Raw genomic sequence first — 576,716 nt, 5'->3', positions numbered from 1 at the left:
ACTGAGTCTGGTAGGAGGGGCATAGAGGGAGGAGCCAGCCCGCACTCTTAAACTCTTAAAGTGCCAATGGCTCCTGGTTCAGGATTCAAGATTGGATACTGCTAACCACAGACGCAAGCCTCAGAGGTTGGGTAGCAGTCACCCAAGGGGAGCAGTTCCAAGGAAAGTGGTCATGTCAGGAAGCTGTCCTTCCGATCAAGATTCTGGAACTAAGGGCGCAATATACAACGCCCTTCTCGTAGCTTCCCATCTTCTTCGAGATCGAGCCGCTCAAGTCCAGTTGGATAACGGGACGGCGGTGTCTTGCATAAACCGACAGGGCGCAACGAAGAGCAGAGCAGCCATGTCAGAGGTAACAATAATCCTCTGGGCGTAAAGGCACGCGGTGGCGTTATCGGCGATCTTCATTCCAGGAGTGGACAACTGGAAAGCAGACTTCTTCAGCAGACACGACCTCCATTCAGGAGAGTGGGGACTTCACCCGCAGGTGTTCGAGTCCTTGACACATCGATGGGGGATTCCTCAAATCGACATGATGGCCTCTCGTGTCAACAAGAAGCTCAAGCGGTATTGTTCCAGGTCGAGAGACCCACAAGCAGTGGCGGTGGACGCTCTGGTGACTCCATGGGTCTACCAAATGGTGTACGTGTTTCGGCATCTTCCGTTGATCCCAAGGGTTCTCAAATGACTAAAAAGGGAAAAGGTGCAAGCAATTTTCATTGCTCCGGACTGGCCTCGAAGGGCCTGATACGTGGATCTACTGGAGTTGCTCCTGGAAGACCCGTGGCCTCTTCCTCTACGTAAGGATCTTCTACAGCAAGGGCCGTTCGTCTATCAAGACTGTCGAAGTCAAAAATATTACATAAAGAGAACATACAAACTACACACATTGAGTCACTATACTTGCAAATACGCGCAGCGAGCACAGCAATAAATGGTAACACGCATTTACACGGACATGCCACAGAGATGGATTCGACACTTATTTCATACAGTACATAATTATAATAATATCAAGCGCCAGACATCATGATGATTTAAAATTATATATAATGAAGTAATGTCATGTATGTGTATTATTTGAACGAAACAAGATAGACCTGTTATATTTACTATTAAAGCAACCAGATTAATGTGTAGATTAATTTGATACTTGTTATTAAGTTATAGGACATTGCAACAAATAGTTATGATAACATGTATGAAAGCTAAAAATCACTCTTATTAGGACAGTGGACAGGAAGCTCAGGCCAGCCCCTTTGGATGTCTTCAAGGCTGAACCTGATTAGCACATACAAAGAGACTAGTGACTCATCATGAATGAGAGAGAATCCCTCCCCCAAAAACTAGATAACACTTGCTGATCACACAGGAGGGCAGTTCCTGTTTTGGTCTCAGCGTAAGATGGAGTCCCAGCATGATTTTAGAGAGAGAGAGAGACATAAGCATTGAGGGAATGGTATTGTATCGCTGGCCTGTAACTGTATGTAACTGTATGTATTAACTGCTTACTGTGTGAGTTGTAATCATGTAATTATAGGTATACTGTACATTGTAATATATATTGAATCCATATCCTTTTAATAACAAATATATATATCAATGAGCTTTGGAACTCAGATAATGTGTGGGTGTATTGTTTTCTCTTATGGGATGCAGTGTTTTGCGATGTACAGCGCACTTTTATCGTATATGGTAATAAGATGCGCCTGGCGTCTATAATATATATTAGAGCTGGCAGTTTAAATATTTGTGAGAAAGCAATTTGGCATTTACAGATGAGTGCTCGTCCGGGATATCAGTGTCTTAATGATGCACTGTACATTACAAACGCGGCTGTAATTGACCGGCTCCGATGGACGCATCGCGACGCTGATGAAAATAACATCCACGTGTATTGTTGTGTTATCAGTAAGCCAATGATATGAAATTTCAAGGGACAATGCGTTTCTTATAATATTTAGGATGCTAAGATGTATTTTTATTGTTGCAAAACAAAGTTCAAATAATTCATATTGTGTTTGATTCAGATTGGATTGTTTATCTGTTAAGTAGGGTTAAAAGTACATTTAAAAGTTGCTGCATAGCCTTGATATAGTTTTTTTTTAACTCAGGCCTAAAATAACTTCTGGTGCTTGTATAATGTGATTTCTTTGTGACAAAGGAAGCCGCATGGTCTGTCCTCCATTTTGGACTAACCACATGGCCTGTCCACCATTTTGTGTAAACCTCATGTATGTGGAAGGGGGAGGAGCAGTGGCCATTTTAGGAAGGTCATTGTCTAAATACCTGATTTTCAGTCTGCTCAGAACAATCAGATTTCCTTGGTCACATCAAACACCATTTATGAGTTACCAATGCATTTATTTAACCCATGCCATAGTCAATTACAAATAGTTTAAATTGGGCCTAATGAGAGTAAATGGTGAGATAGATGCTTGGCTTGGTTTGAGAAATTGCACAGATAGAAAAAATAAAGAAAGGGTTTTTTTTTTTTGCCTCTCTTTCCTCCCAAGACTTGTAGAATCTGCTTGCTATAAGATAGCCATTGAAATGCAAATTAACCTGTGTAACTGCTTTTTCTTAGCAGTGAAAAACCACTTTTACAGGCAGGCAAAAGCACATAGCTTTGATATGCAAATTAGAAGCACTGAATGGGTAAATGAGTCTCATAGGAGACCAGTGAATGGTACATATATATAATATTATTATTATAATTATGTGTATATTTATATCGGTGTATGTTCTGCAAGATAGCTATCCAATCTGAATCATATCATTTAAATTATTGATTATTGCTAGAGTCATTATAGATCTGTGTGAAATAGGATACATTTGTTGCTATATAGGTAAATTTGAAATAACAGTATTTTAAGGACGTAAGCGTAAAGACACAAACGCAGGTCTGCATAAAAGTTTATACAGAACAAGTTGTATCTAGTGGGCAATAGCAATTAGTATTGTTCACATTAATAGAGCTGTGTCATTTGTTTTAATGCGGACGCTGGGTTTTGTACACGTGTCTCGGACAAAGTAAAGGACTGCGCACGCAGGGTAAGAAACACGCACGGTCGCGTGTTTGCGCAAAGTGCGTAAGAATGGGGGCGCTGAGTACAAATTATACAATAGTGTCGTTTAGTTCAAAGGTGGGATAGTAGACATTTAATACAATAGCACATAACTATCAGATTTGAAAAGCAGGTTACTCTAAATTTTGTTTAAACTGTATTGCTTCTGGGGTAAAGCTGCCTATCTGAATGAATTAAAATTTTCTGTACAGAAAAAAACAAAGTGTATTTGAGTGAGCGAACGTAGGAGTGAGTGGATTCGAACCCAGGGAATTTGGTATCCCGTCGTGTGGTACATCAAGTAAGTGGAGGCTTGGTGGCGTGAGGCGGCTGACTCACGTTAGTATAAGGTTTAATACGCAAATCGTGAGGTGATTTGCAGAGGAGCGTGATAGTGCATAGTATTGCGAAGTATTGAAGTAAAAAAGGTTTTTGTATTGCGCTCCGGGCTGAGGGTCGCATTTTGTACATCGACCCGTGGTCGTACGGCAGATAGGTAACAAGTACCTATACGCTGTGCGACTGGACCGCGTGTTTGTGGGTGCGATATATACAGCGCAACTTGATACCCCTTTTACAAGCTTTTGCGTAGAACCGCAGTATCAGTAGTGCTGTGTAGAGCATACGCAAGCGTGATTTGTGTATAAGTGTATAGGGAGTTTTCGCTGGTCTCTCTCAGAAAAATCTCCAGCGGTGTATATTCACTGGAAAAGGTAAGTCACTCCTAACACTTCCAGTAAATAGAAACCAGATAGGGACCTCACTGGGTACGCGGTGGTCACTATTGGAGTGAGTCGTGGTACTCAGTGGAGAAGGAGTGGGTGAAAGCGCTCTAAGAACTTTTACCGTCTATTCGTATTGTGCATTGGGGATTGCGTAAAAAGGGAAAAAGTCTGCGATGGGATCCAATTGCACAAGCGGTGGACGTTTTGTAGCCAGGGTTCAGGTTGAAGAGCGCGGCCCAAGGGGTCAGCGAGGTTTGTTATGTGTGGAAAATATGGTTCACACACTGAAGACTTTTTGTCTGAATGGGTACGTATGACTGACAAAGATAGGGTACCATTCCCTAGGGTGGGCAGCTTTGAACCAGAGGTATTGCAGAACTTAAGGATAAGGATATGTCTGATAAAATCCCAAAAACAAAGGGTCAGACATACAAATTGTTTAAACCTGTGGCAGCAAGAGGGTTGGTGAGTTTGATCCTAAGGTATTGCAGGTGGTATGTCTAACCAAAGTCATATAAGACAAGAATGGAAATATAAGAACTGTTTGAACTTGTAGCAACAATAAACAAGTAGAAAACAAAAAAAAAAGAGAGAATGCAAGTACACCGCCATCTGTAGATGTGGAAGCAGTTATGGCCAGCATACAAACTATAGAAAATAATAAAAATATGAAAAATATGACTGTAACCTATATATGTACTAATGAATGTTGAAGTTTTATTTAGGATTGTTTTCAGCCATTTCTCATGCACCCAGAGGAGTATCCAACCGGTAAAAGAAGAGCAGTAGCCTGTGGGGGAAGTGGCTGAGACCAGTGGAACAGGTAAGCATGGTATCATTCGTGTACATATATAGTAAAAACCCCCCCAAAAAATCAAGAAAGTAACGTCAGAAATGGAAAAAAAAAACCTGTCCGCACATTAGTATTTGCCAGTAGGAAAGCGGACAGAGACAAGGTAACCCCCGGGTATTTCTTTCAGTTACCATATAAGAAGTATTCATTCCTAGTAATGCCCCTAGTAAAGATGAGCTCGGAAATGTTTGTTGGACCATGTAAAGACCCTTAATAAGGGATGAGAAGGATTTGAATGAAATACTTCGCATGACCTAGAAGCTTGTTAAACTTTTTTTTTTCTTGTCTCTTGCAGTAATAGAAAACTCCATCTGGATAAGACCACTGGTAAACACTAATTCGGCAAATGGGAGGTGGCTGTCCCTGTGCAAATGGACGGGCTCAATAAGGCATTGAGTGTCAGGGTGCAGACTTCTTTGCAAAATTGGAAAGGGGTCACAGTAGCTAATCTTAGATAGTGTGCTATTGAACATCACAAGAATAGTGCTAGGCGCAGAGAACAACAGGTGGAGAGGTTGAGGACGGTAAGTATACTGGCACATACAGGAAAGACCCATCAGTCCAAACCCCAGATCCCTAATGGTCAATAATATGTTACACTTGTAGGAAGGAAGGGCATTTTGCCAGAGATTGTAGGAGTAGTAGGACACATAGTCAATATAGATCCCCTAGACAGAAAACACAAGCCACATTATTAAACACATAGACGGGACCAAGGGACATATAGTAAGGAATCATAAGCCATATAGAAAACACAGATTCGGCTAATGGGAAGAACAAAAAAAATGCAACATTACCCTTTGACAAAACTTGAAGACTAATGTCGCATTCTGCTGTTCTAGATGCATGTCCATCACAGGTAGAGGAAATTATCTCACAGATACCGGGTTCCCTATGAACTTAGGATGGACAGGACACTGGATTGATGGCTGGGATAGTCCCAGTAGAGATAAGACACACTTTTTTTTTTTTTTAGGGTTATAGACCAAGTAGAGAATCACTTCCCCGTAGTGCCCAATCCAGTTGTCAATTTTTTATAAAATCTTCACCTCTACAAACTCATCTGTCACCAACCTCTATTCTGTTTCTCTACAGTTTTCCTCTTCATCTTTTGCGTTCACACAGGGTGGTACAATACATGGACCCAAGTACAGTTCAAACTCCACATGCCTAGGTCCTTCAGAGTTCTGCCCGAACCCAGTATATCTCAACAGCACGATGACACCAGTATTACTGCAGTGTGCCTTGTCATGCACAAAGGGTGGAGAATGGGAATACTGGTGAAGGGAAATTTTGTATAGACACTGATATGCCTGTTGGTGAATGGCAAACCTGACATTTTCTTTTTCATTTTCTTCTTCTTTCTCTCCTCTAGAGATGTTTCTTTTTTTTCTTTTCTTTTTTTTTTTTGAGTTATGCTCATGGTACTCTACATTGCAAACACACAATAGTAAATTAAGATACAAAAATGTGTGTTCCCTACAGGAAAAGGCAGTCTGGAGGACAAAGGGGTATGGCCAGGAGTCCTCAGGACTGTGGGCAGGTGGACACGGTAAGCCAGTAGCCCCAGAGCATACCTTCCAAGTCTAGCTGAGGTGGCACACGGTCTGACTCATCTAGGCAAAGAGGGTAGGTGCAGGCTGATGAGTCTACTGGTGTGCGCCAGGATTCTATTCTCATACAGGTAAGAGAGCAATGGCCTGTCTTGCTTGCTTGAGGAAGTATATTGGTAAAGCAATACCAATAGAGCCATCCCATATCCCTCCTGCAGACGGATCTTTTCAGGAAATACGAGTCAACTTCGTACAGTTAAACACCCTTTAGGAATTATTGTTATGTATTGGTGTGCACTGATGTTTTCTCAAACTGGATAGAGGCATTTCCTGCCGCCATGGATGCTGCTGTGGTTACCGCAAAGAAAAATTGCGCAGAAATTTGAGTGTAGATAATGGTACCCCTAGAAGTAGGAGCAAAGCTTGAAATTGTACTATTGTGATCATAGATACTGCCACTAGTAATATGTAGCTTCGGAACCACTCCCAGATCTTCACTTAACAAATCACCCTCTTCGAAATTTGTATTAGTTTTGGTGTTTGTTTGTTTTTTGGTTGTTTTTGGAAGACAACCTCATGTCATGATCCGCACAATGATCAGAAATGCACCAATGAGGTGACAGTACAGTACCTTATTGAGATGAGCCAGCATTTGAGAACTTGAGAAAAGAACTTGAAACTGTTGATTGCTGGTATGCCAAATACTAACTGTCTTGATTGTGAACCAAGAGACTGTGTGATTGTTCTTACGCTCAGGTTGCCTAATAGACAGGTGGGAAGGACCATACCAAGTTTTGTTGACAGCACTAAAGGTCGCCGAAAGAGAGACTTGGGTCCACTCGTCCCACTGCAAGAAGTTCGCTGACCCGGAGAGAACTTGTGACAAAGTAGTTTATTGCTCACATTCATCGAGTTTGTGTGTTTGAAGTGAACTGTGTGTTCCAAGTGAACTGTGTGTTCAAAGAGCAAGGTGGAGAGCAAAGTGAACTGTGTGTTCAAAGAGCAAGGCAAAGAGATCGCAAAAGTATCACAAGAGACTCTGTTCCGTGAAGACTGAGAGGCGGCACTGTTGAACACTACCTGAGCATACTAAAGGACTGCAGAAAGACCAGTCATTGTAATTGATTTGTTATGAACAAGAGTTGTTTTGTGCTATTTCTCTTTTCTCTCTTTCCCGCTGACAAACATTTTCTTTCAGGATATTCCATTTTTGCAAGGTTTTTTTTTATGAGGAGTCGAGTGTTGGACTGGAACTGGTTCTGAAGGAAGGAGTGATTTCCTTATAGGATCCCAGGATTAGCCGATCAGTTTGTTAAAGTCAGAGAAAAATCAAAGTTCTAGTAGTTATGGAGTTCAGAGGTAATCAGTAACAATCAGACAATGGCTATTCACACATTGCAGATACAGAGCTCATTAATATATGTGGAAGAAAGGTTTATGAGTGGCTCTCCCCGAACTCCGAAGGTTTATGTTATTTAGGAAGGACACTACTTATAACCCTTGTTCAATGATTAAACAGACCTAGCATACGTTCCAGAAATGGAAACAATGTTCAGAAAATGATAGAAATATGTATATCATGAAAATTTTATATGTCACTGTCACGATTTGTTTGTGTCTTCTTCATCTACCCAGCAGAACCTCATTAGAATCCAAACATCAGTGTACAAAGACGTAGGTACATGTATGTGTGAAATGTTCGTCGCAAATCAGACATTATAGGCCAAAGCACTGTCCCAGCATACTCTATAGGTTGAATATTGTCCCACACCCAACCAGTGGTCCCGTGACCGCCGAGTGCATATAGAGGATGTCTCGTCCTCCTCCCTCTCTTTCCCAAATATAGTCAAGTGTCTGATTTGCGAAATGCATACATACTTGTGTCTAGGTCACAGATTATGGTATGAAATATTTTTTCTTATGCTAATAATTGATGGCAGTTATTGTTTACTGCCAAAGGGTGGACTGTCGAAGTCAAAAATATTACATAAAGAGAACATACAAACTACACACATTATGAGTCGCTATAAGTAGATAAAGTCAACCTTTCTGTCAAACTTGACAGTTGTTAACGCCCCCTTGCCCTAGGACCCGCCCCCTTTTAATATTAAATGATAGTGTTTTATATCGCTTAATATAAAATTAATATAAAATTTATAGTGTTCGATATTAAACCGTATTAAAAATTGTCGCGTAACACCAGTCGCAGAGTGTCGCGCAACACCCCGTCGCAGTATGTCACGCAACGCGGCGCGTCAAATCAGGCGGATGAAAGATGCATATTACACAGTGTTAAAACCAGGTAGTTTTAGCGGTATTGATAAATATTATGGGTCGGTTAAAAATAAATTTAAAAGATCCGACGTAAGAAAGTGGTTACAAGAACAAGACGCCTACACGCTGCACAAGCCAGCAAGAAAAAACTATAAAAGGAACATGATTTGTGTATCGGGTATAAACCAACAGTGGCAATGCGATTTGGTCTCGCTGATAGATTTGTCAAAATACAACGATGGCGTTAAATACATATTAACAATCATCGATATATTCAGTAAGAGGGTGTGGGGTGAAAGTCTGGCCGCTAAGAATGCAGCAACAGTCGCTAATGCTTTTGAAAAAATATTCCAGCGCGGTGATGTGCCGATGAAGCTACAAACCGATAATGGTAAAGAGTTTCTAAACAGAAGCCTAAAAAAGGTGTTAGAAAAATACGGTATAAAACATTTCACGACCAATAACGATGTGAAAGCGGCTGTTATAGAGCGCTTCAATAGGACTTTAAAAACACGCATGTGGCGCTATTTCACGGCAAAGAATACCTACAGATATATAGACGTTTTACAAGACTTCATACGCAGCTATAATAACACATACCATAGAACGATTAAGTGCGCTCCAAACGATGTGAATGACTCTAACGCGTTGAGTGTCTTCAAAACGACCTACGGTGATTACTTTAGAAGTAAGAAAGCCCCAGTTTGTTTAGGAATCGGTGACCACGTCCGTATTTCTAAATATAAGGACATATTTCAGAAAGGTTACGAACAGAGCTTTTCTGAGGAGATTTTTGTTGTACATAGTGTGAACACTAAAGGGATTAAACCGCTTTATAAGTTGGCAGATCTGTACGGTGAAGTTATAACAGGTAGTTTTTACCCCGAAGAGCTTCAAAGCATACCAAAAAACTATAACAGAGTTTACAAAGTGGAAAAGATTTTAAAAAATAAGACGGTCAGAGGCCGTAAATACGCTTTAGTCAAGTGGCGCGGTTACCCCGCAAAATTTAACAGTTGGGTCGCAGCATCGGTGATAAAAGACATATAAAGATCATCAGTATCTAACAAGACGAGCGATGGATGACAAGTCGTTCTACATAACCTTACCCAGCAACGCATCGGCTGTTACCTTCCCGCAAAATAAGATTTCTAACTATACGACAAAGTTGGCTAAACCGATAGACTTAAATGGCGAATGGGAAGTGGCACTTACTGAGATACAATACCCGCATACGTGGAATACATTGGATTTACAAGATTGTAGACTGCAATTATCATGGGATGGAACGGCGGAACAGCCGGTGGCGAGAGTCGCGAGTTTGTGCATTAAACCCGGTTTTTATGAGACAATCGAAGCGTTACTGAACGTAATCAACGCTGAAATTGTACAACTGAAACTGGACGTTGGATTAAGACTAACGTATGATCCATTTGCACGCGTTGTAACATGTGACAGTAAACTGTTGTATCAAATCCACGCCGGTTCTAAGCTGACATGGATACTGGGTTTACAACCTAAAACTAATATTTCTAAACCATGCGCCGACATCAAAGGCGGCCAATATACGATGTACGTGTACACAGACATTATCGAACACCAACGGGTCGGGGATAGTTATGTACCGCTACTTCGCACTGTTGAAATGAAGGGTTATAACAATGAGGTTGTCACAATACGATACGAGAAACCCGATTACGTACCATTGTGCAAAACACATTTTGACACGATAGCCATAGAGATAAAGAACGACCAAAACGAGAACATGGCATTTAAGTTTGGGAAAGCGATCGTGAAGCTACACTTCAGGCGCCGCAAAACTGAATTTTATTAACTAAGCAGAATGGTCGCTGTAAAAAATTATGGCGATCCGGGACTCTATGCGCAATATTATAAAACTCAAGCCGGTAATGGATTACCAGGTTTTCACGGCAGCGCATACATGTACGGCTGCGGTTTAGGCGGTATTTTTCGAAGTCTTTTCAGAAAAGCTGTTCCTCTTTTCCGGAGAGGTTTAGAGTTGGCTAAACCGCATATGAAGACAGCGGTTCGTAATATAGCGAAAGATGTTATCGGGCAAGCCACAACGGCCGTTGTGAATAAGATACACGAGGCGAACCAGGCAAAGCAAGACGGTTCAGGACTAATATATACAAGAAAAGGCGTGTCTAAAAGAAAACGGAAGCGTATGATAACGCTTCCGCCTTGGGACATACCCTTTTTAAATAAAAAACAGAGACGACGCAACTCAAAGAAGAAGAGAAAGCCGAAGAGTGCCGTTGGTGATATTTTTTAAACATGTCTTTCATACACCACGAATCCGTTGAATGTGCAAAAACAGAGCTGGATCTTTTTGACGTGCCCCCGACACAAACTAGCATAGAAAAAAGTCTATACGTCGAAGTTCAACCTTTAGCGGCGTTATCCGACACAGCACCGCTTGAATTTTATATAGCAGCCAGCGGTGAACACTACTACGATCTGAACAATACGCTGTTGTACGTGACATGCAAGATCGTACGAACCGATAACACGCCGATACCGCAAGGTGCGCGGGTCGCGCTTATTAATTACCCAATAGCGACCTTATTCAACCAAGTGGATGTAACTCTGGGCGACAGGCTCATATCACAATCCAACAATCTTTACGCATACCGCGCGTACATTGAGACTATATTAAATTACAGCTCGGACGCGTTGTCAACAAAACACACAACAGGACTATTTTACAAAGATGTGGATGGTGAATTTAACAACACGGCGCTGGACGGCCCGAATACGGGATTCAAAAAACGAGCAGGCGCAACAACGCAGAGTCGCACTGTTGAACTGCTAGGCCCGCTTCACTGCGACCTTTTCCATCAACATAAACTAATTTTAAACGCCGTTGATCTGAAGATTAAACTAACCAGAAACAAAGACGCATTCTGCTTAATGTCATCTGAGGCGGATGCCTTTAAAATACAGATCACAGCTGCATCCCTGTTCGTGAAAAGAGTTCAGGTCTCACCGGCCGTGCGGATTGGGCACGCGCAGGCTCTGTTAAACGGTAACGCGAAATACGTGATTGACCGCGTTGGGATGAAAATCTACAGCGTACCAGCAGGCAGTAGAGTATTTAATCTAGAAAATTTATTTTTAGGACAAGTGCCGAAAACAGTTATAGCCGGTTTCGTGGATAACGAATCATTTTCAGGAATACATAACAGGAACCCCCTGTGCTTTGAACACAAAAATGTAAGTTTTGCGTCCCTTTATCTGGATGGAACGCCGCACCCCGCCAAGCCATTTCAACCCGACTTTGAAAGCGGTAATGCTGTAAGAGAGTATATGTCACTCATACAGATCACAAATAAGCAGAAATCTGACAATGGTATACTGATTGACCGCGAAGAGTACATCAGGGGCTACACGCTATTTGCTTTTGACCTTTCACCAGAACAGGAGTGTGGAGAACACCTTTCCCTGATAAGAACAGGCAATCTACGTGCCGAATTCCGCTTTGCAGAAGCGTTGGACCGGACAGTCAATGTGATAATATATGCTCTATTTGATAACATCATCGAGATTAATCAAAGGCGCGATGTGCTGTACGATTATCTATAAATGAAATAAACTAACACTATGCTGCTGAAAAAATGAACACATTACAGATAAACTGTATTCTGTACGCCGTGCAAAGCACAAGGCATATTTTTAAAGGAACGTATCCGTGCGATATGTTGCCGGTCAGTAAACTGTCGCAATACCCCTGCGCGTTTGTAATCAATACGCATAGCAGCGGGCAGCCGGGTGAGCACTGGCTGGCCGCTTATTTTAACGAACAGCGTGAATGTTACTTTTTTGATTCTTACGGGTTAGCCCCTGACAGCCCCCTATTCCCAAAAGCGATAATAAATTTTTTAAACTTGAATTCAAAAAGTGTTTATCACCAAAATAAGCAGTTGCAAAATTTTAACAGCACCGTTTGCGGTCAATATTGCATATACTTTATATTTTACATGTGTAAAAAATACAAATATGTGGATGTACTGGCCCGTTTTAGTGATGACACAAAACGTAATGATTGTTTTGTTTCAAATTTTGTAAGACGACTCCCAAGAAGCCATTGTCTGAGTCATTATGAATATAGATATATACAGAATTGTGTAACTTGTAACCAACGCTGTGCGTGAAGCGTTTTATGTACAACGTGTCATAACTATGACACGTTGTACATAAAACGCTTCACGCACAACGCTGTGTGTGAAGCGTGTTACGCACAACGTTGTATTGTTTGTGTAACTTGTAATCAACATTCTGTTTGATACGTTTTATGTACAACGCATCATATCTATGATGTTTTTCTAATAAACAACGTTGTTTATTAAACTTTATATCGTGTGCTTGAAATTTCTTCCGTTTACAGCAATAGAAACAAAGAACAAAACGTTGTTTTATAAAGCATAAGCATATTTTATTGATATATGTATATATATATATATAACACGGTAAAGATGCATTTAAAACATTACATAAAATATTATTGACATAAGTTAAACATTGTGGCGCAAAATACCAACACAAAATACAGTGTATAAAAATAATATAAATTAGTTATATGTTATAGTTTCAGCCACTGTGAATCCTGAAATAGATTTACGGATCTTTTCCTAGGCAGTAAGTAACCGTGCGGTGTTGTTAAACCTGGGGGACTTAAAACATTTATTCGCCCTTTGTTAAGGGTTTGTAACGACATGGGCGATGTCACAGCGCCATCAGAGTCATCCTGCATCTCAGCTTTTAATCGTTCTAAACACATTCTATTCCCCGCATTGGCTATGACGGTTGAGGGAATATTCAATTCAGACATAGCCCGCATAAATTCAGGCCAACCATTCGGTATATTACGGATCGACACACCGTTACTTTGCGTGATGCTTCTTATTAAATCTAACATGTTGGAACCAGGCACAGTGACACCTTTGTACAGAAACTCCCCTTTACTGTTCCAGTCTGTGATGTGTTTAGAGCGTGTCATTTTACTCAATAGTATTTCACAGTTTTTCTTATACCGGTCATTAACACCGCTCAAAAGCTCATGATAAACAGCATCGGGGGCAATAGGCTGTGTCGTATTATTTGATTCATCAACAGATTTTGCAACGGGTGATAAAAGAGCTAAAGTTGACATTTCACTATCAGCCTGCTTACTCAACACCAGGTATCTCTGCAACAACATTGTATATCGCTTTGCTTTTTCATATTCTGATAAATCATTATTCTGTAGTATTTTCACGATCTCTACATCTAGACCGTGCGTTGCTGTTTTACGTATGTCGTCGCTGTTCGTTTTATTATGTAAACGTTCTATCTGATTCTGAGGCACCAGATACATTTTCTCAGCGTACTCCATCAGCGATTAGACAATAGTCCTGTAATTAGCGGTATAGCAAAACCAAGCAGCGAGCCGATAAAACCACCCGACTGTTTAACCAGAATCTTCTTTTTTCCAATGGCACATTTCTTATTACAAAGTGATTTTATAAGCGCACGCTTCTTTTTAAGGTAGTTCAGCTGCCGCTGAGACAGCGGTATTTTGCCTTTAAGCGTGTTGAGCGCTATCTCACAAATGGCCGTGACTAAATCGTTTGAAGCGTTGGATAAAATAGCATTTCTTTGGATTGGTGTTGCTTTAATTAACGTTTTTAAAAGCACCCAATTACGTCTTATCCGCCCCGACATGTTCACCGTTGTTAGAATGGCAACAAGTGACTAAAGGTTGTACTGTTATAGCTTTATAGAACCACGCTTCTTAATGACAAAAGCGACAGGCTTGTCTGGTGGGAATAAGCCGCTTCGTAAACGATAATCGTCAAGAGCGTTGTTTCTTAAATCAACCAGCAAATACCCATAAGGGGCAGCCGTCGCGGATTCATAGGATTCGAGAAAAAAACGATGTTTCGATGGGTACATTTGTCTAGCCAGAATGCCCACCTGCATTTTATCCCTGGGGTTTTTGAACAGGACCATATATTTTGTGTTTAAATGTATAGTTCTGCTCTTTTTACCTTGACAAAATATGTTTTGGACAAGGTACAGGATACTGAGATTACGATGATGTACATACTTTGTGAAAGCCTTCTCAACCTCAGAATTATTACTTGCCGCGTCCATCAAATCATCAATCACTGTTAAATTAACCTTATCAGGGGGAAAAAGTTGATCATCGCTAAAAGACTCTGGTAACCCCTCTATAAAGCGCGTACCGGGGTAATCACGCAGAAGTTGGTCGTATATAGGTTGCCAACAGGTGTAAAACCAAACAACATTATCAGGTACATGAGTCATATGTGTTGCAGCGTGTTGCAACAGCGTTTTGACAAAATAACTTTTACCCGAATTGGACGGCCCCGCTAAAATACATGAGAAAGGGTGTTGAAATCTGGTGTCCATCTTAATAGCCGAACGGCAGTGTTGTGAAGTTGTCCGTAAGAGACCGTTTAGTATAAACACACCTTTGCGTCTTCTGCAAAGTACGCGTCTCTATCTGCCAGCACTTTTTCACACGTACTATACCGGGTTGACGGATCACAACCTTTTTCTGGTCATCGCCTTCGGGGTTTAAAGGATAATCTAAGACCAGTTCTTTCAGGCTGTCAAAGTTAACGTGCTGCGCATTATCAACATTGAGCGTTATACCTTTAACTTTTAAACAGGTCTTTCCGTTGTTTAGTCGATAGCCGTATGACTTGGGACCGGCTGAGACAAATTCTGTTATATGTGTGCCTGTGGGCAGTTCGCTGGTCAACTCACCTAAATAATCACCCAATGGCGGGCTCCAGTCACCGGGTCTACTGACAAAAATTACAGAATCGGTGTCGTGATAAAGACATCTATCTTGTAATCTATACAGTAGTTTGTACAGTTCAACACGTGCATAAGCCGTTGTAAAGATGGCTATAGTTACATTTGAAATTGCACCCCTGGTGTAATGATCTTTGGAATACTTCCAATTTACCATAACTGTATCATCGTCAATAAAATCCAAAGCGGACACGTCATAGTACGGTAAGAACGCGTATTCAAAAAGTTTGTCGGGGTCAGTCACTAGACACGTATTGGGCATGTTGCTACGTTGACCAAATTTACCCCATAAGGAATTTAAAAACAATTTTGAAATTTGTCTTTTAGCGGGGTTGATTTCTATGTGTTCGGGTCGTAAAGACACGCCTTCATTTTTTTGATAGGCGTCTATATACTCTTGGCGTTTCTCGGCGTCTGTACACCATTCGGGATAACCAGAGGCCTCTTGTTTATCCCTGAGGTGCGTTTTAATGTAGCCTGAAAACAATTTGTCAGATCTCTCATCAAAATGCCACACCTCATAGATTTTACATACCTTGTAACCCATTTCTACAGCCAAGTTTAGTTCCACGGTACACCATGTACCGATGAGCGCACGTTTTTCTGAATCATGAACGCACGGCTCAGTCTGTCCAGACTCAGCGCATGTGCGACATAATGGAAACATTAACTTGCCGCCCATTTTAACCGGCAGAACCGGAAAGAATAGGCCACGAGGTGGGTAAACTTTAACCCTGGCAAAACCGAAATACTTTGTGACATCACCAAAGTCCTTATAAATAATGCGTGGGTGCTGTATAGGATACGTTTTGGTTTTATTAACATACGGATAGAGGCTGGTGAAATCAAAATAGTGTATTTTTTCATCACAGCCTGTTTTGTGATACAGCTTTATGGCGTTTGTGCGCCCGCCATAAAGAGCATCACGTGGCTCCAAGGGTTCGGGTAAATCTTTACCCTTCAGAAAAGCCTGTAGATCCGCATCAGAATCTAGCATAGACTTCCATTCACAACCCCAGATTTCACGTATCTGAAATCCACAACGTTTAAGGTAGTGCAACTTTACCTGCGTCTTGTGGTGTAATTGACCGTAGGTCGTTTTAGTCAGTTTGTTTTTATCATCGGCGTTGTAACAAGCACCACAGCCGTGGTAAAAACAACCTTGGAATTCAAATGCAGTGGGTGTTCCGTTAATCACGGCATAACCATCCAGGCTGTATTTACCAACTTTCTTCTCACCCCCTTGTAAAGCGTGTCTTATACTCACCCCTTCTTTGTGTTCTATGTACATTAACCACTGTATGGCGGGCGTTGAGTAACGCTTCTGCGTCTTGTGATAGTTATCACCCGGTACAAGCGCCAGTGTCTTTTCCTGTAAAAATTTACACCGGTACATGGCCATGCATACGCTCGCCAACGTGACTAATTGAAAAGCCTCGATGTGACGTTTAACCACAACCTTTTTTTTTTTCTTTGTTATTAGAAACTCCTGTTCTGTCATGGCTATAACAGCAGATCTGAAAGCATCACAAGCTTTTTGTAATATTTTCACATCGTCTTTACAATATCGCACGAGCTCTTTTTGAAAGTTAAACGGTTTGTGTACGCACTGTTTATACCAAGCTGTAAACTCAGATAATTCATCAGGCATCATGTATTGTGGACCAAAATACTCTATTGACGGCATAGTTCCTATGTAATTTTGGTTATCAGCTGTGTTAAAAAAATGTGGGAAATAACCTTTGGTACCGTCAAACCCCATCGCCTTTGGTAACTTGCTAAGCCGCATGGGTAAAAAATTTAAAGAGTCGATAAATCTTATCTTCAAATCTTTTACCGTGATGCACATTATGTTGCCGCCTCTAGATAATAATTCAATCTTTAATTTCTCCTTAATCAGCTGGCGCAGCACAAAATATGCATCATAGCGACCTGCATTATGGGCTATGAATGTGTAATGCTCAAATTTTGGTTTCATGAACGTCTTTACAAAGTCTTCGATACACGCAACACCCTTAAACTCCCAGTCTTTCTCACCCGTTAATGTTAAAGCGTAACAGTAGTTTGGTATGTGCACACCCGTCTCCTGCATACACTCAAAATCATAAAAGATGTATTTCTTTGTGGGCTCTTCCGGCTTGATGGTTTGTATATAGCACAAATGGTTCGAAAACCCATCAACGAACACCTTACAAATGGGGCACTTTAGGCCTCTGCAGTTATGATCTGTTCGCCTGTAGAGACAACACTTGTCACAATATACATGTTCAAGACAGGATATTTTGTGATCAAGAGCTAAAGCTTTGTGTAGCTCTAAACACTCGTTTGATCGACAAAATACCCTACACACCGAACACCTTAAAGCCGTCACACCGTCGTCAATACAAGCCGGCCTGTGACAAGCCTTACAAAAGAAAAGACAATCGTGATTATTTCTATGATGGTAAGCGCTATGACAACGGACGCAGTAATATCGGGCACCAAGAAACGCTTTGATATCGAGTATCCCATAAAAGTGACAATCGTGATATAGCACAAAGATCGTGTCTTTGTAACGACTGTCTGCACTGTAGTATTTCCAAGACCCTTGACTGTAATAGAGGAGATTGATGGATACTTTTAAATAATTTTCAAAAATTGCAACATCGCTAAAGCTGACCGCTTTATCAAGCGGCAGATTCAAAGCTTTATGTAGTTGGATCGCTCTCTCCTGTATTACATGATCATTGGCATTGTTACCTTTATCCAGAAGTTTACAGACGCTAGCGGCCAAACACAGGTTATTACCTACGCGTCTGAAGTCATAGAGATATCTCTTTCTTTTATCTATTATTAAACTTTGGGGCAGGCGCTGTAAACTACGCCCAGTCAAACCAGACCCTGCCCTGTTTTTAAAAATACTGATCACAAATCTTAAGCCTGTGGATAATAAGAATTCAGCGTTACTTTGAAGCGTGTTTGTAATCTGATTCAAAAAACTGGCAGCGTCTAATGTTTCTTGCGGCTTACGATGCGAATAGATGGCATTGTGTAACCCACCCCCCTCCAATCTAAGCTGAACGCGGTCGGCCGGATCCACGCCCGCAAGGACACCATCGAGCATGGCCTGTATAGCCGTATGAATGGCTCGAACCCCCTCTACAAATGATGTAACCCTGTCCAAATTAACAAACCGATAGTGATTGTGGTACTCAACGGCTCTGAAATTCGGTCGTTGTCGTTCATAACTGTTAATTGCCTCTAAGTATACATGTTGCCGACCTTCGTCATTACCGGGTGACTCAACACGGCCTGCATCATCATATATGGGGCTTGCATCGCGCTCAATATTGTCAGCCTGTGATTCGTCATTCGGTAATGCATGGGGTGGGGATTGATCTAAATCTACACGCCTCGCACTGTGCTGACCGCCTACCACATGTTCCCTGTGCCGCTTGCGTTTTCTCAATTGGCCACCTACCGCATGTTCCCTGTGCCGCTTGCGCTTTCTCGATCTGATTAATGTTGTTACAGCCTGTTTCACCTTTGCGCGTCGGAATAACTGTGAGATCTTGTATGTTAAACAAGGTTTAATTCGTTTTTTTTTTTTACAGTCATTTAAATTTAAAACACGTTTCAAACCATTGCCTAGCATGCCTAGTCACGGATCAGTTTCATTTATTTCTGCAAAATGATGTATGTTGGCTTTAATAAATTCAGTGGTCTTAACCGACCGATCTATGTATTTTGACATGACATTCATATACGTCTCAACAACTTCTTTAACAATGTCTTGTTTACATTTACTACCGTGGCACACACCTTTAATGTGTTTTAACAAGTATCCGGCTTTTACGCCCATGTTCTCAACATCTTCCCGTATCTTACCCAACAGCGCGTAAAATTGTATTTCAGCGTCTTGGCCTAATTGTTCTGAATTTTGACATTCATCAACTATGTCGGGCGCTAGCCCTCGCGCCGGTACACAAGCATCAGCCGATGCGTGTACCAGGGCTGTCGTTGTAAAAATATTGGGCATTGATGTTACACAATCAACCGTTGTAGTATCACCAGGTATTCCTGCAACGGCTGATAATACTTCATCAGAACTATTCTGCGGATCTTGTGTCGTTGACTCTACACAGTTTGTAATAAGCTCTTGCCCATTTATGTCATCAATATCTGATATCACAGGATTACCGGCTATGTGTCTTGTTTCTGTTTCAGAGCAATCCTGTGTATCGGTAATAGTGATGACATCGGATTGCGACAATTGCTTAACATTACTTCTTGAGTCAATATTTGATAACAAACCAATGCCTGCTATGTGTCTTGTTTCTGTTTCAGAACAAACCTGTGTATCTGGAATTGTGATTACAGCGGATTGCGACAATTGCTTAACATTACTTCTTGAGAGACGCGATGCCCTCTTAACCTTTACAGTCTTTGTATTACCAGCGACATCCCGGTCTGCAGTGTTAAACGCTGTGTGTTTTGATGTTACAGCAACATCATTACTTACGCATGATACAGTTTGTAACGCGATCCTTCTCCGTTGCGGCTTATCATTTTCGGAATATGACAATTTTCTTTTCAGATCTGTAAATGTTGAATTATGACTTCTCTCATTCGTTCTTGGTCGAGCTGGCTTTCGTTTGTTCGGGACGATACAGCCGTTATGCACAGCCATAACTGATGACCTAGCAACGTCCTTATGTACAATTGCCGGCGTTACGAATTGATGGTTCTCCGCTTCAGCGGCGGTTGTGCGTTTTGATATTTTCCCGCTTGTACTAGGTCTGTGTATCTGCGCGCATGTATCACTGACTGTTGGTATCAAAGGAGCATAGCGTCTTGCTACAGCATCATCTGTAATACATATATTATAAAATAAATATAAACGACTCTGCATGTAAATCAGTATTTAAATCACCGCATAACAATATACCATATAACAGTGTTTGATTACACACCTGCTGCTGCGAATTGATGGCTTTCCGTTTCAGCGGCGGTTGTGCGTTTTGATATTTTCCCGCTTGTACTAAGACGGGGTATTTGCGCTACTGTATCACATCCTGATGGTATCGTCGGCGCATAACGCATTGCTACAGCGTCATCTGTAATACATATATTATAAAATAAATATAAACAACGCTGCCTGAAAATCAGCATTTAAATCAACGCATAACAATATACCATATAACAGTGCTTGATTACACACCTGCTTTATATTCGAATGTTTTAGCACGACCCCCTGTCGCGTGTGGGAAAAACGGTTGCTCATCAACAACATTGCTGTTCTGTATAGATGTGTTGTGACAATAATCAGGTTTGTTCAATATATCCCGTAGAATAACATCAGCCGTCGCATCATCCATTTTTGTGGCATCTTTAGCCGGTGAAAAATGAAAAATAAAAATAAAAAAAATAAAAAATATTACATACGGTATAAAATTAGAATAACATGAAAAAGCGATTCATTACTGAGAATATAAAGTGTGTACAGTTGACAACAAATCAGCACAACTGTACAAGGTTTATTTTTAATTCTTTAGCCGTGGAAAAATAAAAAATAAAATGAAAAATAAATAAAGATATCATGTTACTCACAATCTGGCGCCAATTCCAAAATATTATTAAAATCCGGTATAGCGCTGAAGTCTAAGCCAAAGGGACTATCAACAGACAAATCGAGATTCTCTGTATTTGTGATTACTGTCAAATCGTGGGAAATAAAAATGAGAAAATAATAATTATTTAATAATTACTATTTAATAATTACTTATCAATGTATCCAGACTGTTGTACGTTCATACTATTTAAACTTTTAAAAATGAACAAATTGTAGACCTTGACTATAATTTCATACTATTTAAACTTGAAATATAAATAAAAACGCGTCAATGTCCTTTATAGACATAGCTTACTTTGAGAGGTTTGATAACTTGGCAAAGCATCATCATCATCAGAAGAAGAAGATCTGTTTCTAACCATGAAAGTGTTTTTGTTGTTGATGTTCTGCATTGTCTGTCTCTGAAAATGAGAGACGGTTAATTTTAGTTGAAATATTGTGTTGGCGCATTCCCAAAATGAACCACTAGATGTCGCTATTACCACATATTTAAATAACATTCAGACAGCCACATTATTAAAACTATATGTTCTATGTGTTACAATGCATCGCTAAACAACTACATCAATGTGGTATACCCACATTGATGTTGCTGTTTAGCGATGCATTTCACATATGAGTGCATAATGCGCTTTGTACAATAGGTTTGAAATATTAACATATTATACATGTATGCCTAAAAACAAAGGATGCAATGGCAGGACAGAATCGTGTAACAGTGTGTATATCGTGGCATAGAAACAACATATTTAAACAGCATTCAGAGCCATATTTGTAAAATAAATAAAAAAAAAAAAAAAAAAAAAAAATGCAATATGTATAAATATAATAATAATAATAATAATTATGATAATAATAATAATAATAATAATAACAACAACACTTACCATTATAACTTCAAGTGTGTATAGCTGTGCGGCTTCAGTTGAAATTTCTTCTCAGTGCACTTCAGTGATGTGGTCTGTTCTTATAACACTGGCTGTGAGCCATATGGCCCCCACCAACCTGTGGTACGCCGTCCCACATTTCCAAGATGCTTGGGCGGGACTTTTAAATATATAAATTCTAGTCTATAATTTAGTAAATGTGATAAATATTTTCAGTTACAATAAAGATATAATCTTTTAGCTGTTTCTTAAATGTCATACACAGTGCATCAAACGCATACCAAATACATTTATATTATATATACAGAAGAAAAAAAATAAATAAATAAATAAAAAAAATAAAAATCCTGAGTGGTCTAAACTACTTGTATAGATTGAATGGAAGTCATTCCAAATGGGTATATCTTATACTGTAGAATATGAGGCTCATAAAAAGCGCATAAATTATTTAATAATAAAATGAATTTATAAAAAGCATTATACAGAAGTTCTTATGAACTAATGTGCATGAATACAAAATTATTTTATGATTCCATAAATATACACTGGCTTACTGATTTGTAGCTAAAATTACAAAAAATATTGTCTTTGTACATGAATACAAAATTATTTTATGATTCCATAAATATACACGGGCTTACTGATTTGATTAGGACCCATCACCATGATATCTCATTATGGTATGTAATGAATCCAAAAGTTGGAAAAATCCGATTTGAGTTAACACATAAACCTGTAGGTGGTGCTAATGTTCCTCTACAGAGATAACAATCGAAAATGGTCATGGTCAAATTATAAGCAATGGTCATGGTCAAATTTGCACATCGTGCTTCTGAGGGGTTTCTGTGACATTTAAAATGACCTTTGTGACATTTTAAAATGATCTTTTAATTAGTGCCATGTGTGATGAACCCTTGCTTCTAAGAATGGTCATGGTTAAATTGTACATCGTGGCTTCTGAGGGGTTTCTGTGACATTTAAAATGACCTTTGTGACATTTTAAAATGATCTTTTAAATTAGTGCCATGTGTGATGAACCCTTGCTTCTAAGAATTGTCATGGTTAAATTGTACATCGTGGCTTCTGAGGGGTTTCTGTGACATTTAAAATGACCTTTGTGACATTTTAAAATGACCTTTTAAATTAGTGCCATGTGTGATGAACCCTTGCTTCTAAGAATGGTCATGGTCATTAGTGATTATCCTTTTTAAAACTGTAACATGTGTGACTCATGAAGTTTCAGCTGCTGGAATGTAAGAACATTTTGTGTTACAAAAAAAAAAAAAAAAAAAGATGTATTTTAAAGTGTGTGTCATATGTGACATTCTGCGACGGGGTGTTGCGCGACACTCTGCGACTGGTGTTACGCGACAATTTTTAATACGGTTTAATATCGAACACTATAAATTTTATATTAATTTTATATTAAGCGATATAAAACACTATCATTTAATATTAAAAGGGGGCGGGTCCTAGGGCAAGGGGGCGTTAACAACTGTCAAGTTTGACAGAAAGGTTGACTTTATCTACTGCTATACTTGCAAATACGCGCAGTGAGCACAGCAATATATGGTAACACACGCATTTACACGGACATGCCGCAGAGATGGATTCGACACTTATTTCATACAGTACATAATTATAATATCAAGCACCAGACATCATGATGATTTAAAATTATATATAATGAAGTAATGTCATGTATGTGTATTATTTGAACGAAACAAGATAGACCTGTCATATTTACTATTGAAGCAACCAGATTAATGTGTAGATTAATTTGATACTTGTTATTAAGTTATAGGACATTGCAACAAATAGTTATGATTACATGTATGAAAGCTAAAAATCACTCTTATTAGGACAGTGGACAGGAAGCTCAGGCCAGCCCCTTTGGATGTCTTCAAGGCTGAACCTGATTAGCACATACAAAGAGACTAGTGACTCATCATGAATGAGAGAGAATCCCTCCCCCAAAAACTAGATAACACTTGCTAATCACACAGGAGGGCAGTTCCTATTTTGGTCTCAGCGTAAGATGGAGTCCCAGCATGATTTTAGAGAGAGAGAGAGAGACATAAGCATTGAGGGAATGGTATTGTATCGCTGGCCTGTAACTGTATGTATTAACTGCTTACTGTGTGAGTTGTAATCATGTAATTATAGGTATACTGTACATTGTAATATATATTGAATCCATATCCTTTTAATAACAAATATATACATCAATGAGCTTTGGAACTCAGATAATGTGTGGGTGTATTGTTTTCTCTTATGGGATGCAGTGTTTTGCGATGTACAGCGCACTTTTATTGTATATGGTAATATGATGCGCCTGGCGTCTGCAATATATATTAGAGCTGGCAGTTTAAATATTTGTGAGAAAGCAATTTGGCATTTACAGATGAGGGCTCGTCCGGGATATCAGTGTCTTAATGATGCACTGTACATTACAAATGCGGCTGTAATTGACCGGCTCCGATGGACGCATCGCGACGCTGATGAAAATAACATCCACGTGTATTGTTGTGTTATCAAGGCTGAACCTGATTAGCACATACAAAGAGACTAGTGACTCATCATGAATGAGAGAGAATCCCTCTCCCAAAAACTAGATAACACTTGCTGATCACACAGGAGGGCAGTTCCTGTTTTGGTCTCAGCGTAAGATGGAGTCCCAGCATGATTTTAGAGAGAGAGACATAAGCATTGAGGGAATGGTATTGTATCGCTGGCCTGTAACTGTATGTAACTGTATGTATTAACTGCTTACTGTGTGAGTTGTAATCATGTAATTGTAGGTATACTGTACATTGTAATATATATTGAATCCATATCCTTTTAACAACAAATATATACATCAATGAGCTTTGGAACTCAGATAATGTGTGGCTGTATTGTTTTCTCTTATGGGATGCAGTGTTTTGCGATGTACAGCGCACTTTTATCGTATATGGTAATAAGATGAACCTGGCGTCTGCAATATATATAAGAGCGGGCATTTTAAATATTTGTGAGAAAGCAATTTGGCATTTACAAGACTTACCACGGCTACTTTTGACGGCATGGATGTTAAGCGTCTGATTCTAGCCCGGAAAGGGATTCCAGATAGGGTGATTCCTACTTTGATCCAAGCCAGAAAGGGGGTAACGTCTAAGCATTACCACCTTATTTGAAAAATGTACGTCTCTTGGAGTGAGACCAGGAAAATTCCTGCGGCAGAATTTTAGCTGGGGCGTTTTCTTCTTTTTCTGCAGGCCGGAGTGGATGTGGGCCTACGTTTGGTCTCCTTAAAAGTCCAGATTTCGTCCTTGTCCATTTTCTTCCAGAAACAATTGGCGTCTCTTCCGGAGGTTCAGACCTTTTTGAAAGGTGTTCTACACATTCAACCGCCCTTTGTGCCTCCTACGGCACCATGGGATCTCAATGTTGTGTTGCACTTCCTCCAGTCGGATTGGTTTGAGCCCTTACAGGCAGTGGACGTTAAGTTTCTTACGTGGAAGGCAGTTACACTGTTCGCCCTTGCTTCGGACAGGCGAGTGTCGGAACTGGGGGCATTGTCTCACAAGAGCCCCTACTTGATTTTTCATGAGGATCGTGCTGAACTCGGAACTCGTCAGCAGTTTCTTCCGAAGGTGGTGTCTGCTTTTTATATCAACCAACCTATTGTGGTTCCTGTGCTTACTGACACCTCTGCTTCTTCAAAGTCCTTGGATGGTGTGAGGGCTTTCAAAATTTATGTACAACAGACGGCTTGTCACAGAAAGTCTGACTCGCTGTTTGTGCTCTATGATCCCAATAAGATTGGGTGTCCTGCTTCAAAGTAGTCTATTTCTCGCTGGATCAGGCTTACTATCCAGCATACCTATTCTACGGCAGGTTTACCGGTTCCAAATTTGGTACAGGCCCACTCTACTAGGTCGGTGGGTTCTTCCTGAGCGGCTGCCCGGGGTGTCTCGGCTTTACAGCTCTGCCGAGTAGCTACTTGGTCTGGTTCGAACATGTTTGCTAAGTTCTACAAGTTCAATACTTTGGCCGCTGAGGACCTTCAGTTTGGTAAATCTGTTCTGCAGGAATCTCAGCACTCTCCCACTCGGTTTGTGCGGTTTGGTACATCCCCATGGTACTAATGTGGACCCCAATATCCTCTAGGACGTAAGAGAAAATAGGATTTTAATTACCTACCGGTAAATCCTTTTCTCGTAGTCCGTAGAGGGTATTGGGCGCCTGCCCGGTGCTTCGTTTTTCTGCACTGGTATTTGCTTAAGTATTGTTATTGGTTCAGCCGTTGCTGTTCTGGTTCAAGTTGGGTTAGCATGGCATTCCTCTTGTTTGTGTGTGCTAGTTCGAATCTTACCACTATTCAGGTAAATCCTTCTCTTGAAGTATGTCGGTCTCCTCGGGCAGTTTCCAGACTGAGTCTGGTAGGAGGGGCATAGAGGGAGGAGCCAGCCCACACTATTTCTTAAAGTGCCCATGGCTCCTAGTGGACCCGTCTATACCCCATGGTACTAATGTGGACCCCAGTATCCTCTATGGACTATGAGAAAAGGATTTACCGGTAGGTAATTAAAATCCTATTTTTTTCCCAGTAGCACAGGCTCCCTCTTTGATATAAACCACCCATCCCCTTTCCCCCAGCCTAGCGGACCAGTTTTTCGTATGGTACCCAAGGAGTTAGCACTGTTTTCTAGGGGCTGCTACTAAGCAGTCTCGTCTTAAAATCCTTTTATTTTACTTTCACTATTGACCAGACAGTGACTGCCCTGCATCGGCGGACAGAGTGATGACATCTGGGTCAGTGTCGCCAGCCAGGCTCCAGCATGCACCAGAAGATACAGAAGCGAGTAGATAAGGAGACTCCCTGCTTGCAGGGAGCCACGTACAGTGCAGCTGTAAGTGCCGGTGAGGGAGGCAAACTGCGGTACTGGTGAGTGGGAGCCAGGTGGTCTCCGCACCCAAACTAGACCACCAAGGCATTTACTGGTAATGTGGCACTATGACATGTAGTGGCTATATCCTTGGGTGTGAAGCCAGATGGTGGAAGATAGCTTGGCACGTCCCCTGTTCCAAGATACCCGCCGCTGGGCTTTGTCCTCTCTGTCCTCCTTTCCTAATATGCTGGGCGGCCTTTTTAGACACATTGCCTACATCAGTTACCATGGAGAGAGAGACACAGGCTCCTGCCTTCCTATATACCTCACTCCAGCCCAGGCAGATTATACATCCGTTCCTTCCTCCCCTTTCGGGGCTTGGCAGTAGAGCAACAATTACCCACTGAGGTTTTGCATTTTATTCTGTACTTTTAATGGGTGGTCTTCTGTTTGCCGGCGGTCGGGCTCCCGGCGCTCAGTATACCGGCGCCGGGAGCCCGACAGCCGGCATACCGACACTTATTTTCCCTCGTGGGGGTCCACGACCCCCATAGAGGGAGAATAAAATAGTGTGGCGCGCGTAGCGCGCCACCGTGCCCGTAGCGTGGCGAGCGCAGCGAGCCCGCAAGAGGCTCATTTGCGCTCGCCAAGCTGTCGGTAAGCCGGCGGTCGGGCTCCCGGCGCCGGGATGCTGGTCGCCGGGAGCCCGACCGCCGGCCAGCCGTAGTGAACCCCTTTTAATGTACTTACTATTTCAATGTTTGGGACATCACCTCTGTCTCACTGAACACTTACGTGTTCACTCTGCATTAATTAGTTACTGCCTCCATAGCACCACTTATTTATATATCTGTGGTGCTCTACCCCTAAATATACATAGCTATTTATTACTAAGCTTTTGTGTGTCAGGACATTGCTAGAACACATCATGTCTTCCAAGGGTCACTCAGCTAAAGCTCCCAGAGAGGAGGATGCTGTGCAATTTCAGGAACTGTTCTGAAGTTCTCTCTTCCTTGATGGTTTTTGTGCCCTTCGGCCACAACTTCCCAATAGGAAACGGCATGGGCTTTTTCACTCTCACATGGTATGTTACCGTTGGTAAAGCAGCTTGCAGCCTACGGATATCCCCTACCACCTGGCCCTCCAGCAGGTGTTGGTCAGGTGGCTGGTATTTTACCTACTGAGGGTGCTTCTCAGCCTGCCACAGCGGAACCTGCCTGGGTTCAAACTTTTTCTCAGTTGGTGCAGTTCTGATACAGTTGTCTGTTTCACTTAAGTGCATACTAGATAGGGAACACCCATATTAAATCAGCTATAACAGTCTGATGGCTCCTCTAACCGGAAAGACGGTGTATCCCTCACTTCTGATGTGAAGACCTCTTCTGGAGGGTTCTCAACCTCAGGTGTATGTGGAATATTTCATCAAGGGTGGGCCGTTCTCTAAATGAAAGATTCTGACTAGACCACTACAGTGCCTTGCTAAAGTATTCACCCCCCTTTGCATTTTTCATGTTTTGTTGCCTCACAACCTGGAATTAAAATGGATTGTTTAAAGGTTTGCATCATTTCATTCACAGAACATGCCTACAACTTTGAAGATTTTTTATTTTTTTATTGTGAAGCAAACAACAAATAGGACAAAATAACAGAAAACTTCAGCGGGCATAACTATTCATCCCCCTAAAGTCAGTACTTTGTAGAGCCACCTTTTTCGGCAATTACAGCTGCAAGTCGCTTTGGATAAGTCTCTATGAGCTTGCCACATCTTGCCACTGGGATTTTTGCCCATTCCTCAAGGCAAAACTGCTCCAGCTCCTTCATGTTGGATGGTTTCCGCTTGTAAACAGCAATCTACAAGTCTGACCACAGATTCTCAATTGGTTTGAGATCTGGGCTTAGACTAGGCCATTCCAACACATTTAAATGTTTCCCCTTAAACCACTCGAGTGTTGCTTTAGCAGTATGCTTTGGGTCATTGCCCTGCTGGAAGGTGAACGTCCGTCCCAGTCTCAAATCACAGGCTGACTGAAACAGGTTTTGCTCAATTAAAAGTTAGGTTTTAACTCCTATATGGTTTTTTTCTTCATGAGTGCGCCAAGAAAGGGTCTTGTCTTTCTTGTGTCTTGTATATTGATCAATCTGGATAGCCTGTAAAAAAAAAAAAAAAAAAAAAAAAAAAACGGTGAAACATCGGAAAAAAGTCAGAAAAACGGCCGTTTTTCGGACCCGATGTTTTACCGGGGATAATTGGATAGATTGCACAAGGGTGAATTTCATTCACTAATTATGTGACTTCTGAAGGTAATTTGTTGCACCAGAACTTTTGATAAAATGTTTCACTTTACCAAGTTAGACTATTTTGTGCAGATCCATCACATAAAATTCAGATTAAAATTTTTTTTTTAAATTACAGGTTGTAATGTAACAAAATAGGTAAAAAGCCAAGCGGGTGAATACTTTAGCAAGGCACTGTATGTCTGCTCTTTAAGTGTCAGAAGAAGAGGTGACTGAGTTTCCTTCCTCTGCTCAGCTAGATGATCTCCTGTCGGAAGCATGGACTCACTCCAGCAAGCATTTCTTAGTTTCTCTTTCATCCACTAGGGGACACTGGAGTCCTATACAGTAGGGGTGTGAAGCTTGTACCGGAGGTGTGGCACAATCTAAAATTAGCATTGTCTGCACAGCCGGCTCCTCCCCCTTCACATCCCTCCTCCCTCAGTTTGAAAAATTGTGCTGGAGGTACAGCACGTGGGAGCACAAAGCTCCTGACTAAAATAAACTACTAAGTGAGCTGCTTCCACCTAATAAAAGGGAGACAAGGCTACATATACATTGGAGAGACAAAGATCCCTACTGAAGGGACCTGCATCTCTCCACAGGAGATCCTCCAGCCTTTAATAGTGAGTACTGGTCAAAGAAAATGTACTTAGCCTAGAGCTTTTCATGTAGTTATATATATATATATATATATATATATATTTTTTTTTTATTTTTTTTTTTTTTTCTGTTCAAACAGCAGGGAAGCTTCCATTTCAGTGTTGCCTCCTGGAGTTTAGATCCCCTTAAAGACTTCAGCGGCGGGCGCGCGGGAAGCAGAGTGCGGCGCGGGCTCCGTCTTTCTTCCCTGTGAGCAGGGAGGGAGAGCGGCGCGCTGCACAGCGACAAGGGTAGGCGCCGCTATGGGGGACTGTGCCGGCGTGCGCCAGCCAGCGGGTCCGGAGCGCGCCAAATAGAGCGCGCGCAGCGAGAGAAGGCAAGGATCCTAAAATCACTGCAGCGTGCGGCCATATAAGGGGCATGAGGCATAGAGAGGGATCCCACAGTAAAGAAACTCTGCTGCAGGGCTCCTTAATGAGGTCTTAAAAGACACTTAGTGGGGGCCATGTTATTAAAAATGGCGCCGGGCGGTGGTAAAGGATAGATCCTCCCCAATAAAGTGCTTAAGGGAAGGTTGTTTAATAAAGAACTGGCTCCCCCTGCTGCACTGCCCGGATAGTGCATGGATTAATATAGTAATGAGTTCTTAGGTAACAGCTCCCTCTGCTGGTGTACAATATATGTACTGTGTATATAAGAGGATCTCCTGAAAACTAACCAAAATTTACCATTTGTATTTTCAAGGGACTTCTATTTCAAAGATCCTGCAGAAAATACTCGGAAGCAAGCGGATACCAACTCTGACATCGTAGCTGATTTACAGTTGGGGTGTGAGGGTTGCGAGTCGGCTGGTGTTATATATATATATATATATATATATATATATATATATATTTTTTTAATATTAAGTAACAATATTTTGGCCTGCTCCTTTTATATACGAAAAGGACAGGTAGCCAGCCGCATCCAATACCTTCGCTTCCGTCATCTCCCAGTCTTTCTCTTCCTAGTTTAAAGGGTGAAAGCGCTGCGTAATACCCTGGTAAGGGGTTTAAGAACAACATGTCTAAGGCAACCAAGACCTCCATGACCTGTTATGTCTGTACGAAATGTAACAAGAAGAGCACGCGGGTTGGCAGCTCTGGGGTGTGCGACTCCTGCTTAGACAAGGACGCTCCACCTGGGAGCAGTGCTCTGGCTAAGGCATGGGAAGACAACCTTGCTAATAGAATCTCCAAGGAGATGGCAGAATCGCGCAAGCAGCAATCAGAATGGGCTGCGGGATTCTCAAAGACGATGGAGGAATTTCTCATCAAGTTAACGCCACCCGCACACGCAGAAACGAGTGTGCGCAAGGCTGTTAAAAGAACTCTTCCTATTATACCGGAATCAGAGGAGGAAGAAGGTTTTCTTCTTGATACGGAGGAAGGTGAGTTAATTGAACCTAACCTGGATGCCGATTTTCCAGAGGAGGACACGGCAATCTCAGGTCTGGACTCCTTGATTGACGCGGTAAAGGAGATCCTAAGCTTTAAAGACGAGGAAATACGGGAGCCGGAAGATTTCGATTTGTTCAAATCCCAAAAGCCGCGTTCAGCAGTGTTTCCCATTCCTAAATCCCTCCAATCTCAGATGGAGGAGGCTTGGAAACAACCTGACAAACGCTTTCAATTTCCGAAACGTTTTCAGGTAACTTATCCCCTACCTAAGGGTGTAATGGACAAGTGGGAGACTCCGCCGGTAGTGGATGCTTCCCTAGGAAGGTTGTCAAAGAAGACAATCTTACCTATTCCTAACGTAACTACTTTAAAGGACGCGTCAGACCGTAAAGTTGACACTGCGTTAAAGTCAATTTTTGTAGCAGCGGGTGCAGCGCAAAGACCTGCGATCGTCTGTGCTTGGGTCAACAAGGCCATGGGTGCATGGTCCGGGCGTATTGTACAAGCTATTGAGGAGGAGAATAGTTTAGAAGAGATTACCCAACTGGCGGAACACATTCGAGAATCTGCCTCATACTTGTGTCAAGCTTCTAAGGATATTAGCAGAATAGCATCGCGAATATCTGCATCGGCCATATCGGCTAGAAGAATTTTATGGCTCGGAATGGCAAGGAGACTCTGACACCAAGAAGGCGGTAGAATCCATCCCCTTTGGGGGTGAAATGCTGTTCGGACCAGAATTGGACAAGTGGATTTCGCAAGCTACAGTGGGGAAGTCCACTTTTCTGCCTACTCCTTATACGAGAACCGCTCCACAAACTAGGAGAGGTTATTCGGGACCAGCATTTACTTCATTTAGATCACAGTCCTTTCGAGCCCAAGGTAGGGGTTTCGGTACACAAGCACGTGGGGGCAGAGGTAGAGGCCGCTCGCAGGCAGCAACCAGAAAGCAGGATAAACCTGCTGACAAGACCGTGGCATGACGGCCTCCCAGCTCACCTGGGGTCCCCCTTGGTGGGCGGCCGGCTGGAAGGTTTTCAGGACATCTGGGCCAAAACCTCACCAGAACTTTGGGTGAACAACTTAATCTCTCAGGGATACAAACTGGAATTTCAACAGAGGCCTCACAGTCAGTTTTTTACAACAGGATTGCCTCAGTGCCCTCAAAAAGCAAGGGCACTACGGGCAGCAATTCTCAAATTGCTACAAGCAGAGGTCATTATTCCGGTTCCCGCTTCTCAGAGAGGAACGGGATTCTATTCCAATCTTTTTGTCGTGCCAAAACCAGATGTGACGGTCAGACCAATACTCAATTTAAAAGTTTTCAACCAGTTTTTAAGGGTCTACAAATTTAAGATGGAATCAATCCAATCAGTCATTGCAGGCTTAGAACAGGGCGAGTTCATGGTATCCATAGACATAAAGGATGCATATCTGCATATTCCAATCTGGACTCCTCACCAGGCTTACTTAAGGTTCGCACTGGTGGCGGATCGCTACCAATTCCGAGCCTTGCCATTCGGTCTATCATCAGCCCCAAGAATCTTCACAAAGATCATGGCGATCATGGTTGCAGGACTGAGACTGGGCACCATCTCAGAATCGACTGCTCAAGGATGTTCAGACATCCCATCAATTTCTAATTCAACATGGATGGATTGTCAATTTCCAGAAGTCCAACCTCATACCGACGCAACGGATTCAATTCCTCGGTCTCATCTTGGACACGGTCCTATTACGTGTGTTCCTACCAGAGAACAAGATCCAGGACCTACAGAGATTAGTGGCTCAGGTACTGAGGACGCAAACTGTTTCTCTGCACCTCTGTGTGCAACTTCTCGGGAAGATGGTGACGTCGTTCGAAGCTCTCCAGTACGGCAGACTTCATTCGCGACCATTCCAAATAAACCTCATTGCTCAGGGAGCAGGCTCGCACTGGCTTCTCCATTCAAGAATCCGACTTCAACCACAAGTATGGGTCTCTTTGATATGGTGGTCGTTACACAAGAACCTTGCAGCCGGCAAGAAATGCGGCATTTGGTATTGGAGGATCCTGACGACGGACGCCAGTCTCAGAGGTTGGGGAGCCGTCCTAGAGGACCATCAGTTTCAAGGACGGTGGACGCTACAGGAGAGCAAACTACCCATAAATATCCTCGAACTAAGAGCAGTTTACAATGCACTTCTCTTAGCAGAAGACCTAGTCATGAATCAACACATCCGGATTCAGTCAGACAATGTCACGACGGCTTACATAAACCGTCAAGGAGGAACAAAGAGCAGGATGGCGTTAAAGGAAGCCACAAAGATCTTGTTGTGGGCAGAAAGACGAGACATCATTCTCTCGGCAGTGTTCATTCCAGGTGTGGAGAACTGGGAAGCAGATTACCTCAGTCGCCAGGACATGCATCCGGGAGAGTGGTGCCTACATCCACGGATTTTCGACATGGTTGTGAGAAGATGGGGTCTGCCTCCGGTTTACCTAATGGCGTCTCGACAAAACCATCAGCTGCCCAGATATGTGTCAAGGACTCGAGATCCAGCAGCAGAAGGAGTTTACATATTTCCACCATTCCCACTCATACCCAGGGTTCTGAAACGGGTGAAGCGGGAACGAGTGTGGGCAATTCTAATCGCACCAGATTGGCCCCGCAGGAGTTGGTACTCAGACCTGCGGGGGTTACTTGCGGAAGATCCTTGGTGGTTACCTCAGAGAGTGGACCTGCTATCTCAGGGACCGTTCCTACACCCCGACCTGAACAGGCTGCGTTTGACGGCGTGGCTATTGAAACCCGGATCTTAAGAAACAGAGGGATTCCAAGAAAGGCCATTCCTTCAATGATTGCCGCTGGGAAACCAGTCATAGCCAGGCACTATTACAGGATTTGGAGACGATACAAGGCTTGGTGTCAGGAACGGGGATGGAATTCAACGAACTTCCACTTATCTCGACTTCTCCTTTTCCCTCAGGCCGGTCTAGATGGAGGGCTCAGACTGGGCTCTCTGAAGGTTCAGATTTTGGCTCTATCCATCCTTTTTCACCAGCGGTTAGAATCCTTGCCAGAGATTCAAACCTTTTTACAAGGGGTTCTGAGGATTCAACCCCCTTTTCGTCCTCCCACGGCACCATGGGACTTAAATTTGGTGTTAGAATATTTGAAGTCACCGACTTTTGAGCCGTTGACAAGAACAGACCTGAAATATCTCTCTTGGAAGGTCACGTTATTACTTGCCTTGGCTTCGGCTAGGCTGGTTTCTGAGTTGGGAGCCTTATCCTGTAAGAGTCCCTTCTTAGTGTTTCATGAGGATAGGGCGGAACTCCGTACAAGAGCAGACTTCCTTCCAAAGGTGGTTTCAGGGGTTTCACGTAAACCAGCCAATAGTGGTCCCATCTTTCCAGGGGCTCACAGATGAGGACGTGTCATTGGATGTTGTCCGAGCTTTACGGGTATACGTACCTTCAGAAAGTCAGATCATTTGTTTGTTCTTTATGATGGGCCAAGGAAGGGTTGGCCAGCATCGAAGCAGTCTTTGTCTAGATGGATTAGACTTGCCATTCGGCAAGCTTATGTTTTCTGTGGCAAACAGGTTCCGGTTCAGACGGGTGCTCATACTACCCGTTCAGTGGGTGCCTCGTGGGCGGCTGCCAGAGGTGCTTCCACTACTCAACTTTGCAGAGCGGCGACGTGATCTTCAGCCCACACGTTCACAAAATTTTACAAGTTTGATACTTTTGGGGGAAAACTTTGGGACGTCCCCTACTGTATAGGACTCCAGTGTCCCCTAGTTGATGAAAGAGAAAAGAGGATTTTGGTACTTACCGATAAATCCATTTCTCTGAATCCTCTAGGGAAAACTGGACGCCCGCCTCAGTGCTGTCAACCTGCTGTGTTCAAAGTTCTTGTTGTAAACAGTTCGTGCAAACAACGTTAGTTCTTCGGTTAAGAGTTCTTGGCCGCTGTTTGATATGTTGTACGGTTCGGTTCCTCGCCATGTGCTATAGTGTCATGTCCTATTCTCTCAGTCAAATTTTTCAAACTGAGGAAGGAGGGATGTGAAGGGGGAGGAGCCGGCTGTGCAGACAATGCTAATTTTAGATTGTGCCACACCACCGGTTACAGGCTTCACACCCCTACTGTGTCCCCTAGAGGATTCAGAGAAATGGATTTATCGGTAAGTACCAAAATCCTCTTTTCTAAATGCATGTCTATGTTTTAACCCTTTCTAGCTGCTGGCAGAGCTAAAAGGGAGTCGTCTCCTCTAGTGCACACCTGGCACAGTTGGTTTAATCCTATCCCAAACACTGCCTCCCTTAAGGATCCTACAGATAGGAAGCTGAACATTATTCTTAAATCTTTTCTAACGCAGGGGCTATGGATCCTGGTTTGGTACTCACAGTACGGAATTGTTATCGCTGGTTGATCACATGAGAGAAGCCAGCACCTATCATGACGAGGCTGCCATTGACTCTGGTATCCTCACTTCTAAGTTATCAGGAGTCGCATCCAGAAGAGCTCTATGACTTCATAATTGGTGTGCTGATATGGACTCCAAGAAGGCTCTTAAAGCTCTTTCTTGTTCAGGTGAGGTTCTTTTTGGGCTAGAGCTCGAAAAGATTATGGTTCTAGTAGTGGATTCCAAAACCACTTTCCTTCCTTTTGTGGCATCCCTTTCACAAGCCTCTAATTTTCACTCCTTTCGCCCACAGATATAGGCCTAGGGTCATGGCTCTTCCACCCAGAGCTCCAATTCCAGAGGTAAACAGGCCTGGTCCAACTGCTGTCCAGCACCTAAGCTGGCAGATGAGCCTGCCGCATGATGGGGCGGGCCTCCACCTGGGAGCCTTCAGCGTGGGAGACTGCCTTCTGTTTTTTTCTCTGACGTCCTAGTGGATGCTGGGGACTCCGTAAGGACCATGGGGAATAGCGGGCTCCGCAGGAGACTGGGCACTCCAAAGAAAGATTTAGTACTATCTGGTGTGCACTGGCTCCTCCCTCTATGCCCCTCCCCCAGACCCCAGTTAGAATCTGTGCCCGGACAGAGCTGGGTGCTTTTAGTGAGCTCTCCTGAGCTTGCTAATAAGAAAGTATTTTAGTTAGGTTTTTTATTTTCAGAGAGATCTGCTGGCAACAGACTCTCTGCTACGAGGGACTGAGGGGAGAGAAGCAAACCTACTAACTGCGGCTAGGTTGCGCTTCTTAGGCTACTGGACACCATTAGCTCCAGAGGGATCGAACACAGGACCTGACCTTGTCGTCCGTTCCCGGAGCCGCGATGCCGTCCCCCTCGCAGAGCCAGAAGACAGAAGCCGGCAGAAGCGGAGAAGACATCGAAATCGGCGGCAGAAGACTCCTGTCTTCACATGAGGTAGCGCACAGCACTGCAGCTGTGCGCCATTGTGCCCACACTAACCCACACACTCCGGTCACTGTAGGGTGCAGGGCGCAGGGGGGGGCGCCCTGGGCAGCAAGTAGATACCTCCTGGCCAATGCTGCATATAAACAGTGGCACACTGTTATATGTATGAGCCCCCGCCATTTATTTTACTAAAAATGGCGGGACAGAAGCCCGCCGCTGAGGGGACTGGGCCTTCTTCCTCAGCACTCACCAGCGCCATTTTCCTTCCACAGCTCCGCTGAGAGGAAGCTCCCCAGGCTCTCCCCTGCAGAATCACGGTAGAAGGGTAAAAAGGAGAGGAGGGGCACATAAATTTAGGCGCGTAAATCATAATACAGCAGCAACTGGGTAAACACTAAGTTACTGTGTAATCCCTGGGTAATATAGCGCTGGGGTGTGTGCTGGCAGACTCTCTCTCTGTCTCTCCAAAAGGCCTTGTGGGGGTCCTGTCCTCATTTAGAGCTTCCCCTGTGTGTGTGGTGTGTCGGTATGCGTATGTCGACATGTTTGACGAAGAGGGCTATGTAGAGGCAGAGCAAGTGCAGTTGACTGACGTGTCGCCGCCGATGGTGCCGACACCTGATTGGATATGTGGAAGGTGTTAAATGATAATGTAAACTCCTTACATAAAAGGTTGGATAAAGCTGATACCTCGGGCCAGTCAGGGTCTCAACCCATGCCTGATCCTACAGCGCAGAGGCCCTCAGGGTCTCAAAAGCGCCCACTATCCAAAATGGTTGACACAGATGTCGACACGGATTCTGACTCCAGTGTCGACGACGATGATGCAAAATTGCAACCAAAAATGACAAAAGCTATACGTTAAATGATTATAGCGATGAAGGATATTTTACACATATCAGAGGTAAACCCTGTCCCTGACAAGAGGGTTTATATGTATGGGGAGAAAAAGCAAGAGGTGACTTTTCCCCCTTCACATGAGTTAAATGAGTTATGTGAAAGAGCGTGGGATTTCCCAGATAAGAAAGTCCTGATTTCCAAAAGGTTACTTATGGCGTACCCTTTCCCGCCAGAGGACAGGGTGCGCTGGGAATCCTCCCCTAGGGTAGATAAGGCTCTGACACGCTTATCTAAGAAGGTGGCCCTGCCGTCGCAGGATACAGCCACCCTAAAGGATCCTGCAGATAGAAAGCAGGAAAGTATCCTGAAATCTGTTTATACACATTCAGGGACTCTACTGAGGCCGGCAATTGCATCGGCGTGGATGTGTAGTGCTGTAGCAGCGTGGACAGATAATCTGTCTGAAAAAATGGATACCTTAGACAGGGATACCATTATGCTGACCCTGGGGCATATAAAAGACACTGTCCTATATATGAGGCATGCCCAGAGGGACATTTGCCTACTGGGCTCTAGAATTAATGCAATGTCAATTTCTGCCAGGAGGGTCCTGTGGACTCGGCAGTGGACAGGTGATGCCGACTCCAAAAAACACATGGAGGTGTTACCTTACAAGGGTGAGGAATTGTTTGGGGACGGTCTCTCGGACCTGGTTTCCACAGCTACTGCTGGGAAGTCAAACTTTTTGCCATATATTCCCTCACAACCGAAGAAAGCACCGTATTACCAAATGCAGTCCTTTCGCGCACAAAGAAGCAAGAAGGTCAGAGGTGCTTCCTTTCTTGCTAGAGGCAGGGGCAGAGGAAAAAAGCTGCACCTTACAGCTAGTTCCCAGGAACAGAAGTCCTCTCCGGCTTCCACTAAATCCACCGCATGACGCCGGGGCTCCACGGGTGGAGCCAGGAGCGGTGGGGGCGCGTCTCCGAAATTTCAGCCACCAGTGGGTTCGCTCACAGGTGGATCCCTGGGCTATACAGATTGTGTCTCAGGGATACAAGCTGGAATTCGAGGTGATGCCCCCTCAACGTTACCTAAAATCGGCCCTGCCAGCTTCCCCCATAGAAAGGGAAGTAGTGGTAGCGGCAATTCACAAGCTATTTCTCCAGCAAGTGGTGGTAAAGGTTCTCCTTCTTCAACAGGGGAAGGGATAGTATTCCACAATGTTTGTGGTACCGAAACCGGGCGGTTCGGTCAGACCTATATTAAATTTAAAGTCCCTGAACATTTATCTGAAAAGATTCAAGTTCAAAATGGAATCGCTCAGAGCGGTCATTGCAAGCCTGGAAGAGGGGGATTTTATGGTGTCTCTGGACATCAAGGATGCTTACTTACATGTCCCCATTTATCCGCCTCATCAGGAGTACCTCAGATTTGTGGTACAGGACTGTCATTACCAATTCCAGACGTTGCCGTTTGGCCTGTCCACGGCACCGAGAATATTTACCAAGGTAATGGCAGAAATGATGGTGATCCTGAGAAAGCAAGGAGTCACAGTTATCCCATACTTGGACGATCTCCTCATAAAGGTGAGGTCGAGGGAGCAGTTGCAGTTCAGCGTGGCGCACTCACAGGAAGTGTTGCAACAGCATGGTTGGATTCTGAATATCCCAAAGTCGCAGCTGATTCCTACGACGCGTCTGCCCTTTCTGGGCATGATTCTGGACACAGACCAGAAGAAGGTGTTTCTCCCGACGGAGAAGGCTCAAGAGCTTGTGACTCTAGTCAGAGTCCTCTTAAAACCGAAACAGGTGTCGGTGCATCACTGCACGCAAGTCCTGGGAAAGATGGTGGCATCGTACGAAGCCATTCCCTTCGGCAGGTTCCATGCGAGGATCTTTCAATGGGATCTGTTGGACAAATGGTCCGGATCGCATCTGCAGATGCATCGGCTGATCACCCTGTCCCCCAGGGCCAGGGTGTCTCTTCTGTGGTGGCTACAGAGTGCTCACCTTCTCGAGGGCCGCAGATTCGGCATACAGGACTGGGTTCTGGTGACCACGGATGCGAGCCTCCGAGGGTGGGGGGCAGTCACTCAGGGAAGAAACTTCCAAGGGTTGTGGTCACGTCAGGAAACTTGTCTGCACATAAATATCCTGGAACTAAGGGCCATATTCAACACCCTGAGTCAAGCGGAGCCCCTGCTTCGCAACCAACCGGTGCTGATTCAGTCAGACAACATCACCGCGGTGGCTCATGTAAACCGCCAGGGCTGCACAAGAAGCAGAGTCGCGATGGCGGAAGCCACCAGGATTCTTCGGTGGGCGGAGAATCACGTACAAGCACTGTCAGCAGTGTTCATTCCGGGAGTGGACAGCTGGGAAGCAGACTTCCTCAGCAGACACGACCTCCACCCGGGAGAGTGGGGACTTCATCAAGAAGTCTTCATTCAGATTACGAATCGATGGGAACTGCCACAGGTAGACATGATGGCGTCCCGTCTCAACAAAAAGCTGCAACGGTATTGCGCCAGGTCAAGAGACCCTCAGGCGATAGCTGTGGACGCCCTGGTAACACTGTGGGTGTTCCAGTCGGTCTATGTGTTCCCTCCTCTTCCTCTCATAACCAAGGTACTGAGAATCGTAAGAAGAAGAGGAATGAGAACAATACTCATTGTTCCGGATTGGCCAAGAAGACCTTGGTACCCGGAATTGCAAGAAATGCTCACAGAAGACCCATGGCCTCTGCCTCTCAGACAGGACCTGTTGCAACAGGGGCCCTGCCTGTTCCAAGACTTACCGCGGCTGCGTTTGACGGCATGGCGGTTGAACGCTGGATCCTAGCGGAAAAAGGCATTCCGGAGGAAGTTATTCCTACGCTGATAAAGGCTAGGAAGGACGTGACAGCAAAGCATTATCACCGCATATGGCGAAAATATGTTGCTTGGTGTAAGGCCAGGAAGGCCCCTACAGAGGAATTCCAACTGGGCAGATTTCTGCACTTTCTACAGTCTGGAGTGACTATGGGCTTGAAGTTGGGATCCATAAGGGTCCAGATTTCGGCCCTATCCATTTTCTTTCAAAAGGATCTGGCGTCTCTTCCTTAAGTTCAGACGTTTGTTAAGGGAGTGCTGCATATTCTGCCCCCTTTTGTGCCACCAGTGGCACCTTGGGATCTCAACGTGGTGTTGGGTTTCCTAAAATCCCACTGGTTTGAACCACTTAAGACCGTGGAGCTAAAGTATCTCACGTGGAAGGTGGTCATGCTATTGGCATTAGCTTCGGCTAGGCGTGTCAGAATTGGCGGCTTTGTCATGTAAAAGCCCCTATCTGGTTTTTCATATGGACAGGGCAGAATTGCGGACTCGTCCCCAATTTCTGCCAAAGGTGGTGTCATCTTTTTATTTGAACCAACCTATTGTAGTGCCTGCGGCTACTCGTGACTTGGAGGATTCCAGGTTACTAGATGTAGTCAGGGTTTGAAGATTTATGTAGCCCGAACGGCTGGACTCCGGAAAACTGACTCGCTGTTTATCCTATATGCCCCCAACAAGTTGGGTGCTCCTGCTTCAAAGCAAACCGTTGCCTGCTGGATCTTTAACACGATTCAGCAGGCTCATTCTGCGGCTGGGTTGCCGCATCCAAAATCAGTGAAAGCCCATTCCACTAGGAAGGTGGGCTCTTCTTGGGCGGCTGCCCGAGGGGTCTCGGCATTACACCTTTGCCGAGCTGCTACTTGGTCGGGTTCAAACACATTTGCAAAATTCTACAAGTTTGATACCCTGGCTGAGGAGGACCTTGAGTTTGCCCTTTCGGTGCTGCAGAGTCATCCGCACTCTCCCGCCCGTTTGTGAGCTTTGGTATAATCCCCATGGTCCTTACGGAGTCCCCAGCATCCACTAGGACGTCAGAGAAAATAAGATTTTACTTACCGGTAAATCTATTTCTCGTAGTCCGTAGTGGATGCTGGGCGCCCGTCCCAAGTGCGGACTTTCTGCAATACGTGTACATAGTTATTGCTTAATAATGGGTTATGTTATGTTGGCATCCATTGTTGATGCCCTGTTATTGTTCATACTGTTGACTGGATAAGTGTATCACAAGTTGTACGGTGTGATTGGTGTGGCTGGTATGAGTCTTACCCGAGATTCCAAAATCCTTTCCTTATAATGTCTGCTCTTCCGGGCACAGTTTCCTTGGCTGGGGTCTGGGGGAGGGGCATAGAGGGAGGAGCCAGTGCACACCAGATAGTACTAAATCTTTCTTTGGAGTGCCCAGTCTCCTGCGGAGCCCGCTATTCCCCATGGTCCTTACGGAGTCCCCAGCATCCACTACGGACTACGAGAAATAGATTTACCGGTAAGTAAAATCTTATTTTTTTTGCCGATTCCTGGATGACAACTACATCAGACGCCTGAGTTAGACACTTAATGTCCCAGGGTTACACCCTAAACTTTTTCTTCACAGGTCTTTCAGTGGATCCATAAATGGCAAAAAGTCTACAGAATGCCATTAGCTCTCTTCTGGTTTTCTGGGTTCTTATCCCAGTTCTCAGAGAGGTATTGGATTCTATGCCAACATATTTTTTTTTTGTTCAGAAGCTGAATTGATCATTCCACCCTATCCTCAACCTGAAGTTGCTGAACAGGTACCTCCAGGTTCCACATGGAATTGCTACGTTTCATAATTTGGGCCCTTGAACTGGGAGATTTCATGGCTTTTTCTCTGACGTCCTAGTGGATGCTGGGTACTCCGTAAGGACCATGGGGAATAGACGGGCTCTGCAGGAGACTGGGCACTCTTTAAAGAAAGATTAGGTACTACATCTGGTGTGCACTGGCTCCTCCCACTATGCCCCTCCTCCAGACCTCAGTTACAATCTGTGCCCGGCCAGAGCTGGATGCACTTAGTGGGCTCTCCTGCGTTCACTATAAAGAAAGTATTTGTTAGGTTTTTTATTTTCAGTGAGATCTGCTGGCAACAGACTCACTGCTACGTGGGACTTAGGGGAGAGAAGCAAACCTACCTGCTTGCAGCTAGCTTGTGCTTCTAAGGCTACTGGACACCATTAGCTCCAGAGGGATCGAACACAGGGCCCGACCTCGATCGTCCGTTCCCGGAGCCGCGCCGCCGTCCCCCTTGCAGAGCCAGAAGACAGAAGATACCGGAGAAAATCGGCGGCTGAAGACTCCGGTCTTCAATAAGGTAGCGCACAGCACTGCAGCTGTGCGCCATTGCTCCCACAGCACACCACACGCTCCGGTCACTGGTGGGTGCAGGGCGCTGGGGGGGGGGGGGCGCCCTGGGCTGCAATTAGTATACCTTAATGGCAAACTGCACATAATACAGTTCTATACTGTATATGTGCCTAATCCCCCGCCATAATTTTCATTAAAAAAGCGAGAGAAGCCCGCCGCTGAAGGGGGGGGCTATCTTCCTTAGCACAGCCAGCGCCATTTTCTCTTCACAGCTCCGCTGGAAGGACGCTCCCCAGGCTCTCCCCTGCAGTATACACTACAGAAAGGGTAAAAAAGAGAGGGGGGGCACATAAATTTAGCCGCAAATTGTGATATAAGCAGCTATTGGGGGAAAATTCACTTTGTGTATAGTGTATATCCCTCTGTTATATAGCGCTCTGGTGTGTGCTGGCATACTCTCTCTCTCTGTCTCCCCAAAGGACTTTGTGGGGTCCTGTCCTCAGTCAGAGCATTCCCTGTGTGTGTGTGCGGTGTGTCGGTATGGCTGTGTCGACATGTTTGATGAGGATGCTTACGTGGAGGCGGAGCAGGTGCCGATAAGTGTGATGTCGCCCCCTGCGGGGCTGACACCTGAGTGGATGGATATGTGGAAGGTATTAACCGACAGTGTCAACTCCTTGCATAAAAGGTTCGATGACGCAGCTTTGGGACAGCCGGCATCTCAGCCCGCGCCTGCCCAGGCATCTCAGAGGCCATCAGGGGCTCAAAACCGCCCGCTACCTCAGATGGCAGACACAGATGTCGACACGGAGTCTGACTCCAGTGTCGACGAGGATGAGACAAATGTACAATCCACTAGGGCCATCCGATGCATGATTACGGCAATGAAAAATGTGTTGCACATTTCTGACATTAACCCGGTTACCACAAAAAAAGGGTATTATGTTTGGGGAGAAAAAGCAGCCAGTGACTTTTCCCCCATCTGATGAGTTAAATGAATTGTGTGAAGAAGCGTGGGGTTCCCCAGATAAGAAACTAGTAATTTCTAAGCGGTTACTAATGGCGTACCCTTTCCCGCCAACGGATAGGTTACGCTGGGAGACATCCCCTAAGGTAGACAAGGTGCTCACACGCTTATCAAAAAAGGTGGCACTGCCTTCTCAGGATACGGCCGCCTTAAAGGAGCCTGCAGATAGAAAGCAGGAGGCTATCCTGAAGTCTGTGTATACACACTCAGGTACTATACTGAGACCTGCTATTGCTTCAGCATGGATGTGTAGTGCTGCAGCAGCGTGGTCTGATTCCCTTTCTGATAACATTGATTCCCTTGACAGGGACACTATTTTGCTAACCATAGAGCATATTAAAGACGTAGTCTTATATATGAGGGATGCACAGAGGGACATTTGCCGGCTGGCATCTAGAATTAATGCAATGTCCATTTCTGCCAGGAGAGTATTATGGACTCGGCAGTGGACAGGTGATGCTGATTCTAAAAGGCACATGGAAGTTTTGCCTTATAAGGGTGAGGTATTGTTTGGGGACGGTCTCTCGGACCTCGTATCCACAGCAACAGCTGGGAAGTCGACTTTTTTACCTCAGGTTCCCTCACAGCCTAAGAAAGCACCGTATTATCAAGTACAGTCCTTTTGGCCTCAGAAAGGAAAGCGGGTTAGAGGCGCGTCCTTTCTGCCCAGAGGCGGGGTAGAGAGAAAAAGCTGCACCAGACAGCCAGTTCCCAGGAACAAAAATCCTCCCCTGCTTCCACTAAGTCCACCGCATGACGCTGGGGCTCCACATGTGGAGCCAGGTGCGGTGGGGGCCCGTCTCCGGAACTTTAGCGACCAGTGGGTTCGCTCACAGGTGGATCTCTGGGTTCTACAAGTGGTATCTCAGGGATACAAGCTGGAGTTCGAGACGTCTCCCCCTCGCCGTTACCTCAAATCAGCCTTGCCAGCTACTCCCCAGGACAGGGAGGTAGTACTGGCGGCAATTCACAAGCTGTACCTCCAGCAGGTGATAATCAAAGTTCCCCTCCTTCAACAGGGACGGGGCTACTATTCCACAATGTTTGTGGTACCGAAACCAGACGGTTCGGTGAGACCCATTCTAAATTTGAAATCCTTGAACACTTATATAAGAAAGTTCAAGTTCAAAATGGAATCGCTCAGGGCGGTTATTGCAAGCCTGGAAGAGGGGGATTATATGGTATCACTGGACATCAAGGATGCTTACCTACATGTCCCCATTTACCCACCTCACCAGGAGTACTTCAGGTTTGTGGTACAGGACTGCCATTACCAATTCCAGACGTTGCCGTTTGGTCTGTCCATGGCACCGAGGGTATTTACCAAGGTAATGGCCGAAATGATGATACTCCTTCGAAAGAAGGGAGTTATAATTATCCCGTACTTGGACGATCTCCTTATAAAGGCAAGGTCCAAGGAGCAGTTGTTGGTCGGAGTAGCACTATCTCAGGAAGTGCTACAACAGCACGGCTGGATTCTGAATATCCCAAAGTCGCAGCTGGTTCCTACGACGCGTCTGCTGTTCTTGGGCATGATTCTGGACACAGAACAGAAGAAGGTGTTTCTCCCGAAGGGGAAGGCCAAGGAGTTGTCATCTCTGGTCAGAGACCTCCTGAAACCAAAACAGGTGTCGGTGCATCACTGCACGCGAGTCCTGGGAAAGATGGTAGCTTCTTACGAAGCGATTCCCTTCGGCAGGTTCCATGCAAGGATCTTTCAGTGGGATCTGTTAGACAAGTGGTCCGGATCGCATCTTCAGATGCATCGGCTGATCACCCTGTCCCCGAGGGCCAGGGTGTCTCTGCTGTGGTGGCTGCAGAGTGCTCATCTTCTCGAGGGCCGCAGATTCGGCATACAGGACTGGGTTCTGGTGACCACGGATGCAAGCCTCCGAGGTTGGGGGGCAGTCACTCAGGGAAGAAACTTCCAAGGACAATGGTCGAGTCAGGAGGCTTCCCTACACATAAATATTCTAGAACTAAGGGCCATTTACAATGCCCTAAGTCAAGCAAAACCCCTGCTTCAAAACCAGCCGGTGCTGATTCAGTCAGACAACATCACGGCGGTCGCCCATGTAAACCGACAGGGCGGCACAAGAAGCAGGATGGCGATGGCAGAAGCCACAAGGATTCTCCGATGGGTGGAAAATCACGTGATAGCACTGTCAGCAGTGTTCATTCCGGGAGTGGACAACTGGGAAGCAGACTTCCTCAGCAGGCATGACCTCCACCCGGGAGAGTGGGGACTTCATACAGAAGTCTTCCAGCTGATTGTAAATCGTTGGGAAAGGCCACAGGTGGACATGATGGCGTCCCGCCTCAACAAAAAGCTAAAAAGATATTGCGCCAGGTCAAGGGACCCTCAGGCGATAGCTGTGGACGCTCTAGTAACACCGTGGGTGTACCAGTCGGTTTATGTGTTCCCTCCTCTTCCTCTCATACCAAAGGTACTGAGGATAATAAGAAAGAGAGGAGTAAGAACTATACTCATCGTTCCGGATTGGCCAAGAAGGACTTGGTACCCGGAACTACAAGAAATGATCTCAGAGGACCCTTGGCCTCTGCCGCTCCGACAGGACCTGCTACAGCAGGGGCCCTGTCTGTTCCAAGACTTACCGCGGCTGCGTTTGACGGCATGGCCGTTGAACGCCGGATCCTGATGGAAAAGGGCATTCCGGTTGAAGTCATTCCTACGCTGATAAAAGCTAGGAAGGATGTGACAGCAAAACATTATCACCGCATATGGCGAAAATATGTTGCTTTGTGTGAGGCTATGAAGGCCCCAACAGAAGAAATTCAGCTGGGTCGATTTCTGCACTTCCTACAGTCAGGAGTGACTATGGGCCTAAAATTGGGATCCATTAAAGTCCAGATTTCTGCCCTGTCTATTTTCTTTCAAAAAGAACTGGCTTCACTGCTTGAAGTTCAGACGTATGTTAAGGGAGTGCTGCATATTCAGCCCCCTTTTGTGCCTCCAGTAGCACCTTGGGATCTCAACGTTGTGTTGGATTTCCTAAAATCACATTGGTTTGAGCCACTTCAGACCGTGGAGTTGAAATATCTCACGTGGAAAGTGGTCATGCTTTTGGCCTTGGCTTCGGCTAGGCGTGTGTCAGAATTGGCGGCTTTGTCATGTAAAAGCCCCTATCTGATCTTCCATATGGACAGGGCAGAATTGAGGACTCGTCCCCAATTTCTCCCTAAGGTGGTATCAGCGTTTCATTTGAACCAACCTATTGTGGTGCCTGCGGCTACTCGGGACTTGGAGGCTTCCAAGTTGCTGGATGTAGTCCGGGCCCTGAAAATCTATGTTTCCAGGACGGCTAGTGTCAGAAAAACTGACTCGCTGTTTATCCTGCATGCACCCAACAAGCTGGGTGCTCCTGCTTCTAAGCAGACTATTGCTCGCTGGATCTGTAGCACGATTCAACTTGCACATTCTGCGGCTTGACTGCCGCATCCTAAATCAGTCAAAGCCCATTCCACGAGGAAGGTGGGCTCTTCTTGGGCGGCTGCCCGAGGGGTCTCGGCTTTACAACTTTGCCGAGCTGCTACCTGGTCGGGATCAAACACGTTTGCAAAATTCTACAAGTTTGATACCCTGGCTGAGGAGGACCTTGAGATTGCTCATTCGGTGCTGCAGAGTCATCCGCACTCTCCCGCCCGTTTGGGAGCTTTGGTATAATCCCCATGGTCCTTACAGAGTACCCAGCATCCACTAGGACGTCAGAGAAAATAAGATTTTACTCACCGGTAAATCTATTTCTCGTAGTCCGTAGTGGATGCTGGGAGCCCGTCCCAAGTGCGGACTTCTGCAATACTTGTATATAGTTATTGCTTAACTATAGGGTTTTTTGTTCTGAGCCATCTGTTTAATGAGGCTCAGTTGTTGTTCATACTGTTAACTGGGTATAGTTATCACGAGTTGGTGTGGCTAGTATGAGTCTTACCCTGGATTCCAAATCCTTTCCTAGTAATGTCAGCTCTTCCGGGCACAGTTTCCCTAACTGAGGTCTGGAGGAGGGGCATAGAGGGAGGAGCCAGTGCACACCAGATGTAGTACCTAATCTTTCTTTAAAGAGTGCCCAGTCTCCTGCGGAGCCCGTCTATTCCCCATGGTCCTTACGGAGTACCCAGCATCCACTACGGACTACGAGAAATAGATTTACCGGTGAGTAAAATCTTATTTTTTGATGATGCCTACTTGCACCTCCTGCTAAGGGTTTGGCATCAGCATTTTCTCGGGTTTCTGGTAAGAGGATCATTTCCAATTTTGGGCTTTGCCATTTGGTCTTTCAACAGCTCCTCTTGTTTTCACGAAGGTCATGGTAGCATCTCTCAAAGGCAAGGGAATATGCGTACTAACTTATCTGGATGACTTGATCCCTCTGGTCCAATCCCCAGAAGTCCTTCAGGCATATCTCTGCCTCACGGTAGATATTTTCCAAACTCACAGGTGGATCATCCAGTGGTGCAACTACTCTGCGACTTCATCTCTGGAAATGCTTCGCTTGGAGGCCTTGTTTCACCACAAACTGTTATTGACTGGCCCATGGGCCAATCAGAACATGTGCGTGGTGGAGCCATGTTCCAGCACCTTGTAGAAGAAAAAAAAAATTGAGTGGTGACGTACCATCGATAGCAGGAAACCATCTGGTTCTCCTCCCATTGATGGCAAAAGTATTCACGATCTGTAATAAACAATTGATGATTACGGATCATCGATGGTTGTTGGCCAGCCCTAGCTCAGACTTCTTCTCCCCTATACCTACCTCCTTCTCAGGGCATGCAGTTTTTTGTTAAGCAAAGGCCTGAAAGACAGAGAGGAGGAGGAGAAAAAACAATGCTAGGGTCATTTGCACACGTAAACAGAACTGTCATGACCCTGACTTCTCTCATTTTCTAAGTAGCTTGTCTTGTGACTTATCCTTACCACTTGTCCTGCAGTTCAGGAATCCTGCTCAACCTTGTTTAAGAAACAGATGCATGGACATCACCATCTTGAATAATGTCCGCTGACTGCACATCTCCAGTTAGAGTGCTTCTTACCTTAGCTGACATCAGTGACTTGCAATTCCTATGTGATGACTAACTGCCAATCAATTCAATGGCATAGCAATAGTATCATTCCAGTGTTATATCCTCTCACCTAGCTCCTGCTAGCAACTTGCCATATTGCAATCCCTAGCTCCATAATGCAGAAGACCTCAGAGTATTATCCAGCTTAATTCTGTCTGTCAAGCCTCTACATTCCCAGTGTCACAACGGACTTTGCTATTTTTAGTTCAGTAACTCTGGTAACCAGTTTTGCACACAAAATTACTAGACTGCAGTTCTACACCTAGGCCCTCATTCCGAGTTGTTCGCTCGCAAGCTGCTTTTAGCAGCATTGCACACGCTAAGCCGCCGCCTACTGGGAGTGAATCTTAGCTTAGCAAAATTGCTAACGAAAGATTCTCGAAATTGCGAATAGAAATTTCTAAGCAGTTTCTGAGTAGCTCGACACTTACTCTGCCACTGCGATCAGTTCAGTCAGTTTCGTTCCTGGTTTGACGTCACAAACACACCCAGCGTTTGCCCAGACACTCCCCCGTTTCTCCAGCCACTCCCGTGTTTTTCCCAGAAACGGCAGCGTTTTTTCACACACTCCCATAAAACGGCCAGTTTCCGCCCAGAAACACCCACTTCCTGTCAATCACACAACGATCACCAGAACGAAGAAAAAACCTTGTAATGCCGTGAGTAAAATACCAAACTTCTTAGCAAATTTACTTGACGCAGCCGCAGTGCGAACATTGCGCATGCGCAGTTTGCGGAAAATCGCTGCGATGCGATGAAAAAGAACGAGCGAACAACTCGGAATGAGGGCCCTAGTGCAAAGTGACTTTGTGCTTGTCTGCCGAGTCTCCACTTTTACAGATTAAGTAGCATTTTGCTGGCTTGGTGCTTTCCAGTCTGCTGCAGAGATTCTGAACTCTGCCATGCTGTTAACCCATGAATCTCCTGCATTAGATTCAGTGAGTACATTACCACTACTTTCAGACAGTCAGCCTGGCATTGCAGTACAACTAAGGGGGTAATTCAGATTTGATCGCTGCTGTGCGTTTTCGCACAGTGTGCAATCAGATCTGAACCGTGCACGTGTCTTAGCCGCACTGCGCTGGCACGATTGATGGCTCCTATGGGGATCGGCGCCCTGCAACGGGATGGTGCGAAGGATCCAGTTGCACGGGCGTTCGCAAGGAGATTGACAGGAAGAGGCCGTTTCTGGGTGGCAACTGACTGTTTTCTGCGAGTGTCTGGAAAAACGCAGGCGGGCTCAGGCGTTTTGAGGGAGGGTGTCTGACGACGGCTCCGGCCCCAATCAGGAGGATTCAGTCGCAGCGGCTGAGTAAGTCCTGGGCGGCGCAGAGACTGCACAAACTGATTTTTGTGCAGCTCTGCTAATGAAGCGATCTCACACTTGCATAGGCTTTTCCCCTTCCCCTGTAGGCAGCGACTATCTGATCGCAGGGCAGAAAAAAACGCAACCCAGTGATCAGATCTGAATTACCTCCTAAGTTCCAGTCCAGTATCCTCTGGTTCCAGTCCGGCCCAGAGCTATTCCGGTTTCCAACTGACCCAGTACTAACCCAATTCCAGCCCGGTCATAGTCTACTTTCAAGCTTTACTTCCCTTCCATGATCTGTATCAGCGTGTACCAGCATATCCTTCTTAAGTGTCACTCAAGACTATGGCCCTCATTCCGAGTTGTTCGCTCGTTCTTTTTCATCGCATCGCAGTGAAAATCCGCTTAGTACGCATGCGCAAAGTTCGCACTGCGACTGCGCCAAGTAACTTTACTATGAAGAAAGTATTTTTACTCACGGCTTTTTCTTCGCTCCGGCGATCGTAATGTGATTGACAGGAAATGGGTGTTACTGGGCGGAAACACGGCGTTTCAGGGGCGTGTGGCTGAAAACGCTACCGTTTCCGGGAAAAACGCAGGAGTGGCCGGAGAAACGGTGGGAGTGCCTGGGCGAACGCCGGGTGTGTTTGTGACGTCAACCAGGAACGACAAGCACTGAACTGATCGCACAGGCAGAGTAAGTCTGGAGCTACTCTGAAACTGCTAAGTAGTTAGTAATCGCAATATTGCGAATACATCGGTCGCAATTTTAAGAAGCTAAGATTCACTCCCAGTAGGCGGCGGCTTAGCGTGTGTAACTCTGCTAAATTCGCCTTGCGACCGATCAACTCGGAATGAGGGCCTATGTGTTATCTCCAGTGCCAAAAACCAGTCCGCCCCAATCACTGACATCACAGTGCATCTTCCACATTGCACACTCTCTCTGACTCCAGTACAAGAGCAGAGACTATACTAGACCTCCCAGCTTCCAAGTTATTTATCTCAGAACCCGATCCAGCAACAGACTTGAAGCTGGATCCACGAACATCACAAATGTGACACGAACAAAACCAGGATCAAACAGGAAGGCGTTCACTGTCCCCCATGGCATCAGAGAAACAGCTTAATCAGGTAATAATCAAAATCTTGTTTTTTCTTTCAGTCAATGGGGGACACTGAAAATAATGGGAACATCCCAAAGCTGTCCACCAAGGGAGGGAACACTACTGAGTAGCACAGAGAACCCTTCATTCAAAACCAGCCTCACTAGAGGTGAATGAGTAAAAACAGTAGAACCGTATAAAAATGTGTGCAGAGGACCAAGTGACTGGAACATCTCTAAGTGGAGACCACTTCCCAGGGTGAGCGTCCTGGCGGCTGAGTCTGTAAAACTGCTGACAGTCGGGAGAAGCTTCCACCATCATGGGATTCTACTCACTTCCCACCTGGTGACTACTCGTGCCACCTTGATGATCTATGTAGACCATGGTGGTGGTGTGGTCCGAGCAAATCTTGACTGGATGGATGTAGAGAAAAATGTCATGCTTTACACCTAGCTGCCATAGCGAGCAGAACCCAGTGATGAGTCCGAAAAGAGCATCCCTTGTCAAGGTGAGATGCATTAAGTCACCAAAGCAGGGAGTGGTGAGCATCCAGGGACCACAAAATTATCTGAGACTTGATCTGAATGGGAGAGCTATTCCACATGGTGAGAATTTCCACCTTCAAAGTCCTGGAATGGAACTGGGCAAACACCATGTCGAAGTTAGACACCAACTTCCCTAGACACCCTCCGAAGCTGGACAAAAGGCTGATTCAATACCTGCAGGGAGACAGTCTTGTCCTGGGGAAGAAATAGTAATTAAACCATAGTGTCCAATAGGGCCCCCAGGTGTATTAGCTGATAAGAAGGTGTCAGGTTGGAATTGTTCCAATTATAAGCCACCCGTGGAACTGAAGGATCTGAACCATCAGGAAGAGGTGCAGTGTACCTTCTGGCTTGGCTTGGCTACAAGGAAAAGGTTGTCCAGATAAGATCTTATCTGGACCCCTCAGAGCCGCAGGGAAGCTGCTGTCACCTTGGTGGATACTCTAGGCGCCATGGACATCCTGAAAGGCAGGGTTTGTAACTGGTGGTGGTCTGAAAGGATAGCAAAACGTAGGAATCATTTTTATCCCTCCAAAATTGAGATTTACAGGTAAGCGTCCCTTGACATCCAGGGACACTAGAAAATCTCCCGGTGCCAGAGCATGAACCTGCGTGCTTGGGGGGCCAGTTTGTGACTTGCCCAAGCCTCTTTCTGCTTTCCACCTCCAGAAAAGGAGATTAGGCCATAAAAGGAGGGTTGAAAACGGAGCCTAGCCTCCGAGCTAAATGACCAAAAAGATGGAAACATAGGTTCAGCAACTGAGAACCATAGGAAAGCCATCTTCGAAGCAGTCGCTGAGGCAATACATTTGTCCATTTCAGGTCCATGCATTCTTTGTGAAGCAGGAGGCATTTGCTCACACAGGAAAGAAAAGGCAGGTGTGAGCACAACTAATGGCAGCAGAGGAGAGTCATTATGGAAGAACAGGCTGTGGCGTTTGTGACCAGCCCAAGAGGGGTTGGGAAAGCTAGTCAGAGCTCATTGTGCTAAGAAGCCACTAAGGGCCAGAAAGCCTTTATCTAACCCAGTAGGAGATGCAGGAGACCACCAAACTCTGGGACTGAGCTACAAGTTACTGGAGGGAAGCCTGGCCTGTGAGCCTTGAGTGTGCATACGCTGCTACCAGGTGCCTGACTGTACCTGTCAAGAGACAGGACTGGGACTTTGTGATGCAGACTAGCTGTCCAAATATAGTGAGGGTAAAAAATTGAGTTAGAGCCCTGAAGATGGGCTAGGCTTGTTTGTTGTTTTGATTCATTTATGCTGCCAGTAAATCATTACTTTAATTTATTTACCTGAAAAGCTGTGTTTGGATCCTGATTAAGTACTTAGGCACGGGATGTAGTGATGTGACTAACAGTTGGGATCCCGCCGGTCACTATTCAGATGCCAGAATCCTGATCTCTGGCCAACCCGACAGTCGGCATGCTGACTAGCAAGGACTATTCCCACTCATGGGTGTCCACAACAACTATAGAGTGGGAATAGAAGCTGTGGAGAGTCTAGCGGGCTTCGTTGCTCTCACGTGCCCCCCCATTCTACTGGCTGGGATCCCTGGGGCGGTATGGTTACCTCCGGTATTCCAAACGCTGGTCTCCCGATACCAACCCCTGTACACTTCACCAATACACCCCTCTACCGAGCTAATTACCCCACATCCTCACAATTGGTGGAGAAGTGACTTGCAAAAGTTCTGTACAGAAAGTGGAGTACAGCGGCATAAATGAATATATGGATGCTTAATGCGCGACATATTGGACACAACAATTCCTTGACTTGCCTAGAAAGTCAAAGCAGCTGGTGAGTGAAGAAAAACAAAAAAAGCCTGTTGAAGTAATGACTGCAAACTGTCTGCATTGCCAGTTATGAAGTATATATTGTCCTTGAAGAGAAATATGTGAAATCACAAATGTTGAAGAATTTCTGCTAGCAGGTGTTTGTGAATTTGTAGCAGCAGAGAAAGGGTTAATCGGGGGGAAAGAAAGTGTTTTATCTTGCTGAACTCTCAAACATATGACTGGCTCATTAATGCATGGTGCATCCAAACAAGCGCTGTGTGGACTTCTCTTTTGCAAAAAGGCAGTTAAAGAAAGTGCCATGGTATATCCTGGTTATTGTAGTGTCACATGGGAAATGTCAACAAAAGCAGTTGCTGCAGTATATTGTGCTGAGACTATATCTGAAAGTCAAGTGTTACAAGCAAGGTTCAAAAAGGGTTCAGATTACCTAAAGGATAAAAAAACAAAAGGGGCATACTAGATGGGCCAAGTGGTTCTTATCTGCCATCAAATTCTACGTTTCTTTGTAAGTGTAATAAAAATAAATGTGTGACTAGGAAATAGTATGTTTAAAATGTAAAGTGAGACACCCACTTTGTTTTGGGAGAAAAACGAGTTTTATGGTAAGAACTTACCCTTGTTAAAACTCTTTCTGCGAGGTACACTGGGCTCCACAAGTCTGGACAATGGGGTGTAGAGTAGGATCTTGATCCGAGGCACCAACAGGCTCAAAGCTTTGACTGTTCCCAGAATGCACAGCACCGCCTCCTATTTCACCCCGCCACCCAGCACAGGAGCTCAGTTTAGTTACCCAGCCCAATGCAGTAGCAGGAAAAGAGACAACAACAGTTAGTAGCCACATACACCACACTCTCACTACAAGAGAAGTGTCAGCGGCTAATGCCATATCAACCCAAAGAAGCCAAGTGCGTCAGGGTGGGCGCCTTGTGGAGCCCAGTGTACATCGCAGAAAGAGTTTTAACAAGGGTAAGTCCTTACCATAAAACTTGTTTTCTGCTGCAGGGTACACTGGGCTCCACAAGTCTGGACAATGGGGATGTCCTAAAGCAGTTCCTTATGGGAGGGGACGCACTGTAGCGGGCAGAAGAACCCGGCGTCCAAAGGAAGCATCCTGGGAAGCAGCAGTATCGAAGGCATAGAACCTTATGAACGTGTTTCCGGAGGACCACGTAGCCGCCTTGCACAATTGATCAAGGGTCGCACCACGTTGGGCCGCCCAAGAAGGTCCAACAGACCGAGTAGAATGGGCCGTAATGTGAATAGGAGCTGACAGACCAGCCTTCACATAAGCATGCGCAATCACCATTCTAATCCACCTGGCCAGGGTCTGCTTGTGAGCAGGCCAGCCACGTTTGGGAAATCCAAACAAAACAAAGGGAGAATCAGACTTTCGAATAGAAGCAGTTCTCTTCACATAGATACGGAGAGCCCATACCACATCCAAAGACCGCTCTTTGTGAGACAAATCAGGAGAGACAAAAGCTGGAACCACAATCTCCTGATTAAGGTGGAACGAAGAAAGCACCTTAGGTAAATATCCGGGACGAGTCCTAAGAACCGCCCGGTCACGGTGAAAAATCAGATATGGGGAACTACAAGACAAAGTACCCAAATCCGACACTCTTCTAGCAGAGGCAATAGCCAGCAAGAACACCACCTTAAAGGAAAGCCACTTAAGGTCAGCTGAACCAAGAGGTTCAAATGGAGGCTCCTGCAACACCTCCAAAACCACCGACAAGTCCCAAGGAGCCACAGGCGGGACATAGGGGAGGTTGGATACGCAACACACCCTGAGTGAAAGTATGAGCATCAGGTAAAGTCACAATTTTTCTCTGAAACCACACTGACAAGGCAGAAATATGAACCTTGAGGGATGCCAGACGCAGTCCTAAATCTAGGCCCTGCCGTAGAAAAGCCAAAAGTTTGGCTGTACTAAACTTGGAAGCGTCATAATCGTTAGATGCGCACCAAACAAAGTAGGAATGCCAGACCCGATGGTAAATCTGAGCAGAGGCCGGTTTCCGGGCCCGCAACATAGTTTTAATGACCTCTTCAGAAAAACCCTTAGCTCTTGAGACGGAAGTTTCAAGAGTCACGCCGTCAAAGACAGCCGGGCTAGGTCCTGGTAGACACAGGGGCCCTGAACTAGGAGGTCTGGGCGTTGTGGAAGTAGAAGTGGACGCTCTGACGATAGGCCTTGCAGGTCTGAGAACCAGTGCAGTCTGGGCCACGCCGGAGCTATGAGAAGCAGATTTCCTTTTTCTTGCTTGAACTTCCAAATTACCCTGGGCAGGAGTGACACCGGAGGGAACACGTACGGCAGCCGAAACCTCCACGGCACTGCCAGCGCATCCACGAATGCTGCTTGAGGATCCCTTGTCCTTGCTCCGAAGACCGGAACCTTGTGATTGTGTCGAGACGCCACACCTTTTCACGAGGAGTTGAAACACTTCTGGATGGAGGCCCCACTCGCCGGCATGCACGTCCTGACGACTGAGAAAGTCTGCTTCCCAATTCAGGACTCCCGGAATGGATATTGCCGGTAGATGCCGTTCTGCCCAACGTAGAATCCGTGAGGCTTCCTTCATTGCCAAACGGCTTCGAGTGCCGCCTTGATGATTTATGTAAGCCACTGTGGTGGCGTTGTCCGACTGTACTTGAACAGGACGGTTCTGAATCAAATGCTGGGCTAGGTTCAACGCATTGAAGACCGCCCGCAATTCCAGAATGTTGATAGAGAGGAGAGATTCCTCCTTGGTCCACCGACCCTGCAAGGACTGCTGCTCCAGCACCGCGCCCCAACCTCTTAGATTGGCATCTGTCGTCATCAGGACCCAGTTGGATATCCAGAAGGGACGGCCTCTGCACAATTGTCGGTCCTGGAGCCACCAGAGCAGCGACAGACGGACCTCCGGAGTCAAAGGGATCATTTGAGACCTGATCCGGTGAGGCAGGCCGTCCCACTTGGCTAGAATCAGCTTCTGGATGGGGCGAGAATTAAATGGAGCCTCCGCTGTAGGTACCCGGCAACCAGGGCTCGGGCGTGTACAGCGCCGCTGGGGAGAGCTGGAGCTGCAGCAGTGAATGTCACAAGACATTTACCACCGCTGCTGCCCTTGAAGTCTTCACTTTTTACCTCATAAAAAGCTTTTCTCAGGGCTGCTTGGAGCAGCCCCTCTGTTAAGTGCCTGCTTACTGCAGCACCAACTGACAAACTGAGCTCCTGTGCTGGGAGGCGGGGTGATATAGGAGGCGGCGCTGTGCATTCTGGGAACAGTCAAAGCTTTGAGCCTGTTGGTGCCTCGGATCAAGATCCTACTCTACACCCCATTGTCCAGACTTGTGGAGCCCAGTGTACCCCGCAGCAGAAAGACTGTTGTAATATTTTCTTCATTGCGGTGTCATCATCTGATTAGGTAAGCCAGATCCTGCTTCACTCCTACACCACAAGATAAAATGGAGAACATTGTGAAGGATTGCTGCAGACGACGTTGGCTCAGCAGAAGCCACCAGTGGCAACTATTGACCTTTGAGGTGGCTCAGAATTAACAGCAGGAAATTAACCAGGCTCAGCAGAAATCCAACAAGATTCAGCAAATGACCATATAAAAAAATGGCCTGGTCTCCTCTGCCGCTGGGTTATATATCACTTACCAGCTCCAGATTCCGGCTTCACAGCAGGCTCCCTGCAATCTTCCAGCTACCCAGGTTGCATCTCTGTTTTTGCCATGTCCCTGGCTAGGTCTCAATCCATGGCGGCGCTGGGTCCTGGGCACCACCATGATCATCCGTATCAGCCAGAGACCAGCCTAAACCACCTGACACTGACAGCCAATCCCAGTGCAGCAAGGGATATAAAGCCACAGCACTGACACTCCCAAATTGCTAGCGTAATATGTAACACAGTTCCCACTGTCTTAAGCTATCTTGCTCTCAAAATTTAGTGAGTGGCGAGGAAGAAAGAGCCCTGAATGGAGGCTAGGCCTGTTTGTTGTTTTGTTTCATATATGCTGCCAGTAAAGCATTTCTTTCATGTATTTACCTGAAAAACTGTGTATGGATCCCTAGTAACCAGCGCCAATACACCCCTCTACCTAGCTAATTACCCTGTATCCTCACTAATAATAAATACAATTTCAGTGGCCTGTGGGAATACAGCAGGGAAGTACCAGTGTCAAATCCAAAGTATGTAACTATGTCAGGGTGAGAGAGACAGTTACTGTTAAAACAAACTAAATAAAACCTTTCAAACAATTAGGTAAAGAAAACAGTAATTCTAATACAGTTAAAAGTAGAAATGTGTGCATAAATAGAAACACTGTGCAATAACTATAGCAGTATAGCCAGGCTATTATGGAAAATACAACTGCAGAATTAAACATTGCAGCAAAGGGCAATGTGAGACTATACAGGAGAGGAGACTTAGCACTCTCCCCAGGAGGCTGTGAGCATGCACTGCAGGCTGCAGAAAATGGGTGCTCAGAATCTAGAGGGAGAAGAGAACTGTTGGCGGGCTACTTAAAGAGGGAGCACGTCAATAGTGTTGGGAGAAGAGAACATGGAAAAGGACCCTCCACTGTGTGCAGCCAGCCAAAGACTCCTTCACCGTTACTAAAATAGAGCTCTGTTAAATGCTGTCCCTGGTTGTCTAGTGAGAGAGTGGAGAAGCTGGCCCCCACTGGTGCCATCTCCTTTTAGTGAGTCAGACACCATGGGGATGGGGGCCTAGGGTGTAACTGCTGCTGAGTTCTGGCTTTTCGCAATGTGGCAAGCCACTTAACTTTATCCCTAGCTCCAAAAAGGGAACTAAAGAGGAAAAAAACTGCCTGCCCTGGGGCAGGGGTATATGGAGGAGGCATCTGAGCTGCCTTGAAGATTAACTCTCTAGTGCCAAGATTCCTCCAACTCCAGCTATACTCCATGGTTTCCAGTGTCCCTTAATGGCTGAAAGAGAAAGTTTATTCATTCTTTCACTTGTTGCCCCACGTGTATGGATAGGAGTGTCTCAGGATTTGAGACCAGAATGAAATGAAGCAGAGAGATCTGACACTGGCTTCATCCACAAGTCAATTCCACTACCACGGGTGCCTGGTAAAAGTTATCTACGTGCCGAGTACCAGCTGAGGACACTCCACGAATTGCTCCGGATAAGGCTGAATAAGTTGGACTGCATCAGCAGCCGGGACATATAGAAGCAGTCACTGTGATTACAAAGCGACTCTACTATTTTGTTTGGTTCCTAATTAACCTTTCTCTTATGTCCTAGAGGATGCTGGGGACTCCGTAAGGACCATGGGGTATAGACGGGCTCCGCAGGAAATATGGGCACTCTAAGACTTTAGATGGGTGTGAACTGGCTCCTCCCTCTATGCCCCTCCTCCAGACCTCAGTTAGATCCTGTGCCCAGAGGAGACTGGATGCACTACAGGGGAGCTCTACTGAGTTTCTCTGAATAGACTTTTGTTAGGTTTTTTATTTTCAGGGAGCACTGTTGGCAACAGGCTCCCTGCTTCGTGGCTGAGGGGAGAGAAGCAGACCCACTTTCCTAGACTGATGGGCTCTGCTTCTTAGGCTACTGGACACCATTAGCTCCAGAGGGTCGGAACACAGGTGTCGTCCTTGCTGTTCGTCCCAGAGCCGTGCCACCGTCCTCCTCACAGAGCCGGAAGATAGAAGCCGGGTAAGTATAAGAAGCAAGAAGACTTCAAAGGCGGCAGAAGACTTCAGATCTTCATGAGGTACCGTGCAGCGGTTGTGCTGCGCGCCATTGCTCCCACAACACACAGGCACAGCAAGGGTGCAGGGTGCAGGGGGGGCGCCCTGGGCAGCAATTTTTACCTCACATAAGACTGGCACACGTATATAGATACTGCGGAGGCAGTATATAATAAATCCCCTGCCAGTATAAAAATAGCGGGACCGAAGCCCGCCGTCAAGGGGGCAGAGCTTGATCTTCCAGCACTAACCAGCGCCATTTTCTCCACAGCATGCTGCAGAGAAGCTGCTTCCGAACTCACCCCTGCTGAACAAGTAACAGGGGGCAAAAACGAGGGGGGGGGTTACATTTATTTGGTGCTAATTCTATATATAAAGCGCTGTACAGGCTGGGACTTTGTTTCAGTATCTATTGGCGCTGGGTGTGTGCTGGCATACTCTCTCTCTGTCTCTCCAAAGGGCCTTATTGTGGGTCTGTCCCCATATTCATATATCCCAGTGTGTGTGGGGGTGTCAGTACATGTGTGTCGACATGTCTGAAGCGGAAGGCTCATCTAGGGAGGAAGCAGAGCAGATGGTGGTGGTGTCTCCGTCGGCATAGCAGACACCTGATTGGTTGCACATGTGGAATGTTTTAAATGCTAATGTGGCTTTATTACATAAGAGATTGGACAAAGCAGAGTCCAAGGACAAAGCAGGGAGTCAATCCATGGCTGTTACTGCGTCACAAGACCCTTCAGGGTCCCATAAACGTCCCTTTTCCCAGATAGCAGACACTGATACCGACACGGATTCCGACTCCAGTGTCGACTATGATGATGCAAGGTTGCACCCAAGAGTGGCCAAGAGTATTCAATATATGATTATTGCAATAAAAGATGTTTTGCATATCACAGAGGACCCCTCTGTCCCTGACACGAGGGTCTGCATGTTTAAGGAAAAGAAATCTGAGGTAACGTTTCCCCCATCTCATGAGCTGAACGCTTTATTTGAAAAGGCTTGGGAAACTCCAGACAAGAGACCGTCCCCGGACACGGCGGCCCTAAAGGATCCTGCGGATCGCAGGCAGGAACCTACCTTAAAATCAATTTATGCGACTACGGGAGCCCTGCTCAGACCTGCAGTAGCGTCGGCATGGGTGGGTAGCACAATTGTAGCTTGGGTAGATAACTTGTCAGCTGACATTGACACCCTAGATAAAGATAGTATTTTGTTGACCTTAGGTCACATCAAGGATGCAGCGTTATATATGAGAGAGGCTGCGAGAGATATTGGGCTTTTGGGTTCAAGAGCCAATGCCATGGCAGTTTCTGCTAGAAGGTCCCTGTGGACCCGTCAATGGACAGGTGATGCTGACTCAAAGAGACATATGGAGGCTTTGTCTTACAAGGGTGAAGTTTTATTTGGGGAGGGCCTCGCGGACCTGGTTTCCACAGCTACCGCGGGTAAGTCTTCTTTTTTGCCTTACGTTCCCCCACAGCAGAAGAAAACGCCTGAATACCAGATGCAGTCCTTTCAGTCTCATAAGTTCAGAAAGGGGCGTGGCTCTTCCTTCCTCGCCAGAGGTAGAGGGAAAAGAACACCAGCTACGGCTAGTTCCCAGGAACAAAAATCCTCCCCGGCCTCTACAAAATCCACCGCATGACGCTGGGGCTCCGCTGCGGGAGTCCGCACCAGTGGGGGCACGTCTTTGACCCTTCAGCCAAGTCTGGGTTCAGTCGGATTTGGATCCTTGGGTGGTCGAAATTGTATCCCAAGGCTACAAGCTGGAGTTTGAAGATGTGCCTCCACACCGATTTTTCAAATCGGCCTTGCCAGCTTCTCCCCCAGAGAGGGAAATAGTTTCAGCTGCCGTACAAAAGCTGTGTCAACAGCAAGTGATTATCAGGGTTCCCCTAGTGCAACAGGGGAAAGTGTTTTATTCAACCCTATTTGTAGTCCCGAAGCCAGATGGCTCGGTCAGACCAATTCTGAATCTAAAATCCCTAAACCTATATTTGAAGAGGTTCAAATTCAAGATGGAATCTCTCCGGGCAGTGATCTCCAGCCTGGAAGGGGGGGATTTTATGGTGTCACTAGACATAAAGGATGCATACCTTCATGTCCCCATATATCCTCCTCATCAGGCGTACCTGAGATTCGCTGTACAGGATTGTCATTACGAGTTTCAGACGTTGCCATTTGGGCTTTCCACGGCCCCGAGAATTTTCACCAAGGTAATGGCGGAAATGATGGTGCTCCTGCGCAAGCAGGGGGTCACAATTATCCCATACTTGGACGATCTCCTGATAAAGGCAAGATCAAGAGATCAGTTACTAAAAAGCGTGTCTCTCTCCCTGAGAGTACTACAACAACACAGCTGGATTCTAAATCTACCAAAGTCGCAGTTGGTTCCGACAACTCGGCTGTCATTTTTGGGCATGATTCTGGACACGGAAAAAAAGAGGGTTTTTCTCCCAATGGAAAAAGCCCAGGAACTCCAGAACATGGTCAAGGACCTGCTGAAACCAAAAAGCGTGTCAGTTCATCAATGCACTCGAGTATTGGGAAAGATGGTGGCGGCCTACGAGGCCATTCCGTTCGGCAGGTTCCATGCAAGAACTTTTCAGTGGGACCTTCTGGACAAGTGGTCAGGGTCCCATCTACAGATGCATCGGAAGATAAGCCTGTCTCCCAGGGCCAGGGTCTCTCTCCTGTGGTGGCTCCAGAGTGCTCACCTTCTAGAGGGTCGCAAGTTCGGCATTCAAGATTGGGTTCTTGTGACCACGGACACGAGCCTCCGAGGATGGGGAGCAGTCACACAAGGAAAAAAATTTCAGGGAATATGGTCAAGCCAGGAGGCTTGTCTACACATCAATGTGCTGGTATTAAGGGCCATATACAACGGCCTGCAACAGGCGGAAAATCTTCTTCGCAACCTACCCATTCTGATCCAGACGTCACAGCCGTGGCGCATGTAAACCGCCAGGGCGGGACAAGGAGCAGAGCAGCAATGGCAGAATCCACCAGGATTCTTCGCTGGGCGGAAAATCATGTAAGCGCTCTGTCAGCGGTCTTCATTCCAGGAGTAGACAACTGGGAGGCAGACTTCCTCAGCAGGCACGATCTCCATCCAGGAGAGTGGGGAATTCATCAAGAGGTCTTTGCAGAGGTAACAAGTCGTTGGGGACTTCCTCAAATAGACATGATGGCGTCACGCCTCAACAGAAAGCTTTGGACGTATTGTTCCAGGTCGAGGGACCCTCAGGCAGTGGCGGTGGACGCCCTGGTGACACCGTGGGTGTTTCAGTCGGTCTATGTGTTCCCTCCGATTCCACTTATCTCAAAAATATTGAGAATCATAAGACGAACAAGAGTGCAGACAATACTCATTGTCCCAGATTGGCCTCGAAGGGCTTGGTATTCAGATCTTCAGGAAACGATCACAGAAGATCCGTGGCCTCTTCCTCCCAGGGAGGACCTGTTGCAACAGGGGCCCTGTGTGTTCCAAGACTTACCGCAGTTACGTTTGACGGCATGGCGGTTGAACGCCAAATCCTAGCTAGGAAAGGTATTCCGGGGGAAGTCATCCCTACTCTAATCAAAGCTAGGAAGGAGGTAACGGCGAAGCACTATCACCGTATCTGGAGGAAATATGTATCTTGATGTGAAGCCAAGAATGCTCCTACGGAAGATTTTCAGCTGGGTCGTTTTCTCCATTTTCTACAGACAGGAGTGGATATGGGCCTAAAGTTAGGCTCCATTAAGGTGCAGATTTCGGCCTTATCTATATTCTTTCAGAAGGAATTGGCTTCTCTCCCAGAAGTCCAGACTTTTGTAAAGGGAGTGCTGCACATCCAGCCTCCTTTTGTGCCCCCAGTGGCACCGTGGGACCTTAACGTGGTGTTACAGTTCCTTAAATCACACTGGTTTGAACCTCTTCAAACAGTTGAATTAAAATTTCTCACTTGGAAAGTGGTCATGTTGTTGGCCTTGGCATCTGCGAGGCGGGTGTCCGAATTGGCGGCTTTGTCTCACAAGAGCCCCTATCTGATTTTCCATGTGGATCGAGCAGAGTTGAGGACTCGTCCTCAATTTCTGCCTAAAGTGGTTTCGTCGTTTCATATGAACCAACCTATTGTGGTGCCTGTGGCTACAGGTGACGTGGAGGATTCCAAGTCCCTTGATGTAGTCAGGGCCTTAAAAATGTATGTAGCCAGGACGGCTCGGGTTAGGAAAACAGAGGCACTGTTTGTCCTGTATGCAGCCAACAAGGTTGGCTTCTAAGCAGATTATTGCTCGCTGGATCTGTAACACGATTCAGCAGGCTCATTCTACGGCTGGATTGCCGTTCCCAAATTCGGTAAAGGCCCATTCCACTAGGAAGGTGGGCTCTTCTTGGGCAGCTGCCCGAGGCGTCTCGGCATTACAGCTTTGCCGAGCAGCTACTTGGTCGGGTTCAAACACTTTTGCTAAATTCTACAAGTTTGATACCCTGGCTGATGAGGACCTCATGTTTGCTCAATCAGTGCTGCAGAGTCATCCGCACTCTCCCGCCCGGTCTGGAGCTTTGGTATAAACCCCATGGTCCTTACGGAGTCCCCAGCATCCTCTAGGACGTAAGAGAAAATAAGATTTTAAACCTACCGGTAAATCTTTTTCTCCTAGTCCGTAGAGGATGCTGGGCGTCCGTCCCAGTGAGGACAAATTCTGCAAGGCTTGTATATAGTTGTTGCTTACATAAGGGTTATGTTACAGTTGAGATCAGTCTCTGGCTAATGCTGTTTTCTTCATACTGTTAACTGGTTTAGTATATACCATGTTGTACGGGGGGTATGGTGTGGCTGGTATGTATCTCGTCCTTAGATTAACAAAAATCCTTTCCTCGTACTGTCCGTCTCCTCTGGGCACAGTTCTATAACTGAGGTCTGGAGGAGGGGCATAGAGGAAGGAGCCAGTTCACACCCATCTAAAGTCTTAGAGTGCCCATGTCTCCTGCGGAGCCCGTCCATACCCCATGGTCCTTACGGAGTCCCCAGCATCCTCTACGGACTAGGAGAAAAAGATTTACCGGTAGGTTTAAAATCTTATTTTCCTGGCCAGGAAGTGACTATCAGTACAGGTATTCTTACTTATTTGAAGAATGATTTATCTAATTACTACTAACAACATGTTCTAATAACTGGAACAGTATACCAACTACTAACAGACGCAATTTCAACTAATAATCACTAATGAGACTGATTGCAAACTTCCACTAGGTGGACTGATTTTTTTATACATATCATTATAGTGATTTTATGTAAGTCATTTATTCGTATTATTGTATGTATTGGACTTGTCCAATAATTATTGTATTTGTCTATGTTGCTTTATTAAATATTTTTAGAATGAACATAAATGTGACAATTTACCAGCACTGTCTGAACTTTTATATTGATCTATTTTCTAACGAGGGGAAGGGTACTCCCACCTGACGGCTGCAAGCAAATTGTTAATCTGTTTACTTAGCAGCAGCAGCACCGAATATATTGTTTTAGTAATTCCACTACACCATCCCCCACTGACTGTTGCTCGTATTTGTCCCTACCTCTTCTCCAATTACCAACCTGATCAGTTACTCAGGTATGGCCAGCAGAAGCAAACACTAATAAGACATATAATTAATCAGGATTTCTTTTATATTACACTTTCTATTATTGAGAACATTTTGGCGCACTAATTAAAATGACTTTCCATCAATGACAATAAGCTGAAAAATCCAACAGAAATCGATGCCTTTCAAATTTACATAGAAACTTATTTTTATAGATAATCACTTCAAAAATACCATTCCCTTTACGATTTTCTACAATATACTACACAAATTTGTCTCTGACAAAAATAAAAGATCGGATACCAAAACTGCAAAATACAAAAATTGGCCCTTGAGTCAAAATAGGATGCCAAAACATTGTTGTGCAGAACATTTATGCTCCAAATACTGTGAATTTAGAATAATTGGAAGTACAGATGTAGCCACGCTTATCGATGCTGAGCCATACAGTCGTGCCATACAAATAGTGCAGGTAGGCGAAGTAAGGCGTGATAAGGCACAAGAGGAGCCACAGCACGCAACAATACACAGCTTCACCACTGGGTGGCGATTGTTCCACTAATGAAAACTGCAGCACAGTGCTGAAAAGCAGCAGATGGATATGGCACTACATAATACTGCACAATGTAGCAAGCCCTGACCAGCGGGCCAGTGCACTAAGTTTCCTTGGCCTATCATTGCATCTACAGTCCTCAATGTTGCCCGTTTCTTTGTGCTTCAGTGCTGAAAAGTACAGGCAGGTACTTGCCCATCATGCAATACTATCAGGGAGGCGTCTGATTGGCTCCAAATTTATTCTGCAGCAGAACAACCACCCCAAACATACAGCAAATATCATTACGATCTATATTCAGTGTAAAGAGTTCTGGATGTGATATGACCCCCACAGAGCCCTGATCTCAACATTGAGTCAGTCTGGGATTAAATAATAATAATAATTTTATTTGTATAGCGCTCTTTCTCCAATAGGACTCAAGGCACGATCCTAGGCACGACGATTCCCCAGATACGCCAATCTGCAAATCCCTGCCACGTGATACCGCTACTGGATACCCGAGCGCGTGCGTTAATTTCACGCAATCACTGCCACCAGCCAAAGAACAAACATTTGGGGTATGACCCAAGGCAAAATAAGAATTTACTTACCGATAATTCTATTTCTCATAGTCCGTAGTGGATGCTGGGAACTCCGTAAGGACCATGGGGAATAGCGGCTCCGCAGGAGACTGGGCACAAAAGTAAAAGCTTTATGACTAGCTGGTGTGCACTGGCTCCTCCCCCTATGACCCTCCTCCAAGCATCAGTTAGGATACTGTGCCCGGACGAGCGTACATAATAAGGAAGGATCTTGAATCCCGGGTAAGACTCATACCAGCCACACCAATCACACCGTACAACTTGTGATCTAAACCCAGTTAACAGTATGATAAACGTAGGAGCCTCTGAAAAGATGGCTCACAACAATAAACAACCCGATTTTTGTAACAATAACTATATACAAGTATTGCAGACAATCCGCACTTGGGATGGGCGCCCAGCATCCACTACGGACTATGAGAAATAGAATTATCGGTAAGTAAATTCTTATTTTCTCTGACGTCCTAGTGGATGCTGGGAACTCCGTAAGGACCATGGGGATTATACCAAGGCTCCCAAACGGGCGGGAGAGTGCGGATGACTCTGCAGCACCGAATGAGAGAACTCCAGGTCCTCCTCAGCCAGGGTATCGAATTTGTAAAATTTAGCAAACGTGTTTGCCCCTGACCAAGTAGCTGCTCGGCAACGTTGTAAAGCCGAGACCCCTCGGGCAGCCGCCCAAGATGAGCCCACCTTCCTTGTGGAATGGGCTTTTACAGATTTTGGCTGTGGCAGGCCTGCCACAGAATGTGCAAGCTGAATCGTACTACAAATCCAACGAGCAATCGTCTGCTTAGAAGCAGGAGCACCCAGCTTGTTGGGTGCATACAGGATAAACAGCGAGTCAGATTTTCTGACTCCAGCCGTCCTGGAAACATATATTTTCAGGGCCCTGACTACGTCCAGCAACTTGGAGTCCTCCAAGTCCCTAGTAGCCGCAGGCACCACAATAGGCTGGTTCATGTGAAACGCTGAAACCACCTTAGGGAGAAATTGAGGGCGAGTCCTCAGTTCTGCCCTGTCTGAATGAAAAATTAGGTAAGGGCTTTTATATGATAAAGCCGCCAATTCTGAGACACGCCTGGCTGAAGCCAGGGCTAACAGCATGACCACTTTCCATGTGAGATATTTTAATTCCACAGTGGTGAGTGGTTCAAACCAATGTGACTTTAGGAGACTCAACACTACATTGAGATCCCAAGGTGCCACTGGAGGCACAAAAGGAGGCTGTATATGCAGTACCCCTTTGACAGGCACTGAAGCCAGTTCTTTTTGGAAGAATATTGACAGGGCCGAAATTTGAACCTTAATGGACCCTAATTTTAGGCCCATAGATAGTCCTGTTTGCAGGAAATGCAGGAAACGACCCAGTTGAAATTCCTCTGTAGGGGCCTTCTTGGCCTCACACCACGCAACATATTTTCGCCAAATGCGGTGATAATGTTTCACGGTTACATCCTTCCTGGCCTTGATCAGGGTAGGGATGACTTCATCTGGAATGCCTTTTTCCTTCAGGATCCGGCGTTCAACCTCCATGCCGTCAAACGCAGCCACGGTAAGTCTTGGAACAGACAAGGTCCCTGCTGGAGCAGGTCCTTTCTTAGAGGTAGAGGCCACGGGTCCTCCGTGAGCATCTCTTGAAGTTCCGGGTACCAAGTCCTCCTTGGCCAATCCGGAGCCACGAGTATAGTTCTTACTCCTCTCCTTCTTATGATTCTCAATACTTTGGGTATGAGAGGCAGAGGGGGGAACACATACACTGACTGGTACACCCACGGTGTTACCAGAGCGTCCACCGCTATCGCCTGAGGGTCCCTTGACCTGGCGCAATATCTGTCTAGTTTCTTGTTGAGACGAGACGCCATCATGTCCACCTTTGGTTTTTCCCAACGGTTTACAATCACGTGGAAGACTTCTGGGTGAAGTCCCCACTCCCCCGGGTGGAGGTTGTGTCTGCTGAGGAAGTCTGCTTCCCAGTTGTCCACTCCCGGAATGAACACCGCTGACAGTGCTGTCACATAATTTTCCGCCCAGCGAAGAATTCTTGCAGCTTCTGCCATTGCCCTCCTGCTTCTTGTGCCGCCCTGTCTGTTTACGTGGGCGACTGCCGTGATGTTGTCCGATTGGATCAATACCGACTGACCCTGAAGCAGAGGCCTTGCTTGACTTAGGGCATTGTAAATTGCCCTTAGTTCCAGGATATTTATGTGAAGAGACGTTTCCATGCTTGACCACAAGCCCTGGAAATTTCTTCCCTGTGTGACTGCTCCCCAGCCTCTCAGGCTGGCATCCGTGGTCACCAGAATCCAGTCCTGAATGCCGAATCTGCGGCCCTCTAGAAGATGAGCACTCTGCAACCACCACAGGAGAGACACCCTTGTCCTTGGAGATAGGGTTATCCGCTGATGCATCTGAAGATGCGATCCGGACCATTTGTCCAGCAGATCCCACTGAAAAGTTCTTGCATGGAATCTTCCGAATGGAATCGCTTCGTAAGAAGCCACCATCTTTCCCAGGACCCTTGTGCATTGATGCACTGACACTTGTCCTGGTTTCAGGAGGTTCCTGACTAGCTCGGATAACTCCCTGGCCTTCTCCTCCGGGAGAAACACCTTTTTCTGGACTGTGTCCAGAATCATCCCTAGGAACAGTAGATGTGTTGTTGGAATCAGCTGCGATTTTGGAATATTTAGAATCCACCCGTGCTGACGTAGCACTACCTGAGATAGTGCTACTCCGACCTCTAACTGTTCCCTGGACCTTGCCCTTATCAGGAGATCGTCCAAGTAAGGGATAATTAAGACGCCTTTTCTTCGAAAAAGAATCATCATTTCGGCCATTACCTTGGTAAAGACCCGAGGTGCCGTGGACAATCCAAACGGCAGCGTCTGAAACTGATAATGACAGTTTTGTACCACAAACCTGAGGTACCCTTGGTGAGAAGGGTAGATTGGGACATGGAGATAAGCATCTTTGATGTCCAGAGACACCATATAGTCCCCTTCTTCCAGGTTCGCTATCACTGCTCTGAGTGACTCCATCTTGAATTTGAACCTTTTTATGTAAGTGTTCAATGATTTCAGATTTAAAATCGGTCTCACCGAGCCGTCCGGCTTCGGTACCACAAACAGCGTGGAGTAATACCCCTTTCCCTGTTGTAGGAGGGGTACCTTGATTATCACCTGCTGGGAATACAGCTTGTGAATAGCTTCCAATACTGCCTCCCTGTCGGAGGGAGACGTTGGTAGAGCAGACTTCAGGAACCGGCGAGGGGGAGACGTCTCGAATTCCAATTTGTACCCCTGTGATACTACCTGCAGGATCCAGGGGTCCACTTGCGAGTGAGCCCACTGCGCGTTGAAATTTTTGAGACGGGCCCCCACCGTGCCTGAGTCCGCTTGTAAAGCCCCAGCGTCATGCTGAAGACTTGGCAGAAGCGGGGGAGGGCTTCTGATCCTGGGAAGAGGCTGCCTGCTGCAGTCTTTTTCCCCTTCCTCTGCCCCGGGGCAGAAATGAGTGGCCTTTTGCCCGCTTGCCCTTATGGGGACGAAAGGACTGAGTTTGAAAAGACGGTGTCTTTTTCTGCTGAGAGGTGACCTGGGGTAAAAAGGTGGATTTCCCAGCCGTCGCCGTGGCCACCAGGTCCGATAGACCGACCCCAAATAACTCCTCCCCTTTATACGGCAAAACTTCCATATGCCGTTTGGAATCCGCATCACCTGACCACTGTCGTGTCCATAAACTTCTTCTGGCAGAAATGGACAGCGCACTTACTCTTGATGCCAGGGTGCAAATATCCCTCTGTGCATCTCGCATATATAGTAATGCATCCTTTAAATGCTCTATAGTCAATAATATACTGTCCCTATCCAGGGTATCAATATTTTCAGTCAGGGAATCCGACCAAGCCACTCCAGCGCTGCACATCCAGGCTGAGGCGATTGCTGGTCGTAGTATAACACCAGTATGTGTGTATATACCCTTTAGGATATTTTCCAGCTTTCTATCAGCTGGTTCCTTGAGGGCGGCCGTATCAGGAGACGGCAACGCCACTTGTTTTGATAAGCGTGTGAGCGCCTTATCTACCCTAGGGGGTGTTTCCCAACGCGCCCTAACCTCTGGCGGGAAAGGGTATAATGCCAATAATTTATTAGAAATCAGCAGTTTTTTATCGGGGGAAACCCACGCTTTGTCACACACCTCATTTAATTCATCTGATTCAGGAAAAACTATGGGTAGTTTTTTCACACCCCACATAATACCCCTTTTTGTGGTACTTGTAGTATCAGAAATGTTCAAAGCCTCCTTCATTGCCGTGATCATGTAACGTGTGGCCCTACTGGACATTACGTTTGTCTCGTCACCGTCGACGCTGGAGTCAGTATCCGTGTCTGGGTCTGTGTCGACCATCTGAGGTAACGGGCGCTTTAGAGCCCCTGACGGTGTTTGAGACGCCTGGACAGGCACTAACTGATTTGCCGGCTGTCTCATGTCGTCAACAGTTTTTTGCAAAGTGCTGACACTGTCACGTAATTCCTTCCATACGACCATCCAGTCAGGTGTCGACTCCCTAGGGGGTGACATCACTATTACAGGCAATTGCTCCGCCTCCATATCATTTTCCTCCTCATACATGTCGACACAATCGTACCGACACACAGCACACACACAGGGAATGCTCTGATAGAGGACAGGACCCCACGAGCCCTTTGGGGAGACAGAGGGAGAGTTTGCCAGCACACACCAGAGCGCTATATATATACAGGGATAACCTTATATAAGTGTTTCTCCCTTCTATAGCTGCTGTATTTGTATTATCTGCCAATTAGTGTCCCCCCTCTCTTGTTTTACCCTGATTCTGTAGCAGGACTGCAGGGGAGAGTCAGGGAGCCGTCCTTCCAGCGGAGCTGTGAGGGAAAATGGCGCTTGTGTGCTGAGGAGATAGGCTCCGCCCCCTTTTCGGCGGCCTTTTCTCCCGCTTTTTTTAGGAAAACTGGCAGGGGTTAAATGCATCCATATAGCCCAGGAGCTATATGTGATGCATTTCTTTAGCCATATAAGGTTTAAAACGTGTTTTATTGCGTCTCAGGGCGCTCCCCCCCAGCGCCCTGCACCCTCAGTGACCGGAGTGTGAAGTGTGCTGAGAGCAATGGCGCACAGCTGCAGTGCTGTGCGCTACCTTATTGAAGACAGGAACGTCTTCTGCCGCCGATTTTTCCGGACCTCTTCGCTCTTCTGGCTCTGTAAGGGGGCCGGCGGCGCGGCTCCGGGACCCATCCAAGCTGAGCCTGTGATCATCCCTCTGGAGCTAATGTCCAGTAGCCAAGAAGCCCAATCCACTCTGCATGCAGGTGAGTTCGCTTCTTCTCCCCTTAGTCCCACGATGCAGTGAGCCTGTTGCCAGCAGGTCTCACTGAAAATAAAAAACCTATTTAAACTTTTACTCTAAGCAGCTCAGGAGAGCTACCTAGCATGCACCCTTCTCGGCCGGGCACAAAAATCTAACTGAGGCTTGGAGGAGGGTCATAGGGGGAGGAGCCAGTGCACACCAGCTAGTCATAAAGCTTTTACTTTTGTGCCCAGTCTCCTGCGGAGCCGCTATTCCCCATGGTCCTTACGGAGTTCCCAGCATCCACTAGGACGTCAGAGAAATTTATGGCTTTTGCCTGCACCCAGAATTATTAATATTTTGGTAACGCCTCTTTCAGAGAGTTGGGTTGGATACACAACAGAAACCAGATCTAAAATTAGATTATTTAATTCAAGTAAAACACTTCAAAGATTATGTTACAGAAAAAAGAAAGTTACAAGAATATAATGATAAAAAGTCAAAGTCACAGCAGAAAAGATAATTTCAAGAAAATAAAAATAGGGAGATAAACCCACCGATCCTAGCACATGGAGCATGGGATGATGACACGAAGTGAAGCCTCTTCAGATATCGGAAAATTACAGAGCCAGAATGTTCTCCTGACTCGCTTCTTTGAAAATTGACACTTGCAGCCTCTGTTTCTCCTATTTAAAACTCAGGCTACCCGTTCAGCCCCCCTCCCCCTGGAGAGTTCATTTTAACCTTTTCCAGATCAGAGTTAAATGTGTAAATTCAACTGTAACATGGGGTCTCTTGGTCATATACACAGGGCTGGCTAATTACTCTTCCCCCTTCTTTTTGAAGCTGGGCAATCAGCTTTATCAATCATACTAAGACACTGTTATAGCTGGCTGAAGGAAGCTTTTAAGAGACACAAGGATTTGAGCAAGCCTACATTCACAAAAGATCTATGGTTAATTCTTCAAGTCAGTTCTTTGCCTAGGTTGCTAGTTTATGCATTGTTTACAGCCTATGTGGTTTGGTAAGTACACTAGCGTCTTTTGACGCTGGTAAACGGCACTTCCGGTTGCTGGAATGCAAGCGCGACTTACTTCTGGTTGCGGTGGAACACATACCGGAAGTTGAGCAGTGCTTAGCGCTAATTAGGTGTTAAGATGATACAAGTTACTCTTCATGTTTTGAAGCTTATGTACAGTATTACTGATTGGCGGTGAGTTGCCTCTATGTATCTATTATGAGTTAAACGTGGTTCATGATCTAAAGCCTAATTCAGACCTGATCGAAGCTGCAAATTTTTTAGCAGATGGGCAAAACCATGTGCACTGCAGGGAAGGGGGGGGGGGGGGAGATATAACATGCAGAGAGAGTTAGATTTGGGTGTGGTGTGTTCAAACTGAAATCTAAATTGCAGTGTAAAAATAAAGCAGCAGTATTTACCCTGCACAGAAAAAATATAACTCACCCAAATCTACCTCTCTCTGCAAATGTTATATCTGCCGCCCCTGCAGTGCACATGGTTTTGCCTATCAGCTAACAAATTTGCTGCTACGATCAGGCTTGAATTAGGCCCCTAGTTTGGGTACCAGCACTCCCTTACAGCATCGGAAGGGGAGGGGTTTGGCAATTACAGGTGGTAGATATATATAGAGTCCCAGGGCAGCCCACAGGTTGTCTCTGTCTTGCCTACTGTTTGGATGTCTTGAAAAAGGTTACATTAGATAACCAAAACGTCGACCATGCTTTTAGCACTGGTGATGTGAGTTAAACTCTTGACTGCTGCTTACATAAAAAGTTCCTGGTGAGTGCATCTTTTTGTATTGAATTGGATATACTGGATGCTGCCTCATTGAAGAGTATTGGATCTGCACCCCAGGCGGATGTTATTATCTGAAGTGAGTGTGCCAACCATGACACTGGAGATTTTCTCTCTATGTATAACCAGTGCTTATAGTGGTCCTAGAGAGGTGGTGAAACTCAAATCCCCTTCCCCACAGCGCCCATGTAATAAAGGTATTGCCCGCAAAAAAAGGGCGTGGTCTCAAGAAATGGGCATGGTCACACAATAGTAATAATGCCCACAGTAGTAGCACCCCGTAATACACATAATGCCCACTGCAGTAGCGCTTCTTATACAATGCCCACAGTAGTAGTGCTCCTTATGCAATGTCCACTGTACTGGTAGTGCCCACAGTGGTAGTGTCCCTTACATAGACCCCATAGTAGTGGTGCCCCTTATGCAATGCCCACAATAGTAGTACCCCTTATGTCCCCAGGAGTGATGCCCCTTATGAAGTGCCCCCTTTACAATGCCCTCATTAGTAGGGCCCCCAGTAGTAATGCCCCTGTGTAGTATTACCCCCAGTAGTAATGTTGCCTGTAGTTTAGCCCTAGTAGTTATACCCCCAGTGGTAATAGCCCAGTAGTTTACCCCCCCCCCTTTAGTTTAGCTTCCCAGTGGTAATGCCCCTGTAGTTTAGCCCCCAGTAGTTTAGCCCCTGTAGTTATGCCCCCAGTTTAGCCCCCAAGTAGTAATGCCCTGTAGTTACGTCCCCAGAAGTAATGCCCCTGTAGTTACGCCCCCAGTAGTTTAGCCCCTGTAGTTATGCCCCCAGTAAGTTTAGCCCCTGTAGTTATGCCCCCAGTAGTTTAGCCCCCCTGTAGTTTGCCCCCAAGTAGTAATGCCCCTGTAGATACGTCCCCAGTAGTAATGCCCCTGTAGTTACGTCCCCAGTAGTAATGCCCCTGTAGTTATGGTCCCAGTAGTAATGCCCCTGTAGTTACAGCCCCAGTAGTAATGCCCTCCTGTAGTTTGCCCCTAGTGGCTTTGCCCCCTTGTAGTTGGCCCCCAGTAATAATGTCCCCTAGTAGTTTGCCCCCAGTAGATGCCCTCCAGTAGTAATGCACCCAGTAGATATGCACCTCAGGAGTTTGCCCCCAGTAGTAATGCCCCCCCAATAGTTTGCCCCCAGTAGATGCCCCTTAGTAGTAATGCCCCCCAGTAGTTTGCCCCCAGTAGCTGCCCCTTAGTAGTAATGCCCCCTAGTAGATGCGCCGTTGCAAAGGAAAAAAACAGACAAAACACGGACCATACTCACCAAGCCCCGCTCCGTGTATGGCTGCTGCAGTCCTCTGGGCATCCACTCCTCAGCACTATGGGAGAGACGTAGCGCACAGTGACAGCGCCGGAAGCCGGAGCTCAATACTGAGCTCCTGCCTCCAGCTGCTGCTGTAGAGAGGAAAACGGGCACCTGCTGGTAACACCATCTCAGCGGGCGGACGTCATCTCCCTGCGGCGCCGGGGACACATCGCCGGGTTAGGTGAGCCGGAGGAGGCGGAACTGCGTTCCGTCTCCAAGTGGAACTGACAGAATGCATTTCCGCCCCGTTCCGGCTCACTTTAGCACCTGTGTATAACTATCTTTATATTCCCACACACACACACAAAAAAAATACCAGGCAGGCGCTTCTACATATTAAATTCATTAAATCTCAAAAACTGAACCGCTTCACACCTTAAATCTATAATTTATCTTACGTCCTAGAAGATGCTGGGGTACACATTAGTACCATGGGATATATACGGGTCCACCAGGAGCCATTGGCACTTTAAGAGTTTGAGAGTGTGGGCTGGCTCCTCCCTCTATGCCCCTCCTACCAGACTCAGGTTAGAAAATGTGTCTGGAGGAGCCGGTCACAGCTAGGGGAACTCTGCAGAGTTTCTCTAGTAAAGTTTATTTTAGAGTTTATTATTTTACAGGGAGGCTGCAGGCAACAGCCTCCCTGCTTCGTGGGACTAAGGGGGAAAGTAGTGTCCACCCTGCGGGGTCTAAGCCACTATCTCCGATGACAGGACACTGAGCTTCTGAGGGGATAGATCGTTCCCCGCCACAGGGGATCGCTCACCCCAGCAGCATGCCGCCACCCCCTTACAGAGCTGAAGGTCAGTGGCGATTGAGTCACCCCCCCCCCCCCTTGCAAGCGGGGGGCCGGTGTGAAGATGGCGGCATCAGGGTAGGAGCGCAGTATTAACTGCGCTCTGGAGGCTCAGCGGTACATAGTGCGGCACTGTGAGGGGCGCCCTGAGCCAGCGCCTACACCCTACACTGGTCACACAGCCTGTCGGGGTCCGTGGATCTCAGCCAGCACAAATCCTCAGGCCAGTATAATCTTATGAAGAGCGGGAAGACAACGCCATTTTGGGGGCAGAGCTTCTCCTCAGAACGGACCCAGCAGCGTTCAGCACCATTTTCCTGCCTGCACAGCACTGTCCAGGAAGAGCAAGTCCCTCCATAGCAACTCTAGCTATCTCTCACGGCACCAGAGGGTTGTAGAAGGGGGGGGGGGGGGGGGGGGGGGGGAGGCTGCAAAACGACTGTGTAACCTATTAAGGTGCACAGTCAGCGCTGATAGGGGGTCTCCCTTTATATTAAAAGCGCTGTGTGTGTGTTGGCTCCAATCTCTGTGTCTCTCTTGCCATTCTTGGGGGTGAAACTCTGTCTGTCCTCCCCTGTGTGTGTGTGGAGTGTCTGTGGTCTCCATTAAGCAATGTCCAGGGACTCTGTGTCATATGCTGCAGAGGATATGTCCTCTCAGGATGATCCCATTCCATGTAATCAGAATTGCACTGGTTTAGCACAGCTTCCAGCAAGGGAGCCTGAGTGGTTATCCTCTATCAAATCTATGATTTCTCAAATTTCAAATAGGGTTGCACAAAATTAATCTGCAACTCAGGCTTTACAGAACTCTATGACAGTCTGGCCCAGTTCTGGTACATCAGGGCTCCCCGCTGTATATTGACATAAACATGCTCTTGCACAGATCATGCAGGATGATACCGATTCTGATACTGCACACGGTGACAGGGATGTGTTCCGGGGGGCAGCATCTCTTGCAAAAGGGGTGCAGTTGATGATAGAGGCTATTAGGGATGTGTTAAATATTGCTGATACAACAACCGAGCAGTTTGAGGAGGATTACTTCACTGAAAATAAAGCCTCGTTAACCTTCCCTGCGTCAAAGGAATTTAATGCTATTTTTGAAAAGGCTTGGGAAAACCTGGATAAAAAATTCCAGATACCTAAAAGGGTTCTGGTGGCATTTCCTTTCCCGGTAGAGGATAGGAAAAAATGGGAAAACCCGCCTATAGTTGACGCGTCAGTATCCAGACTCTCAAAAAAGGAGGTTTTACCTGTTCCAGGTTCTACCGCCTTGAAAAAGCTGGCTGATCGTAAAATTGATAATACGCTCAAATCCATGTACACGGCTTCAGGGGCTATACTACGTCCCACTATTGCCAGTGCTTGGACTGCCAAAGCTATATTAAAGTGGTCAGGCACGTTACTTGAGGACTTGGATACTATGGAGAAATGTGATGTTGAATTGTTTTTACGTAACATTCAGGATTCAGCAGAATTTCTGGTAGAATGCATGAAAGACCTGGGTTCCATGGCTGTGGGAATTTCTTCCATGTCAGTATCAGCTCATTGAGGACTGTGGTTGTGCCAGTGGTCTGCCGACGCGGAATCCAGGAGAAGTGTGGAGACCCTACCCTACACAGGTTAGGCTCTCTTTGGGGAAGCGTTAGATGCGTGGATCTCCACAGCTACGGCTGGTAAGTCACCCTTTCTTCCCTCAGCTACACCTGCTCCGAAGAAACCCTTTTGTTCAGTTACATCACAGCCCTTTCGGTCTACCAAGCCCAGAAAGGCCAAGCCGTCCAACACCTTCTTTCGGGGAGATCGGCCCAAGTCCAAGAAACCTGCGGCTGCAGGTTCCCAGGAACAGAAACCTGCTTCAGGTAAACCAAAGTCCTCCGCATGACGGTGGACTGCACGCCCCGGAGTTGGGGCTGATGGGAGCGAGACTCAGACATTTCAGTCATGTCTGTGTGTCCTCCGGCCTGGACCCCTGGGTGCAAGATATTGTGTCTCAGGGGTACAGGCTGGAATTTCAAAATCTCCCTCCTCACCGATTTTTCAGATCAGGCTTGCCAGCTCTGCTGGCAGACAGCACTGTCCTGCAAGAAGCCGTCCAGAAGTTGGTGGATGCACAGGTCATTATGCCAGTACCACCTCATCTGCAAAACAGAGGTTACTATTCAAACCTTTTCGTGGTACCGAAACCGGATGGTTCTGTCAGGTCCATTCTGAACTTAAAATCACTAAACCCCTCTCTGAGGGAGTTTAAGTTGAAAATGGAGTCTCTAAGGGCAGTGATATCAGGTGTGAAGGGGGAATTCCTGGTATCCCTGGATATCAAGGATGCGTACCTCCACATTCCGATTTGGCTGCCACATCAAGCTTATCTTCGATTCGCACTGTTGGACTGTCATTTTCAGTTCCAGGCCCTACCATTCGGCCTCTCCACAGCACTGAGGGTATTCACCAAGGTGATGGCGGAAATGATGATTCTCCGCAGACAGGGGGTGAACATAATTCCATATCTGGATGATCTGATGAAAAAGGCATCGTCCAAGGAGAAGCTGTTATGGTCCACAGCTCTCACAACACAGCATCTCAGGGAACAAGGTTGGATCCTGAATCTTCCAAAATCACATTTGGAACCAACCAGGAGGTTGTCCTTTCTGGGAATGATCCTCGACACGGAAGTGCAGAGGGTGTTTCTTCCAGAGGAAAAAGAGTTGTTGATACAAACAATGGTCCGGGATGTCCTGAAGCCAACCCGGGTGTCGGTTCATCAGTGCATTCGCCTTCTGAGGAAAATGGTGGCCTCTTACGAGGCTCTGCAGTACGGGAGGTTTCACGCTCAGTCCTTCCAGCTGGATCTCCTGGACAAGTGGTCGGGATTCCATCTACACATGCACCAGAGTATACGTCTGTCGCATAAGGGCCAGGATTTCACTCCTCTGGTGGCTGCAATTACCTCACCTTCTGAAGGGCTGCAGGTTCGGGATTCAGGACTGGATCCTTCTAACCACGGATGCAAGTCTCTGGGGCTGGGGCGCAGTCACTCAAGGGGTAACCTTCCAAGGAAGGTGGTCAAGTCTGGAAGCCGGCCTGCCGATAAACATTCTGGAACGAAGAGCCGTCTACAATCTTCTGAGAAATTGAGCCATTCAAGTGCAGTCGGACAATGTGACAACAGTGGCTTACATAAACCTACAGGGCGGAACGAAGAGCAGAACTGCAATGGCAGAGGTAACAAGAATCATCCTCTGGGCAGAAAAATATGCGGTTTCGCTGTCAGCAATCTCCATTCCGAGAGTAGACAACTGGGAAGTGGACTTCCTCAGCAGACACGATCTACATCCAGGGGAGTGGGGTCTCCATCCGGAGGTGTTCAAGGAGGTAACAGATCTTTGGGGCGTACCCCAGATCGACATGATGGCCTCTCGTCTCAACAAGAAGCTTCGGCGGTATTGTTCCAGGTCGAGGGACCCGCAAGCAGTGGCAGTGGGTGCCCTAGTGACACCATGGGTGTTCCAGTCAGTGTACGTGTTTCCTCCACTTCCTCTCATCCCAAGAGTTCTAAAACTCATAAGGAGAACAAGGGTTCAAGCGATCCTCATTGCTCCAGACTGGCCAAGAAGGGCTTGGTACGCGATCTTCTGGATCTACTGCAAGAAGAGCCGAGGCCTCTTCCTCTTACCGCGGCTACATTTGACGGCATGGAGGTTGAACACCTGATACTACCTCGAAAGGGCTTTCCGAACAAGGTTATTCCTACCCTGATACAGGTTAGGAAAGGAGTAACGTCTAAACATTACCATCGAATTTGGAAAAAATATGTATCTTGGTGCGAGTCCAAGAAATTTCCTGCGGTGGAGTTTCAACTGGGACGGTTTCTCCTCTTTCTCCAAGCCGGTGTGGACATGGGCCTGAAGTTGGGATCTGTGAAGGTCCAGATTTCGGCCCTATCCATTTTCTTCCAGAAACAATTGACTGCCCTCCCTGAGGTTCAGACCTTTTTGAAGGGAGTTCTGCACATCCAACCTCCCTTTGTACCACCTATGGCGCCCTGGGACCTTAACGTGGTATTGCTGTTCCTCCAATCAGACTGGTTCGAGCCTCTACAGGAGGTTGAGGTCAAATTTCTTACGTGGAAGGCTGTCACGTTGTTGGCCTTAGCTTCTGCTAGACGTGTGTCGGAGTTGGGGGCTTTGTCCTGTAAAAGCCCATACTTGATCTTCCACGAAGATAGGGCTGAACTCCGGACACATCAGCAGTTTCTTCCGAAGGTTGTGTCGGCATTTCATATCAACCAACCTATTATGATGCCAGTGGCTGACTCCTCCATTTCATCAAAGTCCTTGGATGTTGTAAGGGCTCTGAAAATCTATGTGAGGAGGACTGCTCGTCACAGAAAATCGGACTCTCTGTTTGTCCTGTATGATCCCAAGAAAATTGGGTGTCCTGCTTCTAAGCAGATGATCTCTCACTGGATCAGGTTCACTATCCAGCATGCGAATTCTACGGCAGGCTTGCCGTGTCCTACGTCTGTCAAGGCCCACTCTACTCGTAAGGTGGGGTCTTCCTGGGTGGCTGCCCAGGGTGTCTCTGCGTTACAACTTTGCCGAGCTGCAACTTTGTCTGGGTCGAACACGTTTGCAAAGTTCTACAAGTTTGATTCTTTGGCCTCTGATGATCTGAAGTTCAGTCAATCAGTTCTGCAGGAGCCTCCGCGCTCTCACTCCCGTTCTGGGAGTGTTATGATTCCAGCACTCTGGTCAGAGGAGATCTTATGGCAAGGACCGGAGCACTGGAACGGAATGCTGGGGAAGGGAGCAGGACAGGAAAATAGCCCCTGGCGCCCTAACTCTGTTGTCTCACCCGTGTTGTCAGAAATCCCCTGCGAGACTATGGTTTCTTGAGCCCTTGGCAGCCGCGTTTGAAGGGCGGATTATGTCTGCCCAACTTCGATGCCCCCCGGTCTTAATGAGAGACAAAGGGAAACCCGAGACAGGGTGATAACAAGAGGCCCTCTAACTAAACAACCAGGCCAGGGGCTAAGCAAACTCAAAACTATAATATGTGCGGAGAAACCGCCAGGGAAAAGGACAACCAAAATATCCACTTGTCCAATTCTCCTACCCGGCACCGCCGAGTACCAGAGAGGACTTGTGGAAGCGGAACCCTCCGCAAATGCTCCAAACACAAAATATAAAAGGTAAAGCGGCTGAGCCGCAACTCACGAACACCACTGGATATAAAACGGTGATCAGTCAGGACTCCAGGGAACCAAACGACCTCTTAGGATGAGATGACAACTCCCGAATACCGGACTTCTGAGGACTGGAATGACCGGATACAGCAGGACTGGAAACAGACTCTCAGCAAACAAAGGCAGCATGCAGGAAGCTATTACCGGCGTCTGTGAGAAGCCCTGGGAGTGTATTTAACAAGGAGTCCTCCAATCAGCTGCTAAAGGCTGATTAGAATAAATACCGTGCAGCTGCCTTGCTGCACGGCCAGAGAGCAGGAGAATATCTTAATTTCCTAAAGCCTAGCAACGGGGAACGCGGTCCGCCAGTGGCATCCCCGTTGCTAGGGTCCGTGCGGCTCAGCGCGCCCGGCGTCTAGCGTTGCTAGGGAGCCGGCGGCTGTACGCGCACGGCGTCTCTAGTTGCTAGGCGCCAGGCCGCGCAGACAAGCGGACCCCGGCGCCTAACAGTACCCCTCCCCTTGAGGAGGGGTCAAGGAACCCCTAAAGCCAGGTTTCTGAGGAAATTCCCGAAAAAATGCCCTCTTGAGCCTCGGGGCATGAAGATCCTTATCCAGGACCCAAGACCTTTCCTCCGGGCCATAGCCTTTCCAGTGAACCAGAAAATACAGCCGATCCCGGGACAATTTGGAATCGAGAACCTTCTCTACCAAGAACTCCTGTTGTCCCTGTACATCCACTGGAGATCTACCCTGAGAGATCTTCCGAGGAAATCTACTGGAAGAAATGTATTGTTTCAACAGGGAACAATGAAACATATTTCCAATCCTGAGAGATCTTGGTAAACGTAACCGAAAGGCAACTGGGTTGACTCTTTTAATAATAAGAAATGGCCCACTAAATTTGGGTCCCAGTCTAGCCGAGGATTGTCGAAGCCTGATGTTGCGAGTCGACAACCACACCCTATCTCCCACCTTAAAAGTGCAAGGACGTCGGAGCCTGTCAGAAAATTTCTTCTCTCGAAAGGCCGCTTTTCTGAGAGCAAGGTGCACCTTTTTCCAAATGGCTCTGAGATGGGAGGTTAAGGTAAGCGAGGAGACTGAGGAATGATGAAAAAAAGAATTAGCTCTGGGGTGAAAACCAAAAACTGAAAAGAATGGAGACTCTTTAGTGGAGGAATGACAAAAATTCAGCCAACGGAAGAAACTCGGACCAATCATTCTGGAGTTTGGCTGAATACAAGCGCAAATATTGTTTCAATGATTGGTTAACTCGTTCGGTTTGCCCGTTGGATTGTGGGTGGTAACCGGATGTTAACGACAATTTCATCTTCAATGAGGCACAAAAACATTTCCAGAATTGTGCGATGAATTGTGGACCCCGATCAGAAACAATATCAGTAGGCAACCCATGAAGCCTGAATACATGGCGGAGAAACAAAACTGCCAACCCTTGGGCAGAAGGCAATCGGGGAAGAGCAATAAAATGAGCCATTTTACTAAAACGGTCCACTACCACCCATATGACTCGGAATCCGGCTGAAAGGGGAAGGTCAACCACAAAATCCATGGAAATATGAGACCACGGCCTGAGAGGAACATTTAAGGGCATAAGTTGCCCGATGGGCAAGGAACGGGGAACCTTATGCTGTGCACAAACCTGACATGAATAAACAAATTCCTTGACGTCTTTAGAAAGACCAGGCCACCATACTGAGCGAGAGACTAACTCCAATGTCTTAGAGACTGCTGGATGCCCTGAAACTTTGTTATCATGGAATTCCGTTAAAACAGTAGCTCTCAACTAAGGATGGCCTGGAGTTTCTTTGGTTCCATGGAAAATCCCTGAGGGGAAATTATGTACCCTAAAAAAGATACTTCCGTGACATGAAACTCACACTTCTCCATCTTGGCATATAAATGATTCTCACGTAACTTTTGAAGAACCAGACGCACCTGGGTAACATGTTGTTCCATTGATTCAGAAAAAATCAGGATGTCGTCTAAGTAAACGACCACGAATTTCCCTAGGAAGTCACGGAGCACATCGTTAATGAGGTCTTGAAAAACTGCCGGAGCATTGGACAGGCCGAACGGCATCAGTGACCCGACTGAGTACTGAAGGCCGTTTTCCACTCATCTCCAGATTTAATTCGGATGAGGTTGTACGCTCCTCTAAGGTCAATTTTAGAAAAAATCACAGCAGAACGTAACTGATCAAAGAGTACAGAAATCAACGGCTAAGGATAGGTGTTTTTAACTGAGATCTTATTCAGGGCTCTAAAATCAATGCAAGGTCTAAGCGAGCCATCCTTTTTCTCCACAAAGAAGAAGCCTGCACTTAAAGGAGATTTTGATGGTCTAATAAATCCTTTCTCAAGGCTCTCCTTTGCATAATCATTCATAGCCGCAGTTTCTGGCCCGGATAATGCATATAATCTTCCCTTTGGCAATGCGGCACCAGGAATTAACTCAATAGCACAATCATAAGGCCGATGGGGAGGCAGAATGTCCGCATTGCCTTTGGAGAAAACATCAGCAAACTCCTGGTATTCCACCGGAATGAGTTCTGGAATGATAGCTGCTACTCTGACTGGAAGCGTGATACATTCCTTATCACAAAAAGTACCCCATTGTGAAATCTCCCCCGACCGCCAATCAATGGTAGGATTATGAAAGGCCAGCCAAGGGTGACCCAGAACAACTGGAACTGCTGGGCAATGTGTAAGAAAGAACTCGATTTTCTCGGAATGTAGAGCTCCTACTGTAAGTAGTAAAGGGGGTGTACGGAGAGAAATAATCCCATTAGACAGCGGACTCCCATCTAAGCCATGCATGGTGACACACCTACCCAAAGGTAACTGAGGAATGCCTAAGGCCTTAGCCCAAGTTAAATCCATAAAGTTTCCTGCAGCTCCACTGTCAACAAAAGCCGACACCGAAGAACTGAGGCTGCCAAAGGAAACTTTAACTGGGACTAAAAGGGAGTTATTCGAGGAGATAAGCTGCAGACCTAGGTGAACCCCCTCACAATTCACCTGGTCAAAGCGTTTCCCGACTTGTTCGGACAATTACGAGCAAAATGTCCCTTACCCCCACAGTACAGACAAAGACCAGAATTTTGCCTTCTGGCTCTTTCTTCAGGAGACAGCCGGGAGAGACCCATCTGCATGGGCTCCTCTCCGTCTTCAGGAATGGAATATACACACGGACTTGACCTTACAGGTGCTCCTTTTTCAGCCCTCCGCTCTCTGAGACGACGATCAATCTTAATAGAAAGCTCCATGAGTTTATCGAGAGTCTCAGGAGCGGGGTACTGAAGGAGACTGTCTTTTATAGACTCTGATAAGCCGAGGCGAAACTGACTGCGCAGGGCTGGGTCATTCCAGCCACAGTCGTTCGACCAACGGCGAAACTCCGTACAAAAAACCTCCGCAGGATTTCTACCCTGTCTGAGAGCGCGCAACTGACTTTCAGCGGACGCCTCTCTATCAGGGTCATCATACAAGAGCCCTAAAGACTCAAAAAAAGCGTCAACTGACAACAATGCCGGATCCTCTGCTCTTAAACCAAATGCCCAGGTCTGAGGATCCCCCTGGAGCAAAGAAATAATAATCCCGACCCGCTGAGATTCAGTAGCCGAGGAAGTCGGTCTTAAACGAAAATAAAGTTTACAGGATTCTTTAAAATTAAAAAACTCTTTTCTATCACCAGAAAAACGGTCAGGCAAATGCATCTTTGGTTCAGGGACTACCCTTGGGGAAGCTCGCAAAAGATCTTCCTGCGACTTCACCCGAAGAGAAAGATCCTGAACCATCTGAGTAAGTTCTTGAATCTGGCTGACTAAGAGCTGACCAGGATTTGGCCCTAAACCTGTTGGATTCATGAGGCCGATAAACTCTCACAAAACTGAATGAGAAAAAATTAAACCCCGTTTAATTTTAAGTTTTGGTATGGCCGGTAATAATGTTATGATTCCAGCACTCTGGTCAGAGGAGATCTTATGGCAAGGACCGGAGCACTGGAACGGAATGCTGGGGAAGGGAGCAGGACAGGAAAATAGCCCCTGGCGCCCTAACTCTGTTGTCTCACCCGTGTTGTCAGAAATCCCCTGCGAGACTATGGTTTCTTGAGCCCTTGGCAGCCGCGTTTGAAGGGCGGATTATGTCTGCCCAACTTCGATGCCCCCCGGTCTTAATGAGAGACAAAGGGAAACCCGAGACAGGGTGATAACAAGAGGCCCTCTAACTAAACAACCAGGCCAGGGGCTAAGCAAACTCAAAACTATAATATGTGCGGAGAAACCGCCAGGGAAAAGGACAACCAAAATATCCACTTGTCCAATTCTCCTACCCGGCACCGCCGAGTACCAGAGAGGACTTGTGGAAGCGGAACCCTCCGCAAATGCTCCAAACACAAAATATAAAAGGTAAAGCGGCTGAGCCGCAACACACGGCAGAGCCGCAACTCACGAACACCACTGGATATAAAACGGTGATCAGTCAGGACTCCAGGGAACCAAACGACCTCTTAGGATGAGATGACAACTCCCGAATACCGGACTTCTGAGGACTGGAATGACCGGATACAGCAGGACTGGAAACAGACTCTCAGCAAACAAAGGCAGCATGCAGGAAGCTATTACCGGCGTCTGTGAGAAGCCCTGGGAGTGTATTTAACAAGGAGTCCTCCAATCAGCTGCTAAAGGCTGATTAGAATAAATGCCGTGCAGCTGCCTTGCTGCACGGCCAGAGAGCAGGAGAATATCTTAATTTCCTAAAGCCTAGCAACGGGGAACGCGGTCCGCCAGTGGCATCCCCGTTGCTAGGGTCCGTGCGGCTCAGCGCGCCCGGCGTCTAGCGTTGCTAGGGAGCCGGCGGCTGTACGCGCACGGCGTCTCTAGTTGCTAGGCGCCGGGCAGCGCAGACAAGCGGACCCCGGCGCCTAACAGTACCCCTCCCCCTTGAGGAGGGGTCAAGGAACCCCTAAAGCCAGGTTTCTGAGGAAATTCCCGAAAAAATGCCCTCTTGAGCCTCGGGGCATGAAGATCCTTATCCAGGACCCAAGACCTTTCCTCCGGGCCATAGCCTTTCCAGTGAACCAGAAAATACAGCCGATCCCGGGACAATTTGGAATCGAGAACCTTCTCTACCAAGAACTCCTGTTGTCCCTGTACATCCACTGGAGATCTACCCTGAGAGATCTTCCGAGGAAATCTACTGGAAGAAACGTATTGTTTCAACAGGGAACAATGAAACGTATTTCCAATCCTGAGAGATCTTGGTAAACGTAACCGAAAGGCAACTGGGTTGACTCTTTTAATAATAAGAAATGGCCCACTAAATTTGGGTCCCAGTCTAGCCGAGGATTGTCGAAGCCTGATGTTGCGAGTCGACAACCACACCCTATCTCCCACCTTAAAAGTGCAAGGACGTCGGAGCCTGTCAGAAAATTTCTTCTCTCGAAAGGCCGCTTTTCTGAGAGCAAGGTGCACCTTTTTCCAAATGGCTCTGAGATGGGAGGTTAAGGTAAGCGAGGAGACTGAGGAATGATGAAAAAAAGAATTAGCTCTGGGGTGAAAACCAAAAACTGAAAAGAATGGAGACTCTTTAGTGGAGGAATGACAAGAATTATTGTAAGCAAATTCAGCCAACGGAAGAAACTCGGACCAATCATTCTGGAGTTTGGCTGAATACAAGCGCAAATATTGTCTCTAGTTGCTAGGCGCCGGGCCGCGCAGACAAGCGGACCCCGGCGCCTAACAGGGAGCTTTGGTACATCCCCATGGTACTAATGTGGACCCCAGCATCCTCTAGGATGTAAGAGAAAATAGGATTTTGGTTACCTACTGGTAAATCCTTTTCTCGTAGTCCGTAGAGGATGCTGGGCGCCCGCCCAGCGCTTCGTTTTCCTGTTTTCATTATTTGGTTCAGTACAACTTCGTTTTAGTTTAGTTACTTGGTAAGTAATGTTTCAGCGGTTGCTGAGTTTTCAAGCTAAGTTAGCTTGATGTGTCTTGTATGTGTGAGCTGGTGTGAATCTCGCCACTGTGTTAAATCCTTCTCTCGAAGATGTCCGTCTCCTCGGGCACAGTTCCTAGACTGAGTCTGGTAGGAGGGGCATAGAGGGAGGAGCCAGCCCGCACTCTCAAACTCTTAAAGTGCCAATGGCTCCTGGTGGACCCGTCTATACCCCATGGTACTGTGGACCCCAGCATCCTCTATGGACTATGAGAAAAGGATTTACCGGTAGGTAACCAAAATCCTATTATTTGGATATGGTTCTGGAGTTAATGGCATCTCATAACCTTGGTGTACCCAGTAGATCATTCTTTCAACCAGATTCTTCCTTGGATGGCTTTAAGATGACTTCAAATGAGATGATCAATCTCATAGATAGTTAATTCTTAGAAATATCACACAAACACCCAAAGAAACACTTTTAGACAAATAAATTAACTTTTTTTTAAAAAGTAAAAAAAAGCAGTTTGCTACCCAATAATCACAACGTGTGCTTACATAAAACAATTAATAGATGCTGACAGGGATACAAACATTTCGGTTAGATCTTCCTAACCACCTGTCCCACCCTTTACGAGAGTGTGAGCTCGTGACAGTGGACCCACAAGGTGTAGAACTTTGTAGCACCAACTCCAGACCAGTCTGAAGAAAATACAGGACTTGGGATAGTCAAAAAGGACATGGCGTTTGAAACCCCGAGCCACACACCAATTGAAATGTTTTCCACCCTATGGTAAATCGTAGCTGAGCAAGGCTTCCTTGTGTAAAGCATGGTACAGATCACTGATGGGAAGAACCCTTCAGCTCTTAGGACAGATGTCTCAAGAGCCACCTAGACGGGCCAGAATCGGATGGAAGCATGGACCCAGAGACAGAAGATCCAGAAGGACAGGGAGAGGACACAGGGCATTGATGAAGAGATTCATAAGATTGTGTACCAAGCTCTGCATGACCAATTAGGAGTGAGGAGGATTATGATGTCGTCCTTCAACTTCAACTTGCAGACAATCTGCGGAATCCTGAAATTGGAGGAAAGCTGTAAATACTGCAGGCACCAAAATGAAACTGTTCATCTAGGCTGGGGGCAGCTTATAGGGCAGGGTAAAGAAATGAAACTGGTTGGTGCCCAGCCTCAGCTCACCACCTATACCCATCATGATTCCTGTGTCCCCCATGGATGGTAAATACAAAATCATAATTAACCTAAGTGCTTGTTCCCTAACACTCTTTGGTAACCCCTCCGTGATGTGCAGTGTAGCCCAGATAGAGGAAAAAGGTTTATTTCTTTCCAGTTCTTTCTTTTATCAGCTGCTATTGCTTTCAGTGTAATACAAATGGATTAAGAGTTCTAGCAGTAAGAAGAGGATTTTTGTACTTACCAGATAAATCCATTTCTTTGAATCCACAGGGGGCACTGGAGTACTCTTGGTATATGGATAGGGCATTAACAGGGACAGGCATATTTAAATTAGTAACCCTCCACCCCCTCCATACTCCCAAGGAACCTCTGTGTTTTTTTACTGAGCCGAACAGGAGCGATAGAGAGGATGAACAATGGAGAATTACATATAATATTATAACATAACGGACAACTATAAAGTTGACACAACAATAACAATCACCTTAACATTTGAACCAGTCGGTGAGAATGTGTTACCATAAGATTTACTGTACTTACCACAAGCCAGGTGAAACTGCTCTGGGTGGGCGTCCAGTGCCCCCTGTGGATTCAAAGAAAAGACTTTATCTGGTAAGTACCAAAATCCTCTTTTCTTTTTCATCCACTAGGGGTCACTGGAGTACTCTTGGGACGTACCAAAGCTTCCCCCTTGGGCCAAAGCTAGATGCTGATGCTGCAAACGTATCAAACCTGTAAAAGCGCACAAACGTGTGCATGGGCGTATTACGGTATGCCGGCGGCCGGGATCCCGGCCACTGGCATACCGACAGCTGGGCGAACCCCTTGCAAGCGCACTACGCTATTTATTCTCCCTTCAGGGGGGCCGTGGACCCCCAAGAGGGAGAATAGTTGTCGGTATGCCGGGTGTCGGGATTCCAGCGCCGGTATACTGAGCGCCGGGATCCCAACAGCCGGCATACTGAATACCACCCGTGTGCACTGATGACCATGTCGCTGCACGGCAAAGTTGCGTCATAGAAGCTCCACGACCTGCTGCCCATGACGTTCCCACAGAACGCGTGGAATGTGCTGAAACAGATGCAGGCGGTTTTAGCATGAAAGTACACTTGACGAATGGTCAGCTTAATCCATCTAGCTAAGGTCTGTTTGGAAACTGGCCACCCTATTTTGACTGCATCATAGAGAACAAACAATGTATCCATTTTAAGTAGTTGATGTACGGGCTACATAAACGCAGAGTGCGCGTACCACATCCAAAGTAGCTGGAGTTCCTGAATCTTCTGAAAAAACAGGAACTACGATTGCTTGACTGTTGTAAAAAGAAGAAACTACTTTCGGTAGAAAAGCGAGATTCATCCGAAGTTCTGCTCTGTCATCACGAAATACCAGATACGGTGGCTTGCATGACAAGGCACCCTAGTTCTGAAACACGCCTTGCAGAATCTAAGGCTAGGAGAAACATTGGTTTTCCAAGTTAGAAACTTAACATCCACGTGTTGTAGGGGTTCAGAGATTGAAGACTGCAAACAATCTACAACTAGATTCAAGTCCCATGGAGCTGTAGGTGGTATGAATGGAGGTTGAACTCTAAGGACACCTTGCAGGAAAGTGTGAACTGTTAGCAAAAGAGCCAAATGCCTTTGGAAGAAAAGTGACAAGGCAGAGACCTGCACCTTTAGTGTAGCTAAACGTAGTCCTCCATCTAACCCCGCCTGTAAAAATAGCAACAGATGGGATAACTTGAAAGTAGAAGTCGTAAACTTCCGAGTCGTAAACCAACCTATATAAGCTCGCCAAATTCTGTGATAATGAGCTGCTGTAACTGGCTTCCTAGCTCGTAACATGGTTGGTATAACAGATTCTGGAATGTCCTCTCATCTTGAGAGCGGTTTCAACAACCACCCCGTCAAACACAGCCGCGCTAAACCGGGGTAAAGGAACGGACCCTGTTGTAGTAGGTCTGGACATAGCAGAAGCAGCCACGGCTCGTCTGCAAGTAGACCGTGGAGATCCGAGAACCACGCTCTCCGAGGCCAATGAGGCGCCACTAGTATGACGGTTGTGGATTCAATTTTGATCCGCCTTAGCAACCGAGGAATCAGCGGAAATGGTGGAAATAGATATACTAGGCTGTACGGCCACGCTATTGTGAGAACATCCATTGCCACTGCCTTTGGATCTGTTGTTCTGGACACATACTGGGGTGTTTGATAATTTTGGCGAGATGCTATTAGATCCACCTGTGGGTAACCCCATCGCTGGACCAACATCTGGAACACTTCTGGATTTAAAGGCCATTCTCCTGGATGAAGAGCCTAACGGGTGAGATAATCTGCCTCCCAGTTGTCCACTTCTGGAATGAACACTGCCGACAATATTACTTGGTGATGCTCGGCCCAATTGAGGATTCAAGCAACTTCTCGCATGGCCATTCAACCTCGAGTCCCTCCTTGTTTGTTGATTTAAGCGACTGCTGTCGGGTTGTCTGACTGAACCTGAACATTCTGAGACTGGAGCAAGTGAACTGCCTGTCGCAGCGCGTTGTAAATTGCCCTGAGTTCCAGGACATTTATTGACAGTAATCTCTCTCAGTCTGACCATAGACCCTGAAGCTGACAATGTAGGACCACTGCTCTCCAACCTCTGAGACTTGCGTCTGTCGTCAGAACTATCCAATTCCAGACTCTGAACCTTTTTCCCGCTGTGAGATTGTGTATGTGGAGCCACCAGAGTAGTGATACTCTGGCCCTCAGAGACAACCGCACCATCTGATGAATTTGTAGAGGAGAGCCTGACCACTGTGCGAGAAGATCCAGTTGAAAAGGACGTGAGTGAAATCTTCCAAATGCTTCGAAAGACGCCACCATCTTTCCTAACAGTCGAATGCACAAATCCACCGAGACTGTCCGTGGTTTGAGCACTAACTGTACCAGATGACGAATACTTTGTGCTTTCTCAACTGTGCACTACTAAAAATATGCAATAGAGGTGGCCTGGAAGCAGAGCCGAGTAGACGTGCGGCTCCGGAGCTCCCGCACAGGGGACCTTACAAAAAGCTTCCCCGCGGCTTTACCGGCACCCGGGAGTATTGCAGCACCGCGAGTTAGCCCCACAGGACGATCCGGCGCGGCCGGGCGGCTCTCCGCACATTCTGACCGCTGCGGCCTTCTCCCCAGTCCGGCGCCGGGAGCTGGAGTTTGGCGGCGGCCCGACCGTGAGCTCTGTGAATGGCGTGGCCGCAACGGGACCCCCTGGAGCACTCTACGGCCCTCGGCCCCCCTCTGCTGTGCACTGCTGGACGGCTCCTGGCTCTCGGGACCCCTCTAGATGGCTGGGATCTCCTTCCACGGCTCCTGGAGGATCAGGTACCCCCTGCAAGCCCTGGTGGCGGCCATCTTCCCTCACCCAAGTGCTGGCTGCTTTTCTCCCCACTGCCTCAGTGACTGCTCTCACAAGCTGTGCTTGCCAGTTTTCCTACATCTTTCCCTGCAGGAGCTATTGCTGCTCTGGCCCCCCTCTTTTCAGTATTGGGTCATAATATATGCTGCTGGGGCTCCCTGATATTTTTTTTTCTTTGAGCCTTCCTGTATTGCAATCTACAATCATGGGGCGCCATCTCCTGGCCATTACCTACTACTACACCTGCATTATGCTCCAGTCTTCTATGATATTACTGCGCAGGGGAATGAGCTGTTAAATAATTATGGGCGCTGCCCTGGGGGCTTCATGCTTATTTTCATTACACATAATATGATGGATCACTAACTTTCTACACTATTGCTCAGTTTTGAATTTTGGCCTTTTCTATTTCCGGGACTGTCACGCGCCATGCCTAGGTCCAAGAAATATACGCCTTTTACGGAGTTGTCTTCCTTTATTTCTAAGATGAAGCCTGGTGCATCTAAACCGCCAGCCGCCCCTTCTCCTGCCCCTGTTTCGGAATCTGAGGAAGAATCGCCTGTTCTAGACCCTTCCATGAAAGAATGCATTTCCTCTATCCTTAATGAGATGAAGTCGTTGAAACAGGCTTTCCACTCGGAGATCCACAGAGCCATCTCCGGGCTTAAGGATGAGATCTCTGATCTTGGGGCTCGCACTAATGACGTCGAACAGAAAATTGATGAAGTCATTAATTTCCAGCAAGAGATGGAATACTCTGTCTATGTTATGCAGGAAGACATTTACCTCCTCCAAGACCAACAGGAGGACGCAGATAATCGCGCAAGACGTAACAATCTACGTATTAAATACATCCCAGAGTCGGTGGAACCAGCTCAACTGGAAGATTTCCTCATCCGCTTTTTTCAACATCTCCTGCCGGACACCCCGCCTAAGCATTTCCTCCTAGATAGAGCTCATCGCTCCCTGCGCCAAAAGCCGTCACCATCATCCCCTCCGAGAGACGTGGTCTTACGCTGTCACTACTTCAAAACTAAGGACAGAGTACTGACTGCTGCTCGTAATAAGGACATGTATCTGTTTGAAACGCATAGACTGCTGGTGTTTCAGGACTTATCCCCTATTACTCTTAAGAGGCGCTTCGATCTGAAGGAATACACCCAAATCCTCAGGGAGAATCAAATCCGCTACAGATGGGGTTATCCCTTCGCCTTGATAGTGCAGCTTGATGGGAAGAGGCTACGATCCAGGGAGGATGCCTACCGGCTTCTTTTGAAACTTAACTTGCCTCCTCCGGCACCTGACAAGCCTTCTCCCCCACAGGCTGCACCGGGTCTTCAACGCACCCCAAGCTCACCTCTTCCACAGCGAGCACCTCAACGCCTTTGGTCGACAGTCCCGGCAAAAACCTCTTTCAGACGTGACCCTCCGTGAACTTTCCTCCACAGCTGCCTTGATGGGTTACTGCATATCATTTCATACTGTTGTGTTTTCTAGTTTAGAGGTTTTAAGTTTCTTTTTTCACTGAGCTTATATAACTGAGCCTATGTTTTTCCTGTTCACATGATTCTGATGTGGTTCATTATTGTCGTATGTTGTTCCGACCCCCATGGTCTCCCTATTAGTTCGTTAGTGAGTTCCTTGGTGTTCGGCGCCGCGCCCTCAGCCGAGCCATTATAGTCGGTTTTGAGCATAAGGGAGATCTTCTCTCCCTTCACACCCCATACGGGAGCTCAAACGTGTGGACCCGTACGGTGAGTACAATGGGTCTTTGGCTCGGTTTATTGTTACATTTGTTTATTTTGCATTGTTCTCGATGTTTCTCTTCTCCTCTTTTTCTCCTTTTCCTGCTTTCTGTTCCTCCTCTTACCTTCGTTTTCTCGGGAGACCAACCATGGGTCCTTAGGGACGTTTTTGATCTGTTCTTATTTATACTGCTATGTCTGTTAACATAATAACTTACAATGTGAAGGGTCTCAATAGCCCCCAAAAGAGGATCTGATTAACATTAGGGGCATAGACATTAACCAGAGTGATGGTTAATGATGGTTCACCTCTTTAGATTCCAAGATTGCCCAATGTAGGAAAGGTGATATCTTAATGGCAGGGGATTTTAATACTATACTCCACCACAGTCTCGACCGCTCCCACTCCCTTCCACTTTCCCAGTCCCACACAAGCACTCGCAACTCTAGAGCCTTGCTGTCGCTACTTAAAAATCACCTACTATTTGATTCCTGGAGGGTTCTCGACCCTTAAGTTAAAGATTAAACTTTTTTCTCACCAGTACATAATCTATATACTAGAATCGATATGATTATGATTGGGAGAGATTTGACCTCTAAGATCCAGAAAAGTTGTATTCATCCAATTACGTGGTCTGACCATGCCCCGGTATCTTTGACTCTTTCTGGTTTGTCCCACACTCTCTCCCCACCCTCCTGGTCCCTTAATGATGCCCTCCTCCAACATGCTGATGTTCTGCCACAAATCACTCACGTACTAACTGATTATTTTAGCTTGAATCAGACACCTGGTATGTCTGATATGACTCTGTGGGAGGCGCATAAAGCGGTCCTTCGGGCCCACTTCATGCAGATCGCAGCTAGGCTCACTAAACAGCGCTCCCAAAAGATCTTGGCGTTAACTGACCAACTCCACCGTCTGGAGGAAATTCATAGGTCTTCTCTGAACCCAGCTGACTTGGATCGGCTACTTAAAGTTAGGGGTGAACTTAATATGTTGTTATCTCATAAGATGGAACAATGCCTTAGACGCCTTAACCAGATTTATTACGAAAAAGGGGATAAGGCAGATAAACTCCTTGCCAGGAAGTTGAGGGCTCAAATTTCTTCCAAAAATATCTTGTCTATTCGTACTAAACAGGGGGTACTGACTCATGATCCTGACCACATTCTTGGTGAATTTGAGGAATTTTAGAAATCATTATATAATGCAGAAGCGGCTCCCTCACCTTCACTGAGGTTCGACGAGGGGATTGAATCCCTTTTGGATAAATGCAACTTACCATCACTGAGTGGTTCGACAGTGTCTCAGTTGGGTTCAGAGATAACTATTGAGGAAATAGACAATGCGCTTAAGACTCAGAAGCCAGGTAAGGCCCCTGGGCCTGATGGGATGTCAATTATGTATTTTAAGAAATTTAAGGGGATTCTTCTGCCCCACCTCTGCAGGCTCTTTAATGGATTCCTTAGAGGAGACCCTCTGTCGCCCCGTACACTGGAAGCACGCATTGTCTTAATTCATAAACCCGGGAAAGACCCCAACTCGTGTTCTAGTTATCGCCCCATCTCTTTACTAAATAATGATATGAAACTTTTTGCCAAAATCCTGAGGTTAAACTCAGTTCTCATGCAATTGATACATGCTGACCAGGTGGGCTTCATCCCAGGCCGACAAGCTAGAGACAATACCCGAAGAACTATTAATTTAGTCCATCTTATTAACAAAGCTAGATTGCCCTCTATCCTTCTCTCGCTTGATGCAGAGAAGGCTTTTGATAAAATACTGTTGCCCTTCATGTTTACCACCCTGCGTAGGTTCAGCCTGGGCGGAAGCCTACTCCAGGGCATTCAAGCACTCTATTCCAACTCTTCAGCCAGAGTCCGGGTTAATGGCAAACACTCTTGTTTATTTCAAATTAACAACGGTATGCATCAGGGGTGTCCTCTGTCACCATTAATTTTTGCTATGACTATCGAACCTCTGGCGTGTATGGTTAGGGCCAACCCTGATATTAAGGGTATATCAGCTGGTGATGAAGAGTTTAAATTATCATTATTTGCAGATGATGTTTTGTTAACTCTTTCCTCTCCCCATACATCCATCCCTAACCTATTTAAAACTCTATCATCATATTCTTATTATTCAGGATATCGCATTAACTACTCCAAATCGGAAGCCCTTCCCTTACATCTTAGTGAGGATACCAGATCTCTCCTTGCCGCTAACTTTAATTTCTCATGGCGCTCCAAGAAAATTCAGTACTTAGGTGTGTTCATCACTAATTCCTATGGTTCTCTATATTCTGAAAATTTCCCAACCCTTTTTAATAGTATTGAGTCTGATCTACGTGCCTGGGACAAACAGATTATAGCCTGGTTCGGACGTATAGTCTCAGTGAAGATGAACATCCTACCCAGGCTTTTGTATCTGATTCAAACATTTCCGGTACGCATCCCTGCTGAGGCTTTGTGTCGAATGCAGAAACTCTTCCTAAAATTCATATGGTCTAGTAAACCTCCTAGAATTAGGACTTCCACTCTGGTACGGGACCCACTAGCCGGAGGCAGAGGTCTACCGGATATCCGTAAATACTATCATGCAACCCACTTGAGCCAGGCTCTCGCATGGTTTTCTCCAGCGCCCCATTTGCCCTGGATACGAATCGAACTCTTGACGGCCGGGGTCTCCACCTTGGTTTCCCTACTCACAGCGGTCAAACCTACTCAGAAGATAAACACGTGCGCTCCCTCTACAAAACTCACTTGCTCCCTGTGGTTTTTCTGCATTCGGCATTATGGTGTTTCTACTTTCCCATCCCCCATCACTTCTATTTGGGATAATCAGGACTTTCCCCCTGGCTCCACCTTACGGTCCCATTCGTGGTTTCACCTGAACCCGCGACCGGGACTTGTTTTTTATTTTATAGAAGGTTCCTCCTGGCGTTCCTTGGACTCTTTGAGTGATAAATATGGCATTACCCAACCTGTACTTTACGAGTATCTACAACTCCGCTCCTTCTTAAGTTCCCTTCCTAAATCCAAGGTTATTCGTCAACTTACCCCTTTAGAACGTCTCTGTATTCATTCTCCTATGCGACAGGGTATTATCTCTATAATTTATGGTTTATTACGCTCTTTGAAATCAGCGGACATACTTCCCCATGAAAGTAAATGGGAGCAGGACCTGGGCCCTCCTCCTGGGGAGGATTCCTGGGAAATCATTAGACAAAATGTCGCCCAGTCCTCAATTTCCTCCCTAGTAAAGGAAAACTCCTATAAAGTCTATACCAGATGGTATCTGGTTCCAGCGACATTGCATAGGATTTTCCCTGGGTCCTCCCCATTGTGTTGGCATGAGTGCGGTCAAATTGGAGATTTTAAACACATTTGGTGGTCCTGTCCCAAAATCCGTCCGTTCTGGGCCTAATTGGAAAATCTTATTGGATCTATTCTTTTTTCTCAAGTAACATTGGGTCCCTGGACGGCTCTACTGGGCCTTCCTTTGCCTAATATTAGCAGCCATGCGGGCAATCTGGTACTCCAAATTCTTCATGCCGCCAGATGTGTGATAGCTAAAAGTTGGAAAAAGCCCACTATCCCCCCTATGAGCATGTTGCTGTCTAAAATATGGTACATCTCCACGATGGAGAAAATCACAGCTTCCTTACGTGACAGGTCGGATAAATATATGAGGACTTGGGAACCTTGGTTTACTTATGCTAAATCCTCTACTGCCCGGGTATGATATACTGTGTCAAATTTTTTGTTTTTGTTTTTTGTTTGGGTCCCAAAAGCCACTGTGTTTAGGTCTGAAGATAGTGTGGGCTACCCCCCACGATGCGTATGTGCCTTGAACGCTCCCTTAGTGGTCCCCTATTCTCCCACCTCTCTCTCCTCTCTTTTCTTCTCTTTCCTTCTCTCTTTTTGTCCTTTGTTAAAACACAGAAAAACTGTTGTCGATATTTATATTGTATTGTTGATGTACTCCACTTTTCTTGTTTTGTTTCATCATATCCCACGGGCTATCATGTATGTTATTTTGAGTCATCATCTCCTGTTTGTTCTGTATCAGCTTCTTTGACTTCTCTTCAATAAAAATATTGCATAAAAAAAAAAAATATGCAATAGAACAATACATGTGGTACCGAAGAATCAATGTACATAAGGATAGAAAGATATAAAGACAATATACCGGATTGTGTGGATTCCTTTCACAGATTTCCTCTTGTCTTTATCCAATGGAGTTCCCTCTAGATTGGTTCAATGTCCCTCAAATGACAAAAGAACAATATTGTATGATATGTCTCTAGCCCACTGCTGTTCCAAAGTGGTAGACTAGATGGGCCAAGTGGTTCTTATCTGCCATCAAATTCTATGTTTCTATCTTGGATGTATGAAGATAGTTTGTACTGTACTCGCATCTTAATGAATGGTTATCCTCATGTAAAGGTTTCTTTTCACGTTCAGACACTATCTGACTCCTGGCCCAATTCACCTTTCTCTTGTTCCTCCTGAGATATAAGGTCTGGCATTGAATCCTCAGAATGCAACACAGTTGAAACCGGTAAATTATGAGACAAACTATGACTACTTTTAGAAATTGAGCTAGACCTGGACTTTTGTAAACTCTGCAAAGATCTTGACATATCCTAAGCCCACTCTGGCAGCTCAGACAGTATTAACCTGGAATCAGACCTAGCTGCCTCACGATCTTTTCGTGAAGCGGCAAGCTCTGATTTTAACTCAGTCATAACACCTGCCATCATCGCCCAAGGAGGATCAGAGTAGAGGTTCATATTTGGACCCTTATTTGCAAGAAATACTGTGCAAGTGGAAGATCCATCAGGTATGATTTTGCATTAGCTTTACTCATCATGCACACCGACAGACAGTACCATAGTGAAACACACGTCCTCATGACTCAGTAAAAAATGTAACAGAAGTTTGTATGAAACCAAATGCACTGCACTTGGTACACTGAGATTCTTTTAAACTGTGCTTCACTAATGTCCTACTAACACCCTTGCCCCCGCTGGTGGCCGTGTGTTGTAAGATCGACACCCAATTTCTATAGGAAGAAACAGGAAGTCATGAGAAAATGGCATCCACACCATGTGCTTTAGCCTTTCCTATACAGTAGACGTTATGAACTGTAAATTTGCACTCCACTTTCTTAGGGTTTTTGCTCCTGTATTAACCCTCTTGGCCACCTCCCTTATTGTCAGTACTTGGAGTACTTATGTAGGCTTAATAGCCTGAAATGTACTTTATTGTCTCCTCCCCACTTGTTACTGCGGCTGTGGAGCTGTGCGGGCGGCCAGCAGCAGCAGCGCTATCTCCCCCTGATCTAGGAGCACACCTGTGCCTAAGGAGGGGAGCTGTCCGCGGGTGAAATCATGTTCCTCTATCTGGGCTGGGCAGGGGAGTGCACTGTAAATGTCACACATGGTGGGCGCGGCAGCATGAGCTGACCGCCCCGCTCCACAGTAAACGCTGGTCTTCCCCTTGTAATGGAGCGGCAGCAGTAAATCGTGCCCCCCCCCCCCCCCCCCCTCCCCAATTCCTTAACTCTGTGCAATGTTGAGGCTCTGACTGGGCTTCTGCATAAGCTTTGTCCAACTCCTTACATCCAGGACTGAATCAGCAATAGCTGATTTAGGTCTATAGTGGGGCTCCTCTCCTGAGCGCCGACAAGCCTATGCTGCAGGTCAGCAGCACACAGTCCTGGACCAAAGCTTCTTCGTAAGCTGGGAAGGGACTGTGAATAAAAAAAAGAAAAAATTTATTAGAAAAAATAAAAGTGAAAGTCTAAGACTTCCAGCATGTGTACTATCTCTGTGAAGGCACAAAAAACAGAGGTACCTTGGGAGTAAGGAGGAGGTGGTGGGTTACTAATTTATATATTTCTCTAACATCCATAAGAGATATTGGGGAGACTTAGTACGATGGGGTATAGACGGGGTCCAAAGGAGCCGGTGCACTTTAAATTTCTTCACTGGGTGTGCTGACTCCTGCCCTCTATGCCCCATCCCACACAGGCAGTTTAGAAAAAAGCACCCTCAGGAGAGGATGCACATCTCTGCAGCTCCAGAGAGTTTTCTTCAGTTTATTTAAAATCTTTACTTTCGGTATGCTGTTTGGGCACCAGCATACCTGCACCATGGGAGTTAGGAGGGGGAGGGGCGGTCACCGGCCTTGTGAGGTGTCACGAGCTGCTTCCACACTGCAGGACCATCGTCCTGAGAGGTTGTTTGTTCAGCAGGGCATTGCGCCTTAGCTGTCACAATCACATCACGCCACACCCCCCTAACACTAGCTTGAAAGTGACTACAGTGGTGAGTACAAACCGGAGGCCCCGCTAGGGGGGGTCCCCCGGTTCAAGGTGCGGCTGACATGCAGGGGAGGCATACGGAACCCTACTGGGAGGGACCCGCTATAGCCCCTGTGTAAACTGGCTAGCGGTGGCTTAAACTAGCACTTGTGTGATGTTTTTAAGCACTTTAAAAGACATTGTCAGTATAAAAAACTAACTCCGGCGCCATTGGGGCAGGCTCACACAGTTCCTCCTGACAATTAAAGACACGCTAGAAAACTGGTACAGAGTATAGCAAAGGAGGAGAGCCGCTATTGTACACAAACTGTGTCCTATACAGCAATAAATAGAGTTTTCAAACCAGCGCTCCAATACAATAGTGCTGCAACTTCTGCTGAAGTGGTCACCCCCACTTCCAATAGTCCACCAATGTAGTCACAAATTGCAGATGTGCGCACCCCCTGGGATCATACAGGGTCAATACTTAAATAATAAACTTGTGGAAAATAGTCAATTCCTTTAGACACTTTCCTCAGAAATCAAAATTCCTCTTCTTTCCCTTGACTAATTGACTTGTACGTTGTTATCCAATTAGCCCCAATGCTGGCACTCAGGGATTTTTTTCACCTGCCTCTGCTTGTGCAAAGTGTCACAGGATCACAGCAGATGTCCAGCACCCTATTTCATCTCTTGTCATGCATCAGCCCCAGACTATGTGCAGATAGTGGAATGGAATACACAAGTGATAATAAGACACCAGCCTTAGAAGAAAACAGAATTGTGTTTCTGACCACAGTCACTATACAACCCCAAACAGATTCTGTTTGGGGTTGTATAGTGGCTGTGGTCAGAAACACACTTTGCACAAGCAGAGGCAGGTGAAAAAAATCCCTGATAAGTGCCAGCATTGGGGCTAATTGGATAACAACGTGCAAGTCAATTAGTCGAGGGAAAGACGAGGAATTTTGTGTCCTATACAGGACAGAAATCATAGGTTTTCACTGTGATATTATGAGCTGACAGCCTCACTGGGGCTGTATAGCTGGGGTGTGCTGGTCTCCTCTCTCTATCTCCCTCTCACATACAGTAAGGGGCAGGCTTGCTAAGTATTACTGTCTGTGTGTACGTGTATGTCATTGTGATTTACTATGAACATGGGTAAACACAAACTATGCAATGTATGCCACTCCAGGTTCTCTCCCTTATCATCTGATTCTGTATCATGTGAACAATGCAGCCAATCTTCACAACTCAGTGAGGGGGCTGGGGGAGAGGGTCAAGAGCCTTCCTGGCTAGGGGCCCTTAAAAATATGATGTCTGATATGCATTCACAAATCACTGCTAATGCTCACAAAACTCAGCCACTACAAGCTGTTGCTAACCTAGCTGCTAGGGCAGATGTTGCACAGCTTCCCCTCTCTAACTCAGGACCACAAAAGCGTGGTTTACCTGCTCTACTTTCTGATTCAGATGAAGAGGTACAGAAGGATGGGGAGGACGTGGATCCCGTTAATGGGGATTCCACTTCTGCTCAGGGTATTGAACCCCTCATTTTGGCTATACGGGACGTGTTAAAACTTCCTGTAGAGGACACTGCGTCACAGCAGTCGTTTTTCTTTACACAGAACAAACCTAATGTCACTTTCCCTGATTATGCAGAGTTAGATTACCTATTTAAGTTAGCCTGGAAAAATACAGACAAAAAATAGCAAGTGTCAAAAAGATTTTTGCACACTTTCCCATTTGCTCCTGAAGGTAGAAAATTTTGGGAAGAACCCCTGGGGGTTGACGTATCAGTCTCTCGACTGTCAAAAAAGGTGGTGCTACCTGCCCCGGGCTCCTTTACCATAAAGGACCATGGGGACAGAAAATTAGAGACTACACTAAAGTCTATCTACACAACAGCAGGTGTATCGCAAAGGCCGGTCATAGCGGGTTGGTGGATGACCCATGCCATTCATACGTGGGCTTCTCAAATTCAAGAGGCTCTCTCCGGGGATATGCATGCGTCCTGTGTGACTCTGTCAAGGAGATGGGCAATATTAAGGCTAGGACCTCTGCCATGGCAGTGTCGGCGCGCAGGGCCTTGTGGTTGCGTAAATGGATAGCGGACGCAGAGTCCGAGCGCAGTGTGGAATCCCTCCCCTTTTCTAGGGAATGGCTTTTTGGGGTACAGTTGGATACATAGATTTCTAAGGTTACTGAGGGGAAATTCACGTTCCTACCCGGGCCGTCTGTTCAGTCCTTTCGGTCTAAGATTTCGATCTAGGGCCTGAGGTGCCTCCAATGCGGCTAGAGGCACCAGAGGTAAGACAAGAAGACCAGCGAACACCGGTTCTCAGGAACAGAGCACCAGTTCTGGTTCCACTAAGTCCTCAGCATGAAGGTGCCACCCACCCCGAGGGGATCTTGAGGTGGGAGCACGACTGCGTCACTTCAGCCACATCTGGGACGGCTCCTGCCAGAATACCTGGGTAAGGGACCTCATTTCTCAGGGATACAAGCTGGAGTTCGACGGTGCTCCTCCCCAACGATTTTTCAAATCAAGCTTCCCAGCTTTAGAGGATGCGCAAGTTACGTTGCAACAGGCCATCCAAAAGTTGGTCCAGTCCCACATCATTGTTCCAGTACCAATACAACAATGGGGAAAGGGTTATTACTCCAACCTGTTTGTGGTACAGAAGGGGGGCGGTTTGGTAAGGCCCATTTCTCATACGTCCTAGAGGATGCTGGGGACACCATTAGAACCATGGGGTATAGAAAGGATGCGCAGGAGACATGGGCACTTTAAGACTTTGAAAGGGTGTGAACTGGCTCCGCCCTCTATGCCCCTCCTCCAGACTCCAGTTTTAGAATTGTGCCCAGGCAGACTGGATGCACTCTGAGGAGCTCTACTGAGTTTTTCTGAAAAATAATTATGTTAGGTTTTTTTTTTCAGGGAGAACTGCTGGCAACAGTCTCCCTGCTTCGTGGGACTAAGGGGAGAGAAGTTATGACCTACTTCCAGTGAGTTCAAAGGCTCTGCTTCTGGCTACAGGACACCATTAGCTCCTGAGGGTTTGATCGCTAGGTACGCCAAGATGCTCGTTCCCAGAGCCGGCCGTCACCCCCCTTACAGAGCCAGAAGACAGGTGAGTAGAAGATCAAGAGGACTTCAGTGACTGCATTTCTGAGGTACCGCACAGCGATCGCATGCTGCGCGCCATGCTCCCACACACAGCAGAGCTACAGGGTGCAGGGCGCGGGGGGGCACCCTGGGCAGCAGAAAAGCCTCAAAATAAACTGGCAAGAGAGGACATACGTGCCTAGGCACTGTTCTAACCCCCGCCAGTATAAATACATAGTTAAAAAAAGCGGGACTGAAGCGCACCATTAAGGGGGCGGGGCTTCGTTCCTCATAGCTCACACAGCTCAGCGCCATTTTCCTCTACACAGGCTGCAGAGACGCTGGTCCTTCCTCACACTTCTGATAAGTATCAGGGTGCAAAACGGAGGGGGGGCACAGAATATTGGTGCTATATATATATATTTAATATAAAGCGCTGCAGGTCTGTTTCAGAACCGGTGATTGAGCGCTTGGTTGTAAGCTGGCAAACTCTCTCTGTGTCTCTGACAGACTTTACTGTGGGTCTGTCCCCTATATGCCCGGTGTGTCTGTGGGTGTTTGGTGCATGAGTGTTGACATGTCTGAGGCTGAAGGCTCTTCCCAGGAGGAGACTGTATTAGGGACACAGACAGCTGTGGGGGTGACCCTGTCGGCACCGTCGACACCTGATTGGGTAAATGTGTTGAACGCCTTGAATGCTAATGTGGCTCTTATTAGTAAGAGGCTAGATAAGTCTGAATCACAAACACAGGCATGTAAGAAATCTGTGGAAGATATGTTATTCCAAAGTCAGGTCCCCTCAGGGTCACAAAAACGTACGTTGGCCCAGTTGGCTGACACTGATACAGACACGCACACTGATTCCAGTGCTGACTATAGCAATTCCAGGTTAGACCCAAAATTGGCAAAAAGCATTCAGTACATGATTGTGGCAGTTAAAGATGTGTTACATATCACTGAAGACCCAGCTATCCCTGATAAAAGGGTCTGTATGTATAAAGAAAGGAAACCTGAGATAACGTTTCCTCCCTCTCATGAACTGAATACGCTATTTGAAAAAGTTTTAGAAGGTCCTGACAGAAAGTTCCAGATTCCCAAAAGAATTATGGCAGCTTATCCGTTTCCCTCGACGGATAGAGAAAAGTGGGAGTCACCCCCCACTGTGGACAAGGCCTTGTCTCGTTTGTCTAAAAAGGTAGCTCTCCCGTCACCAGACACGGCGGCCCTTAAGGATCCTGCGGATCGTAAACAAGAGACTACGTTGAAGTCCATTTATGTGACCACAGGTACACTACTCCGACCTGTCATTGCGTCTGCGTGGGTAAGTAGTGCTATCGAAAAGTGGGCAGATAACTTGTCATCTGATATAGATACCCTAGACAGGGATAACATCCTCTTGACGCTGGGTTATATCAAAGATGCTGCAGCATACCTTAAGGAAGCATGCGAGAGATATTGGTCTTTTGGGATCAAAGGCCATTGCCATGGCTGTCTCAGCTAGGCGTGCGTTGTGGATTCACCAATGGAATGCTGATGCCGATTCCAAGAAAAGTATGGAATCTCTACCATATAAAGGGAAGGCCTTATTTGGAGACGGCCTTGATGATTTGGTGTCTACAGCTACCACGGTTAAGTCATCCGTTTTACCTTATGTTCCTCCACAACAAAAGAAAATGCACCATTATCAGATGCAGTCCTTTCGGCCCAATAAATTCAGAAAGGGCCGAGGTTCTTCCTTCCTTGCTACTAGAGGAAGGGGAAGAGGTAAACGATCTTAAGCCTTGTCAGGCTCCCAGGAGCAGAAGTCCTCCCAGGCTTCTGCCAATTCCACCGCATGACGTTGGGGCTCCTATGCGGGAGTCCGCACCGGTGGGGGCCCGTCTCAAACTCTTCAGTTTTGGGTTCGTTCGAACCTAGACCCTTGGATTTTACAAATAGTAGCCCAAGGGTACAAGCAGGAGTTTCAAGATGTTCCCTCTCGCCGTTTTTTCAAATCGGCCTTACCAGCTTCTCTTCCGGACAGGGAGGTAGTTTGCGACGCAATATGAAAATTGTGTCAAAATCAAGTTATCGTCAAGGTTCCCCAGTCACAACAGGGAGAAGGTTTTTATTCAAGCCTGTTTGTGGTCCTGAAGCCGGACGGCTCGGTCAGACCAATCCTAAACCTGAAATCCCTGAATTTCTATCTAAGAAGATTCAAATTCATAATGGAGTCTCTCCGAACAGTGATCTCCAGTCTGGAGGAAGGGGATTTTATTGTGTCGGTGGACATAAAGGATGCCTACTTACACGTTCCCATTTATCCTCCGCATCAGGCTTACCTGAGGTTTGCAATTCAGAATTGTCATTATCAATTTCAAACGTTGCCGTTTGGTCTATCCACGGCTCCGAGGATTTTCACCAAAGTGATGGCGGAGATGATGGTTCTCCTTCGCAAGCAAGGTGTCACAATTATCCCATACTTGGACGATCTCCTAATAAAGGCGAGATCCAGGGACCAGTTTGTCCAAAACGTTGCACTCTCCATGACAGTCCTTCAACAATATGGTTGGCTCCTAAACTTGCCAAAATCACAGTTGATTCCAACGACGCGGTTGCCGTTTTTGGGAATGATATTGGACACAGAACTACAAAGTCTTTCTTCCAGTGGAAAAGGCTCTGGAAATTCAGAGTCTGGTCAAACAAAATCTGAAAACAACAAGAGTGTAAATCCATCAATGCATTCGGTTGAAAGGGAAGATGGTTGCGGCCTATGCGGCCATTCAGTTTGGCAGGTTCCATGCCAGAGTGTTCCAGTGGGACCTGTTGGACAAGTGGTCCGGGTCCCATCTACACATGCACCAGAGGATAATCCTATCTTCCAAGACCAGGGTATCACTTCTGTGGTGGCTGCACAGCTCTCACCTCCTCGAGGGGCGCAGGTTCGGGATACAGGACTGGGTCCTAGTGACCACGGATGCAAGCCTCTGAGGCTGGGGGGCAGTTACAAGAGGAGAAAACTTCCAAGGAAGATGGTCAAGTCAGGAAACTTGTCTCCACATAAATGTTCTGGAGTTAAGGGCCATTTACAATGGCCTTCTGCAAGTGGAACATCTTCTTTGAGATCTGCCTGTACTGATCCAGTCGGACAATGTAATAGCAGTGGCGTACATAAACCGTCAGGGCGGAACGAAAAGCAGAGCGGCGATGGCAGAAGCCACAAGGATTTTCCGCTGGGCGGAAAAACATACAAGCACTCTGTCAGCGGTATTCATTCCAGGACTGGACAACTGGGAAGCAGATTTCCTCAGCAGACACGATCTCCATCCAGGAGAGTGGGGCCTCCACCAAGAAGTCTTCGCAGAGGTGACAAGTCATTGGGGAATTCCTCAAATAGACATGATGGCATCTCGTCTCAACAAGAAGCTTCAGAGATATTGTTCCAGGTCAAGGGAAACTTAAGCAATAGCAGTGGATGCACTGGTGACACCGTGGGTGTTTCAGTCGGTGTATGTATTCCCTCCACTTCCTCTCATTCCAAAAGTTCTAAGGATCATAAGAACAACAAAGATCCGGGCGATCCTCATTGTCCCAGACTGGCCAAGGAGGGCCTGGTATCCAGAGCTTCAGGAATTACTCATAGGAGATCCCTGGCCTCTTCCTCTGCGCGAGGACCTGTTACAACAGGGGCCGTGGGAGTATTAGGACTTACCGCGTCTGTGTTTGACGGCATGGCGGTTGAGCGCAAAATCCTAGCCCATAAGGGTATTTCCAGTGAAGTCATTCCCACACTTATTCAGGCCAGAAAAGGGGTAACGTCTAAACATTACCACCGTATTTGGAGAAAATATGTTTCTTGGTGTGAATCCAAGGGGGCTCCTACGGAAGAGTTTCGCTTAGGACGTTTTCTCCATTTTCTACAAGCAGGTGTGGATGCGGGCCTAAAATTGGGCTCGATTAAGGTACAGATTTCAGCCTTATCGGTTTTCTTTCAGAAACAATTGGCCTCCCTTCCAGAAGTTCAGACTTTCGTGAAAGGCGTGTTGCACATCCAACCTCCATTTGTGCCTCCAGTGGCACCATGGGATCTTAATGTGGTGTTGCAGTTCCTTCAATCACATTGGTTTGAACCTTTACGGAAAGTGGAGTTGAAATTCCTCACTTGGAGAGTGGTCATCCTGTTGGCCTTGGCATCTGCAAGGCGGGTGTCTGAGTTAGCGGCCTTGTCTCACAAGAGCCCTTATTTGATCTTCCATGAAGATAGAGCTGAATTGAGGACACGTCAGCAATTTTTACCGAAGGTGGTTTCCTCTTTCCACATAAACCAACCTATTGTGGTACCTGTGGCTACTGACGCCTTCGTGGAGTCGAAATCTCTGGATGTGGTCAGAGCTTTGAAGATTTATGTCGCCAAAACGGCTCAGATTAGGAAAACTGAGGCTCTGTTTGTCCTGTATGCCAAAAGGGCATATGGGACAAAAGCAGAAAGGGAATCTGTTTCCACACACCTGGGACCTTTTTTCATCTTTAGTGTCTGTATCTTGGTAACAAACTGTTATAGATGTATTATCTCAATAAGCGTATATAGATCTGCTTGGGAATATCAATCGAATGATACCAATTTACGTTTACCTTGCAAATAATTCACCTTTATAGAGCATAATTATCATAAGCCTATTTTTTCCAAATGATAGTGCCTGCACAAAATGGGTTATGTCAACACTCAGAATAGAAATTTATCAATGTAATGTGCCGACAATCAGCCCTAATTACGAACCAGATAGTGATTTCAACCTTATAATACTTGTTACAAATCTCTCATACCAGGGTGATATTTCTTTACAGAAGGATTGTCATGATATCACTAGAGCAAACTGATAGGTTATACTTACTATGTTAACCCTTCCTTTACCAGGATTCAATATGAATATCTATATTTTACCCATGCTCTGAAATCACTGGCACCTGAACGGCTGAAAGAGGAGCCTTTTGGCTGTTCACTTTATATCAGTCAATAATAGCCTTTTTTTCTGACACAAATACTCGAGACAGTTTATTCATTTTCTGATCTCCAGTACAGGTTGTCTTGCTAGCCATACATTGTTGCGGAATGGTGGATGCAAATCTGTATCAAATTACATTAACACTGTTACTGCAGTCTTGAACAGTAGACTGGTGTAAAGGGTGCATATATGTTACAAAGCCTTACAATACTCTCAGTGCTCTCTCCTTCTTTTTTCCTCTTTTTCCTTAATACTCCCTGGTGTGAATGGAAGTAGTACTATCCCTGGGAATTAATTACGGGTTATCTGTGTGGGGATATATAATTTTTTCCCTCTTATCAAGGGTGCCTAATAGTGATATTACAGGGATCACTTTCACAGCACAGTCTCTCATGAGAGCTCAACAGTAGCTAATAAAGCACTGATTAATTCTGATAATATTTCATATAGCTTGCTAAATTGCACAAACCCTTCCCTTTTTTTGCCTAGGCAATTAATTTATAAAAAATTGGCATCACTTTGATGGCCTAACTCCATAGGCAAAATATATTCAGCTAAATTTTTACATTTATATTTTACAAATTTCTTTCTGCACTTTCAGGCTATCAGTTTAGATACCTTGCCTGTTCATGGTGCCCATTTTTAAATATGGAAATAAAAGTTTAGAATAGTTTTAATATAGAACAATCATTTCAAAAAGAGTGCGCCACACACTAAGCCTCCTTTAGTGGTAGGCCCACTAGTGGCCTACACTAATAATCTCTAAAAAATATTGTCCTGTATGCTCCCAACAAAGTTGAAGAGAAAATAAGAACTGGCGCTATGTGTTTCTCCAATAATAATGAATAACTGTGGATAAATTTCAATAAAATAACAGAGTTTATTATCTAAACATCACATGCTAAAAACAGAAACATAAAATTCAAATGTAAACATGAACTTTAGGGCATAGATGGAGCTGAGAATAAATTAGTAATGGCTGCTGGTAAGTGTCCACAAAGGATCCCGGACTGAAACAGTATGCAAAGTTCCCTGGGGAGAAGGAATTAAATACAGCTGGTGTTACCCGTGGCGACGGAGACTTCCAGAGGCTTGAGAATTAGCAGCAAGCAAGCTGTGCCGTTTGTATAGAAACTGGGTCTCTCCAATCGATGCTGTAAAGATGAAATCCCACAGAGAAAGTTCCAAAAGCAGATTTTAAAAGTCCATATCTGGATCCATTTAGAGGGTGGAACACTTGTGGTGATAGCAGCTTTAACACTTAACGCGTTTCCCTAGGCTCGGTCACCTAGCTTCATCAGAAGTAAAGCTCAATCTGAATATGGGATCTATTTAAACCCCATTTAACGACCTGATGCCCAACAGGTGTGATGCAAATACCATTCAATCATCCACAGTAATAATAAAAACGAAAGTTCTCTATAATCTATATACTTAAAATGTATGTAGAGGTCGGTAGGAGGCAAACCCACAGTAAAAAGACTAATTTAATAAACATAAAAGAGGAGCAATCAAACATAAGTCTAAGGTAGAGGGGGTCAGAGGTCAGTGCAGTCACATGACTCGCCCCCAGACACATCATTCTCAATTGGATTAATTATTCACTTAGAATCCCCCCCATTTCCGGGGGCATGATGCCCCCAGCAGCCCACGATACTTACAGAGGGACCCCCAGTATAGTATAAGGTGAAGAGGCTAGCCCGCGGGACTCCGTGGAGCATTGCACGCTCCTTCCGGGTCACGTGACAGGCGGAGGCCAATAGGTTTTCCTGGCAGAGACGCCCTGGTTGCTAAGCAACCCGAACGAGCACCGACGCGGTGCGCGATGACGTCACTCCCCTATCACATGACCGGGAACCCGGAGGGCTGCAGTTACATTAAAATAAATATGTATTCCCACTGGTGGGCAAATCAAAACACATCAAAGTCAGCTTATGTAATTTAATATAATTGAACCAATATGCGGATGACCACTGGAACACATTAGATACTAAATTTGGCAATAGATGCATGTTATTGGACAGCCACGGGGGCCGGGACTGATCTTAGTGCAAAATCTTAGTAGGATCACAAAGTAAATTACAACACCCGAATCACTCAAGGAGACAGTTAATATTTGTTATTTTACCCCTATAGAAAACTCCATAGTATATAAACCCTTCTCCTGTGATGAATAGTCAGGATCACTAGGATAATTAATTGTATTTAGATAATAAACCTACTGGATAATATAGTTATAACATTCTTTAAGGTCACACATGTGACCTATCACATCGATAGACATTTTAGTGATACTCAGTAATTAAATAAACTGACAAAAGAATGACCTAGGAAAAATAAGTATGGAAATCTAAACAGGAGGAATATTCATTAAACCAATCAAACAATCAGAACTCATATGGCAAAGTCCCCACCGCAACCATTGGGTGTCTGCACAGCCGTGGAGGGACTCCTGCTAGCAGGAGTTACCAATACACTCGGAGGAACTCCGAATGGCCGCTCACCCTAGACGTGCTGACAGGGAAAACCGCTGTCCCATCTCGGGTGTGCGTGGAAGCCTCCAGGGCCGCGCAGACCACACACAGGTGACACAGGGTTGTCACCTGTACCAACTGGGTGCGGGGGTAGTTAATATCAACAAAATTATGATTATAAAGGAAACATCAAATAGATATCTATATATTACTTCTCAAGGTTTTAGACCACTACGTTCAGTTCCATTGTCTCATTTAAACCGGTAGGATGTACTGAATTGAACTGGAGCATCCAATAGATTTCTCTCTTACATAATTGTGAGAATCTGTCCCCACCCCTCACGGTGGTAGCCACATGTTCTAATGACAGGACAGAGAGGCATCCGGGGTCTTTCTGATGTATGGAGTAAAAGTGACGGGACACACTATGTTTAAGGAAACCTTTAGCAATATTTCTTTTGTGTTCCATAAACCTGGTACGTAATTTTCTAGTGGTGCGGCCCACATACTATAAGTGACAGCTGCACCAAAGGAGGTAAATGACATATGAGGAATCGCAGCTCATAAATGATTTAATTGTATGAATATCTGTTTTGTTTGGTAATTCAATTGACACGGTTTTCCTGGGTGTATGGGAACAAACTTGGCATTTATTCTTGCCACAATGAAAAAAAACGGATGTTTTTTTTTGTCAGCCATTCAGATCCTGATTCTTGTTTTCTTCTAGTATCTTCATTATCTACTTTTTTCAAAAGACTCGGAGCTAAAAGAGTTTTTAAAGACTTATTTTTTCTATAGATTATTTGTGGAACCTGAGGAAGTGTTTCCACCAGAATACGATCCTGTTTCAAAATTTTGAAGTTTCTATTTATTATGCTACGAATCTGACCCGCACAACTATTAAATTTGCATATAAATGCAAAACTCTTATCGTTATTATCAGAACGTTCATCTTTCTTAGAGTGATATTGTAAGAGGCTATTTCTGTCTAAATCGGAAACCTCCGTAAGAGCCTTTTGTAGGATATTTTCAGGATATCCACACTCCCTAAAGGAGGTGAGTAGGGTGTCTGCCTGTTCAGTGAAGGTGACAAAACTAGAGCAATTTCTCCTAAGACGGATAAGTTGTCATTGGGGATGTTTTGCTTCCAGGGTTTAAAATGTGAACTGGTAAAGTGTAAATAGGAATTAGTATTAGTCTTTTTGCTAAATGTAGACGTGACTATTCTATTATTAATGATCTCTAAATTGACATCCAGAAAATTAAATTTTAGTGGTGTGGAAAGTGGAAGTGAAAGCGAGATTGTACTTGTTGCAGGACAGTGACTGAATAAACTGTGTGGCAGAGTCAAGGTCCCCATCCCAAATAATAAAAAGATCATCAATGTAGCGGCCATAAAGGACCAGGTTCGCTGCCCAGCCACTGCCCCACACATGGGTTTGTTCAAACTCCCCCATGTAGAGGTTGGCATAGCTGGGCGCGAACCTGGTCCCCATGGCCGTACCCATTGCCTGTAGATAAAAAGCACCGAGAAACATGAAATTATGTGATAGAATAAAAGAAATCGAAGCATTGAGAAAAGATTTTTGTTCCCCACTGAGGTCATTATCAGTATCCAGTCTCCTTTTGATCACTTCACAACCCAGTAAATGTGGGATGTGTGTATATAAAGCAGAAACATCCAAGGTGAGAAAAGCATACGTTTCTTTCCACGTTACATTATTGATTAGATTGAGGAAGTGCGTGGTGTCCTTGATATGAGACCTCAGTGAGGACACTCTAGATTGAAGAAAAGAATCAACATAAAAAGAAAGATTTGAAGTCAAAGAATCAATACCTGAAATAATAGGTCTCCCGGGAGGTGCAGTGGTGGATTTGTGAATTTTAGGAAGATAGTAGAAAACCGGAATGTGAGGATGTGTAGGGTAAAGAAAATGGTATATATCTCTGGAAATGATTCCTGAGTCTAAGGCTCCTTCAAGTAGAGCTTTTAATTCTAACTGAAATTTTTAGTGTCGGATCTCCCTTTAATATGCAATAATGTTCTAGGTTATTTAATTGTCTAAAGAATTCCGCTATATAGTCAGTACGATTAAGAATTACTAACCCCCCCTTATCTGCTTCTTTTATTATAATAGTCGAGTCATCTACCAATGATTTTAGAGCTTCTTTCTCTTTCCTATTTAAATTAGATGGTTGTTTTCTATCATAATATTTTTGACACATATCCTTAAAATCTCCCAAGGTGATACGGTAGAAGGTTTCAATGGAGCTGCTTTTGGCGCTGATTGGAAAGAACTCAGATTTTTTTCTTAAATCTATCTGTATTTTTAATATCATAAATTTTAATTACAATACTAATGGGATCCTGTGACTCTACGTTACCTTCCTGCCATAGGCTTTCCAAAGTATTTAGAAAAATGGTATCTGTACTATCCAATACTATGGGGATGGAGGTATCCTGCATGTCTTTCAATCGTTTATTCGCAAAATAACGTTTGCGACAAAGTGTGCGGACAAATTTGTTCAAGTCAACATATAAATCAAACAAATTGGGCCCACTTGTAGGGGCGAATTTGAGACCCTTCTCAAGGAGTGCTAATTCTGATTTAGTAAGTTGCTTTGAAGATAAATTGAAAACTTTCTTAGAATCCCTACCCGGGTCTGCCCTAGGATCTTTTCTACTCTTAGGAAGGTGTCCGTGTCTAAGTCGTCCTCCTCTAGTGCCTCTGCACTTGGGTTTCTGACCCTTTTGTTTCTGAAATCTGCTCTATGTCTCTTTGGTGGTGATTCCCACCTGTTGTGTCTGTAATTCCCTGTCTAAAAAATGGTCCTCCTTATTTCTTATACTTCCTCTATAGGAATCTGTAATAGATGATTATGGTTGATCTGAGTGGTGACCCGAAGTATTTTTATGTTCCTTCTTTCTGGCTCCCAATTGTTTCGGTGACCTCCTTGGATTATCTGAATAACTGAGGGCTTCAAATCTATTAGTGTGTTCAAATGTTTCCCGTCTGGCGGCCTGTATTTGACGTGGGTAATCCCTCTCCCTCCCCTGATTATTTCTGGGGGTACCTAGTTTGCGGGTTTGTTTAGAGTTATTCCTATAGGTTCTAATTTGATCATTCTTATAATCAAGAGTCTCTCTTAAACTTCCTATACTTATTATCCATCAGATTATTTTCAAAATTAATAACTCTCTCATTGATGCGTCTATCTTTCTCCTTAAATTCTGTTAAAGACATATATTTATCCATTGATTTTTTCAAGGAGTCTATTTCTTTTTCAATTTGTTGAACCTTAAATGATCTAAATTTTATAATGGTTTTCATAAGGGCTAGCGAACAATTATCCAGCAGATTGTACCACTCTTTCTGGAACTCAGGGTAATCTAAAAAGATAGAGTTTTTAAATAATCTGAGACCCCTTGGTACCATCCCCTTATCTAGATAATTCTGTAGTTTAGTACTATCTAACCAGTTTCTTGATTAGTACTATCTTACCAGTTTCGGAGATCCGACACTAAAATTTCAGTTAGAATTAAAAGCTCTACTTGAAGGAGCCTTAGACTCAGGAATCATTTCCAGAGATATATACCATTATCTTTACCCTACACATCCTCACATTCCGGTTTTCTACTATCTTCCTAAAATTCACAAATCCACCACTGCACCTCCCGGGAGACCTATTATTTCAGGTATTGATTCTTTGACTTCAAATCTTTCTTTCTCCTACACTACTTCATGGCAGCCCTTACTCTTGGGGATTGTATCCCATTCCTAGACTTAGACAGGGAATCCTCTCAACACTTTAGGACCACCCACCTTGGGTATATAGCCCTGCTCCTCCCCTTCCTCCATTAGTCTTTTTCCTGTCTCCTAGCTTGACAGGGGATTATGTGTTTGATTTTTGAGAAACGTTTTTACCTCTATTCCCAGTAATACGCCTCTGTGTAGCCGTACTGGAAGAGGGTGGCTCCCTGGAGAAGGCAGAGTGTGCTTGGGGCGATTGTAAGTCCCCGCTGTTCAGCTTAAGGTGTCCGCCCGCTGTTTTGCTGCTGGTCCCTCTCCCTAGTGCCGCTGTCTGAAGCCGTTTTCCCGGGTGCTTTGCTCCGCTAGCCGCAGCGCCTGTATCTCCGGCGAGACCGGAAGTGCGGGTGGCCGGAAGGGCAGCGGGGCGAAGGGGAAGTGCGGCTGGCGGGCGGAAGCGCTGTGAGAGACAGCGTGCGGCGGTTGGCGGGCGGAAGTGCTGGGGCGGCCGTCCTGTAGCTGGGACGGTCTGCTCAGCGCCGCTCTCTATGATTGATTTGGAGCTTAAATATGGCGCTGCACACTAGGAGTGAGAGTCTCCTATGAGCTGAGCAGGTGTATGCTTACCAGCAGGATGGATAGAGAGCCTTCTCCCCATAAGCCGATGAGTGCCCGGAAGAGGTAAGTCCTCATAGAGGATATGGTTTTTGATTTTCTGCGTGGTTAGGATTTTAATGTAGTGCTACTGCTGTTCATTTTTTAGTGTGTCTCCTCCTAAGAAGAGGCTGTGCAAGAAGAGGCATATGGATATACAGTGTGCAGCATGCGATAAGATCTTTTCTTCTACTGAGAATGTGAAGTTCTGTGAGGACTGTATACAGAGTGACATTCAGCAGGCCAGTCAAACCAGTCAGATTCAGCAATTGAAGGACTGGATGAAGAGGTCTTTTGTTACGAGAGAACAGCTGGCTGATTTGCAGGGAAATAAGAGGTCTAGATCCCTGGCTAGTATTGACTCTCAGGACGAGTCAGCCTCTTTGTATGCTGATTATCAGGTTTCCTCTAGTTCTGGGTCAGAAGAGAAGGAGGAAGTTAGAGAGTTCAATTTGGATCTCGTTGACAGTCTCTTAAAGAATATATTTAAGACCATGAACTATAGGCAAAAGGATAAAGGAGATGAAGATAAGGATGTCTTGTTTGGAGATAAGTCCAAAAGGAGCAGATACTTTCCGGTTCACAGAGCACTGAAGGATGTAGTGTCTAAGGAGTGGCAAAACATAGATAAGAGACTTGGAAGTATTAAACGAGTGGATCGGATGTTTCCAGTAGAAGATGAGCAATTTCTGGGCTGGTGCACAGTGCCTAAGATTGATGCGGCAGTGGCAGAAATGGTGTCTAAAACTACGATTCTGTTAGAGGACGGAGCTGTCCTTAAGGATGGCATGGATAAGCGTATGGAGAGTGCGCTAAAAAAATTACATATGTCCTCGGCAGTATCCTTAAGGTCCGGTGTGGCTGTTGCATCTGTCTCCAGAGCTTTGAGAGTTTGGGGATCAGTGTTGTCCACAGATATTGAAGAGAAAATCTCAAGGCAATATTTGCAGAGAAGCCTGGGTATTATGCTCAAGGGCATAGAGTATCTGTGCGAAGCTTCTTTGGATGTGTTAGATTTCGCAGCGAAATCCATGGCGGCAGGTGTTATGGCTAGAAGAGCTTTGTGGCTTAGATCATGGTCGGCGGATATGCATTCCAAGAACCGGTTGGTGTCATTACCGTATGAGGGTTCCCTATTATTTGGAAATAAGCTTGAGGCTATTATACAAAAGATGTCAGGGGGTGAGTCAGCGAGGCTGCCTCAGGACAAGAGGAATAAATTTCCGTTTCCTTCTTCTAAACAACAATTTAAGGAAGCGAGAAGTTATAGGCCGGGGCGAGCTTATATGGGAAGGTATTCCTCGGGGACAAATAGGCAGTCCTTTCGCCAGGCCTATAGGAGAGGTGGACGGAGACAATGACTGTCGCGGAGTTCTGGTATCCTTTCCGGTGGGAGCCAGGCTTCAGAAGTTTGCCAGTCTCTGGCAGTATTCAATTCAGGACACTTGGGTACTGGATGTGATATCTCAGGGATACCGGATAGAGTTTTCCGAAGTTCCAAAGAGGGACAAATTTGTGAGTTCAAGAAGCCCAGCTGCGAGTCTGGAACTAAAGGCTCTGGAAGACAGTTTGGAAAAATTGATCCAGGTGAATGCGGTAGAGCCTGTTCCTCCTTCAGAAAGAAAGAGGGGATTTTATTCCAGAATTTTTCTGATAAGAAAGGCGTCGGGAGATTTCAGAACGATACTAGATCTCAGACAGCTCAACGATTATGTAAAGACGATAAAATTTCGTATGGAGACGATGAAATCCATTCTGTCAGGGGTAAGGAAGGAGGATTTCCTAGCGTCCATAGACCTAGAGGATGCTTACTTTCATGTGCCGGTACACACACGGCACAGAAGATACCTGAGGTTTTCGGTCATGGGCAAGCATTTTCAGTTTACGTGCCTCCCTTTCGGTCTGAAATCGTCTCCAAGGATATTTACCAAGGTACTGTCGGCACTGGTAACCGTAATAAGAGGTCAAAGAATTGCAATTTGGGCATATCTAGACGATCTACTAGTGTGCGGAGAGTCAAAACAGGAAGTAAAGATGGCGTTAGAAGTGACGCTGCAGATCCTACAAGAACATGGCTGGTTAATAAATTGGAAGAAAAGTCAACTAGAACCAAGACAAGAAATTCAGTTTCTCGGAGTACAGGTGGATACTGCCAATTATACAATAGGTCTGTCAGAAGAAAGATGCTCGAAGATTCAGAGTCTGGCTTCTTTGCTAAGGGAATGCAACAGTGTGACTCTGCGTCAGGGGATGAGTCTTTTGGGTATGATGGCCTCCTCCATAGACGTGGTCCCGTGGGCGAGATGGCGGATGAGGGGCCTTCAGCTAGAGATACTAGGCTATTGTCGGAGACGTTATTCCCTGAATCATCGCATAGGGTTAAGTCAAGGGGCAAAACGTTCTCTAGACTGGTGGATGGAAACAGAACTGGTCGACAGGAAGACGACTCTGTCGGATCGTCACTTCCTCATTCTAACAACAGATGCAAGTGCAGTCGGTTGGGGGGCGCACTTGTTGCAACAGAACTGCCAAGGAAGGTGGAACCACCAGGAGAGAAGATTATCCTCAAACCACAGGGAAATGAGAGCTGTGTGGAAGGCGATGAAATATTTCCAGAAGCAGTTACAGGGGAAACATCTCAGGATATTTTCAGACAATGTAGCAGTGGTAGCCTATCTCAATCGGCAAGGAGGCACCAGAAGTCATGTATTAATGGAAGAGGTGTCAAACATACTTCATTGGGCGGAACGTCATCTAGAATCCCTATCAGCACTACATGTTCCCGGAGTAGACAATTACGTGGCAGATTTCCTCAGCAGACAAGAGGTGTTACCGGGAGAGTGGGAATTGAACGACGCAGTGTTCAATCAGATTGTACAAAGGTTCGGCCAGCCACAGGTGGATCTGATGGCCACACACGTCAATACGAAAGTTCCTCTGTTCTTCTCCCGATATCATCTCCCAGGATCAAGCGGGGTGGATGTCTTCTCTCTCCCATGGGGGTTCAGACTAGCATATGTTTTTCCTCCGTTTCCAATGATTGCACGTATCCTAAGGAAGATCAGAGAAGAGAGGGCGCAGGTCATAATAGTTCTTCCATATTGGCCAAAGAGAGCGTGGTTTCCTTCAGTACTGAGGATGGCAGCAGGGGAACCTTTGACGTTGCCGCTAATAACGGATCTGTTGCATCAGGGTCCATTGCTGCACCCGAATTTGCGACAACTGCATTTGACGGCATGGAAATTGAGCGGCAATTATTGAGAGATAAAGGGTTGTCTGAGCAAGTTGTTAATTTGTTGATTCAGTCGAGAAAGAAGGTATCCTCTAAGATCTACTATAGAGTCTGGAAAACTTTCATTTCCTGGTCGGGCTCAAGATTTAACCCGCAGGAAGCAGAGACATCGCAGGTCCTTCAATTCTTGTTTGATGGATTTGAGAAGGGGCTGGCGGTATCTACCATCAAGGTCCAGATAGCAGCACTGAGTGTCCTATTGGAGAGAAGATTATCTGATGAGAGCTTAGTGAGGAAGTTCTGTCAGGCAATTAAAAGGATAAGACCTCGCTTCAGGTCGGTGGTCGCTCCGTGGGATCTGAATTTAGTTTTAAATTCATTAATGTTGTCTCCGTTTGAGCCATTGCAGGACGTCTCAGTTAAATTTCTAACTTGGAAAGTAGTGTTTCTGGTAGCCATTACGTCAGCCAGAAGAGTTGGAGAGCTACAGGCCCTGTGGTCAGAGGAGCCCTACCTTAATTTCCTTCCGGGTAGACTTGTTTTAAGGACGAATCCAGAATTTTTGCCTAAGGTGGTGTCAGATTTCCATTTGAATCAAGACATCGTGTTACCATCATTCTACCCACAGCCGCAGAATGAGGAGGAGAAGAGAATGCATAGTTTGGATCTAATCAGAGCAATTTCAGTATATCTGGACAGAGTGAAAGAGTTCCGTAAGACGAAACACCTGTTTGTATTATATTCAGGTGCAAGGAAGGGTGAGAAACCTACGAAACAGACCATCTCCAGATGGATCACAGAACTCCTGGCGTTTATTTACAAACAGAATGGTCAAGAGGTTCCGGAGCAGCTAAAGGCACACTCTACCAGGGCCATGGCAGCTTCCTGGGCTAAGAAGGCAAGGCTTTCGGCGAAGGATATATGTGCAGCAGCCACATGGTCTTCTATGCATACATTCTCCAGTCATTATGCGGTGGATGTTATGGAGGCACACTTTGGGAAACGTGTCTTTGATGCAGCATTGAATTAAACAAATTATAGTTTTCAGCATTGACAAGATGTCTGTGGTATTTTTTTTATTGCCCTCCCTATATTGAGTGTTGGTATATCCCAAGAGTAAGGGCTGCCATGAAGTAGTGTAGGAGAAAAAAGCAAATTATACTTACCGATAATTTCATTTCTCCGAGGTACTTCATGGCAGCCTACAATATACCCTCCCTTAGTGAAGTTTAAATATAGTCTGGTCACAGGAGACACTCAAAAGACTAATGGAGGAAGGGGAGGAGCAGGGCTATATACCCAAGGTGGGTGGTCCTAAAGTGTTGAGAGGATTCCCTGTCTAAGTCTAGGAATGGGATACAATCCCCAAGAGTAAGGGCTGCCATGAAGTACCTCGGAGAAATGAAATTATCGGTAAGTATAATTTGCTTTTTTTTATGTTGATTCTTTTCTTCAATCTAGAGTGTCCTCACTGAGGTCTCATATCAAGGACACCACGCACTTCCTCAATCTAATCAATAATGTTACGTGGAAAGAAACGTATGTTTTTCTCACCTTGGATTTTCTGCTTTATATACACACATCCCACATTTACTGGGTTGTGAAGTGATCAAAAGGAGACTGGATACTGATAATGACCTCAGTGGGGGAACAAAAATCTTTTCTCAATGCTTCGATTTCTTTTATTCTATCACATAATTATTTCATGTTTCTCGGTGCTTTTTATCTACAGGTAATGGGTACGGCCATGGGGACCAGGTTCACGCCCAGCTTTCCCAACCTCTACATGGGGGAGTTTGAACAAACCCATGTGTGGGGCAGTGGCTGGGCAGCGAACCTGGTCCTCTATGGCCGCTACATTGATGATCTTTTTATTATTTGGGATGGGGACCTCGACTCTGCCACACAGTTTATTCGGTCACTGTCCTGCAACAAGTACAATCTCGCTTTCACTTCCACTTTCCACACCACTAAAATTTATTTTCTGGATGTCAATTTAGAGATCATTAATAATAGAATAGTCACATCTACATATAGCAAAAAGACTAATACTAATTCCTATTTACACTTTACCAGTTCACATTTTAAACCCTGGAAGCAAAACATCCCCAAGGGACAACTTATCCGTCTTAGGAGAAATTGCTCTAGTTTTGTCACCTTCACTGAACAGGCAGACACCCTACTCACCTCCTTTAGGGAGTGTGGATATCCTGAAAATATCCTACAAAAGGCTCTTACGGAGGTTTCCGATTTAGACAGAAATAGCCTCTTACAATATCACTCTAAGAAAGATGAGCGTGCTGATAATAAGGATAAGAGTTTTGCATATATATGCAAATTTAATAGTTGTGCGGGTCAGATTCGTAGCATAATAAATAGAAACTTCAAAAATTTGAAACAGAATCGTATTCTGGTGGAAACACTTCCTCAGGTTCCACAAATAATCTATAGAAAAAATAAGTCTTTAAAAACTCTTTTAGCTCCGAGTCTTTTGAAAAAAGTAGATAATGAAGATACTAGCAGAAAACAAGAATCAGGATCTGAATGGCTGACAAAAAAACATCCGGTTTTTTTCATTGCAGCAAGAATAAATGCCAAGTTTGTTCCCATACACCCAGGAAAACTGTCAATTGAATTACCAAACAAAACAGATATTCATACAATTAAATCATTTATGAGCTGCGATTCCTCATATGTAATTTACCTCCTTTGGTGCAGCTGTCATTTATATTATGTGGGCCGCACCACTAGAAAATTACGTACCAGGATTATGGAACACAAAAGAAATATTGCTAAAGGTTTCCTTAAACATAGTGTGTCCCGTCACTTTTACTCCATACATCAGAAAGACCCCGGATGCCTCTCTGTCCTGGCATTAGAACATGTGGCTACCACCGTGAGGGGTGGGGACAGATTCTCACAATTATGTAAGAGAGAAATCTATTGGATGCTCCAGTTCAATTCAGTACATCCTACCGGTTTAAATGAGACAATGGAACTGAACATAGTGGTCTAAAACCTTGAGAAGTAATATATAGATATCTATTTGATGTTTCCTTTATAATCATAATTTTGTTGATATTAACTACCCCTGCACCCAGTTGGTACAGGTGACGACCCTGTGTCACCTGTGTGTGGTCTGCGCGGCCCTGGAGGCTTCCACGCACACCCGAGACGGGACAGCGGTTTTCCCTGTCAGCACGTCTAGGGTGAGCGGCCATTCGGAGTTCCTCCGAGTGTATTGGTGACTCCTGCTAGGAGTCCCTCCATGGCTGTGCAGACACCCAATGGTTGCGGTGGGGACTTTGCCATATGAGTTCTGATTGTTTGATTGGTTTAATGAATATTCCTCCTGTTTAGATTTCCATACTTATTTTTCCTAGGTCATGCTTTTGTCAGTTTATTTATTCACTGAGTAACACTAAAATGTCTATCGATGTGATAGGTCACATGTGTGACCTTAATGAATGTTATAACTATATTATCCAGTAGGTTTATTATCTAAATACAATTAATTATCCTAGTGATCCTGACTATTCATCACAGGAGAAGGGTTTATATACTATGGAGTTTTCTATGGGGTAAAATAAATATTTAACTGTCTCCTTGAGTGATTCGGGTGTTGTAATTTACTTTGTGATCCTACTAAGATTTTGCACTAAGATCAGTCCCGGCCCCCGTGGCTGTTCAATAACATGCATCTATTGCCAAATTTAGTATCTAATGTGTTCCAGTGGTCATCCGCATATTAGTTCAATTATATTAAATTACATAAGCTGACTTTGATGTGTTTTGATTTGCCCACCAGTGGGAATACATATTTTTTTTAATGTAACTGCAGCCCTCCGGGTTCCCGGTCATGTGATAGGGGAGTGACGTCATCACGCACCGCGTCGGTGCTCGTTCGGGTTGCTTAGCAACCAGGGCGTCTCTGCCAGGAAAACCTATTGGCCTCCGCCTGTCACGTGACCCGGAAGGAGCGTGCAATGCTCCACGGAGTCCCGCGGGCTAGCCTTTTTGCCTCATACTATACTGGGGGTCCCTCTAAGTATCATGGGCTGCGGGGGCATCATGCCCCCGGAAATGGGGGGGATTCCTCCTCTTTATGTTTATTAAATTAGTCTTTTTACTGTGGGTTTGCCTCCTACCGACCCCTACATACATTTTAAGTATATAGATTATAGAGAACTTTCGTTTTTCTTATTACTGTGGATGATTGAATGGTATTTGCATCACACCTGTTGGGCATCAGGTCGTTAAATGGGGTTTAAATAGATCCCATATTCAGATTGAGCTTTACTTCTGATGAAGCTAGGTGACCGAGCCTAGGGAAACGCGTTAAGTGTTGAAGCTGCTATCACCACAAGTGTTCCACCCTCTAAATGGATCCAGATATGGACTTTTAAAATCTGCTTTTGGAACTTTCTCTGTGGGATTTCATCTTTACAGCATCGATTGGAGAGACCCAGTGTCTATACAAACGGCACAGCTTGCTTGCTGCTAATTCTCAAGCCTCTGGAAGTCTCCGTCGCCACAGGTAACACCAGCTGTATTTAATTCCTTCCCCCCAGGGAACTTTGCATACTGTTTCAGTTCGGGATCCTTTGTGGACACTTACCAGCAGCCATTACTAATGTATTCTCAGCTCCGTCTATGCCCTAAAGATCATGTTTACATTTGAATTTTATGTTTCTGTTTTTAGCATGTGATGTTTAGATAATAAATTCTATGTTATTTTATTGAAATTCATCCACAGTTATTTATTATTATTGGAGAAACACATAGCGCCAGTTCTTATTTTCTCTTTACATTATTTCTTTGGGACTGACAATCCCTTACTGGCAGCTGTGACAGCGCGTCTGGACCTGTTTCTTTGTTCTGGTTTTTTCCCAACAAAGTTGGGTGTCCTGCTTCCAAGCAGACCATTGCACGCTGGATCTGTAACACGATTCAGCATGCTCATTCCATGGCTGGATTGCCGATACCGGAATCGGTAAAGGCCCATTCTACTAGAAAGGTGGGCTCGTCCTGTGCGGCTGCCCGGGGGGGTCTCAGCCTTGCAACTCTGCCAAGCAGCTACTTGGTCGGGGTCAAACACTTTTGCAAAGTTCTACAAGTTTGACACCATGGCCGATGAAGATCTTAAGTTCGGTCAATCGGTGCTGCAGAGTCGTCCGCACTCTCCCGCCCGTTCTAGAGCTTTGGTATAACCCCATGGTTCTAATGGTGTCCCCAGCATCCTCTAGGACGTATGAGAAAATAGGATTTTAATACCTTCCGGTAAATCCTTTTCTCTTAGTCCGTAGAGGATGCTGGGCACCCGTCATGGTGCGTACTGTATCTGCAGTTAATAGTTATGGTTACACATATGTTGTGTTACGTTTATTATCAGCCTGTTGCTGCTATTATTCATGCCGTTGGCCTGTGTTCTGTTGAATGCCATGTTCGGCGGCATGGTTGAGGCGTGAGCTGGTATGAATCTCACCTTAGTTTAACAATAAATCTTTTCCTCGAAATGTCCGTCACTCTGGGCAAAGTTCCTATAACTGGAGTCTGGAGGAGGGGCATAGAGGGAGGAGCCAGTTCACACCCTTTCAAAGTCTTAAAGTGCCCATGTCTCCTGCGGATCCTGTCTATACCCCATGGTTCTAATGGTGTCCCCAGCATCCTCTACGGACTAAGAGAAAAGGATTTACCGGTAGGTATTAAAATCCTATTTTTGAATCTAAAGTCCTTGAACCCTTATCTCAGGGTTTTCAAATTCAAGGTGGAATCCTTAAGAGCAGTGATTGCAGGCCTGGAAGAACAGGAATACATAGTTCTCCTGGATATCAGGGACACCTACCTTCATATTCCGATTTGGCCACCTCATCAGGCTTATCTGAGGTTTTGCCCTACTGGACGATCACTACTAGTTCCAGGCACCTACCCCTTCAGCCTGTCCACAGCTCCGAGGGTATTCACAAAGGTAATGGCGGAGATGATGTTCCAGCTCTGGGTCTAGGGGGTCAATGATGTACCCTACTTGGATGATCTTCTGATAAAAGCAATATCCAGGGAGCTTTTATTGCTCCATATTGACCGCACTATCCAACTTCTGTCACATCATGGGTGGATTCTCAATTTACAGAAGTCCCACCTGGAGCCAACTCAGCGGCTCCTGTTTCTGGGGATGTTCCTGAATACTGTGGCCCAGAAGGTGTTACGCCCGGGGGACAAGGCGAGAACACTTCAGGAGATAGTCCGCATGGTGCTCTGACCTGCTCGAGTATCTATCCATCTTTGCATAAGATTGTTGGGGAAGATGGTTGCCTCTAACGAGGCGATACATTATGGCAGATTCCATGCCAGAACATTCCAATTAGATCTCCTGAGCAAGTGGTTCGGATCACATCTACAGATGCACCGGATGATAGATACGGCTGTCACCTCAGGCCAGAATTACCCTGCTGTGGTGGCTACAGTCCTCCAATCTCCTGGAAGGCCAGAGTTTTGGGATTCAGGTTTGGATGCTCCTCACGACGGATGCGGGTCCGAGAGGATTGGGAGCTGTCACCCAAGGGGCTCAGTTCCAGGGCAGGTGGTCAGCCCACGAAGCCCTCCTTCCCATCAACATTCTGGAACTTTGGGCAATCTACAATGCTCTGCTTCAGGCCTCTCCTCTACTCAAGGATCACACGATCAAAGTACAGTCAGACAACGCCACAGTGGTGGCGTACATCAATCAGCAAGGAGGGACACACAGCAGAGCCTGCATGCAAGAGGTGGCAAAGATACTCCTCTGGGCGGAAAGAAATGCAAGAGCAAGGTCAGTAATCTTCATTCCGGGAGTGGACAACTGGGAAGCGGACTTCCTGAGTTGTCACTATCTCCACTCGGGAGAGTGGGGGCTACACTATCAGGTGTTTCAGCAGATCGAGCGGTGGGGCTGCCCACAAATAGACATGGCTTCTCGACTCAACAAGAAGCTTCACTGGTATTGCTCATGCACCAGGGACCCTCAGGCGAGGGCAGTGGATGCATGAACGTCGCCTTGGCCTTACTGGCCTTTCTACCAGTTTCCTCCGATTCCATTGTTCAGAGGGGTGCTCAAGCGAATCAGGAATCAAGGAGTCCAGGCAATTCTGATTGAACCCGGGTGGGCATGGTACGCGGATCTTCTGGACATGTCCGTCAAATGCCCTTGGCCTCTACCACTAAGAACAGATCTTCAACAAGGACCGTTCGTCTACCCGGACTTACTGCGACTTCGTTTCACGGCATGGAAGTTGAGCGGAACATCCTTGCTCATAAAGGCCTTTCCAAAAGAGTCATTGCTACCATGGTTCAGGCCAGGAAACCTGTGACGTCAAAACACTATCATCATATCTGGAGGAGATATGTCTCGGTGCGAGGAATGCTCGTATCCGCCTGCGGTGTTCCACTTGGGATGTTTCCTTAGTTTCCTGCAGGCCTGGGGTCCAATAAGGTCCAAATTTTGACCCTCTCCAAATTCAACCAGAATAAGTTGGCAGTATTGCCAGAAGTTCAGACCTTCTTGCAAGGAGTACTTCACATTCAACATCCTTTTGTGCCGCCCACGGCAGCCTGGGATTTGAATGTAGTGTTGGAATTTCTACAGTCCTGGTTTGAACCTCTGGTGACGGTAGAAGACAAGTACCGCACGTGGAAGACGGTGATGTTACTGGTCCTGGATCTGCTAGACATGTCTCAGACTTGGGGGCCTTATCATGTAAAAGTCCCTACTTGGTCTTTTACGAAGACAGAGCGGAGCTCAGGACTAGGCAGCAGTTCTTGCCGAAGGTTGTCTCTGCGTTCCAGTTGAAATCAACCTATTGTGGTTCCGTCAAGTTCTGGCACTTCTGCTCCTCTGGAGGCATTGGATGCTGTGCGAGCCTTAAAGATCTAGGTCAAGCGAACGGCTCAGATCAGAAAGACTGACTCCTTGTTCATTCTCTACAATGCGCAGAAAAAGGGTTGTCCTGCCCGTGGAGTCTCGGCCTTGCAACTATGCTGAGCTGCTACCTGGTCGGGGATGAACACTTTTGTAAAATTCTACAAGTTTGATACCCTGGCCAAAGAGGATACCCAGTTTAGGCAGACGGTGCTGCATAAGTCTCCACACATTCCCAAGCGTTCTAGAAGCTTTTGGACTTCCCCATCATACTATATTTCCCCAATATTCCTTATGGATGCTAGAGAAAATAGGATTTTAAATTACCTACCGGTCAATCCTTTTCTTGTAGTCCATAAGGGATATTGGGCACCCGCCTTAGTGCGTTGACTTTTCTGCAGGTTCTCTTAATATGGTTACCTGTTCAGCTGTTGCTGTTTGTTGTTTCCAGCCGCTGCTGGTTGTTTTTTGCTCGTGGTGTGCTGGTGTATAAATCTGACTACTTATTGTTATGTTCCTTCTCTCAAGTATGTCCTTTCTCCTTCAGGCACTGTTTTACCTATAACTGCCTGTGGGAGGGGGCATAGAGGGGAGGAGCCAGCACACCCAGTAAAGAAACTTAAAGTGCACCGGCTCCTTTGGACCCTGTGTATACCGCATCAAACTAAGTCTCCCCAATATCTCTTATGGACTACGAGAAAAGGATTTACCGGTAGGTAATTAAAAACCAATTTAAATGCGTCTGTCCCTGCTAATGCCCTGTCCATATCCCAAGAGTACTCCAGTGACCCCTAGTGAATGAAAAAATAAGATTTTACTTACCGATGAATCTATTTCTCGTAGTCCGTAGTGGATGCTGGGGACTCCGTCAGGACCATGGGGATTAGCGGCTCTGCAGGAGACAGGGCACAAAAATAAAGCTTTAGGATCAGGTGGTGTGCACTGGCTCCTCCCCCTATGACCCTCCTCCAAGCCTCAGTTAGGATACTGTGCCCGGACGAGCGCACACAATAAGGAAGGATTTTGAATCCCGGGTAAGACTCATACCAGCCACACCAATCACACCGTACAACTTGTGATCTGAACCCAGTTAACAGTATGACAAACGTAGGAGCCTCTGAACAGACGGCTCACAACAATAACAACCCGATTTTTTTGTAACAATAACTATGTACAAGTATTGCAGACAATCCGCAGTTGGGATGGGCGCCCAGCATCCACTACGGACTACGAGAAATAGATTTATCGGTAAGTAAAATCTTATTTTCTCTGACGTCCTAGTGGATGCTGGGGACTCCGTCAAGACCATGGGGATTATACCAAAGCTCCCAAACGGGCGGGAGAGTGCGGATGACTCTGCAGCACCGAATGAGAGAACTCCAGGTCCTCTTTAGCCAGGGTATCAAATTTGTAGAATTTTACAAACGTGTTCTCCCCCGACCACGTAGCTGCTCGGCAGAGTTGTAATGCCGAGACCCCTCGGGCAGCCGCCCAGGATGAGCCCACCTTCCTTGTGGAATGGGCCTTGACAGATTTAGGCTGTGGCAGGCCTGCCACAGAATGTGCAAGTTGAATTGTGCTACAAATCCAACGAGCAATCGTCTGCTTAGAAGCAGGAGCACCCAGCTTGTTGGGTGCATACAGTATAAACAGCGAGTCAGATTTTCTGACTCCAGCCGTCCTTGAAATATATATATTTTCAATGCCCTGACAACGTCCAGCAACTTGGAATCCTCCAAATCGCTAGTAGCCGCAGGCACCACAATAGGCTCGTTCAGGTGAAACGCTGACACCACCTTAGGCAGAAACTGAGGATGCTTCCGCAGTTCTGCCCTGTCCGAATGGAAAATCAGATATGGGCTTTTATACGATAAAGCCGCCAATTCTGACACTCTCCTGGCTGAAGCCAGGGCCAGTAGCATGGTTACTTTCCATGTAAGATATTTCAAATCCACCGATTTGAGTGGCTCAAACCAATGGGATTTGAGAAAATCCAAAACTATATTAAGGTCCCACGGAGCCACTGGGGGCACAACCGGGGCTGTATATGTAGTACTCCTTTTACAAAAGTCTGGACTTCAGGAACTGAAGCCAATTCTTTCTGGAAGAAAATCGACAGGGCCGAAATTTGAACCTTAATGGACCCCAATTTGAGGCCCATAGACAATCCTGTTTGCAGGAAATGTAGGAATCGACCCAATTGAAATTCCTCCGTGGGGGCCTTCCTGGCCTCACACCACGCAACATATTTTCTCCAAATGCGGTGATAATGTTGTGCAGTCACCTCCTTCCTGGCTTTTACCAGTGTAGGAATGACCTCTTCCGGAATGCCTTTTTCCCTTCGAATTCGGCGTTCAACCGCCATGCCGTCAAACGCAGCCGCGGTAAGTCTTGGAATAGACACGGTCCCTGCTGAAGCAGGTCCCGTCTTAGAGGTAGAGGCCACGGATCTTCCGTGAGCATCTCCTGAAGTTCCGGGTACCAAGTTCTTCTTGGCCAATCCGGAGCCACGAGTATCGTTCTTACTCCCCTTTGCCGTATAATTCTCAGTACTTTTGGTATGAGAGGCAGAGGAGGAAACACATACACTGACTGGAACACCCACGGTGTTACCAGAGCGTCCACAGCTATTGCCTGAGGGTCTCTTGACCTGGCGCAATACCTGTCCAGTTTTTTGTTGAGGCGAGACGCCATCATATCCACCTTTGGTTTTTCCCAACGGTTCACAATCATGTGGAAGACTTCTGGATGAAGTCCCCACTCTCCCGGGTGTAGATCGTGTCTGCTGAGGAAGTCTGCTTCCCAGTTGTCCACTCCCGGAATGAACACTGCTGACAGTGCTATCACATGATCTTCCGCCCAGCGAAGAATCCTTGCAGCTTCTGCCATTGCTCTCCTGCTTCTTGTGCCGCCCTGTCTGTTTACGTGGGCGACTGCCGTGATGTTGTCCGACTGGATCAACACCGGCTGACCCTGAAACAGGGGTTTTGCCAGGCTTAGAGCATTGTAAATCGCTCTTAGCTCCAGTATATTTATGTGAAGAGACATCTCCAGGCTTGACCATACTCCCTGGAAGTTTCTTCCCTGTGTGACCGCTCCCCAGCCTCTCAGACTGGCATCCGTGGTCACCAGGACCCAGTCCTGTATGCCGAATCTGCGGCCCTCTAACAGATGAGCACTCTGCAACCACCACAGAAGAGACACCCTTGTCCGTGGCGATAAGGTTATCCGCTGATGCATCTGCAGATGCGATCCGGACCATTTGTCCAGCAGATCCCACTGAAAAGTTCTTGCGTGAAATCTGCCGAATGGAATCGCTTCGTAAGAAGCCACCATTTTTCCCAGGACCCTTGTGCAATGATGCACTGACACTTTTCCTGGTTTTAGGAGGTTCCTGACTAGCTCAGATAACTCCCTGGCTTTCTTCTCCGGGAGAAACACCTTTTTCTGGACTGTGTCCAGAATCATCCCTAGGAACAGCAGACGTGTCGTCGGAAACAGCTGCGGTTTTGGAATATTTAGAATCCACCCGTGCTGTCGTAGAACTACTTGAGATAGTGCTACTCCGACCTCCAACTGTTCTCTGGACCTTGCCCCTATCAGGAGATCGTCCATTTTCTTTGAAGAAGAATCATCATTTCGGCCATTACCTTGGTAAGGACCCGGGGTGCCGTGGACAATCCAACCGGCAGCGTCTGAAACTGATAGTGACAGTTCTGTACCACGAACCTGAGGTACCCTTGGTGAGAAGGGCAAATTGGGACATGGAGGTAAGCATCTGTCCCGGGACACCATATAGTCCCCTTTTTCCTGGTTCGCTATCACTGCTCTGAGTGACTCCATCTTGATTTGAACCTTTTTATGTAAGTGTTCAAATATTTCAGATTTAGAATAGGTCTCACCGAGCCGTCTGGCTTCAGTACGACAATATAGTGTGGAATAATACCCCTTTCCTTGTTGTAGGAGGGGTACTTTGATTATCACCTGCTGGGAATACAGCTTGTGAATTGTTTCCACTACTGCCTCCTTGTCGGAGGGAGACGTTGGTAAAGCAGACTTCAGGAACCTGCGAGGGGGAGACGTCTCGAACTTCCAATCTGTACCCCTGGGATACTACTTGTAGGATCCAGGGGTCCACTTGCGAGTGAGCCCACTGCGTGCTGAAACTCTTGAGACGACCCCCCACCGCACCTGAGTCCGCTTGTACGGCCCCAGCGTCATGCTGAGGACTTGGCAGAAGCGGTGGAGGGCTTCTGTTCCTGGGAATGGGCTGCCTGCTGCAGTCTTCTTCCCTTTCCTCTATCCCATGGCAGATATGACTGGCCTTTTGACCGCTTGCCCTTATGGGGACGAAAGGACTGAGGTTGAAAAGACGTTGTCTTTTTCTCCTTTATACGGCAATACTTCCATGTGCCGTTTGGAATCTGCATCACCTGACCACTGTCGTGTCCATAAACAACTTCTGGCAGATATGGACATCGCACTTACTCTTGATGCCAGAGTGCAAATATCCCTCTGTGCATCTCGCATATATAGAAATGCATCCTTTAAATGCTCTATAGTCAGTAAAATACTGTCCCTGTCAAGGGTATCAATATTTTCAGTCAGGGAATCCGACCAAGCCACCCCAGCGCTGCACATCCAGGCTGAGGCGATCGCTGGTCGCAGTATAACACCAGTATGTGTGTATATACTTTTTAGGATATTTTCCAGCCTCCTATCAGCTGGCTCCTTGAGGGCGGCCCTATCTGGAGACGGTACCGCCACTTGTTTTGATAAGCGTGTGAGCGCCTTATCCACCCTAAGGGGTGTTTCCCAACGCGCCCTAACTTCTGGCGGGAAAGGGTATACCGCCAATAATTTTCTATCGGGGGAAACCCACGCATCATCACACACTTCATTTAATTTATCTGATTCAGGAAAAACTACAGGTAGTTTTTTCACACTCCACAAAATACCCTTTTTTGTGGTACTTGTAGTATCAGAAATATGTAACACCTCCTTCATTGCCCTTAACAAGTAACGTGTGGCCCTAAAAGAAAAATACGTTTGTTTCTTCACCGTCGACACTGGAGTCAGTGTCCGTGTCTGTGTCGACCGACTGAGGTAAAAAGACGTTTTAACGCCCCTGACGGTGTTTGAGACGCCTGGACAGGTACTAATTGGTTTGCCGGCCGTCTCATGTCGTCAACCGACCTTGCAGCGTGTTGACATTATCACGTAATTCCTTAAATAAGCCATCCATTCCGGTGTCGACTCCCTAGAGAGTGACATCACCATTACAGGCAATTGCTCCGCCTCCTCACCAACATCGTCCTCATACATGTCGACACACACGTACCGACACACAGCACACACACAGGGAATGCTCTGATAGAGGACAGGACCCCACTAGCCCTTTGGAGAGACAGAGGGAGAGTTTGCCAGCACACACCAAAACGCTATAATTATACAGGGACAACCATTATATAAGTGTTTTTCCCTTATAGCATCTTAATATATATAATCATATCGCCAAATAAGTGCCCCCCCTCTCTGTTTTAACCCTGTTTCTGTAGTGCAGTGCAGGGGAGAGCCTGGGAGCCTTCCCACCAGCATTTCTGTGAGGGAAAATGGCGCTGTGTGCTGAGGAGAATAGGCCCCGCCCCCTTTTCGGTGGGCTTCTTCTCCCGTTTTTCTGAGACCTGGCAGGGGTTAAATACATCCATATAGCCCCAGGGGCTATATGTGATGTATCTTTTAGCCAGTATAGGTATTTCATTGCTGCCCAGGGCGCCCCCCACAGCGCCCTGCACCCTCAGTGACCGCTGGTGTGAAGTGTGTGACAACAATGGCGCACAGCTGCAGTGCTGTGCGCTACCTCATGAAGACTGAAAAGTCTTCTGCCGCCGGTTTCTGGACCTCTTCACTTTTCGGCATCTGCAAGGGGGTCGGCGGCGCGGCTCCGGGACCGGACTCCATGGCTGGGCCTGTGTTCGATCCCTCTGGAGCTAATGGTGTCCAGTAGCCTAAGAAGCCAATCCATCCTGCACGCAGGTGAGTTCACTTCTTCTCCCCTAAGTCCCTCGTTGCAGTGAGCCTGTTGCCAGCAGGACTCACTGTAAAATAAAAAACCTAAAAACTTTTTCTAAGCAGCTCTTTAGGAGAGCCACCTAGATTGCACCCTGCTCGGACGGGCACAAAAACCTAACTGAGGCTTGGAGGAGGGTCATAGGGGGAGGAGCCAGTGCACACCACCTGATCCTAAAGCTTTATTTTTGTGCCCTGTCTCCTGCGGAGCCGCTAATCCCCATGGTCCTGACGGAGTCCCCAGCATCCACTAGGACGTCAGAGAAATAAAGATGGTCCATGGCACTGCGTTAGAGCTATGAAAGGGACTTACAAAAGTATAAGTTGAAAAGAATATCTTCTGTTGCAATTTTTTACTATTGAACCGTTAAAAACAAAATCAACCAACAAACAATAGGATTTTAATACCCACCGGTAAATCCTTTTCTCGTAGTCCATAAGGGATACTGGGGGAAATGACATATGAGAGAAGGAACATAACAGAAAGAGTGGTGAGATTTAAACACCAGCACACCACTAGCATACAACAACCAGCAACAGCTGGTAACAACAACAACAGCTGAACAGGTAACTATAGAACAAGAACCTGCAGAAAAGTCCACACACTGAGGCAGGTGCCCAATATCCCTTATGGACTACGAGAAAAGGATTTACCGGTAGGTATTAAAATCCTATTTTCTCTAGCATCCATAAGGGATATTGGGAGAAACTAGTACGATGGGGACATCCCAAAGCTTCCAGAACGGGCGGAGTGTGCTGCAGCCCCACCTGCCCAAACTGGGTATCCTCTTTGGCCAGGGTATCAAATTTGTGTAAGATTACAAAAGTGTTCTTCCCCGACCAGATAGCAGCTGGGCATAGTTGCAAGGACGAGACTCCACGGGCAGCCGCTCAGGAAGAGTCCAGTGATCTAGTTGAGTGGGCATTAAGAGACTTAGGAACAGTTAAGGCTGCCGACACATAGGCCTGTTGGATAGTAAGCCTAATCCAACGAGCACTGGACTGCTTTGAAGCAGAGCAACCCTTCTTCTGCGCATCATAGAGCATGAACAAGTAATCAGTCTTTCTGACCCGAGCTGTACGCTTGACATACATCTTCAAGGCATGCACAGCATCCAATGCCTCAGGCGGAGCAGAAGCGTCAGAGCTGGACGGAACCACAATAGGTTGATTCAGATAAAACGCGGCGACAACCTTCGGCAGGAACTGCTGTCTAGTCCGGAGCTCCGTTCTGTCCTCGTAAAAGACCAAGTAGGGACTTTTACACGATAAGGCCCCCATTTCTGAAACACATCGAGCAGAAGCTAGGGCCAGTAACATCACCGTCTTCCACGTGAGGGACTTGTCTTCAGAGGTTCAAATCAGGAGGACTGTAGATATTTCAACACTACATCCAAATTCCAGTGTGCCGTAGGCAGCACAAAGGGAGGTTGTATGTGGAGTACCCCTTGCATGAAGGTCTGAACTACTGGCAACACTGCAAATTTTTTCAGAAAGAAAAGGGAGAGCTGAAATCTGGACTTAAATGGAACCCAGACGCAAGCCCTTAGCCACACCAGCCTGCAGGAAACGTCCCAAGGGAAACTCTGCAGGCGGATATGTGCGTTCCTCGCACCAAGAGACATATCTTCTCCAGATATGATGATAGTATTTTGACGTCGCCGGTTTCCTGGCCTGAACCATGGTTGCAATATCTTTCTTGGAAAGGCTCTTGTGAGCTAGGATGTTCCGCTCAACCACCATGCCGTCAAACGAAGTCGCCGTAAGTCCGGGTAGACGAATGGTCCTTGCTGAAGATCTCTTCTGAGTGGTAGAGGCTAAGGGTCAACTACTCTGAGGCCAATCCGGGGCAATTAGAATTGACTGGACACCTTGATTCCTGATTTGCTTTAGCACTCTTGGGAGAAATGGGATCGGAGGAAACAGGTAGACCAGCCAGTACGGCCAAGGCAATGCCAGTGCGTCCACTGCCCTCGCCTGAGGGTCCCTGGTCCACAAGCAATACCAGGGACGTTTCTTGTTGAGACGAGAAGCCTTCATGTCTATTTGTGGGCAACCCCACCGGTCTATGATCTGCTGGAACACCTGAAGGTGGAGCCCCCACTCCCACGTGTGGAGATCGTGATGACTCAGGAAGTCCGCCTCCCAGTTGTCCACACCCAGAATGAAGATTGCCGACATGGCTCTTGCATTTCTTGCTTTTTGTCCCTCCTTGTCGATTGATATATGCCACCGCCGTGGATCGCGTGTCATCGAGCAGAGGAGAGGCTTCAAGTAGAGCATTGTAAAATCGCCCGAAGTTCCAGAATGTTGATTGGAAGGAGGCCTTCGTGGGCTGACCACCTGCCCTGGAACTGCGTCCCTTGGGTGACAGCTCCCCATCTTCTCAGACTCGCATCAGTCATGAGGCGGGTCCAATCCAGAATCACCTGCCACCCTCAGGAGATTGGAGGACTGTAGCCACCACAGGAGGGAAATCCTGGCCTGATTTGACAGCTGAATCATCCAGTGCATCTGGAGATGCGATCCAGACAACTTGTTCAGGAAATGCAACTGAAACATTCTGGCATGGAACCTCCCGTACTGGATTGCTTCGTATGAGGCAACCATCCTTCCCAACAATCTTATGCAGAGATGTACGGACACTCAAGTAGGTCGGAGCACCATGCGGACCATCTCCTGAAGTGTTTTCACCTTGTCCTCTAGTAGAAACACCTTCTGGGCCACAGTATCCAGCAACATCCCCAGGAACAAGAGCCTCTGAGTTGGCTCCAGGTGGGACTTCTGTAAGTTGAGGATCCACCCATGGTCGGACAGAAGACGGATGGTGCGGTCAATATGGAGCAACAAAAGCTCCCTAGATCTTGCCTTTATCAGAAGATTGTCCAGATAAGGAACCACATTGTTCCCCTGGACCCGGAGTTAAAGCATCATCTCCGCCGCCATCACCTTCGTGAATACCCTCGGGTCTGTTGATTGGCCGAAGTGCAGTGCCTGAAACTGGAAGTGATCGTCCAGCAGGGCAAACCGCAGGTACGCCTCATGAGGGGCCAAACCGGAATATGGAGATAGGCGTCCTTGATATCCAAGGAGACCATAAGTTCCTGTTCTTCGTGGCCCGCAATCCCTTTTTTGAACGTGAACACCCTCAAAAAAAGGATTCAAGGATTTCAGATTCAGAATGGGTCTGACTACTGAACCGTCCGGATTCAGCATCAGTGGTACTGGAACAATGCCGTGGGACTGCACCAACTTTCGGATAGCCTGTTGCAATGTAACGTGCATATCCTCCTCCAAAGTTCGGTAACTTCATTTGAAAAATCGTTGGGGGGGGGGGGGGGGGGGGGGGGGGGAGTACGGTCGCACTCCAGCTTTAAGCCCTCAGTGATGAGCGAGCTCCCTGACCCAGGCATCCTGACAGGAGACTTCCCAGACGCGGCTGAGGGCCTTAGTGGAAGCAGAACTGGTGAACTGTTCCTGAGAACTGGTACTTGCAGGTTTTTTTGTACTTACCTCTGGTGCCTATAGCCGCATAGGAGGCACCTCTGGCCTTCGATTGAAATATGCGAGACCGAAAGGACTGGGACAGACGGCCCCGGATAGGAGCGTCTTGCCGGTGGGCCCCAGAAGGGGGAAACGTGGATTTCCCAGCCGTAACTTTGGAAATCCAGGTATCCAATTCAACCCCAAAAGCCATTCCCCAGAAAAGGGGAGGGAATCCACACTACGTTTGGATTCTGTGTCCGCAATCCACGGACACAACCACAAGGCCCTGCGTGCCGACACTGCCATGGCAGATGTCCGCACATAAATGTTCCCCATCTCCTTGAGGGAATCACAGAGGACACGTGTAGTGTCCTGAATGTGCTTCAGCAAGGTTACCACAGTAACTAAGAGCATATCCCCCGAGAGGGTTCCGGTATGAATGGTCGACCATGTTATGGTCGACAGTCATTAGGTCGACATTGACATGGTCGACATGGACACATGGTCGACATTAGTTTTTTTACTTTTTTTGGTGTCGTTTTTTGCGTAAAGTGACTGGGAACCCCAATTAGTGCACCGCTTCGCTCGCCATGCTTCGGGCATGGTGCCTTCGCTCGGCACAGATTACCGTTCCAATCGTAGTCCACGTGGATCGTAACGTATGGAAAAGTTCCCCAAAAGAAAAAAAAAGTTCAAAAACTCACGTCGACCTTTTCATGTGTCGACCATGTGTCAGTGTCGACCATGTGTCCGTGTCGACCAATAGTGATCGACCTAATGACTGTCGACCATAACACGGTCGACCATGTGAACGGATACCCCCGAGAGACACCACTGAATTTGAATGGCCCAGGAATGAATAGCATGGGTCATCCAGCAATCCGCAATGACCGGTCTTTGTGAGAGGCCAGCTGCAGTGTATATAGAATTTAGGGTAGTCTCCATCTTTCGATCCCCTGGATCCTTGATGGTGAGCCCGGGGCAGGCAGCACCGTCTTCTTAGACAGGTGAGACACAGACATTCACGCCAGGGGGTTCCTCCCAAAATATTCTACCTTCAGGACCAAATAGGAATGTGCGCAAAAGCTATTTGAACACTTGGAATTTTTTGTCTGTTTTTTCCAGACCTGTTTGAATAAGTCATCTAACGCTGGCGAATCAGGGAAAGTGACATTGGGCTTATTTTGTACAAATAAAAACGACTGCTGTGATGCAATGTCCTCCATAGGGAGCTTTAACACATCCCTTATAGCTAAAAATAGGATTTTGGTACTTACCAGGTAAATCCTTTTCTTTGAATCCATAGGGGTCACTGGAGTACTCTTGGGATATGGACGGTGCATTAGCAGGGATAGGCACATTTTAAATATTTAAATGTGTAACTCTCCTTCCCCCTCCATACTCCCAAGTACCTCAGTGTTTTTTACTGAGCCGAATAGGAGTGACAGAGGATGAACAATGGAGAATTACATATAACATAATATAACGGACAACAATAAAGTTGACACATAACGGACAACTAGAAAGTTGACACGACAATAGATTGAAGTTTCATGGCGCTGTAGGCGGTATAAATGGAGGGAGGATACCTTGCAGGAAAGAGTAAACAGTTGGCAAAAGGGCCAAACGCCTTTGAAAGTAAATTGACAAGGCAGAGACCTGCACCCTCAGTGTAGATAAACGTAGTCCTCCATATAACCTAGTCTGTAACAGCAAAAGACGAGATAACCTGAAAAAAGTCAGCAACTTCTGAACTTCACACCACCCTATATAAGCTCGCCAAATACTGTGATAATGAGCTGCTGTAACTTGCTTCCTAGCACGTAAAATGGTTGGTATAACAGATTTTGGAATGCCCTCTCATCTTAACAGTGTGGTTTCAACCACCACCCTGTCAAACGCCGCTGCGCTAAATTGGCTAACGGAACGGACCCGGTTGTATTAGGTCTGGATGTAGCGGCAGCGGCCACGGATGGGCTGCGAGTAAACCGCGGAGATCCGAAAACCACGCTTTGTATGGCCAATGAGGCACCACTAGCATGACTGTTGTGGACTCTCGTTTGATCCACTTTAGCCTCCAAAGAAGCAGCGTAAAAGGTGGAACAGATACCAGAGGCTGTACGGGCACACTATTGTGAGTGCATCCACTGCCACTGCCTTTGGATTTCTTGTTTTGAACACATATTGGGTGTTTGATGATGTTGGCGAGAAGCCATTAGATCCAGCTGTGAGTAACTGCACCGCTGGACTAACAACTGGAACACTTCCGAATTTAACACCCATTCTTGTGGATGAAAATTCTGAAGGTTGAGATAATCTGCTTTTGAGTTGTCGACTCCTGGAATGAACACTGCCGACAATATCACTTGGTGATGCTCGGCACAAATCAGGATTCAAACAACTTGGCGCATAGCCATGCGACTTCGAGTCCCGTTTTGTTTGGGGATTTATACGACTGCCGAACTGACTGACTGAACCGCCTGAGACTGGAGCATGTGAACTTCCTGTCACCGTGTATTGTACATTGACTTGAGTTCTAGGACATTTATTGTCAGTAATCTCTCCTGGTGGGATGATAGACCTTGAAGCTGATATGTAGGACTACTACTCCTCAACCTCTGAGACTTGCGTCCGTCATCTGAATTAGGTAAGTCCAGAATCGGAAACAATCTCTCCGCAGTGAGATTGAGTATGTGGTGCCACGAGAATAATGATACTCTGGCCCTTGGACACAAGCATACAATCTGATGAATCTGTAGACAAAAGTCTGACCACTGTGCTTGAAGATTCAGTTGAAGAGAGCGTGAGTGCAAACTTCCGAAGTACAGTGCTTCTAAAGACACCCCTGTTTTCTAACAGTCGCATGCACAAGTGCACCGAGACTTTCTGTGGATCGAGCACAAACTGTACTAGAGAACGAATACTTTGTGCTTTTTGTTTCTTAGGAATTTAATTCAATTCCTTGACACGGAACCCAGCTTGATTTGTAGAAGTTGACAATCCAACAGTGCTGAACTAGCACACTGTACGTTAGTAAGGTATGTTGAAGGAGTATTTGTTGAGACAGAGCTTTGATGAGAAGGTCGTCTAATCACAGAACTATTATCACTACCAGGGATCTGAGATTAGCTATTAGCACAGACATCACCCTTGTGACTACCCGAGGCGCTGACGAGAGGCCAAACAGTAGTGCCTGAAAGTGATAATGGTTTTGTTGTACTGCAAACCTTTAAGTATGCCTGATACGGTGTCCAAAAATTGAATGCATAAGTACGCATCCTTGAGATTCAGTGCAATGACGATTTCTGTGGTTGTAAACCTGCAATCACTGACCGCAGAAATTCCATCTTAAATATGTAGTAAGTCACGTACTGATTGAGCCTGTTTAGGTTCAATATGGGTATGACCGAGCCGTCCGGCTGTGGTACTACAAAAAGATTGTAATAATAAGAAACTTTAATCTACGAGGGACTGAATTGCGGTCTACAGAACTGCCTTTGTGTCTTCTGACGCAGACAGGCTTGTTTTGGATGTTGTCTTGAAAAACCACTGCAAAGGTGGTAGACAATGGAACTCTATGTTGTAATGTTTTGAGCACTAAATTGTGGATCCACAGATCTGTGGATTTCCGCAATCACGTCAACTGAAACATCTGAAGATTTGCTCCTATAAAAAGATTTGAGACAGCTGAAAACTCGCCATGCCACTGGCTTGGCAGCAGCCTTTGTGACCGAACGACGGTTAGTGGTTTATTGAAAACCATGTCCTCTACCACGTGTACTGTGTTGTAGGATAGCCTCGAAAGGACTGAGGTCTAAAGGATTTGAACGCTGGTGTAGCGTGTTTCCTTTTAGGAACTTGCGTGTCAATGGCCAGAAAACAGACTTCCACACCGTAGCCTTAGAAATTACTTTTCCTAATTTAGGAGTAAATAACATATTGCCCGTGTAAGGCAACGTTTCTATTTCTAGTTTTGATTCTGCCTCCAGTCAACCACAATGATTGATGCTGAAATCAGAGAACTAACCTGGCTGACATCTATAGCAGCCATGCGTAAATACTCAGCAGATATACAGATGTGATTAACAAGTAGAAACTGTTCTAAGGCAAGATCCGGCTACCAACTACGTTGCCTATGCAACTATAACGTCGTTAATCCAAACCCCAACTATAGCATATACACTGACTTTAGCATAGCTTGAATGTACGCTCTGACGGGCGTAGTTGCAGCTGGGACCGAAACGTTAATCTATTGGAAAGTTTTGACACCGAGGAATGCACTGTTGGTGTAGTTTCCCACTGAATTGTCATATACTCTGGTATAGAGAATGGCTTAATAAGAGAATTAGAATAAAGAAAACATACACCCCCACCAACACAGGTGCTCGCTGCGTTTTATCCAATAAAAACTCCATAATTTTAAATAGGTTCCTTAGTGTCCGTAAAATTCAGAACCTTGCGCTGGCCTGATGAGATTATAAATCAAGGAAAAAAGTTGAAAGCGCTGTCCACAATAAAAGAGTTTTTTATTTTATTAAAAATTATAAAATCACTATTCACATATATCCTTATCAATACTGATCTAAAGGTTTAGACATTGAAACATATTACAAACCATAGCTGTTTTCCAGTGGTACCTATTAGTGAAACAGTTTAAACACAGTGGGTAACTTGCATTAAATTGACACACTCTGCATCTAATTAAACAATTGTGTTAGATGTCATATACTAATCCCCTCAGTGTTTATTCCTTTTTGATGGTTCACTCCTTTGAGCAGCCTCCTATAAACGTAATTGGAAGGGTTAAATGCTGACAGTCCCAGACATATCTAAACCTTTAGATCAGTATTGATAAGGATATATGTGAATAGTGATTTTATAATTTTTAATCAAATAAAAAACTCTTTTATTGTGGACAGCGCTTTCAACTTTATTCCTTGATTTATATTTAAATTATTGGGACTCAACAAACCCACTATTGAAAGCAGCAGTGCACAATTGAAAGGAGGTGTAATTTTAAGGAGCTGCACAGCTGACACACACAAGAGCTTAGCGCTTTCTAAGTTTGAGGTTGCTTTTCTGATGAGATTATGACTGGCTGGGCTATGAATAACTTCACTATGTGACTCGTGGTTGTGTGTGTGTGATAGATATAAGGTCTGGCCTTGAATAGTCAGACTGCAACACAGCTGAAACTGTTAACATGCGACCACTGATGGCTACTGTTAGGATTTGAGCAAGACTTGGACTCTGGTAAACCTTGCAAAGTCCTTGACATATCATGCACTCACTCTAGCAGCTGAGACGGTGTTAATATAGAGTTAGATCTAGCCGCCTTACTACCTGCCCAAATAGGATCAGGGTAGATGTCCATATGCGGACTGGTAAACACACTGTGCACGTGGATTCCATTAGGTAACACTCGCACAGACATTTACTAAAGTGTGTATAAACTAGAAGCTGCAGCTGACACACACTAACTCTGTTAAAGATGTGCTTTACAGAAATTCCTAACACCACCCCTGCTCCTCCAGTGGCAGAGTGTTGTAGGACCGCAGCAAACCTCCTGGAAAAAGAAGCAGGAAGTTGAGATAAAATGGTGTCCAGCCATGTGCTTAAGTATAAGAAAAACCACATTGTCAAATTACACTAATGTAAGTCACAACAGATTATGTACTCTTCCTATGTGTGTGTGTATATTATATATATATATATATATATATATATATATATATATATATATATATATATATATATATATATATATATATATATATATAAAAAACAGCTGCTCCGGCACTCCACGAAGTCCAATGCTGGATTGATGCTGCTCTGGTGCCCTCCCCAACTGGGAACTGGTGATATGCAGTGGAAAAAACGAGGCGGCACTCAGAGGCTTTTCACTTCAATCATGTAATGGTGCAAAAGGTCACATCAACGTTTCGGGGACCTGGTCCCCTTCCTCAGGATAACAGTAGTGCAAAACAAGAGTGTTTAAATAAGGTTAGAAACACTTACCCCCTGACCCCATTCAATCACATGGAACAGTAAGTAAGATTATGTTTAGAAAGGTGAAGCTATGCAGTCTGGGCGCCACGCCCTCGTGCCTTTCACCATCTTGCCACAAGTCACAGGGCACCAATAAAGTTTCAAGTTGTTAGGCAGTTGTTGCCATATTTGACAAATATTAGTAGGTCATTTTAACATTAGAGGGGTCATGATGTATTTTTTTCCCTTGCACCTTTGGATGTTTTTAATTGCTTTTCAATGGTTCTGTTGTTTGCACTAGCACTTCATTACGACATGTCAGTTGTATATTGACCTTCAAGGTCATCTTACTTTGTCACTTATGTTATTGTCTTGTATCATGTTTATTCACAGCAGACAGCGTTACTATGGTAACGCAGCGGGCTTCCGTGATGAGGCTTCAGATCTCGCGGCACCTGTGGACGTATTGGCGGAAGTGAGTGAGACGCGGCCAGGAGGAGACGCTAAGACAGTGAGTATGCCTTGAGCGGTTGCCATGGTGACGCGGCTCGCTCCCGTAACGTCACTTCCGGTCCCGCCGAGGCGCCAGTGAGCCGGGTGAAAGTCCTGAGCAGGCGACCAGAGAGACACGCTGCAGCATGTGATTGAATGGGGTCAGGGGGTAAGTGTTTCTAACCTTATTTAAACACTCTTGTTTTGCACTACTTTTATCCTGAAGAAGGGGACCAGGTCCCCGAAAGGTTGATGTGACCTTTTGCACTATTACATGATTGAAGTGAAAAGCCTCTGAGTGCCGCCTCGTTTTTTCCACTATATATCTATATCTCTCTATCTCTATCTATATATATATCTATATCTATATATACACATATATACACACACACATATATACATAAATACATACACACATATACACACACACGTAATATATACACTGCTCATAAAAATAAAGGGAACACTAAAATAACACATCCTAGATCTAAATGAATGAAATATTCTTATTAAATACTATGTTCTTTACATAGTTGAATGTGCTGGCAACAAAATCACACAAAAATTATCAATGGAAAATAAGAATTTACTTACCGATAATTCTATTTCTCGTAGTCCGTAGTGGATGCTGGGAACTCCGTAAGGACCATGGGGAATAGCGGCTCCGCAGGAGACAGGGCACATCTAAAGAAAGCTTTAGGATCACCTGGTGTGCACTGGCTCCTCCCCCTATGACCCTCCTCCAAGCCTCAGTTAGGATACTGTGCCCGGACGAGCGTACACAATAAGGAAGGATTTTGAATCCCGGGTAAGACTCATACCAGCCACACCAATCACACTGTACAACTTGTGATCTGAACCCAGTTAACAGCATGATAATAGAGAAGCCTCTCGAAAAGATGGCTCACTACAACAATAACCCGAATTTTTTGGTAACAATAATTATGTACCAGTATTGCAGACAATCCGCACTTGGGATGGGCGCCCAGCATCCACTACGGACTACGAGAAATAGAATTATCGGTAAGTAAATTCTTATTTTCTCTGACGTCCTAGTGGATGCTGGGAACTCCGTAAGGACCATGGGGATTATACCAAAGCTCCCAAACGGGCGGGAGAGTGCGGATGACTCTGCAGCCCCCAATGAGAGAACTCCCGGTCCTCCTCAGCCAGGGTATCAAATTTGTAGAATTTTACAAACGTATTTGCTCCTGACCAAGTAACTGCTCGGCAAAGTTGTAAAGCCGAGACCCCTCGGGCAGCTGCCCAAGATGAGCCCACCTTCCTTGTGGAGTGGGCATTTACAGATTTTTGGCTGTGGCAGGCCTGCCACAGAATGTGCAAGCTGAATTGTACTACAAATCCAACGAGCAATAGTCTGCTTAGAAGCAGGAGCACCCAGCTAGTTGGGTGCATAGAGGATAAACAGCGAGTCAGATTTCCTGACTCCAGCCGTCCTGGAAACATATATTTTCCGGGTCCTGACAACGTCTAGCAACTTGGAGTCCTCCAAGTCCCTAGTAGCCGCAGGCACCACAATAGGTTTGGTTCAGGTGAACGCTGAAACCACCTTAGGGAGAAACTGAGGACGAGTCCTCAATTCCGCCCTGTCCGAATGGAAAATCAGATAAGGGCTTTTACAGGATAAAGCCACCAATTCTGACACGCGCCTGGCCCAGGCCAGAGCCAACAGCATGACCACTTTTTCTGTGAGATATTTTAACTCCACAGATTTAAGTGTGTCAAACCAATGTGACTTTTGGAACCCAAAAACCACCTGGAGATCCCAAAAGTGCCACTAAAGGCACAAAAGGAGGCTGTATATGCAGTACCCCTTTAACAAATGTCTGAACTTCAGGGACTGAAGCTAGTTCTTTTTTGGAAGAAAATTGACAGAGCCGAAATTTGAACCTTAATGGAGCCCAATTTCAGGCCCATAGATACTCCTGTTTGCAGGAAATGTAGGAATCGACCCAGTTGAATTTCCTCCGTCGAGCCTTACTGGCCTCGCACCACGCAACATATTTTCGCCAAATGCGGTGATAATGTTTTGCGGTTACATCCTTCCTGGCTTTGATCAGGATAGGGATGACTTCATCCGGAATGCCTTTTTCCTTCAGGATCCGGCGTTCAACCGCCATGCCGTCAACGCAGCCGCGGTAAGTCTTGGAACAGACAAGGTCCTTGCTGGAGCAGGTCCCTTCTTAGAGGTAGAGGCTACGGATCCTCCGTGAGCATCTCTTGAAGTTCCGGTTACCAATTCCTTCTTGGCCAATCCGGAGCCACTAATATAGTGCTTACTCCTCTCCATCTTATCAATCTCAGTACCTTGGGTATGAGAGGCAGAGGAGGGAACCCATACACTGATTGGTACACCCACGGTGTTACCAGAGCATCTACAGCTATTGCCTGAGGGTCCCTTGACGTGGCGCAATACCTGTCGAGTTTTTCCCAACGGTTTATAATCATGTGGAAGACTTCTGGGTGAAGTCCTTACTCTCCCGGGTGGAGGTCGTGCTGAGGAAAACTGCTTCCCAGTTGTCCACTCCCGGAATGAAAACTGCTGACAGTGCTATCACATGGTTTTTCGCCCCGCGAAGAATTCTTGCAGCTTCTGCCATTGCCCTCCTGCTTCTTGTGGCACCCTGTCTGTTTACGTGGGTGACTGCCGTAATGTTGTCCGACTGGATCAACACCGGCTGACCTTGAAGCAGAGGTCTTGCTAAGCTTAGAGCATTGTAAATGGCCCTTAGCTTCAGGACATTTATGTGAAGTGATGTCTCCAGGCTTGACCATAAGCCCTGGATATTCCTTCCCTGTGTGACTGCTCCCCAGCCTCGCAGGCTGGCATCCGTGGCCACCAGGACCCAGTCCCGCATGCCGAATCTGCGGCCCTCTAGAAGATGAGCACTCTGCAACCACCACAGGAGGGATACCCTTGTCCCTGGTGACAGGGTTATCCGCTGAAGCATCTGAAGATGCGACCCGGACCATTTGTCCAGTAGGTTCCACTGGAAAGTCTTGCGTGGAATCTGCCGAATGGGATTGCTTCGTAGGAAGCCACCATTTTTACCCAGAACCCTTGTGCATTGATGCACTGAGACTTGGTTCGGTTTTAGGAGGTTCCTGACTAGCTCGGATAACTCCCTGGCTTTCTCCTCCGGGAGAAACACCTTCTTTCTGGACTGTGTCCAGGATCATCCCTAGGAACAGAAGACAAGTCGTCGGAACCAGCTGCGATTTTGGAATATTGAGAATCCAATCGTGCTGCCGCAACACTACCTGAGGTAGTGCTACACCGATCTCCAACTGTTCCCTGGATCTCACCCTTATCAGGGAATCGTCCAAGTAAAGGATAACTAAAATTCCCTTCCTTCGAAGGAATATCATCATTACGGTCATTACTTCAGTAAAGACCCGGGGTGCCGTGGACCATCCCTACGGCAGCGTCTGAACTGATAGTGACAGTTCTGTACCATAACCTGAGATACCCTTGGTGAGAAGGGTAAATTTTGACATGAAGGTAAGCATCCTTGATGTCCCGAGACATCATGTAGTCCCCTTCTTCCAGGTTTGCAATCACTGCTCTGAGTGACTCAATTTTGAATTTGAACCTCTGTATGTAAGTGTTCAAAGATTTTAGATTTTAAAATCGGTCTCACCGAGCCGTCTGGCTTCGGTACCACAATAGTGTGGAATAATACCCCGTTCTCTGTTGCAGGAGGGGTACCTTAATTATCACCTGCTGGGAATACAGCTTGTGAATGGCTTCCAAAACTGCCTCCCTGTCAGCGGGAGACGTCGGTAAAACAGACTTTTGGAAACGGCGAGGGGAATACGTCTCGAATTCCAATTTGTACCCCTGAAATATTACCTGAAGGATCCAGGGGTCTACTTGCGAGTGAGCCCACTGCGCACTGAAATTCATTGAGAACGGGCCCCCACCGTGCCTGAACTTGTAAAGCCCTAGCGTCATACTGAGAGCTTGGCAGAGGCGGAAAAGGGTTTCTGTTCCTGGGAACTGGCTGATCTCTGCAGCCATTATCCTCTCCCTCTGTCACGAGCAGAAAAGAGGAACCCTTTTGTCCGCTTGCCAACCAGGACTGCGCCTGATAATACGGCGTCTTATTTTGAGAGGCGACCTGGGGTACATCCCCTTTTTTTTTTTTTTAAGGCAATACTTCCAAATGCCGTTTGGAATCCGCATCACCTGACCACTTTACTGGTATAATTGGACAACGCACTTATACTTGATGCCAGTCGGCAAATATTCCGCTGTGCATCATGCATATATAGAAATGCATCTTTTAATTGCTCTATAGGCAATAATATACTGTCCTTATCTAGGATATCAAATTTCCAGTCAGGGAATCCGACCACGCCAACCCAGCACTGCACATCCAGGCTGAGGCGATTGCTGGTCGCAGTATAACACCAGTATGTGTGTAAATACATTTTAGGATACCCTCCTGCTTTCTATCAGCAGGATCCCTAAGGGCGGCCATCTCCAGAGAGGGTAGAGCCCTTGTTCTTACAAGCGTGTGAGCGCCTTATCCCCCCTAGGGGGTGTTTCCCAACGCACCCTAACCTCTGGCGGGAAAAGGTATACTGCCAATAACTTTTTAGAAATTATCAATTGTTATCGGGGGGAAACCCACGCATCATCACACACCTCATTTTATTTCTCAGATTCAGGAAAACTACAGGAAGTTTTTCCTCACCAAACATAATACCCCTTTTTTTTTGGTGGTATTTATATTATCAGAAGAGTGTAAACTTTTTCCATTGCCTCAATCATGCAATGTGTGGCCCTATTGGAAATCACGGTTGTCTCTTCACCGTCGACACAGGAGTCAGTATCCGTGTCGGCGTCTGTATCTGAGGTAACGGGCGCTTTAGAGCCCCTGTATGAGACGTCTGGACATGCACAAGCTGAGTAGCCGGCTGTCTCATGTCAACCACTGTCTTTTATACAAAGCTGACACTGTCACGCAATTTCAACAGTACATCCACTCAGGTGTCGACCCCCCAGGGGGTGACAACACTATTACAGACACTCTACTCCGTCTCCTCATCATTTTTCTCCTCATACATGTCGACACAAACGTACCGACACACAGCACACACACAGGGAATGCTCTGATAGAGGACAGGACCCCACTAGCCCTTTGGGGAGACAGAGGGAGAGTTTGCCAGCACACACCAGAGCGCTATATATATACAGGGATAACCTTATATAAGTGTTTTTCCCTTTATAGCTGCTGTATTGTTTATACTGCGCCTAATTCGTGCCCCCCTTTCTTTTTTAACCCCTTTCTGTAGTGTAGTGACTGCAGGGGAGAGCCAGGGAGCTTCCCTCCAACTGAGCTGTGAGGGAAAATGGCGCCAGTGTGCTGAGGAGATAGGCTCCGCCCCTTTCTCGGCGTCCTTATCATCCGTTTTCTTGTATGTTTTTGGCAGGGGTTAAATGCATCCATATAGCCCAGGAGTTATATGTGATGCATTTATTTTAGCCATAAAAGGTTTTCTATCGATTTATTGCGTCTCAGGGCGCTGCCCCCCCAGCGCCCTGCACCCTCAGTGACCGCAGTGTGAAGTGTGCTGAGAGCAATGGTGCACAGCTGCGGTGCTGTGCGCCTACCTTTATCTGAAGACAGGAAAGTCTTCTGCCGCCGATTTTTCCGGACCTCTTCGCTCTTCTGGCTCTGTAAGGGGGCCGGCGGCGCGGCTCCGGTGACCCATCCAGGCTGAACCTGTGATCGTCCCTCTGGAGCTAATGTCCAGTAGCCTAAGAAGCCCAATCCACTCTGCACGCAGGTGAGTTCGCTTCTTCTCCCCTTAGTCCCTCGATGCAGTGAGCCTGTTGCCAGCAGGTCTCACTGAAAATAATAAACCTAAACTAAAACTTTCACAAAGAGCTCAGGAGAGCCCCTAGTGTGCACCCTTCTCGTCGGGCACAGAAAATCTAACTGAGGCTTGGAGGAGGGTCATAGGGGGAGGAGCCAGTGCACACCAGGTGATCCTAAAGCTTTCTTTAGATGTGCCCTGTCTCCTGCGGAGCCGCTATTCCCCATGGTCCTTACGGAGTTCCCAGCATCCACTAGGACGTCGGAAAAATCAAATTTATTAACTCATAGATGTCTGGATTTGGAGTCACACTCAAAAATTAAAGTGGAAAAACACACAACAGGCTGATCCAACTTTGATGCAATGTCCTTAAAACAAGTCAAAATGAGGCTCAGCAGTGTGTGTGGCCTCCACGTGCCTGTATGACCTCCCTACAACGCCTGGGCATGCTCCTGATGAGGTGGCGTATGGTCTCCTGAGGGATCTCCTCCCAGACCTGTACTAAAGCATTCGCCAACTCCTGGACAGTCTGTGGTGGATGTAGCGAGACATGATGTCCCAGATGTGGTCAATTGGATTCAGGTCTGGGGAACGGGCGGGCCAGTCCATAGCATCAATGCCTTCGTCTTGCAGGAACTGCTGACACACTCCAGCCACATGAGGTCTAGCATTGTCTTGCATTAGGAGGAACCCAGGGCCAACCGAACCAGCATATGGTCTTACAAGGGGTCTGAGGATCTCATCTCGGTACCTAATGGCAGTCAGGCTACCTCTGGCGAGCACATGGAGGGCTATGCGGCCCCCCAAAGAAATGCCACCCCACACCATTACTGACCCACTGCCAAACCGGTCATGCTGGAGGATGTTGCAGGCAGCAGAACGTTCTGCTTGGCGTCTCCAGACTGTCACGTCTGTCACATATGCTCAGTGAGAACCTGCTTTCATCTGTGAAGAGCACAGGGCGCCAGTGGCGAATTTGCCAATCTTGGTGTTCTCTGGCAAATGCCAAGCGTCCTGCACGGTGTTGGGCTGTAAGCACAACCTCCACCTGTGGACGTCGGGCCCTCATACCACCCTCATGGAGTCTGTTTCTGATCGTTTGAGTAGACACACATTTGTGGCTTGCTGGAGGTCATTTTGCAGGGCTCTGGCAGTGCTCCCCCAGTTCCTCCTTGCACAAAGGCGGATGTAGCGGTCCTGTGCTGGGTTGTTGCCCTCCTACGGCCTCCTCCACGCTCTGGACACTACGCTGACAGACACAGCAAACCTTCTTGCCACAGCTCGCATTGATGTGCCATCCTGGATGAGATGCACTACCTGAGCCACTTGTGTGGGTTGTAGACTCCGTCTCATGCTACCACTACAGTGAAAGCCCCGCCAGCTTTCAAAAGTGACCAAAATATCAGCCAGAAAGCATAGGAGCTGAGAAGTGGTCTGTGGTCACCACCTGCAGAACAACTCCTTTATTGGGGGTGTCTTGCTAATTGATAATTTCCACCTGTTGTCTATTCCATTTGCACAACAGCATGTGAAATTGATTGTCAATCAGTGTTGCTTCCTAAGTGGACAGTTTGATTTCACAGAAGTGTGATTGACTTGGAGTTACATTGTGTTGTTTAAGTGTTCCCTTTATTTTTTTGAGCAGTGTACATATGTAATAACCAGATACCATGGATTGTCATACTATAGTCATAATGAACCTCCCCAGAGCCGTGGTGCTGCGGTTATAATCCTCCCGCGATCTCCCCCTCTGCAGCATCGCTGTGTGTAGCGCTGGCAGACCGCGGCAGCAGTGAGCTGCCTGCGGTCTGAGTAAGGCTGAGCCGCATCAGCGCCACTCGCAGTAGTGCTCCCTCATCTACTGCCGTGATCATAGCTAGCGGAAGGGAGCCGGAGAGCGGAAGCATAAGCACAGCAGCGGCAGCATGGCTGTCTGCGGCTGAGCTGAGTAGCGGGCAGCGGGAGCGCACATATGATGCTCAGCCGCTGAGCTTAACTGTATACTGGGGGCGGCCAGCGGGGGAAGCAGCGGGCGGCCAGCAGAGTTCCCAGCGTTTTCAGCGAAAAATCACCTGGCGGGCTGTAGCATGATCCCAGGCAACATGCACCATAGAAAAGGGTACCTCTTAGAAAGTTAGTGGAGGCTCTGACGGGGCTTCTACATCCAAGCGTCGTCCAGCTCCTGCAGCCTTAGGCTGAACCAGCTGAAGCTGATATAGGTCCATGGCGGAGCTCTTCTGATTGAGCACTGACAAGCCTTTTCTGCCCATAGCAGTACGGGTGTGGTATGGAAGGTAGATAGTAACTAGGTCGACATGAGTTTATGTTTTTTGGCTGTCGTTTTCTTCGTAGAGTGACCAGGAACCCCAATTAGTGCACAGTGTTCGCTCGCCATGCTTCGGGCTTCAGATTACTGTTCCAATCATAGTCCACGTGGATTGTTAAGTATGAAAAGGTTCAAATAAAGAATCGTGAAAAACTGATGTCGACCTTTTGACCTGTCGACCTAGAGACCGGGTCCAAGCAGTACACACAGACCCGGACCCAAGCTTCTTAATAAGCTGGGAAGGGCTGTTGTGAAAAAGTAAAAAATAAAAATATCTGGAAGCGGAATCCAGTATGTCCTATCCCATGAGGCACATAAAAAACACTGAGGTACTTGGGAGTATGGAGGGGGAAGGAGGGTTACACGTTTAAATATTTAAATGTGCCTATCCCTGCTAATGGCCCGTCCATATCCTAAGAGTACTCCAGTGACCCCTAGTGGATGAAAAAAATGAGGGGTTCAATACCCTGAGAGGGATTGGGATCCGGGTCATGCACATCATCTTGTATATCATCAGTATCAGATAATAGAGCAGGTAAATCACGCTTCTGGGGACCTGCATGAGAGAGGGGGGGCTGTGCATCAGCCTTAGCAGCCAAATCTGCAACAGCTTATTGCAGTAGCTGAGTTTTCTGCACATTAGCAGTGAGCTGGGATGACATATCAGACATCATAGACTTGAGACCCCAACCAGTGGAGCTCTGGACCCTCTCCCCCTACCTCTTCACTAATTTGTGAAGATTGACTACATTGCGCACAAGAAACAGAGTCATTAGATAATTGAGAGAATCTGGTGTGACATATATTGCACAGCTTGTGCTTACCCATATTTCACAGCAAGTACAAACACATACACACAGACAGATAATGCAAGCCTGCACTACTGTATGTGAGAGGAGTGACAGAGAGGGGATACCAGCACATCCTGAGCTGCACAGCCCCAGTGAGATTGTCAGCTCTGTAAATCACAGTTAACACTACTGAATACAGTCCTAATTAGGCTCAAAATAGTGTACTCAAAGCGGCTCTCCCCCTTAGCTACACCTTGTACCAGATTCCAGCGTGTCTGTGAGGCAGGAAGCGCTGAGCGTGTGCTGTAGATGGCTGCTGTGAGCAGTGGAAGGCACCAAAACGCAGCTGGTCCCACTCTGAAGCAGCTCTGCCCCTGTACATCTTATTTATACTGGCAAAGTCGTCCAATAAGCTTAAAACCTCACACAAGTGCTTAGTTAAGCAGTTTTGTGCCAGTGTACACACGGAGGATCCTAGCGGGACCCCCCCAGGGAGGGTCCCGTACGCCGCGACCGTGGTCAGTCGCACTTTGAACCGGGGGGGTCCCCGGTTTGTACTCCCCACCGATGTCACCTTCAGGAAGCGTTAGGGGTGTGCAGCGTGCTGCGACAGCCAAGGCGCAGTGCCCCGCTGAACAAACAGCCCCTCAGGGCGGTGGTCCTGCAGCGGTGGAGCGGCTTTACAGCTCGTAAGGCCACCCCACGACTCCTACGGCACAGGTATGCTGCTGCCCGGACAGCATACTGAAAAAAATAAGTTTTAAATGAAATTGAAGTAAACGCTCTGGAGCTGCAGAGATGTGCATCCTCTCCTGAGGGCACTTTTTTCTAAACAGCCTGTGGAAGGGGGCATAGAGGGGAGGAGACAGCACACCCAGTTGAAGAAATTTAGAGTGCACTGGCTCCTTTGGGCCCCGTCTATACCCCATCTTACTAGTTTCACCCAATATCCCTTATGGATGCTAGAGAAATGGGGTTTCTTGTTCATCTGGAAAATGAAGGTGATCTTCAAACAGTAAAGTGATCGCATCTGGTCAGTTTATCACACTGGATCTTTTCTCTGACAAATCTAATAAAAATATACAGATATCAGTCACACAATCAATAAATCTTGCAGGCAACAGTCTGATTTATTATAACAAAAGAAACACAATTTAAAAGATGTGTACAAAATATGCCTGATCACATCAAGCATTAACTCGCATACATGTTATTACTAGGTTACATGCATGTGCATCACAAAGCTCTCCATTCAGAGAGCACCATCACAAGGGGCATGGTAGTCACTGTGTCATTAGTGTACTCATGCTGACAAGGTTCAGAGCTGCAAAGAAAAAAAAGGTATTGAACTCTTAACATCTGTCGAGTTCTACACCGTATATATACCATAGCTGGCTGATTAAAAAGCCACCAGTATTATACCAGCTGATAAATCGGTAGCGGCTGTCATGCAGGAGTACAATACTTCTCAAGCACTTCCATTTACTGGCCCCATGGAAATACATTACTGGTCCAGTTCTTTGCATAGATGTGAAGATGATGCTGTGCCTATGCAGCAGAGAGACAAGCTTGCCGAATGCTCTGTGCCCATGTTGTTAGCAGGGCTGTAAGAGAGTGTTTGTCAGGAAGCTGAAGGAGTTTGGATGTCATATAGCGATACACGGACTGCAGGAATGGGTTGGCTTCTGCAAAAGAAACCATCATCACAACCAAGCACATGGAACACAAAACCGACCACAATGCATTCTGTTAGATCTACATGAATATAACATACAACAGGTTTTTAAAGTAATTTTAGAAATTCTAAGTTGTGATGTCTGGCAGGTGCCCTAAGAACTTCCATTTATTAATATTCCAGAGCTCAAACTCCTTACTTTGAGAGGAAACAGTCTGTTGGTTGATTATTCCCATCAGTTGGTAACTTTATCTTTGTACAGTAAGATCTATCCTATTGAGGGTGTATCAATACTTTTCAGAAAATGTTTGGCTCCAGTAATATAGTCATTAACATTACCATATTGCCGTGGATTGTCCATCCAAAGGGGGCTCTGCTCAGGATAATCGGCTGGCACACTCAGCTGCAGAGGAGGTACACTTGGGAGGTTTTTGTCATCTAGGTTCAAGAAAATATTAGTTACTATGGTGACAAAAGTGGAGCTACTAACCAGCAGCATGGAGCATGGCGGAATTTCCTAAAAACATGCACCTTCATTCAAATTCACAACATAAAGCAGCTATGTATTAAAAATTGGCACACCACAATTAAGTATTTCAAAGAACCACCTTAAGCAGCAATGGCTACTGGAGTTAGTAAATGGATTGTCAACATATGTGCAGACATCGCCATTGTGGTCCCAGCTACCATCCCTATAGCCACACTATAGTCTTTTTACAATATTAGGAGAATTTTTGCCCAAGGACTGGTACATTTAACAGCGTAAACCCGATGGCAAAATGCTGACGCGGTTCTAATGCTTAAAGCATTTTAACTGTTAGCATAATAGTTTCAAACATGACAGTAAAACTTCATGTTTAAAAGCAGAAATGCAGAGCTGTTAAAACGTTTTAATTAGAATTAGTATTGCGTTGACATTATGCCACCTGGAATACTCCACACATTCGTTTGATATTGTAACCATCAACAAAGAGAGGATTTTGGTACTTACCGATAAATCCATTTCTCTGAATCCTCTAGGGGACACTGGAGTCTTATACAGTAGGGGTGTGAAGCTGGCAACCGGAGGTGTGGCACAATCTAAAATTAGCATTGTCTGCACAGCCGGCTCCTCCCCCTTCACATCCCTCGACCCTCAGTTTGGAAAATTTGACTGAGAGAATAGGACATGATTATAGCCCGTGGCGAGGAACCAAACCGTACAACATATCAAACAGCAACTAAGAAACTCTTAACAGAAAAACTAACGCTGTTTGCACGAAATGTGTGAACAAGACCCTTGAACACAGCAGGTTGACAGCACCGAGGCGGGCGTCCAGTGGGGTGTGGTTCATCAAATCGACAGTGTCACTAGGTCGACATGGATGGAATGTCGACAGGGTTTCTAGGTCGACATGTGTTAGGTCGACAGGTCTAAAGGTCGACATGAGGATTTTTTTTTTTTTTTTTGGGTGTCGTTTTCTTCGTAGAGTGACCGGGATCCCAAATTAGTGCACCGCTTCGCTCGCCATGCTTCGGACATGGTGCCTTCGCTCCGCTACCGCTTTGCTCGGCACACTTAACGATCCACGTGGACTACCATTGGAACGGTAAAGTATGAAAAAATTCAAAAAAAGACAAAAAATGTGAAAAACTCATGTCGACCTTTAGACCTGTCGACCTAGCACATGTCGACCTAGTGACTGTCGACCTATAGTGGTCGAGCTAGACACTGTCGATCTTCAGACCGGATCCCGTCCAGTGTGCCCTAGAGGATTCAGAGAACTGGATTTCTCGGTAAGTACCAAAATCCTCTTTTCTCTTTCATCCACTAGAGGACACTGGAGTCTTATACAGTAGGGGACGTCCCAAAGTAATCCCCAAGGGAGGGAGTGCTGTCGGTGGCCTGCAAAACTAAACGTCCGAACTTAGAGTCTCCGGATGCAAAGATATCAAACTTGTAAAATTTCGCGCACGTGTGGGCTGAGAACCACATCGCCGTTCTGCAAAGTTGAGTAGCGGAAGCACCACTGGCAGCCGCCCATGCGGCACCCACTGAACTGGTGGTATGAGCACCAGCCTGAACCGGAACCTGTCGACCACAGGAATTACAAGCGTGCCGAATGGCAAGTCTAATCCATCTAGACAAGAACTGCGTAGATGCTGGCCAACCCTTCTTTGGCCCATCATAGAGAACTAACAAATGGGCCAACCTTCCGAAGGACGACGTAACTTTTACGTATAGTCGCAAAGCTCGGACAACATCCAAAGACACGTCCCCATCTGCAAATCCCTGAAAAGATGCGACTACAATCGTCTGGTTTACGTGAAACCCCAAAATGACCTTAGGAAGGAAATCCGCTCATGTACCGAGTTCTGCCATATTTTCACTGAGTTTTTTTTTTTTTTTTTTAAAGAAGGACTCATACATAAGGCTCCGAACTCAGAAACCTTTCTGGCCAAAGCAAGTAATAACGTGACCTTCCAAGAGAGAAATTTCAGGTCTGTCCTTTCTAACGGCTCAAAAGTTGGTGACTTCAAAAATTCCAATACCAAATTTAAGTCCCACGGCACAGTGGGGGGGACAGAAAGGAGGCTGTATCCTCAGAACCCCCTGTAAAAATAAGAATTTACTTACCGATAATTCTATTTCTCATAGTCCGTAGTGGATGCTGGGGACTCCGTCAGGACCATGGGGAATAGCGGGCTCCGCAGGAGACAGGGCACATCTAAAAAAGCTTTTAGGTCACATGGTGCGTACTGGCTCCTCCCCCTATGACCCTCCTCCAAGCCTCAGTTAGGTACTGTGCCCGGACGAGCGTACACAATAAGGAAGGATCTTGAATCCCGGGTAAGACTCATACCAGCCACACCAATCACACCATACAACTTGTGATCTGAACCCAGTTAACAGTATGATAACAAAACGAAGTAGCCTCTAAAAAGATGGCTCATAACAATAATAACCCGATTTTTGTAACAATAACTATGTACAAGTATTGCAGACAATCCGCACTTGGGATGGGCGCCCAGCATCCACTACGGACTATGAGAAATAGAATTATCGGTAAGTAAATTCTTATTTTCTCTAACGTCCTAGTGGATGCTGGGGACTCCGTCAGGACCATGGGGATTATACCAAAGCTCCCAAACGGGCGGGAGAGTGCGGATGACTCTGCAGCACCGAATGAGAAAACTCCAGGTCCTCTGTAGCCAGAGTATCAAATTTGTAAAATTTTACAAACGTGTTCTCCCCTGACCACGTAGCTGCTCGGCAAAGTTGTAATGCCGAGACTCCTCGGGCAGCCGCCCAAGATGAGCCCACCTTCCTTGTGGAGTGGGCCTTTACAGATTTAGGCTGTGGCACGCCTGCCACAGAATGTGCAAGTTGGATTGTGCTACAGATCCAACGTGCAATCGTCTGTTTAGACGCAGGAGCACCCATCTTGTTGGGTGCATACAATGTAAACAACGAGTCAGTTTTTCTGACTCCAGCTGTCCTTGAAATATATATTTTTAATGCTCTGACAACGTCCAGTAACTTGGAGTCCTCCAAGTCGCTAGTAGCCGCAGGCACCACAATAGGCTGGTTTAAGTGAAATGCCGAAACCACCTTAGGGAGAAATTGAGGACGCGTCCTCAATTCTGCCCTGTCCGAATGGAATATCAGATATGGGCTCTTGTATGACAAAGCTGCCAACTCTGAAACTCTCCTGGCAGAAGCCAGGGCCAACAGCATGGTTACCTTCCATGTAAGGTATTTTAATTCTACCGATTTTAACGGCTCAAACCAATGAGATTTGAGAAAATTTAGAACCACGTTCAAATCCCACGGTGCCACTGGAGGCACTATTGGGGGTTGTATATGTAGTACACCTTTGACAAAAGTTTGTACTTCAGGCACTGACGCCAATTCCTTCTGGAAGAAAATTGATAAGGCCGAAATTTGAACTTTAATAGACCCCAATTTTAGGCCCATAGACAATCCTGCTTGCAGGAAATGTAAGAATCGACCCAATTGAAATTCTTCCGTTGGAGCCTTATTGGCCTCACACCACGCAACATATTTTCGCCAAATGCGGTGATAATGTTGTACAGTCACTTCCTTCCTAGCCTTAATCAAGGTAGGAATAACTTCCTCTGGAATGCCCTTTTCTTTTAGAATCCGGCGTTCAACCGCCATGCCGTCAAACGCAGACGCGGTAAGTCTTGGAACATACAAGGTCCCTGCTGAAGCAGATCCCTTCTCAGAGGTAGAGGCCACGGATCCTCCGTGAGCATCTCTTGAAGTTCCGGATACCAAGTTCTCCTTGGCCAGTCCGGAGCCACCAGTATCGTTCTTACTCCTCTTTTCCGTATAATTCTCAGCACCTTTGGTATGAGAGGCAGAGGAGGGAACACATACACTGATTGGTACACCCACGGTGTTACCAGAGCGTCCACAGCTATTGCCTGAGGGTCTCTTGACCTGGCGCAATACCTGTCCAATTTTTTGTTGAGGCGAGACGCCATCATGTCTACCTTTGGTTTTTCCCAACGGTTCACAATCATGTGGAAAACTTCTGGATGAAGTCCCCACTCTCCCGGGTGAAGGTCGTGTCTGCTGAGGAAATCTGCTTCCCAGTTGTCCACTCCCGGGATGAACACTGCTGACAGTGCTATGACATGATTCTCCGCCCAGCGCAGAATCCTTGCCGCTTCTGCCATTGCACTCCTGCTTCTCGTGCCGCCTTGTCGGTTTACGTGGGCGACTGCCGTGATGTTGTCGGACTGGATCAACACCGGCTGACCCTGAAGCAGCGGTTTTGCCAGACTTAGAGCATTGTAGATCGCTCTTAGCTCCAGTATATTTATGTGAAGAGACGTCTCCAGGCTTGACCACACGCCCTGGAAATTTCTTCCCTTTGTGACTGCTCCCCAACCTCGTAGGCTGGCATCCGTAGTCACCAGGACCCAGTCCTGTATGCCGAATCTGCGGCCCACTAACAGATGGGCAGTCTGCAGCCACCACAGGAGAGACAACCTTGTTCTTGGTGACAGTGCTATCCGCTGATGCATGTGCAGATGCGATCCGGACCATTTGTCCAGCAGATCCCACTGAAATGTCCGTGCATGGAATCTGCCGAATGGAATCGCTTCGTACGAAGCCACCATCTTTCCCAGGACTCTTGTGCATTGATGTACTGACACCGTTCCTGGTTTTAGGAGGTTCCTGACAAGTTCGGATAACTCCCTTGCTTTTTCCTCCGGGAGAAACACCTTTTTCTGAACCGTGTCCAGAATCATTCCCAGGAACAGCAGACGAGTTGTCGGGGTCAATTGAGATTTTGGAAGATTCAGAATCCACCCGTGTTGCTGGAGCACTACCTGGGTTAGTGCTACACCGACTTCCAGCTGTTCTCTGGACTTTGCCCTTATCAGGAGATCGTCCAAGTAAGGGATAATTAATACGCCTTTTCTTCGTAGAAGAACCATCATTTCGGTCATTACCTTGGTAAAGACCCGAGGGGCCGTAGACAAACCAAACGGCATCGTTTGAAACTGATAATGACAGTCTTGTATCACGAACCTGAGATACCCTTGGTGTGAGGGGTAAATTGGGACATGCAGATAAGCATCCTTTATGTCCAGGGACACCATGAAGTCCCCGTCTTCCAGATTCGCTATCACTGCTCTGAGTGACTCCATTTTGAACTTGAATTTCTGTATGTACAGGTTCAAGGATTTCAGATTTAGAATAGGTCTTACCGAACCGTCCGGCTTCGGTACCACAAATAGTGTGGAATAATACCCCTTTCCCTGTTGTAGGAGGGGTACCTTGACTATCACCTGCTGAGAATACAGCTTGTGAATGGCTTCCAAAACCGACGTCCTTTCTGAGGGAGACGTTGGTAAAGCAGACTTTAGGAACCGGCGAGGGGGAAACCTTTCGAACTCCAGCATGTAACCCTGAGATATTATCTGCAGGACCCACGGGTCCACTTGTGAGTGAGCCCATTGATTGCTGAAAATCTTGAGTCGACCCCCCACCGTTCCTGGGTCCGCTTGTAAAGCCCCAGCGTCATGCTGATGGCTTTGTAGAAGCCGGGGCGGGCTTCTGTTCCTGGGCAGGGGCTGCGTGCTGCCCTTTCTTACCCTTTCCTCTGCCTCTCGGCAGATAAGACTGTCCTTTTGGTCGCTTTTTATAGGAGCGAAAGGACTGCGGCTGAAAAGACGGTGTCTTTTTCTGTTGTGAAGGGGTCTGAGGTAAAAAGGTGGATTTGCCGGCAGTTGCCGTGGTCACCAGGTCCGAAAGACCGACCCCAAACAATTCCTCTCCTTTATATGGCAATACTTCCATATGCCTCTTGGAATCCGCATCACCTGACCACTGTCGCGTCCATAAACTTCTTCTAGCAGATATGGACATCGCGCTTACTCTTGATGCTAGAGTACAAACATCCCTCTGAGCATCTCGCATATAAAGAAAAGCATCCTTTAATTGCTCTAGAGTCAATAAAATACTGTCCCTATCCAGGGTCTCAATATTTTCAGTCAGAGAATCCAACCACACTACCCCAGCACTGCACATCCAGGCTGAGGCTATTGCCGGTCGCAGTATAACACCCGTATGTGTGTATATACTCTTCAGTGTAGTTTCCAGCCTCCTATCTGCTGGATCCTTGAGGGCGGCCGTATCAGGAGACGGCAACGCCACTTGCTTTGATAAACGTGTGAGCGCCTTATCCACCTTAGGGGGTGATTCCCAGCGCGCCCTAACCTCTGGTGGGAAAGGGTATAATGCCAACAACTTCTTTGAAATTAGCATTTTTCTATCGGGGGTAACCCACGCTTCATCACACACATCATTCAATTCCTCCGATTCTGGGAAAAATACAGGTAGTTTTTTCACCCCCCACATAATACCCCTTTTTGAGGTACCAGTAGTATCAGAGAGCTGCAAAGCCTCCTTCATTGCCGTGATCATATAACGTGTGGCCCTATTGGAAAATACGTTTACTTCCTCACCGTCGACACTAGATTCATCTGTGTCGGTACCCGTGTCGACTGACTGAGGTAAGGGACGTTTTACAGCCCCTGACGGTGTCTGAGATGCCTGAACCGGTACTAACTGGTTTGCCGGGCGTCTCATTTCGTCAACTGACTTTTGTAATGTGCTGACATTATCACGTAATTCCATAACCAAAGCCATCCATTCCGGTGTCGACTCCCTAGGGGGTGACATTACCATCATCGGCAATTGCTCTGCCTCCACACCAACTTCGTCCTCATACATGTCGACACACACGTACCGACACACACAGCAGCCACACAGTGAATGCTCTATTGAAGACAGGACCCTCCTAGCCCTTTGGGGAGACAGAGGGAGAGTTTGCCAGCACACACCAAAAGCGCTATACAGTATATAACAACCCTAGAAGGTGTTGTTTTTATATATGCGCTCTCAATATATATTTATATCGCCAATTTATGCCCCCCCTCTCTTTGTTACCCTGTTTCTGTAGTGCAGTGCAGGGGAGAGTCGTGGGAGCCTTCCTCACCAGCGGAGCCGTGCAGGAAAATGGCGCCGAGTGCTGAGGAGAATAAGCTCCGCCCCTTTTCCGGCGGGCTTTTCTCCCGGTTTTTCTAATAAACTGGCCTGGGTTAAATACATACATATAGCCTTAATGGCTATATGTGATGTATTTATTTGCCTCTAAGGTACTCTATATTGCTGCCCAGGGCGCCCCCAGCAGCGCCCTGCACCCTCCGTGACCGAGATCCGTGAGCCGTGTAGCAACAATGGCGCACAGCTGCAGTGCTGTGCGCTACCTCTATGAAGACTGAAGTCTTCTGCCGCCTGTTTCCGGACCTCCGTTCTGCCGTTCTTCAGCGTCTGTAAGGGGGATCGGCGGCGCGGCTCCGGGACGAACCCCAGGCTGACCTGTGTTCCGACTCCCTCTGGAGCTCAGTGTCCAGTAGCCTAAGACTTCAATCCTCCTGCAGGCAGGTGAGTTGCAAGTCTCTCCCCTAAGTCCCTCGTTGCAGTGCTCCTGTCGCCAGCAGGAGACACTGATTAGAAACCTAAAAAAAAACTTTTCTAACTAGCTCTTTAAGAGAGCCACCTAGATTGCACCCTCTCGGACGGGCACAAAAACCTAACTGAGGCTTGGAGGAGGGTCATAGGGGGAGGAGCCAGTACGCACCATGTGACCTAAAAGCTTTTTTAGATGTGCCCTGTCTCCTGCGGAGCCCGCTATTCCCCATGGTCCTGACGGAGTCCCCAGCATCCACTAGGACGTTAGAGAAAAGGTTTTAACCTCTTGTAAGGATGCTAACCGCTGTTGAAAGAGGATGGAGAGAGTAGAAACTTGAACCTTCAAGGAACCTAGTCTTAGTCCTCCATCTAAACCAGCTTGAAGAAAAAGTAGAAGTCTGGATAAGCTTGTCGAATTCCAACCACGTTTCTGACACCAGTCCATGTACTTCTTCCAAATTCTGTAGTAGTGCATGGCTGTAACTGGCTTCCTAGCAGCAATCATCATAGGCAGGGGCGGATCCAGAAGAAAATGATAGGGGGGGCACCATGGAAAGGGCAAGTACATTTGCGTGCGGCTTCGGTGCATGTGAGGTGGCGCTTCTTATACAATGCCCACAGTTGTAGCGCTCATTATGCAATGTCCACTGTACTGGTAGTGCCCCTTATATAGACCCCATAGTAGTGGTGTCCCTTATGCAATGCCCGTATTGCCCCCAGTAGTAATGTTGCCTGTAGTAATGCCCCCAGTCATTATGCCCCCAGTGGTAATGCCCCTGCAGTTATGACCCCAGTAGTTTAGCCACCAGTAGTAATGCCCCCCTATAGTTTGCCCCATTGTAGTTTAGCCCCTGTAGTTATGCCCCCCTTATAGTTTAGCCACCAGTAGTAATGCCCCCCTGTAGTTTGCCCCATTGCAGTTTAGCCCCTGTAGTTATGCCCCCCTTATAGTTTAGCCTCCAGTAGTAATGCCCCCAATAGTTTGGCCCCTGTAGTTATGCCCCCAGTAGTTTGGCTCCCCCTGTAGTTTAGCCCCCAATAGTTTGGCCCCTGTAGTTATGCCCCCAGTAGTTTGGCTCCCCCTGTAGTAATGCCCCTGTAGTTTAGCCCCCAAGTAGTAATGCCCCCTGTAGGTGCCCCCCAGTAATAATGCCCCCAGTAGCTGTCCCCCCCAGTAATAATGCCCCCAGTAGCTGCCCCCCCAGTAGTGATGCCCCCAGTTATAATGCCCCCAGTAGTAATGCCCCCCCTCAGTAGTAATGCCCCTTGTTGATGCCCCCCCCCCAGTAGTAATGCCCCTTGTTGGTGCCCCCCCAGTAGTAATGTCCCCCCGTAGTATCCCCCAGGAGATGCCCCCGCTGCATTAAGGAAGAAAAAAAACATAATACTTACCGAGCCCCGTTCCCGCGCCGCTGCAGTCCTCCTTCTGGCTGGCGTCCTCTCCTCAGTACTATGAGAGAGACGTCATGACTGACGTCTCTCCCATAGCGCACGGCGCAGTGACAGCGCCGGAAGCCGGAGCTCAGTACTGAGTTCCTGCCTCCGACTACCGCTGTGCAGGGAGACGGGCGCCCGCTGGCAACACAATCTCAGCGGGCGCCCGTCATCTCCCTGTGCGGCGCCGACGCCGCGGGGGGGGGGGGGGGGGGGGGGGAAGCCACAAATGACATGGGGGGCACGGGCCCGAGTGCCCCCACCCCCTGGATCCGCCACTGATCATAGGAATAGCCGTTCGCGGGATCTCTCTGTTCCTTAAGATCCGGGTTTCAATAACCACGCCGTTAAACGCAGCCTGTTCAGGTCTGGGTGTAGTAACGGCCCCTGAGATAGCAGGTCCTGTCTCTGAGGTAACCGCCAAGGAACATCCGCTAGTAATCCCCCTTAAATCTGAGTACCAACTCCTGCGGGGCCAATCTGGTGCTATCAGAATTTCCCACACTCGTTCTCGGTTCCCCTTCTTCAGAACCCTGTTATGAGTGGGAAAGGTGGAAAAATGTAAACCGTTCTGTAACCTAAGAAAGTGTCAATGTGTCCACTTCGTCTGCTGCTGGACCTCTTGTCCTGGACACATATCTGGCCAGTTGATGGTTTTGCCGAGACGCCATGAGGCCTATTTGAGGTAGACCCCATCTCCTCACCGCCATGTTGAAAATCCCGGATACATGTAATGGCGATTGAGATAATCCGCTTCCCAGTTCTCCACACCTGGAATGAACACTGCCAAGAGGATGATGTTTCGCCCTTCTGCCCACAACAAAATCTTTGTGGCTTCCTTTAACGCCAACCTGCTCTTTGTTCCTCCTTGACGGCTTATGTAAGCCGTCGTCGTGACATTGTCCGACTGTATCCTAAGGTGTTGACCCATGACTAAGTCTTCGGCTAAGAGAAGCGCATTGTAAACTGCTCTCAGTTCTAAAATGTTTATGGGTAGACTGCTCTCCTGTAACGTCCATCTGCCCTGAAACTGATGTTCCTCTAGGACGGCACCCCAAACTCTGAGACTGGCGTCCGTGGTCAGGATCCTCCAATCCCAAATGTCGAATCTCTTGCCTGCTGCTAGATTCTTGTGCAACGACCACCAAATCAAGGAGGTTCATATGCGCGGTGGAAGTCGGATTCTTGGTGTAGACGCCAGTGCGAACCTGCTCCCTGAGCAATGAGGTTCATCTGGAATGGTCGGGAATGAAGTCTGCCGTACTGGAGAGCTTCGAATGTTGCCACCATCTTCCCGAGAAGTTGCACACAGAGGTGTAGAGAAACAGTCTGTGTTCTTAGTACCAGAGCCACTAACCTCTGTAGGGCCTGGATCTTGTTCTCTGGTAAGAATACTCTCAATTTTATAGTGTCCAAGATGAGACCGAGGAATTGAATCCGTTGAGTTGGCATGAGGTCGGATTTCTGGAAGTTCACAATCCATGCATGTTGAATGAGAAATTGAGGTCTCAATCCTGCCACCATTATTGCCATGATCTTCGTAAAGATTCTAGGGGCTGATGATAGACCGAATGGCAGGGCCCAGAATTGGTAGTGATCAGTCACCTGTGCAAACCTTCAGTAAGCATGGTGAGGAGTCCAAATTGGGATATGCAGGTATGCATGTTCCAAACCTGCAATGACTGACTGGATTGATTCCATCTTAAATTTGTAGACCCTTAAAAACCGTTTAAAGCTTTTAAATGGAGTATGGGTCTGACCGTCCCATCTTGCTTTGGCAGAACCAACAGACTGGAATAGAAACCCGTTCCCTTTTGAGAAGCGGGAACTGTAATAATGGCCTCTGACCGTAGCAATTTTTTAATCGCTGTCAGTAGTGCTTTTGATTTCAGAGGGCACCGAGGCAATCCCGTTGCAAAAAAACTGACTGAGGTCTCTGTTGAAAATCCATTTTGTACCCCTGGGAGTTTATGTTGTTTATCCAAAGTTCTGGTGAGGTTTTGGCCCAGATGCCCATAAAACCTTCCAGACGCGCGCCCACCAAGGGGGACCCCAGGTGAGCTGGGAGGCCGTCATGCCACTGTCTTGTCAGCCGGTTTATCCTGCTTTCTGGTCGGTGCCTGTGAGCGGCCTCTACGTGCTTGTGTACCGAAAACTCTTCTTTGGGCTCAAAAGGACTGCGATCTGAATGAATGAGACCTTGGTCCCGAATAACCTCTCCTAACCTGTGGTGTGGTTCTCGTAGAAGGAGTAGGTAGAAAGGTGGACTTGTTGAAAAGGCAGTAGCTTGTGAAATCCACCTCTGGCCCGAAAAGCATTTCACCCACAAAGGGGATGGATTCCACCTCCTTCTTGGTGTCACAGAGTCCCCTTGCCATTCTCTGAACCATAAAACCTGTCTAGCCGATATGGCCTATGCAGAGATGCGCGATGCTATCCTACTAATATCCTTTGAGGCTTCACACAAGTATGAAGCAGATTCTCGAATGTGTTCCGCCAGTTGGGTAATTTCTTCCAAGCTATTTTCCTCCTCAATAGCCTGTATAATACGTCCAGACCATGCTCCCATGGCCTTGTTAACCCAAGCACAGACGATCGTAGGTCTCTGTGCTGCACCTGCTGCTATAAAAAATTAACTTTAAAGCTGTGTCAATTTTACGATCTGAAGCATCTTGAAAGTCGTTAAATGAGGTACAAAGGAGACAATCTTACCGACTGTCACCTTTGACAAAAAACATTGGGATTTAAACTCTTGCAGTTTAGTATCCTTATTAACCGCTTCTATAAGGAAAGCTGGACCCGTTACCTCTGGGTCCTCCTCCTGAGTATCAACATTAAAGGTAGTCTCAATTAACTCGCCTTAATGTATGACCAGACCCCTCTCCGACTTGTAAAATTGGGAGTGGTCTCTGACCGCCTTGCGCACATTATTTATTGTTCGCAGGCGGTGTTATCAGAAATGCCTCCATAGCTTTGAAAAACCCTCAGCCCAGTCGGACTGATGCCTGTGGGATTCTCCTCTTTGGAATTATTTGCCAGGGCTTGTTTCCATGCCCGTTGGAATACCACTCACGGGTTTAGCGTCCTTATTAAACGCACATCCCGGAGCTGCTCCCCTAGTGCTCTTATTACACTTGTTTGAGGTGCTTTAACCACTGAGCCCACGTAGAGCTTTTCCTCCTTTTTTAATAGGAATGGAAAGACCGTAACGGATGATGGGCGGAAAGGTACACTGGATACACCTGTCTGGATCTTTTTCAATAGATATATATATATATATATATATATATATAAAAATAATAATAAAATTAAATAAATAATAATAAACACCAGCTTTGTAGCAACTCCCGCACACCCAACTGTTTGTCAGCTGTGAGGCCGGGGTTTGCGATCCAGTCGTTTCTTTTATTTTCTCAGGATCTGTGTATCAGAAGTCCCTTGAAAATATAGATCATCCAATTGTTAAAACACATTGAAAATCCATTGCAGCAGAGCCTAACTGTCCAGTAGAGGGAGCAACTTCTCTCTGTTATAAAGAATCCCTCCCTCCCACCTAATGTGTTGTCCTTAGTGTGTAGCCGTTGGCGCCTCTTCTGTATATGAAAGATGGCCACCACTGAAAATTTTTGATCACTTCATTAAAAACCCTAGAACCCCTTCAGCATGGTTTATGCTTCTGTTTGGGGCATTAATGTGATGAGCAACTGAGACTTTGCCATGCCGCTTTTATCGTTTTTCCCCCTGCCGCTAAGTCACTGCCAGCGGAGGGAGAGGGGGCGGCGGGGTAAGCTGCGCTGCTTCCGCCTCCGACACTGAGGGCAGCAGTGTAGTGTTGAAGAGACCAGCAAGGCTGCGGCTTCCAGCCGCGAGATGTCCCAGCGTCAGCGGAAGGGAGACTGAGGGGGAGGCTGCGTTGCTTCCGCCTCCGATATGAAGTCAGCTGAGTGCAGAGACCAGCGGGACTGCAGCTTCCAGCCACGAGATGTCCCAGCGTCAGCGGAAGGGAGACGGAGGGGGAGGCTGCGTTGCTTCCTCCTCCGATACTGAAGACAGCTGAGGGAGCCGCGAGGTGTCCAGCGCAAGCGGAGGGAGGGGGGCAGCTGCGCTGCAGTGCCAGGGCTCAGAGCCAGAAGACAGCGTGAGGCGCGGGTCCGGTGGCGGGAGTAAGCTTGTACCGCGGGACCACAGATTCCCCCTGTGCTTCTCTGTATAAGCTATATACTTGGAGATTAACTAGGGCCCTTAACAACCAGTACTCACTGCCCTTGATCTGTTTGCTGCTCTGTGCTCAGGATTTTCTGTGGAGAGATGCAGGTCCCCTTTATTAGGGATCATTGTCTCTCAAGTTTAAAGACATTTGTCCCCCTTTTCATTAGGTTGACTCAGCCTCTTAATGTAATGGAGCAGGAGCTCCCTTCTTGTGCTTGTACCTCCTAGGCACAATTTTCCAAACTGAGGGTCGAGGAATGTGAAGGGGGAGGAGCCGGCTGTGCAGACAATGCTAATTTTAGATTGTGCCACACCTCCGGTTGCAAGCTTCACACTCCTACTGTATAAGACTCCAGTGTCCCCTAGTGGATGAAAGAGAAATAACTACTTCCCTTTGCCCACTGTTCCTGACAAGCACTGCTTCAGTTCTCTGAATTAGCAGCGGTGAATTAACCCCCCGTTCTCGCCAGCAGGTTTTCAATTGTTTTTGCTGACGGGCACGTTAACAATAGTTCAGAGGATTTAAGCGGTATGAGTAGAAAAGAATACCAAACAGTATAAACTGTGTAGCACTACATACATACATACATACATACATACGAGACCCTGACGCACCTAGCCCCTCAGGGTACAGGATATAGTGATAGCAAGTAGTGTGATACATGAGAAAGGAATCCACACAGCAGCTGTGAGAACATTGTCACAGGTACAATGCAGAAGTTATTACAGATAAACAATAAAACTGCACTGGACTAGTAAAACTACATATAGATATGTATAAATATAGATATAACAATGCACAGTAACTACTGGATGTATATCACAATATACTTGTACTAAATATTCAGATAGCAGCACACTTGTTCTTAACTTAACACTGTCTAAAATGACATGTACAATACTTAAGTGCCTGTAAATGCACAGCGCTGATGAGACAGGCAGCTTTACAGAGGAGACAGAGCCCTGCAGTCCCGGAGATCAGCCCAGCTAGCAGTGTAAAGATGGCACCAAAATCTGTCAGGTAGTGAGGGAGAGTGAAATGCAGCTCCAGGGTGGGAACACCAGCAGTAGATGGCACCCACAGCTGGGGGAGGGGCTACAGGTCAGCACCTTATCCCCTTATCCCCTATGCTGGTCTTCACCACCGGGTACGTATTTTAGTAATTCCGACCTGTGCTCCCTGCCCTGGTGGATATAGTGGGGTCCTTGTGCAGTGCAGTACAGTGTCCACGCCAGCAGCGCAGTCCGCCTCCTGGGACCAACCCTAGATTTACCAGCGGGTGCCACCTGGGGGACCCTCTTACCTCCTCCATGACGTGCAGCCACGCGATCCTGGAGAGAGTCAGCGGTGGTGTGCCTGATGACCGGTGCGCCTCCGCTGCAAGGACCTGGGAACCTGGCCACGGGAGTATCCAGCGCCGCTGGGGAGTTGATGGAGCCACAGCACAGAATGACATATAAAGTGCTGCAGCCCTTGAATTCTTCTTAAAAAGCTCTTTTCAGGGCCCCACCTGTTCGTGACCTGCACTGCAGGCACCAACTTACAAACAGAGTTCCAGCGCCTGGAGGCGGGGTTATAGAGGAGGTGGTGCAGTGCATCCTGGGAACAGTCAAAGCTTTAGCCGGTTGGTGCCTCGGATCAAGATGTATTCCCTGTGGAACACAGTGTACCCCGCTGCAGAAATTCTTCCAGTGGGTCCTACCCATTTTTAGTGACCTGGTGTGAAATCCAAGGTGAAATAGCTGGCATGCCTTACAGGCTCTTTTGTGTATGAGTAGGTAAATGCAACGTTGCAAGTACTCAATTAGAGCTAGTGTGAAAAATGGTGGATTACAGGTGTTTTGACCTACTGTAACCTGGTTCTCCACATGGGGTGCAGAAGGTAGCAGTGCTAGACCCTTTTCCAGTGGAGACTTGATTGATTCTGATGAATCATACCAGTACACTGCCCCCCACAAGGACCCAGGGAGCAAAGCAGCAACACTGCTACTCTAAGATCTGCTTCCTATTCTTCAGGAGCCACATTCAAGCTATAAAGCAATTTAATGGTGATTAGTAGATGATTGTTAATTTTATATTTGAATAGTCAATTGTACTAACCCTCACAATAATGAGGGGTGGGTTTTAAACACTGTCCACGACACCTGAAAACATTAGTCCTCTGATTGCACTTTGGTAATACTCACCTAACTTGCAAATAAGATGCACTGTTCCATTATTACTGCAATGCGATGGATCCAGGTTAACCAGGAATATGGAGTGTAGTTTCGCAACCTCACCCTGAAGAACATTGGGAATACTCTGTCTTTCATCATCTTCAAACTTTCTCTTTCGAGGAACAACCGTTTGAGCTCTATATATACACACAATAAGGCAGTGTTCTCAGTTATAACGTCCAAGTAGTGAGGCAGACACCTAATGTGAAATGAAGAGTAAGCACACCCATTCCGCATATGACGGACCATATACTTATGTGTGAGCTACCTGCTTTTTTTTTTTTTTTTTTTTTTTTTTTTTTTACCCTTTACCTATAGTAAATTCTCATTCAAAGGGCCTTACCGTGTTCTTTAAAACAAGTGAAGCATACAGTATTTTTTTCCGATGAGAATACATTGCAATAAGATATACTTCATGGCTTGTTCTGGCATCTCTTGAACATTTTGCTAAAGTACTGGCTGAAATTGTAGACTATATGCATTACAGAATCACTGCCCACTTCTGGACAACCTGTCATTCTGCACTAAAACATTAACCAAGACTAGATACAATTTCACTTTGCTATGATCACCGATTTAGATCTGCAGGATGGTTAAAAGGGAGAGAAACTAACAGAAACACACAAACCACAGGGGATCATTTAGAAATCGATGCAGAACACCCAGCAGCTGCGTCTTTATAAGCAGCTGCTGAGCAAATTGATGCAAAATCCACAGGAGGCGTCAAGTAAAAAGATGCCCACTGCCAGCTTCTGTGATCCGCTGCTGCTTCCGAGGAAGCAGCATTGGATCATCTGCGTGAACATCAGGCTACTCAGGATGTCCGGTGAAATCATACTGCCGAAACCAGTGATGCTGCATCAGATGTCACAGCCACCGTTTTCTGGAACGCTGTCTGTCATCCCAACCCCCCCAAATGCCAGCAGCATATCAACCATGCTGTGGCTTTCAGGGCACTGAGTGACATCGCAGACACAGATATGCACAGCATGGCTCCTGCGCAGATTTTAACATATTGATGTTTACTGTAAAAATGTAAATAACGTCCATCTCTGCATCAGCCAGGGACGTGCAGTGAGCTAAACGATTCAGGAGGCACTGGCTAGCACCAGAGCCAGATTTCCACACACACACACACACACACACACACACACACACACACACACACACACACACACACACACACACACATCTGGGCATTACACACAAGTGCAACAGTATAAACTCCTGGAAATCGAATCAGTCTCATGCGGAAAAGATAGCAAGGTGAGGCCATAGACTTTACTCCAGAGTTTTGGCTATAAAAATGATTCTAATAACAGAAAGAAGAAATTTCAAACAAATTCTTTGTATTTTTCATATACTTTATACAGTCAAAACTCTGGCACAAACACTAGTATGACAGGAAAGGCTCTGCCTCATCCCACCGCACGTCACTGGAATCAGCCCCACAAACATTGCCTGCATTAGTAGTCAAATACTACTTTGTTCTCTAGCATTAGATAAACGTGCACTAGCTTACGTTATAGGCTGCCCATGTATAGCAGTCATGGCTGGTACAAATGTTCGATACAAAGAGTGGTTAAATACAGGGGATCGGATATTCGCCAGGACGGCATCCAATAGTGGTTGACACAGATACTGCTGCTTTGTGGATGGAACAGTTGGGGGAGGAGGAGTTGGCTGGAAAGAAACAAAAAAAAAAAAAAAAAAGACTGTGAACCTCTGTAACCTACATATAGACCTTTCACTAATCTGTGTTATGCACAGCTAAATTAATACAGAAAAAGTTATAGCTACTGCAGAACAAGATAATATCATGGCAGGTGTAAAAAAAAAAAAAACCCCACACAAACAATGTAAATTAAATAGACTGCAAGTGGACTTTTCACTGGGCTCAGTGCACAAGGAAACTGGTAACCCAAAACGGGTAGGGATTGTGCGTGCGTAACAGGTCAGAGGCGCTGGTCATGAAACCATAACAGCATTTTTTGGCTATTATTCCTCAATTGCAGTGTTTGTCTCCAGTGTGCGTATTAAGGGGGTCATTCCGAGTTGATCGCTAGCTGCATTTGTTCGCAGCGCAGCGATCAGGAAAAAAAAACGCAGTCCTGCGCATTCGGACGCGAATCGTACGGGCACAACGAACAATGTAGTTTTGCACAGGGTCTAGCGAAGCATTTCAGTCGCATTGGTGGCCGCAGTGTGATTGACATGAAGTGGGCGTTTCTGGGTGTCAACTGACCGTTTTCTGGGAGTGAAAAACGCAGGCGTGCCAGAAAAAACGCAGCCGTGGCTGGGCAGGTTTGTGATGTAAAACAGAAACTGAACAGTCTGAAGTGATTGCAAGCGCGGAGTAGATTTTGAGCCACTCTGAAACAGCACACAAAAAAAAAAAAATTTGTAGCAGCTCTGCGATACATTCGTTCGCACTTCTGCCAAGCTAAAATACACTCCCAGTGGGCGGCAGCACAGCGTTTGCACGGCTGCTAAAAACTGCTAGCGAGCTATCAACTCTGAATGACCCCCTAAGTCGGTAGTTAAAGCAGACATATTTCTCACCACAGCCATGTCATTCTTCAGCTTCTCCAGAGCAATCTCACATTTTTGCAAAGTCTTCAGGGGACATCTGTACACATAAGAAGGAAGAATATAAAAAATACAGAAATCAGGAAAATAAAAAAGGACAAAGGATTTTTAGTGAATAAGTAACACTACAAATATATACACACACACACACCTACAGATATACGTATCCATATACCTATATACACACACACACACACCTCTTTGATGGATCAGTCAGAATATCCAAGAGACTCTTCATTTTACTGAGATCTTTCTTACGATCTGGGGGGTCAAAAAGAAAACAGAGAAAGGTAATGTTAATTCATTTACAATTACTAACTGGCAAACCTGGAACATTAATAGGAAAGCACAGATTATGAATGCAGAAGTGTCCCCAATCAACACGAATTACAACTGTGATCTAGAGACTAACAGAAGATACTGCAGTAGACCTCAACCCACACAGCTTAGAGTCTTCTGTATCTAGATACCATAACGGAACTTGGGAAATATAATGCCACACAGTCAGAAAAGCTTTATTTAACAAATTAAATAATCACATACAAAGTTAAGGATTGGAGGCGAGGAGACTCACCTTCATTTTTATCAATCTTGTTGATCATGCGTCTCAAAGGCTCTATGTACTTGGATAGCTGTTTTAGTTTTTCAAGATACTGTTGTTCCTCTGACTGGTTGGAGCTTGCAGGGCTCATCACAGAGTTAGGATTACCTGGATAAACCAGAAAACAATTGTAGCCTTACAGCTGACAGAACTTATATGAAGCTTCTCCTTACGCAGGGTATGGGCTAGTTAAGGACTGTGACAAAGCAGTTAGTCCTTTAAGAAAACAACTTCTCTCTTCATCCACGTATCCCGAATTAGATTTTTATTTCCTAATCGCCATTCAGCAGCCAGATGCCTCCTTACCTGGAGTATTGAGAGGTCCTGGAGAAGGCACACTGAAATTCTGAGGGGTGCGGGCAGAAGCTGGGCTCTGTGAAGGTTGTGGTGATGGACTAGGCATGAAGCTTGGGGAGGGAGCTGTGCCAGAACTGGAGAAAAGAAAACATTTCACTATAAAGGCACAGTACTAGACAAACACACATTGATGTCTTTAAGACTAGGGGGTATATATTTAGTAAAGGTTGATTTAAATCGATTTCAGATCGATTAAAATCAATCTTAATTGAGGTTGGGCTTACAGGGTTAAACACACATTTACTAACGGATTCTTTTTTTATATACATTGTTAGAGGTTCGTAAATGTGTGTGTTTTAGCCCTGGAAGCACAACCTCGATTAATATAGATAGATAGATAGAGAGATGTGTGTGTGTGCATGTTTTATTATATATATATATATATATATATATATATATATATATATATATATATATATATTTTATTTTTATTTATTTTTTTTTTTTTTAAATATTAAAATGCTTGGGACCAGAGGTATTTTGGATATGGGATTTTTCCGTATTCTGGAATAATTGCATATCATAATGAGATATCATGGTGATAGGACCCAAGTCTAAGCACAGAATACATTTGTTACATATACACCTTATACACACAGCAGGAAGGTCATTTTAGCCAATATTTTTTGTAACTTTGTGCATTAAACAAAGTGTGTCTACATTCACACAACTCATTTATGTTACATATACACCTTATACACACAGCCTGAAGGTCATTTAATACAATATTTTTAATTACTTTTAGTATTAAACAAAGTTTGTGTACATTGAGCCATCAAAAACAAAAGGTTTCACTATCTCACTCAAAAAAGTGCGTATTTCGGATTATTCCGTATTTCGGAATATTTGGATATGGGATACTCAACCTGTATAAATAAAAAAAATAAAAAAAAATATATATATATATATATATATATATATATATATATATATATATATATATATTTTTTTTTATATTAGACCTTTAGTAAACACATAGGTCTACACTGCTGTTCAGGCATACAGCAAGTGACTTGAGAAGGGAAAATTAAAAAAGAAAAAAAAATTATGTAATTTTAATTAATTAGAAAATTAATAGATTTGTGTGGACATAGCCGAGAAAATGTTGCACATTTTTATACTTTAATCACACGAAGGGGGGAATTCAAAGGTTTGAAAAGTCGGTTGGGTGTCTGTTTTTTCCTGTCTATTAGATAGGAATAAACAGGACTCCCAACTGACTTTTCAAACATTTGAATTCCCCCTTAAAAGTCTAATGTTTCAAATTCACAATGTCATTAATATTGAATTGTTGTTCGCACCTGTTTCAAGCAGACATAGAACACGGTGGATTGCATATTATGGGCGGCATTCAAATCCTATCTCACCGATAGCCACTAGATGGCACCCAAACGGAGCTATTCATGTCTTGCTCTATTCGGGTGCAATGGATGCCGGTGTCTGCATTTCAGCTCGCACCTCCCAAGGAGTGGCAAGCTGAAATGCGTGAAAACTGACCCTTTTGGTCGCCCAAACTGCACTTTTTGCGTTTGCGTCCAACACTTTGGTCAGGTTTAGTCACATAAACGCAGCTAAACCCACCTCTAGAGGTTAACTGGACTCAATTGAATATCACCCCCGCGATCTCCCGTCACTTTAGACGGGAGATCGGTCAGCGATTACAATTAAATTTCGCCCTATGGGGGTTATCCTTTCTATTGCATGCTGGGGGCTGCCCATCTCAACTTAATTATGGTCACAGCAACTGTGGAAGACCCCACTGCAGCAGCAGCTAGGCTGCATATGCAGGCAGTCTGCTGTCATTTTTACTCTGAAATGCCACCAACCCGGCCCACCCCCGCAACGCTGAGTCACCGCCCACGAACGACTGCCTGTCAATCAGATCACATTGGCTGCTGGCGCACACACAGGACAAAACCCGCACGTGCGCATTGCCGCCTGGAAGAGGGATATTGCAGTCGCATCTATGAACGATGCAACCTGAATAAACCCCCAAAATTCTCAGTGACATCCGATTACTTCACTGCAAAACACAGCTAACAAAAAAAATAGTTCATATATAAACTCAACCATCAGTTACTTCTGACCAGTACTTGTACAACATTATCTTTGCAGGCGAAGGCAATTTTTTCAACATTGGGTTTGAAAAGGTAAAAAGTATCACAGGAGGAATCCAAGGCTGAAATTCCAACGTTTAGGAAGAAGTCCACAACTTTATTACTGAATAAAAGGGACAATGTTTCTTTAACCATATGCTTATCCCACAGGTTTCCCCTCACTGTGTTGTAAGAAATGCCAGAATAGCAATCCCACTTTCAGTTAGTGGAACTTTGTCTCCACAGAATGCTGCTGCACACTATGCTAAATATATAAACACTACTCTCTATTCCACAGCATTTCTCAGGGCCCTTTCTGTACTGATGAAACGCCAACTATGATGGATCATTGTACTGGGCATTACTGATTACTCCCACTCCGATTAATCCCATTCTGAAAAAAACAAAATTCTGACCCAAACATTCTCTCAAACTACCGTCCCATCTCTCAGCTCCCATGCCTCTCCAAGCATATACTCATCTCACACACTTTCTTAACTTACATAACTTATTGGACCCATTTTAGTCAGGCTTTCATTTCCAACATTCCGCAGACAGCACTGACTAGAGTAGTGAATGATCTGGTCACTGCAAAGTCTAAAGGCCATTACTCACTTCTTATTCTTCTAGATATCTCTGCTGCTTTTGACACTGTTAACCGCTCTCTTCTCGTACAAACACTACAATCCCTAGATCTTCAGGACACAGCTCGTTCTTGGTTCACATCCTACCCATCTAATCACTCTTTCAGTGTCTGCTTCTTTGAAGCCACCTCCTCTTCGCTACCTGTATCAGTTGGAGTACTGCAAAGCTCAGTCTTAGGTCCTTTTCTTTTTTTTCTATACCTCATCTCTTTGCAAACTAATCAGCCGTTTGGATTTCATCATCATCTGTACGCGGATGATACTCAATCTACCTATCATCCCCTGACTTGTCACCATCTGTATTGGTCTGTGGCAATGAATGCCTTTGTGCCGTTTCATCATAAATGTCATCTCGCCACCTCAAACTTATTTCCAAAACAGAATTTATTATATATACACCAACCTGATCTCTATATCACTGTTGAAAAAGTGACAATCAATCCTACCCCACAAGATCGCTGCTTAGGTATCATCCTTGACTCTGAACTGTCCTTTGTTACCCACATTCAATCTGTCCTAAAATCATGTTACATGCACCTAAAAAAAACATCCAAAATAGGTCCATATCTTACACAAGACACTGCAAAAACACTAATCCATGCGCTCATTATCTTCTGCACTGATTATTGCAATAATCTCCTTACTGGTTTTACCAAGAAGAGACTCTCACCACTACAATCCATTCTAAATGCAACTGAAAGGTTAATCTTCCTCGCTAGACGTTCACAGTCTGCAGATACACTGTCAGTTCCTCCATTGGTTACCTGTATTTTACCATATTCAACATAAAAATACTTTTACACACACACACACACACACACACACACACACACACACACACACACACACACACACACACACACAGCCACTAACCAAACTACACCTATGTACCTCTCTTCTCTAATCTCAAATTCTCTCCCAACCTGACCTCATCGCTCTTCACAAGATCTGCGTCTCTCAACCACACATTATTTGCTCCCATTCACGATTGCAGGACTTTCTTCAGGATGCACCCACTGTGGCATGTCCTCCCACACACAATAAGACTCTCCTCTAGTCATCCATCAAGGGTTCCCTGAAAACTCATCTCTTCAGGCAAGCTTATCAAATTCCCGAACCACCCACATACACTTCATAAAAACTTTCATATTCAATTACATCCCCACTGTAGAGTCCACTCATGTCCTCGCATATGTTCGCTCTCTCCACTGCCACATCCTCCTGACCCCTGGCCAACACTGCTGTGAGACCACATCATACAGCCCACCAAGAACCTTTGCAATCTGGTGTACCATAATGTAACAGATGACACCTATCCTTGTGTATCAGTGCCTGTTCCAGTTAAGACTGTTAGCTTACGAGCAGGGCTTTCCTACCACTATGCCTATTATAACAAAGTTCTGTTTTATCACCTTTTCCAGTTGTAAAGCGCAACGGAATTTGCTGCGCCATAGAAGAAACTGTTAATAACTATTAGCTATTTCATAGCATTTTTATGGATTCATTATCTGCTATATATAACAAATTCAGTTCTAATCAATTTAATCCTTGCAACGAGAGTTCATAAACCTGAGCTTCTCACCTGACATTGGAGTTAGGCTGAGACATTGGCTGTGAGGGCTGTGGGGAAGGTTGCGGAGGAGGCGGCATAGACTGTGGAGTCTGTACCTGCTGTACAGGTGATGGTGACGACATTAAAGAGATACTGCCCTGATTTACCTAAAATAAAACATTGCGTTTGTTAAAGAAATATATATAGAAATTGCAAATAAGCCTCTCAACAGCAAAATAAAAAAAATAAAAAATAAAAATTATGTAAGGAGCAGTTAGTCACAATGCCCAGGAGGTATATCCATCTGGGGTTTAGTCATCTGGACCTGCAGAGATATGGTTAGTAGAAGTTGGTACTATCTTCAGGGAGACACCTGTACAAGAGGAACTTGGATATCATCATGGAACAGATTGATCCAGGTCACTGGAATCTGCTAGACACCAAATAAAAATTAATCACATGGAACTATAGGTGGTCAGGCAGATTAGTCACTGCCTGACAACAGGGAAATATACAGATCAAATTTGGAACCACTGGAGCTTAGTGCGCATAAATATCTATAAAAACTAGGAATGCGCTTACACAAGCAGAATATATTTCAATTATTAGTCCTAAGCAGACTTCCGTTATAATAAACGCGCACAGCATACACTGCAAGCAATACAACCCTAGGAAACCAAATAAACATTGCAAGCAGCAGATAGGCAGAAGGCAAACAATGAACAGAGGAGATGAAAATGACAGGAACTACTAAACATATATACAAATAAATAAAATAAATAAATAAATGTATTCCAGTGCCTACAACTTTACACTTGCCACAAAGATTGTAAGTGATATTAAATGTTTATGTAGTTTATAAAATAAACTCTCCCTGAAAGGTATGTGTGTGTGTACTGTTTGGTTAGCTACTCAACATTGTGAGAAAGCAGAAAAGTACACTATCACAATCTGTTACACTAGTGCAAACTTAAAAGCCTAATATAAAAGGCACCACAGTCCAACAAAAGCAATCTAAAACTACGTAGGCAACCACTTAAAAGCCCTCAGGTTTTGGCTGTCCCCAAGGAACACAGATTTAAATCTTGAGGGACTGCAGATAACTGACAGACTGTCACAGCTCTGGCACCCACAAGTCAGTCAATACCTGTGGCATCTGCTGTCCTCCCATAGGGGTGGAGCTTGGAGGCGTGTCAGATGCAGTGGTGGGCGGGAACCGCGACCTTATTGCCATCCCACCTCGGGTCATAGATGCGGTGATCATCTTTGGAGGACAACAGACAAAAGTAAAACAAGAAATGCAGTGCAAGTGGCGTGGGGTAGAGGAGTGCATGCAAAAGCCAAAAGGAGGGTAGGGGTCCAGGAGCACCCTAAGAACTACAAAGATCAGCACTGTATAGCATCCCAAGCAAGGAACACCTGCACTAAAAGCTTACAGACCGCAGCAGTATCAGAGCAGCCCCAGGTCTCTTAAAGGTCTATGCACAATAATTGATGTCTCCAACTCTAACATGAAATCTCTGCCTTCAATCATCAGACACCATTATCTGCAACAAACAGTTTGCTATAATCTGCAGAATAGTTTTAACTTATGTAAAAAAAAAAAAAAAGAAGGACGAACACACTGCTCATTTCCCCCCATTCATAAACAATGGTATTCAACTAAAAATAATGGCCAAACAAAACCATACATCACTAATATGTCAATGAAATACTCTTAAGCAGATACCGAGCCAATAAAAGATGAATTCTACAACAGAACCATGAGGTACGTCACAGGTAGAGCTGTAGAAGCCGCACCCTTATTTTAAAAGGTGTTAAGACTTTCTGGACATACATCTCCAAAAGCTAGCTTTCCTTCCACAGCCTCCTGCCTACCAGAAGCCAGGAACCAGACTTTGCAATGTATTTACATGCAGCTGACCGTGCAGGACAAAACATGCTGTCCATTCCAACAGTATTTGTGCTAATGTATCAGACTGCCCTGTGCAGATAGTTGCATTTAGCTAAATGGCACAGTACAATTAATGGCCTCAAGCAATAAGCTAGTACATCAGGAGAAGTATGAGCTCCTATAGCTACATCAAGAGAGGAATAGAAGGAGTAGACAGTTGTTAATAAAACAAAACACCCCTTTTTTTTTGGAGGGAGCAAACAGAGGACTCATCTTTTCTAATGTAGGGTAGGTGGTTCCTGTAAAAACCTTTCACTGGACATAGTGGTGCTGATGATATGGGCATACACTAATTTTTGTCATGCAAAATGGTTCTGTACAAACCCAAAAATGAGCAAGGACGTAACTGCCATAGGTGCAGGGCACACAGCTGCTATGGGACGCAGAGCTGAGGGGGGAGGGGGGGGGGGGGGGGGGGGGGGGGGTTGCGGCATCTTCCCTGTGTAAGTTTCATGTGTTATATACATTTATCACCATTGGTTGGTATTTAGGGTCCCTTACGAACTTTTGCTGTGGGGCCTACTATATAGTTATGCCCCCGCTTATGAGGGTTTGCCCAGATCTAACACGTCAGCTTGTGATTGGAGAGGCAGTATGGGAAAAGGAACCTAATGCAGGATAAGTGCAGTAAGGGTGACTGCATAATTCAGCAATGATGCAAACACATATACCTCTTAAAATAGGATTTTGGTACCTACCAGTAAATCCTTTTCTCTTAGTCCGTAGAGGATGCAGGGGACTCCAAAAGGACCATGGGGTATAGACGGATCCGCAGGAGCCTGGGCACACTATAAAGATTAAACTGGGTGTGAACTGGCTCCTCCCTCTATGCCCCTCTTTCAGACCTCAGTTAGAAAACTGTGCCCAGGAGAGATGGACATTTCGAGGAAAGAATTTATTGTTATAAACACGGTGAGTGTCCTACCAGCTCACACCTCAAACACACCGTAGAACATGGCATTCAGTAGAATACCAGCCCACAGCATGAACAAACCACAGCCACATGCTGAGAGAATATGCAACACAACCCGTGTGTCTACATAAGCAAAAATAAGACCCCGCATGCCATGGCATGAAAAAACCGGTAGCAGCCGCCTGACAGAGAAGACACCCCACCAGGGTGTAACCAAAACACTAACTGCAGACCCTGTACGCACTGGGACGGGCACCCAGCATCCTCTACGGACTAAGAGAAAAGGATTTACCGGTAGGTACCAAAATCCTATTTTCTCATACGTCCTAGAGGATGCTGGGGACTCCAAAAGGACCATGGGGTTTATACCAAAGCTCCAAAACGGGCGGGAGAGTGCGGACGACTCTGCAGCACCGAATGAGCAAACAAAAGGTCCCCAACAATCATAGTATCAAACACAGAGCATAGCAAAAACGTTTGATCCCGACCAAAAATCCGCTCGGCCAAGTTGAACCGCCTAGACTCCTCGGGCATCCGCCCAAGAAAAACCCATCTTTCCATTAGAATGGGCTTCCACCGACTTCGTCACAGCAATCCAACCATCGAACAACATTCCAAATCGTATCACAGATTCAGCGTGTAACAGACTGCATACTGCATTCGCCCCAAGCATGTTGGGAGCATACCGGAGAAACAGAGCCTTTGTTTCTCCAAACTGAGCCAAACTGGCGACCTAAATATTCAAATCCCCAGCAACACCGAGACACTCCGAATCAGGTAAAGCCGAAGGAACCACCGGCATCAAAAAACAGACTGTTTTCTGCGAACCCCAGAAACCACTCTTTGGTAGAACTACAATCCGAGTTCGCAAGTCCTCTCTGTCTACCTGGAGATCAAACAAAGCTCTTGTGAGACAAACCCACCACGTCCGCCACCCACCTTGCGGACGCCAAAGCCAATAGCATGACCACTTTCCAAGAGAGAATCTTTAAGAAATAATAAGGCCATACTGCACCTAAATGGAGCCTAACTGTAGGCCTGCATCCACCATGGCTTGTATGGATAAGAATGACCTAGCTGAAAGTCTTCCGTAGGAACCATCCTGGATTCACACCAAGACACAGAATTACGCCAACCACGGCGGTAAGGCTTTGCCGTTACTTCTGTTCCAGCCTGAAACATTGAGGAAACGGCTTCACTGAGAACATCCTTCCGGTTTAGAATATGGCAGTCGCAGTAAGTCTTGATACACGCCCTGATCTAGTTGTAACAGTTCCTCACGTAAAGGAAGAGGGCAGGAAGCTCCCATGAGCAAATCATGAAAAACGGGATAGCAAAACCTCCTTGGCTAAATCAGATCCGAGAGGATCGCCTGAACCGATGTTCTTCTTTCGTTTATCACCATCCGAAAAAATGAAATAGGAGAGGCCCCATAGACCGACTAAAAACACCCACGGTGTCACGAGGGGCTCCCTTGACCTGCAACAATATCCCTGAGGCCTCTCGTTGAAGCAAGACACCAACATGACCAATTGCGACCCTCCACTAAAGATGTCACTTCTGTGAAAACTTGTCGACGATGACTGAATTATTATTTTTTTTTCTTGATGGAGATCGCGTCAGCAGAGGAAATCTATTTCTCCTTCGCTAACCACCGGCACGAATACTACCAGACTTTTTGCCCCACGGCAAAACTGTGCATCTTCTGCCATTGCCGCTTTGCTCCTTGTTCCGTCATAGCGGCCTACTCACGCCATCGCTGATAAATTGTCTGGCAGAACTAACATGGGCCGAACACGAGAATACGTTCGTCGAAAATCTCTTAAATCAAGAAAGCTTATTGCAGACAAGCTTTCCAACTTAACCTTAACCTCTGGAAATACGTCCCTTGCAAGGCCTGCTCCCCAGCCTCGGATATCCTTAAGCACGGATACCAGGATCTAACCTTGGATCCCGAAACTTCATCCCTCTAGAAGGAGAAAACCGAGCAGACACCACAGGAGTGATGTCCTGGCCTTTAGGATTATATTCCGGGGCATGTGCAGGGAAAACACCAACCACAATTTCAATCCGGCCCCTTGAAAGCCACTCTGGCAGTAGACCTGCGCACCAAAACAGGCCTCGTAGGCCGCACGCATCTGTTTTAGTAACAGAACATATTGATGCCTCTTAACACCCCTAACATTAACCGGTCAGTATCTACTCTAAAACCCACCTCCGACAACTGTGTCAGTGGGAAAAACAGCCAATCCCTGTGTCGAAGAACAGTCAGAGAGAACCAACGATTTGCACCTTTATACAGGGACAACCTGAACCTGACGCAGCTCTGTATGACGTAGCGTACTACCTCCCCATCCAGAGGGGAACTGTCAGATCCCTTAGAAAAAACAGGAAGGGGAACAATCGTAACTCAGAATGTTCCCCCTTTCGATTCTATAAATAACTCACAAGTCTTAGTCTATTTACTGGACTAACTGAAATTATTAGACGAGCGCTCACTGGAGTGGGAACTAGCCAGATAGACTCAGCGACAAGTGGTGGATGTGTTGGGAACAGAAAACGACATCCACTTCTGCGAACCTACCATGGCTGCAGAACTCTTACCTTCCAACCTTCCACTGTCTGCACAGAAAAGGAAAAAAGAACGGTATCGAACCGGTGAAAACGACTGCCTCCCACAAAGGAATGCGTCACCAACCTTTGTGAAGGAGGCTAACTCACAAAAGCAGACTTACCAAGGTGTATCCGCCGAGAGTGACTGAACAGAGGGCTCACCAAACAGTTGTATATGTCCCCCGAGTATCTCTCGGAGACAACCTCAGCATTTACCCGGCTACACCTCCTGCTGTCACGCGGCAGCCTGCTGCAATGTTAAAAGTAGAATCAACATAAGCAAGCTTACCCACTGTGAGTAGGGTAATTCTATCGGATGCCTACCCGAATACAACCCTCCCACATGTGCATGTAATGCAATTAAGGACAATGTAAAGAAATAAAATATCACTTAGCTTCCTGTGTATGGTCCTTTGCGACCGGGCTCTGCGTCGACCAGGAGTTGACTGCCGTAATGTTCTCTCCGCGTCGGGAAGAGAATATTCGGACTCCTCGAGAGGATCGAAAACCAACTTGTCACGGCCAATCTAGAGCTTAATCAACAGAGCGATCAGTACATAAGAATACCATTATCTTAGCATTCATGGATATACATAATGTAATACACAATAAAACACATATCCTAACCATGTGTGTGTATGTATATGTATATATATATCTACACACATATATATATCTACACACATATATATATATATATATATATATATATATATATATATATATATCTCTACACATATATATATATATCTACACATATATATATATATATACACACACACACACACACATACATACACACACATATACATTTTATATATATATATATATATATATATATATATATATATAGATATATATATAGATATATATATAGATATATATATAGATATATATATATAGATATATATATATATATATATATAGATAGATATAAGCTATACGCAAGTGGATTGTCCAGACCCGTCAGGTCCCAGCAATGTGTTGTGAATGTGTATGATCATGTACTGACGTGCCCCCAAGGTGGATCTACCAGGAAACGTTACGGTCGACAGAAACTGAGTAAATGTCGACAGCAAGGAGTAGTAAGCAGGCAAAAAATAATCTGAGAACCCCGAGGGGTCTGAGGGAAGTATGCATATACAATTTCAATAACACTCCCCCCACATCTACCTATAAATATATATATATATATATATATATATATATATATGTATATATATATGTGTGTATATATCTATATATATATATATCTCTATATCTCTCTCTATATATATATATATATATATATATATATATATATCTCTATATCTCTCTCTCTCTCTCTATATATATATATATATATCTCTATATCTCTCTCTCTCTATATATATATATCTCTATATCTCTCTCTCTCTATATATATATATATATATATATATATATATATATATATTATATATATATATATATATATATATATATATATATATATATACACACATATATATATATATACACCAATACCGGTACAAGGCAATAACAGCCTGTTAATTTTTCTAACCCGGAATTACCGTTAATGCCGACAGGGCATCCACAAACAACTGTCTCCCCCTTAGCGCGTTTACTTGTTTTCAAGCACACAAAACCAACCTGCTAATACTTAATTTTTATGAATCAAGTACCGCCCAGCGTCGGCGAAGCCGACAGTTATCTCCACAGCAGCTTGTGACAAAGCCCTAACACCTTTTGACTTAAGTCGACTAACCGATAGTGGGTAAAAAAACAGGGAAACAGTGAGTTTGTGTATCACAACAAAGGATTAAGCGTCCATTATAAAACATAATGCTATATGATACCCATATAGCATTAAACACTCTGTGCCCCCCCTCCTTCTTACTATACAGTAACTCCTGGTGGGGACCTGAGGAAAATGGCGCAGACTCCTGTGTGAGGGCTAAGCTCTGCCCCCTCCCGGCGCGCCCAAGCCCGCTCAATTAAATAAATATATAACCCCCTAAAAACTAGCTAGGGGACCCTATATACAGAGGTAACCCCCTGTATAACTCACTGTATTTCCCCCTCCTGCGCCCACGGAAGCCGTCGGTGTGTGGGAGCTAAGGACCGCAGCGTGCACGCTGCGGTCTCCCGGCGGGGCGAAGACACCCGTATGTTCCCCCGCCCGGGATCCTCTTATCCATGCCGCCCAGGGCGCTCCCCCCCAGCGCCCTGCACACTAGAGTCCGACGGGGAGCGGGAGCAGAGAGCGCAGCGCTACCTCTCCCTCCCGTTCGCGGCGCACTGGCGGGGGCCAAAGCATGCCCCCCCCCCGCCAGAGATTACATTATTTTAAATGTTGCCCAGGGCGCTCCCCCCCCAGCGCCCTGCACCCTAGAGTCCGACGGGGAGCGGGAGCGCAGCGCTACCTCTCCCTCCCGTTCGCGGCGCACTGGCAGGCGGGCACCGAAGTATGTCCCCCCGCCAATAATAATACCGATCTTATTATATGCTGCCCAGGGCGCTCCCCCCCCAGCACCCTGCAGGTGATGGAAAGCGCGGGAGCCGGGAGCGCAGCGCTACCGCTGTATCTCCCCCCTGCGACATGCTGGCGGGGTGAACATAAGCTGTGCCCAGGCACCGTAATATGTCCCCCGTCAGCATTATCGACTGTCAGCAACATGCCCCCCAGGGCGCTCCCCCCCAGCGCCCTGCCAGAGACATTGGTGTGTGGGAGCGTGGAGCGCAGGCCTACTGCTGCTGTTACCCCCGTTACTGAAGTCTTCTGCCATCACTGAAGTCTTCTTTTCTTCCAATACTCACCCGACTTCTTTCTTCTGGCTTTCGTGAGGGGATTGACGGCGTGGCTCCGGGAACAAGCAGCTAGGCGCACCAAGTGATCGAACCCTCTGGAGCTAATGGTGTCCAGTAGCCGAGAAGCAGAGCCTTTAAACTAAGAAGAAGTGGGTCCTGCTTCTCTCCCCTCACTCCAACACTGCAGGAATCCTGTAGCCAGCAGGGCTCCCTGAAAATAAAAAACCTAACAAAGTCTTTAGAGAAACTCAGGAGAGCTCCCCTAGTGTGTGACCCATCACTCCTGGGCACAGAATCTAACTGAGGTCTGGAGGAGGGGCATAGAGGGAGGAGCCAGTTCACACCCAGTTTAAGTCTTTATAGTGTGCCCAGGCTCCTGCGGATCCGTCTATACCCCATGGTCCTTTTGGAGTCCCCAGCATCCTCTAGGACGTATGAGAAATTAAGATTTTACTTACCGGTAAATCTATTTCTCGTAGTCCGTAGTGGATGCTGGGGACTCCGTAAGGACCATGGGGAATAGACGGGCTCCGCAGCAGACATGGGCACTTTAAGAAAGAATTTAGATTCTGGTGTGCTCTGGCTCCTCCCTCTATGTCCCTCCTCCAGACCTCAGTTAGAGAAACTGTGCCCGGAAGAGCTGACAGTACAAGGAAAGGATTTTGGGAATCCAGGGTAAGACTCATACCAGCCACACCAATCACACCGTATAACTTGTGATAACTTTACCCAGTTAACAGCATGAACAACAACAGAGCATCAGATCAACCCTGATGCAACTATACATAACCCTTATTTACGCAATAACTATATACAAGCATTGCAGAAGAAGTCCGCACTTGGGACGGGCGCCCAGCATCCACTACGGACTACGAGAAATAGATTTACCTGTATGTAAAATCTTATTTTCTCTAACGTCCTAGTGGATGCTGGGGACTCCGTAAGGACCATGGGGATTATACCAAAGCTCCCAAACGGGAGGGAGAGTGCGGATGACTCTGCAGCACCGAAAGAGCAAACACAAGGTCCTTCTCAGCCAGGGTATCAAACTTGTAGAATTTTGCAAAGGTGTTTGAACCTGACCAAGTAGCCGCTCGGCAAAGCTGTAATGCCGAGACCCCTCGGGCAGCCGCCCAAGAAGAGCCCACCTTCCTTGTGGAATGGGCCTTAACTGATTTAGGCAGCGGCAACCCTGCCGCAGAATGAGCCTGCTGAATCGTGTTACAGATCCAACGAGCAATAGTTTGCTTTGAAGCAGGCGCCCCAAGCTTGTTGGAAGCATACAGGATAAACAAAGATTCTGTTTTCCTGACCTTAGCCGTTCTGGCTACATAAACCTTCAAAGCCCTGACCACATCCAGTGACTCGGAATCCTCCAAGTCAGTAGTAGCCACAGGCACCACGATAGGTTGGTTTACATGAAAGGACGAAACCACTTTCGGCAGAAATTGTGGGCGGGTCCGCAATTCTGCTCTATCCGCATGGAAAACCAAATAAGGGCTTTTATGTGACAAAGCCGCCAATTCTGACACACGCCTAGCCGAAGCCAAGGCTAATAGCATGACCACCTTCCACGTGAGAAATTTTAACTCCACGGTTCTGAGTGGCTCAAACCAGTGTGACTTCAGGAAACTCAACACCACGTTAAGATCCCAAGGTGCCACTGGAGGCACAAAAGGGAGCTGAATATGCAGCACTCCCTTTACAAACGTCTGGACTTCAGGCAGAGAAGCCAGTTCTTTTTGAAAGAAAATGGATAGAGCCGAAATCTGGACCTTAATGGAACCCAATTTCAGGCACAAAGTCACTCCCGACTGTAGGAAGTGAAGGAAACGGCCCAGCTGGAATTCCTCCGTAGGGGCATTCCTGGCCTCACACCAAGCAACATATTTTCGCCATATACGGAGATAATGTTTAGCCGTCACGTCCTTCCTAGCCTTTATCAGCGTAGGAATGACCTCATCCGGAATGCCTTTTTCTGCTAGGATCCGGCGTTCAACCGCCATGCCGTCAAACGCAGCCGCAGTAAGTCTTGGAACAGACAGGGCCACTGTTGCAACAAGTCCTGTCTTAGAGGCAGAGGCCACGGGTCCTCTGTGAGCATTTCTTGCAGATCTGGATACCAAGTCCTTCTTGGCCAATCCGGAACAATGGAGTATTGCTCTCATTCCTCTTTTTCTTATGATTCTCAGCACCTTGGGTATGAGAGGAAGAGGAGGAAATACATAGACCGACTGGAACACCCACGGTGTCACCAGTGCGTCCAAAGCGATCGCCTGAGGGTCTCTTGACCTGGCGCAATATCTCTGTTGCTTTTTGTTGAGGCGGGATGCCATCATGTCCACCTGTGGCAGTTCCCACCGACTTGCAATCTGCGTGAAGACTTCTGGATGAAGTCCCCACTCTCCCGGGTGGAGGTCGTGTCTGCTGAGGAAGTCTGCTTCCCAGTTGTCCACTCCCGGAATGAACACTGCTGACAGTGCGCTTACGTGATTCTCCGCCCAGCGAAGAATTCTGGTGGCTTCTACCATCGCCACCCTGCTCCGTGTGCCGCCTTGGCGGTTTACATGAGCCACTGCGGTGATGTTGTCTGACTGAATCAGAACCGGTTGGTCGCGAAGCAGGGACTCCGCTTGACGTAGGGCGTTGTATATGGCCCTTAGCTCCAGGATGTTGATGTGAAGGCAAGTCTCCTGACTTGACCACAGCCCTTAGAAAATTTCTTCCCTGTGTGACTGCCCCCCACCCTCGGAGGCTTGCATCCGTGGTCACCAGGACCCAGTCCTGAATGCCGAATCTGCGACCTTCGAGAAGGTGAGCACTCTGCAGCCACCACAGGAGAGACACCCTGGCCCTGGGGGATAGGGTGATCAACCGATGCATCTGAAGATGTGAACCGGAACACTTGTCCAACAGATCCCATTGAAAGGTCCTCGCATGGAACCTGCCGAAGGGAATGGCCTCGTATGATGCCACCATCTTTCCCAGGTCTCGCGTGCAGTGATGCACAGACACCTGTTTTGGTTTTAATAGGTCTCTGACCAGTGTCATGAGCTCCTGAGCCTTCTCCATCGGGAGATAAACCCTCTTCTGGTCTGTGTCCAGAATCATGCCCAGGAAAGGCAGACGAGTCGTAGGAATCAACTGCGACTTTGGAATATTTAGAATCCAGCCGTGCTGTTGTAACACTTCCCGAGAGCGTGCTACGCTGATCAGCAACTGCTCTCTGGACCTCGCCTTTATGAGGAGATCGTCCAAGTATGGGATAATTGTGACCCCTTGCTTCCGCAGGAGCACCATCATTTCCACCATTACCTTGGTAAATATTCTCGGTGCCGTGGAGAGACCAAACGGCAACGTCTGAAATTGGTAATGACAATCCTGTACCACAAATCTGAGGTACGCCTGATGAGGTGGATAAATGGGTATATGAAGGTATGCATCCTTTATGTCCAGAGACACCATAAAATCCCCCCCTTCCAGGCTTGCGATGACCGCTCTGAGCGATTCCATCTTGAACTTGAACCTTTTCAGGTATATGTTCAGGGATTTTAAATTCAATATGGGTCTGACCGAACCGTACGGTTTCGGTACCACAAACATGGTCGAATAATAACCCTTTCCTTGTTGAAGGAGGGGAACCTTGACCACCACCTGTTGAAGATACAATTTGTGAATTGCAGCTAACGCTATTTCCCTTTCTAAGGGGGAAGCTGGCAGGGCAGATTTGAGGTATCGGTGAGGGGGCATCTCTTCGAATTCCAGCTTGTATCCCTGAGACACAATCTCTATCACACAGGGATCCACCTGGGAGTGAACCCACTTGTGGCTGAAATTTCGGAGACGCGCCCCCACCGTGCCTAGCTCCGCCTGTGGAGCCCCAGCGTCATGCGGTGGATTTAGTGGAAGCCGGGGAGGACTTCTGTTCCTGGGAACTAGCTGTATTGTGCAGCTTCCTTCCTCTGCCCCTGCCTCTGGCAAGAAAGGACGCACCTCGGACTTTCTTGCCTGTTTGTGATCGAAAGGACTGCATTTGGTAATACGGTGCTTTCTTAGGTTGTGAGGAAACATATGGCAAAAAATATGACTTTCCAGCAGTAGCTGTGGAGACCAGGTCCGAGAGACCCTCCCCAAACAATTCCTCACCCTTGTAAGGTAAAACCTCCATATGCCTTTTTGAGTCGGCATCACCTGTCCATTGCCGAGTCCACAGGACCCTTCTGGCAGAAATCGACATTGCATTTATTCTAGAGCCCAGTAGGCTAATGTCTCTTTGAGCATTTCTCATATATAGGACAGCGTCTTTTATATGCCCCAGGTTCATTAATATAGTATCCTTGTCTAAGGTATCCAGTTCCTCAGATAAGGTATCCGTCCATGCTGCTACAGCACTACACACCCAGGCCGACGCAATTGCCGGCCTTAGTAAGGTACCTGAATGTGCATAAATGGACTTCAGGGTACCCTCGTTTTCTATCCGCAGCATCTTTTAGGGTGGCCGTATCCTGTGACGGCAGGGCTACCCTCTTGGATAAGCGTGTTAAAGCTTTGTCCACCCTAGGGGAGGATTCCCAGCGTAACCTGTCCGTTGGCGGGAAAGGATACGCCATAAGCATCCGTTTGGAAATCTGCAGTTTTTTATCTGGAGATTCCCAAGCCTTTTCACATAACTCATTTAGCTCGTGTGAAGGGGGAAAGGTCACCACCTGCCTTTTTTCCCCTACATATGAACCCTCTTGTCAGGGACTGGGGTTTCCTCTGTGATGTGCAACACATCCTTAATTGCTATAATCATATAACGGATGGATTTAGCAAATTTAGGCTGTAACTTTGCATCATCGTAATCGACACTGGAGTCAGAATCCATGTCGGTATCTGTGTCAACAATTTGGGATAGTGGGCGCTTTTGAGACCCTGACGGCCTCTGCGACATAGGATCAGGCATGGGCTGAGACCCCGACTGTCCTAAGGTTTCAGCTTTATCCAACCTTTTATGCAAGGAATTAACATTATCATTTAAAACCTTCCACATATCCATCCAATCAGGTGTCGGCGCCGTCGGCGGAGACACCACATTCATTTGCTCCCGCTCTGCTTCCACAGTCTTCCTCGTCAAACATGTCGACACAAGCGTACCGACACACAACACACACAGGGGATGCTCTTTTTGAAGACAGTCTCCCCACAAGGCCCTTTGGAGAGACAGAGAGAGAGTATGCCAGCACACACCCCAGCGCTATATGTCCCAGGAATCACACAGTAACTTAGTGTTAACCCAGTAGCTGCTGTATATTATGTTTTTGCGCCTAATTTATGTGCCCCCCCTCTTTTTTTACCCTCTTCTACCGTGAATCTGCAGGGGAGAGCCTGGGGAGCTTCCTCTCAGCGGAGCTGTGGAGAAAAAATGGCGCTGGTGAGTGCTGAGGAAAAAGCCCCGCCCCCTCAGCGGCGGGCTTCTGTCCCGCGATTTTGTACTATATTATGGCGGGGGCTCATACATATATACAGTGCCCAACTGTATATGTGTCCAACTTTTGCCAAGAGGTCCTAATTGCTGCCCAGGGCGCCCAGCGCCCCCTCCCTGCACCCTACAGTGACCGGAGTATGTGGGTGTAATGTGGGAGCAATGGCGCACAGCTGCAGTGCTGTGCGCTACCTCAGTGAAGACTGGAGTCTTCTGCCGCCGATTTCGAAGTCTTCTTGCTTCTTTCACCCGGCTTCTGTCTTCCGGCTCTGCGAGGGGAACGGCGGCGCGGCTCCGGGATCGGACGACAAAGGGTGAGATCCTGTGTACGATCCCTCTGGAGCTAATGGTGTCCAGTAGCCTTAGAAGCAGGACCTATCTTCAGAGAGTAGGGCTGCTTCTCTCCCCTCAGTCCCACGATGCAGGGAGTCTGTTGCCAGCAGAGCTCCCTGAAAATAAAAAAACCTAACAAAATACTTTCTTATAGCAAGCTCAGGAGAGCTCACTAAACAGCACCCAGCTCGTCCGGGCACAGATTCAAAACGGAGGTCTGGAGGAGGGACATAGAGGGAGGAGCCAGAGCACACCAGAATCCAAATTCTTTCTTAAAGTGCCCATGTCTCCTGCGGAGCCCGTCTATTCCCCATGACCCTTACGGAGTCCCCAGCATCCACTAGGACGTTAGAGAAATTCGTATTAACTGCAGATGCAAATACACTCTGATGATTGCCAGCATTAGCTAGCCACAAATAAATATTTTGTAGTCAAATCTTTCAAAGCATAGGCTTAAGTAATTGACCTATGCATGGAATAAGCCCAGTGTAGACCAGCACACACATCTTGCAATGTTTAAGTATCAGCACCTGGGTGTAAAAACACAAATTTTCTCCTTCATCCGCTGGGGGACACTAGATCCCACTCAGCATTAGGCCAGATTGCTGCTACACAAGCAGTTACATCCATAGGAATAGTACCGATTGGTTTCTAAAATGTCTATCTAGAGCACTTACTCTCATGCATCTGAAAAGCATTGTATGGGTTAACTTGCTCCTTCTTCCCTTTTCTTTGTCAGCAGACCCAGCTATTGTGATTTGTGGGCTAACAGCTGTTCTATATAGCTCCCAGGAGGGAGGAACAGTGACTGGACATTACCACAGCCCAAAAGACATTGCATGACTGGGTCGCAGCTCTTCAATTAATGTCCCATGCAAATCTCAAGTCTCGCATTTGAAAAAAAGAAAGCGCGAGTCACTGCATATCTGCCAATGAGCGCTGTGGCATCCTGGTAGGGTAAATCAGAATAAATTCAGCAGAACATGGGTGTAGCAATGTGTGGGGAAACCTAGTTTCCATTTGGAAACATTTCAGAAAGACAAAAGCCATCTATAGTAGGGAGACAGAACAACAAACACAAAATGGGAAAAAAGCATCGAAGTCTGTGCCGTGCAAGGAGACGCTTCATGGAAACCTCTGCACAAATCCTCTAAATCTGGAAACGTGTGAGCTGAACCTTGAAGTAATTGCAAAGTAATCACATCACAACAGTTGTTCTCTAGACTGTCTGCAGCAAAAGGATGAAGAGGTTTCACAGATGCAATGAATAAAATGCAGCATTAAACCTGGAGGGGGTGGACAGAGCTATCCCAGTGGAGAAGATCAGGTTTAATTTACTCTGTTCTAGCTAAAAGACACTTTTCCAAAAACACGCAGGTCCTGTAGCCACCAATACATTAAACACTAATCTGGTCTAAAGATGCACCCTGTTCAATTGCAAACATCAGCCTATTGAAAGTACTCACCGTCTATCACATATTCTTGTTCAGTGAATGTAACACAAATCATTAGGATTTATTAGTCCACAGCACAGTTAATCAGAGAGATCTGGGTTTTAGCCACAGTGACCACCACAGGAGTAGGCCTCCTCTAAAACCAGCAGCCATTATTATTGCACCCAACATAGAAAAAAAACTGAATTAAAGGAGCAGTGCAAGTTACAAGCCATACAAAATGAAAGCAATCTAGCAAGTATGCTAAAAATAATGTTTTTGGTCTAGATAAAAAGTATGCAGTTTATAGAAAATGCATGAATAACTAGTAATGAAAATTTAGGGACATTTGAATTTACAAAAGAAACCTGCACTGCTGCTTTAAGTGGCTTAACTTGCCGTTAGAAATTAATTCCATGCATGCAGAGAGCACTTTAGTCGCTTCAAACAAACACTTACCTGGTTTCCTGCAGCTGCCATGTGAGCCTGAGCCGCCTGCTGCTGAGCTGCTTGTTGCTGAGCTGCCTGCTGCTGCTGCTGTTGCACTTGTTGAGCTGCTTGTTGAGCTGCTTGCTGTGCATGTTGTTGGGCTTGCTGCTGGGCCTGCTGTTGAGCTTGCGCTTGCTGTTGAGCCTGCTGCGCCTGCGCTTGTTGCTGAGCCTGCTGTGCTTGCTGCTGAGCTCGCTGGACCTGCTGCTGACGTAAACAGAAGTTACAAGATAACAAATAATGGTTATTTAAATGAATTTAAAAAACAAACAAACAAAACCCACAAAAAAAAAAAAAAGCACCACAACCCCACACACACGCACAATACCACTGCTAATGAAGTTAGCTAGTGAAAATATGGACTTTATGTAAAGTAAAATACCTGGAGCATCTTCAGCTGTTGTTGCTGCTGCGGTGTGAGCGTTACAGACATAACCTGGGATGGGATTTGCCCTGAGAGTGTCTGTCCTTGTGACACTAGGGACTGTGCCTGCTGACCGGAAAGGAGCTGCTGTTGACCCTGTGCTGCTTGCTGCTGTTGCTGCATCTGAAGCTGCATCACTTGCTGTGGCTGCTGCTGTTGCATTTGTTGCTGCTGCATGGGCTGCTGCTGCATGACCTGCTGAACTTGCTGCTGTTGTTGTTGCTGTTGTTGTTGTTGCTGCTGCTGCTGCATTTGTTGAATGTGTGCTAATCTCAGTTGCTGCTGCTGTTGTTGCTGCAACTGCTAAAGAAGCATAAGTCAAAGTTAACACAAATAAAAGACAATTAGGCATAATTTATTTTAGTTGCAAGCGCATCAAATAGCCATTATTTAGGGAAGAACAAAAAAATAAAAAAAAATAAAAAAATAGGATTTTGATAACCTACCGGTAAATCCTTTTCTCCTAGTCCGTAGAGGATGCTGGGGACGACATCAAGACCATGGGGTATAGACGGGATCCGCAGGAGACATGGGCACTCTAAAGACTTTTCATTGGGTGTGAACTGGCTCCTCCCTCTATGCCCCCTCCTCCAGACCTCAGTTGTAGGAACTGTGCCCAGGGAGACTGACATTTCGAGGAAAGGAATTACTTAACTAGTGGTGAGATATCTACCAACTCACACCTCAACCATGCCTCACACATGGCATTCAACATAACACACGCCAACAGGCATGAACTAATTGCAGCAACATGCTGAAACCAAGATAACACAACTTGTGTAACTGTAATAACTAAACTGCAGGTAAAGTACGCACTGGGACGGGCGCCCAGCATCCTCTACGGACTAGGAGTAAAGGATTTACCGGTAGGTTATCAAAATCCTATTTTCTCATACGTCCTAGAGGATGCTGGGGACGACATCAAGACCATGGGGTCTATACCAAAGCTCCAGTACGGGCGGGAGAGTGCGGATGACCCTGCAGCACCAATTGACCAAACTTGAGGTCCTCATCGGCCAAGGTGTCAAACTTGTAGAATTTTGCAAATGTGTTTGACCGTGACCAAGTAGCTGCTCGGCAAAGTTGTAATGCCGAGACCCCCCGGGGAGCCGCCCAGGAGGAGCCCACCTTCCTAGTAGAATGGGCCCTCACCGACATCGGTAACTGCAATCCAGCCGTAGAATGAGCTTGCTGAATCGTACCTCTGATCCAGCGCGCAATAGTCTGCTTGGAAGCAGGACACCCAATCTTGTTGGGAGCATACAGGACAAACAAAACCTCTGTTTTCCGTATTCGAGCTGCTCTAGCGACAAATCTTCAAAGTTCTAACCACATCTAGAGACTTTGACTCAGCGAACGTGTCAGTAGCAACTTGCACCACAATAGGTTGGTTTATGTGGAAAGAGGAAACCACCTTTGGAAGAAAATGTTGACGAGTTCTCAACTCTGCCCTATCTTCATGAAAGATCAGGTAAGGGGCTCTTGTGGGACAAGGCCCCCAATTCAGACACCCGCTTTGCGGATGCCAACGCCAAAAGCATCACCACTTTCCAAGTGAGAAACTTCAACTCTATTTCTTGTAGATGCTCAAACCAACCCGACTGAAGGAACTGCAGCACCACATTAAGGTCCCATGGTGCCACTGGAGGCACAAATGGAGGCTGGATGTGCAGAACCCCTTTCACAAACGCCTGAACTTCTGGAAAGGAGGCCAATTGTTTTTGAAAGAAAACTTATAAGCCCAAAATCTGGACCTTGATTGACCCCAATCTAAGGCCCGCATCCACACCAGCCTGCAGAAAATGGAGAAAACGTCCCAACTCAAACTCTTCCGTAGGAGCCTTCTTGGATTCACACCAAGACACATATTTTCTCCAAATACGGTGGTAATGTTTAGACGTTACTCCTTTCCTGGCCTGAATAAGAGTGGGGATGACTTTCTTGGGAATACCCTTTCGTGCTAGGATCCGACGCCCAATAGCCATGCCGTCAAACGTAGCAGCGGTAAGTCTTGATACACACACGGCCCCTGCTGCAATAGGTCCTCTCGAGGAGGAAGAGGCCGAGGATCTTCTATGAGCAACTCCTGAAGATCTGGATACCAAGCCCTCCTTGGCCAGTTTAGGGCAATGAAGATCGCTCAAACTCTTGTTCTTATTATTATTTTGAGAACTTTTGGAATCAGTGGAAGTGGAGGGAAAACATATACCGACCGAAACATCCACTGGGTCACCAGTGTATCCACTGCCACTGCTTGAGGGTCTCTCAACCTGGAACAATATCTCTGAAGCTTCTTGTTTTGACGAGATGCCATCATGTCTACTTGAGGAACTCCCCAAAGACTTGTCACCTCTGCGAAGACTTCTTGGTGGAGGCCCCACTCTCCTGTATGGAGATCGTGTCTACTGAGGAAGTCTACTTCCCAGTTGTCCACTCCCGGAATGAAAATTGCTGACAGAGCTCTAACATGTCTTTCTGCCCAGAGGAGAATCCTTGTCACCTCTGCCATTGCCGCTCTGCTTTTCGTTCCACCTTGCCCGTTTATGTACGCGACTGCTGTTACATTGTCCGACTGGATCTGCACGGGATCTTGAAGAAGAAGATGTACCGCTTGTAGAAGGCCGTTGTAAATGGCTCTCAATTCCAGAACGTTTATGTGAAGGCAGGCTTCCTGACTTGACCATTTTCCTTGGAAGCTTTCCACCTGTGTGACTGCTCTCCAGCTTCGGAGACTTGCATCCGTGGTTATTAGGACCCAATCGTGAATCCCAAACCTGCGTCCCTCTAGTAGGTGAGAACAGTGCAGCCACCACAGGAGCGAAATCCTGGCTTTGGGGGACAGGATTATTTTCCGGTGTATGTGTAGGTGGCATCCGGACCACTTGTCCAACAGGTCCCACTGGAATACTCTGGCATGAAATCAGCCAAACTGTATGGCCTTGTAGGCCGCTACCATTTTCCCCAACAACCGAATGCATTGATGGATCAACACACTTGTTGGTTTCAATATTTGTTTGACCATTTTCTGGATTTCCAGAGCCTTTTCCACTGGAAGAAATACTCTCCGTACTCCTGTGTCCAGAATCATCCCTAAAAAGGACAATCTTGTCGTCGGTTCCAACTGCGACTTTGGAAAATTCATGATCCAACCGTGTTGTTGGAGTATTGACAGGGAGAGTGCGATGTTCTGCACCAACTGTTCCCTGGATTTCGCTTTTATCAGGAGATCGTCCAGATAAGGAATTATATTGACTACTTTTTAACGAAGGGGGACCATCATCTCCGCCATCACCTTGGTGAATACCCTCTGTGCCGTGGAGAGTCCGAACGGCAACGTCTGAAACTGGTAATGGCAATCCTGTACTGCGAATCTCAGATAAGCTTAGTGAGGAGGATAGATGGGAACATGCAAGTAAGCATCTTTTATGTCTAATGACACCACGAAGTCCCCCTCTTCCAGACTGGAAATCACTACCCTCAGGGATTCCATCTTGAACTTGAACATTTTCAGGTAGAGATTCAGATTCTCAGGTTTAAAACGGTCTGACCGAGCCGGAACTACGAAGAGGCTTGAATAAAAAAATCTTCTCCTTACTGTGCCAAGGGTAACAGGACAATGACCTGATCCCGGAAGAGAAGCTGGCAAGGTCGATTTGAAAAATCGGCATGGGGGGGGGGAGACGTCTTGAAACTCTAGTTTGTACCCAAGGGACACTATTTGTAAGACCCATTGGTCCAGGCCAGATTGAATCCAGATTTGGCTGATAAAAGTTTCAGACGTGCTCCCACCCGAGCTGAATGCCGCAAGGGAGCCCCAGCGTTATGCTGCAGATTTGGCAGAAGCAGGGGTGGACTTCTGCTGCTGCGATCCGGGAGACGCTGAGGATTTATTTCCTTTTCCCCTACCTGCAAAAAAAGGGGAGTCCTTTGGCCTTTTTGTATTTGTTGGGCCGAAAGGACTGTATGTGAGAGTAATGTGTATTTTTCGCCGGTGTAGGAGCATAAGGCTAGAATGTCGACTTACCTGCGGTAGCCGCCGAGACTAACGCATCCAGCCCATCACCAAACAAGGCCTCACCTTTATACGGGAGAGCCTCCATATTTTATTTTGGAATCTACATCAGCATTCCACTGGCAAATCCACAACGCCCTCCGAGCCGATACTGCCATGGTAGCGGTTCTTGATCCCAAGAAACCAATATATTTAATGGATTCTAGTACGTACGCAGCAGCGTTTTTGATATGACCTAATGTTAGGAGTATCTCGTCTCCATCTAATGTGTCAATGTCTAATGACAAGTTTTCTGACCACTTTTCAATAGCACTACTCACCCACTCACAGACAATGGTAGGCCTGAGTAGTGTCCCATTGGCCACATCAATATATTACCTCACTCACTTGCGGTCTGTCGGCTCCTTAAGTGAAGCTATTCCAGGCGCAGGGAGAAACACATTTTCTCTTTTATGACAGGGCCCTGTCTAAAATACGGAGTGACTCCCACCTTTTTTGGAAAAAGGTAAGTTGCCTGAATTCCTTTTGGGAATCTGAAATTTCTTTTCAGGTTAAATCAGACCTGAGGTGGAGGGAAAATTACATTACTTCTTTACTAAAGTAAACCCTCTCCTTGTGGTAAAAGAGGGGGCTTCGTAACTTCTAACACCTCCTTTATAGCTAAAACATGTTTTGAATGCTTTTTTGCTAACTTAGGACCTATTCCCCTGGAATCACTAGTGTCGACACAGGAATCAGAGTCCGTGTCGGTATCAGTTTGTACTACTTGTGCAAATTTGTATGTGACCCAGAAAGGTCCCTGTGGATGAAAGGCAGAACTATTAAAAATCACATCTTCAACAGATTATTTTCATTTTCTGTATGAGATTCAATCCAACCTCTTACCGATATGATTCACACCATCATGTAACTTTTCACCCAGTCAGGCTCTTGGTGTCATATTACACCTGTGTGTCCCTAACATGTCTCCACAGAGTTCCCTGCCACAGACATGTCACACACGTACAGAACCACACCACAGACACTCCGGGACTTATAGGGGGACAGACCCACAGTAAAATCTGTCAGAGGGACACAGATGGGATTTGCCAGTTCACAACCCAGCGCCAGTAACACAATGTCTGTGAACACAAAATGCCCACTGACATTCAGCGCTTTTATAATGTTAATCACACAATTATATAGCACCAAATTCACTGTGGCCCCCCGTTTTGCACCCTGATACTTGTTCAGTAGTGGAGGAGGACCAGCCTTGTCTCTGCAGCCTGAGGAGAGAGAGAAAATGGAGCTGAGCAGTGTGCTGGCTGACTGAGGAAGCTCCACTCTTCAATGGTGTGTTTCTCCTCAGCTTTTATGAGGTAATTTTTTATACTGGTGGGGGTAGGACTGTGCCTCAGCAACTTAAACCCCTTACTTATGCCAGTATCCATAGGTTTCATGCTGCCCAGGGCGCGCCTCCCCCCCCGCCGTCCTGCAGTGCCTGTGTATGTGTGGGCAACATGGCACGCTTCGCTCCCGCCAGCCGCGCGGTACCTTTAGCCGTCACTTTCTTGATTGAAGATCTGTCTTCTAACACTCACCTGTCTTCTGACTTCTGGCTCTGTGAGGGGGGTGACGGCGTGCTGTGGGAGTGAGCATCTAGGCACGGCTAGCGTTCAGTTCCCTTCAGGAGCTAATGGTGTCCTGTCAGCCAGAAGCAGAGCCATGAAACTCTTTAGGAAGTTGGTTCCTACTTCTGTCCCCTCAGTCCCACGAAGCAGCGAGTCTGATGCCAGCAGATCTCCCTGAAAATAAAAAACCTAACATGAGTCTTTTCAGAGAAACTCAGTAGAGCTCCTTAGAGTGCATCCAGTCGACCTGGGCACATTTCTAAAACTGAGGTCTGGAGGAGGGGCATAGAGGGAGGAGCCAGTTCACACCCAATGAAAAGTCTTTAGAGTGCCCATGTCTCCTGCGGATCCAGTCTATCCCCATGGTCTTGATGTCGTCCCCAACATCCTCTAGGACGTATGAGAAAAGTAAATTAATCAAGGTTCAACTTGGAAACACAAACGTAATCAATTATCTTCTTTTAAGAAAGTAACTTAGTGGTTCTCAAACTCTGTACTCAAAGCTCCTTAACAGTCCAGGATCAAGGATATCCATGAATGAGCACACATGGTTAAATCCAATTTACGGAGGTACTAATTAAGCCACCTGTGCGCAAGCATGGATACACTTAGAACCTGGACTGTTAGATTGCCTTGAGTACTCTGTTTGCGTACCTGATTTAACTTATACCGCTTTCACATCGCATCAATAATGCCCTCAGACCGTCTGAGGCGGGTCACATACGGGAGCTCCCAGTGTACGACCAGCCTCAGGCGCCCCGATACCGCTGACTGCAACTGGGCATATTGCCATTGCACAGAGAGTGAACGGGAAACGAGTCGTATCGACCCGGCTTCCATTCACACCGCACAGTGAGCCGGGTTGAAGACGTGTTCACTCAACCCGGTATTTCAACCCTTACACCTTTCAGACCGCACCTGAACACGGGTTATGTGCGCTCATGTGCCCATAACCCGTGTTCATAGGTGGCGGCCTGAAAAGGGTATAACTGGGGTTATTGCCACATCAACAAGGAGCAGTGTGAAAGCAAGTGAATATCCCAGGTTGAGCAACCCGGAATTGCAATCTGGGTTAAACACGTGTCGGACAAAGCTCGTTGTGCAGCGTGAAAGCTTCTGACCCGGGATATTCAACCCAGGTCTCAGAAAAAGGTGCCGATTGTCTGTTTTTGCGTCTACTCAGAGCAGTCCCCAGGGGCATAACATTCTGCCCCTCTTTTTATTTCCTTTGAAACCTCATCAATGCGAGACAGAAAAGTCCATTTTAAATCACATCACAGTGTTTAACATGGGTGACCCGGGTTCAGTGTGAAAGGCACCAACCCGGGAATAATCCAAGTCGAAACTGCAATGTAAAAGGGTTGGAGCCTGCTCGAATCCGGGTTCAAAAGCCAGGTCCGACCCAGGTTTGCAGTCTGAAAGCGGTATTATAAAAATCATTGTTCTAATGCAGTGGTTCTCAAACTTTGTCCTCAGGACCTCAAACAGTTCTCATTTTCCAGGTCACCTAGCACTCACGGACACATTTTATAAGATTCACAGCACAGGTGGAGCTTATTATTTCACTTGTGATTCTGTGAGACCTGTAAAACGTACTGTTGGGGTACTGAAGACAGAGTTTGATAACCTATGTTCAAATGGCTTGTTTTACTTAGGCTTACCATACTATCCCTTTAAACCAGGACACTAATGAATTACACAGGTTCTGTGGCTGGCTGACTTCAAGTCTGCATTTCACCTGGTTTTAATAAGCCACAGAACCTGTGTAATACATAAGCGTTCCAGTTTAAATGGATAGTATGGTAAGCCTTCTTTCACTGAAACTCCTAAAGTAACATACGTAACTGGTAATACTTCCCTGGCACATAAAAATGGCACAGCTAAATCATACCTCTAGAACACACAGCCCTCCAATACATGGGAAGTCAACATATTTCAAACCATTGCATAAAGACTAAAATCCCCCCTAAGCATGGGATGATGAAATAATTTAATGAAGTCTCGGTCCTATGTTGACGGGAACAGCAAACCATAACAGCAGAAATGTACTGTAGACGAAACCAAAAGCTATAAAAAGGTGATGTACTGGATAGCATTCAACAATACCTAAAAGCTCAATCAGTACTGGAAAGTGTGTCGACTGTATACACAAGTGATCCCAATGAACAAAGGACAGAAAACGGATAAGAAAAAACCCATACCTTGCCGCATCCATGTTCTGTCCAAATTGTACTGAGAATTGGCATGTGTATTGCGGCCATTTTCTTCCTTGGGTTCAGTGAAACCAATCCTATTGCAGTGCAAACCGGATGCACCAATTGGTAAAAGGAGCTCATATGCATGAACGTCCACAAGCAAAATGGAAAAAGTTTCTTGTACAATAATGTTATCTAGTAATTAATATACCTGCTGCTGGTTCTGCTGTTGGTGCATCTGCAGCTTCAGTATATGCTGTTGCTGGGCTGCAGCTTGAAGCTGCTGTGCCTGCTGCTGCTGTTGTGCTTGTTGTTGCTGCTGCTGAGCTGCAGCAACTGCTGCCAACTGAAACTGTTGCTGCGGTTGCATAACATTCTGCTGAGATACTTGAAATTGCTGCTGCTGCTGCTGTTGATGTTGTTGTTGTTGTTGTTGTTGCTGCTGCTGCTGTTGTAAGGCTGCTTGTTGCTGTTGAAACTGCTGTTGCTGCTGTTGTGCAATTTGTTGGAGCTGCAGCTGAGCTAAAGACATAAGGTAGGATGTAAGATTGACTTGTCTACTTCACCAGTTGGAGGCAATATCTTGGAATGCTGCCATACCTCCAATAATCACAAGAGTATAGTCTAGCAATACATAAGAACACATGCTTCATGAATGGAAGTCAAGCAGCATTATAAGTCAGCATCTCTGCCTCACAGCATTGAAGTCATAAGTTCGATTCTGAGCAGAGACCTATCTGTGTGGCGTTTGAATGTTAACTATGTGCGTGAGGATAATCATGAAAAGAAAGTGAAATATCTTAATTCTTTATTTCCAACAAGTTTTCTACTTTTAAATTCATATGGCATATCATAAGAGATTTGTTATTTCCATATAAAAACATTAAAAATTAAGCTACGCACACCAACCAGAAGCAAGCGATTCCTGGTGCCATTGTCTATTCTCAAACAGGAAGCACCGTATTGGTACACAGTAAACTTTTAATGTGGGCTTGGCCAAGCAGCACCACTAGGTGTGGTCAATATTAATTTGGGGGTATCAACTGATCATGGTCTTTCTAAGTCCACAACCTAAATATTAAAACTCAGCTCAGAGTTTTATTTAACCCATTGATGCATAACGTACCCTCCCAATGCTGCAAGCAGCTATTACTAGTGTTTGGCAGGAAGTATAGGTAAGAGGTGAAAAAGGGGACTTCTTTCTAAAGGGACATATAATAAATTGTGGAAAACCAAGAATATTAAGTCCTTATTGCTGCATATAGGGGGTATTCAGCAGCACACAGAATTGAGATGCAATCGCATCTCCCCGTGTGACGCCGTAGTGAGCACACGCAGTAGCCACACGGCACATGCACACAAGCGGAGATGCAATCACCTCTGCCTGATTGAGGCAGAGGTTTCGCTGGGAGGTACAGGGCAGCGAAACAGCATTGTGGCGCCACAGCATTCAGCGGGCATGGTGTTGGAAACGGGGGCGGCCGCGTGGCGTCCATGCAGCCGCTGCAACCTGAGCCAGGCTGCAGAGGCAAGGGGACATCCACAAATCAGTGATGCCGCAGGCAGGCATTTGCATGCTGGGTGGTCTTGCCCTGTGCAGGGTGGCCCCCAGCATGCAATCGCAGCCAGTTGCAGTTTGTGCTAAAATAGCAAAACTGTAACTGAAGCTGAATTAGGGCTTTTAATAGGTTAAATATATTAATCTAAATTGTCAGGTTGCGGGCTCCAATAAGAGCCTGTCCCGATGATCAGGAAGAAGTAAAGTGATCGCATCACTTTACTTCCATCTACAACCCCCTTATGGCACATGCGCGGCTTTCAAGCTGTACATGCAAAGTGTAAAAGTATGCGATGCACAGTGAGTCCTTCTGCAACAATCACAAGTTCTCTTCCAGCAGGGATGCCCCATTGCAGTCAATGGGCTAATGCTATTTGAAGATGGCAATAGCTCACGCACTGTAAGCAAAATCCGCAAAGTTTTGCTTACGATGGATACTTACGGTAATTCTTCCCTTAAAAAGGCAGAAATAGCAATTTCCACATATTTTAAGGCCACGACTGATTGAATAAAAAAAATGCGCCTTAACCCTTTAAAGCTACTTAATTTAATTTAAAATTATAAAATTGTTCTGAATACATAAAGATCAAAATTCAAAACATTGGAAAGCAACATAAGTAAAACTAGACTGAATAGGCAATATAAGGAAACAAAAAATCTAAATAACTGCTTGAAAGCGCCCAAGTAATAGACTATAAAATACCAAAATTTCCCTGATATGGCGCGCAGCCGACAACACTAGGTGTGTGTTATATAGAGATTGCAAAAAACAGGGAAACGGCTGCGCAGTGTATCAGGGAAAAAATGAAAAGAGCCGACGTTTTGTTTAAAAATTAACACAATTTATTAACCATGAATACTGAGTATTCATGGTTAATAAATTGTGTTAATTTTTAAACAAAACGTCGGCTCTTTTCATTTTTTCCCTGATACACTGCGCAGCCGTTTCCCTGTTTTTTGCATAGGCAATATAAGGCCTGGTTCAGAGTTGGATGCAGTTAGCACAGAGACTGTGCTAAAATATGCAAAAGCAGCAGGAGGCGTCTGCAAAAGAAAGACGCACATTGCAGGCTTTTGTGATCTGCTACTGCACCCAAAGATGCAGCATCTGTTCATCTGCGTGATCAGTCATTTGAGAATTTCCCGGTCATCCTGAGTAACCCGACTAGGAAAGTCACACTGGCTTCAGCAAGCCCAGAAAACATTGGGTTTACGTACATCTGTGAATTAGGACTATAGAACATTACAGAGTACAGGATTTAGTAGTGGATGTACAAGTACCAATATCCCATGGCCTAATGCCAGGAAAACAACAATCAAATTTTAGACAGGGGGAATATTATTAAAGCAACTTAGTAGCAATCTATCCTAATGTAGCTGAAACCCAATTATTATTTATTATTATTTATTACCAGTTATTTATATAGCGCACACATATTCCGCAGCGCTTTACAGAGAATATTTGCCCATTCACATCAGTCCCTGCCCCAGTGGAGCTTACAATCTATATTCCCTACCATATGTACAAGCACACACATTTACGCTAGGGTTAATTTTGATGGAAGCCAATTAACCTACCTGTATATGTTTGGATTGTGGATGGAAACCGGAGTACCCGGAGGAAACTCACACAAGTACGGGGAGAATATACAAACTCCACACACTTAGGGCCATGGTGGGAATCGAACACATGACCTCAGTGCTCTGAGGCAGTAATACTAACCATTACACCATCCGTGCTGCCCCAATTATGCTGTAACATTTTGTGATTGCTAGCAAGTCAAGTTTCAGCACGCCATAGACATTTACAAACAAAGAGAATGCTTCCTTCTGTGAACTGCATGCAAAACACATTGCTTGGCAATTTAACCTTTTACTTATGGATAACATCAGCCCAACATATTGATGTTTATTATTCTTGAAATATATCTGAAGTGGCTTAGTGACACTTTCATTATAGGGCTGAATTCAATAAGCCCTAAAAAAGGCGCTTTCGTGGAAAAACTGCAGATTTAACGCAAAAAGTGCCTATTCAATTGTCCGTCAAAGTGGATTCGCAGTAACTTTACTGCGAATTTCAATTCACCACCTCTGAGCAGGTGATAAACTTGTGGAAAAGCCCTATTTTAAAGTTATAAATGTTGGGATTTGGTTCAGAACCCCTGGGAAACCCCCCTCAATGACTAATTAGGCACTACGAAAACATTTATTATTTCAATTGGCCAAAAATGATATGTCATTTCTGTGGTGAAAAACGACGGAAATTTGGGCACAAGGTATAGAACAGGTATTTTGGGGTGCTTTATGAGTGGGACAAGTCTTTTTAGGCTTGCAGATGGGGGTAACCTTTTTTTGGAACTTTTTTCAAAGTGAAGTAAAATGAACCCTAAATATTCTTATACCCATTTTTATGTACCCCCAAATGATTAGCACGTATTTTATTGAAAAATACTTGTTATAATTTTCACTTTAAAATTTGTTTTTTCTTTAAATGCATTTAACAGCCATTTGACCCAATTTAAGTACAAGAAATACTTTTATTATAACCAATTATAAACTACTATACTGTCTCTGATGTGAGTTACATTTTTTGTGGGGTTAAAGGCACATTTACCCAATTTTCACTGTCGGCAACAATTTTTGCCGTAATCCTGTTTATTCTGCAAATAGGCCGCAAAAACAATTGTGTTAAATTACAGCGAACTAACATCTAAATTGAACTCTGCCCTAAACCCAAGAACAAAAAAACCCCAAAAACCTACTTTTAATTTCAAATAATGAGGTATTTTTATAGTTCAGAGAACTACCCACTTGTAAAACACCAAAATACCCAACACAAAACATTGATACAGCTTTGTTTTATACAGTTTTACTGGCCCATATAACAAAGGATCTCTCATCTTCACATAACAAAACTTATAGTAGAAGCAAAAAGGCAAAGGGAACCAAGTCCCTTGAAATAAATAAAAGTAACAGAAAGTAACTGAGCTTGAGCTCAGTCAGCAGTGACCGGCTCCCTCGGCATAAATTTAAAACTGAAGGATGATGGGGTATAGAGGGGGAGAAGCCTGTTTCACTTCTTAGATTATTTAAAGTGCCAGCTCTCTGTAAGCCACCATCATCACCCCACGGTCTTGAAGTTGTGCCAGTGTCCCCTAGTGGCCGACAGAAAAAATAACATTTCTGTAATCCTTTGAGAGCTGGCCCTATTAGCTGCGAGGGGATTGTGGGTATGTGCTGCACTTATGGCCCCCCCCCTGGACTCACCAATAGGGCTGCGTACAAAAATCTGAGAGATTGGGTGCTAGAGGTTCCATACTGTTGCAATGACAACATGCCCGCTTTGCACCTAACAGGATGGACCACTTGCGTAAAGAGTAAATAAAAACACTTACTAGGCTGATTTCCTGTTGATACACCAGATATCCCATGTGGCTGCATACCCGAAGCACCAGGCTGTGGCTGACCAGGAAGGCTCATTTGTTGGGCCATTTGTGCCATTCCACTGATGCCTCCCATTTGGGGTCCAGGTGGACGGACCCCCATTGGCATTCCTTGTGCACCAACTGGAGCTGCGCCTGTCAAGTTCTGTAGGGCATTCATGGGATCTGTAGTACAAAAATGAATACATTACAAAAAGATTTTTAGAAAACACTAACTGTGTCTGGCGCTATTCAATATATAAATCTCTAATTAATTAATATACTTTAATAAGAACCCATATATTCTAAACAATCATATAAAGCAGCGAAGTTAAATTGGCTTGTGGATGTAGCCAACAAATTTCACCTGATAAAAATCAGATGCAGATCTACAACACAATATTATATCCCCTCGTGCTAATAAAAATAAAATTGAGGCAACTCAATTTTATTTTTATTAGCGTGAGGGGATATAATATTATAATAAAATAATATTACATTACAAAAAGAACAATGTAAAAAAAATATATATATAATAATAGTAAAGTTCTTACCACTTACAGATGCCAGGGATTTCTTGTTATCTGTAAAAGGAAGAAAATAAAAATAAAAATGGTCATTCTGACCTATGTTTTGTTTTGGGTTTTTTATGCACGCACTATAAAATCTTTTCCTTGTAATCCATGTGGGAGACACCGCAATGTTTATGCTGGGTTGGAGGGGCTAGCACAGGAGAAGGGCACTAAACTGTTAACTAGACTAGCACCACAGTCATCAATTTACTGTCCTAAAAAAGCCCCATTGAGGAAGCTGAACCAGAACATCACCCACCCAAAAGGTAAAGAGAACAAGAAACAGCAAGAACATGAATGGGAGGGATCGCAGTGTTCCCCAGCTGGATTCCGAGGAAAATAAGATTTTACTCACCGGTAAATCTATTTCTCGTAGTCCGTAGTGGATGCTGGGTACTCCGTAAGGACCATGGGGATTATACCAAAGCTCCCAAACAGGCGGGAGAGTGCAGATGACTCTGCAGCACCGAATGAGCAAACTCAAGGTCCTCCTCAGCCAGGGTATCAAACTTGTAGAATTTTGCAAACGTGTTTGATCCCGACCAGGTAGCAGCTCGGCAAAGTTGTAAAGCCGAGACCCCTCGGGCAGCCGCCCAAGAAGAGCCCACCTTCCTCGTGGAATGGGCTTTGACTGATTTAGGATGCGGCAGTCCAGCCGCAGAATGTGCAAGTTGAATCGTGCAACAGATCCAGCGAGCAATAGTCTGCTTTGAAGCAGGAGCACCCAGCTTGTTGGGTGCATGCAGGATAAACAGCGAGTCAGTTTTTCACGACTCTAGCCGTCCTGGAAACATAGATTTTCAGGGCCCGGACTACATCCAGCAACTTGGAAGCCTCCAAGTCCCGAGTAGCCGCAGGCACAATAGGTTGGTTCAAATGGAACGCTGATACAACCTTAGGGAGAAATTGGGGACGAGTCCTCAATTCTGCCCTGTCCATATGGAAGATCAGGTAGGGGCTATTGCATGACAAAGCCGCCAATTCTGACACACGCCTAGCCGAAGCCAAGGCCAAAAGCATGACCACTTTCCACGTGAGATATTTCAACTCCACGGTCTGAAGTGGCTCAAACCAATGTGATTTTAGGAAATCCAACACAACGTTGAGATCCCAAGGTGCCGCTGGGGGCACAAAAAGGGGGCTGAATATGCAGCACTCCCTTAACAAACGTCTGAACTTCAGGCAGTGAAGCCAGTTCTTTTTGAAAGAAAATAGACAGGGCCGAAATTTGGACTTTTATGGATCCCAATTTTAGGCCCATAGTCACTCCTGACTGTAGGAAGTGCAGAAATCGACCCAGCTGAAATTCTTCTGTTGGGGCCTTCATAGCCTCACACCAAGCAACATATTTTTGCGGTGATAATGTTTTGCTGTCACATCCTTCCTAGCTTTTATCAGCGTAGGAATGACTTCAACCGGAATGCCCTTTTCCATCAGGATCCGGCGTTCAACCGCCATGCCGTCAAACGCAGCCGCGGTAAGTCTTGGAACAGACAGGGCCCCTGCTGTAGCAGGTCCTGTCTGAGAGGCAGAGGCCAAGGGTCCTCTGAGATCATTTCTTGTAGTTCCGGGTACCAAGTCCTTCTTGGCCAATCCGGAACGATGAGTATAGTTCTTACTCCTCTCTTTCTTATTATCCTCAGTACCTTTGGTATGAGAGGAAGAGGAGGGAACACCTAAACCGACTGGTACACCCACGGTGTCACTAGAGCGTCCACAGCTATCGCCTGAGGGTCCCTTGACCTGGCGCAATATCTTTTTAGCTTTTTGTTGAGGCGGGACGCCATCATGTCCACCTGTGGCCTTTCCCAACGATTTATAATCAGCTGGAAGACTTCTGGATGAAGTCCCCACTCTCCCGGGTGGAGGACATGCCTGCTTAGGAAGTCTGCATCCCAGTTGTCCACTCCCGGAATGAACACTGCTGACAGTGCTATCACGTGATTTTCCGCCCATCGGAGAATCCTTGTGGCTTCTGCCATCGCCATCCTGCTTCTTGTGCCGCCCTGTCGGTTTACATGGGCGACCGCCGTGATGTTGTCTGACTGAATCAGCACCGGCTGGTTTTGAAGCAGGGGTTTTGCCTGACTTGGGGCATTGTAAATGGCCCTTAGTTCCAGAATATTTATGTGTAGGGAAGTCTCCTGACTCGACCACTGTCCTTGGAAGTTTCTTCCCTGAGTGACTGCCCCCCAACCTCGGAGGCTTGCATCCATGGTCACCAGGACCCAGTCCTGTATGCCGAATCTGCGGCCCTCGAGTAGATGAGCACTCTGCAGCCACCACAGCAGAGACACCCTGGCCCTTGTGGACAGGGTGATCAGCCGATGCATCTGAAGATGCGATCCGGACCACTTGTCTAACAGATCCCACTGAAAGATCCGTGCATGGAACCTGCCGAATGGAATTGCCTCGTAAGAAGCTACCATCTTTCCCAGGACTCGCGTGCAGTGATGCACCGACACCTGTTTTGGTTTTAGGAGGTCTCTGACCAGAGATGACAACTCCTTGGCCTTCTCCTCCGGGAGAAACACCTTCTTCTGTTCTGTGTCCAGAATCATACCCAGAAACAGCAGACGCGTCGTAGGAACCAGCTGCGACTTCGGGATATTCAGAATCCAGCCGTGCTGTTGTAGTACTTCCTGAGATAGTGCTACTCCGACCAACAACTGCTCCCTGGACCTCGCCTTTATAAGGAGATCGTCCAAGTACGGGATAATTATAACTCCCTTCTTTCGAAGGAGTATCATCATTTCGGACATTACTTTGGTAAATACCCTCGGTGCCGTGGACAGACCAAACGGCAACGTCTGGAATTGGTAATGGCAGTCCTGTACCACAAAACGGAGGTACACCTGGTGAGGTGGGTAAATGGGGACATGTAGGTAAGCATCCTTGATGTCCAGTGATACCATGTAATCCCCCTCTTCCAGGCTTGCAATAACCACCCTGAGCGATTCCATTTTGAACTTGAACTTCCTTATATAAGTGTTCAAGGATTTCAAATTTAGAATGGGTCTCACCGAACCGTCTGGTTTCGGTACCACAAACATTGTGGAATAGTAACCCCGTCCCTGTTGAAGAAGGGGAACTTTTATTATCACCTGCTGGAGGTACAGCTTGTGAATTGCCGCCAGTACTACCTCCCTGTCCTGGGGAGTAGCTGGCAAGGCTGATTTGAGGTAACGGCGAGGGGGAGACGTCTCGAATTCCAGCTTGTATCCCTGAGATACCACTTGTAGAACCCAGAGATCCACCTGTGAGCGAACCCACTGGTCGCTGAAGTTCCGGAGACGGGCCCCCACCGCACCTGGCTCCACATGTGGAGCCCCAGCGTCATGCGGTGGACTTAGTGGAAGCAGGGGAGGATTTTTGTTCTTGGGAACTGGCTGTATGGTGCAGCTTTTTCCCTCTACCCCTGCCTCTGAGCAGAAAGGACGCGCCTCTAACCCGCTTGCCTTTCTGAGGCCGAAAGGACTGTACTTGATAATACGGTGCTTTCTTAGGCTGTGAGGGAACCTGAGGTAAAAAAGTCGACTTCCCAGCTGTTGCTGTGGATACGAGGTCCGAAAGACCGTCCCCAAACAATTCCTCACCCTTATAAGGCAAAATTTCCATGTGCCTTTTAGAATCAGCATCACCCGTCCACTGCCGAGTCCATAATACTCTCCTGGCAGAAATGGACATCGCATTAATTCTAGATGCCAGGCGGCAAATGTCCCTCTGTGCATCTCTCATATATAAGACTACGTCTTTAATATGCTCTATGGTTAGCAATATAGTGTCCCTGTCAAGGGAATCAATGTTATCAGACAGGGAATCAGACCACGCTGCTGCAGCACTGCACATCCATGCTGAAGCAATAGCAGGTCTCAGTATAGTACCCGAGTGTGTATACACAGACTTCAGGATAGCCTCCTGCTTTCTATCTGCAGGCTCCTTTAAGGCGGCCGTATCCTGAGACGGCAGTGCCACCTTTTTTGATAAGCATGTGAGCGCCTTCTCCACCTTAGGGGATGTCTCCCAGCGTAACCTATCCGTTGGCGGGAAAGGGTACGCCATTAGTAACCGCTTAGAAATTACTAGTTTCTTATCTGGGGAACCCCACGCTTCTTCACACAATTCGTTTAACTCATCAGATGGGGGAAAAGTCACTGGCTGCTTTTTCTCCCCAAACATAATACCCTTTTTTGTGGTAACCGGGTTAATATCAGAAATGTGCAACACATTTTTCATTGCCGTAATCATGCATCGGATGGCCCTAGTGGATTGTATATTTGTCTCATCCTCGTCGACACTGGAGTCAGACTCCGTGTCGACATCTGTGTTTGCCATCTGAGGTAGCGGGCGTTTTTGAGCCCCTGACAGCCTCTGAGATGCCTGGGCAGGCGCGGGCTGAGATGCCGGCTGTCCCAAAGCTGCGTCATCGAACCATTTATGTAAGGAGTTGACACTGTCGGTTAATACCTTCCACATATCCATCCACTCAGGTGTCGGCCCCGCAGGAGGCGACATCACACTTATCGGCACCTGCTCCGCCTCCACGTAAGCGTCCTCATCAAACATGTAGACACAGCCGTACCGACACACCGCACACAGGGAATGCTCTGACTAAGGACAGGACCCCACAAAGTCCTTTGGGGAGACAGAGAGAGAGTATGCCAGCACACACCACAGCGCTATATAATCAGGGATTTACACTAACAAAAGCGATTTTCCCTATAGCTGCTTTTATATATAGTTTTGCGCCTAAATTTAGTGCCCCCCCTCTCTTTTTTACCCTTGATGTCTGGAAACTGCAGGGGAGAGCCTCGGGAGCTGTCTTCCAGCGGAGCTGTGAAGAGAAAATGGCGCCGGTGTGCTGAGGAAGATAGCCCCGCCCCCTTTTCGGCGGACTTCTCCCGCTTTTTTATCTGTATAATGGCGGGGGATTATGCACATATACAGCTTAAAAGCTGTATTATGTGTCAATTAGCCATGTAAGGTACTCTAATTGCTGCCCAGGGCGCCCCCCCCAGCGCCCTGCACCCATCAGTGACCGGAGTGTGTGGTGTGCATAGGGAGCAATGGCGCACAGCTGCAGTGCTGTGCGCTACCTTAATGAAGACCGAAGTCTTCAGCCGCCGATTTCCTCCGGTTTCTTCCGTCTTCTGGTTCTGCAAGGGGGACGGCGGCGCGGCTCCGGGAACGGACGATCGAGGTCGGGCCCTGTGTTCGAACCCTCTGGAGCTAATGATGTCCAGTAGCCTAGAAGCACAAGCTAGCTGCAAGCAGGTAGGTTTGCTACTCTCCCCTAAGTCCCACGTAGCAGTGAGTCTGTTGCCAGCAGATCTCACTGAAAATAAAAAACCTAACAAATACTTTTCTTTCTAGGAAACTCAAGAGAGCCCGTAGAGTGCATCCAGCTCTGGCCGGGCACAGATTCTAACTGAGGTCTGGAGGAGGGGCATAGAGGGAGGAGCCAGTGCACACCAGATGTAGTACCTAATCTTTTCTTTAGAGTGCCCAGTCTCCTGCGGAGCCCGTCTATACCCCATGGTCCTTACGGAGTACCCAGCATCCACTAGGACGTCAGAGAAATGATTTTACGGTGAGTACATAAAAATTCCAAGTTCCTCATATATCTGATCTGGGGGACACTGATGCTGGGATGTCCCAAAGCAAACCTAACAGGGGCTGGGGGTGTCTAGCAGAGGCACTGGGAGTATAATACTAAGAGTCCCACTCGGGCAGTCTCAGCCCTGTGAACAGGGACTGAGACTCAGAAGAGAACAAAGGAAGAAAATAAAACAAATTAGCTAGACCTTAACATCATGCGTGACCATGGCAAAAACTGGGGTACAGGGGAAAATCGGTGGGTTTAGAGGGGGCAAAGCTAATCTAGTTAACAGTTTAGTGCCCTACTCGTGTGCTAGCCCCCGTGACCCAGCTTCAGCAATGCATGTCCCCCAGACCAGATTTATGAGGAACACTGACTCAAGGTTGCAATAACCACTGTACTATGTTTTCCTTCATCACCAAGAGCAAAGTGAATTATGGGCAACAGTTGGGAGAAGAAAAAAAAACGAACAAAAGCTAGGCATGATAGTTTCAATTCATTATTTGTGAGGTGTATCAGCAGTATATCTGCCAAAGCAGGTAACGGATGAAACCAATAAAACCAAACTAAGGGGGTTATTCAGGTTGGCTCGCTCTTGTGATCCCCTGTGCAGTTTCCAGATATCGGGTCCTGCGAACGCCTCTGCCTGATTGACAAGCAGATACATTTGGGGGGAGGGGACGGGGACAGCCGCATTGGTGAAAACTAGGGCGTATCGCTCCCATTTTCCGGGATTGGCGTACGCAGTTTCCTTGGCCTCGCAAGTCGCACTGCAACAGGTAAGCTCATGCTTACTCAGCCCTTCCTGCATTTGCAAAGCTGCTACAAGCAACTTTGCAATTACAATCCATGCTGAATTAGGCCCTAAGTCACAGAATAGATAGACGGCCTGTCATCAGATGCAAAAGTCAGATGCTCCATCAGTTATGTCTGATTCACTTATGGACCTTAACATTGATGTTACCAAAAGAAGTAGGACTGCTTTTGCTGAGCATTTGGCTTTACGAGGAACCTTCTGTATGCCCCAGCCTCTCATTCAGCCTGAAGAGTAATATTCTAGTTAATCAAGTAACAACCGAGATCTTTATCCAGTGTTAGGTATAAGGAGAGTAATTTTTAAGTAGTTTTTGCAAGGAACAGGTTTTACATATGTAATTGGGATTTGCTGTGTGTCTCATCTGCTATCCAGCATTCCTAGAAAGAAACAGTGTGCCCGAACAGTGATTAAATGAAGCATTTGTACATACTGCCATCAACCAAGGGAGTGGTTTTTGAGAGTGGCATGTATTGCATGGCAGCCAGCCTATCATCGTTAGCCTGTTTAATTGGTTCACCACATTCACTAAATGGAGGTCTAAACATTGCCCACAGGTAACCAGGGTTATGGAAAATGGATGCATTAAAGCTTTCTGTTATGACATTTAAGGAGGATAATCTGACACGTGTCTTGATGCATCTGTATTTTTGTACTCCCATGGCTCAATTAATACAACTAGTGCTTCCACAGCGACCCATAGCTTATGTATTGCCGTGTGCTGCTAGTGTCCTATTCGCTAAAGAATCCTGCAGCTTCGTAATATCAGCACGTTTTGGAGGGGTGTGGTATGGAAGGTAGACAGTAACTAGGTCAACAGGGTCTCCAGGTCGACATGAGTTTTTTATGGGGGGGTTGTGTCGTTTTCTTCGTAGAGTGACCGGGAAGCCCAATTAGTGCACAGTGTCTGTCCCTTCGGGCAAGGTGCCTCGCTGCGCTCAGCACAGGTTACTGTTCCCAATTGTAGTCCACATGGATAGTTAAGTATGAAAAGGTTCAAAAAAGAAAAAAAGAAAAAATTGTGAAAAAACTCATGTTGACCTTTTGACCTAGAGACCCTGTCGACCTAGTTACTGTCGACCAATAGTGGTCGACCTAGAAACCAGATCCTGTTTTGGTGATCCTGCATCAACCACTGTGGTGGCAGTCAGTGCTTTATCTCACTTCTCCTCCTTGCAAACCAAAATACATATATGGTAATTTGGCATTTTAGACAAAATATTTTGGGATTTTGACATGTAGAGTATGAAATGGAGCAAAATCTAAGGACACTCTGGATAAGCAGGAGCTCCATCATGTTAACTGCTTCTCAGCCACATGGGACATTGACACTTGCCTACTTAGTCTCATGGTGTGAGGCAGAGAAATAGCCACTCAAAGGAGCTCTTCTCGGTTGTCCAAAAAATCAATAGGATCATAATTTCTGGCTTTTTGGGTTTGAAGGAATTCTTGACCTATTGCTTCCCAGGATGTCACTTGACTTTGATTATCATAATGAAAATCATGCAAGACATTTCAATCAAAATTGCTTGTAAATTGAGTATAATAATGGCATTAACGGCATAAGGTGTACCGAGGAGATAAAGACAGAAGTCCAAATTGAATTGTTCAATAACGAGTATTTCCTAGCATATATGTCAGCGTCAGGACATAAAGAACAGTTATGTGTATCAATCATGCTTTTCCCTTCCTTTCAACACAGCAAACCCTATTCATACTATTCTTTTCCTCCAGTAACAGGACATATTTTGGATTCCCACTGCTCCTAGTATCAATAGATCAAAAACAAACTGGCTCAACTAGTTACTACAGTAGCAGTTACCATTAGCACGTTTGTATGGTTCATGTAGTATTTCCTTGCACAGGAAATACAATTTAGCAACCAACAGCAAGGACTCGGGCCATATGACCTTGAGGAAATACCTACTGCCACTCACTAGGATTTTATGGGAGCCTTATGCCGGTATCATATTGCACAAAAAGCATCCAGTTTGGCGACTGACAGCCATAATTGAGAGATGGAACGGTTATACACAGCGACATCCATCCATAGACAGGGTCGGACTGGCCCACAGGGGTACAGGGGAAACCACCGGTGGGCCCCACTGCCCGAGTGCCCACCACTTCCTCTAGGAATCAAGTTCAAGACTGTTACATGTTACATTATACTGCACAGGACTATGATGTATTCTTTACAGTGCACTGCTGTCATTAATGTAGTACATTACTTTGCACTAGCAGTATTAACTTAAATTATGTGTGTGTTACTCAAGCCTCTGTGGAGCCTGGCCACACCCCTAAATATGGGCCCCTATCACTGCATTTCCCCAGTGGGCCCTTCATGCACCAGTCCGACCCCGTCCATAGATAAACGTTTAAAAACAATCTGTAGTAAGACTTACGGATATCTCGAAAGTGAATAATGAGTCTGGCCACCAAAGACAGGTACTCCTCCTGTGATCAGAAACGAATGACAGGAAAACAAAGATAAGCACTGCAACATGGGAGCCATAATCATAATATGCAAAGAATGCGTGGTAATTAAAGTAGTTTATCAACTCAGTATAAAGGTGATCGGATGTGAAAAATGTTTTCTAAATGTGTTTCTTCCCCATTTTCAAACACAGGGTATAAAATCCCATCAACATCCTTGCGTGAGGCGTTACACTACGCTATTTGAACTGTTATAAAAATGGCAGCACTATCTGATAAAATGACTACAGTGTTTTCACATTATTTCCCATAGAATAAGGGGCTTATGTGAATACTTAAAGAAGCATTAGAACCTACTTCTGTATCAACAAGAAGCAGCATAGTAAGGGTATGGATCACAGGGTCAACAGTCATTAGGTCGACGGGGACCAAAGGTCAACACTGGAAAATGTTGACAACTTTTTCACTTTTCTTTGTGCCGGTTTCACCGTCACAGCACATAGAACCCCAATTAGTGTACCGCTTCACTTGCCATGCTTCGGGCAAGGTGCCTCACTACGCTACCAATGCGCTCGGCACAGGTTACCATTCTCAATCATAGTCCACGTGGATGGTAAAGTATGAAAAAGTTGGACAATAAAGCTGTTTCAATCATTTGCACCTGTCGACCTAATGACCAGGTCGACCTATCATACCGCATAGAAAAGCACTTGACAGACTTATGTGCCTAATGTTAGAGGATAACTGCATAAAGCAAGAGTACAATACTTTCTTGAGATCCCCTTTGAAAGGGACGCAGTCACGACAGCTGAATCCCGACATAAGCCATCAGTAAATACAGGGGGGAGGCTAGGGTTAGGCTGCGGGGACAGAGGGACGGACAATTAGGGTTTATATACTTACAAGAATACATTGGGATATTGACTGTCGGGATGTCGCTGTCGGAATCCTGACAGTCGGGATACTAACTGCCGGGATTTTATACCCAAAGCATACAAAACGTCACCCTACTCTACTAAGTAATTAGACACAATCCTGCTCCCCTTAAGAAAAGAAACAAACTAAAAAAGTCCTTCTCAGTTAAATTAATACCTGAAATGTAACATTATCTGGAAGTAGTAGAAACTTAGGCAATAGCTGAAGATCAATACTAACTCTGGCTAAGAGGCACAGCTGCTTCAGCTTGTGCAATAAACATGCTGAACAACAGGAATGCCACCAGTAAAGCGGAGAGTATGTTGGACTTCAAGGACACTTACACGTGTTTTAGCTTTCAGAAATACATGACTTTCCATCTCCTTGCTAGATTTGTTGTGAGCGACCCCAGCTTTTCGCATGGCTTCATCACTGAAAAACAGATAGACAGTATTTTGGGAGCCATAAAGCTACATGTTCTTAGGAGGAGATTCAATTGTTTATTTAAATGTAATTCCCTTCTAAAGTGCCTGGGAGCAATTCAATTGATATGCGTGACCAAGGCCAAAGCTGCACTTATCACGGATTTCTGATCGCACCCTCCCGAGGTATGAGGAGAAATCCAAGTATAGTGGGGCTTCGGTGCTGACTGCAAGTGCCAGGTGAGCAGAAACTGCAGCGCAAGGAATTTAGCACAAGAAAAACTGCTTAATACGGTTAATCCAATGCATTCGAGCAGCAAAAAGCGCTCATCACGGGAATATCTTCCCGACACTTAGCTAAATTCCCAACAACAACAGCATGTGTTCAACTTGCACTATGAGGGAGATGTACGAAACAGTGAAAAGACTGGAGAAGTGTGCCAGTAGAGAAGTTGCCCATGACAACCAATCAGCCTTGAAGTAATATTTCTCAAATGCATTCTATAAAATTATAGGGAGCATCTGATTGGTTGCCATGGGCAACTTCTCCACTGCTTCATACATTTCCCCCTTTGTTACTAAATAGACTAGCTTATATGTACTTTTCAAGGCAAGGACCAAATGAATGTATGTGAAAATAAGAATTTACTTACCGATAATTCTATTTCTCGTAGTCCGTAGTGGATGCTGGGAACTCCGTAAGGACCATGGGAATAGCGGCTCCGCAGGAGACTGGGCACATCTAAAGAAAGCTTTAGGACTATCTGGTGTGCACTGGCTCCTCCCCCTATGACCCCCCTCCAAGCCTCAGTTAGGACACTGTGCCCGGACGAGCGTACACAATAAGGAAGGATTTTGAATCCCGGGTAAGACTCATACCAGCCACACCAATCACACCGTATAACTTGTGATCTGAACCCAGTTAACAGTATGATAACAGATGAGCCTCTAGAAAAGATGGCTCACTACAACAATAACCCGATTTAGTTAACAATAACTATGTACAAGTGTTGCAGACAATCCGCACTTGGGATGGGCGCCCAGCATCCACTACGGACTACGAGAAATAGAATTATCGGTAAGTAAATTCTTATTTTCTCTGACGTCCTAGTGGATGCTGGGAACTCCGTAAGGACCATGGGGATTATACCAAAGCTCCCAAACGGGCGGGAGAGTGCGGATGACTCTGCAGCACCGAATGAGAGAACTCCAGGTCCTCCTCAGCCAGGGTATCAAATTTGTAGAATTTAGCAAACGTGTTTGCCCCTGACCAAGTAGCTGCTCGGCAAAGTTGTAAAGCCGAGACCCCTCGGGCAGCCGCCCAAGATGAGCCCACCTTCCTTGTGGAATGGGCTTTTACAGATTTAGGCTGTGGCAGGCCTGCCACAGAATGTGCAAGCTGAATTGTACTACAAATCCAACGAGCAATAGTCTGCTTAGAAGCAGGAGCACTCAGCTTATTGGGTGCATACAGGATAAACAGCGAGTCAGATTTCCTGACTCCAGCCGTCCTGGAAACATATATTTTCAGGGCCCTGACTACGTCCAGCAACTTGGAGTCCTCCAAGTCCCTAGTAGCCACAGGTACCACAATAGGTTGGTTCACATGAAAAACTGCTACCACCTTAGGAAGGAATTGGGAACGAGTCCTCAATTCCGCCTTATCCATATAAAATACAGATAAGAGCTTTTGACAAAGCCGCCAATTCTGATACACGCCTGGCCGACGCCAAGGCCCACAGCATGAACACTTTCCACGTGAGGTATTATAGCTCCACGGATTTAAGTGGCTCAACTCAATGCGACTTCAGGAAATCCAACACTACGTTGAGATCCCACGGTGCCACTGGAGGCACAAACGGGGGCTGACTATGCAGCACTCCCTTAACAAAAATCTGAACTTCAGGCAGTGAAGCCAGTTCTATTTTTGGAAGAAAATCGATAGAGCCGAAATCAGGACCCTAATGGAACCCAATTTTAGGCCCATAGTCACCTCTGACTTGTAGGAAGTGCAGAAATTGACCTAGCTGAAATTCCTCCTTTGGGGCCGTACTGGCCTCACAGCACACAACATATTTTCGCCATATGCGGTGATAATGGTTTGCGTTCACTTCTTTCCCAGCTTTAAATAGCGTAGGGATAACTTCCTCCGGAATGCCTTTTTCCTTCAGGATCCGGCGTTCCAACCGCCATGCCGTCAAATGCAGCCGCGGTAAGTCTTGGAACAGACAGGACCCCTGCTTCAGCAGGTCCTGTCTGAGCTGCAGAGGCCATGGGTCCTCCGAGATCATTTCTTGGAGTTCTGGGTACCAAGCTCTTCTTGGCCCCCCGGAACAATGAGTATAGTTCTTATTCCTCTCCTTCTTATTATTCTCATTACCCTGGGTATGAGAGGCAGAGAAGGGAACACATACACCGACTGGTACACCCACGGTGTTACCAGAGCGTCCACAGCTATCGCCTGAGGGTCCCTTGACCTGGCGCAATATCTTTGTAGCTTTTTGTTGAGGCGGGACGCCCTCCTGTCCACCTGTGGCCTTTCCCCACGGTGTACAATCATTTGGAAAACTTCTGGATGAAGTCCCCACTCTCCCGGGTGGAGGTTATATCTGCTGAGAAAGTCTGCTTCTCAGTTGTCCACTCCAGGAATGAACACTGCTGACAGTGCTAACACATGATTTTCCGCCCATCGGCGAATCCTTGTGGCTTCTGACATCGCCATCCTGCTTCTTGTGCCGCCCTGTCGGTTTACATGAGCGACCGCCGTGATGTTGTCTGACTGGATCAGCACCGGCCGGTGTTGAAGCAGGGGTCTAGCCTGACTTAGGGCATTGTAAATGGCCCATAGTTCCAGAACATTTATGTGTAGGGAAGTCTCCTGACTTTTCCATAGGCCTTGGAAGTTTCTTCCCTGTGTGACTGCCCCCCAGCCTATGAGCACTCTGCAGTCACCACCACAGCGACACCCTGGCCCTTGGAGACAGGATTATCCGCCGATGCATCTGAGGATGCGACCCGGACCACTTGTCCAACAGATCCCTTGCATGGGAATTGACGAATGGAAATTCTTCGTAAGAAGCTACCATCTTTCCCAAGGCTCGCGTGCATTGATGCACCGATACCTGTATTTGTATTAGGAGGTCTCCGTCTAGAGACGCCAACTCCTTGGACTTCTCCTCCGGGAGAAACCCATTTTAACCTGTTCTGTGTCCAGAACCATATCCAGGAACAGTAGACGCGTCGTAGGAACCAGCTGCGACTTTGGAATATTCAGAATCCAGCCGTGCTGTTGTAGCACTTCCCGAGATAGTGCTACTCCGACGAACAACTGCTCCCTGGACCTCGCCTTTATAAGGAGATCGTCCAAGTACGGGATAAGTACTTCGGCCATTACCTTGGTAAATACCCTCCGTGCCGGGGACAGACCAACGGCAACGTCTGGAATTGGTAATGACAATCCTGTACCACAATTTTGAGGTACACCTGGTGAAGAGGGTAAATAGGGACATGCAGGTAAGTATCCTTGATGTCCAGTGATACCCTGAAATTTTCCAGGCTTGCAATAATCGCCCTGAGTGATTCCATTTTGAACTTGAACCTTCGTATATAAGTGTTCAAGGATTTCAATTTTAGAATGGGTCTCACCGAACCGTCTGGTTTCGGTACCACAACATTTTGGAATAGTAACCCCGGCCTTGTTTAAGGAGGGGTACCTTGATTTCACCTGCTGGAAGTACAGCTTGTGAATTTCCGCCAGTACTACCTTTCCGAGGGCAGCAGGCAAGGCTGATGTGAAGGCAACGGCGAGGGGGAGTCGTCTCGAACTCCAGCCTGTATCCCTGTGATACTACTTGCAGAACCTAGGGATCCACCTGTGGGCAAGCCCACTGGTCCCTGCAGTTCCCGAGACGCGCCCCCACCGCACCTGTCTCCACCTGTGGAGCCCCAGCGTCATGCGGTGGACTCAGAGGAAGCGAGGGAAGAGATTTGATCCTGGGAACTGGCTGACTGGTGCAGCTTTTTCCTTCTTCCCTTGTCTCTGTGTAGAAAGGAAGCGCCTTTGACCCGCTTGCTTTTCTGAAGCCGAAAGGACTGTACCTGAAAATACGGTGCTTTCTTAGGCTTTTGTGAGGAAACCTGAGGTTAAATTTTTTCTTCCCAGCTGTTGCTGTGGATACGAGGTCCCAGAGACCATCCCCAAACAATTCCTCACCCTTATAAGGCAGAATCTCCATGTGCCTTTTAAATGCAGCATCACCTGTCCACTGCCAGGTTTCTAATACCCTCCTGGCAGAATGGACATTGCATTAATTCTGGATGCCAGCCGGCAAATATCCCTCTGTGCATCCTTTATATATATGACAACGTCTTAAATATGCTCAATGTTAGCAAAACATTATCCCTGTCTTAGCTATTATCTGACAGGGTATCAGACCACGCTGCAGCAGCACTATTTATGCTGAGGTAATAGCAGGCTTCAGTGTATAACCTGAGTGTGTAATTACAGACTTCAGGATCGCCTCCTGCTTTTTATCAGCAGGTTCCTTCAAGGTGACCGTATCCTAAGACGGCAGTGCCACCTTTTGACAAACGTGTGAGCGCCTTATCCACCCCAAGGGATATCTCCCAACGTGACCTATCCTCTGGCGGGAAAGGGTACGCCATCAGTAACTTTTTAGAATTCACCAGTTTCTTATCGGGGGAAACCACGCTTCTTTTCACACTTCATTCATTCATCTGATGGGGGAACAAAACACTGGCTGCTTTTTCTCCCCAAAAATAAAACCCTTTTTATGTGGTACTTGGGTTCATGTCAGAAAATGCGTAACACATTTTTAATTGCCGAAATCATGTAACGGATGTTCCTAGTGGATTGTGTATATGTCTCAACCTCGTCGACACTGGAGTCAGACTCCGTGTCGACATCTGTGTCTGCCATCTGAGGTAACGGGCGTTGTTTGAGCCCCTGATGGCCTTTGAGACGCCTGGGCAGGCGCGGACTGAGCAGCCGGCTGTCCCACAGCTGTTACGTCATCCAGCCTTTTATGTAAGGAGTTGACACTGTCGGTTAATATCTTCCACCTATCCATCCACTCTGGTGTCGGCCCCACAGGGGGCGACATCCCATTTATCGGCCTCCGCTCCGCCTCCACGTATCCAACATGTCGACACAGCCGTACCGACACACAGCACACACACAGGGAATGCTCTGATAGAGGACAGGACCCCACTAGCCCTTTGGGGAGACAGAGGGAGAGTATGCCAGCACACACCAGAGCGCTATATATATATATATATATATATATATATATACACACATATACAGGGATAACCTTATATAAGTGTTTTTCCCTTTATAGCTGCTGTATTGTTATACTGCGCCTAATTAGTGCCCCCCTCTCTTTTTTAACCCCTTTCTGTAGTGTAGTAACTGCAGGGGAGAGCCAGGGAGCTTCCCTCCAACGGAGCTGTGAGAGAAAATGGCGCCAGTGTGCTGAGGAGATAGGCTCCGCCCCATTCTCGGCGGCCTTTCTCCTGCTTTTTGTGAAAATCTGGCAGGGGTTAAAATTCATCCATATAGCCCAGGAGCTATATGTGATGTATTTTTAGCCAGCCAAGGTGTTTCTATTGCTGCTCAGGGCGCCCCCCCCTAGCGCCCTGCACCCTCAGTGACCGGAGTGTGAAGTGTGCTGAGAAGCAATGGCGCACAGCTGCAGTGCTGTGCGCTACCTTGTGGAAGACAGGATGTCTTCTGCCGCCGATTTGCCGGACTCTTCTTGCTTCTGGCTCTGTAAGGGGGCCGGCGGCGCGGCTCTGGGACCGAGCTCCAAGGCTGGGCCTGTGAGCGGTCCCTCTGGAGCTAATGGTGTCCAGTAGCTAAGAAGCCCAATCCACTCTGCACGCAGGCGAGTTCGCTTCTTCTCCCCTTAGTCCCTCGATGCAGTGAGCCTGTTGCCAGCAGGTCTCACTGAAAATAAAAAACCTAAACTAAAACTTTCACTAAGAAGCTCAGGAGAGCCCCTAGTGTGCACCCTTCTCGTTCGGGCACAAAAATCTAACTGAGGCTTGGAGGGGGGTCATAGGGGGAGGAGCCAGTGCACACCAGATAGTCCTAAAGCTTTCTTTAGATGTGCCCAGTCTCCTGCGGAGCCGCTATTCCCATGGTCCTTACGGAGTTCCCAGCATCCACTAGGACGTCAGAGAAAATAAGAATTTACTCACCGGTAATTCTATTTCTCGTAGTCCGTAGTGGATGCTGGGTACTCCGTAAGGACCATGGGGAATAGACGGGCTCCGCAGGAGACTGGGCACTCTTTAAAGAAAGATTAGGTACTATATCTGGTGTGCACTGGCTCCTTCCTCTATGCCCCTCCTCCAGACCTCAGTTAGGGAAACTGTGCCCGGAAGAGCTGACATTACTAGGAAAGGATTTGGAATCCAGGGTAAGACTCATACCAGCCACACCAATTACACCGTACAACTTGTGATAACTATACCCAGTTAACAGTATGAACAACAGCTGAGAGCCTCATTCAACAGATGGCTCAGAACAATAACCCTATAGTTAAGCAATAACTATATACAAGTATTGCAGAAGTCCGCACTTGGGACGGGCTCCCAGCATCCACTACGGACTACGAGAAATAGAATTACCGGTGAGTAAATTCTTATTTTCTCTGACGTCCTAGTGGATGCTGGGTACTCCGTAAGGACCATGGGGATTATACCAAAGCTCCCAAACGGGCGGGAGAGTGCGGATGACTCTGCAGCACCGAATGAGCAAACTCAAGGTCCTCCTCAGCCAGGGTATCAAACTTGTAGAATTTTGCAAACGTGTTTGATCCCGACCAGGTAGCAGCTCGGCAAAGCTGTAAAGCCGAGACCCCTCAGGCAGCCGCCCAAGAAGAGCCCACCTTCCTCGTGGAATGGGCTTTTACTGATTTAGGATGCGGCAGTCCAGCCGCAGAATGTGCAAGTTGAATCGTGCTACAGATCCAGCGAGCAATAGTCTGCTTAGAAGCAGGAGCACCCAGCTTGTTGGGTGCATGCAGGATAAACAGCGAGTCAGTTTTTCGGACTCTAGCCGTCCTGGAAACATAGATTTTCAGGGCAGGGACTACGTCCAGCAACTTGGAATCCTCCAAGTCCCGAGTAGCCGCAGGCACAATAGGTTGGTTCAAATGAAACGCTGATACCACCTTTGGGAGAAATTGGGGACGAGTCCTCAATTCTGCCCTGTCCATATGGAAGATCAGATAAGGGCTTTTACATGACAAAGCCGCCAATTCTGACACACGCCTAGCCGAAGCCAAGGCTAAAAGCATGACCACCTTCCACGTGAGATACTTCAACTCCACGGTCTGAAGTGGCTCAAACCAATGTGATTTTAGGAAATCCAACACTACGTTGAGATCCCAAGGTGCCACTGGAGGCACAAAAGGGGGCTGAATATGCAGCACTCCCTTAACAAACGTCTGAACTTCAGGCAGTGAAGCCAGTTCTTTTTGAAAGAAAATAGACAGGGCCGAAATCTGGACTTTTATGGATCCCAATTTTAGGCCCATAGTCACTCCTGACTGTAGGAAGTGCAGAAATCGACCCAGCTGAAATTCTTCTGTTGGGGCCTTCATAGCCTCACACCAAGCAACATATTTTCGCCATATGCGGTGATAATGTTTTGCTGTCAAACCCTTCCTAGCTTTTATCAGCGTAGGAATGACTTCAACCGGAATGCCCTTTTCCATCAGGATCCGGCGTTCAACCGCCATGCCGTCAAACGCAGCCGCGGTAAGTCTTGGAACAGACAGGGCCCCTGCTGTAGCAGGTCCTGTCGGAGCGGCAGAGGCCAAGGGTCCTCTGAGATCATTTCTTGTAGTTCCGGGTACCAAGTTCTTCTTGGCCAATCCGGAACGATGAGTATAGTTCTTACTCCTCTCTTTCTTATTATCCTCAGTACCTTTGGTATGAGAGGAAGAGGAGGGAACACATAAACCGACTGGTACACCCACGGTGTCACTAGAGCGTCCACAGCTATCGCCTGAGGGTCCCTTGACCTGGCGCAATATCTTTTTAGCTTTTTGTTGAGGCGGGACGCCATCATGTCCACCTGTGGCCTTTCCCAACGATTTACAATCAGCTGGAAGACTTCCGGATGAAGTCCCCACTCTCCCGGGTGGAGGTCGTGCCTGCTGAGGAAGACTGTTTCCCAGTTGTCCACTCCCGCAATGAACACTGCTGACAGTGCTATCACGTGATTCTCCGCCCATCGGAGAATCCTTGTGGCTTCTGCCATTGCCATCCTGCTTCTTGTGCCGCCCTGTCGGTTTACATGGGTGACCGCCGTGATGTTGTCTGACTGAATCAGCACCGGCTGGTTTTGAAGCAGGGGTTTTGCTGGACTTAGGGCATTGTAAATGGCCCTTAGTTCCAGAATATTTATGTGTAGGGAAGTCTCCTGACTCGACCATTGTCCTTGGAAGTTTCTTCCCTGAGTGACTGCCCCCCAACCTCGGAGACTTGCATCCGTGGTCACCAGGACCCAGTCCTGAATGCCGAATCTGCGGCCCTCGAGAAGATGCAGCCACCACAGCAGAGACACCCTGGCCCTCGGGGACAGGTTGATCAGCCGATGCATCTGAAGATGCGATCCGGACCACTTGTCTAACAGATCCCACTGAAAGATCCTTGCATGGAACCTGCCGAAGGGAATTGCTTCGTAAGAAGCTACCATCTTTCCCAGCACTCGCGTGCAGTGATGCACCGACACCTGTTTTGGTTTCAGGAGGTCTCTGACCAGAGATGACAACTCCTTGGCCTTCTCCTCCGGGAGAAACACCTTCTTCTGTTCTGTGTCCAGAATCATGCCCAAGAACAGCAGACGCGTCGTAGGAACCAGCTGCGACTTTGGGATATTCAGAATCCAGCCGTGCTGTTGTAGCACTTCCTGAGATAGTGCTACTCCGACCAACAACTGCTCCTTGGACCTTGCCTTTATAAGGAGATCGTCCAAGTACGGGATAATTATAACTCCCTTCTTTCGAAGGAGTATCATCATTTCGGCCATTACCTTGGTAAATACCCTCGGTGCCGTGGACAGACCAAACGGCAACGTCTGGAATTGGTAATGGCAGTCCTGTACCACAAACCGGAGGTACTCCTGGTGAGGTGGGTAAATGGGGACATGTAGGTAAGCATCCTTGATATCCAGTGATACCATAAAATCCCCCTCTTCCAGGCTTGCAATAACCGCCCTGAGCGATTCCATTTTGAACTTGAACTTCCTTATATAAGTGTTCAAGGATTTCAAATTTAGAATGGGTCTCACCGAACCGTCTGGTTTCGGTACCACAAACATTGTGGAATAGTAACCCCGTCCCTGGTGAAGGAGGGGAACTTTGATAATCACCTGCTGGAGGTACAGCTTGTGAATTGCCGCCAGTACTACCTCCCTTTCCTTGGGAGTAGCTGGCAAGGCTGATTTGAGGTAACGGCGAGGGGGAGACGTCTCGAACTCCAGCTTGTATCCCTGAGATACCACTTGCAGAACCCAGAGATCCACCTGTGAGCTAACCCACTGGTCGCTGAAGTTCCGGAGACGGGCCCCCACCGCACCTGGCTCCACCTGTGGAGCCCCAGCGTCATGCGGTGGACTTAGTGGAAGCAGGGGAGGATTTTTGTTCCTGGGAACTGGCTGTCTGGTGCAGCTTTTTCCCTCTACCCCTGCCTCTGGGCAGAAAGGACGCGCCTTTGACCCGCTTGCCTTTCTGGGGTCGAAAGGACTGTACTTGATAATACGGTGCTTTCTTAGGCTGTGAGGGAACCGGAGGTAAAAAAGTCAACTTCCCAGCTGTTGCTGTGGATACGAGGTCCGAGAGACCGTCCCCAAACAATTCCTCACCCTTATAAGGCAAAACTTCCATGTGCCTTTTAGAATCAGCATCACCTGTCCACTGCCGAGTCAATAATACTCTCCTGGCAGAAATGGACATTGCATTAATTCTAGATGCCAGCCGGCAAATGTCCCTCTGTGCATCCCTCATATATAAGACTACGTCTTTAATATGCTCTATGGTTAGCAAAATCGTATCCCTGTCAAGGGAATCAATGTTATCTGACAGGGAATCAGACCATGCTGCTGCAGCACTACACATCCATGCTGAAGCAATAGCAGGTCTCAGTATAGTACCTGAGTGTGTATACACAGACTTCAGGATAGCCTCCTGCTTTCTATCTGCAGGCTCCTTTAAGGCGGCCGTATCCTGAGACGGCAGTGCCACCTTTTTTGATAAGCGTGTGAGCGCCTTGTCCACCCTAGGGTATGTCTCCCAGCGTAACCTATCCGTTGGCGGGAAAGGGTACGCCATTAGTAACCGCTTAGAAATCACTAGTTTCTTATCTGGGGAACACCACGCTTCTTCACACAATTCATTTAACTCATCAGATGGGGGAAAAGTCACTGGCTGCTTTTTCTCCCCAAACATAATACCCTTTTTTGTGGTAACCGGGTTAATGTCAGAAATGTGCAACACATTTTTCATTGCCGTAATCATGCATCAGATGGCCCTTGTGGATTGTACATTTGTCTCATCCTCGTCGACACTGGAGTCAGACTCCGTGTCGACATCTGTGTCTGCCATCTGAGGTAGCGGGCGTTTTTGAGCCCCTGATGGCCTCCGAGATGCTTGGCAGGCGCGGGCTGAGATGCCGGCTGTCCCAAAGCTGTTACGTCATCAAACCTTTTATGCAAGGAGTTGACACTGTCGGTTAATACCTTCCACATATCCATCCACTCTGGTGTCGGCCCCGCAGGGGGCGACATCAAACTTATCGGCTCCTGCTCCGCCTCCACGTAAGCGTCCTCATCAAACATGTCGACACAGCCGTACCGACACACCGCACACACACACAGGGAATGCTCTGACTGAGGACAGGACCCCACAAAGTCCTTTGGGGAGACAGAGAGAGAGTATGCCAGCACACACCACAGCGCTATATAACCAGGGATTTACACTAAAGTGAGTGATTTTTTCCCTATAGCAGCTTATTATACACAGTTTGCGCCTAAATTTAGTGCCCCCCCCCTCTCTTTTTTACCCTTGCAGCCTGGAAACTGCAGGGGAGAGCCTGGGGAGCTGCCTTCCAGCGGAGCTGTGAAGAGAAAATGGCGCCCGTGTGCTGAGGAAGATAGCCCCGCCCCTTTCTCGGCTGACTACCCCAGCTTTTTTATATACTTTATGGCGGGGGATTATGCACATATACAGTTTATTAGCTGTATTATGTGCTATTTAGCCATGTAAGGTACTCTAATTGCTGCCCAGGGCGCCCCCCCCCCCCTCCCCAGCGCCCTGCACCCATCAGTGACCGGAGTGTGTGGTGTGCAGAGGGAGCAATGGCGCACAGTTGCAGTGCTGTGCGCTACCTTAATGAAGACCGGAGTCTTCAGCCGCCGATTTTCAACTTCTCTTCGGTTCTTCTGGCTCTGCAAGGGGGACGGCGGCGCGGCTCCGGGATCGGACGACCGAGGACTGGGCCTGGTGTCCAGTAGCCTAAGAAGCCCAAGCTAGCTGCAAGCAGGTAGGTTCGCTTCTCTCCCCTCAGTCCCACGTAGCAGTGAGTCTGTTGCCAGCAGATCTCACTGAAAATAAAAAACTTAACAAATACTTTCTTTCTAGGAAGCTCAGGAGAGCCCCTAGAGTGCATCCAGCTCTGGCCGGGCACAGATTCTAACTGAGGTCTGGAGGAGGGGCATAGAGGGAAGAGCCAGTGCACACCAGATGTAGTACCTAATCTTTCTTTAAAGAGTGCCCAGTCTCCTGCGGAGCCCGTCTATTCCCCATGGTCCTTACGGAGTACCCAGCATCCACTAGGACGTCAGAGAAATAAATAAAAAGGCGCTCGATGTTAGCATAGGTGCACGGGAACTGCCGCCTCACTCATGCCAGGCATCGCACGCCGCAAGCCGTAGTGAGGCTAAATGTATGAACACAGTATGGCTCACTTCCCAGTGTACCTTTCGTAGTACGCCCAAAATGACTGCCTCATCTGATACTCTTGTGGATGGGATGAAAATTACATGGCCCTGACTGTTTTGGTGGGACTCTACTCTGAGCATTCGGACGCTGTAATCATCCCATTTGGGTCATCTCTTCTAGGGTTAGACTATTCTATCCTAAGCAGTGCGCCCAAGAAGGCTGCCTCACCGGGTACCTTGTGAGGGTGGAATAGACAACCCGTGGATGTTATTACCCAAAATGACTACACCAATCCTAATTGTGTGTATTCTAAACATTTACTTTGCGCCAACACATTAATTTATGCTTTACAACTGGGAGCAAAATGTTAATAAAACTAGTCTGGGTACTAACGGACAGAGAAAGAAGAGGTCTTGGTCACAAGCTTACAATCTACAGTACAGTGGTATCATTGTACTATTTTACTGTACAGCACTATGGAAACTAGGTGGTGCTATATAAATAAGACCATAAATGACAATGGTAGTAAACAGTAACACTGTATTTGAAATGCTTAAGGGACTCTAAATGCATGCAAGTTGTTCCTCAAGCACTGTAAATGAAAATAATACAGGGTATTCCTGTCATAATAGCACGTGAGGAAGAACATAATACTACAGTTAAAACACAGTCATCTATTCCTCAACTGGTGGGACCTGAATAATAACTCAAAAGTATGTTAAAGCACATTGCATTGTTGTTCCTCATCACTTTCACTTCATTAATATTGGGATATGAATAAATGTCAATTATACTAATGCATGGGTGGCTGCAATTCAGGAACAGGCGCCATAGAGGAAGCCTATGTCTATTATATTACCAACTGTACATAAGACTGTATATAGCATATTGTATAATAAACAATATACGATACACTGTATATTCTGCAAATTACCCCAGTCAACACCACCATTGTATAGAAAAAAAAAAAATGGTGGATTTAGTTATTATTTATTAGCAGTTTCTTATATAGTGCAGCATATTCCGTTGCGCTTTACAATCAGAACAACAGTAATAGAACAAAACTGGGTAAAAAAAGACAGACAGAGGTAGGAAGGTCCTGCTCACAAGCTTACAATCTATAGGGAAATAGGCATTGATACAAAAGGATGGTTGCTACCTATTACATAATGGTCCACCAGATTGCTAGGTTCTTAATGGGTTCTATGATATGATCACCCAGCAATGTTGGAAGACAAAATGTGAGGTTATGTGGACTGTACAGAGAGGATGCAACTGGATAGGGAAGCATTGAAGGTTATGTGGGTGGGACTGGAATTTGGTAGGTTTGACTGAAGAGGTGAGTTTTCAGGGAACGTTTAGAGACTAGAGGAGAGTCTTATTGGGCGTGGGAGGGCATTCCACGGAGTGGGTGAAGCCAGGGTAAGGTCTTGTAATTTTGAGTGGGAACAAGTAATACATGTGGATGAGAGACTGCAGAGGTTTTAATAGATGCTTAATAGCTTTGAAAAAAAATAATGAATTCAAGTCTTAAATAAAAAAGGTTTTGTGAATGGTAGAATCTAACAGGCACCATGCTACCCATGCTAGGGGCCATCACTTTGGGAACAATTTGACCATCAAGCGGATACTTAAGGCCCATACACACTTGCCGATAAAATGAGCGACGTCGCTCATTTTCCCCCTCCCTGAGCGACGTCGCTCATTTTATCAGCAAGTGTGTATGCCGCCAGCGACGACCGATGCGCGGCCCCGTGGGTCGTCAACGATCGTCGCTGTCGACAGTGCATGCATGCAGGATCTGGACTATCGTCCAGGATCTTCATGCACAACTGGCGGAGGCTTGATGTCACTGAGCGATATGAGCGGTCCAGGAGGGGAAACATTAGACGACATCCCTCATAAAGTGACATCGCCTAATGTGTATGGACCTTTAGCCATCCCCAAAACACACACACACATGCAAAACATCCCAACAGAGAGCCTCTTCCCCTGCATATAAAAATAAACTACCTTACTAATCAGGTCATTAGCCCCCTGGCATAGTGCGGCTAGTAGTGTCACTGTCCATGGTGGGGAGATCATGTGCGATCTAAAACTTCACGATGAGCTGCCCACCTTCCCATTCACCCCCACACAGTCCCATTAGTGCCGGTGTAAGAAGGTAAATGGCCCTTATTAGGGGGGTCTGGGCTGACACCCGGTATCATTGTTCCATAAATGCAGCCAGACTTCTCCCTCCGCTGTAGCGCTACACGCCAGCCCCGTGCCATACTACCCCCGCCACAGTGACTACACCGGGGCTGCAGCTGCTCCAGCTCCTTATGTGGCGCAATCTCTGACATAGCGGTAACCGCAGCCAGCGCAGACACAACCCGTAGGAATTAGTATCCGGGCACGCTGTTACTGGAGGTCCGGGCTGCGGCCTACGTCGCCCCGAGTACAGTTGTAGCCTTACGCTCCTCGTACACTCACATCTGGCTGACCAGCTTCTGCCGGAACCCTGCGCTGCGCCAGTCACTCTCGGGGCCCGTGACGTCCATCCTCGCTGCTACTACTGCTCGGACCGTGTCTCTCAGAGGCGGCGCACTACTACTGCCCGGCCGGAAGTGACGCCAGGCGGCGTGGGAGCGGGCACAGTGCAGCTGCTGGCAGAGAGACAACGAGCGAGTAGGGAGAGTGGCGCCGCGGCACTAGTCACTTCCTATAGGCCGTGCACTCTCCCCGGGAATGGGACGCGGCCACCACACCCCCTAACGCCGATTGGCCACGGTCCCCACCAGCAGGGCGCTCCGCTGAGCAGCGCCTCCTCCTGCTCTCCGCCTGTTTTGGGGGCCCTAGTAGCGCCACGACCACGTACTCGCCCGGTGCCCCGGCCCGGCCACCTGCCGCCGCTATAGTGTGAGTGCCGCTGTGTCTCTGTGCTGGGCGCCGCCATGTTTGGGGAAGTGACGCTGCAGCCCAGGTGCTGGCAGAGGGGAGTCAGGTGAAAGGAGCGGATTTAGGCTACAGGTAATAACGACGTCACCGGGGAGGGGGGTGAGAGAGGGGCTTTGCTCACATGGCGGCCTGCGGCGTTGGAAGCGCCTCGGGCAGTGACAGGGTTGTGTCTCAGCCGCCGCTGTGATGCCAGGTGACGCTGCTTGCTGGGGTAACTACGCTGTAAGAGTGCCTCAAAATAATTGGTGCAAATGAAGCCTGGTGGTACCTAGCAGCGGTGTACAGTGATGGCCAGCAATGGTAATGAGGCGGCACCTCCTACTGGTAATCAAGCCTGGGGATAGGTGTTACACGCCTGTGTACTTTTATGTCCAGTGTCCCATGTAACAGTCAGATGTGATTCCTATTAAGCTGCTTTTCTGTTGGAAATAATGGATGGCTTCATTATAAACAAAAAGTTTACTTTTCACACATCCGTAATGGCGAGCAGTCAGTATTCTTTCATTTTCAGTACTTATAGCAGTAAAGTCTGTCTCGTTTCTCTTTAGTGTTATGTGTCCTATGAGCTCCCGTGCTCGCAAGACTACTGGCGTGGTTTTAGTGTAGCCCTAAAAAATACGACATCCCTTTAAATCATTGCTTTTATTTTATTACCACAACTACAGAAAACCTGAAAGTACTAAAGGTTCCTCAGTCCTTCCTCTTAAAGGTGAAGTAAAGTCATTATTTGACATAATAGTGTAAATGGAAGACTATTTTACATATGGGTCATTCCATGCGCAGGGTGGCCTTTAACATGTAAAATCATTATATTGTGACTCCATGGAATACATTTTCTACCTCCCTATTTGGGGTGTGGGTAAAAGCCGGAAACAGTAAATACATTGAAAAAGCCGGAAGCCATGTAAAGTGTATTGAACAATCCGGAAATCATATTAAATGTATTGAAAAAGCCAGAAATCGTAGTAAATGCATTTGAAAAAGCTGGAAATCATAGGAAATGCATTGAAAAAGCCGGAAACCATGTAAAGTGTATTGGAAAAGCCGGAAACCATGTAAAGTGTATTGGAAAAGCCGTAAATCATAGGAAATACATTGAAAAAGACGGAAACCATGTAAAGTGTATTAGAAAAGCCGTAAATCACAGGACATGCATTGAAAATGCTGGGAAATCATAGTAAATGCATTGGAAAAGCCGGAAACATAGTAAATACAATTAAAAAGCCGTAAACCCTTTATCTACAGATCGCAGTAGATGGTTTCTGGCTTCTTCAATGTATTTACTGTGATTTCCAGCTTTTTTAATACACTTTACATGGTTTCCGGCTTTTTCAATGCTTTTACTATGATTTACGGCTTTTCCAATACACTTTACATGGTTTTCGGCTCTTTCAATGCATTTACTATGGTTTCCGTCTTTTTCAATGCTTTTGCTATGATTTCCGGCTTTTCCAATACACTTTACATGGTTTCTGGCTTTTACCCTCTTACGCCTATTTGAATATTTAAATGTCACATGACTTGCATGTCCTATATGGCAGCAGGGCTTCTTTTTAGTCTAGTGCTAACTGATGTTAGATTCCTTCAAGTTACATTTTTTTAACTAATTTTGTGGAGACTAAACAAGGATAAAAGAAGAGTGAAATATCAGTGGAATAAAAGAACTAGTAAGGATAATTATTTACTATTTTAGATTTTAATACATTGATTATTTTTGAAATAATACAGTGTTGTTGTACTCAATAGAATTAACATATAAGTTGTTGCTTCAGTTACATTTCTGGCAACCAAAATTTGGTTAAATGCTACCAAAAATATTTGTCTTTAGTTAAAAGTTCTAAAGTACTATTTTTCAAAGAGCTAATCGGCTAGTGTTAAATCTTCCCTATGAAAATTATTGTAGGATATATTGGAGTAACTGGTGCAATAAGTTTTTGTAACTGATGCAAAATTTCAGTTTGTTGAGTCTGTTCCAAAAAGTTTAAGCACATTAATGTAAATATTTACGTTTGCCACTTTTTCACCCCAAGGGACCAACTACTGGCCTATTTCAGTGGTTCCCAAACTGTGTGCCGTAGCACTTGCAGAGGTGCCCTGGGTTGATGGTCCAGGACCAATTCAGATTATTTATGGCTAATGTAATCGAGAAAACCAGTGGTAGTGGCTGCAAGTCATAAAATATGTGGCCAAACAGAAGTGAATCCTATACTTCGCCACATACAGATGTGTCCTCTTACATCCTTGCTGCAATCACGCTAAACAGCCTTTGAAGTCGTGGCGGGACTCGGTAGCACTGAGAACTCTGTAGCACTTTTTTGCAGTTTGTCTTGCAAAAATATGTTTTAAACGCAAAGTAATGCAATAGAACGCACAAGCAGTTTCTGCTAAATAAAATGATATGCAGCATTCCTGTATTCTGTGTGTAATTGCGTCTATATCTGCATCCAAAATGCTACGTTACAATGTGTTCCAGGAAAACGGTGAAGCATTGCATTTTGTATGCAAATACAGTCGCAGTCACATACAGAATATAGGCATGCTGCATATAATTTTAATCAGCAGAAGCTGCTCGTGCGTCCTATTGCATTACATTCAGTGTAAAAAAGCGTTTTTGTGGAAAAAAAGGCGCTTGGTGCAACCGAGTCACACAGCACTCATCATGCATTATGTGAAACGCGACTTATAGCGCACAGAGCAAAGATGTAAAAGAACACATCTATTTACTTAATGTTTTTTCTAAATATCTCAATAAGAAAAGTTTGGCCTAGGGGTGCTGCGAAGAAAAATCTGATACTGTAGGGTGCCGTGATTCAAAAAAGTTAGGGAACCCCTGTCCTAGTTGGTACTGTTAAAAGGGCCGTATTGGAGGGATTTTGCAGAATAAAGTTGCAATAAACTGCCTGTGAATTTGCAGACGTTGCAAGAGATGAAGAAATATTTAGATCATCTTCATCTCCAAAGGTACTATGAGTGAAGACAAAGAAATATTGCAGAAGAAGTAGCTTCATGAACGTTATGTTGAGCAATTCAGTGCATTAGAAATCAAAGCGTATTCGGTTAGCCATTTCATTAGGAATGAATTTCTAGTGCAACTTGAATGTGACATGGTACAGATGTTGGTATCCTGAAATCTTACTACTTCACAAAATGTTGCAACTGGATCATATATTGTTGTAGTATATGAAAGTCAACATTACCCTGGTTTTGTTGTACAAACTGAAAACTCTTCAGATACTCCATCCTGCCAAATGAAGGTAGCGCACAAGTGCAGAGGTGGATGGAAAAGACCTGTTGATGAAGATGGTCTTAACGATTAAACTTCAGACATTGTAGATTTGTCATGAATCCTTGTATCAGCTGGGACTTGCACTGTCAACATCGGGGGGTGGGGGCAGCACACTGGCAGTTTTACCAGGAACCCCCACAAGGAGGCTTGGGCTTTGCTGCATATATTGTCGTGCGCCCCCCTGAGTTGTTTCCTAGTGTGATAGAGTAGTCTGCAAGCTAAGTTTAGAAATTGAGCAGCAATGCCTAAGCCAAAAGAGTAGGTCTATAGAGTAGTCAGGTCATAAGCCATGGTCAAACAAGCAATGTACACTACAGAGCCTAGGGCTGATGCAAGAGACATTAGGGGCCAAGCCTAGTCATACACAGTCAAGAACACTGTAGATGAGTGGTGTGAAGCCTAATATTCTGGCAGCCAGCAACTGTCAGAGTGCGCATAAATAGCAGATGCATGTTGGAAACTCTTGCCCCCTGTGATGTCTGCATCTCCTTACCACTACTACTAATACAGGAGAGTGCCCCTTGCCAGTCTCTACGAAGAGGAGGACGATGCCAGCACTAGCTCTAAAGAAGAACATGCAGGGGATTTGTGTAGCGAGATGCCGACAGCTGACGATGTACCTGGAAAGTGAAACCATGTGCTGTGCATGGCAACTTCTGGCAAAAAGAAATCGGAGCTCCATATCCTGTAACAGGAACACTTTTTTTTTTTTTTTTTTTTTTTATATGTAATGTTGTATAACTTTGTGATTTGATTTTGTAAAACCATTACAATGGAGTTCGTTACAATAAAAACATTTTTTAAATGTAGGAGCTTCCCACGTGTAGCAGTTCTCTGTCACTCAAAAACAACTTTTGTTTCTCATGTCTGCGTGTTGCATCTTCAGTCCATGGTTAAATCTTAATCCATGCTACCTTTTTCCTTGTGTCTACCATGATTGTTATAATTGCATGACAAAAGTCACAACTCTTGTGTTAGTTACAACACCTTTTTGCATCAGTTACAAAACAATATAAAGAAAATAATTTATATAAATATGTATATTTTTGTAGCGCATTTTAAACACAATAAAGGGGCTATTAGTATTTTCTGAATACAATACCACAGTTATTCAGAGTTCAGAGAACAATTCATGTGACATCATTTGTAAATATATTTGTGATTTTTTTGTTGCATCAGTTACAGTTCTTTATTCTATATTGTTGTTATTATCATTCTCTATTTAAATGTAAGACCCTTTCAGGGCTTTTACAGGTCATTATTGTACCTTAGCTATACTTTTTGTTCATCCATAGCTCCCATACTAAAATGTAGTGATACATATACAAAGTTATAATTATCCAAATGTTTCATCAGTTACCATGGAGTAACCCATTTATATCTCTGTACACTCAGAGGTGTAGCTAGGTGCCTTGGTGCCCGGAGCAAGGGTATGTTTTGGTGCCCCCCTTCCGTATACTGAAATGGGGGCCTAGCCAACATGTGGTGGCATGTTACATTTGAAAAGAAAATATATTTATATCCTAAATTGGTGACAAGGGTGGTTGTAGACCTTGTGGAGCTCATGGCAATCTGATAATCTCCCAATGCCTCAAATAAAATAATGTCCCAAATGTGACCCCCCCCACAGACCTAACCCCCCCTAAACTCTCAATGAAAATACTGCATCAAAATTGCCCCTCCCACACACACTATTTCATAGTCCCCAAGAACTGATATCCCAGACCTGATAATCCCACTATGCTTCAATGAAAATAATGTCCCAGAATTTCCTGAGAGGCAGAGAGAGCTGTGCCGCAGCAGCCTGAGGGGCAGAGAGGTGCTGCAGCAGCCGGGGCAGAGAGATGCCACAGCAGTCTGGCCAGGACAGTAGTAACCCTGCTACACAGCTACAAGCAGACAGTGAGATATATAAAGAAGGTGGGCAGAGCTCCAGCATGTGCCGGCTGTCAGTGTCTCCTACTGTCACCTCTGGCCTGCCCTGTTCCCTACCTAGTATCCGAGTCAGTGTGCGCCCCCTGCTTCTCCTGTTCTGCGGCTGCCAGTATAGTGGCCCTCGGGAAGGGTGTGGGGGTGAGCGGCTTCGCGCCCTATAACTTTTTCGGCGCACGGAGCTCGCGCTCCACTGGAGGCACCCTCGCTACACCACTGTGTACCCTCATATATCTACAATGCTGCTTCTCTCGTTTGTAGCAGGTTACCTGTAGGAAGGGAGGTTACCTAAAAAGTGATGTAGTGACTGCTAGGCAAGCTTGCTTCAGTTGGTTAGTTCTCACCAGAAAACTGTCCTATAGAAAATTGAGAAATGTTGGAAAGGTAGTGTTTTACATGACTTTACCTAACCAAGATGCATCGGAATATCAGGTTATTCAAAAATTATACCATCATATTTAAAATACATTTCTCTGACGTCCTAGTGGATGCTGGGACTCCGTCAGGACCATGGGGGATTAGCGGCTCCGCAGGAGACAGGGCACAAAAATAAAAGCTTTAGGACTACGTGGTGTGCACTGGCTCCTCCCCCTATGACCCTCCTCCAAGCCTCAGTTAGGTTTTTGTGCCCGTCCGAGCAGGGTGCAATCTAGGTGGCTCTCCTAAAGAGCTGCTTAGAAAAAGTTATTAGGTTTTTTATTTTCAGTGAGTCCTGCTGGCAACAGGCTCACTGCAACGAGGGACTTAGGGGAGAAGAAGTGAACTCACCTGCGTGCAGGATGGATTGGCTTCTTAGGCTACTGGACACCATTAGCTCCAGAGGGATCGAACACAGGCCCAGCCATGGAGTCCGGTCCCGGAGCCGCGCCGCCGACCCCCTTGCAGATGCCGAAAAGTGAAGAGGTCCAGAAACCGCCGGCAGAAGACTTTTCAGTCTTCATGAGGTAGCGCACAGCACTGCAGCTGTGCGCCATTGTTGTCAGCACACTTCACACCAGCGGTCACTGAGGGTGCAGGGCGCTGGGGGGGGGTGCCCTGGGCAGCAATGATAATACCTTGTTCTGGCTAAAAATACATCACATATAGCCCCTGGGGCTATATGGATGTATTTAACCCCTGCCAGGTCTCACAAACACCGGGAGAAGAGCCCGCCGAAATAGGGGGCGGGGCCTATCTCCTCAGCACACAGCGCCATTTTCCTGCACAGCTCCGCTGCGAGGAAGGCTCCCAGGACTCTCCCCTGCACTGCACTACAGAAACAGGGTAAAAAAACAGAGAGGGGGGGCACTTTTTTGGCGATATTGATATATTAAGCTGCTATAAAGGAAACAACACTTCTGTAGGGTTGTTCCTATATATTTATAGCGCTTGGGTGTGTGCTGGCGAACTCTCCCTCCGTCTCCCCAAAGGGCTAGTGGGGTCCTGTCTTCGATAAGAGCATTCCCTGTGTGTCTGCTGTGTGTCGGTACGTGTGTGTCGACATGTATGAGGACGATGTTGGTGTGGAGGCGGAGCAATTGCCGGTAATGGTGATGTCACCCCCTAGGGAGTCGACACCGGAATGGATGGCTTTGTTTATGGAATTACGTGATAATGTCAGCACGTTACAAAAATCAGTTGACGACATGAGACGGCCGGCAAACCAGTTAGTACCTGTCCAGGCGTCTCAGACACCGTCAGGGGCTGTAAAACGCCCTTTACCTCAGTCGGTCGACACAGACCCAGACACGGACACCGAATCTAGTGTCGACGGTGAAGAAACAAACGTATTTTCCAGTAGGGCCACACGTTATATGATCACGGCAATGAAGGAGGCTTTGCATATCTCTGATACTGCAAGTACCACAAAAAGGGGTATTATGTGGGGTCTGAAAAAACTACCTGTAGTTTTTCCTGAATCAGAGGAATTGAATGAAGTGTGTGATGAAGCGTGGGTTAACCCCGATAGAAAACTGCTAATTTCAAAGAAGTTATTGGCATTATATCCTTTCCCGCCAGAGGTTAGGGCGCGCTGGGAAACACCCCCTAGGGTGGATAAGGCACTCACACGCTTATCAAAACAAGTGGCGTTACCGTCTCCTGAAACGGCCGCCCTCAAGGATCCAGCTGATAGGAGGCTGGAAACTACCCTGAAAAGTATATACACTCATACTGGTGTTATACTGCGACCAGCCATCGCCTCTGCATGGATGTGCAGTGCTGGGGTGGTTTGGTCGGATTCCCTGACTGAAAATATTGATACCCTGGATAGGGACAGTATTTTATTGACTATAGAGCAATTAAAGGATGCTTTTCTTTATATGCGAGATGCTCAGAGGGATATTTGCACTCTGGCATCGAGAGTAAGTGCGATGTCCATATCTGCCAGAAGAAGTTTATGGACGCGACAGTGGTCAGGTGATGCGGATTCCAAACGGCATATGGAAGTATTGCCGTATAAAGGGGAGGAATTATTTGGGGTCGGTCTATCGGATTTGGTGGCCACGGCAACAGCCGGGAAATCCACCTTTTTACCTCAGGTCCCCTCCCAACAGAAAAAGACACCGTCTTTTCAGCCGCAGTCCTTTCGTTCCTATAAGAACAAGCGGGCAAAAGGACAGTCATATCTGCCCCGAGGCAAAGGAAAGGGTAAGAGAGTGCACCAAGCAGCTCCCTCCCAGGAGCAGAAGCCCTCCCCGGCTTCTGCAAAGCCCTCAGCATGACGTTGGGGCTTTACAAGCGGACTCAGGGGCGGTGGGGGGTCGACTCAAGAATTTCAGCGCACAGTGGGCTCACTCACAGGTGGACCCCTGGATCCTGCAGGTAGTATCTCAGGGTTACAGGTTGGAATTTGAGAAGTCTCCCCCTCGCCGGTTCCTAAAGTCTGCTCTGCCAACGTCTCCCTCAGACAGGGCGACGGTATTGGAAGCCATTCACAAGCTGTATTCTCAGCAGGTGATAGTCAAGGTACCCCTCCTACAACAGGGAAAGGGGTATTATTCCACACTATTTGTGGTACCGAAGCCGGACGGCTCGGTAAGACCTATTCTAAATCTGAAATCTTTGAACCTGTACATACAAAAATTCAAGTTCAAGATGGAGTCACTCAGAGCAGTGATAGCGAATCTGGAAGAAGGGGACTTTATGGTGTCCCTGGACATCAAGGATGCTTACCTGCATGTCCCAATTTGCCCTTCACATCAAGGGTACCTCAGGTTCGTGGTGCAAAACTGTCATTATCAGTTTCAGACGCTGCCGTTTGGATTGTCCACGGCACCTCGGGTCTTTACCAAGGTAATGGCCGAAATGATGTTTCTTCTGCGAAGAAAAGGCGTATTAATTATCCCTTACTTGGACGATCTCCTGATAAGGGCAAGGTCCAGAGAACAGCTGGGGGACGTAGTAGCACTAACCCAAGTAGTGCTGCAACAGCACGGGTGGATTCTGAATTTTCCAAAATCTCAATTGACCCCGACGACACGTCTGCTGTTCCTGGGAATGATTCTGGACACGGTTCAGAAAAAGGTGTTTCTTCCGGAGGAGAAAGCCAGGGAGTTATCCGAACTTGTCAGGAACCTCCTAAAACCAGGAAAAGTGTATGTGCATCAATGCACAAGAGTCCTGGGAAAAATGGCTTCTTACGAAGCGATTCCATTCGGCAGATTCCACGCACGAACTTTTCAGTGGGATCTGCTGGACAAATGGTCCGGATCGCATCTGCAGATGCATCAGCGGATAACTTTGTCTCCACGGACAAGGGTGTCTCTTCTGTGGTGGTTGCAGAGTGCTCATCTGTTAGAGGGCCGCAGATTCGGCATACAGGACTGGGTCCTGGTGACCACGGATGCCAGTCTGAGAGGCTGGGGAGCGGTCACACAGGGAAGAAACTTCCAGGGAGTGTGGTCAAGCCTGGAGATGTCTCTTTACATTAATATACTGGAGCTAAGAGCGATTTACAATGCTCTAAGCCTGGCAAAACCCCTGCTTCAGGGTCAGCCGGTGTTGATCCAGTCGGACAACATCACGGCAGTCGCCCACGTAAACAGACAGGGCGGCACAAGAAGCAGGAGGGCAATGGCAGAAGCTGCAAGGATTCTTCGCTGGGCGGAAGATCATGTGATAGCACTGTCAGCAGTATTCATTCCGGGAGTGGACAACTGGGAAGCGGACTTCCTCAGCAGACACGATCTACACCCGGGAGAGTGGGGACTTCATCCAGAAGTCTTCCACATGATTGTGAACCGTTGGGAAAAACCAAAGGTGGATATGATGGCGTCCCGCCTCAACAAAAAACTGGACAGGTATTGCGCCAGGTCAAGAGACCCTCAGGCAATAGCTGTGGACGCTCTGGTAACACCGTGGGTGTTCCAGTCAGTGTATGTGTTTCCTCCTCTGCCTCTCATACCAAAAGTACTGAGAATTATACGGCAAAGGGGAGTAAGAACGATACTCGTGGCTCCGGATTGGCCAAGAAGAACTTGGTACCCGGAACTTCAGGAGATGCTCACGGAAGATCCGTGGCCTCTACCTCTAAGATGGGACCTGCTTCAGCAGGGACCGTGTCTATTCCAAGACTTACCGCGGCTGCGTTTGACGGCATGGCGGTTGAATGCCGAATTCTAAGGGAAAAAGGCATTCCGGAAGAGGTCATCCCTACCCTGGTAAAAGCCAGGAAGGAGGTGACTGCACAACATTATCACCGCATTTGGAGAAAATATGTTGCGTGGTGTGAGGCCAGGAAGGCCCCGACGGAGGAATTTCAACTGGGTCGATTCCTACATTTCCTGCAAACAGGATTGTCTATGGGCCTCAAATTAGGGTCCATTAAGGTTCAAATTTCGGCCCTGTCGATTTTCTTCCAGAAAGAATTGGCTTCAGTTCCTGAAGTCCAGACTTTTGTAAAAGGAGTACTACATATACAGCCCCCGGTTGTGCCCCCAGTGGCTCCGTGGGATCTTAATGTAGTTTTGGATTTTCTCAAATCCCATTGGTTTGAGCCACTCAAATCGGTGGATTTGAAATATCTTACATGGAAAGTAACCATGCTACTGGCCCTGGCTTCAGCCAGGAGAGTGTCAGAATTGGCGGCTTTATCGTATAAAAGCCCATATCTGATTTTCCATTCGGACAGGGCAGAACTGCGGACGCGTCCTCAGTTTCTGCCTAAGGTGGTTTCAGCGTTTCACCTGAACCAGCCTATTGTGGTGCCTGCGGCTACTAGCGACTTGGAGGATTCCAAGTTGCTGGACGTTGTCAGGGCATTGAAAATATATATTTCAAGGACGGCTGGAGTCAGAAAATCTGACTCGCTGTTTATACTGTATGCACCCAACAAGCTGGGTGCTCCTGCTTCTAAGCAGACGATTGCTCGTTGGATTTGTAGCACAATTCAACTTGCACATTCTGTGGCAGGCCTGCCACAGCCTAAATCTATCAAGGCCCATTCCACAAGGAAGGTGGGCTCATCTTGGGCGGCTGCCCGAGGGGTCTCGGCATTACAACTCTGCCGAGCAGCTACGTGGTCGGGGGAGAACACGTTTGTAAAATTCTACAAATTTGATACCCTGGCTAAAGAGGACCTGGAGTTCTCTCATTCGGTGCTGCAGAGTCATCCGCACTCTCCCGCCCGTTTGGGAGCTTTGGTATAATCCCCATGGTCCTGACTGAGTCCCAGCATCCACTAGGACGTCAGAGAAAATAAGATTTTACTTACCGATAAATCTATTTCTCGTAGTCCGTAGTGGATGCTGGGCGCCCATCCCAAGTGCGGATTGTCTGCAATACTTGTACATAGTTATTGTTACAAAAAAATCGGGTTGTTATTGTTGTGAGCCGTCTGTTCAGAGGCTCCTACGTTTGTCATACTGTTAACTGGGTTCAGATCACAAGTTGTACGGTGTGATTGGTGTGGCTGGTATGAGTCTTACCCGGGATTCAAAATCCTTCCTTATTGTGTACGCTCGTCCGGGCACAGTATCCTAACTGAGGCTTGGAGGAGGGTCATAGGGGGAGGAGCCAGTGCACACCACCTAGTCCTAAAGCTTTTATTTTTGTGCCCTGTCTCCTGCGGAGCCGCTAATCCCCCATGGTCCTGACGGAGTCCCAGCATCCACTACGGACTACGAGAAATAGATTTATCGGTAAGTAAAATCTTATTTTTTGGGGATCTAGTGGCCCTTTAAGTTGTCTATACATTTCTCTTAAGTCCTAGAGGATGCTGGGGACTCCAAAAGGACCATGGGGTATAGACAGGATCCGCAGGAGCTTGGGCACACTAAAAAGACTTTGACTGGGTGTGAACTGGCTCCTCCCTCTATGCCCCTTCCCCAGACCTCAGTTAGACTTTGTGCCCAGGAGTGACTGGACACACACTAGGGGAGCTCTACTGAGTTTCTCTAGAAAGACTTTTGTTAGGTTTTTTATTTTCAGGGAGACCTGCTGGTTACAGGCTCCCTGCATCGTGGGAATGAGGGGAGAGAAGTCAGACCTACTTCTTCTTAGTTAAAGGCTCTGCTTCTTAGGCTACTGGACACCATTAGCTCCAGAGGTTTCGATCACTTGATTCGCCTAGCTGCTTGTTCCCGGAGCCGCGCCGTCACCCCCCTCACAGAAGCCAGAAGAAAGAAGCCAGGTGAGTATGTGAAGAACAGAAGACTTCAGTGATGCCAGAAGACTTCAGTAACGGAGGTACGGCGCGGCGGTAGCGCTGCGCTCCATGCTCCCACACACCAACGGCACTCACAGGGTGCAGGGCGCTGGGGGGGGGAGCACCCTGGGCAGCAAGTTACTGAGGCTTAAATCCGCTGAGGAGATGCACATTAGGTGCCCGGACCCCCGCCAGCTTACATAAGTGTTTTAATAGAGGGGCTGAAGCGCGCCGAGTAGTGGCGGGGCTTAGCCCTCACACAAAGATGAAACGCCATTTTCTCCATGTCCCCGCCAAAAGCATCTCTATAGTGCACATGTGGGGGGGGGGCACAGTGTGTTAGTGCCATATAGAAGGATATATGGCACTATGTTAGATAATGGACATGTAATCATTATTTGTGTGTATATATATCTGTGTGTTCCCTGTCAGATATACCCACTATAGCTTTTAGTCAACATGTGTCGACATGCGTGAGTGTTCTGTCACAAATGGCTGTGGGGATCACTGTCTGTTTCGCCGACACCTGTTGCTGCTTGATTCAGTAGATGCAGTATCAGCAGGTCGGTAGTTGTATGCTGTTAAAAGTAAACACTGTATGGGAGATACAGTAGTATGGGGGTGGCCCTGTCGGCACCGACTGTTATTACTGGGTGTAAATTAACAGGTGGTAACTGCCTTTATACCTGTATATATATTTATATGTATGGTACAGGTACATGTGCCTGTACCTCGAACATAGATATGGTAGTGTATGTGGGGAGGTGTTCTGAAAATTATATATGTATACTTCCCTCGGACCTCTCGGGGTTGCAAGAATGTTATTTTGCCTGGTTACTACTCCCTGCTGTCGACGAATACTAGGTTCTGTCGACCATAATGTTTCCTGGTAGATCCACAACTGGGGCATTCAGTACATGGTCATACACATTCGGAACACATTAATGTCAATAGGGACCCGAGGGTTCCGGACAATCCGTTTGTGTATATATATATATATATATATAATATGTATATAATATGTGCGTAATTGTGTATTACATTATGTATATTCATGTTATGTTTTATAATGAATGCTGTAGTAATAGTATTCCTTCTCATGTGCTGGTCGCTCTGTTGATAATGCTCTAGATCGGCCGTGTCGAGTTGGTCTCAGATCCTCTCAAGGAGTCCGAATGGTTATTCTTTTCCCACCGCGGATAGAATACTGCGAAAGTCAACTGCTGGTCGACACGGGGCCCTGTCACAAAGGATCGTATACAGGAAGCTAAGTGATATTTTATTTCTATGCTTTGAGCTTATTTGCATTACATGCACATGAGGGAGTGTTTGTATTCGGAAAGACATCTGATAGGATTAACCTAAAGTGAGTAAGGGTTGTTCCTTCTGTTGGTTCTTCTCTATAACATTGCGGCTGCTGCTGTATGTATACAGGAGGTGTGGCCGGGGGAATGCTGAGGCTGACTCCGAGAGATACTGGAGTTTTTCCCTGGGACGGTGTACCGCTGTTTGAGGATTCCTCAGTTCAGTCAATCCCGGCAGATACTGCTGGTAAATCTAACCTCGTGAGTTAGTCTCCTTCACAACGGTTGGTGACGCATTCTTTTGTGGGATGCAGTCGTTTTAACCGGTTCGATACCGTTCTTTTTTCCTTTTCTGTGCAGACAGTGGAAGGTGAAAAAGGTAAGAGTTCTGCAGCCTTGTTAGGTTCGCAGAAGCGATTGTCGTTTCTGTTTCTACAATATACATCACATGTCGCGGAGTCTATCTGGCTGGAGTCCACTCTGGTGGGAACTCGTCTACTACTTTTCAGTCAGTCCGGGAATAGACTAGGACCTGGAGTTAATTATAGAATCCAAAGGGCATTCTGGCGTTACAGATGTTTCCCCTCAATGATTTTTCTAATAGATATTGCCGTTTCCTCTCTGGAAGGGGAGGTAGTACGCGACGCCATACCAAAGGTGCGTCAGGTTCAGGACATTGACCTGCAGTCCCTTTTTTAAAAAAAGTAAAAAGAAACAAAAGGTTTCAATGCGTTGTTCTCCGCATTCAGATTACCTGGGTGGATGTCCAGGATTGTCTTTACCATTTCACCGGAGTGATGGCAGTGGGATGGTATCCTTTCATTAGTAAGAGCCATTGTGGTTCTGTACTGAGACACTCTCCTGATAGGGAGAGGTCAGGTCACAAGGGGCTCAAATCGTTGTTTTCTCTCTGACTTTTCTCTAACGTCCTAAGTGGATGCTGGGACTCCGTAAGGACCATGGGGAATAGCGGCTCCGCAGGAGACTGGGCACAACTATAAAGAAAGCTTTAGACTACTGGTGTGCACTGGCTCCTCCCACTATGACCCTCCTCCAGACTTCAGTTAGAATCTTGTGCCCGGCTGAGCTGGATGCACACTAGGGGCTCTCCTGAGCTCCTAGAAAGAAAGTATATTTAGGTTTTTTATTTCTCTAACGTCCTAGTGGATGCTGGGAACTCCGTAAGGACCATGGGGAATAGCGGGCTCCGAAGGAGGCTGGGCACTCTAGAAAGATCTTAGAGTACCTGGTGTGCACTGGCTCCTCCCACTATGACCCTCCTCCAAGCCTCAGTTAGATTTCGTGCCCGGCCGAGGTTGGATGCACACTAGGGGCTCTCCTGAGCTCTTAGAAAGTTATAGTCTTAGAATTTGTTATTTTCAGTGAGACCTGCTGGCAACAGGCTCACTGCAGCGAGGGACTAAGGGGAGAAGAAGCGAACTCGCCTGCTTGCAGCCGGATTGGGCTTCTTAGGCTACTGGACACCATTAGCTCCAGAGGGATCGACCGCAGGCCCAGCCTTGATGTTCGGTCCCGGAGCCGCGCCGCCGCCCCCCTTACAGAGCCAGAAGCAAGAAGATGGTCCGGAAAATCGGCGGCATGAAGACATCCTGTCTTCACCAAGGTAGCGCACAGCACTGCAGCTGTGCGCCATTGCTCCTCATACACACTTCACACTCCGGTCACTGAGGGTGCAGGGCGCTGGGGGGGGGCGCCCTGAGGCAGCAATAAAAACACCTTGGCTGGCTAAAATACCTCAATATATAGCCCCTGGGGCTATATATGAGGTAAATACCCCTGCCAGAATCCCATAAAAAGCGGGAGAATAGGCTCTGCCCCTTTTTCGCGGCCTATCTCCTCAGCACACTGGCGCCATTTTTCCCTCACAGCTCAGCTGGAAGGAAGCTCCCTGGCTCTTCCCTGCAATTCTACAGTACAGTAAGAGGGAAAAGAGAGGGGGGGCATTAAAATTGGCACTGTATACAGTATATTATATAAAAAGCAGCTATTAGGGACATAACTCAGTTAGTCCCTGTATATATATAGCGCTCTGGTGTGTGCTGGCATACTCTTACTCTGTCCCCCCAAAGGGCTTTTGTGGGTCCTGTCCTCTATTTGAGCATTCCCTGTGTGTGTGGAGTGTGTCGGTACGGCTGTGTCGACATGTTTGAGGAGGATAATGATGTGGAGGGGGAGCAGATGCCTTTAGCAGGGATGTCACCCCCTGGGGGTCAGACACCTGAGTGGATGGTATTATGGCAGGAAATGAGTGCACGTATAGACTCCTTACATAAAAAATTTGACGACATGCCGACTGTGGGACAGCCGAGTCTTCAGCTCGTGCCTGTCCAGGTGTCTCAAAAGTCATCAGGGGCTCTGAAACGCCCGTTATCTCAGGTGGCACAAGTAGATGTCGACACGGATACTGACACCAGTGTCGACGACGATGAGTCAAATTTAATGCCCGTTAAGGCCATTCACTGCATGATTGAGGCAATGAAAGAGGTGTTAAATATTTCTGATTACATCCAGGTACCACAAAAAAGGGTATTATGTTTGGGGAGAAAAAACTACCTGTAGTTTTTCCCCCGTCAGATGAATTAAATGAAGTGTGTGAAGAAGCGTGGGCTTCCCCTGATAAGAAATTGGTAATTCCTAAGAAGCTACTAATGGCGTTCCCTTTCCCGCCAGAGGATAGGTTACGTTGGGAAACACCCCCGAGGGTGGATAAAGCGCTCACACGTTTGTCTAAAAAGGTGGCACTACCGTCCCAGGATACGGCCGCCCTTAAGGAACCTGCTGATAGAAAGCAGGAGGCGATCCTGAAGTCTGTATATACACACTTAGGCATTATACTCAGACCAGCTATTGCGTCAGCATGGATGTGCAGTGCTGCCGCTGCGTGGTCAGATAAACTGTCAGAAAATATTGACACGTTAGACAGAGACACGATCCTGCTAACAATTGACCATATAAAAGACTCAGTCTTATACATGAGAGATGCACAGAGGGAAATCTGCCGGCTGGCATCTAAAATAAGTGCATTATCTATCTCTGCTAGGAGATGCTTATGGACTCGCCAGTGAACTGGAGATGCAGATTCCAAAAGGCACATGGAAGTCTTGCCTTATAAGGGGGAGGAATTATTTGGGGATGGTCTCTCCGACCTAGTTTCCACAGCAACGTCTGGGAAGTCAGCATTTTTACCCCATGTCCCCTCACAGCCTAAGAAGGCGCCATTTTATCAGGTTCAGTCCTTTCGGTCCCAGAAAAACAAGCGGGGAAAAGGAGGGTCTTTTCTGTCAAGAGGCAGAGGCAGGGGAAAAAGGCTGCAGCAAACAGCAGGTTCCCAGGAACAAAAGTCCTCCCCCGCTTCCTCTTCCAAGTCCGCCGCATGACGGTGGGGCTTCACAGGCGGAGCCAGGTACGGTGGGGGCCCGCCTCAGGAATTTCAGCGATCAGTGGGCCCGCTCACAGGTGGATCCCTGGATCCTTCAAATAGTATCTCAGGGATACAGGCTGGAATTCGAGGCGACTCCACCCCGCCGTTTCCTAAAATCCGCCTTGCCGATTGCTCCCTCAGACAGGGAGGCGGTGCTAGCAGCGATTCACAAGCTGTATTCCCAGCAGGTGATAATCAAGGTACCCCTACTTCAACAAGGCCGGGGTTACTATTCCACACTATTTGTGGTGCCGAAACCGGACGGTTCGGTGAGACCCATTTTAAATTTGAAATCCTTGAACACATACATAAAAAAATTCAAGTTCAAGATGGAATCGCTCAGGGCGGTTATTGCAAGCCTGGACGAGGGGGATTACATGGTATCCCTGGACATCAAGGATGCTTACCTGCATGTCCCCATTTACAATTCTCACCAGGAGTACCTCAGATTTGTGGTACAGGACTGCCATTACCAATTCCAGACGCTGCCGTTTGGACTCTCCACGGCACCGAGGGTATTTACCAAGGTTATGGCGGAAATGATGATACTCCTTCGAAAAAAGGGAGTTTTAATTATCCCATACTTGGACGATCTCCTAATAAAGGCACGATCCAAGGAACAGTTGTTAGTGGGAGTAGCACTATCTCAGGAAGTGCTGAGCCAGCACGGCTGGATTCTGAATATCCCAAAGTCACAGCTGGTCCCCACGACACGTCTAATGTTCCTGGGAATGATTCTGGACACGGCCCAGAAAAAAGTGTTTCTCCCGGAGGAGAAAGCCAGGGAGTTGTCTTCTCTAGTCAGAGACCTCCTAAAACCAAAACAGGTATCGGTGCATCACTGCACGCGGGTCCTGGGAAAGATGGTAGCTTCTTACGAAGCAATTCCATTCGGCAGGTTCCATGCCAGGATTTTTCAGTGGGACCTGTTGGACAAGTGGTCCGGATCGCATCTTCAGATGCATCGTTTAATAACCCTGTCTCCACGAACCAGGGTGTCTCTTCTGTGGTGGCTGCACAGTGCTCATTTTCTGGAGGGCCGCAGATTCGGCATACAGGACTGGGTCCTGGTGACCACGGATGCCAGCCTACGAGGCTGGGGGGCAGTCACAAAGGGAAGAAATTTCCAAGGACTATGGTCAAGTCAGGAGACTGCCCTTCACATAAATATTCTGGAACTAAGGGCCATTTACAATGCCCTAAGTCAAGCAAAATCCCTGCTCCTACACCAGCCGGTGCTGATCCAGTCAGACAACATCACGGCAGTCGCCCATGTGAATCGACAGGGCGGCACAAGAAGCAGGACGGCGATGGCAGAAGCCACAAAAATTCTCCAATGGGCGGAGAATCATGTACTAGCACTGTCAGCAGTGTTCATCCCGGGAGTGGACAACTGGGAAGCAGACTTTCTCAGCAGGCACGACCTCCACCCGGGAGAGTGGGGACTTCATCCAGAAGTCTTCCAAATGATTGTAAATCAATGGGGTCGTCCACAGGTGGACATGATGGCGTCCCGCCTAAACAAAAAACTAGAGAAGTATTGCGCCAGGTCAAGAGACCCTCAGGCGATAGCTGTGGACGCTCTAGTGACACCGTGGGTGTACCGGTCAGTTTGTGTTCCCTCCTCTACCTCTCATACCAAAGGTATTGAGAATAATAAGAAAGCGAGGAGTAAACACAATTCTCGTGGTTCCGGATTGGCCGAGAAGAGCGTGGTACCCGGAACTTCAAGAGATGATCTCAGAGGACCCGTGGTCTCTGCCGCTCAGACAGGACCTGCTGCAGCAGGGCCCCTGTCTGTTCCAAGACTTACCGCGGCTGCGTTTGACGGCATGGCGGTTGAACGCCGGATCCTGAAGGAAAAGGGCATTCCGGTGGAAGTCATTCCTACGCTTATTAAAGCTAGGAAAGATGTTACGGCAAAGCATTATCACTGCATATGGCGGAAATATGTTGCATGGTGCGAGGCCAAAAAGGCCCCAACAGAGGAATTTCAACTAGGTCGATTTCTGCATTTCCTGCAAGCAGGAGTGAATATGGGCCTAAAACTGGGCTCCATTAAGGTACAGATCTCGGCTCTGTCGATTTTCTTTCAAAAAGAACTAGCTTCAGTACCTGAAGTTCAGACATTTGTGAAAGGAGTGCTGCATATTCAGCCCCCATTTGTGCCTCCTGTGGCACCTTGGGATCTCAACGTGATGTTGAGTTTCTTAAAATCACATTGGTTTGAGCCACTAAAAACCGTGGATCTGAAATATCTCACGTGGAAAGTGGTCATGTTATTGGCCTTGGCTTCAGCCAGGCGAGTGTCAGAGTTGGCGGCTTTATCATGTAAAAGCCCTTATCTGATTTTCCATATGGATAGGGCAGAATTGAGGACTCGTCCCCAGTTTCTCCCTAAGGTGGTGTCAGCGTTTCACCTGAACCAGCCTATTGTGGTGCCTGCGGCTACTAAGGATTTGGAGGACTCCAAGTTGCTAGACGTTGTCAGGGCCCTGAAAATATATGTTTCCAGGACGGCTGGAGTCAGAAAATCTGACTCGCTGTTTATCCTGTATGCACCCAACAAGCTGGGTGCTCCTGCTTCTAAGCAGACTATTGCTCGTTGGATTTGTAGTACAATTCAGCTTGCACATACTGTGGCAGGCCTGCCACAGCCAAAATCTGTCAATGCCCATTCCACAAGGAAGGTGGGCTCATCTTGGGCGGCTGCCCGAGGGGTCTCGGCTTTACAACTTTGCCGAGCAGCTACTTGGTCAGGGGCAAACACGTTTGCAAAATTCTACAAATTTGATACCCTGGCTGAGGAGGACCTGGAGTTCTCTCATTCGGTGCTGCAGAGTCATCCGCACTCTCCCGCCCGTTTGGGAGCTTTGGTATAATCCCCATGGTCCTTACGGAGTTCCCAGCATCCACTAGGACGTTAGAGAAAATAAGAATTTACTCACCGGTAATTCTATTTCTCGTAGTCCGTAGTGGATGCTGGGCGCCCATCCCAAGTGCGGTTTATCTGCAATACTTGTACATAGTTATTGTTAACTAAATCGGGTTATTGTTGAGCCATCTGTTGAGAGGCTCTATTGTTTCATACTGTTAACTGTGTTTCATATCACGAGTTGTACGGTGTGATTGGTGTGGCTGGTATGAGTCTTACCCGGGATTCAAAATCCTTCCTTATTGTGTACGCTCGTCCGGGCACAGTACCTAACTGAGGCTTGGAGGAGGGTCATAGTGGGAGGAGCCAGTGCACACCAGGTAGTCTAAGATCTTTCTAGAGTGCCCAGCCTCCTTCGGAGCCCGCTATTCCCCATGGTCCTTACGGAGTTCCCAGCATCCACTACGGACTACGAGAAATAGAATTACCGGTGAGTAAATTCTTATTTTTACAGTGAGATCTGCTGGCAACAGACTCACTGCAGCGACCTGAGAATCGGCGGCAGAAGACTTCTGTCTTCAACAAGGTAGCGCACAGCACTGCAGCTGTGCGCCATTGCTCCTCATGCACACCTCACACTCCGGTCACTGATGGGTGCAGGGCGCTGGGGGGGGGGGGGCGCCCTTAGGGCAATATAAGACACCTTGGCTGGCAAATTTACACCATATATAGTCAGGAAGGCTATATAGGTGTAAAAATACCCCTGCCAGAATTCCAGAAAAAGCGGGAGAAGTCCGCCGGAAAAGGGGCGGGGCCATCTCCCTCAGCACACTGGCGCCATTTTTCCTTCACAGCTCCGCTGGAAGGACGCTCCCTGGCTCTCCCCTGCAGTGTACAAGCTACAGAAGGGTAAAAAAGAGAGGGGGGGCACTAAATTTAGGCGCAGTATATATTATATAAGCAGCTATAAGGGAAAAACACTCATTTATAGTGGGATCCCTGTGTTATATAGCGCTCTGGTGTGTGCTGGCATACTCTCTCTCTGTCTCCCCAAAGGGCTTTGTGGGGTCCTGTCCTCTGTCAGAGCATTCCCTGTGTGTATGCGGTGTGTCGGTACGGCTGTGTCGACATGTTTGATGAGGAGGCTTATGTGGAGGTGGAGCAGATGCCTATAAATGTGATGTCACCCCCTGCGGGGTCGACACCTGAGTGGATGGTGCTGTGGAAGGAATTACGCGACAGTGTCGACTCCTTACATAAAAGGTTTAACGACATACCAAATGTGAGACAGCCGGCTTCTCAGCCTGTGCCTGCCCAGGCGTCTCAAAAGCCATCAGGGGCTCTAAAACGCCCGCTACCTCAGATGGCAGACACAGATGTCGACACAGATACTGACTCCAGTGTCGACGACGATAAGACTAATGTAACTTCCAGTAGGGCCACACGTTACATGATTGAGGCAATGAAAAATGTGTTGCACATTTCTGATGTTACCCCCGGTACCACAAAAAAGGGTATTATGTTTGGAGAGAAAAAACTACCAGTAGCTTTTCCTCCATCTGAAGAGTTAAATGAAGTGTGTGAAGAAGCGTGGGCTTCCCCTGATAAGAAACTGGTAATTTCTAAGAGGTTACTAATGGCGTACCCTTTCCCGCCAGAGGATAGGGCTCGTTGGGAAACATCCCCTAGGGTGGATAAAGCGCTCACACGCTTGTCAAAGAAGGTGGCACTAGCGTCTCAGGATACGGCCGCCCTGAAGGAATCTGCTGATAGAAAGCAGGAGGCTATCCTGAAGTCTATATATACACACACAGGTGTTATACTGAGACCAGCTATTGCTTCAGCATGGATGTGCAGTGCTGCAGCTGCATGGTCAGATTCCCTGTCGGAAAATATTGATACCCTAGACAGGGACAATATATTGCTAACCGTAGAGCATATTAAAGACGCACTTTTATACATGAGGGATGCACAGAGGGATATTTGCTGGCTGGCATCTAAAATTAGTGCAATGTCCATTTCTGCCAGGAGAGGGTTATGGACTAGGCAGTGGACAGGAGATGCAGATTCCAAAAGGCACATGGAAGTTCTGCCTTATAAGGGTGAGGAGTTGTTCGGGGATGGTCTCTCGGACCTCGTTTCCACAGCAACAGCTGGGAAGTCTACATTTTTACCCCATGTTCCCTCACAGCCAAAGAAAGCACCGTATTATCAGGTACAGTCCTTTCGGCCCAATAGGGGCAAGCGGGTTAAGGGCGCGTCCTTTCTGCCCAGAGGCAGAGGTAGGGGGAAAAAGCTGCAGCATACAGCCAGTTCCCAGGAGCAAAAGTCCTTCCCCGCTTCCTCTAAGTCCACAGCATGACGCTGGGGCTCCACAGGCGGAGCCAGGTACGGTGGGGGCCCGTCTCAAAAATTTCAGCAATCAGTGGGCTCGCTCACGGGTGGATCCCTGGATCTTTCAAGTAGTATCTCAGGGGTACAAGCTGGAATTCGAGTAGTCTCCCCCCCGCCGTTTCCTCAAATCTGCCTTACCAACCACTCCCTCAGGCAGGGAGGCAGTGTTACAGGCAATTCACAAGCTGTATTCTCAACAGGTGATAGTGAAGGTGCCCCTACTTCAACAAGGACGGGGTTACTATTCCACAATGTTTGTGGTACCGAAACCGGACGGTTCGGTGAGGCCCATTTTAAATTTGAAATCCTTGAACACATATATAAAAAAATTCAAGTTCAAGATGGAATCGCTCAGGGCGGTTATTGCAAGCCTGGACGAGGGGGATTACATGGTATCACTGGACATCAAGGATGCTTACCTGCATGTCCCCATTTACCATCCTCACCAGAAGTACCTCAGATTTGTGGTACAGGATTGTCATTACCAATTCCAGACTTTGCCGTTCGGTCTATCCACGGCTCCGAGGGTCTTTACCAAGGTAATGGCCGAAATGATGATACTCCTTCGAAAGAAGGGAGTTTTAATTATCCCGTACTTGGACGATCTCCTGATAAAGGCGAGGTCCAGGGAGCAGTTGTTGGTCGGGGTAGCACTATCTCGGGAGGTGCTACAACAGCACGGCTGGATTCTAAATATTCCGAAGTCACAGCTGGTCCCTACGACACGTCTACTGTTCCTGGGAATGGTTCTTGACACAGAACAGAAAAAAGTGTTTCTCCCTGAGGAGAAGGCCAAGGAGCTGTCATCTCTAGTCAGAGGCCTCCTAAAACCAAAACAGGTGTCGGTGCATCACTGCACGCGGATCCTGGGAAAGATGGTAGCTTCCTACGAGGCAATTCCATTCGGCAGGTTCCATGCAAGAACCTTTCAGTGGGACCTGTTGGACAAGTGGTCCGGATCGCATCTTCAGATGCATCGTCTGATAACCCTGTCTCCAAGGACAAGGGTGTCTCTGCTGTGGTGGCTGCAGAGTGCTCATCTTCAAGAGGGCCGCAGATTCGGCATTCAGGACTGGGTCCTGGTGACCACGGATGCCAGCCAACGAGGCTGGGGGGCAGTCACACAGGGAAGAAACTTCCAAGGACTATGGTCAAGTCAGGAGACTTCCCTGCACATAAATATTCTGGAACTGAGGGCCATTTACAATGCCCTAAGTCAGGCAAAACCCCTGCTTCAAAACCAGCCGGTACTGATCCAGTCAGACAACATCACGGCGGTCGCCCACGTAAACCGACAGGGCGGCACGAGAAGCAGGACGGCGATGGCAGAAGCCACAAGGATTCTCCGATGGGCGGAAAATCACGTGTTAGCACTGTCAGCAGTGTTCATTCCGGGAGTGGACAACTGGGAAAGCAGACTTCCTCAGCAGGCACGACCTCCACACGGGAGAGTGGGGACTTCATCCAGAAGTCTTCCAGATGATTGTAAACTGTTGGGAAAGGCCACAGGTGGACATGATGGCGTCCCGCCTCAACAAAAAGCTAGAAAAGTATTGCGCCAGGTCAAGAGACCCGCAGGCAATAGCTGTGGACGCTCTAGTGACACCGTGGGTGTGCCGGTCGGTTTACGTGTTCCCTCCTCTTCCTCTCATACCAAGGGTACTGAGGATAATAAGGAGAAGAGGAGTAAGAACTATACTCATTGTTCCGGATTGGCCAAGAAGAGCTTGGTACCCGGAACTTCAAGAAATGATCTCAGAGGACCCATGGCCTCTGCCGCTCAGACAGGACCTGCTGCAGCAGGGGCCCTGTCTGTTCCAAGACTTACCGCGGCTGCGTTTGACGGCATGGCGGTTGAACACCGGATCCTGAAGCAAAAGGGCATTCCGGAGGAAGTCATTCCTACGCTGATTAAAGCTAGGAAAGAAGTAACCGCAAACCATTATCACCGCATATGTCAAAAATATGTTGCGTGGTGTGAGGCCAGGAAGGCCCCAACGGAGGAATTTCAGCTGGTCCGTTTCCTGCACTTCCTACAGTCAGGGGTGACTATGGGCCTAAAATTGGGTTCCATTAAAGTCCAGATTTCGGCTCTATCGATTTTCTTCCAGCGAGAACTGGCTTCTCTACCTGAAGTTCAAACTTTTGTTGTTGCTGCATATTCAGCCCCCTTTTGTGCCTCCAGTGGCACCTTGGGATCTCAACGTGGTGTTGGATTTCCTAAAATCACATTGGTTTGAGCCACTGAAAACCGTGGAATTGAAATATCTCACGTGGAAAGTGGTCATGTTGTTGGCCTTGGCTTCGGCCAGGCGTGTATCAGAATTGGCGGCTTTGTCATTTAAAAGCCCTTATCTGATTTTCCATATGGATAGGGCAGAATTGAGGACTCGTCCCCAATTTCTCCCTAAGGTGGTATCAGCCTTTCATCTGAACCAACCTATCGTGGTGCCTGCGGCTACTAATGACTTGGAGGCTTCCAAGTTGTTGGACGTAGTCAGGGCCCTGAAAATTTATGTTTCCAGGACGGCGGGAGTCAGAAAGACTGACTCGCTGTTTATCCTGTATGCGCCCAACAAGTTGGGTGCACCTGCTTCAAAGCAGACTATTGCTCGCTGGATCTGTAGTACGATTCAGCTTGCACATTCTGCGGCTGGACTGCCGCATCCTAAATCAGTGAAACCCATTCCACGAGGAAGGTGGGCTCTTCTTGGGCGGCTTCCCGAGGGGTCTCGGCTCTACAACTTTACCGAGCAGCTACTTGGTCGGGGTCAAACACGTTTGCTAAATTCTACAAGTTTGACACCCTGGCTGAGGAGGACCTAGAGTTTGCCCATTCGGTGCTGTAGAGTCATCCGCACTCTCCCGCCCGTTTGGGAGCTCTGGTATAATCCCCATGGTCCTTACGGAGTCCCAGCATCCACTTAGGACGTTAGAGAAAATAAGAATTTACTCACCGGTAATTCTATTTCTCATAGTCCGTAGTGGATGCTGGGCGCCCATCCCAAGTGCGGATTGTCTGCAATACTTGTATATAGTTATTGCCTAACTAAAGGGTTATTGTTGAGCCATCTGTTGAGAGGCTCAGTTGTTATCATACTGTTAACTGGGTATTGTATCACGAGTTATATGGTGTGATTGGTGTGGCTGGTATGAGTCTTACCCGGGATTCAAAATCCTTCCTTCTTGTGTCAGCTCTTCCGGGCACAGTATCCTAACTGAAGTCTGGGGGAGGGTCATAGTGGGAGGAGCCAGTGCACACCAGTAGTCTAAAGCTTTCTTTATAGTTGTGCCCAGTCTCCTGCGGAGCCGCTATTCCCCATGGTCCTTACGGAGTCCCAGCATCCACTACGGACTATGAGAAATAGAATTACCGGTGAGTAAATTCTTATTATTCCCAACTACGCAGGCGTCAGAGGTGGGTATCAGAGTAGATACGGAACGGTAAAAGTTCTGTGGGTTCCTGTGGAAGGAGGTCTGAGGATCTGGAGTCGGATCAGATTTGCAGTGACAATCCATCATTATGTTCCGTTGATGAAGAAGATCGGTGCGGCCTAGGAGGCTATTTCGGTGAGCAGGTCAACTGCCAGAGTGGTTTCCTCGGGGCCAGTTGGAAAATTGGTCCGGATCTCACCTGTGCATGCGACGGAATATTATCCTAAAGGCCAGGTTTTCGCTCCTGTGCTGTCCATCCCTCTAGGAGGTGAGAACTGAGCGAAGGTTGGAATTCAGGATGAGATCCTGGTGTCCATGCATGCAGATCTCAGAGACTGGGGAGGAGTCCTTGCAAGGGAAGTATTTCCAGAGGAAAAGGTCTGCAATAAGCTTTCTTGAATTAAGAGCTATTTTCAAAAACATATGCTTCGTGATCTGCCCGTGTTAATTCTGTCGGACGACTTGACAGCAGTGGTGTAGGTAAGCCACTAGGGCAGAACAAGGAGAAAAGAGACAATGGCAGATGCCGAAAAAGTTTTCCGCTAGGTGGGAAAACTGGTGAACGCTGTATTGGCAGTCTTCGTTCCAGGGGTGACCGTCGGAGGAATAGATTCCTCTGCAGATGCGATCTCCATCCGGGAGGAATACGGTCGTCATCGAGAAGTTTTTACTAAAGCGACAAGTCATTGAGGAGTGCCTCAATTGGACATGTTGGCGTCTTGGTCCCGGGAGGCCAGCGTCCCTCGACGCATACTTTGGGTGATCTACGGCGTCCTTGATATAACCAAGAGTCACATGATGGCGTTGCACCTCAACAAGAAGCTTCCGAGGTATTGTTCCAGGTCAAGGGACCCCCAAGCCAGTGCAGTGGACGCCCTGGTAACTCTGTGGGTGTTTCGGTCAGTGTATGTGTTCCCTCCGCTTCCTCTCATTCCAAAGGTGAAGAGGATTGTACGACGAACAGAGGTTCAGGCAATACTCGTTGTACCAGATTGTCCACGGAGGGTTTGGTATCCGGATCTTCAGGAATTGCTTGTAGAAGATTCTTGGCCGCTTCCTCTAAGAGAGGATCTGTTACTGCAGGGGCCCTGCGTGTTTCCAGACTTACCGCGGCTGCGTTTGACGGCGTGGAAGTTGAACACCAAATCCTAGCTCGGGAGGGTATTCCTGGGGAGGTCATCCCCACTCTCCTTAAAGCTAGGAAGGAGGTTACGGCAAAACATTATCACCGTATTTGGAGAAAGTATGTGTCGTGGTGTGAAACCAAGGCAGCTCCTGCGGAGGAGTTTCATTTGGGTCGTTTCCTCCATTTTTTGCAGGCAGGCGTAGGTGCAGGCCTGAAATTGGGTTCCATCGAAGTGCAGATTTCAGCTTTATCTATTTTCTTTCAAAATGAATTGGCTGTCCTTCCTGAGGTTCAGGCTTTCGTGAAGGGAGTGCTGCATATACATCCTCCATTTGTGCCACCCGTGGCACCGTGGGATCTTGAAGTGGTGTTGCAGTTTCTTATGTCTCACTGGTTTGAACCTTTGCGTAAGGTTGAGTTAAAGTTTCTCACTTGGAAAGTGGTCGTGCTTTCGGCTCTGGCATCTGCCAGATGAGTGTCCGAGTTGGCTGATTTGTCTCACAAGAGCCCATATTTGATCTTTCATTCTGATAGAGCGGAATTGAGGACTCGTCAACAATTTCTGCCGAAGGTGGTTTCTTCGTTTCACATAAATCAACCTGTTGTGGTACCTGTGGCTACGGATGCTGTGGCGGTTCCAAAATCTGTTGAAGTTGTGAGAGCCTTGAAGATTTATGTCGCCAGAACGGCTCTTACTAGGAAATCAAAGGCTCTATTTGTCCTGTATGCTTCCAACAAGACTGGAAATCCTGCTTCTAAGCAGTCTATTGCACGCTGGATTTGTAATACGATTCAGCAAGCTCATTCTTCGGCTGGGCTACCGTTACCGAGGTCTGTAAAGGCCCATTCTACTAGGAAGGTGGGCTCATCTTGGGCGGCTGCCTGAGGGGTCTCGGCACTTCAGCTTTGCCGAGCAGCTACGTGGTCGGGTTCAAACACCTTCGCTAAGTTCTACAAGTTTGATACCCTGGCTGATGAGGACCTCATGTTTGCTCAATCGGTGCTGCAGAGTCGTCCGCACTCTCCCGCCCGGTCTGGAGCTTTGGTATAGACCCCATGGTCCTTTTGGAGTCCCCAGCATCCTCTAGGACGTAAGAGAAAATAGGATTTTAATACCTACCGGTAAATCCTTTTATCCTTTTTCTCCTTTTCGCCCATCCCAGTGCGGACTGTTCCTTGCAGTTGTAGTGTTACTGGTTATTTTTTGGTTACACGTGGGTTGTGTATCAGTTTTATTCAGCTTATTGCTGTTGTTGGTTCATACTGTTATCTGGTTTCCTGCTACTCCGGATGTAAGGTATGTTTGTGGTGTGGGCTGGTATGTGTCTCGCCCTTAATTTAACAAAAATCCTTTCCTCGAAATGTCCGTCTCTCCTGGGCACAGTTCCTATAACTGAGGTCTGGGGGAGAGGCATAGAGGGAGGAGCCAGTTCACACCCAGTCAAAGTCTTTTTAGTGTGCCCAAGCTCCTGCGGATCCCGTCTATACCCCATGGTCCTTTTGGAGTCCCCAGCATCCTCTACGGACTAGGAGAAAAGGATTTACCGGTAAGTATTAAAATCCTATTTTTGCAGTACCACAGTCAATATTGGCCTCCACACCACTGCAAAGCGAGATAATAGTACTTTTTAAAATGTACTGAATCATGTTTTATTTATGATGAAAAATTAAGTTTTAAGAGTACCATTATTGGCCTGTTTTCTCAGCCCGAGAGAACGGTCATCCACTGTAACCATCCTTACCATGCTCATATAAAGTTTTCAAGAAAGCAGAACACTTTGTTAGAAATTCAACATTTAACAAATATTCCATTATTCATGTTAGTGTATGGTCAAAAAGCATAATATAGAGATCAAGGTCAAATGTTCTCTAAAGTTCATGGCTCTGCTATCTACTCAATGTCATACTATAAAACATTTGTAGCCAACCCTGGTCCTCGAGAGCTACCAACAGTTCACGTTTTCCAGCTCACCTGGCAGGTGCACATGTGCAGTTATTGCTAACTCACATTTTAAAAGATCCACAGGTGGACTCTGTGAGGAGACCTGGAAAACGTGCACTGTTGGTAGCTCTCGAGGACCAGGGTTGGCTACCCCTGCAATAAAACCTATAAACTGATTTTGTTCTGTACATTTCTATTTCTCTTACGTCCTAGAGGATGCTGGGGTCCACATTAGTACCATGGGGTATAGACTGGTCCACCAGGAGCCATTGGCACTTTAAGAGTTTGAGAGTATGGGCTGGCTCCTCCCTCTATGCCCCGCCTGCCAGACTCAGTTTAGAAAATGTGCCCGGAGGAGCCGGTCACAGCTAGGGGTGTTCTCCAGAGTTTCCTTAGTAAAAGTTATTTTTTAGAGTTTATTGTTTTACAGGGAGGCTGCTGGCAACAGCCTCCCTGCGGCAAGGGACTTAGGGGGGAGCAGTGTCCGCCCTGAGGGGTCTGAGCCACTGTTTCCACTGACTGGACACTGAGCTTCAGAGGGGATAGATCATTCCCTGCCACAGGGGATCGGTCACCCCAGCAGCATGCCGCCACCCCCTTGCAGAGCTAAAGATTGTGGCGAGTGAGGCACTGACCCCCATAGCCGTGTGAAGATGGCGGCATCAGGGTAGGAGCGCAGTATTAACTGCGCTCCGGGAGGCTCAGCGGGACATTGTGCTGCGCTGTGAGGGCCAGTATAATCCTATAAAGAGCGGGAACACCGCCATTTTGGGGGCGGAGCTTCTCGTGCGGAGCTTCTCAGAGCGGACCCAGCAGCGTTCATCGCCATTTTCCTGCCTGCACAACGCTGCCCAGGAAATAAGCAAGTCCCTCCACAGCAATCTCCAGCTATCTCACGGTACCAGGGGGTTGTAGAAGGGAGGGGAGGCTGCAAAACGGCTGTGTAACCTGTTAAGGTACACAGTCAGCACTCATAAGGGGTCTCCCTTATGTATAAAAGCGCTGTGTGTGGGTTGGCTCCAATCTCTGTGTCTCTCTTGCCATTCCTAGGGAGAAACTCTATCCCCTGTGTGTGTGAGGAGTGTTTGTGGTCACCAATAGCAATGTCCAGGGACTCTGTGTCATATGCTGCAGAGGATTTGTCCTCTCAAGATGATCCCATTCCATGTAATCAGGATTGCACTGATTTAGCACAGATTCCAGCAAGGGAGCCGGAATGGTTATCCTCTATCAAAAATATGATTTCTCAGATTTCACAGAGGGTTGCACAAAATTAATCTGCTACCAAGGTGCTGCAGAATATGGCAGTCTGGCCCAGTTCTGATACCTCAGGTCCCCCTGCTGTGTATTCCCATAAGCGTCCTTTAGCACAAATTATGCAGGATGACACTGATACAGATTCTGACGGTGATGATGGGGAACGGGGGACAGCATCTCTTGCTAAAGGGGTGCAGTTGATGATAGAGGCTATTAGGGATGTGTTGAATATTAGTGATACACCACCTGAGCAGGATGAGGAGGCTTAATTCACTGAGAATAAGAAAGCCTCGCTAACCTTCCCTGCGTCAAAAGAATTAAATGCTATATTTGAAAAGGCTTGGGAAAACCCTGAGAAAAAATTCCAGATCCCTAAGAGGGTTCAGGTGGCATTTCCTTTCCCTGTTGAGGATAGGAAAAAATGGGAAAACCCGCCTATTGTTGATGCGTCAGTATCCAGACTTTCAAAAAAGGTGGTGTTGCCTGTTCCGGGATCTACCGCCTTGAAAGAGCCGTCTGAACATAAGATTGATAATACGCTCAAATCCATGTACACGGCTTCAGGGGCTATACTGCGACCCACTATTGCCTGTGCTTGGATTGCCAAAGCTATAGTAAAGTGGTCTGGCACCTTACTTGAAGATTTGGTTACTATGGATAAGGATGATGTTGGCTTATTTTTGCGCAACATTCAGGATTCAGCGGCATTTCTGGTGGAATCCATGAAAGATCTGGGTTCCATGGCTGCAGGGATTTCTTCCATGTTGGTCTCAGCGCGGCGGGGACTGTGGCTACGTCAATGGTCTGCCAACACAGAATCCAGGAAAAGTGTGGAGTCCCTACCGTATATAGGTCAGGCTCTCTTTGGGGAAGTGCTAGAGGCGTGGATTTCCACGGCTACAGCGGGTAAGTCTCCCTTTCTTCCCTCAGCTGCTCCTGCTCCGAAGAAACCGTTTTCTTCACCTACATCACAGACCTTTCGGACTAAGAAGCCCAGAAAGGCCAGGCCTTCCAACACCTTCTTTTGGGGAGGTAGGCCTAAGTCTAAGAGACCTGCTATCGCAGGTTCCCAGGAACAGAAACCTATTTCAGGTACACCAAAGTCCTCCGCATGACTGTGGACTGCTGGTTCCGGAGCTGGGGCCGGTGGGAGCGAGACTCATGCAGTTCAGTCACGTCTGGGTGTTGTCCGGCCTGGGTGCAAGATATTGTGTCCCAGGGGTACAGGCTGGAGTTTCAAAATCTCCCCCCTCACCGATTTTTCAAATCAAGTTTACCAGCTCTGCTGGCAGACAGGACGGTCCTACAAGCCGCCGTCCAGAAGTTGGTGGAGGCACAAGTCATTGTGCCCGTTCCACCTCATATGCACAACAAGCGTTACTATTCGAACCTTTTCGTGGTACCGAAACCGGATGGTTCGGTCAGGCCCATTCTGAACCTAAAGTCACTAAACCTCTTTCTGAAGGAATTCAAGTTCAAACTGGAGTCTCTAAGAGCGGTGATATCAAGTCTGGAAGAGGGGGAATTCCTGGTATCCCTGGATATCAAGGATGCGTATCTCCACATTCCGATCTGGCTGCCGCATCAGGCGTATCTCTGCTTTGCCTTGTTGGTCTGTCATTTCCAGTTCCAAGCCCTGCCATTCCGCGTCTCAACGGCACCCAGGGTATTCACCAAGGTGATGGCAGAGATGATGGTTCTCCTTCGCAGACAGGGGGGAACATCATTCCATATCTGGACGATCTGCTGATAAAGTCATCGTCCAGGGAGAAACTATTGCGGTCCATTGCTCTCACGACCGATCTCAGTGTCCACGGTTGGATTCTGAATCTTCCAAAATCACACTTGGAACCAACCAGGAGGTTGTCCTTTCTGGGGATGATCCTCGACATGGAAGTACAGAGGGTATTTCTTCCACTGGAAAAAGCGTTGGTGATACAAACAATGGTCTGGGATGTCCTGAAGCCAGCCCGGGTGTCGGTTCATCAATGCATTCGCCTTCTGGGAAAGATGGTGGCCTCTTACGAGGCTCTCCAGTACGGAAGGTTTCATGCTCGGTCCTTCCAACTGGATCTCCTGGACAAGTGGTCAGGATCTCATCTGCACATGCACCTGAGAATTCGTCTGCCGCCGAAGGCCAGGATTTAGCGCCTCTGGTGGCTCCAACTACCTCACCTTCAGGAGGGCTGCAGGTTGGGGATTCAGGACTGGATCCTTCTAACCACGGATGCAAGCCTCCCTGGCTGGGGCGCAGTCACTCAAGAGGAGACCTTCAAAGGAAGGTGGTAAATTCTGGAAGTCGGCCTTCCGATCAACATTCTGGAACTAAGAGCCGTATACAAAGGCCTTCTTCCGGCGGCCCATCTTCTAAGAAATCGGGCCATACAAGTGCAGTAGGACAACGTAACAACAGTGGCTTACATAAACCGACAGGGCGGAATGAAGAGCAGAGCTGCCATGGCGGAGGTAATGAGAATCTTCCTTTGGGCAGAAAAACACGCTGTCAGCAATCTTCATTCCGGGAGTAGACAACTGGGAAGCAGACTTCCTCATCAGACACGATCTCCGTCCGGGGGAGTGGGGTCTTTATCCGTAGGTGTTCAAAGACATAACAGACCTTTGGGGATTACCCCAAATAGACATGATGGCCTCTCGTCTCAAGAAGAAGCTTCAGCTTTATTGTTCCAGGTCGAGGGACCCACAGGCAGTGGCAGTGGACGCCCTGGTGTCTCCGTGGGTGTTCCATTCAGTGTACGTGTTTCCACCACTCCCACTCATCCCAAGAATCCTAAAGCTCATAAGGAGAACAAGGGTTCAAGCGATCCTCATTGCTCCAGACTGGCCGAGAAGGGCTTGGTACGTGGAGCTACTGGATCTACTACAAGAAGAGCTGAGGCCCCTTCCTCTTCGAGAGGACCTGCTGCAGCAGGGGCCGTTCGACTATCAGGACTTACCAGGGACGGATCTAGACTTTTCTTTAGGGGGGGCGGTTTACTGTTTAATCTTGACTCCTCCCTCTACAGTCCCAACTCCTCCCATCTGCAATCCTAACTCCTCCTCTCTCAATTCTGACTGAACTTTTTGAGTGAGACTGAGATAGTGCTTTGTGATTGTTCTATGTACATGTAACTGTGCTATGGGATAATTGTATTTATTAGCCCTAGTACACACACACCAGCAAGCGAGGGGCAAATGCTCTGTAACCCTTGCTCTGCTGGCTCCTCTGTGCTGCTGTGGTATAAGCTGCAGCACATCGTTCGGCTTCAGGCTCTCCCCGGAGAGCTCTCTTCTGCTCAAAAGTGGGCGTGGCTATGACTGTGTTAGGGGGGGGCGGTCGCCCCCTTCGCCCCCCCCCTAGATCCGGCCCTGGGACTTACCATGGCTACATTTGACGGCATGGAGGTTGAACGCCTGATACTAGCTCGGAGGGGCATTCCGAACATAGTTATTCCTACCCTGATACAGGCTAGGAAAGGAGTAACGTCTAAACATTACCATCGTATTTGGAAAAAATGTGTCTTGGTGTGAGTCCAAGAGGTTTCCTACGATGGAGTTTCAACTGGGACAGTCTCTCCTCTTCCTGCAGGCAGGAGTGGATATGGGCCTGAGGTTGGGATCTGCGAAGATCCAGATTTTGGCCCAATCCATTTTCTTCCAGAAACAATTGGCTGGCCTCCCTGAGGTTCAGACCTTTTTGAAGTGAGTTCTGCACATCCAGCCTCCCTTTGTACCACCTATGTTGCTATGGGATCTTAACGTGGTGTTGCAGTTTCTCCAGTCTGACTGGTTTGAGCCTCTGCAAGAGGTAGAGGTCAAGTTTCTTATGTGGAAGGCTGTCACTTTGTTGGCCTTAGCTTCTGCTAGACGTGTGTTGGAGTTGGGGACTTTGTCTTGTAAGAGCCCCTACTTGATATTCCATGAAGATAGAGCTGAGCTCCGGACACGTCAGCAGTTCTTCCGAAGGTTGTGTCGGCATTTCATATCAACCAACCTATTGTGGTGCCAGTTGCTACTGACTCCTCAATTTCATCTAAGTCCTTAGATGTGGTAAGGGCTCTAAAGATCTATGTGAAGAGGACTGCTTGTCACAGAAAATCGGACTCTTTTTGTCCTATATGATCCGAAGAAAATTGGGTGTCCTGCTTCTAAGCAGACTAGCTCTCGCTGAATCAGGTTCACTATCCAGCATGCGTATTCCACGGCGGGATTGCCGTGTCCTAAGTCTGTTAAGGCCCACTCTGCTCGTAAGGTGGGGTCTTCCTGGGCGGCTGCCCAGGGTGTTTCGGCATTACACTTTGCCGAGCAGCAACTTGGTCTGGGTCGAACACGTTTGCAATGTTTTACTAATGTGGACCCCAGCATCCTCTAGGACGCAAGAGAAAATAGGATTTTAATTACCTACAGGTAAATCCTTTTCTTGTAGTCCGTAGAGGATGCTGGGAGCCCACCCAGCGCTTCGTTTTCCTGCTGTTGTTATCTGGTTAAGTACAACTTTGTTGTTAGTTATGTACTGCATTATTACTGGGTAAGTAATGTTTCAGCTGTTGCTGAAGTTTTTCAAGCTCGTTAGCTTGATGTGCCTTGTATGTGTGAGCTGGTATGAATCTCGCCACTATCTGTGTATAATCCTTCTCTCGAAGATGTCCGTCTCCTCGGGCACAGTTTCCTAGACTGAGTCTGGTAGGAGGGGCATAGAGGGAGGAGCCAGCCCACTCTCTCAAACTCTTAATGTGCCAATGGCTCCTGGCGGACCTGTCTATACCCCGTGGTACTAATGTGGACCCCAGCATCCTCTACGGACTACGAGAAAAGGATTTACCGGTAGGTAATTTAAAATCCTATTTTTAAGCATTTATTATTTCACCCAGATACAATGAGTGCCAGGATAATAGTGATCCCCCAAACCAGGCATCTCTTCCCTCTGGTTGTGTTAACTAACATTTGGGTTGGGTTTGCGTGGCTGGCGGTCGGGAGACCATACTGACACCGGGATCCCGGCTTTTAGATGCCCGGGAGGGGGGGCGCAAGCGCAACTAAGCCCCTTGCGTGCTCGCTGCGCTCGTCACAGGTTCTATACTCACTCTATGGGTGTACACCCACAAGTGGGAATAGTACCTGTTAGTTGGCATTGTAAGGGGGCTGGATCCCGGCATCGGTATTGTGACCGCCGGTCACATAACTGTATCCCCTACCATTTATATCACTGTAAAATACTGACCCTAAGAGTCTGGTGAACAGACTGAACTCCATAGTGACCATGAGGGCTTTGTCCAGTCCATACAGATGTTTAACAACACATGACACAATTGATTTTATGCAGTACATCAACATGCATAAACTTCCTTCACTGGCACTTGCTTTAACATGGAGAATCCATTGACAGGTTTTCCTAGCCATTTGTGAGTGAGGCTCTTCACAAGCCTTCCACCACAGTCCTTGATGAAGAGCTGGTTTCTGGCTCATTTATTATCACCAGCGGCTTTTATTGCCCTAATTATTGAACCCCTAGCATGTAATATTTGTTTTACCCAAGCTTAACCTGGAATTAATATAGGTAATGCCGAAGATGAAATATCCCTCTTTGCTAATGTCGTCCTCATCCTTTCTAAGCATCCCTCCTATACTGGTCAAAGAATTGGTGACCTTGAGGTATTATTGGGTTACAAGGTTTATAGTAAATCTGTGCCGATACCATTCCAGCTCCTGGTCCATTTAAAAAAAAAAAAAAAAAACCTCAAGTTGAGCTTCAGTTTTCAGTGTAGATTGCGCTCAATAAAATATTTCAGAATTCACTTGACTATATGAAATGACCGACTATATTGCGTTCATTTACCACCTCTGTTTAAACATATTGTGCAAGATACACTGGCAGAAACCATATATATCTAGGAAGTGCTACAGTGTAATAAACATGATTATACTCTCCAGAATATTGTAAGTATTCCAGACACTACCTGATTCAGTTCACTCAGTTGCACTATTCCCTCCAATGCCTCTGTTACAAATTCATCTGAAACAATCATAGATGCCTAGGGGCAGATGTACTAAGCCTTGAAGAGCTAAAGTACCAACCAGTCAGCTCCTAAATGTTCTTTTTCAGACACAGCCTGTAACATAGCAGGAGCTGATTGGCTGGCTGGTAATTTATCTCTCTCCACTTTATCGCTCTCAAAGGCTTAGTACATATGCCCCCTAGAGAAGGTGGCTTAGGTCTTCCTATTTTACTCAGGTATTGCAATGACTCTGATTAGCCAAGTAGTGCCATGGCACACCAGGGCCTTCACTAAAGGCTGGTGGATATGTCCGAGAAAAGTTCTATTCTGGCGTATAATTAAATCACTTATTTCAAACTAGCTGCTCTGTCGGTCAATCTTAAGTTGGGTACACACTGGAACGATGATCATTTGTTCCGACATTGAGCCCAGATTCTGTGTACACACTGCAAAGACTTTAACGAAGGACAGAGCGATCATGTTCCATCTTTCATTAACACAAACAAGATCACTAGCAAAATCGCAAACCTAGCGTCTTTTGTTAGCGAACACAGGAGCACGCAACAACCGTACACACTGAGCGAAGTAGACGATTTGTTGTTATGAAGTGGCAGTGTGTACCCAGCTCTGATGGTGTGTGTCTCCATTTGCCAAGACGATATACGTACAAACTGATGCTACGCATTTCTTGCATAGCAAAGCAGCAATTGTTTTTGTTTAAACCAAAGTTTCACTAATACTTGTCACTTCCTGCTGTTTTTAGGCTTAATAATAAACATTGTAAGAGCAAAAATGCATAACATAGAGCCTTTTAATGAATTTTGCAGTAAAATATTTTATTACAAATTCACAGGTATACCTGAGATCTCTAATCACAGTACAGGTTTCATTGTTTTCGTATGGATGAGTCATTGGTCCAGGTGCTCGTTTTGGATTCAGAACAGTTTTGCAAAAAATGGCAGAAGACCACGAGGTTTTGAAGCCAGATCATGCACCCAAGGCGCAACCACTTACACAGAACACCTGCAAAACATATAGAAGTACAGGGCACTCTCAGGCTCTCCTGAGTGGTCTTGTGGGTCTCCGTGATGGAGGTATATTGTTTGATGTTGTACTTAAATTGGAAGGGAAATCTGTAGAAGCTCATCGGATTCTCTTAGCTGCATCTTGTGATTATTTCAGGTACAGTATGTGTTTTCTTGTTTCAAAGTTATTTCTTAGTAATGCATCTACAGCCATTTTTGACAGGTTGGGTACAAAATCCCGTGAGTCAGTATAATAGCGGCATCCCGACAGTCAAAATCCTGACATTCTTGTGTTTAAACCCTTTCCCTAACCCACCATTCCCACAGCCTCACCACTGCAACCACCCCCACCCCCCGCAGCAGTTTAACCCTAACCCACCCCCTAGTGCTTAACCCTAACCTAAAGTGTCCTATGATTCAGTTTTATTAGGAACTGTGTTGGTGTAAAATAATTATTATTATTATTATCCTTTATATGGTGCCACAAGGGTTCAGCAGGGCCCAGTTACAGAGTACATAAATAATCAAAACAGGAAAACAACAACTTACAGTTGAAGACAATGTGGTGTATTCAAATGATGTTGGATCCTTTCAGACGGAAAGAATCCAACATTTCAGTGTCGGATTTGGCCGTTCCCGACAATGCAGATCCGACTTTGACATTGTCGGAAACAGGGCTAAAACCTGTCGGATTTGGCCGCAAATCCGACAAAACACATGGATTCGCTTGCTAATCTGCCGATCCACGTGCTTTCCGACAAGTCGGATTTTCTGACTTGTCGGATAAACGGGAGTTTGATTGAATAGGTTGAATCTGGATTCGATCTTAAACTCCCGATTATCCGACAAGTCGGGAAATCTGACTTAAAATTAATACAGCCCAATATAGGACAAGTACACGGTAAATAAACATAGCTACAGTGCCTTGCTAAAGTATTCACCCCCTTTGCATTTTTCATGTTTTGTTGGCTCACAACCTGGAATTAAAATGGATTGTTTGAAGGTTTGCATCATTCCTTTCACAAAACATGCCTACAACTTTGAAGATATTTTTTTTATTTTTTTATTGTGAAGCAAACAACAAATAGGACAAAATAACAGAAGACTTCAGCGTGCATAACTATTCACCCCCCTAACTTCAGTACTTTGTAGAGCCACCTTTTGCGGCAATTATAGCTGCAAGTCGCTTTGGATAAGTCTCTATGAGCTTGCCACATCTTGCCACTGGGATTTTTGCCCATTCCTCAAGGATAACTGCTCCAGCTCCTTCATGTTGGATGGTTTCCGCTTGTGAATAGAAATCTTCCAAGTCTGACCACAGATTCTCAATTGGATTGAGATCTGGGCTTTGACTGGGCCTTTCCAACACATTTAAACATTTTTCCCTTAAACCACTAGAGCAGGCCTGGCCAACCTGTGGCTCTCCAGATGTTGTGAAACTACACATTCCAGCATGCCCTACCACAGTTTTAGCATTCCCTAATAGCAAAACTGTGGCAAGGCATGATGGGACTTGTAGTATTACAACAGCTGGAGAGCCACAGGTTGGCCAGGCCTGCACTAGAGTGTCATTGTCCTGCTGGAAGGTGAACCTCCGTCCCAGTCTCAAATCACAGGCAGACTGAAACAGGTTTTACTCAATAATATCCCTGTATTTAGCACCATCCATCTTTCCCTCGACTCGAAACAGTTTACCAGTCCCTGCTGCTGAAAAACATCTCCACAGCATGATGCTGTGCTGCCACCACCATATTTCACTGTGGGATGGTGTTCTTGGGGTGATGGGATGTGTTGGGTTTGGCAACCTCAAAACGTGCCTTCTTTTTTTTTAACACTAAGTAATGGGTTTTTTCTGGCCACTCTTCCATAAAGCCCAGCTCTATGGAGTGTACGACTTATTGTGGTCACATGCGCAGATACACCAGTCTCTGCTGTGGAACTCTCTGATTAATGCCCTCCTTGCCCGGTCTGTGAGTTTTGGTGGCCAGCCCTCTCTTGGCAGCTTTGTTGTGGTATCATGTTTTTCTCTGACGTCCTAGTGGATGCTGGGGACTCCGTAAGGACCATGGGGAATAGCGGCTCCGCAGGAGACTGGGCACAAATAGAAAGCTTTAGGACTACCTGGTGTGCACTGGCTCCTCCCCCTATGACCCTCCTCCAAGCCTCAGTTAGATCTTTGTGCCCGGACGAGCTGGGTGCAAACTAGGGGGCTCTCCTGAGCTTCTTAGATAGAAAGTTAGTTTTAGGTTTTTTATTTTCAGTGAGACCTGTTGGTAACAGGCTCACTGCTACGAGGGACTAAGGGGAGAAGAAGCGAACCTGCCTGCTTGCAGCCAGCTTGGGCTTCTTAGGCTACTGGACACCATTAGCTCCAGAGGGATCGAACACAGGCCTAGCCTCGGAGTCCGGTCCCAGAGCCGCGCCGCCGGCCCCCTTACAGAGCCAGAAGCAAGAAGTTGTTCCTGAAATCGGCGGCAGAAGACATCAGTCTTCATCAAGGTAGCGCACAGCACTGCAGCTGTGCGCCATTGCTCCTCATGCACACCTCACACTGCGGTCACTGATGGGTGCAGGGCGCTGGGGGGGGGCGCCCTGAGCAGCAATACTGACACCTTGGCTGGCAAACTGGCACCATATATAGCCCCCGAGGCTATATAGGTGCTTTTTAACCCCTGCCAGAATCCATAAAAATGCGGGAGAAAAGTCTGCGAAAAAGGGGCGGAGCTATCTCCTTCAGCACACTGGCGCCATTTTTCCCTCACAGCTCCGTTGGAGGGAAGCTCCCTGGTTCTCCCCTGCAGTTAATACACTACAAGAAAGGGTTAAAAAGAGAGGGGGGGCACATTTTAGGCGCAGTATACAATATATATATATGCAGCTATAAGGGAAAACACTTTTGTAGGTGATATCCCTGTGACATATAGCGGCCTGGTGTGTGCTGGCATACTCTCCCTCTGTCTCCCCAAAGGGCTTTGTGGGGTCCTGTCCTCTGTCAGAGCATTCCCTGTGTGTGTGCTGTGTGTCGGTACGGCTGTGTCGACATCTATGTGGAGGATAATGATGTGGAGGCGGAGCGAGTGCCTGTAAATATGTTGTCACCCCCTGCGGGGTCGACACCGGTGTGGTTGGACTTATGTAAGGATTACGTGAAAGTGTCAACTCCTTACACAAAAGGTCGACGACACAGAACAGCCGGCTACTCAGCTTGGGCCTGTTCCAGCGTCTCAAATGTCATGGGGGGCTCTAAAAACGCCCGCTACCTCAGATGGCAGACACAGATGTCGACACGGATACCGACTCCAGTGTCGACGACGATGAGACTAGTGTACCCTCCAAATAGGTCCACCCGTTACATGATTGAGGCAATGAAAAATGTATTACACATTTTTGATAATACCCCAGGTACCACATAAAAGGGTATTGTGTTTGGTGAGAGAAAACTAGTAGTAGTTTTTCCTGCATCTGAGGAATTAAATGAGGTGTGTGAGGAAGCGTGGTCTTCCCCCGGTAAGAAATTGAAACACCCCATAGGGTAGATACAGCGCTTACACGCTTATCAGAAAAGGTGGCACTACCGTCTCCGGATACGGCCGCCCTGAAGGAACCTGCTGATAGAAAGCAGGAGGTTACCCTAAAAGATATAGTCACACACTGGGGCATTATATTGCGACCAGCCATTGCTTCGGCATGGTTGTGCAGTGCTCCCGCTGCGTGGTCAGATTCCCTGTCGGAAAATAACTATGGATAGGGACAATATTTTGCTGACAATAGAGCATACAAAAGACGTGGTCTTATACATGCGTGATGCACAGAGGGATATTGGCCGGCTGGCATCAAAAATAAGCGCTAGGTCCATTGCCGCCAGACGGGGGTTATGGACTCGGCAATGGTCAGGCGATGCCGACTTGAATCGGCACATGGAATTTTGCCTATAAGGGGGTAAAACTGTTGGGGGATGTTTTTTTCAGACCTCGTTTCCACAGCTACTGCTGGGAAATCGACTTTGTTGCCACAGGTTACCCCACAACAAAAGAAAGCACCGTATCATCAAGTACAGTCCTTTCGGCCCCAGAAAAGCAAGAGGGCTAGAGGCTCATCCTTTTTGCCGAGAGGCAAAGGTAGAGGAAAAAGCTGCAGCACACAGCTAGTTCCCAAGAGCAGAAGTCCTCCCTGCGTCCGGTAAGCCCACAGCATGACGCTGGGGCTGCTCAGGCGGACCCGGGTACGGTGGGGGCCCGTCTCAGAAATTTCAGCGCCCAGTGGGCTCTCTCACATGGATCCCTGGGTCCTTCCAGTAGTATCTCAGGGGTACAGGCTGGAGTTCTAGACGTTCTTCCCCCCGCTGTTTCCTAAAATCTGCCTTACCGACACCTCCCTCTGCCAGAGAGGCGGTGTTGATGGCTATTCAACACTATAATCACAACAAGTGATTGTCAAGGTGCCCCTCCTTCAGCAAGGAAGGGGTTACTATTCCACAATGGTTGTGGTACCGAAACAGAACGGTTCGGTGAGACCCATCTTAAAATTAAAATACTTGAATTTTTTATATCAGAAGATTCAAGTTCAAGATGGAATCGCTCAGGGCGGTTATTACGAGCCTGGACGAGGGGGATTACAGGGTCTCCCTGGACATCAAGGATGCGTACCTGCATGTCCCCATTTACCCTCCTCACCAGGAGTACCTCAGATGTGTGGTACAGGACTGTCACTATCAGTTCCAGACGCTGCTGTTGGACTTGTCCACGGCACCGAAGGTCTTTACCAAGGTAATGGCCGAAATGATGATACTCCTTCGCAAGAAGGAAGTTTTTATTATCCCGTACTTGGACGATCTCCTGATAAAGACGAGGTCCAAAGAACAGTTGGGGGTAGCACTCTCTCGGGATGTGCTACAACAGCACGACTGGATTCTCAATATTCCAAAGTCACAGCTGGTCCCGACGACACGTCTTCTGTTCCTGGGAATGTTTCTGAACAGACCAGAAAAGAGTGTTTCTTCCAGTGGAAAAAGCCGAGGAGTTGTCATCTCTAGTCAGAGACATCCTAAAACCAGGACAGGTGTCGGTACATCAATGCACACGAGTCCTGGGAAAAATGGTAGCTTCGTACGAAGCATAATTCCATTCGGAAGGCTCCACGCAAGGACGTTCCAGTGGGACCTGGGGGACTAATGGTCCGGGTCCCATCTACAGATACAACAGCGGATAACCCTGTCAGCAAGAAACAGGGTGTCGCTGCTGTGGTGGCTGCAGAGGGCTCATCTACTAGAGGGCCGCAGATTCGGAATACAGGACTGGGTCCTGGTGACCACGGATTCCAGCCTTCGGGACTGGGGTGCAGTCACACAGGAAAGAAATTTCCAAGGAGATTTCGCTTCACATAAATATTCTGCAGCTAAGGGCCATTTACAATGCCCTAAGCCAAGCAAGGCCCCTGCTTCAGAACCAGCCGGTACTGGTCCAATCAGACGATATCACGGCGGTCGCCCATGTAAACAGACAGGGCGGCACAAGAAGCAGGATGGCGATGGCAGAAGCCACAAGAATTCTCCGATGGGCGACCTACACCCAGGAGAATGGGGACTTCATCCAGAAGTTTTCCAAATGCGGGTAAACCGTTGGGAATGACCACGGGTGGACATGATGGCGTCCCGCCTCAACAAGAGGTTGAAAAGATATTGCGCCAGGTCAAGGGACCCTCAGGCGATCGCTGGGGACGCTCTAGTGACACCGTGGGTGTACCAGTCGGTTTATGTGTCTCCTCCTCTACCTCTCATACCCAAGGTACTGAGAATAATAAGAAGGCGAGGAGTGAAAACCATACTCGTGATTCCGGATTGGCCATGAAGATTGATACCCGGAACTTCAAGAGATGCTGGCAGAGGACCCTTGGCCTCTGCCGCTCAGACGAGACCTGCTGCAGCAGGGACCCTGTCTGTTCCAAGACTTACCGCGGCTGCGTTTGACGGCATGGCGGTAGAACACCGGATCCTAAAGGAAAAGGGTATTCCGAAGGAAGTCATCCCTACCCTGATCATAGCCAGGAAGGATGTCACCGCAAGACATTATCACCGCGTTTGGCGAAAATTTGTTGCTTGGTGGGGGCCATGAAGGCCCCGACGGAGGAATTTCAACTATGTCAATTCCTGCACTTCCTGCAAGCAGGGGTGACGTTGGGCCTCAAATTGGGGTCCATCAAGGTCCAGATTTCGGCTCTGTCGATTTTCTTCCAGAAAGAACTGGCTTCACTGCCTGAAGTTCAGACTTTGGGTAAAGGAGTACTACATATTCAGCCTCCTTTTGTGCCTCCTGTGGCACTTTTTGGATCTCAACTTGGTGTTGGATTTCCTAAAGTCGCATTGGTTGAGCCACTTAAAACCATGGAGCTAAAGTATCTCACGTGGAAAGTGGTCATGCTGTTGGCCTTGGCCTTGGCCAGGCGTGTGTCAGAATTGGCGGCTTTGTCATGTAAAAGCCCTTATCTGATTTTCCATATGGATAGGGCAGAGTTGAGGACTCGTCCTCCGTTTCTCCCGAAGGTGGTCTCAGGTTTTCATTTGAACCAACCTATTGTGGTGCCTGTGGCTACTAGGGACTTGGATGATTCCAAGTTGCTGGACGTAGTCAGGGCCCTGAAAATTTATTTTTCCAGGACGACTGGAGTCAGGAAAACTGACTCGCTGTTTATCCTGATGGCACCCAACAAGCTGGGTGCTCCTGCTTCTGAGCAGTCTATTGCGCGCTGGATTTGTAGCACTATTCAGCGGGCGCATTCTGCGGTAGGATTACCGCAGCCTAAATCAATAAAAGCCCATTCCACAAGGAAGGTGGGCTCATCTTGGGCGGCTGCCCGAGGGGTGTCGGCTTTACAACTTTGCCGAGCAGCTACTTCGTCAGGGGAAAACACGTTTGCAAAATTCTATAAATTTGATACCTTGGCTGAGGAGGACCTGGAGTTCTCTCATTCGGTGCTGCAGAGTCATCCGCACTCTCCCGCCCGTTTGGGAGCTTTGGTATAATCCCCATGGTCCTTACGGAGTCCCCAGCATCCACTAGGACGTCAGAGAAAATAAGAATTTACTCACCGATAATTCTATTTCTCGTAGTCCGTAGTGGATGCTGGGCGCCCATCCCAAGTGCGGATTGTCTGCAATACTTGTACATAGTTATTGTTAACTAATCGGGTTATTGTTGTGAGCCATCTATTCAGAGGCTCCTCTGTTATCACGCTGTTAACTGGGTTTCATATCACAAGTTGTACGGTGTGATTGGTGTGGCTGGTATGAGTCTTACCTGGGATTCAAAATCCTTCCTTATTGTGTCAGCTCTTCCGGGCACAGTATCCTAACTGAGTCTTGGAGGAGGGTCATAGGGGGAGGAGCCAGTGCACACCAGGTAGTCCTAATGCTTTCTATTTGTGCCCAGTCTCCTGCGGAGCCGCTATTCCCCATGGTCCTTACGGAGTCCCCAGCATCCACTACGGACTACGAGAAATAGAATTATCGGTGAGTAAATTCTTATTTTTTTATTTGAAGATGATGGATTTGATGGTGCTCCGGGGGATCATCAAAGATTTGGATATTTTTTTTATAACCCAACCTTGACTTGAACTTCTCAAGAATTTTGTCCCTACCTTGTTTGGAGAGCTCCTTGGTCTTCATGGTGTGTTGCCTCTTGCTTAGTGGTGTTGCAGCCTCTGGGGCCTTTCAGAAAAGGTGTGTTTATACTGACAGATCATGTGACACTTTTATTGGGCACAGGTGGACTTCATTTCACTAATTATGTAACTTCTGAAGGTAACTGGTTGCACCAGAACTTTTGAGGGGCTTCATAGCAAAGGGGGTGAATACATATGCACATGCCAATTTTAAAATTTTTATTTATAAAAAATCTTTTTTATATAACTTTTTCTCATTTCACTTCACCAACTTTTTTGCTCAGATCCATCACATAAACTTCAGATAAAAATAAATAAATTACAGGTTGTAGTGTAACAAAATAGGTAAAAAACCAAGGGGGTGAATACTTTAGCAAGGAACTGTAAATCAGCAGATGACACTGAAATAAGTATCGGGTGCCAGAAGACCACGGGATTTGGTGCAGTTGAAGATTATTGAAGTAAGAAAAGGATAAGCACATGAGGGAAGAGGGCCCTACTCATGAGAGCTTACATTCTAAATGGGAGGAATAGACAGACTGGGGGGTACAGACGGGGTACCCAGAGAGTGTGGAGCAGAGGGTTAGGATGAGATTTGGCTCGGTTTGGTGACATGGCCATCTTTGCTGTGATATTGCAAGTGGTACGGCTACTGTTGCGACACACAGCGAATATAAAATGATGTGCTCCAAAGTCGGGCCCATTGTGGTATTTATTTTTTCCATTGGGGGCCAATGTGTTTTATTTATTCTAGTGGGGGCCAATGTATACCTGTCGGGGCCATTGTGTTTTATGTTTTTTCCTATTGAGGCCAATGTGTTTTTTATTGATTTGTACAATACAAGGCAGTTCTGTCCACTCCCCACCTACCACAAAAATTAAATCCTGTAGGGCATGTCTAAATATGTCTCTGCCTTTACCCCTTGCAGCCTAAACCTAACCTCCCCCACCCCCGCAGCCTAACCCCAGTACTGACCGGCAGGATTCCGCTGTAGGTATTCTGACTGTTGGGATCCCGACTGCATTCCATTATTGACACCCTTTATTGTAATGTGGATTTTTATTTTGGGGGAAATTAGTTTTATTATAACATCATTCCTGATGCAAGATGTGTTATTGTGCTAAGCTGTTAGGGTTTGAGTTAATTTGCAGAATTATTTAAAAAATGGCGTATTTAATTATAAGCCTTTTATTTATAATGAATCTTTTATAAGTTAAGCTTGATACACATTGGCGAACGGCCGATATATCGTGAGCCCATCAGTGGGTGTGTACCCCCAATATGTCTGTAAACGATGTTCACAGTCATACTGTGTTAGCTGTGTAGCACAGGCGATGGCCGATATATTTGTAGATATAGTATATTAGGCCATCTGCCAGCCAACTGCCCGTACAACTTGCTGCGAGGGGGCTGACTTCACAGCTGGGGAAATCCAAATGCTCCACCCAGCTGGTGATCCTGACCAACACGTCGAGCGTCTGTTCAGAAAATGTGTGCACTTACCTTGGTCGGTCGGTTATCGCAACAGCAGGTCTGCTGACACGTAATTCGGGTGTGTACCTAGCTTTAGTCTTTAATTAAAAATGTAGGCAACATTTTAAGGTGGATGTAGTTCATAAAAGTTCATGCTATGTATCCCTCCACCCTTGGTTCCTGTTGGAGATGTTTCTCTGCTCTAGGTTCACTGTGTCATGTCTGGTTAGAGTGTCCTCGTTTATCAAATTTCTGGGCTGACGTTATTGCCACCTTGTAGCAAATTTTAGGTACAGAAGTACTTAAAAACCCCGCGTTTTAGTTACTCAGATGCTCTTTGATACCGGTGCATAAATACATTACTCCATCATCTTGGTAATGCAGATCGCTGAGTTATCTTGTTGTTGTGGAACTCCACCAAGCCTCACACATGCAAGGAATGGTTTCATAAGATAGATAATTTTATGTCAATGAAGGACATTTTGGTTGGAATTGGGGTGGCCAACCCTGAGCCATTTTTTCAATTCCGGGTATCGGGATTGAAAAATGGTCAATCTAAGGTTACCCGGGATTGGATTATTTCCTGTGTGGCCGCCCCGCTCCCATAATTTACCATCTAACACCGGTGGGAGGGCGGGACACTTCCTGCGGGTGATGGCTGGCTGCGCAACGTGACTTGACGTCACGCTGCGCAGAGGAAGCTGGGCAGTGTCTGAGTGTCCTGAGGATGCTCAACGCTGCCCGACATTACAAAATCAGAGGGCCGTCTGATCCCGAAATCCCCGGGATTGGAGCTTCCTGACAGTTTTTGGGCCTCCCTAGTTGGAACAGAAGTCCTCAGCTGACTATAAAGACTTACATGTATGCGATCCCACAAGACACGTGATCCTGGTTCTTAAATCCTTTGATTCAATCCGTTCTCCCCTATATTCATGGACCGCAGACTTTTTTTTCTTTCTTTTTTTTTTTTTTTTTAACTCCATAATGGTTGTTCCCTCCCTTCTCCCTTTTCTACCATACCTTCTCCTTCCCTTTCTACCTCCTACCTTGTATTTCTTATTTTTCCTCTTCTTAGTTACTGTTATTCTTTATAAGATTAATTAAGAATTATAAATTACTAGCTGAAGTACCCAGCGTTGCCTTGGTTTAAGTTAAGTTATCAATTATTTAGATGTAACTCTCCACATTTTAAAAGAAAAAATATTTTATTTTTTTTGTGGTGTCGCCAGTAGCCCTAATTCTAAGTTTTACTTTCTGTTCATTTTTATAATCACAAAAAAAATCACACAAAAATTTAAAAAAGTGAAAGAAACATTGTAAATGTGTAACAATTATTGTTAAAAACCAGAAGGATCAAAAACGTGTCTTTCTCTTACGTCCTTGGGGATACTGGGAATCCATTTATTGCCATGGGGTATAGACAAGTCCACTAGGAGCCTTGGGCACTTTAAGAATTTGATAGTGTGCATTGGCTCCTCCCTCTATGCCCCTCCTACCAGACTCAGTTTAGAAAATTTGTCCGGTTGAGACAATCACGTCGCTGGAAGCTCCTGAAGAGTTTTCTGTATTTATGTTATCTGTTTGTTATTTTCAGGCAAGACCTGAAACTACCGTCACGTCTCTAAAAGACCCTACGGATAAACGTGTGGAGGGTTGTCTGAAAGCTATTTACACCCTCACGGGTGCTGCACAAAGGCCCACTATTGCAGCTACATGGGCTGCTGAGGCTATTGAAGCATGGGCCTTGGAGTTAGAAGCTGAAATCTCTTCTGACCATGCTAGACAATGCTTGTCATATATTGTCACAGCGTCTCGATATATTAAAGAGGCGGCTTCTGATGCCGGTATCCCAGCAGCCAAGCCCTCTACTACGTCAGTCCTAGCTCGCCGGATACTGTGGCTGAGATCCTGGTCTGTGGATCTGGACTCAAGAAAAACCCTGGAGGTACTCCCTTTCAAGGGAGATATTTTGTTTGGGGAGGACTTAAATAAGATTGTGGCTGACTTGGCTACTGCCAAAACTGCCTGTCTGCCTAATACCGCTCCTTCTGTGTCGAAGGCTAAAGGTACGTCCTTTCGGCCATTTCGTCCTTCAGGTAAAGCAAAAGGTCAGGCGTACCATAAGCAGGCCCGCACTCCCAAACCTGGTAAGCCGAAGCCCAAAAGAGCCTGGGCTGCCCGTCAGCCAGCTGCCAAGACCGATAAGCCTGCCGCATGACGGGGCGGGCCTCCCCCTGGGGGATCCCAGGGTGGGGGGCCGGCTTCTAGGGTACACCCAGGAATGGTTGAAGACCACTTCAGATGCCTGGGTACGGGAAGTCGTCACTCGAGGTTACGCCATAGCCTTCAAATACCGACCCCCTCATTGATTTTGCCAAACAGACGTCCCTTTGGACCAGACAAAGGCAAACACTCTACACTCGGTGGTACAGACCCTCCTGGATACAGAAGTCGTAGTATAGGTGCCTCTTGCGCAGAGGGGCAGGGGGTACTATTCTCCGCTGTTTCTGGTCCTGAAACCGAATGGGTCTTCCCGTCCCCCATTCTCAACCTCAAGGCATTGAACAGGTTTGTGAAGGTTTCCAAGTTCCGTATGGAAACCCTTCGCTCTATAGTTCTGGCCTTGGAACCTGGGGACTACATGGTCTCCCTGTACATACAGGATGCTTACTTGCATATTCTTATAGCAGTGTCACATCAACAATACCTGAGGTTCACTATTGGCAACCTATATTACCAATTTCGGGCGTTACCTTTTGGTTTAACAATGGCTCCGCGAGTCTTCACCAAAGTTATGACGGTGGTACTCCGCCGTCAAGGGGTCAGGATACTGCCGTATCTGGACGACTTGTTAATCCTGGCAAATTCCCCAGATCTTCTCCTGTGTCATCTGGATATGACGGTCCGGTTTCTACAAGCCCACGGATGGCTCATCAACTGGAAGAAATCCTCCCTGGTCCCTGCGCAGAGCATGGTGCACACTCACAACCAGAGGTTGTTCTTGTCTCAGGAGAAAGATTCAGGACAGGATTCGTTGCTTCCTTTCTCGTCCGCAAGTGTCGATACATTCGGCGATGCAGGTGCTGGGCCTAATGGTATCCGCATTCGACATGGTGGAGTATGCTCAATTCCATTCTCGCCCCCTCCAGAGGCTGATTCTAGCCAAGTGGGACGGCCTGACTCACCGGATCAGATCTCAAATGATCGTCGTGACTCCGGAGGTCCGTCTGTCGCTACACTGGTGGCTCCGGGACCAGCAATTGTGCAGGGGTCGTCCCTTCTGGATATCCAACTGGGTCCTGTTGACGACAGATGCCAGTCTGAGAGGTTGGGGCGCGGTGCTGGAGTAACACTCCCTTCAGGGTCGGTGGACCAAGCAGGAATCTCTACTCTCGATCAACATTCTGGAATTGCGGGCGGTCTTCAATGCGTTGAACTTGGCCCAGCATTTAATTCAGAACCGTCCTGTTCAAGTACAGTCGGACAACGCCACCACAGTGGCTTACATTAATCATCAAGGCGGCACTCGAAGCCGTTTGGCAATGAAGGAAGTCTCACGGATTCTACGTTGGGCGGAACGCCATCTACCGGCCATATCGGGAATATTCATTCCGGGAGTCCTGAATTGGGAAGCGGACTTTCTCAGTCGTCAGGACGTGCATGCCGGCGAGTGGGGCCTCCATCCAGAAGTGTTTCAACTACTCGTGGAAAAGTGGGGTCTTCCAGACGTGGATCTGATGGCGTCTCGACACAATCACAAGGTTCCGGTCTTCGGAGCAAGGACAAGGGATCCTCAAGCAGCATTCATGGATGCGCTGACGGTGCCGTGGAGGTTTTGGCTGCCGTATGTGTTCCCTCCGGTGTCACTCCTGCCCAGGGTAATTTGGAAGTTCAAGCAAGAAAAAGGAAATCTGCTTCTCATAGCTCCAGCGTGGCCCTTACGGCACTGGTTCTCAGACCTGCAGGGCCTATCGTCAGAGCGTCCAATTCTACTTCCACAACGCCCAGACCTCCTCGTTCAGGGCCCTTGTGTCTACCAGGACCTAGCCCGGCTATCTTTGACGGCGTGGCTCTTGAAGCTTCCGTCTTGAGGGCTAAGGGGTTTTCTGAAGGGGTCATTAAAACTATGTTGCGGGCCCGGAAACCGGCTTCTGCTCGGATTTATCATAGGGTCTGGCATTCCTACTTTGTTTGGTGCGCATCTAACAATTATGATGCTTCCAAGTTTAGTACAGCCCAACTTTTGGCTTTTCTGCAGCAGGGCCTAGATTAAGGCCTGCGTCTGGCCTCCCTTAAGGTTCATATTTCTGCCTTGTCGGTGTGGTTTCAGAGAAAAATTGCGACTTTACCTGATGTTCATACTTTCACTCAGGGTGTGTTGCGTATCCAACCTCCCTATGTCCCGCCTGTGGCTCCTTGGGACTTGTCGGTGGTTTTGGAGGCGTTGCAGGAGCCTCCATTTGAACCTCTTGGTTCAGCTGACCTTAAGTGGCTTTCCCTTAAGGTGGTGTTCTTGCTGGCTATTGCCTCTGCTAGAAGAGTGTCGGATCTGGGTGCCTTGTCTTGTAGTTCCCCATATCTGATTTTTCACCGTGACCGGGCGGTTCTTAGGACTCATCCCGGATATTTACCTAAGGTGGTTTCTTCGTTCCACCTTAATCAGGAGATTGTGGTTCCGGCCTTTGTCTCTCCTGATTTGATTCCCAAAGAGCGGTTTTTGGATGTGGTACGGGCTCTCCGTATCTATGTGAAGAGAACTGCTTCTGTTAGGAAATCTGATTCTCTCTTTGTTTTGTTTGGATTTCACAAACGTGGCTGGCCTGCTCATAAGCAAACTCTGGCCAGATGGATTAGAATGGTGATTGCACATGCTTATGTGAGGGCTGGTCTGTCAGCTCCTGCTCACATTACGGCCCATTCTACTCGGTCTGTTGCACCTTCTTGGGCGGCCCAACGTGGTGCGACCCTTGACCAATTGTGCAAGGGGCTACGTGGTCCTCTGGTAACACGTTCATAAGGTTCTATGCCTTCGATACTGCCGCTTCCCAGGATGCTTCCTTTGGACGCCGGGTTCTTGTGCCCGCTACAGTGCGTCCCCTCCCATAAGGAACTGCTTTAGGACATCCCCATTGTCCATTCCTTGTGGAGCCCAGTGTACCCCGCAGCAGAAAACGAGTTTTATGGTAAGAACTTACCTTTGTTAAAACTCTTTCTGCGAGGTACACTGGGCTCCACAAGGCGCCCACCCTGACGCACTTAGCTTCTTTGGGTTGGTATGGCATTAGCCGCTGACATGTCTCCTGTCGTGAGAATGCGGTGTTGTGGCTACTAACCGTTGTCGTCTCTTTTCCTGCTACTGCATTGGGCTGGTTAACTAAAAACTGAGTTCCTGTGCTATGAGGCAGGGTGATATTGGAGGCGGCGCTGTGCATTCTGGGAGCAGTCAAAGCTTTGAGCCTGTTGGTGCCTCGGATCAAGATCCTATTCTACACCCCATTGTCCATTCCTTGTGGAGCCCAGTGTACCTCGCAGAAAGAGTTTTAACAAAGGTAAGTCCTTACCATAAAACTTTTCTCTGACGTCCTAGTGGATGCTGGGTACTCCGTAAGGACCATGGGAATAGACGGGCTCCGCAGGAGACTGGGCACTCTAAAGAAAAGATTAGGTACTACATCTGGTGTGCACTGGCTCCTCCCTCTATGCCCCTCCTCCAGACCTCGGTTAGAATCTGTGCCCGGCCAGAGCTGGATGCACTCTAGGGGCTCTCCTGAGCTTCCTAGAAAGAAAAGTATTTTAGGTTTTTTATTTTCAGTGAGATCTGCTGGCAACAGACTCACTGCTACGTGGGACTTAGGGGAGAGAAGCAAACCTACCTGCTTGCAGCTAGCTTGTGCTTCTAGGCTACTGGACACCATTAGCTCCAGAGGGATCGAACACAGGGCCCGACCTCGATCGTCCGTTCCCGGAGCCGCGCCGCCGTCCCCCTTGCAGAGCCAGAAGACGGAAGAAACCGGAGGAAATCGGCGGCTGAAGACTTCGGTCTTCATTAAGGTAGCGCACAGCACTGCAGCTGTGCGCCATTGCTCCCTATGCACACCACACACTCCGGTCACTGATGGGTGCAGGGCGCTGGGGGGGGGCACCCTGGGCAGCAATTAGAGTACCTTACATGGCTAATTGACACATAATACAGCTTAAAGCTGTATATGTGCATAATCCCCCGCCATTATACAGATAAAAAAGCGGGAGAACTCCGCCGAGAAGGGGGCGGGGCTATCTTCCTCAGCACACCGGCGCCATTTTCTCTTCACAGCTCCGCTGGAAGACAGCTCCCCAGGCTCTCCCCTGCAGTTTCCAGACATCAAGGGTAAAAAAGAGAGGGGGGGCACTAAATTTAGGCGCAAACTATATATAAAAGCAACTATAGGGAAAATCGCTTTTGTTAGTGTAAATCCCTGATTATATAGCGCTGTGGTGTGTGCTGACATACTCTCTCTCTGTCTCCCCAAAGGACTTTGTGGGGTCCTGTCCTCAGTCAGAGCATTCCCTGTGTGTGTGTGCGGTGTGTCGGTACGGCTGTGTCGACATGTTTGATGAGGACACTTACGTGGAGGCGGAGCAGGTGCCGATAAGTTTGATGTCGCCCCCTGCGGGGCCGACACCTGAGTGGATGGATATATGGAAGGTATTAACCGACAGTGTCAACTCCTTGCATAAAAGGTTCAATGACGCAGCTTTGGGACAGCCGGCATCTCAGCCCACGCCTGCCCAGGCATCTCAGAGGCCGTCAGGGGCTCAAAAACGCCCGCTACCTCAGATGGCAGACAGATGTCGACACGGAGTCTGACTCCAGTGTCGACGAGGATGAGACAAATATACAATCCACTAGGGCCATCCGATGCATGATTACGGCAATGAAAAATGTGTTGCACATTTCTGACATTAACCCGGTTACCACAAAAAAGGGTATTATGTTTGGGGAGAAAAAGCAGCCAGTGACTTTTCCCCCATCTGATGAGTTAAACGAATTGTGTGAAGAAGCGTGGGGTTCCCCAGATAAAAAACGAGTAATTTCTAAGCGGTTACTAATGGCGTACCCTTTCCCGCCAACGGATAGGTTACGCTGGGAGACATCCCCTAAGGTGGAGAAGGCGCTCACACGCTTATCAAAAAAGGTGGCACTGCCGTCTCAGGATACGGCCGCCTTAAAGGAGCCTGCAGATAGAAAGCAGAAGGCTATCCTGAAGTCTGTGTATACACACTCGGGTACTATACTGAGACCTGCTATTGCTTCAGCATGGATGTGCAGTGCTGCAGCAGCGTGGTCTGATTCCCTGTCTGATAACATTGATTCCCTTGACAGGGACACTATATTGCTAACCATAGAGCATATTAGAGACGTAGTCTTATATATGAGAGATGCACAGAGGGACATTTGCCGGCTGGCATCTAGAATTAATGCGATGTCCATTTCTGCCAGGAGAGTATTATGGACTCGGCAGTGGACTGGTGATGCTGATTCTAAAAGGCACATGGAAATTTTGCTTTATAAGGGTGAGGAATTGTTTGGGGATGGTCTTTCGGACCTCGTATCCACAGCAACAGCTGGGAAGTCGACTTTTTTACCTCGGGTTCCCTCACAGCCTAAGAAAGCACCATATTATCAAGTACAGTCCTTTCGGCCTCAGAAAGGCAAGCGGGTTAGAGGCGCGTCCTTTCTGCCCAGAGACAGGGGTAGAGGGAAAAAGCTGCACCATATAGCCAGTTCCCAAGAACAAAAATCCTCCCCTGCTTCCACTAAGTCCACCGCATGACGCTGGGGCTCCACATGTGGAGCCAGGTGCGGTGGGGGCCCGTCTCCGGAACTTCAGCGACCAGTGGGTTCGCTCACAGGTGGATCTCTGGGTTCTACAAGTGGTATCTCAGGGATACAAGCTGGAATTCGAGACGTCTCCCCCTCGCCGTTACCTCAAATCAGCCTTGCCAGCTACTCCCCAGGACAGGGAGGTAGTACTGGCGGCAATTCACAAGCTGTACCTCCAGCAGGTGATAATAAAAGTTCCCCTCCTTCAACAGGGACGGGGTTACTATTCCACAATGTTTGTGGTACTGAAACCAGACGGTTCGGTGAGACCCATTCTAAATTTGAAAGCCTTGAACACTTATATAAGCAAGTTCAAGTTCAAAATGGAATCGCTCAGGGCGGTTATTGCAAGCCTGGAAGAGGGGGATTACATGGTATCACTGGACATCAAGGATGCTTACCTACATGTCCCCATTTACCCACCTCACCAGGTGTACCTCCGTTTTGTGGTACAGGACTGCCATTACCAATTCCAGACGTTGCCGTTTGGTCTGTCCACGGCACCGAGGGTATTTACCAAAGTAATGGCCGAAATGATGATACTCCTTCGAAAGAAGGGAGTTATAATTATCCCGTACTTGGACGATCTCCTTATAAAGGCGAGGTCCAGGGAGCAGTTGTTGGTTGGAGTAGCACTATCTCAGGAAGTACTACAACAGCACGGCTGGATTCTGAATATCCCGAAGTCGCAGCTGGTTCCTACGACGCGTCTGCTGTTCCTGGGTATGATTCTGGACACAGAACAGAAGAAGGTGTTTCTCCCGGAGGAGAAGGCCAAGGAGTTGTCATCTCTGGTCAGAGACCTCCTAAAACCAAAACAGGTGTCGGTGCATCACTGCACGCGAGTCCTGGGAAAGATGGTAGCTTCTTACGAGGCAATTCCATTCGGCAGGTTCCATGCAAGGATCTTTCAGTGGGATCTGTTAGACAAGTGGTCCGGATCGCATCTTCAGATGCATCGGCTGATCACCCTGTCCCCGAGGGCCAGGGTGTCTCTGCTGTGGTGGCTGCAGAGTGCTCATCTACTCGAGGGCCGCAGATTCGGCATACAGGACTGGGTCCTGGTGACCACGGATGCAAGCCTCCGAGGTTGGGGGGGCAGTCACTCAGGGAAGATACTTCCAAGGACAATGGTCGAGTCGGGAAGCTTCCCTACACATAAACATTCTGGAACTAAGGGCCATTTACAATGCCTTAAGTCAGGCAAAACCCCTGCTTCAAAACCAGCCGGTGCTGATTCAGTCAGACAACATCACGGCGGTCGCCCATGTAAACCGACAGGGCGGCACAAGAAGCAGGATGGCGATGGCAGAAGCCACAAGGATTCTCCGATGGGCGGAAAATCACGTGATAGCACTGTCAGCAGTGTTCATTCCGGGAGTGGACAACTGGGAAGCAGACTTCCTCAGCAGGCACGACCTCCACCCGGGAGAGTGGGGACTTCATCCAGAAGTCTTCCAGCTGATTGTAAATCGTTAGGAAAGGCCACAGGTGGACATGATGGCGTCCCGCCTCAACAAAAAGCTAAAAAGATATTGCGCCAGGTCAAGGGACCCTCAGGCGATAGCTGTGGACGCTCTAGTGACACCGTGGGTGTACCAGTCGGTTTATGTGTTCCCTCCTCTTCCTTTCATACCAAAGGTACTGAGGATAATAAGAAAGAGAGGAGTAAGAACTATACTCATCGTTCCGGATTGGCCAAGAAGGACTTGGTACCCGGAACTACAAGAAATTATCTCAGAGGACCCTTGGCCTCTGCCTCTCAGACAGGACCTGCTACAGCAGGGGCCCTGTCTGTTCCAAGACTTACCGCGGCTGCGTTTGACGGCATGGCGGTTGAACGCCGGATCCTGATGGAAAAGGGCATTCCGGTTGAAGTCATTCCTACGCTGATAAAAGCTAGGAAGGATGTGACAGCAAAACATTATCACCGCATATGGCGAAAATATGTTGCTTGGTGTGAGGCTATGAAGTCCCCAACAGAAGAATTTCAGCTGGGTCGATTTCTGCACTTCCTACAGTCAGGAGTGACTATGGGCCTAAAATTGGGATCCATTAAAGTCCAGATTTCGGCCCTGTCTATTTTCTTTCAAAAAGAACTGGCTTCACTGCCTGAAGTTCAGACGTTTGTTAAGGGAGTGCTGCATATTCAGCCCCCTTTTGTGCCCCCAGTGGCACCTTGGGATCTCAACGTTGTGTTGGATTTCCTAAAATCACATTGGTTTGAGCCACTTCAGACCGTGGAGTTGAAATATCTCACGTGGAAAGTGGTCATGCTTTTGGCCTTGGCTTCGGCTAGGTGTGTGTCAGAATTGGCGGCTTTGTCATGCAAAAGCCCCTATCTGATCTTCCATATGGACAGGGCAGAATTGAGGACTCGTCCCCAATTTCTCCCTAAGGTGGTATCAGCGTTCCATTTGAACCAACCTATTGTGGTGCCTGCGGCTACTCGGGACTTGGAGGCTTCCAAGTTGCTGGATGTAGTCCGGGCCCTGAAAATCTATGTTTCCAGGACGGCTAGAGTCAGAAAAACTGACTCGCTGTTTATCCTGCATGCACCCAACAAGCTGGGTGCTCCTGCTTCAAAGCAGACTATTGCTCGCTGGATCTGTTGCACGATTCAACTTGCACATTCTGCGGCTGGACTGCCGCATCCTAAATCAGTCAAAGCCCATTCCACGAGGAAGGTGGGCTCTTCTTGGGCGGCTGCCCGAGGGGTCTCGGCTTTACAACTTTGCCGAGCTGCTACCTGGTCGGGATCAAACACGTTTGCAAAATTCTACAAGTTTGATACCCTGGCTGAGGAGGACCTTGAGTTTGCTCATTCGGTGCTGCAGAGTCATCCGCACTCTCCCGCCCGTTTGGGAGCTTTGGTATAATCCCCATGGTCCTTACGGAGTACCCAGCATCCACTAGGACGTCAGAGAAAATAAGATTTCTCTATCGTCCTAGTGGATGCTGGGGTTCCTGAAAGGACCATGGGGAATAGCGGCTCCGCAGGAGACAGGGCACAAAAAGTAAAGCTTTAGGATCAGGTGGTGTGCACTGGCTCCTCCCCCTATGACCCTCCTCCAAGCCAGTTAGATTTTTGTGCCCGGCCGAGAAGGGTGCAATCTAGGTGGCTCTCCTAAAGAGCTGCTTAGGAAAGTTTAGCTTAGGTTTTTTATTTTACAGTGAGTCCTGCTGGCAACAGGATCACTGCAACGAGGGACTTAGGGGAGAAGAAGTGAACTCACCTGCGTGCAGGATGGATTGGCTTCTTGGCTACTGGACATCAGCTCCAGAGGGACGATCACAGGTACAGCCTGGATGGTCACCGGAGCCTTGCCGCCGGCCCCCTTGCAGATGCTGAAGTAAGAAGAGGTCCAGAATCGGCGGCAGAAGACTCCTCAGTCTTCTAAAGGTAGCGCACAGCACTGCAGCTGTGCGCCATTTTCCTCTCAGCACACTTCACACGGCAGTCACTGAGGGTGCAGGGCGCTGGGAGGGGGGCGCCCTGGGAGGCAAATGAATACCTATTTTGGCTAAAAATACCTCACATATAGCCTCCGGAGGCTATATGGAGATATTTAACCCCTGCCAGAATCCGTTAAGAGCGGGAGACGAGGCCGCCGAAAAAGGGGCGGGGCCTATCTCCTCAGCACACAGCGCCATTTTCCCTCACAGAAAGGCTGGAGGGAAGGCTCCCAGGCTCTCCCCTGCACTGCACTACAGAAACAGGGTTAAAACAGAGAGGGGGGGCACTAATTTGGCGATATGCTTATATATATATTAAGATGCTATAAGGGAAAACACTTATATAAGGTTGTCCCTATATAATTATAGCGTTTTTGGTGTGTGCTGGCAAACTCTCCCTCTGTCTCTCCAAAGGGCTAGTGGGTCCTGTCCTCTATCAGAGCATTCCCTGTGTGTGTGCTGTGTGTCGGTACGTGTGTGTCGACAGGTAGGAGGACGATGTTGGTGAGGAGGCGGAGCAATTGCCTGTAATGGTGATGTCACTCTCTAGGGAGTCGACACCGGAATGGATGGCTTATTTAGGAAATTACGTGATAATGTCAACACGCTGCAAGGTCGGTTGACGACATGAGACGGCCGACAAACAATTAGTACGGTCCAGACGTCTCAAAAACACCGTCAAGGGTTTTAAAACGCCCGTTTACTTTAGTCGGTCGACACAGACACAGACAGGGACACTGAATCCAGTGTCGACGGTGAATAAACAAACGTATTCCTTATTAGGGCCACACGTTAAAGGCAATGAAGGAGGTGTTACGTATTTCTGATACTACAAGTACCACAAAAGAGGGTATTATGTGGGATGTGAAAAAACTACCATAGTTTTTCCTGAATCAGATAAATTAAATAAAGTGTGTGATGATGCGTGGGTTCCCCCCGATAGAAAATTATGGGCGGTATACCCTTTCCCGCCAGAAGTTAGGGCGCGTTGGGAAACACCCTTTAAGGTGGATAAGGCGCTCACACGCTTATCAAAACAAGTGGCGGTACCGTCTATAGATAGGGCCGTCCTCAAGGACCAGCTGACAAGGCTGGAAAATATAATAAAAAGTATATACACACATACTGGTGTTATACTGCGGCCAGCGATCGCCTCAGCCTGGATGTGCAGAGCTAGGGTGGCTTGGTCGGATTCCCTGACTAAAAATATTGATACCCTTGACAGGGACAGTATTTTATTGACTATAGAGCATTTCTATATATGCGAGATGCACAGAGGGATATTTGCACTCTGGCATCATGAATAAACGCGATGTCCATAACTGCCAGAAGATGTTATGGACACGACAGTGGTCAGGTGATGCAGATTCCAAACGGCACAGTATGGCCGTATACAGGAAGAGGACTTGTTTGGGGTCGGTCCATCGGACCTGGTGGTCACGGCAACTGCTGGAAAATCCACCGTTTTTTACCCTAAGTCACATCTCTGCAGAAAAAGACACCGTCTTTTCAGCCTCAGTCCTCTCGTCCCTATAAGAACATATCTGCCCAGGGATAGAGGAAAGGGAAGAAGACTGCAGCAGGCAGCCCATTCCCAGGAACAGAAGCGTTCCACCGCGTCTGACAAGTTCTCAGCATGGCGCTGAGACCGTACAGGACCCCTGGATCCTACAAGTAGTATCCCGGGGGTACAGATGGGAATGTCGAGACGTTTCCCCTTCGCAGGCTCCTGAAGTCTGCTTTACCAAGTCTCCCTCCGACAAGGAGGTAGTATGGGAAAAAATTCACAAGCTGTATTCCCAGCAGGTGATAATTAAATTACCCCTCCTACTACAGAAAAGGGGTATTATTCCACACTATATTGTGGTACTGAAGCCAGAAGGCTAGGTGAGACTTATTCTAAAAATTTTTTTTTGAACACTTACAAAGGTTCAAATTAAGATGAAGTCACTCAGAGCAGTGATAACGAACCAGGAATAAGGGGACTATATAGTGTCCCGGGACATCAGGGATGCTTACCTCTATGTCCCAAATTTGCCCTTCTCACTAAGGGTACCTCAGGTTCGTGGTGCAGAACTGTCACTATCAGTTTCAGACGCTGCCGTTTGGATTGTCCACGGCACCCTGGGGTCTTTACCAAGGTAATGGCCGAATTGATGATTCTTCTTCGAAGAAAAGGCGTCTTAATTATCCCTTACTTGGACGATCTCCTGATAGGGGCATAGTCCAGGGAACAGTTGGAGGTCGGAGTAGCACTATCTCGGATACTGCTACAATCAGCACGGGTGGATTCTAAATATTCCAAAATCGCAGCTGATCCCGACGACACGTCTGCTGTGCCTAGGGATGATTCTGGACACAGTCCAGAAAAAGGTGTTTCTCCCGGAAGAGAAAGCCAGGGAGTTATCCGAGCAAGTCAGGAACCTCCTAAAAACAGTGCATCATTGCACAAGGGTCCTGGTAAAAATGGTGGCTTCCTACGAAGCAATTCCATTCGGCAGATTTCACGTAAGAACTTTTCAGTGGGATCTGCTGGACAAATGGTCCGGATCGCATCTTCAGATGCATCAGCGGATAACCCAATATCCAAGGACAAGGGTGTCTCTCCTGTGGTGGTTATAGAGTGCTCATCTTCTAGAGGGCAGCAGATTCGGCATTCAGGATTGGATGCTGGTAACCACGGAGCCCAGCCTGAGAGGCTGGGGAGCAGTCACACAAGGAAAAAATTTCCAGGGAGTGTGATCAAGTATGGAGACTTTTCTCCACATAAATATACTGGAGCTAAGGGTAAATTTATAATGCTCTAAGCTTAGCAAGACCTCTGCTTCAAGGTCAGCCGGTATTGATCCAGTGGGAAAAACATCACGGCAGTCGCCCACGTAAACAGACAGGGCGACACAAGAAGCAGGAGGGCAATGGCAGAAACTGCAAGGACTTTTCGCTGGGCGGAAAATCATGTGATAACACTGTCAGCAGTTTTTCATCCCGGGAATGGAAACTGGGAAGCAGACTTCCTCAGCACGACCTCCACCCGGGAGAGTGGAAACTTCATTGAGAAGTTTTTTCCACATGATTGTAAACCGTTGGGAAATACCAAAGGTGGACATGATGGCGTCCCGTCTGAACAAAAAACGGGACAGGTATTGCGCCAGGTCAAGAGACCCTCAGGCAATAGATGTGGACGTTCTGGTAACACCGTGGGTGTACCAGTCGGTGTATGTGTTCCCTCCTCTGCTTCTCATACCTAAGGTGCTGAGAATTATAAGACGTAGAGGAGTAAGAACTATACTCATGGCTCCGGATTGGCCAAGAAAGACTTGGTACCCGGAACTTCAAGAGATGCTTACAGAGGTCTTATGGCCTCTGCCGCTAAGAAGGGACTTGCTTCAGCAAGTACCATGTCTGTTCCAAGACTTACCGCAGCTGCGTTTGTCGGCATGGCGATGGAAAGCCGGATCCTAAGGGAAAAAAGGCATTCCGGAAGAGGTCATTCCTACCCTGGTCAAAGCCAGAAAGGAGGTGACCGCACAACATTATCACCACGTGTGGCGAAAATATGTTGCGTGGTGTGAGGCCAGGAAGGCCCCACAAAGAAATTTAAACTCGGTCGTTTCCTGCATTTCCTGCAAACAGGAGTGTCTATGGGCCTCAAATTGGGGTCCATTAAGGTTCAAATTCGGCCCTGTAAATTTTCTTCCAGAAAGAATTGGTTTCAGTTCCTGAAGTCCAGAAGTTTGTCAAGGGAGTATTGCATATACAAACCCCTTTTTTGTGCCTCCAGTGGCACTGTGGGATCTCAACGTAGTTCTGGGATTCCTCAAATCACATTGGTTTAAAACCAGTCAAATATGTGGATTTGAAGCATCTCACATAAAAAGTGACCATGCTCTTGGCCCTGGCCTGGACCAGGCGAGTGTCAAATTGGTGGTTTTTTCTCAAAAAAGCCCATATCGGTTTGTCCATTCGGACAGGGCAGAGCTGCGGACTCGTCCCCAGTTCTCTCCCTAAGGTGGTGTCAGTGTTTCACCTGAACCAGCTTATTGTGGTGCCTTGCACCTACTAGGGACTTGGAGGACTCCAAGTTGCTAGGAGTTGTCAGGGCCCTGAAAATATGTTCCAGGACAGCTGGAGTCAGAAAATCTGACTCGCTGTTTATACTGTATGCACCCGACAAGTTGGGTGCGCCTGCTTCTAAGCAGGCGATTGCTCGTTGGATTTGTAACACAATTCAACTTGCACATTCTGAGGCAGGCCTGCCACAGTCTAAATCGGTTAAGGCGCATTCCACAAGGAAGGTGGGCTCATCTTGGGCGGCTGCCCGAGAGGTCTCGGCATTACAACTCTGCCGAGCAGCTACGTGGTCAGGGGAGAACACGTTTGTAAAATTCTACAAATTTGATATCCTGGCAAAAGAGGACCTGGAGTTCTCTCATTCGGTGCTGCAGAGTCATCCGCACTCTCCCGCCCGTTTGGGAGCTTTGGTATAATCCCCATGGTCCTTTCAGGAACCCCAGCATCCACTAGGACGATAGAGAAAATAAGAATTTACTTACCGATAATTCTATTTCTCGGAGTCCGTAGTGGATGCTGGGCGCCCATCCCAAGTGCGGATTATCTGCAATACTTGTACATAGTTACAAAAATCGGGTTATTATTGTTGTGAGCCATCTTTTTAGAGGCTCCGCTGTTATCATACTGTTAACTGGGTTTAGATCACAAGTTGTACGGTGTGATTGGTGTGGCTGGTATGAGTCTTACCCGGGATTCAAAATTCCTCCCTTATTGTGTACGCTCGTCCGGGCACAGTACCTAACTGGCTTGGAGGAGGGTCATAGGGGGAGGAGCCAGTGCACACCACCTGATCCTAAAGCTTTACTTTTTGTGCCCTGTCTCCTGCGGAGCCGCTATTCCCCATGGTCCTTTCAGGAACCCCAGCATCCACTACGGACTCCGAGAAATAGAATTATCGGTAAGTAAATTCTTATTTTTACTCACCGGTAAATCTATTTCTCGTAGTCCGTAGTGGATGCTGGGAGCCCGTCCCAAGTGCGGAATTCTGCAATACTTGTATATAGTTATTGCTTAACTATAGGGTTTGTTGTTCTGAGCCATCAGTTTAATGAGGCTCAGTTGTTGTTCATACTGTTAACTGGGTATAATTATCACAAGTTGTACGGTGTGATTGGTGTGGCTGGTATGAGTCTTACCCTGGATTCCAAATCCTTTCCTAGTAATGTCAGCTCTTCCGGGCACAGTTTCCCTAACTGAGGTCTGGAGGAGGGGCATAGAGGGAGGAGCCAGTGCACACCAGATGTAGTACCTAATCTTTTCTTTAGAGTGCCCAGTCTCCTGCGGAGCCCGTCTATTCCCATGGTCCTTACGGAGTACCCAGCATCCACTACGGACTACGAGAAATAGATTTACCGGTGAGTAAAATCTTATTTTTTTCAGTCACATCTGGACAGGTTCGTGCCAGAATCCCTGGGTCATAGATCTTATTTGCCAAGGCTACAGACTGGAGTTACAGGAGCTCCCACCTCAGATTCTTCAAATCAGGCTTACCAGTTTCACAGGAAGCAAGTATAACCTTACAGGACGCCATTTGAAAACTGGTAGAGACTATGGTCATTGTAACAGTTCCACCTCATCTGCAAAACAAGGGATATTATTCCAACTTGTTTGTAGTACCGAAGCCAGACGGTTCGGTAAGACCGATTTTGAAACTTAAATATTTGAACCCGTGCTTATGAGTGTTCAGATTCAAGATGGAGTCTCTGAGAGTGGTGATCTCAGGTCTGGTGGAGGGAGAATTCCTAGTGTCTCTGGATATCAAGGATGCGTATCTTCACATTCCGATCTGGCCACCTCATCAGGCTTATCTACGGTTTGCACTGCAGGACTGCCACTACAAGTTCCAGGCCCTGCCATTTGGTCTCTCCACGGCACCGACTGTGTTGAACATGGTGATGGCAGAGATGATGTTTCTACTCCGCAAACAAGGATTAAACATAATTCAGTACCTGGATGATCTTCTGATAAAGGCACCATCGAGGGTGCGTTTTTTGGACAGTTTTGGCCTCTCAACCAGGCTACTCCTGGATCACGGGTGGATTCTAAACTTACCAAAATCTCGCCTGGAACCGACGCAGAGGCTTCCTTTCCTGGAAATGATACCAGACACAGTCTCAGAGAGTGTTCCTTCCCTTGGAAAAGGCTATGGTAATCTAGTCGATTGGTCAGGCTGTACTGAAGCCAAACCGGATATCTGTGCATTCGCCTTCTGGGGAAAATGGTGGCCTCTTATGAGGTGCTCCAATACGGAAAAGGTTTCATGCGAGGCCTTTCCAGTTGGATCTGTTGGACAAATGTTCCGGATCGCATCTTCACATGCACCAAAGGATCTGTGTGTCGCCAAGAGCCAGAATTTCCCTTCTGTGGTGGCTACAGACTTCTCACCTCGTCGAGGGTCGAAAGGTTCGGGATTCAGAATTTGATTCTGCTAACCACAGATGCAAGCCTCAGAGGTTGGGGAGCAGTCACCCAGGGGGTACATTTTCAAGGAAGATGGTCAACTCGGGAAGTCGTCCTTCCAATAAACATCTTGGAACTGAGGGCAGTCTACAACCCCCTTCTGCAGGCCTCATCTCTACTTCGGAATCAAGCCATTCAAGTCCAGTCGGATAATATAATGGCGGTAACGTACATAAACCGACAGGGCGGAATAAAAAGCAGAGCCGCAATGTCAGAGGTGTCAAGAATTCTCCTCTGGGCGGAAAAATACGCAGAGGCTTTGTCGGCAGTCTTCATTCTGGGAGTAGACAACTGAGCAGCAGACTTCCTCAGCAGACACGACCTGCACCCGGGGGAATGGGGCTTCCACCCGGAGGTATTCCGGTGGTTGACACATTGGTGGGGATATCCACAGATCGACTTGATGGCCTCTCAACTCAACAAGAAGCTCGAGTGGTATTGTTCCAGGTCGAGAGACCCACAAGCAGTGGCGGTAGGCGCTCTGACAACTCCGTGGGTCTACCAGCTGGTGTACGTGTTTCCTTCACTTCCTCTGATCCCAAGAATTCTAAACCGAATATAAAGGGAAAAGGTTTAATGCAATACTCATTTCTCTGGACTGGCCTCAAAGGGCCTGGTACGCGGATCTTCTTGGAATGCTGATCGTAGATCCGTGGCCGCTACCTCTTCGTGAGGATCTTCTGCAACAGGGCCCATTCGTCTATCAATACTTACCGCTGCTACGTTTAATGGAAGTTGAACGGCTGATTCTGGCTAGGAGAGGGATTCCTGACCAGGTCATCCCGACTATGATCCAAGCCAGGAAGGGGTTAACGTCTAAGCATTACCATCATATATGGAAGAAGTATGTCTCTTGGTGTGATAGTAGACCATATTCTGCGATGGAATTTCATCTGGGACGTTTCCTGCTTTTTCTGCATTCGGGAGTGGATGTGGGCCTACATCTAGGGTCCATTAAAGTCCTGATTTCGACCTTGTCTTTTTACTTTCAGAAACAATTGGCTTCTCTCCCTGCGGTCCTGGCATTCTTGAAAGGTGTTCTGCACATCCAACCTCCCTTTGTGCCTCCCACGGCACCTTGAGATCTCAATTTGGTGCTGCAGCTCCTCCAGTCGGATTGGTTTGAACTGTTACACGAGGTTGACGTAAAGTACCTTACGTGAAAGACCGTCACACTGTTGGCCTTGGCTTCAGCAAGACGTGTGTCGGAGCTAGGGGCGTTGTCTCACAAGAGCCCCTACTTAATTTTCCATGAGGACAGAGCTGAACTCAGAACTCGTCAGCAATTCCTTCCTAATGTGTCTGTGTTTCACATCAACCAACCTATTGTGGTTCCGGCTGTTACGGACACATCTACTACTTCAAAGTCTTTGGATGTTGTGAGGGCTTTAAAATTGTGTGTCCTGCTTCAAAGCAGTCTATTGCATGCTGGATCAGGCTCACTATCCAGCATGCTTATTCCACGGCAGGATTGCCCGTTCCAAAATCTGTACAGGCCCACTCTACTACGTCGGTGGGTTCTTCTTGGGCGACTACCCGGGGTGTCTCGGCTTTACAGCTCTGCCAGGCAGCTACTTGGTCAGGTTCGAACACTTTGCAAAGTTTTACAAGTTCGATACTTTGGCCTCTGAGGACCTTCAGTTTGGTCAGTCAGTTCTGCAGGAACCTCAGCACTCTCCCACCCGGTTTGGGAGCTTTGATACTTCGCCATGGTACTAAATGGATTCCTAGTATCCCCAAGGACGTAAGAGAAAATAGAATTTCTGCTGCGGGGTACACTGGGCTCCACAAGGAAAGACACATAAGGGTGTAGAGTAGGATCTTGATCCGAGGCACCAACAGGCTGAAAAGCTTTGACTGTTCCCAGAATGCATAGCGCCGCCTCCTCTATAACCCCGCCTCCCTGCACAGGAGCTCAGTTTTGTAGTTGGTGCCGCAGATAGCAGGCACATAACAGAGGGGCTGCTTTGGGCAGCCCTAAAGAGCTTTTTGAGAAGAAAAGTGAAGACTTCAAGGGCTGCAGCAGTGTGTACATGTCTAGTGACATTCACTGCTACAGCTCCATCTCTCCCCAGCGGCGCTGTACACTCCCGAGCCCTGGTTGCCGGGTAACTACAGCAGGAGGCTCTGGTTTTCTAAGGTCTAAGATCAGGCACACACGACGGGGGCTCTCCGGGATCGCGTGGCCGCGCTTCGGGAGGTGGTGAGTGGGTCCCGCTTTATCGCGATCCGGCGCGGTCAGTGGGAGGCGGGCCGCGCGCGCTGGCGGTGGACACTGTGGCAGTACAGGCGATCCCACTAGATCACCAGGGCATGGGTGCAGGTCAGGTTTTCCCTTAAAACCGTTTTACTAGTAGCCCGCAGTACCCGGTGGTTTTGCCAGCAGGGGGATAAAGCTTAGACCTGGAGCCCCTCCCTCAGCCCCAGGGTGCCATTTCCAGCAAATGTTCCCGCCCTGGAGCTGCATATCTGTCTCTCCTTCACTCCCTGTCAGTGTTTGGGGTCCATTTCTCTCAGCTACACTGTTCCTGGGACTGCTTGGGCAAATCCTCCTGTGTAAAGCCGCCTGGTTGTCAGCGCTGTGACTTTACATGACACTTAAGTATTCTACATGTCAATTAGACAGAGTTAGTTAAGAAAGAGTGCATTTAGTCAGAGTTCTGTAGTACATGTACCCTGTGATATACATCCAGTTCTCACTGTGCAGTGTTATATCTATTGACTACATAGCTATATAAGCTGGTCCAGTGCAGTATTATTGTTAGTAATAACCTCTGCAATGCTTAACTGTGACTATATGTGTGTGCATTAGCTTGCTGAGTGGTTTCCATTTCGTGTCTCTCACTCAACTTGCTATCCCTATATTCTATAACCTGAGGGGGCTTGGTGCGTCAGGTTTTATAATTATATAGGATTTTCACAAGATATACTCTAATACGTATTTTTCTCTGTGATTTTAGTCACCATATCTCTCTTGTATCTCTGCTTGTGCTGACTACACTGCGCAGGGGTTTGGGTAAGAGGTATTGTGCTGCTGCCAATTGTACTGTGTTACCTAATACTGCAAGTTATATCATGCCTGCTTCTGAAGGTAACTGTTCTGGGGTTGAACACACTGCCGGTGTTGCTGAAGCCACAGATCCATATGAAGAGACTATAGCAGCTGTGGGCTCTGGTTCTGGGGGCTCCTTGCCCCCCAGTGGGACTATGGCAACGGGGGTACATAATGACCCATTGTGGGCTACTTTCTCCACGCTTCTACATACGCTAGTTAATAAACTAACACCCCCTATGGGATCTCCTATACCGGTGCAACCGTATGTGGTCCCCGCAGCTAACCCGCCGTGGGCGGACAATTTATCTGCTCAATTGAAGAAGTTGAACCAGTGCTTGACTACTAAAAAAGTCTGACCCTCGTTCGCCTAAGACTAAGGGGTCCTCTAAGCGAGCTCTTATCTCCTCACAATCCACTGCTGTCACTGACACCTCGTCTGATGAAGATGGCACTCACACTGACCCCACAGATTCTGACACAGATACTGCTGATGGGGAGGGTAGTTCACATGTGGATGTTCCTGATCTTTTGGAGGCTATTAAGTTAATTTTACAGATTACGGATGATCCCGAGCCATCCGCCCCTCCTAAGAAACCAGATAGGTTCAAGCGTCAGAAGGTGGTTAAACAAGTTTTACCTCACTATGACCACCTAGTGGATATACGTCAGGAACCCTGGGGAAACCTGGGTAAGAAGTTTGTGCCTCAAAAGAAGATGCTGGCTCGCTATCCCCTCACGCCAGAGCTGTCTAAAAATTGGGAAACGCCTCCTCCAGTAGACTCGCATGTGGCTAGGATGGTGGTTTCCTCAGCTCTACCTGTCACTACCGTCACGTCTCTAAAAGAGCCTACGGATAAACGTGTGAAGGGTTGTCTGAAAGCGATTTACACCCTCACGGGTGCTGCACAAAGGCCCACTATTTCAGCAACATGGGCTGCAGAGGCTATTGAAGCATGGGCCTTAGAGTTAGAAGCTGAAATCTCTTCTGACCATGCTAGACAATGCTTGTCATATATTGTCACAGCGTCTCGATATATTAAAGAGGCGGCTTCTGGTGCCGGTATCCTAGCGTCCAAGGCCTCTACTACATCAGTCCTGGCTCGCCGGATATTGTGGCTGAGATCCTGGTCTGTGGATCTGGACTCTAGAAAAACCCTGGAGGTACACCTTTTCAAGGGAGATATTCTGTTTGGGGAGGAGTTAAATAAGATAGTGGACTACTTGGCTACTGCAAAAACTGCCTGTCTGCCAAGTACCGCTCCTTCTGTGTCGAAGGCTAAAGGTACTTCCTTTCGTCCTTCAAGTAAAGCAAAAGGTCAGGCGTACAACAAGCAGGCCCGCACTTCCAAACCTGGTAAGCCGAAGCCCAAAAGAGCCTGGGCTGCCCGTCAGCCAGCTTCCAAGACCGATAAGCCTGCCGCATCACGGGGCGGGCCTCCCCCTGGGGGATCCCAGGGTGGGGGGGCCATCTTCTAGGGTATACCCAGGAATGGTTGAAGACCACTTCAGATGCCTGGGTACGGGAAGTCGTCACTCGAGGTTATGCCATAGCCTTCAAAAACCGCCCCCCTCATCGATTTTGCCGGATAGACGTCCCGTTGGACCAGACAAAGGCAAACACTCTACATTCGGTGGTACAGACCCTCCTGGATACAGGAGTCGCAGTACAGGTGCCTCTTGCTCAGAGGGGCCAGGGGTACTATTCTGCGCTGTTTCTGGTCCCGAAACCGAATGGGTCCTCCTGGCCCATTTTCAACCTCAACGCATTGAACAGGTTTGTGAAAGTTTCCAAGTTCCGTATGGAAACCCTTCGCTCTATAGTTCTGGCCTTGGAACCTGGGGACTACATGGTCTCCCTGGACATACAAGATGCTTACCTGCATATTCCTATAGCAGCGTCACATCAGCAATACCTAAGGTTTGCGATTGGCAACCTCCATTACCAGTTTCGGGCGTTAGCTTTTGGTTTAACTACGGCTCCGCGAGTCTTCCCCAAAGTTATGGCGGTGATGACAGTGGTACTCCGCCATCAAGGGGTCAAGATACTGCCGTATCTGGACGACTTGTTAATCCTGGCAAATTCCCCAGAACTTCTCCTACGTCATCTGGATATGACTGTCCGGTTTCTACAAGCCCACGGGTGGCTCATCAACTGGAAGAAATCCTCCCTGGTCCCTGCTCAGGGCATGATGCACCTGGGAGCGCTATTGGACACTCACAACCAGCGGTTGTTCTTGTCTCAGGAGAAAGTCCTGAAGCTTCAGGACAGGATTCGTTGCTTCCTTTCTCGTCCGCAAGTGTCGATACATTCGGCGATGCAGGTGCTGGGCCTCATGGTGTCAGCATTCGACTTGGTGGAGTATGCTCAATTCCATTCTCGCCCCCTCCAGAGGCTGATTCTAGCGCATCTAACAATTTTGAGGCTTCCAAGTTTAGTACAGCCAAATTGTTGGCGTTTCTTCAGCAGGGCCTGGACTTAGGCCTGCGTCTGGCCTCCCTCAAGGTTCAAATATCTGCCTTGTCGGTGTGGTTTCAGAGAAAGATTGCGACCTTACCTGATGTGCATACCTTTACTCGGGGTGTGTTGCGTATCCAACCTCCCTATGTCCCGCCTGTGGCTCCTTGGGACTTGTCGGTGGTTTTGGAGGCGTTACAAGAGTCTCCGTTTGAACCTCTTGGTTCAGCTGATCTTAAGTGGCTTTCCCTTAAGGTGGTGTTTCTGCTGGCTATTGCTTCAGCTAGAAGAGTGTCGGATTTGGCGTGCCTTGTCTTGTAGTTCCCCATATCTGATATTTCACCGTGACCGGGCGGTTCTTAGGACTCGTCCCGGTTATTTGCCTAAGGTGGTTTCTTCGTTCCACCTTAATCAGGAGATTGTGGTACCGGCCTTTGTCTCTCCTGATCTGTCTCCCAAAGAGCGGTCTTTGGATGTGGTACGGGCTCTCCGTATCTATGTGAAGAGAACTGCTTCTGTTAGGAAATCTGATTCTCTCTTTATTCTGTTTGGGTTTCACAAACGGGGCTGGCCTGCTCACAACCAAACTTTGTCCAGATGGATTAGAATGGTGATTGCACATGCTTATGTGAGGGCTGCTGCTCACATTACGGCCCATTCTACTCGGTCTGTTGGACCTTCTTGGGCGGCCTGGCGTGGTGCGACCCTTGAACAATTGTGCAAGGCGGCAACGTGGTCCTCAGTGAACACGTTCATAAGGTTCTATGCCTTCGATATTGCCGCTTCCCAGGATGCTACCTTTGGACGCCGAGTTCTTGTGCCCGCTACAGTGCGTCCCCTCCCATAAGGAACTGCTTTAGGACATCCCCATTGTCCATTCCTTGTGGAGCCCAGTGTACCCCGCAGCAGAAAACTAGTTTTATGGTAAGAACTTACCTTTGTTGAAACTCTTTCTGCGAGGTACACTGGGCTCCACAAGGCGCCCACTCTGACGCACTTAGCTTCTTTGGATTGGTATGGCATTAGCCGCTGACACTTCTCCTGTCGTGAGAGTGTGGTGTATGTGGCTTCTAACCGTTGTCGTCTCTTTTCCTGCTACTTCATTGGGCTGGTTAACTAAAAACTGAGCTCCTGTGCAGAGAGGCGGGGTTATAGAGGAGGCGGCGCTATGCATTCTGGGAACAGTCAAAGCTTTTCAGCCTGTTGGTGCCTCGGATCAATATCCTACTCTACACCCCTATGTCTTTCCTTGTGGAGCCCAGTGTACCTCGCAGAAAGAGCTTTAACAAAGGTAAGTTCTTACCATAAAAAAAACTTGTTTTTAATTACCTACCAGTAAATCCTTTTCTCGTAGTCCGTAGGGGATACTGGGCGCCCGCCCGGTGCTTCGTTATTCCTGCACTGTTACTTAGTTAAGTATTCTGGTTTGTTCAGCTATTGCTGTTCATGTTTCAAGTTTGGTTAGCATGGCTTTTCTATTGTTCTGTGTGTGCTGGTTCGTAATCTCACCACTTTCCTTATCTATTCTTCTCTCAAAGTTTTTCCGTCTCCTCGGGCACAGTTTCCCTGAGTCTGGTTGGAGGGGCATAGAGGGAAGAGCCAGCGCAAACTCTCAAATTCTTAAAGTGCCCAAGGCTCCTAGTGGACCCGTCTATACCCCATGGTACTAAATGGATTCCCTGTATCCCCTACGGACTACGAGAAAAGGATTTACCGGTAGGTAATTAAAATCCTATTTTCTCTTACGTCCTAGAGGATGCTGGGGTCCACATTAGTACCATGGGGTATAGACAGGTCCACTAGGAGCCACTGGCACTTTAAGAGTTTAAAAGTGTGGGCTGTTTCCTCCCTCTATGCCCCTCCTACCAGACTCAGTTTAGAAAATGTGCCTGGAGGAGCCGGTCACAGCTAGGGGAGCTCCATAGGAGTTCTTTTTTTTATTTTTTATTTTTTTTATTTTTATTGAGTTTAGGCACAGGTAGGCTGCTGGCAACAGCCTCCCTGCTTCGAGGGACTAAGGAGGGGAGTAGTGTCGGCCCTGATGGGCCTGAGCCACTATCTCCCCTGACAGGACACTGAGCTCCTGAGGGGATCGAACGTTCGCCACCACAGGGGTTCGCTCACACCAGCAGCATGCCGCCACCCCCTTACAGAGCCAGAAGACTTCAGTGGCGAGTTAGTCACCGGCCCCCCTGGCAAGCGGGGAGCTGGTGAGAAGATGGCGGCAACAGGGTAGGGAGCGCAGTACTAACTGTGCTCCGGGGCTCAGCGGTACATGGTGCGGCGCTGTGAGGGGCGCCCTGAGCCAGCGCCTACACCCTACACTGTCCAGCAAGCCTGTCAGGGTCCCAGGATCGCTGCCAGCACAATTCCTCAGGCCAGTATAAACTACAGGAGAGCGGGAAGCAGCGCCATGAAATGGGCGGAGCTTCTCAGAGCGGACCCAGCAGTGTTCAGCGCCATCTTCCTGCCTGTAGAAGCGCTGACAAGAAGAGCTGTTCGTCCAAGTCAACTCCAGCTATCTTGTACATTACCAGGGGGTTGTAGAAGGGAGGGGGAGGCTGTGTAAAGTCTGTGTAGTCTATCAAGGTACACAGACAGCACTGGTAACTTCATTAGTTCTACCTTAAAAAGCGCTGTGTGTGGGTTGGCTCCAATCTCTGTGTCTCTCTGTAGCATACTTGGGGGAGGGGGTGGAACTGTGTCTGACATTTCCCTGTGTATGTGTGTGTGTGTGGGGGGGGGTGTTTACTATCTCGCATAGCCATGTCTAGGGACTCTGTGTCATATGCTGCAGGAGATGTTTCCTCTCAGGAGGGATCCATTCCATGTCCATGGAGCCATTGAGTCAAGCATAGTGCATGGAAAACATGATGGCAGGATGGCACTGCTACTTTCTCTCCAATTTCATGGTCTTCCTGGTGGTGCCCTTCCTGAGGATGGTCTTGCTGTTGGCCTTCTTGAGGTTGTCCTTGTTGATGGCCTGAGACGTCCTGATCTCAGGCACGTCCTATTGATGGAGGTCATTCCGAGTCGTTCGCTCGAAAAATTTCTTCGCATCGCAGCGTTTTTCCGCTTAGTGCGCATGCGCAATGTCCGCACTGCGACTGCGCCAAGTAAATTTGCTATGAAGGTAGGATTTTTACTCACGGCTTTTTCTTCGCTCAGGCGATCGTAGTGTGATTGACAGGAAATGGGTGTTTCTGGGCGGAAACAGGCCGTTTTATGGGCGTGTGTGAAAAAACGCTACCGTTTCCGGAAAAAACGCAGGAGTGGCCGGAGAAACGGAGGAGTGTCTGGGCGAACGCTGGGTGTGTTTGTGACGTCAAACCAGGAACGACAAGCACTGAACTGATCGCAGATGCCGAGTAAGTCTGAAGCTACTCAGAAACTGCTACGAGGTGTGTAATCGCAATATTGCGAATACGTCGTTCGCAATTTTAAGATGCTAAGATTCACTCCCAGTAGGCGGCGGCTTAGCGTGAGCAACTCTGCTAAAATCGCCTTGCGAGCGAACAACTCGGAATGACCTCCGATGTTCTGGATTGGACCTGATCCAGTCAGCTGGGCTAATTCCCTCTGGCTCATTGCAGCTGCTGATGTAGTTTACCAGAAAAAGTAGATGAACAAAAGTAAAAAATAAATAAATAAAAAATCACACACAGCACAGATTGATATTGCGCTCTGATCCGGTCACTTGCGGGAAATATTCACTAGGTACAGACTGGTTCGCTCTTACAGAGGCTTTTCTCATGCATCCGCAACAGCTTCAACTGAGTAAATGCCACTGATATTGCAGTGCGCTGTGGTTTTATACCATGGAGAATTCAAATATGGCATGTGGGCGGCAGTTGGTGATGGCCAATACCTAACAACACCATCTTCCCACTCATACTAAACAGTGGGGGTAATTCTGAGTTGATCGCAGCAGGATCTTTGTTAGCAGTTGGGCAAAACCATGTGCACTGCAGGGGAGGCAGATATAACAAGTGCAGAGAGAGTTATATTTGGGTGTGGTGTGTTTAATCTGAAGTCTTGGTGTGTTCAATCTGAAGTCTTGCAGATTGAACACACCACACCCAAATCTAACTCTCTCTGCACATGTTGTATCTGCCTCCCCTGCAGTGCACATGGTTTTGCCCAACTGCTAACAAAAATCCTGCTGCGATCAACTCAGAATTACCCCCAGTGACGTGTGGGAAATTAGTAGGAGATGACATGTTAGTGCTGAGGAGTCATTACACCAAGTGGTTTGGGGCATTTACTACAGCCATCTCAATGCTGCTGCTGGACACATTGAGCTCAACTGTCATTGCTGCTGCCATCAATTGGTGATCTCTGTGGTGACAGCTGCCAAACATAACATTATATGGAATATCTATCTATCTATCTATCTATCTATCTATCTATCTATCTATCTAATCTTATCTATAATACAGGGAAAGTATTGCATACTCTCACATGTCTTTAAAGTGGGTTCTTAGTCATGAATGTTCTATAAACTAATTTCTGTTTTCACAGAAATAACCAGCACACCACAATGCATGTGCAATACATTTTTGCACTTGCAATGTGGTATGCTGGTTCTGTGACAACAGAAATCTCTCTCTCTCTCTCTCTCTCTCTCTCTCTCTCTCTCTCTCTCTCTCTATATATATATATATATATATATATATATATATATATATATATATATATAGCGTGCAAATGAACGGGCGGCACTCTCCAGGCTTTTGAATTTCAATAGCGTCCTTTAATATACACACACACGTATGTATATTTACAGATCTGTCGTCATACATCTTGCCACAATAGGCCACGCAGCGGGAGATGCCCGTTGTGAGTGAGCTGACAGGTCCTGTGCAACTCCATTAGCGTAGGGCGTATTTTTTGGACAAAAATGCATCTTTTTCACATTGAAGAAAGCAGACTCTGCTGATTAAAATGATATACGGCATGCTTCTGTTCTGTGTGACTTTGCCTGTATCTGCATATGAAATGCTGTGTTACAGGCGCGGAATAGGAAAACATTGTCGCATAGCATTCCGTATACATATACAGCCGCGGTCGCACACAGAATATAGGCATGCCGAATATCATTTTAATCAGCAAAAGTTGTGTCCTATTCACATCATTTTGCGATTAAGGTGTATTTTAATGGAAAAAGTTGCATGAAAAGACGTTCTGCTGTCTGCACTACCAAGTCACACAATGGCATGGCATGACTAGAAGGGCTGTTTAATATGCAGGGAGGCTAAATGTAAGTAGACACATCTGGTTTTAAAAAAATATATCTTCCCCATATTATATATTAGTGCAGAAAAACTATTATCCCCATGTGCAGAGTTAGTCCAGTATGCATGTTAGTAGAAATCTCCTTCATGTAGCACCAGCACCTCTCCATTTCTCAATATAGCAGCAGTATATGCCAGAGGCAAAACTAGGTATTTGTAGGCCTCAAGGCAAAAGTTGTAAGGGCCCCTATTTACCACCCACTGGTAAAAATGTATGTAACACATGTAACTGACAGGAAAGGTGGACCCTCAGCTCTGGGCCAGTAGCAGCTGTTCTTCCTGCACCTTGCTTGCATTTATATTACACATGAATATAATTCCTACTAACATACATTTTGCTTACATAAAATAGGAAAAAATCATTGCACCATATATAATACATAGATACGGGTTGGGATCATTCTGCTGGCAGTCAGAATACCAACCGTGGCATCCTGACAGTTACTTACCTTCCCCCAATAGCCACCTAACCCTCCCTGGGGGTGCCTAACTCTAACCCCCCACAACCTAAAATTGCATCCATATCTAAGATGTACTAAGCCTTGGAGAGCTGCTAACTGCAATTTCTCTTACGTCCTAGAGGATGCTGGGGTCCACATTAGTACCATGGGGTATAGACTGGTCCACCAGGAGCCATTGGCACTTTAAGAGTTTGAGAGTGTGGGCTGGCTCCTCCCTCTATGCCCCTCCTACCAGACTCAGTTTAGAAAATGTGCCCGGAGCAGCCGGTCACAGCTAGGGGAGCTCTACAGAGCTTCTTTAGTAAAGTGTTTTCTCTATCGTCCTAAGTGGATGCTGGGGTTCCTGAAAGGACCATGGGGAATAGCGGCTCCGCAGGAGACAGGGCACAAAAGTAAAGCTTTTACAGGTCAGGTGGTGTGTACTGGCTCCTCCCCCTATGACCCTCCTCCAGACTCCAGTTAGATTTTTGTGCCCGGCCGAGAAGGGTGCAATTCTAGGTGGCTCTCATAAAGAGCTGCTTAGAGAGTTTAGCTTAGGTTTTTTATTTTACAGTGATTCCTGCTGGCAACAGGATCACTGCAACGAGGGACAGAGGGGAGAAGAAGTGAACTCACCTGCGTGCAGGATGGATTGGCTTCTTGGCTACTGGACATGAAGCTCCAGAGGGACGATCACAGGTACAGCCTGGATGGTCACCGGAGCCACGCCGCCGGCCCCCTCACAGATGCTGAAGCAAGAAGAGGTCCAGAATCGGCGGCTGAAGACTCCTGCAGTCTTCTTAAGGTAGCGCACAGCACTGCAGCTGTGCGCCATTTTCCTCTCAGCACACTTCACACGGCAGTCACTGAGGGTGCAGGGCGCTGGGGGGGGGGGCGCCCTGGGAGGCAAATGAAAACCTTTAAAAAGGCTAAAAATACCTCACATATAGCCCCAGAGGCTATATGGAGATATTTACCCCTGCCTAAATGTACTAAATAGCGGGAGACGAGCCCGCCGAAAAAGGGGCGGGGCCTATCTCCTCAGCACACGGCGCCATTTTCTGTCACAGCTCCGCTGGTCAGGAAGGCTCCCAGGTCTCTCCCCTGCACTGCACTACAGAAACAGGGTATAACAGAGAGGGGGGGCAAAATAAATGGCAATATATTAATATAAAAGCAGCTATAAGGGAGCACTTAATCATAAGGCTATCCCTGTCATATATAGCGCTTTTTGGTGTGTGCTGGCAGACTCTCCCTCTGTCTCCCCAAAGGGCTAGTGGGTCCTGTCTTCGTATAGAGCATTCCCTGTGTGTCTGCTGTGTGTCGGTACGTGTGTGTCGACATGTATGAGGACGTTATTGGTGTGGAGGCGGAGCAATTGCCAAATATGAGGATGTCACCTCCTAGGGGGTCGACACCAGAATGGATGCCTTTATTTGTGGAATTACGGGATAGCGTCAACTCGCTTAAGCAGTCGTTTGCCGACATGAGGCGGCCGGACACTCAATTAGTGCCTGTCCAGGCGCCTCAAACACCGTCAGGGGCTGTAAAACGCCCCTTGCCTCAGTCGGTCGACACAGACCCAGACACAGGCACTGATTCCGGTGGTGAAGGTGACGAATCAACCGTATTTTCCAGTAGGGCCACACGTTATATGATTTTGGCAATAAAGGAGATGTTACATTTAGCTGATACTACAGGTACCACTAAACAGGGTATTATGTGGGGTGTGAAAAAACTACCAGTAGTTTTTACCGAATCAGAAGAATTAAATGACGTGTGTGATGAAGCGTGGGGTGCCCCGATAAAAAACTGCTAATTTCAAAGAAGTTATTGGCTTTATACCCTTTCCCGCCAGAGGTTAGGGAGCGCTGGGAAACACCTCCTAGGGTGGACAAAGCGCTAACACGCTTATCAAAACAAGTGGCGTTACCCTCTCCTGAGACGGCCGCACTTAAAGATCCATCAGATAGGAGGATGGAAAATATCCAAAAAGGTATATACACACATGCAGGTGTTATACTACGACCAGCTATTGCGACTGCCTGGATGTGCAGTGCTGGGGTAGTTTGGTCAGAGTCCCTGATCGAAAATATTGATACCCTGGACAGGGACAATATTTTACTGTCGTTAGAACAAATAAAGGATGCATTTCTTTATATGCGTGATGCACAGAGAGATATCTGCACACTGGCATCACGGGTAAGTGCTATGTCCATTTCGGCCAGAAGAGCTTTATGGACACGACAGTGGACAGGCGATGCGTAGAGGAGTTATTTGGGGTCGGTCTATCGGATTTGGTGGCCACGGCTACGGCCGGGAAATCCACCTTTCTACCTCAAGTCACTCCCCAACAGAAAAAGGCACCGACCTTTCAACCGCAGCCCTTTCGTTCCTTTAAAAATAAGAGAGCAAAGGGCTATTCATATCTGCCACGAGGCAGAGGACGAGGGAAGAGACAGCAACAGGCAGCTCCTTCCCAGGAACCGAAGCCCTCCCCGGCTTCTACAAAAGCCTCAGCATGACGCTGGGGCTTCGCAAGCGGACTCGGGGGCGGTAGGCGGTCGTCTCAAGAATTACAGCGCGCAGTGGGCTCACTCGCAGGTAAATCCCTGGATCCTGCAGATAATATCTCAGGGGTACAGGTTGAAATTAGAGACAGAGCCACCTCGCCGTTTCCTGAAGTCTGCTTTACCAACGTCCCCCTCAGAAAGGGAGACGGTTTTGGAAGCCATTCACAAGCTGTATTCTCAGCAGGTGATAGTCAAGGTACCTCTTCTACAACAAGGGAAGGGGTATTATTCCACTCTTTTTGTGGTACCGAAGCCGGATGGCTCGGTAAGGCCTATTCTAAATCTGAAGTCCTTGAACCTGTACATAAAGAAGTTCAAGTTCAAGATGGAGTCACTCAGAGCAGTGATAGCGAACCTGGAAGAAGGGGACTTTATGGTATCCTTGGACATCAAGGATGCGTATCTCCACGTTCCAATTACCCCTCACACCAGGGGTACCTCAGGTTCGTTGTACAAAACTGTCACTATCAGTTTCAGACGCTGCCGTTTGGTTTGTCCACGGCACCTCGGGTCTTTACAAAGGTAATGGCCGAGATAATATTTCTTCTTCGAAGAAAAGGCGTATTAATTATCCCATACTTGGACGATCTCCTAATAAGGGCAAGGTCCAGAGAACAGCTAGAGATGGGTTTAGCACTATCTCAAGAGGTGCTAAAGCAGCACGGATGGATTCTGAATATTCCAAAATCCCAATTAATGCCGACAACTCGTCTGCTGTTCCTGGGGATGATTCTGGACACAGTTCAGAAAAAGGTTTTTCTTCCCGAAGAAAAAGCCAAGGAGTTATCTGACCTGGTCAGGAACCTCCTAAAACCAGGAAAGGTGTCTGTACATCAATGCACAAGAGTCCTGGGAAAAAATGGTAGCTTCTTACGAAGCAATCCCTTTCGGCAGATTCCATGCAAAGGGATCTGTTGGACAAATGGTCAGGGTCGCATCTTCAGATGCACCTGCGGATAACCCTGTCGCCGAGGACAAGGGTATCCCTTCTGTGGTGGTTGCAGGAGGCTCATCTATTGGAGGGCCGCAGATTCGGCATGCAGGATTGGATCCTGGTGACCACGGATGCCAGCCTGAGAGGCTGGGGAGCAGTCACACAGGGAAGAAATTTCCAGGGAGTGTGGTCGAGCCTGAAAAAGTCTCTTCACATAAGCATTCTGGAACTAAGAGCAATCTACAATGCTCTAAGCCAGGCGGAACCTCTGCTTCAAGGAAGACCGGTGTTGATCCAGTCGGACAACATCACGGCAGTCGCCCATGTAAACAGACAGGGCGGCACAAGAAGCAGGAGGGCAATGGCAGAAGCTGCCAGGATCCTTCGCTGGGCGGAGAATCACGTGATAGCACTGTCAGCAGTATTCATCTGGGTGTACCAGTCGGTATATGTGTTTCCTCCTCTGCCTCTCATACCAAAGGTATTGAGGATTATACGGCAAAGAGGAGTAAGACTAGTGGCTCCGGATTGGCCAAGAAGGACTTGGTACCCGGAACTTCAAGAGATGGTCACGGACGATCCGTGGCCTCTACTTCTGAGAAGGGACCTGCTTCAGCAGGTTCCTTGTCTTTTTCAAGACTTACCGCGGCTGCGTTTGACGGCATGGCGTTTGAATGCCAGATCATAAAAGGAAAAGGCATTCCAGAAGAAGTCATTCCTACCTTGATAAAGGCAAGGAAGGAAGTCACCGCGAAGCATTATCGCCGTATTTGGCGAAAATATGTTGCGTGGTGCGAGCAGCGGAGTGCTCCGATGGAGGAATTTCAACTGGGTCGTTTTCCTACATTTCCTGCAATCAGGATTGTCTATGGGTCTCAAATTGGGATCTATTAAGGTTCAAATTTCGGCCCTATCAATATTCTTCCAAAAAGAATTGGCCTCAGTCCCTGAGGTCCAGATTTTTATCTAAGGAGTACTACATATACAGCCTCCTGTGGTGCCTAAGGTGGCACCGTGGGATCTAAATGTAGTTTTAGATTTCCTCGAATCCAATTGGTTTGAACCACTAAAGAATGTGGATTTGAAATATCTCACATGGAAAGTGACTATGTTACTGGCCCTGGCTTCGGCCGGGAGAGTATCTGAACTGGCGGCTTTGTTTTATAAAAGCCCTTATTTAATTTTCCATTCGACATAGGGCAGAGCTGCGGACGCGTCCGCATTTTCTCCCTAAGGTGGTATCAGCGTTTCACCTGAACCAGCCTATTGTAGTGCCTGCGGCTACAGACGACTTGAAGGACTCCAAGTTGTTGGACGTTGTCAGAGCCTTAAAAATATACATTTAAAGGACGGCTGGAGTCAGAAAATCTGACTCGCTGTTTATACTGTATGCACCCAACAAGTTGGGTGCACCTGCTTCAAAGCAGTCGATTGCTCGTTGGATTTGTAACAAAATTCAACTTGTACATTCTGTGGCAGGCCTGCCACAGCCTAAATCTGTTAAGGCCCATTCCGCAAGGAAGGTGGGCTCATCTTGGGCGGCTGCCCGAGGGGTCTCGGCATTACAACTCTGCCGAGCAGCTACGTGGTCAGGGGAGAACACGTTTGTAAATTTTTACAAATTTGATACCCTGGCAAAGGAGGACCTGGAGTTCTCTCATTCGGTGCTGCAGAGTCATCCGCACTCTCCCGCCCGTTTGGGAGCTTTGGTATAATCCCCATGGTCCTTTCAGGAACCCCAGCATCCACTTAGGACGATAGAGAAAATAAGAATTTACTTACCGATAATTCTATTTCTCGGAGTCCGTAGTGGATGCTGGGCGCCCATCCCAAGTGCGGATTATCTGCAATACTTGTACATAGTTATTGTTAACTAATTCGGGTTATTGTTTAGGAAGCCATCTTTCAGAGGCTCCTCTGTTATCATACTGTTAACTGGGTTTAGATCACAAGTTGTACGGTGTGATTGGTGTGGCTGGTATGAGTCTTACCCGGGATTCAAAATCCTCCCTTATTGTGTACGCTCGTCCGGGCACAGTACCTAACTGGAGTCTGGAGGAGGGTCATAGGGGGAGGAGCCAGTACACACCACCTGACCTGTAAAAGCTTTACTTTTGTGCCCTGTCTCCTGCGGAGCCGCTATTCCCCATGGTCCTTTCAGGAACCCCAGCATCCACTACGGACTCCGAGAAATAGAATTATCGGTAAGTAAATTCTTATTTTTTTAGAGTTTATTTTTTTACAGGGAGGCTGCTGGCAACAGCCTCCCTGCTTCGCATGACCAAAGGGGGAGTAGTGTCCGCCCTGCGGGGTCTGAGCCACTATCTCCACTGACAGGACACTGAGCTCCTGAGGGGATAGATTGTTCCCCGCCACAGGGGATCGCTCACCCCAGCAGCATGCCGCCACCCCCTTACAGAGCTGAAGATCAGTGGAGAGCGAGTCACCGACCCCCCCTAGCAAGCGGGGGGCCAGTGTGAAGATGGCGGCAACAGGGTAGGAGCGCAGTACTAACTGCGCTTCGGAGGCTCAGCGGTACTTAGTGAGGGGCGCCCTGAGTCAGCGCCTGAACCCTGCACTGGTCAGCAAGTCTGTCGGGGTCTGTGGATCTCAGCCAGCATTTTACCTTAGGCCAGTATAATCCTTGTGAAGAGCGGGAAGATAGCGCCATTTTGGGGGCAGAGCTTCTCAGATCGGACCCAGCAGTGTTCAGCGCCATTTTCCTGCCTGCTAGCGCTGTCCCTCCACAGCAACTCCAGCTATCTCTCACGGTACCAGGGGGTTGTAGAAAGGGGGGGGGGGGCTGCATTAAGACTGTTTAACCTATTAAGGAGTACAGTCAGATTTCAAATAGGGTTGCACTAAATGAATCTGCAACTCAGGCTTTACAGAACTCTATGGCAGTCTGTCCCAGTTCTAGTACCTCAGGGCTCCCTGCTGTATATTCACATAAACGTGCTCTTGCGCAGATCATGCAGGATGATTACGGATACCGATTCTGACACTGCAGACGGTGACGGGGATGTGTTGCGGGGGACTGCATCACTTGCTAAAGGGGTGCAGTTGATGATAGAGGCTATTAGAGATGTGTTGAATATTGTTGATACAACACCCGAGCAGGTTGAGGAGGCTTTCTTCATTGAAAATAAGAAAGCCTCGCTAACCTTCCCTGCGTCAAAGGAATTAAATGCTATTTCTCATACGTCCTAGAGGATGCTGGGGACACCAGAAGAACCATGGGGTATAGACGGGATATGCAGGAGACATGGGCACTTTAAGACTTTGGAAAAAGGGGTGTGCACTGGCTCCTCCCTCTATGCCCCTCCTCCAGACTCCAGTTTTAGAATTGTGCCCAGTGAGACTGGACTCGCTACAAGGAGCTCTACTGAGTTTCTCTGAAAATACTTTTTTGTTTGGTTTTTTATGTTCAGGTAGGCTGCTGGCAACAACCTCCCTGCTTCGTGGGACTAAGGGGAGAGAAGTTATGACCCACTTCTAGTGAGTTCAAGGGCTCTGCTTCTGGCTACAGTACACCATTAGCTCCTGAGGGTACGCTCAGATGCTCGCTCCCGCAGCCGGCCGTCACCCCCCTTACAGAGCCAGAAGTCAGAAGACAGGTGAGTAGAAGAAGAAAGAAGATTTCAGTGACGGCATTTCCATGAGGTACCACGCAGCATCCCAAGCTCCCGCTCATACACACAGCACTACTGGGTGCAGGGTGAGAGAGGGGGGGGGGCACCCTGGGCAGCTTAAGTCACCTCAGAAAAAAGTCTAGCAAGGGGACATTAGTGTTATACACTGTCCTAACCTCCGCCAGTATATTTTATAGTAAGAGCGGGACGGAAGCGTGCCATTAAGGGGGCGGAGCTTCGTCCCCACAGCTCACTCGGCGCCATTTCCTCTCCGCTGGCTGCAGAGACGCTGGTCCTTCCTCACACTGCTGAACAAGTATCGGGTGCAAAACGGAAAGGGGGGTGGGGGCAGGTCATTTGGTGCTATATTATATTGTATAAAAAGCGCTACAGAGGTTTGGGGCGTTTTAGTTACCCCTGCTGACCCATTGATTTGGCGCTGGGGTGTGAGCTGGCAAATTTCCTCTGTCTCTCTCTGACAGGCTTCTCTGTGGGTCTGCCCCTATAATGGAAAAAACAAATGGTGAGAGACAATAGTCTCAAACCAGATAAACCGGCGCTGATTAATTATGTTTAATTAAAAACCAGTGTTTCTTTAAAGCTGCTGAGTAAAAACAGCTTGCTAGGCTGCACATCAAAAAACTAGTAAGACAAATGGAAATTACTCTGCGCTCAGAAACACTCTATAAATTATATATGTGTGGTCTGTCATGAAGAATAAATGACTCAGTGAGACTTAATATATAGATTAATAGTTTTATCTGAAAATATTTACGATTAACGTATAACGTAACACAACACACAAATAGTAACAAGTTAGTAGCTATTCAGCATAAAGTATCTAGTTAGTATTGAGTAAGTAGCTAAAAGCTTATAAATAAGCACTAAAAGTTACTCTTTAGATAAGAAATATCTGTAAGTATTTATAAACATATAATGGTAAAATATGAAATATTGCACTCCTCGTAGGTATTTATGTAATTACACTGGCGTCCCAGTGTGTTGCTGAAATGAATGTTCCGCAAATGATTCACAATAGCTACAGTCTAATGAAGGCAGCATAGACTTGGATATATTTACCCACGTGTTGGTTCCTAAAAGGTTCCGTTGGCAGTAATACACGTGGTGTGTCTGTTGGAATGTAATTGCTGCTTAATAGTGCTGTACATAACAGCCCCGCTGGGAGGTAAATACGTCCCTGCTCTCCCGTGAGCGCTGCCCGCTGATACACTCTATGGCTTTTTTTATATGGAAACTGTGCAGTATCTGTGCAGTATGATAAAGCCCTCACGGCGGAGGTCAGCCCGGACTCACCCGGCGTATGGCAGCAAGTCCTTGCGGCGGTATATGATAGCGCTGTCTGCTGGAATGCTGTATAGTCACCGGTAGTGTTACTGGGTGATCTGGACCTCACGTCAGGGGTCAAGCAAGGTTCAGCCGGGGAATAGCCGGGTGTATTTTCAGCGGTGTGCGGGAGCTGTAAGAAGAAGCGGTGAATACCAACTGGAGAGCAATTTCAAAAGAGTGGGCGTCAACCCGTTTCGTCTCCTAGCAACCGGAGACTTCCTCAAGACGGATCCGTCTCCGGTTGCTAGGAGAAATTTGCAACGCCATACAAAGGTTATGTTAAAATCAGGTTGTCATCAGGGTTCCCCGGTCACAGCAAGGAGAAGGCTTTTATTCAAGTCTTTTTGTGGTTCCGAAGCCGAATGGCTCGGTCCGGCCAATCCTGAACCTGAAATACCTCAATTTCTACCTAAAAAAATTCAAATTCAAAATGGAGTCTCTCCAAGCAGTGATCTCCAGTCTGGAGGAAGGGGATTTTATGGTGTCGGTGGACATAAAGGATGCCTACTTACATATTCCCATTTATCCTCCACTTCAGGCTTACCTAAGGTTTGCAATTCAAGATTGTCATTACCAATTTCAGACGTTGTCGTTTGGGCTGTCCACGGCTCCGAGGATTTTCACCAAAGTAATGGCGGAAATGATGGTTCTCCTTCGCAAGCAGGGAGTCACAATTATCCGGTACTTGGACGATCTCCTGATAAAGGCGAGATCCAGGGACCAGTTGGAAAAAAGCGTGGCCCTGTCTCTGACATTCCTTTAACAACACGGTTGGCTCCTGAACTTGCCAAAATCACAGTTGATTCCGACAACGAGGTTGTCATTTTTGGGGATGATACTGGACACAGAACTACAGAGAATTTTTCTTCCGGTGGAAAAGGCTCAGGAACTTCATAGCCTGGTCAAACAAATCCTGAAACCACCAAGAGTGTCAATCCATCAGTGCACTCGGTTGCTGGGGAAGATGGTGGCAACCTATGAGACCATTCAGTTTGGCAGATTCCATGCCAGAGTATTTCAGTGGGACCTGTTGGACAAGTGGTCCAGATCCCACCTGCACATGCACCGGAAGATAGTCCTGTCTTCACAGACCAGAATATCGCTCCTGTGGTAGCTACACACCTCTCACCTCCTGGAGGGACGCAGGTTCGGGATCCATGACTGGATCCTAATGACCACGGATGCAAGTCTCCGAGGATGGGGGTGCACTCACGCAAGGGGAAAACTTTCAAGGAAGATGGTCAAGCCAGGAAACTTGCCTCCACATAAACGTTCTGGAGTTAAGGGCCATTTACAACGGCCTAGTGCAGGCGGAACATCTTCTTCGCAATCTGTCCGTGCTGATCCAATCGGACAATGTGGCAGCAGTAGCGTACATAAACCGCCAAGGCGGAACAAAAAGCAGATCGGCAATGAGAGAAGTCACAAAGGTTCTCCGCTGGGCAGAGAAGCATACAAGAGCTCTGTCAGCGATCTTCATTCCAGGAGTAGACAACTGGGAAGCAGACTTTCTCAGCCGACACGATCTCCACCCAGGAGAATTGAGCCTCAAGAGGTTTTCACAGAAGTCACAAGTCATTGAGGAATTCCTCACGTGGACATGATGGCGTCGCGCCTCAACAGAGAGAGATATTGTTCCAGGTCCAGGGACCCCCAAGCAATAGCAGTGGATGCACTGGTGACACCATGGGTTTTTCCGTCGGTGTATGTGTTCCCTCCACTTTTTCTCATTCCAAAAGTTCTGAAGATCAGAAGAAGAACAAAGATTCAAGCGATCCTCATTGTCCCAGACTGGCCAAGGAGGGCTTGGTATCCAGATCTTCAGGAATTACTCATAGGAGATCCCTGGCCTCTTCCTCTGCGCGAGGACCTGTTACAGCAGGGGCTGTGCGTATACCAAGACTTACCGCGGCTACGTTTGACGGCATGGCGGTTGAACGCCAGATCTTGGCACAAAAGGGTATTCCTAGTGAAGTCATTCCCACACTTCTTCAGGCCAGGAAGGGAGTAACGTCTAAACATTACCACTGCATTTGGAGAAAGTATGTATCTTGGTGTGAATCCAAGAAGGCTCCTGCGGAAGAGTTTCAGCTAGAACGTTTTCTCCATTTTCTACAAGCAGGTGTAGAGGCGGGCCTAAAGTTGGGCTCGATTAAGGTTCAAATTTCAGCCTTATCTGTTTTCTTTCAAAGGCAATTGGCCTCCCTTCCAGAAGTTCAAACTTTCGTGAAGGGGGTGTTGCACATCCAACCTCCATTTGTGCCCCCCTGTGGCACCATGGGATCTTAATGTGGTGTTGCAGTCCCTTCAATAGCATTGGTTTGAGCCTTTGCAGACGGTGGAGTTAAAGTTTCTCACTTAGAAAGTGGTCATCCTGTTGGCTTTGGCGTCCACAAGGCGCGTGTCTGAGTTAGTGGCCTTGTCTCACAAGAGCCCTTATTTAATCTTTCATGAAGATAGAGCAGAGTTGAGGACTCGGCAACAATTTCTGCCGAAGGTGGTTTCATCTTTCCACATGAACCAACCTATTGTGGTGCCAGTGGCTACTGACGCTTTAGTTGAGTCGAAATCTTTGGATGTGGTCAGAGCTCTAAAAATCTATGTCGCCAGAACGGCTCGGGGTTAGGAAAACCAAAGCTCTGTTTGTCCTTTATGCTCCCAGCATCCAAACAGACAATTGCACGCTGGATCTGTAACATGATTCAGCATGCTCATTCCACGGCCGGATTACCATTAACGGAATCGGTGAAGGCCCATTCTACTTGGAAGGTGGGCTCTTCTTGGGCGGCTGCCCGAGGGGTCTCGGCATTGCAACTTTGCCGAGCTGCTACTTGGTCGGGTTCGAACACTTTTGCGAAGTTCTACAAGTTCGATACCCTGGCCGATGACGACCTAAAGTTTGGCCGATCGGTGCTGCAGAGTCATCCGCACTCTCCCGCCCGTTCTGTAGCTTTGGTATAACCCCATGGTTCTTTTGGTGTCCCCAGCATCCCCTAGGACGTATGAGAAAATAGGATTTTAATACCTACCGGTAAATCCTTTTCTCTTAGTCCGTAGAGGATGCTGGGTGCCCGTCCCAGTGCGTACTGTATCTGCAGTTGTTTCTGGTTACACACATGTTGTGTTATGTTTATAGTCAGCCTGTTGCTGACATTGGTTCATGCCGTTGGCTTGGGTTCTGTTGAATGCCACGTTGTGTAGCGTGTTGCTGTGCGTCCTGGTATGTATATCACCTTAATTAACAATAAATCCTTTCCTCGAAATTTGTCCGTCTCCCTAGGCACAGTTACTATAACTGGAGTCTGGAGGAGAGGCATAGAGGTAGGAGCCAGTGCACACCCCTTTTTCCAAAGTCTTAAAGTGCCCATGTCTCCTGCGGATCCCGTCTATACCCCATGGTTCTTTTGGTGTCCCCAGCATCCTCTATGGAATAAGAGAAAAGGATTTACCGGTAGGTATTAAAATCCTATTTTTTTAAATAAAAAATTCCAGATACCTAAAAGGGTTCTGGTAGCATTTCCTTTCCCGGTAGAGGATAGGAAGAAATGGAAAAACCTGCCTATTGTTGACGCGTCAGTATCCAGACTCTCAAAAAAGGTGATTTTACCTGTTCCTGGATCTACCGCCTACAAAGAGCCGGCTGATCGTAAAATTTATAATACGCTCAAATCCAGGTACACTGCTTCTGTGGCAATACTACGTCCCACTATTGCCAGTGCTTGGATTGTCAAAGCTATAGTAAAGTGGTCAGGCACATTACTTGAAGACTTTGATACTATGGAGAAATGTGATGTTGAATTGTTTTTACGTAACATTCAGGATTCGGCAGGATTTCTGGTAGAATCCATGAAAGACCTGGGTTCCATGGCTGCGGGAATTTCTTACATGTCTGTATCAGCTCGTCGAGGACTGTGGTTGTGCCAGTGGTCTGCCAACGCGGAATCCAGGAGAAGTGTGGAGACCCTACCCTACACAGGTCAGGCTGTATTTGGGGAAGCATTAGATGCGTGGGTCGCTACGGCTGGTAAGTCATCTTTTCTTCTCTCGGCTACACCTGCTCCGAAGAAACCCTTTTCTTCAGCTACATCACAGCCCTTTCGGTCTACCAAGCCCAGAAAGGCCAAGCCGTCCAACACCTTCTTTCGGGGAGGTCGGCCCAAGTCCAAAAAACCTGCGGCTGCAGGTTCCCAGGAACAGAAACCTGCTTCAGGTACACCAAAGTCCCCCGCATGACTGTGGACTGCGCGCCCCGGAGGTAGGGCCGGTGGGAGCGATACTCAGGCATTTCAGTCACGTCTGGGTGTCCTCCGGTCTGGACCCCTGGGTGCAAGATATTGTTTTTCAGGGGTACAGGCTGGAGTTTCAGAATCTCCCTCCTCACCAATTTTTCAAATCAGGCTTGGCAGCTCTGCTGGCGGATAGTACTGTCCTGCAAAAAGCCGTCCAGAAGTTGGTGGAGGCACAGGTCATTGTGCCAGTACCACCTCATATGCAAAACAAAGGTTACTATTCGAACCTTTTCGTGGTACCGAAACCGGATGGTGCGGTCAGGCCCATTCTGAACTTAAAATCACTAAACACCTTTCTGAGGGAGTTCAAGTTCAAAATGGAGTCTCTAAGGACAGTGATATCCGGTCTGGAGGAGGGGGAATTCCTGGTATCCCTGGATATCAAGGATGCGTACTTCCACATTCCGATTTGGCTGCCGCATCATGCTTATCTTCGATTCTCACTGTTGGACTGTCATTTTCAGTTCCAGGCCCTGCCATTCGGCCCTCCACGGCACCGAGGGTATTCACCAAGGTGATGGCGGACATGATGATTCTCCGCAGATGGGGTGAACATAATTCCATATCTGGACGATCTGCTGATAAAAGCATCGTCCAAGGAGAAGCTGTTACGGTCCATAGCACTCACGACCCAGCTTCTCAGGGAACATGGCTGTATCCTGACTCTTCCAAAATCACATTTGGAACCAACCAGGAGGTTGTCCTTTCTGGGAATGATCCTCAACACAGAAGTGCAGAGGGTGTTTCTTCCAGAGGAAAAAGCGTTGGTGATACAAACAATGGTCGGGATGTCCTGAAGCCAACCCGTGTAGCGGTTCATCAGTGCATTCGGCTTCTGGGAAAGATTTTGGCCTCTTACGAGGCCCTGCAGTACGGGAGGTTTCACGCTCGGTCCTTCCAACTGGATCTCCTGGACCAGTGGTCGGGATCCCATCTACACATGCATCAGAGAATACATCTGTCACCAAAGGCCAGGATTTCACTCCTCTGGTGGCTGCAACTGCCTCACCTTCTGGAGGGCCGCAGGTTCGGGATTCAGGACTGGATCCTTCTAACCACGGATGCAAGTCTCCGGGGCTGGGGCGCAGTCACTCAAAGGGAAACCTTCTAAGGAAGGTGGTCAGGTCTGGAAGCCGGCCTGCCGATAAACATTCTGGAACTAAGAGCCGTCTACAACGGTCTTCTTCAAGCGGCCCATCTTCTGAGAAATCGGGCCGTTCAAGTGCAGTCGGACAATGTGACAACAGTGGCTTACATAAACCGACAGGGCGGAACAAAGAGCAGAGCTGCAATGTCAGAGGTAACAAGAATCATCCTCTGGGCAGAAAAATACGCGTTGGCGCTGTCAGCAATCTTCATTCCGGGAGTAGACATCTGGGAAGCGGACTTCCTTGGCAGACACGATCTCCATCTGGAAGTGTTCACGGAGGTAACAGATTGATGGCGCCTCGTCTCAACAAGAAGCTGCGGCGGTGTTGTTCCAGGTCGATGGACCCGCAAGCAGTGGCGGTGGATGCCCTAGTGACTCCGTAGGTGTTCCAGTCAGTGTACGAGTTTCCTCCACTTCCACTCATCCCAAGAGTTCTAAAGCTCATAAGGAGAACAAGGGTTCAAGCGATCCTCATTGCTCTGGACTGGCCAAGAAGGGCTTGGTATGCGGATCTTCTGGATCTACTGCAAGAAGAGCCGAGGCCTCTTCCTCTTCGGTAGGACCTGCTGCAGCAGGGTCCGTTTGCCTATCAAGACTTACCGCGGCTACATTTGACGGCATGATACTAGCTCGAAAGGGCATTCCGAACAAGGTTATTGTTCCTGATACAGGCTAGGAAAGGAGTAACGTCTAAACATTACCATCGAATTTGGAAAAAATATGTATCTTGGTGTGAGCGCAAGAAATTTCCTGCGGTGGAGTTTCAACTGGGACGGTTTCTCCTCTTCCTACAAGCCGGTGTGGATATGGGCCTGAGGTTGGGATCTGTGAAGGTCCAGATTTCGGCCCTATCCATTTTCTTCCAGAAACAATTGGCTGCCCTCCCTGAGGTTCAGACCTTTTTGAAGGGAGTTCTGCACATCCAGCCTCCCGTTGTACCACCTATGGCGCCGTGGGACCTTAACGTGGTGTTGCAGTTCCCCCAATTGGACTGGTTCGAGCCTCTACAGGAGGTTGAGGTAAAATTACTTACATGGAAGGCTGTCACGTTGTTGGCCTTAGCTTCTGCTTGACGTGTGTCGGAGTTGGGGGCTTTGTCCTGTAAAAGCCCATATTTGATCTTCCACGAAGATAGAGCTGAGCTCCGGACACGTCAGCAGTTTCTTCCGAAGGTTGTGTCGGCATTTCATATCAACCAACCTATTGTGGTGCCAGTGGCTACTGACTCCTCAATTTCATCAAAGTCCTTGGATGTTGTAAGGGCTCTGAAAACTATGTGAAGAGGACTGCTCGTCGCAGAAAATCGGACTCTGTTTGTCCTGTATGATCCCAAGAAAATTGGGTGTCCTGCTTCTAAGCAGACGATCTCTCGCTGGATCAGGTTCACTATCCAGCATGCGTATTCCACGGCAGGCTTGCCGTGTCCTACGACTGTCAAGGCACACTCTACTCGTAAGGTGGGGTCTTCCTGGGCGGCTGCCCGGGGTGTCTCGGCTTTACAACTTTGCCGAGCTGCAACTTGGTCGGGGTCGAACACATTTGCAAAGTTCTAGAAGTTCAATACTTTGGCCTCTGATGATCTTAAGTTCAGTCAATCAGTTCTGCAGGAGCCTCTGCGCTCTCCCTCCCATTCTGGGAGCTTTGGGACATCCCCATGGTAATAATGTGGACCCCAGCATCCTCTAGGACGTAAGAGAAAATAGGATTTTGGTTACCTAACGGTAAATCCTTTTCTAGTAGTCCGTAGAGCAGTGTTTCCCAACCTCGGTCCTCAAGGCACACTAACAGTCCTGGTTTTAGTGATATCCAGGCTTGAACACAGGTGACTTAATTAGTACCTCAGTTCTTTTGATTTAACCATCTGTGCTGAAGCCTGGATATCACTAAAACCTGCACTGTTGGTGTGCCTTGAGGACCGCGGTTGGGAATGCCTGCCGTAGAGGATGCTGGATGCCTGCCCAGCGCTTAGTTTTCCTGCTATCGTTTTTGGTTCAGTACAACTTTGTTTTAGTTGAGTACTGCATTGTTACCTGGTAAGTAATGTTTCAGCGGTTGCTGAGTTTTTAAGCTAAGTTAGCTTGATATGCCTTGTATGTGTGAGCTGGTATGAATCTCGCCGCTATCTGTGTTAAATCCTTCTCTCGAAGATGTCCGTTTCCTTGGGCACAGTTTCTAAACTGAGTCTGGTAGGAGGGGCATAGAGGGAGGAGCTAGCCCACAGTCTAAAAGTCTTTAAGTGCTGATGGCTCCTGGTGGACCCGTCTATACCCCATGGTACTAATGTGGACCCCAGCATCCTCTACGGACTACGAGAAAAGGATTTACCGGTAGGTAACCAAAATCCTATTTTTTCAAACACAGCCTGTAACATGGCAGTTCGGAGCTGATTGCTTTGTACTTTATTTCTGTCTACTTTAACACTCTCGATGGCTTAGTACATATCCCCCCCCCCCATCCCCCCCCATCCTATGCTGCTACAGAAATTCGGAGCATCAGGGTTGTTTTTGTTTTTTTGTTTAAACCAGTGTTTTGTTTTGTTTTGTTTTGTTTTTTGTTTCGCATTACTGTTTTCATGAAAAGAAGATTATTAAGGTTATTAGACTATGATTTGGCTTATTTTACGTTTTTCAGTAAAACCAATTTTTTACAGCTTATTATTCCTATTGTGGGGGGAATTCAATTACCGGCGAAAACGCGTTCTGTGTTGTAAAAAGACGTGATATTACTGCGAATCTGAGTATATTCGCGAAACGCCAATTCAGTTGTCTGTGAAAATGTTTGTGCAGTAATTTTACCGCAAATTTCAATTCACCAACTCTGAGCAGGTGATAAACTTGGGGAAAATCCCTATTTGCATTTAAAAATGTCTGAATTTGGTTCTTAAACCCTGGGACACCCCCTGAATGACTAATTAGGCACTTAAAAGTTTTTCATTATTTTTAATTTGCCAATAATGACATGCCATTTTTGGGATGAAAAAGTGCAAAATTATGGAGTTGGGGTACATATAGAGGTATAGGACAGGTGTATTGGGGTGCTTTATGAGTGGGACAAGTGTTTTGAGACTTGCACATGGGAGTAATCAGTCTGTTTCCACTTTTTTTTTTAAATTCCCCTAAAATTACCCAAATATATACTTATACCAATTTTTATGTGTCCCAAGTTTAATTTTAGCACTTATTTTGCTGAAAAAATCGCTTTCTATAATTTTTTTTAAAGATTTTTTTTTTCTTTTCAAAAATGCATGTAACAACCATTTGACCCAATTTAAGTACCAGAAATACTTTTATTATAACCAATAATAAACTTTTGCACTGTTATCCGATGTTAGTTTAGCTTTTTTGGGGGGTACAGACAGATTTACCCATTTTTCTCTTTCATCCACTAGGGGACACTGGAGAACTCTTAGACAGCTGGGGTGTGAAGGATGCTGACCGAAGGTGGCACAATGTAAAAATTGTACGCACTGCTGGCAGTAGCGGCTCTAGCCACGGGCAAGCAGGCTTTTTGCCCGGGGCTCCGCTACCCTGAGGGCGCTGCTGTGTCAAGAGCCGCTACTATTATCCTCCCTCCCCTCCCGGCCCCCGGCTGCAGCTAGCGCCGTGTGCGCCCGCTGCAGCCGGCGTCGCTGACTCTGGCTAGAGGTCAGTATTGACCTCTAGTGTCAGTGCGGCGCTGCTATGGGAGAGACGACATGACGTCTCTCCCATAGAGAGGAGACGGCGCCCGGAGATAGCAAAAGCAGCGGCAGCAGCGGTCCGGAAGCAGGAGCGAGGCTGGTAAGTATTGTGATTTTTCTTTTAGGTTTCAAAGCGGCTACAGGGGGCACATCTACAGGGGGCACTGCTACAAGGGGCACATACTGGGGGCAAATCAACTGGGGGCACTACTACAGTAGGCAGTACTACATTGGCACTGCTACAAGGGGCACAACTACTAGGGGAACAACTACAGGGGCACCGCTACAGGGGAAACAGCTACTGGGGGCAAATCTACAGGGGGCAAATCAACTGGGGGCACTACTACAGATGAACAACTACAGGGGGCACTGCTACAGGGGGCAAGTTAACTGGGGGCACATCTGCTGGGGGCAAATCTACAGGGGGGCACAACTACTGGGGCAAATAAACTGGGGGCACTGCTACAGGGGAGCAGCTACTGGGGGCAAATTAACTGGGGGCACAACTACTGGGGGCACAGCTACTGGGGGCAAATCTACAGGGGGGCACAACTACTGTGGGCATAGCCAGCTACAGGGGGGCAAATCTACTGGGGGACACAACTACTTGGGGCAAATCTGGGGGCATATCTGTGACCACGACCCTCCCCTATGAAGCCATGCCTATGTTTTGCCGTGTGGGTGGGGGGTGCACCAGTGGAAACTTTCGCACTGGGCGCCACAAGGTGTAGAACCGGCCCTGACTGCTGGCTCCTCCCCCTTCACGCCCCCTGATTCCTCCTGTTTGAAAAATTGTGCTAGGAGATGGAGGCACAGAAAGGAGCTCTGGCTCCACAGTAGGTTTTTTTTATGATTCTTTTAGGAATTTTCCTCATCTTTAGCCCTATCCCACCTGAAAAGAAAGGAGGGTGCAGGCTGAGTTTGAAGTACTATAACAGTACTTGGAGACTAAGATCACGGTGGAAGGGATTGGCATCTCTTACAGGAGGTCTTTAACACTGAGTAAAAACGCAGCGCCTAAGGATAGATTCCCCACTGAACTGACCAAGCATTGGCAGAGCAGACCGCTCCGGAGTGGAGCAGCGGGATCAGCGCGGCTCCGGTGGCTGGGGGTGGTACGTGCTTAAATAAGTGACGGAGCCACCTGAGAGTTTCCTTTATAGTCACTGCCCTACAGCTTAAGCAGCCGGAGACGCTAGCGGCTACGTTCAGGGGACCTGGAGCTCACTCACTGCCCTCAGTGAGTGCAGTAATGCGCGCTGACAGGAATATGGCATAGATAGACGCAGGAGCACCTCCGGAGAAGCGACGGAGCCACCTGACGGTTTTCCAGGAGATTACGCACTGCCCTTGGTGAGTGCATTAAGGCACGTTGACAGAGTAAAGACAGGCGCAGGAGCATCTCGCTGCAGGGAATCCTAGCGAGGTGAACAAAATATTTCAGTTGCGGCCATTTTGATAATATAAACTAGGCGCACTGGTAGAGCGAACTGTCCACTGAGAGGGGAGGCGGAGTAAAACCCCTTCTCTTGTGGTCTATTCAGAGCAGGCTTGTTAGTATACACTGCGAGCAAATGCATCTTATAGTAATAGGCTGTTAAAAGATCTTCTGTATTTAAAAATATAAGATGTCCATATATGTAAATGTATTATCCTCCAAAGGACGCTGCTGACAGGTCCTACAGAGGAGGGAGCTTCAGAAGCATCAGCCCTGACACATATCAACTGGACTCAACAGTTGTTAATGTGAGATTGGAAAACGTCTCGCTGCTTTATAAGATTTTTTGCTAATTTTTTAATTCTGTTCCAGATGGGGCTAAAAAGTCCCCATTTCATTGCTCCCCATACCCCTACAGCCTTTCTCCATCTAACGAATAGAGTGAAAGCATTGCTGTATGGAGTGTGTGTGTGGAGGTTGGGTTGGACATGGCATCTAAACCACCAACCAAGACCACAAAAATGTTATGACCCAGAGGTGTGCGACATCAGGGTCATGGGAAAATGCACTGGCGGATATCTCTAAGGAGATGGTGGAAATAGTGTGGCTGTAGCTTAACAGACTAATGCTATGGTCCTGTATGCACAAGGTCCTGGGTTCGAGCCCAGTTTCAGACTGAATTATTTTACAAGGAAGTGAAGACATTTAGAATGGACCGCCGGTTTCTCTAAAAAAGATTGTCATAAAAAGACTATTACCTATACCAATCGTGACTACAATTAAAAGGTGTCAGATAGTAAGTTGGATATAGCTCTTAAATCCGTCTTTGTGGTGATAGGCGCATCATCAAAGACCGACCATAGTAGGTGCATGGGTCACTAAGGTTATGGTCAGTTGGGCAGAACAAATAGTTCAGGCTGTTGTGGAGGACAAGAGTCAGAAAGAAATAATCAGACTATCGGAACATATCCGAGAGTCAGTCACTTACAGTGGTCAAGCTACAAAAGATGCGAGTAGGATCACGCATTTCAGCTTCGCCAAGATCAGACAGAGGGATTCTCTGACATAGAGATTGAAGCGATCCCCTTTAAAAAAACAAAAAAACAAATTTTGGCTCGGTATAAGACTAGTGGATTTCATAGGCAACAGCGGAAAAATCTGCTTTTCTGCCTATCACGTATACTAGAACTACGCCACCAGTCAGAAAAAATTACTCTGGGCCGGTGTTCAATTCATTTTGTTCTCAATCCTTTAGAGCTAGAGAGAACCTTAAACCGGCTGACAAGGCCGTGGCATGACGGTCTCCCAGCTCACCTTGGGTCTCTTATTGTGGGTGCACGGTTGGAAAGGTTTCAGGACACCTGGGCCGAAACCTCACCGGAGGTCTGGATCAACAAGATAGATTTTTTTTAAACCGCACTCACAGTCAGTTCTTTACGACAGACCTTCTTCGGTGCCCTCAAAAAGATAAGGCATTAGACAAGGTTATTCAAAAATTACTTCAGACGGAAGTAATTGTGCCTGTCCCGACTTCTCAAAGAGCAACGGGATTTTTATGCAGATATTTTTGTAGTACTGAAACCGGATGGGTCTGTCAGGCCAATCCTAAATTTAAGTGTGCTAAATCAATTCCTATCGGTTTACAAATTCAAGATGGAGTCAGTACAGTCAGTTATTACGGGTCTGGAGCATCCGGAGTACATGGTGTCCATGGACATAAGGGATGCATACCTCCATGTGCCAATTTGGACCCCACACCAAACCTATCTATGTTTCTATGTATTTATGGTTTGCAGTGGGCAAGACACATTACCAGTTCAGATCTCTACCGTTGGGCCTATCATCAGCCCCGAGAGTCTTCACAAAGATCATGGCAGTCATGGTAGCGAAATTGAGATCGCTAGGGGGAACGTTATTACCGTATCTGGACGACCTTCTTATCAAGACTCCAGGTTAGGACCAGTTGATCCGGGATGCTCTGAGCACTTACCAGTTTCTGATTCATCACGGTGGGATCGTGAATTTCCAAAAATCCAATCTGCAACCGACGCAGAGGATCCAATTCCTTGGTCTCTTTTTAGATACGATACAAAGGAAGGTATTTCTCTGAGAAGACAAGATTCGAGAAATCAAGGGAATGGTATGTCAGGTTCTAAAGAACCAGGCGGTCCCCTTGCATCTTTGGGTACGGCTTTAGGGAAAATAGTAGCATCTTTCGAAGCAATCCCATACGGCAGACTGCATTCCAGACCTTTTCTGCTAAATCTAATTGCTCAGAAGGCTGGCATGCATTTACTTCTTCATAGAAGGATTCGCTTGTCACCCCAAGCCAGGACCTCGTTAATCTGGTGGTCGGTCCACAAGAATCTAACGGCAGGAAAGAGGTTTGGAATCTGGGACTGGAAGATTTTAACAACAGATGCCAGTCTCAGAGGATGGGGAACGGTACTGGACAACCATCAGTTTCAGGGAAGATGGACGCCACAGGAGAGCAGTCTTCCAATAAATGTATTGAAACTAAGAGCCTTTTACAATGCTCGTCTTTTGGCAGAAGACCTAGTATTGGCTCAGCATGAGAGAGTGCAGTTGGACAGTGACGACAACAGCTTACATATACCATCAGAGAGGAACAAGTAGCCGCATGGCTTTAAAAGAAGTCTCAGGGATTCTGTCTTGGACAGGAAAAGCGCAACATAATCATGTCGGCAGTCTTCATTCCAGGAGTGGTAAATTGAGAAGCAGACTACCTCAGTGGTCAGGATAGGCATCCAGGGGAGTGGTGCCTACACCCAAAGGTATTTAAGGCAGTTGTAAGAAGGTGGGGTCTCCCGCAGATAGCCTTAGTGACATCTCGAAACAAACATCAGCTGCCAAGATATGTTGCCAGGATGCGGGATCCAGCAGCAGAGGCGGTGGACACGTTGGGGATTCCCTGGACATACGAACTGGTGTACATTTTCCTGCCATTTCTCCTGTTACCTAGAGTATTGAAAAGGATGAAACAGGAAAGAACGTGAGTGATTTTAATAGCACCAGACTGGCCGCGCAGAAGTTGGTACTCGGGCCTGGCGGAGGATCCTTGGAAACTGCTGCAGAGGGAGGACCTGTTGTCACAAGGGTCATTCCTTCAAGACCTGAACCGTCTAAGTTTGACGGTGTGATTCTTGAGAACAAGATACTAAAACAGGGGTATCCCTTAATCAGCTATTCCTACCATGTTAGCGGCAAGGAAGCCAGTCACGGCAGCACATTGTTAGAAAATCTGGAAGAAGTACATGGACTGGTGCCAGCCTAGGGGTTGGAACCCCACAGAGTTCCACCTTACTAGACTGTTGCGGTTTTTTCCAAAAGGGTTTGGATGGTCGCTTGAGAATGGGATCTTTGAAGGTACAGGTCTCGGCCCTCTGGATCCTTTTCTGGCGTCCTTGCAGGAGGTCCATACATTTTTACAGGGTGTGGTGAGAATACAACCACTTTTTTTGTCCTCCCACGGTCCCGTGGGATCTAAATTTGGTGCTACAGTTTTTGAGATCAGCCGTTTTTGAGCCTTTGGAAAGGGCTGATCAAAAATATATGAGCTGGAAAGCAGTCCTGCTCCTTGCTTTAGCATCAGTAAGACGGGTCACATAATTGGGCGCCCTGTCATGTAAAAGTCCATCCTAGTTTTTCATGAGGACAGTGCGTAGCTCAGTACAAAAGAGGAGTTTTTGCCCAAGGTGCTTTTGGGTTTCCACTTAAACCAGCCGATTGTGGTCCCCGCTTTCCAAGGATTGTCGGAAGAGGACCTGTACTTGGATGTAGTCAGAGCCTTACGAATCTACGTACAGGCTACGGATTCTATTCGAAGGTATTACGTTTGGTTTGTACTGTAGAATGGGCCCAAGAAGGGTTTGGCCGGCTTCAAAACTGACCTTGACCAGATGGATACGACTTACCGTTAAACAGGCTTATATTTCTTGTGGTAAGGGAGTTCCTTTTCGAATAGGTGCTCATACCACTAGGGCAGTGGGGGGCTTCCTTGTCTGCGGCTAGAGGAGCTTCCACTGCTCAACTTTGCAGAGCTGCGACGTGGTTGTCTGTACACACGTTCCTTCATTTCTACAAGTTTAATACGTTTGCATCTAGAGATGCAAATTTTGGTTGTTTGGTTCTTCAGGCTTTGGACAGCACTCCCGCCCATGGGAGTATTTTTAGGAGGTGACCAGCAGTCGAAGAGTTCTCCAGTGTCCCATAGTGGAAGAAAGAGAAAAGAGGATTTTGGTAATTACCGATACATCCGTTTCTCTGAATCCACTCGGGGACACTGGACGCCCACCTCGGTGCTGTCAGCCTGCGTTTTTCTTGTTTAAAATTAGTTCAGTTTGATTATTATGTTCATAGTTCTAGGTTACTGTTCAACTCGTCGGTACGGTCGGTTCCTTCCCGTATGGCTTTGAATTTTCATTTTCCCTTTTCAGTTCATCATTTTTTCAAACTGGAGGGATCAGGGAACGTGAAGGGGGAGGAGCCAGCTGTGCATACATTTTTACATTGTGCCACCTTCGGTCAGCATCCTGCACACCCCGGCTGTCTAAGAGTTCTCCAGTGTCCACAAGTGGATTCAGAGAAATGGATTTATCGGTAAGCACCAAAATCCTCTTTTTATTTTCGGCACAAATTTTAGCGGCAATCCCGTTTTTGCTAATTTGAATATGAATAGGGTGAATCTCGAGAGCGTGCATACCCGCAAAAACTTACTTTTCTTGGTAAAAATGGCAGTCACTGTAAATTGAGGTGATTTTGTCGCTAATTGAATACCCCCCATGTCTGAATATATATAGATAGACTACACATATTAATGCATACAAAGTACACTTAGATGAAATTGAAAACTTCAACAACAAGTTAATGTTAAGCATTAGTATTACTTATTGTAATTAAGTAAATCTGAATAGTAATACAAAATGGAAAATGCAAAAAGCACTGTTCAGGGAAACACACACACACAAAGGGGTTTAGCATTAGCGCTGAGGATGCCACTGGCATTAAACATTTTGAATAAAAATACTATTTTTTCGTATAATAGGTTTTTTTTAAGTTACGACACGGTGTCAGTATTTCTGGTCCCAAGCATTTTTGATAAGGGTTACTCAACCTGTACTTGAAAATATTAAATAGTAAGGTTGAGCACCTTTCTGAAATTAACACTATCTGCATTCTCTAATATAAATACAGGTTTGGAAACATTGAGTACCTTAGGGTGATGCCAAAATCAGTTGCAGTACCCCCCTGATTGACATGCTGCGGCTGTTTTGGGGTGGGGAAGCAGCAAAACATTTTCTGTGTTTTCCAAGGTCTTCCGACACAGCTCACGGGCCCTGGCAGCGCGGAAACACAGACCATCCTGCTGTATTAGCATATTATGGCACAGTAGCGGCACCCAATAAGGCAGCTGCTGTATGACCAACATGATTCTCTGAATTAGCCCGTATGGGTAGACTAGTGTGCTCAGTTACTGCACTCTTCCCCTGTGTTCTGGACACTGTGTGTTTCATCTTGCATCCACATTCACCTTCAGCACTGTAGCTTGCATTTTACTTCAGACTTTGTGGCCAAGTTGAGCATGTTCAGTACACATTCTAGTCTTGCTTGTGGGTAAATTTACAAAAACAACTTTATAATGCACCTTAGATGTATTGAAGGAAAATAATACTGCTAGGAAAAATGGCAACTGAATGTATGAGTGGCTTATACCAGGGGCGGAACTCTGGGAGGCAGTGGAGTCGGCTGCCGCCGGGCTCCTGGCCTCAAGGGGGCACATCTCCTCCACTGTCTCCCACTGCCGCTCACCGCGCTGCTGCTGTCTGTGAGGGGAGGAGAGCGCAGCGTGCACCTCCCCTGCCCCTCACTCTCCGGCGGCGGCGCGCTTCAATTCAGCGCCGGTCCTTGAGCCAATCAGAGCTCGCGGACCGGCAGCTAAGGCTGCCGGTCCGCGAGCTTTGATTGGCTCATGGACCGGCGCATAATTGAAGAGGGACACAGCCGCCGGAGAGTGAGGGGCAGGAGAGGCGCAAGCTGCGCTCTCCTCCCCTCACAGACAGCAGCAGCGCGGTGAGCAGCACAAGGGATGGGGGGGGGGGCATGTATATCTGGCACTGGGGGCATTGCTGGCACTGTGGGGACATGTATACCTGGCGCTGGGGGTCATATCTGGCACTGTGGGGACACTGGCATTGGGGGCATAGCTGGCACTGGGGGGCATATCTGGCACTGTGGGGACACTGGCATTGGGGGCATAGCTGGCACTGTGGGGACATATATATCTGGCACTGGGGGGCATATCTGGCACTGGGAACACTGGCATTGGGGGCATAGCTGGCACTGTGGGGACATATATATCTGGCACTGGGGGCATAGCTGGCACTTTGGGGACATATATATCTGGCACTAGGGGCATAGCTGGCACTGTGGGGGCATATATATCTGGCACTGGAGGCATATCTGGCACAGGGGCATAGCTGGCACTGGGGGGACACGTATATCTGGCACTGGGGGCAGAGCTGGCACTGTGTGGGGACATGTATATCTGGCACTGGGGCATATCTGGCACTGTGGGGACACTGCATTGGGGGCATAGCTGGCACTTTGGGGACATATATATCTGGCACTAGGGGCATAGCTGGCACTGTGGGGACATATATATCTGGCACTGGGGGCATATCTGGCACTGGGGGGTCATGTGTATCTGGCACTGTGAGGCTTATATGTATCTGGCACTGTGTGGCATATATGTATCTGGCACTTTGGAGCATATATGTATCTGGCACTGTGGGGACATATGTTTTTGGCAGTGTGGAGGCACCCATTTTTTGACATTTTTATATGTATGTTGCACTGTACAGGGGCATTATGGGTGGTCTTCAGGTTGCCAACTGTCGGGATCCCGGCGCACAGTATACCGGCGCCGGAATCCCGACAGCCGGCATACCGACAGTTTTTCTCCCTCGTGGGGGTCCACGACCCCCCTGGAGGGAGAATAAATAGCGTGGCGCGCATAGCGAGCTCGCAAGTGGCTCATTTGCGCTGGCGGTATGCCGGCGGTCGGGCTTCCGGCGCCGGTATGCTGGTCGCCTGGAGCCCGGCCGCCGGCATACCATACCTCACCCGGGCATTATATGTATTTGGCACTGTACAGCATGACTAAAAACGGAGTTATGACACAAGGTCATACTCCTACAAACGTCATAACGAAAGGTGTGCGCACAAAATGGGGTGTGGCTTTGTGAAAACTAGACCATGCCCCCATTTTTGCACACGCGCCTTCGGCGCGCGCATGATACTGGCTCTTGCCCTTGACTACAGATCTTTTCTGGCTCTTTGCATCTGACTGGTTGGCCACCCCTGTCCTAGTATATACAGAGAGCTGGCTGTGGCTACAGCTAGGGGGAGCTCCAGAACGCAGCTCCTGCCAGGCCCTTCCAGATGAGCTGGCCAAGCGATGCTCTCTGTTCTTCCGTTGGGCTGATAGCAGCAGGTAGGCACTGGCAGCACTTGCCTCAAGCTGCACTGTGGGGGTGTGTGTAGTTGGAAAGGGGAGGGGTGCTGGGGGGTCTTTAATGAATGTTGGCAGCACTGTGTTTTATGTGTGCATGTTTAAGCGAGGTGTGTGTGTGTGTGTGTGTGTGTGTGTGTGTAAGTGAAGGAAGCATGTGTTTGTTTTTGTGTGTGTGTGTGAGTTTTTAAGTGAAAGATATGTGTACATGTAAGGGAGACGTGTGTGTGTGTGTGTGTATGTGTGAGAGAGGCGTGTGTGTGTGTGTGTAAGTGAAAGAGGCATGTTTGTGTGTTTAAGTGAAGGAAGTGTGTGTGTGTGTGTGTGTGTGTGTGTGTGTGTGTGTGTGTGTGTGTGTGTGTGTGTGTGTAAATGAAGGAGGTGTGTGTGTGATTTTAAGTGAAGGAAGCATGTGTAAGTGAGAGGTGTGTGTGTAAGTGAGAGGCGTGTGTGTAAGTGAGGATTTTGTGTGTTTAAGCTAAGGAGTCGTGTGTAAGTAAGAGGTGTGAGTGTGAGAGGTGTGTGTGTTTAAGTGAAAGAAGCGTTTGTGTGTTGTTTATATATATATATATATATATATATATATATATATATACTGTATATCGGCACACCACTGCGCCAAAGCATCTACATTGTGACACACTGTTGGGTGAGGGAGTACTGTAGGTGTGCTATAAAGGTATGCTGGTGTCTATTTTATTGTGATGACTGACTTGGAGTGCCGTCCACTTTGTATGTGTATCTATATTACTATTTGGAAAGGCACCTGAGCACGCTACTACTGTTCAACATGAGTGCCGGATAGCTACATATGAAGGGTGTGTATGTATACAGTATGTAGGGGGGGCACCAACATTTATCATGCCTCCGGGCGACTGGGGCGAACTTACGCCACTGGCTCATACGATAAGCAAAGATTTAGATGTATCTATGTGACCTTTAAAATAACAGTAATGATTGCATCAGAAGACAGACTAGACATGTTGATTTTTTTTTTTTTTTAATGTGACCATTTTTCAAAATGTTTATTTTAATGCTATGTATGTTTTATTAGAGGTATGTTTGCAGGAGGGTTACGAGAAATGGATCAACGGGAAGTGCAGATCCATGGCATCACTTACAATGCTATGTGCAAAATCTTGGATTTCATATACACATCTGAGCTAGAGCTTGGTGTCCACAATGTGCAGGAGACACTTGCTGCAGCTTGCCAGCTTCAGGTGGGTACAAAGAACAAAGTAAGATAAACGAGACGTATGAAGATATAAAATATGCTTATACACATACACACTTCTAAGCATTATTTTGGATTATCAGAAAAATAAACTAGGTAAAAGCATGTTTAAAAGTTAAATTGGCACAGTACGTCTATTATAGTAATACACTTGCTATACTACATTAACTGCATACTGTATTTATCAAGGACACTGCTTGAGTACTGTTCAGTCAAGCCAATGAAAACCTCTTTGGATGTGCCATTTTTAGGTAATAACTTGTCACCAATGGAGAACACCATATAAAAAAAATTGACTGTTTGCGCTATAAAAAAAGGTGCATAAATGACCGAACACACACATCTATTGAAGTGTTATATTCCTTTATATATTTTATATCAAAGATCAGAATAAAAAATAGTAAACATACATTATTAAATGAATCATTGTTTCATATAAACAATTTGCATGTGGCATCCAATGTTATATTAAAAAAATTGTCACGTGACCAAATACTGTGCACACCAAATGGACTTAAGAAAATTATACAAAATAATAAAATATATATAAAAAATACAGAGTAAGTCTTTGAATGTATCACTTTTTAAGTGATATTAGATTCTGTAGTTCTGAATTACATTCCAGTGTATTGTAACTGTGCAAAAATTTGTATTCTGAGATTTAGTATAGAATATATAAAGGAATGTCAAACTTCAATAGATATGTGTGTTCAGTCATTTATGCACCTGAGATTTTTTTATAGAGATTTATACATTTTTGTATGGTGTTGGATTGTGTTTGGGAGCAGACAGCTGCTACTTTTAGGTTGTGTGTGCGCAGACACAACTGGACTTTTTTGGTATATTCAATTGAAGTCGAAAACTGCAGTCTGTCGAAAAGACGGCAGTTTTCGACTTTTTAAGGTCGAATCCTGATTCGGCCTATTCAATATATCCCTACATTTTTCGACAAGTCGATTAATTCGACTTGTCGAAAAGCACGTGGATCGGTGGAATAGCTGCCGATCCACGTGCTTGTGTCGAAAACGGTCGGTTTTGGCCCCCTTTTCCACCATCTCAGTCCGACATCAAAAAGATGTCAGACTGAGATGCGGACCCAGAGGAGGAGAGGGGGGGGATCCACAGGGAGACAGGGGGACAGCCGGCGGGCATACAGGAAGATCAGCGCTACAGTAGCGCTGCAGCTGGATGTCACTCAGCCGCCCAACCTCACGGCAGCTTCCACCAGGCTCCAACACGCTGCTGGAGCCGGGTGGAAGCTGCCGTGAGGTTGGTGGTCCAGGATCATGTCAAATAACTTATGGTCAATGTGATGGCTAAAACCAGTGCTAGTGGATGCCAATCATTAAATATATTGACAAACAGAAGTGCAACCCTTTTCACCACCACATACTGTAACTGTACCTCTGGTAATTAGCACGTTGGGTTCCCGCAACTACTTGAATTGGGCAGCACCAACACCTGCTGCTGGGCAAACCCCACGACTAATTCAGTATGCTAATTCAATATATCTTTGTGTTTGAACTGAATATATTCTGTTAATGTCTGATGATGTTTTGGACGGAGCTCACAGTGACTGTGTGAGAGGAAATGGTTAATTATTCACTTGTTATTTTAAATATTCTATCCTCAATAATTCAGTTATATATAGCACTGACTATTCTCATTAATTCAGTTATACCTAGTACTAATACATGTAGATGTATCCATATAAAAAATGTTTTCACATTTTAATAGAACTTTAATTCCATCTCTCAGGGTTAGTGTTAGCAACAACTGAAGTAACGAGGATGCCATACTTATGTATGTCCCGCAAGCACTCCTATCCATAGGAAAGCATCAGATTTTGAAAAACGCATTTCTTCATCCAGTGGTATTTTGCTTTTTGTTGTATTCCTTTGCGATTCTTGGAATCCCAGATGGAACAGCTGTGTTTACTAACACAGTTAAACTTTTTGAGTACCTGTCTATTAGATCACACCTTTTATAATGGTCTCATTTTATTTATTTTTTAATATATATTTATCTTTCAGTTTTCACTTGTGCTTTGGATTCATTTTTCATTGTAATACAAATAAACAACACATTCTGCTCCTACTTGACAATATTTTAAACAGTTTTACTTATTTCAGATACACATTATACAGTAACAAATGGGCGTTAAAGTAGCTAAATATTGTAAGTTTGACTCTAACCATTGGTCTGGGACCCCTAATAAACCAATAGAATAGCAAAAATATAGTTACATCGGCAATCTTCACCAATATTCATTTTAGTAATTTATGCAGTGTACACAGTGCAAAATAATCAATACTATTTGGAATATTCAATAAGGCCCCAAAAAAATTCACCCTCAAAAAACAAAGGTGGTGGGGTGGCGTTTGCTAAATTTTTCAACTGTATTACCAATTTTTGTTCCGGCCAATTCAATTATCCCCCGTTTTTTTTTGGCCAAAATATATTACTTTTTCGGGCAAAGACGCATAGGATACCGGTTAAGTTCCTGGGCTTATGTATTTTTGGGCCCTGATTGCGAAAACAGGGCATTTTATCTGGCATTTCTGTTACGTCCTAGAGGATACTGGGGTCCACATTAGTACCATGGAGTATAGACGGGTCCACTAGGAGCCATGGGCACTTTAAGAAATTGATAGTGTGGGCTAGCTCCTCCCTCTATGCCCCTACTACCAGACTCAGTTTAGAAAATGTGCCTGGAGGAGCCGGTCATGCTTGGGAAGCTCCTGAAGAGTTTTCTGCTTTTATTTTCTTTTTTATTGTTTTCAGGCAGGTCTGGCTGGCACCAGACTTCCTGCTTCGTGGGACTTAGGAAGGGGGAATGGCCCAACCTCCCTAGGGTTAATGGTCCCGTTCCCTGCTGACAGGATACTGAGCTCCTGAGGGTCCTATTCACAAGCCCCACCACGGCGAGCGTGCAGACCCGCAGCACGCCGCCTCCCCTACCAGAGCCAGAAGTTAGAGTGGTGAGTAGGTGGCCGGCGTCCCATTTAGCGGGTCGACGGCTGTAATGGCGGCACAAGCGGTAGGAGTGCAGCGCTGAAAAGCAGGCTGCGGCTCTAGGCTTCAGAGGCATACAGGGTGCTGTGTGTTCCACTGTGAGGGGCGAGCTGAAGCCACAACACACACATACCAACACTGGCAGCAATTATACAGGGGTTTTAACCCACTGTAGAACAGAAATTACCTCAGCCAGTATAAAAAATACGGGAAGACTGCGCGCCATTAAGGGGTCGGGACTTCACTATGAGCAGATCCAGCAGCTCACCAGCGCCATTTTCCCTCTGCAGCTATACACAGGCAAACTGGCAGGGAAGCGCAGCTCCTCCACAAGGACTCCAGAGCACCTCAAGCGGTACCAGGGGGTCATAGCAAAGGAGGGGGAGCAATATTTGGTGTACTAAACCCTCTTTAGGGTACTTACCCAGCTAAACTTGTACTTTAGCTATAGGGGCGCTGTGTGGTTGGCTCCATTATACTCTGTGTCTCCCTAGAGGGCACTGTGTGTGTTAACTGTGTTTTACCCTATTTCGTGTGTGTATGTGTGTGTGTGTGTGTGTGTGTGTGTGTGTATTCTTTCACATTTACTATGTCAAAGGAGTGTGTATCATGCACAGCAGAGTGTTTTTCTCAATCTGGGGGATCACTGCCGTCTACTCGGGATAGTACACATTCTCAGGCTAGTGGATCTGAGTCATTAAAAGGGATGATTTCAAAAATTTTGAATAAATTATCCCAAAATGAGAAGGAGACGCGATACTTAAGGCAATCTGTTGATGACCTGATGAATAGAGATTCAGTGGTCGCTCCAGCGTCTCAGACCCGTACCATTTGTCCACAGAAGCGTACTCTGGCCCAAATCATGCAGGCTGATACTGATGATGATAATGTATCAGAACCGGAGGAGGGTGAGGTGGACTCGGGAGGGGGGGATGCAGCTTTGTCACAGGTTATACAGGCCCTGATAGAAGCTGTTAGAGATGTCCTTAACATTCCTGATAAGGTGTCAGGACGAGGAGGAATCTTATTTTAATGTGAAAAAAAAAATCCTCAGCTACTTTCCCTGCATCTAAGGAATTAAATTCCCTATTTGAAGCAACTTGGGTAAATCCTGACAAGAAGTTTCAGGTCCCAAAACGGTTACTCACATCCTTCCCGTTTCCTCAGGATGATAGGAAAAAATGGGAAAACCCACCGATAGTTGATGCATCGGTTTCTAGGCTGTCACGTAAGATAGTTTTACGTGTTCCTGGGGCAGCTTCCTTGAAGGATGCTGCAGACCGCAAGATTGAGACCACTCTCAAATCTCTGTACACAGCTGCGGGGGTGGCCCAGAGACCCACTATAGCATGTGCATGGATCTCTAGGGCCATTGCAAAATGGTCAGGTAATCTAATTGACAGGTTAGATTCCTTATCCAGGGGGAGATAATTTTACTCCTACAGCATATACAGGATTCTGCTAACTTTATGGTGGATGCCATAAAGGAAATTGGTTTACTCAATGCACGCACCACTGCCATGGCAGTGTCCGCACGCAGGGGCTTGTGGCTACGCCAGTGGACTGCGGATGTGGATTCCAGGAAAGGTGTGGAAAATCTACCTTTCACTGGTGAAGCCCTTTTTGGGGATGAACTGGATACGTGGATATCCAAGGCTACGGCGGGTAAATCTACATACCTTCCTTCCGCAGCTCCCCCGGCTAGAAAATCCTACACTGCTCCAACTCTGCAGTCCTTTCGGACAGCGAAGTTTAAAAACAAAACCAAAGGTTCTTCTACGGCCTTCAAAGGCAATAGAGGTAAACCCAGAAAACCAGCAACTGCAGATTCACAGGAACAGAACCCCGGTTCTGCTTACTCTAAGCCTTCTGCATGACGATGGACCGCACTGCCTGGAAGACAGGCAGGTGGGAGCCCGTTTGAGATTCTTCAGTCACATATGGGCAACGTCATGCCAGGATCCCGTGGTCAAAGATCTTATAGCCCAGGGCTACAGACTGGAGTTTCAGGAACTCCTGCCTCACAGGTTCTTCAAATCAGGCTTACCAGCTTCTCAAGAAGCAAGTATGACTTTACAGGAAGCAATTCAGAAACTGGTAAAGACTCAGGTTATTGTTCCAATTCCGCTTCAGCTGCAAAACCAGGGTTATTATTCCAACCTGTTTGTGGTTCCGAAACCGGATGGTTCGGTAAGGCCCATTTTAAATCTCAAGTCGTTGAACCCGTACTTACGGGTGTTCAAGTTCAAGATGGAGTCTCTGAGAGTGGTGATCTCAGGTCTGGAGGAGGGGGAATTCTTGGTGTCTCTGGATATCAAGGATGCGTACCTTCATATTCCGATTTGGCCGCCTCATCAGGCTTATCTAAGGTTTGCATTACAGGACTGTCACTACCAGTTCCAGTCCCTGCCATTTGGCCTCTCTATGGCACCGAGGGTATTCACCAAGGTAATGGCAGAGATGATGTTTGTCCTCCGCAAACAGGGACTGAACATAATACCGTACCTGGTCGATCTGCTGATAAAAGCACCATCCAGGGAGAGGTTGTTAGTCAACATTGCCCTCTCAACCAGACTACTCCAGGATCACGGGTGGATTTTGAACCTACCAAAATCTCATCTGGAATCAACACGGAGGCTTCCGTTCCTGGGGATGATATTGGATACAGAGGCGCAGAAGGTATTCCTTCCGTTGGAAAAAGCATTGGTGATTCAGTCGATGGTGCGGGATGTTCTAAGACAAACCCGGACATCGGTGCATCTATGCATTCACCTTCTGGGAAAGATGGTGGCCGCTTACGAGGTGCTGCAATACAGAAGGTTTCACGCAAGGCCCTTTCAGCTGGATCTGTTGGATAAATTGTCCGGATCACATCTTCACTTGCACCAGAGGATCCGTCTGTCGCCAAAAGCCAGGATTTCTCTTCTGTGGTGGCTTCAGACTTGTCATCTGACCGAGGGCCGAAGGTTCGGGATTCAAAATTGGATTCTGCTAACCACAGGCACAAACCTCAGAGGTTGGGGAGCAGTCACCCAGGGGGAACAGTTCCAAGAGAAATTATCAAGTCAGGAAGCCATTCTTCCAATCAACATTCTGGAACTAAGGGCCATACACAACACCCTTCTACAGGCATCACATCTTCTTCAAGATCAAGCCATTCAGGTTCGGTCGGACAATGTGATGGCAGTGACATACATAAACCGACAAGGCGGAACTAAGAGCAGGGTAGCAATGTCAGAGGTAACAAGGATTCTACTCTGGGCAGAAAGACACGCTGTGGCGTTGTCCGTGATCTTCATTCCAGAAGTAGACAACTGATGAGCAGACTTCCTCAGCAGACCCGACCTTCACCCAGGAGAATGGGGCCTTCACCCGGAGGTGTTCTGGTGCTTGACACGTCAGTGGGGAATGTCACTAATCGACGTTATGGCTTCTCGTCTCAACAAGAAGCTTGAGCGGTATTGTTCCAGGTCGAGGAATCCGCAAGCAGTGGAGGTGGACGCTCTGGTGACTACATGGGTCTACCAGATGGTGTACGTGTTTCCACCACTCCCATTGATCCCAAAGATTCTCAAAAGAATAGAAAGGTATAAGGTTCAAGCAATTCTCATTTCTCTGGACTGACCAAGAAGGGCCTGGTATGCAGATCTACTGGAGATGCTTCTAGAGGACCCGTGGACTCTACCTCTTCACGAGGACCTTCTCCAACAGGGGCCGTTCGTCTATCAAGGCTTACCACGGCTACGTTTGACGGCATGGAGGTTGAGCGTCAAATTCTAGCTCGGAAAGGGATCCCGGATAGGGTTATTCCAACCCTGATCCAAGCCAGAAAGGGGGTAATGTCTAAACATTACCACCGTATTTGGAAAAAATACGTCTCTTGGTGTGAGTACAGGATATTTCCTGCAGTGGAATTTCAACTGGGACATTTTCTCCTTTTCCTGCAGTTAGGTGTGGATGTGGGCCTGCGTTTGGGCTCCATAAAAGTCCAGATTTTGGCCTTATTCATTTTCTTCCAGAAACAATTGGCTTCTCTCCCTGAGGTTCAGACAATTTTGAAGGGGGTTCTGCACGAGATCCAGTCTGAAGATCGACAATGTCTAGGTCGACAATGGTTTTTAGGTCGACCTTATAGGTCGACAGTCACTAGGTCGAAATGGTCAGAAGGTCGACATGTTCTAGGTCGACAGGTCAAAAGGTCGACATAGGTTTTTCAAAAAAAAAATATTTTTCATACTTAATGATCCACATGGACTACGATTGGAACGGTAATCTGTGCCGAGCGAAGCGCGGCACCTTGCCCAAAGCATGGCAAGCGAAGTGAGCCATGTGAGGGGACACGGTGCACTAATTGGGGTTCCCAGTCACTCTACGAAGAAAACGACACCAAAAAAACCTCATGTCGACCTAGAACATGTCGACCTTCTGACCCTGTCGACCTAGTGACTGTTGACCTAAATATTGTCGACCTAGACACTGTCGATCTAATGATCCAAACCCGTTCTGCACATCCAACCGCCCTTTGTGCCTCCTTGGGATCTCAACGTGGTGATAATGTCAAATATTACCTTTAAACATAAGCTATTTACTATTACGGACTAAGTACGCTATTTGCGTACTGAGTACCGTAGGGGTACGCATTTAGCGTAACAGACGCTAAGCCGTGGGCGCAACGCACGAGCGATGCGTACGCTCACGGTTTCACGCTTCGTACCAAGCACGCTATAGGTGTACCGAGTACCGTACTGCTATGCTATTGGCGTAGTGGACGCTGCGCCGTGAGAGTGAGACACGAGCGGCGCAGACGATCACAGAATGATACGCAGTAAACCTTATTAATAACACACAGTAAGAATATGCTTATACTCTAAACCTTAGTAATCTAATACTACAATGATGTAACGCTGAAAACCCTTAACAATGTGTATGCTGTTTGAGCGATTGAGACGCTAAGAAAAGCCCTTTGTGGAGAAGTGAAAACACAAGACCTGGTTTGGATTTAAAAACCACAGCGGTTCTAACACCGCCGTGGATGGTTTAGAGAAAAGGGGATAAACACAATACAAGTTATACACTACAAACTAACATCAAAATCTAACACAATAACAGAGAATAATATGAACAATAACAAACAAGAGTGAACAAATTGAAACGAATGGCGAACAAAATGGATAACAAAATGGCTACAGAGAAATATACATACGTAGGGATGATTCGCAAGCGCGTCCTGGATCCAGCCCTCAGCATTCAGAGAGAAAGCCTTCAGAGAGAGTGAGTGTCTGGCCAGGCAATGGTGGTCTTTATATACACAACATACATTCACAATACAATGGTCCCTATAATCTCATTGTTCATTGGACACAGGAATGTGTCTCCACATTATAGCAAAGGTCATAGGTGGATTTGAACAGGTGGGCTGTGTCTTTCTCCAACTGCTCTGGTGGGAGGTATCCTCAGGATTCCCGCCGCATGTGTAATTTACAGCAAATACAATATATGTTCATAAACTACTTTTGCACATAACTATACGCAGGAGCGAGCGATCCTTTCCTAACCAACACCGAAATGTTACCCTTAAAATATCCTACAGCTGGATACTAGACACCACCTTTCAACCTTTATCTGACCCTTCCTATCATGCAAAGAGGAATCTCTCTATCCAGGAACCGTTTAAACTAAACATACTCGCTGACATTGTCTAGGGGAATATTAGCTATAAAACACACTATATGGGTTAAATATGCTACGATCGAGTCGCACGCTAGACGCTCACAAACTCCGCCGTAAATACACATCTCATGCGCACGAGACGCTGTAGCGTCCCCTACGCAACTTGCGGGTATGTGCACGTACGGGGGAGTGGGTGCACGAGCAGCGCGCGTGTGCATGAGGGGTTAGTACAAGGCATATGCATCATGATATTTTTCGACTTTGACAGTCCACCCTTTGGCAGTCAACAATAACTGCCACTTATCTAAACAACTAAGCAGAAAAATATATAATACCGTGAAATACCTATATATGATTGGGTGTAGGGAGGAGAGGAGAAGGTGGGAAATGTATGACTTAGTGGGATAGTAAAAGCATGTATGTATGAAATTCATGTCTGAGGGGTCATGTATCATCGTGCCGTACATGTTCTAAAATAAGCTTCGAGGTATTGCGAAGTATACATTGAATCCTTCTTATCCCGTATTAAGGGTCTGTAAGTGGGCTAACAAACTCTACCGAGCTATTTTCGGCTTTTAGTTCCAACAAATGGGGTGCACATTAGTTGGTGATACATGATGGGGGAAAATATGTGAGTGCTAATATATGTGCTTATATTACCTGTCGACTATGTGTGTCACTACCTGAAGATCGTAGAGATGAAGATAAGAAACATGCGTTATAAATGCATTCATATGATAATGTATGTGGTTGTCCTTGGATGTCTTGTTGATGTCTTGTTGATGTCTTGTCCGGGTTGCTGTATCTTTGCTGTAAGTGGCAAGCAAAGTTTTTCAAGTGTCCATAGAAAGTTAAAGTCTCTAAAAGTTCATCAAATGTCTGTGAAAAAGTTCATCAAAGGTCTGTGGAAATGTGCATCAAAATCTTCTTCCGAGTGGATGTCTTTTTACCTTGGAGAAAAACAAAGGAGAAACGGGTGAAAGAAACGGACCGTGGAATCACATATTATCACAACATTGTCTCGATTGATGGGTCATAAATTAAACCAGTTGTTGTTACAATGCCCTCGCTCCTCAAACTCATCAATTTGGTACTACGCTTGCAATTCATTAAAATCCGAACACATCTAAATATCAAACCAATCATTATGACAACTCCTAGGATATACAAGAGGAATTTCCCTACATTAACGATAACATTTTGGGCCCATTCTCCTAAACCTGAGAACCAATTGCGTGGGTTCATGATACCCAGACGGTCAGTTCATTACTCACAGAAGTAAGGGTAAGTTTGTGCCTCCTTCGGAACTCCCACTTCAATTGCAAGATATCGTCCATCTTTTGATCTATGACCTCGGTTGGGTCATCAGTGCTGTTTGTGATATACGTACAGCACTTTACACCATACTGAGTTGCTAGGGTGACACAATACCCGCCTGTCACCGCTGTGATGTAATTTAGAACCATCCTGTGCTGGATCAGTTCCGTTTTGTAAGCATGCAATTCTCTCCCAGTATACCTGAAGGTGTCATCATACATCTCGGTGATATTGTCTATCAGGTTCGCTAGCGCAGTTATATACCTAAAATGTATAACTCCTCTGGCGGTACGGGTGATATCTAGCGTGAGTAGGAGTTGAATCCCGGTGGATTCGTGGATGAAATCAGAGGCTGCATGCTCTGTCCTATCTATAAGGTGTCTCTTTACAATGTGTTCGGAATGGGTGTGAGTGTAAGGAGCTTGAGCATTGCGGTGAACGTCTTTCATTTTCTCATGGGTAATGGTCATTACTTCTGGCAACACTCTTCCAATGTAACACAATCCCTCTGAGTTTGGGGAAAGCCACTTATACGCCTTCCTCCCACATATGTAATATGCATCATCGGGGAGGACATATGGGACAGAATATGACATCACCATATTACAAACCTTCCAGGTGAAAAATCCTGTCCCTAACTCTCTCATTTGTCTAGTACACGTATCAGGCTGTATGATATGTGCACAGTATCCTGGTGATACTTCTCCAACTCGCATGGTCCTACTTCCTAGAGTGTACCTATACTGAAAATATCTCCCACCGTTGGCTATTTGGCCTATAAGCTCTGAGTCTATGGGCATTCTATCGGCTCTGTGTGAGAATGTCATGGTTTGGTTGTTCCATGTCACTTCCCAATTTCCCGGCTTTCGGGGATTGGAAATGTTAAAACATATTAAGGACCTATCCACATGATATTGGTGGAGCTTCAAACTAGGAGGCTTAGAAATATTAAATTTCTTGTCCACCGGTCTCCCACCCCTTAATTCAAGTACCTCATCTATCGTTAAAGCGTATGGCACTAGTCCTGACTTTCTATGACCTTGAGGTACTTGTGAGCACACCCAGCATTCCGTTTGGTTTAAAACCTTACCCACTAATGAGTGATAGTTCCTCAATGGATGACGGTCCATGTTGATATTAATACTGGACTGACATCTCTGGATGCACCCGTCCTCAACTATGTTTTCACAATTCCTACAGATACAATTCTCTTCAGCTAACAATCCTTCACAATGTCTCTTAGTGTCATGGCTACCAGATCATTTTCTGATACTCGCTTTTGCTCGGTGATTGTGTTGCTCTCGGGAATTCTACGAATCCATCCTGGTCATCAGAACCCATTCCAGATCCTTTCTCGACCTCTCTGGTACTCTCACCGAAATAAACTGCTATGGTCAACAACAGGGTCAACAGGAAAACACGGAATGCAGTCTCTTGGGGCGAGTCCATCTTGCAGGAGGAGAAAGAAAGAGTGGTAATGGGGGAAAAGAAAATACTTAGGAGGGAAAGAAAATTGTTACGATAATTCGTCTCTAGTCTTGTTCTTCTTGCTCAGATGCCGTCTCAACAGTGCTGCCTCTCAGTCTTCCCAAAACGAACACTCCAGTGATACTATATTCTTTCCGAATCAGCGATCTTTCTGTAAGGAGCATAAATCTTGCATTACCATTTGTTTAACTGTTGTATGACATATCATCCGTAGAACATGAAAGAACAAAAAGAGAGAGAATAATAGAAAAAGAGAAAAATTGTCAGATTTCCGTTCACCATCAGGCTGTCACACCAACATGTTTATCGATATCTCTGCACAGTCTCCCCCACCAGTATTTCCACTCTCCACCCTCTGTGCGTGGCCAGGCACAATGATGCTGGTAAGATATACTTGGGTTGGGTAGACCTCTGAAAAGACCAAGTAGACATGTGACGTTTGAGCTGTAGTTCTGCTGGTGAACGTCAGAGATGAAGAGGAAACATTTAAAGATAAATCACAGAGTTTACCTGGCCGCCCTTGTGTCTACAAGGAATGACCTACCATTTACATCGACTGTAACCTCAGGCTTACTATTCAAGGCTAACAATCAACTTCACTGGCTGCAAATTACAGGTGCGGCCCAAAATTTTTCCTATATGATCCCTGATTCCAATTACGTGTGTCATACAGTGTGTCATAACTTTGCTCGTGTTCTTGTCTAGGAGGTCTGACTTTATGTGTGCTGTTACAGTTGCTGGCATAATGCCCTTCCCTTTTACACAGATAACAAACCCTTGGCTTCCTCCATGTGCCATGGGCTGGGGGTTTTGGTCGATTTGATGCCTCTTCTAGTGCTTTGATGCTCATCACCATCAACCGCTCTCCCTGTGCTTCCCTGGTTCTTTGGATATTATGTTCATTTTCGTTCATGTTCGATAGCGGACTCTCTTAATGCAGCCACCGAGATACCTCTCCAGTTAGGTTGAGTGGTCTGTACCCTTGTTCTCAACACTTCTTTTAAGCCTTCCATTAATACGGACACCGCTACCTCTCTATGATGTACACTTTCCTCAATGTCCGCGATCCCAGTGTATCTAGCCATTTCCTATGATGCTCGATGGAAATAATCAGAAGCAGTTTCACCTTCTTTTTGTCTAATGGAGAAAATTTTGTTCCACTTGACAACAGTTGGGAAATATACTCCTAATTGCAGGTTGATCTGTTTAACATTTTCCTGATTGTACTCTTCAGTGAGAGGTACTTCTGCGTCTAACTTACAATCAGTAATGAATTTCGCAGGGTCAATACTAGAGGGCAAACATGCCCGCAGTACTGTCCGCCAATCTTTGTTAGTGGGTTCGGCGGCGTTACCTAGTTCTTTAATGAACCTTTGGCATGCGGCTAGATCTCTCCTGGGATAGGGAAATTCAGACATAATTGTCCTCAATTCTGTCCGGGACCAGGGACAATGCATGGCAATGTCTCTGACGGGAGTGACTCCCTGAGCGTCAGTCTTTCCATTTGGGACTGCAATCACCCTGACAGGATTAAGTTCAACTACACCATCTTGTGTTGACTCTACAATGTGAGGTGCAATTGTCTGTGCATAATGTACAATACCGTACTTACCTGTGGACACGACCTCACCTGACCCTCCGTTAGGGGGCTTTACTGCTGCCTTTACCGATTGGGCCGTGCCCACCTGGGTGTCTTCTATGGTGGCTGCTGAAAAAAACGCCGACATCGTGCTGGGCTCACTTTCTTGCTTGTAATCCTGAGGGAAGTTTAACATGGGGTACAACTTGCACGGGTTAGAATTTGTACATTTATCAGTTTTACTCCTATCGTCATTAACACATTTATTACGTTTACTCTTATTGTCATTACTACATTTATTAAGTGCACTATTATCATCATATCCCAGTATGCCATTCTCTGTAGCCATTGTCTCTCCAGTTGCCATCAGTTTCCTGCTAGGGCTAGAACCAGCTGTGTAAGCTAATTCCTTCTGTATATCACTCTCTCGTTGCCATAAATGTAAACAGTTTGTGTGTCTGATCCTTTGTTTCTCTGACGTCCTAGTGGATGCTGGGAACTCCGTAAGGACCATGGGGAATAGACGGGCTCCGCAGGAGACTGGGCACTCTAAAAGAAAGATTAGGTATTATCTGGTGTGCACTGGCTCCTCCCTCTATGCCCCTCCTCCAGACCTCAGTTAGAATCTGTGCCCGGCCAGAGCTGGGTGCTCCTAGTGGGCTCTCCTGAGCTTGCTAGAAAGAAAGTATTTGTTAGGTTTTTTATTTTCAGTGAGATTTGCTGGCAACAGACTCACTGCTACATGGGACTGAGGGGAGAGAAGCAAACCTACCTGCTTGCAGCTAGCTTGGGCTTCTTAGGCTACTGGACACCATTAGCTCCAGAGGGTTCGAACACAGGGCCTGACCTCGATCGTCCTTTCCCGGAGCCGCGCCACCGTCCCCCTTGCAGAGCCAGAAGACAGAAGAACGATGAAATCGGCGGCAGAAGACTCCTGTCTTCATTAAGGTAGCGCACAGCACTGCAGCTGTGCGCCATTGCTCCCACAGCACACCACACACTCCGGTCACTGTAGGGTGCAGGGCGCTGGGGAGGGGGCGCCCTGGGCAGCAATTATATTACCTTTTGGCATAAAATACACATAATACAGTCAGTTAACTGTATATGTGTAAAAAAAAACAGCCATTAAGTTACAGAAAACGCGGGACAGAAGCCCGCCGCTGAGGGGGCGGGGCCTTCTTCCTCAGCACACCAGCGCCATTTTCCCTTCACAGCTCCGCTGGAAGCACGCTCCCCAGGCTCTCCCCTGCAGTATCCAGGTACAAGACGGGTTAAAATGAGAGGGGGGCACATAAATTTAGGCGCAAATCGATACAAACAAGCAGCTATTGGGAAAATCACTTATTAGCAGTGTAAATCCCTGTGTTATATAGCGCTGTGGTGTGTGCTGGCATACTCTCTCTCTGTCTCCCCAAAGGACTTTGTGGGGTCCTGTCCTCAGTCTGAGCATTCCCTGTGTGTGTGCGGTGTGTCGGTACGGCTGTGTCGACATGTTTGATGAGGAGGGTTACGTGGAGGCGGAGCAGGGGCAGATACATGTGGTGTCGCCCCCGACGGGGCCGACACCTGATTGGATGGATATGTGGAAGGTCTTAACCGACAGTGTCAACTCCTTACATAAAAGGTTCGATGACGCAGCAGCCTTGGGACAGCCGGGTTCTCAGCCCGCGCCTGCCCAGGCGACTCAGAAGCCGTCAGGGGCTCATAAACGCCCGCTAGCTCTGATGGTAGAGACAGATGTCAATACGGAGTCTGACTCCAGTGTAGATGAGGATGAGACAAATGTACAGTCTACAAAAGCCATCCGATGCATGATTACTGCAATGAAAGATGTATTGCACATTTCTGATATTAACCCGGTTACCACCAAAAGGGGTATTATGTTTGGGGAGAAAAAGCAGCCAGTGACTTTTCCCCCATCTGATGAATTAAATGATTTGTGTGAAGAAGCGTGGAGTTCCCCTGATAAGAAACTAGTGATTTCTAAGAGGTTACTGATGGCGTACCCTTTCCCGCCAACGGATAGGTTACGTTGGGAAACATCCCCTAGGGTGGACAAGGCGCTAACACGCTTATCTAAAAGGGTGGCACTGCCCTCTCAGGATACGGCCGCCCTAAAGGATCCTGCGGATAGAAAGCAGGAAGCTATCCTGAAGTCTGTGTATACACACTCTGGTACTCTACTGAGACCTGCTATTGCTTCAGCCTGGATGTGTAGTGCTGCAGCAGCATGGACTGATACCCTGTCAGACAACATTGATTCCCTCGACAGGGATACTATTTTGCTAACCGTCGAACATATAAAAGACGTTGTCTTATATATGCGGGATGCACAGAGGGACATTTGCCTGCTGGCATCTAGAATTAATGCAATGTCCATTTCTGCCAGGAGAGTATTATGGACTCTGCAGTGGACAGGTGATGCTGATTCTAAAAAACACATGGAGGTTTTGCCTTATAAGGGTGAGGAATTATTTGGGGACGGTCTCTCGGACCTCGTATCCACAGCAACTGCTGGGAAGTCGACTTTTTTACCTCAGGTTCCCTCACAGCCTAAGAAAGCACCGTATTATCAAATGCAGTCCTTTCGGCCTCAGAAAGGCAAGCGGGTCAGAGGAGCATCCTTTCTGGCCAGAGGCAAGGGTAGAGGAAAGAAGCTGCACCAGGCAGCCAGTTCCCAGGAACAAAAATCCTCCCCTGCTTCCACTAAGTCCACCGCATGACGTTGGGGCTCCACAGGCGGAGCCAGGTGCGGTGGGGGCGCGTCTCCGAAACTTCAGCAACCAGTGGGTTCGCTCACAAGTGGATCTCTGGGCTGTACAAATTGTATCTCAGGTATACAAGCTGGAGTACGAGGCGACTCCCCCTCGCCGTTACCTCAAATCAGCCTTGCCAGCTGCTCCCAGGGAAAGGGAGGTAGTACTGGCGGCAATTCACAAGCTGTACCTCCAGCAGGTGATAATCAAGGTCCCCCTCCTTAAACAGGGCAGGGGTTACTATTCCACAATGTTTGTGGTACCGAAACCGGGCGGTTCGGTGAGACCCATCCTGAATTTAAAATCCTTGAACACTTATATAAAGAAGTTCAAGTTCAAAATGGAATCGCTCAGGGCGGTTATTGCAAGCCTGGAAGAGGGGGATTTTATGGTGTCGCTGGACATCAAGGATGCTTACTTGCATGTCCCCATTTACCCACCTCATCAGGAGTACCTCAGGTTTGTGGTACAGAACTGTCATTACCAATTCCAGACGTTGCCGTTTGGTCTCTCCACGGCTCCGAGAATATTTACCAAGGTAATGGCCGAAATGATGATACTCCTTTCGAAGAAAGGGAGTTATAATTATCCCGTACTTGGACGATCTCCTCATAAAGGCGAGGTCCAAAGAGCAGTTGTTGGTCAGCGCAGCACTCTCTCAGGAAGTGTTGCAACAGCACGGCTGGATTCTGAATATCCCAAAGTCGCAGCTGATTCCTACGACGCGTCTGCTTTTCCTGGGAATGATTCTGGACACAGATCAGAAGAAGGTGTTTCTCCCGGAGAAGGCCCAGGAATTGTCATCTCTGGTCAGGGACCTCCTGAAACCAAAACAGGTGTCGGTGCATCACTGCACGCGAGTCCTGGGAAAGATGGTGGCTTCTTACGAAGCAATTCCCTTCGGCAGGTTCCATGCAAGGATCTTTCAGTGGGATCTGTTGGACAAATGGTCCGGATCGCATCTTCAGATGCATCGGTTGACCACCCTGTCCCCAAGGGCCAGGGTGTCTCTTCTGTGGTGGCTGCAGAGTGCTCATCTTCTCGAGGGACGCAGGTTCGGCATACAGGACTGGGTCCTGGTGACCACGGATGCAAGCCTCCGAGGATGGGGGGCAGTCACTCAGGGAAGAAACTTCCAAGGACAGTGGTCAAGTCTGGAGACTTCTCTACACATAAATATATTGGAACTAAGGGCCATCTACAACGCCCTGAGTCAAGCAGAGCCCCTGCTTCAAAACCAATCAGTACTGATCCAGTCAGACAACATCACGGCGGTCGCCCATGTAAACCGCCAGGGCGGCACAAGAAGCATCCAATCCAATCGGAGGCCACTCTATAATTAGCTGCATGTCAAAGGACTGCAAACAAGGGAAGTTAAGGCCTCCCGGTTCACGTTTCTGTTGCAATTTAAAAAGAGAGATCCTGGGATGTTTGTTCGCCCAAATTAATTTAGAAAGAGCCTTATTTAGAATTGACAACATATGTTTAGAGGGGTAAACAGGAAGCATTTGAAGAACATACAAAAACTGGGGGGAAACTGTCAGGTCTGTAACTGTGTCTGTACCCAAAGGGGGCACTAGTGGGTCAGTGGTGGTGCGGTGGAGGGAACGAGGCTGTAGAAGATTCCTGCGCATGTGCGCTATGATATTTATTTAGCACACAGAAACAGTCACTGAAGCACAATAACAATACTGATGGTTTGAGCAAAGAAGCTGACGGGTATAACAACAGTCACAGGTGATGCTCTGTAAACCAGTGACGTTAATAACAGTGATGACCGGCCTGGAAGCAGTGGCAAACATCGATGGTCGACTTGGAAGTCGATGGTAACAGGATCCAATATGCAGACGATAGTAATGCAGCTGATAACAATGAACACAGGCAATAGTAACTCCGGAGATTGGTCTGGAAACCAACAGCAATAAGTTCACACAGTGTGTATATATGCACAAGTCCACAAAGCCAAGCAAGGCCAAAGCAGGACAAAGTTTGTAAATTGCAAGCTGGTTGTTTTAAGTGCCAGATGGAATAGCACAGTGCTGAATGCAGATAAACAACACACAGGTGAGAATGGTAAGTAGCACCTGGAGAGAGTCTCTTACTGCATGCCAAGGTGGAAGCTGACTGTGGAAGGAGGTGTAGCAGAGCAGGTTGGCTGGAGCCTGTAATTCCACAGATACACTGGAGCAAGGAAATCACAGGAGACTGGAGCCAGGAGACGCTGTACACTGGATGTGCCACGTTGTTCAAGGTGATGAGACTGAGCCGATGTTCTGGATTTATACCCGCTGGTCAGCAGACATTGGATGCTTGAATTATGTGTGCAGACACAGCACAGGATTGGGTGTTTGCAGGTCATCTGACCACAAGTGTCATGGCGGCGCCCATGCTGCACAGATGGTGGGTACACACTAGATGGACTTCAGGGGTACACCATGACAATGGGCACCGTGCCCGCTGACAGAGCATTCATGCATCTGCAGACTGGGCCGTGACCTCTGGAGGTCTGCACACCAGCGCACTGGTAAGTGAGATGCCACTGAACGTCAATTCCTGACAGAAACAGATCATTTTAAAAAGGTGAGAACGCCCAATATAGGTCAGAGGGAGCTGAGCCCATTTTGGTAAGTCTAGAAGGGTTCATTGCAGGAGTGGGGTGTAATTACAATCACGATGGGTGTTGGTATCTTTATGCCTAGGTAAGTGAAACTGTCACCTTTCGCCCATTGAAAAGGGAAGGAGTCCCGCCACCGCCTTTTCCCCTCAGGGAAGAAGGCCAGTGCTTCTGTTTTAAGGTAGTTAATTTTAAACCCCCGTGACCATCTCAAAATCTGCCAGTGGTTTGAGAAGTAAAGAAGGACGTCATCGGCAAATGCTGAGAATTTCATTTCTGTATCCCCGATCCGTATCCCTTGCCAGAGAGATTCATTATTAAAATACCGTAAAAGAGAGTCTGTGGCGAGATGAAATAGGAGGGGGAAGAGAGGGCAACCCTGTCTCGTGCCTCTGGCTAATTGAAAACAACGTGTTAGTACAATTAACAGTTAGAAAGGCTTTGGGGTCATGATAAAGGGTGGAGAATACCTGAAGGAAGGGAGCGCCAAATCCCTGAACCTGAAATACTCGGGAAAGGTGAGCCTAGGATACCCGTTCGAACGCCTTATCGACGTCACAACTTACTTCTAGGTTATCCACCAGGCCAGCATGGTGCGTCGCTGTCATAGCAGCCAGATATTACGGACGGAGTGTCTAGGACACATAAATCCCTTTTGGGAAAGATGAATCAGGGTATACAATATGGGTTGCAGTCGGGTGGTAAGCAACTTCGTAAATATCTTGAAATCTTGATTCAGTAAAGATATAGGTCCACCAGAAAGAATGGAATTAAATAGCTGAGAAAGGAATGAGAAACTTGTGTTGATAGTGATTTATAGTAAGCAGCAGACAGACTTTCATGTCCAGGGGATTTACCTGTAGGAAGTGACTTAACTGCCATCTCCACCTCTTGTGTTGTGATTGGGGACATCAAAAATTTCCTGTCATCTGCACTGAGTACTGGAAGGTTTAGGTGGGTTAAAAAGTCCATACCTGCTATTGGGTTATCTATGGGGGCACTATAGAAGGATTCAAAATAAGTCAAAAAAGTCAAATTAATTATAGTTTGAGAGATGGAAAGGGTGCCATCATGTGATTGTATTGACAGAATCGGGGTCACAGCCGTTGAGGCACACACCATACTGGCCAGGAGTCTCCCAGCTCTATTTCCCCATCGGAAGTATCGGTTTTTGAGGTAATTAAGATTCATTTGGGCCCTTTCCAAGCAAAGACTGTCAGATCTATGGCTTGTTTATATAAAAGGCGGGAGGAATCTGAGGGGTCTGCTAGTAATGCAGAGTACGCAACAGAAACAGCTGTAGAGGCTTGGTAGAATCTTTGAGTGAGTTTTTTCTTTTTAGCCGCAACATAAGCAATAATATGGCCTCTTAAAACCGGGCTAGACGCCATCCAGAATAAATTAATATCCGGACAATGTATATTATTATCTGCGTGGTAATTAGAAAAAGATTGTGTTAAATGGGTTAGAAAATCGTCAGTAGACTCTAAATAATCAGGAAATTTCCAGTTGTAAGAAAAAGTTTTAGGTTTAAGCATGGTGATAGTCATTCCAATGGGGGTGTGGTCCGACAATAAGAGATTTTTTATGCCTACCTGTTCCACCTTGTGTAGGAGGGAACTGGATATTAGCCAATAATCTAAGCGGGAAAAGAAATTATGGGGGTGGGAGTAAAATGTGTATTCCCGGGATGTAGGATGAAAGAATCTCCAAGGGTCTATCAGGGTGAGGGAGTCAATGAGAAGGGAGACCGGGGGATGGGATTGAGTATTGTTAAGATGCCTGGGACCACTGGAAACATCCAGTGCTGGGTCCATAATTATATTCAGGTCTCCACCTAAAATCACAGTCCCCCCCCCCCCTCTCCTATCCTGCAGTTTGGAATACACATCAGAAAAAAGGAGGCATTTGGGCCCGTAGGGGCATCAAGGCAAACTAATGTATGCCGTTCCCCCTCTATGTCAACCTTCAAAAACAAGAAGCGACCTACCAGGTCACACCATTCATTGTGAACAACATAGTGAACAGATTAACTAAACATAATAAGGACCCATCTGGATTTACTATGATATGAAGCTGATTTAAAGCCCTGGACTCGGGTGTCACGTAGTACATTAGGTTTGGAGGCTCTCCAGTGTGTTTCCTTTAGGAATACAACATCTGGGTGGAGTTTTTTCAGGTAGCTCAATACTTTTTTTTTTTTTGCTTAATGGGGGTGTTCAGCCCTTCCACATTCCAGGATACATATTTGATAGATTTTTTTGTACTCAGGGTTAGTGTTAATTAATGAGGATGCCATAGTATTATCCTATACCTCGTTTGGGAAGCTTACGGAGAAAAATTAAACCTATGTAGGTCCCCGGCCCATCCCAGCAAGTAGGCCAATGAGGACATTTGTACCTTGTATCCAAATGAACTATGACATCAGTAAATAACATGTGGACATGTGAGGATCAAACAATAAAACACAGCAAAAATATCCTGTCAATCTTTTTGAACATTATAAGAACCCAGTCTGACGGCCGGAAGGGCCATTTAAACCAATTAAATAGCACAATATGATAAGAAGAAACAGAAAAGCAAAGAAGAAAATGAGGAAGAAATGGAAAAGAAGGAGAGGGAGAACTAAGCCCCCGCCCTGCCAGGCAGGCAGAAAAAGCTTGGTCTGCGGCAAAGGGCACAAGGTCTCCCTGACATCAAAAAGTTAAACATCGTAGTATAAGCAAAGGTAAGCAATAATGGCAGCTTCAATACTTATCAGAACTAGATATTAGTCCGAGTCAGCATTTGAAGATCGAGGAGAAGAAGAGTTCAAGGAGGACAAAGTTCTTCGCAGCTTGAGGAGTCTCAAAGAAGGAGGTAATACTGCCATGGTGAACACAAAGTTTAGCAGGGTATAGGAGAGAAAATCGAATGCCCTTTGAGAACAGTTCGGTGCAGACCGGGGAGAATTCCCGGTGTTTAGTGGATACTTGAAACTAAAAGTCTTGAAACAAAAGTATGCGGGTGCCCTCATATTCTTATATTCATAAATCTTTCAGTTTGCGGTAGGCATCCAATATCTGTACTTTGACAAGATAATTTAGAAGACGGAAAATGACTGGACGAGGGCGCTGTGGTTGTTTATCACGGTGGGTCCGTTCAACTTCAAGAGGTCTGGCAGTCGACGGGAGCCCCAATGCTTGATGAAACAATATAGAATAGCTCTTTAGGCCTCACTGATTCCGGCAGACTGATTAGGCGCAAATTATTCCGGCGATTCCGATTTTCAAGTTCCTCCAATTTGTCTTGAAATGCCACCATATTGACATCCTGAGTGTGTAGTAAGGTCTTTCCCTCTTGCAACTCATCTTCCAGGGTCGATAACCTATCTTCAGCCTCCATTAGTCGTGAAGTGTGTTGCTTCAGAAGTGCAGCAGCCGAGTTCACGGCCTCGGTGAGGGGGGCTAATTTAGCATCCAGTAAAGGAGACAAAATGTCTGAGATTTCCTTAGCCCTTTTAGCCAAAGTAGAGCACATGATAGGGGGACCAATGGAGTTCAATGAGTCCTCTCTGGAGAGGGAGGCTGGGGTGGGAGATGACACAATCTCAGGAGGCTTCTGTTTCTGAGACTGAGAGCCCTTAGTATTTCTGGATGTTTTAGCCACAAATTTCTCCATAATGCGGTTATATAGAGATGAAAAAGTGAGACGCTGCTGTAATATGTTTACATATGGAAGAGCATAGAAGATGGTGACATGCAGGTTAAAGGATGTCAGGAGAGACAATATGTCAGTGAGAGAACATTACACTGACATGGAGCAGTGCTGCTGCTGTATGGCGGGGGGGCGCTATGTGTGAGCTACCCAGCTCAGCAGCCCATCCGGAGAAGTGCACACAGGGATCCTCCAGGAGCACCCCACACTACAGATTATGGCTGGGATGCAGCCATCCAGTCACACAGAGAAGGGGAGCCACGAGCCAGGCAGTGAGCACACGGTACCTGGACGGAGGAAACACTGCTCCGCGTGTCCCAAGATGGCCACCGGGAGCAGGGAGCCAGCACACTATCTGGCTTGTTACGATGCGGGGGGCTGACCATGAGGTGCCGCGTCTTGCCCGCTAGTATCCCTGTCTCTTCAGGGAGATAGTCACCTGGTTTGGGGGTTGATGTTGGCCCAGGAAGATGTTAGGTGCCGGGGAACGGGGAGCCCGCAATAAGAAGCGGCCACTGCGTTAGGCACACCCACCGGAAGTCTTTATAGCATATTCTGATATCACTTTTATATATATTCTCTTGTGTTTCTTTTGGTGCTTATTGTGAACCGTGGTTGGATTATTACCAAAGACTATAGATGGATTGATACTAACTTTGTATAATCCATTGACACTTATGCATTCAATTGATATATCGCGCCTGATCTCCCATCTAAGGTGAAGGGAGAGATATTTAATTGACCCCCGTTATCGCACATATCGCGCCCATATTAGTCGAGTTTAACTGAGTAAAGCGGCTAAACCCAACTAAAGTAATGGGAGCAATTACGAAAAGTCCCGTTTGGGGACCCAAACAGGTCACTTTGTGCATTTCAGCTTGCTACCCCCGGGGGTAGTGAACTGAAATAATGATATCACGTCCGTCAGGAGAAACAATTGAATAGCTGCTGGCGGGCACAAACGAGGGGGAAGGAACTTTTGAATATTGCCCATTGTGTTTAGAAACAGTGGACTTATGCAGCACATACACCTACGGCCCTATTCCACGATCTGCTGCTACACCAAATGTGATAATTTTTTGGTCGGGATCCATGAATTGAGGGTTCCTAGCATGTTGGAATTTGATTATCGCCAACCAGACAGTGGGAAAATTAGGATTTGCGCCCGAGAGTACCCTGATATATGGGCCCTTGAAGTTGAACTACTATGTAGAAGCACAATTATATTTACTTTGGTATTAGATTGTAGCTCCAAACATAGGAATGAAAACAATATTAAATTCCCTTCTTAAATATGCCATTATGGTCCAGAATAAATGTATTATACATTACAGTGGCTTTAACGATTTTTGTTAGGCTATTGTTCCTTAATTACCATGAATATAAAATTCCTATATACACAACCTTGTATTTTTGTGTGTAATATTTAAGTGTTCTCACATCTCTTGGAATATAATACACAAGACAAGTGGTTATGAATTGATTTTATTTTTCCGCGACCCTTTACGATTTTTACTCTAAACAAATCATAAACCACAAACAAATTTTCGTGATGGTTTAAGTCTAGTGAAGGTTTTTGTGAAGAACTTTCCTTTTCTCATAGGCTGCACCACATAGGTTGCGCAGTTATTATTGTCTACTAATTTATTCTAAACAAATCATAAAAGTTCAGTTTCAACTAAAACAATATTTTATATAACAAGTAACAGTGCCCCTAGCAAAGAGAATTATTTTCTGTCCCATTGTAGTAGTCTATATCTAAAGCTAGAGTGTACTACCAGTGCCTCGATTTTGACAATTATTGTGTTTACAGTTGTAACTAGTTGATCATAGATTACGTATACCTCCAATAGCCCATACATGCCACTCTGGCATATTAGGCAGTAAGAGAAATATCCTGTGCTGATCCACCCTATACTTTGTTTAACAGAATAAAAGAAAGGAAAAAGGCACACAGTGATGCACAAGCCGCATAAAAAAAAAATCTGTAGAGGAGAAAAGGTGAGGATGTCCCCGCAAAAAATACAATAGCAAAAATAAAATAGAAAATGGGGGGGGGGGGGGGGGGAAACTAAACATCATTTATATAGTAAAATCAAAAGCTAATAAGATAAATAGACATGGGGGAAGAGAGAGATGGAAAGAGAAGGAAAGAACATCTACTGGATTTCTATTCCTGTGTTATATATTGGCAGAGCTTTGTATTTTAATTAGTACAAAGTATATGAATTCCTGATGGCAAAAAAAGCAGAAATGTAGCTCAATAGCAAATGGACAGTCACATTTTCTCTGTGCCTAATTCAGATTAAACACCGTTCTGTATTTTTGTTGCTTATTAATTCTTTCCGAAATATAATAATCTGGGCTTCTGTCAGGCAATATGTTTTGAATATACAGTGCATGCGGAAAGTATTCATAGCACTTCACTTTTTCCACATTTTGTTATGTTACAGCCTTTTTTCAAAATGGAATGAATTCATTTTTCCCCTCAAAATTCTACACACAATACCCCATAATGACAACGTGAAAAAAGTTTTTGGGAGATTTTTGCAAATTTATGAAAAATAAAAAACTAAGAAATCACATCTACATAAGTATTTACAGCCTTTGGTCAATACTTTGTTGATGCATTTTTGGCAGCAATCACAGCTTCAAGTCTTTTTGAATATTATGCCACAAACCTGGCACACCTGTCTCTGTGTAGTTTCGCCCATTACTCTTTGCAGCACCTCTCAAGCTCCATCAGGTTGGATGGGAAGCGTTGGTGCACAGCCATTTTCAGATTTCTCCAGAGATGTTCAATCGGATTCAAGTCTGGGCTCTGGCTGGGCCTGAAGCCACTCCTTTGATATCTTGGCTGTGTGTTTAGGGTCGTTGTCCTGCTGAAAGATGAACAGTCACCCCAGTCTGAGGTCAAGAGCGCTCTGGAGCAGGTTTTCATCCAGGATGTCTCTGTACATTGCTGCATTCATCTTTCCCTCTATCCTGACTAGTCTCCCAGTTCCTGTCACTGAAAAACATCCCCACAGCATGATGCTGCTGCCACCACCATGCTTCACTGTAGGGACGGTATTGGCCTGCTGATGAGCGGTGCCTGGTTTCCTTCAAACATTACGCCTCGCATTCACGCCAAAGAGTTCAATCTTTGTCTCATCAGACCAGAGAATTTTGTTTCTCATGGTCTGAGAGTCCTTCAGGTGCATTTTGGCAAACTCCAGGCGGGCTGCCATGTGCTTTTGACTAAGTAGTGGCTTCCGTCTGGCCACTCTACCATACAGGCCTGATTGGTGGATTTCTGCAGAGATGGTTGTCCTTCTGGAAGGTTCTCCTCTCTCCAGAGAGGAGTTCTGTAGCTCTGACAGAGTGACCATTGGGTTCTTGGTCACCTCCCTTACTAGGGCCCTTCTTCCCCGATCGCTCAGTTTAAACGGCCGTCCAGCTCTAGGAAGAGGCCTGGTGGTTCCGAACTTCCATTTACGGATGATGGAGGCCACTGTGCTCATTGGGTCCTTCAAAGCAGCAGATATTTTCTGTACCCTTCCCCGGATTTGTGCCTCGAGACATTACTGTCTCGGAGGTCTACAGACAGTTCCTTTGACTTCATGCTTGGTTTGTGCCTGACATACACTGTCAAGTGTGGAACCTTTATATAGACAGGTGTGTGCCTTTCCAAATCATGTCCAATCAACTGAATTTACCACAGGTGGACTCCAATTAAGCTGTAAGAACATCTCAAGGATGATCAGTGGAAACAGGATGCACCTGAGCTCAATTTTGAGCTTCATGGCAAAGGCTGTGAATACTTATGTACATGTGATTACTTCATTTTTTATTTTTAATAAATTTGTAAAAATCACAAAAAAACTTTTTATGTTGTCATTATGGGGTATTGTGTATAGAATTTTGAGGGGAAAAATTAATTTATTCCATTTTGGAATAAGGCTGTAACATAACAAAATGTGGAAAAAGAGAAGCGCTGTGAATACATTCCGGCTGCACTGTACTTTAAATCCATTTTGAAATTAACTGCTTTTTGTTTCAGATTGCTGAAGTCATTAATTACTGCTGTGACTTCCTAATTTCGTGGGTGGATGAGGAAAATGTTGTGGAGGTGTACAAGCTGGCTGAGCTCTTCCACCTGAGTCATCTTAGTGAGCAACTGGACTCATTTGTGCTTAAAAATTTTATCACATTCTCACGCACCCAAATATATAGGCAGCTTCCTCTGGAGAAAGTGTATTCTCTGCTTAGCAGCAACCAATTGGAGGTAAGATAGATAAAGATCTTTCTTCTTTTCCAGTACATGGCTGTGACCAATGACCAGTGCTTTCTTATATGGTAACACCACCTACAAGCTACAGCATTACAGGCAGCATGGATGGCGTAGTGGATAGCATTACTACCTCGCAGCACTGAGGTAATAAGTTCAATTACTGGTCATGGCTTATGGAGGAGTTTGTATTTTGTCACCATTTTGTGTGGGTTTTTATCTAAGTGCTCCGGTCTCCTCCCACATTCCAAAAACATACTAGTAGGATTACTTGCTTCTGAGCAAAAAAACCCCCAAAACATTGTATATTTGTTTGTGTGTGTCTTCGGAGAAACAAATTAATCCTAGTGCAGGTGTGTCCATAAGCAGTGGTGTATCTATAATGGATGCATTGTGTGCGATGCACGCGGGTCCAGGGGGCCCACACAGCACACCCTGCACACATTTTTGCAATAGTTACCCCTCCGGAGTCCCTCCCCCGGCTAGAGCTGCGCTGCACAAGTCACGGGGAAAATGACGCGATGGGGGAAGGAGGTTGCTTTCCACGAGGAACGCAAATGGGTCTTCCGCAAGGCCACACTCCTCATGGTCAACAACCATGGTGCTGCCACTGATACAATAGTTATTCATTTGGAAAGACAGAGAGGGTTTCAGTTGAGCACCACCACTGACAGATGCTAACAGTGAGTGCATTATGGGCACAGCAGAGAGAAGAGTAAAGCTTGAGAAGTGAGAGTCAGGAAGTTTTATCACTGAAAAATGGTTGAATGGCTGTGACTCACAGCATACAGTATATGATCCTAGTGGCTGGATTTAATGACGCCCTAGATCACCGGAGGTGCGGGATGCCAGCTGATCGCGGATGTTTTGTTTTTAAAGAGGCAATCATTTATAAGGCATGGTTTTGCCTTGTGATTGCCCCTTTAAAAAAACGTCTGAGATCAGCTGGCATCTCGCACCTCCGGCGATCTCGGGCGTCATTAATCTGGCCCTATATGTTAAACAAATCTGTCTTTCAGGTGGGATCTGAAAATGAGGTTTATGAAGGAGCCTTACTTTATCACTACACCTCCGAGCAGGTTGAAACGGATCAGGTGAGCCTGTCAGAATCTCCGAAGCTACTAGAAACCGTGCGCTTTCCCCTAATGGAGTTGTCGGTTCTACAGAGACTACATGATAAACTGGGGCCATGTCCTCTGAAAGTCACTGTATCCAATGCTCTGGAATATCATAAGAATGAAATTATGCAGCCAGTGCTTCAGGGGCCCCACACACAATTGCGTTCCGAGTTCAACTGCGTGGTCGGCTTTGGTGGAATGTACTCTGCCCCTTATACAGTACTCAGTGATCAGGCCAAATATTTGAATCCTTTAACTGGCGAGTGGAGGCCACTAACAGCACCTCAAGCGCCTCGCATGTCTAATCAAGGCATCGCAGTGCTCAATAACTTTGTCTACTTGATTGGGGGTGACAACAACGTGAGGGGATACCGCGCTGAAGCACGATGCTGGAGGTGAGGATCTTTCTCATTATTCAGCTCAGCCCCCATATTGTAATGTTTTATACTTTGAATAAGAACATAAATAAAATACACTTTTTATAACCATTAATTACCTCTGATTTCCGACAGTTTACATTAAAGAACAGAAATTAGGAACTATCTGAATTTTTCAGCTGAAACAAAGATTGTCTAATTTGAAAAGTTACGTTATTAGCAATGTAAAAGCACCTATACCTTAACAACGTGTAATACTAGCATTTGCCCACGGCTTAACTCATGTGGACGTCTCTTATTGCTCAACAGAACTAATCTTACAACGACTGTAGTGCCATCTAATATTGTGATGTATATTTTATTTCTCTGACGTCCTAGTGGATGCTGGAGACTCCGTAAGGACCATGGGGAATAGCGGCTCCGCAGGAGACTGGGCACAAATAGAAAGCTTTAGGACTACCTGGTGTGCACTGGCTCCTCCCCCTATGACCCTCCTCCAAGCCTCAGTTAGATCTTTGTGCCCGGACGAGCTGGGTGCAAACTAGGGGGCTCTCCTGAGCTTCTTAGATAGAAAGTTAGTTTTAGGTTTTTTATTTTCAGTGAGACCTGCTGGCAACAGGCTCACTGCTACGAGGGACTAAGGGGAGAAGAAGCGAACCTGCCTGCTTGCAGCCAGCTTGGGCTTCTTAGGCTACTGGACACCATTAGCTCCAGAGGGATCGAACACAGGCCCAGCCTCGGAGTCCGGTCCCAGAGCCGCGCCGCCGGCCCCCTTACAGAGCCAGAAGCAAGAAGTTGTTCCTGAAATCGGCGGCAGAAAACATCAGTCTTCATCAAGGTAGCGCACAGCACTGCAGCTGTGCGCCATTGCTCCTCATGCACACCTCACACTGCGGTCACTGATGGGTGCAGGGCGCTGGGGGGGGGGCGCCCTGAGCAGCAATACTGACACCTTGGCTGGCAAACTGGCACCATATATAGCCCCAGAGGCTATATAGGTGCTTTTTAACCCCTGCCAGAATCCATAAAAATGCGGGAGAAAAGTCCGCGAAAAAGGGGCGGAGCTATCTCCAGCACACTGGCGCCATTTTTCCCTCACAGCTCCGTTGGAGGGAAGCTCCCTGGCTCTCCCCTGCAGTTAATACACTACAAGAAAGGGTTAAAAAGAGAGGGGGGGCACATTTTAGGCGCAGTATACAATATATATATGCAGCTATAAGGGAAAACACTTTTGTAGGTGATATCCCTGTGACATATAGCGCCCTGGTGTGTGCTGGCATACTCTCCCTCTGTCTCCCCAAAGGGCTTTGTGGGGTCCTGTCCTCTGTCAGAGCATTCCCTGTGTGTGTGCTGTGTGTCGGTACGGCTGTGTCGACATCTATGTGGAGGATAATGATGTGGAGGCGGAGCGAGTGCCTGTAAATATGTTGTCACCCCCTGCGGGGTCGACACCGGTGTGGTTGGACTTATGGAAGGATTACGTGAAAGTGTCAACTCCTTACACAAAAGGTCGACGACACAGAACAGCCGGCTACTCAGCTTGGGCCTGTTCCAGCGTCTCAAATGTCATGGGGGGCTCTAAAAACGCCCACTACCTCAGATGGCAGACACAGATGTCGACACGGATACCGACTCCAGTGTCGACGACGATGAGACTAGTGTACCCTCCAAATAGGTCCACCCGTTACATGATTGAGGCAATGAAAAATGTATTACACATTTTTGATAATACCCCAGGTACCACATAAAAGGGTATTGTGTTTGGTGAGAGAAAACTAGTAGTAGTTTTTCCTGCATCTGAGAAATTAAATGAGGTGTGTGAGGAAGCGTGGTCTTCCCCCGGTAAGAAATTGAAACACCCCATAGGGTAGATACAGCGCTTACACGCTTATCAGAAAAGGTGGCACTACCGTCTCCGGATACGGCCGCCCTGAAGGAACCTGCTGATAGAAAGCAGGAGGTTACCCTAAAAGATATAGTCACACACTGGGGCATTATATTGCGACCAGCCATTGCTTCGGCATGGTTGTGCAGTGCTTCCGCTGCGTGGTCAGATTCCCTGTCGGAAAATAACTATGGATAGGGACAATATTTTGCTGACAATAGAGCATACAAAAGACGTGGTCTTATACATGCGTGATGCACAGAGGGATATTGGCCGGCTGGCATCAAAAATAAGCGCTAGGTCCATTGCCGCCAGACGGGGGTTATGGACTCGGCAATGGTCAGGCGATGCCGACTTGAATCGGCACATGGAATTTTGCCTATAAGGGGGTAAAACTGTTGGGGGATGGTTTTTTCAGACCTCGTTTCCACAGCTACTGCTGGGAAATCGACTTTGTTGCCACAGGTTACCCCACAACAAAAGAAAGCACCGTATCATCAAGTACAGTCCTTTCGGCCCCAGAAAAGCAAGAGGGCTAGAGGCTCATCCTTTTTGCCGAGAGGCAAAGGTAGAGGAAAAAGCTGCAGCACACAGCTAGTTCCCAAGAGCAGAAGTCCTCCCTGCGTCCGGTAAGCCCACAGCATGACGCTGGGGCTCCTCAGGCGGACCCGGGTACGGTGGGGGCCCGTCTCAGAAATTTCAGCGCCCAGTGGGCTCTCTCACATGGATCCCTGAGTCCTTCAAGTAGTATCTCAGGGGTACAGGCTGGAGTTCTAGACGTTCTTCCCCCCGCTGTTTCCTAAAATCTGCCTTACCGACACCTCCCTCTGCCAGAGAGGCGGTGTTGATGGCTATTCAACACTATAATCACAACAAGTGATTGTCAAGGTGCCCCTCCTTCAGCAAGGAAGGGGTTACTATTCCACAATGGTTGTGGTACCGAAACAGAACGGTTCGGTGAGACCCATCTTAAAATTAAAATACTTGAATTTTTTATATCAGAAGATTCAAGTTCAAGATGGAATTGCTCAGGGCGGTTATTACGAGCCTGGACGAGGGGGATTACAGGGTCTCCCTGGACATCAAGGATGCGTACCTGCATGTCCCCATTTACCCTCCTCACCAGGAGTACCTCAGATGTGTGGTACAGGACTGTCACTATCGGTTCCAGACGCTGCTGTTGGACTTGTCCACGGCACCGAAGGTCTTTACCAAGGTAATGGCCGAAATGATGATACTCATTCGCAAGAAGGAAGTTTTTATTATCCCGTACTTGGACGATCTCCTGATAAAGGCGAGGTCCAAAGAACAGTTGGGGGTAGCACTCTCTCGGGATGTGCTACAACAGCACGACTGGATTCTCAATATTCCAAAGTCACAGCTGGTCCCGACGACACGTCTTCTGTTCCTGGGAATGTTTCTGAACAGACCAGAAAAGAGTTTTCTTCCAGTGGAAAAAGCCGAGGAGTTGTCATCTCTAGTCAGAGACATCCTAAAACCAGGACAGGTGTCGGTACATCAATGCACACGAGTCCTGGGAAAAATGGTAGCTTCGTACGAAGCATAATTCCATTCGGAAGGCTCCACGCAAGGACGTTCCAGTGGGACCTGGGGGACTAATGGTCCGGGTCCCATCTACAGATACAACAGCGGATAACCCTGTCAGCAAGAAACAGGGTGTCGCTGCTGTGGTGGCTGCAGAGGGCTCATCTACTAGAGGGCCGCAGATTCGGAATACAGGACTGGGTCCTGGTGACCACGGATGCCAGCCTTCGGGACTGGGGTGCAGTCACACAGGAAAGAAATTTCCAAGGAGATTTCGCTTCACATAAATATTCTGCAGCTAAGGGCCATTTACAATGCCCTAAGCCAAGCAAGGCCCTTGCTTCAGAACCAGCCGGTACTGATCCAATCAGACGATATCACGGCGGTCGCCCATGTAAACAGACAGGGCGGCACAAGAAGCAGGATGGCGATGGCAGAAGCCACAAGAATTCTCCGATGGGCGACCTACACCCAGGAGAATGGGGACTTCATCCAGAAGTTTTCCAAATGCGGGTAAACCGTTGGGAATGACCACGGGTGGACATGATGGCGTCCCGCCTCAACAAGAGGTTGAAAAGATATTGCGCCAGGTCAAGGGACCCTCAGGCGATCGCTGGGGACGCTCTAGTGACACCGTGGGTGTACCAGTCGGTTTATGTGTCTCCTCCTCTACCTCTCATACCCAAGGTACTGAGAATAATAAGAAGGCGAGGAGTGAAAACCATACTCGTGGTTCCGGATTGGCCATGAAGATTGATACCCGGAACTTCAAGAGATGCTGGCAGAGGACCCTTGGCCTCTGCCGCTCAGACGAGACCTGCTGCAGCAGGGACCCTGTCTGTTCCAAGACTTACCGCGGCTGCGTTTGACGGCATGGCGGTAGAACACCGGATCCTAAAGGAAAAGGGTATTCCGAAGGAAGTCATCCCTACCCTGATCATAGCCAGGAAGGATGTCACCGCAAGACATTATCACCGCGTTTGGCGAAAATTTGTTGCTTGGTGGGGGCCATGAAGGCCCCGACGGAGGAATTTCAACTATGTCAATTCCTGCACTTCCTGCAAGCAGGGGTGACGTTGGGACTCAAATTGGGGTCCATCAAGGTCCAGATTTCGGCTCTGTCGATTTTGTTCCAGAAAGAACTGGCTTCACTGCCTGAAGTTCAGACTTTGGGTAAAGGAGTACTACATATTCAGCCTCCTTTTGTGCCTCCTGTGGCACTTTTTGGATCTCAACTTGGTGTTGGATTTCCTAAAGTCGCATTGGTTGAGCCACTTAAAACCATGGAGCTAAAGTATCTCACGTGGAAAGTGGTCATGCTGTTGGCCTTGGCCTTGGCCAGGCGTGTGTCAGAATTGGCGGCTTTGTCATGTAAAAGCCCTTATCTGATTTTCCATATGGATAAGGCAGAGTTGAGGACTCGTCCTCAGTTTCTCCCGAAGGTGGTCTCAGGTTTTCACTTGAACCAACCTATTGTGGTGCCTGCGGCTACTAGGGACTTGGATGATTCCAAGTTGCTGGACGTAGTCAGGGCCCTGAAAATTTATTTTTCCAGGACGACTGGAGTCAGGAAAACTGACTCGCTGTTTATCCTGATGGCACCCAACAAGCTGGGTGCTCCTGCTTCTGAGCAGCCTATTGCGCGCTGGATTTGTAGCACTATTCAGCGGGCACATTCTGCGGTAGGATTACCGCAGCCTAAATCAATAAAAGCCCATTCCACAAGGAAGGTGGGCTCATCTTGGGCGGCTGCCCGAGGGGTCTCGGCTTTACAACTTTGCCGAGCAGCTACTTCGTCAGGGGCAAACACGTTTGCAAAATTCTATAAATTTGATACCCTGGCTGAGGAGGACCTGGAGTTCTCTCATTCGGTGATGCAGAGTCATCCGCACTCTCCCGCCCATTTGGGAGCTTTGGTATAATCCCCATGGTCCTTACGGAGTCCCCAGCATCCACTAGGACGTCAGAGAAAATAAGAATTTACTCACCGATAATTCTATTTCTCGTAGTCCGTAGTGGATGCTGGGCGCCCATCCCAAGTGCGGATTGTCTGCAATACTTGTACATAGTTATTGTTAACTAATCGGGTTATTGTTGTGAGCCATCTATTCAGAGGCTCCTCTGTTATCACGCTGTTAACTGGGTTTCATATCACAAGTTGTACGGTGTGATTGGTGTGGCTGGTATGAGTCTTACCCGGGATTCAAAATCCTTCCTTATTGTGTCAGCTCTTCCGGGCACAGTATCCTAACTGAGGCTTGGAGGAGGGTCATAGGGGGAGGAGCCAGTGCACACCAGGTAGTCCTAAAGCTTTCTATTTGTGCCCAGTCTCCTGCGGAGCCGCTATTCCCCATGGTCCTTACGGAGTCCCCAGCATCCACTACGGACTACGAGAAATAGAATTATCGGTGAGTAAATTCTTATTATTGTACATATGGATCACAAAATTCTTTTGTAAACAATATTTGCAGTTTTTCATTCAAGGAGTAACACAAAAAGATTCTTGGGGCTACTAACTCGTGAGCAAGCCACGTAAAGCTGCCCATGGGAGAAGCAGCTGGTCTGAGATCTACACCCGCAGCCCTGAGCATTTCCTCCTGCAACTTGTTGATCCTCATAGTGAAGTAGACGCTTACAGGGAATTGCAGGCGCTTGAATTAAAAAGGAAAACTGTTGGGGTGAAGGGGGTATATGTGGTATAAACAGTCTCACCTGCGCCACACAGAATTTCTGCCTCAATAAGGTTCACTTTAAGCAGTCACTTTAAGTCAGTTTCCTTTGCATAATTTGGGCGGAGTCGAGTTCCGCAGAAGTATGATCGGAACACCAATTTTCAGTGCGCCGAGTGTCATGCATCTGGTTTCTCTTACGTCCTAGGGGATACTGGGATTCCATTTAGTACCATGGGGTATAGATGGGTCCACTAGGAGCCTTGGGCACTTTAAGAATTTGATAGTGTGCGCTGGCTCCTCCCTCTATGCCCTTCCTACCAGACTTAGTTTAGAAAATGTGCCTGGAGGAGCCGGTCACGTCGCTGCAAGCTCCTGAAGAGTTTTCTGCATTTAATTTATCTGTTTGTTATTTTCAGGCAGGACTGGATGGCACCAGCTGCTTCGTGGGACTTAAGGGCGGGAACGGCCCAACCTCTTGAAGGGTTAATGGTCCCGTACCCCGCTGACAGGACACTAGCTCCTGAGGGAACTATTCGCAAGCCCCACCACGGCGAGCGTACATTCCCACAGCACACCGCCTCCCCTAACAGAGCCATAAGAAAGAAGTGGTGTGAGTACTAAGCCGGTGTCCCGGTTAGCGGGTCGCCGGCCGTTATGGCGGAATGAGGGTAAGGAGATTCATGGCTTATACATGGGGCGGCTGGGTCTCCAGACTCAGTACACAGTGCAGACTTACAGCTTCTGAGGGGGCTAACTGAGTCACAGTACACTACATGTGTACACAGTACCCAGACTGGCATTACAGACTTAAAAGGGGACTGACTCCATTTTAGGCACAAAATCACCTCAGCCAGTATAAAAAAGAGCGGGAAGACCGCGCACCATTTAAGGGGCGGGGCTTCACTAAGCAGATCCAGCAGCTCACCAGCGCCATTTTCTCTCTGCAGTGGACACAAACGCTGACTGACAGGGATGCGCAACTCCACCGGAGAGACTCCAGATTACCTCAGCGGTACCAGGGGGTCATAGCAGTGGGGGAGTGATTATTAGTGTACTAAGTCCCCTATCAGGGTACTTAATCTGCGACCTGGCTAAGCTTGGCATTAGCAGTAAGGGCGCCGTGTGCTGGCTCCTTACTATCTCTGTGTCTCCCTGGAAGGGCTCTTTGTGGATTAATTGTGCATTTAACCTGTTCCTGTGTGTGTGTGTGTGTGTGTGTGTGTGTGTGTGTGTGTGTGTGTGTGTGTGTGTGTTGTGTTGTGTTGTGTCACTGTCACAGTATGTCAGACAAAGAGTGTGTTTCATGTAAGTCACAGTGTTCCTCTTATCCAGGGGGGTCACTACTGTGTACTCTGTGCAATGTACCTTCCAGGCTAGCAGGGCAGCCCCAGCTTGGCTGGATTCCATTAAGGGAATGATTTCCAATATTTATACTAAATTGTACCACAATGAGAAAGAGACGCAATACTTAAGACAATCAATGACTGAGTTTATGAAAAGAGACGCCGTACCCATACCAACATCTCAGTCCCCTGCCATTTGTCCGCAAAAACGTAATTTGGCCCATATCCTGCAGTCTGACTGATGATGAAGGGTCAGACATGGAGGAGGGGGAGGTTAACTCAGAGGTGGGGGAGGCTACTCTGTCACAGGGAATAGAGGCTATCAGAGAAGTACTGCATATACCTGATAAGGTGACAGAGGAGACTGAGGAATCTTATTTTCTCTGACGTCCTAGTGGATGCTGGGTACTCCGTAAGGACCATGGGGTATAGACGGGCTCCGCAGGAGACTGGGCACTCTTAAAAGAAAGATTAGGTACTATATCTGGTGTGCACTGGCTCCTCCCTCTGTGCCCCTCCTCCAGACCTCAGTTAGTATCTGTGCCCGGCCAGAGCTGGATGCACCCTAGGGGCTCTCCTGAGCTTCCTAGAAAAGAAAGTATTTGTTAGGTTTTTTATTTTCAGTGAGATCTGCTGGAAACAGACTCACTGCTACGTGGGACTGAGGGGAGAGAAGCGAACCTACCTGCTTGCAGCTAGCTTGGGCTTCTAAGGCTACTGGACACCATTAGCTCCAGAGTGATCGAACACAGGCCCAGTCCTCGGTCGTCCGGTCCCGGAGCCGCGCCGCCGTCCCCCTTGCAGAGCCAGAAGAACGAAGAGAAGTTGAAAATCGGCGGCTGAAGACTCCGGTCTTCGTTAAGGTAGCGCACAGCACTGCAGCTGTGCGCCATTGCTCCCTTAGCACACCACACACTCCGGTCACTGATGGGTGCAGGGCGCTGGGGGGGGGGGCGCCCTGGGCAGCAATTAGATTACCTTACTTGGCGAAAAGCACATAATACAGTCTGATAAACTGTATATGTGCATTAACCCCCGCCATTAAAGTACATAAAAGGACAGAAGCCCGCCGCTGAGGGGGCCGGGCCTTCTTCCTCAGCACACCGGCGCCATTTTCTCTTCACAGCTCAGCTGGAAGGAAGCTCCCCAGGCTCTCCCCTGCAGTATCCTGGTACACAGGGTAAAAAAGAGAGGGGGGGGGGGCACATAAATTTAGGCGCAAAACTGTGTATATAAGCTGCTATAGGGGGAAAATCGCTCAGTATAGTGTACATCCCTGTATTATATAGCGCTGTGGTGTGTGCTGGCATACTCTCTCTCTCTGTCTCTCCAAAGGGCCTGGTGGGGGAACTGTCTTCAAATAGAGCATCCCCTGTGTGTGTGGTGTGTCGGTACGCGTGTGTCGACATGTCTGAGGTAAAAGGCTCCTCTAAGGAGGTGATAGAGCGGATATGTGTGTGGGAGGGTGTCTCTGTCGACAACGCCGACACCTGTTTGGATATGTGTAAGTGCTGAGGTAAAATTATTGCACAAAATGTTAGGGAACAGAAAGGAAATCTACCCTGGTCTGTCCCTATGTCACAGAGTCCTTCAGAGTCTCTCTATGCTCACTATCCAAAATAAAGTATCGACACGGAGTTTAACTCCACTGTCGACTACGATAATGCAAAGTTACAGCCAAGAGGGCTAAAAGATATTCAATATATGATTATTGGAATAAAAGATGATTTGCATATCACTGATGACTCATCTGTCCCTGACACGAGAGTACACATGTTAAGGGGAAGAATGCTGAGGTAAATTTCCCTCCTCTCATGAGGAAAAAGAGCGGGAATCTCCAGACAAGAGACGGCAGCTTCCCACAAGAGAATTCTCAGGCTGTATCCTTTCCCCACTAGGGCCAGGATGTGTTGAGAATCTTCCCCTTGGGTGTCCTGTTTGCACTAGCTATTCTCAGGGATCCTGCAGATAGTGTGCACATTCTAGTATACTACCCAGACCGGCAATTGTTTCGGCATGGGTTTATAGCGCTGTGGCAGCGTGGACAGGTACCTTATCAGCAGAGATTGAGACCCTAGTATGCATATAAATTTCTCTATCGTCCTAGTGGATGCTGGGGTTCCTGAAAGGACCATGGGGAATAGCGGCTCCGCAGGAGACAGGGCACAAAAAAGTAAAGCTTTAGGATCAGGTGGTGTGCACTGGCTCCTCCCCCTATGACCCTCCTCCAAGCCTCAGTTAGATTTTTGTGCCCGGCCGAGAAGGGTGCAATCTAGGTGGCTCTCCTAAAGAGCTGCTTAGAAAAGTTTAGCTTAGGTTTTTTATTTTACAGTGAGTCCTGCTGGCAACAGGATCACTGCAACGAGGGACTTAGGGGAGAAGAAGTGAACTCACCTGCGTGCAGGATGGATTGGCTTCTTTGGCTACTGGACATTAGCTCCAGAGGGACGATCACAGGTACAGCCTGGATGGTCACCGGAGCCTCGCCGCCGGCCCCCTTGCAGATGCTGAAACGAGAAGAGGTCCAGAATCGGCGGCAGAAGACTCCTCAGTCTTCTTAAGGTAGCGCACAGCACTGCAGCTGTGCGCCATTTCCTCTCAGCACACTTCACACGGCAGTCACTGAGGGTGCAGGGCGCTGGGAGGGGGGCGCCCTGGGAGGCAAATGAAAACCTTTTTTGGCTAAAAATACCTCACATATAGCCTCCGGGGGCTATATGGAGATATTTAACCCCTGCCAGAATCCATTAAAGAGCGGGAGACGAGCCCGCCGAAAAAGGGGCGGGGCCTATCTCCTCAGCACACAGCGCCATTTTCCCTCACAGAAAGGCTGGAGGGAAGGCTCCCAGGCTCTCCCCTGCACTGCACTACAGAAACAGGGTTAAAACAGAGAGGGGGGGCACTAATTTGGCGTTAGAAATATATAAAAGATGCTATAAGGGAAAACACTTATATAAGGTTGTCCCTATATAATTATAGCGTTTTTAGTGTGTGCTGGCAAACTCTCCCTCTGTCTCTCCAAAGGGCTAGTGGGTCCTGTCCTCTATCAGAGCATTCCCTGTGTGTGTGCTGTGTGTCGGTACGTGTGTGTCGACATGTATGAGGACGATGTTGGTGAGGAGGCGGAGCAATTGCCTGTAATGGTGATGTCACTCTCTAGGGAGTCGACACCGGAATGGATGGCTTATTTAGGGAATTACGTGATAATGTCAACACGCTGCAAAGTCGGTTGACGACATGAGACGGCCGACAAACAATTAGTACCGGTCCAGACGTCTCAGAAACACCGTCAGGGGTTTTAAAACGCCCGTTTACTTTAGTCGGTCGACACAGACACGGACACTGAATCCAGTGTCGATGGTGAATAAACAATCGTATTCCTTATTAGGGCCACACGTTAAGGGCAATGAAGGAGGTGTTACATATTTCTGATACTACAAGTACCACAAAAGAGGGTATTATGTGGGATGTGAAAAAACTACCGTAGTTTTTCCTGAATCAGATAAATTAAATGAAGTGTGTGATGATGCGTGGGTTCCCCCCGATAGAAAATTATGGGCGGTATACCCTTTCCCGCCAGAAGTTAGGGCGCGTTGGGAAACACCCCTTAGGGTGGATAAGGCGCTCACACGCTTATCAAAACAAGTGGCGGTACCGTCTATAGATAGGGCCGTCCTCAAGGAGCCAGCTGACAGGAGGCTGGAAAATATCATAAAAAGTATATACACACATACTGGTGTTATACTGCGACCAGCGATCGCCTCAGCCTGGATGTGCAGAGCTGGGGTGGCTTGGTCGGATTCCCTGACTAAAAATATTGATACCCTTGACAGGGACAGTATTTTATTGACTATAGAGCATTTAAAGGATGCATTTTCTATATATGCGAGATGCACAGAGGGATATTTGCACTCTGGCATCAAGAGTAAGTGCGATGTCCATATCTGCCAGAAGATGTTTATGGACACGACAGTGGTCAGGTGATGCAGATTCCAAACGGCACAAAGGTGTATTGCCGTATAAAGGAAGAGGAGTTATTTGGGGTCGGTCCATCGGACCTGGTGGCCACGGCAACTGCTGGAAAATCCACCGTTTTTACCCTAAGTCACATCTCTGCAGAAAAAGACACCGTCTTTTCAGCCTCAGTCCTTTCGTCCCTATAAGAGTCATATCTGCCCAGGGATAGAGGAAAGGGAAGAAGACTGCAGCAGGCAGCCCATTCCCAGGAACAGAAGCGTTCCACCGCTTCTGCCAAGCTCTCAGCATGACGCTGGGACCGTACAGGACCCCTGGATCCTACATGTAGTATCCCAGGGGTACAGATTGGAATGTCGAGACGTTTCCCCTTCGCAGGCTCCTGAAGTCTGCTTTACCAAGGTCTCCCTCCGACAAGGAGGCAGTATGGGAAACAATTCACAAGCTGTATTCCCAGCAGGTGATAATTAAATTACCCCTCCTACAACAAGAAAAGGGGTATTATTCCACACTATATTGTGGTACTGAAGCCAGAAGGCTAGGTGAGACCTATTCTAAATCTAAAAAAATTTGAACACTTACAAAGGTTCAAATCAAGATGGAGTCACTCAGAGCAGTGATAACGAACCAGGAAGAAGGGGACTATATAGTGTCCCGGGACATCAGGGATGCTTATCTCCATGTCCCAAATTTGCCCTTCTCACTAAGGGTACCTCAGGTTCGTGGTATAGAACTGTCACTGTCAGTTTCAGACGCTGCCGTTTGGATTGTCCACGGCACCCCGGGTCTTTACCAAGGTAATGGCCGAAATGATGATTCTTCTTCGAAGAAAAGGCGTCTTAATTACCCCTTACTTGGACGATCTCCTGATAAGGGCAAAGTCCAGGGAACAGTTGGAGGTCGGAGTAGCACTATCTCGGATACTGCTACAACAGCACGGATGGATTCTAAATATTCCAAAATCGCAGCTGATCCTGACGACACGTCTGCTGTGCCTAGGGATGATTCTGGACACAGTCCAGAAAAAGGTGTTTCTCCCGGAAGAGAAAGCCAGGGAGTTATCCGAGCTAGTCAAGAACCTCCTAAAACCAGGAAAAGTGTCAGTGCATCATTGCACAAGGGTCCTGGTAAAAATGGTGGCTTCCTACGAAGCAATTCCATTCGGCAGATTTCACGCAAGAACTTTTCAGTGGGATCTTCTGGACAAATGGTCCGGATCACATCTTCAGATGCATCAGCGGATAACCCTATATCCAAGGACAAGGGTGTCTCTCCTGTGGTGGTTACAGAGTGCTCATCTTCTAGAGGGCCGCAGATTCGGCATTCAGGATTGGATGCTGGTGACCACGGAGGCCAGCCCGAGAGGCTGGGGAGCAGTCACACAAGGAAAAAATTTCCAGGGAGTGTGATCAAGTCTGGAGACTTTTCTCCACATAAATATACTGGAGCTAAGGGTAAATTTATAATTCTCTAAGCTTAGCAAGACCTCTGCTTCAAGGTCAGCCGGTATTGATCCAGTGGGAAAAAACATCACGGCAGTCGCCCACGTAAATAGACAGGGCGACACAAGAAGCAGGAGGGCAATGGCAAAAACTGCAAGGACTTTTCGCTGGGCGGAAAATCATGTGATAGCACTGTCAGCAGTGTTTCATTCCGGGAATGGAAACTGGGAAGCAGACTTCCTCAGCAGGCACGACCTCCACCCGGCAGAGTGGAAACTTCATCGGGAAGTTTTCCACATGATTGTAAACCGTTGGGAAATACCAAAGGTGGACATGATGGCGTCCCGTCTGAACAAAAAACGGGACAGGTATTGCGCCAGGTTAAGAGACCCTCAGGCAATAGCTGTGGACGTTCTGGTAACACCATGGATGTACCAGTCGGTGTATGTGTTCCATCCTCTGCTTCTCATACCTAAGGTACTGAGACTTATAAGACGTAGAGGAGTAAGAACTATACTCATGGCTCCGGATTGGCCAAGAAGGACTTGGTACCCGGAACTTCAAGAGATGCTCACAGAGGACTTATGGCCTCTGCCGCTAAGAAGGGACTTGTTTCAGCAAGTACCATGTCTGTTCCAAGACTTACCGCAGCTGCGTTTGACGGCATGGCGGTGGAACGCCGGATCCTAAGGGAAAAAGGCATTCCGGAAGAGGTCATTCCTACCCTGGTCAAAGCCAGAAAGGAGGTGACCGCACAACATTATCACCACATGTGGCAAAAATATGTTGCGTGGTGTGAGGCCAGAAAGGCCCCACGAAGAAATTTAAACTCGGTCGATTCCTGCATTTCCTGCAAACAGGAGTGTCTATGGGCCTCAAATTGGGGTCCATTAAGGTTCAAATTTCGGCCCTGTCGATTTTCTTCCAGAAAGAAGTGGCTTCAGTTCCTGAAGTCCAGAAGTTTGTCAAGGGAGTATTGCATATACAACCCCCTTTTGTGCCTCCAGTGGCACTGTGGGATCTCAACGTAGTTCTGGGATTCCTCAAATCACATTAGTTTAAAACCAGTCAAATCTGTGGATTTGAAGCATCTCACATGAAAAGTGACCATGCTCTTGGCCCTGGCCTGGACCAGGCGAGTGTCAAATTGGTGGGTTTTTTTTTTTTCTCAAAAAAGCCCATATCTGGTTGTCCATTTGGACAGGGCAGAGCTGCGGACTCGTCCCCAGTTCTCTCCCTAAGGTGGTGTCAGTGTTTCACCTGAACCAGCTTATTTTGGTGCCTTGCGCCTACTAGGGACTTGGAGGACTCCAGGTTGCTAGATGTTGTCAGGGCCCTGTAAATATAGGTTCCAGGACGGCTGGAGTCAGGAAAACTGACTTGCTGTTATCCTGTATGCACCCAACAAACTGGGTGCTCTTGCTTCTAAGCAGACTATTGCTAGTTGGATGTGTAATACAATTCAGCTTGCACATTCTGTGGCAGGCCTGCCACAGCCAAAATATGTAAATGCCCATTCCACAAGGAAGGTGGGCTTATCTTGGGCGGCTGCCCGAGGGGTCTCGGCTTTACAACTTTGCCGAGCGGCTATTTAGTCAGGGGCAAACACGTTGGTAAAATCCTACAAATTTGATACCCTGGCTAAGGAGGACCTGGAGTTCTCTCATTCGGTGCTGCAGAGTCATCCGCACTCTCCCGCCCGTTTGGGAGCTTTGGTATTATCCCCATGGTCCTTTCAGGAACCCCAGCATCCACTAGGACGATAGAGAAAATAAGAATTTACTTACCGATAATTCTATTTCTCGGAGTCCGTAGTGGATGCTGGGCGCCCATCCCAAGTGCGGATTATCTGCAATACTTGTACATAGTTACAAAAATCGGGTTATTATTGTTGTGAGCCATCTTTTCAGAGGCTCCGCTGTTATCATACTGTTAACTGGGTTCAGATCACAGGTTGTACAGTGTGATTGGTGTGCCTGGTATGAGTCTTACCCGGGATTCAAAATCCTTCCTTATTGTGTACGCTCGTCCGGGCACAGTATCCTAACTGAGGCTTGGAGGAGGGTCATAGGGGGAGGAGCCAGTGCACACCACCTGATCCTAAAGCTTTACTTTTTTGTGCCCTGTCTCCTGCGGAGCCGCTATTCCCCATGGTCCTTTCAGGAACCCCAGCATCCACTACGGACTCCGAGAAATAGAATTATCGGTAAGTAAATTCTTATTATTTTAAGATGCTGTCTTAAGTGATAGATATATAATTATAAAGCATGCCCAAAGGGACATGAGTATACTGGGTCCTAGAGACAAAAGCTATGTCGATTTCTGCTTGACGTGTCCTGTAGAATATACATTGGACAGATGATGCCGACTTAAGAGGCATATGGAAGGCTGAGGATTGTGTGGAGAAAGGTTCTCGGGCCTGGTCTCCACAGCTATAGCTGGTAATTCTGATATTTTGCCTTATATTCCTGCACAGCCTAGGAAACGACGACATTATTAAATGCAGCTTTTCAAATAAAGAAACAAGAAAGTCTGAGGTGCGTCCTTTCTTGTCAGAGCTGGGGGCAGAGGAAAGAAGCTGTACAACACAGCTAGTCCCCAGGAACAGAAGTCCTCCCCGGCCTCTACAAAAATCCACTGCATGTCGCTGGGGCTCCACAGGCGGAGCTAGGCCCGGTGGGGACACGCCTTCGTAAGTTCAGCCACAAGTGGGTTCACTCCCTGTTAGATCCCTGGGCAATAGAAATTGTATCGCAGGGATACAGGCTGGACTGTGAGAAGATGCCCCCTCACCGAGGTCCCGGCGGGCTTCCCCCCAAGAGAGGGAGCCAGTGTTAACTGCAATTCGTAAATTGTATCTTCAACAGGTGGTGGTCAAGGGTCCCCTCCTTCAACAAGAGGGTGTTATTATTCGACCATGTTATAATCCCGAAACCAGATGGTTCGGTTAGACCCATATTGAATTAAAATCCCTGAACATATACCTGAAAAGGTTCAGGTTCAAGATGGAATCGCTAAGAGCGGTCATTGCAAGCCTGAAATTAATCGGGACATAAGGGATGCATACCTTCGTGTCCCCATTTATCCACCTCATCAGGCGTACCTCAGAATTGCGGTACGGGATTGTCATTACCAATTTCACCAAGGTAATGGCGGATATGATGGTGCTCCTGCGGAAGCAAGGTGTCACTATTATCACATACTTGGATGATCTCCTCATAAAAGCGAGATCAAGAGAGCAGTTGCTGGACAGCGTATCACCTTCTCTGGAAGTGAAACGGCAACACGACTGGATTCTATATATTCCGAAGTCGCAGTTGGTTCCTACAGCTCATCTGCCTCGCCTAGGCATGATCCTAGACACAGACCAGAAGAGGGTTTATCTCCCGATAGAGAGAGCTCAGGAGCTCATGACACTGGTCAGGAATCTATTGAAAACCAAAACAGGTGTCAGTGCATCACTGCACTCGAGTCCTGGGAAGGATGATGGTATCATACGAGGCCATCCCCTTCGGCTGGTTCCATGCAAGGACAATGGAACTTACTGGACAAGTGGTCCGGATCACATCTTCAGATGCATCGGTTAATCACCCTATCCCCCAGGGCCAGGGTGTCTCTCCTGTGGTGGCTGCGGAGTGCTCACCTTCTCGAGGGCCGCAGATTCGGCATTCAGGACTGGGTCCTGGTGACCACGGATGCAAGCCTCCGAGGGTGGGGGGAAGTTACACAGGGAAGAAAATTCCAAGGTTTGTGGTCAAGCCAACAGACTTGCCTTCACATCAATATCCTGGAACTAAGGGCCATATACAACGCCCTAAGTCAAGCGGAGTTCCTGCTTCGCGACCAACCGGTTCTGATCCAGTCAGACAGCAGGGGCTCATGTAAACCGCCAGGGCGGCACAAGGAGCAGGGTGGCGAGGGTAGAAGCCACCAGAATTCTTCGCTGGGCGGAGAATCAAGTAAGCGCACTGTCAGCAGTGTTCATTCCGGGAGTGGACACGACCTCCACCCGGCAAAGTGGTGACTTCATCAGGAAGTCTTCACGCAGTTTTGCAAATTGATGGAAACTGCCTCAGGTGGACTACATCGCGTCCCACCTCAATAAAAAGATAAAAAAGGTTTTACGCTGGGTCAAGGGACTCTCAGGCGATAGCTGTGGTCGCACTAGTAACACCATGGGTGTTCCAGTCTGTCTATATATTCCCTCCTCTTCCTCTCAGACCCAAGGGCTGAGAATTGTAATAAACAGAGGAGTGTGAACAATATTCTTTGCTCCGGATTGGCCAAGAAGGACTCGGTACCCGGAACTGCAAGAAATGCTCTCAGAGGACCCATGGCCTCTGCCTCTCAGTCAGGACATGTTGCAACAGGGACCCTGTCTGATCCAAGACTTACCACGGCTGCGTTGGACGGCATGGCGGTTGAACGCCGGATCCTAGCGGAAAAGGGCATTCCAGATGCAGTTATTCCTACGCTGATAAAGGCTAGGAAAGACGTGACAGCAAGACTTTTTCATTGTATATGGCGAAAATAGGTTGCTTGGTGTGTGGCCGGGAAGGCCCTACAGAGGAATTCCAGGGGGGTCGATTACTGCACTTCCTACAGTCAGGAGTGACTATGGGCCTAAAATTAGGATCCATAAAGGCCAAGATTTCGGCCCTATCCCTTTTTCTCTCAAAAAGAACTGGCTTCACTGCCTGAAGTTCGGACGTTGTTACAGGGGTGCTGCATATTCAGCCCCTTTTGTGCCTCCAGTGGCACCTTGGGATCTTAACGTGTGTTGGATTCCTAAAATCCCACTGGTTTGAGCCACTTAATAAGACCGTGGAGCTAAAATATCTCACGTGGAAAGTGGTCATGCTTTTGGCCTTAGCTTGGATTAGGCGTGTGTCAGAATTGGCGGCTTTGTCATGTAAAAGCCCATATCTGATCTTCCATATGGAAAGGGCAGAATGGAGGACTCGTCCCCAATTTCTCCCTAAGGTGGTATCGTTTCATTTGAACCAACCTATTGTGGTGCCTGCGGCTACTAGGGACTTGGAGGATTCCAAGTTGCTGGACGTAGTCCGGGCCCTGAAACTTTATGTTTCCAGGATGGCTAGAGTCAGAAAAACTGACTCGCTATTTATCCTGCATGCACTTAACAAGCTGGGTGCTCCTGCTTCAAAGCAGACTATTGCTCGCTGGATCTGTAGCACGATTCAGCTTGCACATTCTGCGGCTGGACTGCCGCATCCTAAATTAGTAAAAGCCCATTCCACGAGGAAGGTGGGCTCTTCTTGGGCGGCTACCCGAGGGGTCTCGGCTTTACAACTTTGCAGAGCTGCTACTTGGTCGGGTTCAAACACTTTTGCAAAATTCTACAAGTTTGATACCCTGGCTGAGGAGGACCTTGAGTTTTCTCATTCGGTGCTGCAGAGTCATCCGCACTCTCCCGCCCGTTTGGGAGCTTTGGTATAATCCCCATGGTCCTTACGGAGTACCCAGCATCCACTAGGACGTCAGAGAAAATAAGAATTTACTCACCGGTAATTCTATTTCTCGTAGTCCGTAGTGGATGCTGGGAGCCCGTCCCAAGTGCGGACTCTCTGCAATACATGTATATAGTTATTGCTTAACTAAAGGGTTATTGTATGAGCCATCTGTTGAGAGAGGCTCAGTTATTGTTCATACTGTTAACTGGGTATAGTTATCACGAGTTGTACGGTGTGATTGGTGTGGCTGGTATGAGTCTTACCCTGGATTCCAAATCCTTTCCTAGTAATGTCAGCTCTTCCGGGCACAGTTTCCCTAACTGAGGTCTGGAGGAGGGGCATAGAGGGAGGAGCCAGTGCACACCAGATATAGTACCTAATCTTTCTTTTAAGAGTGCCCAGTCTCCTGCGGAGCCCGTCTATACCCCATGGTCCTTACGGAGTACCCAGCATCCACTACGGACTACGAGAAATAGAATTACCGGTGAGTAAATTCTTATTTTAATATAAAAAAGAAATCCTCAGTCAGAGTTCCTGTATCAAAGGATCTAAATACCCTGTTTGAAGAACCATGGGTTAATCCTGATAGCAACCTTTTAGGAATTAAAATTTTCCTATCATCTTTTCCTCCTGAGGATAGGAAAAATGGGAAAATCCACCGATAGGGGATGCATCAGTATCCAGGCTGTCACGGAAAACTGAATTGCCTGTTCCGGGTGCAGTCTCCCTATAAGACACAGCTGATCATAGAACTGAGACTACACTCAAATCCTTGTATACAGCTGCTGGGATGGCTCAGAAATCCACTGTAGCATGTGGGTGGATTACTAAGGCCATCGCCAAATGGTCGGGTAACCTACTTGAGGGGTTAGATACCTTGCCTTGAGGAGATTATTTTACTCCTGCAACATATACAGGACTCTGCGAAATTTATGGTGGAAGCCATAAAAGAAAAAGGCTTGCTTATTGCACGCACCACTGCTATGGCAGTGTCAGCACGCAGAGGCTTATGGCTACGCCAGTGGACTGCTGACGCAGATTCCAGGAAAGGTGTGGAAGGCCTACCCTTCACTGGAGAGGCCTTGTTTGGAGATGAACTAGACAAATGGATCTCAAAAGCTACTGCGGGTAAGTCTTCTGCAGCTCCCCCAGCCAGGAAGGCTTACTCAGGACCTAATCTACAGTCCTTTCGGACAGCCAAGTTTAAGTAAAAAACCAGAGGCGCTAGAGGTAAACCACACAAACCAGCAACTGCCGGTTCTCAGGAACAGAGCTCAAGCTCTGCTTCCTCAAAGCCTTCAGCATGACGGTGGACTGCGATGCCTGGAGGACTGGTGGGTGGGAGCCCGACTAAGATTTTTCAGTCACATATGGACAGGTTCGTGCCAGGATCTCTGGGTCATAGTTCTTATTTCCCAGGGCTACAGACTGGAGTTTCAGGAGCTCCCACCTCACAGATTCTTCAAATCAGTTTAACTAGAGGCAAGTATAACTTTACAGGACGCCATTCAAAAACTGGTACGGACCCAGGTCATTGTCCCATTTCCACCTCATCTGCAAAACAGGGGGTACTATTCCAACTTGTTCGTAATACTGAAACCGGATGGTTCGATAAGACCGATTTTGAACCTCAAGTCGTTGAACTCGTACATACGAGTGTTCAAATTCAAGAAGGAGTCTCTCAGAGCGGTGATCTCAGGTCTGGAGGAGGGGGAATTCCTAGTGTCTCTGGATAACAAGGATGCGTACCTTCACATTCCGATCTGGCCGCCTCATCAGGCTTATCTACGGTTTGCACTGCAGGACTGTCACTGCCAGTTCCAGGCCCTGCCATTTGGTCTCTCCACGGCACCGAGAGTGTTCACCAAAGTGATGGCAGAGATGATGTGAACATAATTCCATACCTGGACGATTTTCTGATAAAGGCACCGTCCAGGGAGCGGTTGTTGGACAGCATTGGCCTCTCATCCAGACTACTCCTGGATCACGGGTGGATTCTGAACTTAACAAAATCTCACCTGGAACCGACGCAGAGGCTTTCTTTCCTGGGAATGATACTGGACACAGAGTCTCAGAGAGTGTTCCTTCCCTTGGAGAAGGCAATGGTAATCCAGTCGAGGGTTTGCGCTGTCCTGAAGCTAAACCGGATCTCGGTGCATCTGTGCATTCGCCTTCTGGGGAAAATGGTGGCCTCTTACGAGGCGCTTCAGTATGGAAGGTTTAATGCGAGGCCCTTCCAGCTGGATCTGTTGGACAAATGGTCCGGATCGCATCTTCACATGCACCAGAGGATCTGTCTGTCACCAAAAGCTAGAATCTCCCTTCTGTGGTAGCTACAGACTTCTCACCTTGTCGAGGGTCGGAAGTTCGGGATTCAGAATTGGATTCTACTAACCTCAGACGCAAGCCTCACCGAGGTTAGAGAGCAGTCACCCGGGGGAGCAGTTTCAAGGAAGATGATCAAGTCGGGAAATCGTCCTTCCAATAAACATCTTGGAACTGAGGGAAATCTACAACGCCCTTCTGCAGGACTCATCTCTACTTCGGAATCAGGCTATTGAAGTCCACTTGGACAATGTAACGGCGGTAACGTACATAAACCAACAGGGCAGAACGAAAAGCAGAGCAGCAATTTTCTGAGGTGTCAAGAATTCTCCTCTGGGCAGAAAAACACGCCGTGGCATTGTCAGCGGTCTTAATTCTGGGAGTAGACAACTGGGATGCACACTTCCTCAGCAGACATGACCTGCACCCGGCGGAGTGGAGCCTCCACCTGGAAGTGTTCCGGTGGTTGACACGTTGGTGGGGATATCCACAGATCGACATGATGGCCTCTCGACTCAACAAGAAGCTCAAGCAGTATTGTTCCAGGTCGAGAGACCCACAAGCAGTGGTGGTAGACGCTCTGAGAACTCTGTGGGTCTACCAGCTGGTGTACATGTTTCCTCCACTTCCTCTGATCCCAAGAATTCTAAAGAGAATAAAAAAGAGGAAAAGGTTCAAGCAATCCTCATTGCTCCGGACTGGCCGTGAAGGGCCTGGTATGCGGATCTTCTCGAGATGCTGACAGCATGGAAGTTGAACGGCTGATTCTAGCCAGGAGAGGGATTCCTGACAAGGTCATCCTGACTCTGGGCTAATTTTACTAAGATGGGAGTTCTATTCAAGATGGAATGTTGCCCATAGCATCCAATCAGATTCTACTTCTCATTTATCTAGCAACTTCTAAAAGATAATACCTGGAATCTGATTGGTTGCTATGGGCAACATCCCATCTTAAATAGAACTTCCCTCTTAGTAAATTTACCCCCATGATCCAATCCAGGAAGGGGGTAACGTCTAAACATTACCACCGTATATGGAAGAAGTATGTCTCTTGGTGTGAGAGCAGACAATATTCTGTGGTGGAATTTCATCTGGGACGTCTCCTGCTTTTTCTGCAGTCGGGAATGGATGTGGGCCTACGTCTAGGCTCCATTAAAGTCCAGATTTCGGCCTTGTCTATTTTCTTTCAGAAACAATTGGCTTCTCTCCCTGAGGTCCAGACTTTCTTGAAAGGTGTTCTGCGCATCCAACCTACCTTTGTGCCTCCCACGGCACCTTGGGATCTCAATTTGGTGTTGCAGTTCCTCCAATCGGACTGGTTTGAACCGTTACAGCAGGTTGACGTAAACTACCTTACGTGGAAGACCGTCACACTATTGGCCTTGGCTTCAGCAAGACGTGTGTCGGAACTAGGTACGTTGTTTCGCAAGAGTCCCTACTTAATTTTCCATGAAGACAGAGCTGAACTCACAACTCGGCAGCAATTTCTTCCTAAGGTGGTGTCCGCGTTTCACATCAATCAACCTATTGTGGTTCCGGCTGTTACGGACACGTCTGCTACTTCAAAGTCTTTGGATGTTGTGAAGGCTTTGAAGGTGTATGTAAAGAGAACAACTCGTCACAGGAAATCCAACTCGCTGTTCATTCTCTATGATCCCAATAAAATTGGGTGTCCTGCTTCAAAGCAGTCAATTTCTCGCTGGATCAGGTTCACTATCCAGCATGCTTATTCCACGGCAGGCTTACCAGTTCCAAAATCTGTACAGGTCAACTCTACTAGGTCGGTGGGTTCTTCTTGGGCGGCTGCCCGGGGTGTCTCCGCTTTACAGCTCTGACGAGCAGCTACTTGGTCAGGTTCCAACACGTTTGCTAAGTTTTACAAGTTCGATACTTTGGCCTCTGAGGACCTTCAGTTTGGTCAGTCAGTTCTGCAGGAACCTCGGCACTCTCCCACCCGGTTTGGGAGCTTTGGTACTTCCCCATGGAACTAAATGTAATCCCAGTATCCCCTAGGACGTAAGAGAAAATAGGGTTTTTATTACCTATCAGTAAATCCTTTTCTCGTAGTCCGTAGGGGATACTGGGCGCCGCCCGATGCTTTGTTCTTCCTGCACTATCACTTGGTTCAGTAATGTTGTTTGGTTCAGCTGTTGCTGTTCCTGTTTTCAAGTTTGGTTAGCATGGCTTTCCTCTTGTTCTGTGTGTGCTGGTTCGTAATCTCACCACTTTGCTTATCTATCCTTCTCTCAAAGTATGTCCGTCTCCTCAGGCACAGTTTCCTAGACTGAGTCTGGTAGGAGGGGCATAGAGGGAGCACACACTATCAAATTCTTAAAGTGCCCATGGCTTCTAGTGGACCCATCTATACCCCATGGTACTAAATGGAATCCCAGTATCCCCTACAGACTATGAGAAAAAAGGATTTGCCAGTAGTTAATTAAAATCCAATTTTTTCTTTATTGCTCCTCTCCTCTCTCATGTACAGACACAACCCTTACAGTTTTATTATACATACAGATGAGTACACGCATTTCATTCATGTAATTTTTTATGATGACGCCTGTCTGTGTCTTTCAGCAAGACCCAAACTGGATTGTATGCATGGTACAGTATATTATGTAAAATAAAGTCACAGGGGCCTATGTATAATTAATCACGCCACTTCAGTGATTATTAACAATCTGCACCGCTATGTACTAACTAAACGTAACCCATAGGGACAGCGGAAGGTGTCCCTGCAGGGTACTTCACCTACATTTTGGAGGAGTCTTTCACATTTGTGCATGCCCACAGTGTCAATTTCCAGAGGCTGCAGGAGGGGAAGCAGAAAATCTATCTCCTACGACAGAGGTTCCCAAACTCTGTGCCGTGGCTCCCTGGGGTGCCTCGGGACACTTGCAGGGGTGCCCTGGGTTGGTGGCCGATTACCAATTCAAACTATTCATGGTCAATATAATAGGCAAAACCAGTTCTGGTGGCTGCCAGTCATAAAATATGTGGCCAAACAGAAGCAAATCTTGTCTCTCACCACACAACTGACCCTAAGGATGACATATAAACGCGATCTACTTAATGTAATATTTCTTTCTAAATTTCTCAAGAAATTTTTGGCCTAAGGGTGCCGTGAAAAAAATTCTGATATTCTAGGGCGCCGTGATTCAAAAAAGTTTGGAAATCACTGTCCTACGAGTAAAGCCTCCATAGGTTAAACGCCGTTTACGCCATCTGAAGATGGTGTAAACAAAAGGTACCAATCTCCGAAAAGCATCACTTTTCAGAGTTTGGTACATAGGGGTCAAAACGTTTTCCCCATAGATAATAATGGGGACTGAGATCTGATGCCCTAATTAGGTGCCTGCAGAAGATTTCTCTAAAATCTCCTGTATTAAGCTATTCGTACATAGCAGGAATACATAAAATTATTTCAAAACTGCTGTTTCTACATAATAATAATAATTATAAAGGTGTGATTAGCGCTGCTACCTATTTATCAAGTCTAACAATTTTGTGAATGTGTACAGTGAATAAGACAAATAAATGCATACATAAATCACTTCCTAAATAAGGATGGCTGCTGTGAGAAAAGTCCTCTATGGAAGGACCTTATTTCAAAGTCCAAATGAAGAATGTGCAAAAAGTGGTAGGACCCAGCGCCTTCAGTGATGTACGTTATCCCGTAGTGGATATTACAATCAATCTCAATATGCGTACCGGAAACCAGTAGATTTTCAATTAGTACATAATGCCTCTCTGTATCCTGGTGATCCGGTCTTCCGGAATTTCCAGTGATCCAGTACGCCAACCACAGTATAGAAAACAAATGAACAATGATAGTGTAGTATTTTAACTACGTAGAGAAGTAGTGATGATTATATTTGGTGCCGTGAACGTGCTTTAAACCATGCAACAAATAGTGCAAGTGCACCCCTCTTGTGAAAATCCAGTGAAGGATTAAAGGTATTCTTCTCCAAGTTGGAGAAGAATACCTTTAATCTTTCACTGGATTTTGTTTTCTATACCGTGGTCCGCGCTGGGTCCTACCACTTTTTGCATAATAATAATAATAATTAAAAAAAAGTGGATAAATAGGCCCCACAATCTGGTAAATACAAGTAACAATGTGAATAAAGGCCCACAAACATCAGGAACCCATTTCCCCGATATGACGGCAGCAACGATTCGCTGATCAGATCTGACGGTTGCCGATACATCAGGGAAATACTTCATTTAAAAAATCCCTGATTTGCCGATCCCGCAGAGAAAAAGAAAATTGCCTGTGTAGCATATTTAGCCCAGAATATTGTAAGGTAATAAATTAACATAAGCCATCCGCAAATTAATATCTACACCACAGCGTGATTAGGTTATTCTAGGTGTGTAATTGTCATGCAGTCCTTCATTTTAACAAATTTAACATATTAAATATGATCTGTGACAATTTATCAGAGAATATATTTCTGTTCTGATGATATGAACCACTTAGTACTAAATACCTATATTACTAAACTCATCATTTTTAAGTCCGGACTGAATAATGAGTGGATCATTTTGTACAGTTGGGTCCACTCTGTCCACTGACTGATGCTTTACCCAATGTCAACTAAAATAATAATTAAATGCTACATTTACTCATTCGTAGTCTGTTCTAAAATGCTCTGCGGGACTTTAGTAGACATTATTTTAAGACACCACTGCTGTGATGTGCACTATAACCTTATTCCCATTAATGATAGAAATCTGCACAGCTCATTGTTCAATGTAGCTTAGTAGAGTTAAGTACCCTAAGTTTCTCTGATGATGTAGCCTGCTGGAGCAGAGCTCCATTGAAATCTCCAACTAATATTCCGTTTTACCTAATCTGAGCAATTTTGAAGCTTAAAATTTTGTTAGCAAAAGCCAATGTAAACATACAGTATAAGGTCTTATATTCACCATAACTTGCCTGTGTGCTTTACTGAACATCAATAGTCGTAGGATATATTTTTCTTTTTTAATATTCCAAAGATAGAGGGGAATTCAATTCCAGGCAAAGGGTGTGAATAGCCATTGCTGTGGTGATTAAGCAACGGTACCACATCTCGCACCCTTCGCTCGTTCGGCCGAATTCACATAAAATATCTCACTAGGCTTTGGTGCTGCAAACACTTTTGCGCGAGATGGGGCTTCCATAAAGCACGGCTCTTGCCGTGCTGATTCAGCCGTGTGGATGTATTCGCCTGGAATTGAATTTCCTCCCATAATGTTTTTATTCCTTTCTGTATTTTTGATATGTTTATGCAAGAAGATGATACTTTTTCTCTTTTCAAGGTATGACCCCCGACACAACCGCTGGTTCCAGATCCAGTCGATGCAGCAGCCCCGTGCTGATCTGTCTGTCTGTGTTTTGGGGGAGTTTCTGTATGCAGTGGCGGGCAGGGATTATCACGATGAGCTTAAGGAAGTGGAGAGGTATGATCCGTATACCAACTCGTGGGAATATGTGGCACCACTTCAGAAACAGGCAAGAAAATTCATGTTTTTAAGTTTGCTGTCTTTGCAGCATAAGCACTTGCAATCCTTGCTTTCCAGTGTAGGGCAGAAATTGTAATGCTCCCGGGGCTTGATCGGGATATGGCTTGCGGCTAGAAAGATACAGTATATGGCTGAATCCTTGCTAGGGGTGGATACCGACTTTGTAGGGAAATAACTGCAACCAATATACCTGCTTTTTATGACTCCCAATTATACATTTCTCTGACGTCCTAGTGGATGCTGGGAACTCCGTAAGGACCATGGGGAATAGACGGGCTCCGCAGGAGACTGGGCACTCTAAAAAAAGATTAGGTACTATCTGGTGTGCACTGGCTCCTCCCTCTATGCCCCTCCCCCAGACCTCAGTTAGAATTGTGCCCGGCCAGAGCTGGGTGCTCCTAGTGGGCTCTCCTGAGCTTACTAGAAAAGAAAGTATTTTTAGGTTTTTTATTTTCAGTGAGTTTCTGCTGGCAACAGACTCACTGCTACGTGGGACTAAGGGGAGAGAAGCAAACGTACCTGCTTGCAGCTAGCTTGTGCTTCTTAGGCTACTGGACACCATTAGCTCCAGAGGGTTCGAACACAGGCACCTGTCTTCGATCGTCCGTTCCCGGAGCCGCGCCGCCGTCCCCCTCGCAGAGCCAGAAGAACAGAAGCTGGAAGACGTCAAAATCGGCGGCTGAAGACTCCTGTCTTCATTAAGGTAGCGCACAGCACCGCAGCTGTGCGCCATTGCTCCCAGCACACTTACACACTCCGGTCACTGTAGGGTGCAGGGCGCTGGGGGGGGCGCCCTGGGCTGCAATTGAGATACCTTTGGCACAAAATCATACATATATACAGTCTAGCACTGTATATATGTAAAATCCCCCGCCATTATTATACACTGAAAGCGGGACAGAAGCCCGCCACTGAGGGTGCGGGGCCTTCTTCCTCAGCACACCAGCGCCATTTTCCCTTCACAGCTCCGCTGGAAGCACGCTCCCCAGGCTCTCCCCTGCAGTATCCAGGTACAAGACGGGTTAAAAAGAGAGGGGGGGCACATAAATTTAGGCGCAAATCGATACAGACAAGCAGCTATTGGGGAAATCACTTATTAGCAGTGTAAATCCCTGTGTTATATAGCGTTTTGGTGTGTGCTGGCATACTCTCTCTCTGTCTCCCCAAAGGACTTTGTGGGGTCCTGTCCTCAGTCTGAGCATTTCCTGTGTGTGTGTGTGTGTGTGTGTGTGTGTGGTGTGTCGGTACGGCTGTGTCGACATGTTTGATGAGGAAGGTTACGTGGAGGCGGAGCAAGGGCAGATAAGTGTGGTATCGCCCCCGTCGGGGCCGACACCAGATTGGATGGATATGTGGAAGGTCTTAAATGACAATGTAAACTCCTTACATAAAAGGTTTGATGACGCTGCAGCCTAGGGACAGCCGGGGTCTCAGCCCGCCCCTGCCCAGGCTACTCAGAAACCGTCTGGGGCTCATAAACGCCCTCTAGCTCAGATGGTTGACACTGATGCCGACACGGAGTCCGACTCCAGTGACGACGATGATGAGGCACATTTACAGTCTAAAATGACTAAGGCCATCCGATACATGATTATTGCAATGAAAGATGTATTACACATTTCTGAGAGTAACCCGGTTAATACCAAAAGGGTTTATATGTTTGGGGAGAAAAAGCAGCCAGTGACTTTTCCCCCATCTGATGAATTAAATGAATTGTGAAGAAGCGTGGAGTTCCCCTGATAAGAAACTAGTGATTTCTAAGAGGTTACTGATGGCGTACCCTTTCCCGCCAACGGACAGGTTACGTTGGGAAACATCCCCTAGGGTGGACAAGGCCCTGACACGCTTATCTAAAAAGGTGGCCTTGCCGTCTCAGGATACGGCCGCCCTAAAGGAGCCTGTGGATAGAAAGCAGGAAGCTATCCTGAAGTCGGTGTATACTCACTCTGGTACTCTACTGAGACCTGCTATTGCTTCAGCCTGGATGTGTAGTGCTGTAGCAGCGTGGACAGATACTCTGTTAGACGACATAGATTCCCTCGACAGAGATACTGTTTTGCTAACCCTGGGCCATATCAAAGACGTCGTCTTATATATGCGAGATGCTCAGAGGGACATTTGCCTGCTGGGATCTAGAATTAATGCTATGTCCATTTCTGCCAGGAGGGTCTTATGGACTCGGCAATGGACAGGAGATGCTGATTCTAAAAAACACATGGAGGTTTTGCCTTATAAGGGTGAGGAATTGTTTGGGGACGGTCTGTCGGACCTCTTGTCTACAGCGACAGCTGGAAAGTCCACTTTCTTGCCTCAGGTTTCCTCACAGCCTAAGAAAGCACCGTATTATCAAATGCAGTCCTTTCGTTCCCAAAAAGGCAAGAGGGTCAGGGGTGCATCCTTTCTTGCCAGAGGCAGGGGTAGAGGTAAGAAGCTGCACCATGCAGCCAGTTCCCAGGAACAAAAGTCCTCCCCTGCTTCCACTAAGTCCACCGCATGACGTTGGGGCTCCACAGGCGGAGCCAGGTGTGGTGGGGGCGCGTCTCCGAAACTTCAGCAGCCAGTGGGTTCGCTCACAGGTGGATCTCTGGGCTATACAAATTGTATCTCAGGGATACAAACTGGAATTCGAAGCGACTCCCCCCCGCCGTTACCTCAAATCAGCCTTGCCAGCTTCCCCCATGGAAAGGGAGGTAGTGCTGGCGGCAATTCACAAGCTGTACTCCAGCAAGTGATTGTCAGGGTCCCCCTCCTTCAACAGGGAAGGGGTTACTATTCCACAATGTTTGTGGTACCGAAACCGGCCGGTTCGGTGAGACCCATTCTGAATTTAAAGTCCTTGAACACTTATATAAAGAAATTCAAGTTCAAAATGGAATCGCTCAGAGCGGTGATTGCAAGCCTGGAAGAGGGGGATTTTATGGTGTCGCTGGACATAAAAGATGCTTACTTGCATGTCCCCATTTACCCACCTCACCAGGAGTACCTCAGATTTGTGGTACAGGACTGTCATTACCAATTCCAGACGTTGCCGTTTGGCCTGTCCACGGCACCGAGAATATTTACCAAGGTAATGGCCGAAATGATGATACTCCTTCGGCAGAAGGGAGTTATAATTATCCCGTACTTGGACGATCTCCTCATAAAGGCGAGGTCCAGGGAGCAGTTGTTGATCAGCGTAACACTCTCTCAGGAAGTGTTACTACAGCACGGTTGGATTCTAAATGTTCCAAAGTCGCAGCTGATTCCTACGACGCGTCTGCTTTTCCTGGGCATGATTCTGGACACAGAACAGAAGAAGGTGTTTCTCCGGTGGAGAAGGCCCAGGAATTAGCATCTCTGGTCAGGGACCTCCTGAAACCAAAACAGGTATCGGTGCATCACTGCACGCGAGTCCTGGGAAAGATGGTGGCTTCATACGAAGCCATTCCCTTCGGCAGGTTCCATGCGAGGATCTTTCAGTGGGATCTGTTGGACAAGTGGTCCGGATCGCATCTTCAGATGCATCGGCTGATCACCCTGTCCCCAAGGGCCAGGGTGTCTCTTCTGTGGTGGCTGCAGAGTGCTCACCTTCTCGAGGGCCGCAGGTTCGGCATACAGGACTGGGTCCTGGTGACCACGGATGCAAGCCTCCGAGGGTGGGGGGCAGTCACTCAGGGAAGAAACTTCCAAGGGCTGTGGTCAAGTCTGGAGACTTCTCTACACATAAATATACTGGAACTAAGGGCCATTTACAACGCCCTGAGTCAAGCAGAGCCTTTGCTTCAAAACCGGCCAGTGCTGATTCAGTCAGACAACATCACGGCGGTCGCCCATGTAAACCGCCAGGGCGGCACAAGAAGCAGGATGGCAATGGCGGAAGCCACAAGGATTCTTCGATGGGCGGAGAATCACGTGCAAGCACTATCAGCAGTGTTCATTCCGGGAGTGGACAACTGGGAAGCAGACTTCCTCAGCAGACACGACCTCCACCCGGGAGAGTGGGGACTTCATCAAGAAGTTTTCCAACTAATTGCAAACCGATGGGAACTGCCACAGGTGGACATGATGGCGTCCCGCCTCAACAAAAAGCTAAAACGTTATTGCGCCAGGTCAAGGGACCCTCAGGCGATAGCTGTGGACGCCCTAGTGACACCGTGGGTGTACCAGTCGGTATATGTGTTTCCTCCTCTTCCTCTCATACCAAAGGGGCTGAGAATAGTAAGAAAGAGAGGAATAAGAACAATACTCATTGTTCCGGACTGGCCAAGAAGGACTTGGTACCCGGAACTGCAAGAAATGCGCACAGAGGACCCATGGCCTCTGCCTCTCAGACAGGACTTGTTGCAAAAGGGCCCTGTCTGTTCCAAGACTTACCGCGGCTGCGTTTGACGGCATGGCGGTTGAACGCCGGATCCTAGCGGAAAAAGGCATTCCTGATGAAGTTATTCCTACGCTGATAAAAGCTAGGAAAGATGTGACAGCAAAACATTATCACCGTATATGGCGGAAGTATGTTGCTTGGTGTGAGGCCAGGAAGGCCCCTACGGAGGAATTCCAGCTGGGTCGATTCCTGCACTTCCTACAGTCAGGGCTGACTATGGGCCTAAAATTGGGGTCCATAAAGGTCCAGATTTCGGCCCTATCCATTTTCTTTCAAAGAGAACTGGCTTCACTGCCTGAGGTTCAGACTTTTGTAAAGGGAGTGCTGCATATCCAGCCCCCTTTTGTGCCACCAGTGGCACCCTGGGATCTTAACGTTGCGTTGGATTTCCTGAAATCACACTGGTTTGAGCCACTTAAAACCGTGGAACTAAAATATCTCACGTGGAAAGTGGTCATGCTGTTGGCCTTGGCATCGGCTAGGCGGGTGTCGGAATTGGCGGCTTTGTCATGTAAAAGCCCATATCTGATCTTCCATATGGACAGGGCAGAATTGAGGACTCGTCCCCAATTTCTCCCAATGGTGGTGTCATCGTTTCATTTGAACCAACCTATTGTGGCGCCTGCGGCTACTAGGGACTTGGGGGACTCCAAGTTGCTGGACGTAGTCAGGGCTTTGAAGATATATGTTTCCAGAACGGCTGGAGTCAGGAAGACTGACTGACTCGCTGTTTATCTTGCATGCACCCAACAAGCTGGGTGCTCCTGCTTCAAAGCAAACTATTGCTCGCTGGATCTGTAGCACGATTCAGCAGGCTCATTATGCAGCTGGATTGCCGCATCCAAAATCGGTAAAAGCCCATTCCTCGAGGAAGGTGGGCTCTTCTTGAGCGGCTGCCCGAGGGGTCTCGGCATTACAGCTTTGCCGAGCTGCTACTTGGTCGGGTTCAAACACATTTGCAAAGTTCTACAAGTTTGATACCCTGGCTGAGGAGGACCTTGTGTTTGCTCATTCGGTGCTGCAGAGTCATCCGCACTCTCCCGCCCGTTTGGGAGCTTTGGTATAATCCCCATGGTCCTTACGGAGTTCCTAGCATCCACTAGGACGTCAGAGAAAATAAGAATTTACTCACCGGTAATTCTATTTCTCGTAGTCCGTAGTGGATGCTGGGCGCCCGTCCCAAGTGCGGACTCTCTGCAATACGTGTATATAGTTATTGCTTAACTAAGGGTTATTGTTATGAGCCATCCGTTTTGGTTGGCAAATCTACATCATATATAGTCCTAGAGGCTATATAGATGTAAAACTACCCCTGCCAGTATTCCAGAAAAAGCGGGAGAAAGTCCGCCGAAAAACGGGCGGGGCTTCTCCCTCAGCACACTGGCGCCATTTTCTCTTCACAGTGCAGCTGGAAGACAGCTCCCCAGGCTCTCCCCTGTAGTTTTCAGGCTCAAAGGGTTAAAAAGAGAGGGGGGGCACCAAATTTAGGCGCAATATATGTATACAAGCAGCTATTTGGGGAAAAATCACTCAGTTATAGTGTTAATCCCTGCATTATATAGCGCTCTGGTGTGTGCTGGCATACTCTCTCTCGGTCTCCCCAAAGGACTTTGTGGGGTCCTGTCCTCAGTCAGAGCATTCCCTGTGTGTGTGCGGTGTGTCGGTACGGCTGTGTCGACATGTTGGATGAGGAAGGTTACGTGGAGGCGGAGCAGAGGCCGATAAATGGGATGTCGCCCCCTGTGGGGCCGACACCAGAGTGGATGGATAGGTGGAAGGTATTAACCGACAGTGTCAACTCCTTACATAAAAGGCTGGATGACGTAACAGCTGTGGGACAGCCGGCTTCTCAGCCCGCGCCTGCCCAGGCGTCTCAAAGGCCATCAGGGGCTCAAAAAACGCCCGTTACCTCAGATGGCAGACACAGATGTCGACGCGGAGTCTGACTCCAGTGTCGACGAGGTTGAGACATATACACAATCCACTAGGAACATCCGTTTCATGATCTCGGCAATGAAAAATGTGTTACGCATTTTCTGACATGAACCCAAGTACAACATAAAAGGGGTTTTATTTTTGGGGAGAAAAAGCAGCCAGTGTTTTGTTCCCCCATCAGATGAATGAATGAAGTGTGTAAAGAAGCGTGGTTTCCCCCGATAAGAAACTGGTAATTTCTAAAAAGTTACTGATGGCGTACCCTTTCCCGCCAGAGGATAGGTCACGTTGGGAGATATCCCTTAGGGTGGATAAGGCGCTCACACGTTGTCAAAAGGTGGCACTGCCGTCTTAGGATACGGCCACCTTGAAGGAACCTGCTGATAAAAAGCAGGAGGTGATCCTGAAGTCTGTATTTACACACTCAGGTTATGTACTGAAACCTGCAATTGCCTCAGCATAAATAGTGCTGCTGCAGCGTGGTCTGATACCCTGTCAGATAATATTAATACGCTAAGACAGGGATAATATTTTGCTAACATTGAGCATATTTAAGACGTTGTCTTATATATAAAGGATGCACAGAGGGATATTTGCCGGCTGGCATCCAGAATTAATGCAATGTCCATTCTGCCAGGAGGGTATTAGAAACCCGGCAGTGGACAGGTGATGCTGCCTTTAAAAGGCACATGGAGATTCTGCCTTATAAGGGTGAGGAATTGTTTCGGGATGGTCTCTGGGACCTCGTATCCACAGCAACAGCTGGGAAGAAAAATTTTTACCTCAGGTTTCCTCACAAAAGCCTAAGACAGTCCTTTTCGGCTTCAGAAAAGCAAGCGGGTCAAAGGCGCTTCCTTTCTGCACAGAGACAAGGGAAGAAGGAAAAAGCTGCACCAGTCAGCCAGTTCCCAGGATCAAATATCTTCCCTCGCTTCCTCTGAGTCCACCGCATGACGCGGGGGCTCCACAGGTGGAGACAGGTGCGGTGGGGGCGCGTCTCGGGAACTGCAGGGACCAGTGGGCTTGCCCACAGGTGGATCCCTAGGTTCTGCAAGTAGTATCACAGGGATACAGGCTGGAGTTCGAGGCGACTCCCCCTCGCCGTTGCCTCACATCAGCCTTGCCTGCTGCCCTCCTAGAAAGGTAGTACTGGCGGCAATTCACAAGCTGTACTTCCAGCAGGTGAAATCAAGGTACCCCTCCTTCAACAAGGCCGGGGTTACTATTCCAAAATGTTGTGGTACCGAAACCAGACGGTTCGGTGAGACCCATTCTAAAATTGAAATCCTTGAACACTTATATACGAAGGTTCAAGTTCAAAATGGAATCGCTCAGGGCGATTATTGCAAGCCTGGAAAATTTCAGGGTATCACTGGACATCAAGGATGCTTACCTGCATGTCCCTATTTACCCTCTTCACCAGGTGTACCTCAAAATTGTGGTACAAGATTGTCATTACCAATTCCAGACGTTGCCGTTGGTCTGTCCCCGGCACCGAGGGTATTTACCAAGGTAATGGCCGAAGTACTTATCCCGTACTTGGACGATCTACTTATAAAGGCGAGGTCCAGGGAGCAGTTGTTCGTCGGAGTAGCACTATCTCGGGAAGTGCTACAACAGCACGGCTGGATTCTGAATATTCCAAAGTCGCAGCTGGTTCCTACGACGCGTCTACTGTTCCTGGGTATGGTTCTGGACACAGAACAGGATAAAAAGGGTTTCTCCCGGAGGAGAAGTCCAAGGAGTTGGCGTCTCTAGACGGAGACCTCCTAATACAAATACAGGTGTCGGTGCATCAATGCACGCGAGCCTTGGGAAAGATGTTAGCTTCTTACGAAGAATTTCCATTCGCCAGGTCCCATGCAAGGATCTTCCAGTGGGTTCTGTTGGACAAGTGGTCCGGGTCGCATCCTCAGATGCATCGGCGGATAACCCTGTCTCCAAGGGCCAGGGTGTCGCTGTGGTGGTGACTGCAGAGTGCTCATCTTCTAGGGGGCCGCAGATTCGGCATACAGGACTGGGTCTTGGTGACCACGGATGCCAGCCTTCAAGGCTGGGGGGCAGTCACACAGGGAAGAAACTTCCAAGGCCTATGGAAAAGTCAGGAGACTTCCCTACACATAAATGTTCTGGAACTATGGGCCATTTACAAGGCCCTAAGTCAGGCTAGACCCCTGCTTCAACACCGGCCGGTGCTGATCCAGTCAGACAACATCACGGCGGTCGCTCATGTAAACCGACAGGGCGGCACAAGAAGCAGGATGGCGATGGCAGAAGCCACAAGGATTCTCCGATGGGCGGAAAATCATGTGTTAGCACTGTCAGCAGTGTTCATTCCCGGAGTGGACAAATGAGAAGCAGACTTTCTCAGCAGACACGACCTCCACCCGGGAGAGTGGGGACTTCATTCAGAAGTCTTCCAAATGATTGTACACCGTGGGGAAAGGCCACAGGTGGACAGGATGGCGTCCCGTCTCAACAAAAAGCTACAAAGATATTGCGCCAGGTCAAGGGACCCTCAGGCGATAGCTGTGGACGCTCTGGTAACACCGTGGGTGTACCAGTCGGTGTATGTGTTCCCTTCTCTGCCTCTCATACCCAGGGTAATGAGAATAATAAGAAGGAGAGGAGTAAGAACTATACTCATTGTTCCGGGTGGCCAAGAAGAGCTTGGTACCCAGAACTCCAAGAAATGATCTCAGAGGACCCATGGCCTCTGCCGCTCAGACAGGACCTGCTGCAGCAGGGGGCCTGTCTGTTCCAAGACGTATCGCGGCTGCGTTTGACGGCATGGCGGTTGAACGCCGGATCCTGAAGTAAAAGGGCATTCCGGAGGAAGTTATCCCTACGCTATTTAAAGCTAGGAAAGAAGAGAACGCAAACCATTATCACCGCATATGGCGGAAATATGTTGCGTGCTGTGAGGCCAGTAAGGCCCCAAAGGAGGAATTTCAGCTAGGTCGATTTCTGCACTTCCTACAAGTCAGAGGTGACTATGGGCCTAAAATTGGGTTCCATTAAGGTCCAGATTTCGGCTGTATCGATTTTCTTCCAAAATAGAACTGGCTTCACTGCCTGAAGTTCAGACTTTTGTTAAGGGAGTGCTGCATAGTCAGCCCCCGTTTGTGCCTCCAGTAGCACCGTGGGATCTCAACGTAGTGTTGGATTTCCTGAAGTCGCATTGAGTTGAGCCACTTAAATCCGTGGAGCTACAATACCTCACGTGGAAAGTGGTCATGATGTGGGCCTTGGCGTCGGCCAGGCGTGTATCAGAATTGGCGGCTTTGTCGTGCAAAAGCCCTTATCTGTATTTTATATGGATGAGGCGGAATTGAGGACTCGTTCCCAATTCCTTCCTAAGGTGGTAGCAGTTTTTCATGTGAACCAACCTATTGTGGTGCCTGCGGCTACTTGGGACTTGGAGGATTCCAAGTTTCTGGACGTAGTCAGGGCCCTGAAAAGTATATGTTTCCAGGACGGCTGGAGTCAGGAAACCTGACTCGCTATTTATCCTGTATGCACCCAACAAGCTGGGTGCTCCTGCTTCTAAGCAGACTATTGCTCGCTGGATCTGTAGCACGATTCAACTTGCACATTCTGCGGCTGGACTGCCGCACCCTAAATCTGTGAAAGCCCATTCCACGAGGAAAGTGGGCTCTTCTTGGGCGGCTGCCCGAGGGGTCTCGGCTTTACAAATTTGCCGAGCTGTTACTTGGTCGGGTTCAAACACTCTTGCAAGAGTCTACAAGTTTGATACCCTGGCTGAGGAGGACCTAGAGTTTGCTCATTCGGTGCTGCAGAGTCATCCGCACTCTCCCGCCCGTTTTAAAACTTTGGTATAATCCCCATGGTCCTTACGGAGTCCCCAGCATCCACTTAGGACGTTAGAGAAAATAAGATTTTACTCACCGGTAAATCTATTTCTCGTAGTCCGTAGTGGATGCTGGGCGCCCATCCCAAGTGCGGATTGTCTGCAATACTTGTATATAGTTATTGCCTAACTAAAGGGTTATTGTTGAGCCATCTGTTGAGAGGCTCAGTTGTTATCATACTGTTAACTGGGTATAGTATCACGAGTTATACGGTGTGATTGGTGTGGCTGGTATGAGTCTTACCCGGGATTCAAAATCCTTCCTTATTGTGTCAGCTCTTCCGGGCACAGTATCCTAACTGAGGTCTGGAGGAGGGTCATAGTGGGAGGAGCCAGTGCACACCAGGTAGTCCTAAAGCTTTCTTTAGTTGTGCCCAGTCTCCTGCGGAGCCGCTAATCCCCATGGTCCTTACGGAGTCCCCAGCATCCACTACGGACTACGAGAAATAGATTTACCGGTGAGTAAAATCTTATTATTTTCTATACTTCACTGACAGACATGATAGTTAGATAGCCTTTGTTCTAATATTATCAGTGGTACACTGGACACCCTTATGAAGCACTGTGTAACATGAATTAACCCAATTTCCCAATAAGCATATATTTTGGTAGCTTTGCAACCTTTGATCATTTATTTGAAAGGAAAGTTATAGTGGTATATTTACTAAATGTTGATTTTAATTTATTTCCTTCGATTTCAGATCGATTAAAATCGATCTTAATCAAAGTTGGGCTTCCAAGGCTAAAATACACATTTACTAACAGATGATTTTTTTATATTCACTTTTAAATGGTAGTAAATGTGTGTTTTAGCCATGCAAACTCAACATCGATTAAGACTGATTTGAATTGATCTGAAATCAATTGAAATTGACCTTTAGTACATATACCCCATAGTGTCCATATCACAGTGAAGCGCAGTGGCCTCTCTGTCCTTCATGCTTTGCAGTCACTGGGCAGACTTTTTTTCTTCTGGCAGAAGACGCACTCCACCATCTCCTAAATGGAAGTAAAGTAGTTGACTTGCTATTGAATTAATAGTGCCCTGTATTTCATTAGAACACATGGATGTGGCTTTATGACTATATTCTCTACTTCTCTCTCTCTCTTTTCTTGACATTCAGACTCATACCAGTATAGACTTAAACTTGAGATCTAAGTTATGTGCAGCTGAATCCAAAAGGGTTCATGTAAGACTTACTGTATTCAGAAGTAGATTTGCCGTAAGTAACCCTAATAGAACTTACTCCTTAGAGAGGAGGATGAGAGCCGCATCTTTTATACTGTAAATATCTTTTATAGCACAATCATTTTCTTCCATATTTGTATTTTAGATGATAAATCTATTAACTGTTGCTGTCCATCTGCAGGTACATGCGCATGCCGGGTCAGCTTTGGATGGTAAAATGTACATTTCTTGTGGAAGAAGGGGAAATACTTATCTGAAGGAAACTAGCTGTTATGACCCAGGGAAGGATGAGTGGACACATGTAGCCTTGGGGCCGGTGAGAAGAGCTTGGCACGGTATGGTGGCACTTCTGGAGAAACTTTATGTCATAGGAGGAAGCAATGATGATGAGGGCTTTCGACAAGATATCTTGGAGGTAAATACAATAGAGTGATTAGGTTCTCCTGCCATCACTGCTGCTGAGATGTAATACTACAGTAGAAAGGTTCCTACCTATTGGTGCTTTACAAATGCGTTTTGCAGAACGCATTTTTTTGTGTGTGTTTTGTGCGTACATGAATCAGGAAAACCTACAATGATGTTCTCATCAGTAATAAAAATTAGCATCTGGTGTGAATTTTCTAACTTTGTATAGAAGCTGAGCCATCCTACTGTATCATCTTTATGTTCAGTTAATAATTTTGTCCTAGATTTAGCTTTACCTTGACCTTTGCAACCTGACATCACAGTTTATTAGTATAGATGCGGCATTTATTTGGCAGCATCTTGAAATGGGTTTGATATGATCAGTCCACATTCAGATGTCGACATTCTGGTGTCAGTATGTTAAATGTTTACATTCTGAAAGTGTTGACATTTTAACCATGTTGACCCTGTTTTTTTTTTTTTTGTTTTTTTTTACTGCTTTGTCCCCGAAACAATTATGCCAACACACTACACAGTGAAGCAGGCCAATCACCTGATTATTGCCAAGTTGGCCCTATAATTGTATAGTGTATACCTCTCTTAACATGGTATTGATCACTGTTAAATTCAGGTTTCATAGCTATATTGTTAACCGCTGAGGGGGACTTGGAGCAGGTTTTCATGGCAGCTCTTTAAGCTATGATCACCCAGGGACCTCGGTTATAGGCTGCCCTTTACTTTTGTGGGAAACACACACTTATCCATGGATCTATAAAAATGCTCTCCTTTATGCAATAATCTGGTTGTTAGAAATCTAGTGACATCCTTATGGCTATACGATGGGTGTGCAATAAGTTTCCGAATGCACAAAAAGTATTTTATTTACAAACAAAGTGAACATTACAAGTATTTACCAGAGGAGTCTATGCAAAGTTGCATGTGCTCAAACTAATTGGCGAAGCAGCTGGATCAGTGCCTGGCCAGCATGTTGCTGCACCAAGTACCCTCAGCCTCCTTCTGCTCTTAAGTCAGCTGATGGGGCACCAAGCGTGCAGAAACCTTACTAAGGCCAAGCTTTTCATGGTGTATCAAGTGGATGGATCCTGATGAGATGCCTATCTCCTGTAACTGGACCACAGTCACCCTGGTGTCCACCTGAACTATGGCCCTCATGGCAGCAATGTTGTGTTTCGGGTTGGTTCTTCCTCCCAAAAAAGCAGCTCACTGTTGGTCAAAACTATCCTGAAGTCACAGATCACTCTTGTAGTTGTAGAAGATCATGGCTCTCCAGTGGCCTCTGTTGCGCTCCATAACGAGTTTATGAAGGAAGTGAACATGCTGACTTCTTCGGTGTGCAGTGCTGCTTATATATAAGAACTTTAGTCAGAAATTACATTTCACAACCAGATACTCAGATTGTGTCTACCTATGCACTGCACATTCAGAAACTTATTGCACACCCTTCGAATCAGTAGCACCCTGGACAATCACTGAAAGCATGGTCCCAGGCATAGAGTACCAGTTGTATACAAATGTCTGCTGAGGCCATTGCTGACAGGAAGGAGTGAAATAAGTAGAGCTTAAGTAGTTTAAAAATAAATAATAGGATTTTAATACCTACCGGTAAATCCTTTTCTCTTAGTCCGTAGAGGATGCTGGGGACACCAAAAGAACCATGGGGTATAGACAGGATCCGCAGGAGACATGGGCACTTTAAGACTTTTAAAAGGTGTGTGCACTGGTTCCTCCCTCTATGCCCCTCCTCCAGACTCCAGTTATAGGAACTGTGCCCAGGGAGACGGACATATTTCGAGGAAAGGATTTATTGTTAAACTAAGGTGATATTCATACCAGCACACACCTCAAGTACGCCGCACAACGTGGTATTCAACAGAACACAAGCCAACGGCATGAACAATTTCAGCAACAGGCTGACTATAAACAGAACACAACAGGTGTGTAACCATAACTAATAACTGCAGATACAGTACGCACTGGGACGGGTGCCCAGCATACACTACGGACTAAGAGAAAAGGATTTACCGGTAGGTATTAAAATCCTATTTTCTAATACGTCCTAGAGGATGCTGGGGACACCAAAAGAACCATGGGCTTATACCAAAGCTTTAGAACGGGCGGGAGAGTGCGGATGACTCTGCAGCACTGATTGACCAAACTTGAGGTCTTCATCGGCCAGGGTATCAAACTTGTAAAACTTGGCAAAAGTGTTCAAACTCGACCAAGTAGCCGCTCGGCAAAGCTGTAATGCCGAGACCCCTCGGGCAGCCACCCAGGACGAGCCCACCTTTCTAGTAGAATGGGCCTTCACCGATTTCGGCAACAGTAATCCGGTCGTGGAATGAGCATGCTGAATCGTGTTACAAATCCAGCGTGCAGTGGTCTGTTTGGAAGCAGGACACCCAATCTTGTTGGGAGCATACAGGACAAACAGCTTCGGTTTTCCTAACCCGAGCCGTTCTGGCGACACATTTTCAGAGCTCTGACCACATCCAAAGATTTTGACTCAATGAAAGCATCAGTAGCCACTGGCACCACAATAGGCTGGTTCATGTGGAAAGATGAAACCACCTTCGGCAGAAAATGCTGCCGAGTCCTCAACTCTGCTCTATCTTCATGAAAGATTAAATAAGGGCTCTTGTGAGACAAGGCCACTAACTCAGACACCCGCCTTGCGGACGCTAAAGCCAACAGGATGACCACTTTCCAAGTGAGAAACTTCAACTCCACCGTCTGTAAAGGTTCAATCCAATGCGATTGAAGGGACTGCAACACCACGTTAAGATCCCATGGTACCACAGGGGGCACAAATGGAGGTTGGATGTGCAACACACCTTTCACAAAAGTTTGAACTTCTGGAAGGGAGGCCAATTGTTTTTGAAAGAAAACCGAGAAGGCTGAAATCTGAACCTTAATTGAGCCCAACTTTAGGCCCGCCTCCACACCTGCTTGTAGAAAATGGAGAAAACGTCCTAGCTGAAACTCTTCCGCAGGCGCCTTCTTGGATTCACACCAAGACACATATTTCCTCCAAATGTGATGGTAATGTTTAGACGTTACTCCTTTCCTGGCCTGAAGAAGTGTGGGAATGATTTCACTGGGAATACCCTTTCGGGCTAGGATCTGGCGTTCAACCGCCATGCCGTCAAACGTAGCCGCGGTAAGTCTTGGTATACGCACGGCCCCTGCTGTAACAGGTCCTCGCGTAGAGGAAGAGGCCAGGGTACTCCTATGAGTAACTCCTGAAGATCTGGATACCAGGCCCTCCTTGGCCAGTCCGGGACAATGAGGATTGCTTGAACCTTTGTTGTTCTTATGATCTTTAGAACTTTTGGAATGAGAGGCAGTGGAGGGAATACATACACCGACGGAAACACCCATGGTGTCACCAGCGCATCCACTGCTATTGCTTGAGGGTCCCTGGACCTGGAACAATATCTCTGAAGCTTCTTGTTGAGGTGCGACGCCATCATGTCTATGTGAGGAATACCCCAATGACTTGTCACTTCTGTGAAGACCTCTTGATGGAGGCTTCACTCTCCTGGATGGAGATTGTGTCTGCTGAGGAAGTCCGCTTCCCAGTTGTCCACTCCGGGAATGAAGATCGCTGACAGCGCGCTTGTATGCTTCTCCGCCCAGCGGAGAACCTTTGTGACTTCTGCCATTGCCGCTCTGCTTTTTGTTCCAGCCTGGCGGTTTATGTATGCTACTGCTGTCACATTGTCCGATTGGATCAGCACGGGCAGATTGCGAAGAAGATGTTCCGCCTGCACAAGGCCGTTGTAAATGGCCCTTAACTCCAGAACGTTTATGTGGAGATAAGATTCCTGGCTTGACCATCTTCCTTGGAAGTTTTCCCCTTGCGTGACTGCACCCCATCCTCGGAGACTTGCATCCGTGGTTACCAGGATCCAGTCCTGGATCCCGAACCTGCGCCCCTCCAGGAGGTGAGAGCTGTGTAGCCACCACAGGAGTGATATTCTGGTCTTGGAAGACAGGATTATCTTTCGGTGCATGTGCAGGTGGGATCCGGACCACTTGTCCAACAGGTCCCACTGAAACACTCTGGCATGGAATCTGCCAAACTGAATGGCCTCGTAGGTCACCACCATCTTCTCCAGCAACCAAGTGCACTGATGGATTGACACTCTTGGTGGTTACAGAATTTGTTTGACCAGGCTCTGAAGTTCCTGAGCCTTTTCTACCGGAAGAAAAACTCTCTGTAGTTCTGTGTCCAGTATCATCCCTAAAAATGACAACCTCGTCGCCGGAATCAACTGTGATTTTGGCAAGTTCAGGAGCCAACCGCGTTGTTGAACTGTCAGGGACAGGGCAACGTGTTTTTTTTTTTTTTGTTTTTTTTTTTTACCAACTGGTCCCTGGATCTCGCCTTTATCAGGAGATCGTCCAAGTACGGGATAATTGTGACTCCTTGCTTGCGAAGTAGAACCATAATTTCCGCCATTACTTTGGTGAAAATCCTCGGAGCCGTGGACAGACCAAACGGCAACGTCTGTAATTGGTAAATGACAATCCTGAATTGCGCACCTCAGGTAAGCCTGATGTGGAGGATAAATGGGAACATGTAAGTAGGCGTCTTTTATGTCCACCGACACCATAAAATCCCCTTCCTCCAGACTGGAGATCACCGCTCGGAGAGACTCCATCTTGAATTTGAATTTTTTTAGGTAGAAATTGAGGGATTTCAGGTTTAGGATTTGCCTGATCGAGCCATCCGGCTTTGGGACCACAAAGAGGCTTGAATAAAAGCCTTCTCCCTGTTGTGACTGGGGAACCCTGACGATAACCTGATTTTATTTTTGACACAACTTTTGTATGGCGTCGCAAATTACCTCCCTGACCGGAGGAGAAACTGGCATGGCCGATTTGAAAAATCGGTGAGGGGGGACGCCTTGAAACTCCAGTTTGTACCCTTGGGATATTATTTGTAAAACCCATGGGTCCAGGTCCAAACGAATCCAGAACTGACTGAAGAGTTTGAGACGTGCCCCCACCGGTGCGGACTCCCAGAGCGGAGCCCCAGCGTCATGCGCTGGATTTGACAGAAGGCGGGGAGGACTTCTGCTCCTGGGAACCCGCCACAGCTGGTGATCTTTTACCCTTTCCCCTTCCTCTAGCAGCAAGGAAGGAAGAACCTCGCCCTTTCTTGTATTTATTGGGCCGAAAGGACTGCATTTGATAGTGGTGTGTCTTCTTTTGTTGCGAAGGCAGATAAGGCAAAAATGATGACTTAATCAGCGAGGCCGTCACCAAACAAGACACCACCTTTGTACGGCAGGGATTCCATATTTTTCTTATAGAGTCAGCATCAGCATTCCACTGATGAATCCACAATGCTCGTCTAGCTGAGACTGCCATGGCATTGGCCTATGATCCCAAAAGGCCAATATCCCTCACCGCTTCCTTTAGGTAAGCCGCAGCATCCTTGATATAACCCAGCGTCAAGAGGATGTTATCCCTATCTAGGGTATCTATATCGGATGACAAGTTATCTGCCCACTTTTCAATAGCACTACTCACCCACGCAGAGGCAATGACCAGTCTGAGTAGTGTACCTGTGGTCGTATAAATGGATTTTAACGTAGCTTCCTGCTTACGATCCGCAGGGTCTTTAAGGGCTGCCGTGCCAGGTGACGGAAGAGCCACCTTTTTAGACAACCGCGATAGGGCCTTGTCCACAATGAGGGGTGACTCCCACTTTTCCCTATCCCCAGAGGGAAACGGATAAGCCACCGGAATCCTTTTGGGAATCTGAAATTTTCTGTCAGGACTTTCCCAGACTTTAGCAAATAGAGTATTCAGTTCATGAGAGGGAGGAAACGTTATCTCAGGTTTCTTCTCCTTATACATACAGACCCTTTTATCTGGCTCTAATCTGGAATCACTATAGTCGACACTGGAATCAGTGTCCGTGTCGGTATCAGTGTCAGCCAACTGGGTAAACGTACGTTTCTGTGACCCCGAGGGGGCCTGAACTTGTAATAACATATCTTCCACAGATTTCTTCAATGCCTGGGTCTGAGACTCAGACTTGTCTAATCTCTTACTAATACGAGCTACATTAGCATTCAAAGCATTCAACACATTTACCCAATCAGGAGTCGGCGATGCCGACATGGTCACCCCCACCGTCTTTTGCGTCTCTAATACAGCCTCCTCCTGTGAAGAGCACTCAGCCTCAGACATGCCGACACGTGTAATAAACACCCACACACACACTGTGCTTATAGGGGACAGACTTACAGAAAGCCTGTCAGAGAGACACAGAGGGAATTTGCCAGCTCACACCCCAGCGCCAAATCAATGGGTCTGAAGCGATTACTAAAATGCCCCAGACCTATAGCGCTTTTTATATTATATTATTGCACCAAATGACATGATAATGCCAATAAATCTGATACTCTTCTAGCTGACGCCATAGCCAGTAGAAAGAGAACTTTAGCTGTCAACCATTTAAGATCCACTTTATTAAGTGGTTCAAACAGGGCAACTTGAAGGGCTTTCAGGACTAGACTTAAGTCCCAAGGTACTGTAAGAGGAACAAAAGGAGGTTGAATGCGCAACATTCCCTGGAAAAAAGTACGCACATCCTGTAAATTGCCAATATCCTTTTGGAACCATACAGTCAATGCCGACATTTGCACTCTCAAGGAAGCCACCTTCAAACCTTTATCCATTCCTGCCTGAAGGAATGCTAAAACCCAGGAAATTCTGAAAGACTTAGGGTCCATTTTCCGTTCACTGCACCAATATAGGTTTGCCATATTCGGTGATAAATGCGAGCTGAGGAAGGTTTCCTTGCTTTGAGCATAGTTTAAATTACCTGTTGTGAGAATCCTCTTGACTTCAGGATAGAGGTTTCAAGAGCCACGCCGTCAAAGACAGTCAATCCAGATGTCTGTGATAACATGGACCCTGCATCAGTAGATCTGGACATTGAGGGAGCAGAAGTGGAACATCCATCGACATCCTCTGCAGATCTGTGTACCAGTTTCTTCTGGGCCAAGCCGGAGCTATTAGTATCACGGCACCTTTTCCTTGCTTTATCTTTCTCACCACGCTGGGTAATAGGGTGATTGGAGGAAACACATAAGCCAGATGAAAATCCCATCTCACCGACAGAGCATCCACAAAGATTGCTCTGGGATCCTTTGTTCTTGACCCGTATGTGAGCACTTTGTTGTTCAGCCGGGTCGCCATGAGATCGATCTCTGGCAACCCCCATTTGTCTACTGGAGTCTGGAAGACCTCCGGGTGTAGAGCCCATTCTCTTGCCTGAATGGCGTGTCAACTGAGAACGTTCGCTTCCCAGTTTAGGACTCCTGGAACGAACACTGCGGACAAGGCTGGATGATGAAGTTCTGCCCACTTTAGTATGTGACTTGCCTCCTTCATCGATTTTCGGCTGCGAGTTCTTACCTGATGGTTGAGGTACGCTACTGCCATCGCATTGTCCGAGTGGATCTAGACTGGTTTTCCCCCGAAGAATGTCCTAAATCAGTGCCATGTATATGGCACGAAGTTCCAATATATTTATTGGCAGGCAACTTTCTTCCTTGGTCCATTGCCCCTGAAAACACAACCTTCCTGACACTGCTCCCCAGCCCTGGAGACTGGCATCTGTCGTAAGAATTTCTCAATCTGATATCCAAAAGGGTCTCCCCTTGTCCAGATGGGATGTCTGTAGCTACCAGGCTTCTTACGTCTTACTTACCTTCTTACTTCTATCGTAAGAACCATAGTCTGTGTTTTTATCGTCTGATGCAACCCATTCCATTTGGCAAGAATCAGATGCTGCAGAGGCCTCGAGTGGAATTGTGCATACTCCAACATGTCGAATGTTGACACCATCAAACCCATCACGCGCATTGCTGTGTGAATGGATACCTTTTGACTGTGTAACAAGTCCTGAATCCTTGACTGAACCTTGGATATCTTGTTCAGAGGTAAAATTACTCTCTGAAGACTTGAATCCAGTACAGCCCCCAAGTGAGTCATCCATTGTGACGGTACCAGAGACGATTTTGCCCAATTTATGAGCCACCCATGGTTTTGCAGACACGTTATTGTCTGTTGCAGATGACATAAGAGCATTTCCTGCGTCTGTGTCAGGATTAAAAGATCGTTGAGGTATGGAAATATTCTTATCCCCTGCTGGCGGAGATAAGCTGTGGCTAACCCAAAAGGTAGGGCCTGGAACTGAAAATGCTGTTGGAGGATAGCGAACCTGAGATAGCACTGAGGGGACAGTGTTATAGGAACATGTAGGTAAGCATCCTGTATATCCATGGATACCATATAATCCCCTGGCTCCATGGCCAAAATTATGGAACGTAACGTCTCCATGTGAAACCGAGGTACCCAAATGTATTTGTTCAGTACTTTGAGATTGAGCATGGGCCAAACTGACCCATTCGGCTTCTGAACTAAAAACAGGTTGGAGTAAAAACCCTGTCCTCGTTGTGCAGGAGGAACTGCAATGACTACTCCTGAGTGAAGCAATTTCTGAACTGCCTCTAACAAAGCCCTGGCCGTCCTACCCGAGATGGGCTGGTACAAAAAAAAACATTGAGGAGGGTGTTTCTTGAAGGCAAAAGCATAACCTAGAAATACCGCTTCCTGCATCCAGGCATCTGTTGTAGACTGCTGCCAGATCTGTGCAAACTGAAGAAGTCGGTCCCCCAGGTGGAAACACGCACCATCAGGCTGATGGTTTATTATATTTTTTCCCAACCAGTCCTCTAGTAGCCCAATGCTTTTTAGTCTTACCAGGCTTGTTGTATTGGGGCTGCTTGCCATCACTTTTTCCTTTAGCTTTTCCTTGAGACCGAAAGGACCGAAAAGCCGGAACTTTAGGTTTGAAATTGTATGTGGAAGGAAACTTGACCTTCTTGGAGTCTGCTTCTGACTCCAGAATATCTGTCAATTCTTTACCAAAAAGAATATCTCTAGAAAAGGGCAGATTCCAAAACCTTCTTAGATTTTGAATCCGCTTTCCACATACGTAGCCAAACTGCTCTGCGAGCAGCTATTGTTGAAGCTGATGCCCTGGAGGCAATAGTACCCATATCCAATGCTGTTTCTTCCAAGAACATTGCAGACTGTTTTATATAAGCTATATGGGATTTTTGCTCTCTAGAAGCTATTGAAAAATCCCCCTCCAGTGCATCAGCCCAGGCAGCCACTGCCTTTGCCATCCAAGCTGAAGCCATGGCTGGCCTTATGACTGCCCCGGACAGGGAAAAAATGTTTTTTAGAAAACCATCCACTCTCCTATCCGTTACATCATTTAATGATGTTGAAGGTAAAGGTAATGTAGATTTTCGCACTAATCAAATTACATGCGTATCTACTTTAGGAGCCACCTCCCTTTTTAAACAATCCCCAGCTGGAAGAGGATAATTGGAATTCCATTTCTTAGGAATTCTAAACTTCTTATTTGGCGTAGCCCAAACCCAAATTTTCGTCTGCTGATCTGACCCAGGAAAGTCAGTCTTAACTGTTTTGGGACGTTTAAACACAGGTGCTTTTTAACACAGGCTCTGCTGAATCCTCTAAGGATAGAATGACTTTTATTACTTTAATTAACTTGGCTATATCCACTGAGCTGAGACCTTCTTCCTCCTCTTCGTATGCCGAAGTAGAATTTATTAAGCTTTCATCTTCCGATGAATCCCCATCTGAATCATGTATAGCCTGTGAGGGTGAAGATTTACTTATCACCGTCTTATCGGGTTGTTTCTTTTGAGAGGCTGCTGCTGAAAGTGATACACAATAGGTGGGGAGCTGCATGTAAGGGCTAATAGTGTAACCTATCCCTGGTACAGTAGTTGGAGGAATTATCCGTTCAGCTATACTGGATAAAGTCTGTGCAAACAAAGCCCAAGGTGGATCCATCTGCACCTGAATCTGCATTGTATTTTTTATTATCTCCTGGTGAAAGCTAAAACAATTTGCACACAAACCATCCTGAACCAGATCCTGAGAGGATAACACAGGTTTGCAAGACAAACATGATATGAGTGTTGGTGTTGCTGTGAGTTTACCTTCCTCACCTTTGCCGCTCTTAGACATGATAAATAATCAACACTTCCACAGTGTAATACACAATTTGTGACTGTAATCACATAAAACTTCTTAAAGTGACATACAATCCGACTTTACCCGAGCACCAGCATTGAGGATCGGAATAAAGAAACTGACAGAAATATAGTAAAGTCCGCAATCACACTAGCAGTCAGTCACATGTTATACATTAGTATAATAATCAATATGAGCATATCATCAACTACAACTACAATTTAAGTATGTAGGAGAACATATTACTGCATCATGATTAAACAGAAAACTAACGTATTTGGACGCAATTGCGAAAGAAACAACAATAAATGTATACAGACTCATATGCAATAGACACTTATCTAAATATTCATACTGAAAATGGTAGATAGAGACTTAGTGCTGTATTACCTGTACTTGGTAGAGTGGGATACAGGGAGACTCGCCTCGCTTCCAGGCCCGATCAATACGTTAGCGAATGCTGAGTGGATCCAGACGCTAGTAGTGTACACTGCCACTCCATGAACCTATAGTGAACACAGACGCTCAGTGAACACCAACGCACCAGTCACACAGCTGCCTATGCTGCGACTGGGTCCCTTCGTGTACAGCGTCTGAGACTGAAGCAGGAAACCGTTCATGGCGGGAGTCTCCGAGGAAACTGGTCATGAACCGGTGGGAGGGGTGACCAGGAGAGCGTCTGACTCCCCACTGCTGACATCAATCCTAGGGATTGCGACCTCATACTATTCCTGGAGCCTCTCCTAAGGCTTACCGCTGGTGCACCCGTGGTGGCAGCCGCGTCAGCGACTGTTTGGTAGTCCCCTCCCAAAACAGTGCAGCTGTGTCCGTATTCCCCTACTAAGCGGAACCAATGCCTTACCTTCTTCACGTGCTCCGGCTACTTCCTGGTAACGTCTGCTGGACCTGCTAGTATATCCGACACAGACGCCTGCCGAAACAGCATTATACTCGTTGTTAAGCGTTGTCGCGACCGGGCGGAGAGTTGTTGGACCGACTGTTTCTAAGGTACATATAAGACGCTGTTTAGAAAGATCACGCAATAAAAAATAGTAAGACTATAAAAATAAAATAAGAAAGCTTAGGGCTACTAAAAACTAGCAGCCCTCTGACCATGGTCCGGCTCCTGCCGCACCAAACACAAAACTGATTTGCCTGAGCAAGGAGGCGGGGATATATGGACAGGCCCGTTGCATGCAGGGAGGCCAGAAAAGCTTTGACTGATTGGTGCAAATCCGCTGTCGCTTCATCATATCCCATTGTTATCCTGTGGATAACCTGTGGACCCTGCCGGAGAAAAACCTGTAAGGGTCGCAAAGTTGTACCATCTACTAGATATTTGCTTCATATTGCCTGCTAAATACAAGGTATACTGTAATTTGGTGATTTAATTTCATACTGAGACCTTTCCACCTGTAATGTAAAACATGAAGATACTAAACTACAAATGTAATGTTTCTATCACAGATTATAACAATGTATTTATCTTGAAAAAATCGTATACGATATATTCTATATACTTATCTTCTAGGTGGCTTGTTATAGCCCAAAGACTGACCAGTGGTCGCTAATGAGCCCTGTTCCTGCAGGGCACGGAGAACCTGGCCTTGCAGTTCTAGACAGCAAAATGTATGTCCTAGGAGGCAGATCTCACAACCAAGGAGAGCGCATGGATTATGTACATATCTACAATGCAGAAAAGGACTTATGGGAGGAAGGACCTCAGCTGGAGGATGATATTTCTGGCATGGCAGCGTGTGTCTTGACTCTCCCCAGATCTGTACTCATAGATACCGATGTCTGGACGCAGGAGATGTACATGCAATACATGCAGCATGCGCTTGACAATGCATCTGAAGGTAACAGTGCGTCTGACTGGGAGGACTTGGACAATTCTGGGGAAGACTGACATCTCCTGGTAACACTGGTTTCTGAGCATGTGATCAGTGCATCCTGCCACTATGTACAAGATAAGTGCAATCTTCATGCCTGCCCTTTAAGAATTTATCTTACCCCTCTTTGATACCTCACTCCATATTTTTTCATGATTATGCAAATCATTCACTTTGTGGAGAATCTTACTGTACAAATAATTGAGTAAAAGTCAATTCTGTTTTTACGAGTGTACAGTGCCATTTTCCCACAGTCATGCTTTCTTGTTTTTCTCTGCCTGGAATTCAGCTATTTATTCATGTTCCATATTCCTAACGCCATGCTAAAAAACAACTTCCTGCAGACCGATTCTTACACCTTGTACTCTGACCTTAAGAACAAAAAGCTCTTGCATAATGTTTAAGAAAAAAGTGCCAAATGCAAACAAGGAAATGCAATGTTAATTGCTTTAACTTTCTGGCATTACTAACAAGTGTCCCGTTTGTTGCACAGTGTAGTGTGCATTGCAGAGGTAAAATGGATTTAAGAATGTTGTCTATAATAACCCCACATGAACAGTCTCTTGCAGTCATCACACACAACCTGATTGTTCTAGAGCCACACATAAAATGCAATAATGGTTGTACTGTATTTGATGCATGCAGTTCAACAGTCCTACACGTAACATACATGTGCAGTAGCTACATACATGCAGTTGCACACATAATAATACAGCCTCAAACATATAGTTATACTGATGCCTAAATAAAGTTCTCCTTGACCATGTTGTTAAAGCTAGGCACCCATCTGCCTTTTTATAAATACAATTTTCACATTAATACACTTATAAACATAATACTTGTACACATTGTGCGTTCCCCACCAAAATTATTGTAGTGTTTGTGTGGGGAACCTGCTTAGTTGCCCTCGCTGTACAGCCCACTAGGGCACGGTTTATTTTTGTTTAATTTTTAAATAAAGATTTGTTTTTCTTCTCTTTTGTGCTAAATATCTTATTTTTGTCTGTACATGCTTTATATAATGCATGTATCTTCAACCTGCTGCCTTCCAGCTGCTGTGGAACTACACATCCCAGCATGCACTGCCTCTGTTTTAGCATGCCTTAATAGTAAAACTGTGGCAGGGTATGCTGGGATGTATAGTTCCACAGAAGCTGGAGGGCCGCAGGTTGAAGACCCATGATATAATGAGAAAAGTGTTAATATGCAATCAGTCCAGTAGGTATTGTTTAACACAGGCATTTGAAATTAGTATTTTTGGGGTTGCGTGTACTGTAGACTTGACTCTTAAGGGCCCTACACACTTATAGATAACGATGCTAGATATGAACAATATTGTTCACAAAGGAACAATAAATCGTTCATATCGACCAGTGTGGATATACCAACGATGAACGATGCACGTCCCTGCAGTCGTTCATCTTTAGTTTATCCTCGTTTATACATACAAGCCAATTTGGACGATATAGATGTAATGTACTGTCATATCGTCCAAATCGGCCATAGATATCGTCCAGTGTGTATGCAAACTGTGTAAAATTGACCACGATAATATCGTTGGTTGTTAAAATTGCCCAGTGTGTAGGGCCCTGTACTCTTGTTTGTAATATCATGTATGAGTCACTATATGATATTATATTGTGCCACAGGGTATTCAGATCCTTAACTTACTAAAATACATATATGGATCTGCTGTTTTGCACTTATTGGCCCTGATTCTAAGTTGGGCAAAGCAGTAGTGTCGGTCACAGTGGATTGAACTGCTTACAGATGGAAGATTTCAGTTTACCACTGATCTTCTTTTGGCTGCATGTATGTGTGTGTTATGTATTATGTGTCTGTGTGATTATACAGTAATCCTGACACCACTCGGTACCCCGGCGCCAGAACCCTGACCAGCGCCCCGAAGGTAAGTATTCGGGTTAGGGCCTGGGATGGGGGGGGTTAGGGTAGGGAATTGCATTCAAGCCCGAAAGCTTGCTTAAGAAGCCTGTATCCATGTGTCTTTACTACAAAAAAAATCAGACAAGTGCTATCCTTCGGAATTGGTATTTATTTGCATATATGCACCGTGGTAGATGTAACATGCGAAGGAGGGTGCCTGCCATTTGGATCGATTTTTTATATATATATATATATATATATATATATATATATATATATATATATATATATATATATAGTCCCATTGATCCGGCTCTCCTGTAGCTTCATAACTGCACCGGGTGCCTGCGTAATTCGTAGAATAGATAGACAGCAGACGTGGCACTCCAAGTGACTTAGAAAATAACAGCTCTTAGACAGGCAGATGTGTAAAATACGACGTTTCAATGCCGCTTTATTTGGGCATTTTTCATATACCTGAGGAAAATGCCCAAATAAAGCGGCATTGAAACGTCGTATTTTACACATCTGCCTGTCTAAAAGCTGTTATTTTCTAAGTCACTTGGAGTGCCACGTCTGCTCTCTCTCTCTCTCTCTCTCTCTCTCTCTCTCTCTCTCTCTCTCTCTCTCTCTCTCTCTCTCTCTCTCTCTCTCTCTCTCTCTATATATATATATATATATATATATATATATATATATATATATATATATATATATATATTATATATATATATGCCACAGCCGAGGCATTGTACTTGTATCATCTGACCCCGTAGATGAGGAAACGCCTGGCAGAGAGCAATGAAGACTGCCCTCACCTCTAATATGTTGATTGGTAGAGAAGCCTCTTGCGTGGACCAACGATCCTCGAACTGCAAGTTCTACATTACAGCCCCCCAGTCTTTAACACTCACGTTCATGGCCAGTACCACGTTCTAAACAAATTACCTGCTAGCAGGTGTGGAGTTTCCAGCAGGGAAATTGTAGACTGTGGAGAGAGTTGAATTATCTTGTGCATTGAAAGATGAGACCCGGTCCAGTTGGAATATTCTGGAGTGAAAACTGCCATAAGGAATCGCCTCAAAGGAAACGACCATCTTCCCTAGAAGTCGAATACAAAGATGCACCGAGACACTTTGAGGTTGTAATACCGCCTGTACTAGAAGTTGTAATGCCTGGGCCTTTTCAAAGGGGAGGAAATCCCGCTGGAGTACCGTGACCAGAATCATTCCCAGAAACTGCGGTCTCTGGGTGGCTTCTAGATGAGACATTTGGAAATTGAGTATCCAGCCATGCTGGATTAGGTGGTGATGTGTTAGGGAAATACTGTGTAGCAGAGCTTCCTTGGAAGGAACCTTTATCAAGATGTCGTCCAAATACGGGACGATGTTCACTTCCTGAGCTCTCAAAAGCATCATCATCACCGCCATCACTTTTGTGAAAACACGTGGAGCTGATGAGAGGCCGAACGGCGGCCTGAGATTGAAAGTGAGAATCCCGGAGTGAAAATCTGAGCTATGCCTGATAAGGTGTCCAAATGGGAAAATGGAGATAAGCATCGTTGATGTCTAACGATACACCAAGAATTCTCCCACCTCCAAACTGACAATCACCGAGCGCATAGACTCCATTTGGAATTTGAAAATCCGCAGATAAAGATTGAGGGATTTTAATTTCAAGATTAGCCGGACTAAACAGTCCGGCTTGGGGGCAACAAACAAGCTTGAGTAAAACCCCTGCCCTCACTGATGTCCAGGACATGGATAAGGACTCCTGCCTCGAACAATCTGTAAGTTGCTTCCTGCAGGCTTAGTCTCTTTTTTGTTCTGAACTGGTAAACCTGAGGTGAAAAAACGATTGGGGGTCGCATTTCAAAATCTATCTTGTAACTGTAATAAGAACTCTAACCCAGATGTCGGGACAATTCCGTATCCAGATGAGACTGAAAACCCTGAGACGCGCTCCCACTCTGGGGTCCCCAGGTGAGAGGGAAGACCGTCATGCAGTGGTCTTTGCGGCAGGCTTAGGGTACTGCTGGGTAACAGTTGCTGGGCGATCGCGGCCTCTGGCTCCTCTTGCCACATTAGATGCTCCTCTGGCACGGCTTCTGAATTTGGAGGAGGTCGAAAGGACCGAAAAGAGGGTCCCGTACGTCGCTGTGGAGGAGCTGCACAGGGAAGATATGTGGACTTACCACCTGTAGCCTGTGATCCACTTAGTTAAATCCGGTCCAAAAAGCGCCTCTCTTGGATTAGCCAACCACTGTTGAAATCACAGAGCTCGACGTGCAGAAACAGCTGCAGCCAGTTCCGAGGATATATAAGACATCACCCCGGTGAAAGTAGATAACCACGGCGGAGCAGTGTCTTGTGACCTGGAGGTGGTTTGGGAATCAAACCCATGACCTCAGTGCTGTAAAACTTCTCCGAATAACGTTTGCATGTGAAGGCTTTTTGTGAAGCCTTTGACACTGTACTTCTGTCATTCTTCTCACACACAGAAGAGAATAGTGAGAGGAATAAATATATAGGCACAGAAATCTATCCTGCGAAAAGGGGATAGAGCCTAGGGAGAAGAGAACCAACCACCTACCCTTAGTAGCTATACTATGATACAGCTATGGTAGACCAGTCACTCCAAACAGAAGATGATGGCACTGCGCTAACAGAAAAGTACACTTACTTTACTAAGAATGCTGCTGCGGAAAAAGATGCGGAATCACTACCCAATTCCGCTATTCAAACAGAAAGTACAAATTGGTTTATTCCCAGCGCAAAGATTAGTAGAAATAAGTGACAATTGTATATTAAAAGGTAATCGCTTTATTCTAGAAGAAAAAATTCATAAAAGGCATATCATGTACAGTATAATATGACTCAAAGAATCCCTTGTGGTTTGTCTATGGATACTGTTCAGCAAAAAACACCAAATGGTAGAAATTAAAAAAGAGGGGTTATAAATATCAATATGACACCTATTACCGGTAAACATAAGACACACTACATAAAACACATAAGGTGCTGAAGCCCGTATGTCCACAGTCTATTCTCGTGAGCTGAGCATATATATGGGCTGGTGGAACGTATGGGCAATCAGAGAAAGTGCACTGTTTGGCGGCTTATCCTCTCTGTCTTTATGATACACGGTTTTTGTAGGAGCAGCCCCCTATTGGCAGTGTATAGGTGAGGGATGAGAAAAGGAGATCACAAGTCCGTGCTAGACTCAGTCTGCCTTATAGATGCATGCAAGTTCAAATACGGTCCGGAAGGATGTGTGCATATCATGCATCAAAAATGGAGATTACCTCAGCATTCCCTGTGGCTGGAGTCCTTTTTCAATGGGGTACGAGTCCAATGGCGTGTTGTTCCCCTATGACGGGTAGGTCTGGAGGCCGCCGGCGGAGACCCTGCGTGAGCCGTTCTCAGCGCTGAGCGGCAGTGTGCAGGATCGATTGATCTGAAATCGACGCGTTTCGCCTTGGGTAAGGCTTCCTCAGGATAGCAGATGAATCCACCCGGCATCATCCCGTCTATTTAAGGAGGTTGAAAACGACAAGGTTGTGTCGTACTTCCGGTATAATATGCGTTCCACAGTTGTTCCATTTCCTATGTTTGCGTTCCAAAGCCGTCATTTAACTTCCGGTATTGTGTATGTTTGGACATCAGGTTTTTTCCCTCAGTTGGCATTCCAGTAGTGATATATAAAGTTTTAAAACTTGTATACCTAATTCTGGTATCTTTTCTGCCTGTATTACCATTGGGTTCTTTAGACACAAAAGACAAAACAACATATATAACAAAAACGGCAGAATATGCGGTACTTATCCATATTTCTTATTCGTATTGCTAATGTAATAAATATATGGTGTACTTTGGTTGGAAAAAAATGAATAAAAAAGGGATTATTTTTAGATATTAAAAAGTATTATGATATAATTAATCTACACATTCTTACATTAAAAATTTATACTGAAGTATATATTATAAAAGAATAAGCATATTTCAACTGATATCCAATAGATGGATCATTTGGAAGATAAGTCTTAAGGGAAAATAATTCAGAAGATCTTATTTATTGTGTTTTATTTATTTTATGTTAAACAAGGGTTAAGATCGAAATCAACATTTAAACCTTTGGGTATTAATGTCCCCATGAGATACATTTGTTTAGTTTCTTCTTTTATGAGGTATTCTTCTATTTTACCTCCCCTCCAAGATGTGTTAATTTTCTTCAAACCTATGAATTGTAACACATGTGGATTCGCATTATGTTTCTCCTGGAAATGTATAGGGATGCTGTGGTCCTTCTTTTTATTTTTTATATTGCAAAGATGCTCCTGAATTCTGATGTGAAGTTTGCGTTTCGTCTGGCCTATATATTGTAGGCCACAGGGACAATGGAGTAAGTATACAACTCCAGTGCTGACACAGCTTATCCGTTCCTTGATCTTAAATTCAATACCATTTGAGAATGAGGTAACAGATTCCACTATTCTAATGGAATTAGATCTCGTTTTCCTACAGGCTGTGCAAGTACCGCACCTCGAAAAACCTTATTTCCTCTTTCTTGCTAGTTGTTTTTTGATGGCTATTTACCAGAATGGATTTCAAAGTAGGTGCTTTTTTTATAAACAAAACATGGTTTTGATGGTAATACTTCTTTGAGGATCTCATCTGATAGTAATATATGCCAATGCTTCCGGATACTATATTTAAGTTCCTTATTTTGAGATGAAAAGGTAGAAATGAAGAGGGCGTCTTCCATTTGTGTAGTTTTTTTCTGTTTGTATTTGAGGAGTTCTGTACGCGGTACTTCCTTGATGTTATGTTTCGCCTCCTGTAAGGCTACCTCACTGTAGTCCTTCTCTTCTAAGTTTTTGATGAGATCTTCAATTTGGGCATTGAAATCGGTTTCCTTGGAGCAGTTCCTTTTTAACCGTCTCATCTCTCCTCCCGGGATGTTGCGCATCCAATTTCTATGGTGATTGCTTTTTGCATTTAAATACCCATTGCAGTCAGTCGGTTTAATGTAGGTTTTGGTTTCTTGTTTATTGTTTTCCACATATATTGTTAAGTACAAAAAATGTATGGATTCTTCGCTGATGGTACTTGTAAATTCTAGGTTAACTGTGTTCGTATTGATTTCCTTGATGAACTCTCACCTTTCCATATTATGATGATATCATCGATGTATTGTGCCCAAAGATGTAGTTTCTCTATGTATTTGTTGTTTTGCCATATATTTCTTGTCTCCCACTCCGCTAAAAACAAATTTGCATACGATGGCGCGAATTTAGTGCCCATCGCTGTTCCAGTGTGTTGGACATAAAAAGTTTCTTCGTACCAGAAAAAATTGTGGTGAAGAATAAAAGCAATAGACTCCATAATGAATTTGATTTGTTCTTGTCTCAGGGTATTTGTTTTTAACGTACTCGCATCCAATATCGTGGTGGATGCATGTGTATAGTGACTTAATGTCACACGTGGCTAATAATAAGCCATTATCCCACTGTATGTCATTCAAAATGTTGATAACTTGGGTTGTGTCCTTTATATACCCTTTTTGTTGTGTAACTATTTGCTGTAAAAATGTATCTATATATCCTGAAAGATTCGCCGTTAGAGATCCAACTCCCGCTACAATGGGACGTCCCGGGGTATTTTTTCTGTCTTTGTGTATCTTTGGGAGCAGATAAAAGACTGGAATAATCGGATTCTTGTTGTTCAAATATGCAAATTCTTGTGCATTCAGAATGCCTGCACTTCTTCCTCTTCCTAAAAGGAGGCTAAGTTCTTCCATATATTTCATTGTTGGATCATTCTTAAGGATCTGGTATGTTTGTTCATCTCTTAATTGTTTGAGTGCTTCTTGGTTGTATTGTTCACGATCTTGAATAATAATGCTTCCTTCCCCCTTGTCGGCAGGCTTTATGATAATCTCGTTGTTATTTTTTAATTTCTCTGACGTCCTAGTGGATGCTGGGAACTCCGTAAGGACCATGGGGAATAGACGGGCTCCGCAGGAGACTGGGCACTCTAAAAGAAAGATTAGGTACTATCTGGTGTGCACTGGCTCCTCCCTCTATGCCCCTCCTCCAGACCTCAGTTAGATTTCTTTGCCCGGCCGAGCTGGATGCACACTAGGGGCTCTCCTGAGCTCTTAGAAAGAAAGTATATTTTAGGTTTTTTATTTTACAGTGAGACCTGCTGGCAACAGGCTCACTGCAACGAGGGACTAAGGGGAGAAGAAGCGAACCTACCTGCTTGCAGCTAGCTTGGGCTTCTTAGGCTACTGGACATCATTAGCTCCAGAGGGATCGACCGCAGGACCCGTCCTTGGTGTTCGTTCCCGGAGCCGCGCCGCCATCCCCCTTACAGAGCCAGAAGCATGAAGATGGTCCGGAAAATCGGCGGCAGAAGACTTCAGTCTTCACCAAGGTAGCGCACAGTACTGCAGCTGTGCGCCATTGCTCCTCTGTACACCTCACACTCCGGTCACTGATGGGTGCAGGGCGCTGGGGGGGCGGGCGCCCTGAGCAGCAATATAAACACCTTGGCTGGCAAAATAATCACAATATATAGCCCCAGAGGCTATATATGTGATAATTACCCCTGCCAGAATCCATAAAAAAGCGGGAGAAAAGTCCGCCGAAAAAGGGGCGGGGCTATCTCCCTCAGCACACTGGCGCCATTTCTTCCTCACAGCTCCGCTGGAAGGAAGCTCCCTGGCTCTCCCCTGCAGTCTGCACTACAGAAAGGGTAAAAAAGAGAGGGGGGCACTAAATTTAGGCGCAGTATAACTTATAGCAGCTATAAGGGGACACAATTCAGTTAGTCCCTGCATTATATAGCGCTCTGGTGTGTGCTGGCATACTCTCTCTCTGTCTCCCCAAAGGGCCTGTGTGTGTGCGGTGTGTCGGTACGACTGTGTCGACATGTTTGATGAGGAGGCTTATGTGGAGGCAGAGCAGATGCCTATAAATGTGATGTCACCCCCTGCGGGGCAGACACCTGAGTGGATGGACTTATGGAAGGAATTACGTGCAAGTGTCGACTCCTTACATAAAAAATTTGACGACATGCCAAATGCGGGACAGCCGGCTTCTCAGCTCGTGCCTGCCCAGACGACTCAAAGGCCATCAGGGGCTCTAAAGCGCCCACTACCTCAGATGGCAGACACAGATGTCGACACGGATACTGATACCAGTGTCGACGACGAAGAGTCTAATTTAATGTCCACTAGGGCCATTCGTTGCATGATTGAGGCAATGAAAGAGGTATTACACATTTCTGATATAAACCCAGGTACCTCAAAAAAGGGTATTATGTTTGGGGAGAAAAAACTACCAATAGTTTTTCCCCCATCTGAAGAATTAAATGAAGTGTGTGAAGAAGCGTGGGCTTTCCCCGATAAAAAATTGGTAATTTCTAAAAAGTTACTAATGGCGTTCCCTTTCTCGCCAGAGGATAGGTCACGTTGGGAAACACCCCCTAGGGTGGATAAAGCGCTCACACGTTTGTCAAAAAAGGTGGCACTACCGTCTCCGGATACGGCCGCCCTAAAGGAGCCTGCTGATAGAAAGCAGGAGGCGATCCTGAAGTCTGTATATACACACTCAGGCATTATACTGAGACCAGCTATTGCTTCAGCATGGATGTGCAGTGCTGCTGCTGCATGGTCAGATTCCCTGTCGGAAAATATTGACACCCTAGACAGGGACACTATATTGCTAACCGTAGAGCATATAAAAGACTCAGTCTTATACATGAGAGATGCACAGAGGGAGATCTGCCGGCTGGCATCTAGAATAAGTGCATTGTCCATTTCTGCTAGGAGAGGCTTATGGACTCGGCAGTGGACAGGGGATGCAGATTCGAAAAGGCACATGGAAGTTTTGCCTTATAAGGGTGAGGAGTTATTCGGGGATGGTCTCTCAGACCTAGTTTCCACAGCAACAGCTGGGAAGTCAGCATTTTTGCCCCATGTCCCCTCACAGCCTAAGAAAGCGCCGTATTATCAGGTACAGTCCTTTCGACCCCAGAAAAACAGGCGGGGAAAAGGCGGGTCCTTTCTGTTTAGAGGCAGAGGTAGGGGAAAAAAGCTGCAACAAACAGCAGGTTCCCAGGAACAAAAGTCCTCCCCCGCTTCTTCCAAGTCCGCCGCATGACGGTGGGGCTCCACAGGCGGAGCCAGGTACGGTGGGGGGCCGCCTCAAAAATTTCAGCGATCAGTGGGCTCGCTCACAGGTGGATCCCTGGAACCTTCAAGTAGTATCTCAGGGGTGCAAGCTGGAATTCGAGGCGTCTCCCCCCCCCGCCGTTTCCTCAAATCTGCCTTGCCGACGACTCCCTCGGGCAGGGAGGCTGTGCTAGAGGCAATTCACAAGCTGTATTCCCAGCAGGTGATAGTCAAGGTGCCCCTACTTCAACAAGGACGGGGTTACTATTCCACACTGTTTGTGGTACCGAAACCGGACGGTTCGGTGAGACCCATTTTAAATTTGAAATCCTTGAACACATACATAAAAAAATTCAAGTTCAAGATGGAATCGCTCAGGGCGGTTATTGCAAGCCTGGACGAGGGGGATTACATGGTATCCCTGGACATCAAGGATGCTTAACTGCATGTCCCCATTTACCATCCTCACCAGGAGTACCTCAGATTTGTGGTACAGGATTGCCATTACCAATTCCAGACACTGCCGTTTGGACTGTCCACGGCACCGAGGGTGTTTACCAAGGTAATGGCAGAAATGATGATACTCCTTCGAAAAAAGGGAGTTTTAATTATCCCGTACTTGGACGATCTCCTTATAAAGGCGAGGTCCAAGGAGCAGTTGTTGGTCGGAGTAGCACTATCTCGGGAAGTGCTACAACAGCACGGATGGATTCTAAACATTCCAAAGTCACAGCTGGTTCCTACCACACGCCTACTGTTCCTGGGGATGGTTCTGGACACAGAACAGAAAAAAGTGTTTCTCCCGCAGGAGAAAGCCAAGAAGCTGTCATCTCTGGTCAGAGACCTCCTGAAACCAAAACAGGTATCGGTGCATCACTGCACACGAGTCCTGGGAAAAATGGTGGCTTCATACGAAGCAATTCCATTCGGCAGGTTCCATGCAAGAACCTTCCAGTGGGACCTCTTGGACAAGTGGTCGGGATCGCATCTTCAGATGCATCGGCTGATAACCCTGTCTCCAAGGACCCAGGGTGTCTCTGCTGTGGTGGCTGCAGAGTGCTCATCTTCTAGAGGGCCGCAGATTCGGCATACAGGACTGGGTCCTGGTGACCACGGATGCCAGCCTTCGAGGCTGGGGGGCAGTCACACAGGGAAGAAATTTCCAAGGACTTTGGTCAAGTCAGGAGTCGTCCCTACACATAAATATGCTGGAACTGAGGGCCATTTACAATGCCCTAAGTCAGGCAAGGCCCCTGCTTCAAAACCAGCCGGTACTGATCCAATCAGACAACATCACGGCAGTCGCCAATGTAAACCGACAGGGCAGCACAAGAAGCAGGATGGCGATGGCAGAAGCCACAAGGATTCTCCGATGGGCGGAAAATCACGTCGTAGCACTGTCAGCAGTGTTCATTCCGGGAGTGGACAACTGGGAAGCAGACTTCCTCAGCAGACACGACCTACACCCGGGAGAGTGGGGACTTCATCCAGAAGTCTTCAAACTGTTGGTAAATCGTTGGGAAAGGCCACAGGTGGACATGATGGCGTCCCGCCTCAACAAAAAGCTAAAGAGATATTGTACCAGGTCAAGGGACCCTCAGGCGATAGCTGTGGACGCTCTAGTGACACCGTGGGTGTACCAGTCGGTTTATGTGTTCCCTCCTTATACCAAAGGTACTGAGAATAATAAGAAGGCGATGAGTAAGAACGATACTCGTGGTTCCGGATTGGCCAAGAAGAGCTTGGTACCCAGAACTTCAAGAAATGATATCAGAGGACCCATGGCCTCTACCGCTCAGACAGGATCTGCTACAGCAGGGGCCCTGTCTGTTCCAAGACTTACCGCGGCTGCGTTTGACGGCATGGCGGTTGAATTCCGGATCCTAAAGGAAAAGGACATTCGGAGGAAGTCATTCCTACGCTGATAAAAGCCAGGAAAGAAGTAACCGCAAACCATTATCACCGTATTTGGCGAAAATATGTTGCGTGGTGTGAGGCCAGGAAGGCCCCTACAGAGGAATTTCAGCTGGGTCGTTTTCTGCACTTCCTACATTCGGGAGTGACTATGGGCCTAAAATTGGGTTCCATTAAGGTCCAGATTTCGGCTCTGTCGATTTTCTTCCAGAAAGAACTGGCTTCAATGCCTGAAGTTCAGACATTTGTAAAGGGAGTGCTACATATTCAGCCCCCTTTTGTGCCTCCTGTGGCACCTTGGGATCTCAACGTGGTGTTGAGTTTCCTGAAATCACATTGGTTTGAGCCACTTAAAACTGTGGATCTGAAATATCTCACGTGGAAAGTGGTCATGTTATTGGCCTTGGCTTCGGCCAGGCGTGTGTCAGAATTGGCGGCTTTGTCATGTAAAAGCCCTTATCTGATTTTCCATATGGATAGGGCAGAATTGAGGACTCGTCCCCAGTTTCTCCCTAAGGTGGTATCAGCTTTTCACTTGAACCAACCTATTGTAGTGCCTGCGGCTACTAGGGACTTGGAAGATTCCAAGTTACTGGACGTAGTCAGGGCCTTGAAAATTTATGTTTCCAGGATGGCTGGAGTCAGGAAAACTGACTCGCTTTTTATCCTGTATGCACCCAACAAACTAGGTGCTCCTGCTTCTAAGCAGACTATTGCTCGCTGGATTTGTAGCACAATTCAGCTGGCGCATTCTGCGGCTGGAATGCCGCATCCTAAATCAGTAAAAGCCCATTCCACGAGGAAAGTGGGCTCTTCTTGGGCGGCTGCTCGAGGGGTCTCGGCTTTACAACTTTGCCGAGCTGCAACTTGGTCACGGACAAACACGTTTGCTAAATTCTACAAATTTGATACCCTGGCTGAGGAGGACCTTGAGTTCTCTCATTCGGTGCTGCAGAGTCATCCGCACTCTCCCGCCCGTTTGGGAGCTTTGGTATAATCCCCATGGTCCTTACGGAGTTCCCAGCATCCACTAGGACGTCAGAGAAAATAAGATTTTACTCACTGGTAAATCTATTCTCGTAGTCCGTAGTGGATGCTGGGCGCCCATCCCAAGTGCGGATTGTCTGCAATACTTGTATATAGTTATTGTCTAACTAAAGGGTTATTGTTGAGCCATCTGTTGAGAGGCTCAGTTATATTTCATACTGTTAACTGGGTATAGTATCACGAGTTATACGGTGTGATTGGTGTGGCTGGTATGAGTCTTACCCGGGATTCAAAATCCTTCCTTATTGTGTCAGCTCTTCCGGGCACAGTATCCTAACTGAGGTCTGGAGGAGGGGCATAGAGGGAGGAGCCAGTGCACACCAGATAGTACCTAATCTTTCTTTTAGAGTGCCCAGTCTCCTGCGGAGCCCGTCTATTCCCCATGGTCCTTACGGAGTTCCCAGCATCCACTACGGACTACGAGAAATAGATTTACCGGTGAGTAAAATCTTATTTTCCGTAAGGCTATTCTTTCTCTGTTGGTGAAGTTCATTCTCTTTGCGGGTATCTTCCCTCGGATCTGTTCGATGTCCTCCTCCACCAATTTTTGGAAGGTTTTAATTTGTGCACCCTTACAATGGTGGGGATAAAAAGAGGACTTTCCCCGTAATGTTGTGTGTGTATAGGGGTCATCCTGTATTGCTTCATTCGGTAGTGTATCTTCCTTTCCTTTGAAGAACTTTTTGAGTGAGATTTTTCTTATAAACCTATGCAAGTCAATAAAGGTATTAAACCGGTCCAAAGTATTTGAAGGGGCATATTTTAAACCTTTGTTCAATACACTATATTCTGCTTCAGTCAAAACGTAACTGCTTAAGTTGAAGATGCCCTTTTGTTCTGTTTTCTTTGTTCTTTCCTTTTTTTGTTTTTGTTGTTGGATCTTACGCCCCCCCTCCCTGCTTTCCTCGCTTGTACTTGAATTGTTCCCCCCTCTTTTCCGTTTCCTTTTTTCCTGTTGGGGATCTGTTCTTACTTTTGGTATTGCCCCTAAATCTGCTCGCATGTGGCTGCCATTGAAAGCCAGGTCTAAAAAAGCATCCATGCATCTATCTGGATCTTCTTCTTCGCTATCTTCTATTTCTGTATCTTTTCTTCTTGGGGAACTTTTTTGAACTAGTGACATGATCTTATCGTTGATTCGACTCGCGAGTTTTCTTGTAGAAAGGTTCTCTTCTTCTTCTTGATCTTTTCTTCCTTTATTAAAGCTATGGACCAGTTCTCTATTAGATGGATAATACGGTCCTCTGTGATCTTCACGTGTGTATCCTCTATCTCTTCCACTTGCATAATGTTCTTTAATCCTTGTGGTTGAGTGATGGTCATGTTTCTCTTCATTATGGTTGTTCTTATAATTCCTGTCCGAGTAATCGTTTCTTCGATTCCATCTAGTATTACCTCTCGTGTGGTGATAAGACTGGTTGTTATATGATGGTATCTTTCCTTCTTCTTGATTGTCTGATATTGAATTAGTCCGGAATCTTCCTTCTTGACTCTGCTTATGCAGTGTGGATGTGGGACCTTCTCGAGTCCTTCTATCTGTCCTTTGGAAATGGTCCCTGTGGTCTTCTCTCATTAAGGGTCTTCTTTCTCTTTGTTGGGGATAAGAACTAATGAATCTATCTTTTTTCCAATTCCTATAATCTAATTTGTAGTCCTCTATATCTCGTCCGAACTTCCGTTTTTTCTGGTCTATGATGTCCATCTCTAAATTTTTCAATTTATTCTCCGTGAGTGACTCTAATTTAATAAAATCCTCTAAATCTTTCAAAGGTTCTATCCGTCTCCTAATCTGTTTGATTTCTGTTTCTATTTTCCTCAGAGAAATTCTCCTATCCTCTATAATGAGTTGAATGAGTTTGGCAGAACAGTCATCCAAAGTTTTATTCCATTTATCTAAAAAATTCCCGTCCATGGAGTGGAATGTTGGTTTCTTTATAATTCCTAAACCTCTGGGTATCATACCCTGTTCCAAATATCTGTTTAACGTGGTACTCTCCCACCATTGTTTAATTTCATTGGTTTCTAGTCTTTCCAGAGATAGGTATAGGTCACAAAAGGTGGTTTCCAAAACTGGGGAGTTCTTTATGAGGTCATTTCTCCCTACCAGAGTGAAAGCTTCCAAATGTTTTCCCCTCTCCTCCTTTCTTGTGGCCATCATATAAAATTATTTTTAAGAAAATGGAAAGAGTAGGGTAAGGATGGTCAGTATATATAGGGAAGGGTATCTGTTAAAGCTGCTGTGCCTAAGGTAGTGAACTACAATCCAAACAGAAGATGATGGCACTGCGCTAACAGAAAAGTACACTTACTTTACTAAGAATGCTGCTGCTGGAAAAGATGCGGAATCACTACCCAATTCCGCTATTCAAACAAAGTACAAATTGATTTATTCCCAGCGCAAAGATTAGTAGAAATAAGTGACAATTGTATTATCACTGACCTGGTTTGGGAGTGTTGTGGACTCGGGGTTTCTTCCGGTGACCGGGAAGAGGAACCGCAACTGGGCCGCAGCAGAGATGGCCGAATGTAAGTTTTCCTCATGCAGGATCAGGTCGGCAAACAGGAGGCACACGTGGACGCTGAGGGTCTCCTGAAAGACAGAACTTGAAAGGTGCTGGTGAATCAGAGAAGAATACCAAGTGCTGGAGGCACAACTGCGTTTACGTGCGCTGGGGCTTGGAGACACTGAAGTGTTTGTAGGCGCTGAAGTGCTTGGAGGCACTGAGGTGCAGGGAGGCGCTGAAGTGCTTGGAGGCGCTTGGAGACACTGAGGTGCTTGGAGGCGATGAGGCGCTTGGAGGCACTGAGGTGCTTGGAGGCGCGTGGAGACACTGAGGTGCTTGGAGGCGCTTGGAGGCACTGAGGTGCTTGGAGGCGCTAAGGCGCTTGGAGGCACGGAGGTGCTTGGAGGCACAGAGATGCTCTGAGGCACGGAGTTGCTTGGAGGCACGGAGGTGCTTGGAGGCACGGAGGTGCTTGGAGGCACGGAGATGCTCGGAGGCACGGAGGTGCTTGGAGGCACGGAGATGCTGGGAGGCACGGAGGTGCTGGGAGGCACGGGGATGCTTGGAGGCACGGAGGTGCTTGGAGGCACGGAGGTCTGGCGATCACCACTCCTGGGGAACTGATGATACTCAGGCACTGATGCAGTTCCTGGTGCCTGAATTTATACTTCCCACCACCAGCTGGTTGGTGGGAAGTGCCTGATGACGTCAGACGCCGGGCCGAGCGACGGGAGCCGGAAGCCGCCAGCGAGGACGGCCGCAGAAAGGACTAGCGTGCCCGGAGAGGTAAGTAAGGGGCTCAGGGCGGCGGCGTGACAGTATCCCCTCCTCTAGTGGTGGCCCCTGGACACTTCCCAGGTTTCGTAGGGTGCTTGGCATGGAAGATCCGGATTAGTCGAGGAGCTGAGACCTCAGAAGCTCCTATCCAACTTCTCTCCTCAGGACCATAACCTTTCCATTCTACCAGATATTGCAGGTTCTTATGAAGATAACGAGAGTCCAGAATAGTTTTGATCTCGAAGTCTGTCCCAGTTTCAGTTTCTACCGAAGTGGGGCTTGAGGGCTTAGAATGAAAACGATTAAGGATGAGAGGACGAAGGAGAGAAACATGAAAGGCATTTGGTATGCGTAGATGGGAAGGTAATCCCAACTTGCAGACCACAGGATTCAGGATTTCTAGCACAGGGTATGGACCGATGAACCTTGGGGCGAACTTCATGGTGGGTACCTTTAGCCGGAGGTTACGTGTGGAGAGCCATACCCTGTCTCCAACCTTGTATTGAGGAGCGGCTCGCCGTTTCTTGTCCGCGAAGAACTTGTATCGGACAGAAACCTTTTTAAGACTAGCATGAACCTTACTCCAAATTTGTCTGAAGTGTAGTAGAGTGGAAGTCACAGCTGGAACCTCTCCTGTTGGAAGAATTGGTAATTCCGGAATTTGTGGGTAGAAGCCATAGTTGATGAAGAACGGAGATTCGCCAGTGGAGGAATGAAATGAATGGTTATGTGCAAACTCTGCCCAAGGCAATAACTCTACCCAGTTGTCTTGTGAAGGGGATAGATACAGGCGGAGGAAAGTCTCCAAGTCTTGATTGACTCGTTCCATTTGCCCATTAGTTTGTGGGTGATAAGCGGACGAAAACTTAAGTTTAATTTGTAAGGCCAAGCAGAGAGCTTTCCAAAACCTTGCGGTGAACTGTACCCCTCGATCAGAGACTATTTCTTGAGGCAACCCATGCAACCGAAAATGTTCTCGGACAAATATTAGAGCTAATTTAGGAGCTGTCGGCAGACCAGTCAAAGGAACGAAATGCGCCATCTTCGAAAAACGGTCGACGATTACCCAGACAGTGTTGAAACCTTTGGAATAGGGCAAGTCGGTGACGAAGTCCATGGAAATGTGAGTCCACGGTTTCATAGGAATGGTCAGAGGACGAAGTAACCCAGCAGGAGATTTATGCTGTGTACACTGTGATTTATGCTGTGTACACTGTGGACAAGATTTATGCTGTGTACACTGTGGACAAGAATTAACGTAATCCTGTACATCCTTCCTCATGGAGTCCCACCAGTAAGATCTTTGCAGAAACTTGTACATCTTCTGGGCGCCGGGATGACCGGAAAACTTGGAGATATGGGCCCACTGTAGTATCTTCGACCGGAATTTAGCTGGTACGGACATTCTTCCAGGGGGAGGACCTGGAGTAGTTGAGGCAGCGGAGACAGAAATTGGATTCAGAATTAAACTCCGCTCAAAAGAATCCTCTTCATCTGTGGGAGTTTGTGAACGGGACAGTGCATTCGCTTTAGTATTTAAAGTCCCGGCTCGGTACTTGATAACAAAAGAAAATCGAGTGAAGAAGAGTGCCCATCTAGCTTGGCGAGGATTCAAGCACTGTGCGGTTTTGATATACAACAAATTTTTGTGATCAGTGTAAATGGTAATCACATGTTTGGCCCCTTCTAAGAGATATCTCCACTCTTCCAATGCAGATTTAATTGCCAAGAGTTCCTGGTCTCCAATAGTGTAATTTCGTTCAGCCGGAGAGAATTTACGAGAGTGAAAGCCACACGGATGTAATTTCTTATCTGAGGCGTACTGAGAGAGAACGGCCCCAACTCCGACCGAGGATACGTCAACTTCTAGGAAGAAAGGTTCCTCGAAATTTGGTTGTTGGAGTACTGGAGCAGACATAAAAGCCGATTTCAAGTGGGAAAAGGCCTCTATGGCTTCGGGGGGCCACAAACCCGGGTTGGAACCCTTCCTCGTCAAGGCGGTAATGGGTGCAACAATGGTGGAGAAACTTCTAATGAACTTTCTATAATAGTTCGCAAAACCCAGGAATCTCTGTATTGCTTTCAAGGAGAGTGGCTGTGCCCAGTCCTGAATGGCGGAAAGTTTCTCCGGGACCATGCGAAGCTCCATCCCCGAGATGATATAACCGAGGAACGGTATTGATGTTACTTCGATGGTACACTTGGATAACTTGGCATAGAGATGATTCTCACGTAGACGGCGGAGTACCTCTTTGACCTGTATCCTGTGTTCATCAAGGTCTTTGGAAAAAATCAGTATGTCATCCAAATACACCACGACACTTAGGTATAACATGTCTCGGAAGATTTCGTTGACGAATCCCTGGAAGACAGCAGGAGCATTGCTAAGACCGAACGGCATCACCAGATACTCATAATGCCCATCCCGGGTATTGAAGGCGGTCTTCCATTCATCTCCCTCTCTGATGCGTATAAGGTTATAGGCCCCCCTCAAATCGAGCTTGGAAAAAACGTGGGCACCACGAACTCTATCAAATAGCTCTGTGATTAGAGGCAAGGGGTATTTATTTTTGATGGTAATATCATTTAGGCCGTGGTAGTCGTTACATAGTCTTAACCCTCCGTCCTTCTTTTTCACGAAGAAGAAGCCCGCTCCAGCCGGGGAGATAGAGGGGCGAATGAATCCCTTGTGAAGATTGGACTTGATATAGTCTGACATAGCTTGTGTCTCTGGAAGGGACAGAGGATAAATGCGACCCCGGGGCGGCATTTTCCCTGGGATGAGGTCAATGGGGCAGTCCCAAGACCTATGGGGTGGTAACTGGTCAGCCGCCTGTTCCGAGAACACATCCTTGAACTCTTGGTACGCCTCCGGGATAAGTTCTTCCTCCGCCTTAGTAGAAACACGAAGCGGACAGACAGGAGTGAGACAGTTAGCGTGACAAAAAGAACTCCAAGACCGAATCTGTGCGGTCTTCCAATCGATATGGGGATTGTGAATTCTGAGCCAAGGCATTCCGAGAACCAGATCGTGATGCATCTCCGGAATCACCAGGAACTACAAATATTCTTGATGTAGAGCCCCGACCTGTAATTTAACTGGAACCGTGTGTTCTGTTATGATACCCTTGGATATCCTAGTACCATTGATAGCTGTCAAGGAAATAGGCCGTTTGATGGACCGTACTTCCAAATTCAGGCTTTGGACACAGAGGGAAGAAACGAAATTCCCCGCAGCCCCGGAGTCTAACAGGGCTTCAAAAGACTTGGAAGTAACCTTGGTGGTTAACGTTACAGGTAGCAAACAGTCCGAAGTCGGAGAAGATTTGGTCGTAACCCCCAACTTGACTCCTCCGGAACAAGCTAGGCCTGCCCGTTTCCCGGACGGGATTTGCAAGACTTGATGAAGTGACCCGCAGCTCCGCAGTACAGACAGAGTTTACCCTCATGACGACGCTGTCGCTCCTCCGGGGACAATCGGGATCGGTTAATCTGCATGGGTTCGTCTGGACTTGGGACCACCGCTTGCCTTGCAGGGGGAAGCCGGAACCTAGAACGATCCGATCGACTACGTTCACCTCCATGTTCCTGCATTCCGGAGATCTACCTTGACACAGAGAGAGATCAATTCCTCTAAAGAATCCGGAAGCTCCCGAGTGACCAACTCATCCTTCAGGCGATCAGAGAGACCGTTCCAGAAAGCAGCTCTCAGAGCCTCATTATTCCAGCGAAGTTCAGAGGCAATGGTTTGAAAATGAACCACATACTGACCCACGGATCGGGAGCCTTGACGGATGTGGAGCAAATCAAAAGAGGCCGAGGTCATCCTGCCGGGCTCGTCAAAAATTTGTCGAAAAGACGTGATGAATTCGGAGTAATTGGAAACCAGTGAATCCGTACGTTCCCATAATGGAGACACCCAATCCAAGGCAGATCCTTCCAGCAGAGAAATAATATATGCCACCTTGGACCGGTCTGTAGGAAATTTATGTGCAAGTAACTCGAAATGTACCTCGCATTGGTTTAAAAAACCACAACAATTTTTAGGATTCCCATTATAACGGGACGGAGTAGGCAGCTGAAGGCGCGGAGTGGCACCGGCCGATGGTTGAACATTGCTGTAAGCGGCAACTGGTTCGGCTACTGGAACTGGTGCCAGAATTACCGAGGCAAGAGACGCCTGGATCTGACCCAGACGCCCTGACAACTCCTGGAGGTACTGCATCACCTGACCTTGTGCCGCTTCCTGACTTTGTACTCGGTAAGCCAGATTCTGGATGGCACTTGAGTCCGTGTTCCGATCCCCCGGGTCCATGGGGCCTGAGTATACTATCACTGACCTGGTTTGGGAGTGTTGTGGACTTGGGGTTTCTTCCGGTGACCGGGAAGAGGAACCGCAACTGGGCCACAGCAGAGATGGCCAAATGTAAGTTTTCCTCATGCAGGATCAGGTCGGCAAACAGGAGGCACACGTGGACGCTGAGGGTCTCCTGAAAGACAGTACTTGAAAGGTGCTGGTGAATCAGAGAAGAATACCAAGTGCTGGAGGCACAACTGCGTTTACGTGCGCTGGGGCTTGGAGACACTGAAGTGTTTGTAGGTGCTGAAGTGCTTGGAGGCACTGAGGTGCAGGGAGGCGCTGAAGTGCTTGGAGGCGCTTGGAGACACTGAGGTGCTTGGAGGCGCGTGGAGACACTGAGGTGCTTCGAGGCGCTAAGGCGCTTGGAGGCACGGAGATGCTCGGAGGCACGGAGGTGCTCGGAGGCACGAAGATGCTCGGAGGCACGGAGGTGCTCGGAGGCACGGAGATGCTCGGAGGCACGGAGGTGCTGAGAGGCACGGAGATGCTCGGAGGCACGGAGGTGCTGGGAGGCACGGAGGTGCTGGGAGGCACGGAGATGCTCGGAGGCACGGAGGTGCTTGGAGGCACGGAGGTCTGGCGATCACCACTCCTGGGGAACTGATGATACCCAGGCACTGATGCAGTTCCTGGTGCCTGAATTTATACTTCCCACCACCAGCTGGTTGGTGGGAAGTGCCTGATGACGTCAGACGCCGGGCCGAGGACGGCCGCAGAGAGGACCAGCGCGCCCGGAGAGGTAAGTAAGGGGCCCGGGGCGGCGGCGTGACATGTATATTAAAAGGTAATCGCTTTATTCTAGAAGAAAAAATTCATAAAAGGCATTATGTACAGTATAATATGACTCAAAGAATCCCTTGTGGTTTGTCTATGGATACTGTTCAGCAAAAAACACCATATGGTAGAAATTAAAAAGGAGGGGTTATAAATATCAATATGACACCTATTACCGGTAAACATAAGACACACTACATAAAACACAAACACATAAGGTGCTGAAGCCCGTATGTCCACAGTCTATTCTCGTGAGCTGAGCATATATATGGGCTGGTGGAACGTATGGGCAATCAGGGAAAGTGCACTGTTTGGCGGCTTATCCTCTCTGTCTTTATGATACACGGTTTTTGTAGGAGCAGCCCCCTATTGGCAGTGTATAGGTGAGGGATGAGAAAAGGAGATCACACGTCCGTGCTAGACTCAGTCTGCCTTATAGATGCATGCAAGTTCAAATACGGTCCGGAAGGATGTGTGCATATCATGCATCAAAAATGGAGATTACCTCAGCATTCCCTGTGGCTGGAGTCCTTTTTCAATGGGGTACGAGTCCAATGGCGTGTTGTTCCCCTATGACGGGTAGGTCCGGAGTCCGCCGGCGGAGACCCTGCGTGAGCCGTTCTCAGCGCTGAGCGGCAGTGTGCAGGATCGATTGATCTGAAATCGACGCGTTTCGCCTTGGGTAAGGCTTCCTCAGGATGTCAGATGAATCCACCCGGCATCATCCCGTCTATTTAAGGAGGTTGAAAACTACAAGGTTGTGTCGTACTTCCGGTATAATATGCGTTCCACAGTTGTTCCATTTCCTATGTTTGCGTTCCAAAGCCGTCGTTTAACTTCCGGTATTGTGTATGTTTGGACATCAGGTTTTTTCCCTCAGTTGGCATTCCAGTAGTGGTATATAAAGTTAATGTAGAAAGCTGGGTTGCTATACAGATATATATATATATATATATATATATATATATCTCCCTTGAATCCGTCAGCCCTACTGTAAAAAAACCTGTCTCTGTAGCTGTAACAAGTACTGTTGTGCCGCTGCTCCCCGCGTGTATTCCTCCTCCTGCAGAAGTGAAAGGAACAGGGTTGCAGTGAGAAGCTCTGCCTCCCCTTTCTGTCTGAGCCGGGAGCAGGCTATTAGGCAAGCCGCACACCGCTATGTTCATTTAAAATATGCCACTGGGGTAGGGTCATGTAGCGGTGTGCGTGTGGCGGATCGCACCCACCGCACCCGCTACTGCTGAAGGCTGTAGCAAGCAACATGCTGCAGTATTCCCCCATGGTCCCTCTAATAGAGACCCTGGGGTTATACTCACTGCTGTCGTTTTCAGCCTGCTAGCCGGTGTGCTATGGCTGGCTGCAGGGACTCAAGAGCACAGCCGTGTGCGACTGTGTCGAAGCACCCAGGGACCTAAGTCCCTAGCCAGGGCCAGCAACAGAAATCTTGGGGCCCAGTACACTGATATCCCTGTGGTGCCCCCCCCCCCCCCCCCCCCCCAGATATACAAATCAGTCCAAAAATATAGGGGTGTGACCACAGAGCTCCTTTTATGCATTACATCAGACAGAGCTCACTTTTACACATTACGACAGGCGGAGTCCTCCTTTTTACACTTTACGGCAGCAGGGTCCCCCTTTTTACACATTATGGCAGGCAGTTCCCCTTTTTACACAGCGTTGTGTGATAGCTGACCTGGGGCTGGGCTTGGGGACAGTGAGTGGTGACCACAGTGCACGGTGGTGGGGGCGCTGAAAAAAAAAAGGTCAGTTACTGAGTACTTTTAACTACACCGGGCGGCCCGCGGCTGGCGTGATGCCGAAGTTTATATAATTATTTTACTCTACAGGTTGAGTCTCCCTTATCCAAAATGCTTGGGACCAGAGGTATTTTGGATATGGGATTTTTCCGTATTTTGGAATAATTGCCTACCATAATGAGATATCATGGTAATGGGACCTAAATCTAAGCACAGAATGCATTTATGTTACATATACACCTTATACACACAGCCTGAAGGTAATTTTAGCCAATATTTTTTATAACTTTGTGCATTAAACAAAGTGTGTGTACATTCACACAATTCATTTATGTTTCATATACACCTTATACACACAGCCTGAAGGACATTTAATACAATATTTTGAATAACTTTGTGTATTAAACAACGTTTGTGTACATTGAGCCATCAGAAAACAAAGGTTTCACTATCTCACTCTCGCTCAAAAAAGTCCGTATTTCGGAATATTCCGTATTTCGGAATATTTGGATATGGGATACTCAACCTGTATTACATGCTGCCGTTGGACCTTGGGGCCCCCACAACGTCGGGGGCCCGGGACGGGTGTCCCCTTTGGCCCCTCCTGTCGTTGGGCCTGTCCCTAGCATCCGGGGACCTGGGCGCCGACCTCAGGAGGTGGGAACGGGTCCCCCCGTTAGCTCCCTTGTAGCAGGCACAGAGGAGCCTGTTGCTGAATGTAAAAGGCACCTTTTCTAAAACTGGCTGTTGGGAGGGGTATAGGGGGCAGGAGCCAGCCACACCGGCTCCATGGGCCCCATCTATACCTGCTGTAAAGCTGCATCCCAGTGTCCCCTATGAAAGACTCAGAAAATTTGATTCCAGTTTATTCACCCTATCCCTATCGACTGGGCCTGATTCAGAGGGGGCTGCATCTATTGGCCTTTGTATGTCTGCGACTTTATTCTGCGACTTTATGCAAACGGTGCTACAAAGTCCTTACCACAGTGTATGAATACGCAACAACTGAAATGCCCACTTTCAGCATCTGTACACGCGATATACCGCCTGGTGTATCTGTAGATGCCGCCATTGGTGACGTGCAGATTTACCATCTGAGTATGACCTCTTGCATCTAATTATGCAAATAATTCAGTGACCACCCGCGGCACTTCCATAACACGCTCATATGATGGACCATCTCCGGGCATCTGTTTAGCCACATCCCGGTAAGCACCCAGGAATGCCCAACACTTTTCCAAGACCTCTCTGCTACCGTGAGTCTTAATCACATCAGTGCCTCTGTTAGTATACTCTGTAGTACACATGCACCATAGGAGTCTTTAGTAGTGATGAGCGGGTTCGGTTCCTCGAGATCCGAACCCCCCCGAACTTCACCCATTTTACACGGTTCCGAGGCAGCCTCGGATCTTCCCGCCTTGCTCGGTTAACCCGAGCACACCCGAACGTCATCATCCCGCTGTCGGATTCTCGCGAGATTCGTATTCTATATAAGGAGCCGCGCGTCGCCGCCATTTTCACTTGTGCTTTGGAGATGATAGCGAGAGGATGTGGCTGCGTTCTCTCAGTTTCTGTGTTCAGTGTGCTGCAAATATCTGTGCTCAGTGTGCTGCAAATATCTGTGCTCAGTGTGCTTGCAAATATCTGTGCTCAATGTGCTGAAAATATCTACGTTCTCTGCCTGAAAAACGCTCCATATCTGTGCTGCATTGTAGTATATAGTAGGAGGACAGTGCAGAATTTTGCTGTGACCACCAGTATATATAGCAGTACGGTACAATAGTCCATTGCTCTACCTCTGTGTTGTCAAGTATACTATCCATCCATACCTGTGCTGCATTTTAGTTGTGCGCAGTATATAGTAGGAGGACAGTGCAGAATTTTGCTGTGACCACCAGTATATATGTATAGCAGTACGGTACAGTAGTCCACTGCTCTACCTCTGTGTCGTCAAGTATACCATCCATCCATACCTGTGCTGCATTTTAGTTGTGCGCAGTATATAGTAGGAGGACAGTGCAGAATTTTGCTGTGACCACCAGTATATATATATATATATATATATAGCAGTACGGTACAGTAGTCCACTGCTCTACCTCTGTGTCGTCAAGTATACTATCTATCTATACCTGTGCTGCATTTTAGTTGTGCGCAGTATATAGTAGGAGGACAGTGCAGAATTTTGATGTGACCACCAGTATATATATAGCAGTACGGTACAGTAGTCCACTGCTCTACCTCTGTGTCGTCAAGTATACTATCCATCCATACCTGTGCTGCATTTTAGTTGTGCGCAGTATATAGTAGGAGGACAGTGCAGAATTTTGCTGTGACCACCAGTATATATATATAGCAGTACGGTACAGTAGTCCACTGCTCTACCTCTGTGTCGTCAAGCAGCGCCGTAACTAGGTATTTTGGCGCTGTGTGCAAGAAATGGCATTGGCGCCCCCCGCTACGCAAGACAGGAGCAGTGCGCGCCGCAGGTGCGCAAAAATATATAGGGGCGTGGCTTTGTGGGGAAGGGGCGTGGCCACAAAATGCCAATTCATACTACGGTGCATAGTAGTCTCCATTATTCAAATTACGCTGCACAGTAGAGCCACTACACCGGATAGAGCCCCTTTTTACAAATTACGGCAGAAGGCGTGCCTTTTTACACATTACGGCAACAGCGTCCCCCTTTTTACACATTATGGCAGACAGCGTCCCCCTTTTTACACATTACGGCAGACAGTCCCCCTTATTACACATTACGGCAGACGGCATCCCCTTCTTTACACATTACGGCAGACAACGTCCCCCTTATTACACATTACGACAGACAGCGTCCCCCTTTTTACACATTACGGCAGACAGTCCCCCTTCTTACACATTACGGCAGACGGCATCCCCTTTTTTACACATTACGGCAGACAACGTCCCCCTTATTACACATTACGGCAGACAGCGTCCCCCTTTTTACACATTACGGCAGACAGCGTCCCCTTTTTACACATTACGGCAGACAACGTCCCCTTTATTACACATTACGGCAGACAGCGTCCCCCTTATTACACATTACGGCAGACAGCGTCCCACTTTTTACACATTACGGCAGCCAGTCCCCCTTTTTACACATTGCGGCAGCCAGTCCCCCTTTTTACACATTGCGGCAGCCAGTCCCCCTTTTTACACATTGCGACAGACAGACACCAGAGAGAGAGAGAAAAAGAGAGAGAGAGACAGAAGGGGAGAGAGAGAGAAAGAGAGAGAGACAGAGAGAGACAGAAAGAGAGAGCTATATACTTACCATCTCTCAGGCTCCTCGTGCTGGCAGAGATCCCAGTCAGCCACAGTGGAGAAGGAGGAGGAGGGAGGGGGACTTGAGCCGCAGCAGCGCTATGTCATTGGTAGCGGCGCCGCTGCAGCGCTACCCTCTCCTTCCGTATTGGTTGGTCGCTGTTGAGAATGCTGGGATGAGGGAACCGCATCCCAGCATTCACAGCAGCTCCGGGCAGCCAATACAGAAGGAGAGGGGAGTGCTGCAGCGGCACCGCTACCAATGACATAGCGCTGCTGCGGCTCAAGTCCCCCTCCCTCCTTCTCTGCCTCCAGCGCTGCTCTCCCTCCAGCGCGGCGCACGGCACCCAGCAGTGGCGGCATGTAATGAGTCAATTTGACTCATTACATGCCGCTCGCCAATGCGCCCTCAGTGTAACTGCGCTGTGTGCCAGGCACACCTGGCACATAGGTAGTTACGGCGCTGTCGTCAAGTATACTATCCATCCATACCTGTGCTGCATTTTAGTTGTGCGCAGTATATAGTAGGAGGACAGTGCAGAATTTTGCTGTGACCACCAGTATATATATATATATATATATATAGCAGTACGGTACAGTAGGCCATTGCTATTTATATATATTACTGGCATATAATTCCACACATTAAAAAATGGAGAACAAAAATGTGGAGGGTAAAATAGGGAAAGATCAAGACCCACTTCCACCTCGTGCTGAAGCTGCTGCCACTAGTCATGGCCGAGACGATGAAATGCCATCAACGTCGTCTGCCAAGGCCGATGCCCAATGTCATAGTAGAGAGCATGTAAAATTCAAAAAACAAAAGTTCAGTAAAATAACCCAAAAATCAAAATTAAAAGCGTCTGATGAGAAGCGTAAACTTGCCAATATGCCATTTATGACACGGAGTGGCAAGGAACGGCTGATGCCCTGTCCTATGTTCATGGCTAGTGGTTCAGCTTCACATGAGGATGGAAGCACTCATCCTCTCGCTAGAAAAATGAAAAGACTTAAGCTGGCAAAAGCACAGCAAAGAACTGTACGTTCTTCTAAATCACAAATCCCCAAGGAGAGTCCAATTGTGTCGGTTGCGATGCCTGACCTTCCCAACACTGGACGGAAAGAGGTGGCGCCTTCCACCATTTGCATGCCCCCTGCAAGGGGTGGTATTCATGTGACCGCCGGTCAGCTGACCGACAGTCACATGACCTCCTCCGCCATCCCGACGGCTCGCTATACCGATGGTCGGCATGCCGACCAACAGGGACTATTTCCACTCGTGGGTGTCCATGACACCCATAGAGTGGGAATAGAACCCGTGGCGACCGCAGGTCGCCACCGAGCCTGCAGCGTGGCGAGCGCAGCGAGCCCACAAGGGGCTTGCTGCACTCGCCCCTCCCCGCCGGGATCCCGGCGTCGGTATGCTGCCGGGATCCCGGCGTCGGTAAGCTGACCGGCGGTCTCCTGACCGCCGGTCAGCCATACTACACCCCTTGCAAGTGCTGGAAGGAGCACCCGCAGTCCAGTTCCTGATAGTCCAATTGAAGATGTCACTGTTGAAGTACACCAGGATGAGGATATGGGTGTTGCTGGCGCTGAGGAGGAAATTGACGAGGAGGATTCTGATGGTGAGGTGGTTTGTTTAAGTCAGGCACCCGGGGAGACACCTGTTACCGTGGGACGAATATGGCCATTGACATGCCTGGTCAAATTACAAAAAAAATCACCTCTTCGGTGTGGAATTATTTTAACAGAAATGCGGACAACAGGTGTCAAGCCGTGTGTTGCCTTTGTCAAGCTGTAATAAGTAGGGGTAAGGACGTTAACAACCTAGGAACATCCTCCCGTATACGAGCACATTTATCAGAAGTCATTGACAAGTTAAAAAACTTTGGGTGACAGCGGAAGCAGTCCACTGACAACTAAATCCCTTCCTCTTGTAACCAAGCTCCTGCAAACCACACCACCAACTCCCTCAGTGTCAATTTCCTCCTTAGACAGGAAAGCCAATAGTCCTGCAGGCCATGTCACTGGCAAGTCTGACGAGTCCTCTCCTGCCTGGGATTCCTCTGATGCATCCTTGAGTGTAACGCCTACTGCTGCTGGCGCTGCTGTTGTTGCTGCTGGGAGTCGATCGTCATCCCAGAGGGGAAGTCGGAAGACCATTTGTACTACTTCCAGTAAGCAATTGACTGTCCAACAGTCCTTTGCGAGGAAGATGAAATATCACAGCAGTCATCCATGGCCTGTTCCCAGTCCACTTGGGTTTTTTTATGTATTGCATGGCCTGTTCCCAGTCCACTTGTTTTTTTTTATGTATTGCTTGTATGGCGTTGTCCGATGTCACAAATCCCCAGGAGAGTCCAATTAAGGTAAGCCATTCTGCGATGATGTTCCTCAGTTTCCGTTTTAGACATTGCATGTTAGTATTGTATTAAATTCCATTTTATTTACCATACCAGTGTGTTTCAACATACACTTTCACACCTGGGTATTATCCACATACATAGGTTACCATAAGAGAGACCAGCGCCATTGTAGAGAGAACACACCCCCTTTTTTCATTTTGCACTTTTGTACTGAGCCCTTAGGGAGCTCTGGCACTCTCCACACGGCCAGCTGTCTCAGTCCTATACAGCGCAGACTTGCTACCCCTGCCCTCCAGTTTGCACAGGATTTAAAAAATAGTCCCCAAACAGCACATGATGCAAAAAAAAAAAGAGGTGCACCAAGGTCGCTGGATGGTTAAGCTAAGCAACCCAAATGGCTGTCACAAACACCTGGCCCATCTAGGAGTGACACTGCAGTGTCAGATAGGATGGCACTTCAAAAAATAGCCCCCACACAGCACATGATGCAAAGAAAAAAAGAGGTGCACCAAGGTCGCTGAATGGCTAAGCTAAGCGACCCAAGTGGCCGACACAAACAGCTGGCCCATCTAGGAGTGGCACTGCAGTGTCAGACAGGATAGCACTTCAAAAAATAGTTCCCAAACAGCACATGATGCAAAGATAAATGAAAGAAAAAAGAGGTGCAAGATCGCCGAGTGTGTAGGGGGCATTAGATCATAGTCATTTTGCCAAGACATCTTGTCCTTTTTTGACACTGCACCCACTATTGGCCTGATTCATGATTGTAAGTAAACCAAAACAGCAAGCAACTAGGCAAAATCATGCTGCACTGCAGGTGGGTCAGATGTAACGTGCAGAGAGATTTATATATGGGTGGGGTGTTCACACTGAAATATGAATTGTGGTGTAAAAATAAAGCCGTCTAACAATTGTGGGATACATGCAAAAGCAGCCAGTAAGACTTGTCCTAAATGTAACCTCACATATGGCACTTTTTGGCATCTACTATGGGAATGTTCTCTGGTGCGTGTCCTTTAGAATAGCATTACTCAGACCATTGCCAATACTTGAATTTCCTCTTCTCTATTACTACCTAGGGGTATATTTACTAAAGAACGGATGTTTAGAAGTGGAGATATTGCCCATAACAGCCATCAGATTCTACTTTTAACATTTATCTAGCACCTTCTAGAAGATAATAGCTAGATTCTGATTGGTTGCTATGGGCAACATCTGCACTTCTAAACACCTGCATTTGAGTAAATATATCCCTTAGAGCAGGGATGGGGAACCTTTGGCCCTCCAGCTGTTGTTGAACTACACATCCCAGCATGCCCTGCAACAGTTTTTGCATGGCCAAATAGCAAAATTGTTGCAAGGGATGCTGGTACGTGTAGTTCAACAAACAGCTGGAGGGCCGAAGGTTCCCAATCCCTGCCCTAGAGTGTGTATTCTTGGAATTCTGCCTCCTGATGTATTATATAAGTACACTACCCAATATGTTTCAATCTTTGTGCCTTATCAAAGATGGTTATAGCAAGAACCAGGATGCTGCAATTAGGTCCTGATTTTAGGGTTTGGAAATCCCTAGTTATCTCTACAGTTGCTTCATGGGAAACACATATATATGACCTGAAAAGCGGAGTCTAAATTTGACAAAATGTGGGACAAATTGCTTCATTCCAAAAGAAAAAACACTTCAGAGATAACTTGATTATACCCCTTTCACACTGCACAAATAACCCGTTATCGACCCGGCAATATGCCGGGTCGGCGTGAGGTGTGAAAGGGGCATTGCCGAAATCGCGAGTTGCCTGACCCGGCAATTCAACCCGGGTATAAAGCAGTGTTATACCCGGGCTGAATACCAGGTCAGTGGCTGCGTAAACGGGCTCCCGGGTCGATGCGACCCGGGCCCTGTTTACTAGATAGGGAGAGGCGGCGCGAAGATGAGCTCATCTCCCAGCCCCCCCGATGCTATGGCAGCAGCTGCCAGCGCCGGATCCCACCCGGGAAGGACCCGCTTCCAATTCCCTGGTGGGATCCGGCATTGGCGGTGTGAAAGGGGTATTAGATGTCTGTTCTAATTGTTTATTTAGAACATATAAGTCTCCAAATATTTTCCTTTCGTCTTTTTGGAGCACTCAGTGGCTCTCTCAAACATTTCCTATATACGGAGGGCTGTAATGGAGTCCGAGATCGGCGGAGGTGCGGGATGCTTTATGGGAGGGTTTTTTTTAAAGGTGCAATCACTTACAAGGCATGGTTATGCTTTCAGTATCTCACTTGATTCAATTCTTCTTTTGCTGCAGGTTAGTTCCCCCCGAGCTCTCTAGAACAGCACACGGGTCACTGACAGCTGCGTGCTTTATCCATAAAGGGTACCGGGGCTGATTCAGAGTTGACTGCTCATGCAGCCTGCAGCACAGTGGTTGGAATGAAAATCTGGTAATGGATTAGAGCAAATGACAATTGACCATTTGGTCCCCAACACTGGAAAGTGGACAAAACATGGTATTTGGACAAATTGGGTAAAGTCTGGATTTAACCAATTTGTACAAAAGGTTTTTTTTTTCATTTTCCAGTGTTTTGGAGCATCTGGTCAATTGTGATTTGTTCTAATCCATTACCAGATTTTCATTCTAACTGTTTCATACTTTACTATTTCCAATCGTAGTCCACATGGATCGTAATCTCTGCTGAGAGCAGCGAGGTGAGCGGATACGGTGCACTAATTGCGGTTCCCGGTCGCTTTACAAAGAAAACGACACCAAAAAAATTTATGTGGAGGACTAGCCTAAATAACCGTGATCCTTGCGAAGTGATTTTAGAAGATATTTCTAGATTTTGGCTCCCAAAAGTTCTATATAATAAGGTAATGAGGCTGTAAAGTACACAAGTACCCATATTTTATTGACGGGTCCAAAATATTTTGTGTACAGTCCTCAACAGTTTAGTCGTTAGCTGGAATAATAGTCCACACCTGGTCCAGTAACAAGAAATGAAACACCAATAGCATCAGCAGCAGCAGCTGGCTGGGGCAATAAATTTAAATTTACCCTAAATTTGAGTGCACTTTTTGTTTATATTAATGGAATAAATAAAACCAAAATCACTTTTAATTGTAGGAGATATTATTGGGGAAACAATGAGTGACACCTAAATTATATTTACAATCAAACTATAGAACTTTTAGAGAACTACTGCACTTACAATACAAACGGACTTCATTAAGGTTTATAGAGTAACCCCTTTATAGGATTATCTCTGACCAGCTAAATATATAGAGTGATGTAATCGATGTGTGCTACTGGCGTCAGAAGCTCAGAACACCCTGCAGGGACTGGTGTCCAATAAAGCTGTATTGGTCGAGCAGGAGCGCTCATTGACGTCAGCCGGCGGTCCCACCTGATTGGTTGAATTACTAAGGTGCTGATTGTACGACCATATGAAAAAGCGCGTTCACGTCTGTTCAATATAAACTGACAGGAGCGATAGCCAATAGTAGGCAGAGACACTCCCCACTCCGAGCAGAGGGGCACTGTGACTATCATGCACCGGCCTCCTATTGGCTGTGACGCGCATCCGGTTGGCTGTATGTGAAAGCCCGCAGTCTCTCCGCCATCTTCCTTGTCTCCCCAGTACTAGTCTCGTAGAGTAGCGCAGGGAGGGGACACAAGTTGGGTTGCACACAGACCGCGCGGGCCTGACGGGACCTGCTGCCTCCGCTGTTGCCATGGAACCCAGAGCAGTCCGCCAGTGAGCCGCCGCCCTGTGACACCCCCCCATCCCCGCTCACACCCGCTATCTCCGATCATCCCCGGCGGCTGCACGCACCATGTCGTCCGCCCGATTCGATTCGTCGGACCGCTCGAGCTGGTACTTCGGCCCCGTGTCCCGGCATGAGGCCCAGTCTCGGCTGCAGGGGCAGCGGCACGGCGTATTCCTGGTCCGGGACTCGTCCACCTGCCCCGGGGATCACGTGCTGTCCGTGTCCGAGAACTCGCGGGTCTCCCACTACATCATCAACTCGCTGCCCGGCCGCCGCTTTAAGATCGGGGACCAGGAGTTCGACAACCTGCCTGCTCTGCTGGACTTCTACAAGATCCACTACCTGGACACCACCACCCTCATCGAGCCGGCGTCCAGGTGAGCTGCCGGAGTGTGCCTGCTGCTGGGGAGGAGGCGGGGGGAATGGTTCAGAGCCCCTGGGCACCTGAGCAGATCCCCGGGTTACACATGTCAGAGCCACCCAGCTGTGCTGTTACCCGGATCAGGCGTTCACATGTGCCCAGTGCTGGCTGCGCTTCTGCACATCGGACGTGCCCGAGCCTCTACCTCCAGGGCTTCTCTATGGAGCCTGCTGCTGACAGCCAGGGATGAGCTTGTCATATTAGAGCCGGTGTCTGATGAATGGACTGCATGGTTTATAAAAGGGAAGATGTACTAAGCCTTGGATAGGGATAAAGTGGAGAGAGTCAGCTCCTAACTGCCATGTTACAGGCTGGGTTTTAAAAAAAAATACAGTAGTTGGTACTTTTGCTCTCTCCCCACTTTACCACTCGCCAAGGCTTAGTACATAGACCCTCTAGTGCATGGTCACTGCTTTGCTTCTTAAGTGACAATTGCAAAATGTAGAGAGGGGGTGATTGCTGTTGCCCACATAGCTATTATAAGTACTTTAGTATCTATTGCTTAAACTGCAGTGATGGTTACAATTAAGTGTGGATTGGACATTTTGTGATGATGAGACTTGTCTATTTCAGTGGTTATAACTACTGGCCTACTTGACGGACATTGGTATGTTTTCAACCAATTCCACACTTTTCTTGGTGTCCTGCTAATTCCCTGCTTTGCCTAGGTTTACAAAACAATCTGGTAATTTTAGTTTTCTGGTTCCAGAATCCTAGCCATCCTTGATGCTAATAATGCTGATTATCCATTACTAATAACTCTATCGCTTGTACATCAGTTCTCTATGTAATTGAACTTCTGAAGCACCTTTTCATTGAACTTGTTGAGTTGCAATAGAATTTAGGTATTTGGAAACGGTTATGTCCATAGGAGGTGATACTAGTATAGGTACTAGGGTGCTTAGTGAATCTTGTGTAGTTGCTGGGCTACTACCAGAACAATACCCCAGACTGCAGAGTATTGCTCTGTACACTGTAGCCACTGCATCGCATCACATTTGTCAGGCAAATTGTCGTGGTACACAAGCAAGGGAATGAAGAGGACAGTTGGGGTTTAGCTGATCTAATTAGTTGGCCTTTAGAAATACTGTACTTATTTGCTGAACTCATTTACTAAATGCGATTACTTTGGATTTGGCTCATAATACATGCATTCAACTGAGCTTTTAATACTTGCTTGATATGGAATTCTCAAAAGTGATCTCTCACAGTAAATACTTACTGAATGCAGTCACTTCTTATTTGTATTATTTTGTCTGCATTTAAGCCATGCCAACTTGTATTTATTTTTGTTTTTCCCCTTCTTTTAATAGGTACGCAAGCCCACCAGGTACTGCTCCTAATGTTCTTGCATCAGAGGAAAACCTGGAGTGCGTGCGGACTCTGTATGATTTCCCTGGTAATGATGCTGAGGACCTTCCTTTTAAAAAAGGTGAAATTTTAATGATTGTAGAAAAGCCAGAGGAACAATGGTGGAGCGCCCGAAACAAAGACGGTCGTGTTGGTATGATCCCTGTTCCTTACGTGGAGAAGCTTTCTCGTCTATCGCTTCATGGGAAAATAGGAAACAGGAATTCAAACAGCTATGGTATACCTGAACCTGCACATGCCTATGCTCAGCCTCAGACTCCCAGCCCTCTGCCTGTCTCTTCCACCCCTCCTGGCGTCGTCATCACTCCCTTACCTTCTACGCAGAATGGACCCATCTATGCTAAAGCTATACAGAGACGGGTTCCATGTGCTTATGATAAAACCGCTCTTGCGTTAGAGGTAAGTTTCTGTGTACACTAACTCAGTTGTGTAAGAAATGACTGCTCCCTGTAATAGTTGTGAGTACCGTGTGCAGAATTGTCATTTTCATGCTCCATTTATATTACTGTACCTCCGTTGCAAAAAGTTGACAAGGCTTGTAGACGTAGTTTCAGATTTGGTTGTTGGCAGAGCACCGGTGGCCACAGTGCCTTTTAATTATGCAACTGTGTGATGTACTTGGTACAGAAAGTCATTTGTGAACATGTATAACTTTGTCCGAAGACCACCAACATATCATAATTTTACCAGAATGTCCATTAACTAGAATTACTGGTTAGATTTTGTCTTCCCCTCCCCCCTGATTAGGCATTTGGAGCACTTGTTCTTTTCCTACCTTGGTTATGAGCTTGCTTGGTATTATTTGCACAGAATAGTTAGCAATGTACTGTTACCCACTTAGTCACATCTCTGGAAGTAGGTCTGTACAGTCTTATTTTATCAAGTGTGTCAATTAGTACAACGTAATCACACAAGTCTCCCAGGGTTATTATTTTAATTAGGTTACTTCCTGGAAAAAGACTTGGAAGGTTACCAAGTAGGTTGGGCTGTTCTACATGAACTTCTAAATCTCAGTGCTCCCATTTTTTATATTTTTTGCATACCGTTTATTTTTAGCAAGCATCTAAAGCTGAGCACACACTGGGATTCTGGGTACATATGGGGCACGATTCAGTTCAAGACAATTGAATAGCTCCTATAGTTACCTTCCGGGGCTATTCAATACAGCGTCCTGTGACACCCGACGACGGGATTTCTTCTCGCACCCCCGGAGGGGTGCAAGCAGAAATCCGACAAAAGTGCCGGCGCAATGCTGATTTCTGTCCTTAGCGCGGCAGACACAGCATCTCGCTGGATACTTAAGTCGGAGAATGACGGTTCTCCTGACAAAACACCCTGTTTAGTCCGGAAGAACATGTATTCTCCGACTTATCAATGCGCTGTATTGAATAGCCCCGGGAGCTAATTCCCGGCGCTATTCAACTGTCTTTTGAATTTACTCATGCCCATTAAGTGATGTAATGAAGGTCTGGGCGACATCGCTCTTCCCTCCATTCCACATGCTGCGGTCGCTAGCGTTATTGCCTGATTGGCTGCGCAGCAGTGCTGACTGGGAAGAGTCTCTAGCGTCTGCATGCACCAGAAAATCTGGCATACGCACTGAACGATGTGCCCAATTTGTCATTCCGATTAGTCCAGAAACGATCGATCGGGTAGATATTGTCTGTGTGTATCCAGCTAAGTGAAGTTTTTCTTATTAACATTGAGAGAAATATTCAATGTGGGTCTGCTTACACATCGCTGTTGTTTACGGTAACTCACATTGCAGACTTTCCTGCCCACTTCTGTGACGTGCAAGGAAAAATCCTCAGTGTTAGTTGAATAAACAGTTGGTGCCGCTAACGGACTGCTCCCTAAATGTTTCTCCCTGCTATTGCCAATATTGTGCACAGCACTCCAAGCCATAAAGGTGCGTACACACGGTGTGATGTGCATAGCACCCGACATTGACCATGCGATGTGGCCGGTGCCCGGCACCACCGATATAGTCAATGTTGGCTTGCCTGCACAGTCTATTTTTTTTTCTTGCAATGCCGTCCGTGCATCAGCATCGCAAGCGATGTGCACTATATTCTTTTCCTGCGATATGGACTATATATAGGAAAATCGCACCGTGTATATGCACCTTTAGACTGCAGCTGATGTATGTTGGTATGTCTCTACTGATTCATGGAAATGGCTATTTGTATGTCCTTCCAGTTTTCTGCATCTGCCTTAATCGCACTATAAAATGCATTTACACCTTTTTAAAATGCATGTAAATTGCTCAAATCGTTATTCCTAGTGTTACCATTCTCATTAGTGCAATGTGGTAGTGTTTTTGACTGCTTACATCTGTGTTGTGGAAAGCATACAAAGGGGGGAATTCAATTGTTTTGGGCGCCCATAAATCCAGTCTAAAGTGACCGGAACTATTCAGTTGTTTGGGTGGCTAGTCTCAACAAGGGCGAACACTCGTATCCTAAATTCAGGTGAATAGCCACATAAACCTGCTACTCCAGTGCCAAGCTGCTGTTAAGGTTCCCAAAAACACACCTTTGGGCAGATTTGTGCTTGCACCACAGCAGGGTGCCAGCAGAAATCCATGAAAGTGTTGAATAGCTCCTGGTACTTTAGACCAGGAGCTAGGGGCGCAGGAAACAAACTCCCCCCGACAAAGTATAATAAAATGAAAAACACGAGTGTGTGTGTATGTTACTGTCTGTTGCTTTGTCCACTGTAGGGTCAGATTTAACATGCATTTTTTGTTTCTGTAGAAAGTTAGTTCTTGGCATTATTGTAATAGTATAAAATGCATACAAATAAGTAGTCCCGCTTCCTGTCCCTTTACTGTATGTTTTGGCTTTAAAGCAAATAATAAGATTTGTACATAAATACATTCATGAATGACATCAAACCTACACTAGTATCATTGTTGTGTTCATTTCCTTTCTCCACCCTTTTCACCAGAGTAGTAAATGTGCTCTCTAAGTATACAGTCAGCAGGAGAGCGCATGCACTCTGTTATCAGACAGTGCAGCTTGGCAGTGAGTCAGTGTGTACAGAAGTCCTCCGATTTATCAGTAAGAGGAGGAAATGACACATGGCAAAGTCGTGTGTCATTGACTCAGAAAATCCACACATACCTGAGCATGTGCACTGTTCCTCTGAGTCAGTTTACCCACCCTTTAGGCCATGGATTCCAGTAATAACCAATAGACAACAGATCACAGCAAAGCTACCTGCAGGGTTTTGATGGGCGGGTTGTGATTCACGTGTCTGGCAATAGCAAATATTTCCAGTTCCAGAGACAAACTAGTTAGGACCTGCATGTGCATTATGTTCCCAAGGTACACATTCACCTATTAAAGGGTGTCCTCTTTAACTTCAGCTTTATACATGGAGTTCGGAAAGTGCATCCACAGTTACTGTGCTACACAAGTCTCCCCACAGAGAACATGTGCTAAGTAGTGTGACAACATAATTTGGTTTTTAATACTTTATTTACATGAAATAAAATTTGCATACTTATCTACAGTAAGTGTTGGTCCCACTCTGACCTCCCAAAGCTGCCATGGAGATCTGCAGAGGGACTTTCCAAACTCCCGGTATATCTTCAGAGATAATTAATATAGGAACATAATAATTTTGAAACGTAATTAAAGATATTAGTCATTTAGTTTTATTACGTGTGTATGCATGTATAACTATATATAAATAATTTTCTGGTCCAGCAACAAGGAAGCTTATTTTTCTTCAGTACTTTCTGTCCAATCTCAGGATAGGACATATAGGGGTCGATTCTATTCGGCAACTAATGAATAGCGCCGGGAATTAGCTCCCGACGCTATTCAATTCAGCAACTAGTTACGTCGGCGATGGCCCGTTCTCGCCGACAAAACAGGTTGAATTGTCGGGAGAACGGGCATTCTCAGACTTAACTCCCCAGCGCGAGGCTGATTCCCGACAGAATCAGCCTCGCGCCGGCCGCGAGGCAGCACTTTTGTCGGGTTTCTCTTCTCATCCCCCGGGGATGAGAGAAGAATTCCCGACAATTGCAGGTAATTAGTTGCTGAATTGAATAGCGTCGTGAGCTAATTCCCGGCGCTATTCATTAGTTGCCGAATAGAATCGACCCCATAGAAACTAAACTTGTGTATAAAGACTGAGTCTTTTGGTGAGATTCATTTGTTATATTGCACCTGATCTCCAGTGTAAAGTGAGAATGTAGGGTGATTTTCAATTGATCTATTTATTGTGCATATCGCGTCCATAGCTGTCGGGTTTAGCCGCGTAAAGCAGCTAAACCCAACTAATCTAATAGGCGTGAAATGAAAAGACCCGTTTGTGTGCCCAAACAGGTTTCTTTTCATGCATTTCATCTTTCCACCCCCGGGAGTAGCGAGCTTCAATGATGATATTACGGCCATTGGCAGAAACAATTGAATAGCTGGCGGCATGTGCGGAAGGGGGAGAAAGAATTGAATCTTGTCCTTTGAATCAAGTTTGGTGTTCTCTCATTTGCTTTATCTCCTTTTCTGTCTAAGAAACTTGTGTAACATTGACCATTTTGCTAGCAGTCTCTTATACCACTTTTTCAACAACAACAAAACAGATCTGACCAGGGATTCTGGACACTGTTGCAAACCAGGTCAGACCCTGTTTACACTCCCCTTTGACCCAGGTTATTTCCAGGGTCAGACCCTTTTATACCCCTTTCACACTGCCAATGTATTGGCCGCTGCTGCAGGCTTCCCTGACCTGGCAATATGCAAATTGCCTGTGTGTGTGTATATGTATGTATATATATATATGTATGTATATATATGTGTGTGTGTGTATATATATGTATGTATATATATATATATATATATATATATATATATATATATATATATATATATAATATTTAATATTCATTCCCATAGAGAATCCTCTTCAAACTCCTCACCCTCACATACAAGGCACTCTCTAATTCCACTGCTCCCTACATCTCCAACCTCCTCTCCCTTCATACTCCCTCCCGCCCACTACGGTCAGCCAATGACCGTTGTGTCTCTTCTGCCCTGGTCACGGTTTCCCATGCTCGAGTTCAAGATTTTGCCCGTGCTGCACCCTTTCAGTGGAATGCACTCCCCCGCTCCATTAGACTCTCCCCGACCTTGCAAAGCTTCAAACGAGCACTGAAAACCCACCTATTTATCTAAGCGTACCCTTCCAATGCATAACCTAGTCCTTAGGCTGCTCCTCCATCCACCTGCCTCATGCCTTGAACATCTCCTGCTTTGCTTGCATCCTGCCATCAGGCTTCCTCCCGCTTGCTTGCACCTCATGTCACCTGTCTGTCGCCCCACTCCACTAGATTGTTAGCTATTCAGGAGCCGGGCCCTCTTTTCTCTTGTTGTCAAAGCCCTCTTCTCGACACATTTTTACTCGCAGCTCTCCTGGTAAAGGCTCATCTCTATCTACGGCCGCCAGCCCCAAGTAGTACAATGATTACTGACTCGCTACTTACATCTAAGCTGTTATGTTTTGAGAATTGTGGTGCTCTTTGTTACCTGTACTCTATTTTTGTTAATTATTTACTGTAATGCTAAGTTTGTCTCCCTGTACTGTCCTTTGTACGGCGCTGTGAAACACTTGTGGCGCCCTATAAATAAAATGTGGTAGTAGTAGTAATATTGATGATATCTCTGTTTTGAGAATAACTTGGATATCCCAAATCTAATGTATTATGTTAATTTTAATGTATCTGTAATAACCATTTCTCTATCGTCCTAGTGGATGCTGGGGTTCCTGAAAGGACCATGGGGAATAGCGGCTCTGCAGGAGACAGGGCACAAAAGTAAAGCTTTCCGATCAGGTGGTGTGCACTGGCTCCTCCCCCTATGACCCTCCTCCAAGCCAGTTAGATTTTTGTGCCCGGCCGAGAAGGGTGCAATCTAGGTGGCTCTCCTAAAGAGCTGCTTAGAGAAAGTTTAGCTTAGGTTTTTTATTTTACAGTGAGTCCTGCTGGCAACAGGATCACTGCAACGAGGGACTTAGGGGAGAAGAAGTGAACTCACCTGCGTGCAGGATGGATTGGCTTCTTGGCTACTGGACATCAGCTCCAGAGGGACGATCACAGGTACAGCCTGGATGGTCACCGGAGCCTCGCCGCCGGCCCCCTTGCAGATGCTGAAACATGAAGAGGTCCAGAATCGGCGGCAGAAGACTCCTCAGTCTTCTAAAGGTAGCGCACAGCACTGCAGCTGTGCGCCATTTTCCTCTCCGCACACTTCACACGGCAGTCACTGAGGGTGCAGGGCGCTGGGAGGGGAGCGCCCTGGGAGGCAAATGAAAACCTATTTGGCTAAAAAATACCTCACATATAGCCTCCGGGGCTATATGGAGATATTTAACCCCTGCCAGAATACACTAAAGAGCGGGAGACGAGCCCGCCGGAAAAGGGGCGGGGCCTATCTCCTCAGCACACAGCGCCATTTTCCTTACACAGCTCCGCTGGTCAGGACGGCTCCCAGGTCTCTCCCCTGCACTGCACTACAGAAACAGGGTAAAACAAGAGAGGGGGGGCAAAATAGTGGCAAAAATTATATTATAAAAGCAGCTATACAGGGAGCACTTATTATAAGGCTATCCCTGTCATATATAGCGCTTTTGGTGTGTGCTGGCAAACTCTCCCTCTGTCTCCCCAAAGGGCTAGTGGGGTCCTGTCTTCGTTAAGAGCATTCCCTGTGTGTCTGCTGTGTGTCGGTACGTGTGTGTCGACATGTATGAGGACGATATTGGTGTGGAGGCGGAGCAATTGCCAAATATGGGGATGTCACCTCCTAGGGGGTCGACACCAGAATGGATGCCTTTATTTATGGAATTACGGGATAGTGTCAACACACTAAAGCAGTCGTTTGTCGACATGAGACGGCCGGACAATCAGTTAGTGCCTGTCCAGGCGCCTCAAACACCGTCAGGGGCTGTAAAACGCCCTTTGCCTCAGTCGGTCGACACAGACCCAGACACAGGCACTGATTCCAGTGGCGACGGTGACGAATCAACCGTATTTTCCAGTAGGGCCACACGTTCTATGATTTTGGCAATGAAGGAGGCGTTACATTTAGCTGATACTACTGGTACCACTAAACAGGGTATTATGTGGGGTGTGAAAAAACTACCTATAGTTTTTCCTGAATCAGAAGAACTAAATGATGTATGTGATGAAGCGTGGGTTGCCCCCGATAAAAAGATGCTAATTTCAAAGAAGTTATTAGCTTTATACCCTTTCCCGTCAGAGGTTAGGGCGCGCTGGGAAACACCTCCTAGGGTGGATAAGGCGCTCACACGCTTATCTAAACAAGTGGCGTTACCCTCTCCTGAGACGGCCGCACTTAAAGATCCAACAGATAGGAGGATGGAAAATATCCAAAAAAGTATATACACACATACAGGTGTTATACTACGACCAGCTATAGCGTCAGCCTGGATGTGCAGTGCTGGAGTAGTTTGGTCAGAGTCCCTGATTGAAAATATTGATACCCTGGATAGGGACAATGTTTTACTGTCTTTAGAGCAAATAAAGGATGCATTTCTTTATATGCGTGATGCACAGAGGGATATCTGCACACTGGCATCACGGGTAAGTGCTATGTCCATTTCGGCCAGAAGAAGTTTATGGACGCGACAGTGGTCAGGCGATGCGGACTCAAAACGGCATATGGAAGTTTTGCCGTATAAAGGGGAGGAGTTATTTGGAGTCGGTCTATCAGATTTGGTGGCCACGGCTACAGCCGGGAAATCCACCTTTTTACCTCAAGCTACTCCCCAACAGAAAAAGACACCGACTTTTCAACCGCAGTCCTTTCGTTCCTTTAAAAACAAGAGAGCAAAGGGATATTCATATCTGCCACGAGGCAGAGGAAGGGGGAAGAGACACCAACAGGCAGCTCCTTCCCTGGAACAGAAGCCCTCCCCCGCTTCTACAAAAGCCTCAGCATGACGCTGGGGCTTCTCAAGCGGACTCGGGGGCGGTGGGCGGTCGTCTCAAGCATTTCAGCGCGCAGTGGGCTCACTCGCAGGTAGATCCCTGGATCCTGCAGATAATATCTCAGGGGTACAGGTTGGAACTAGAGACAGATCCGCCTCGCCGTTTCCTGAAGTCTGCTTTACCAACGTCCCCCTCCGAAAGGGAGACGGTTTTGGAAGCCATTCACAAGCTGTACTCTCAGCAGGTGATAGTCAAGGTACCTCTTCTACAACAGGGAAAGGGGTATTATTCCACTCTATTTGTGGTACCGAAGCCGGACGGCTCGGTAAGACCTATTCTAAATCTGAAGTCCTTGAACCTGTACATAAAGAAGTTCAAGTTCAAAATGGAGTCACTCAGAGCAGTGATAGCGAACCTGGAAGAAGGGGACTTTATGGTGTCCTTGGACATCAAGGATGCGTACCTCCACGTTCCAATTTACCCCTCACACCAGGGGTACCTCAGGTTCGTTGTACAAAACTGTCACTATCAGTTTCAGACGCTGCCGTTCGGATTGTCCACGGCACCTCGGGTCTTTACAAAGGTAATGGCCGAGATGATGATTCTTCTTCGAAGAAAAGGCGTATTAATTATCCCATACTTGGACGATCTCCTAATAAGGGCAAGGTCCAGAGAACAGCTAGAGAGGGGATTAGCACTGTCTCAAGAAGTGCTAAAACAGCACGGCTGGATTCTGAATATTCCAAAATCCCAGTTAATGCCGACAACTCGTCTGCTGTTCCTAGGGATGATTCTGGACACGGTTCAGAAAAAGGTTTTTCTCCCGGAGGAAAAAGCCAAGGAGTTGTCCGAGCTTGTCAGGAACCTCCTAAAACCAGGAAAGGTGTCTGTACATCAATGCACAAGAGTCCTGGGAAAAATGGTGGCTTCTTACGAAGCAATTCCATTCGGCAGATTCCATGCACGAATTTTCCAGAGGGATCTGTTAGACAAATGGTCAGGGTCGCATCTTCAGATGCACCAGCGGATAACCCTGTCTCCAAGGACAAGGGTATCTCTTCTGTGGTGGTTGCAGAGTGCTCATCTATTGGAGGGCCGCAGATTCGGCATACAGGATTGGATCCTGGTGACCACGGACGCCAGCCTGAGAGGCTGGGGAGCAGTCGCACAAGGAAGAAACTTCCAGGGAGTGTGGACGAGCCTGGAAACGTCTCTTCACATAAACATTCTGGAACTAAGAGCAATCTACAATGCTCTAAGCCAGGCAGAACCTCTGCTTCAAGGAAAACCGGTGTTGATCCAGTCGGACAACATCACGGCAGTCGCCCATGTGAACAGACAGGGCGGCACAAGAAGCAGGAGTGCAATGGCAGAAGCTGCAAGGATTCTTCGCTGGGCAGAGAATCATGTGATAGCACTGTCAGCAGTGTTCATCCCGGGAGTGGACAACTGGGAAGCAGACTTCCTCAGCAGACACGACCTTCACCCGGGAGAGTGGGGACTTCATCCGGAAGTCTTCCACATGCTGGTAACCCGTTGGGAAAGACCAATGGTGGACATGATGGCGTCTCGCCTCAACAAAAAACTGGACAGGTATTGCGCCAGGTCAAGAGATCCGCAGGCAATAGCTGTGGACGCGCTGGTAACGCCTTGGGTGTACCAGTCGGTGTATGTGTTTCCTCCTCTGCCTCTCATACCAAAAGTATTGAGAATTATACGGCAAAGAGGCGTAAGAACGATACTAGTGGTTCCGGATTGGCCAAGAAGGACTTGGTACCCGGAACTTCAAGAGATGATCACGGAAGATCCGTGGCCTCTACCTCTAAGGAGGGACTTGCTTCAGCAGGGTCCCTGTCTGTTTCAAGACTTACCGCGGCTGCGTTTGACGGCATGGCGGTTGAACGCCGGATCCTAAAGGAAAAAGGCATGCCGGAAGAAGTCATTCCTACTTTGATTAAAGCAAGGAAGGAAGTAACCGTGCAACACTATCACCGCATTTGGCGAAGATATGTTGCGTGGTGCGAGGATCGGAGTGCTCCGACGGAGGAATTTCAACTGGGTCGATTCCTACATTTCCTGCAATCAGGATTGTCTATGGGTCTCAAATTGGGATCTATTAAGGTTCAAATTTCGGCCCTGTCGATTTTCTTTCAAAAAGAATTGGCTTCAGTTCCTGAAGTCCAGACTTTTGTTAAGGGAGTGCTGCATATACAGCCTCCTGTGGTGCCTCCAGTGGCACCGTGGGATCTCAATGTGGTTTTGGAATTTCTAAAATCTCATTGGTTTGAACCACTAAAAAAGGTGGATTTAAAATATCTCACATGGAAAGTGACCATGTTACTAGCCCTGGCTTCGGCCAGGAGAGTGTCAGAACTGGCAGCTTTATCTTACAAAAGCCCATATCTGATTTTCCATTCGGACAGGGCAGAACTGCGGACTCGTCCGCATTTTCTCCCTAAGGTGGTGTCAGCATTTCATCTGAACCAGCCTATTGTAGTGCCTGCGGCTACAAGTGACTTGGAGGACTCCAAGTTACTGGACGTTGTCAGAGCATTAAAAATATATATTGCAAGGACAGCTGGAGTCAGAAAATCTGACTCGTTGTTTATATTGTATGCACCCAACAAGATGGGTGCTCCTGCGTCTAAGCAGACGATTGCTCGTTGGATCTGTAGCACAATCCAACTTGCACATTCTGTGGCAGGCCTGCCACAGCCTAAATCTGTAAAGGCCCACTCCACAAGGAAGGTGGGCTCATCTTGGGCGGCTGCCCGAGGGGTCTCGGCATTACAACTTTGCCGAGCAGCTACGTGGTCAGGGGAGAACACGTTTGTAAAATTTTACAAATTTGATACTCTGGCTAAGGAGGACCTGGAGTTCTCTCATTCGGTGCTGCAGAGTCATCCGCACTCTCCCGCCCGTTTGGGAGCTTTGGTATAATCCCCATGGTCCTTTCAGGAACCCCAGCATCCACTAGGACGATAGAGAAAATAAGAATTTACTTACCGATAATTCTATTTCTCGGAGTCCGTAGTGGATGCTGGGCGCCCATCCCAAGTGCGGATTATCTGCAATAATTGTACATAGTTATTGTTAACTAATTCGGGTTATTGTTAGGAAGCCATCTTTCAGAGGCTCCTCTGTTATCATACTGTTAACTGGTTTTGATCACAAGTTGTACGGTGTGATTGGTGTGGCTGGTATGAGTCTTACCCGGGATTCAAAATTCCTCCCTTATTGTGTACGCTCGTCCGGGCACAGTACCTAACTGGCTTGGAGGAGGGTCATAGGGGGAGGAGCCAGTGCACACCACCTGATCGGAAAGCTTTACTTTTGTGCCCTGTCTCCTGCGGAGCCGCTATTCCCCATGGTCCTTTCAGGAACCCCAGCATCCACTACGGACTCCGAGAAATAGAATTATCGGTAAGTAAATTCTTATTTTCTGTATCTATTTACTGTCTGCTTCATTGGGGCAGATTCAATTGTTCCCTGTGCCCCCTGCTTCGGTGTCTATAGCAATGGGTGTCTATTGGAGCTATTCATTTGAGCTCCAATCAGATGCCCATTACCAGTTGAGGCGTATGACAGCTCTGGGTTTAGCTGCGCAAAGAGGCTTTCCCGTCTAAAGCACTTAAATGGGCATCCAAAGTCCGGCTTAGGACGTCCACACTACAGATTTTTTAACACCTTTTCTCTAACGTCCTAGTGGATGCTGGGGACTCCGTCAGGACCATGGGGAATAGCGGCTCCGCAGGAGACAGGGCACAAAAGCAAGCTTTTAGGATCACATGGTGTGTACTGGCTCCTCCCCCTATGACCCTCCTCCAAGCCTCAGTTAGGTTTTTGTGCCCGGCCGAGAAGGGTGCAATCTAGGTGGCTCTCTTAAAGAGTTACTTAGAAAAAGTTTTTAGGTTCTTTATTTTCAGTGAGTCCTGCTGGCAACAGGCTCACTGCATCGAGGGACTTAGGGGAGAGATTTTCAACTCACCTGCGTGCAGGATGGATTGGATTCTTAGGCTACTGGACATAGCTCCAGAGGGAGTCGGAACACAGGGCTCGCCCTGGGGTTCGTCCCGGAGCCGCGCCGCCGACCCCCCTTGCAGACGCTGAAGATGAAGAGGTCCGGAACCAGGCGGCAGAAGACTGTCTTCATCAGGTAGCGCACAGCACTGCAGCTGTGCGCCATTGTTGTCAGCACACTTCACACAGCGGTCACGGAGGGTGCAGGGCGCTGGGGGGGGGCGCCCTGGGCAGCAATGTATAATACCTGTATGGCGAAAAATACATCACATATAGCCCTTGAGGCTATATGGATGTATTTAACCCCTGCCAGATATCTAAAACTCCGGAGAAGAAGCCCGCCGAAAAGGGGGCGGGGCCTATTCTCCTCAGCACACAGCGCCATTTTCCCTCACAGAAAGGCTGGTGGGAAGGCTCCCATGCTCTCCCCTGCACTGCACTACAGAAACAGGGTTAAAACAGAGAGGGGGGGCACTGATTTGGCGATATGTATATATATTAAAATGCTATAAGGGAGGAACACTTATATAAAGGTTGTCCCTGGATAATTATAGCGTTTTGGTGTGTGCTGGCAAACTCTCCCTCTGTCTCCCCAAAGGGCTAGTGGGTCCTGTCCTCTATCAGAGCATTCCCTATGTGTGTGCTGTATGTCGGTACGTGTGTGTCGACATGTATGAGGAAAATATTGGTGAGGAGGCGGAGCAAATTGCCTGTAATGGTGATGTCACTCTCTAGGGAGTCGACACCGGAATGGATGGCTTATTTATGGAAATTACGTGACAATGTCAACACGCTGCAAGCCGGTTGACGACATGAGAGGGCCGGCGAACAAATTAGTATCTGTCCAGGCGTCTCAAACACCGTCAGGGGCTGTAAAATGCCCATTTACCTCAGTCGGTCGACACAGACCCAGACACGGACACTGATTTCAGTGTCGACGGTGAAGAAACAAACGTATTTTCTTTTAGGGCCACACGTTAAGGGCAATGAAGGAGGTGTTACATATTTCTGATACTCCAAGTACCACAAAAAAGGGTATTATGTGTGAGGTGAAAAAACTACCTGTAGTTTTTCCTGAATCAGATAATTTAAATGAAGTGTGTGATGATGCGTGGGTTTCCCCCGATAGAAAATTATTGGCTGTATACCCTTTCCCGCCAGAAGTTAAGGCGCGGTGGGAAACACCCCTCAGGGTGGATAAGGCGCTCACACGCTTATCAGAACAAGTGGCGGTACCATCTACGGATAGGGCCGTACTTAAGGAGCCAGCTGATAGGAGGCTGAAAAATATCCTAAAAAGTATACACACACATGCTGGTGTTATACTGCGACCAGCGATCGCCTCAGCCTTGATGTGCAGAGCTGAGGTGGCTTGGTCGGATTCCCTGACTAAAAATATTGATACCTTTGACAGGGACAGTATTTTATTGACTATAGAGCATTTAAAGGATGCATTTCTATATATGCGAGATGCGCAGAGGGATATTTGCACTCTGGCATCAAGAGTAAATGCGATGTCCATATCTGCAAGAAGATGTTTATGGACACGACAGTGGTCAGGTGATGCAGATTCCAAACGGCACAAAGATGTATTGCCGTATAAAGGGGAGGAGTTATTTGGGGTCGGTCCATGGGACCTGGTGGCCAGGGCAACTGCTGGAAAATCCACCGTTTTTTACCCTAAGTCACATCTCTGCAGAAAAAGACACCGTCTTTTCAGCCTCAGTCCTTTCGTCCCTATAAGAGTCATATCTGCCCAGGGATAGAGGAAAGGGAAGAAGACTGCAGCAGGCAGCCCATTCCCAGGAACAGAAGCCCTCCATCGCTTCTACCAAGTTCTCAGCATGACGCTGGGACCGTACAGGACCCCTGGATCCTACAAGTAGTATCCAAGGGGTACAGATTGGAATGTCGAGAGGTTTCCCCCCTCGCAGGTTCCTGTAGTCTGCTGTACCAATGTCTCCCTCCGACAGGGAGGCAGTATTGAAAACAATTCACAAGCTGTATTCCCAGCAGGTGATAATAAAATTACCCCTCCGACAACAAGGAAAGGGGTATTACTCCACACTATATGGTGGTACTGAAGGCTAGGTGAGACCTATTCTAAATCTGAAAAATTTGAACACTTACAAGGGTTCAAATCCAGATGGGGTCACTCAGAGCAGTGATAGCAAAGAACAAGGGGACTATATGGTGTCCCGGGACATCAGGGATGCTTACCTCCATGTCCCAAAATTTGCCTTTTCTCACCAAGGGTACCTCAGGTTCGTGGTACAGAACTGTCACTATCAGTTTCAAGACGATGCCGTTGGATTGTCCAAGGCACCCCGGGTCCTTACCAAGGTAATGACCGAAAGGAGGATTCGTCTTCAAAGAAAATGGACGACCTCCTGATAAGAACAAGGGCCAGATAACAGTTGGAGGTCGGAGTAGCACTATCTCAAGTAGTTCTACGACAGCACGGGTGGATTCTAAATATTCCAAAACCGCAGTTGTTTTTCCGACGACACGTCTGCTGGTCCTAGGGATGATTCTGGACACAGTCCAGGAAAAGGTGTTTCTCCCAGAGGAGAAAGCCAGGGAGTTATCAGAGCTAATCGGGATCCTCCTAAAACCAGGAAAAGTGTCAGTGCATCATTGCACAAGAGTCCTGGTAAAAATGGTGGCTTATTACGAAGCACTTCCATTCGGCAGATTTCACGCAAGAACTCTTCAGTGGGATCTGCTGGACAAATGGTCCGGATCGCATCTTCAGATGCATCAGCGGATAACCCTATATCCAAGGACAAGGGTGTCTCTCCTGTGGTGATTACAGAGTGCTCATCTTCTAGAGGGCCGCAGATTCGACATTCAGGATTGGATGCTCGTGACCACGGAGGCCAGCCTGAGAGGCTGGGGAGCAGTCACACAAGGAGTGTGATCAAGTCTGGAGAATTCTCTCCACATAAATATACTGGAGCTAAGAGCAAATTTATAATGCTCTAAGCTTAGCAAGACCTCTGCTTCAAGGTCAGCCGGTATTGATCCAGTGGGATAACATCACGGCAGTCGCCCACGTAAACAGAAAGGGCGGCACAAAAAGCAGGAGGGCAGTGGCAAAACTGCAAGGATTTTTCGCTAGGCGGAAAATCATGTGATAGCACTGTCAGCAGTGTTCATTCCGGGAGTGGACGACTGGGAAGCAGACTTCCTCAGCAGGCACGACCTCCACCCGGGAGAGTGGGCACTTCATCGGGAAGTTTTCCGCATGATTGTGAACCGTTGGGAAAGACCAAAGGTGGACATGATGGCGTCCCGCCCGAACAAAAAATGGGACAGGTATTGCGCCAGGTCACGAGACCTTCAGGCGATAGCTGTGGACGTCCTGGTAACACCGTGGGTGTAACAGTCGGTGTATGTGTTCCCTCCTCTGCTTCTCATAACCAAGGTATTGAGAATTATAAGACATAGAGGAGTAAGAACTATACTCGTGGCTCCGGATTGGCCAAGAGGGACTTGGTAACCGGAACTTCAAGAGATGCTCACAGAGGACTAATGGCCTCGGGAGCTAAGAAGGGATTTGCTTTCAGCAAGTACCATGTCTGTTCCAAGAGGAACCGTGGCATCGGCCTTTAAGAAAGGACCTGGTCCAGCAGGGACCTTGTCTGTTCCAAGACTTACCGCGACTGCGTTTGACGGCATGGCGGTTTGAACGCCGGATCCTAAGGGAAATGGCATTCCGGAAGAGGTCATACCTACCCTGGTCAAAGCCAGGAAGGAGGTGACCGCACAACGTTATCACCACATGTGGTAAAAATATGTTGCGTGGGTGAGGCCAGGAAGGCCCCACGAAAAAATTTCAACTAGGTCGATTTCTGCACTTCCTGCAAACAGGAGTGTCTATGAGCCTCAAATTGGGGTCCATTAAGGTTCAAGTTTCGGCCCTATAGATTTTCTTCCAGAAAGAATTGGCTTCAGTTCCTGAAGTCCAGACGTTTTGTCAAGGGAGTATTGCATATACAGCCCTTGTGTGCCTCCAGTGGCACCGTGGGATCTCAACGTAGTGTTGGGATTCCTCAAATCATATTGGTTTGAACCACTCAAATCTGTGGATTTGAAATATCTCACATGGAAAGTGACCATGCTGTTGGCCCTGGCCTCGGCCAGGCGATTGTCAAAATTGGCGGCTTTGTCTTACAAAAGCCCATATTTGATTTTCCATTCGGACAGGGCAGAACTGCGGACTCGTCCCCAGTTTCTTCCTAAGGTGGTGTCAGCGTTTCACCTGAAACAACCTATTGTGGTGCCTGCGGCTACTAGGGACTTGGAGGACTCCAAGTTGCTAGACGTTGTCAGGGCCCTGAAAATATATATATATATATATATATATATATATATATATATATATATATATATATATATATATATATATATATATATTTATTTCCAGGACGGCTGGAGTCAGAAAGTCTGACTTGCTGTTCATATTGTAGGCACCCAAAAAGCTGGGTGCTCCTGCTTCTAAGCAGACTATTGCTCGTTGGATTTGTAGTACAATTCAGCTTGCACATTCTGTGGCAGGCCTGCCACAGCCAAAATCTGTAAATGCCCATTCCACAAGGAAGGTGGGCTCATCTTGGGCGGCTGCCCGAGGGGTCTCGGCTTTACAACTTTGCCGAGCAGCTACTTGGTCAGGGGCAAACACGTTTGCTAAATTCTACAAATTTGATACCCTGGCTGAGGAGGACCTGGAGTTCTCTCATTCGGTGCTGCAGAGTCATCCGCACTCTCCCGCCCGTTTGGGAGCTTTGGTATAATCCCCATGGTCCTGACGGAGTCCCCAGCATCCACTAGGACGTTAGAGAAAATAAGATTTTACTTACCGATAAATCTATTTCTCATAGTCCGTAGTGGATGCTGGGCGCCCATCCCAAGTGCGGATTGTCTGCATTACTTGTACATAGTTATTGTTACAAAAAAAAAATCGGGTTATTATTGTTGTGAGCCATCTTTTTTGGAGGCTACTTCATTGTTATCATACTGTTAACTGGGTTCAAATCACAAGTTGTACGGTGTGATTGGTGTGGCTGGTATGAGTCTTACCCGGGATTCAAGATCCTTCCTTATTGTGTACGCTCGTCCGGGCACAGTACCTAACTGAGGCTTGGAGGAGGGTCATAGGGGGAGGAGCCAGTACACACCATGTGATCCTAAAAGCTTGGTTTTGTGCCCTGTCTCCTGCGGAGCCGCTATTCCCCATGGTCCTGACGGAGTCCCCAGCATCCACTACGGACTATGAGAAATAGATTTATCGGTAAGTAAAATCTTATCTTATTTTTTTTTTTTTTTGCACCTCCAGAGACTGCGATTAAAAAATTACTGCTGTGGCTAATGCGCATCTATCAGAGAAACAATTGAATAGCTTTGATAGAAGCCCATTACTATAGACAGCCAGCAGGTGGTGCCACAATTGAATCAGCCCTATAAGGTTTTAAGCAATATATCAATATTAAAATCCTGGGAGAAGGATGTCTTCTGTCTCTGGTTCCTTATAGGATCCTGCTGGCTCCTAAATTGTTTTGTCCAGTTGTGGTGGGTTTGATGTGGTTTTCTCTGACGTCCTAGTGGATGCTGGGAACTCCGTAAGGACCATGGGGAATAGCGGCTCCGCAGGAGACTGGGCACAAAAAGAAAGCTTTAGGACTACCTGGTGTGCAGTGGCTCCTCCCCCTATGACCCTCCTCCAAGCCTCAGTTAGATTTTTGTGCCCGACCGAGCAGGGTGCAATCTAGGGGGCTCTCCTGAGCTTCTTAGATAAAAGTTAGTTTTAGGTTTTTTAGTTTCAGTGAGACCTGCTGGCAACAGGCTCGCTGCATCGAGGGACTAAGGGGAGAAGAAGCGAACCTGCCTGCTTGCAGCCAGCTTGGGCTTCTTAGGCTACTGGACACCATTAGCTCCAGAGGGATCGAACACAGGCCCAGCCTCGGAGTCCGGTCCCAGAGCCGTGCCGCCGGCCCCCTTACAGAGCCAGAAGCAAGAAGAGGTCCGGAAAATCGGCGGCAGAAGACATCAGTCTTCATCAAGGTAGCGCACAGCACTGCAGCTGTGCGCCATTGCTCCTCATGCACACCTCACACTGCGGTCACTGATGGGTGCAGGGCGCTGGGGGGGGGGGGCGCCCTGAGCAGCAATATTAACACCTTGGCTGGCAAAAATACATCACATATAACCCCCAGGGCTATATGGATGTACATTAACCCCTGCCAGAATCCATAAAAATGCGGGAGAAAAGTCTGCGAAAAAGGGGCGGAGCTATCTCCTCAGTACACTGGCGCCATTTTTCCCTCACAGCTCCGTTGGAGGGAAGCTCCCTGGCTCTCCCCTGCAGTTAATACACTACAGAAAGGGTTAAAAAGAGAGGGGGGGCACAATTTAGGCGCAGTATACAATATATATGCAGCTATAAGGGAAAACACTTTTTTATAGGTGCTATCTCTGTGATATATAGCGCCCTGGTGTGTGCTGGCATACTCTCCCTCTGTCTCCCCAAAGGGCTTTGTGGGGTCCTGTCCTCTATCAGAGCATTCCCTGTGTGTGTGCTGTGTCGGTACGGCTTTGTCGACAGGTATGTGGAGGATAATGAGGTGGAGGCGGAGCGAATGCCTGTAAATATGTTGTCACCCCCTGCGGGGTCGACACCGGTGTGGTTGAACTTATGGAAGGATTACGTTAAAGTGTCAACTCCTTACATAAAAGGTCGACGACACGGAACAGCCGGCTACTCAGCTTGTGCCTGTTCCAGCGTCTCAAATGTCATGGGGGGCTCTAAAATCGCCCGCTACCTCAGATAACAGACACAGATGTCGACACGGATACTGACTCCAGTGTCGACATCGATGAGTCTGGTGTACCCTCCAAATAGGTCCACCCGTTACAGGATTGAGGCAATTAAAAATGTATTACACATTTATGATTATACCCCAGGTACCACATAAAAGGGTATTGTTTGGTGAGAGAAAACTATTAGTAGTTTGTCCTGCATCTGAGTAATTAAATGAGGTGTGTGAGGAAGAGTGGTCTTCCCCCGGTAAGAAATTGATAATTTCTACAACGGTTATTGGCAGCGTACCCTTTCCCGCCAGAGGATAGGTCACGCGGGGAAACACCCCATAGGGTAGATACAGCGCTTACACGCTTATCAGAAAAGGTGGCACTACCGTCTCCGGATACGGCCGCCCTGAAGGAACCTGCTGATAGAAAGCAGGAGGTTACCCTATAAGATATGGTCACACACTAGGGCATTATATTGCGACCAGCCGTTGCTTCGGCATGGATGTGCAGTGCTCCCGCTGCGTGGTCAGATTCCCTGTCGGAAAATAACTATGGATAGGGACAATATTTTGCTGAAAATAGAGCATATAAAAGACGCGGTCTTATACATGCGTGATGCACAGAGGGATATTTGGCGGCTGGCATCAAAAAATAAGCGCCAGGTCCATTGCCGCCAGACGGGGGTTATGGACTTGGCAATGGTCAGGCGATGCCGACTCGAATCGGCACATGGAAGTTGCCCTATAAGGGGGTAAAACTGTTTGGGGATAGTTTTTCAGACATCGTTTCCACAGCTACTGCTGGGAAATCAATTTTTTTGCCACAGGCTAACCCACAACAAAAGAAAGCACCGTATCATCAAGTACAGTCCTTTCGGCCCCAGAAAAGCAAGAGGGCTAGAGGCTCATCCTTTCTGCAGAGAGGCAAAGGTAGAGGAAAAAGCTGCAACACACAGCTAGTTCCCAAGAGCAGAAGTCCTCCCTGCGTCCGGTAGGTCCACAGCATGGTGCTGGGGCTGCTCAGGCGGACCCGGGTACGGTGGGGGCCCGTCTCAGATATTTCAGCGGACAGTGGGCTCTCTCACATGGATCCCTGGGTCCTTCAAGTAGTATCTCAGGGGTACAGGCTGGAGTTCGAGACGTTCTTCCCCCCGCCGTTTCCTAAAATCTGCCTTACCGGCACCTCCCTCTGCCAGGGAGACGGTGTTGGTGGATATTCAACACTATAATCACAACAAGTGATTGTCAAGGTGCCCCTCCTTCAGCAAGGAAGGGGTTACTATTCCACAGTGGTTGTGGTACCGAAACGGTTCGGTGAGACCCATCTTGAAATTAAAATACTTGAACTTTTATATCAGAAGATTCAAGTTCAAGATGGAATCGCTCAGGGCGGTTATTACGAGCCTAGACGAGGGGGATTACAGGGTCTCCCTGGACATCAAGGATGCGTACCTGCATGTCCCCATTTACCCCCCTCACCAGGAGTACCTCAGATATGTGGTACAGGACTGTCACTATCGGTTCCAGACGCGGCCGTTGGAGTTGTCCACGGCACCGAAGGTCTTTACCTAGGTAATGGCCGAAGTGACGATACTCCTTCGCAAGAAGGAAGTTTTTATTATCCCGTACTTGGACGATCTCCTGATAAAGGCGAGGTCCAAAGAACAGTTGGTAGTGGGGGTTGCACTCTCTCGGGAAGTGCTACAACAGCACGACTGGATTCTCAATATTCCAAAGTCACAGCTGGTCCCGACGACACGTCTTCTGTTCCTGGGAATGTTTCTGAACGCAGACCAGAAAAGAGTTTCTTCCTGTGGAAAAAGCCGAGGAGTTGTCATCTCTAGTCAGAGACATCCTAAAACCAGGACAGGTGTCTGTACATCAATGCACACGAGTCCTGGGAAAAATGGTAGCTTCGTACGAAGCATAATTCCATTCGGAAGACTCCACGCAAGGACGTTCCAGTGGGACCTGTGGGATTAATGGTCCGGGTCCCATCTACAGATACAACAGCGGATAACCCTGTCAGCAAGAAACAGGGTGTACCTGCTGTGGTGGCTGCAGAGGGCTCATCTACTAGAGGGCCGCAGATTCGGAATACAGGACTGGGTCCTGGTGACCACGGATGCCAGCCTTCGGGGCTGGGGTGCAGTCACACAGGGAAGAAATTTCCAAGGAGATTTCGCTTCACATAAATATTCGGCAGCTAAGGGCCATTTACAATGCCCTAAGCCAAGCAAGGCCCCTGCTTCGGAACCAGCCGGTACTGATCCAATCAGACGACATCACGGCGGTCGCCCATGTAAACAGACAGGGCGGCACAAGAAGCAGGATGGCGATGGCAGAAGCCACAAGGATTCTCCGATGGGCGACCTACACCCAGGAGAATGGGGACTTCATCCAGAAGTTTTCCAAATGCGGGTAAACCGTTGGGAATGACCACGGGTGGACATGATGGCGTCCCGCCTCAACAAGAAGTTGAAAAGATATTGCGCCAGGTCAAGGGACACTCAGGCGATCGCTGGGGACGCTCTAGTGACACCGTGGGTGTACCAGTCGGTTTATGTGTCTCCTCCTCTACCTCTCATACCCAAGGTACTGAGAATAATAAGAAGGCGAGGAGTGAAAACCATACTCGGGGTTCCGGATTGGCCATGAAGAGCTTGGTACCCGGAACTTCAAGAGATGCTGGCAGAGGACCCTTGGCCTCTGCCGCTCAGACAAGACCTGCTGCAGCAGGGACCCTGTCTGTTCCAAGACTTACCGCGGCTGCGTTTGACGGCATGGCGGTAGAACACCGGATCCTAAAGGAAAAGGGTATTCCGAAGGAAGTCATCCCTACCCTGATCATAGCCAGGAAGGATGTCACCGCAAGACATTATCGCCGCGTTTGGCGAAAATTTGTTGCTTGGTGGGAGGCCATGAAGGCCCCGACGGAGGAATTTCAACTATGTCGATTCCTGCACTTCCTGCAAGCAGGGGTGACGTTTGGGCCTCAAATTGGGGTCCATCAAGGTCCAGATTTCGGCTCTGTCGATTTTCTTCCAGAAAGAACTGGCTTCACTGCCTGAAGTTCAGACTTTGGTTAAAGGAGTACTACATATTCAGCCTCCTTTTGTGCCTCCTGTGACACTTTTTGGATCTCAACGTGGTGTTGGATTTCCTAAAGTCGCATGGGTTGAGCCACTTAAAACCATGGAGCTAAAGTATCTCGCGTGGAAAGTGGTCATGCTGTTGGCCTTTGGCCAGGCGTGTGTCAGAATTGGCGGCTTTGTCATGTAAAAGGCCTTATCTGATTTTCTATATGGATAGGGCAGAGTTGAGGACTCGTCCTCAGTTTCTCCTGAAGGTGGTCTCAGGTTTTCACTTGAACCAACCTATTGTGGTGCCTGCGGCTACTGGGGACTTGGAGGATTCCAAGTTGCTGGACGTAGTCAGGGCCCTGAAAATTTTATATTTCCAGGACGGCTGGAGTCAGGAAAACTGACTCGCTGTTTATCCTGATGGCACCCAACAAGCTGGGTGCTCCTGCTTCTAAGCAGTCTATTGCGCGCTGGATTTGTAGCACTATTCAGCTGGCGCATTCTGCGGTAGGATTACCGCAGCTTAAATCGATAAAAGCCCGTTCCACAAGGACGGTGGGCTCATCTTGGGCGGCTGCCCGAGGGGTCTCGGCTTTACAACTTTGCCGAGCAGCTACTTGGTCAGGGGCAAACACGTTTGCAAAATTCTATGAATTTGATACCCTGGCTGAGGAGGACCTGGAGTTCTCTCATTCGGTGCTGCAGAGTCATCCGCACTCTCCCGCCCGTTTGGGAGCTTTGGTATAATCCCCATGGTCCTTACGGAATTCCCAGCATCCACTAGGACGTCAGAGAAAATAAGAATTTACTTACCGATAATTCTATTTCTCGTAGTCCGTAGTGGATGCTGGGCGCCCATCCCAAGTGCGGATTGTCTGCAATACTTGTACATAGTTATTGTTAACTAATCGGGTTCTTGTTGTGAGCCATCTATTCAGAGGCTCCTCTGTTATCATGCTGTTAACTGGGTTTCATATCACAAGTTGTACGGTGTGATTGGTGTGGCTGGTATGAGTCTTACCCGGGATTCAAAATCCTTCCTTATTGTGTACGCTCGTCCGGGCACAGTATCCTAACTGAGGCTTGGAGGAGGGTCATAGGGGGAGGAGCCAGTGCACACCAGGACTACCTAAGCTTTCTTTTTGTGCCCAGTCTCCTGCGGAGCCGCTATTCCCCATGGTCCTTACGGAGTTCCCAGCATCCACTACGGACTACGAGAAATAGAATTATCGGTAAGTAAATTCTTATTTTTGCTGCCCTATGTAACTTGAGGCTACACTGAGTCCTATGCTGGGAGTGTGAAAGGACAATTGTAATGAGAATGTTTGTGTTCGTTGTCCCCCAGGCACCAATGCTTCCCGCATCCCAGAAAAATAGTCTATGTACACACACGTTTTGTTTTGGGGGGGGATTGTTTTGTTTTTGTTTTTACGAAGCTGGTGCTTAATTTGTTTATATTTTTCTGTAATGTTTTAAGACTTTAATACAAATTGTTTATATCCAGCAGATAGTGTAGCATTATTTTTAGTCTGCGCTATAAAGCAATTGGCTGCGAACGAATAACGAACTCTTGCATTTGGAGAAAGTATACAGTATATACTTTTGCGCGACTGTAGCTTATGCTCATGGAAAAACCAGCGATATCTTCAGTATTAGCTTGTTTGTGGTATACCTACTGCAGGAAACCTGTAACCAATAATAGTAAATAAATAAAAAAATGTTTTAAGATTTTGTTCTGTTTATACGGAAAGGGTGAGGGTACAAAAAGAAAAATGGGGAGAGAGGTGGGGGGGGAGACGAGGAGTCATACCACTTAACTAGAGGAGATTTTGCATTAAACGTGTAGGGTAAACCTTGAGTCTCCATCACAAAGGCCTGGTGGGCTTTACGTATAATTTTAAGGAGCGATGGAGGTAGGGGACTTTTCCAGTTTGGGGCTGTTGCGGCCCTAGTGGCTATGAGGATATGACCCAACACATAGCAATCGGTTTGGGTGCAGTCCTTTGGGAAAACGTGTGAGAGCCAATAAAGGAGATACTTGGAGAGTGACTTTACATACTTTAGAAGTGAAAATGAACACATCTCTCCAGAGCTGACAAATCTTAGGGCATGTCCAAAATACATGGAAAATATCTCCAATCTCTGAACAATTTCTCCAACAATACTTCTTGAGTGGCTAGGCCAGATTTTGTGTAGTTTGACTGGTGTGAAGTATAATCTATGAAGGAGTTTGAAATGCATTTCTTTGTGGTTATTGCATTTAGACATGGCATGTGTAGAAAGGTAAATTGACTCCCATTGTTGCCGCATAAACGTGCAACCCATGAGGGGGCGCTTCTTATTGTACTCTTAATGTGTCATTTTATACCTGATAATGTTTCTTCTTCATTTATAGGTGGGTGACCTGGTAAAAGTGACTCGGATGAATATTAACGGGCAGTGGGAAGGAGAAGTGAATGGTCGGAAAGGGCTTTTCCCCTTTACACATGTGAAAATCATTGACCCCCAGAATCCAGATGATAACGAGTGACTCATTAATCTGCGTTTGGTTCTGCTAAATTCACCCTCCCTCCTGCCAGATCCTGACGCTTGGCATATACTTCCACTCAGTCTTTCAGCAGCCTGGTTATTTGACCCTTCTGAAAATAACACACTGCAATGTTCACCTACTGAAGCATGTAACATAGCTGTGTCTGTCCATAATGCGAAGCTGCTGCTTACTATGTTCAAAGGTCTGAACAAGCTTACTTATCTGTGCTGTACTGCCAGCTGCTAATCCTGCGATACTGTGGAGAACAATGCGTGGTGGAATCTGAGGCTTCTGATATTTTTCTTTTTCAGGTTTTACCTTTTCTTTATTTTTTATTTTTTTGGGTGGGGGGGTAGTTGGAGGGTTGGTTCCCTCTTGAACAAATGAAATCATGCCTAAAGGATTGAGGACATTAATACATTGACATAAAACATGGCTGCAAAACTTTGTGTTGAAGTTGTCCCACTTCAGTCATTTCTGAATATGGAGAGAGCGTCTATTGCCCTCAAATGTTGTAAACTCTGAAATCCCTATTACACGTGAGAAGAACTTAAGTGGTAATCAGTTAAACTGAGGCCTTTATTTATAACTCAAATCATATTAATTATTCTACACAGGAACTTGGCCTCTTCTCCTTACAAATGCAGAGTTCAGTCACTGGGATGGCCTTCAAACAATGAATGGATTTAAATGTAATATTCCACTATGCTGCAGTATGTGTCTTTCTCTCCTCCTCGGTGCCATTATCGAGTTGTCATGTGACATGTTCAGCATCTAGAGCTCCTGGAGAATCTGCGAATGTTGTGGGGGGGGAGTTTTCTCTCTGTTAAATTAAATATAAATCTGACCCCTCAATTTGTACTGTCGCAGACTTGAAGCCCCAACTTCTATAGTAAAAAAAAAAATATATATAATTTTTTTTTTTTTCTTGTGGTCCAGGGTTTCAGTTATCCCAGCTGCATTCATAACACTTTTTTGTCGGACTCTTGATTTCTTATGCAGTAAAATAGCACAAGAGGGGGAATCCAATTCCACACAACGAGCCAGCTCCTTCTTTCCATCTCATGTTTGTTTTGCCCGCTTTTCTTGAACTGGTGCAAATGACTATGCAAAGTTAAATTACCTTGACTCCAGATATTAAGATGTCTGAAATGTTACCTTTCAGGCTTCGTATACAGTTCCTGCTATCCCCTACGGCTCCTTCTGTTTACTGCCCAATTTTACTACTCCTGCCATTTTAGCCCAGATCAGTATGACAGGTGCTCTCCCTCATTTTGGTTGGAGCTGGAAACTTTGGGCTTTAGAGTGTGTGATCGCTGCATTAGCCATGCTTTACGGATTCATTTTTCGATCCATGTGGATGTTTACCAGCCTGACAAATGTTGAAAGGGAATCTGCTATTTGGGACACTTGCTAATGAGGGCAATGTTTTATTTTTGTAAAGGGAGGAAGAAAATGCATTTGTGCCATTTTGTTTGCTTGTAAATTGTAATTTTATATTGTATTTACCTTTTTGGGAGGAATTTCTATTTTGCGTTTCAGTGTAATGAACATTTTTAACTGTTTTGAAGCCATTGATGCTCACTTCATAAAACGCAGTTTTGTTTCCACTCGATGTTTTCTGTGTAACGTTTGGAGGGCCAGCCTACATGAGGGCTTTCTCTCGTGGGAGGGACTTGTGTCTCAATAGGTTACATAGAATACACAATACTGTAGGTGTATGCTTTTTAACCTGTGTTTTTTTTTTTTTTTTTGTGTTTTTTTTTTTTGAAGGGGGGAAGAAATCATAGCTTTGAGTTTTATTTTATTTTTTTGTGCTGTAAAATTAACAGTATTAAATTACTTATATTCTTAGAATACACCATGTGTCTTCATTCTGTTTTGAAATAAATGTTTCATATTGTGTGTAAGATGAACTGTAGGTGAATACATTCATCGAAGTAGATGATTTGATTACAGGGAACCAAAGCGGACAAGTTAGTGGTGACAGCTCTCTGTAACATTGCAGTGTACTGTGCTCAGACTGTTAGTTGTACATATATCTCTGCTGCCTTGTAGCTTCAAATATTTACAGCCAGGCTATACTGCTTGTCTCCTCTCGCTGCAACAACTGGCTTCCTATGTCTATGCTTCCTGCTCTGATGTGCAGCTAGCAGTGGCAGAAAGAGGACAGAAGTAGCGTCATATGGTGACCTGTGGATGTATGCAGTGTCAGTGCCTACAGCTAATAATGCATAGTGTGTACCAAGAATATCAATGGCAGATATGATCTTTTGGTCAATCCTTTCTGCTTTTTCTAAAGGTTTAGGTAGAGATGTGTCAACCATCCTTAACTGATTTTTTTTTTTCTCAAAAACAACTCAAATTGTTGGGTTTTATGAGTGAATTAGGTGAAGAACAAATCATCCAAAATCATTCACCCCCCCCACCACCCATTCCTCCAAACATCGGTCGGACGATCGGTAACATTGCGACATTACTTTTTTCACCCAAGACCGCTGCCAGGTACACATGGGGGGTCTGGGGTGAGGTGGTGGAGGGGGTTAATTTACACTTCCCTAGCAGCTACTATTGTCTGCAGCCGCTGGGTGGGGGTCCTGCTGTGCTGACTGATCACTGGAGGAGGGTGCAGGCAGAGGGACCTTTTCAGTCCCTCTGACAGCAGCGGCGGAGGGAAGTTTCCCTTCCTTGCCGCTGCTAACACTGTTAATCTGACTTGTCACATCCTGTGCGACCAGGTCAGATAAGACACTTGCTGATCTGGTCGCATCTGATGCGACCATGCCAGGCAAGTGGTTAAGAGCCAGGTGGAGAAGTTGCCTGTAACAAACAGTCGAGCTTGTAGCTGTCATTTATCTAGTATATTCTAAAATCATGGTTCTCAACCCTCAGGTGTTTCCAACAGGTCATACTGTGTGTGTCTCTGTCTGTCTGTCTGTCTGTCTGTCTGTCGAAGCAGATGTGATAAAAAAAAAGATTAGCTCACCTGTGCATGAGTACAGAATTCCAAACATGACCAGTTGGCAGTGCTGAAGTTGAGAACCCCAGTTCTATAAAAGTATGGATAGGATCTGATTGGTTGCTATTGGTAACTTCACCACTTGTCTGCTTTAATAGGTTCGATATATCCCCCCACCCCCCAGAGTCTTAGAACAGACTTTTCTCTGACGTCCTAGTGGATGCTGGGAACTCCGTAAGGACCATGGGGAATAGCGGGCTCCGAAGGAGACTGGGCACATCTAAGAAAGAATTAGGACTACCTGGTGTGCACTGGCTCCTCCCTCTATGCCCCTCCTCCAGACCTCAGTTAGAATTCTGTGCCTGGCCGAGCTGGTTGCACACTAGGGGCTCTCCTGAGCTCCTAGAAAAGAAGTATATATTTAGGTTTTTTATTTTCAGTGAGATCTGCTGGCAACAGACTCGCTGCTACGAGGGACTTAGGGGAGAGAAGCGAACCTACCTGCTTGCAGCTAGCTTGGGCTTCTAGGCTACTGGACACCATTAGCTCCAGAGGGATCGAACACAGGCCCAGCCTCGGTCGTCCGGTCTCGGAGCCGCGCCGCCATCCCCCTTGCAGAGCCAGAAGCAAGAAGAACGTCCAGGAAATCGGCGGCTGAAGACTCCGGTCTTCATTAAGGTAGCGCACAGCACTGCAGCTGTGCGCCATTGCTCCCCATGCACGCCACACACTCCGGTCACTGATGGGTGCAGGGCGCTGGGGGGGGGCGCCCTGGGCTGCAATAAGAGTACCTTATATTGGCATAAAACACATAATATAGTCAGTAAGACTATATATGTGCAAAATCCCCTGCCAAAAATATCCTTAAAAAAGCGGGAGAAGTCCGCCGAGAAGGGGGCGGGATTATCTCCCTCAGCACACTGGCGCCATTTCCTCTCTCAGCTCCGCTGGAGGGACGCTCCCCAGGCTCTTCCCTGCAGTTTCCAGGCTCAATAGGGTGAAAAAGAGAGGGGGGCACTAAATATAGGCGCAAACTGTATATTTATAGCAGCTATAGGGGAAAAATCACTGTGTGTAGTGTGAATCCCTGCATTATATAGCGCTCTGGTGTGTGCTGGCATACTCTCTCTCCGTCTCCCCAAAGGACTTTGTGTGTGTCGGTACGGCTGTGTCGACATGATTGATGAGGAAGATTATATGGAGGCAGAGCAGGTGCCGATAAGTGTGATGTCACCCCCTGCGGGGTCGACACCAGAGTGGGTGGATATGTGGAAGGTATTAACCGACAGTGTCAACTCCTTTACATAAAAGGCTAGATGACGTACAGCAGTGGGACAGCTGGCTTCTCAGCTCGTGCCTGCCCTGGCATCTCAAAAGCCATCAGGGGCTCAAAAACGCCCGCTATCTCAGATGGCAGACACAGATGTCGACACGGAGTCTGACTCCAGTGTAGACGACGATGAGACAAATGTAAAATCCACAAGGGCCATCCGTTGTATGATTACGGCAATAAAAAATGTGTTGCACATTTCTGACATTAACCCAGTTACCACAAAAAAAAAAAATAAGATTTTACTTACCGATAAATCTATTTCTCGTAGTCCGTAGTGGATGCTGGGACTCCGTAAGGACCATGGGGAATAGCGGCTCCGCAGGAGACAGGGCACAAAATAAAAGCTTAAGGATCAGGTGGTGTGCACTGGCTCCTCCCCCTATGACCCTCCTCCAAGCCTCAGTTAGGATACTGTGCCCGGACGAGCGTACATAATAAGAAAGGATATTGAATCCCGGGTAAGACTCATACCAGCCACACCAATCACACCGTACAACTTGTGATCTGAACCCAGTTAACAGTATGATAAACGCAAGGGAGCCTCTGAAAAGATGGCTCACAACAATAATAACCCGAATTTTTGTAACAATAACTATATACAAGTATTGCAGACAATCCGCACTAGGGATGGGCGCCCAGCATCCACTACGGACTACGAGAAATAGATTTATCGGTAAGTAAAATCTTATTTTCTCTGACGTCCTAGTGGATGCTGGGACTCCGTAAGGACCATGGGGATTATACCAAAGCTCCCAAACGGGCGGGAGAGTGCGGATGACTCTGCAGCACCGAATGAGAGAACTCCAGGTCCTCCTCAGCCAGGGTATCAAATTTGTAGAATTTAGCAAACGTGTTTGCCCCTGACCAAGTAGCTGCTCGGCAAAGTTGTAAAGCCGAGACCCCTCGGGCAGCCGCCCAAGATGAGCCCACTTTCCTTGTGGAATGGGCTTTTACTGATTTTGGCTGTGGCAATCCTGCCACAGAATGTGCAAGCTGAATTGTACTACAAATCCAACGAGCAATCGTCTGCTTAGAAGCAGGAGCACCCAGCTTGTTGGGTGCATACAGGATAAACAGCGAGTCAGATTTTCTGACTCCAGCCGTCCTGGAAACATATATTTTCAAGGCCCTGACAACGTCAAGCAACTTAGAGTCCTCTAAGTCCCTGGTAGCCGCAGGTACCACAATAGGTTGGTTCATGTGAAATGCAGAAACCACCTTAGGTAGAAATTGAGGACGAGTCCTCAATTCCGCCCTGTCAGAATGAAAAATTAAGTAAGGGCTTTTATATGATAAAGCCGCCAATTCTGACACACGCCTGGCTGAAGCCAAGGCTAACAGCATCGACACCTTCCATGTGAGATATTTTAAGTCCACAGTGGAAAGTGGTTCAACTTCAAACCAATGTGACTTTAGAAAACTCAACACCACATTGAGATCCCAAGGTGCCACTGGAGGCACAAAAGGAGGCTGTATGTGCAGCACCCCTTTTACAAATGTCTGAACTTCAGGCACTGAAGCCAGTTCTTTCTGGAAGAAAATCGACAGGGCCGAAATTTGAACCTTAATGGACCCTAATTTTAGGCCCATAGACAATCCTGTTTGCAGGAAATGAAGGAAACGACCCAGTTGAAATTCCTCTGTAGGGGCCCTCTTGGCCTCACACCACGCAACATATTTACGCCAAATGCGGTGATAATGTTTTGCGGTTACGTCCTTCCTGGCTTTGACCAGAGTAGGAATGACTTCTTCTGGAATGCCTTTTTCCCTCAGGATCCGGCGTTCAACCGCCATGCCGTCAAACGCAGCCGCGGTAAGTCTTGGAACAGACAAGGCCCCTGCAGTAGCAGGTCCTTTCTTAGAGGTAGAGGCCACGGTTCGTCCGTGAGCATCTCTTGAAGTTCCGGGTACCAAGTCCTTCTTGGCCAATCCGGGACCACGAGTATAGTTCTTACTCCTCTCCTTCTTATGATTCTCAGTACTTTTGGTATGAGAGGCAGAGGAGGGAACACATACACTGACTGGTACACCCACGGCGTTACCAGAGCGTCCACTGCTATTGCCTGAGGGTCCCTTGACCTGGCGCAATATCTGTCCAGTTTTTTGTTTAGACGTGACGCCATCATGTCCACCTTTGGTTTTTCCCAACGGTTTACTATCAGGTGGAAGACTTCTGGGTGAAGTCCCCACTCTCCCGGGTGAAGGTCGTGTCTGCTGAGGAAGTCTGCTTCCCAGTTGTCCACTCCCGGAATGAACACTGCTGACAGTGCTATCACATGATTTTCCGCCCAGCGAAGAATCCTTGCAGCTTCTGCCATTGCCCTCCTGCTTCTCGTGCCGCCCTGTCTGTTTACGTGGGCGACTGACGTGATGTTGTCCGATTTGATCAACACCGCCTGACCCTGAAGCAGAGGTTTTGCTTGACCTAGGGCATTGTAAATGGCCCTTAGTTCCAGAATGTTTATATGAAGAGATGTTTCCATGCTTGACCACAAGCCCTGGAAATTCCTTCCCTGTGTGACTGCTCCCCAGCCTCTCAGGCTGGCATCCGTGGTTACCAGGATCCAATCCTGAATGCCAAATCTGCGGCCCTCTAGTAGATGAGCACTCTGCAGCCACCACAGGAGAGACACCCTTGTCCTTGGCGACAGGGTTATCCGCTGATGCATCTGCAGATGCGATCCGGACCATTTGTCCAGTAGATCCCACTGAAATGTTCTTGCATGGAATCTTCCGAATGGAATCGCTTCGTAAGAAGCCACCATTTTTCCCAGGACCCTCGTGCACTGGTGCACTGAGACCTGGCCTGGTTTTAGGAGGTTCCTGACTAGCTCGGATAACTCCCTGGCCTTCTCCTCCGGGAGAAACACCTTCTTCTGGACTGTGTCCAGAATCATTCCTAGGAACAGTAGACGTGTCGTTGGAATCAGCTGCGATTTTGGAATATTTAGAATCCACCCGTGCTGACGTAACACTACCTGAGATAGTGCCACTCCGACTTCTAACTGTTCCCTGGATCTTGCCCTTATCAGGAGATCGTCCAAGTAAGGGATAATTAAAATGCCTTTTCTTCGTAGAAGAATCATCATTTCGGCCATTACCTTGGTAAAGACCCGAGGTGCCGTGGACAATCCAAACGGCAGCGTCTGAAACTGATAATGACAGTTTTGTACTACAAACCTGAGGTACCCTTGGTGAGAAGGGTATATTGGGACGTGGAGATAAGCATCTTTGATGTCCAGAGACACCATATAGTCCCCTTCTTCCAGGTTCGCTATCACCGCTCTGAGTGACTCCATCTTGAATTTGAACCTTTTTATGTAAGTGTTCAAGGATTTCAGATTTAAAATTGGTCTCACCGAGCCGTCCGGCTTCGGTACCACAAACAGCGTGGAATAATACCCCTTTCCTTGTTGCAGGAGGGGTACCTTGATTATCACCTGCTGGGAATACAGCTTGTGAATGGCTTCCAAAACTGCCACCCTGTCGGAGGGAGACTTTGGTAAAGCAGACTTCTGGAACCGACGAGGGGGAAACGCCTCGAATTCCAGTTTGTACCCCTGCGATACTACCTGTAGAATCCAGGGATCCACTTGCGAGTGAGCCCACTGCGCGTTGAAATTCCTGAGACGGGCCCCCACCATATCTGAGTCTGCTTGTAAAGCCCCAGCGTCATGCTGAAGACTTGGCAGAAGCAGGGGAGGGCTTCTGCTCCTGGGAAGCGGCTGCATGGTGCAGTCTTTTTCCTCTTCCTCTGCCCCGGGGCAGAAAAGAGTGGCCTTTTGCTCGCTTGTACTTATGGGAACGAAAGGACTGAGTTTGAAAAGACGGTGTCTTTTTCTGCTGATGTGGAGTGACCTGGGGTAAAAAGGTGGATTTTCCAGCCGTTGCCACCAGGTCCGATAGACCAGCCCCAAATAACTCCTCCCCTTTATACGGCAATACTTCCATGTGCCGTTTGGAATCCGCATCCCCTGACCACTGTCGCGTCCATAACGCTCTTCTGGCAGAGATGGACATAGCACTTACTCTTGATGCCAGGGTGCAAATATCCCTCTGTGCATCACGCATATATAGTAATGCATCCTTTAAATGTTCTATAGTTAACAAAATATTGTCCCTATCCAGGGTATCAATATTCTCAGTCAGGGAATCCGACCATGCGACTCCAGCACTGCACATCCAGGCTGAGGCGATTGCTGGTCGCAGTATAACACCAGTATGTGTGTATATACTTTTTAGGATATTTTCCAGCCTTCTATCAGCTGGTTCTTTGAGGGTGGCCGTATCAGGAGACGGTAACGCTACTTGTTTAGATAAACGTGTGAGCGCCTTATCTACCCTAGGGGGTGTTTCCCAACGCGCCCTAACCTCTGGCGGGAAGGGATATAATGCTAATAATTTTTTAGAAATTAGCTGTTTTTTATCGGGGGAAACCCACGCTTTTTCACACACCTCATTTATTTCCTCTGACTCAGGAAAAACTATTGGTAGTTTTTTCTCACCCCACATAATACCCTTCTTTGTGGTACTTGTAGTGTCAGAAAGGTTCAATGCCTCTTTCATTGCCGTGATCATGTAACGTGTGGCCCTACTGGACATTACGTTTGTCTCGTCACCGTCGACACTAGACTCAGTATCTGTGTCAGGGTCTGTGTCGACCCACTGAGGTAACGGGCATTTTAGCGCCCCTGACGGTGTCTGAGACGCCTGGACAGGCACTAATTGATTTGCCGGCTGTCTCATGTCGTCAACAGTTTTTTGCAAATTGCTGACATTATCACTTAATTGTTTAAATACAATCATCCAGTCAGGTGTCGACTCCCTAGGGGGTGACCTCACCAACACAGGCAACTGCTCCGCCTCCACATCATTTTCCTCCTCATACATGTCGACACACGCGTACCGACACACAGCACACACACCGGGAATGCTCTGATAGAGGACAGGACCCCACTTAGCCCTTTGGAGAGACAGAGGGAGAGTCTGCCAGCACACACCCAGCGCTATATATATATATATATATATATATATATATATATATATATATATACATACACAGGGATAACCTTATATAAGTGTTATTCCCTTATAGCTGCTGTTATTATCGTTATTTGCTGCCAAAAATGCCCCCCCTTCTCTTTTTTACCCTGATTCTGAAGCAGGACTGCAGGGGAGAGTCAGGGAGCCGTCCTTCCAGCGGAGCTGTGAGGGAAAATGGCGCTTGTGTGCTGAGGAGATAGGCTCCGCCCCTTCACGACGTCCTTATCTCCCGCTTTTTTGTGTAAAAATGGCAGGGGATTAAAATACATCCATATAGCCCAGGAGCTATATGTGATGTATTCTTTTTGCCACCTAAGGTATATACTGTTATATTGCGTCTCAGGGCGCTCCCCCCCAGCGCCCTGCACCCTCAGTGACCGGAGTGTGAAGTGTGCTGAGAGCAATGGCGCACAGCTGCGGTGCTGTGCGCTACCTTAGACTGAAGACAGGATGTCTTCTGCCGCCGATTTCACCGGACCTCTTCGTCTCTTCTGGCTCTGTAAAGGGGGGGGGCGGCGCGGCTCCGGTGACCCATCCAGGCTGAACCTGTGATCGTCCCTCTGGAGCTAATGTCCAGTAGCCTAAGAAACCCGATCCACTCTGCACTCAGGTGAGTCCGTTTCTTCTCCCCTTAGTCCCACGATGCAGTGAGCCTGTTGCCAGCAGGACTCACTGAAAATAAAAAAACCTAAACTAAACTTTTATTCTAAGCAGCTCAGGAGAGCCACCTAGATTGCACCCTTCTCGGCCGGGCACAAAAATCTAACTGAGGCTTGGAGGAGGGTCATAGGGGGAGGAGCCAGTGCACACCACCTGATCCTTAAGCTTTTATTTTGTGCCCTGTCTCCTGCGGAGCCGCTATTCCCCATGGTCCTTACGGAGGCCCAGCATCCACTAGGACGTCAGAGAAAGGTATTATAGTTGGGGAGAAAAAGCATCCAGTGGTTCTTCCCCCATCAGATGAATTGAATAAAGTGTGTGAAGTGGGGTTCCCCCGATAAGAAAATAGTAATTTCTAAAACGTTACTGATGGCGTACCCTGTCCCGCCAAAGGACAGGTTACGTTGGGAGACGTCCCCTAGGGTGGAGAAGGCGCTCACACGCTTGGCAAAAAAGGTGGCACTGCCGCCTCAGGATACGGCCGCCTTAAAGGAGCCTGCTGATAAAAAGCAGGAAGCTATCCTGAAGTCTGTATATACACACTCAGGTATTATACTGAGACCTGCAATTGCTTCAGTGTGTAGTGCTGCAGCAGCTTGGTCCGATACCCTGTCAGATAATATGGATACTAGACGGATACTATTTTGCTAACCATAGAGCATTTTAAAGATGTGGTCTTATATATGAGAGATGCACAGAGGGATATTTGCCGGCTGGCATCTAAAATTAATGCAATGTCCATTTCTGCCAGGAGAGTATTATGGACTCGGCAGTGGACAGGTGATGCTGATTCTAAAAGGCACATGGAGGTTTTGCCTTATAAGAGTGAGGAATTGTTTGGGGAGGGTCTCTCGGACCTAGTATCCACAGAAACAGCTGGGAAGTCGACATTTTTACCTCAGGTTTCCTCACAGCCGAAGAAAGCACCGTATTATCAGGTACAGTCCTTTCGGCCACAAAAAGGCAAGCGGGTCAGAGGCGCTTCCTTTCTGCCCAGAGGCAGGGGAAGAGGGAAAAAGCTGCACCAGACAGCCAGTTCCCTGGAACCAAAATCCTCCCCCGCTTCCTCTAAAGTCCACCGCATGACGCTGGGGCTCCACAGGCGGAGCTAGGTGCGGTGGGGGCGCGTCTCCGGAACTTCAGCGACCAGTGGGTTCGCTCACAGGTAGATCCCTGGGTTCTACAAGTGGTATCTCAGGGATACAAGCTGGAGTTAGAGGCCACTCCCCCTCGCCGTTACCTCAAATCTGCCTTGCCGGCTGCTCCCAAAGAAAGGGAGGTAGTACTGGACGCTATTCACAAGCTGTACTTCCAGCAGGTGATAATCAAGGTACCCCCCCCCCCCCTTCAACAGGGGCGGGGTTACTATTCCACAATGTTGTGGTACCGAAACCAGATGGATCGGTGAGACCGATCCTAAATTTAAAATTCTTGAACACTTTTATATAAGGAAGTTCAAGTTCAAGATGGAATCGCCCAGGGCGGTTATACAAGCCTGGAAGAGGGTGTCCCCATGTACCCACCTCACCAGGAGTACCTCAGGTTTGTGGTACAGGACTGTCATTACCAATGCCAGACGTTGCCGTTTGGTCTGTCCACGGCACCGAGGGTATTTACCAAGGTAATAGCCAAAATGATGATACTCCTTAGAAAGAAGGGAGTTATAATTATCCCGTACTTGTACGATCTCCTAAAAAGGCGAGGTCCAAGCAGCAGTTGCTAGTCAGCGTAGCACTATCTCAGGAAGTTCTGCATCAGTACGGCTGGATCCTGAATATCCTAAAGTCGCAGCTGATTCCCGCAACGCGTCTGCTGTTCCTGAGTATGATTCTGGACACAGAACAGAAGAAGGTTTTTCTCCCGGAGGAGAAGGCCCAGGAATTATCATCTCTGGTCAGGGACCTCCTGCAACCAAAACAGGTGTCTGTGCATCACTGCACGCGAATCCTGGTAAAGATGGTAGCTCTTACGAAGCGTTTTCCTTTGGCAGGTTCCATGCGAGGATCTTCCAGTGGGATCTCTTGGACAAGTGGTCCGAAACGCATCTTCAGATGCATCGGTGGATCACCCTGTCACCAAGGGCCAGGGTGTCTCTGCTGTGGTGGCTGCAGAGTGCTCATCTTCGTGAAGGCCGCAGATTCGGCATACAGGACTGGGTCCTGGTGACCACGAATGCAAGCCTCCGAGGGTGGGGGGCAGTCACTCAGGGAAGAAAACGTCCAAGGACAAAAACTTCCTTGCATATAAATATTCTGGAACTACGGGTCATTTACAATGCCCTGAGTAAAACAGAATCCCTGCTTCAAAAACAACAGGTGCTGATTCAGTCAGACAACATCACGGCTGTCGCCCATGTAAATCGACAGGGCGGCACAAGAAGCAGGATAGCAATGGCAGAAGCCACAAGGATTCTTCGATGGGCGGAGAATCACGTGATAGCACTGTCAGCAGTGTTCATTCCGGGAGTGGAAAACTGGGAAGCAGACTTCCTCAGCAGACACAACCTCCACCCGGGAGAGTGGGGACTTCATCCAGAAGTCTTCAAGCTGATTGTACACCGGTGGGAACGACCACAGGTGGACATGATGGCGTCCCGCCTCAATAAAAAGCTAAAAAGATATTGCGCCAGGTCAAGGGACCCTCAGGCGATAGCTGTGGACGCTCTAGTGACACTGTGGGTGTACCAGTCGGTTTATGTGTTCCCTCCTCTTCCTCTCATACCCAAGGTACTGAGGAGAATAAGAAGGAGAAGAGTAATAACTATAATCATTGTTCCGGATTGGCCAAGAAGAGCTTGGTACCCAGAACTTCAAGAAATGATCTCAGAGGACCCATGGCCTCTGCCGCCCAGACAGGACCTGCTGCAGCAGGGGCCCTGTCTGTTCCAAGACTTACCGCGACTACGTTTGACGGCATGGCGGTTGAACACCGGATCCTGAAGGAAAAGGGCATTCCGGAGGAAGTCATCCCTACGCTGATTAAAGCTAGGAAGGATGTGACCGCAATACATTATCACCGCATATGGCGAAAATATGTTGCGTGGTGTGAGGCCAGGAAGGCCCCAACGGAGGAATTTCAGCTGGGTCGTTTTCTGCACTTCCTACAGTCAGGGGTGACTATGGGCCTCAAATTGGGTTCCATTAAGGTCCAGATTTCGGCTCTGTCGATTTTCTTCCAAAAAGTACTGGCTTCACGGCCTGAAGTTCAGACTTTTGTTAAGGGAGTGCTGCATATTCAGCCCCCTTTTGTGCCTCCAGTGGCACCTTGGGATCTCAACGTGGTGTTGGATTTCCTAAAGTCGCATTGGTTTGAGCCACTTAAAACCGTGGAGCTAAAATATCTCACGTGGAAAGTGGTCATGCTGTTGGCCTTGGCTTCGGCCAGGCGTGTGTCAGAATTGGCGGCTTTGTCTTGTAAAAGCCCTTATCTGATTTTCCATATGGATAGGGCGGAATTGAGGACTCGTCCCCAATTTCTTCCTAAGGTGGTATCAGCGTTTCATTTGAACCACTCTATTGTGGTGCCTGCGGCTACTCGGGACTTGGAGGATTCCAAGTTGCTAGATGTAGTCAGGGCCCTGAAAATCTATGTTTCCAGGACGGCTAGAGTCAGGAAGACTGACTCGCTATTTATCCTGTATGCACCCAACAAGCTGGGTGCTCCTGCTTCAAAGCAGACTATTGCTCGCTGGATCTGTAGCACGATTCAACTTGCACATTCTGCGGCTGGACTGCCGCATCCTAAATCTGTAAAAGCCCATTCCACGAGGAAAGTGGGCTCTTTTTGGGCGGCTGCCCGAGGGGTCTCGGCTTTACAACTTTGCCGAGCTGCTACTTGGTCGGGTTCAAACACATTTGCAAAATTCTACAAGTTTGATACCCTGGCTGAGGAGGACCTTGAGTTGCTCATTCGGTGCTGCAGAGTCATCCACACTCTCCCGCCCGTTTGGGAGCTTTGGTATAATCCCCATGGTCCTTACGGAGTTCCCAGCATCCACTAGGACGTCAGAGAAAATAAGAATTTACTCACCGGTAATTCTATTTCTCGTAGTCCGTAGTGGATGCTGGGCGCCCATCCCAAGTGCGGATTGTCTGCAATACCTGTATATAGTTATTGCTTAACTAAAGGGTTATTGTTTAGAGCCATCTGTTGAGAGGCTCAGTTGTTATTCATACTGTTAACTGGGTATAGTATCACGAGTTGAACGGTGTGATTGGTGTGGCTGGTATGAGTCTTACCCGGGATTCCAAATCCTTTCCTTATTGTGTTAGCTCTTCCGGGCACAGTTTCGTAACTGAGGTCTGGAGGAGGGGCATAGAGGGAGGAGCCAGTGCACACCAGGTAGTCCTAATTCTTTCTTAGATGTGCCCAGTCTCCTTCGGAGCCCGCTATTCCCCATGGTCCTTACGGAGTTCCCAGCATCCACTACGGACTACGAGAAATAGAATTACCGGTGAGTAAATTCTTATTTTATCTAAAGCATGTATAAACCCATGAACTGTTTTTGCTGAGCATTGCAGTAAAGTATACTTACTGTAGTATGTGTGGCTGCCTGCCAGGTTATATAGTAGTGACGGGGAAGGGGTGTGACAGGTTGGACAGAATAGATGCAATCTGGAGCTCAATCACAAGCAGGTTACCAACAACGCAAAAGGCTTTTACTAAATTCCTTCACGGTAAAAATACTTAAGTACTTCCCACAGGACAGGTCGCCTTTTTTGTGGCAATAGTATGGACCTGCTACAGTGTTTCATTGAAATCTTTAAAGGTTCTGTATTTGGTAACTTTCTTAAGGGCCCAACACATTGAGCGATCCGCCACCGAGCTGCCTGACGACGGATACAGGCGACCTGGCGGGGGGGCAGTGACAGGGGGAGTGAAGTTTTTTCACTACCCCCTCACCCGGCTCCATAGAAGTGCAGGCAAATATGGACGAGATCGTCTATATTGGCCTGCATGCACAGGCGACGGGGCACCAGGGATTAACGAGCGCGGGACCGCGCATTGTTCATCGCTGGAGCCTCCACACTCAAAAGATATGAACGGTATCTCGTTCATTAATTAACGAGATCGTTCATATCTTTGAGTATTATCAGCCAGTGTGTAGGGCCTATAACAGTGTACTGCAGAACTCGCAGATATGTGAGCTCCATGATGCTACTAAGTAAATTGAACGGTTGATAGTCTCACCAAAGCTTAGTGTTAGAAGAAAGTGGGGATTTGGTGAAAAATCCCTATATTCATAAAGATAGCATGAAAGTAGTCCTAAAGTGTTAAACCCTTACTTAGGTCACTAGCACAAATGTATAAGTGTTAGTAATAACTAAAACTAATGGTTACATCTGAACTAAGCATACAATTGAATAGTCATTTGCAGGTATAAGGAAGTAATTGTTTTACTTCTCATGCTCCATATCTTCTGCGAGGGAATGCGTTTCCCTGTCACTGCTTGCTTCCTGTTCTCTAGTAGCTATATGGCTGAATACATAGAGGCATGCTAAGTGTAACTACAAAGGAATTATGAGCACCTACAGTATTTTTATAGTTAAACATACCCCATTAGATAAGGAATTCAACTTCAAGTGTGTTTGCATAAAAGCTAGCCCATCTTCCAAAACATAGGAGCCAGCAGAAAGCCTTAGGTGCCTATGCAAACCTGCGGACCTATGTGTTTTTGCGACCGCAGAAAAAATGCTTACCTATTGTCAATTTGGTTTTGTCTGTCTGAGGCAGGTGAACAAAATCCCTGATAAGTTCCGGCATCGGGGCTAATAGGATGTAGTTTGGAAACCCGCAGGAACAGCGGTAGTGTGAACTGCTGTCCCTGCCATTTTGGAGGAGTTGTTCACATTTGTGATAAATTCTGTGGGGGAATCTGACACTGCAGTGTCCATTTCAGGTATCGTGGCAGTGACTGGACAGAGGCTGCGGGGAGGGGCATAGAAAGATCTCTCCCGTTACCCTGCCTCCATAGGTATCTGAATATGGTGTAAACTAATGTGGCCAAACCAAAAAGCTTTGTATTTCAGGGTTTAGTACATAGGGGTGAGATCGTAGTCCTCACTGATAATGAAGACTGAAATCTGTAGTGCTAATTAGCCTTTCTCTAACGTCCTAAGTGGATGCTGGGGACTCCGTAAGGACCATGGGGAATAGCGGCTCCGCAGGAGACTGGGCACATCTAAAGAAAGCTTTAGGACTATCTGGTGTGCACTGGCTCCTCCCCCTATGACCCTCCTCCAAGCCTCAGTTAGATCTCTGTGCCCGAACGAGAAGGGTGCACACTAGGGGCTCTCCTGAGCTTCTTAGTGAAAGTTTTAGTTTAGGTTTTTTATTTTCAGTGAGACCTGCTGGCAACAGGCTCACTGCATCGAGGGACTAAGGGGAGAAGAAGCGAACTCACCTGCGTGCAGAGTGGATTGGGCTTCTTAGGCTACTGGACATTAGCTCCAGAGGGACGATCACAGGCCCAGCTTGGATGGGTCCCAGAGCCGCGCCGCCGGCCCCCTTACAGAGGCAGAAGAGGTCCTGTCTTCAACAAGGTAGCGCACAGCACTGCAGCTGTGCGCCATTGCTCTCAGCACACTTCACACTTCGGTCACTGAGGGTGCAGGGCGCTGGGGGGGGCGCCCTGAGACGCAATAAAAACACCTTGGATGGCAAAAAATGCATCACATATAGCTCCTGGGCTATATGGATGCATTTAACCCCTGCCAGAATCCATAAAAAAGCAGGAGAAAAGTCCGCGAAAAAGGGGCGGAGCCTATCTCCTCAGCACACTGGCGCCATTTTCCCTCACAGCTCCGTTGGAGGGAAGCTCCCTGGCTCTCCCCTGCAGTCACTACACTACAGAAAGGGTTAAAAAAGAGAGGGGGGCACTAATTAGGCGCAGTATTAACTATACAGCAGCTATAAGGGGAAAAACACTTATATAAGGTTATCCCTGTATTTATATAGCGCTCTGGTGTGTGCTGGCAAACTCTCCCTCTGTCTCCCCAAAGGGCTAGTGGGGTCCTGTCCTCTATCAGAGCATTCCCTGTGTGTGTGCTGTATGTCGGTACGTTTGTGTCGACATGTATGAGGAGAAAAATGATGTAGAGACGGAGCAGATTGCCTGTAATAGTGATGTCACCCCCTAGGGGGTCGACACCTGAGTGGATGAACTGTTGGAAGGAATTACGTGACAGTGTCAGCTCTGTATAAAAGACAGTGGTTGACATGAGACAGCCGGCTACTCAGCTTGTGCCTGTCCAGACGTCTCATAGGCCGTCAGGGGCTCTAAAGCGCCCGTTACCTCAGATGGCAGATATAGACGCCGACACGGATACTGACTCCAGTGTCGACGGTGAAGAGACGAATGTGACTTCCAGTAGGGCCACACGTTACATGATTGAGGCAATGAAAAATGTTTTACACATTTCTGATAATACGAGTACCACCAAAAAAGGGGTATTATGTTCGGTGAGGAAAAACTACCTGTAGTTTTCATGAATCTGAGAAATTAAATGAGGTGTGTGATGATGCGTGGGTTTCCCCCGATAACAACTGATAATTTCTAAAATGTTATTGGCATTATATCCTTTCCCGCCAGAGGTTAGGGTGCGTTGGGAAACACCCCCTAGGGTGGAAAAGCGCTCACACGCTTGTAAGGGCTCTACCTTCGCCTGAGATGGCCGCCCTTAAGGATCCTGCTGATAGAAAGCAGGAGGGTATCCTAAAAGGTATTTACACACATACTGGTGTTATACTGCGACCAGCAATCGCCTCAGCCTGGATGTGCAGTGCTGGGTTGGCGTGGTCGGATTCCCTGACTGAAAATATTGATACCCTAGATAGGGACAGTATATTTTTGCCTATAGAGCATTTAAAAGATGCATTTCTATATATGCGTGATGCACAGCGGAATATTTGCCGACTGGCATCAAGTCTAAGCGCGTTGTCCATTTCTACCAGTAGAGGGTTATGGACACGTCAGTGGTCAGGTGATGCATATTCCAAACGGCATTTGGAAGTATTTGCTTTATTAAGGGAGGAGTTATTTGGGGTCGGTCTTTCAGACCTGGTGGCCACGGCAACAGCTGGGAATTCCACGTTTGTACCCCAGGTCGCCTCTCAACATGAGAAGACGCCGTATTATCAGGCGCAGTCTTATCGTGGACAAGCGGGCAAAAGGTTCCTCATTTCTGCCCCGTGACAGAGGGAGAGGAAAAAGGCTGCAGAAATCAGCCAGTTCCCAGGAACAGAAACCCTCTCCCGCCTCTGCCAAGCCCTCAGTATACGCTGGGGCTTTACAAGCAGAATCCGGCACGGTGGGGGGCCCGTCTCAATGAATTTCAGCGCGCAGTGGGCTCACTCGCAAGTAGACCCCTGGATCCTTCAGGTGATATCTCAGGGGTACAAATTAGAATTCGAGACGTCTCCCCCTCGCCGTTTCCTAAAGTCGGCTTTACCGATGTCTCCTTCTGACAGAGAGACAGTTTTGGAAGCCATTCACAAGCTGTATTCCCAGCAGGTGATAATCAAGATACCCCTCCTGCAAGGAACGGGGTATTATTCCACACTGTTGTGGTACCGAAGCCGGACGGCTCGGTGAGACCGATTCTAAATCTAAAATCTTTGAACACTTACGTACAGAGGTTCAAATTCAAGATTGAGTCACTCAGAGCAGTGATTGCGAACCTGGAAGAAGGGGACTTCATGATGTCTCGGGACATCAAGGATGCTTACCTTCATGTCAAAATTTACCCTTCTCACCAAGGGTACCTCAGGTTTATGGTACAGAACTGTCACTATCAGTTCAGACGCTGCCGTATGGATGGTACACGGCACCCCGGGTCTTTACCAAGGTAATGGCCGAAATGATGATATTCCTTCGAAGGAAGTGAATTTTAGTTATCCCTTACTTGGACAATTCCCTGATAAGGGTAAGATCCAGGGAACAGTTGGAGGTCGGTGTAGCACTATCTCAGGTAGTGTGGCGGCAGCACGATTGGATTCTCAATATTCCAAAATCGCACCTGGTTCCGACGACGTGTCTTCTGTTCCTAGGGATGATCCTGGACACAGTCCAGAAAAAGGTGTTTCTCCCGGAGGAGAAAGCCAGGGAGTTATCCGAGCTAGTCAGGAACCTCCTAAAACCGAGCCAAGTCTCAGTGCATCAATGCACAAGGGTTCTTGGTAAAATGGTGGCTTCCTACGAAGCAATCCCATTCGGCAAATTCCACGCAAGAACTTTCCAGTGGGACCTGCTGGACAAATGGTCCGGGTCGCATCTTCAGATGCATCAGCGGATAACCCTGTCACCAAGGACAAGGGTGTCCCTCCTGTGGTGGTTGCAGAGTGCTCATCTTCTAGAGGGCCGCAGATTAGGCATTCAGGACTGGGTCCGGGTGACGACGGATGCCAGCCTGCGAGGCTGGGGAGCAGTCACACAGGGAAGGAATATCCAGGGCTTATGGTCAAGCCTGGAGACATCACTTCACATAAATATCCTGAAGCTAAGGGACATTTACAATGCTCTAAGCTTAGCAAGACCTCTGCTTCAAGGTCAGCCGGTGTTGATCCAGTCGGACAACATCACGGCAGTCACCCACGTAAACAGACAGGGTGGCACAAGAAGCAGGAGGGCAATGGCAGAAGCTGCAAGGATTCTTCGCTGGGCGGAAAATCATGTGATAGCACTGTCAGCAGTATTCATTCCGGGAGTGGACAACTGGGAAGCAGACTTCCTCAGCACGACCTCCACCCGGGAGAGTGGGGACTTCACCCAGAAGTCTTCCACATGATTAAAAACTCGACAGGTATTGCGCCAGGTCCAGGGACCCTCAGGCAATAAGCTGTAGACGCTCTGGTAACACCGTGGGTGTACCAGTCAGGGTATGTGTTCCTTCCTCTGCCTCTCATACCCAAGGTACTGAGATTGATAAGATGGAGAGGAGTAAGCACTATATTCGTGGTTCCGGATTGGCCAAGAAGGACTTGGTAACCGGAACTTCAAGAGATGCTCACGGAGGATCCGTGGCCTCTACCTCTAAGAAGGGACCTGCTCCAGCAAGGACCCTGTCTGTTCCAAGACTTACCGCGGCTGCGTTTGACGGCATGGCGGTTGAACGCCGGATCCTGAAGGAAAAAAGGCATTCCGGATGAAGTCATCCCTATCCTGATCAAAGCCAGGAAGGATGTAACCGCAAAAACATTATCACCGCAATTGGCGAAAATATGTTGCGTGGTGCGAGGCCAGTAAGGCCCGACGGAGGAAATTCAACTGGGTCGATTCCTACATTTCCTGCAAACAGGAGTGTCTATGGGCCTGAAATTGGGGTCCATTAAGGTTCAAATTTCGGCCCTGTCAATTTTCTTCCAAAAAGAACTAGCTTCAGTCCCTGAAGTTCAGACGTTTGTAAAAGGGGTACTGCATATACAGCCTCCTTTTGTGCCTCCAGTGGCACTTTGGGATCACAATGTAGTTTTGGGTTCCAAAAGTCACATTGGTTTGAACCACTTAAATCTGTGGAGTTAAAATATCTCACATGGAAAGTGGTCATGCTGTTGGCCCTGGCCTGGGCCAGGCGCGTGTCAGAATTGGCGGCTTTATCCTGAAAAAGCCCTTATCTGATTTTCCATTCGGACAGGGCGGAATTGAGGACTTGTCCTCAGTTTCTCCCCAAGGTGGTTTCAGCGTTTCACCTGAACCAACCTATTGGTGGTGCCTGCGGCTACTAGGGACTTGGAGGCCTCCAAGTTGCTAGACGTTGTCAGTGCCCTGAAAATATATGTTTCCAGGACGGCTGGAGTCAGAAAATCTGACTCGCTGTTTATCCTGTATGCACCCAACAGGCTGGGTGCTCCTGCTTCTAAGCAGACTATTGCTCGTTGGATTTGTAGTACAATTCAGCTTGCACATTCTGTGGCAGGCCTGCCACAGCCAAAAATCTGTAAATGCCCACTCCACAAGGAAGGTGGGCTCATCTTGGGCGGCTGCCCGAGGGGTCTCGGCTTTACAACTTTGCCGAGCAGCTACTTGGTCAGGAGCAAATACGTTTGTAAAATTCTACAAAATTGATATCCTGGCTGAGGAGGACCTGGAGTTCTCTCATTTGGTGCTGCAGAGTCATCCGCACTCTCCCGCCCGTTTGGGAGCTTTGGTATAATCCCCATGGTCCTTACGGAGTCCCCAGCATCCACTTAGGACGTTAGAGAAAATAAGAATTTACTTACCGATAATTCTATTTCTCATAGTCCGTAGTGGATGCTGGGCGCCCATCCCAAGTGCGGATTGTCTGCAATACTTGTACATAGTTATTGTTACAAAAATCGGGTTATTATTGTTGTGAGCCATCTTTCAGAGGCTCCTCTGTTATCATGCTGTTAACTGGGTTCAGATCACAGGTTATACGGTGTGATTGGTGTGGCTGGTATGAGTCTTACCCGGGATTCAAAATCCTTCCTTATTGTGTACGCTCGTCCGGGCACAGTATCCTAACTGAGGCTTGGAGGAGGGTCATAGGGGGAGGAGCCAGTGCACACCAGATAGTCCTAAAGCTTTCTTTAGATGTGCCCAGTCTCCTGCGGAGCCGCTATTCCCCATGGTCCTTACGGAGTCCCCAGCATCCACTACGGACTATGAGAAATAGAATTATCGGTAAGTAAATTCTTATTTTTGCAGATTTCCTGCATTATGCTATATAGTCACAAATTTAAAAAAAAAATGCAAAAATGTCAGGTTATACATATTTTTTTTATGGTAAAAGCTGGTTAACTAGGCTCCCTTAATCTGAACTGATTTATCATTTGTATACACATCCATTTTCTGGGCTAAATCCATGAGCATGTAGGTTCAGGTTTCCCCAGAACCAATATGTTCTGGATATGTCGGTCATCACTGAGACACTTCCTAATATTCATGATGTCACTGATTCCTGTAAATGCTAGATTAGCCTATGTACATGGATGCCGGGGGTCTCCTACATTTTAGCTGCGTGCGATGGCAGAGGGTTAGGCTGTGTTGGGGGGGATAAGCATACTTACCCAACCCCGGCATGCTGAACATCGGGATGGCTATGTCATTCTTATGACCGCTGGCATCTCGTATTGCCCCAGTTCACTTTTAATGGTTCCCCATCAGATGATCTGATCTGGATTGGGCAGCATAGATGGTGTAATGTCTGGCATTACTGCCTCACAGCACTGAGGTCATGTGTTCAATTCCCACCATGCAGTTTGTATATTCTCCCCGTGTTTGCGTGGGTTTCCTCCGGGTACTCCGGTTTCTCCCCCCATTCCAAAAATATACTGGTAGGTTAATTGGTGTCCAACCCTAGTGTGAATGTGTGTGCGTGTAAATGTGGTAGGGAATACAAGGAGATTTATGTTAAGAACTTACCCTTGTTTCTCTGACGTCCTAGTGGATGCTGGGTACTCCGTAAGGACCATGAGGAATAGACGGGCTCCGCAGGAGACTGGGCACTCTAAAGAAAAGATTAGGTACTACATCTGGTGTGCACTGGCTCCTCCCTCTATGCCCCTTCTCCAGACCTCAGTTAGAATCTGTGCCCGGCCCGAGCTGGTTGCACACTAGGGGCTCTCCTGAGCTTCTAGTAAAGAAAGTATTTGTTAGGTTTTTTATTTTCAGTGAGATCTGCTGGCAACAGACTCACTGCTACGAGGGACTGAGGGGAGAGAAGCGAACCTACCTGCTTGCAGCTAGCTTGGGCTTCTAAGGCTACTGGACACCATTAGCTCCAGAGGGATCGAACACTGGACCCGTCCACGATCGTCCGGAGCCGCGCTGCCGTCCCCCTTGCAGAGCCAGAAGCAAGAAGAACATCCTGAAAATCGGCGGCTGAAGACTTCGGTCTTCATTAAGGTAGTGCACAGCACTGCAGCTGTGCGCAATTGCTCCCTATGGACACCACACACTCCGTTCACTGATGGGTGCAGGGCGCTGGGGGGGGGGGGGGGCGCCCTGGGCTGCAATTAGAGTACCTTCTATGGCAAAAAGCACATAATATACTCCAATAAACTATATATGTGCAAAATCCCCCACCATAATATAAATATAAGAGCGGGAGAAGTCCGCCGAGAAGGGGGCAGGGCTATCTCCCTCAACACACTGGCGCCATTTCCTCTTCACAGCTCCGCTGGAAGACAGCTCCCCAGGCTCTCCCCTGCAGTTTCCAGGCTCAAAGGGTAAAAAAGAGAGGGGGGGCACTAAATTTAGGCGCAAATTGTATATGTAAAGCAGCTATAGGGAAAAATCACTTTGATAGTGTACATCCCTGATTATATAGCGCTGTGGTGTGTGCTGGCATACTCTCTCTCTGTCTCCCCAAAGGACTTTGTGGGGTCCTGTCCTCAGTCAGAGCATTCCCTGTGTGTGTGCGGTGTGTCGGTACGGCTGTGTCGACATGTTTGATGAGGACGCTTACGTGGAGGCGGAGCAGGTGCCGATAAGTGTGATGTCGCCCCCTGCGGGGCCGACACCTGAGTGGAAGGTATTAACCGACAGTGTCAACTCCTTACATAAAAGGTTAGATGACGCAGCTTTGGGACAGCCGGCATCTCAGCCCGCGCCTGCCCAGGCATCTCAGAGGCCGTCAGGGGCTCAAAAACGCCCGCTACCTCAGATGGCTGACACAGATGTCGACACGGAGTCTGACTCCAGTGTTGACGAGGATGAGACAAATATACAATCCACTAGGGCCATCCGATGCATGATTACGGCAATGAAAAATGGGTTGCACATTTATGACATTAACCCGGTTACCACAAAAAAGGGTATTATGTTTGGGGAGAAAAAGCAGCCAGTGACTTTTCCCCCATCTGATGAGTTAAACGAATTGTGTGAAGAAGCGTGGGGTTCCCCAGATAAGAAACTAGTAATTTCTAAGCGGTTACTAATGGCGTACCCTTTCCCGCCAACGGATAGGTTACGCTGGGAGACATCCCCTGAGGTGGACAAGGCGCTCACACGCTTATCAAAAAAGGTGGCACTGCCGTCTCAGGATACGGCCGCCTTAAAGGAGCCTGCAGATAGAAAGCAGGAGGCTATCCTGAAGTCTGTGTATACACACTCAGGTACTATACTGAGACCTGCTATTGCTTCAGCATGGATGTGCAGTGCTGCAGCAGCGTGGTCTGATTCCCTGTCTGATAACATTGATTCCCTTGACAGGGACACTATATTGCTAACCATAGAGCATATTAAAGACGTAGTCTTATATATGAGAGATGCACAGAGGGACATTTGCCGGCTGGCATCTAGAATTAATGCGATGTCCATTTCTGCCAGGAGAGTATTATGGACTCGGCAGTGGATGGGTGATGCTGATTCTAAAAGGCACATGGAAATTTTGCCTTATAAGGGTGAGGAATTGTTTGGGGACGGTCTTTCGGACCTCGTATCCACAGCAACAGCTGGGAAGTCGACTTTTTTACCTCAGGTTCCCTCACAGCCTAAGAAAGCACCGTATTATCAAGTACAGTCCTTTCGGCCTCAGAAAGGCAAGCGGGTTAGAGGCGCGTCCTTTCTGCCCAGAGGCAGGGGTAGAGGGAAAAAGCTAGACCATACAGCCAGTTCCCAAGAACAAAAATCCTCCCCTGCTTCCACTAAGTCCACCGCATGACGCTGGGGCTCCACATGTGGAGCCAGGTGCGGTGGGGGCCCGTCTCCGGAACTTCAGCGACCAGTGGGTTCGCTCACAGGTGGATCTCTGGGTTCTACAAGTGGTATCTCAGGGATACAAGCTGGAGTTCGAGACGTCTCCCCCTCACCGTTACCTCAAATCAGCCTTGCCAGCTACTCCCCAGTGTTATGATTCCCGTACTCCAGACCAGAGGAGATCTTATGGCAGAGGTCTGGGTACTGGAAAGATATGCTGGTTACGGGAGCAGGAAAGCCTAGTAACCCCTGGCGCCCTAACTCCGTTGTCTCGCCCGTGTTGTCAGAAATCCCCTGCGAGACTATGGTTGCTTGAGCCCATGGCAGCCGCGTTCGAAGGGCGGATTATGTCTGCCCAACCCCGATGCCCCCTCAGGTCTTAATGGGAGACAAAGGGAAATCCGAGACAGGGTGATAACAAGGGGCCCTCTGACTAAGCAACCAGGCCAGGGGTTACAAGCTATCTAACTTAAACCAAAAGTATGTGCGGACAAACCGCCAGGGAAAAGGACAACAAAAAGATCCCCTGATCCGTTACTCCTATCCAGCACCGCTGGATACCAGAGTGGATCTGTGGGAGCGGAATCCTCCGCAAAAACTCCGGAACACAAAGAAACTAAATAATAAATAGTAAGCGGTCAGGCCGCAACACACGGCTACGCCGCGACTCACGAACACCTCAGGATGTTAAAGGTGCTCGGTCGGACTCCAGGAATAGATGACAAATTCCGAGTACTGGATCACTGAGGACAGGAACAACCGGATAGAGCAGGACTGGAAACTCTCTGTAACAGACTCAGCAAACAGGAAGCTATCACCGGCGTCTGTAAGAAGTCCTGAGAGTGCCTTTATTTGGGAACCCTCCAATCAGGATCCAGACAGGATAATAAACATCATGCCGTGCAGCTGCATGCTGCACGGCCAGGATACAAATGAACTCATTATCTAGACCTAGCAACGGGGAACGCGGTCCGACAGTGGCGTCCCCGTTGCTATGGTCTGAGCGGCTCCGTGCGCCCGGCGTCTAGCGTTGCTAGTGAGCCGGCGGCTGTGTGCCTGCGGCGTCCCTAGTTGCTAGGCGCCGGGCCGCACTGACGGGCGGACCCTCGGCGCCTAACAGTACCCCCCCCCCCTTGAGGAGGGGTCAAGGAACCCCTAAAGCCAGGTTTCTGAGGAAATTCTCGAAAAAATGCCTTTTTAAGCCTTGGAGCATGGAGATCCTCATCCAGGACCCAAGACCTTTCTTCTGGACCATAACCTCTCCAATGCACCAAAAAATAAAGCCGACCCCGGGACAACTTCTCCACCAAGAACTCCTGCTGACCCTGTACATCTATTGGTGATTTCCCCTGAGGGATCTTGCGAGGAAATCTACTGGACGAAACATATGGTTTTAACAAGGAGCAATGGAAGGTATTCCCGATCCGTAAAGTTTTTGGTAAACGTAACCGGAAAGCAACTGGGTTGACTTTTTTGATAATATGAAATGGTCCAATAAATTTAGGACCCAATCTGGCTGAGGTTTGTCGAAGTTTAATGTTGCGAGTCGACAACCATACCCTATCTCCAACTTTAAAAGTGCACGGCCGCCGGAGCCTGTCAGAAAAATTTTTCTCCCGAAATGCCGCTTTTCTGAGAGCCAGGTGCACTTTTCTCCAAATGAGTTTGAGATGAGAGGTCAAGGTCAGTGAGGAGACAGAGGAATGTTGAAAAAAGGAATTAGCTCTGGGGTGAAAACCAAAAACTGTAAAAAATGGAGATACATTGGTGGAGGAATGACAGGCATTGTTGTAAGCAAACTCTGCTAACGGAAGAAACTCAGACCAGTCATTTTGGAGTTTGGCCGAGTACAAACGCAAATATTGTTTCAATGACTGATTAACTCGCTCAGTCTGCCCGTTGGATTGGGGATGGTAGCCAGACGTTAAAGATAATTTCATCTTTAATGAGGCACAAAAAGACTTCCAAAATTGTGCAATGAATTGTGGACCCCGATCAGAAACAATATCAGTGGGTAACCCATGGAGTCTGAAAACATGGCGGAGGAACAAAACTGCCAATCCCTGGGCAGATGGCAATCGGGGAAGAGCAATGAAATGGGCCATTTTGCTAAAACGGTCCACTACCACCCATATGACTCGGCATCCGGCTGACAGAGGGAGGTCCACCACAAAATCCATGGAAATATGAGACCATGGCCTAAGAGGAACATTCAAGGGCATAAGTTGACCGATAGGCAAGGAACGGGGAACCTTATGCTGTGCACAGACCTGACAAGAAAAAACAAACTCCTTAACGTCTTTGGAAAGACCAGGCCACCATACCGAGCGGGAAACTAATTCAAAGGTTTTAGCGATCCCCGGATGCCCGGCAACTTTGCTATCGTGAAACTCCGTCAAAACTGTTGCTCTCAAAAACTCGGGGACATAAAGACGACCAGCAGGAGTATTTCCAGGAGCTTGATGTTGAAGCTGCTTTAACTGGGTAAATAAATCTTGTGTGAGGCCTGCCCGAATGACTGAAGACGGAAGTATGGGAGTAACAGGACTGTTGTCTTGAACTGGAAGAAAACTGCGTGACAGGGCATCTGCCTTGGTATTCTTGGAACCTGGCCTGAAGGTGATAATGAACTTGAAACGAGTAAAAAATAAAGCCCAACGAGCTTGCCGGGCATTCAGCCGTTTAGCTGATTCAATGTATTGAAGATTTTTGTGATCAGTCAAAACTGAAATGGTATGAGTGGCTCCTTCAAGCCAATGCCTCCACTCCTCGAAAGCCCATTTAATAGCCAGTAATTCCCGGTTACCAACATCGTAGTTGGATTCAGCAGACGAGAATTTCCTGGACATAAAGGCACAGGGATGTAATTCTAGGGAATCCGGATCCTTCTGAGATAGGATGGCCCCTACTCCAACCTCCGAGGCATCAACCTCAACAATGAAAGGCAAATCTGGGTTGGGATGTCTGAGGACAGGGGCTGAGACAAAGGCTTGTTTCAAGGCCTGAAAAGATAACTCCGCTTCATGTGACCAGTTGGTAGGATCTGCTCCCTTCTTAGTCAGTGCCACAATGGGAGCAACTAGGTCAGAGAAAGAGTGAATAAATCTTCTATAGTAATTCGCAAACCCTAAAAAGCGCTGAATTGCTTTTAAATTGGTGGGTTGCGCCCAACTAAGGATGGCTTGGAGCTTCTTTGGTTCCATACAGAATCCCCGAGGGGAAATAATGTACCCTAAAAAGGATACCTCCGTGACATGAAATTCACACTTCTCCAGCTTGGCATATAGGTGATTTTCACGTAATTTCTTTAGAACCTGACGCACCTGGGTAACATGTTGTTCTATAGAGTCAGAATATATCAAAATATCGTCTAAGTAGACTACAACAAATTTTCCAAGAAATTCACGGAGCACATCGTTAATGAGATCCTGGAAAACTGCCGGAGCGTTGGACAGGCCGAATGGCATAACCAGATACTCATAGTGGCCTGACTGAGTACTGAATGCCGTTTTCCACTCATCCCCTGACTTGATTCTGATAAGGTTATATGCTCCTCTCAGGTCAATCTTAGAAAAAATCACAGCCGAACGTAGCTGATCAAAGAGGACAGAAATCAGCGGCAAAGGGTAAGTATTCTTTACTGAGATTTTATTCAAGGCTCTAAAGTCAATGCAAGGTCTGAGTGATCCATCCTTCTTCTCCACGAAGAAGAAGCCTGCACTTAAAGGGGATTTAGATGGCCTGATAAATCCTTTCCCTAGACTTTCTTTAACATACTCATTCATGGCCACAGTTTCAGGTCCGGACAATGCATATAACCTTCCCTTAGGAAAAATGGCACCAGGAATTAACTCAATAGCACAATCATAAGGCCTATGGGGAGGCAGAATATCCGCATTGCCCTTGGAAAATACATCAACAAAATCCTGGTATTCCACAGGAATGGGTGCGGGAATGACAGCAGCTATTCTGATGGGAAGCGTAATACATTCCTTATTACAGATGGTACCCCATTGTAAGATCTCCCCCGACTGCCAATCAATGATGGGATTATGAAAGGCCAGCCAAGGGTGACCCAGGACCACAGGAACTGCTGGACAATGGGTAAGGAAAAACTCAATCTTTTCAGAATGCAGAGCTCCTACCGAAAGTAGAACAGGAGGTGTACAGAGAGAAATAACCCCATTGGACAAGGGACTCCCATCTAAACCATGCATGGTGATACACCTACCCAAGGCTAACTGAGGAATACCTAAGGCCTTGGCCCATGTTAAATCCATAAAGTTCCCTGCAGCTCCACTGTCCACAAAAGCCGAGACCGAGGAACAGAGGCTGCCAAAGGAAACCTTAGCTGGAACCAACAGTGAATTATTTGAGGAGATAAGCTGCAGACCAAAGTGAACCCCCTCACAACTCACTTGGTCGAGGCGTTTCCCGACTTGTTCGGACAACTACGGGCAAAATGTCCCTTACCCCCACAGTATAAACAAAGACCAGAATTTTGCCTTCTGGTTCTTTCTTCAGGAGACAGTTTGGAGAGGCCTATCTGCATGGGCTCCTCTATGTCCACAGGAATGGAAAAAACACTAGGAGTAGACCCGACAGATGCTCCTTTTTCAGCCCTCCGCTCTCTGAGACGACGATCAATCTTAATAGAGAGCTCCATGAGTTTATCGAGCGTCTCAGGAGCGGGATACTGAAGGAGACTGTCTTTTATAGACTCGGATAAGCCGAGGCGAAACTGACTGCGCAGGGCTGGGTCATTCCATCCACAGTCGTTCGACCAACGGCGAAACTCCGTACAATAAATCTCTGCGGGATTCCTACCCTGTCTGAGAGCACGCAGCTGACTCTCGGCGGATGCCTCTCTATCAGGGTCGTCATACAATAGCCCTAAAGACCCCAGAAAGGCGTCTACAGACAATAAAGCCGGATCGTCTGTCTTTAAACCAAAAGCCCAGGTCTGAGGATCCCCCTGTAGCAAAGAAATAATAATTCCTACCCGCTGAGATTCAGTACCTGAGGAGACTGGTCTTAAACGAAAATACAGTTTACAAGACTCTTTAAAATTAAAAAACTGCTTTCTATCCCCAGAAAAACGGTCAGGCAGATGCATTTTTGGTTCAGGAATGACCCTCGGGGAAGTCCGTAACAGATCTTCCTGTGACCTCACCCGAAGGGACAGATCCTGAACCATCTGAGTAAGCTCTTGAATCTGGCTAACTAAAAGCTGGCCAGGATTTGGCCCAACACCGGTGGGATTCATGAGGCTGACAAATCTCCCAACAGAATAAAGGAAAAAATTAACTCCTGTTTAATTTTAAATGTTAGTCTGGCCGGTGATAATGTTATGATTCCCGTACTCCAGACCAGAGGAGATCTTATGGCAGAGGTCTGGGTACTGGAAAGATATGCTGGTTACGGGAGCAGGAAAGCCTAGTAACCCCTGGCGCCCTAACTCCGTTGTCTCGCCCGTGTTGTCAGAAATCCCCTGCGAGACTATGGTTGCTTGAGCCCATGGCAGCCGCGTTCGAAGGGCGGATTATGTCTGCCCAACCCCGATGCCCCCTCAGGTCTTAATGGGAGACAAAGGGAAATCCGAGACAGGGTGATAACAAGGGGCCCTCTGACTAAGCAACCAGGCCAGGGGTTACAAGCTATCTAACTTAAACCAAAAGTATGTGCGGACAAACCGCCAGGGAAAAGGACAACAAAAAGATCCCCTGATCCGTTACTCCTATCCAGCACCGCTGGATACCAGAGTGGATCTGTGGGAGCGGAATCCTCCGCAAAAACTCCGGAACACAAAGAAACTAAATAATAAATAGTAAGCGGTCAGGCCGCAACACACGGCTACGCCGCGACTCACGAACACCTCAGGATGTTAAAGGTGCTCGGTCGGACTCCAGGAATAGATGACAAATTCCGAGTACTGGATCACTGAGGACAGGAACAACCGGATAGAGCAGGACTGGAAACTCTCTGTAACAGACTCAGCAAACAGGAAGCTATCACCGGCATCTGTAAGAAGTCCTGAGAGTGCCTTTATTTGGGAACCCTCCAATCAGGATCCAGACAGGATAATAAACATCATGCCGTGCAGCTGCATGCTGCACGGCCAGGATACAAATGAACTCATTATCTAGACCTAGCAACGGGGAACGCGGTCCGACAGTGGCGTCCCCGTTGCTATGGTCTGAGCGGCTCCGTGCGCCCGGCGTCTAGCGTTGCTAGGGAGCCGGCGGCTGTGTGCCTGCGGCGTCCCTAGTTGCTAGGCGCCGGGCCGCACTGACGGGCGGACCCTCGGCGCCTAACACCCAGGACAGGGAGGTAGTACTGGCGGCAATTCACAAGCTGTACCTCCAGCAGGTGATAATAAAAGTTCCCCTCACATGAAGGGGTTACTATTCCACAATGTTTGTGGTACCGAAACCAGACGGTTCGGTGAGACCCATTCTAAATTTGAAATCCTTGAACACTTATATAAGGAAGTTCAAGTTCAAAATGGAATCGCTCAGGGCGGTTATTGCAAGCCTGGAAGAGGGGGATTACATGGTATCACTGGACATCAAGGATGCTTACCTACATGTCCCCATTTACCCACCTCACCAGGTGTACCTCCGTTTTGTGGTACAGGACTGCCATTACCAATTCCAGACGTTGCCGTTTGGTCTATCCACGGCACCGAGGGAATTTACCAAAGTAATGGCCGAAATGATAATACTCCTTCGAAAGAAGGGAGTTATAATTATCCCGTACTTGGACGATCTCCTTATAAAGGCGAGGTCCAGGGAGCAGTTGTTGGTCGGAGTAGCACTATCTCAGGAAGTACTACAACAGCACGGCTGGATTCTGAATATCCCGAAGTCGCAGCTGGTTCCTACGACGCGTCTGCTGTTCCTGGGTATAATTCTGGACACAGAACAGAAGAAGGTGTTTCTCCCGGAGGAGAAGGCCAAGGAGTTGTCACCTCCTAAAACCAAAACAGGTGTCGGTGCATCACTGCACGCGAGTCCTGGGAAAGATGGTAGCTTCTTACGAGGCAATTCCATTCGGCAGGTTCCATGCACGAATCTTTCAGCTACTCGAGGGCCGCAGATTCGGCATACAGGACTGGGTCCTGGTGACCACGGATGCAAGCCTCCGAGGTTGGGGGGCAGTCACTCAGGGAAGAAACTTCCAAGGACAATGGTCGAGTCAGGAAGCTTCCCTACACATAAACATTCTGGAACTAAGGGCCATTTACAATGCCCTAAGTCAGGCAAAACCCCTGCTTCAAAACCAGCCGGTGCTGATTCAGTCAGACAACATCACGGCGGTCGCCCATGTAAACCGACAGGGCGGCACAAGAAGTAGGATGGCGATGGCAGAAGCCACAAGGATTCTCCGATGGGCAGAAAATCACGTGATAGCACTGTCAGCAGTGTTCAATCCGGGAGTGGACAACTGGGAAGCAGACTTCCTCAGCAGGCACGACCTCCACCCGGGAGAGTGGGGACTTCATCCAGAAGTCTTCCAGCTGATTGTAAATCGTTGGGAAAGGCCACAGGTGGACATGATGGCGTCCCGCCTCAACAAAAAGCTAAAAAGATATTGCGCCAGGTCAAGGGACCCTCAGGCGATAGATGTGGACGCTCTAGTGACACCGTGGGTGTACCAGTCGGTTTATGTGTTCCCTCCTCTTCCTCTCATACCAAAGGTACTGAGGATATTAAGAAAGAGAGGAGTAAGAACTATACTCATCGTTCCGGATTGGCCAAGAAGGACTTGGTACCCGGAACTACAAGAAATTATCTCAGAGGACCCTTGGCCTCTGCCTCTCAGACAGGACCTGCTACAGCAGGGGCCCTGTCTGTTCCAAGACTTACCGCGGCTGCGTTTGATGGCATGGCGGTTGAACGCTGGATCCTGATGGAAAAGGGCATTCCGGTTGAAGTCATTCCTACGCTGATAAAAGCTAGGAAGGATGTGACAGCAAAACATTATCACCACATATGGCGAAAATATATTGCTTGGTGTGAGGCTATGAAGGCCCCAACAGAAGAATTTCAGCTGGGTCGATTTCTGCACTTCCTACAGTCAGGAGTGACTATGGGCCTAAAATTGGGATCCATTAAAGTCCAGATTTCGGCCCTGTCTATTTTCTTTCAAAAAGAACTGGCTTCGCTGCCTGAAGTTCAGACGTTTGTTAAGGGAGTGCTGCATATTCAGCCCCCTTTTGTGCACCCAGTGGCACCTTGGGATCTCAACGTTGTGTTGGATTTCCTAAATTCACATTGGTTTGAGCCACTTCAGACCGTGGAGTTGAAATATCTCACGTGGAAAGTGGTCATGCTTTTGGCCTTGGCTTCGGCTAGGCGTGTGTCAGAATTGGCGGCTTTGTCATGCAAAAGTCCCTATCTGATCTTCCATATGGACAGGGCAGAATTGAGGACTCGTCCCCAATTTCTCCCTAAGGTGGTATCAGCGTTTCATTTGAACCAACCTATTGTGGTGCCTGCGGCTACTCGGGACTTGGAGGCTTCAAAGTTGCTGGACGTAGTCCGGGCCCTGAAAATCTATGTTTCCAGGACGGCTAGAGTCAGAAAAACTGACTCGCTGTTTATCCTGCATGCACCCAACAAGCTGGGTGCTCCTGCTTCTAAGCAGACTATTGCTCGCTGGATCTGTTGCACGATTCAACTTGCACATTCTGCGGCTGGACTGCCGCATCCTAAATCAGTCAAAGCCCATTCCACGAGGAAGGTGGGCTCTTCTTGGGCGGCTGCCCGAGGGGTCTCGGCTTTACAACTTTGCCGAGCTGCTACCTGGTCGGGATCAAACACGTTTGCAAAATTCTACAAGTTTGATACCCTGGCTAAGGAGGACCTTGAGTTTGCTCATTCGGTGCTGCAGAGTCATCCGCACTCTCCCGCCCGTTTGGGAGCTTTGGTATAATCCCCATGGTCCTTACGGAGTACCCAGCATCCACTAGGACGTCAGAGAAAATAAGATTTTACTCACCGGTAAATCTATTTCTCGTAGTCCGTAGTGGATGCTGGGAGCCCGTCCCAAGTGCGGAATTCTGCAATACTTGTATATAGTTATTGCTTAATTATAGGGTTTTTTGTTCTGAGCCATCAGTTTAATGAGGCTCAGTTGTTGTTCATACTGTTAACTGGGTATAATTATCACAAGTTGTACGGTGTGATTGGTGTGGCTGGTATGAGTCTTACCCTGGATTCCAAATCCTTTCCTAGTAATGCCAGCTCTTCCGGGCACAGTTTCCCTAACTGAGGTCTGGAGGAGGGGCATAGAGGGAGGAGCCAGTGCACACCAGATGTAGTACCTAATCTTTTCTTTAGAGTGCCCAGTCTCCTGCGGAGCCCGTCTATTCCCCATGGTCCTTACGGAGTACCCAGCATCCACTACGGACTACGAGAAATAGATTTACCGGTGAGTAAAATCTTATTTAAATCTCTTTCTGCCAGGTACACTGGATTCCACAGAGAATAACATCGGGGTGTAGAGTAGGCTCTTGAGCCGAGGCACCAACAGGCTAAAAGCTTTGACTGTTCCCAAGATGCTCAGCGCCGCCTCCTCTATAACCCCGCCTCCGTGCACAGTAGCTCAGTTTCGTTAACCAGTCCAATGCAGTAGCAGGCAAAAGAGACGACAGCCGTTAGTAGCCACGTTACACCGTTATCAGCGGCTAATGCCATACCAACCCAAAGAAGCTAAGTGCGTCAGGGCGGGCGCCCTGTGGAATCCAGTGTACCTCGCAGAAAGATTTAACAAGGGTAAGTTCTTACCACAAATATCCTTTTCTGCAGCGGGGTACACTAGTATTCCACAGGGAATAACATCAGGGATGTCCTAAAGCAGTTCCTTATGGGAGGGGACGCACTGTAGCGGGCACAAGAACCCAGCGTCCAAAGGAAGCATCCTGGGAGGTGGAAGTATCGAAGGCATAAAACCTTATGAACGTGTTCACGGAGGACAACGTAGCCGCCTTGCACAATTGTTCAAGGGTCGCTCACGGCAGACCGCTCAAAAAGGTCCAACAGACCGAGTAGAATGGGCTTTGATGGTAGCAGGAGCTGGAAGGCCAGCCTGTACATAAGCATGTGCAATCACCATTCTAATCCATCTGGCCAAGGTCTGCTTGTTAGCAGGCCAGCCACGTTTGTAAAAACCAAACCGTACAAAAAGAGAATCAGACTTCCTAACGCAGGCTGTCCTCTTCACATAGATATGGAGAGCCCGTACCACATCCAAAGACTGCTCTTTGGAGGATAAATCCGGAGAGACAAAGGCCGGAACCACAATCTCCTGGTTAAGGTGGAAAGAAGATACCACTCTAGGTAGATAACCAGGGCGCGTTTGAAGAACCGCCCGGTCACGGTGAAAAATCAGATAGTGCCTACAAGAGAAGGCACCCAAATCTGATACCAGTCTAGCAGAGGCAAAAGCCAGCAGAAACAAGACCTTGAGGGAAAGCCACTTAAGGTCCGCAGATTCAAGAGGTTCAAACAGAGACTCTTGCAAAGCCTCCAGAACCACCGACAAATCGCAAGGAGCCACCGATGTGACAGGGAGGTTGAATCCGTAAAACACCCTGAGTGAAGGTATGAACATCAGGCACAGTCGCAATTTTTCTCTGAAACCATACCGACAAGGCAGAAATATGGACCTTGAGGGAGGCCAGCCGAAGTCCCAAGTCCAGGCCCTGTTGTAGGAAGGCCAAAAGTTTGGCAGTATTAAACTTGTAAACGTCATTGTTAGATGCGTACCAAGCAAAGTAAGAATACCAGACCCTATGGTAAATCCGAGCAGAAGACGGCTTACGGGTCTTCAACATAGTTTGAATGACCGCCTCAGAAAATCCTTTGGCCCTCAGTATGGAAGCTTCAAGAGCCACGCCGTCAAAGCCAGACGGGCCAAATCCTGGTAAACGCAAGGGCCCTGAACGAGGAGGTCTGGTCGTTGCGGAAGCAGAAGAGGATGCTCTAGCGAGAGACCCTGTAGGTCTGAGAACCAATGCTGTCTGGGCCACGCTGGAGCTATTAGAAGTAGTATTCCTCCATCTTGCTTGAACTTCCTCACTACTCTGGGCAGGAGTGACACCAGAGGGAACACGTACGGCAGCCGAAAGTTCCATGGAATTGCCAGTGCATCCACGAACGCCGCTTGAGGATCCCTTGTTCTTGCTTCGAAGACCGGAACCTTGTGATTGTGTCGAGACGCCACCAGGTCTACATCTGGTAGGCCCCACTTGTCCACTAGGAGTTGAAATACTTCTGGATGAAGGCTCCACTCTCCGGCGTGTACGTCCTGATGACTGAGGAAGTCCGCTTCCCAGTTGAGGACACCCGGAATGAACACTGTCGATATGGCTGGCAGATGGTGTTCCGCCCATTGAAGAATTTTTGATACTTCCAACATTGCCATGCGGCTTCGAGTGCCGCCTTGATGATTTATGTATGCCACCGTGGTGGCGTTGTCTGACTGTACCTGAACAGGCCTGTTCAGTACCAGATGCCGGGCCAGTTTCAGAGCATTGAACACTACCCGCAATTCCAGAATGTTTATCGGGAGAAGAGACTCCTCCCTGGCCAACCGACCCTGAAGAGTGTTGCTCCAACACTGCGCCCCAACCCCTCAGACTGGCATCCGTCGTCAGAAGGACCCAGTTGGAGATCCAGAAGGGACGACCCCTGCTCAATCGATGGTCCTGCAGCAGCCAGGTCAGTGACAGATGAATCTCCGGAGACAAGGAGATCATTTGAGACCTGATCCGGTGAGGCAGGCCTTCCCACTTGGTAAGAATCCGTTTCTGCAGAGGGTGGGAATGAAATTGAGCATACTCCACGATGTCAAAAGCCGACACCATGAGGCCTAGTACTTGCATCGCCGAGTGTATCGACACACACAGACGAGAGAGGAAGCAACGTATCTTGTCCTGAAGCTTCAGGGCTTTCTCCTGTGACAAAAACAACCTCTGGTTGTGTGTGTCCAACAACGCTCCCAGTTGCACCATTCTCTGTGCAGGGACTAGGGATGATTTCTTCCAGTTGACGAGCCACCCATGGGCTTGCAGAAACTGGCCCGTCAGATCCAAATGACGGAGGAGAACTTCTGGGGAATTGGCCAGGATCAGCAGATCGTCCAGAGTCGGCAGGATCCGGATGCCCCGACGGCGGCGTGAAGCCGTCCTAACTGCCATGACCTTGGTGAAAATTTGCGGAGCCGTGGTCAGACCAAATGATAAGGCCCGGAATTGGTCATGGAGATTGACAATAGCAATGTGACATGGCAATAGGGATATGCATGTAAAGCATCCTGTATATCCAGGGATACTATATAGTCCCCTGGTTCCAAAACCAGGACAATAAAGCGAAGGGTCTCCATACGCAACTTGGAGACCCTCACAAACTTGTTCAAAGATTTGAGTTTGAGAATGGGCCGGGAGGAACCATTCGGTAAGGGGACTAGGAACAGAGTTGAATAGTACCCCCTGCCCCTCTGAGCCAGAGGCACCGGTACTACAACTCCGGTGTCCAGGAGGGATTGTACCACTAAACAGAGAGTTGTTGCCTTTATCTGATCCGAAGGGATGTCCGTCAGGCAACAGCGAGGAGGGGGGCGTGTCTTGAAGGATATAGCGTATCCATGAGTGACGACTTCCCGCACCCAAGCGGCTGAAGTGGTCTTCAACCATACCAGGGTGAACTGTAGAAGTCGACCTCCCACCCTGGGATTCCCCAGGGGGAGGCCCGCCCCGTCATGCCGCAGATTTGGAAGCCGGCTGACGGGCAGCTCAGGCATGTTTAGGCTTGGTGGTTTTGGAAGTGTGAGACTGTTTCTGGTACGCCTGACCCTTTGCTTTACCTGGAGGGCAAAAGGAAGTACTCTTAGCCTTCGGGGCCGAAGGAGTAGTACTAGGTAGATATGCAGTCTTAGCAGACGCCCAGTCAGCGACAATCTTGTTGAGATCCTTGCCAAAGCAGATGTTTCCTTTAAACGGGAGCACCTCCAGGGTTTTCTTAGAGTCCAAGTCCACCGACCAGGACCGCAACCAGAGAATATGGCGAGCCAAAATCGATGTCGTAGCAGCCTTGGCCGCCAGAACACCTGCATCTAAAGCTGCTTCTTTAATGTAATGAGATGCCGTGACAATATAAGAGAGACATTGTCTGGCATGTTCAGAAAAATTGGACGGAAACTCAGCCTCTATTTCCTGAGCCCACTCCTCAATAGCTTCTGCGGCCCAAGTAGCCGCAATGGTGGGCCTATGCGCAGCCCCTGCAAGGGTATAGATAGCTTTTAAGCAGCCCTCCACACACTTATCCGTCGGCTCCTTGAGAGAGGTGATGGTAGTGACAGGCAGAGCAGATGACACCACCAGCCGAGCGATTTGCTAATCCACCGGCGGTGGCGTTTCCCAATTATTACTTAATTCTGCCGCAAGGGTATAGCGGACTAGCATCTTCTTGTGCGGGGTGAATTTCTTTCCTGGGTTCTCCCAGGATTCCTGAATTATGTCAACCAAGTGGTCAGAATATGGTAAAACCAATTTAGTAACCTTCTGACGTTTGAACCTGTCCGGTTTCTTAGATGTAGTAGCAGGTTCAGGCTCATCATCAATCTGAAGAATGAGCCTGATAGCCTCTAATACAGGCTTTTTCAACCAGTGTGCCGTGACTAGTTGCAAGGTGCGCCACAGAGCCAGAGCAGCTTCCTACACCTTCAGAGTGAACTGTTGGCCCGGGCTCTTCTTGTGCCTTGATAACCTGTGCCTTGTGACCTGTGCCTTGATAACGCAGTGGTGTGATATCATAGGTCACGGCCACCGCGTCTCACCACCCAGCTAGCCCACCCACCTGCATACACATCTTCCAGTTCCCACCTGCATCCACTGCTTTCCCTGCCCACCCACATCCACACCTGACCGACTGCCTGCTGCTCATTATTCGCAGCACTCCACTATGAACAACCCCCACCACTGAGGGACAGGGAGGAGGACAGCTGACCGGTAGTGGCTAATATTTGTTATGTTATTTCTCCTGTGTGGAGCAATAGGATTTATAGGGGGAACAATGTGAATAATTCATGTGTGGAGCATTAGGATTTATGGGGGGAACAATGTGATTGGCCTACACAGAAAAAAACAATGTACCATATGTGTGGATTATTATTATTTTTTTACTGTGAGGGCTAATGTGTGTTTTTTTGTTTTTTTCCTGTCGGGAACTGATGGTGTGCCTTGGCAATTTTAAAATAGTATTCAGTGTGCCGCGAGTAAAAAAAAAAGGTTGAAAATCACTGCTCTAATAGATCAGGAACATCCACCTGTGAAACAGATTCCAAACAGAAACGTCATGATCAGAGTCTGTGGGGTCAGTATACACGCCATCTTCATCGGAAGAGGTATCCGGAATGTGTGGATTGAGAGGAAGTAACGGCCCGCTTAGAGGACTTCTTAGGTTTAGTCTTAGGCGGGCGAGGGTCAGGAATACGTTTATCCAAGGAGTTATTCAATTGCTGTAACTGAGTGGACAGAGCATCTGTCCATGGCGGATTAACCACAGGGACCATATAAGGCTGATAAGGCACAGGAGGTCCCATAGGGGGTGCAAGTCTAGTTACCAGCGTAGTCAGTAAATAAGAAAAGGCAGCCTAAGGTGGGCCCTGATGTGCCCCCATGGTGCAAACTGACTGGGGGGTACAGAACCCACAAAACCTGAACCCTCCGCAGCCATGTTATCCTCAAATGCATCTGGAACATCATAACCACGCATGGCGGAATCAGCCCCAGACCCATCACCCCCTGTAGCTGACATGATATGAAAGCGTAAACCACAGGCGACACAGTACAAAATCAGCAGATATAATACCTAACACAAACCCCCTGTACAGTGTGACAGCACAAACAGGATTTCTGAGGTAAAATGTGTCTGAAAAACACAGAGAAAAATACAAAATACGTATATCCTGTGAAATGCGTATATTATCTAATAACCCTGACGCACAGTGCCTCCTCAGGTTACAGAATATAGGGATAGCAGTAGGAGTGAGTTACACGGAGTAGAGATCACCCAGCATCTATATGCACACACACACAGTCACATGTACAATGCAGGAATTATGACAAACAATAAAACTGCACTGGACTAGCAATACTATTACTGAGTAAGGCTATGTATATAAACAGATATCAATGCACAGTAAAAACTGGATGAATAGCACATGGTACTTGTACTAAATATCCCTGTAGTAATGCACTTGTTCTTAACTAACACTGTCTAAACGACATGTAGAATACTTAAGTGTCCTGTAAATGCACAGCGCTGATGATGCAGGCAGCTTTACAGAGGAGGCATCACCCAGCAGTCCCAGAATCAGCGCAGCTGTGTGTAATGGCGCCCAAACGCTGACCGGGAGTGAGGGAGACAGATGCAGCTCCAGAGCGGGAACATTTACTCTAAATTGCGCCCAGGGGCTGGGGGAGGGGCTACAGGTCAGAGCCTTATCCTCTTGCTGGACTTCACCACCGGGTACTGCCAGTGCGTGCGGCCCGCCTCCTAATGGCCGCGGCAGATCGCGATTTTCAGCGGGTCCCGCCTGGGGGACCCTCTTACCTCCGAGTGCGACCACGCGATCCCGGAGAACTTCGGTTAGTGTGTGTGCCCAGGGTGAAGAACCGGAGCCTCCGCTGTAAATACCTGGCAACCAGGGACGCAGGAGTATACAGCGCCGCTGGGGGAGGTAATGGAGCTGCAGCAGGAGATATCAGAATGATATCTAGCTCTAGAGTGCCTCTGCTGCAGCCCTTAAAGTCTTCTATCTTCTTTAAAATAGCTCTTCTTAGGCAGGGCCGTCTTAACAGCAGTGTGGGCCCCTGGGCACAGTAATGCATTGGTGCCCCTACCCATCCTCCAGCAGTAGGGGTGTGGGGTGCTAACAGCGGCAGCTTTGATGTCCCATGGGCGGTAGGTGGTGTTCTATCTTCCGCTCAGCATGTAGGACCTGGAGCAGTAATTTCTGCTAATTACTCCTTTACTACACAGATGGGGTGGGAGGGAGAACACTAAACTGTAGAAGGGGCATTAGGCTGAATGAAGGGACATGGTACATAACTTCCAGGGTGGTATGGAGGGTTCAATACGTAGGGGAGGGGTCTGTCGAACTCGAAAATATTACACCCACACAGAGTGGCCTCTGTGCGTGCACGTGTTCTGCCGTGTGTGCGCGGGTGGTCTTCTGTATGCCGGCGGTCGGGCTCCCGGCGCTCAGTATACCGGCGCCGGGAGCCCGACAGCCGGCATACCGACACTTATTTTCCCTCGTGGGGGTCCACGACCCCCATAGAGGGAGAATAAAATAGTGTGGCGCGCGTAGCGCGCCACCGTGCCCGTAGCGTGGCGAGCGCAGCGAGCCCGCAAGGGGCTCATTTGCGCTCGCCACACTGTCGGTAAGCCGGCGGTCGGGCTCCCGGCGTCGGTATGCTGGTCGCCGGGAGCCCGACCGCCGGCCAGCCGTAGTGAACCCGCGTGCGCATACCCGCACGCTGCGTACATTGGCTCATGAAGCCCTACATATTAGCGCGTGGTATGAGTAAATACGGTAGCATACGCGTTTGCATAGAAAAGTCACAAAGACATATTCAATATTTTATCCACATAGTGCATCATTTACACATAGTCTACACACACCACACCAGCAAGTTACATTTGCTTAGGAAATAGAACAACAGAGATATCCGGGTGGTCTTCAGTTTGCCGGCTGTCGGGATACCGGCGCACAGTATACCGGCGCCGGAATCCCGACAGCCGGCATACCGACACTTTCTCTAACGTCCTAAGTGGATGCTGGGGACTCCGTAAGGACCATGGGGATAGCGGCTCCGCAGGAGACTGGGCACATCTAAAGAAAGCTTTAGGACTATCTGGTGTGCACTGGCTCCTCCCCCTATGACCCTCCTCCAAGCCTCAGTTAGATCTCTGCCCGAACGAGAAGGGTGCACACTAGGGGCTCTCCTGAGCTTCTTAGTGAAAGTTTTAGATTAGGTTTTTTATTTTCAGTGAGACCTGCTGGCAACAGGCTCACTGCATCGAGGGACTAAGGGGAGAAGAAGCGAACTCACCTGCGTGCAGAGTGGATTGGGCTTCTTAGGCTACTGGACATTAGCTCCAGAGGGATGATCACAGGCCCAGCTTGGATGGGTCCCAGAGCCGCGCCGCCGGCCCCCTTACAGAGCCAGAAGGCAGAAGAGGTCCGGAAAATTGGCGGCAGAAGACGTCCTGTCTTCAACAAGGTAGCGCACAGCACTGCAGCTGTGCGCCATTGCTCTCAGCACACTTCACACTTCGGTCACTGAGGGTGCAGGGCGCTGGGGGGGGGCGCCCTGAGACGCAATAAAAACACCTTGGATGGCAAAAAATGCATCACATATAGCTCCTGGGCTATATGGATGCATTTAACCCCTGCCAGAATACATAGAAAAACGGGTGATAAGGCCGCCGATAAGGGGGCGGAGCCTATCTCCTCAGCACACTGGCGCCATTTTCCCTCACAGCTCCGTTGGAGGGAAGCTCCCTGGCTCTCCCCTGCAGTCACTACACTACAGAAAGGGTTAAAAAAGAGAGGGGGGCACTAATTAGGCGCAGTATTAACTATACAGCAGCTATAAGGGGAAAAACACTTATATAAGGTTATCCCTGTATATATATATAGCGCTCTGGTGTGTGCTGGCAAACTCTCCCTCTGTCTCCCCAAAGGACTAGTGGGGTCCTGTCCTCTATCAGAGCATTCCCTGTGTGTGTGTGTGCTGTATGTCGGTACTTTTGTGTCGACATGTATGAGGAGAAAAATGATGTGGAGACGGAGCAGATTGCCTGTAATAGTGATGTCACCCCCTAGGGGGTCGACACCTGAGTGGATGAACTGTTGGAAGGAATTACTTGACAGTGTCAGCTCTGTATAAAAGACAGTGGTTGACATGAGACAGCCGGCTACTCAGCTTGTGCCTGTCCAGACGTCTCATAGGCCGTCAGGGTCTCTAAAGCGCCCGTTACCTCAGATGGCAGATATAGACGCCGACACGGATACTGACTCCAGTGTCGACGGTGAAGAGACGAATGTGACTTCCAGTAGGGCCACACGTTACATGATTGAGGCAATGAAAAATGTTTTACACATTTCTGATAATACGAGTACCACCAAAAAAGGGGTATTATGTTCGGTGAGGAAAAACTACCTGTAGTTTTCCTGAATCTGAGAAATTAAATGAGGTGTGTGATGATGCGTGGGTTTCCCCCGATAACAACTGATAATTTCTGAAATGTTATTGGCATTATATCCTTTCCCGCCAGAGGTTAGGGTGCGTTGGGAAACACCCCCTAGGGTGGATAAAGCGCTCACACGCTTGTAAGGGCTCTACCTTCGCCTGAGATGGCCGCCCTTAAGGATCCTGCTGATAGAAAGCAGGAGGGTATCCTAAAAGGTATTTACACACATACTGGTGTTATACTGCGACCAGCAATCGCCTCAGCCTGGATGTGCAGTGCTGGGTTGGCGTGGTCGGATTCCCTGACTGAAAATATTGATACCCTAGATAGGGACAGTATATTTTTGCCTATAGAGCATTTAAAAGATGCATTTCTATATATGCGTGATGCACAGCGGAATATTTGCCGACTGGCATCAAGTCTAAGCGCGTTGTCCATTTCTACCAGTAGAGGGTTATGGACACGTCAGTGGTCAGGTGATGCGTATTCCAAACGGCATTTGGAAGTATTGCTTTATTAAGGGGAGGAGTTATTTGGGGTCGGTCTTTCAGACCTGGTGGCCACGGCAACAGCTGGGAATTCCACGTTTGTACCCCAGGTCGCCTCTCAACATGAGAAGACGCCGTATTATCAGGCGCAGTCTTTTCGTGGACAAGGTTCCTCATTTCTGCCCCGTGACAGAGGGAGAGGAAAAAGGCTGCAGAAATCAGCCAGTTCCCAGGAACAGAAACCCTCTCCCGCCTCTGCCAAGACCTCAGTATACGCTGGGGCTTTACAAGCAGAATCGGGCACGGTGGGGGGCCCGTCTCAATGAATTTCAGCGCGCAGTGGGCTCACTCGCAAGTAGACCCCTGGATCCTTCAGGTGATATCTCAGGGGTACAAATTAGAATTCGAGACGTTTCCCCCTCGCCGTTTCCTAAAGTCGGCTTTACCGATGTCTCCTTCTGACAGGGAGACAGTTTTGGAAGCCATTCACAAGCTGTATTCCCAGCAGGTGATAATCAAGATACCCCTCCTGCAACAGGGAACGGGGTATTATTCCACACTGTTGTGGTACCGAAGCCGGACGGCTCGGTGAGACCGATTCTAAATCTAAAATCTTTGAACACTTACATACAGAGGTTCAAATTCAAGATTGAGTCACTCAGAGCAGTGATTGCGAACCTGGAAGAAGGGGACTACATGATGTCTCGGGACATCAAGGATGCTTACCTTCATGTCAAAATGTACCCTTCTCACCAAGGGTACCTCAGGTTTATGGTACAGAACTGTCACTATCAGTTCAGACGCTGCCGTATGGATGGTCCACGGCACCCCGGGTCTTTACCAAGGTAATGGCCGAAATGATGATATTCCTTCGAAGGAAGGGAATTTTAGTTATCCCTTACTTGGACAATTCCCTGATAAGGGTAAGATCCAGGGAACAGTTGGAGGTCGGTGTAGCACTATCTCAGGTAGTGTTGCGGCAGCACGATTGGATTCTCAATATTCCAAAATCGCACCTGGTTCCGACGACGTGTCTTCTGTTCCTAGGGATGATCCTGGACACAGTCCAGAAAAAGGTGTTTCTCCCGGAGGAGAAAGCCAGGGAGTTATCCGAGCTAGTCAGGAACCTCCTAAACCGAGCCAAGTCTCAGTGCATCAATGCACAAGGGTTCTGGGTAAAATGGTGGCTTCCTACGAAGCAATCCCATTCGACAGATTCCACGCACCAGTGGGACCTGCTGGACAAATGGTCCGGGTCGCATCTTCAGATGCATCAGCGGATAACCCTGTCACCAAGGACAAGGGTGTCCCTCCTGTGGTGGTTGCAGAGTGCTCATCTTCTAGAGGGCCGCAGATTAGGCATTCAGGACTGGGTCCTGGTGACCACGGATGCCAGCCTGCGAGGCTGGGGAGCAGTCACACAGGGAAGGAATATCCAGGGCTTATGGTCAAGCCTGGAGACATCACTTCACATAAATATCCTGAAGCTAAGGGACATTTACAATGCTCTAAGCTTAGCAAGACCTCTGCTTCAAGGTCAGCCGGTGTTGATCCAGTCGGACAACATCACGGCAGTCACCCACGTAAACAGACAGGGTGGCACAAGAAGCAGGAGGGCAATGGCAGAAGCTGCAAGGATTCTTCGCTGGGCAGAAAATCATGTGATAGCACTGTCAGCAGTATTCATTCCGGGAGTGGACAACTGGGAAGCAGACTTCCTCAGCACGACCTCCACCCGGGAGAGTGGGGACTTCACCCAGAAGTCTTCCACATGATTAAAAACTCGACAGGTATTGCGCCAGGTCCAGGGACCCTCAGGCAATAAGCTGTAGACGCTCTGGTAACACCGTGGGTGTACCAGTCAGGGTATGTGTTCCCTCCTCTGCAGTGCCGTTTCTAGCGGCGGGCGAGCCGTGCAACCGCACGGGGCGCCCGCCGGGGCACTTTGCAGGTCCTTTTCCCCCTTCTCACCCTTCCCGAGTACTCCTGTTCGGGGGGCGGAGTTTCGAGCAATGACGCGATTGCGTCGTGACGTCACGACGCAATCGCGTCATTTCGCGAAACTCCGCCCCCCCAAACAGGAGTACTGATGACAAGAGGAGGGGGAGCCAGCTGGAAGGAGGAGGCAGCCGGCGCGCGGGCCGAAGAGCGGGAAGAGCCTCTTCATACTGATTGTAAGTATTCTCCCCCCCCCCCCCCCCCTCCCTCCCTCTCTCTCCCCCTACTTGACACTTGCCTGCTGTTACCGTACTGTGTAAAATTAGGACACTTGCCTGCAATACTGTGTAAAGTGGGGACACTTGCCTGCAATACTGTGTAAAGTGGGGACACTTGCCTGCAATACTGTGTAAAATGGGGACACTTGCCTGCAATACTGTGTAAAAATGGGGACACTTGCCTGCAATACTGTGTAAAATGGGGACACTTGCCTGCAATACTGTGTAAAATGGGGACACTTGCCTGCAATACTGTGTAAAAATGGGGACACTTGCCTGCAATACTGTGTAAAATGGGGACACTTGCCTGCCGTACTGTGTAAAATGGGGACTCTTGGCTGCCGTACTGTGTAAAATGGGGACATGTGCCTGCTGTAATGTGTAAAATGGGGACACTTGCCTGCCGTACTGTGTAAAATGGGGACTCTTGGCTGCCGTACTGTGTAAAATGGGGACATGTGCCTGCTGTAATGTGTAAAATGGGGACATGTGCCTGCCGTACTGTGTAAAATGGGAACGCTTGCCTGCCGTGCTGTGTAAAATGGGGACATGTGCCTGCCGTGCTGTGTAAAATGGGGACATGTGCCTGCCGTAATGTGTAAAATGGGGACGCTTGCCTGCCGTACTGTGTAAAATGGGGACATGTGCCTGCCGTAATGTGTAAAATGGGAACCCGTGCCTGCCGCAATGTATAAAATGGGAACCCGTGCCTGCCGCAATGTGTAAAATGGGAACCCGTGCCTGCCGCAATGTGTAAAATGGGAGCCCGTGCCTGCCGCAATGTGTAAAATGGGAACCCGTGCCTGCCGCAATGTGTAAAATGGGAACCCGTGCCTGCCGCAATGTGTAAAATGGGAACCCGTGCCTGCCGCAATGTGTAAAATGGGGACTTTATTTCCTGTGGTGGCCGTGATGATGAGATCATTAATGAGGCCACACACCCTTGCCGGGAGCGCGCGCGCCTTAGGCGCTTGCTTGCTTTTTCTATCTATGGGGGGGGGGGGCGCATTTTGAAATCTTGCACTGGGAGCCAAATTGGCTAGAAACAGCCCTGCTCCTCTGCCTCTCATACCTAAGGTACTGAGATTGATAAGATGGAGAGGAGTAAGCTCTATATTCGTGGTTCCGGATTGGCCAAGAAGAACTTGGTAACCGGAACTTCAAGAGATGCTCCAGCAAAGACCCTGTCTGTTCCAAGACTTACCGCGGCTGCGTTTGACGGCATGGCGGTTGAACGCCGTATCCTGAAGGAAAAAAGGCATTTCGGATGAAGTCATCCCTATCCTGATCAAAGCCAGGAAGGATGTAACCGCAAAAACATTATCACCGCAATTGGCGAAAATATGTTGCGTGGTGCGAGGCCAGTAAGGCCCGACGGAGGAAATTCAACTGGGTCGATTCCTACATTTCCTGCAAACAGGAGTGTCTATGGGCCTGAAATTGGGGTCCATTAAGGTTCAAATTTCGGCCCTGTCAATTTTCTTCCAAAAAAGAACTAGCTTCAGTCCCTGAAGTTCAGACGTTTGTAAAAGGGGTACTGCATATACAGCCTCCTTTTGTGCCTCCAGTGGCACTTTGGGATCTCAATGTAGTTTTGGGTTCCAAAAGTCACATTGGTTTGAACCACTTAAATCTGTGGAGTTAAAATATCTCACATGAAAAGTGGTCATGCTGTTGGCCCTGGCCTGGGCCAGGCGCGTGTCAGAATTGGCGGCTTTATCCTGAAAAAGCCCTTATCTGATTTTCCATTCGGACAGGGCGGAATTGAGGACTCGTCCTCAGTTTCTCCCCAAGGTGGTTTCAGCGTTTCACCTGAACCAACCTATTGGTGGTGCCTGCGGCTACTAAGGACTTGGAGGCCTCCAAGTTGCTAGACGTTGTCAGTGCCCTGAAAATATATGTTTCCAGGTCGGCTGGAGTCAGGAAATCTGACTCGCTGTTTATCCTGTATGCACCCAACAAGCTGGGTGCTCCTGCTTCTAAGCAGACTATTGCTTGTTGGATTTGTAGTACAATTCAGCTTGCACATTCTGTGGCAGGCCTGCCACAGCCAAAAATCTGTAAATGCCCACTCCACAAGGAAGGTGGGCTCATCTTGGGCGGCTGCCCGAGGGGTCTCGGCTTTACAACTTTGCCGAGCAGCTACTTGGTCAGGAGCAAATACGTTTGTAAAATTCTACAAAATTGATATCCTGGCTGAGGAGGACCTGGAGTTCTCTCATTTGGTGCTGCAGAGTCATCCGCACTCTCCCGCCCGTTTGGGAGCTTTGGTATAATCCCCATGGTCCTTACGGAGTCCCCAGCATCCACTTAGGACGTTAGAGAAAATAAGAATTTACTTACCGATAATTCTATTTCTCATAGTCCGTAGTGGATGCTGGGCGCCCATCCCAAGTGCGGATTGTCTGCAATACTTGTACATAGTTATTGTTACAAAAATCGGGTTATTATTGTTGTGAGCCATCTTTCAGAGGCTCCTCTGTTATCATGCTGTTAACTGGGTTCAGATCACAGGTTATACGGTGTGATTGGTGTGGCTGGTATGAGTCTTACCCGGGATTCAAAATCCTTCCTTATTGTGTACGCTCGTCCGGGCACAGTATCCTAACTGAGGCTTGGAGGAGGGTCATAGGGGGAGGAGCCAGTGCACACCAGATAGTCCTAAAGCTTTCTTTAGATGTGCCCAGTCTCCTGCGGAGCCGCTATCCCCATGGTCCTTACGGAGTCCCCAGCATCCACTACGGACTATGAGAAATAGAATTATCGGTAAGTAAATTCTTATTTTTTCTCCCTCTTGGGGGTCCACGACCCCCCTGGAGGGAGAATAAATAGTGTGGCGCGCATAGCGCGCCACCGTGCCCGCAGCGTGGCGAGCACAGCGAGCCCGCAAGGGGCTCATTTGCGCTTGCCACGCTGTCGGTATGTGGCGGCGGGATCCCGGTGCCAGCATACCATACTACACCCAGATATCCAGCTTTACAGGATGTGAGGGGACAGAACTAGGTTAGGACATAGCGTTTGGTATCCAGATGTACAGTATTTCAAGTGCTGCATTCTGATCGCAGTTTGCAGATTATAGCATGCTCCTGCGCATAGATATGTGCAGGAATACAGTATTCATAACTTACTGTAATTACTGTACTCGTGATATTCGGCGGGAACCCAGTGGAGGACCTCTGCAAGTACACCTGGACCAAGCATCACCCACCTATTCAAACCACCCTATGACCCCTCATGTACTGTAAATGACCTGCCCCTTGACCTATGGAAGAAGAGCTTACAGTTTCCTTTGTATTGTGTTTTGGACCATTGTATAAAAGCAAGGCCTCCTGGCCGGTCTCAGTCTAATTCTCTGAAGGTCATCTTGCTAAGACTGACTGAGGACCGGATCCGGGAGGCGCAGGCGAACAAACGTATGTACTATTGGTTGTAGCTCCTCTCTTGTGATATTGTTGTATTTCTGTGTATATCCCTTTTAGTAAATATTTGTTGCTGTGTTGGACCACAACATAACATATACAACCGGTGTCGCATTCCATTCTTGTTTGGGTATAGAAGTGTATTTACCCACACGTGTCGCTGTATAGTGCGCATAGCGTGTCGGCGTGTATACGCTACGTGCATTCACATCGTAGGGGTATTATCTGCATTCAGCGGCCGCAGCGGCCCGAACCATAGTATTGTAAGGTATAGCATTTCCCTGTAAGTTAAACAAACTTAACAGGTCGATAGTGGAGTGGGCTTAATATTCATAATTTTCTGTTGAGAGGGCAGCTTGCTTGACTGCAGATATCTCAAGCTCCTGGAAAAAGACTTCTTAGCTTTGAATGGGATAAAAATTAGAGAGTGTCACCTTTCAGGAGGTACTGGGGACACCTTTCAAGAAGTACTGAGGACTTGGAGATCAGAGTTCAGGAGCCATAGCAATCCACCAACGAAAATATAAAACTGCATATTAGGCGTGTGGATCTGGAGCAGGGACCAGCTGCTTGAAGGCTGATATCTCTGGTTCTGGGCACAGTAGAGACAAGCTGCCAGTGGAGAGTCCCAGCTTTTGGAGAATACCCTCAGAAAAACTCAAAGTCAGACAGAACCCGAGAGATCTGGCTGGGAAGAGCAATTAACAGGCTTGGATGGTGACCACTGCTTTGAAGGAAAGAGGGGACCCTCAGCTATCAACTTAACCCTCTTCCGCTTTTGGGACCGTCTGCAACTCCGGATAAGGCTTGTTTTAAGGTTGTGGAGCACCAGAGCCGGGAGTGGATAGGAGCCCTTTTACCAGAGGGAGGATGCGGTAAATCATTTGCTATATGACAGCATGGCCATGCTTAAACAGTGATACTAATTATAACCTCGCAATACAATCAATTATGCATGCATATTAATTTCACTTGATTGGCATATTAACAACTAGCCATTGGAACATTTATTATATCATCTGGAGACGATCTCCTAAATTTGTGACCACCTGTGTTACAGGAACTATTATTGCAACAGATATCCATTCAAGGATTATTCATCTACCTTGTTGCTAATTGTTACATTTAAACATTTTGTTGCATTGTGTCTATTGGTATTGTTGCATATATTTGTAAAACATCTTTATTTGTTTAAAATTGCACTGAATAAGTGTTTTGAGTGGTAAAATTTATTGCTTGCTTATAACAAAACTATGACAGTGAATCAATAGGTAATACTGTTTGTTATTCTAGCCAGTATAAGTGGTTTAGGGACAGTCTTTTTATGTATTTTATACTTATATTTTAATCAAATTCAATTGTGTTTTAGTACTGTTTAGTCTGTCAGCGCTTTTCTAGTTTTTCTTTTTTTTTTGCGTTTAGTAAATAGACCCCTTAGGCACCACTAGCTTTGTCAGTTGCCTGCTTTGTGGCAGATGTGCGATGACCAAATGTGGTTTATACAGTAAAGGGCCCCATACACTAGAAAGATAATGCGCGATTTCATCCGATTTTGACCTCTCGGGACGATAAAACAGATGAAAAGTGGCAAATCGGATGTGTTTTACATCTGATCCGATGAGCGTTCCCGTGAGCATCAGATCGGAGCCCCTAGGTCGTTAGTGCTGCACTCGTGATATGTCAGATCCCGCAGGCATGACGGTGCACGGGAAATCGCATCCGACTTTAGCCTCCGACATGTCGCTGTAGTGTATGGAGCCCTTAAGTAGTGAAGGTTCAGGCTGGATAATCCAATGAACATTTAAGTCAGGGCTTGAGAAAGCATGGAATTAGGGTAGACAATGTACCTTTTTAATGGAGATTACATTTCTCTAATCCCACAGTAATTTACATGTATACCCATGGCTTCTTAACAGATACTGATGACTCCAGGGTTGGATTGGCTGCATTAATTTATTTACATGTATTCCATAACACCATCACTGTAATAAAACAAGACTGGCTAATAATAATAAACAGACATATGTAAGGTGGCTTCTCGCATACAATATATAGGAATGGGAAAGTCGTCATACGCATGTCACATTTTAGCAGTTGTGTCTGGAATTACAGTTGCTCCCAGTGGGTATCCATTATCTTATATGGAAGAGAGTCACATAATGACTTTTATAAGCAATTGGACGTGTGTATGGGAAAGAAAACTAAAGTTCATGAAGGCCTTGTATGTATCATAATTTTAAAAAGGATTATAAATGTATGTGGTGCCTATAAATAGCTCCACAAATTTATTTAATGTGTCCTCCTTAGAGCAAAGCGATGTGCAGTCAGTAACTCCATGTGGGTGGTTAGCTGTGCATTACATTATATAATGACATGCAGATACTTGGTGTCCAAGGCAATGTACAACCACTACTCTAGACAATTGTGTACACTATTTGCTCTCCTGGTTCTAAAGCTAAAGAAAAAAAACAAACAAATATGGAAGCTGAGATTTGTAAGATTAATGAGCAATGTGGTTCTTATCGCCATTTCTAATGGCTAGACAAAAATCCTTGACATACTGGCACTTATTTTATGTATTCTATATACACCTGGCATTTTAGTGGGATTTGCCTATGCAAGTATGTTGACATGGCAGAGATGCGTTGGCTTTCTGTATAAGCAGTCTGCTCTGTTTTCATATAGTTACTAGTATACGATCAAAAACATCAGAACAACTAATTTTCTACAACCAGCAGTTAGATATGAGCATTCACATGGAATACACCCATCCGTCATAACATTAAAATCCCCTGCCTAATATTGTGTAGGTTCCCTTCCTGCCACCACAACAGCTCTGACATGTTGAGGCATGGACTCTGAAGGAGTTCTGTTGCTTCTGGCACCAAGATGTTAGCAGCAGATCTGTTAAGTCCTGTAAGTTGGGGCCTCCATGACTCGGACTTGTTTTTCCAGCACATTCCACGGGTTGGGGCTCGGAGACCGGCTGCAGAATGCCAGTGGGGGGAGCGCAACAGAACCCCTTGCGGGCTAGCTGCTCTCGCCACAGGTTCTATTCCCACTCAATGGGTGGCTTGGACACCCACGAGTGCTAATTGTCCCTGTTAGTCCGCATGCCGACTGTCGGGTACTTGATTGCTCGAGATCCTGGCGTCTGCATTGTGACCGCCGGGATCCTCTGCACCGGTCACATGACCGCATCCCCATCCCACAGATGTTTGACTGAATTGAGATTTGGGGAATTTGGAGACCAAGTCAATACCTTGAACTTTTTGTCATGTTTCTCAAGCCTTTGCTGGATTGTTACAGTGGCAGGGCACATTATCCTGCTGAAATAGGCCACTGCCATCAGGGAATACCGTTTCTATGATGGGTTGTACTTGGACTGCAATAATGTTTAGGTTGGTGGTACGTATCAAAGTAACATACACATGAATTGCAAGTACCAAGGTTTCTCAGCAGAATAATGTCCAGAGCATCACACTGCCTCCGCCAGCTTGCTGCCTTCCCATAGTATATCCTGGTGCCAACTCTTCCCAAGGTAAATGACACACTAGGCTAGCCACACGTTGTAAAAGAAACAATGATTCATAAGACTAGGCCACCTTCTTCCATTGCTTTATGGTCCAGTTCTGATGCTCCCAAGCCCATTGTAGGCACTTTCGGTGGTGGACAGGGCTCAGCATGGGCACTTAGATTAGTCTGCAGCTACGCAGCAAGCTGTGATGCACGGTGTGTTCTGACATCTTTCTGTCATAGCCAGCATTAGCTTATCAGCAGTTTGTGCTACAGTATCTCTTCTGTGGGATTGGACCAGTTGGGCTAGCTTTCATTCCTCATGCACATCAATGCACCCCGTGACCCTGTTTTTGGTTCACCAGTTGTCCTTCCTTGGACCACTTTTGGTAGGTACTAATCACTGCATACCGGGAACACTCCACAAGGCCTGCCGTTTTGGAGATGCTCTGTACCAGTTTTTTTGTCGCTATTCGTCCCTTGTCAAAGTTGCTCAGATCCTTACACTTGCCCATTCTTCCTGCTTCCAACACAGCAACTTCATGAACTAAGTTCACTTGCTGCCTAATATATCCCTCCCTGCCATTGTAACAAGATAATCAGTGCTATTCACAGCACCTGTCAATGGTTTTAATGTTATGGCTGATGTACAGTATATAACCCTTTATCTTACAGAAATAAATAAATACTTTATAGCTAGAGCTAGATTAATGGCTTTGTGAGGGCAGAGCCGGCCCTAACCAATATGATGCCCTAGGCAAGATTTTGGCTGGTGCCCCCTAGCACCACCACTAGTTCCGCCTCTGACCCTGCACCCCTTTCCCAGCACCATCACCCCCCACCAATAGCAGTCCTTTTTTTTTCCCTACCCCCTGTAATCTAAATAAGAACAGTGTGCACATTCGGCACACAGCCCAAAAAGGTATGTGTTTTTTCTGGCAAGGGGCATGGCCACACAATAGTACCCCCAATTCAAATTATGCCTCACAGTAGTGCAACTTTATTCACAATTTATCATACGATTGTGTCCCTTATTCACATTACATCACACAGTAGTACCACTTTACCTTATATACGTTACTCCTCACAGTAGTGCCCCTCATTCACATAACATCATACTGAATTGCTCCTTATTCACATTACACCACACCATATTGTTTTGTATTCTCATTACACCACACCATATTGCTCCTTATTCACATTACACCACACCATATTGCTCCTTGGCCCTCATTCCGAGTTGATCGGTCGCAAGGCGAATTTAGCAGAGTTACACACGCTAAGCCTACGCCTACTGGGAGTGTATCTTAGCTTCTTAAAATTGCGACCGATGTATTCGCAATATTGCGATTACAAACTACTTTGCAGTTTCTGAGTAACTTCAACCTTACTCTGCCTGTGCGATCAGTTCAGTGCTTGTCGTTCCTGGTTTGACGTCACAAACACACCCAGCGTTCGCCCAGCCACTCCTCCGTTTCTCCAGCCACTCCTGCGTTTTTTCCGGAAACGGTAGCGTTTTCATCCACACGCCCATAAAACGCCGTGTTTCCGCCCAGTAACACCCATTTCCTGTCAATCACATTACGATCGCCGGAGCGATGAAAAAGCCGTGAGTAAAAATACTATCTTCATTGTTAAATTACTTGGCGCAGTCGCAGTGCGAATATTGCGCATGCGTACTAAGCGGATTTTCATTGCGATGCGATGAAAAATACCGACCGATCAACTCGGAATGAGGGCCCTTATTCACATTACACCACACCATATTGCTCTTTATTCACATTAGACCACACAGTAGTGCCCTTTCTATACGTTATGCCACACAGTAAAGCACCTTATACACATAATGCCACACATTGGTAATGCATTTATCCACATAATACCACACAGTAATGCCCCTTACACATATGACACACATTATTAATGTCCTTATAAACATAATGCACCTTATACATTATGCCAACCCTTATTAATGCCCTTATACACATAATTTCCCTTACACATATGCTGTACAGTGTTAATGCCCTTATACATATAATGACACACATAATGTCCCTTACACATATGCCACACATTATTAGTGCCCTTATACACATAATGACAAACATAGTGCCCCTTACACATATGTTACACATTACTAATGCCCTTATACACATATAGTTCCTGGCGTGAGTCAACTGGCAGCTCTGCTAATGTTGGGTGCCTATTTTTTATGAAAATGCATCTTATTTGCATTGCTATGTGGCTAGGATGCACAAGCAGCTTCTGCTGATTAAAATGATATGCGGCATGCCTATATACTGTGTGCGACTGTGGCTGTATCTGCATACGAAATGCTACACACAGAATATAGGCATGCCGCATATCATTTTAATCAGCAGAAGCTGCTTGTGCCCTAGGCATACCAGATGCCCTAGGCAATTGCCTAGTTTGCCTATGCCTAGGGCCAGCTCTGTGTGAGGGTAGCGTTTATAAATGTCCCTGCTACATATAGTATACTATTACATTGCTGCAACCCTGTGTTTAAGAACACTGTATATAAGTTAATACATCACAATGTAATATTCTTCAGACCTCAGTGTTGCTGCATGTGATGCTAATACTAATTCAGGTAATGCTTACCATCAGGAACAGTTACATGTGTAACATGTAGCAGTACGGCTGGTGTAATGGTTAGCATTACTGTCTCACAGCACTGAGGTCATGGGTTCGATTCCCACCATGGCCATCTCCCCGTACTTGCGTGGGTTTCCTCCGAGTACTCTGGTTTCCTCCCACAATCCAAAAATATATACTGGTAGGTTAATTGTCTCCCAACAAAAATTAACCTTAGTGTGAATGTGTCTGTGTTTACATGTGATAGGGAATTAGATTGTAAGCTCCACTGGGGCAGGGACTGATGTGAATGGCCAAATATTCTCTGTAAAGCGCTGCGGAATATGTGTGTGCTATACAAATAACTGGTAATAATAATAATGTGCGTGATGCTATTACTGGAGGACTCTTGCAGCTATACCACCAAGTAGGAAGGGACATGCGGTGAGGTAAATATCTCAGGAGGCACTGACTAGCACCAGAGCCAGATTTACACACAATATATGAGCCCAAGGGTTCATGTGGGCATTATACACAGGTGCAGCAGTATGTACTGCTGGAAATTTGGTTCGTTTTGATCAGAGATGTGCAGAAGAAGATAGGTCTCACCTGCCATAGACTGTTTACTCCTGAGTTTTGACTATAAAAATGATTATAATAATACAAAAAAAATATTTCTGCTGCCGGGTACACTGGGCTCCACAAGGAATGGACAATGGGGTGTAGTGTAGGATCTTGATCCGAGGCACCAACAGGCTCAAAGCTTTGACTGTTCCCAGAATGCATAGCGCCGCCTCCTATATCACCCCGCCTCCCTGCACAGGATCTCAGTTTTGTAGTTGGTGCTGCAGTAGCAGGCACTTAACAGAGGGGCTGCTCCAGGCAGCCCTAAGAAGAGCTTGTTTTCTGAGGAAAAAAATGAAGATTTCAAGGGCAGCAGCAGTGTTACATGTCAGTGGACATTCATGGCTGCAGCTCCGGCTCTCCCCAGCGGCGCTGTACACTCCCGAGCCCTGGTTGCCGGGTAACTACAGCAGGAGGCTCCGGGTTTCTTCTTGTCAGGCACACACGACGGGGGCTCTCCAGGATCGCGTGGCCGCGCTTCGGGAGGTGTTAAGTGGGTCCCGCTTGCGGGACCCGGTCTTTATCGCGATCCGGTGCGGTCAGTGGGAGGCGGGCCGCGCGCGCTGGCGGTGGACACTGTGGCAGTACAGGCGATCCCACTAGATCACCAGGGCATGGGACAGGTCAGGTTTTCTCTATAAACCGTTTTATTAGAGCCCGCAGTACCCGGTGGTTTTGCCAGCAGGGGGACAGAGCTTGGACCTGAAGCCCCTCCCCCAGCCCCAGGGCGCCATTTTCTGCAAATGTTCTCGCCCTGGAGCTGCATATCTGTCTCTCCCTCACTCCCTGGCAGTGTCTGCGGCGCCATTATCCCTCAGCTCACTCTTCCTGGGAATGCTTGGGCAAATCCTCCTATGTAAAGCCGCCTGGTTGTCAGTACTGTGACTTTACAAGACACTTAAGTATTCTACCTGCCTTTTTTTAGTCAGTGTTAGTTAAGAAAGAGTGCATTTAGTCAGGGTTTCCTAGTACAATTACCCTGTGATATACTGTACATCCAGTTCTTACTGTGTACTGTTATATCTATTGTTATATAGCTGTGTAAGCTAGTCCAGTGCAGTATTATTGTTAGTAATAACCTCTGCATTGTACAAACTGTGACTATTTGTGTGTGCATTTGATAGCTGAGTGGTGTCCATTTCGTGTCTTTCACTCAACCTGCTATCCCTATATTCTATAACCTGAGGGGGCTTGGTGCGTCAGGTTTTATCTAATATTTTCACAAAGATATACTGTATTACGTATTTTTCTCTGTGATTTAGTCACCATATCTCTCCTTTATCTCTGCTTGTGCTGACTACACTGCGCAGGGGTTTGGGCTAGAGGTATTGTGCTGCTAACAAATTGTACTGTGTTACCTGATACTGCAAGTTATATCATGTCTGCTTCTGAGGGTAATGGTTCTGGGGCTGAACACACTGCCGGATTTGTTGAAGCCGCAGATACCTATGAGGAGAATATAGCAGCTTTGTGCTCTGGTTCTGGGGGCTCCTTTCCCCCCAGTGGGACGGTGGCAACGGGGGCAAATAATGACCCGACGTGGGCCGCTTTTTCCACGCTTCTGCATACGCTAGTTCATAAACTAACACCCCCTATGGGACCCCCAATGCCTGTACAACCGTTTGTGGTCCCTGCAGCTAACCCGCCGTGGGCGGACGATTTATCTGCTCAAATAAAGAAGTTGAACCAGTCCCTGACTACTAAAAAGTCTGACCGTCGCTCGCCTACGTCCAAGGGGTCCTCTAAGCGAGCGCTTGTCTCCTCACAATCCACTGCTGTCACTGACACCTCGTCGGATGAAGACGGCACTTACACTGACCCCACAGGTTCTGGCTCAGATACGGCTGATGGGGAGGGTGGTTCACATGTGGATGTTCCTGATCTCTTGGAGGCTATTAAGTTAATTTTACAGATTACGGATGATCCCGAGCCATCCGTTCCTCCTAAGAAACCAGATAGGTTCAAGTGTCAGAAGGTGATTAAACAAGGTTTACCTCACACTGACCACCTAATTGATATACGTCAGGAACCCTGGGAAAACCCGGGTACGAAGTTTGTGCCTCAAAAGAAGATGCTGGCTCGCTATCCCCTCGCGCCGGAGCTGTCTAAGAATTGGGAAACGCCTCCTCCAGTGGACTCACATGTGGCTAGGATGGTGGTTTCCTCAGCTCTACCGGTCACAACCGTCACGTCTCTAAAAGAGCCTATGGATACACGTGTGGAGGGTTGTCTGAAAGCGATTTACACCCTCACGGGTGCTGCACAAAGGCCCACTATTGCAGCTACTTGGGCTGCAGAGGCCATTGAAGCATGGGCTTTGGAGAAGTTTGTGGCTGACTTGGCTACTGCCAAAACTGCCTGTCTGCCAAGTACTGCTCCTTCTGTGTCGAAGGCTAAAGGTACTTCCTTTCGCCCCTTTCGTCCTTCAGGTAAAGCAAAAGGTCAGGCGTACAACAAGCAGGCTCGCACTTCCAAACCTGGTAAGCCTAAGCCCAAAAGAGCCAGGGCGGCCCGTCAGCCAGCTTCCAAGACAGATAAGCCTGCCGCATGACGGGGCGGGCCTCCCTCTGGGGGATCCCAGGGTGGGGGGCCGGCTTCTAGTGTATACCCAGGAATGGTTGAAGACCACTTCAGATGCATGGGTACGGGAAGTCGTCACTCGAGGTTACGCCATAGCCTTCAAAAACCGATCCCCTCATCGATTTTGCCAGACAGATGTCCCGTTGGACAAGACAAAGGCAAACACTCTACATTCGGTGGTACAGATCCTCCTGGATACAGGAGTCGTAGTACAGGTGCCTCTTGCGCAGAGGGGCCGGGGGTACTATTCTCCGCTGTTTCTAGTCCCGAAACCGAATGGGTCCTCCCGGCCCATTCTCAACCTCAAGGCATTGAACAGGTTTGTGAAGGTTTCCAAGTTCCGGATGGAAACCCTTCGCTCTATAGTTCTGGCCTTGGAATCTGGGGACTTCATGGTCTCCCTGGATATACAGGATGCTTACCTGCATATTCCTATAGCAGTGTCTCATCAGCAATACCTGAGATTTGCGATTGGCAACTGCCATTACCAGTTTCGGGCGTTACCTTTTGGTTTAACAACGGCTCCGCGAGTCTTTACAAAAGTCATGGCGGTGATGACGGTGGTACTCCGCCGTCAAGGGGTCAGGATACTGCCGTATTTGGACGACTTGTTAATCCTGGCAAATTCCCCAGAACTTCTCCTGCGTCATCTAGATGTGACGGGCCGGTTTCTGCAAGCCCACGGGTGGCTCATCAACTGGAAGAAGTCATCCCTGATCCCTGCTCAGAGCATGGTGCATCTGGGAGCACTATTGGACACTCACAACCAGCGGTTGTACCTGTCTCAGGAGAAAGTCCTGAAACTTCAGGACAGGATTTGTTGCTTCCTATCTCGTCCGCAAGTGTCGATACATTCGGCGATGCAGGTGCTGGGCCTCATGGTGTCAGCATTCGACATGGTGGAGCATGCTCAATTTCACTCTCGCCCTCTCCAGAGGCTGATTCTATCCAAATGGGATGGCCTGCCTCACCGGATCAGCTCTCATATGATCTCATTGACTCCGGAGGTCCATCTGTCGCTGCTCTAGTGGCTCCGGGACCAACAACTGTGCAGGGGCCGTCTGTTCTGGATATCCGACTGGGTCCTGTTGACGACAGATGCCAGTCTAAGAGGTTGGGGAGCGGTGCTGGAGCAACACGCCCTTCAGGGGCGATGGACCAAGGAGGAGTCCCTCCTCTCGATCAATATTCTGGAGTTACGGGCGGTCTTCAATGCCTTGAACCTAGCCCAGCATTTAATTCAGAACCATCCTGTTCAAGTACAGTTGGACAACACCACCACAGTGGCTTACATAAATCATCAAGGCGGTACTCGAAGCCGCCTAGCAATGAAGGAAGTCTCACGGATTCTACAGTGGGCAGAACGCCATCTACCGACCATATCGGGAATATTCATTTCGGGAGTCCTGAATTGGGAAGCGGACTTTCTCAGTCGTCAGGACGTGCATGCCGGCGAGTGGGGCCTCCATCTAGAAGTGTTTCAACTCCTAGTGGAAAGGTGGGACCTTCCAGACGTAGATCTGATGGCGTCTCGACACAATCACAAGTTTCCGGTCTTCGGAGCAAAGAAAAAGGAATTCTGCTTCTCATAGCTCCACCGTGGCCCAGACGGCACTGGTTCTCAGACCTACAAGGCCTATCATCAGAGCATCCAATTCTACTTCCACAACGCCCAGACCTCCTTGTTCAGGGCCCCTGTGTCTACCAGGACCTAGCCCGGCTGTCTTTGACGGCGTGGCTCTTGAAGCTTCCGTCTTAAGGGCTAAAGGGTTTTCTGAGGCGGTCATTCAAACTATGTTGCGGGCCCGGAAATCGTCTTCGGCTCGGATTTACTATAGGGTCTGGCATTCTTACTTTGTTTGGTGCGCATCTAACTATTATGACGCTTCCAAGTTTAGTATAGCCAAGTTTTTGGCTTTTCTTCAGCAGGGCCTGGACTTAGGCCTGCGTCTGGCCTCCCTTAATGTTCAAATATCTGCCTTGTCGATGTGGTTTCAGAGAAAAATTGCGACCTTACCTGATGTGCATACCTTTACTCAGGGCGTGTTGCGTATCCAACCTCCCTATGTCCCGCCTGTGGCTCCTTGGGACTTGTTGGTGGTTTTGGAGGCGTTACAAGAGTCTCCGTTTGAACCTCTTGGTTCAGCTGACCTTAAGTGGCTTTCCCTTAAGGTGGTCTTTCTGCTGGCTATTGCTTCAGCTAGAAGAGTGTCGGATTTGGGTGCCTTGTCCTGTAGTTCCCCATATCTGATATTTCACCGTGACCGGGCGGTTCTTAGGACTCGTCCCGGCTATCTACCTAAGGTGGTTTCTTTGTTCCACCTTAATCAGGAGATTGTAGTTCCGGCACTTGTTTCTCCTGATCTGTCTCCCAAAGAGCGGTCTTTGGATGTGGTACGGGCTCTCCGTATCTATGTGAAGAGAACTGCTCCTATTAGGAAATCTGATTCTCTTTTTGTTGTGTTTGGGTTTCACAAACGTGGCTGGCCTGCTCACAAGCAAACTCTGGCCAGATGGATTAGAATGGTGATTGCACATGCTTATGTGAAGGCTGGTCTCTCTGCTCCTGATCACATTAAGGCCCATTCTACTCGGTCTGTTGGACCTTCTTGGGCGGCCCAACGTGGTGCGACCCTTGAACAATTGTGCAAGGCGGCTACGTGGTCCTCTGTGAACACGTTCATAAGGTTCTATGCCTTCGATACTGCCGCTTCCCAGGATGCTTCCTTTGGACGCCGGGTTCTTGTGCCCGCTACAGCGCGTCCCCTCCCATAAGGAACTGCTTTAGGACATCCCCATTGTCCATTCCTTGTGGAGCCCAGTGTATCCCGCAGCAGAAAACTAGTTTTATGGTAAGAACTTACCTTTGTTAAAACTCTTTCTGCGAGGTACACTGGGCTCCACAAGGCGCCCACCCTGACGCACTTAGCTTCTTTGGGTTGGTATGGCATTAGCCGCTGACACGTCTCCTGTCGTGAGAATGCGGTGTTGTGGCTACTAACCGTTGTCGTCTCTTTTCCTGCTACTGCATTGGACTGGTTAACTAAAAACTGAGATCCTGTGTAGGGAGGCGGGGTGATATAGGAGGCGGCGCTATGCATTCTGGGAACAGTCAAAGCTGTGAGCCTGTTGGTGCCTCGGATCAAGATCCTACTCTACACCCCATTGTCCATTCCTTGTGGAGCCCAGTGTACCTCGCAGAAAGAGTTTTAACAAAGGTAAGTTCTTACCATAAAACTCGTTATCTAATATATTCTTTGTATTTTTCATATCATTTATAAAGTCAAAACTCTGGCTTACACGTTAGTATGACTGGAAAGGCTCTGCCTCACCTGACTGCACGTCACTGCAAGTAGGTGGGAAAACTAAAATCAAACGCCGCCATTTTGAAAGCTTTAGTTGTATGAGTCTGTGAGGTTGGCTGTGCAAAATCTACAAGGGTTGTTTGAAATATCAAAGGTTTTCATGTGTATTTCCATCCAAACACCTTCTGTAACCAAACATAACAAATGTAAGTCCATGTTTATGATTACACTCCTGAAGTTAAACATAGCGCACAGAATGTTTGTAGCAGATACAAATGTGTTCAGTAGCACAAAAACCTGAAATCTGCCTAACAACAACATCACTCCACATGGATAAATAAAATTGCACATATAGAAGACAGCGTTTATTATGTAATGCTGACCACGTATGGCTGCATTGGTATCCAAACTCTGGGTCGACACCACTTAGGTCGACACTCATTGGTCGACAGTGAATAGGTGGACACTAGAAATAGGTCGACATGCAAAAAAAATTGACATGCAAAAAGGTCGACAAGAGATTTTCTTTTTTTTATACTTTCTGATCCACGTGGACTACAATTGGGAACGGTAACCTGAGTGCAGCGGTAGCGGAGGGAGGCATGCGAGGGGACACGGTGCACTAATTGGGGTTCCCGGTCACTTTACGAAGAAAATAACACCTGAAAAACTCATGTCGACCTTTTTTTATGTTGACCTTGTTCATGTCGACATAATGGCCGTGTTGACCTATTTCTAGTGTTGACCTAGCTACTGTCGACCAATAGGTGTTGAACTAATGGGTGTCGACCCCGAGTCCCATACCCGGCTGCATTCGGGAAAGTGAGCCAGTGAACCAAAATTGTAGTACTTGTTAAAAGCCCATCAAAAAGACGGACACCAAGGCCGGATTATTAGGGAGGGGGGGGGGGGGGGGGGGTAGCTGCCGGGTTTCTAGAGCTCCTACTGCTAGGTGCTGGGTCTCTGTCATGCTGAGCAGGCACTGGCATATTTACAATGGGTGCAGTGTGTGGTGCACGCGGGCCCTCGGGGTCCAGGAGAGGACCACACCGCACACCCTGCACCCATGTTTTTAAATGCTCACCTCTCCGGAGTCCACCGCCGGTGGCATCATCTCTAAGCAAATCTCCAGTAACTGGCGCGTATGCCATGTTTCCAGAGATTTGCGCATGCGCAGTAAGGAAATCTCTGGGAAAATGGCCATCGCGCCATTTTCACGGAGATCTGCGTATGTGCACTAGACTCTGGGATAGCGATAGGGACCCTTGTGCCCAGAGTCTACAGCACTGCTGGCTAGAGAGGAGGTGGCCCAGACGGAGTCTGCACATGGGCCTCCTCTCTAGAAGCGCCCCTGTGAGCAGATGTGTGTGTAAGTGGGTGCTAATATGCCGCTGCACCATAGAGGTAAGGAGCAACAATAGCCATAAATGGCTCACCAGTTCCTGCACAGCTCCCAGCCAGTCTGAGGAGGCCAGTAACCACCAGCAGCCTCAGCCCACTCAAGCCCTTCTCCCCCTGCCGGTAAGTGGCCACACGTGTCCCTGGTGCCTCTGTTCTGAGCACTGTAGGACCGTCTAGTAATTCCTGGTTATTGCTACTACTTGTTGCCAAGTCCCGGGATGGCAAATAACCTGGGGTTGCAGCATGTTAGATGGAGGTGGGGCTGCACAGTATGCAGCATATGGAGGATAGGGGTGCCCTGTATATTGGGGGCACTACATTGATGGGTATAATAGTGCAGTGTATATATAGGGGCAGTGGTGGGGGTTGCAGAATATGGAATTTGGTGAGGGGGCAGTGTATACAGAGGCAGTATATGGTGGAGGTGCAGTGTACTTGGGGGGAAGGGGTCCGTCCCCCGAACAGAGCTCCATTGGGCACCCTTCAGTGTCCGCCAGTGGCAACACAGGAGGGAGGAGCAGTGTTAGCCTTAGATAGATAGATAGATATGTAATACTATACTGAAAAAATCTGCATCTCTCTCTCTTCACTGTCCATATCTGCCATTCCACTATCTCCCCAGTCACTATCTGCCCAGCCCCTACCCCTCTCTATCCCCCCAGTCCCTATTTGACCATACCCCTCTCTCTCTCTCTCTCTCTCCAGTCCCTATCTGCCCAATCCCTCCCACCCTCTCTCTTTCTCCCCCAGTTCCTATCTGCCCCTACCGTCACTCTCTCTCTCCCCAGCCCCCTCTCTCCGTATGCAGCAAGTGTGAAACAATCAGATCAGTATTATTAATTTCTGCTGCGGGGTACACTGGGCTCCACAAGGAATGGACAATGGGGTGTAGAGTAGAATCTTGATCCGAGGCACCAACAGGCTCAAAGCTTTGACTGTTCCCAGAATGTATAGCACCGCCTCCTATATCACCCCGCCTCCCTGCACAGGATCTCAGTTTTGTAGTTGGTGCTGCAGTAGCAGGCACTTAACAGAGGCGCTGCTCCAGGCAGCCCTAAGAAGAGCTTTTTTTCTGAGGAAAAAAGTGAAGACTTCAAGGGCAGCAGCAGTGTTACATGTCAGTGGACATTCACGGCTGCAGCTCTGGCTCTCCCCAGCGGCGCTGTACACTCCCGAGCCCTGGTTGCCGGGTAACTACAGCAGGAGGCTCCGGTTTTCTTCTTGTCAGGCACACACGACGGGGGCTCTCCGGGATCGCGTGGCCGCGCTTCGGGAGATGGTAAGTGGGTCCCGCTTGCGGGACCCGGTCTTTATCGCGATCCGGCGCGGTCAGTGGGAGGCGGGCCGCGCGCGCTGGCGGTGGACACTGTGGCAGTACAGGCGATCCCACTAGATCACCAGGGCGGGACCTGGAGCTGCATATCTGTCTCTCCCTCACCCCCTGGCAGTGTCTGCGGCGCCATTATCCCTCAGCTCACTGTTCCTGGGAATGCTTGGGAAAATCCTCCTATGTAAAGCCGCCTGGTTGTCAGTGCTGTGACTTTACAAGACACTTAAGTATTCTACCTGCCTTTTTTAGTCAGTGTTAGTTAAGAAAGAGTGCACTTAGTCAGGGTTTCCTAGTACAATTACCCTGTGATATACATCCAGTTCTTACTGTGTACTGTTATATCTATTGTTATATAGCTGTGTAAGCTAGTTCAGTGCAGTATTATTGTTAGTAATAACCTTTGCATTGTACAGACTGTGACTATTTGTGTGTGCATTTGATAGCTGAGTGGTGTCCATTTCGAGTCTTTCACTCAACCTGCTATCCCTATATTCTATAACCTGAGGGGGCTTGGTGCGTCAGGTTTTATCTAATATAGGATTTTTACAAAGATATACTGTATTACGTATTTTTCTCTGTGATTTAGTCACCATATCTCTCCTTTATCTCTGCTGGTGCTGACTACACTGCGCAGGGGTTTGGGTAAGAGGTATTGTGCTGCTGACAAATTGTACTGTTACCTGATACTGTAAGTTATATCATGTCTGCTTCTGAGGGTAACGGTTCTGGGGCTGAACACACTGCCGGTGTTGCTAAAGCCGCAGATACCTATGAGGAGAATATAGCAGCTTTGTGCTCTGGTTCTGGGGGCTCCTTGCCCCCCAGTGGGACGGTGGCAACGGGGGCAAATAATGACCCGCCGTGGGCCGCTTTTTCCACGCTTCTGCATATGCTAGTTCTTAAACTAACACCCCCTATGGGACCCCCAATGCCGGTGCAACCGTTTGTAGTCGCTGCAGCTAACCCGCCGTGGGCGGACGATTTATCTGCTCAAATAAAGAAGTTGAACCAGTCCCTGACTACTAAAAAGTCTGACCGTCGCTCGCCTACGTCCAAGGGGTCCTCTAAGCGAGCGCTTGTCTCCTCACAATCCAATGGTTCTGACTCAGATACGGCTGATGGGGAGGGTGGTTCACATGTGGATGTTCCTGATCTTTTGGAGGCTATTAAATTAATTTTACAGATTACGGATGATCCCGAGCCATCCGTTCCTCCTAAGAAACCAGATAGGTTCAAGCGTTAGAAGGTGATTAAACAAGGTTTACCTCACTCTGACCACCTAATTGATGTACGTCAGGAATCCTGGGAAAACCCGGGTACGAAGTTTGTGCCTCAAAAGAAGATGCTGGCTCACTATCCCCTCGCGCCGGAGCTGTCTAAGAATTGGGAAACGCCTCCTCCAGTGGACTCACATGTGGCTAGGATGGTGGTTTCCTCAGCTCTACCGGTCACCACCGTCACGTCTCTAAAAGAGCCTACGGATAAACGTGTGGAGGGTTGTCTGAAAGCGATTTACACCCTCACAGGTGCTGCACAAAGGCCCACTATTGCAGCTACTTGGGCTGCAGAGGCCATTGAAGCATGGGCCTTGGAGTTAGATGCTGAAATCTCCTCTGACTATGCTAGACAATGCTTGTCTTATATTGTCACAGCTTCTCGTTATATTAAAGAGGCGGCTCCTGATGCCGGTATCCTGGCAGCCAAGGCCTCTACTACGTCAGTCCTGGCTCGCCGGATATTGTGGCTGAGATCCTGGTCTGTGGATCTGGACTCTAGAAAAACCCTGGAGGTACTCCCTTTTAAGGGAGATATTCTGTTTGGGGAGGATTTAAATAAGATTGTGGCTGACTTGGCTACTGCCAAAACTGCCTGTCTGCCAAGTACTGCTCCTTCTGTGTTGAAGGCTAAAGGTACTTCCTTTCGCCCCTTTCGTCCTTCAGGTAAAGCAAAAGGTCAGGCGTACAACAAGCAGGCCCGCACTTCCAAACCTGGTAAGCCTAAGCCCAAAAGAGCCTGGGCGGCCCGTCAGCCAGCTTCCAAGACAGATAAGCCTGCCGCATGACGGGGCGAGCCTCCCTCTGGGGGATCCCAGGGTGGGGGGCCGGCTTCTAGGGTATACCCAGGAATGGTTGAAGACCACTTCAGATGCCTGGGTATGGGAAGTCGTCACTCGAGGTTACGCCATATCCTTCAAAAACCGACCCCCTCATCGATTTTGCCAGACAGATGTCCCGTTGGACAAGACAAAGGCAAACACTCTACATTCGGTGGTACAGACCTCCTGGATACAGGAGTCGTAGTACAGGTACCTCTTGCGCAGAGGGGCCGGGGGTACTATTCTCCGCTGTTTCTAGTCCCGAAACCGAATGGGTCCTCCCGGCCCATTCTCAACCTCAAGGCATTGAACAGGTTTGTGAAGGTTTCCAAGTTCCAGATGGAAACCCTTCGCTCTATAGTTATGGCCTTGGAACCTGGGGACTTCATGGTCTCCCTGGATATACAGGATGCTTACCTGCATATTCCTATAGCAGTGTCTCATCAGCAATACCTGAGATTTGTGATTGGCAACTGCCATTACCAGTTTCGGGCGTTACCTTTTGGTTTAACAATGGCTCCGCGAGTCTTTACAAAAGTCATGGCGGTGATGACGGTGGTACTCCGCCGTCATAGGGTCAGGATACTGCCGTATTTGGACGACTTGTTAATCCTGGCAAATTCCCCAGAACTTCTCCTGCGTCATCTAGATGTGACGGGCCGGTTTCTGCAAGCCCACGGGTGGCTCATCAACTGGAAGAAGTCATCCCTGATCCCTGCTCAGAGCATGGTGCATCTGGGAGCACTATTGGACACTCACAACCAGCGGTTGTTCCTGTCTCAGGAGAAAGTCCTGAAACTTCAGGACAGGATTCGTTGCTTCCTATCTCGTCCGCAAGTGTCGATACATTCGGCGATGCAGGTGCTGGGCCTCATGGTGTCAGCATTCGACATGGTGGAGTACGCTCAATTTCACTCTCGCCCTCTCCAGAGGCTAATTCTAGCCAAATGGGACGGCCTGCCTCACCGGATCAGGTCTCAAATGATCTCATTGACTCCGGAGGTCCGTCTGTCGCTCGTCTGGTGGCTCCGGGACCAACAACTGTGCAGGGGCCAAAAAAAGATCAGTATTTGCTAAAAAAAGGCGCCACACCAGTTAGATCAAAATAGTGTAAGATACATTCCTTTATATGTAGAATGTCCTCATAAACCTCCTGTCCTCTATCCTTAGGCCGTCAGCACATGTGGAGAGAACAAAAATGTACCATGTGTAGTAAAATCAAGATACCACTTTTTAATTACATACACACATACAGATAAGACATGACAATGTAAAACTGGAACCCCCTTTAGTCCTTAGATAGTATGGTTTAAAAGATGTGCAATTACCAGAGTTTCTGAGAACTAATGGTATTAGCTCTCAAAAAAGCATGTACATTTTTCACCAAACAAACCACCCGGGTAAGCAGTCTGGGATGAATAATCTGGTCTCCGGACAGCAGTCCACCCTTCGTCCACAGGAATCTGGGGTCCAAAGAAGCCAACGCGTTTCGACCCACCTGCTTTGGGTCTTTCTCAAGGCAGTATGAATTCACTCCTATACCTGGGGTCCTTAATAAACCCCTACTGACCAATCACACCCGTCGGTACTCCAAAATACTAATTAACCAATGACAGGCCAATCTACCTATTTAGTCTCTTGTTTCTATGGCTAAAATCCTTGTCCATCAAAGTCCGAAAATCTATCCATTTATGGTACCCTTCTTGATTGGTTCCAATGGATGCCCATCACCCTTTCGGGATCCTCCACGGGACCGCGTCATGTCCGGACATACGGCCCTCCACTTCCGGGTCCGTGATGTCGAGCGCCGTGGCTGGTCTCCTCCTTGCGGCCCTGGGGATGCGTCCTGGTTGCCATGGAGAGGTGACGCCGATGCCGGACGTGTCCCGGTTGCCATGGAGAGGTGACGCCGATGCCGGATGCGCGTCATCCCCGGGGTTTCCGTCCAGGCTGTTTAACAGCGTAACGTCATATCCTATTATGTTGCCATGGATATCTACAGACAACGGCAGTATATTAACATTCAATTTAGCACAAGAGCATTTTTAAACTTCAGAGTATTAATAACAGCATAACATTTTGTCCTATGTATTTCCAGCACTCATGAAACATTTCATTCTTGTTTAAAAACTTTTCAGCATGCTTAAAAGACCTTGTGACCGGTCTTGAAAGTTAGACATAATAAAAGTACATAATTAAATACATAAAAAATTATATGGGGGGGCGTGGCCTAGCTGCTGAGAGAGATAGACGTGCATCTCAAGAGCTCCTGCAAAACGGGGCCTTTGTAGGATCAAATAGCCCACTTTTGGACCTTCAACGACCCATATCAGCTCCCCCTGTCTCCCTCAATACCACCGGAACGTTCCTGCTCGAGCCGCGGAGTCGGGGAGCAGTTTTAACTGCTCCCGCGGATTGCGGCCTACGAGACGGACAAATCCGGGGCCTCGATTTACACCGTGCATCGGTGGTGGCTTCGGGGGCTCCCGGACCGGGCCGAGAGAAATACAGAGACATCGGGGCCTGCGTTGCCGCTGACTGCGGACAGAGAACCCGCCTCGACACCCGCCACTAACCTGCACCACCCATAAACGCTGGGTCTCCTGACGCGAGACGAGGCAGAGAAACTCCCGCGGCTGCACGGGTCACGCGGGCACAGATCACTGCTACTCCGTCTCTCCCAGCGCCGCCGCTGACCGCGGCTGGGGACCCATTCCGACACCCACTATATGCCTGCACTGCCTGGGGACGCTGGTCAACAAGGGACCCCCAGAGCCTCCGGAGCTACACTAACGGGCGCAGCGGACGGTTCGCGCTCGGACGGGGGCGCTCGGAGCACGCACCACTGACTCGCTGGCAGGGGGGAGACGGGATCGGACGCGGGCGACGGGGTAAGTTGAGTGGCTGACTCTCCCTACACCTCCCTAGCCCTATATCCCGTTCTCCAGAGCCGCAATAACCTGAGGCCTCACAACTAGGCCGGAGCCGGGACCAGCAACAAGGACACTCAAGCCTGCTACACTGTGGCTGAGGGGCTCTAAAGCCACACACTATCCCCCTTTTCACTGCTCCCCCACAGAGGTCAGAAACAGAGGCAGGACCTGTCACGGCAGGACAAACATCCCACCTGCACATTGGGGCACGCTGTAGCTGACTCCAACCCCAGTTGGGGACACCCCCCCCCCCCTCCTGCTCCCAACCGCAGACCCCATCCCCCGCTGAGGGGAGCCGCCAGACACTGCCCAGTCCAGACCCGAGACGTGGTTCCACGCGTGCTATACCAGAGATTGACCGCCAGCAGGTCCACATTTATAAGAGCATTTCGGCGTCCGGATCCTGCCTTCTTGCTGCCTGTAGCTAATATACCGCCATGCTTTATCCGGGCCCCCTGTTCCACCCTACTCTACCCGAAGCTATTTGATGTGCACCTGAAAACAGGCCACGGGGGATGACCGCTTCCTAAGAGCCATGTCGCCATATGTTTCCTGCTGTATCTGACACACCTGACCTACTTGCAAACATCCTCCCTTCGGTTCCCTTTCCGGAATATGAGACGTACCTCGAGATACTCAAAACGGGGCAAAAGCAACCAACCACGAAAAGTCACGAGATCTCAAGCTGACCTGAGGCCCTTCCTTCACCCCACTTTATCCCCCCAGATGGAGAGCCGTTCCCCTCCCCGACCATCTATCTCTCCCACAGCCTCTCCGACCTCGACTCCAGCTGACGATATGGCTGACCTTACGACCGCAAGCAGTCGCGAACTCCGGGATATCCTGACCTTTATGAAGGCCCTTCCTACGAAGCAAGACCTTCAAGAAACCATTAGGAACGAGCTCGCCTCCATTAAAAGCGATATTACACACCTTTCTGACAGAGTGGTTGCCTTGGAGGAGGACCGGGAGGCCAACGATTCCTGTGTGACCCAGCTGAGAGACTCTGTCCTTGCTCAGTCCAAAGAAATCCGAGCTTTACAATCCAGGCTGACGGACATCGATAACAGAGGCAGACGGAATAATATCCGAGTCCGAGGTCTTCCAGAAGAGGTTCCTCAATCTGGGCTAGTAGACGCCCTGTCCAAGATATTCAACGAACTACTAGGAGCAGACTCGGATAATGTCATCACTTTCGATAGAGCTCACAGGGCCCTCAAACCGCGGGGCCTCGCCACTGACCGGCCTCGTGATGTTATCTGCCGGCTCCACTACTTCACCCAGAAGGAGGAAATCATGTTTAAAGCCAGACAACTTGACAGTATTGATTTCAATGGCAACTCCATAAGCCTCTATCAGGACCTATCCTGGTACACGCTGCAACAGCGGAGATCCCTAAAGCCCCTGACTGACGAACTCCGGAAACGTCAGATTCGCTACCGCTGGGGATTCCCCTTTCACCTTCAAGCCTGCTCCTCCGGGAAATGGTACACCCTGTCTTCCCACACGGGCCTCGCTCCCTTCTGTTCTTCCTTGGGCCTCCCAAAGATGTCTATACCGGACTGGGAATTCCCTCTTTCAGATATACCTCCCCCCAAGCGGGCTTCTAACGGGGAACCATGGCAAGAGGTCCGAAGCACTGGGAGGAGATCCCAGCCATCTACAGCCTCATCCAAGACCACCTAGCTGTAAAAGAACTTTCTGATTGTTATTGACTTTCCCCTCGACGGGAGGATATGCGGATGGGGGGATGTGGGAGGATGGTTCCCGTCCTCGGATGAGACACGACGAGGTTCAGTGTCTTTTCCAGTGGTTTGAGGAGGGTTTTGATGATTAGTTAACATTCCTCCATATGCTGACTGGCGATGGGAGAGGACGGGGGCATTGATTACTGTCCCTGTCCCTCCCCTGGCCACCCACCCTCTTTACTCCCCCCCCCCCCCCTTTGTCTCCATGTGTCAGTTAAACATGTTATTGCTGTTACTATGGTTCGGGTAGCGGTGCACCCCTATTTCCCCCCCCTATAATACCCGCCTTTGACTATTTGTCGGTGGGGAGACTGACGAGATTACGGTTCAGTCTCTCTCCCGCGGGTTCTTTGCTGATGTTGTTACATTGTTATTGTACTCTTTCTCTTTTTTTTCTTCTTCCATGTTTACTCTTCTTTCTTCCCCCTCCCCCTCCCTCCACTTTGAGGCTTCTAGGAACGTGTTCTACTTTATTCCACCATGAGCACCCCAGGGAAGATTAAAGTACTGTCCCTCAACGCACGTGGACTCAATTCTCCGGAGAAGAGATCCAGTCTTCTACGTCTGTTAAGGTCAGAAAAAACAGACGTGGCATTAGTACAGGAGACCCACTTTAAGGTTGGGATCCGCAACCCCTCTATCACCAACCGCTACTTTCCAACAGCGTTCTACAGTAATACCCCTGGCAGCAAATCCAAGGGAGTGGCTATTGTTTTTTCCAGGGATTTACATGTCTCGGATGTGGCCGTATATAGAGTAGCCCCGGGTAGATTCCTTATATTGACCTGCAAAATCTCTGAGCAAACATTCACCTTTGCTGTGATCTATGCCCCTAACCAGGCCCAACTATCCTTCTTTAATTCCTTCCTTCCGAAGCTAGACTCCTTGATGCAGGGTGTCGTGGTTTTGGGAGGCGATCTTAACTGGACAATGGACCCTAATACTGACACCTCATCCCAATCCTCTAGATTTGTCGCATCTAAATACCGACGCGTCAAACAATTACTCCACACGATGCAAATGGCCGACTCCTGGAGAATCCTTAACCCTTCAGGACGGGATTACTCCTATTACTCCCATCCCCATAAGGTTTACTCCCGCATTGATTATTTATTCCTCAGCCACAGACACCTACCGCTTCTCATAGAAGCCAATATTGGTTCGATCACATGGTCTGATCATGCCCCGGTGACTTTAACCCTGACCCTCCCACACGGATCTCGTAAACAATGGACCTGGAGACTCAATGAATCCCTCCTATATGACACATTATGTAAAGAAGCCTTAGATAAAACCCTAGAGGATTACATTGCTACTAATGTCACAGATGATGTCTCCCACCTTACCGTTTGGGAGGCGCATAAATGCGTCCTTCGCGGGAAACTGATACAGCTAGGTACCCACAAAAAGAAACAGAGACAGTCCCTGATCACAAGTCTTTTACAGAAAATTCATAATCTAGAGACATCCCACAAAGTGTCTTTGTCAGAGGTAACCTTAGTAGAATTATTAGAAGCCCGTTCCCAGCTAAATAAACTCCTCTCAAACAACATAATCCACTCCATCCGCAAATGTAAACAGAAATTCTACCAGTGGGGTAACAAACCGGGCCGGGTCCTAGCCCATGCGATACGAGCCCAACACTCGGCCTCTTTTATTGGCTCAGTGAAAGATACTAGTGGGACTCCCAAATTCAAATCACCAGAGATTGGGGCCTGTTTCGCACACTTCTATTCCTTGCTCTACAATCTAGAGAACACAGCCCCTGATACAGATCCCCTGCTCATACACCAAAAAATTAGAGACTACCTGAAATCCATCGACTACCCTGTCCTTCCATCTTCAAAGCTTAATACATTAGAAGCCCCCTTCACTACCCAAGAAATAGACCGGGCCATCTCCTCCATGACCGCGGGGAAAAGTCCTGGACCAGATGGCTTCACCATTGCATATTATAAGGTGTTTAAAGACAGACTGCTCCCTCTCCTGCTCCGGGCATTTAACTCAATTGCATTTGGCTCCCACTTTTCCCGTGACTCCCTTGAAGCCCATATATCGGTGATACCGAAACAGGGCAAAGACCCTTCGGCATGCTCTAGCTATAGACCCATCTCCCTCCTCAATGTAGACCTGAAAATCTACGCGAAGATCTTGGCAAACAGACTTAACGTGCTGCTCCCTCTCTTAGTACATAGCGACCAGGTTGGATTTGTAATAGGCCGAGAGGCCAAAGACAACACCTCCAAAATCCTCAATCTTATCCACCTAGCTTCCCACAGCTCTACCCCCACCATTTTGCTCTCCACTGACGCCGAAAAGGCATTTGACAGGGTTAGTTGGAAGTTCATGGAATCCATCCTAGAACACATGGGCTTAGGTCCCAATGCACTCACTTGGATTATGGCCCTTTACGACTCCCCAACGGCAAGGGTGCGTGTAAACGGCACCCTATCAGAGCCATTCACTATAACCAACGGTACCAGGCAGGGCTGCCCATTATCTCCCTTGATTTTTGTACTATGTATTGAGGCGTTGGCCAGGTCCATTCGGGCTAACCAGGCTATCAAAGGCCTCACCGTTGGCGATGATGAATATAAGCTAGCCTTATTTGCTGACGACCTCTTAGCCATAATATCTCACCCTACTGAATCCCTCCCACACCTAATGACAGAACTAGACCTATTTGGACACCTCTCCAATTTTAAAATTAATTATAACAAATCTAGTGCTCTGAACATCTCGGCCTCTGTAGATTCCATCACAGCCCTCAAACACTCCTTTCCTTTCTCATGGCAACCTTCCCACATAACATACCTAGGTATTAAGTTGAGCGCTAAAGACTCCCAATTATTCTCCCTGAACTACCTTCCACTATTGCAAACGATTCGAAATGACTACTCTAGATGGAATATGAAATACCTATCCTGGTTCGGGAGGATAAATGTAGTCAAGATGAACACCCTTCCTAAATTACTTTATGTAATGCAGACTCTCCCTATCCAAATCCCAGAGACCTGGTTTCGTTCTATATCATCTCTGATCCAACAATTTATCTGGCAAAGAAGGAGACCTAGGATTAGTCGCTCACAAATCTCAAAACCGATTGTGGGGGGAGGTCTCCAACTTCCCGATATAAAAAATTATTATCAAGCTATTCTTCTGAATAGAGTTGTAGATTGGACGAGATACCGAGAACTTAAACAATGGGTGAAGTTGGAAGGCCTGTACGTACAACAATTTCCAGAAATATTCCCCTGGCTACCCTCTCCCCCCAAATTGACTAGCCCTCACCCCACCATTACTCCTACACTTGCTACTTGGAAATCATTGCGAACTCAACCCTACATTTCCTCTAAATTTGGTCCCCTGACGTCCTTCTTGGCCAATCCCGAATTTGCTCCGGGAACTAACCCAATCCACTTCTCACAGTGGGCACTGTCAGGCTTGTTCAGAGTGGGCCAGATGGTATCGTCGGCAGGAGTTAAGCAGTTCTCGGAGCTTAGGACAAGTTGGGACATCCCCCAACAGGATTTCTGGAAATTCCTGCAAATAAGGCATTTCTTGACATCTAGTTCCAGACTACAGGAAGCTGCCAGGGAGATGACACTCTTCGAAAAACTTTGTGTCGCCACCCAAGACCCGACTCATACTATTTCCACTCTCTACAAGATTCTCGGTCAGGCCCTGGCCTCTGAAGCTCCTTCTTACACAACAGCCTGGGAGAGAGACCTGGGCATCTCTTTGTCGCGTAAAGACTGGGAGAAAATATGCCTAAAAACTCACACAAGCTCCGTCTGTGTCCAAATAAGAGAAACTCAATATAAAGTCATGACAAGATGGTATAGACACCCCTCCCTGCTCCACGCTATGTATCCCGCCTCGTCGGCACTCTGCTGGCGCTGCTCCTCCCCTTCCGGCACCCTTCTACATATCTGGTGGACCTGTCCACTGATACAGCCTTTTTGGCAGGAAGTTATACGCACCTCCCAATTCATACTCAAAACCCAAATCCCACATGACCCAGCATTCTGGCTAATCAATCATTCAACAATCCCGCTATCTCAACACAAACACTCCTTATTGCGGCACTTAAGCAATGCAGCACGCGCTGTGATTCCAGCCAGGTGGAGGTCCCAAACTCCGCCCACGAAGCGTACATGGTTCACTAAGCTGAACTACTTCATGAGAATGGAGGATCTGTTCCTCTCATCGATAGGCAAATCTAGTGAATTCAATGCCACATGGGCCCCCTGGTTGGAATACAAAACCTCCCCAACATACTTGGCCACTCCCTTGGAAAGCAACTGAATTCTCCTTTGGAACAACCCTGCACCTCATTAGTGGTAATCCCCCCCCCCCCCCCCTCTGTCCTTATCTTACCCTATCCCCTTCTTGTCCCACACTTTTTTCTTCTTCTAGCTAATCGCCCTTGGGCGCCCCTATTCTTTGACTTCTTTCTAGTTTAATACCCTATATATATTCCAGGATGAGAGCACCTTCAAAGAAATGGGATATACTTAGTTTATACGCTATTGAGCATATGTCCCCCCTAATTTAGCTATTCACTACCACAAGGTTGTTTAATCTTTCCAGTAACATATGTACAATGCGAATGTCAGTTACCAAATGTGCTCTGTTGTTACTGATACTTCTATCTGTTTGTATATTTGGGAGTGCTCTCCCCCTTTCTGTTAATGCAACTAAAACCTCTAATAAAAACTGATTATACAAAAAAAAAATTATATGATTAAACATAATGTGCAGGGGCCGTCCGTTCTGGATATCCGACTGGGTCCTGTTGACGACAGATGCCAGTCTAAGAGGTTGGGGCGCGGTGCTGGAGCAACACTCCCTTCAGGGGCGGTGGACCAAGGAGGAGTCCCTCCTCTCGATCAATATTCTGGAGTTGCGGGCGGTCTGCAATGCCTTGAACCTAGCCCAGCATTTAATTCAGAACCGTCCTGTTCAAGTACAGTCGGACAACGCCACCACAGTGGCTTGCATAAATCATCAAGGCGACACTCGAAGCCGCCTAGCAATGAAGGAAGTCTCACGGATTCTACAGTGGGCAGAACGCCATCTACCGGCCATATCGGGAATATTCATTCCGGGAGTCCTGAATTGGGAAGCGGACCTTCTCAGTCATCAGGACGTGCATGCCGGCGAGTGGGGCCTCCATCTAGAAGTGTTTCAACTCCTAGTGGAAAGGTGGGGCCTTCCAGACGTAGATCTGATGGCGTCTCGACACAATCACAAGGTTCCGGTCTTCGGAGCAAGGACAAGGGATCCTCAAGCAGCATTCGTGGATGCGCTGGCGGTATCGTGGAGGTTTCGGCTGCCGTACGTGTTCCCTCCGGTGTCACTCCTGCCCAGGGTAATTCGGAAGTTCAAGCAAGAAAAAGGAATTCTTCTTCTCATAGCTCCAGCGTGGCCCAGACGGCACTGGTTCTCAGACCTGCAAGGCCTATCGTCAGAGCGTTCAATTCTACTTCCACAACGCCCAGACCTCCTCGTTCAGGGCCCCTGTGTCTACCAGGACCTAGCCCGGCTGTCTTTGACGGCGTGGCTCTTGAAGCTTCCGTCTTAAGGGCTAAAAGGGTTTTCTGAGGCAGTCATTCAAACTATGTTGCGGGCCCGGAAACTGGCTTCGGCTCGGATTTACTATAGGGTCTAGCATTCTTACTTTGTTTGGTGCGCATCTAAAGATTATGACGCTTCCAAGTTTAGTATAGCCAAGTTGTTGGCTTTTCTTCCTGCGTCTGGCCTCCCTCAAGGTTCAAATATCTGCCTTGTCGGTGTGGTTTCAGAGAAAAATTGCGACCTTACCTGATGTGCATACCTTTACTCAGGGCGTGTTGCGTATCCAACCTCCCTATGTCCCGCCTGTGGCTCCTTGGGACTTGTCGGTGGTTTTGGAGGCATTACAAGAGTCTCCGTTTGACCCTCTTGGTTCAGCTGACCTTAAGTGGCTTTCCCTTAAGGTGGTGTTTCTGCTGGCTATTGCTTCAGCTAGAAGAGTGTCGGATTTGGGTGCCTTGTCTTGTAGTTCCCCATATCTGATATTTCACCGTGACCGGGCGGTTCTTAGGACTCGTCCCGGCTATCTACCTAAGGACGCCGGGTTCTTGTGCCCACTACAGTGCGTCCCCTCCCATAAGGAACTGCTTTAGGACATCCCCATTGTCCATTCCTTGTGGAGCCCAGTGTACCCCGCAACAGAAAACAAGTTTTATGGTAAGAACTTACCTTTGTTAAAACTCTTTCTGCGAGGTACACTGGGCTCCACAAGGCGCCCACCCTGACACACTTAGCTTCTTCGGGTTGGTATGGCATTAGCCGCTGACACGTCTCCTGTCGTGAGAATGCGGTGTTGTGGCTACTAACCGTTGTCGTCTCTTTTCCTGCTACTGCATTGGACTGGTTAACTAAAAACTGAGATCCTGTGTAGGGAGGCGGGGTGATATAGGAGGCGGCGCTATGCATTCTGGGAACAGTCAAAGCTTTGAGCCTGTTGGTGCCTCGGATCAAGATCCTACTCTACACCCCATTGTCCATTCCTTGTGGAGCCCAGTGTACCTCATAGAAAGAGTTTTAACAAAGGTAAGTTCTTACCATAAAACTCGTTATTAGCAGCAGCATGTTAGGACTGGAGACTGCAACATCTCCCGGCAGCATCACTTTCACCTGTGACAGCTTGCCGCACATGGAGGAGTTATTTGGTCTGTTGGGTGCCCTCTAGTGGCCGCCGATGCACATAACTGAGGTGTGGAACATTGTTAACCTTGTATTATATAGGATGTGTGACGTTAAAGTGTGGCCGCACACACACTACAATAACTGGATACACATAAACTCACCATAAGTATATGGGTAATTACTAAGAACCTGTGAGTTTGGACATCTTGTGCAGTGACGGAACTAGCGGCAGTGCAGTGGGGCCCACCGCTGTGAAGGGGTCCACAGCCCTCGTCATTATAATGAGTCACACTGACTCATTGTATGACACCACTGACCGGATGTTCAGAGACCTTCCACTCAGCTGTGCTGGTGCTTTTTGTCGGCTCCGGCACCCCACGCTGGTCTTTGTTGCTGCTAATGGCTGCTCCCCAGTCTTAGCTCCTGTGGCTTCTCTGCTGACTGAGGGCTATCGCAGGTGAGCCTGCACATCTTATAAGTGGGAATCTCACATTTTTGTATAAGGAGCATTACTGCATTGGGTAAGGTGTATGAGAAGCATTACTGCGTGGTGTAATGTGTATAAGGAGCATTACTGCATGGCATAAGGTATATATGGACCACTATTGCGTGGTGTAAAGTGTATAAGAAGCACTATTTTTGCACCTAGGCCCACCACCCTCTAGTTACGCCACTAATCTTGTAACTATTATTAGACCTAATTATACCAGAAGTGATTCAGCTGTGGGACTAAGCAGCAGCTACTCATCAATCTTGGAGAAATACAAGGGTGACAATTATGGACACACTGGTGCAGCAGATTAGAACTTGTGTCAGGTAGTAGGATTGCCCTGCTGTATCTGGTCGGCTTGTGGGTTTTTCCTGGCTGCTCTGTGTATTAAAAAACTTTTCAGCAGGCGTAAACATAGTGGACATAAACATTAGCCAATACACTACACAGCTTGAATATGATGTCACATGGGAAATACACATATTGTTTTGTGCTGCTATTCAATGTATATTTGCAAAGTATGTGTGAATTATAGTTTAGTATATTGCTGTTCTCCAATTTAAACTGCATCTGGAAAAATACAAAGGGGGACATTTATCAAAGCTTGGAGAGAGATAAAGTGCTAACCACTCAGCTACTAGCTGTCCTTTTTCAAACACAGCCTGTAAAATGGCAGTTAGAAGCTGATTGTTGGTACTGTACCTCTCTAAACTTTATCTCCCTCAAATTTTTATAAATGTCCAACTGTGGGGTAAATTTGCTAACATTCGTAATTTTCCGAAAAAGGTCAAAGTTCAATCACGAATGACATCGAAAGTGTAAAACTGCAACTTTTTGAATTTATTACGACTAATTTACTAAGCTGTCGTATTCGGGTTTTTCTTTTCTTCCGATGTCGATGTCATTCGTGTTTTTTTTTATATTTTTACGGCAGTGATTAGCAAAACACTGCCGACTTTTTTTACAATCAATCTCGGCCGGATCTGTGTGATCCGTGCTGGGGTTTATTTTTTTTTTTTTTTTTAATTAAACACTGTAAAATAATAAAAAAAAATGCGTGGGGTCCCCCCTCCTAAGCATAACCAGCCTCGGGCTCTTTGAGCCGATCCTGGTTGCAAAAATATGGGGGAAACAATGACAGGGGTTCCCCCATATTTAAGCAACCAGCATCGGGCTCTGCGCCTGGTCCTGGTCCCAAAAATACGGGGGACAAAAAGAGTAGGGGTCCCCCGTATTTTTAAAACCAGCACCGGGCTCCACTAGCTGGACAGATAATGCCACAGCCGGGGGTCACTTTTATATAGTGCCCTGCGGCCGTGGCATCAAAAATCCAACTAGTCACCCCTGGCCGGGGTACCCTGGGGGAGTGGGGACCCCTTCAATCAAGGGGTCCCCCCCCCAGCCACCCAAGGGCCAGGGGTGAAGCCCGAGGCTGTCCCCCCCCCATCCAATGGGCTGCGGATGGGGAGGCTGATAGCCTTTGTTGTAAAAGAAAAGATATTGTTTTTAGTAGCAGTACTACAAGGCCCAGCAAGCCTCCCCCGCATGCTGGTACTTGGAGAACCACAAGTACCAGCATGCGACGGAAAAACGGGCCCGCTGGTACCTGTAGTACTACTACTAAAAAAATACCTTTCTGCCCTGCGGTTGACCTAAAGTGACGTCACCGCTGAGCAGAAAGTTCCCAGCATTGGTTACAATGTAGCGCATAGGCGCTACATTGTAACACTGCCGTGTGCTGCCTGTCAGTGAGGACAGGAGCACACAGCTGATCAGGAGAGTGCTACAACGTGGCGCTCCCTGATTGGCTGAAGAAACCCACTTAGACAGAAGTCAAAGTGGGTTTCTGGCATTCGTGGAAAGGTGACCCATGTGCAAACATGGGTCCCCTTTCAGTTCGTGGTCGGGACACCGTTTTGTTATTTTTTTCAAGTACGTGGATTACCCCTGGATTTCCCGAGGAGCCTGGACCCCTGGATCTCGTGAGTATAATTTCTTCAACAGGTACCCCTTGGATTCTACTGGAGAAGAGGACCGACCTGCGTGGGAACTTAAGGTAAGTATGTATGTATGTGTGTATGTATGTAATAAAATTATACTTTCACGGTGTGTGTGTCTTGTCTTTTTTTGGGTATTTTTTTAGTAGTAGTACTACAGGTACCAGCGGGCCCGTTTTTCCGTCGCATGCTGGTACTTGTGGTTCTCCAAGTACCAGCATGCGGGGGAGGCTTGCTGGGCCTTGTAGTACTGCTACTAAAAACAATATCTTTTCTTTTACAACAAAGGCTATCAGCCTCCCCATCCGCAGCCCATTGGATGGGGGGGGGACAGCCTCGGGCTTCACCCCTGGCCCTTGGGTGGCTGGGGGGGGGGGGGACCCCTTGATTGAAGGGGTCCCCACTCCCCCAGGGTACCCCGGCCAGGAGTGACTAGTTGGATTTTTGATGCCACGGCCGCAGGGCACTATATAAAAGTGACCCCCGGCTGTGGCATTATCTGTCCAGCTAGTGGAGCCCGGTGCTGGTTTTAAAAATACGGGGGACCCCTACTCTTTTTGTCCCCCGTATTTTTGGGACCAGGACCAGGCGCAGAGCCCGATGCTGGTTGCTTAAATATGGGGGAACCCCTGTCATTTTTTTCCCCATATTTCTGCAACCAGGATCGGCTCAAAGAGCCCGAGGCTGGTTATGCTTAGGAGGGGGACCCCACGCAATTTTTTTTGAAAAAATAAGCACTTTCCCACCCCTTCCCACTGATATACATGCACGGATCTCATGGATCCGTGCATGCCTATCCAATCACGAATAAAAAAAAAAGGTCTGTTTTTTTTTAGCACTTTTTTACGAGTTGTAATTTTTCACGGCAGTGTTTGTTTGTTATTTGCTTTGCACTTCTTAGTAAATGACCGAGATTCATACTTAAACAGCCGCGTTTTGACCGATGGTGTATTCATTTGTAATTTTTTACTTGGACTTGCAAAAAATTACGAATGCCCTCATCTCTGCCGTGATTAGTGTTTAGTAAATTACCGAGATGACACTTTGATGAAAAAACGGCATCTCGGTCAAAATCGGGAGCTTAGTAAATTTCCCCCTATGTCTGAAAACTATCTGGAAATCACTAACTTGGTGTCAAAATAAAATGAAAAAAAAAATAAAAAAAATCAAGCTATAAATGAATAGCGTTAATACATATATTGCCAAAGGGTGAAATTATTCTTCAAAGCTGTATTACCACGTAATTGCTACATGTGAGGTGCTTCATTCAGCTGTGTTATAGAAGCGGAAGGGTGAATAGAAGTTGCAGTTGAATATATTGCAGCTTCTGATTGGTCATCCCAGTCAAATATCACACACACACACACACACACACACACACACACACACACACACACACACACACACACACACACACACACACACACACACACACACACTTAATAGTGATCAGGTTTAAAATTGTTACTGTCTTTGGGTGTATTGCCAATGTTCACCACAGGGTGGTGATAATGACTCATACTACAAATGTTTAAGCTCTGCACCTTTACTGCTTTCTTTTGCATGGTAGCACATTAAGATATATAAACACAAAGGAGCCCATTTATCATTGTATAGCTGCGGTTATATCCCCGAAAACACCCGTTTTGGAAAGGATAGCAGCCGCAAATATTAAGTATCCCTCAAATGTAAGGAGAGATCGGAGAGGGATACGGTCGTTAGGTTGACACAGCTTAGGTCGACAGTTATTATGTCGACCACTGAAGGTTGACATGCATTCAGTCAACATGGTCAATAGGTCGACATGTACTAGGTCGACAGTTCAAAAGGTCAACATGAGTTTTTCACATTATTATTTTTAATTTTTGGGATTTTTTCATACTTAACGATCCACGTGGACTACGTTTGGAACGCCATGCGAGGGGACACGGTGCACTAACTGGGGTTCCCCCTCACTTTACGAAGAAAATTACGCCAAAAACAGTAAAAAAAACCATGTCGACCTTTTGATCTGTCAACCTAGTACATGTTGACCTAATGACCATGTCGACCTAATGTCCCTGTTGACCTAATGCATGTCGACCTTCCATGGTCGACCTAATGACTGTCAACCTAAGTTGTGTCTATCCAACGACCCATACCCATCGGAGATACCTGCTCGATCTCACCATTGTGCCCGCAGCTGAATCTCCCATAGGTTTCTACGGAGAATGCAATGCTGCCAGATTTACCAATATCTGGAATTCAATGCATTCAAGAAAATTGGCTCCCGCAGCTAACACCATCTAAAGATGGCGGTATCCCACTGTAGCCTATGGACTACTTATTGCATTTATAGCCAGCAGAGGGTTCACCGGACCCTCCCCGGAAGTGGCCACTGTGCTTGTGCGGTCTCGCTGACCGAACATGCGCAGACCCCCCCACCCCCTTGACAGCTGTCACAGCACTTCGCAGGTACGAGCTACTTTCAGAGCCGTTGTCCCTGTCTGTGCTGCATCATACATTCAGGTGATAGGATTGCATATTGCAATGCGATCCTGGGCGGTAAGATCCTGCCCAGGTCACACTGAATAAGCGCTCCATGATAAATGGCCCCCTTATTCAGGTCACGATCCAAATAAAAGACAAAAGCAGCATAATGAACTTACATCTATTGAATCAACCTAAACAAACATAACTTATTAGAAAATGTAGATAATAAAATGTGGGTAGGATCTTTGTAGCAATGTAAAAATATGAATCCCTGCTACTAAAGATTGTTAACGATAGATGTATAAAGAATAAAGTGAGCAGCACATTTATTGCGTCAATAAACGCAACTGTGTGAGCATTTGGATGAAAAATATTCTAATTTCATTATGCATAATAAAAATAATATAAAAAACTTATATCCAGAAATCTTGAAAACACTTATCAAACACATATATAATTCCAGGGGATTTACTAGTATGATGTGGCTACTTAAACTCCCATAAATAATTTCTATGCAATTGTAAGTACAGCAGGACTGCACCGGGCTGGTGATTAGGTGAGAGGTGGAATGTTCTTGAGCTGAACAAATCCTTTATATGAAATACATAGGTGGTGTTGACAAATCGTTACCAGTTTACAGATAAGGGTCCAATTGTAGAGGAGGTGGATGAATTCTTATACATGTATATGGATAAGGGCCGAACCTGCGGCTCCGTGCAATCCCGTTGAGGGTTTTGAAGATAACTGTTGAAGGTCCATGTTATGACCTCTGTGGAAGTGGTGGGATCATCGATGAATAATTGTCACCATGTAGTAATAGTCTCTCATGAAAGGGCCCAATGAATACAATGCTTAACACATTTCACTGTACCAGACAGCTTTGTCAGATGTATACTGACCCAAGGCTACTCAGATGAACATACTACATACTCTCATCCCAAACTGTACCATGGTTATAATGTTAATCCTCACATCAACCATTTAGGTCTTGCCAATCAAGATGCCCTGTTATTGAAGATTTTATTATTAGAGTAAGAAACATGTTTACACAGCTTGACTGACTGTTTAATGTAAGTTACTACAGAAATACATGGCACCATGGTACATTTCTAGTAGCAGGCTGAGGATATTCTAGCTCAGTGACAGCAGGGCCGGTGCAAGGTTTCTCGGCACCCTAGGCAAAACTTCTGCCTTCTGGCCCTTCCCCCTACCCACCCTTCAGATGAAAGCCATGCTGCTCTTACCCCCTCCCCCCTACTTTGTTAAATGTTTGCTGTTCTATCCCCCCCAAAATCTGTGTGCATGCTGCTGCTCATCCCCCCAGACTGTGTACATGCCTGCTCCTTATCTCCTCCCCCCCCCCACTCCCTCACCACACCGCTGCTCTCGCTCTCTTTCCTTATCAATGCAGAGAATGCACTGTGCAGCCACCTTACCTGCAGGCTGCAGTGCAGAGTTGGAACTGAGTAGTCTGTGAAGAGCCTGGAATGAAGAGCAGTGCTGCATGTCACCCCCAGCCAGGACTCCAGGAGCTGTCAAAGTTACTGCCTGTGCCGGGTGGAGGTGGAGCTGGAGGCTGCAATACGGCAGCCACGGCTACTGTAAGATACGCATTCTGGGGGATTGCAGTGGCTGTGAAAGGTAGGACTATGCTACCTTTTTTAGGCAGCTGCAGCAGGCCGCCCCCTCAGGTTCCGGCGCCCCTAGGCAGCTGCCTAAAGCTGCCTAGTGGAAGCTCCGGCCCTGAGTGACAGGCAACCTGGTATGGTTTGGGGCCACACTGGACAGCCCTCTACACGTAAAGCGACAGCACATTACGCTAAATCTCATTAGCAATTTAAATTATTAAATTTAATCAGTAAGAGAGACATTTATCTGTAGTAACGCATCAGCAGACCATTTAAGCAAACATAACAAGCTATAACAAACAAATTTAGAAGGAGCTGCAAGAAAACGAATGGAGGGCCACATGTGGCTCCATAGCTGCCTGTTTCCCATCCCTATTCTAGATACTATCATCAAATTAATATATTTTTTAGTCATGGGCCTAGTCCTAAATTAAGCAGAACCTGCGCTGGATTAAAAATAAGATTTTACTCACCGGTAAATCTATTTCTCGTAGTCCGTAGTGGATGCTGGGGACTCCGTAAGGACCATGGGGAATAGACAGGCTCCGCAGGAGACTGGGCACTCTAAGAAAGATTTAGTACTACTGGTGTGCACTGGCTCCTCCCTCTATGCCCCTCCTCCAGACCTCAGTTAAGGAAACTGTGCCCGGAAGAGCTGACATTACAAGGAAAGGATTTTGGAATCCAGGGTAAGACTCATACCAGCCACACCAATCACACCGTATAACTTGTGATAAACGTACCCAGTCAACAGTATGAACAACAACAGAGCATCAAACAATGGATGCCAACATAACATAACCCTTTATTAAGCAATAACTATATACACGTATTGCAGAAGGTCCGCACTTGGGACGGGCGCCCAGCATCGCCTACGGACTACGAGAAATAGATTTACCGGTGAGTAAAATCTTATTTTCTCTAACGTCCTAGTGGATGCTGGGGACTCCGTAAGGACCATGGGGATTATACCAAAGCTCCCAAACGGGCGGGAGAGTGCTGATGACTCTGCAGCACCGAATGGGCAAACACAAGGTCCTCCTCAGCCAGGGTATCAAACTTGTAGAACTTAGCAAATGTGTTTGAACCCGACCAAGTAGCTGCTCGGCAAAGCTGTAATGCCGAGACCCCTCGGGCAGCCGCCCAAGAAGAGCCCACTTTCCTTGTGGAATAAGCTTTCACTGATTTTGGATGCGGCAATCCAGCCGCAGAATGAGCCTGCTGAATCGTGTTACAGATCCAGCGAGCAATGGTTTGCTTTGAAGCAGGAGCACCCAGCTTGTTGGATGCATACAGGATAAGCAGCGAGTCAATTTTCCTGACTCCAGCCGTCCTGGCTACATAGATCTTCAAAGCCCTGACTACATCAAGCAACTTGGAATCCTCCAAGTCACGAGTAGCCGCAGGCACAACAATAGGTTGGTTCAAATGAAAAGATGACACCACCTTCGGCAGAAATTGCGGACGAGACCGTAATTCTGCCCTGTCCATATGGAAAACCAGATAGGGGCTTTTACATGACAAAGCCGCCAATTCTGACACACGCCTAGCCGAAGCTAAGGCCAATAGCATGACCACCTTCCACGTGAGATACTTTAGCTCCACGGTCTTAAGTGGCTCAAACCAGTGGGATTTCAGGAAACCCAACACCACGTTGAGATCCCAAGGTGCCACTGGTGGCACAAAAGGGGGCTGAATATGCAGCACTCCCTTAACAAACGTCTGAACTTCAGGAAGAGAAGCCAGTTCCTTTTGAAAGAAAATGGATAGGGCCGAAATCTGGACCTTTATGGACCCCAACTTCAAGCCCATAGTCACTCCAGACTGTAGGAAGTGCAGGAACCGGCCCAGCTGGAATTCCTCTGTAGGGGCCTTCCTGGCCTCACACCAGGCAACATATTTTCGCCATATACGGTGATAGTGTTTTGCTGTCACGTCCTTCCTAGCCTTTATCAGCGTAGGAATAACTTCATCCGGAATGCCTTTTTCCGCTAGGATCCGGCGTTCAACTGCCATGCCGTCAAACGCAGCCGCGGTAAGTCTTGGAACAGACAGGGCCCCTGTTGCAACAGGTCCTGTCTGAGAGGCAGAGGCCATGGGTCCTCTGTGAGCATTTCTTGCAGTCCCGGGTACCAAGTCCTTCTTGGCCAATCCGGAACAATGAGTATAGTTCTCATTCCTCTTTTTCTTACGATTCTCAGCACCTTGGGTATGAGAGGAAGAGGAGGAAACACATAGACCGACTGGAACACCCACGGTGTTACTAGTGCGTCCACAGCTATCGCCTGAGGGTCTCTTGACCTGGCACAATACCTTTGTAGCTTTTTGTTGAGACAGGATGCCATCATGTCCACCTGTGGCAGTTCCCATCGATTTGTAATCTGAGTGAAGACTTCATGATGAAGTCCCCACTCTCCCGGGTGGAGGTCGTGCCTGCTGAGGAAGTCTGCTTCCCAGTTGTCCACTCCCGGAATGAACACTGCTGACAGTGCTTGCACGTGATTCTTCGCCCAACGAAGAATCCTGGTGGCTTCCGCCATCGCCACTCTGCTTCTTGTGCCGCCCTGGCGGTTTACATGAGCCACTGCGGTGATGTTGTCTGACTGAATCAGCATCGGTTGGTTGCGAAGCAGAGGCTCCGCTTGACTCAGGGCGTTGTATATGGCCCTTAGTTCCAGGATATTTATGTGCAGACAAGCCTCCTGACTTGACCACAACCCTTGGAAGTTTCTTCCCTGAGTGACTGCCCCCCATCCTCGGAGGCTCGCATCCGTGGTCGCCAGGACCCAGTCCTGTATGCCGAACCTGCGGCCCTCGAGAAGGTGAGCACTCTGCAGCCACCACAGAAGAGACACCCTGGCCCTCGGGGATAGGGTGATCAGCCGATGCATCTGAAGATGCGATCCGGACCACTTGTCCAACAGATCCCACTGAAAGATCCTCGCATGGAACCTGCCGAAGGAATGGCTTCGTACGATGCCACCATCTTTCCCAGGACTCGCGTGCAGTGATGCACCGACACCTGTTTCGGTTTTAAGAGGTCTCTGACTAGAGTCACGAGCTCCTGAGCCTTCTCCGCTGGGAGAAACACCTTCTTCTGGTCTGTGTCCAGAATCATGCCCAGAAAGGGCAGACGCGTCATAGGAATCAGCTGCGACTTTGGGATATTCAGAATCCAGCCATGCTGCTGCAACACTTCCTGAGAGTGTGCTACGCTGATCAGCAACTGCTCTCTGGACCTCGCCTTTATGAGGAGATCGTCCAAGTATGGGATAACTGTGACTCCTTGCTTTCTCAGGATCACCATCATTTCTGCCATTACCTTGGTAAATATTCTCGGTGCCGTGGAGAGCCCAAACGGCAACGTCTGGAATTGGTAATGACAGTCCTGTACCACAAATCTGAGGTACTCCTGATGAAGTGGATAAATGGGGACATGCAAGTAAGCATCCTTGATGTCCAGAGACACCATAAAATCCCCCTCTTCCAGGCTTGCAATGACCGCTCTGAGCGATTCCACTTTGAACTTGAATCTTTTCAGATAAATGTTCAGTGACTTTAAATTCAATATGGGTCTGACCGAACCTTCCGGTTTCGGTACCACAAACATTGTGGAATAGTATCCCCTTCCCTGTTGAAGGAGGAGAACCTTTACCACCACCTGCTGGAGATATAACATGTGAATTGCCGCTAACACTACTTCCCTTTCCATGGGGGAAGCTGGCAGGGCCGATTTGAGGTAACGGTGAGGGGGCATCACTTCGAATTCCAGCTTGTATCCCTGAGACACAATCTGTATAGCCCAGGGATCCACCTTTGAGCAAACCCACTGGTGGCTGAAATTTTGGAGACGCGCCCCCCACCGCTCCTGGCTCCACCTGTGGAGCCCCAGCGTTATGCTGTGGATTTAGTGGAAGCCGGGGAGGACTTCTGTTCCTGGGAACTAGCTGTATGGTGCAGCTTCTTTCCTCTACCCCTGCCTCTGGCAAGAAAGGATGCACCTCTGACTTTCTTGCTTCTTTGTGATCGAAAGGACTGCATTTGGTAATACGGTGCTTTCTTAGGCTGTGAGGGAATATATGGCAAAAAATTTGACTTCCCAGCCGTAGCTATGGAAACTAGGTCCGAGAGACCGTCCCCAAACAATTCCTCACCCTTGTAAGGTAAAACCTCCATGTGCTTTTTGGAGTCGGCATCACCTGTCCATTGCCGAGTCCACAGGACCCTTCTGGCAGAAATTGACATTGCATTTATTCTAGAGCCCAGTAGGCAAATGTCCCTCTGGGCATCCCTCATATATAGGACAGCGTCTTTTATATTCCCCAGGGTCAGTAAAATGGTATCCTTGTCTAAGGTATCAAGTTCCTCAGACAGATTATCTGTCCATGCTGCTACAGCACTACACATCCAGGCCGACGCAATCGCCGGCCTCAGTAGAGTACCTGAATGTGTATAAACAGACTTCAGGATACTTTCCTGCTTCCTATCGGCAGGATCCTTTAGGGAGGCCGTATCCTGTGACGGCAGGGCCACCTTCTTAGATAAGCGTGTCAGAGCTTTATCTACCCTAGGAGAGGATTCCCAGCGCATCCTGTCCGTTGGCGGGAAAGGGTACGCCATAAGTAACCTTTTGGAAATCAGCACTTTCCTATCGGGGGAATCCCACGCTTTTTCACATAACTCATTTAACTCATGTGAAGGGGGAAAAGTCACCTCTTGCTTTTTATTCCCATACATATAAACCCTCTTGTCAGGGACAGGGTTTACCTCTGATATGTGCAATACATCCTTCATTGCTGTAATCATGTAGCGGATGGCTTTAGCCATTTTAGGCTGAAATTTTGCATCATCGTCATCGACACTGGAGTCAGAATCCGTGTCGATATCTGTGTCAACAATATTGGATAGTGGGCGCTTCTGAGGCCCTGACGGCCTCTGCGCTGTAGGATCAGGCATGGGCTGAGACCCCGACTGTCCCAAGGCATCAGCTTTATCCAACCTTTTATGCAAGGAGTTTACATTATCATTTAACACCTTCCACATATCCATCCAATCAGGTGTCGGCGCCGTCGGCGGAGACACGTCATTCATCTGCACCTGCTCTGCCTCCACATAGCCCTCCTCGTCAAACATGTCGACACACGCGTACCGACACACCACACACACAGGGGATGCTCTATATGAGGACAGGACCCCCACAAGGCCTTTTGGAGAGACAGAGAGAGCGTATGCCAGCACACACCCCAGCGCTATATGACCCAGGAATCACACAGTAACTTAGTGTTTACCCAGTAGCTGCTGTATATATGATTAATGCGCTAAATTTATGTGCCCCCCCTCTCTTTTTACCCTCTTTCTACCGTGAGTCTGCAGGGGAGAGCCTGGAGAGCTTCCTCTCAGCGGAGCTGTGGAGAGAAAATGGCGCTGGTGAGTGTTGAGGAAGAAGGCCCCGCCCCCTCAGCGGCGGGCTTCTGTCCCGCGATTTTGTGTAAAATTAATGGCGGGGGCTCATGCATAATACAGTGCCCAGCTGTATATATGCTGCTTTTTTGCCAGGAGGTAATCAATTGCTGCCCAGGGCGCCCCCCCCCCCCCCTGCGCCCTGCACCCTACAGTGACCGGAGTGTGTGGGTTAGTGTGGGCGCAATGGCGCACAGCTGCAGTGCTGTGCGCTACCTCATATGAAGACAGGAGTCTTCTGCCGCCGATTTTGACGTCTTCTTGCTTCAACCCGCCGGCTTCTGTCTTCTGGCTCTGCGAGGGGGATGGCGGCACGGCTCCGGAACGGACGACCAAGGTTAGGTTCTTGTGTTCGATCCCTCTGGAGCTAATGGTGTCCAGTAGCCTAAGAAGCGCAACCTAGCCGCAGTTAGTAGGTTTGCTTCTCTCCCCTCAGTCCCACGTAGCAGAGAGTCTGTTGCCAGCAGAAGCTCTCTGAAAATAAAAAACCTAACTAAAATACTTTCTTATTAGCAAGCTCAGGAGAGCTCACTAAAATGCACCCAGCTCTGTCCGGGCACAGATTCTAACTGATGTCTGGAGGAGGGGCATAGAGGGAGGAGCCAGTGCACACCAGTAGTACTAAATCTTTCTTAGAGTGCCCAGTCTCCTGCGGAGCCCGTCTATTCCCCAGGGTCCTTACGGAGTCCCCAGCATCCACTAGGACGTTAGAGAAATAGTAGTTGCCTCTCCAAATCCTCAGCAAAGTGTGATGAATGTGAAAGTGTGAATCACTACCACATTTAGTGGCAGGTGACCTGGTAAGATCATGATGATATTAGCAGAAGTTCCCTATGTGGTTGTGGTCCAAACAGCACTAGAAACCAAAGGCCAGATAGAATCTCCCTTACCACTAAAGTTACCTGGTGTTACCTAGATGTAGTAGCACCTTATTAGGAAGTACCGCAAAACAGCATCTAGTAAATTAGTGTAGAAGAATCTATAGTGTTCTTCCCTTACTGTATGTAGCCTCTCCAAATGAAATCAATTTAATAAAAATGAATAATTAGTAGTACAAAGTTAAAAACACAATAAAAAATGCTTTTTAAAAATGTATCTCCTTATCTCCCCTAAAACTCTCTCAGGTATGAAGAGACGTTGACATAGATACCAGCTCCTTAGACCTCTCCCATCATGTCATCAATAAACACAAGGTCCCATCATTTGATGCGGTGCATTGTCTACTTTTCAAAATGGTTTAGGGGCACCATAATATTCCTAGACAGTTTATGTGCTTCAGTCAAACATGTAGCATTCTCATTTTCAAGTGCAGATTTTAGTATGAAAACCTAAGTGTAGAACCCATTTTTTTGTTGTTTTAGAAGGTGCATTAAAGTTGAAGTAGTATTTATTGGTGGTGGTTAGAAAACAAAATTGCAACCATTTGCTTTTAGTTCATCTTGCAATTTCAATAAAAATCACATAGTCTTGGCCTTTTTGAGCAGACTGTCTTTGTTATGGGAGAATAAATTGGCAAAAACATAAATTATTTTCTGAAAATAGTATTTTGAAAAAAAAAAGGTATAATTTACATGGGTACTACATAAATTAATTACTGATTATAATGTAGAAATGTGACCAGCGCAAAAAGACCCAAACTAGACTGTAAGCCCTCACGGGCATGGCCCACTTCCCTTGCTTTCTCATAGTACTATCCCTGTCACATGTGCATCTTGTCTCCTTACTTCCCTCCAGTGACTCTGATCCTATCTCTCTGCCCACTTGTGGGTTTAGGCTCATTGATTTAGGCTCTATGCACCATTGGACCCTCGTGGGCTCGTTTCGCTCGCCACGCTTCGGGCTTGGTGTCTCGCTTCGCTCCCCACAGGTTACTATTCCAAATAGTTTGTGACATGGACCCATGGGCTTATGGGAAAGGTCCTCTCCACGAAGGGAATCTAGACGCTACCTTTGTGTAACCCGTTATTGCTAGGTTCAGGTCTTAGTGAGTCTCCCTCCCCTCCCTCTTCCTTTGTTGTCGCTGTATAGCACCGTGGATACCTTGTGGCGCAATATAAATAAAATATATTATTATTATTATTAATAATAATAATAATAAACAGGCTCAGCAGCTAAGAGTTTAATACCCCTTTCAGACCGCCGTGCAGTGTGAACGGATAAGCTGGGTTAATGCGACCCGGCACCAGTTCACTGAATAGTGTCATGGTGGTGACATCACCAGCCTGCCAATAAACTGGGTCGGGCTGCCAGTCTGAAATGAGTCTCAGCCGGGCCTCACCAGGAGAGGATCCATGTACAAATCCAGGGTGTGCCCCCGCTTTAGTGGTCTGAACGGGGTGTTAGCATTCTCTGTTTCTGTTGTACTGGTGGTGTGGTGCATCACTGCGGTAGAGAAAAAGCAGCAATTGCCCAATGAGGGGTCGTCATACAATCATTAATAAAAAAACCCTAATTGAGTGATACTATGTCATTCATTCAGCTTTTTAGGGGACCTATAAACCACCATTGGCCTAGGTTCTCATAATGGTTCCACTTGCCCTGCATTTATGTAACACTAATGCAGTCTGTGACTGTAAAAAACCTGCACAAAAATAAGAATTTACTCACCGGTAATTCTATTTCTCGTAGTCCGTAGTGGATGCTGGGAACTCCGTAAGGACCATGGGGAATAGCGGCTCCGCAGGAGTCTGGGCACAACTAAAAGAAAGCTTTTAGACTACCTGGTGTGCACTGGCTCCTCCCACTATGACCCTCCTCCAAGCCTCAGTTAGGATACTGTGCCCGGAAGAGCTGACACAATAAGGAAGGATTTTGAATCCCGGGTAAGACTCATACCAGCCACACCAATCACACCGTATAACTCGTGATACCATATCCAGTTAACAGTATGAAACATAACTGAGCCTCTCAACAGATGGCTCATAACAATAACCCTTTAGTGAACAATAACTATGTACAAGTATTGCAGACAATCCGCACTTGGGACGGGCGCCCAGCATCCACTACGGACTACGAGAAATAGAATTACCGGTGAGTAAATTCTTATTTTCTCTGACGTCCTAGTGGATGCTGGGAACTCCGTAAGGACCATGGGGATTATACCAAAGCTCCCAAACGGGCGGGAGAGTGCGGATGACTCTGCAGCACCGAATGAGAGAACTCAAGGTCCTCCTCAGCCAGGGTATCAAATTTGTAGAATTTTGCAAACGTGTTTGCCCCTGACCAAGTAGCAGCTCGGCAAAGTTGTAAAGCCGAGACCCCTCGGGCAGCCGCCCAAGATGAGCCCACCTTCCTTGTAGAATGGGCTTTAACTGATTTAGGATGCGGCAGTCCCGCCGCAGAATGCGCCAGCTGAATTGTGCTACAAATCCAGCGAGCAATAGTCTGCTTAGAAGCAGGAGCACCCAGTTTGTTGGGTGCATACAGGATAAATAGCGAGTCAGTTTTCCTGACTCCAGCCGTCCTGGAAACATAAATTTTCAAGGCCCTGACTACATCCAGTAACTTGGAATCCTCCAAGTCGCTAGTAGCCGTGGGCACAACAATAGGTTGGTTCAAATGAAAAGCAGATACCACCTTAGGGAGAAACTGGGGACGAGTCCTCAATTCTGCCCTATCCATATGGAAAATCAGATAAGGGCTTTTAAATGACAAAGCCGCCAATTCTGATACACGCCTGGCCGAAGCCAAGGCCAATAACATGACCACTTTCCACGTGAGATATTTTAGATCCACGGTCTTTAGTGGCTCAAACCAATGTGATTTTAGGAAATTCAACACCACGTTTAGATACCAGGGTGCCACTGGAGGCACAAAAGGGGGCTGAATATGCAGCACTCCTTTTACAAATGTCTGAACTTCAGGTAGTGGAAGAAAATCGACAGAGCCGATATCTGTACCTTAATGGAGCCTAATTTTAGGCCCATAGTCACTCCTGCCTGTAGGAAGTGCAGAAATCGACCCAGCTGAAATTCCTCTGTTGGGGCCTTATTGGCCTCACACCAAGCAACATATTTCCGCCATATGCGGTGATAATGTTTTACAGTTACATCTTTCCTGGCTTTAATCAGCGTAGGAATGACATCCTCCGGAATGCACTTTTCCTTTAGGATCCGGCGTTCAACCGCCATGCTGTCAAACGCCGCCGCGATAAGTCTTGGAACAGACAGGGCCCCTGCTGCAGCAGGTCCTGTCTGAGCGGCAGAGGCCATGGGTCCTCTGAGATCATCTCTTGAAGTTCCGGGTACCAAGCTCTTCTTGGCCAATCCGGAACCACGAGTATTGTCCTTGCTCCTCGTTTTGTTATTATTCTCAGTACCTTTGGTATGAGAGGCAGAGGAGGGAACACATAAACTGACTGGTACACCCACGGTGTCACTAGAGCGTCCACCGCTATCGCCTGAGGGTCCCTTGACCTGGCGCAATATCTCTCTAGTTTTTTGTTTAGGCGGGACGCCATCATGTCCACCTGTGGCCGTTCCCAACGATTTACAATCAGTGTGAAGACTTCTGGATGAAGTCCCCACTCTCCCGGGTGGAGGTCGTGCCTGCTGAGGAAGTCTGCTTCCCAGTTGTCCACTCCCGGAATGAACACTGCTGACAGTGCTAGCACGTGATTTTCCGCCCATCGGAGAATCCTTGTGGCTTCTGCCATTGCCGTCCTGCTTCTTGTGCCGCCCTGTCGGTTTACATGGGCGACCGCCGTGATGTTGTCTGACTGGATCAGTACCGGTTGGTGTAGAAGCAGGGGTTTTGCCTGACTTAGGGCATTGTAAATGGCCCTTAGTTCTAGAATATTTATGTGTAGGGAAGTCTCCTGACTCGACCATAGTCCTTGGAAGTTTCTTCCCTGTGTGACTGCCCCCCAGCCTCGAAGGCTGGCATCCGTGGTCACCAGGACCCAGTCCTGTATGCCGAATCTGCGGCCCTCTAGGAGATGAGCACTCTGCAGCCACCACAGCAGAGACACCCTGGTTCTTGGAGACAGGGTTATTAGCCGATGCATCTGAAGATGCGATCCGGACCATTGGTCCAACAGGTCCCATTGAAAGATTCTGTCGAAAGGAATTGCTTCGTAAGAAGCCACCAGCTTTCCCAGGACTCGCGTGCAGTGATGCACCGACACCTGTTTTGGTTTCAGGAGGTCTCTGACTAGAGATGACAGCTCCTTGGCTTTCTCCTCCGGGAGAAACACTTTTTTCTGGACTGTGTCCAGAATCATTCCCAGGAACAGTAGACGTGTCGTCGGAACTAGCTGTGACTTTGGAATATTCAGAATCCAACCGTGCTGGTGTAGCACCTCCTGAGATAGTGCTACTCCTACCAACAACTGCTCCCTGGATCTCGCATTTATTAGGAGATCGTCCAAGTACGGGATAATTAAAACTCCCTTTTTTCGAAGGAGTAACATCATTTCCGCCATTACCTTGGTAAACACCCTCGGTGCCGTGGACAGTCCAAACGGCAGCGTCTGGAATTGGTAATGGCAATTTTGTACCGCAAATCTGAGGTGCTCCTGGTGAGGATGATAAATGGGGACATGTAGGTAAGCATCCTTGATGTCCAGGGATACCATGTAGTCCCCCTCGTCCAGGCTTGCAATAACCGCCCTGAGCGATTCCATCTTGAACTTGAATTTTTTTATGTATGTGTTCAAGGATTTCAAATTTAAAATGGGTCTCACCGAACCGTCCGGTTTCGGTACCACAAAAAGTGTGGAATAGTAACCCCGTCCTTGTTGAAGTAGGGGCACCTTGACTATCACCTGCTGGGAATACAGCTTGTGAATTGCCTCTAGCACAGCCTCCCTGCCTGAGGGAGTTGTTGGCAAGGCAGATTTGAGGAAACGGCGGGGGGGAGACGCCTCGAATTCCAGCTTGTACCCCTGAGATACTACTTGCAAGATCCAGGGATCCACCTGTGAGCGAGCCCACTGATCGCTGAAATTTTTGAGGCGGCCCCCCACCGTACCTGGCTCCGCCTGTGGAGCCCCACCGTCATGCGGTGGACTTGGAAGAAGCGGGGGAGGACTTTTGCTCCTGGGAACCTGCTGTTTGTTGCAGCCTTTTTCCCCTACCTCTGCCTCTGGACAGAAAGGACCCGCCTTTTCCTCGCCTGTTTTTCTGGGTCCGAAAGGACTGTACCTGATAAAACTGCGCTTTTTTAGGCTGTGAGGGAACATGGGGTAAAAATGCTGACTTCCCAGCTGTCGCTGTGGAAACTAGGTCCGAGCAGTGGCGTAAGTTCGTCCTAGACGCCCGGAGGCAATATAAATACAGGTGCCCCCCTATATAGAGGCAAAAAAAAATTTTTTATATATATATATATATATATATATATACACATACACACACACCACACCAATATTGATCCTGCAGGCTATATATATATTTATATATATATATATATCCTGCCATTCTTTGCAAGCATAATGGCGTATGCATGAAGAAATTTCCAAAGGACAGCTCTTGCGGTGAGAGCTATTCTTTGCCATGATACAGTAGAACTTCCCGGTGTATGATCCGGAGTCCTATCTGTGCATGCGTGGGCTGATGCGCCCCACTAGGGGGTGCTGGGAGGGGTCCAATGGGTAATGTGATAGAAGCCCATCTAAAGATGGTGTTGCCCACCGCATCCAAGCCCTGGGGTCTAGGCTTGGTGGATAAGTAGTAAGCCGCCAAACCTCTGAAAACTGCATTTTTGGAGGTTTGGCTGCATTTTTAACCTTGTGCCAATGATACATCCCTGCAGACCAGTGCCAGTTTGGGGTCCACATGGGCCTGGAGCTGAAAGTGAGTCTATTATGTGACCGATACTGCGGGAGGGGAGGCAATCATTTTGCTGGCTGTCGGGATTCCTAGCGGTCAGGATACCGACACCAGAATACCGTCTCACAGGTCTTATTCCCATTCGTGGGTGTCCACAACACCAATAGAGTGGGATGGGAACCACCGAGACCACTGCGTTGCGAGCGCAACAAGCAAGGGCCTTCATTGCGCACGCCCCCTGCCAGAATTCTGACGGACGGGATGCTGCTGTCAGGATGCTGACAGACGGCATCCCGTCTGTCGGTAAAACATATGTATTCCCTGCGGGAGGACAATTAATTATGGGAGGAAGATGGGGAGGGATGGTCGCGGGCGGGCAGAAGGACTTGGCAAATGGGGGGGGGGGGGGGGGGCAGATGGAGTAACAGAGGTCTGGAGGACGGGATGAGGCAGAATGGGGGTCATTGTATATATGACAAAAATGCAGATTCATTGAACGGGCATTGAAACGTTGCACTACTTCAATTGGTGTCAGTGTGCAAATCATTGGAGTGCCGCACCACCTCTATTTTGCTAAACTACTTTGCTGTGAGGGCACCCAATGTATTAGTCTATTATGTGGCTGTGCCAGACCCCTACCTCAATCTATATATACAAACATACATACAGTATACTGGCAGTGCACTTATGCAGGGAGAAAGGGAGCATAGATGGATACCTTGTGTAGTGAAAGAAGGCTCTTCTCTCCTCCCCAATTACCGGAGGCAGAGCGCAATTAGGAAGTGGAATACAAGGCAAGCGTGGTACCAGCTCTTAAACTCCGCCTCGCACGTGTGTCCATCCATCCCGTCCCCCCCTTCCCCACAGCAGCGGGGCAACGGTAGCAGCAGCTCCTCTCCTACCTCCCACAGCAGGCGCGCACCAGCGTACTCTCCTGGGGTTTGCGCTGTAGTGGCGGCTTACAGGAATGAGTCAGTTCAGTGACGTAACTAGAAATTTTTCTCCCCCAAGCCAAAAAATTATTCGCCCCCCCCCCCTCCATAATTGGCAGTATAGAGTGTGTGGCTTCATTGGGACGGGCGTGGCTTACCATAAAGGGGTGTAACATTGCAGGAAAAGACTGCGTTATACCCCAGTTTTCCAACCTGCACGCCCAGGCGGGAAAGAAAATTAATCCTGATTCATGCCCCTTACATTATTTGTAATTTTTCCTCCTTATAGTAATGCCCAGTATACATTATGCCACATACTGCAGTGGCCCTTAGACATTATGCCACACACAATAATGCACATGACACAATATGAACACACCATAATGCCCCCGACACATTATGCCACACACCGTAATGCCCCCGACACATTATGACAGGAATCGTAATGCCCGTTATACATTATGCTACACACTGCAATGCCCCTGATACATTATACCACACACCGTAATGCCTGTGACACATTATGACAGGAATCACAATGCCCGTTATACATTATGCTACACACTGCAATGCCCTTGATACATTATAGCACATACAATGTCTTTGACACAGTATAACACACACCACAATGAGCCTGAGACATTATACCACATATCACAATGCCCGCGATATAGTATACCATACACCGTAATGCCCGACACATTATGACACACACCGCAATGTCCGTGATACATTATGCCACACACCGTAATGCCCATTATACATTAAGTTCTACAGTAAGGCTTCTAATTACTTTTAAATTACCTGCTCGTTGCCAGGGGTTTCATGCTCTTGGTTCCATGCACGGTGCCAGGGGTTTTCATGCTCAGGTTGTCATGCTCGTTGCCAGGGGTTTCATGCACTGGTGTCATGTTCGTTGCCAGCGGTTTCATGCTCTTGGTTCCATGCACGGTGCCAGGGGTTTTCATGCTCAGGGTGTCATGCTCGTTGCCAGGGGTTTCATGCACTGGGTGTCATGCTCGTTGCCAGCGGTTCCATGCACGGTGCCAGGGGTTTCATGCTCAGGGTGTCATGCTCGTTGCCAGGGGGTTCATGCACTGGGTGTCATGCTCATTGCTAGGGGGTAGTGCGTGTTGCTAGGGCCGTGCTCCCAGTGCCACATATGCCCCCAGTGCCAGATATTCCCCCACAGTGTCAGGTATATGCCTCCAGTGCCAGGTACATGCCCCCAGTGCCAAATATACCCCCCCAGTGCCACATATGCCCCCTCAGTGCCTGCTCCCCCCCGTGCCAAATATTCCACCACAGTGCCACATATGCCCCCTCAGTGCCTACTCCCCCACAGTGCCAAATATTCCACCACAGTGCCACCTATGCCCCCTCAGTGCCAGCTATATGCCCCCAGTGCCAGATATTTCTCCACAGTGCCAGGCATATGCCCCCAATGCCAGATATTCCCCCACAGTGCCAGGTGTATGCCCCCAGTGCCAGATATTCCCCCCACAGTGCCGGGTATATGCCCCCAGTGCCAGATATTCCCCCACAGGGCCAGGTATATGCGCCCAGTGCCAGGTATATGCCCCCAGTGCCAGATATTCCCCCACAGGGCCAGGTATATGCCCCCAGTGCCAGATATTCCCCCACAGGGCCAGGTATATGCGCCCAGTGCCAGGTATATGCCCCCAGTGCCAGATCTTCCCCCATATGCCCCCAGTGCCAGATCTTCCCCCACTGTGCCAGGTATATGCCCCCAGTGCCAAATATACCCCCCTCCCCAGTGCCACATATGCCCCCCGCCCCAGTGCCAGGTCTCCTCCCCCAGTGCCAGGTATATGCCCCCCAGTGCCAGGTCTTCCCCCACAGTGCCAGGTATATGCCCCCAGTGCCAAATATACCCCCCTCCCCAGTGCCACATATGCCCCCCGTCCCAGTGCCAGGTCTTCCCCCCCAGTGCCAGGTATATGCCCCCCAGTGCCAGGTATATGCCCCACAGTGCCAGGTATATGCCCCCCAGTGCCAGGTCTTCCCCCCCAGTGCCAGGTCTTCCCCCACAGTGCCATGTATATGCCCCCCAGTGCCAGGTCTCCCCCCCCCCCCAGTGCCAGGTATATGCCCCCCAGTGCCAGGTATATGCCCCCCAATGCCAGGTATATGCCCCCCAGTGCCAGGTCTTCCCCCCCCAGTGCCAGGTATATACCCCACAGTGCCAGGTATATACCCCACAGTGCCAGGTATATGCCCCCCAGTGCCAGGTCTTCCCCCCCAGTGCCAGGTATATGCCCCCAAGTGCCATGTATATGCCCCCCAGTGCCAGGTCTCCTCCCCCCCCAGTGCCAGGTATATGCCCCCCAGTACCAGGTATATGCCCCCAGTGCCTGCTCCCACCTTGTGTTGGAGGGACATGGAGCGCATCGCGCGTCTCCTGTGTCCCTCCCTGGCTCTCTCCCCCGGCCGGTCTAATACAGGAAGTGCCGGTTCGTGAGCCAATCAGAGCTCACGAATGGCACTTCCTTAGACCGGCCGGGAGAGAGCCAGGGAGGGACACAGGAGACGCGCGGTGCGCTCCATGTCCCTCCAACACAGCAGGGAGGGAGACATCAGATTGACATGCGGGCGCTCGTCCGCATGTCAATCTGTGTAATGTCAGAGGCGCCACTGCGAGGCGCCCTCTGCGGGTCAGGAGCCCGGCGGCAGCCGACTCCGCTGCCTCCCGGACTTCCGCCCCTGGGTCCGAGAGACCATCCCCGAATAACTCCTCACCCTTATAAGGCAAAACTTCCATGTGCCTTTTGGAATCTGCATCCCCTGTCCACTGCCGAGTCCATAAGCCTCTCCTAGCAGAAATGGACAATGCACTTATTTTAGATGCCAGCCGGCAGATCTCCCTCTGTGCATCTCTCATGTATAAGACTGAGTCTTTTATATGCTCTATGGTTAGCAGAATAGTGTCCCTGTCTAGGGTGTCAATATTTTCTGACAGGGAATCTGACCATGCAGCGGCAGCACTGCACATCCATGCTGACGCAATAGCTGGTCTAAGTATAATGCCTGAGTGTATATATACAGACTTCAGGATCGCCACCTGCTTTCTATCCGCAGGCTCCTTCAGGGCGGCCGTATCCGGAGACGGAAGTGCCACCTTTTTAGACAAACGTGTGAGCGCTTTATCCACCCTAGGAGGTGTTTCCCAACGTGCCCTATCCTCTGGCGGGAAAGGGAACGCCATTGGTAATTTTTTAGAGATTACCAATCTTTTATCGGGGAAAGCCCACGCTTCTTCACACACTTCATTTAATTCTTCAGATGGGGGAAAAACTACGGGTAGTTTTTTCTCCCCAAACATAATACCCTTTTTAGTGGTACCTGGGTTTATATCCAAAATGTGTAACACCTCTTTCATTGCCTCAATCATGCAACGAATGGCCCTAGTGGACATTAGATTAGACTCATCGTCGTCGACACTGGTATCAGTATCCGTGTCGACATCTGCGTCTGCCATCTAAGGTAGCGGGCGTTTTAGAGCCCCTGATGGCCTTTGAGACACCTGGGCAGGCACGAGCTGAAAAGCCGGCTGTCCCGCATTTGGCATGTCGTCAAATTTTTTGTGTAAGGAGTCGACACTTGCACGTAATTCCTTCCATAAAACCATCCACTCAGGTGTCTGCCCCGCAGGGGGTGACATCACTTCTATAGGCATCTGCTCCGCCTCCACATAATTTTCCTCATCAAACATGTCGACACAGCCGTACCGACACACCGCACACACACCGGGAATGCTCTAACAGAGGACAGGACCCCACAGAAGCCCTTTGGGGAGACAGAGAGAGAGTATGCCAGCACACACCAGAGCGCTATATAATGCAGGGACTAACTGAATTATGTCCCCTATAGCTGCTATAATATTTACTGCGCCTAAATTTAGTGCCCCCCCTCTCTTTTTTACCCTTTTTCGCGGACTTTTCTCCCGCTTTTTTAAGGATTCTGGCAGGGGTAATTATCACATATATAGCCTCTGGGGCTATATATTGTGATTGTTTTGCCAGCCAAGGTGTTTTTATTGCTGCTCAGGGCCCCCCCCCCCCCCCCCCCTCAGCGCCCTGCACCCTCAGTGACCAGAGTGTGAAGTGTGTATGAGGAGCAATGGCGCACAGCTGCAGTGCTGTGCGCTACCTTGCTGAAGACAGAAGTCTTCATGCCGCCGATTTTCCGGACTTCTTCTTGCTTCTGGCTCTGTAAGGGGGGCGGCGGCGCGGCTCCGGGACCGAACACCAAGGCCAGTTCCATGCGGTCGATCCCTCTGGAGCTAATGGTGTCCAGTAGCCTAAGAAGCCCAAGCTAGCTGCAAGCAGGTAGGTTCGCTTCTTCTCCCCTTAGTCCCTCGTTGCAGTGAGCCTGTTGCCAGCAGGTCTCACTGTAAAATAAAAAACCTAAAATATACTTTCTTTCTAAGAGCTCAGGAGAGCCCCTAGTGTGCATCCAGCTCGGCCGGGCACAAAAATCTAACTGAGGCTTGGAGGAGGGTCATAGTGGGAGAAGCCAGTGCACACCAGGTAGTCTAAAAGCTTTCTTTTAGTTGTGCCCAGACTCCTGCGGAGCCGCTATTCCCCATGGTCCTTACGGTGTTCCCAGCATCCACTAGGACGTCAGAGAAAATGAATATATGTTACTCACATAAAGCTCCCCAGACTTACCCCAGCATCCAAAGTTTGTCTTGCAAGTCCTGATTTTATCCCACTTTGTCTAAGCTTACAAATGATGTTCATGGGAACATTGTACCAATGTTTAAACATACTATACCATTAGGATAGAATAAATGTTGAAAATGTATATGTCCGCATTGGTTCCAGGACATTATGACCTTCTATAAAATACTGTTATTCAGCACTGCAATTCTCTTGACTTTAAATCTATATGATTGAGAACTAATACATATCGGTGTAAAGAGTTGAGAATCAATGTGGTGATACAGTAGATGGATGCAGCAATTACACAGCTCAGCTGCACTCTGTGATGTCGTCTGTTACTGTCTGGGGCACTCTGTACAGTCTGGTGTTTGCTGCTATGCCATAGCTGTGACCTATCGGTAAGTGCCCCTATGCCATAGCTGTGAGCTATCGGTAAGTGCGCCTATGCCATAGCTTTGGGTGTCCGGTAAGTGCACTATGCCATAGCTGTAGGATCCCGGTAAGTGCCCCTATGCCATAGCTGTGAGCTATCGGTAAGTGCACCTATGCCATAGCTGTGGGTGTCCGGTAAGTGCACTAGGCCATAGCTGTGGGATCCCGGTAAGTGCCCCTATGCCATAGCTGTGAGCTATCGGTAAGTGCGCCTATGCCATAGCTTTGGGTGTCCGGTAAGTGCACTATGCCATAGCTGTAGGATCCCGGTAAGTGCCCCTATGACACATCTATGGGTTCCCGGTAAATGTAAATGCCCCTATGGAGACGTTATTAGAGCTTTCTGTAATTGACTAATCTTCCATTCAGCTATCGCCCGTTTTGTGTATCTCGCTGTCTAGTCCCCATGCCAGAGGAAGAGGGATGCATGGTAGTGTGTGTACTGTAGGTGGGAAGGGGAGGAAGAGAGGAGACTACAGGCACAGGGGAAAGGTGGGAGACGGACAGGTGAGCAGCTGGGACAAAGGGACGTCGTTTGCACATCAAAGCGGCAGCGGCGGCGGCGGAGTCAGGCAGCGAATCCACATCCACAGTGACCGCAGCTCTTGTCATGAGGAGATCCTGCTGCTGCTGCTGCTGCTGCTGCTGCTGCTGCAAGGAGTTACATGAGATCAGAAAACCGCGGCCAATTGTTACTTTATTATGGAGAGAAAATGCCTCCTGTCATTTGTACAACACGAGGAGGAGTTATACATTTCCCGCCGCATGTTGTTATTGTTTTTATTATTATACAGTGCAGTTATTCAGCAGGCGCTTGTCGATCTTCCTCTCTGTACAGCTTACTGTACATGTGTACAGCTGGGTAGTACACGTAATTAGAAGAATTATGTTAACAATGTGGATGATTCCGACGGAAAGGAATGGCACTTCGTTAAAATCATCCAGTGTGTATGGTCTGTGGACTGACGATGCGTGTTCCTGCGCGCCGTCAGCGACGATACTGACCTGACTGAGCTGCATGCAGCTCACTGGCAAAGTAGCTGGCTGGAGCGGCCCTCGCTCCCCTCCCCTCCCTGGCAAGTGTGTATGCACTTTCTGAAGCCGGCAGCCCGGCACCCTTTCGCCGCCGATGTCGTGCAGGGTACACATCGTCTAATGTGTACCCAAATACCCAGCTGGGCAGGGGAATGTACACAAGGCCTGTGCACGATACTGACTGGCCACCTACAATCCCCATCATGGCAAGTTGGCTAAACTCAGTTAATGTCACATTTTTGCAACTTTGTGCTTTAATACACAATAGCAAACACTGCAGGCAATAAGCAGAGTATATTATATGAACTACTGGATTATATGAGCAGGATACTCAGACTGATTGTCTAGTCTCATTTATTTACTGTTTTGTTCCCAATTGTAAAGTGCAACATAATATGCTGTAAAAATAAATGTTACAAAATAAACCACATGTTGTAGCTAGAATTAGGGGACTTGCAGTGTACAGTTGGCTAATACTGAATATTAGAAATAGTTTCAATGACAGTACTTTAAAACATTCTACTTCCCATGAAATTATGGACCATTGAAAATTTGACCCACATACTCCATAAGAGTATGTAATACCATTTTCAGACCGCAGAGCCAGGTCGCACACCGGATTTGTACATGGGTCCTTCCTGGGTGCGAACCGACTGAGACTGCTTTCAGACTAGCAGCCCGACCTTTTTTGGTGACATCACCGCCAACGTGTGAGGACGCATAGGCAGCGCTTGGAGATGAGATGGTTTCCAAGATCCACCTCTTCCTATTCAGGGATGGGTGCCGAGTCAAATCGTCCTGGCTTACTCATTGATACTGCACCGCGAGCCGCGTTGAACCTATGTTAAACCCGGCTCGCTACCCTGGTTGAAATATTGGGTCGTTCATCCCGGGTTATTACAACTGGCTCGTGTCAGACTGCGCCGCAACCCGGGTTGCTACGCGTTCACATGTAGTAACACTGGTTATTGATGGCGGTCTGAAAGGGGTATAAGAAACTAGATCAAAAGTTCTCTGAGAATCTGTAGATGAAATTATGGGTATAGACATCTATACTTTAGGAACAAAGTGCTCGTGATGTAAATTTTAAGGATATTATTAATTTCCAAAGTGCTCCTTGACCATATTAAGGGGTCCATCTATCAAATAATATTTGCAGCTATCTCCCCAAAAACACCCTTCTGACGGGGGTTATCCATAAATATATAATGCCCCTGCAATGTATGCAGGAGGAACTGCAGCAGATATCTTCGATACTTGATGCAATCCCTCCATTCCCGCCGGCATCCGCCATAGGTCCGACCCGGCATCCATTCACTGAATAGGAAGAGGCGGAGCTTGGACCACAGGACCATGGCCCTCATTCAGAGTTGTTCCCTCGCTAGCTGCTTTTAGCAGCATTGCAAACGCTAGGCCGCCGCCCTCTGGGAGTGTATCTTAGCTTAGCAGAATTGCTAACGAAAGGTTAGCAGAACTGCTACTAAATAATTTGCTGCAGTTTCTGAGTAGCTCCAGGCCTACTCCTACACTGCGATCACCTCAGTCCGTTTAGTTCCTGGTTTGACGTCACAAACACGCCCTGCGTTCGGCCAGCCGCTCCCCTGTTTCTCCAGCCACTCCTGCGTTTTTACCTGGCACGCCTGCGTTTTTTTAGCACACTCCCTGAAAACGGCCAGTTTCCGCCCAGAAACACCCGCTTCCTGTCAATCACACTACGATCACTCGAGCAATGAAAAAACGTCGCTCGAGCTTGTGTAAATCTACAGAGTTTTGTGTGAAAGTACTTAGCGCATGCGCGCTGCGTACCATGCGCTTTTTGCCGTTTTTTTACTTAATCGCTGCAGTGCGAAAATCGTCAGCGAGCGATCAACTCGGAATGACCCCCCATGCCCTTTGTAGTACTTTTCTATTACCACTGGTCTCCTTAACCAGTGAAGGGGTAATTCACAAAAGCGAGGCCCCCTGAGACAAGCAGATTTGATTCTTCATACCCTGCTCAGAGTTTCTCTGTCCTATTAGAACACCATACAGATGTGTACTATTACGTTGCTGCCGGCAGTGTGACGTACGTGACCACACATCGCGGCATGTGAATTGCAACACATGTAGGCGACTCCGTACTCTCCGCTGCAGCACCGTTCCCCCCATAAGATAGGATTGCTGGTGCGAGCGCAGTGCATATGTCCGCTGGCGGGCAATTTTTTTCACGACATACACGCCGTGGCATGCCACAGTGCTGGTAACAGCATAAGAAGACGCATCTGTATATCCAGGCAATTTCTATAAGATGCACCCTGTCCCATGCAACCCCTTTTTCTCTTACGTCCTAGAGGATGCTGGGGTCCACATCAGTACCATGGGGTATAGACGGGTCCACCAGGAGCCATTGGCACTTTAAGAGTTTTAGAGTGTGGGCTGGCTCCTCCCTCTATGCCCCTCCTACCAGACTCGGTTTAGAAAATGTGCCCGGAGAAGCCGATCACAGCTAGGGGAGCTCTACAGAGCTTTTCTAGAAAAGTTTAACTTAGAGTTTTTTATTTTACAGGGGGCTGCTTGCAACAGCCTCCCTGCAGCAAGGGACTAAGGAAGGAAGCAGTGTCTGCCCTGCAGGGTCTGAGCCACTGACTCCGCTGACTGGACACTGAGCTCCTGAGCGGTCTGATCATTCTCCGCCACAGGGGACCACTCGCCCCAGCAGCATGCCGCCAACACCTTACAGAGCTGAAGAAGTGGTGAGTGAGACACCAACCCCCCTAGCAAGCGGGGGGCCGGTGTAAAGATGGCGGCAGGGGGGAGGGAGCGCAGTATTAACTGCGCTCCTGGGAAGGCTCAGTGGTACATGGTGCGGTGCTGTGAGGGGCGCCCTGGACCAGCGCTTACCCTCTACACTGGTCCTGAAGCCTGTTGGGGTCATAGTAACATAGTAACATAGTATCTGAGGTTGAAAAAAGACAATTGTCCATCGAGTTCAACCTATTTGTGGTCTCCTATGCATGATGATTTGACTAAAATTTCTGACTGATGCTGCTGTCAGCCGTTGCATTTTATCCCTATTTATAGTAACTATAATGCATGACTATGCACCATACCCCTGGATATCCTTATCCATTAGGAATTTATCTAACCCATTCTTAAAGGTGTTGACAGATTCCGCCATTACAACTCCCTCGGGCAGGGAATTCCAAACATGTATTGTCCTTACCGTGAAAAAGCCTTTACGCCGTATTGTGCGGAATCTCCTCTCCTCTAACCTGAGCGAGTGTCCACGAGTCCTCTGTGTTGATCTAACCAAAAACAGGTCCCGCGCAAGCTCTGTGTATTGTCCCCTTATATATTTGTAGATGTTGATCATATCCCCTCTTAGTCTCCGCTTTTCCAATGTAAACATGCCTAGTCTTTCAAGCCTTTCCTTGTATTCCATCGTCTCCATGCCCTTAATTAGTTTGGTCGCCCTCCTCTGTACCTTTTCAAGCTCCAGGATATCCTTTTTGTAGTACGGTGCCCAGAATTGTACACAGTATTCAAGGTGTGGCCTCACTAGTGATTTATATA

At 47.3% G+C, this 576,716-nt stretch overlaps 4 protein-coding genes across 16 annotated transcripts; 2 read left to right on the top strand and 2 right to left on the bottom strand.

Annotated features, from left to right (window-relative positions):
• Positions 1-18,428: 18,428 nt before the first annotated feature.
• Positions 18,429-20,755, bottom strand: LOC134884963 (uncharacterized). Its single transcript, XM_063913032.1, has 3 exons — positions 20,520-20,755; positions 20,272-20,415; positions 18,429-20,167 (listed from the first exon to the last, which is right to left on the bottom strand). Exons 1-3 carry the CDS (start codon positions 20,674-20,676, stop codon positions 18,960-18,962), a joined length of 1,509 nt encoding a protein of 502 aa, XP_063769102.1. The 5' UTR covers positions 20,677-20,755; the 3' UTR covers positions 18,429-18,959.
• Positions 20,756-150,959: 130,204 nt separating this feature from the next.
• Positions 150,960-229,800, bottom strand: MED15 (mediator complex subunit 15). 4 transcript variants are annotated; one of them, XM_063913017.1, is made up of 18 exons: positions 229,631-229,800; positions 215,106-215,193; positions 213,816-213,867; positions 204,983-205,012; positions 204,402-204,614; positions 199,660-199,970; positions 191,590-191,934; positions 191,178-191,411; positions 176,366-176,482; positions 175,249-175,385; positions 170,876-171,000; positions 170,543-170,677; positions 170,166-170,229; positions 169,942-170,008; positions 168,902-169,062; positions 167,350-167,516; positions 151,863-151,961; positions 150,960-151,533 (listed from the first exon to the last, which is right to left on the bottom strand). In XM_063913017.1, the coding sequence occupies exons 1-18, from the start codon at positions 229,696-229,698 to the stop codon at positions 151,397-151,399; spliced, it is 2,550 nt and encodes an 849-aa protein (XP_063769087.1). In that variant the 5' UTR covers positions 229,699-229,800; the 3' UTR covers positions 150,960-151,396. The 4 variants fall into 4 exon arrangements, with proteins under 4 accessions (XP_063769087.1, XP_063769086.1, XP_063769089.1 ...); XM_063913016.1 differs by having other exon boundaries at positions 191,178-191,414; positions 229,631-229,799; XM_063913019.1 differs by lacking the exon at positions 176,366-176,482 and having other exon boundaries at positions 229,631-229,797.
• A 115-nt stretch (positions 229,801-229,915) lies between these two features.
• KLHL22 (kelch like family member 22) lies at positions 229,916-411,583 on the top strand. 10 transcript variants are annotated; one of them, XM_063913024.1, is made up of 9 exons: positions 229,916-230,056; positions 243,070-243,204; positions 266,560-266,888; positions 332,584-332,749; positions 358,941-359,165; positions 360,188-360,681; positions 386,632-386,824; positions 398,372-398,605; positions 410,246-411,583. In XM_063913024.1, exons 3-9 carry the CDS (start codon positions 266,662-266,664, stop codon positions 410,621-410,623), a joined length of 1,917 nt encoding a protein of 638 aa, XP_063769094.1. In that variant the 5' UTR covers positions 229,916-230,056; positions 243,070-243,204; positions 266,560-266,661; the 3' UTR covers positions 410,624-411,583. The 10 variants fall into 10 exon arrangements, with proteins under 10 accessions (XP_063769094.1, XP_063769092.1, XP_063769091.1 ...); XM_063913022.1 differs by lacking the exon at positions 243,070-243,204; XM_063913021.1 differs by lacking the exon at positions 243,070-243,204 and having other exon boundaries at positions 229,916-230,167.
• Positions 411,584-442,978: 31,395 nt separating this feature from the next.
• On the top strand, positions 442,979-471,256 carry CRKL (CRK like proto-oncogene, adaptor protein). The gene is made up of 3 exons (XM_063913015.1): positions 442,979-443,583; positions 444,941-445,397; positions 469,263-471,256. The coding sequence occupies exons 1-3, from the start codon at positions 443,273-443,275 to the stop codon at positions 469,395-469,397; spliced, it is 903 nt and encodes a 300-aa protein (XP_063769085.1). The 5' UTR covers positions 442,979-443,272; the 3' UTR covers positions 469,398-471,256.
• Positions 471,257-576,716: the final 105,460 nt, after the last annotated feature.

Source organism: Pseudophryne corroboree, chromosome 1 (genome assembly GCF_028390025.1).
Source record: "Pseudophryne corroboree isolate aPseCor3 chromosome 1, aPseCor3.hap2, whole genome shotgun sequence".
In the NCBI taxonomy this organism is placed as follows: domain Eukaryota; kingdom Metazoa; phylum Chordata; class Amphibia; order Anura; family Myobatrachidae; genus Pseudophryne; species Pseudophryne corroboree.
Note: the sequence above shows the minus strand (reverse complement) of the source record. Positions and strands in the feature narration are given on the sequence as shown.

Excerpts from the sequence above, each read along its gene's own strand:
- LOC134884963 (XM_063913032.1), bottom strand. The coding sequence starts at position 20,676 with ATGGATGATGCGACGGCTGATGTTATTCTACGGGATATATTGAACAAA. Across the intron at positions 20,416-20,519 it reads AACATTCGAATATAAAGCAG|ATGACGCTGTAGCAATGCGT; the intron begins GTGTGTAATCAA and ends TATGTATTACAG. Across the intron at positions 20,168-20,271 it reads CCATCAATTCGCAGCAGCAG|ATGATGCTGTAGCAAGACGC; the intron begins GTGTGTAATCAA and ends TATGTATTACAG.
- MED15 (XM_063913016.1), bottom strand. The coding sequence starts at position 229,698 with ATGGACGTCACGGGCCCCGAGAGTGACTGGCGCAGCGCAGGGTTCCGG. Across the intron at positions 171,001-175,248 it reads CAGCCTAACTCCAATGTCAG|TTCTGGCACAGCTCCCTCCC; the intron begins GTGAGAAGCTCA and ends TCTTTTCTCCAG. Across the intron at positions 170,230-170,542 it reads CAAGATTGATAAAAATGAAG|ATCGTAAGAAAGATCTCAGT; the intron begins GTGAGTCTCCTC and ends TTGACCCCCCAG.
- KLHL22 (XM_063913022.1), top strand. The coding sequence starts at position 266,662 with ATGGCAGAAGACCACGAGGTTTTGAAGCCAGATCATGCACCCAAGGCG. Across the intron at positions 359,166-360,187 it reads TTAGCAGCAACCAATTGGAG|GTGGGATCTGAAAATGAGGT; the intron begins GTAAGATAGATA and ends TCTGTCTTTCAG. Across the intron at positions 398,606-410,245 it reads TTCGACAAGATATCTTGGAG|GTGGCTTGTTATAGCCCAAA; the intron begins GTAAATACAATA and ends CTTATCTTCTAG.
- CRKL (XM_063913015.1), top strand. The coding sequence starts at position 443,273 with ATGTCGTCCGCCCGATTCGATTCGTCGGACCGCTCGAGCTGGTACTTC. Across the intron at positions 443,584-444,940 it reads CTCATCGAGCCGGCGTCCAG|GTACGCAAGCCCACCAGGTA; the intron begins GTGAGCTGCCGG and ends TTCTTTTAATAG. Across the intron at positions 445,398-469,262 it reads AAACCGCTCTTGCGTTAGAG|GTGGGTGACCTGGTAAAAGT; the intron begins GTAAGTTTCTGT and ends CTTCATTTATAG.